This window comes from Pseudorasbora parva, chromosome 24 (assembly GCF_024679245.1).
Source record: "Pseudorasbora parva isolate DD20220531a chromosome 24, ASM2467924v1, whole genome shotgun sequence".
In the NCBI taxonomy this organism is placed as follows: domain Eukaryota; kingdom Metazoa; phylum Chordata; class Actinopteri; order Cypriniformes; family Gobionidae; genus Pseudorasbora; species Pseudorasbora parva.
In genome coordinates, this window is record NC_090195.1 from 17,741,940 (window position 1) to 18,318,655 (window position 576,716).

At 37.5% G+C, this 576,716-nt stretch overlaps 14 protein-coding genes, 4 long non-coding RNA genes and 1 other non-coding gene across 29 annotated transcripts in view; 12 read left to right on the forward strand and 7 right to left on the reverse strand.

The window, feature by feature from the left end:
- Nucleotides 1–3,134: 3,134 nt before the first annotated feature.
- LOC137064213 (uncharacterized) lies at nucleotides 3,135–5,976 on the forward strand. Its single transcript, XR_010901526.1, has 3 exons — nucleotides 3,135–3,280; nucleotides 3,394–3,569; nucleotides 5,441–5,976. It is a non-coding gene; the product is annotated as an uncharacterized lncRNA (long non-coding RNA).
- A 2,827-nt stretch (nucleotides 5,977–8,803) lies between these two features.
- On the reverse strand, nucleotides 8,804–67,330 carry mllt10 (MLLT10 histone lysine methyltransferase DOT1L cofactor). 4 transcript variants are annotated; one of them, XM_067435508.1, is made up of 21 exons: nucleotides 66,637–67,330; nucleotides 64,700–64,779; nucleotides 57,621–57,675; nucleotides 53,643–53,752; nucleotides 51,999–52,102; nucleotides 51,681–51,774; nucleotides 45,209–45,298; nucleotides 41,664–41,759; nucleotides 41,223–41,538; nucleotides 36,699–37,358; nucleotides 28,190–28,362; nucleotides 24,080–24,194; nucleotides 21,992–22,064; nucleotides 16,650–16,822; nucleotides 14,984–15,175; nucleotides 14,651–14,724; nucleotides 12,434–12,771; nucleotides 11,749–11,769; nucleotides 11,205–11,295; nucleotides 10,516–10,737; nucleotides 8,804–10,427 (listed from the first exon to the last, which is right to left on the reverse strand). In XM_067435508.1, exons 1-21 carry the CDS (start codon nucleotides 66,797–66,799, stop codon nucleotides 10,380–10,382), a joined length of 3,288 nt encoding a protein of 1,095 aa, XP_067291609.1. In that variant the 5' UTR covers nucleotides 66,800–67,330; the 3' UTR covers nucleotides 8,804–10,379. The 4 variants fall into 4 exon arrangements, with proteins under 4 accessions (XP_067291609.1, XP_067291608.1, XP_067291610.1 ...); XM_067435507.1 differs by having other exon boundaries at nucleotides 11,749–11,772; nucleotides 66,637–67,189; XM_067435509.1 differs by lacking the exon at nucleotides 11,749–11,769 and having other exon boundaries at nucleotides 66,637–67,200.
- A 6,737-nt stretch (nucleotides 67,331–74,067) lies between these two features.
- skida1 (SKI/DACH domain containing 1) lies at nucleotides 74,068–79,393 on the forward strand. Its single transcript, XM_067434604.1, has one exon. The coding sequence runs from the start codon at nucleotides 74,774–74,776 to the stop codon at nucleotides 77,174–77,176; it is 2,403 nt and encodes an 800-aa protein (XP_067290705.1). The 5' UTR covers nucleotides 74,068–74,773; the 3' UTR covers nucleotides 77,177–79,393.
- Nucleotides 79,394–86,764: 7,371 nt separating this feature from the next.
- Nucleotides 86,765–123,475, reverse strand: pip4k2aa (phosphatidylinositol-5-phosphate 4-kinase, type II, alpha a). Its single transcript, XM_067434364.1, has 10 exons — nucleotides 122,578–123,475; nucleotides 105,087–105,184; nucleotides 100,696–100,792; nucleotides 97,535–97,687; nucleotides 97,257–97,403; nucleotides 97,134–97,172; nucleotides 92,104–92,217; nucleotides 91,729–91,969; nucleotides 90,558–90,661; nucleotides 86,765–89,776 (listed from the first exon to the last, which is right to left on the reverse strand). Exons 1-10 carry the CDS (start codon nucleotides 122,716–122,718, stop codon nucleotides 89,696–89,698), a joined length of 1,215 nt encoding a protein of 404 aa, XP_067290465.1. The 5' UTR covers nucleotides 122,719–123,475; the 3' UTR covers nucleotides 86,765–89,695.
- Nucleotides 123,476–124,506: 1,031 nt separating this feature from the next.
- Nucleotides 124,507–140,408, forward strand: armc3 (armadillo repeat containing 3). The gene is made up of 18 exons (XM_067434359.1): nucleotides 124,507–124,582; nucleotides 124,714–124,787; nucleotides 125,239–125,356; nucleotides 125,481–125,606; nucleotides 125,691–125,759; nucleotides 126,642–126,817; nucleotides 132,291–132,485; nucleotides 132,665–132,848; nucleotides 134,710–134,862; nucleotides 134,968–135,076; nucleotides 135,171–135,420; nucleotides 135,615–135,751; nucleotides 136,717–136,885; nucleotides 136,984–137,084; nucleotides 137,677–137,775; nucleotides 139,312–139,506; nucleotides 139,580–139,742; nucleotides 139,961–140,408. Exons 2-18 carry the CDS (start codon nucleotides 124,740–124,742, stop codon nucleotides 140,159–140,161), a joined length of 2,493 nt encoding a protein of 830 aa, XP_067290460.1. The 5' UTR covers nucleotides 124,507–124,582; nucleotides 124,714–124,739; the 3' UTR covers nucleotides 140,162–140,408.
- On the forward strand, nucleotides 126,964–132,192 carry LOC137063303 (uncharacterized). Its single transcript, XR_010901368.1, has 5 exons — nucleotides 126,964–127,271; nucleotides 128,072–128,128; nucleotides 128,352–128,392; nucleotides 128,622–128,754; nucleotides 131,367–132,192. It is a non-coding gene; the product is annotated as an uncharacterized lncRNA (long non-coding RNA).
- A 150-nt stretch (nucleotides 140,409–140,558) lies between the features above and the next one.
- Nucleotides 140,559–143,877, forward strand: msrb2 (methionine sulfoxide reductase B2). The gene is made up of 5 exons (XM_067434361.1): nucleotides 140,559–140,801; nucleotides 141,486–141,583; nucleotides 141,724–141,800; nucleotides 142,982–143,129; nucleotides 143,235–143,877. The coding sequence occupies exons 1-5, from the start codon at nucleotides 140,675–140,677 to the stop codon at nucleotides 143,337–143,339; spliced, it is 555 nt and encodes a 184-aa protein (XP_067290462.1). The 5' UTR covers nucleotides 140,559–140,674; the 3' UTR covers nucleotides 143,340–143,877.
- Nucleotides 143,878–143,956: 79 nt separating this feature from the next.
- Nucleotides 143,957–149,783, forward strand: c8g (complement component 8, gamma polypeptide). Its single transcript, XM_067434360.1, has 7 exons — nucleotides 143,957–144,232; nucleotides 144,459–144,595; nucleotides 148,070–148,140; nucleotides 148,575–148,682; nucleotides 148,865–148,966; nucleotides 149,044–149,073; nucleotides 149,706–149,783. Exons 1-7 carry the CDS (start codon nucleotides 144,062–144,064, stop codon nucleotides 149,714–149,716), a joined length of 630 nt encoding a protein of 209 aa, XP_067290461.1. The 5' UTR covers nucleotides 143,957–144,061; the 3' UTR covers nucleotides 149,717–149,783.
- A 1,437-nt stretch (nucleotides 149,784–151,220) lies between these two features.
- LOC137063437 (lipocalin-like) lies at nucleotides 151,221–152,714 on the forward strand. Its single transcript, XM_067434550.1, has 6 exons — nucleotides 151,221–151,451; nucleotides 151,533–151,672; nucleotides 151,759–151,838; nucleotides 151,932–152,045; nucleotides 152,120–152,221; nucleotides 152,333–152,714. The coding sequence occupies exons 1-6, from the start codon at nucleotides 151,236–151,238 to the stop codon at nucleotides 152,350–152,352; spliced, it is 672 nt and encodes a 223-aa protein (XP_067290651.1). The 5' UTR covers nucleotides 151,221–151,235; the 3' UTR covers nucleotides 152,353–152,714.
- Nucleotides 152,715–152,832: 118 nt separating this feature from the next.
- Nucleotides 152,833–163,376, reverse strand: zfx (zinc finger protein X-linked). Of its 3 annotated transcripts, none has more exons than XM_067434549.1 (8): nucleotides 162,985–163,376; nucleotides 161,698–161,796; nucleotides 161,285–161,602; nucleotides 158,306–158,458; nucleotides 158,094–158,213; nucleotides 157,877–158,011; nucleotides 156,409–156,558; nucleotides 152,833–154,974 (listed from the first exon to the last, which is right to left on the reverse strand). In XM_067434549.1, the coding sequence occupies exons 2-8, from the start codon at nucleotides 161,762–161,764 to the stop codon at nucleotides 153,740–153,742; spliced, it is 2,178 nt and encodes a 725-aa protein (XP_067290650.1). In that variant the 5' UTR covers nucleotides 161,765–161,796; nucleotides 162,985–163,376; the 3' UTR covers nucleotides 152,833–153,739. The 3 variants fall into 3 exon arrangements, with proteins under 3 accessions (XP_067290650.1, XP_067290648.1, XP_067290649.1); XM_067434547.1 differs by having other exon boundaries at nucleotides 158,094–158,231; nucleotides 162,985–163,369; XM_067434548.1 differs by having other exon boundaries at nucleotides 158,094–158,231; nucleotides 161,285–161,599; nucleotides 162,985–163,364.
- Nucleotides 163,377–164,266: 890 nt separating this feature from the next.
- eif2s3 (eukaryotic translation initiation factor 2, subunit 3 gamma) lies at nucleotides 164,267–186,512 on the reverse strand. Its single transcript, XM_067435209.1, has 12 exons — nucleotides 186,444–186,512; nucleotides 185,549–185,612; nucleotides 183,649–183,776; nucleotides 182,979–183,100; nucleotides 182,304–182,398; nucleotides 182,047–182,205; nucleotides 170,148–170,282; nucleotides 169,965–170,059; nucleotides 167,946–168,090; nucleotides 167,660–167,829; nucleotides 164,803–164,975; nucleotides 164,267–164,605 (listed from the first exon to the last, which is right to left on the reverse strand). The coding sequence occupies exons 1-12, from the start codon at nucleotides 186,510–186,512 to the stop codon at nucleotides 164,542–164,544; spliced, it is 1,419 nt and encodes a 472-aa protein (XP_067291310.1). The 3' UTR covers nucleotides 164,267–164,541.
- An 823-nt stretch (nucleotides 186,513–187,335) lies between these two features.
- klhl15 (kelch-like family member 15) lies at nucleotides 187,336–198,966 on the forward strand. Of its 2 annotated transcripts, none has more exons than XM_067435206.1 (4): nucleotides 187,336–187,481; nucleotides 192,329–192,410; nucleotides 193,832–194,543; nucleotides 196,278–198,966. In XM_067435206.1, exons 1-4 carry the CDS (start codon nucleotides 187,421–187,423, stop codon nucleotides 197,385–197,387), a joined length of 1,965 nt encoding a protein of 654 aa, XP_067291307.1. In that variant the 5' UTR covers nucleotides 187,336–187,420; the 3' UTR covers nucleotides 197,388–198,966. The 2 variants fall into 2 exon arrangements, with proteins under 2 accessions (XP_067291307.1, XP_067291308.1); XM_067435207.1 differs by lacking the exon at nucleotides 187,336–187,481 and adding an exon at nucleotides 192,716–192,812.
- Nucleotides 198,967–202,528: 3,562 nt separating this feature from the next.
- trnat-agu (transfer RNA threonine (anticodon AGU)) lies at nucleotides 202,529–202,602 on the forward strand. The gene has a single exon. It is a non-coding gene; the product is annotated as a tRNA-Thr (tRNA).
- A 74-nt stretch (nucleotides 202,603–202,676) lies between these two features.
- LOC137064027 (uncharacterized) lies at nucleotides 202,677–206,466 on the forward strand. The gene is made up of 5 exons (XR_010901470.1): nucleotides 202,677–202,924; nucleotides 203,629–203,673; nucleotides 204,561–204,705; nucleotides 205,542–205,634; nucleotides 206,059–206,466. It is a non-coding gene; the product is annotated as an uncharacterized lncRNA (long non-coding RNA).
- A 2,342-nt stretch (nucleotides 206,467–208,808) lies between these two features.
- cmbl (carboxymethylenebutenolidase homolog (Pseudomonas)) lies at nucleotides 208,809–212,097 on the forward strand. 2 transcript variants are annotated; one of them, XM_067435211.1, is made up of 6 exons: nucleotides 208,809–208,946; nucleotides 209,856–210,067; nucleotides 210,149–210,256; nucleotides 210,346–210,488; nucleotides 210,587–210,678; nucleotides 211,849–212,097. In XM_067435211.1, the coding sequence occupies exons 2-6, from the start codon at nucleotides 209,856–209,858 to the stop codon at nucleotides 212,026–212,028; spliced, it is 735 nt and encodes a 244-aa protein (XP_067291312.1). In that variant the 5' UTR covers nucleotides 208,809–208,946; the 3' UTR covers nucleotides 212,029–212,097. The 2 variants fall into 2 exon arrangements, with proteins under 2 accessions (XP_067291312.1, XP_067291311.1); XM_067435210.1 differs by lacking the exon at nucleotides 208,809–208,946 and adding an exon at nucleotides 208,948–209,024.
- A 105-nt stretch (nucleotides 212,098–212,202) lies between these two features.
- Nucleotides 212,203–220,443, reverse strand: cct5 (chaperonin containing TCP1, subunit 5 (epsilon)). Its single transcript, XM_067435208.1, has 11 exons — nucleotides 220,218–220,443; nucleotides 219,680–219,740; nucleotides 219,440–219,604; nucleotides 215,376–215,574; nucleotides 215,082–215,274; nucleotides 214,837–214,986; nucleotides 214,207–214,326; nucleotides 213,432–213,617; nucleotides 213,182–213,319; nucleotides 212,922–213,102; nucleotides 212,203–212,454 (listed from the first exon to the last, which is right to left on the reverse strand). Exons 1-11 carry the CDS (start codon nucleotides 220,320–220,322, stop codon nucleotides 212,327–212,329), a joined length of 1,626 nt encoding a protein of 541 aa, XP_067291309.1. The 5' UTR covers nucleotides 220,323–220,443; the 3' UTR covers nucleotides 212,203–212,326.
- A 339-nt stretch (nucleotides 220,444–220,782) lies between these two features.
- On the forward strand, nucleotides 220,783–266,560 carry mtrr (5-methyltetrahydrofolate-homocysteine methyltransferase reductase). The gene is made up of 15 exons (XM_067435112.1): nucleotides 220,783–220,980; nucleotides 225,663–225,816; nucleotides 225,915–226,068; nucleotides 226,141–226,258; nucleotides 226,339–226,717; nucleotides 226,917–227,030; nucleotides 229,678–229,831; nucleotides 229,984–230,072; nucleotides 230,275–230,455; nucleotides 233,305–233,347; nucleotides 233,841–234,027; nucleotides 234,355–234,473; nucleotides 261,279–261,371; nucleotides 265,423–265,608; nucleotides 265,700–266,560. Exons 2-15 carry the CDS (start codon nucleotides 225,673–225,675, stop codon nucleotides 265,842–265,844), a joined length of 2,106 nt encoding a protein of 701 aa, XP_067291213.1. The 5' UTR covers nucleotides 220,783–220,980; nucleotides 225,663–225,672; the 3' UTR covers nucleotides 265,845–266,560.
- Nucleotides 266,561–376,488: 109,928 nt separating this feature from the next.
- sema5a (sema domain, seven thrombospondin repeats (type 1 and type 1-like), transmembrane domain (TM) and short cytoplasmic domain, (semaphorin) 5A) overlaps nucleotides 376,489–576,716 on the reverse strand; it is a 203,029-nt gene continuing 2,801 nt past the window's right edge. The window contains exons 2-23 of one of the 2 annotated variants that reach the window (XR_010901397.1): nucleotides 509,386–509,613; nucleotides 493,150–493,249; nucleotides 488,218–488,263; nucleotides 466,933–466,995; nucleotides 462,898–462,996; nucleotides 459,899–460,112; nucleotides 458,298–458,583; nucleotides 457,566–457,701; nucleotides 453,724–453,928; nucleotides 446,800–447,007; nucleotides 439,571–439,688; nucleotides 436,140–436,321; nucleotides 433,563–433,706; nucleotides 418,212–418,359; nucleotides 410,278–410,503; nucleotides 399,009–399,218; nucleotides 390,353–390,523; nucleotides 387,722–387,877; nucleotides 386,932–386,976; nucleotides 383,041–383,252; nucleotides 379,146–379,321; nucleotides 376,489–376,859 (exon numbers count right to left, since the gene is read on the reverse strand). Coding sequence is in view for 1 of the 2 variants with exons in the window: in XM_067434775.1 (XP_067290876.1) it covers nucleotides 376,740–376,859; nucleotides 383,041–383,252; nucleotides 386,932–386,976; nucleotides 387,722–387,877; nucleotides 390,353–390,523; nucleotides 399,009–399,218; nucleotides 410,278–410,503; nucleotides 418,212–418,359; nucleotides 433,563–433,706; nucleotides 436,140–436,321; nucleotides 439,571–439,688; nucleotides 446,800–447,007; nucleotides 453,724–453,928; nucleotides 457,566–457,701; nucleotides 458,298–458,583; nucleotides 459,899–460,112; nucleotides 462,898–462,996; nucleotides 466,933–466,995; nucleotides 488,218–488,263; nucleotides 493,150–493,249; nucleotides 509,386–509,542 (3,246 nt within the window). In the remaining variant the exon portion in view is untranslated. The remainder of the gene's footprint in view (nucleotides 376,860–379,145; nucleotides 379,322–383,040; nucleotides 383,253–386,931; nucleotides 386,977–387,721; nucleotides 387,878–390,352; nucleotides 390,524–399,008; nucleotides 399,219–410,277; nucleotides 410,504–418,211; nucleotides 418,360–433,562; nucleotides 433,707–436,139; nucleotides 436,322–439,570; nucleotides 439,689–446,799; nucleotides 447,008–453,723; nucleotides 453,929–457,565; nucleotides 457,702–458,297; nucleotides 458,584–459,898; nucleotides 460,113–462,897; nucleotides 462,997–466,932; nucleotides 466,996–488,217; nucleotides 488,264–493,149; nucleotides 493,250–509,385; nucleotides 509,614–576,716) is intronic. The other variant, XM_067434775.1, reaches the window with a different exon arrangement.
- LOC137063882 (uncharacterized) lies at nucleotides 545,688–549,285 on the reverse strand. Of its 3 annotated transcripts, none has more exons than XR_010901449.1 (4): nucleotides 548,774–549,285; nucleotides 548,408–548,506; nucleotides 548,091–548,137; nucleotides 545,688–546,059 (listed from the first exon to the last, which is right to left on the reverse strand). It is a non-coding gene; the product is annotated as an uncharacterized lncRNA (long non-coding RNA). The 3 variants fall into 3 exon arrangements; XR_010901448.1 differs by lacking the exons at nucleotides 545,688–546,059; nucleotides 548,774–549,285 and adding exons at nucleotides 546,488–546,505; nucleotides 547,559–547,608 and having other exon boundaries at nucleotides 548,408–548,592; XR_010901447.1 differs by lacking the exon at nucleotides 548,774–549,285 and having other exon boundaries at nucleotides 548,408–548,592.

A 576,716-nucleotide genomic window follows, 5' to 3' on the forward strand; every position in this document is an offset into this window, starting at 1 on the left:
AAATATCAATATGGCGTCTGCGCCGAATAGGTCTGCAATTCAAAATAAGCTAGTTCAGCGCGAACCGTATACGTGTAGCAAATTTGTTATACTTTTATGTAGGCTATTTCAATTGTATTTATTTTCATGACATATTTAGGCTAATAATTAGTGATTTATAAGTTGAATTAAATTGAAAACTCAAGTTTCACCTGTCAACTCTGCTATCTCCACCGTCTAAAATCAGCACGAAGGCCCTTCCTCCCCGCATGCACCTCTGTAGGCCTACTTCTGCATACATTGCCTACTAAACGACACACACTTCTCTCGAGGTTCCCTCTAAAATAAGCGTCGATCCTGCCGATGTTCTCGTTATTCAATTCTCCGAATCTTCCTTTCGTTGGCTCCATAGCAACGCATCATCTCTATGCTGCATATACTGTAGGTAAGGTAACCTGTAATGGTCTTCTACTGGGGTTTCCGGCCACATAGAGCGAACGGGCATGTCTCTCTGGGAGTTAAAGGGTTGAATAATTAATGAAGTCTCCTGAGATGTGCAGTGGCCCAAAGCAGCCCCTGTCCATGACATGCATGTTCACTGCACGGCTTAAAATGAAAGAGCCTGCTTACCCAACACACACACACACACACAGTTGCGTTTTAGTGAAGTGTGGGGACTTTCCATAGGCAATGGATTTTATACTGTACAAACTGTACCCTCTATCCCCCTACACTGCCCCTACCCCTAAACCTACCCATCACAGGAAACATTCAGCGTTGTTACATTTTCCAAAAAAAAAAAAAAAAAAACGTTACAAAAAGAATTTAGTATGTTTATAAATCCATTTACATTGTGGGGAACCGCTGGCTTGTTCCCACAATGTAGGTGATCTCAGGTTTATATGACATTGTGGAGACAAGTACACGTACACACACACGTTTGTTTTTGTGACATATGGGGAAATTCCAATGGTATGTAATGGTTCCAATATACCGTACAAATCGTATTGTCTATCCCCTTACACTGCCCCTGCCCCTAAACCCACCCATCACAGGAAACATTCTGCATTTTTACTTTCTAAAAAAACCTCATCCTGCGGGCTATGATTTATAAGCATTTTAAAAAGTAGGGACATGGCCAATGTCCTCATATTTCACCCTCTCCTTATAATACCTATGTCATTCCTATGTCATTATAAACATTTGAGTCCTCATATGTCACAAAAACATGCCCACACACACACACACACACACACACACACACACACACACACACACACACACACACACACACACACACACACACACACACACACACACGTTGGTCTATGTGGTTTACAGGGACTCTCCATAGGCGTAATGGTTTTTATACTGTACAAACTGTATTTTCTATCCCCTTACACTGCCCCTGCCCCTAAACCTACCCATCACAGGAAACATTCTGCATTTTTACTTTCTCAAAAAAACATCATTTAGTATGTTTTTAAGGCCATTTGAATTATGAGGACATTTGATATGTCCTCATAAACCACATTTATAGTGTAATACCAGTGTAATACCCATGTAGTTATACAAATTTGTGTCCTCATAAACCACATAAACAGGCTCACACACACACACACACACACATCCATGAGAGTGGCTCCCCAGCATAATAGTGACAGCTGATTCTAACTCACATTTCCATAATTAACAAGCTTGCGGCAGGTGAGCCTATCACTGCATGTCTCTCCTGACCTAGAACAAAATGAATAGCTCTTCTTGTATCAAGAAATTATATGCAATTTACTCCTTCTCTGGGACATTATAGAGAATAAGAATAATTTAAAGTACACCCACCCCCTTTCTGACTCTTTTATTAATTATGATGGGGCTTCTCAGATAATGAACTGATATCTATTTTTACCTGATTAATACATAATGTTTCAACACTATAGTCTGTCACATTTATCATGTTTGCCGGAAATTATAATTTATCGTGCTAAGGAAGGACAGTTTTTATTTTATTTTTAAAAATGTAATATATTTAATTTTATTTTCCTTCTACTTGAATAAGCTAAACTAAATTAAATGTTACTATAATTTACAAACAAAACATCTAAAGAATCTGTTATTCATTAGGCCACACACACACACACACACACACACACACACACACACACACACACACACACACACACACACACACACACACACACACACACACACACACACACACACACACACACACACAAATAAAAATATATATTTCAATGATATTGGGATATATAATTGTGAAAATCAATTTTAATGTCTAAGCATTTCAAACACGCATACGTATATGTGTGTGTGTGTGTGTGTGTGTGTGTGTGTGTGTTAAATTACTGTAACTTTAATGACTGTAAATGTACTCTCATTAAATCATATTGGTAACCTAATATAGCAGCTTATTAAAATAGTGTGTCACCATAAAATGTAGCCTACTAAATAATAACTCATGTGCACAATGTAAAACCATATGACATAAAGTTCCTCAGATTTGGCCTTTACTGCAGCTGTTGCTAATACCAAACAAACACAGAGCAAAGACACATAAACACAAAACATATCAGGATAACACTCAATAAAAAATGCAAGAAAAGGATAAAATGCAACATCCAATTCCCGTAAATTACAATAATTTAAACATTGTAAAAAAACAAAAAAACAAAAAACAAAACAAAAAAAAACCTTTTCCCAACATTTTACAAGACATGTCTTTTTAAAATAGGCATATTCTACTTTCATTTTACCGTGTACGATAGGCCTAGGCTAGGCTACTTAACGTTTTTACTGTACCTATATATTTTTTTAATTAGCCTATTTTCCCGTTAAAATTACTAATACTTCTACAGTGTCCCTACGTTGTTTTATAAGAGCTTTAATGGTCCGCGTAAATATCATGTAAATATAAACCATATAGGCTACAGCCTATTAGCTATTTGTCTTTTGTAAAACATGCATAACAAAATGCACGTGTATTTTCTATATTATACACCTTATTGGTTAAGTCCATATCCTGTCATTATAGTCTACATTTATGGATAATTATCAGTGTGCAAGCGTGCGTTTTGGAGACTTTATATCACGGTCGCTGAGCTCCTGTTCTTCGCTGCTGTTCAGCTCCGGCTGCGGCAGTCAGAGGCGGCAGGGAAAATCAGCACACACCGCTGAGAGGCCTGCTGTTACTGAGCACGAGCACAGCACAGAGACAGAGTGTGTATGCCGCGATGTGAGCGTGCAGACAACGACAGACGGAACATTTAGGAGAATTAAACTGATTGTGAGTAGAACCACGTTTGTGTTTATGTACAAGTGTATTTATGGATATGATGGAATTATGTGTATGCAGCCAATATGTGACATTATTGATTAGAGCGATTTACTTCCATTTAGGACATGCTTCCTGTGCCGTATGCTCCTGTGCAGAGCCCAGAGACAGGGTGACAGGGCAGATTAATGTCACGCAGGGGCTCAGTCCCCCCTCTCCCCCATGCAGAGGTCAGTTCCCCCGATCCACATTCACTGTGCCTCCAACCGCCTGGAACTAAACCACTGCGGAGATTCAAATGGTCAGTTTACAGTATACGGGCAATATTACTTTTAAAATGAACCCTTTTCTTTTTCTTTCTAACAGTTAGTTCTATATACGTTAAGATATAGGCTATTGGTGTGTTCTTTTAACACACTTTTATTTTAATAAACACTATAAAATATTATTTAGGCTGGACACTATCAGTTTAACCAATTAGAGCACACACACACACACACACACACACACACACACACACACACACACACACACACACACACACACACACACACACACACACACACACACACACACACACACACACACACACACACACACACACACACACACACACACACACACACACACACACACACACACACACACACACACACACACTTAAACATGGGAATGTTAGATTATTGAGTTACACTGTAATTATACATTTAAATACTGAGTAATATTAATGAACTATACATGTTCTAACTATAGGGTTAGGGCTATGATTAGGGCTTGCTGTAGGGTTAGTTACATTATTACAGTATTACTATCGCTACTGCATGTAAGTGTTACAATGACACTGTAAAATAAAGTGTTACTGAGTATTATTTAAGAGTTTGAGACAGCGCAAAAAGACACTGAAATTAAATGTCTAACAACATTGTTTAGACACACTGGAAAAATGTTCCTTCGCCTGTCTGGCCCTTGCTACATGAGAACAAATAAGCTGCCATGTCTACTGCAGGATTGATTCTCATCAGTTACTCTAAACTTCTTAGCGTGTATTTCTTGGTCCCGTCCGTTTAGGGGTGGGGGGTGGCGTTACTTCGGAAGAAGAATAAGCTTGTCTGCGTATGAAGAAAGATGTGTCTGAGTCCCACCGGGCCACACTGGGACCATTATCCAACAGGAGTGAAACCTGTGGGGGTCCATCGCAGGAGCCATAGGAGGGAGGCAGTGATGAGTTTGGGGGAGGCCCAGGACTGTAGTCCCTGTACCCAGCCCCGCTAATCTCCCTCAATGGCGGGGGAGGACACATACTGTAAGGACAGAGGGGAGGTGGAGAGTGTAAGATGGGGCCCCTCGAGCCGGCGGAAGAGCCCGAAACTCACAGGATCTCGGTAAACGCAACTGTGCAGGAGCAATTCAGAATGTGAGCAACTGTAAAGCCTGATAGATGATTTTCTGGAAATTATTTACTGGAAATAATCAATTATTTGAAAATGATTTATGAATCAAAGCTTTGTGATTTAATAAATTGCCTATAATTTGTTTCTATAATATTATGGTTTATACGATTCACAAACACTAAAGCAAATGTAACTACATTTTTCAGTAACATTGTAAAGATATTTTGAAAATATATTTTTTTTTATTAAATAAAGATTTTTCTCCTTTAAGAATTGCTATGTAATAAATTACAATATATTACGGTATGTACTTTTTTAAAAACACTGAAACCACAATATTTTTAGTAACACTAGAAAAATAATATTTATCCTTTTTGATTTATACCACTATTATGCACACATAAAAAAAAAAAAATCTTGATTAATGAGTGCTTTGGCGGTTTGAAATCTGCCAAGTCAAATAAACAAGCTTACTTGTTAGAAAATTAATTTAAAAAAAATATCTTAAGCTAATAATCCCACTATATTAATTAATGTTTATTTAAATACCGAAAATACGTAGGATGCATTATTTATTTAGCCACAAATTTCAGTCAATAATAATAATAATAATAATAATAATATATATATATATATATATATATATATATATATATATATATATATATATATATATATATATATATATATATATTAAAATATATTAAATAAAAATATATATATTTTTATATTATTATTATATATTATTATTATTATTTTGTTTTTGTTTTGTTTTGTTCAGGCACCCAAACGGACAGAAGTGGCCCTTTATTGGCTACCCAGGAGAGCAAGGGCCGGTGTCCCCATAGGCCTCTGGCAGACTGATTGAAACCGTTGATGTTGGACAGGAGTTCAGCTGGAAACAAGGGGGATGGGACTGAAGAGGGGGTGTGTCCAAACTCCCAAGATGTGAATGAATAAACCCAGAGGAGAAGGAGGAGGGGTGCAGCTAAGAAGTGAAGAAAGATAGAGCATACAACAAGGAAGAGAGAAAGACAGAGAAAGAAAGTTGGAGAGAAAGCAAGCGGTGGAGAAAAAAAAATAGAGAGCATGTGAGAAAGAAAGCAAGAGGAGGCGGGGTGGCGGCAGTGGCATGTTTAAACAGCCTGGACATGACTGACAGCTCTGATAAGGCAGGAGAGAGACGAGTGTATGTGAGAGGCTGGAGGTGGAGGGGGGTGTGGATCAGTCTCCGAATCTGACTGGGAGAGGAAAGTGAGCTATTAATTACTAAAGCAGAAGCAGATGTAACAGAATGGTGCCTGAGCAGCTGGAAATCATCAGCATGACCGAAACGGGGAGGAGAAATAAAGGTGGGAGGGGAAAGAAAGAAAGAAAGAAAGAAAGAAAGAAAGAAAGAAAGAAAGAAAGAAAGAAAGAAAGAAAGAAAGAAAGAAAGAGAGAAAGAAAGAAAGAAAGAAAGAAAGAAAGAAAGAAAGAAAGAAAGAAAGAAATGAACAGTGCATTAGATGCTGTTCACGAGAGCAGTGGGAAGATATTTGCTAATTTGTTTGATTTAATAGCGGTAATACAACAAGGCAGTGCTCTCAGTGGTTCAGAATCATCTGGAAGGATGTTTGATTGGGCCTATTCAGAACCAAAAAGAAAAATCCCATTGCATAGAAAGAAAAAAAAAAGAAATAATAATAATAATGATTAATATCATTGTTGTATTTACACCTTAATTTTTTTCCTAAGGAGTTCTTTGTCTTTTTATTAGGCTAACTTCATAAAGGTAACTAAATCAAGCTAGAGCTGTCAAACGATTAATCGCGATCCAAAATAAAAGTTTGTTTGCAAAATGTGTGTGTACTGTGTATAATTGTTATAATTTTATATAATTGTATAATTATAGCCTACTGTGTATAATTGTATATATAAATACACACACATGTAAGATTTATATATATATATATATATATATATATATATATATATATATATATATATATATATATATACACACACACACAAATAAATATAAACCTGTGTGTTTAAATTGGGCTAATGATTATACACATATATACAAACTATTTTTTTTATTAAAGATGTGATTAATCATTTGACAGCATTATTTTAAACACTACACTAAACAGACTGAAAAGGATTGTATGATTATGAAATAAGTATGAATGTATATACTACAATTATTCAGAATAATTTATAATAACGTTAAATAGCATTAACATTTCAGTACAGGTGTGCACAGGAAGAGGATGGATTGGGAAAATAAACAAAGAGTGAACTAAAGCAAAGATTTACAAAAGTCTGCTCCTCAGATATCTGTGCAAACCTGTCTCTGCCCTTCACACACGTTTAAAGACAGACCGTCTTTATTAGCTCTTTAATTAATGGTTACACTTTATTTTAAGGTGTCATTATTACAGTGTAATTATATATTTAAGTAAGAGTAATATTAATTAACGACATGTTCTTACTATAGGGCTATGGTTTGGTTGAGGGTTAGTTCCATGCAATTATGCATAATTTACTGCTATTAGGTTACTATGTTAAATACATGTAGCACATGTAACAAGGACACTGTAAAATAAAGTGTTACCCAATTAATTAGCAGGTCAGAACTCATAACACATTTTTATTGTGGTCGCATAATACAATTTCAATTTGACATGGTCATTCAGTTACAGTTCTGGCGAGAACGAGAAAGGAAAGGACCATAAATCAGTCACCTCCCCTCCAGCTCTGTCAGTTAGCAGCTTTTGTTACCTACCTGTAAGCCGAATCCATTCCTTACAGGCAGCAGGGGTGAAAATGAATCGTCCCTAAGGATCTTTGGTGGGTTTTTCTATCTGAATCACCCCCTCCAGTGCACCTGGTGGAGAGGGAGTGAGCGACAGGGCTTTAGCAGCTCTATGCCCTCGTCCTCCTATTACCCCATCTGCTCTCTGAGAGGGCATTTACACAAAGGCATCACTAACTGGATGGGAAAGGACTAAATATTGGATCCATCACTGCCGTGCGAATTGGAATAAAAATATTATTAGAGGCTTATTTTAAATCGTAGTTAATAAAAGAGTTCCTTATTTAATCATGGGAAAGGCGAGGCGGCGCCCCACAGAATGTGACATTTTACAAATTTCCAAGAACGCTTTCATCTGATTAAAATAAAGCGAAGATTTTTCAGATGCGTGAATGCTGTCACTGGCTCCATTGTGTGCGTGCCGCTTTGAGCGCATCAGGATAGGGTGGAGGGGTCAGGGGTCAGTGGGTGGTCAGTAGTGTGGACAGCTTGATGAAGCTGAGGGGAGAGAGGGGCCTGCTGTTCCCACAGCAGGAGCGCTCCGAGCCGGCCAGGGACAGTGGGCAGGTCCCTGGGGGTCATGCTGAGAAATGGGTTCCACTCACCAAATAGCAAACACAAGGACAGACTGCAGAAATATGGGGGTCCTTGAGAGTAGAATGGGGGGGGATGACAGAGTTCAGTGTCTACGTCTCCCTGCTCATGCACGGATAGAAGAAATAAAGCATGTGGCTGATGCATTGACATTGATATAGATAAGATAAATGGATATGAATTACATCATTTCACAGAGTGTGGCGACTCCATCTGGGCTGTGCGATCATACTATTGTAGTTAAGGGTGATAGTTCACCCAAAAATATAAATTCTGTCATTTACTCACCCACATGTTGTGCCAAACTTATCTTCTGTGAAACACAAAAGAAGATATTTTGAAGAATGCTGACAATCAGTTTCGGTTCCCATTGACTTCCATTGTATGGACAAAAATACAATGGAAGTCAATGGGAACCGAAATGGTTTTGTTATCAACAAGAAAGAACACAAACATGAGGGTGAGTAAATGAGGACATTATTTGGGTGAACTATCCCTTTAAATTGTGTAAAGAAATTGTAATTATAATCTAAAAGCAGTTTGCACTTTTAACTGGAGAACTCTGTAATTGGAATACTTGTCATGAGGCTGTATTATGAATGAGTCATACTTTTAATGAAAAGCAGTTTGCAAGTCTCTATTCTGGCGCAATTTGGATTTTTATGCATACTAAAGTTCAGTAGAAAAAGAATTATCCATCCGTTTGAATTGCTAAACAACAAACTGTTAAGTAAAAAAGGCACAGCAAGATGGAATTGTTATAAACAGATTTTAATTTATCACTGAAAAAAGCGCAACACTACCAATCTCAGTGTTTTCTTTCATATGAAGCAGGACTCGTGTGGTTTCACTTTTGATGTTTTAAATACAAACTTTAGAGACTTTGCATAATTTCTGTACAGATACATGAGAACGTGGACATACCACATCTATAACGTATAAAACCACATCAACAAAACGGTGCAAAAAAAGAAAAAGAAGTCCCTGCACATACAAAAATAAATTAATACACTTTATTCAGTCACCAGTCTTGTGAAAAGCCTGTTGAAAGATCTGAACACACCAACAGTGCTTTAAAACAGTCCTTCACACCACTAAGTGAATCACAAATATGTATTTACAACAGAAAAGAGGTAAAGGTGTGCTAAACTAAATCTTATTTATTCTGACAGCTTATTCTTAATCCAATATGCATCTGTTGATTTACATAGCAACAAAAGGAAAAGTGGAAAACAGGCGTATTTACAAGACCACAAAATTATCAAGTAGGCTTTTTCTTTTCTTAGAACTTCAAACACCAGACATGTTCATCAAAAGAGCTGAGAATGTTGTACAGTAGTATAAAAACATTTTGCGAGTTGAGCGTTAAAATATATTACCTTGCGCCCAACCCGCAACCAACGCAAATAAATAGAAAAGAACAATAGAAAGGTGGCTTCAAAAATGATCAATGCAGCACAAACATTCGAAATCAGTTTTTTTTTTCTTCAGTGTAATCACTGTACAGGCAGAGATATGCGACTCTCTGAACTGGTATTGCCTGAGTGACGCCGATTGGTATTAATTAATTTCACAAAAACAGATCGACTCTGGGGGGGAAAGGGTGGGGGAGGGAAGAGACTGGCAGCGTCTCCAGCACGCGGCCCCTCGCTGAGAGCTTGGAGATGGGGCCAGGCACTTGGGTTCAGGGCCTGGTCTGTGTCCTGGCTTGAGAGGTAGTTGCTCTTCAAAGAGTGCAGCAGGATCAGTGAGACAGTTCGTGGACCTTTGGGACGCCTCCTCACAGGGGAAGCTCAAGATCGGGATGCAGAGAAGGCCTTCATGGTGCACAAATGTCCGATCGACTCAGCTTTTGATGCCTTTAAATACACAGACGGACAAATACGACAGGGCTTTTATTGAGATTATCGTCACACGTTCCTTGTTAAAGGGGTACCGAGAGGTAACGACGGTGAGCAGAAACTGTTCCAGAAGCGTCTCCATCCTTCAGTCACCATCGGTCTACACTTTCCACCCAGAGACTCGCACCAGCGTGTCATTTTCAGCACACTGTGCACGTGTGTGCGAGCCTGTCATTTGGCCCCCGTGGGACCCAGTAAGTTTACAGCAAGTGATTTACTCAAACTCAGTGCAGCATGTTGTTCGCCAGATGGGCATCAAACTGGCAAGTGTGTGTGTGCGTGTGTACAAATCAAGGCTGGTGCTGGTGAGGGTTTCGTGCGGTGGGTAAACGCTCTGGTCTTGCTGCTCAGATTGCAAGCCTCTTGGGGTGGGCAGAGGAGAGGGATCTATGAGGCAGAACTCCTCCAAAATGTTGTTTTCAGCATCAGGTCTTCTCCTGTCCTGTCACAGACACAGCCTTCTCCCCCAGTCTCTGAATAAAACAAGCGCACATACTTTCAATAAAAAGTGTAATACAATATATTTAATATTTAAAAAATGAATCCATATAATGTCAATACTTTTGTCTGTTTGATAGTTGCAGTACTAACTCCAGTTTTAGGAGTGTTGTTGTCGTTGTGCATGGCGAGGAAGGGGTTTGTGGAGACGGCTGGCTGCATGCCGGGCAGGAGGCTGTTGATTGGCAGCTGCTGCATCTGTATGTCATTCTGCTGCTGTTGCTGTTGTTGCTGCTGCTGTTGTTGTTGTTGCATTAACTGATAGAGCAGAACCTGCTGCTGTTCCTAAACACACAGACAAACAGAGTATGATGAGATGTCTAGACGAAGACGGCACACCCACAGACTGCCCACGGAAGCTCTGATGCATATTGCACAGAAAAGGGGCAAGAGTTTCCTCAAAATTGCAATTCCAAGTTGTTTTTACAAGCTGTCAGGATGCAAAAATAAACACTTTTATTTACCCATTAGGGAGGCTCATAAAAAACGGGTTAACCGACATGGTGTTTGGTATGTAAAAATGTATAATTCTATTTTTGTTCTTGGAATTATGCATGATTTCGGATTCATCTGCCCCTCAATCTTACATTATATCACATATAGGGTCAGACAGGATGCGATGGATCGCGTCCATAATAAGATGCAATGTGGGCTATCCTGATGTATGAAAGTGACATGAAGAACTGTGAATGCTCAAACAGACGCTATATTCTGTGGACGTGTGCTGGAGAGTGTGTAGGTGCTCCTCTTACCGGTGTGACCTGCTGGGAGTTGAAAAGCTGCTGCAATGAGTGCTGATGGAGGAGCATCTGCCTGTGCTGTTCAGTGAAGAGCCTTGCCGCACTGCAAACACAAGTGCATAAGCCCCCATTAGAAAACTAAATGTTTAACATTTCAAAAACATCTTGGCAATGGCCAGACAAAAGAATTACATATAAATGAAAATACAACAGCCTGGTTTCACAGACAGGGTTTAGATTAAGCCAGGATTAGGACTTAAAGTAGCATTTAAGTAGCTTTTATAAATACCCTAGAAAAAAACATTTCTGGTGTGTATCTTGAGACAAAACAATGACAGTGCAAATTGCAACAGCTCAAACATGCATTTTAGTCTAAGACTAGCTTAAGTCTTGTCTGTGAAACCGGGGGAATGCTTTCTGTATACTAAAGTAAGAACACTGTAATGATAACTAATGGATAGGAGAGCTGTTTATGTACACGCAAGAACATAGGCGTAAGATAAGATCAAAGTGAGCAAGTGTGGGGGAAAAAAGGACAAAGCAAGCCAATCCTCACCTGGTTTTCACAGTGGTCATGCTGCTGCGTTCCAAAAAGCACAAGCAAAAGAGAAATCGGGAAGCAGAAAATATGTGAAGAAATTAAGCAAATATGAATGCATCACAGTGCAAAACTATATGGATGAATCTCATAAATATATCAAAGTCACAATTCACCCCAAAATAAAAGAACAACAACAACAAAATATTCAAATGCAATGTATAAATAAACCCCAAAAATATTAAAAAATGGAACTTTCTATTTAAAAAAATTAAGCAGTACAGCTTTTGAAAACATAATAAATAAAAATAATAAAATAATAATAAAAAATAATTAAAAAAATGCTTCTTGAGCACCAAATCAATATATTACACTGAAATGATTTCTGAAGGATCATGTGAAACTGGAATAAGAGACATTAAAATATTAGAATAGAACGTTATTTTAAATTGCAATAATATAATTTTTACTATATGTTTGATTAAATAAATGCCTTGGTGAGCCGTGTGCATTTATTTTGATTAATTTAATATTTCCATGAGATTCGCACATTAGTATCAGCCGCCAGTTCATCACTAATCCAGAACATGTTATCATGACCCTGAAATACGGATCCTCAACTAATGCCTCCCACTTTAAATAAAACCCAAATTAATCAGATATATAATTAACAAAATCTAAGATGATGAGTGCCAATTTGTACCTGTTACTGAGACTGTTTGACATGGGCAGGGATGCGCTGGTAGCTGCTGAGGGATGGGTCATGGGGCTGCTGTTCTGGGCCAGGCTGGGGGAGGTCTGGATCACTCCGTTGAGGGCACCCACGATGCCACTCATGGCCAAGTGGTTACCTTGCAGAGCGCCCATCAGGCCAGTCACCCCTATGGCAGGCAGGGACGAGTTGGCATTGCCAGGCTGGGTGGCCACCCCGGCCATGCCGACTCCATTCACCTGCTGCTGGGGGGGACTGTGGGCCGCAGAAGGAGGGGTGGAGAGAGAGGACGTGCTACTTCCGCTACTATGGCCACCAGACAGGGGATCCTGAAAGGTAAAGAAAGAATAGAGAAAGCACAAGAGCATGAGAGAGAGAGAGAAAAGAGAGGTCAACGTGAGAGGCGCCTCCTGTACCTGTCCAACCAAATAGATGTATCATCATACGAATTACATTTGAAATTACAGGTAGCTGCAAATCACTTAAATATCACACAGCCACCAATTATCTGAAAACTTTACGATGTAACTACGTACTACACCATCACATCACTGAAACACTCGACTAGGGGTGGGCGATATGACCAAAACCCTATTTTGCTTTATGAGAAATGACATTTTCACGATAACTTCATAGATATTTTTTTTTAGCAATTTAAAATAAGAACAAAAGCAAATTACAAAAATAGGACAAACAGACAAAATAAATTACGCTTTCAGGTACATTAGGTTTATTTAACATTAATTATTAGGGTTGCCAAAAGCACCGCTAAGTCGATATATACATTTTTAAAATGTAACCGTACCAGCCTTTCTGCAGTACCAGGGCTCCCTGAAGGGCATCAAAGGTTTCTTTTTACAATGTGTTTTTGCAGCGTTGAGCATTTTAGCCAATCACAATTGTTGAGCATGTGAACGCAATGGCAAGTTAGTCAATAAGAGTTTGTTCAGTGTCAGCTCTACATGCTCGCAAATCATTTCGTTATAGCCAACAAAGTATATCGACGATAAGTATAATGACAATTTTTATTATAACATGAGTTTTCATTCAGTGAGCCTGCACTGCAGCTGAACTAAAGTGATAGCAGCTTTATTGATTAAAAAGGCAGCACTCTTTGATCGCTTTTCTGATATAACCCATTCATAATTTGAATAAAAGTGTTATTTTTCATTCTGTTAAGTACACAACTGCAAAGTTTGGAGAGTGACAACCGTATTAAAATGAGGGAATGAATCTGAAACGGTGATGTTTAACAATGGACAGGAAAAAAAAAAAAATCTAACATAAGGGCAATAGACCTGCCACTTGTTCGGTTACTTGTAATGTGTTTCTTTGTTTTTCATTTCATTAAAAATTTACTTTTGTAATGATTTTTTTTAATGCACTGTTTAACTGAACAATATTTGAAGGCTATATGATATTTTTTTTTATGGGTTTGCTTATAAGTAGTATTAAAAAATGAACAAATGTTTATTGAAACAAAATTGTTAAAAAGCAACCGAAAATGGTACCAAGAACCATGAAATTTGAGTGGTATTGGTACAGAGTAAATTGAATAAATGTAAAAATTAAAACAGCATAACCATAACTATATATAGTTCTTATTTAAGCTACAAAAGTTATTTGGCCAAGAGAATTGAGTGAGTCTTTTGTTGTTTGATTTAGAGTAATGACACCGACAGCAGCAGGTATATTAGGCTGTTGTCACATTAAGACCCCAAGCATGGATCTATCATACTGACAGTTTTTCCCCCACTTAAGACATAACTGACTATTTACGTGAATACTCCACACGATGGGCATTTGTTGAAATTAAATTGTGTTTATTTCACCTTTCACATGCAATAAGCCACGAAAGAAAAGTGAACTGGGAATCATATGCTATCTGAGAGGCGATTCAGTCCTCGTACAGCAATGAGTTCTATTTTTATGACTTTTGGGCTTATTAACAATTTTCTCATTCATGCATGTTTCTTTATCACTGTAACATGTCAGTAACTTTTAGTATTGTGCTACGCAGATATATTTACATACTGTGACATAAGAAATAAAGCAAAATCTATAACATCGTCGCCATGAAATGTATCGTCATACCGCCCAGCCCTACACTCACTATGTACAGATATTCATAATATAACACTTGACTCAACTAAAGAGGTTCTCAGTCCCAGCAGATGGCATCTGCAGAGCAGGGGTAGAGGAAGTTACCTGAGTGGGCAAGGGTTGAGAGGACTCTGTTAAAACACTGCTGCCTAGCTGAATGCTCTTGCTGTGCAGCATGTCTGGAGGAGAGAGAGATTTTGCAACTTGACATGAATGTGGAGACCAGATTAGCTAGAGTTGAGCTGGGAGAGGAGGCTCCGTGAGCAGAACAGAGGGGAGGAAGGGGGTCGGACGGGTGAAAGGTGGGCTCGTGTGCATGTATGTGTGAATATGTGCATCGGGAGGAGGGGGTGTTTGGGGTGGGATTAGATTGTGACGGTCCAGATGGAGTGTGTGAAAACTGTACAGGTAGCCCACAATGTAGCGGAGACTGCTAACCTGCGTGAGTGTTGCTGGGGTACAGAGGAGAGGAGGCAGTGGTGGCCGTGGTGCTTGCGGGGGTGAAAGGCACAGAAAGCTGAGCGCTCAAGCGCTGCAGTCGTTCCTTCTTCATGGTGAGAGTTCGGATTTGTTCCTCCAGGCGCCTGTTTTCCACCTGGAGCTGGTGCAGGGACTTTAGCATTCCTAGAACTGGACACAGAACCCCACACATATAAAACATCTCCATCAAATAATCTTAAAGCATCTTTTTAGTGCTGAATTCAAATGTGTGTATCGATATGTGTGTATATATGATGAAGTGTGCATCATTGATTGTTATTTTCCTTTGTTTATTACAGTGAAGCTGCTTTGAAACAATCTGTAATGTGTAGTGCTGTATAAAAATAAAATGTGACTCGACTTGACAAGATTTGACAGCAAAATAAAAGTGGTTACAAACTATCAACATTAAGTCTTTCTGAAGCAGTGAACCCAAAACCACAAGCGCGAAAACTACATCGACACAAGTGCGGTTCAAGACCTCCAGAGGGAACTACAATGACAGACTTCCGCTCTTTCCCGCACACTCGCGGAGGATCACAGCACTGATCAGGGGCCCGCAACCCCACGCTAAATGCAAACCAGATGCACTGTCAGCAAAACCACAGAACTGGTCCCATATCAGCGGCAAACAGAAACACAACCGCCTAACTGCTTCCTGTGCAGGCATCTCCATGCGTTTGTCAGACTTCCCCCGTCGTCAGAGGAGCCTCTATCATAACAGAAACAGCTGCTGTTCATTCACACAACCCTGACACTACAAACCGACCTGCTGCAACTGAGAGATTCACTACTACCTCCTTGTAAACAATACTTGAAACTACACAGGGTACAAAGACAAAACGGACAGGTAATGAAGCTCAATTATTGTGGTTTCACCAATAAATTAATTGCTCACTTTATGAGGATGAATGTAATTACAGGCTTCGACAGGCATATTATTTAACTGACGTGCAGTAAAACACCATAACTTAAGTAATTCTTGCTTTAAATAAAATATTTTGAATGAAAGCAATAGACCCAAATTTTTCATTATGCATCCTGAGATTAAAAGGGACGAATTATACTGAATATAAAAGCAACAATTTTCATGAGACGAGCCAACGTCGAATGACCATAATTAATAAAGGCTTTTAGCGTACTAATGAGATATTAATTTAAAATGCGTTTTTATATCTGTACTATAAACCCTCTCAGCTAGAATGTGAAAATAGGACAACAGGAATTCATTGATTTTTACATGCAACAGCCAGTGTGTAGTAAGTGGGTGTCCAGGGCGTTGCTATATGGTTACTAAGCTGTTCTGAGTGAGTTTTAGCATGTTGCTATGCAGGTACTAAGTTTTTCTGGGTGGCTGTTGAAAATCGTAAGTTGTTTCACTTTAAAAAGCACTTTCCTTCTCAACAAGCCATATCTTTTCAGATACTATTCATGTCTGGTGAGGGATGAGTTGTGAAAAGTTTAATACTTAAGCTGGTTTAACTGGATCCTATGGCTTAACAACATCCACAGCAAGACCAACACAGTGGCATCAAGACAGCCAAACAACTGAGTGAGTGTTGAGGTTTAGTACTGTACACAGAAGCAACATGCATCATCATATGAGTGTAAATCATCCCCTCACCATCTCCTTGTGAGCCCTGTTGTAGGAGGAACTGCTGTCCTTCATTCCATTGGCGTTCCAGCAGCTGGTCAATGCTGGTAGCCACAGGGGGCAGCGTATCTGAACCAGAGCCGAGCCCTGGAACCAACGGTCCTGATGAGTCATACCGGATATGAAGCCCGCTTAACGGAGACCTAAAAGTCAAAAATAGAAAGCAAGTAAGATGTTTGCACACACAGGTTTATCAAACAGCTAAATTTGTCTCAATGAGAATTTAAAATGTAAATTAATGTTAGAGCAGGTAAGCTAAGCATCACAATGGTACTAGGGCTGGGTGACATGACCAAAAATATGATCACACCGCTTTTATTGATATTTATCACAGTATCATTTATTTACCATTAACAGGGAAGGAAATGCTTTCCACATATTTGTTAGAACTGCACGAGTGTTGCCATCACGGTTTTGTTAAAGGGGGGGTGAAATGCTGTTTCATGCATACTGAGCTTTTTACACCTTTAAAGACTTGGATTCCCATCCTAAACATAGACAAAGTTTCAAAAACTAATGTTGGACGTTTGATGGAGTATTTCTGTGTTAAAAATACTCCTTCCGGTTTCTCACAAGTTTCGGCGAGTTTTTTTCGAGTATGGGTCTAATTGACGTTAAATAGAGCGGAAGGTCCTTGTATGGGCTGTACGGGCTCTTCTCCCGGAAGGGTGCGCGCGCGCGTAACTAGAGGGAGAGAGAGGAAATGCACGCTGTAAACAGTCTCTCAGGTGCAGATCCAGTCCTCCGTGAACACTTATGTCGCGCCCCGGGAAGGCAGCGCTGCATTTGAACCGATTTGAACGCAGAAATGACGGGAAGCTTCAAGGCATCGCTTCAGTCGCGTCGCAAAGTGGATTTCCACGGTCACTGCTGTCACAGGACTTCACCAAATCATACCAAAGAAGTGTGTTTTTGACAGAGCGGTCCTGCTTTGGAAGCTGCCGGTGAGTAAATCAACTTCAAATGTCTCTGCTGTTGGCTACCGTCGCATGAGTAAACATCAGTAAACGATACGATCGCGTGCTTCGTCATTCAAATGCGCTAACGGTTACTCCATTGTTGTTCTGTATAACGTTACACTAGTCTGACGTGCAAAACCGTTCTGCTTGCTACTTCTAAGGTCTAGTCGCATACAATAGTCCATAAACCGAATCATGTCCTCATACACTGCGAGTAAAGACACAGAAATGTGGAGAGGCCATTAAATACAGTAACTTACATACCACAGAGACGGACGTCCTGATGTTGCCGTTTCTCCTGTTCAGTTTATTTCAGCTTCAGATCTGATTCTGGATCATTATCTGTATTAGCTGAGATAGATGGGTTTCTCCACGCTTGAGGACGTCACCGCTTTGCGCGCTTGTGATTCTTTAGCTCCGCCCACACGATACGCCTCCAGGCGCTCGTTTTTTTCCGGAAAGACTCGGTACAGCCCATATTTCTTTTATAAATATGATAAAACTAAAGACTTTTCGGAGATATGAAGGATGCAATACTACTCTATAGGTACTCAAGATTGACATGAGATTGACTGAAACTGAGTGTTTCACCCCCCCTTTAAAATTAAATGAAAGTGTTCAAAAAGAACATTTGAACAAGTTTTATATCTGAAAATCAAGAAACAACAAATAAACAAGCAGCTCTATGCAATTTAAGCAAGATTCTACTCTGTGGGATTTCCTTCCTTATAATGGCCGTCGTCAATAGCAACGCATTATAAAAGCGCACATCTACGTATCACAACAGACACTCTTTCTTTTCATTCTTATGCAACTTGCATCTTTGTTTTTGTTTGTATTGAAAATGAAATCAGAGGACTTTACTATTAAAACTACTATAGTTATTACTATTATAATTACTATAACTTCTTTTGATCATCTTGATCATTGTCTGGACAATTGTTTTGTACGCTGTACAAAATGGATTTATAAACAGGTAACAGCTAAGATTTAAAACATTAATCTCAATTAAATCTATGTAATAACTGTACAATGAATATACATTATTATCTCTTAGAAGTCACCCTTAATAGTCTTATTTGAACTTGTTTGTTCATCTTTGGCTCAAAGCCACTTGCTGGGAACTTTTCTTCACGAAAGCGTCACATCAATTTCAAGCGAGTGAGATAAAAATAAAAATAAAAACCGTGTCCAATTATTTCCCAGTGTTGTCACTGCCTTCTAGCCAGGCTCTGCCCTCCTACGTACTTCCGCCTAATTTTAATTTTCCTTCAGTACTCTGTCTGGGATTGTGGTATATTCTCTGGTCAAATTTTAACTGGTCCAATCAGCGAACAGTGGGAGTGGCTGAGAGCGATCACGTTGATGTCGTGCGCTCGGTTTAAGATGACATGCATCACGACCAAATGTTAGCGATTGGTTATAGAAGATCCAGAGTGGCTCTGGGCAGACCTAATAGTTTTAAACTTTAACAGAGTGCCCGCCTTAAAGGAAATTAACACTTGTCAATGGAGAGTGGCCAGACTCTGTACAAATGAAATGTACAGGAGTCTGGAAGGACCAGGCTAACTGCCCTTTCTTTTCATTCAAACAACAACGTTGCGCAATGCGTCTGCACCAGACTGATGCTGACTGGACAGGATTTACTGAGAGTTTTCAAAATCGTGATAATCAAACATGGTTTTAATGGTAATTCAATTTTAACCTATATTAATAACCATCATTACATTTTATCGTGGTTTTGTCTTGAAACCAGTAATCCTTCCGTCTCCAGAATGTAATCATGCAAACTAGTTTGTTTACAATTAATTTACACTGTTTATTTAATTAAGGGCCTTTTTATTTATTTTTTATGAGATAATACAAATTAATATTCAACTTGAACATTTTAATCAAGCTTTTAAAATGTAATCAACTTAAAATAAAACAACAAAACACAGCATTTTAATGTTTTGTCAAAAAAAGATGTAGCTCAACAGAACTGTATAAATTGAAAACATGAATGAATAAACATATTGTTTGTATGCTATTCCTAAGAAATATACTTTGAGAAGTAAATTTAGTATATAGTAATAATTTATTACTGTCATAATTTCTCTAAGTTAAAGGTCCCGTTCTTCGCGATTCCATCTTTCAAACTTTAGTTAGTGTGTAATGTTGCTGTTAGAGCATAAATAATACCTGTAAAATTATAAAGCTCAAAGTTCAATGCCAAGCCAGATATTTTATTTAACAGAAGTTCCCTTTCAAAGCCTACAGCGAACGGCCAGTTTGGACTACAGCAGGAAGTGCAGGGATGTAATGACGTCACTAGAACCGTTTGTTGACTAACCCTCCGCCCACAAGAACACACAAAAAAGGGGGCGTGGTCTTGTTGCTCTCCCACGTGGAGAAGAGCACGCATTCAGCGTTTGCATCTCCCCGTTATAGTAAGAGGCGGGACTTTTCCGGGCAAAGTGCGCTAAGCTGCTGTCCAATCACAACACGGGAAGCGCTGGCCCAATCAGAACTCGTTACGTATTTGAGAAGGAGGGACTTCATAGAACAAGGAAATCATCAGGCCGTTTTTTAGGACAGAGGAAACAGCGCTGTACAGATAAGTAAATTGTGTGAAAAATACTGTGTTTTTTTACACGCGAAACATGAACTCATGTTATATTGCACACTGTAAACATAATCAAAGCTTTAAAAACACGCGAAGAATGGGACCTTTAAACCAAACTTTTATTTTGACAATTTGTCATAAAGATCTTTTTAGTTTTATTTTCAGTGTAAATGGTGAAAAGCTTGTAAAATGACTCAAAGCAAGTTAATGTGTTCATGTGTTTAAATATTGAGAGCGCAGATGCAGAAATCACAGCAAGCATCAGGTCACGTGTATCAGATGAAATACAGAGGCTGTTGTCAGAGTAAAAATGTCCAGAGCTTATCATTATCGAACCAGTCCTAAGTGGTACAATACCAGCTGTAAATATATGAATAGTTTTTGCTTACAAACACATACTACACCACTGCTATATTAACAACACAGTTGAACTCCTGGTCTGGCATCATGCCTTCAGAGGCAGACGCACTGCTCTGTAAAGCCAAACAGAGTTCAAAGCTCGTGCAAGTGAGAGAGCCTGGGCCTGCGTCTCTGACACCATAAATCTCAGTACGCTCTTGTTTGGACAGATAGCGATCTGTGTTATTATGAATGCATCCAGCTCTGGGCTCTACATCAGGGCTTTCTGGCGAATGTGAATCTATCTCTAGGGTAATTACGACTGGGCTAAGATCCGCACCACAAGGCAATAAATCTCCAGCACAGGACTGTGAATCCATATCATGCTGGATGGCTGCTCCGTTGCGGATCACAGAAAAAGCAGATACAGATTTTTTTGGTTAATCTGAAGACAGTGCAGAATGCTTCTGAATGAGATTTGTGGCCATGTGGGATATATTTAAAGACCATTCATAAAAAAAAGAACACAAGATGCAGGAAAGTGAGAATTGGAAAAAAAGAAGCAAAGTCTAGAGACTCATTTAAAAAAAATAACAGTTTTAACCCGAGAGCTGAGTTTTTAGAATGATGCGTCATGAACAAAAGATGTGAGACATGAGTGCAGGGGTCAAAGATGTCTGTCTAGAGTATATTTACATATAAAACAATTGAAAAGCAGCACAGTGGAATTCAAAAACGTGTTGTGAGAGAACATCCCCTTATACTTTCAGTAATGAAATTGCTGACATGTAAAAACAGTTTACACACAAAATGACAAGCTAAATGCATTTCTCAAAAATACATGAAATTGTTTTGGGGGAAAAATAGCATTTGAAAATAATATATTGTATTATTCATATCTATGCATTAAATATACTGAAGCGGCTGTAAGTATATTACTGTAAATATAAATATACTGCAAGTACATTGCGGAAACATAAGTACAACCCCACCCCCCAACTAAATTACCCACCTCTTAAGTAACAGAAACAATCTAAATGAAAATCGACATACCTTGTCAACCAAAAATATTACATCCCAGAGGAAATGTTTAGCGGTATTTTCACTTCAACATCAATCCATTTTATATCCTTAGTCAGGGGGCAAAAACGCTATATCTTGGGTTACAGAAAATGAATAGTTTTTCTTTCTGCATTCAGAGACATCGCCGCCACATCAAATTCTGAAGCCGGTTTAACTGCGATAAGGGCAACAGCTGAGTGTTTAAAATGCCTGCTGTTCGGAAGGTGAGCGCGCAAGGGAGGAAGCGGAGTGAGTGAATGAGTGTGTTCTGGGGGGGAGGGAGGGCAGGCAAAACCTCAGAGCCTGGAGGAGGGGAAGTCTAGCTCAGGAATGTAAATAGGACTTACCGAGGGGAGAGGCTTGTCTTTGGTGAGTTTCCTCTTCTGGAGAAGCCGAGAGCCCCGTCTCCTAGCTCCTGATCTGAAAGGTAAACAGAGAGCAGTCGATAAGGAGCCGGAGTGCAGATGTGGGCACAAGAGTAGCCTGGGAAATGCAGGAATGTCAGGCTCTATCCAAAGTGAGCCTGGTAGACATCAGATCTCCCTCGCAGAAATCCATCTAGGGGCTGCAGAGTGGTCTCTCTGGCGGCTCAGCTTGCACACTGACACCACTGAGTGTGTCACTGAGTCACCTCTCTCTCTCTCTCTCTCTCTCTCTCTCTCTCTCTCTCTCTCTCTCTCTCTCTCTCTCTCCCCCTCCCTCTGTTCTTCCCCTCACCCCAGCTCTTTCTTTCCCGTGGAGGCTCCCATCGCCCTGCCTGCAGGCCCCATGCCAGACACTGCTTTTCATTTTCTGCAGTGAAAGTAATGAATCACATATGCGCCTCGCCAAGCACAACCCCCTCCCCTCCTTTCTCTCTCTCTCTTTTTCTCCACACCCCCCTCAAGTCACAGTTAGCCAATCCCAGTTTTCTCTTCCTCCCTGCTTCCTCCCCCCTTCCTTTCCTTTCCTTTTTCTCAACCGTCTTTTTAACACTTTCCAGCCCACTACCACCTCAAGCGCAGGCTGGCTCCAGTGGGGGTGCAGGCACATCAGTGCAAGCTGCCCAAAGTCTGGTGTGACTTATTATGTTGCTGACCCCTTGCCTGACCCTGGATCAGCCCTGGGGCTGCAGTGCAGACTGGACCCGAAAGCATCGGGTATCACTTTACAAAATAAAAAAATAAATACAAAAACACAAAGAACAGGGACTGACCGACACAGCGGAAACCTATGAGCAACAGGTGACCAGCATTACTTTTACTTCGTTAAAGTTAAACAAGTCTAGAGGTAGTCTCACAGATCCTGACAAATGTTAAAATAAATCAAATATATCTGACATGCACGTAAAAGGCAAACAAACAGTTATTCATTTTCATATTATATAATATTAATATAATTATGTTTTTTGGTGGCAAATCTTAATTTACAACAGTCATGTTGATTTTCTGCTCAAGAAATATTTTTCATCAACAACATTAATATTTTTGAGTAAATTTTTCCCAGGATTCTTAGATGTAGAAAAATTCCAAAGAACAGCATTTACTTGAAATAAATAATATAATACTTTTATAAAACTTATAATACTTATTTAAAATACTAATTTAAAATAAATACTTATAAATGTCTTTATGGTCACGTTTGATCAATTTAATATACCCTTGCTGAATAGAAGTATTAATTTCCCTAAAATAAAAAATACAAGTTAAATGATCAACCTGTTTAATATATATCAGTACTTTAGGAGTGCTGCGCTAAGAACGAGTACCAGACAAGAGCCGGGCTTGTGCTAAGAGCACGCAAGCTTTCTAGTCTCGAGCGGTGGTCTCTTTAAGGACGGGTGTTCTTCCTCCTATTGTTAGTCAAATGACCCCCTGACCTCTGTTTGAGGAGGGGGGCATGACTGATCCATTATTCCTCAAAGGCTGTGTTCCTCTTTTTCCTCTCTCTCTTGCTTTCAACTGCTCCCCACCCCAACCCCTATGACAGGGTCCTGCAAGCCCATTCGCTCATGACTGAGACCCCCAGGGTTTAGGCAGGGTCCAGAGAAAGTGTTGAGCGACCGGGATGGAGGGAGGGAGTCTAAGGTATGCCTGCCTCCTAAACCCAGGGCAATCCCCTCTGTGTCATCACTGCGGTCATTGTGCAGATTAATGAAATGTTTGAGTGGTAGCATGCTTCATTTAACAGGTATGCACACTTTCAGCTCTCTGTCCCGGGGAGTTTTGTTCTCTGGCTCTCCCTCTCTCTGCGACCTGAGGAGGTAAGGGGGGTGGGGGTGGGGGGGATACAGCTGACCACACATTCCGCATGCACAGGGGAGTAAGAATCGGAGGATGAGGAGAAATGGGAGAAGAGAGCGCAGGAAGCAGGAAGAAAGGATTTGAGAAGGGAATTCTGTGCCAGTGGGAGGTACCAGCTATGGATCAGTGTTTTTCCCCATCTGTGCGTCTCACCTGCTGGGGAGCTGTCGGACTGGGCGATCAGTGCAGCCATGGCGGAGTTCGGATTCAGCCTGTTTCCGAACATATGGGATGGCGCCAGGTTAAAGGATCCCGGTAGTGAGTTTGACTAAGGAAGAAACACATAAGAGAGTTAGACTTAAGATGTAAACACTGTCTAATTCCAAATATTATGGCTGCCTAAGTGCGTGTTCCTGCATGTGTGTGTATGAATGTGCGCGAGTGTTGGCCAGAGGGCTGGATGATAAAACACCATGTCAGCTGGATTTCCCGTGAGCCAGGAGAATTGGCTGAGCCTGCAACAGCAGATCCACAGCCCTGAACAACATGCAGACCATGTGCTTCTGCAGCTAATTATTTAATCCAATTAAGCTATTTCCCTAATAATGTTTGGGATTGGTTGCAGTGTTGCTTCTGAGGTAGCAGCATATGTGCAAAAACAAATTTGGTTTGTGGTGGAGACCACACAAACCTTCACATTACTTGCATTTAAACACTTTTGCTGTAAAACAATGTTGTAAATAACAGTGAATTATAGGAAGGGTAAAGAATTACTGAGAAATGAAGAATTATTAAAAGAGATGATTACTCATTCATTACAATTTGCAGACTACACTACCGATTATTCAGCAAAGACGTAATACATTGATCAAAAGTGGCAGTAAAACAATAATGTAACAAAAGATTTCTGTTTCAAATAAACACTGTTCTTTTGAACTAGGTATGCATTCAAAAAAATCCCGTACAGCTGTTTGATGATAATAAGAAAAGGCTTCTTGAGCATTAAATAAGCATATTAGAATGATTTCTAAAGTATCATGTGACAGAGAAAGAAAAAAAAAAGAGAAAAAAAAGAATACTACTTCAGTATTTCAGAATAAATGCAGCCTTGATAAGCATAAGAGATTTTCAAAAATGTTTAAAAATCTTGCTGACCTCAACATTTTTAATTGTAGTATATTATATTTTGGGATGAAAATCCATTCACCTATTTATTCCATCCTTATTCTCACTGCATATTTTCATAAAATATTTTCATATTTTCATCCTTTCTTCGATTCATCAATAGGAAATAATATTTACTAAAATTACAATGTATTGTATTTTTTGCTGTTATTAAAGAATAATGCCTTTATTTCTAACTTAAGAGATTTCTGACCACATCACACAAACTAATTTTGAACCACTTGCAAATGGGCAGTGAATGCACTCACACAATGCCAATGTTTAAACCAACCTTGAAAACATGCTTCTTTTATGGAACTTCAACCAACATGTAAAAATGTGCTTTATGGCTTGGTACTTTATTTGGACACAGTGCAAAGTCTATCAGGTACTCCAACCCTAAACCTGATAATACTGTCTTAACAATTGTAAATAAAAATGCATTCATTCTATAAATATCATATAATTATAATTGTAATAAATATTAAAAGGTATGGTTAAAAAAAAAAAGTAATATCCTGTGTTCCCCTGGCCCCTCACGGCCCGCAGGCCCTCCCTATTCCTCACACTCCTCTTTCAGGCTGTGTTGAGAGAGGAGGGAGCATGACCAGTATGAAGAGAACCCCTCATCCCACTACACAGCTCTCTGTCCAGCCTGTCAGCCCTCATCCCATCAGCGAGCTGAGCTCAATGCGCCCGCACAGGGAAAAGAGGGACAGCCGGATTGTTTGAGGCTTAGGGCTCTCAGCACCATTGTGGAGGTTAACGAAGAGTGGGACAGAGGTGGGCCTAGGGGGTGTGCGCTGAGGTCGAAGGTCACTGCTGCCCTGCTTGCAACCACTGAATTTTTTCGTCAAACAATTATTCTATCCACAAAGGGAGAGTTAGAGATGGAGAGGAAGAATTTGTGTGCTGATGGATTAATAAAACAACATGATATAAATCAAATAAAAATGAATTGTATTCTTGACCCAATATATACTTTTAAAAACATCACCTGTTTACTGATCTACTAACTACCTAGCAAATAAAAAAGTCAATCATATTGAATCTCCTATGCCATACAGCTTAGGGCTAATGGAGGGTGTTTGCAAGTGTGCGTTAGAAAGGGCTGGACCGCCGAGAGCCTTGCAGCATTAAGGCCATCAGTGGGTCTACTTCATCTCCTAATGTAAGGCCACCCTGCCTGCAGAGAGGGCAGATCTGCACAAACAAAGCCCTGTTGCCTGGAAACAACCGGTTGCTACAGCAGTGCAAGTCAAGACAAAGATGCTCGGGAGAGTGCAAGAGATGGTGCTCAGTCTCTAGTGTGCTTCCAAAAGGCCCATTTGGGGCAGTGCTGGGATTCTGTAAGAATGAATTTACTTTATTATTGCTATCTAAACACACACAGGAGTCCATCAATGAGTAAGAGGGGATTCTGAAGTCACTGATTCCTTTATTCTGTATGTATTAATGATTTAAATATGGTTTCATGAATAAATTGATACTTTCAATCAAAAAATTCTATTTGAAATAAATGCAGTTATTTTGAACTTTCTATTCTTAAAAAAATATTAAACATACTAACTGTTGATGATGATAACGTTTCTTGAGTGCCAAGTCCTCATATTAGAATGATTTCTGATGGATAATGTGACACTGAAGACTGGAGTAATAATGAAACAAATTAAAGAAAATAAACTAAAATTTTAAATATATTACAAATAGAAACAGTTATACGAAATTTGTCATTACTTTTATTTTAAATGCAGCCTTGACGAGCATGAGACTTCTTTCAAAAACATTGTAAAATATCTATATTTATATATAAATATAATTACTGACTCAAAGTGACATATAAAGCAAATATAAAGCCAATTACAGCTCTTTTCTCACAATGTCGTTCTGTTTATTTGACCACACATACTTCTCTGACTAACTAATGCAAACACAATCATGTTCAGCCATTAAGACCATATACTTAGGCAACCTAGTAATAAATACCCTAAATGACTCAAAACACTGTCTTTTAAGAGCTGAAAAATGAGGTCTGAAGTGACAAACTTTACTTCTCCCACTGACATGTTATGCAGACATGCGGCCCTTAGACGGCTTCCTTCGTACTGTTAATATTACTGCTGCAATTACATAAATATTGCATTAACACAACCCAGGCACCCAGGAACCAAAATTAATTTGTTCTGTAGAAAGAAAGAAAGAAAGAAAGAAAGAAAGAAAGAAAGAAAGAAAGAAAGAAAGAAAGAAAGAAAGAAAGAAAGAAAGAAAGAAAGAAAGAAAGAAAGAAAGAAAGAAAGAAAGAAAGAAAGAAAGAAAGACCTCATGTGAGCTACTTAATGCATAAATAGCTGCAACTAACGTTTACATCCAAGCCTTTTAGGAGTTAATTACTATTTGTGCCATGAATGTGCTTTCAGCATTTATCTTGATAAAATTGGAGCAAATTAACACACAGTACAAAAACAATGTGTATAATTCCTTTTAATTGTTAATTTAGTGAGAGATAATGCATTATGGATACGTGCGAGCAGAAAGCTGTGATTAGCAGTATTCACTTTTCTTCACAGATATACACTACAGTTCAAAAGTTGGTCATGAAGATTATTCTTTGATTTCAAAAGAAGTCTTATGCTCACCAAGGCTGCATTGATTCGATCAAAAAACTGTACTATTGTAAAAAATTATTGCTATTACAGCAACACCACATTTTCAAAAAAAATATATATTTTAAAATATTGTATCATGATTTTAATATGCTGATTTTTTTTAAACATTTGTTATTATTATCAATGTTAAAAACAACTGTGCTACTATGTTTTGAGGATTTTTTTTGTTTGTTGTTGATCAATTTAATGCATTTGCTGAGTAAAAGTATTAATTTCTTTATTAAAAACAATCCTACTGATCTTAAACGTTTAATGGTAGCATATTAGGTAGCATATTAGTAGCTCTTGATTTAAAACAAAGTTAAGCTAAACAAAAACACTTTATGTAGTTTTAATTCAGCCTAGTAATAATAAATCACATTTTTATGCTCAAATTAATTTATTTTATTCATTTGCCCATTTCACCAAAACCAAACCAAATTGGTTTTGATATAATCTAACCAACATGCATATGAACAGCATGAATACATAATAAAGTCGGTTAAATACTCACATGTGTGGATGAGGTGCTGGTGAACGGGGTGGTTGGGGGCAGTGAGGTGAGCGTGGACATGGAAGTGACCACAGACTGATGAGCAGGTAACTCGGAATTGGATCCGGACAGAGACCCTCCGAGCACCGCACTGGGCAACGGGGAGGCTACATCACTACTGCTGGGGTACGGACCTGCAAAAAGACAGTAAAACAGCACATCTTCAATAATCACTAAGACAAACGTTTTCTTCTAATTCTCACAGAGTCAAAAATAACATTGTCTTGTTTATCAGCAGGAGATCTGGCATAGCAACTGGGGGCTGTGAACCAAATCAACACAGGTTATGACCTGTAATCTAGTGGTAAAAGCAAAGTTTTAATAGCTGTAAGGGCAACCTCTGTCCTTCAATATACCTACACTAGTTATCCATCTATCTATCTTGTTGCCCCTGAGATGAACTTTGTGGACTTTGAATGGCCTGTCTGACCAGGCCCTCATTACAGCAGACATCGAGAGCAAGCACAAAGCATTTTTGAGTCCTCTCAACATGCACTCTGCACCGGCCTCCCGGTGACCCAGAAAACAGTTCCCTGAATCTGACGACTCACTATTTCTTCTGTAAAAATGACTGAGGGCTTTTCAGGCGGGGCCGGAGAGCCTGGGAGGAGTGTGGCCCATTCATATTTATGTGTCGTTCATGACATGCACGCTGTTTGTTGTTGCTGTTGTTTTATTGATTTTTCCCTCCTTTTCACTCTCCCTCCTCCCCAGCCACCATCTCAAATAAGCCCAGCTGATGGCCCAGGCTGACCCATTGCAGGAACGAGAGAGGCCCCCTTGCCACACAAAGGAATGAATGGCTCGCGGCAGTCTACATTCACTGCTGAAACAAGGAAACATTGTTGGGCGGAGAGGTAGCACGTGAAGCATTTACAGTACCAAGCTCTGAACTCCACATAGGGCATATGTAATAGAGCATAGAGAAAGGAGGCTTAAACATCACTGAGACGGTATTCCATTTAATCCCAATTCGTTTTACTTTTAGAAGACTTGTGAATACCAACAGCTAACTTGATGCATTAATGATTAGATTAATCTTTAAATCATCGTGTTGATCTGGTAATCTGGTTAATAATTAACATTTTAGAAAAGGTCAACCAATGGAGCATTTGATTAGAGGTTACAAGACATGCGTAACCAAACAAAGCAAGGACAAAGATCCTGTTATCTGGTGCTGATCGAACGGCCCGATCGATCAGGACTTAACATCTCCTCCTGAAAACCCCCTTATCAAATCAGGGGAAGAGAGGGGAAATTTCAAATTAGATTAGCCAGCATTTCAAGTCAAACCCCTGTCTCCTCTCTCAGCAGAAAATCCATGCGAGTTCAGAGGGAGGTTAATGACGAGGCCCAGAACCTGATAAGGATCCTCTGCACTTTCCTTACGAACGAAGAGAAGAAAGGAGCGACTGAATCGAGGTATTGTTGTGTGGCAGTAGAACATATATCGGCCTTTGACGTGTCAGATGTTTTTAAATTAAATGTAGTATCATGAACAGTAATCGATGTCTTGAAGAGTTTTGCGTTGGGTTACTAGCTTCAAGATATGTTCCACTACATGCGAACAGTTGGGCTTGATGTTTCTAATGTGTGCCGACAGAAAGCAATAAATTAAGGTGCATGGCTGCAGTAAATGCAGCAAAATGCATGCATTGCTTGTCAGTGTATACTTGAATGGACAGACTGCACAGTTTCATAATACAGTAATAAAACCAGGCTTAAAAGGATAATTAACCTAAAAATTATATTCTGCCATTATTGGTATCATGTCATTGCAAACCTGTGAGGCTTTATTCTGTGGAAAATAAAAGAAGATAAATGAAAAATCTCTGATGTTTTGTCCATACAATTAAAGCTAATGGGATCTAAATGACTTTCATTTCATGGTAAAAGTGGTTCAAACATTCTTCAATATTTTGTTCACAAGAGGAAAAGTCATACAGGTACATTGCAAGATGTTTTAGCATTTAAAACCTTTTGGTTTAACTATTTTAACTAGTGTGAATTTTTTTTAGTATTATACTTTATGGAAGATGCTACAAAAATAATAATAAAATAAAATAAAATAATATAATATATATATATTTAAATTTTTAAAAAAATTACATTTAAAAAAGCTCCAAAACCGTATTCTGTGATTCTGTGTGAACAGCCCTTTATAGACTAATTTGCAGTCTGGAGGAATCACTTGTTTCTGCATGAGTTTGTTTCATTCAGAACAACTTGAAAACCTGTTCGTGTGAGATCTTCAGTCGTTTAGTGTATGATGGTCAGTTTCTCTCTGTAACCCTATTCAAAGTCGACATGATGCGTACAATTCCTAGTGTTTTAAAATTGGTTTAGTAATAAAAAGTTGTGTAGAGTCTTCCAGCCTTAACATTACATTGCACGCAGATTACTCAGCTTTTCCTTCTAATTTCATATGAAAACCAACAAGATTCATTCCACCCTCTGCAAATAACACCCTATAAAGCCCTACACCCAGCCACGGCTGAGATGGATGTTTGCATTTAATAATAGCCCCCCCCCACTGCTTCCCTGATAAACCAGTCATCCATCCAAAAAAAAGAGAGAGCTGGGAGCCACTGAGAGAGGGTGAGACAGATAGACGAGGTGGAGCACTCTGCTGTAGCCCTGCATTAGCAATGGCTAAATATTTACAGTCCAACCAAAGGCCAGGTGAGGGCAGAGACGGGTGGGAGAACAAGCACCAAACAAACAAAAAAAACCTTGAAAGAGGACAGGGCGATAGTGAGACGGCACATACTAGGGAGTGACAGAAAGAGAAAAAAAACACCAGATTTCTAAAGTTCTAATCAGAAGGAAAGAAACTACAAAAAAGCCAGACGGTTGCCAAGCAACAGTGCAGCGCCACTGATAAGGCCTGTTAAACATTCTAGCTGGCATGTGTACGTGGAGCGCTTTTGTCAATGGCTAGATTTAGCAGGTGTGAGCAAGCCTGCAAATGAGAGAGAAAGAGCGGTGTGAACATGTATATGCACCGAGAGCAAAAGTTCTGGCTCCAGCTCAGTGAACAGGGAGGCCAGTAGGGGTCAGGGCATTTCTACACACTATCTTGAGCCGGTAAGTGATGTCGGCTCACTCTAGATCCCAAGCGAAGACAACGACAGGGAGGAACAAATAAAATTTTAACTAATTGCCTGTTACGGGCTCCTTCCCTCCTCCAGCTCCCTCGGGCTCAACAGGTTAATGTGCATCTCTATGGAGATTCAGCGGGCCACTCTAAGCTCTCAATCAGGTAGGAATGAGGAAGCACTTTAGAGAGCACCTCCATCCACTTTTACCCTAATGAGCTTCAGCACAGACCAAAACAACATCATGCTGGTTCCCAGGCTTCTATTCGAGAAAAGCAGAGCTCAAATGGACTTAAAAAAATATATAAAAAAATAAATAGAGATGGAAAAAAATGCAATTCATGGGAAGATTAAGATGAATAGGAGGAATTGAACTGAATGCGATATTGAAAAGTCAATCCAACGTGTAATTCATGAAAAATAATTATTTCAGATAGACCAAAACAGGCCCATTTTTATATTTTATAAACAGAGATGAGGGAAGAAAGATGGCGAATGTTAGGATTAAAGAGTGTGTAAACATACTAAAAAGTAAAAAATAAACATGGTCATGTAAGACATCATTTTTAGATTGAAAAAAATTAAATGAGGCTGTGAATGTTAAAATAAAAAAATAAAAAAATGGGCTGAAAAAAATAAAAAAGACTTGGGTTAGTTTACCCAAAAATGAAATTTATGTCATTAATGACTCACCCTAATGTTGTTCCACACCCATACAACCTCCGTTCATCTTCACACACAGTTTAAGATATTTTATATTTAGTCCGACAGCGTATCTAAGTGTAGGGACACTATACTGTCCATGTCCAGGAAAGGGAATAAAAACATCATCAAAGTAGTCATTGTGTGACATCAGTTAGTTTTGGTCCAAAAATAAAAAAAACTACGACTTTATTCTGCATTGTCTTATCTTCTGCGTTTGTTGTCAAACCTCAAATGAAGATTCAAACGGTCATGAATCAGTGAATTGATTCATGACTCAGATCGCGTGTGCAAACTGCCAAACTGCTGAAATCATGCAACATTGGCGATCCGCTGTCGGACTAAATATAAAATATCTAAAACTGTGTTCCGAAGATGAACTGAGGTCTTACGGGTGTGGAACAACATTGGGGTGAGTCATTAATGACATAAATTTCCTTTTTGGGTGAACTAACGCTTTAACTATGGAACTATGGACCTATTATTAATAATAATTATGATTAATAATCTTATTTGATTGTTCTCATTTGAGAAATTTCATCAGAATTCTTAGGGTAAAGATACATGGGTTAACTTTTTTGAGCAATGTTGCTTGGGCACTTTTCCACTGAGAATGGGCAACACATTTCTATCTGGATACTTTAGATCGGTCATGGGCCCTGTGTCTTACCTGGCTGCCAGTTGACAGCAACATTGCTCAAAAAGTTGCCAGCGTATCATGACCCTTATACTTCCATGTAAGCACAAATCAAAAGAAGTTAACTTATATGCAGGGAACAGACATAAACTGGCTATGTTACACATTCATTTTGACAGAATCTCTCAGTGGAGAACGCTAAACTCCATGTTTGCTTGTGTTTTAAGATCATCAGCATTTTTAAACAGTGCAGAGAGAGTATGTACACATGGATGCCATGTTGAGATAAATTAAAACCCTAGGAAGAAAACATCCATTTGAAGGGATAATTATATCCCTTAAAACTTTGATCATCAAATTACATATTTGCATGTTTTTTCCCCCTGAAATGTTTTTATTTGTGTCCTACAATAGTTTGAATGTAACTCTACACCCTTGCTTTATTTAGTATATGTGGATCCATGAATATGCAAGTTAGCCTCGAGACCCACTCGGTCAACTTTCCTCAAGACACTGCAGTAAACGCTGCACAATGGGGGGGATGATGTTAGTCTGTTATAGGACAACTTAGTTTGAATAAACGTGTTTCAGCAAACACTGATTAGCTACTTGCTATAAGTTTATTTATATACGGAGATTCAATCACAAATGCATTAACAGTCTGACAGTCATAAACAGAACTCAGGCCACAGCCTGTATGGAAAAATAAATTGTTAACTTAATGTTTGAAACAGCAGGTTATCAACTTAATCAATATGAAGTGCCACTATGCAATCATCACAGCTTTCAGTCTGTCTACCGCATGAGATGTCGATGCCGTCCTATCCAGCAGCTGGAATTTGTTTACGGACGCCATAGCAACTCTTAACAGCCACCAGGACTTATACGGTTTTATAAAAGCTGTTTATTTGTTGTAAAGTGTAATAATCATCTCAGAAAAAACATTTTTCTAATGTCAGGCGCAGTTGAAGTAGTTGATTGTTTGCTTACATAGGTTTACGGACAGTGTCATTATGCCAACATTATCTTCATAACTTCTTATGAAATAAATTTTTTTACTTTCCTCTCTTGTCATTACTTGTCTTGACATTATAGCTTGGTGCATGTGAGCACGGCTCGCGTTCTTCAGTGATGAAGGCTTCCCAACTGGACTATTTGTCTTTTTTCCGGCTACAATGGTGTTCCCACAGGACTTCAGCACGAGACTACAGCTAGCCGTCTAAAACAGGTGAATTTAAACAATGGCTAAGTGGCTAAACGCATCTCGTTGTCATGGAAGGGACCTGTTCATGTTGTGTCTGTTAAGAGGCACAAAGACACCATTTACGTTTATGCCCCCATAGCTGCCGTTTTAGCTGAGTGGGGGCTCTGGGCATTAACTGTAATAGCGCCGTGTTGCAAGCACCAATCCGGTTAGTTTTTCTTCTTCTATAGACTGTACTCACATACAGGGTATAACGATCAAGATAAACGTAAAAATTCTCTGGAGTTGTCCTTTAAGGGCTTCAAAATAACTGGATACAGTTAGATATAGATAACCCTGTATAGTTTAAAGCAGATTTGCCTGTCAGACGTTCTGCGAGAGCTGGGCTACTTGTGCTGACAGACAGATAAATATTAATACGTTTGAAATATGGTGCTTTCCTCATAGTATAACTTACATTTCACAGGTATATTCTCCATCAGAAAACATTAGAAAGTCATGCAAATATGTCCATTTTGCTGTCCGGAGAGGACGAGCCTTCTAAAAGTAAACAACAGCTAAACTTCAGGCTTCCGTGAATGAGCGCTGTCGCCGCATGCATGCACGGCAAATAGACGGAGCCCAATAGAATAGGAACGCAATAATTGTGACTAAAATATACATGTTTCTAAAATATTTGTTGCAGGACCATAAATGCGGCACATGTGGAGTTTTAGACCTAAAAGTAAGTATATTTTTATGAAAGTGACCATTATAACGGGGTAATGTATATAAATATAGGCTAATATGCTTTTGTTTTTGTTGTCATTTTTAGTCGTGTCTTTTTTTTCCAAAACTAGATTGTAAACCTCTAACTTGCACATAATATATTGCATAGCTTACATTACATTCACTGTATTTGTTTACAGTCTTCAATATCCTTCAATTTTTTATACAGTTTTTGTTTTCCATCCAAATAGAAAAACTGTTTTTTTTTAAACGGGATATATACCACGTATTGTCATTCAATACAGAGATATCATTTTTTGGCCATATCACCCAGCCCTAATAGAACATCAGTGGAGAAAGTATTTAGTTTATCATAACGTCATATCATCACATACATAATTCAACTATATTTCTAAATACTAGGGCTGTCAAAATAACATGTTAATTTCGATTAATTAATCTGAAAAAAAATAACATGTTGGAGAAAAAAAAAGATTAATCCATTCCGTATTGAACTTTGACCCAAAGCCTGGCTCATTAATTAGAACATATACTTATAGAAAAATGTACTTTCTGCTCTTGTCAACAAGCCTGGTGTTTAGCGTGGCGCGCACTCTTCAGTGGTGGAGGAGCATGCCATATATTACTATTATTACTATACCGTATATTTCTAATATTACTATTACGCCATATATATTACTGCCTATGCATATGTAATGGACTATAATGATCACGTCACAGAAGAACATATACAGTAAACGGATCAGGTCATTTACATGGTGGAATATTTAATTTGATCGGTTCATGAAAAGGTTAATCCCACCCCACCCCCCTCAAACCGATTACAATTTCGGGTTGGGCATTTTTTTCTGATTGAGATGTTTATATGAAGCATTTTAATTCGGATTGGATTTTAAACAGATTAAAGTGCTCCATGTAAACACACCTACTGAAACACAAATTTAGCCAATCTGTATGTGATTGGCACCATCTACACCTGAGTTGAAAAATTTTAACTATTCCGTTAATTTGCAACGCGTTAACCAATGAGGAACCTGATTGCTGCTATCACGTGGTAAAGTCATATGATAAGAAAACCCTAAAAAAAGACTTAATTTTTTTTAAATCTTGGGTTGGAGTTGTGAGATCCAGGCGATCACCGGACGCTCAGCGCTCGTTAACCCCGGCGAGAGCAGCCTTTCCTCGGCCAGGCCTTCTGGCGTTTTGCTGCTGGCTCGGATGTTTCTGTAGTCGTTAAACATGATATAATTCATCTTGTGTACATCTAATGAGCGACATTTGGTCTAATGAATCTATTGTTCCCTACCGAATCATTATGACTGAGGGCAAAGTTAAGTTTCATAACTTTATATTTTTTAAGGATAGAAAAATATACATGCAGTGAAGTTCCAGGTAATCCAGGTAACGTTACGTAATGTAACAATGCTGAACCAAATTTGTGTGGCTGTTAATGCTTCATTTTTTTTTTTATGAAACTGAAAAGAGGCAGAGTGGTGTTTTATGACATTTCTCCTGGAGCGTCTTGAATGCGCGTCTATTTCACTTCAAAAGCTTGAATTCTATGAGCATCCAATTTGCTGCGGACGCACGAATGGATTCAAAATGTTAATGCGTCAAACTAGACGTGGTAGACACGCTTTTTTGACACACTATTCGCGTTCAATGTGAACGTAGCATGAGACTGTCAACTCACAAACTTGATATTCACCACAGGGGGTCTTTCAAGACAAAAGTTCTGATTGAGGTATTTAAATTCTTGACATCTGGCAACCCCAATCATTAAAGCTAGTGGATGTTTGTTACCAATGCAAGAAAAAGAAAATGTCAAAGGGGAAAACATGTTTTCAGGATAAATAACCTATGTACCAATATTATAGATTATGTGTAAACAATAAACAAGAACAGCAGATATCTTGGCAATGGTTTAAATATGATTAATCTAGTAGCCCTGTTGTTATACACTGTTTTTTTTGTCTTGTGGGTGATAAAAATGTAATCATCGGTATTAGTAAAAATTTGTGCACATTTACAATAAACAGGCTCAATTATAGACTTTAAGCAAAACTTTAAACAAATGAAATTACGTCTCTCTCTGCTCACCTTGTCCTGCAGATGGGGAGCTGACAGTCATACCCTGTAAGTTTCCATTCCTGAGGAGGGATGGGGACTTCTGAATCCCCAGACTGCTGCTTCCAGCACCCACTGCTCCCACACCTCCGGTACTGCTGACGGTGCTCCCGCGGCAGGCCATGGTGCTCATTGAGGATGGCGAAGGGGAGGTGGATGAGGGCATTGTGGATCCGTGCTCTCCTGTATCAGTGGTTTTACTGTCCTGGGTAGTGAAGCACGGTCCATACCGGTTTCTCCAGTTCCCTCTCTTCTTCTTCTTCACTCCATCCTCACCTGTAGATGAAGATGATGTCGCAGAGGAAGAGGAGGAGGAGGGCTGGGGTCGTTTGTAGCTGGCCGAGGCCAGGCCACCCAACTCTCCAGCAGGGTGACAGTTTTCATAATGCTTGCTGGAGCTTTGGGGAAGGGACATCATGCTGAAGGTGTTTAGAGCCACCATGCCTTCAGAGGCTCCGCTTTCCACCCCACCCTTCACATGGCAACGTCCAAAGGATGGAGGCGTGTAAGATTCGCTGGCCCTCAGGCTGGGATCAGAGAAGCTGAGGAAATCAGATGTGGGTTGAACCACAGACCCAGTAGTGGCTGATTTACTGCTGCTACTGCTGCTGCTGCTGCTGCCTAATAAAAGACCTGAGAGAAAAAAAGGAAGAGATAAAGATAAAAGTGCACCTTAATGTCACAACCACATTAACAGACAGACAGCATAAACCAACAGAGAGGTGGCATGTGGTCATAAAACTAAGACCTTTTTGCAGCCACAATTTAAAGAAAATAGAAGCATCATCTTTTATATTAAGACTTTTCAAGCACTTTCAAGGTCCAGCACCTTTCAAAGCTTTTTCCAGCACCTTACACCCCCGTAAATTACATACCAACAGCCAAAATGATTATTTAGCATTTTTATCACTTTAAACAAGATAATGCGATAAAGAGCCAAAATTGTGTTTCGTAATAGCATTTTTTGCATGACTGAAAAAATATGATTTTTTTGTGAGTGAAAACTGTGAATATAATTTATTCTTAAGCAATTTTAACATTGATTCCACAGTGTTCCATCAGCTATGACATTTTTAAATCTATCATTACTGTTTGAGCCCATACAGTAGCCTATTGAAATACATAAGTATACTTTCATGTGATTTGACAGTTTATTTAATTAAATATCAAAAATCTAAAAGGTGCGTATCATACCTGACACCTAGATGAACACCTTAAAGTTGCTTTTATGACTGTAAAGGCTGCAACATACTCCGCAAAAACAGAGAAAAAAAGTTCTCGCTGCGAGAACAAAATGACGTTATTTTGTTCTCGTAGCCCTGGTTTGGGAGTTCTTGCAGCTTGTTCTCGACACATCGGCTGAGCAGAACTTTTTTCTTGCGGGTGTCCGAGAACTTGTGTGTGATTGGTCATACATTTAAAGTGGGCGGGGTTAATGCAAACGCAGATGATCGGCACCTGCTTTTCTCGTGAAGTATGAATGTACTGGCCAGAACAAACTTTGTTCTTGTTCTTGCCACCTTGAGAAAACGATCAAACTTGCAGAGTATGTCCCAAGCTTAAAGGGTTAGTTCACCCAAAAATGAAAATTATTTCATTAATTACTCACTCATGTCGTTGGACACCCGTAATGCCTTCATTCATCTTCGGAACACAAATGAAGATATTTTTGTTGAAAGCTGATGGCTGAGAAAGGCTTCAGAAAGGCCTTCATTGGCATTCAGTACATTCCCACTGACCCGCTCAGGATGCCCATTAAAGGCACTAAACACATCAATACAAAGTTCATCTCACTACAGTGGCTGTACAATAATTTTACGAAGCGATGAGAATAGTTTTTGTGCGCAAAAAAAAAAAAAAAAAACGCAAATAATGACTATATCCGCCAAGTTATTGTCTTCCGTGTAGGTCTCTGACGTAAACTCACACGATAGCGCACAATATTTTGATATTTCGATTTTTGTAACTCTAACAATAACTATTTTCGTCGCATTGTAAAATTATAGTACAGCCACTGTAGTGAGATGGACTTTGTATTGATGTGTTTAGTGCTTTTCATGGGCCTCGTGAGTGGGTCAGTGGGAATGTACTGAATGCCAATGGAGGCCTATCTGAAGCCTTTCTCATAGCCATCAGCTTTCAACAAAAATATCTTCATTTGTGTTCCGAAGATGAACGAAGATCTTACAGGTGTCCAACGACATGAGGGTGAGTGATTAATTAAATAATTTTCATTTTTGGGTGAACTAACCCTTTAAGTCAGTTTTATGACTAAGTCATTCTATTCGAATGCTATTGAAGTTAGAAGTGTGTATACCAGTGTCCTATGTAACTTTAGACAGTCCCTAAATTTGCGATTATTGGAAATCCAAGGTCAACGTGGTTCTGCTGTGATCTTTGTTTGAAACTATTTTCGCTACTGAAATAGAACAAAAACAGAATCACTGTATGATGAATACATATATACTCCATACATCTCTGGCTGCCTTGTTATTTGAGATGAGAGCACAGGTTTTAGTGAGTGAGAGCATGCTCTGAACAAATCACTGGCATTTCAGCGATGACTAATCTGAACGCCTCTGATTATTAGACATTGCATTCATAAACTCAACAGAAACATATGCCTACAATAAACTACAATTAGAGCAAAATAAAATTCAACCCACCAAATTGGCTAGTGGGAGTGACTGTTACACGCCACAGCTAAAATCCACCTGCAAAGGGTGGGTTTAATCCTTAATGTGTATTTTGCATCTTCCTGCCAATGTTCATTGAAACAACAACTGTTCATTGAGTGTTGGGCGGAGTCTCATGAGCACAGCAGATTTCATTGTTAGAGATGTGGATTTGGAAGGCAATTAAATTACCACACGACCTTGGTGTTTGTCTAAAAACAGTAGGTAATTAATTGAGGATTTTTACATGGGTGGTGGGAATGTCAGAAACACTGACATTCTGACTTCGGATGGCAATAAAACACGTATTAGCCCATCAACGAAAAAAACACCTTACAACCCCACAAGAAAAAAAATCATCCGAATAGGGCTTTAGATGATGGGGATAGACGTTGGGGTTTTTTTAGTTCCAGAATTGTTTTTTTATTTTGAAAATTCAAAAAAAATTATACATATTTTTGAAAATAACTATTTAAGAAATAAGGAAATTCCATAATTTTGCGGACCGCCAAACTTGCAGAAAGCCAAACAATGAGGTATGTAGGCAGGCAAGAAGGGTGACCCAGATCTAGGTGTTCATTTGGACCCTCCCCTCAGGCAAGGACTCGTCCTTTAACCAAAGCCAGAGAAACAACTCTTACGTGCATGTTTTCACAGCTGTGGCAAGAGGCTGCAGAGGCTTTACTTCCCAATTTTACTATGCAGTCCCTGAGTTTATCCCTTCTTATCCCTTTTACTATCCCCTGAGTTTATCCCTCTAACATTTAAACACACACAAAGCTTGCATGCCAACATGTCTCGGAGATAAAGCAATATCACAAAAAAGGCTGCAATGACAAATTGATAACTAGCTGCATTTTGTAGTACTTCCAAAAAACACATTCAGGAAGTCCTGCTATATCTTATCGCTGGATCCTAGATTAAGCACTGCTATCCATTTGCTGCCTGAAGATGAGCTAAATCTGTCTGAAAGGAGAGTCGACTTAACTTAAAATCTTAAATCCTGCCTCAAAGAATATTACTTTTTATCTGCCATTCTTATATCAACAACAACATTCACGCAAGCGGCATATATACAAAACTTTACATATTACCACAGCTCTCTGGTTATTGTCAACCACAAAGGACTCAATTTAATAAAAGATTGCTGATATTAATCTCTCATATACTTGGGATATTACATCAGGGTGGCCGAATAGAACAGTTGTGTGGCTTGTTCTGTGTCAGGTGTTGTCACAACAGCCCAGACAATATGACACTCTCAGTCAGAAGATTAGACTCCATAGTTAATCTCCAACATCTTTTGATCTCATTGCGTTCTGCTGAGAAAACACTGCGTTGTTTCTTCTTCCAAGGTTCCTTGAAGTTTGCATGTAACTCCAGCGAGGAGGCCCCTGCCGCACTTTGACACATTAATGATTAGTCTGAATTTTCCAGACGTGACCTCTGCTTCAATCCCTCCATCATGGCTTGATAGCAGAAAGGAAGGGAGCATGCTTCTACCCTGACTCCCAAACCACCCTCATAACACACATAAACACTCATTCACACACCGACGCCCCCCACAGCACCGCCAGATCGGAAAGACTCGCCGCTCCATATTACAGCGGCAGCCAGCCAGACGACAGCCTTATCGCATGCACGCCAAGCTTACGGCTTCTGGATTCCATCCAGCTCTGTCACAACAACTCACTCGAAATGTCACACACAGGAAGTCGAAACGAGACTTGAATCTGGTCGTTTAATTCAGAAACATGAAAAGGGTGTTTAACAATTCACTTAATCAACAATCTGAAGTGAAAGTGAAGTTGGCAAGTCTTACCTTGCTGAAAAGGACTGGTCGAGGAGGGGGCTGTGGATGAAGTCGCTGTGGTGACCACAGGACCGTGGGGTTTGCTCGGTGCAGACTTGCGCCCCCTGGACCCCGAGCTTGAGCTGGTGCCATGACTGCTGGACTTCTTGCTTTTGCCGTCCGAGCTCTTGCCATCTGAGGAGCCACCATCTTTGGAACTGGAACTGGAGTGAGATGGAACTTCCTGGAAGTTGGCATTGGTGAAACGTCCTCCGCTATCATCCAGTCGCTTCTGAGTGGAGGAGATGGAGGAGACACTTCCAGCATTGGTGCTGTTGTTGTAGCTCTGTGGCCAAGAAAGAAATGCAAAAAGGCTTAGAGTGCACTTTTTTATTAATATTTGACAAACACTCAATCATATCATAGTCTACCATCATAGTCAATCATAGTCTAACAGACAGGTGGACTCACCTTCTCAGAGGTCACCATCAGTGCTGGCACCAGGGAAGGCGACAGTTCCAAAGACTTTTTGTGCTTTGGTTTGTGGCGATCTCTTTCTTTATGTTTCTGTGATGAAACAACAACAACAACAAAACAAAACTTTAATGAAGATGGTACAAATTTTTTGACTGAAGCCAGTAAAGCTTGGGAAGGTATTTAACCTAGAGTCTAGAGTGTCATTTCTGTAAAGAGACAAAGATGAGAAATGCAAAAAGGTGAAACAATAAGAGTCCCATTCTTAACAAGTCAATAGTTTGCATGCATTCAATCCCGGCAAGGCGAGCCACTTTTGCTGCCCATGAAGATCTTCCTGTAAAGATAAATAAAGGGTATTCCTCTGGATAGGAAAGGTTTCACATTGCAAGCCTGACCAGAGTCTACTGCAGCTTAATTTACACCCCAGTCTAGTGCCGCTGCACACAGCTCTATTTGCGCCCGAGAAACAGGAGCGTGAACAAATTTACACCTCGCACTCCAATCGAACACCTCCAACCTCTGCGTTTCTGTTCTTAAGAGCATGGCTGTAAAAATATGCAGTGATCCTGAACCATTTGTAGAGAATATTTACACATTCCCCACTGGAGCGATATACAAACGTCTATCTATTTTGCCCCTTTCTGTCATCTTCCAGCCATTGTCTCAGTTAGAATTGACAATTATTCTGAACATAACGGTTTATGCTACTTCTCAGTGCAAGTGGCGGTGACAATTCCAGAGGCCCTCAGGCTCAAGTTTTTCAATGAAAATGAAAATGAGCTTCTGCTTCTTCAACGCAATTTACCATTTTCCTGCATATACCATTTTAAATGCCATTTTCTTAGAACAGAAAAATCATACACACTTGAAATGAAGGTGTTGAATAGTAGGATTTTTTTTTAAGTGGTTGGAAAATATTATATTTGTATTGAATATACATTGCTATTGGTTTTCACCGGCAAACTACATATCCAAAACAATGTTTTTGTGTTACGATTAATGATTTTCTTATGTTGCAAATCCCATAATTTTAACCATAGAACCCAGCAAAATGACACATTTGTTAATAGTGACAAAATAATTAAAAATATAACAGCATTTACTGAAATTACAAAGCTTTGTTATGTACATTTGACGATCTAATTTTAATTCTGAAAGGACGCAAAGACAAAACTCTTAGTTTTAATTAACATTGTTTCTAAAGGTGTTGACAAAGCAGTGTTATTATAGAGGGGGGGTGTAACCACTTGGCTTTGATTATGAATGGGAAAAAAAGAAATTACACAAAATTAATCTTAAATCCATTAAATAAACTGAAACATCAAGATACATAGACCCTTATGTAATGACAAAATAAAAATTCTGACATAAACGTCTCGCAAGAGTTTGACATAAGACGACAGCTATCTTAATTATACAAAGATGAATAGTTCAGGCAGAGGTGACTGAAAAGAGAGAGAACAAAATGCCAAGGCATTTATCATAATTCATCAATGCCTTCAGCAGATTAGTGAAATGTAGCAAATCTCTTTCAGGACGAACAAAGAAATTACTCCCAGGGCTTTAGGCTAAGTATTAAAATTCAACTACGGAAATGAATTAATATAATAAAGCTTAAAAATAAAAGGAAGTTTAAATACAATAGAAAAAACAAATCATCGAGAAAAAGCTAAAATCCTAAACATATCAGATTTAAAAATATGTGAGGCAGGAGAAGGAAGAGAGATTGAAAACATCATTTTATTCCCAGATGCCGCTCTCGACGGCCTCTCAGAGCACATCTGAACTAGCTGCAAATTGAGAAGCTTTTAGCCCCTATTGTTGTTTGGCCCTGGGGTTTGGAATTAGCTAGGTATACATCTGAGCCCCCCGACCTTTGACCTGGGAATGTGGAGTAGGGGGGATGGGCCCCCTTTCCTAATGCAAATCAGGCGTCGTAACAATAGCCATGGCGGAGCACAGAGCACTTCACAACACAACACGATCTTCACGAATATAGCTTCAACCCGAATCATTGTTCATATCAACCCCTCTCAATGCAGAATAAGGCGAAGAAGTTAAATATCAGAATAATTCTAGGAGAAACGGCTTTAAATGGCATCTCATATTTAATCTTTCGCTGACCTAGATTACACAGGCTGCACAGTCGGTCTTTGAACAGCTTAAAAGAGCACCATCTACTCCATATTGGTATGCATTTACAATGCAAACTCATTCAAACCAATTCAAATAATAAGCGAATTTGTGTCAAATAACCAACAGCCTCAAAGTCTAACCCACGGTCCCCTCTGTAAGTGCTCATCTGATTATTGTGAGCATTCAGATTTTCATTTAAATACATAAATGCAATACAGATTCTCAAGTGCTGTCAAATACTTTCTTCACATTACTTTAAAATGATTTATAATGTATGAAATATTTGTTTTAGTTTGGTTAAGCAAAATGGGGGAAAATATATATATTTAAACATTTAACAAAATTTTACACCAAAAATCCACAATCATCATGTTTCAGAGAATTTTCTTTATATATATATATATATATATATATATATATATATATATATATATATATATATATATATATATATATATATATATAAAATCACTGTTTGAAAAACAACTATTAAGCAGAATTATTAAATTAAGACAAAAAAAGGTTGACAATAGACAATTAAAAAATAAATATATGTAAATCCTTCAAACTTCAAAAACTGAAGAATACAACGGAGACATTTGAAAGTGTTAAATCAGCAGAGCCATTTTATTTACACCCGCTTCAAATAGAACAAATCAGACAAGCTATCGCTGATTACGATGGCTGTAGAGAGGCTGAGCGTTTGAAATATGTGGCCGATGGGAGCTGCTTAGGGACAGGCAGAAAATCATCAATGACGATGGATAAATGTGATGAGCTCCTCCACACATTTCACACTATGAGGTCTGCTGGATTAGTATTTCAGATACCACCATTATTACAGTAAGACGACAAAAATACAGACAAGAGGCACAATCACAATCTTTTTTCTCCATGCACCAAGGATTGTCTTCTGCCGTTACGTACACATTTATTGATATGAGGCCCCGTTACAGGGCCTACGCTTAATTGAATTAAATGGGAAGGCGGGCAGGGCTAATAATGCTACATGTTTCATTCGGTATGGCTGCGTATAAAAAATTAGTGGAACAAATGACTACACTACCTATCAATACTGATTAAACGTTCTCTGTGGAACTAATGGCCATGGCGGATGCTTTTCTATGCATACAGCACTCTTTATGTTGATAATTTGTGGCAGCATCAAAATACTAATCACTTTGAGTGATAAAAGGCACTCTTTTCCCTCCTGTGGCTTTAAAAGCTTTGTGGGATATTAAAAGTGTGCATGTGAGGGTTGGCACAGGGTGACAGTGGCTCAGGTAATTTGCATACTTTTTGGGGTTTTGGTTTTGTTCGTTTACCTCATAGTCTGAAGTCGTGAGGAGGGGGGCATCAATCACACATGGCAGGAAGTGAGGTAGATCTGGAGGCTGCCTTACCTTCTTTTCCTTGTCATGGTGCTTATCCAAAGAGTGAGTGGAAGAATCACTTAAGCTTTGAGCCCTACTACCACGGCCTTTGCTCCTTCTCTAAAAGGTGAAAAAGGAACTTCGAGTTACCATTTAAAGTCTGTCCAATTTTTTCCCTATTTCTCACTTCTCTTTCTTCTAGCAGCAAAGAAAATAGCCCTTACTGAGACAAAGGAAACATATAGAAGACAATTACGGAAAAAAACATTGTCATGACAACCATTTTATATATATTATGGTTTCTCCATCAAAAGCAATTTGCATGAGCCCATCAAGTCGACCTATGGTAATTTTTGTTTGTTTTAATGCCATGCCAGCATTTAAGGCTATTTTACTTATGGAAATGTCATTCGGGAAAGCCAAAGAATGCCAGGATATTGTCACTTATATTTGATTTAATTATACAACTACAAATCAACAACATTGTCCGATACCAACAGAAACAACTGATTTTATATTTTGCGAAAAAATATATAAAAAGAAGAAAAATCATTACGCCATGATGCATAAACCTGACATCCAATCTAACCTAAAAGAAATCTTGGTAAAATATACCTCAATTCTTTTTAACTCAACAGTATCTAAAGCTGCTATTGACAACAAATGCCACAACAACAAAAAAAACTCAGGTCACAAATGGCCTTTGTTTACCAGCAGCCCACTGAAACAAAGGCCTACATGGAAAAGTCAGGGGCTAGTAGCCAGCTATTGAACTATTAATCCAAGAGACTGCGCTGATGCTGTCAGTCCATTAACATGGTGACAGGGAGACATGGTACATCCTGCAGAAACATCATGCTGTCCTGTACAATAGAGCAATCTCCACAATGGATGACAACAAACAAAACAAGCAATGTATTGTCACTTAGTTCTGACAAAATGGAAGACCAAAAAAAATCCACACAAAATATAGCCTATATTTATATAAATATACACCAACATTTTAAAGTTTGGGGTCATTTATTTGATAAATACAGTAAAAGTAATGCTGTAAAATACCCTTGTCTATTTCATTCATTTCAAAATTAAATTTATTTCTGTGATGGCCAAGTTGGATTTTCAGCCGCCATTGATTCAGTCTTCAGTCAGTCATTCTAATATGTTGATATGGTGTTCAAGAAGCATTTCTTTATTATAATAAATGTTGATAATATGCAGACCACATTTATTTGAATATGTTATTGCCACTTTTAATCAATTTAACTCATTCTTGCTGAATGCAAGTATACATTTCTTTAAAAAAACAAAAAAACAAAAAACAACACAAAAAATGCCCAACTAAAACCATGAAAAAAAAGAAGAAAAAAAGATATACTCTCGACTCTAGAGTCTATTCCCCAGTAACCAAAGTAGTCCTAAGTGCCTGAGTAAAATAAAATGATGTATACATAAATAAACATCACTATCCCTCCATCCTCAACTCATTACAATCCCCTATGAGAACATCACAAAGCGCTGGCCCTGCCTCCAGCCCCTCACTCAGAAAACCTGTAGAGGACTAGCAGTATCTGAGAAGCCTTTGTTGAGTGGGAGGATAGACACACACACAGCACGAATCTGAGAAGCAGCAGGGGGCTGTGGCTCTAAAGCTCAGTGTAGCTCTAGGGCTGGAGTGAGTAAAACCCCTTGCCACACATATACACACACACACACACACACACACACAGAGAGAGAGAGAGAGAGAGACACCCATGTCCACAAGCACACTAAGGACCGAGCAAAGCTGGACGGAAAACCACAGGCCGTTATGCTGTCACCGAGAGCTGCCACTGGGCAGTCCCTGTATCTCTCTGAAACCTTAGCCTTTTTTTCTGAGAGGGGTATTAAGAAAGAGTGAAGGGGGAAATGCAGGAAAGAGGGGGGACGATGGGAAGGAGAGCCACAGACAAAGGTCCAGTGAGTTGCTGTTGATTGTCAATGAGATTAAGGGGTTAAAGGGTTTGAGGGAGCTCGAGGTGGGGGCAGCAGGGGCCACTGGGGGTGGACGAGGGGCTTATGCCACAGCTCAGCTTTCAGCAGCTGTAATTGGACCAGGAGTGCCAGACATTCGAGAAATGAGAGATATTCCAGATGAGGGAGTGTCTTTTTCAAAAGCTTGGCGAGTTCATGTGCGATTCTGGATGCGCAATAACATCTTGAACGATGATGACATGGTCACAATGATGTGCTTGACATTATATATGTATTGGTAAATGTGAAAATCAGTCCCTTGAGTGCTTTGGAAATGCACTAGAGACATTTAGTATACCTCAATATATGAAGCACTAATCACAAAATAAACAAACTATGACCATCAAATACTAGTAAAAGTGTAATTTATGGGAAAACCAACATATGCACTCCGTTCAATGGTCTGTAAAGGTGCTTTCACACAAGCACTTTTGGTGTGCACAGAGTTTTACTGAGTTTGGTTTGTTTGGATGATGTGAATTATGTATTTTTCAAATTTCAAACTAAATTTAGGCAGTGAACCACTATTGATGATGAATGACTCGATAAATGTGTGTGTTTGTTCTCACTCACTTTCCCAACAAGCATGACTGACACACTTTAAGCATCTAATTTCTGCCCTCATTCAGCACAAATTGACTTTTTCTTTCTGCAGTACATCCGCCGCAAATAGACATAAGCTCTGTTACTGATGCTTGAAAAAACAAAAGTTTAGGTTCAAAAACAAAATATAAAAGTGAGGGTCAACACTATGCATTTTGCTGCCTTCTCTTGCATTGTCATTACCATGCGACAGGAGGTAAAACTGCTTTGGTGGTACAAGCGCATTCATGCTAATTTTTTACTTTTGCATTATTATTAGCGGCAATTTGCTTGATTGGTTGGTTCATTATTACGAAGTGTCTATTTAAACTAAATGTAAACATCACACCTTGTTGGTAGAGGCTATTTACCAAAGGTGGGGGATTTTAGGACTTGAGCAGGGGTGGTAAGTAATCAAGTAAAAATACTTTGATACTTTACTTAAGTATTTTTTTCGGGGATCTGTACTTTACTTGAGTATATTTTATTTGCATCTACTTTTACTCTTACTCCACTACAATATTAAAGGCAAAGTTTACTTTTTACTCCAATACATTTCCCCATGCCCGCTTCAAGTATTGAGTATTTATTACACTTGATTTCCAAACCGGTCTGGTCATTCATGGATGATCCAGTCGGGTATAGACTTGGAAAAGCTGACAAGTCAGGTTTGCCACACTAACGTTAGCTCAGTGTTTCCCCAACTTTTTTATTTTGCGGCACACAATTTACTATGAAAACATTAGTAACATTTTACAATACAGGTGCACTATTATAATTCATGCCTAACTAATGCACAGATAATTATGAGTTAATGTATTACTAATGAAGAACTAAACCATTTATTAATGATTACTGCATCAGCAACTAATGAACATTCTCTATGATTAATAGATTAAGTAATATATGAATTGCTATTAATTAAATATGACATCATTAATTCCCTAATAACATATTACATTACCTAATAATGTAAATTCATGTACTCAAAGACTCTCAGTTGTCTGTTTAATTAATCATTAATCATAACAATTGGCAAAATTATAGTATGACTTTACTTGTTGAGGCACATGACTATTTACTAATTGTTACGTAATATGTCATTGTGGTTATGGCTTTTGAATTAATTTTGAATTAGTTAATAGTATCTTGCTCCTCATCTGTTTTATGGAGCTAATGTTATGGAACATGTCTATTTTAAGTTTAACCTCTATACTGCGTTAAGGTGCTTCATTGTCTCCTATTAATTGCAAATTAACAAATTCTTAATTGCAGTATCTAATCTTATCTTTTGTTCAATTAAAGCATTGCATATCAGTCCCAAAATATTTTATCTGCTTAATTATTGATATTTACAGTTAATTTGAATATTTACTTTTTACTTTCGTTACTTGAGTACTCAAATGATGTTTGAATGGAGGACTTTCTACTTTTACTGGAGTATTTTTTTATTTAGGTATATATACTTTCACTCGAGTATAACTTTTGAGTACTTTTACCACCTCTGGACTTGAGACTTGCTTGACCCAAGCTATTAATTGACTTGACTTGCTTGACATAAAGCAGCAACTTGACTTGATTGTCACAACAAATGTCTTGGACTTGCTTGAGACTTGAAGGTTAAAGACTTGAGACTTGCTTGTGACTTGCACATGTGTGACTTACTCCAACCTCTGCTATTTACACTAACTTTGTCTGTTAATGTATGGTTGAGCCAAACAAAAATATGGAAGATATTGGATTAACAACAGTAGCAATGGTGTCAGGCTAAGGCACAGGGCAGAAAGTTGAATCAACCCATATTCGAATCCACCTTTTGCCGAACTCGCTCTACTCCCTTTTCCCATCACATACAAGATTTGCAAGGCTCAAAATTGCAACAATTTTGGTTGCATATGTGCCCGAAATTTAATCTGTGCAACGTCAAAATATATTTGGGAGCATTGTGAGAGTACAAATAATTGTTGCGGTGTGACCTATTTTCTATCACATACCCAGATAAACCTAATATTTATGGTCTAAACTTTAAAGCAGACTTTAGGTTGGTAATATAAACCGTCAATCACTACCGTCCACTGCGCTCCGTTGTCACGTGACAGGGAGCTGACTAGTGTGCGAAATGTAAAGAGCTGAGGAGAGAAAGACTTTTTGAAGGGGCAAGTGACAGGGAATTTTACCCGACCAGACAAGTAGCCTGATTAAAAGGTCAACAACAAAACAACTACAACTAGGGATTCACCAAAATGCGAAAATGATCCTGATTTTATTACATTTAGATGGTAGATAATAATGTATGTACTTTAATGTACTGAGGATAACAGTTGCTGTTGAGGTTCACGCAAGAACAAATCAAATGTGCAGCTCACAAAGAAACTCAGTTAACATACTGCTGTTAATATTCCCAATGATGAGTTTTTATATTTTGAACATATGATACAGTTAAGCAACATCCCACCAAGAGTGTTGTTTTCCTGAATACCATCACAATTGAAAATATGACATTGATTTTATACAACAGTTTAATAAACGGTTACAATCAAGTCACTAACATTTCAGATGCAATATTGACTGTTTTTGTTCTGTTTGTTCTGCAGTGCGTCTAAATACTCTTGCATTACTAAATTCAGCATTTTGATAGAATCGGTTGAGTGAAAGATTCAATGAACCTTTCATGAAGAACCACCTCATTCTTGAATGAATCAGCCATTTGAACGAATTGTTTGAATGAATGACTTAATGACTGACTCATTAAGATGGCCACATTCCGGCACATACAGCCGGTTTTGTTTCATGTTTAAGAGTATAATTCTTTCCAACATTTCTAATTTGTATATTCAAAATCTGTTTAAAACAATCTCATAACATTATTCAATGCAATTTTGATCTTTGAGTGTAAATTATTTAATTTGATTGGCAAGAGCCCTAGTGTTTTATTCTATTTGAATTTTTTGATTAAATGTAAGAATGTAAAAGGTTTTATTTCATAAGATTAGATGGAAAATGCCTATTATAAAGGTAAAAGAAGTTTCTGTTTCAGAAATTATACTTCAATTATACTTACAACACAATAAAATTAATGCCCAGTTTACTTGCACTTGAGTCATGACATACACTTAAACATTATATACTAATTTATTAACATTTTAGTTGTGGTGCTCCTAACTTTTTTAAGTTGGGAGCACCAGTGCTACCAAGTAAAAAAGTTATTTTCGAGCCTTGGATCAGAAAGGCATTTAATGCATGTAGGTGACATTTGCAAAGTGTGTGTGTGTGTGTGTGTGTGTGTGTGTATCTTTATTGTTTAGGGCTGGGGTAGGTGTAAGAAGGGCTTTATTGTCCCAATTAGGCAGCATTCATTTAATAATTTTAATAAATATAATAAGTTACACTATTTTTATTGCATACCATTAAATGTACAACAACACAGGAGAAAATCATAACTGCTACTATTTATAAGTATGTGTAACTTCTATTTACACTTATTGCAAAGAAAATACTGCTTTTTTACATTGTGTAAATATAATCTATCGCTATTTTATTTTCAATAAGAATAAGAATAAAACAATGGCAAACTCACTTATCAAGCAGGTGTTCTCTAGCTGAACTAAATTATCTTTATTACAATAAAAAAAATCTAAATGACAGTAGGGGCAGTGCCATGGTGGGCAAGTGATGTAACCGGTGTGCAGCTGAACACTGTGTAACAGACTATCGCAGCAAGCCTAATTTCCAGTACTACACCTTTAATTTTTACTCAGCCTAGACATCATTTAACGCCTTAATTCAAAATTACAGAATATCTGTCATGTCAGTGGCTAAAGGAATAAATGCTGTGGGATTTGCAGCAGTGGTGCTTTGTGTCAGGGTGTTATAGTTAGTATAGTATGGTTTAGAAAATGCAGATTCTTACCAGTTTGCTGTAATGGTACTTGCAGTATCCACAGTATTTCACATTATCAGCATCTGAGCCTTGTTCTTCACACAACAACCCAGCAAGCTGGGCACTACATTCAAAGACAGAGACAAAGCAGCTTTAAAAAGACTGTACACAATGCAGATTAAAAATAGTTGTATTTCAACTATTTGTTATACAGTTGTGATTTAATTCAATTAAAGGAAAGTTTGTAGTTAAAGTTGCTATTCCTATCCATTTAGCACATGGCATAATTAAGGATATTAACATGCTTATGAGGACATTTAGCTTGAATATTAGGGCTCTGTGACTCACCATGTGACATGAAAGGCTTGTCGGCAGCCATGTTTGTTGCATGTCATGCAGGCTCCAGTAGCAGCTTTGCTCTCACGGCCTTGTTCTTCACAGATGTAGCACGTCTAGAAAGAAATAACAGTCACCAAAGTGATTCTTCACATACAGAAAGCAGTTATTATGGTATATAATGCATTGCTGCACGGCCCACAGCTTGTTTAGCGTGAAGGCTCTACCAATTTAACAAGTCTCTCAGAAGCCGCCCTTCCCAGCGCCTCGATTATTAGGCAAGTGATAACCATGCCATTTTAAATTGGCTCACAGTGAGGACTCAATTACCAGCAGAGCTGAATCTATTTTATCCCAGATTTTAAACCCACTATTTCAAGCATGAGATTAAACTTGGCTCCTTAGTCCTGTGAGTCATCAGACACAGTATTGAATCCAAATCATATAACACTAACTGATTGTATTTTACTTATCTACTGCATTGAAGGGCATCCATAGAAAACAAAAGTAATTAGGTTTTCAAATGAAAAATGAAAGAACAATGTCATGATTGCATATCCCATTAGTACTTGATCTAATAATGTTTTCTTTTACCTCACGGTTGAGCAAAAAAGTTTAGCTAAAGTCTAAAAATCTGGACTTTGCAATTAATGCTGCACAATGTATAATTTTAAACAAAAATATCTCTGTGCAAAACAATTGAGAAAGAAAATGGATGCATATCATATTAGGTACGTGCTTTAGCTCTTAAAGTGACAGCAGCCTAATATACCAGAGTCATTAATGTTAATAAAACAACAAAATACAAAGAAAAATCACTTTTGTATATTTTACAAATATTAATTATACTTAGAAAGACAAAACAGTCTGGGGTCAGTCAGATGTTTGAAGGTGCTCTTTGAGGTCAGGAAACGAATGTAGAAAAAAGGAAATATTTCTACATTATTTATACTTAATTTATACAGTGAAGACTAAGAAGTGGTATTTTACATTTTCTTATTCAATTTCTGTACCTAAATACCATTAGACTTTACAAACATAGGCAAATATCATTTTTAAATTTGTTCTATTGTATTTGTCTCCCCTATAAAATTCAAGAATGATTAACTCTTTTCAAACAGAGCTATTCATCTCGTAAAACTGTTTTCATATTGCAATATATAAATCGCAGAAAAACAAAATATCACAATGTCAGTTTTTTTCTAATATTGTGCAGAAGTAATTTGAGTTTACTTGTTGCTAATTATAAACATATTAAGTATTTTACCATACAAAGACTTGATAGATTTTCCATTATAATTTAAAAAACTCTCTGATATTTCGAAATGTTCCAGGATGGAGTAGGAAATTCAATGAGAAATAAGTAGTTGGTTCTTTTCATTTCAGCCTGTAAGTGTAAATTCCCATAACATGGATCTCAGTTTTCATTCATTCAGCTTTGGAGTGTAATTAATGGCAACATTCTATGTTTATACAAGATTGATAAATGTAGCTCTTGGTCCCTTAAGAAAACACATTCACAGTATAGACCTAAACTCCTTACATGCATACTGTTTACATTGTTGAGCTGATTTATGAGGCTCTTATGTTGAGCCTTTGCTTTTCAATTGATATTCAGACTATCACCGTTTGTCTTTCAAAGGTTAGGGAACTTACCTTGTTATAACGTTCATGGGGGACAGACTGAAGCACAATAGGCTCCATGGTGGATACATTAGCGAACTCCACTTCTGGGATGTAAAGAGCACAAACCACATGGGCCCAACCTAAACAAGACACATGATATATGATCAGTAGATGTTACAATAAAACGGCTAAGATTAAAGTATTCCTTTATTTCTACGGGGACTTGCTGCGAAGATGAAAGGTGTGCAAAATCGATTAAATACAATCAAGTGATTTTTATTAGAAAGCAATTACATAATAGTAATGGGCGATACAAACAATATGCGATATAGACGATGCAAAATTGGCCTTCAATAGAGATTTTAATTAATATATAATATAATTGTAATCGCGATAATGCATGTTGATGACGGAATCCACCCCCGAAATTTAGAGCCTATTTGTGGTATTTGTACTGGAATTTTGGAAACGTGAAATCCCTATTCCCTAATTCACAGTATTCGTTCCTTTATTAACAAGACACCAGTTTTCATTTTATTAAGAGAACAAAACGTTTAAAACCAAATATATTAGGCTGGAGGTAAGAAACTTTTTTGAAATATGTTTTTATTTAAAGTATCTGTGCATTACACAAAAGGATTATATTTACCTAATGGTAAAAGTATTGCCAGTAGTGTCTGTTCCTTAACTAAAAAGACCAGTTTTTCCAGTTCTCTGCATCTTGGGTGGCATTTAAGAACCAAGGACATTCAGCAGAATTTTTTTTTAAATTGCTGATGGTTTGAAAGCACTCACAGGCCGAATTTTATTTTGACTGCATAATACGGTTTCTTTCCTCCAAAACCTTATAGTATGCCTACTGAACACCTTCCAACTTCATTTTTAATACTTTCTGCTTTTTCTTTGTTAAAGTCTCTGCAGCTAGTGTACTTGAAATTGCTTGAATCTGCAACATTATTTTGTTTAATTATTGTTTTGCACAATAAATGTTCTCAAAACTACATACAACACTTCTTTCTTTTTAAAAAAAGTTGTAATCTGTAAAATGTAACCTGTTCTGAAATGGTTCTATTATAATTTATATATCGCAAGAGGCTGCAATGTATATCACAATATGGATTTTAGGCCATATCGCCCATCCCCTTTACATAACATACATTTACCATTAATTATTATTAATAATTAAAATATGATGGTTAAAAATATGGATTATGCCATAAAGGAAGCACTTATATTAAATGTGTGTGTCTGCTGGCTGTCACAAACATTTTATGTCTTTGTTCATTTGTTTGCTTACAGTCAAGCCTATGGGGCACGCCTGGCTTCCTCCACAGTGTGAAAAACACTTATTAAAGCATGTGGGCTGAGTGTGACCGCAAAGACAAAACACCCACGACTGGAAGAGGCAGAGGCATATTCTCTCCTGCTAGTGTCTAGACCAAGTGTTGAACCATAGGGTGTCAGTCACAAGCACACTACATAAATATTATATCCATTCAGACTACTACTAAACTTTTCCCTATTTTAGCTGTCTTTTAAACACAAACCCCCTAAACTGAGGAGATTTAGATTGAATCACCATGTTCTGCAATATGTTTGTGCCAGTAAAGCAGATGCTATTGATATCAAGATGGAATTTACCAAAATAAACGAGTAAATGAATTCTGTTTGTCCAGCGTAAGGGCACAATAACAGGCCTAAACTTAAAGGTGAACTCATGAACTGTCTTTGACCCCAGCCTAAAGGGACAGGGAGGTGGGTTGTTGTTTTGAAGTCCCTCCAAGAATCCAGCAGAAGCCTATAAAACCAGGCAATAAAACCCAAGCACACCCCAAAGAACTTCTAAACCCCTCAAACAGAAGGGTGGCACACTTAAAAAGAGAATGATTTGCCAAAGATGTCTTTAGCTGAGTATTAAGTATTTAAATAATCATGTTCTTCAGATTCAACAGTTAGACTGAATTAAATCTACTAAAAAATAAAAAAAGGCTGTAGAAGGGAGGCAAAAATGATTTTAGAATCTAGAGTTTTTATTTCCCTGGCATGAGTTTCAACATGTCATTTAGGTTGGGTTATATGTCATCGCTTATTCTTGTGTTTGTATAACAGTAGCAACACCTGTTAAAGAAATAAATAAAAAAATAAAACTCCATGTGCTGGTTTGGGAAACAAGGAGGTCAGCACTATGGAATTTTACCGAAAGTTGGCCGGAATGTACAGATTTCTCTAACGCAAGTCGTGAACACCTAAATCTCACTTATGAGATCACTGCTGGTGCGGACAAGCTCTTTCTAAAATTTATGTTTCAGAATTCTTTACTCCTACTGCAAAACTTGGAATGCTCATCTCGAAGAATTACAAAAGGCTTACAAATGCAAGCCCCCCCAAAAAAAGAGATTACATGGTCTGAAACCGCTAAACCATAAGCCTGGGGCAATGATGTTTCCCTCATGGCCGTTAAACAGCTCACCACCCCTAAAGATGGGGCATGGTCCCGCAGCTGTGTCCCATGCCATGTTTACAGTCTCTGAGCTGCCCTTGCCGTGAACCCGGAGCTTGAAGAAGAGTCGTCCCTCTCAGCCCCACAATGACCCCACTGAGACCGCCCACCCATAAAAACAAGGTGAGAGACAAACACGCACACTTCCTAAACTTATTGCTCAATTATTCTGAAAGAATAAGCAGACAAAATCTGCCTTATGTGCCAAAAAAATTACAAGACTACATCAAACTTGGTTTATTCAAAAATCTGTTTAGATGGTAAAAGAAAAAAAAAATATTATGCATTGTAAAATTTCCCTGAAATCCAAATGTATTTATTTTGAGGTGAGACATATGAAAATACATGAGACTAATTAACAGCTTATTGATGAGATACAGCCTTATATCTTTTTGACAGCAGCATTTCTGTGATAATTAAAACTGCCAGAGGATATTAGTGAAATACTCCATAGAGAAGATAATAAATTCACTAATTTTTTTTTGTTTTACATTGACTTTCATTAGAGGCGTCAAAATAGAAAGGCGTCATCCTCATCAGCACTTATGTTTCTCTCAAGAGCTTCAAATCATTTAATCACCTCACAATCAAACTGGGTTGACTCTCCCCATTTTATAACACCATTTCTTTTGGAATTGGAGATAATAGCAAAGCCCACTGTTAACCCAAATATTTTATATAGAGCCGGGACTCGATTAAAAAAATTAATCTAATTAATTAGAGGCTTTGTAAATAATTAATTGAAATTAATCACATTTTAATTGCATATAAATATTTGACCTGAGAACAGTGAGAAGTAATTTTTCACATGGATTTTTAGTATACCATTGAATAATGACTGAGCACATAAGCTTAATCAACAAAATATTGTTTATTTACTTCAGACCAGCAGACCAGTGCATCTTTGCCATTAAGTTTAGCAAAAGCATATTTGTGATATTTGAGGCTCGATGTGCTCCGGTGATACGCAAATTCCTTGTTGTATAGCTTGCACACAACCATGCTCTTGTCGACGCTTCCATTCTTTCGTTTTTTAAAACAAAATTTCCCATCCACGGGGCCAAACAAAGCGGTCTCATCAGCTTCTTTGTTCAAGTTCATTGTTGTCGTGACTCGTGAACGCTAGTTGGTGTTCCAGTATAATCGGTCCGTCGAAACACATTCATTGAAAAACGTTCCGCGGTGCAAAAATAAGTGTGGTTAAAATTATGTTACTTATTTTTTGCATAATTAATCTTAAATAAAATTAGGGGCGGGACTTTAACGCATTAATTAAGATTAATTACGGGACTTTAACGCGTTAAAGTCCCGGCCCTAATTTTATAAAATATTCAACCATCACTCAACCATCAAAAAACCTTATTTAATGCTACTGGCCTATATTTAGCTACTGAGCAACTGCAGTCTGTTCTTGCCAATGACATGTAGATTAGGCCTAATACTGGTGATGGGTTTTCCTCAGAAAGTGCAAAGTAAAAAAACAGTCAGCATGAAGTTAGATGTCCTACCTCCATTATCTGTTCGCTTCAGTGCTCCGTCTTTGTGGGGACACAGCTCACACCTCTGTGAAAAGAGGAGAAATAACATGAACCCACACTCCATCCAACCATCTGCAGGCCAGACACAGCTCTGAGGGCTTTCAGGAACTCTACTTCTGACATGGACATCAAACTAAAGCAGAGTTAAGAGGTTAGACATCATTTTCTTCCTTGAAACTAGAGAACAGAGCATCTTTGCAAAACTGATCAATGAAACTGTAGACAAGAGCCTTTGATAATTCACTGGAGCTGGAAAACATCAACTGATGCAACCCTGAAGAGCTGCTTCAATATTCAAGGATAAAATAGGATCTGATCTGCTAAAGGAAAAAAACTGGTTTAGACAACCATTTTCTAAAACAAATGACAGGACAAGAAGAAGAAACCCTCCGAAATATAAGACGAATGATCAAGTAAAGACAGTTACTACCCTTTTTGAAGAACAAAAACTACAGAAGGTTGAAAGTGTCCTAAAAAAATGGGCACTGACACATGGCCTATTACACAGCATATCATGCATATACACTATGACATTTCACTCATCTTTAAAGCCTTGAACAGGGTTAGATATTGGGGCATAACATTGTGCTTGGAACCATGCCGTTATTTGCCACATACCACTATGTTCAAAGTTTTTAAGCTTCTGCTCAGTCTGCTGTCCTCCTCCTCTTTGTTACAGGTGGTGGACAGTCCTCCTCCTTCAGGGATGTGCCAGCTCGGCTTTCTCCCCCTCCACCCTTTAATCTTTGGGAATGAAGTGGCAGAGCAGGGCACAAATGGGGGAAAAAATGGGCTCATTTTTAGTAAGTGGAGGAATGAGGACAAATGCAAAAAATGTGGCTTCATAATTACGCTTTGGGATTACCAAAAAGGCTTAAAGTTTAAAAAAATGCTTCAGCAAGAAATCTTTCTGATAGAGCAAGTAGGGTTGGGTATCGCTTGAATTTTAATGAACTTGTTTAAATTTTACCTAATATTAATTTCAAGCTTTATTTAAGATAAGTAAACACTCAGTAATTTAGCAATTAGATTAATACTTGCACATAAATACAACTGAAGATAGATATGATTGAAATACAGTTAAGATTTTCAGGTATTCAGGTACAGAAACTTTAGAAACGCAACATAACCCTGCACTTTATGAATAAAATATACATTAGAAATAACAACAAAAGTTCATTAAAAAAGCTTAGACTTTCGTTGTATTATATTATAGTGACAGCAGGAATATTAGGCTGCTGTCACAAAGTGCTACACAGATCCAATATAATGTTACACATAGGGCTGGGCGATATGGCCCAAAAAAGTTATCACAATATAATTTTCCATATCAGTCGATACCGATAAATATCACGATAAATGTAAAATCTTTATTTCTTTAAAGTTTAAAGGTGTATTTTTGCTCCTGAGTAAAAGATGTAGAAAACAGACAGTTAACTGTGGTTTTAAACTATCCTTTATTGTCAAAACATGACAAAAACTTCCCAAAAAGGTGAACAATTTATTACAACTGAGGTAGATTTATTTATTAAAATCGTAACTGTGGCCAGCATTTTTTTACTCTACACTATATATCAATAATATCATTATACATACTTAATTGTGTAAGTAGTAAAACACTAAAACCGCAAACGGGCAAAAAAAAATTCGTTTTACGTTAAGAAACATTTTGAGTCCCCCCTCTCTTGCCTCACAGTGGATTGGTCCACCATGCATCTCACACACACACACACACACACACACACACACACACACACACACACACACACCTCACCGATAGTGGGCTGGTCGGGAGAGGAGGGAGAGAGCAAAGTTCAGTTGTGAAGCTGCAGTAAGGGCCGTCTATTTTATTCATTTTAAACATCGAATTAAAGGACAACTCCAGCAAATTTTTAAGATTATCTTGATCGTTATATCTTTGTGAGTACAGTCTATAGAAAAAAAAACGAACCGGATTGGTGCTTGCAACACGGAGTTATTACAGTTAATGCCCAGACATTCCCCCCCCAGCTAAAACGGCAGCTTTGGGGGCACGCACGTAAAGGGTGTCTTAGTGCCTCTTAACAGACACAAAATGCAATTAAAATGTCTGTCCAACATGAACAGGTCCCTCACACGACAACGAGATGCGTTTAGCCACTTAGCCATTGTTTACAACAAAAGAGTGATTTTCAATTCAACACACTAAGGTTTAGAAATTCTACATAGAATTTTTAAACAAAACTGCATTGGTATCGGATCGGTATCGACAGATACTCAGAATGTTTAATATCGGACCGAATCTGTTCTGAAAAAATGGTATCGGTGCATCCCTAATCATGGTGCTTGAATGGTTCAACATTGAATTAAAATGCACACAAAGAGATCAATAAGAAGAATCAAAATTACTTTTATAACAAGCATCCTGACCTTAAATTATTAGATTCCAGAATTGGAATCGATTTCGATTCCCAACCCTAAGTGCAAGCTATGATTTTCACAAATCTTTGGTTTGACTTGGTTAGAAGTGGTAAAAAGGCCACAAAATTATTACATGACAAACCTGTGGAATGGAGAAAAAAAATCCTGTTCCTTTTCAGAATAAGAGCAGTTGGATAATGTCTGTAACCTCATAAAAGGTGTTATTTGGGATGCCTTGTTTGCCATGAATTCAGATCTTTTAACAAAAATGCCCATAATGGGTTGCGTGACAGGTTTCCTCTTCTTGCGACCCACTATTCGTCTGTTCTAAACTGCCACTTAGGTTTCATGCATACCTGACAGCTCACACAAGTCACATGTACAACCATCGAATTGCCGTAACAGCCAACACAGCTTTGCCTATCCTAACCATTTAAGTTTCCTTTACTCCAACCAACATCTATTTATAAATACTATAATGAGATTTATTTCAAGCTACTGCATGTTTTATGAAAAGGTACACTATATAAAGTAAATCACTATATTACTACATGACAGAAAATTCTTCACAAACAGCCAACAGTGATTCAATTAAATGACAGGAGAAAGACATTGCTTGAGAGTTCATATTTCTCTAAGACATACAGAAGCTTTTTGTACAATTCAGAACAATTCCGATATTATCACCATCATTCAGAAAAGTCATCAAATGTTTCGTATAATACCACATTATTAAGTCTGATAACATCTGTTATACATACAAGCCTAAGAGTCCTGCCAAGTCATACAGTTTTTATATACATACAACCCATGTTTACTGTTTGGTGCACAAATGTGATTTAAGGTTAAGTGCTTCAGCCCACTTCCAGACACTGATCTAAAAAATAAAACATTTTAAAATATCACACAGAGCAACTGCAGTCTCAGAGTTTATGCATAGACAACCTGCTTCATAATTACTGAACTGTAGGATATGAATGCACAAATCAATCAAATATAAAAAAATAGACTCTGCGTGCGAGTTTCTGAGAAACAAGTCAGCAGAGACGTAGTTGTGCGCGCTAGAGTTTACAGTACGTCAGATGAGCTGAGAAACTCACACGCGCTCAGTCAGTGTTCAGCAAGTGAAAACACATCTGTACTAAACTTATTCTTAACCTCTAACACACACACTGGCGAGTAAAATCTAAGAATTTATTAGCCAATGGCCGGTGAACATTTACTCACATATGCGAGTGTTTTACTCACATCGTAGATGGTTGAGGATGTGAAACAGCTTCATAAACAGTCTGTGCGACCACACAGTAACATTATTCCTGTCTTACAATAATTCAAACTATGACAGAAGTATAGGATATTAATTTATACACAATGCTTGAACTTGGCACTTGAGATAAAGGTTGAATCAATGGCATCAAATACTACTTTAAATACTAGGCTAACTAATAAATAAAGTAAGTAATTAAGACCTTAAATTATTAAACAGCCAGTAATACAATAAAAAAAACTACAAACAATTGGACAAATGCAATAGAAAAAAAGATACCAAATTAAACATACAGTGTTTTAATTTTTTTATGCAAGTCTTTAAGTATTCAGCTAACAGCCTACTACAGAATAACCCACTTTATATTAGGTGGCCTTAACTACTATGTACTAACATTTTAATTAATCATTTGATACAATGCACTTATTGCGTGCATACATGTTTTTACATTGTACTTACATTTTTAAAATACCTGCATGTAATTACGTTTGTAGTTACATTTGTAATTACACTGTTGACACTTCCCTTACACCTAACCCTACCCTTAAACTTACTCACACCACCACACCTGTCCCTAACTCTACCCGTATCCCACCTCAATAGCAGCAAAAGTGCTTTGCAATACAATTTGAACACAGTAAGTACATTGTACTTATTTTTTGATGTAAGTACATAGTACTTAAGGCCACCTAATATAAAGTGGGGCCGAATAATCAAATGTAAAATAGAAAAAAAGTCTTCACTGTAAGAATTGAACTTGCTTTGGTTCTTATTAAAACTACAAAAAAGTAATTCAGTCAAGAGTAGTCATTTTCTCTCTTTTTTTTGTTTGATCCGTCACAGACAGTTCCAGGTATATTAGGCTGCTGTCACTTTAAGACCTCCTGCACAAAAGTCTAATATACAATTCTATTTGGTTCCACCGGTTTATCTGGGTTTACTTTTAGACATGCAACCGAGCTCAAAGTTCACTTTGCTTGCCAGTGTTCTGCTCCGTGTCGGAGCACGGCCACAGAAAGCTGAGGAACAGCACAAGGTTTCTTTCATGCTCAGCTCTTTTTAATATCAAGCACATCCCATTTTATCAAAGTCACATTATGAAGCGCACCACTGGAAAGGGACAGAATGGGGCACAATACTTTTTTTAAATCTTGATTATCATATTTTCATAAACACTGGAAGTCAAAATCGAATTCTAAACTGACATTTGTCCCATGCATACCCCTGATCTTACATGCACTGTCTGAGCATAGGAAATTACACTGAATACCTAATGCCAAGATCACACTGCACAATTTTCATCGTAGTCAGATCACTGTTCTTTTAACACTGCATGACTATCCGGGGTAGCATTCAGTTGCTGCCGTGTTCACACTGCACGATGGATCAGCAACAGGCAGTTTCACACTGCATGACTTTACAATAGGAAGGACTGCTGACAACTCTGTCCAGGTCCTACTTTTAACAAATAAACACACGCGAGATGTGACAAGGAAACAATGTGAGATCACACGTGCATAAGTCTGTAGTTCTCGCACAAGACTGGAATTATTAAAAATTCTAGCCCACAAGAAGCTTACGATCCAAATTTAGATTACGGAGGAGGAAATAGTTGGGGAAACACAGGGAGCAAGGATTGTGTTCTGCAAAGAGAGTTGGCGGCATGGGCGTCAAAACCATTGTGTGTGGGTGGGAGAAGACCCACCAACTTTTTGCAACCAATGATATTGGATCCACTCACTTTTATCGTCTCTAATTCAGCACGTCTTTACCTATCCCTAACCGAGAAACACTTATTATTAAACACGTTAGACGCTTTATTTCCACTTTTCTAATATTTTCTCCATCTTTATTGAAAAAAATGCCTTTCTGATCTGATATGTGATGGAAAAGGGACTAGAGCGAGATTCGAACCTCTGATCAATTTGCATTAAAACTTGATGACATGCCTCTTACCCCTACACTAAAGCCGCAGTAAATAGCTCAGTGACTTCCGTAATTTTGACTGACCCAATCAATCGTTTAGTAAACAGAGGTATATTTGTATTTAATGTAAATGGCAACGTTACTCCAGTAAAAATGGGCGATATAAATGATATGCAATATAAACAATACAAAATTGGCCTACGATACAGATTTTAATTCTATTGCAAATATCGCGATAATGCATGTTGATGACACAATCTACCAAGAAATTTAGAGCCACAAGCTGCAACGCTGAATGCTACACAGCTGAAATCAAAACAGAGAACTGGTGAAAGATCCATTATTTGGATTTAAGCCATCCGATGAGCAGCAGCAAACTTTGTAGAGTGTTTTGACTGAATTATAGGGCTTCTTTCTCGCAAAACCTTAGATACTAAGGCATACTGCCTTCTGAACACTTTCCATATATGGTGCGTATCTCACTATCATTTTGTGAATTTTTGTCCATTTACCCCCCTTTTCCCCATTTTTTATCCGTTTAAGCTTTTTCTTTGTTAAAGTCTATGCAGTTAGTGCACTGGAATTGTATTTATCTGCAACATTATGTTGTATAATTACAGTTTTGCTAAATAAATGTTCTCAAAATTACATACAATGTTTATTCATTTCTTTAAAAAAAAATGGCTTACCTTGGGTATATAACCTGTTCTGAAATAGTTCTATTATAATATATATCATTATCGGAAGAAGCTGCAATGTATACTGCAATATGAATTTTAGCCCATCCTTAATGTGCTGCTGTTGCAGCTGATCAAGAAAATGTTTGTGCTTTGTTTCCTGTTTGATATAATTGTAAATATATCTATTAAAAGAATATTGATATTCTGGTCTATAACTCCTCCCCGAACTTCCCGCTGCCCTGTAACTTGCTCTCTCATTGGCTGTAGGTCATCGCCAGAGTCATTTTCAGTCAGAACACATTTCACACAGCAGGATTTTGAATTGTCAACAGGCCCAGATTTTTAGCATGTAAAATACCTCACTGACATCAATGACTCATCAGCATTTCTCTTCTGACATCTTTGATAGTTCAAATTGTGTGATCTCGCATGAATGAGCACCAGTTTTCCTATGATTTCGGGCATTTGTCTGCGATTTTGCAAAACCTGACGGCGAGTCAAAATCCAGGCTGAAATCATGCAGTGTGAACTCGGCATAAATGCCAAGCATTCAACCATATTTATAATAATATATCCCTCAACCTGGCTACCAAAAGTTTTTGACTTAAATTATAAGACAAGTTACAATTACCAGAACAGAGTATCAATAACAAACATGATCTGTCAACTGGGAACTGCAAACAAATCCACAATATACAAATAAGGAAGAAGATCTGGACTTCAGCAAAACAGATAGCCTGACAGATTTGTATAAAGATTGGAAAGAGGAAACTCACCACCCTGGCAGCCCGTTCCTGTGATTCACATTTCCTGCAGAACCAGGGGCCTGTGGGGACTTGGACAATACCATAGCAGGCTGAAACAACAGGAATGAAGGACAGATGAGATGAGACTTTCTTCCAAATACTGCAAATCTGACAACTTCACTATCTAAGTTTAGAGATTAACGTGATAGTGTTAAAAAGTATATTTTAAGAAATGTGTGAGATATCTTTGTAGTGCAACAACGTTGGGGTATGAAATTAACACCTGCCATCAGCCAAACGTAGGTAATTTTTTCACAGTTGTGGGTAACGTGGCACGTGACTTGTAACACATTGGCTTTTGACAGGAAATGCTGTTGCCTAGATGCACTTGAAGAATATTAATTGATGAACAGACAAAACAAAATGCAGCTTGAAACACTTTGCAGAACAAAAGAGTATTTTCTTGTGTAACTGCTGGTCTCAAAACAGTTTGTTTTATTTGTAACATTCTCAATGAAGTATTTTGTAATTTTTGGTTCAACCTAAACTAGGTTCCAAACAAACAAAGCTAAGTAGACCAAAGAGATACACGTCAACTACCAAGGTCAGGAAAATATACAAAGAGAATAATATAATTTTTTTGTCCGGTTACAAATGTCTTTTCATGGTTTTTTTATTTTATATTTCACATAAGCTATATAAAATGTATTGTATATTTGAACTGAAAAACTTTTAAATTGCTGATGGAAAAGCTAGCCACTTGCCATTTATTTTTTTAATTTCTACACTGAAAAAAAATAAATGAAATGCATGCAAGTATTACATTTTCTGTTTCATAGTTATCTCCACGCAAATGCAAAATAATGTGCATTTACACTTTCCAATGATAGGCAAGAAACTAAGCAAAATGTTTTGCTGCATCAATGTCACAAATAGTCAGAATGTCAGACGCTTGCCCAAACCCTAACAATATCATCTGTCTACAAGTCTAAAGTTGACAACTTCACCCATTTGTACTGAATCATCTTCTGTAATCTTTCAAAACAGATGCTGAAGAAAGAACTGACAGCTGAGTCTGACACCAAATCTAGGATAGAACACATCTGAGCTGAGCAGCTATTTACATGGCATGTAGAGGCAAAACTTGATAATCAAAGTTTATGGAATATTTCCAATGCATGCATGAATGATAAAATATTTCTTAATAGAAGCGAAAAAAACATGATCTCAATGTCGAAACGCTAAATTTCAATGACAGTCCGTCAATCTTTAAAAACGACACATCAGATTTCTACTTTAAACCTAAAATATATTTTCAAAAATATTTTTTTTCCACACCTCCGTACCCATTGACTTTCATACAAAGACATTTTTCTTGAAACCAAAATATGTATGTCTTTAAGCGTCACACAAACTGTAATAATACAAGACAAATAACTACACGTGGGGAACCCGATCAAGATCCTGTTAAGAGTCCGGAATTTGTTGACAGTTTTGCTGACTGGCCATAAATGCGTGTTATCAGCCTAGCTGTAATGACTTACAGAGCTTGTCTGAATGCGACTCATCTCTGTTTCCAAAGCTGTGACTGACACGTTGTTGGTCCTGAGACAGTAGAGATAATGAACAATCATGAGCGACATGCTGTTACAGCCGTGTAGCGCTCATGCTAACGCATAACATTAGCACACCAACAGGCCCTCGGCGAACCGTTGCTTCACAACAACCACCACACCTAAAAAAACACTCAAAATTAACCGTTAACATTTTTAACAGTTCTTTACTGTCATTCCAATAATACAAATAAGTGGCAGAAGTTACGCTTAGGTCATACCTACTGTTCGTTGAGCTAAGCTAAGTTATGCTAAGCTAAATCTCACCACAACAGAAGGGAACTTATCAAAACATCCGCGTCAAATAACCTTATCCCTCAAGAAAAAATAAAAGTGCAAGTAATTTATAGTTACCTTGGTGGACGGCAACGTTACAGCCGTGACCGTCGCAGTAGACTAGAGGGTTTTCGGCCCAGCCTCTCTCATCCGAGCAGACACAGCAGCCTCCGATCATCTCCTTCATATTACTCGCCGAGTCGTCGTCTTCCTCTGCCAGATACAGCTCGCTGGATACCATCTACCATCAGCGGCGCACAAATATCAACAAAAAGGTGGTCGGGATTTGTCTCACGAATCCCTATCTCCCCTGAAAGGTGTATTTTATGTCCCATTTCGATGAAAAGCCATATTTCGGTCGCGTTGTTGTTGAAGGCGGTATTTTTTTGGCTCAACACACAAACCCCGTACTGAAGGCTCTCGGGATGTGGAGGCGCGTGTGCGCGCATGCGCGAAAAAGCAGAACGGGGGAGGCAGTGGAGTGGAAGAGGCCTCTCGGGGCTGTTTGATCCACGCGGCGAACGCCATTGAATTTTACCGCGAGCGGGGGACGAACTACAGTGCCCTGCGCTTCTCGCGCTACAATCATCTAGGGGTTTAGTTTTGAACTGAAAGGACGTTACTTTTACAGAGTAGTGCGTATTCCAATTACGAATGTGGTTTGTAGTCAGAATTCTGATGCAGATTCTGGTTAGTAGCCTACTGGATATAAGCAGGAGAGAGAAAATTAAAATAATACAAAGAGATGTATCTCACCCAATATATTGGCCTAATTTCATCTACATTTTAGGCTATACAGTTTTTATTGTTTAGATTTGTTATGTATTAACAACTGTATGTAGAACTGCATATTGCTCTTTTTTTATAGTGGGCCTAACTACAGTAGCCTATGCTTTGTTTGAATGTATACATATAGTGAATTAGGTTAAATCATCTAAAATGTATATGACCTGCCAGTAACTTGCTTGACATAGGCCTAAAGCAGTGCCTTGACTTGACTTGGACTTGCTTGAGGCTTGAATGTTAAGAATTTTGTGACTTGAATATGTGACTTCCCACATCTGCTGGTTACATGCTGTTATGGTGTTTGTCAAAATTAAATACCAGTTTATCGTTAGTAGGTTACACCCACGTATTCATGATTAAATTATTTTAAAACGTCATGAGTATTTATTTAATTAATTTAAACGTATTTAAACTTTAGAAGAAAGGTAAATAACCTCCCTCAGTCAAAATGAATTAGTGATGCTTAAGTTAATCGTCTAGAAACAGTACGCCTAGGTAGTAGGCCTGTATCCCATATTCTTAATAAATTAGATATTCCTACTGTACTGTATAGGCTAGCCTATGGGCTTTATGGCTATATGCCTACATTGTGTTTGAACGGTTTGGCTTTTGGTTACATAAGGCAAAGTTTAGAGGTTATTGTCCACACTAAACACGTTTATGAGGTTCTATTAAAGCTCAATGCTGCTTGAATGGCCCATATCTGAAGGATCATGAAAAACAAAAAGTCCCGTTTAACATAGGAAAAAATGTAAGTTGTAGCCTATGGGGCTTGTTTTTATGCAGCTTAATCTTAGCGCCAAAGGAGTGCATTCATAAACTCATTTAAAACCAAATAGCACATTTTCCCCTTTTTACTACTTACTTTTTATGACAACCATTAAATTAAATTGTATAGGAGATAGGCATAGGCCTACAATTTTAAATAAATGAATCGATTAACCTTCCAGCGGTTTTTGATCAGGTCAGTTTAAAATGCATTATTTAACATTTTAACATAGCCTAGGCTGTGTGTTTGGTGCACCATCAAGCCAATTCCGAATTGGCAATAGCGCACAGGTTGACAAACCTTAGCGCTGAATTAACTATTTCGACCCTTATGTCCATCAGAACTCCGATGCTTGTTGGTGCAGTAGGCTATATCATTGCAAAGGCCACGGACAGTAGGCTAGCCTAGCCCTACAATATTAAAATATAGGCTACTCAAAACCTACTCAATTAGGCTACATTAATAAGGCTATTTGATTTTACATGTGAAGTGGCCTACCGTTCGCTGTTTAATAATAATACGAAAAAACACGTTATTAACGAAATGTAGCCTGCCAATAAAATAAATCTGTTGTAGAATTAGGATTTTCCCTGCTTCAGACCCAAACTTTGACCGTAGTTAACAGTCTCACTGTCGGAGCAATTGTTGTGGTGGGGGCGATGTTGATTTGAAATGTTGAGACCTTTAATGGCAACACTACGTAAATTTAGCTAATTGAGTCAAAAGATGTTGACAGAGATTCGCCACAATTTGCATTTTTATTTATTTTGCGTTTAAGAGGCCATCCCACCTTAAAACAAACAACTATTGATAATGGACAACCTTCTTAAATACTCAATTATGCTTGTAGGCTATTCATTCAGATGTTAAGTTGCATTTCCCTGAAGAAAATTTAGACCAAATAAATATTCCTCGGGCTTAATTTACGCAGAGTTGCTTGGAATCCACAACAGCCTCGTATGCGATTAACAATGAAGGCCTAATGCTTTCATTTATCCGGTATTTACCAGAGTTTGCCCATGATTACTATATGTCTGCAGAAAGTCAGTGAGTGAATATTTAATATTCGCATTTTAAAATACCCAGGTGATGTTGGCTTCTTTTCACATTAAAGTTCACATTTTGCGCTTGAATTATCTTCCGTAACGGTGTTAAGGTCTGTAACAAATGTCAAACAGAGTGTGAAATGGACGACGTGTTTTTTCCTGTCAAGAGCAGGGATGCTCTATATCCGGAGTCGAAGTGATAGGAAGGGTTTGCCTGCAGTAGCCTAGTACTTGTTCTCTTATACGCAAAGACTTGTGGGTAATTCAGGGGCAGGCACATACACATGCAGATATGACACAGCAGGGTGAAAGGTTATTTCAGCCCACCCCCAACCAGCTCACTCTGTAAATTCAGGTTGCATGTACCAACTCATACGTTCTGAAAAAAGAATGTATTTGATGGGAAGGAACTATTCACATTTATGGCACAAATATAAACTGACAACTTTTTAATGAATGCTTTAAAAACGTAGGCTACTATGTTGTTGTGTGTTTTTTGTTTAAATTGAACAGGGGTTGTTTAGAGAGAGTCGTGTTTAGAGTGTTCCACTGTGCCTCATGATTTTCATGGACACACTGGGCTTGCAGTCATGTTTTTTTTTCTTCTGTGTGCACGTGCAAGAGATATGTTATCCCCATTTAGGTTCCTAGAATGTATTCCTCCCACGAGATGTTTTCGTCATGTTATTGAACGTCGCTCAACATTTAGTCTACTAGCCTACATCATCTTGAAAGGAGCGTTTCGACAATAATAATTTAGTGGAGAAGTTGTGCAGTGTTATGGTTCTTCTAACTTTAAAGGGATCTCTGTACTTTTATCGTGAATGCAAAGAAAACATTTTCCTAAAATGTCACAAAGTTGTCTAATGTGTCATTAGATAAATTCTTAAAACTTATTGCAGATCGAAACACTGGAACACTTAAGCTTCATCTATAAAATTAGACGACTTGCATTCAAAAGAAATGTGTTCTTTGTTCTCCTATTGTTAGCTAAAGCGCGACGAACAAACGTCCTCTTACCTCTCACGCTCTTTAATGTGAGAATCTTCTTCATCAAACTTTGAGCTCGCAATCCTTAGCGAAAAGCATGCGCGAATTTACTTGATTTAACTTAATGATAAATGGGCTGCAGTGCGCATTTTTATTTGTCACCGGACGTCTTTCCCATGCTGTTTGAGACTCCGCGCACGTTGCAGTGAGGTAGCCCACGCGGACCCCCACTCGGTGAGTCCGTCACGTTTGAGGGTCCAGGGCCCATCCTGATTTCACCGCAATAAACGGCTGTCCAACTCACAACTCTCCCAAGAAGTGATCAAATATTTATTTATTTTCTTGGTAATAAAATAAATCACGCGTAAAAAATACAACAATAGTTTTAACATGTCAATTTTTCACATAAAAGGTGTTATAAATCATTTTCTTTAGGCTAGCTATTTAGTCTATATAGTAAGCTAACAACATTATAGCCTATTAAATAATTCATCACCGTATTTCCTTACTGATGTCTGCATGGCACATCATTTTTGATCAAAATGAAACACGTGGGTGTCTTATCAGATTAACTTAGTTATACTTAGTTATATAGCCTAGTGTATGCTTTAATTAATTTACTTGCATCCCATACAATAGCCTAAAATATTTTGCATAGTGTAGCCTAAACAAATCGGCCTATTCAAAGAAGGCACCAGAATGCGCTATTGTTTCTAGTAAATTGCATTAGAAGTAGGCCTAATAAAATCCCAACGTTGTTCGTATTTGATCAATTAGATGGTTTCGAAAAGTGATCAACTTTGAAATAAATCTTGAAACGGGACAGCAAAACATTTCTAAAGGCAAACCCCTCAACTCTTCACCCACGACGAAGCACACTGGGTCGAAGATCAATCATTATCACTCATGTCACAATTGAGGACTGTTCAAGCTGTGAGGTTTCAGAATCAAAGGACCAGGACCTGCGTGTTGTCTTTCAAATGATGTGTGCCCCTTGGATAAAAGTTATAGAAAGTTCAGCGGAGGTTGGAATAAAATTGACTATCAACAGCGCCAGACTGCAGAACATTTAAATACCAATGTATAGTCTATGCAAGAAAAATATTCATGGTATATAATACATAATACAGGTCCAACAATATTAGATAGGCTATATATTTTCTCATTGTTAAATTTGGTCAGAACAACTGCAAACTTGCTATTGAGTGGAAATAAACAAGAGAGATAATCATTATACAGAAGCATACATGTAAAACTGATATCAGTATAAAGTTTTAAGATAATACAATTTTCTTGAAATGTAAATTTGTACCTATATATGTTGGCAATATTATTTTATTTCACACATTTGATTTACAAAAAAAGTGTTATTTAATAGTTTATTTGCATATATAATCATTCTGGTTGATCGATGAAGGAGTTGCAGCAGGACCCAACTGCACCAGGACTCAACGCTGAAGGATTAACAGGAGACCGAATGCTCTGATTCAACAGGACGACGGCTAGGAAATGTAGCCTAGAGTATAGAGTGACATACATTCCCTTGAAAATCTTTATGGACTGAAGTCTATTTATGTTGCCGCCCCTGCGTCGAGCGAGGTGGTAACGCGTACATTCTATATAGTCTACCGATGTTAAATTTGGCACTTAATGGGCTGTGGTGATTAACACGAACCACTTCCACCGCATACAGCTCTCTGATGCACGACATAACCATGTAAGCGCGAACGCAATAATGATATAATTTAACAATTCGTCATCAATAGCAATACAATTACGGCACAGAGGGGTTAATTGATCCTAACTATTCAGTGAGCCATAAAAGCATTTTTATCCAACAGACCTAAGCTAGCATATATATCAATAATCAATTAATATCTAGCCTATATACTAATCGACTATGAAAAATTGATATCCTATAATAGCACTTCCAACAAAAATGTTGTAGGCCTACGCTGAAAGCATCGTCAGTAAAATAGGTCTATGATCAGCAAAGTTCAAACGATATGACGCTGCATGCTCATCATGACTGATTCCTTTGTATAGGCTTTGTCACTAAGGATGATAGTAGGTAGATAATTTGCCTTCAAATGTTGAAATGATGGAAATTGAACAAATTAATGAATGATCTGTTTCCAGTAGGCTATAGGACAATATAGCAAAACTTAAATTGCGTTGGGGTCCTAAAAACCACCCCAAAAAGCAAAGCATTTTACGCCTCATGCTGCCTTCGCCTGCTATCGGAATTATCCTAAAATCCTAGTTAAAAACTGGACATGAACGCTCTCTCACGTCGTATTTACCATTGGGAAGCTCTGGGATAATTCTGATACCCAAGTTTCCGAAATGGGCGTGCCATAAACTTTAAACATGGTGGAGGGGTGAACCATTGCTGCTGTGACAGCCTATTCTTTATATTTAAAAAAAATCCACAATAGCTATCGCCTGTTCTTGGCGTTAAAGTTCATACTGTGCATCTTTACAAATATGAATGATCATTTAAAGTGTATGTTTTACACACAGCGACAATAGCTTGCATTTGACCGAAATTCCAGAATCAGCTAGATATGCGAGGTGAATGTTATATGGTTGTCAATGAATGGGACGCTAAATATAATTTTGGCTTTAATAAGATTTTACAAACAAGCAAGAACAAACCTGGATCCTGTTCTTTCCAACAACAAAGCACTTGAATGCGACGAGCTGGTAATCACGACTTCAGAAGTGAGAAGTACATTTCCGATAGCACGTGATGGCAGCATCAATATTCATCACATAAGCACCGTGTATTCTACAATGCACATAGGCTTAGTGGAAATGTTGAATACTGTATCAGGAGTGTACAGTGTTTCATAAGTGTTTTCCTAAGAATTTTGTGAAATAATAATAATATGTATTTAAGTGTAACAGAAGAATTTTCGGTGAAATAACGTATGTAAGATTTTTTTTGTTGATTTATTGTATTGTAGTTTAAATTACTTTTTTGCTCATTCTCTTTCTTCACCATTGTAAAACGGCAAATGTCTGTACACTGACACAAACGGGGGAGGGGGAAGACTTTGCTTGTGAAGACCCGTTATTTTCTCTTTCACGTTGGAAGTGGGATGGAGGCCTGCCTGATCTGTGAAAAAAAAATTGACTTTGTTCGACCGCAAAATAGTATGAATAATAGCCTATCTTTCTAACTCGAATATAATCGAGCTGAAACCTTATAACATTTACCTGTAGGCATAGGCCTACAAATAGTCTTTTTATTTTTTGTCCACGCACATTCCTTACATTGTTCTCTATATCCTGATACATCAGATGTGATTTTAAAATATGTATCAATTTATCAAAGGCTGGTTAAATTATTCCACACACATAAGGGGCGTGTTTACACAAACACACAAACACACACACACACACACACACACACACACACACACACACACACACACACACACACACACACACACACGCACACACGCACACACACACACACACACTGACTGACAAAAAGCTGAGCTATGTATACTGTGATGTATGTTGATTACATATGCAAAGAAATAAAACCACTATACACAATTGTTTACTAATCTTTTTTTCCCATCTGAATTCAAATGAGCTTTGGGGATGGAAAAATGCAACCATCGATATTTCCATTGGCTTTTAACTTGCCACTGCAAATAAGCAATGTTTTATCTTTGTCTGAGTTAAAATAGCACTTATCTCGCTGAAATTAGATTACAAAATAATAATAATAAAAATAATAATAACTGCATCCAATTTTGCAGAGTGCAGTAGGCTATAAAGACATTTAAAATGGTAATAGTGCGACAACGACATCAGACAATCCTTAATTTGTTAGCTACAAATATATGCTGCTACACCAGTTTGTCAGCATTAATAATTTTTCAAAGTTGTAACAATACTCTTACAAAATGACTGAACTTATCACGAGCGAATTATTAGCTTTAAGAGAAGTGGGATTACAACAGTATGGTAATTAGCTAGGGGGGTGGGGGTGGCAATGGGTGGAATATCCATTTTTATTTCATCACCTGTCAGTAACGTCCAATCAGCGTTGACTTTGGGGGCATTAATTGATGAAGGTGTCTCCAGCCTTGCTCAGTTCCCACTGTCATTTTATTTGTGACTAAACCAGCAACGGGAATAGCAGCTGCATTTTGGGCTCTATTTCTCTCTCTCTCTCCCTCACACACTCTCTCTCTCTTTTGCTCTCTCTCTATCGCTCACTCCCTCTCCTTTTCCCTTCCCTACTCTATTCGCTTTTTATCCTTCTCACTGGCAGTGCAGTTCACCTTCCTCTTTTCCTCATGGCCAAATGGGAAGGGAGCTGAGGGAGCGCAGGTATACAGGAGCTCAGACAGGCAGCAGCCAGCCTGTCGGCAACATCACACACATTCCATCGATCATGCAGTGCTCAGGTCAATGGACTGATTGTTTTAATTCAAACAGGCCATTTCATTTTTATTTTTCTATTTAAAACTTTTTGTTCATCAAGCAGTGTGGACATGTCACAGCCCATGCTGCACCGGTCAGCAGAATGCCTTGAAATAAAGAAGCAGCACTAAAAGCTACTTTAAGGACATCCGTCGCGCTAAATGTTGGAATTAATGCAATGAAGAAAATGGGGGACTTGGAATCCGGTTTTGAGGAAATGCAGGGTGTAAAGCTTGGGTATTTGGTTATCAAAGGCAAACAGATGTTTGCCCTTTCTCAAGTCTTCACCGACCTTTTGAAAAATATTCCGCGGACTACTGTACACAAACGAATGGACCATTTAAACGTGAAGAAGCATCACTGTGATTTGGAGGAACTGCGAAAGCTCAAAGCAATAAATTCTATAGCTTTCCACGCAGCTAAATGCACTCTGATTTCAAGAGAGGACGTTGAGGCACTGTACTTTTCATGTAAAACTGAGCGCGTATTGAAATCAAACAAAAGAAGGGAAAAGACAAAAAATGCCTCGGAAAAAATGGGCGACGGCAAAAATCGCACATCTGCCAGAAGTGACTTTTGGAGAGAGAAAGTTTGGCTAAGTTTGCATGGCGTTCCACAGACTTTTTCATTCAAAAATAAAGCTGTTCGACCGGACCCTGTCCCTCGCACTCACTCAAATCTACCTCAAATTTACAGTAAATCCTTCGCCCGTGACTTTCAACCGGTCACGAAGTCGGCATCTACACCCTTTAAAAACTATGAAACAGATCAAATACCTGACAACTGTGTGGCTTTTAATCAGAAACATACGTTTTTTCGGCACGTTGTGAATCGGCAACCGCTGATCTATCAGTCCGCCATTGCAGCGCAGGCAAAGCACCAAGGCAACGCAGATCTACTTTACAAAAGGAAGAGGAAGCGCGAGAGCTGCGCGAGGCAGTTCTGGGCGAGGAGCAAACGCAGCCACCCGGTTTTGCTCGTCCCGAAGTGCTGTAAACCAAAAGTTCCCAACGGATCTTTGAGCCAGTTTCATCACCTCGAGCATGGATTATACGTCGATCCTCGGCATACTGGACATTTTCAGGAAAGCTGCAGCAGCGACACGGAATCTAGCTCCATTTCAGAACGGGTGAACAACGATTCGGATTTCGGGTCGAGTTTCTCTACCACCAGCAACTCCGGGACTTCAGATGAGGAGGAGGAGGAGGATGACTCTCTGTCGGACTCTTCAGATGTCAGTAGCGATGAAGAGAGCTCCTCTCAGTCTGATTCCAGCTCTGTATCCAGTCAAGTTTCAGTGCAGAGTATTCGTTTCAGACGTGCGAGGTTCTCAAGTCTCAACACAAAAGCACCTCTGCTCTTACAGCCAACTTTTCACTACAGGCCTAATGTGCAGAACATACCCACTAACCAAGGAGTAACGACTACTTTGGATTATGAAAGAACTGGCAGAACTCAAAAATCGGACTTCACGTCGTCAAGGGACGCACACGGGGATGGTGATGCCGCAAACGTGCAGAAGTTTTGCCCTGTGCAGACCTGTTTCCCAGATTTAAGAGAAAACAAGGGCTCTGAAGCACCATCGCGCCTTGAATTTTCAAGTGATCCAAAGACAACTGAAAAAAATAAAGATACCGGTCTTACACCTAATGCAAATGGAAACAAGGCGTTTCCCCAACAAAGAATACCGGGTTCTGCAAACAAATGCTCCCAAGCCTTGATCTCCCACTGTGTTCAGGACAAAGAAATAACGGTTTGTAAGTCTTCTGATAGCAATCTTTCATTAGTAGCAAATTCCAAGAGGGAAGCAAAAACTTCCCTCAAATTGCCTTCACCTCTAAAACCTATCAAAACAGAGGCAGAGGAGCTCATCAGTACCCCAGGCCTTAACAATGAGGGCAACAGGGCAGTAAAAACGCCACCATTTTTACTCAACAACGTGAAGATTAAAGTCGAGGACAGCTTTGACGAATATGAATATGCAAATCATCTCCCGGAATATCAATGTAAGGATAACGACGCTGATGATCAGCGCATCAGTAATCATTTTAAGGAAAGTGACCACTGCAAAGCCACCGAGAGCTTTGTTCAAAAACACCCTCCCTGTAACGAGGAATCAAGAAGCACTTTAAACACTCCTTGTTCCGAGGAAGGGGAATGCAAAAATGGTGCAAGGGTCAGAAAAAATTACAGAGCAATGCTTCTTGGTAAGAAAGCCGAAAGTGTAAGGACATCCGCGAAATCAGTTGCAAAAGTTGACCGGAGCCCCCGTTCTGCCGGAAAATTCGCTAGCAACGAGGGATCGAATGAAGATTGTGCAGGCGCGAGCAAACGCAAACGAGCGAACGCCAATGTAGCATCTCTGAAAAAGCCCTTCAGATTCATGGCGAATTTTCCCTCTCCGCCATCCCTGGTTATTGGCAGCGATGGAGATTTGAGTCCCGCTTACTCTTTGAACTCTTTAAGAAGAAGTAGCCAACTGCCTCATCATTCTCACCCAGTGTGGAGATGGCAGCTCGGTCATTCAGTTGTTCCTCCGCCTCCAAGCCACAAATTCAGGAAAGCCTCTGTTATCCCTTGAACTGTTGTTTTAAGATCGGGGAAATGTCTTAAAACTGTGACAAGCACTGATACCCGTATAGTTGTTTTGTTTTCATTGTTGTTTTCAATGCATACGTTTCTGGCCTGTTGTTATGTAGCGCAAACCGTCCTCATATAGCACAGGCTGGTATATTCATCGAGGTTTTGGAATTCGGGAATATACGGAGGTATTTGTAATAAACTGGGCTAGCAAAAACAAAAACAAAAAAACAATTACATTGTGGAGCTGTTTGTGACCTGATGGACTAGACTTTCATGGAGCAAACGTTGGCTCATTTTGCAGGCAGGGTTAACCATCTCTCATAAGGATAGTGATTGTCAGGTCTGTGTCAACTAAAATGCTGATTTTATTTTTTAAAACATCTGACTTTGTCGGTATATTTTGGGCCAATGTTTTGTTTTTTGTTTTTTTTTAAATATATATATCTCCTTTTATGCTTCATCTACATACTGTATTTCATGATTTACTGTAGGCCTATGATCCATACCCTTCTTATTTATTCATTTTAAGGGTGCTCCCCAATTGTTGGCGCCTGGATGTGTTCACTCACACACAGCACACCATAACTCTCACGGTAGGCCCAACACAACAGCCCACTAACTGACAATCAAGAGCTGTTTGATTTTGCACGATGTAATAGAGGGAAAAACACCAAATCGATCTCCTTCTATAGCACATTCATAGCTTGAGGTATAGAAACAGCTAAAGCACAAATTTGCCATGCATTGCACGTTGCTAATGCCCATTAAGGTGAATTGGTGATGTGTTTTTTATTTTTCGATTTTCTTACGCAAAAGAGCCATCGCAAGATAACCCAAAAACCTTTTTAAAATCTGTAATTATTAATGTGGTGCTGTTTCCTGTATGTTCGTTTGCTTTTTAGGGGTTTTGTTAGTCGTTCTTATTGTATTTGGTGCCGATAGCGACCTATAGGCATACAGACAACTGCAAACAACATCGTTTTACATACGTGACGAAATCAAAGAAAAATACCTCGGTAGCGGAATATACACATTCTGGTCAGGGTATACTTGTAAATGTTTATTTCTCTTTGACTCAAGTAGCCTTGTCCTTTTCGTATAGTGTTTTGATTGTATTTTACTTCACTAGGCCTTTTTTCCATGGATTACCTTGGCACTCGAGAGCGTAACCTTATAAAAACATTCAAGTGTTAACTTGGTGTTTCACTACTAGAGTACCCTGCCCCATATAAATGCCTTGTGATGAATGTACTGTGACGTACCATATTTGTTTACTTCAGCAAAAGCAGACTGCCTCCGAAATAGGCCTTTAAAAGCAAACTGTATCTTTGATTGCATAAGCCAAGGAACTAAATTAATCATTTTCTGATTGTATTGCAGAAAAAAAAATCCACATTCTAATTTCCTACAACAACAAGAAACAAAACACACGATATACATACAAAACATGTGAGTCATCACTGGATATGCACTATGCAGATTTGGCTAAAGCGAGTCTATCGGGCTCACGTCATTCTGAGAAAACGCATAATAGACTTTAAGGGTATTTAACAAGGATTGGCCCATTACGTGTGTTCTGGTTAAAGTGTGCAAGTGGGGGTAAACACTATGTTGCCTATTAAGCGAAATTTCATCGCTTTCTGAATGTTCCATTTGCCATAGTGTGATAGCCTACTATGACAGGTGAATGCTTAAAGTATAGTAGGCCTAGTTCTATATTTTTGTAATGCGACTATTTAATGCCTGATCCCTCGAGCGTATAAAAGGAACGTTTGGCTCCTTTCTGTGTCAAAGTGCATCGCGGACTGACAGAATAGCCATGTCGTCCTAACTTAACAGGAATGAATTCAAAACTAGCCAAATTAAATAGAATGTAGCGCACACATCACAACCCCATTAAGTTAAAGAATTTCATGATCCCCACAATGAACAGAAATGGGGAAATGACTCACTGTAAACATGGTATTTGAGTTTTTTTTATCGCTCTGCTTTTGCTAAAATACTTGAGGTCAGATGTTGACATGATTTTTTCTTACATTGAAGTCACTGGTGGTTGTTTATAAAAATGCATATTTATTTTTGTGATTTTTCCTGTTTTTTGCAAACCATTGTTGTGTAGGATAAATGCACTCGAAATGAAAACTTGAAAACGTGAGGTGGATTTTGAAGCACTTTCTTTTTTTTCTTTTTATGGTGAAACTGTTCATTAAATACATCTGAGTGTGAAGTGATATGATCGTTCATTTTTAGCTTTTAATTCATTAATATTCACCAGACTATAACCAACCGTTGTTTGCCCCTTGGAGTGTTGGGTAATATGGGGTTTAAGCAAGATCAAACTTTAAGATTTGTGATGTTTATTGTAAAGAAAAGTGTTGGTGTGGGGGAGGGGTTTAGAAACTGATGGCCTCGTCCCTGCTATACACACTGCACTCAGGCCTATAACCACACATGAGCGCGCTTAGGATAGGCTATAGGCTACTTTAATCAGGGAAAGAAAACAGGAAAAGCGGGTAGAAACAGCACATTTCTGGTTACGCTGAAATGACATGATCTGGTTACTATGGATCTGCTATGTTTTCATAGATATAATAGTATTTGTTTATTTTTTATATTTTAATTTTATAATTGGCTAATCCATGTATGAGACTGGGAAAAGGCAGCATAATGTCTCAGGACGATCAGCATAGGCTCAGGATAAACTGCTTCTTCTGAGTGACTTCCTTTCTCCAAGAACAGCAAAATTAAAAGCAGAGGAGCAGGAGGAAGAAATGAAGGACAAAGCCTCTGAAAAATATTTAAAAATGACTCGTAAATTGCAGAACGCAAATACATTGCTGATGGTTCCTCGTGAACTGAACCCCCTAATTAATTAATACATTAAATTGTTAACTTGATAATTAGTGTATATAATCAAGTGCTAGTCTAGTGCTGCAGCCACTTGTTAGGCCTATGTGAAAGCTGATTTCGAAAGTGTTGGTGTCCTTGTAAATGACACGTAATCATACTTTTAAATTCACCCGATTTAGCTTTTGCATTAATTAATTGAATTTAAGTGTACGTCAGTGATTTATTTCATTTACCTTTCATGCCTATAGCACATGTTGTATTTCAAGTTAGAATCATATTTTAGTCAGAGATTTTGACTGGAAAAAGTCCAAAACACATCTCTATAGGCCTAAATAAATAAATAAAAAAGATGTAGCCTAATAGAAATAGCAAATAAATAGTAGGCTATTTACAGCTAAATACATAGCCTAAAATAAAATAATAGAAAAATATAGGCTATTGGTAGGCCTATTGTTTGCTTTCATACACAGATAAGCCGTTTCGTCCGCAGGCAAATCAACCTTCCCAAAACAGTTGAAGGCAATAAATCTGTCACACAATGGAAACAAACACACACAGGAGCGATACAGCAGCAGGACTACGTCTTGTAAAATGTTGGCTATATATAAAAGTTTTCATGTGAACTTTAATAATAATTAGGATGATAAATAATCGCTTGACAACACATAGACAAGAAGTATTAGCTAGGCTACACGACACACGCCTTAATCAATAATACGATTTCTGTAGAGTAGCCTAGGCCTATATCTACAGGTAGCCTATAGGCTATCAAAAGAGACAGCGGCCAAATGTTCTGCTTTAATCATGCCAGGAGAAGGCATGATTAAAGCTTAGGCCTATCGGAGAAATGGATCTTGCACAGCGAACGATACTGACCAGCTAATTTCGAGGCCTGACTTTATCGAATGGATTCAGACTTCATTTACAGAACTCAACAGGCCACCATACGCTGTTCAGTTGGAAAAGATTTTTCAATCTCCTAACAAGTTATACACAACCTGTTGTTGATCGCTACTCTGTTGCTGGACCTGTGGGAAAATTAGCCCTTAAGCTGTTAATAAATGTAACCTAGAAGTATTTGGCTTGAATTTAACTGACAATAAATGTCTATTTAAATTGCCAATGCAATCATAAAAATAATCTTAGCAGCGCGCACAGACGACAATAGACTAATAACACTAACAAAGTAGGCTGTTGGCCTACAAGCCTATTTTGCATAAAAATAAATATCATATCAAATACTTCAGTGAGCTATCAACCGTTCGCCTCATATTTAAACAAGTGGTTCGACCAACAGGATAAGCGGCCTCATGGAAGCTTCTTTTGTAATAGGATCAGGACGTGGGAGGAAAATAATGCTGTTACGTGACCTGCACAAAACTCATCACCATGTTGTTAATCCCACAAAACACCGGTTCGGCCTGTCGATTTTTCTAATGCGTATTACTGCACTAAGATAACATACTTCATAACTATTCGAAAACATATCCCACGTATTTTAAAACCATGTAGGCTACTCCAGAAGGTTGTACAAATTACGTTGCAAAACATATGGAGGAGATATACACTTACTTAGATAGGTGGTTTAACAGCAAGTATTTTAAACTATCAGAGTAGCCCTAACTTAGTTAAGGAGGAAGCTTTAATTGACTGATGTCCTCGTCAGCCTTGTGGCAAGAGATTCCTCCGTTATCACTGAAGGCGTATCCCCACAAACTCCAAAAAAAGAAGATATGTTTCTCTGTTTCAGATATTGAAAAATAATATTGGCTACATTGTAATAGACAGAAATATATGATTAAGCAATTAAGGCCTTTTTCTACTGGTCTTTAATGAGCAATATGCTTTTTTTTTATTCTCAACAGCGTTCCTATTAGCAACAGCCACAGAATGCAATTAAAGACAACTCTAAATAAGCCACCATGCTTCTCCATTAGCCAGTTGAATAATAAATAAATAAATAAATAAATAAATAAATAAATAAATAAATAAATAAATAAATAAATAAATAAATAATGAATGAATGAATGAATGAATGAATGAATGAATCTCCAGTCAGTGAGGAAACATTAAATAGGCCTATTCCTTTCATTCAGAACTTTAGGAATTTGTAGACTCAGTTTTTCCTACTTAAATCTAAAAGGGCTTATTATACAACCAGATAAGAATCAAACTCTTGCGGACTGAAGAAAAGATTTCCACTCAAAATATTTGAAAGTTTTTTTCGCCACAGCATATAAAGTAAAATAAAGATAAAAATATTGTGTAGCCTATCCATTTTTTGTTGTTTTTCTTCTGTAAGTTATCACAAGCTTAATTTTAAGTTGCAAATAGTGATGTTCATGAAAAGGGTTTTGTCTTAAAAAAACATTTTCACAACATCCAAAATTATCTTTAAGATAACAACCGAATCTTACGTTGCAGTTGATATTAATTGATAGTAATAAGGTCAAATCAATCACAAAATATGAGCCTTACAACAGTGGTTGTCATTTGACAGAAAAAAATAAGGTATATGGGCAAAATCATATTCTCTACAACGATACGGAAACATAACTAGGCTATTTCTTGACTTTTGAAGCTCTATAAAGGGCAATTCTAACTTTGAAGTGTTAACCACTAATTCACGTGTCAAAATAATTAGAGGTGATATAGCCTAATCAGTGACTTGGGCTGCAGTCAAACAAATCATTAAACCCAATTCTATCACGAGCAACGTTTCTTTCAGAAACACGTGTAAAAACAAGTCACTGATCCAAAACAAGCTTCCTTAACTGTTCCATTAGGTGAGGTACATCTTTCATAACACTTATGAAAAATGTGCTGTGGGTCAGTGATGCTTTCTGCTGAGCCTGCCTTACAATTTTGACCATTTTGAACAGGCCACACATTAGAAGTGTAACGTCAGAGGTTTAAGCACACAAACGCACGTAATACATATACATGCACTTATATAATCATACGTGGATTTAACCAATCAAGGAGCAGATCCATTAAAACAATCTCTATAGCTATGTAGGCTATAGATAGCGCATTATTTAAGCAACCCCAGTAGGGAATTAGCATATTTTAAAAGGCAACTCTTTAAAAAAAGATTAACATTTAGAAACCAGCCTTTAAAAAAAATGTAATCTGTCACCTATGTGCAAAAAGTGAAATAGCCTAAATTAACAATTGAAACCACTGCTTTTAGACTGGCTCTTCAACGCATGGTGCAGGTGTATTAATGTATTGTCAGAAAACAACCTTTTTTTTGTTTGTCAAAAGTTATCCGGGGAAAAAAATGAAAAAGAAAAGAAAACCCGTAGCCTGCTACAAGCCTGCATTGGAAGCCACATGGTCAAGTCGATTTGCGCACAGGCTACGGTAGAATAGTTTTTATTCCGGCTATTTCTCTTGGTGTTCCGTTGGACAAATATTCGAAATGTAAATAACTTTCTCCTGCTTGGATAAGTTTAATGCTTGCATTCTGATGTTTCTGATTCTGATTCTTCCTGCAGAAAGAGCTTTGTTTTAGCTATTACCACAGCGATGGGAGATATAAGCCTAGGCCTACTGAATCATTTTTAAAGCATTGTTATAACGACTAATGCTGACACTAGGCACTATTTTAATAAACCTTAATGATGTGTCTTTGGACTACAAAGAACGAAAATTTCGACATGGAGTCTAGCCACAGGCTTATTTTTTTTCCTCTTCGCTGCGGTAGGCTATCGGCTGTTCTATAAACGGTATTTTTTTTAAATATAACCTCAAATGTGAATGTCTTTATCAAAATAGAAGTCGACTAAAGTAGTCTAGCCTATTGAGTAAACAGGTAAGAAAGCGCTGTTGAGGAAAAAGCCGATGTCGAGAAAGAGATACGGTGGGTGAATGTAGGCTAGATTTACTATAACCCAGTGTTCACATATAAAACTAATTTTAACAACTGCGCTGTGCTATACAAGAGTTGCGTGGACATAGATGAGAAAATACTGGCGATGTATCGACATGTTTAAGTAAGAACAGAAGCGTAAGTGACAGCTCTTAAAAACGAGGCTCGGAAACGTATCGTCATTGCACGTGCTATTGGCGCCCCCACTCGGGCGCGAACGTTTGAAGAATTTTCTCTTAAAGGGGAGGACAAGAGGATTTAAGGTGGAATGAACAAATCACACCCAACGATCCTGACCCCGTCAAACTAATTAAATAACGACTGTATATTGGGCTAATTTCTGCAAAAAAAGATAGCTTTATTTTTGATGATGATAAAATTGGGGTTACCTAAAATTGCGAAGCTATAGCCTACCGTTGCTTCATCGTTGAGGTAAATTTGGGATTTTACAAAGATTTTACTTTTTTAATGTTTTGCTTATAGCCTAGTAGGCTATAGGCCTTATAAAATATGATAAAATTAAACAAAAGTTTTAATGAGAAAATGTTTCCGAAGTTGTAGGTAAATAGGGACACTCTAGGCTATAGTGGTGAAATTAAGAAATATGTGTTCTCTTGAGGAAAAAGAAACAATAAGTCATCTTTTGTAAACGGTTATTTTTTAGCAGCCAATTAATCCAAAATAAAGAACAATTCTTAAATAGGCTACAAATAGACTAGCATACAGTTCTACCAAAATGAAAACGCAAAACAAATAAGAGTTATTCAAGGTGAATCTCCAATTGTAAATAGAGCTCTACAGAACAATGTTCTGTGAGAATGAAATCTGAATAGCTTAGCTAGATATTTCTGATATTTATGTGCCATTCATCCAAATGTCGGTAGGCTACCTGTCAGTCAGTAGGCTAGCCTAATGATGATGCCTCAAGTCTTTGCAGAGGAGGAGAAAGCAGCCACTGCTTATTCAAAGGGAATAACATGCACGAGCAAATTAAATAGAAGTAAAATTGAAAACATTGAGTATGTGGACAAAACAAAATAATAATAGCAAGGAATCATATCATTAAATATTTTGTTTGTAGCCTATATAAATCCGACAGTAGCCTATTCATAGTCCTCTTCACTCCAAGGATCCATTTAAGTGCGTGCACTAGCTCTTTATTTGACATGCAAGCTATACCAGGCAGGCCTCAAAATTAAATGTCACGGGGGTACGGGCAAAAGGAACTGTGTCCCTAAACTAGCGAGTAATTTAGAACTTACAAGAACTCCTAGTCTACTAAGAAACTGTCTGTGTAACTTTTGACCCGGCCCTTTAAAAGCATATAGGCTACATATAATAGTGTTGTATTTTACGTTCTCAAATTCCAATTTAGTCTATTATTTGTTTTAAGTATTATAAACATTTCCCGTATCAACAGGACCTATAACAACCCTATAAAAGGTTGTTGCCTGGTGCTGAATGTGTGACTTTCCCTGGAGGGTGAGATGAGCAAACACTGGAGAGTCCACACAACCAGCTGATGTATTTTTAAACACTAATTCACATCACTGACCTCCAAGAGAATCCAGAAGTGTTCGTGGACATGAAAAAAAAAGTTCTGTTGTTGTAGGCTACAGAAAACAGTTTAGCTGTCTGTGCTCTTAGTCGACCATTTCAGATTTCATTATTTAATAATGTTTAACAAGCTTGAAGACAATTTATAATCGATCATTATTATGGCCAAATATTAGCCCAAATCACCGTAACAGGCCTGTACGTGAAAACAATACAGGGCCGAGGCTATAACGTTAGACTTCTATTCTATGGATCTGCAATAAATGCCACACACACACACACACACACACACACACACACACACACACACACACACACACATATATATATATATATATATATATATATATATATATACATATATATATATATATATATACATATATATATGTATATATATATATATATATATATATATATATATATATATATATATATATATATATATATATATATATAAATGTGTGTGTGTGTGTGTGCGTGTGTGTAATTACTTAATTATTTTTATATATAAATGTGTGTGTGTGTAATTACTTAATTTTATATATATATATATATATATATATATATATATATATATATATATATATATATATATATATATATATATATATATATATAGGCCTAGCTTATTATTATTTATTTATTTAGCGAATTAAGGATAAACATGGATGATAAATATTTCACATTTCGACATGTTGGACTGCCTTAAACTTAACACATCCGTTTCTAATTTTGACGCCAATGTTTTTGATGAAATACCGGTATGCAATCTCAGCTTTCTTTAGCCAAATCATGCACACGCAAAAAGTAGGCAACGAGACTGTCCCCCGCAACCAATTTATATGTAAATGTGTGTGTGTGTGTGTGTGTGTGTGTGTGTGTGTGTGTGTGTGTATGTGTGTATATATATATATTAGACAGACAGACAGACAGACAGACAGACAGACAGAGATAGATAGATAGATAGATAGATAGATAGATAGATAGATAGATAGATAGATAGACAGATAGATAGATAGATAGATAGATAGATAGATAGTCTGGCATTATGCCCAGGCTTCTATAGGATTTTTTAATTGATGGTTAACTATAGGTACGCTATAGCCTACGCTTTTTTGTCTGTTCTATGTTGGCAGGTATTTTAAACAGCGTTTCACATTTAATCAATAGGCTACTCATTTATTTACCAAGTAGCAGGCTAAACTACAATTGCATGCATTTATCATCAAGCTTCTATACAATGAAAGCCATACAACTTTGCATGACAATTAACGCAATTTAAAAGAGCAAAACACACGATGAGACGTTGCACCATACATTGCAGACAAAGTGCTTTATTGTTTTGAGCAATGCTTATGGAATGGAGTGTATATCGGTTTACATCATAACACATGAGACAGTCTCCCCCTTTGGTTACTCTCAACAACAGCTTCTAGAATCGTATCTGTGTGTGATGCAGATTAGCGATTCTCTATCACTTCTATCTAGATTAAAACAGTCACAAACGAGTTTTTTCCCTTTCTTTCAGTAAGCCTGTAAACCTGAAGTCAAATAAAATACATCCGAACGCGTTGTTCATAATTTTTTAGAAAATAAAAATCGAACTGCTAAAAAAGTACATGACATTTTTTTCCCGAAGCTTATGTAATGAGTTCTGCATCAATGAACACATTGAGCAAAATGCTTTTGGCAAATGAAGAACAAGGTGGAGGGCTTTAGAAGAAGGCGTGAGGTGAAGCTGTATAGCACTTTTCACATTTAGTGACATATATATCGCTGCGTGTAAATCCAGTATCAGAAGCTGAAGCGATGCTCTGACGACACTATCAAAGTCTGCCGCTAAAACAGCCTCTTTTGTCATGCCCATGTTGTTGTTTTTTTGTGTGTGAATATAACAACCAAGAAGACAAGGGTTTGTTTTCTTCCCAATGAGAACAATAAAAATGTTTCTTTTCCCACTGTGCAATGGTTTCCCAAGGGCACAAGCAGCAGCGCTCAGTTTATTAAGAAAATGAAACACTAACCAAGGACGCTGTAACATTGGTGCCAGATAATACTTCCAGATAAAAATGCTTTGAGAAAGCCTGAACACAATTTACAATTAACACTATAACAAGAGCCACACCTACTCATATCAACAAATTCACAATGCACACTCTTTTCCAAAAAGGCTTTGCACATAGAATTAGCCAGTCAAGGAGAAATAGTGACTTTTCAGTGTTGTGTTGTTGTGAACAGAAGTATAATGTGTTGTATCCATTTGAAGAAACAGCACATTTAAAAAAGAAACAAAAGGAAAACACTGAAAATATCAGATTTTTTTTCTCTCTCCAACAACCATCCTAATATTAGAAAATAACATTTTACTTCTGTTTGAAAAAAAAAAGATTAAAAAATACAGAATTAAATAATTTGGAGTAAAAAGGCACGACTCTTGCACAGTGTATACATTGAAAACACAGTATAAAGCAGGTATGGGACCATCTTAAAAAAATAGACCTGGGGTGGAGGAATAGGGAGTTTAGGGCAGGGAAAAAAAATAAAAATATGACCAAGCATGGAATATACACCATCGCTGGGCTAAACCAGACTGAACACAAAAATAATGCAACATGCATTTTTTTTCCTTCTCTTTTTCCTTTCTTTTTTTTTTTTTAGACAGTACTCGTGTTGTATGTTTTAAAACAGTAACATTCTTCATTTATCTGAACACTTTTACCAAATCACAGAGTGGTGATTTAAAATTCTGGTGGATTAAAATTCAATGTAAAAATGTGTGCAAGTGATCAAAATGTCTTAACAACATAGGATGAGGCTTTTTCTTTGAATTAGAAAAGTTAAGGAACAAATGTTAATCTCTAAGTCATATTACCTGCTCCTAATTCAATGCCATTTATAAAAGTATTCTCCTCTGTTACAGGTATTATGTTTCCCTTGTAAATACCACTGCTGAACCAACAGGTTTCCGTGAACATTTTGGTTCCATTCATCATGTGCAAAATATACAACGTTTCATCTATTTTGCTGCCAATTTGAACGTTCAAAAGAATTTCGAACAAAACTCACAAGACATATACACAATAAAAAACAACAACAATGTTTAAAAGAAAAAAAAAAAGAAAGAAAAAAAATACACTAAGCACCCCTTCCCCAAACCTCCGTGGAATACTGAAACACAACAAAACGGTGTGTCCTGGTACGATGCAAGAGGTAAACTATGTTTCGTCTGCTGAGAACAAGCGTATGCGTGAGAACACGTGAAACTGCAAGGCTGCGTTGAACAGTGCCTCATAGTGCTATCGTTGCAGCTCGTAACAGACCGAGTGATCCTAATAAAAAGTGCAACAGTTTAAGGTGCTGATGGCAACTGAATCACTAATGTAACAGAATTCACTGATGACTGAAGAGAAACCACTGATCCTGCTGCCTCAGTGTCTTCATTCTCCCTCCTGTCAAGTTGCTGCAAAACGTAACAAAAAAACAAAAACAAACAAAATACCTACCGGAACCTTCGCCTCCATTTTAAACGTTTGCCGCAGAACACTGAAGGAACATGCAAAACAGTTCATCTGTCTGTCCACACAAGGCAAGTGGGGGGCGATGGGTCCTCCTTTTGTAAATGGCTCAAAGAGCGTTTCTTGTTAGTTTGTAGAGCAGGAAGAGGACTGTGGAGCAAGGAGAGTTAGCGAGCGGGGTGCCGTGGTGTCAAGTGCTTCAGGTGCCTCTCTGCTAAGCTGTTGACCTCAGTGGTATAAAGCAGAACGGGCAGCCAAGGGTCGGGTGACGTGAGTTTCGGGTAGGGATGTGATGAATGATTCAGTGAGAGACTAAATGAGAAGTTCTGTTTTGGCCTCCTTATTCAGAGACCTAATTCAACTAAGTGAGCCACCGACCATCACATGCGCTCTCTTTCCTCTCTCCGTCCTCTTCCACTTTAAAAGGCAAGAAAAGTATCAAACGGAACAAACAAGAATAAGGGGCATGCATAAGAAAGCAGTAAAAAGCCCTATCCCCCCCAAAAAGGTATAACTGTTGTCCTTTTCCATCACTCTCATGGTCCCACAAAAACAAAGAACGAATAGATGAAAATCAAAATGTAAACGAATGGTGGTTGTAGCTGCTGTAGGGGTGCCCCCTGTGGCAGAGCAGGAGAGTGAGCGTTCTACACCCCTCTGCTGGCGTCCCTCTTCATCCCCGTGGACTCGGACTAGGGCAAACACCAGCTGCCTTGGACTAGGGCAGAATGGTAGTGATGAAGTCATAGAATCTCTTCGAGTACTGCTCTGGGTTCACGGTGGAAATCTCTGCCCCAGCCTAAGACCAAAAAAAGAGCAGGAGGTTGATGCCTCGATAAGAGCTATAAAAGGTTTCAGTCATCCATACACTTTAGAGCATAAATGATGAATGAGAGAAATAATCCTACAAACTGAACAAACCGTAATTCTGGTACATACAGTAATTAGTGGTAATGTGTCCATGTATCCATTCTTACACTGTAAAAATATTTGTCATTTGTTTGTTTTTTTTACAGAAAAAGAAGTTACGTTACCTTACCACATGCGGTGAACAATTGCAAATGGTTTAACATTACATTTTCATTTTACAGTAGAAGACTATAAACTGCCATATAATTTATGTTAAAAAACATGACATCAGACGTCATCACACACTGTTTATTCTTATTTTTGTTATATGTAATGACCATCAGGGTGTTTTGTCTGGAACTTTCAGTTATTTAGTGAATGCTTATTGCATTATGTACAAATATTAGCCATGTTTTATAGGAGGAATTCTGATGCATCATTTGGCTTTATATTTTACCACCTATATTATCACGCTGGCTATCAATACATTTTAAGGTAAAAAGCTGATTTTGGTACTTCAGTTATCAAGGAATATTAACATTATAACTTAATGAAATGCATAGTTATAAGTTATACAGGCACCAATATATACAGTCATCCCATAATACCGGAAACTTTTGTGCTTTTTTTATACCATAAATTTAACTGAATATTTTTTTGTAATATAACTTATAAAATTAAGAAATATAATATTGAAATGTAAAAAACAAGTATTTGTTTTAAGCACTCACCCCATGCTTTACCGTCTTGGCTGCGTGAGCAGCCTTTTTCTTGGCATCATAATGCTGCAGGATGTCAATAACAGCCATAAAATACACTTCCTTTCTGGGAGAATCTGGGGGGAAAAAGGTTTGCAATACATTTTCATAATGTGACATAATACAGAAAAAAAAGTTGAATAGGTCTTAACTTATCAATCATGAGTTTTGTGAATGATGGCTGTTACATACCAGCTTAGAGACAGGACAGAATTTTTGACTATTAATATTATTTTCACCACCTGCCTCTCTTGACATCACCCAAGACAGAAACTTATTACATTCTGATAAAAGGTTAGAGGACTATTATTTGTGTGGATAAATGTGTTCACAATAACCACAGGAGCATGCATTCAAAAAGGAAATAAGGTAAATTCTGATTTAATTTTACTTTAGGGTCCTCATTATAAACAAGATCATATAATTTGTATAGCATATGTTTTATAAGGCAACAAGTCCCAATAAGCTGTGGTTTACAGTGAATTTAGAACCACTAAAGTTATTAGGCACAACACGGTGTCCCTTTTAGCTGTTCTAAATTCACTGTAAACTATGGATTCATTGCTTTTATAAAACAGTTAGACCATAAAAATATTTATTTGAACTCTTTCCCAGCCAGCTTTTTAAATAAAAAGTTGACAGCCAGCTTCAGCGTTTTTTGTTCAAAATCGATTTTTTTTAGCTTCATACATTCCTTTTCTATCAACACTTAAATATGGGTAAGATGCATAAAAAAGCAACATTTTGAACAAAAAGCTTAGAAAATCACGTGTCAAAAACTACATTCAGATCAGATTCAGAATGATGATCAAACTGTCTGACAACACCCCTAATGCTTGCAGTCCTGTAGCTCACCCTGGGTCCCCATTTCATTCAGTTACATTAGATAGTTTTGATTTATATGATGTTTAATGTTGATGATTACATTATTTTACATGCATCTGCTTACATATGATCAGGGAAGCGTTTCTTACAAATAATTGAAAATTCTGTGTTTGGCAGGGAAAGAGTTAATGAGGTCACAGGTGTATGTTTGTAGAGTAATTTACAATGGTTTTGTACTCGGCTTAACCTATTTATCATATACATTGGAATATCTGCACAGGGCCCATTTCAGTAAGACAGCAAAGACGCTTCCACTCACTGTCATGGCTTTTGATGGCATAGACGTCAATACTGGGGTCGAAGTCTCCCGGTGAGAGTGGTTTAGAGCTGTCTAGGGTGTTACTGGGACTGTCAGGAGGCGTCCCAACAATCCCTCCATCACTCTCTCCTTCCTCCTCTCCCTCATTATCCTCACTTTCAACCTCCTCCTGTTCTGCCCTCTCCACGTCATGGATCCCAACCAGAAGACTGTAGTCCATCAACTTTAGCAAGGCAAGGAACTAGACAGAGATGAGGGAAGAAAAAAAGACAAGAGATGGATATTAGAGGAAGAGAGAAATGCACAAGATAAATGAGTCATTGTGTCCGTACCAGGGAGACAGGCTGCAAAAACTTATTCTTCTAAATCATTTACCTCCACATCCTTTCGAAGCTTATCGAGGAAGATTTTCTTACTCTCCTCATCGATGTATATTTTCTGCCCATCGTTGATGAAGTCATTGTCTTTGTACGTAGGGAGTTCTTTAGCCTGGTAGAAAAGAGAGAAACAACATGTGTTGTGCTAAAGATGCTCACTTACACATACAGACTCTTTTAGAGACATCAAGAGATTTACCATTAACATTAAAATACATCCAGATCCTGATACACTGGTCATGTAATATCAAGCAGCACACCAGAGGGTGCTCTAGATTCATAAGAAAGAGAGTGTTTGGTGTGTTCAGCTGCATGTAGTATCAAGGGACCCTCGTATGCACAAATGAGGCAACAGTCTAACAGAGTGGCTGATTTAGCTGATCTACATTTGTGGTTAGATATTCCAAATGGCCTACGATAGAAATTAGTTTTTAAACAGACTAAAGACATATCGACATTAATGTAAATCGGCCAACACCAAAATCAGCTACAACTCAATATGACTTAGCTGTTAGTAATTATTACACACTAATACTTTATAATTGAGTAATAACTTTTTTATGGCTTGTTCTAACTAATGAAAATGTATGTTGGCAAAAATATTTCCTCCAGGGTGATTTAAACCTCCCAAATGAACATACTCCAGCAATTATTTTGTAATTAGCTCATTTGGTACCCTTCCCTTCATACTCCAGACTCCAGTAAAAACCATATTAATGGACTTTTAACAGCCTCTACCGTTTGCAGATTTCCCAACTTTCAAAAGCAAACATACACCTATCAAACTGTTGTGAAATCTAGGTCATTGAAAGTCGAAGTGTTGGTGGGTTGAGGAACATAGGAATGGCTCTGGTTGAGGAAAGCGCTTTCAAACAGACAACATTATAAGTGAACAGACATTAGGGCACTGATTAAATGGTTTGCATCCATTACAGATTAATACACGTCCCCAGTCTGTCTTATTGTACAAGATTCCTCTGTATATAAGCAAAGATATTTTTTGGAAAATCGCTCCGCATCTGAAATTTTTGGTCACCAAGCCCTAATATTTTTCAACCTCTACCTTCCAAACACCAGACAAAGAGACCACTTTTCACGAGCTAGTAGTTTTCTGACAGATAAAATTCATTGAATATCCTGAAATAAGTCACATTATAGAAAGTAAATTACTTTCCATTTAATTTTAAAAGTGAAGTAATGGACTGGACATGCAGAGATGGAGCGAAAGGAGAAATATGTAACCTGCTGCAGGACTGAATTGCACAGTATGTGTTCATTTATTCATAGTTAATTTGTTTGTTTCTTAATGCCATACCAACTTCTATGGTAAAACAAAAACATAAGGGGAAAAAAACCTTGACACTTACGATCAATTTTTTTAATCATAACTTCAATAAATAAGCAATAAAAAAGTCAAAAGCATATTCTAGGGTGACTGCCGGCATACCTTGGCTTGAGACGAGAACTCTAAACCAGAGAGAGAGGATAATCTGATGTGAGATTAGGGAGAAATGGCTCTAGCTTGTTTTATGAGAGTGTTTGACTTTACTTTTAAGTGGGAAAAAGTATTTATGGCCAGTAAACTTCCCAAACGTATCTTAATGATTGAAGTCATTGTGTGAATGATAACATTATGCATTTAAGCAAAACCAGAACATTCTGGGAAAGTTACTTCAAAGTCGACATTTGCATCGACATGTACAGGCACAATAAAGAAAAATTAAATAAAAAAAGAGGCTGTTTTCAGGGAAAAAAAAGAGCGTGTGAAGAAAATGAACCTTTCTTTCTACTCCTCTTCATGACTTGGCCAGGCAACAAACAGCTTAATGGCTGCTAAACATTGAGTTCTCAGAGATAAGGGTGAAGCCTTATATCCTACATATACAGGACACAGGGCTGACAGCGACAGTCAGTATCCCTGTTAAGCAGTGACCTTAAATTGGCAGAGTTTCAACAGTCATGTGTAAAGCTGCCTTTGGCCTGTAATAGAACAGCAGCAGATTCAGCATTTATTCAAAGAGTCGAGAATAAATAGGAAAGTACTGTATGCCTAATCCATGAGGCAGATGAGAGAAAGACCGCAAAAAAGCAAAATATTTTTTTTAAATCACCATTTTGGTCTGGTTTTCCAATGTAACTGACTTGAGATGAAAACAATTTGTGATAAGACTAATTGGCCATCTGTTGTTCAACTCAAAGGCCACTGGGCCTAGGGAGTATGTATATATACACACACACACATAGTTGATTAAATTATTAATTTTATTTAGTTCATATTTATATTAGTATGATACCAACTCATACAACTATATATATATATATATATATATATATATATATATATATATATATATATATATATATATATATATATATATATATATATATATATATATATATATATAGTGAGGAAAATAAGTATTTAAACTCCCTGCTATTTTGCAAGTTCTCCCACTTGGAAACCATGGAGGGGTCTGAAATTGTCATTGTTGGTGCATGTCCACTGTGAGAGGGGGATCCAGAAATCCCAATATATGATTTTTTTTAAAACTATTTATTTGTATGATACAGCTGCAATAAGTATTTGAACACCTGTCTATCAGCTAGAACTCTGACCCTCAAAGACCTGTTAGTCTGCCTTTAAAATCTCCACCTCCACTCCATTTATTATCCTAAATTAGATGCACCTGTTTGAGGTTGTTAGCTGTATAAAGACACCTGTTCACCCCATACAATCAGTAAGAATCCAACTACTAACATGCCCAAGACCAAAGAGTTGTCCGAAGACACTAGAGACAAAATTGTACACCTCCACATGGCTGGAAAGGGCTATGGGGAAATTGCCAAGCAGCTTGGTGAAAAAAGGTCCAATGTTGGAGCAACCATTAGAAAACGGAAGAAGCTAACCATGACTGTCAATATCCCTCGGACTGGGGCTCCATGCAAGATCTCAACTCGTGGGGTCTCAATGATCCTATGAAATGTGAGAAATCAGGCCAGAACTACACGGGAGGAGCTGGTCAATGACCTGAAAAGAGGTGGGACCACTTTTTCCAAGGTTAGTGTTGGTAATACACCAAGACGTCATGGTTTGAAATCATGCATGGCACAGATGGTTCCCCTGCTTCAACCAGCACTTGTCCACGCCCAACTTAAGTTTGCCAATGACCATTTGCATAATCCAGAGGAGTCATGGGAGAAAGTCATGTGGGTCAGTAGTCATGTAGTCAGATGAGACCAAAATAGAACTTTTTGGTCATAATTCCACTGAACGTGTTTGGAGGAAGAAGAATGATGAGTACAATCCCAAGAACACCATCCCTACTGTGAAGCATGGGTGTAGTAGCATCATGATTTTTAAGAACAACCTCTTTCCCTCAATTAGAGCATTGAAGATGGGTTGAGGCTGGGGGCAGTTGGAAAATAGACTGGACAGGTCTAATTGTAAATTCAAAGGAAAGCTTTTGGCGTCAGTTGCAGAAGGTATGAGATAACATTAGTGTTGACTTTCTAAGAGGAAATATATGACACTATGCCAGAGAGATGTGCTGCTGTAAATGCTGCAAAAGGTGGACATGCCAAATATTAAAGTTAAAAATGGATAAAAATACGATTAGCATTATATTTGATCTGATCTGATATTGATGTTCAGAGCAACCATCTGCATGTTTCATGGAGACAAAAGGTAAATATTTTTTTGATCTGTCAAGTATTCTAATAAGTTTAGCCACCACTGTATATACACATATAAAAAATTTAAAATCACATTTCTGCAATTAATCACGATTAAAACATCAGTGTTTTTATTCTTTTCATATTGTAATAATTCCACAGTTACTCTCCAAATTAATGTAGAAATAACTTAGAGACAATATATTTTAAATATTTGTTGCAATGGCATCTAATACTCACTAATAACTAATACTGCTACTGATGTCTCTATGTAATTGAGTTTTTTTAAAAATTAATGATAGACATTCAAACATTACAGAATAACTTAAAGCTATACCTGTTTCAACATTTATTAGGCTAAACAAATCTTTTGTTAAGTAAACATAAAACAATCTTCACATAAACCTATTATAATAAATGTTGTATTTACTTGTGGCCTTCCTACCCGTCTATAGAGAAATTAAATAAAGTTATCAAGTCTGCACAGCATAAATCAAAATTAAATATAGATTCATCCTTATTAAAGCTACAATTTCAGGTTTCCTTTGTTCTTTGATTAACATTAAATGGCAGACATCAGAAAACTGTTTGATTAGGCTGCTATGACTAAGATCTTTTCTCCCTGAACATGACACAGGTTGTTATGCGCATCTCATTTTCTCATAAGTTCATAAGTTGCATGGATAAGAGCTAGATCATATAATGTAACACTAGTCAAAAGATGATAGAAAAAATGGATGCTGTGTTAATTGTATTAAATATTTTAATGTGTTAAACTGAAAAAATGTAATTGCATGCAGTAACGTACATAAAATGTGTGTGTGTGTTTGTGTGTGTGTGTGAGAAGCAAGGGCAAAATGCACTATGTATGACAGACAATTTAGACTTACCAAATAAAACACAGACACATGAAATTACAAGGATAAATGGCTAATTGTTAAAATATTTCTTCTTGGTTAAGTTCTAGTACCTTCTGATGACTAACAGATTGTCATTAAATCTTTTTATTTCCAGTGGCAGTGTGGATGCTACTGCAGTTTACAGCATCTTGGTTTAATCTCCATAGCTTAAAAAGAGCACTATAGACTTTGCTTCACCTTGACACACTAAGTATAGGATGGATCTACATCTGCGCACTTGATAATCACACAGACAATCTAAAATTAGCACGCCTCACTCTCATACTCACTGTCTGCTTCACAGTAAATTAAGGTGCCCAAAGTGACATTTGATTAGCCACTACAGAATGAACCATCTTTAACAAACACAAGCAAATAGACTTCCAATATACTCTGAACACAGAAAACGTATCGCTTTCCCTTCAGAATTCAATTCGAGTTTAAGGGTGAAACTGACCTTTTCTTTGTCGCTTGCCTCTCTGGCAACGGTAGATCCCTACAAAGAACAATTAAAATATGTCAATCCATATCATAATCGTCATCTCCTTTGACTTTGCCACTTATTTTTCATAATCCTTACCTTCAGGTCGTATTTCTTATACACAGACAACCGGTGGCTGAACACGTTGCGTGTAACTATCATATAAGTCTCGTCTCCATCTACAGTGAGGCGGTACATGCCTAGGAACTGTGGCAGCAGTGTGGTACCATGACATTCCACGATATACTGCAGCGAGAAAAGACACTATAACCATCTGGCTCACTATAAATGTGCATGTAAATTCAAAAATATTGATAAAACATTAAACAAAGGTTTATAGCGCTTGTTTGGGGAATGTATGAGCTTTGTGTTCACACCTGGTGGTACTTCTTGAGGATGTTGTGCATCTCAGCCACGTCCTCGCTGCTTATGGTCTTGATGACGTACCTCTTGTCGTATGAGGTGTGGAAGCGAGCACCACTACGACCCTGAGCTTCACTGACAAGGGGCGCGCTACGGGTCAAAGAGTTCTGCCAACATATAGGAAAGAGGAACATGTCTTGGTATACACAATAAACACAAAGATGGATTCAACTGAGAGAGACTTTTTAACACTGTCATATATAGGTTTTGCACTTATTTATGAGATATCAACATCACACTGAATTAGAAGTGAATGGTAATTTAAAAAGCAGAAAAATTGAATGTTGTATCTGCTCAACTTTGCATACATTAACGCATTTTCTTTAAGCATACTTTGGCAACCACCAATGTTTACTAGCAATTGACCTATCGGTGACCCCCCTCCCCTCGAACGCAGATAAGCCAATGGAAGTTGAGTATCAATTGCGCTCGGACTAGAACTCGGAAATCTTTAGTTTTCAGCGCCATAGAGAACTATTGAAAAATCCAAAGCTTTCATCAGTTTGATGCTACAAAAATGGAAAACGTTTTGCCTGAGGTACTGTAATGCTGATTCCAGGTATCCTGAGATGATTTTCTGGGTGTAATACTCTCATTAAGCTACAATTAAAGTCCCTGCTAACTTACAAATCATGTAACACTCAGTGTAGGCCAAAAACACAAACATCTACATTTCAGTGCCTCTCCATATTAAACTGGTTAAATGGTAAACAGTGTTGATCTTGGATGATCGTGATGAGGCTTGCATTGAGATCTGTAAACCATCACTTTCAAATTAATCTCACAACATATTTATTTTTAAATCTTTTATACATTTAAAGGGTTAGTTCACCAAAAAAAACGACATTTATGTCATTAATGACTCACCCTAATGTCGTTTCACACCCGTAAGACCTCCGTTCATCTTTGGAACACAGTTTAAGATATTTTATATTTAGTCCGACAGCGTATAAGTGTAGGCACACTATACTGTCCATGTCCAGAAAGGGAATAAAAACGTCATCAAAGTATTCCATATGTGACGACATTAGGGTGAGTCATTAATGACATAAATTTCATTTGAGAGTGAACTAACCCTTTAAGTCCCACTTGAATGCTACTCGACAAGAGGTGGTCCTTCTATGTCACGGACATTATCGTGATTTGTTTTGGCTAAGATTAATTTTATTGAAAGAAGTCTCTTCTGCTCATCAAGGTTGTATTTATTTGATTACATTTGTGAACTACTATTTAAAACCACTGTTTTCTATTCTAATATATTTTATAATTTGTATAGTTTCTGTTAACATTTTGTACGCAGATTATTTACTGTAATCGCTCTGCCAACCAACACATGACCACTTAGATGTAGACAGCAATTCTGCCCTTGCATCTGTCCCAGTTTCAGGAAAAAGCTCATCGTGGACACATGATGCACATGAAAAGACCTGAGGGTTTCTGCTCAGCGAGGGTAAGTGACGGGCAGAGCTGCACAGAGCAGCTCTACGTACGTTTCCAAGGTCCGCTACCTCAAACATGTAACACACCCACACATAACCTTATCGCCTCTCTGTCTTTGTGTATTACTGGATCTCTGTTCCTCAAATATATGTGCTTGGATTTCCTCATAAATACACTCACCATATTCATCGTGTATAAACATTGAACACAAAACTAAAAGCAGGATATGAGATTTCGAAAAGCTTCCTAGGCAGAGTCATGCGGGTTAGGGCCTGTAGCTGTTCAGCTGATGGCTCATTTCGCAGGGAAGTGGTGCACAGATGGGCTGAAAATAGTGATGATGAGGCAGGTAGCTGTCAGAGGATGCAGGGCAGACTGAAAACACCACACCGCTAGGAAATAATAGCAGGATTATGCTAGATATGTATTACAAAACAGCTGTCACCATGCAGGTAGTTTCGGATAGCCAGACTTTTGACTTGCGGCATAATGTCTGGTCCCAAGTACCGCCCACTTATGACCGACAGGAAAAGCTGTACTAAACATACCTAATTATATAGGGCAATGGTTCTCAAACTTTTTGACTCCAAGGCCCTACATTGTCCACAATAATATCCCAATACCCCCAATAAAAGGCCCCATGACTTTTACAGTAGTTCTTGATTTGCTGGATAATAATTTTTTAACTAGAAATGAGTATATTCATTATATATTCACGGATTTTATTCATTTACATAACTTTGTCAGGGGTAGAAAATACATTTTTAAAATGACGTTACCTCATATATCCACTTTATTCAAGCAACAGTTGTGTGCAGGAATTAAACAAAATATCTTGCTTTGTAGTTGTTTTGGCTTATTTCCAGACTTGTTTTAAGACATTGTAACTCATCTTCAGGCCCGTTTGAAAGTTTGCTCCTCATAATGGGCATCGGCTCCATGGTTGACTAGCTGATTTGGAAAATATTTAGTTGTACACACTTCTAAATTAAAATTTTATGCTGGTCTTAGTGCAATATAGTTTCATTCTTTTCTGATGTACAACATAGGGAACTACGTTGCACTTCCAGTAAACAGCTTGTCCTGAATGTCTCTAATCAAGCCCAAAAAATAAGCAGCAGATTCTGGGAAGCTGATGTTTTTTGTGTACGTGTCAGGGTTACAGTCATAATGTAATGCTTTTTAAACCCACACAAGCAGGCAAGGAGCTCTAACCAAGAACCTGAGCTGTAACTGATTACTGTGAAACGCAAAGACATATCTTCCTCATTAGCCAAAATTAGAAATGTTGAGAAAATCCCTTCTGCTTAATTCACACTGATTGCAAGTATTCTTGCTAAAAAATACTTTTTTCTATGAAAGGGATAAAGGGAAAGGGATATGAGGGATATTAAGAACATTTGTATGTGGGAGGCTGGAGGATGCAAAGGACAGCTCTGACATTACTGTTATTATAGGGAATAATAGTCTTCATTACGACAGCAAATTGAGTGGTTAATGACTAAATTACTTCTTGGTAATCATGGGCTTTTCTCACAGAGACCTGAATCTATTTGGCATTGTTTAGTTGTAAGTACACTGGTGTTTTGTGTTGTTCAAATGCAGAATTACGATGTGGTTTTAAGACACTGAACGTAACACCTTGGATCATTTCTCTCTCTTTCACAAAGCTTACCTGAAAGTCCTGGTCATCGATGTTGAACCTCTCTCTCAAATTACGGAAAACAAGAGGGCAATACTCCTTGAATTTAAAATGGCTTGGCATGTTCTCTCTGAAAAGCAAACAAGCAAAGAGATAAAAGTGAATTCCCAAAAAAAAAAAAAAAGGAACTAGAGTTATCTGGTTCAATCTCACAAAGAAACATAAATAATTTCATAATTATAAAACATAAGTTATCATAGTCATCTCTACTGTGACAAATATACGAGTGAAAGGGTTTCTCGAATTTGAAAAAGAAAATGCAGAGATTTTGCGAGAAAATGCAAGTCAGGAATATTTTTGTAGGCAAACCCAGAAATTAGCATCACACTGGTTCTCGACAAAAAACCAATAGGATTTTCCCATAGAATTTTAAATTGTTGCAAAAATATGCTCTGTGATCAACTTAAGTGTATGGTACTGACACATTTTGTCCATCAAGATCACTTTCACAAATTAACAAACTTTTATGAATTTTGGAGCCTAAATACAATGGGCAGAAATAAAAAGCTTGACTTATAATGAACTATAAATGACTATAAATGAACTAAACCACTGTTGCTCGACTTCAAATGTAACCACTACCAAGCTTTTGTAAAAAAAAAAAAAAAAAAAAAAAAAAAAAACGGATTTTTTTTAGAATATTTCCAGAGAGCATGATTATAAACAAAACAAGGCTGTGAAAGCGGAATAGTGTGTAGAGGAGTTTACCTGTTTGGTGTGATGACATTTTTTTTAAAGATTATCACCACAGACCTTATTTTCAGGCTTTTGACCAAAATAACATTAAAAAACTCATTGACTTTGGGACGATGGAAGCGGAAGTGCTAAAATGCTAACCCATTTCTGGATTTTGGCCTACAAAAATATGTCATCCCTGAAGCACTAATGCTGTGATCTCATGTAAGTGACAGGTTGCCCTGCCTGCACACAAGTAAGCATGTCGTTGCAAGAATTATTTTATTAAAGAATATGAGAGTAAAAGGATAAGTAATTTATAGTAAATACTGATCTACTCCATTGACTGTATGGTGACTATACACTCACCTAAAGGATAAGTAGGAACACCATACTAATACAGTTTGACCTAGGGATGCTCATCTTGACCATTTAACCGTTAAATGAGAGTGCAAAAAATTGTGACCGATTAACACTATCAGTTAAACGGTTTTAATTTATTCTATTTTTTTTTACTCACAGGGAACGAACCACACGTGCCGACAGACAAATTTTGCAAAATGAAGCAATGGGAAAGAAGCATACAGTGTGTGGGACTATTTCGACAGAAAGGGTGATGAAGTTACTAGCAAAATAATCTACGCGGTATTACAATACTGCAGTAGTACAAGCTCCTGACTGGTGGAGGAAAGGGCCTTCCCAAGGGTGGTCGCTCTAGCGAGGCGTCTCTGTATTCCCGGGCACCAGTGCCATTGGAAGCCTTGTTTAATGCTTTTCATAGTGTGGTTTTGTCCGACAGCTTATCAAAAATCTCAGCCTGAGTCCGACTGCAGCCTTTTTTTTTGCCTTACATTGGCTGACATTTTTGCAGCCATTAAAGGGGGGGGTGAAATGCTGTTTCATGCATACTGAGCTTTTTACACTGTTAGAGACTTGGATTCCCATCCTAAACATAGACAAAGTTTCAAAAACTAAGTTGGACGTCTGATGGAGTATTTCTGTGCCAAAAATACTCCTTCCGGTTTCTCACAAGTTTCTGAGAGTTTTTTTCGAGTATGGCTCGGCTTGACGTGAACAGAGCGGAAGGTCCTTGTATGGGCCGTACGGGCTCTTCTCCCGGAAGGGTGCGCGCGCGTGACTAGAGCGAGAGAGGAAATGCATGCCCATAAACACTGCTCTCAGGTGCAGATCCAGTCGTCCGTGCAACACTTCTGTCCCACCGCGCTTCACTTTATTCCTATGGGTGATGTCAAGCGACTTCAACGCTTCAGCACAGCATTCCCGGGAAGGCAGCGCTGCATTTGAACTGATTTGAACGCAGAAATGAGGGTAAGCGGCACAACATCACGCTTCAGTCGCGTCGCAAAAGTGGATCTCTGCGGTCACTGCTGTCACAGGACTTCACGAAATCAACAGTTACCAAAGAAGTGTGTTTTTGATGGAGCGGTGACGATAAAGGTTCACGGTCCTACTTTGGAAGCAGTCGGTGAGTTAAACTGCTTCAAATGTCTATGTTGTTGGCTATCGTCGCGTGAGTAAACATCAGTAAACAACACGATCGTGTATAACGGTAGTTAATTTATCAATGGAGCATGCGATCTATGGTGTGTGTTTAAATGCATATGTTTAGCTGACCACTATAGGTGTCATTTTGTTTAACGTTATTGTAAAACCAAACATAAACCTAGCGTTCTCACAAAGCGTGCTTCGTCATTCAAATGCGCTAACGGTTACTCCATTGTTGTTCTATGTATAACGTTACACTAGTCTGACGTGCAAAACCGTTTTGCTTGCAACGGCTCAGGTTTAGTCGCATACAATAGTCCATAAACCGAATCATGTCCTCATAAACTGCGAGTAAACACACACAAATGTTGACAGGCCACTAAATACAGTACATACGACAGAGACGGACGTCCTGCTGTTGTTGCTTCCCCTGTTCAATTTATTTCAGCCTCCGGATCTGATTCTGGATCATATATGTATTAGCTGAATCTGATTTAGGGTAGCGTTTTCTTCTCCACGCTTGAGGACGTCACCGCTTTGTGCGCGATCGTCACACGATACGCCTCCAGCCATTCATTTTTTTTTCGGAAAGACTCGGTACAGCCTATCTTTCTTTTATAAATATAATAAAACTAAAGACTTTTCGGAGATATGAAGGATGCAATACTACTCTATGGGTACTCAAGATTGACTGAAACTGAGTGTATCACCCCCCTTTAAAATAGTTCAGTTTTGTTTTTAATGCCAAAGTAGTTATTTTGTGTTTTGTTTCTTTGTTAAGTTAATTTAGAAAAATGTTTAGAGCAATTTTTTGTTTGTTAAATTTAGTTAAGACCAAGCGACCTGTGGCCGACAGTGAGTTAACCACAAGACTAATCAATTTAGCCTCTCAAATCAACTCTTGACTTGTCTTGCCTATAATACAATCCATAGATATAACACTTCAAGCATCACAATGGTAGTTCATTTAGCCTAATATAATATTACCTCCATAGTAAAAAGGCATTTTTGACGAGCTGAGGCAGGCTGATACTACAGCTCGCAACGGCGCTCGCAAACCAAACGAGCTAAACAAACAAATAATTTCGGTCGGGAAAATAAACCGAAATAAGCATCCGAACTGCCTTAATTCTATGTGGCATTGATTAAACAAGGTGAAAGCATTCTTTAGAAATGTTGGCCCATATTGATAGAATCTTGCAGTTGATTGAGATTTGTGGGACGCACATCCAGGGCACAAAGGGTTCCACCACATCCCAAAGATGCTCTATTGGGTTGAGATCTGGTGACTGGATCCTGCTGGAAGCAGCCATCAGAGGATGGGTACATAGGGGTCATAAAGGGACGGACATGGTCAGAAACAATGCTCAGTTAGGCAGTGGCATTTAAACAATGCCCAATTGGCACTAAGGGGCCTAAAGTGTGTCAAGAAAACATCCCCCACACCATTACACCACCACCACCAGCCTGCACAGTGGTAATAAGGCATGACTGATCCATGCTCTCATTCTGTTAACGCCAAATTCTGACTCTGATTTCTGGCCCATCTGCCTCAAGGTTGTGCATGTTGTGGCTTCACAAATGCTTTGCTGCATACCTTGGTTGTAACGAGTGGTTATTTCAGTCAGTATTTTGCTCTTCTATCAGCTTGAATCAGTCGGCCCATTCTCCTCTGACCTCTAGCATCAACAAGGCATTTTTGCCCACAGGACTGCTGCATACTGGATGTTTTTCCCTTTTCACACCATTCTTTGTAAACCCAAGAAATGGTTGTGCATAAAAATCCCAGTAACTGAGCAGATTGTGAAATACTCAGACCGGCCGATATGGCACCAACAACCATGCAATGCTCAAAATTGCTTAAATCACCTTTCTTTCCCATTCTGACATTCAGTTTAGAGTTCAGGAGATTGTCTTGACCAGTACCACACCCCTAAATGCATTGAAGCAACTGCCATGTGATTGGTTGATTAGATAATTGCATTAATGAGAACTTGAACGGGTGTTTCTAATAATCCTTTAGGTGAGCGCATGTTATGCCATTACAGTACTCATTTTTTTCTTATGTTTTCTATATGATTCAGACATGTTCTTGACATGAGATTAACCCCTCTAATAGCAAGATCAAAATCTGTTGGATCATAGCAGTTGAGATTGGGGGAAAAAGTGTGAAAGGAACTCACTTGTTAAAAAGGTGGTTGTCCACTTTAATTTTAGAGTAGGCTTTGAAGTCATCAGGCATTAGCATGATGGGGATCTGAACATGGCTCAACTCATTTATCTAGAGAGAAGGAGAAAGAGAAGGAGAGAGATTCAGTTACTGGGTACTTGTTTAGGGTTTGAGTCTTTAAATGGGAGTCAAATGTAGTGGTCACCTAATATGGGCAAGGAAACATATGACCAATACCCATATCTTAAGACTTGGACAGCCTATAGAAATATGCATATAGTACAATTTAAAATGGCAAAATTAAATGTATACATTTTTTTTTTAAATAAACTAACACGTTATTTAAAATATTAAATTAAAACATAGAATATTTACTAATTAATTCAATTAAAAAAATCCACATTCATAGCTGGGTGTGGTTATCTGCAGATGCTGATAATATTAAAATGGACAAGTGTATCAGATGTTTAAAGAGTCTGTCTGCTATCACGAAGCTACACATTCCTAACACTTGAAAAACTTGCTACCAGTCAAACCTAAAAATACACACACAGAGTTTTAGCAACGACACATTTTTTTGCGATTAACACTAATTGACACTGAACCAATCAATGCACAAAACAGTAGGTGCTGAGATGTGCTAGGTACAGGAAAGCATCAGTGTGAATGATGTGTTCTCCTCATCAGAGGGCGATATCTCGGTGACACAATGCACTGTTTTGCTCTGCTCAGGATCTGAAACAAAGTGCTACATTCAACAGTCATCAGTTCCTGCTTTGCACAGTTTGCTCTTGTGAAAACAACACTTGTAATAAAACAGTAATAACGGAAACTGTTGCATTGTGAGAAGTGGGAATTTAAAACGGCTGTGGACAGTTTTCATTCCAACAAAGAGATCTGGTGACTCATAGGTTCTTTCCCTCTATTAAGAAATAAATAAATAACAGTAGCGCTAACTAAACTCAAGAGGACTGCAGAAGGCTCTAATTACTGTGATATATTTGTTTGTTTGAGGATGTGCATGCACTAGGATAATTATAAGCAATCAAATAGGCATGAAGCACCATGGGAGATCAAAGATTTTATGTTTGACAATCTCAATAGAAGCAGACAATAATAAATATATATATATATACTGTATAAAAAGAACTATAGGGATACACCAATATTAACATTCTAGTTGGTACTTATTTTCAGGTTAAGGCAAATTATTTCAAATTTGATACTATTTTATCTAAATACATTTTAAAAAAATCTATCTGGTTCAATTGGGCATTACATCATTTCAATGTTAAATATAATTTTATATATATTTTCCGATTTGCTAAAGATTACACTTAAACTTTTAAAAACTTGAATGTCGGTTGGTAATGTATTGTGCATCCCTATAAATAAATGTATAATTTTTTATTCATAAAATAATTCAGAAACATAAATAAATCTATATGAATAAAAATGAATACACATGAAAGAGCATGGAACCGAATTGTCATTCACATAATATGGAATTCATTTAGGACCTTAGATTTAATCAGTAAGAAAAAGTCTTTTAATCAATGAGTGAGTTACAGCTAATTGCTTCATTTCCTCTGAAAATACATAGTAACAGTGTAAACAACCAAAGGTCAAAGAAGTTGCATTTAGGGGCTCACTGCCTGTCAGTCAACCCATTTAACTGAGTTTGCGCACAGAAAGCTGGAGACTGGTTGTCTTCCAAGACAAGGAGATATTGCATCGACCCACTGTGATGTGACCACTCAGAGAATGGAGAGCTTTGAAATCTCTAGAGACTTTCCTATTGGCTGTTTGAATGCCAGGCTTCTGGATTTGAAGGGTGTTCCAGAGCCAAATGCACTGTGGGTAAGCAGTGCTACCTATAGGAGGTAGAATATCTTTTCGTTTTTTTTCGTCTGAGCAAATGTGATTATACCTTATTTGTTCTGCATGTCAATTTTGAAAAACCTCTTCATGAATGAATTATTTGGCTTTTCTTGTGGCTATTCAGCTGCTTGTTTGTTACTGCAATTTAAATATAGATAAGAATACATTGATATGTAAAAGTCTTTTTCTATTGGAATAATTTCATGTTATGACAGATAATGTAACATATAGGCTGTTGTTTTAGTTTTGTTTTCACTGTTTGCTCTGTTCCCGTTTTTTTATTTCCTAGTTTCCCTGTTTGTTAATTAGTTTCAATAGTTCTTCATTAGACAAGGTATAAACCCTGAGTTTCCCCATTTCAGTTGTCCATTATCTTCAATGTTACATGGTTGTGTTTCAAGTTTACCTCAGTTGAATCTGTGTGAATTAAAGACTGTTTTGATTAAAACAGACTGATCCTATTCCTTCGTCATGTGCATTCAATACATCCGTGTGTGATAGAATAGACCCTTTTCACATTTCTGGGTTTCTCAGAGCGGATGTCGTCATAGAGGGAATGAGAGTATACATTATTTTTGTGTGTCCCCATAGGCTCAAATAGCAAACTCCACAATAGTGATTTCACAACTTTCATGAAGAGGGAAAAAATAGTGAGATTGATAATGGCAGTTATCGAGAGAAAACGAAAAAAAAAAGATGTTATTTTACCATCACTCCATAGACGCTGTATTAGAAACACCATCACAGCAGCGGTAAGTGTTTTGTTTTTTGTTTTTGTTTCAAAGCAAAAGTAATATAATACAAACTGTTAAGAGTCATAAATGTACATACAAAAAAAGAAAAGATAATTAGGGCTGCCAAAAATAACGCTTTAACACAAATTCATTTTAACGACACTAATTTTATTAACGAGCGAATAACGCAGCACAGATCAATTTCTGTTTGATCCGTGGCTTAGCCGGTAATTAGAAATTGAGATAAGCCATAGACGTAAAGGATGCAGCAGAAAAACATTAATAGGGAAAGAAAAGAGTTAACATTAATATAATTATAAACCAAAAGTGCAGTTATTGCCTACAAGCTACCATATATTTTATTTAACTTTTATTAGACTCCAGGTCGAAAGAAAAGTGCATTATACTGAGCTTATTCTCTACAGTCCAAGTGTGATGCGATGCACTGAGGCTCACTCTCGCTCATATCCAAGGTAAATCATTAACAGCATCACCACTTACAGTACACGTGTTTTATTGAGCTAAATACATTATAATCGGCTAAAACAAATCCACTGGTTAATTTTCTGAACCAGAGCGCTCACGAGTCTGTGTTTCTCACAATGTTCATGTGAATTGCAGCACAGTTCGGCACGCAAGCGCACACACAAAATACTGGCAGGAACACACATCTCTTAAAAGGGCCACACTATATTCCTACTTGTGGAATATGGACCTCCTCCAGATATACCGGTACTAGAAAAGTATTGCGATACACTGCTATTGCAAATGGTATTAGTACCGGTACTTTAAGGAGGACAGCGCTAATATGAGCTGTATTTCTTAATGTGCATCGATGTGTGACAGCGGGTGTCAGGACATGTGTGCAGAGCACTGCTTCCACTGTTCACTAAACATTGGAAGTAGAAGAGTTAAATATATACGTGCAGCGCATGACAGATAAAGCAACAGAAATATGCGAGCATGAGGAGAAAAAGCGTGGTGCGGGACGTGCTCGCGTTACCGGACTCTGACCTGAAGCGCGCACACACGCCTTTCAGATGCGATCGCCATTCAGTTCTTTCACGGATTATTATTTGGGTTTGAATGGTCAAACATATGTAAAAATGCACGGTCTGGCGTGTACTGAGGTCTGTGCAGGTCTTAAGCCAGACCTAATATTCTGTGTGACTAATGTTAAACAAACAATGAAAAATAGAAAACCACCACATGCTTGGCTAAATAACTAATATATATTTATTAAGAATCAGTGTGTAGTTAAATTATATAGAGTGAGGAAGTAAGAAGTTTTATGTTTGATTATTTAATTTATTTCTTGACTTGCTACTGTTAAATAGACCTAAAGTAGCTGAAAAATAAAGCATTGTTTTTGTCATATTGCTTGTTATTTAAATTTTTTGCTTATTTTTAAAAACAAAGATACAATTAAAAATCTATATTATAATTATAAAATTACATTTAAAAAATATTAAATTACTCGTATCATGAAATAAGATTTTGGTCATCCCAACCTGTTCAGAAGTGAAAGGTTAGTGAATGATAACATGATTGAAAATGTGATCCCTGTAAGGATCTTCACACTGGCATGTAGTTATTATAGCAATAAAATGAGGAAATGGTCAAAAACCAAGGCAGGAACATGCTGGCCAGGTAAATTTTTAGTAAAAATAAATAAATAAAACAATGAATAATAAGTTATGTTTTCATATTAATCATATTATCTGTTTTTTTTGTTTGTTTGTTTTTTACCATGGTATTGATTTAGTATCGGTATTGAGGTATTTTAGTCTGGTATCGTATCGAAGTCATAATTTTGGTATCGTGACAACACTAGCGTGACCTCCCCTTTACTGTTTGTTAAAGAAAACATTCAGCCTAAAATGAAAATTGTCATTTTCTTACCCTCATTTTGTTCTAAATCTGTATGACTTTCATTTCATCTGTGACTGAAAAACAAAAATGTTGGTAACCAAAGTGTGTTTTGCTTACCATAGACTTCCAAATACAAACAGAGATTCAAAATAACTTTTGTTTTCAGTTTGGGTGAACTAGATTTTCATGCCCTCTGCTTTTGGTTAGCACTCTTTTGGTTTGTGGGTGATTTAGTGTCATGTTCTCATGGCAGTATGTGGCTAATTCTCTGAATGCTGGCATGCCGTCTGCAGCCTGTAGCTCTCTTGATCTTTGATAAATAGTGTGTACAACAGCCTGGCGGAGGAGCAGTTGATTCTTTTTGGTCAGACAGCCCATTTATTCTATTAGAAGGATAAATGGCTTGTGTCAGCACAATCTAAAGAAAAAAGAGTTTCTGTTTTGGTGATGAGTGGGCATAAACATTTGTGAAATTAGTTTCCTGTGCTCATAGTTTCGGCTTCCTCATGTGACATTTAATTTCCTTGAACACTTTAAAAAAAAGATTGATCATATTTACAGTCCATAAGTGAATCATTTGTTTTATAATTACCTAATTTTATGCCATTTATCTAGCTAGATTTTCTCTTACTAAAAATGTGCTCTTCTTACCTAGTGCTTTAGCAACAGCCTAATTTCTGACCACAGAGTGAAAGATGAGCCTAACTCACTAAGCAGTAACCACAGCATGCATTACAGCCTCTTTACACTTGCTTGGGTCAGGAGAGAGGTGTTTTAAAAGGGTTTCAAGTGACCTTGTTTAAAATGCCTGACTTCCTTTTACAATTTGCATTCTCATGAAGGGTTTCAGTAACCAAAAGCCTACTCGAATCAGCTGACAGGTTTCCCCTTAGATGGACAACAAACCCACCCATGTCCTTTTTGACAGAAATGAAGGGGAAAACATTTTGGATAATCTGTCACTGTTATTTAAGGTTAAAAGTAATGTGACACTTTGCAGTGCTAAATACCTAGATACTAAATTGTGCATGTTCATTTGCCACAATTATATTTAGATTACTTTTGCTACCATTTTTTGATTAAAACTAATCTTTAAAAACACTATTCATTTGATAACACTGTTAGATCTTTAGTAAATGTATATCCTGTATTCAAACTGTACAGGGCCCCAGACTAACATTTGAGAGCAGTGGCAGCGCAGCACCCGATTTGTGGCGCTGGAAGAAAAAGTATCAAAGTTAATTGAATCATTTGGTCAATAAAAAAAGTTTTTTATTCTGCCAACTCAATTATCAAAATAATTGTAAATTGCAGCCCTACTCTAAGTCTAGTGTGTCCGTGGCTTAATCCTAAAAAAATGTAACTCGTCCATTCAAGATGCACTCACTTTAATGAGTGAAACAAAAATATACTTTGCAAGATCATTTAGAGTGTTGTTACATGGAAAACATATAATGTGAATAAGTGCTTAAGATGGTTTAAAACAAATGTGTCCTTAGCTACCTAAAAACCGGTTAACGGGATAGTTCACCTAAAAATGAAAATTTGATGTTTATAATTCTAATTAGACCCCATTGGCATGCATTATACAAGCAACGGTTGGAGTTAAAAATCTTAATTTGTGTTCTACTGAAGAAACAAAAACACCTACATTTTGGATGCCCTGGAGGTAAGCAGATAAACATTAAATCTTCATTTTTGGGTGAACTATCCCTTTAACTGATGGAGCTGTTAACCCTGATCTAATAAATGATATTCTGTGAGCCAGTGACGGAGTATGAGGAGTTTTAAAGACGTTGCACTGCACAAGATTAGAAACTGAGAAACTGGAGTAGACAACATACTCCACTGTCCCACTTTCCACCTACATGCTATCCTTTGAGGATCCAAGGGATAGTGGACTAACATTTCCAACAAAGCCAGGACCAGCTGCACAGGATCTCCTTGACTAGCTTCCTCATACTTTAAACAGAAATAACACACAAAAGCAACTGCTTTAGACTCCCCATCGTGCTGAGGCCACGTTATAGGTGTTTAACAAGCCTGCAGCAACGGTTTCATTTGTTCAAGAAGTAAGCACTTATCTCATCTCATCGGCCAAGTTTCACACTACCACTTCCTGTTTGTCTCCATGGCAGCGAAGTCAGGTTTTCCGCTACAGAGCTGACAAGCTTGCACTCCATCAGTACAGGAAGCCTAGTTCAGAGAATGCTCCTACCAGATGTTTATAAAGCTCTTTGTTTCTAAGCAGTGCATTCATCATAGTGGGGTGTTCGGTATTTCAGCCTCTTGACGTCAACAATGCCTTCATTTATTGCATATGAGCCGAGTCTAAAATCAAAAGCTACAATAAGATCTGAAATTAAATTACACAGAAGAGAGTTGGTTTGTTAATTTACCTCAAAGGCCCACTGAAATTAAAATTGAATTTTTTTATCTTTTAGTATGACTGTGATTGCCTTAAATTTATGAATAAGCTAGTGTGTTCCAAAACAATGACAATTTGCATTTAGGGTTTAAGCATTCAAAACTTACAGTCTTCTGTTAAAACGAATTACAGATTTTGATAACATCATCACAGACTTCACCTTCTCATCAAATCTTCTGTCCAATCAAAATGCTCTAGCATCTAAAGCCCGCCCACTTACTAGACTGCTTAAAGGGTTAGTTCACCCAAAAATGATTTTTTTTTCATTAATTACTCACCTTCATGTCGTTGGACACCCGTAAGACCTTCTTTCATCTTCAGAACACAAATGAAGATATTTTTGTTGAAAGCTGATGGCTGAGAAAGGCTTCAGATAGGCCTCCATTGGCATTCAGTACATTTGCACTCACAAGACCCATAAAAGGCACTAAAAACATTGATACAAAGTCCATCTCATTACAGTGGCAGCACAATAATTTTACAAGGCGACGAAAATTGTTATTGTGCGCACAAAAATCAAAGTAACGACTTTATCCACCAAGTTATTGACGTGAACTCGACGCATGTGCGAGAACATGACGCAGATCCGCCGCTCAGATACATGACCCGGAAGAGGAGGAGCGCCGCTATCGCATGAGTTCACGTCCGAGATCTACACGGAAGACAATAACTTGGCGGATAAAGTCATTATTTTGATTTTTTTTGCGCACAAAAACTAATTCTCGTCGCTTTGTAAAATTATTGTACAGCCACTGTAGTGAGATGGACTTTGTAACGACGGCATTAGTGCCTTTTATGGGCCTTGTGAGTGGGTCAGTGGGAATGTACTGAATGCTAATGGAGGCCTATCTGAAGCCTTTCTCAAAGCCATCAGCTTTCAACAAAAATATCTTCATTTGTGTTCTGAAGATGAACGAAGGCGTTACGGGTGTCCAATGACACAAGGGTGAGTAATTAATGAAATAATTTTAATTTTTGGGTGAACTAACCCTGTAAGTTGCTGCTGAAATTGGTCAGTTGTTAACACACATTTAATAATTTCTACATGATGAAAGGCACATAGCACACTATATATGCGATAGGAAATGATTCAGTGTAAATATTAGGGCTAGGTATCGATTCACAAGGCCTCAAATCGATTTGATTTCGATTCTCGATTAGATTTCCGACTTCGATTCGATTTTGGATTCCCGATTCAACTCAAATCAATATAGATTTAATACAAATACTATAGGTATTTATAAAAAAGAACATTAAACATAAATGGGTAATTAAAAAGAAATGAAGAGCCACAAACCTGTATATTAAACTTTTTATTTTAGGTAAACCTGAGTACATTAAAACAGAACGCATCTCTATATTTCAAATACATAATGTTGTTAAATACAATTTTGATGCAACTTTATTCTAAAAAATAAACAGGATATTGGATGATTTTTTTTGTTGCTTTTTTTGCTGCTCGTCATGTGTGCATTTACTTTTCATACATGAAAAACGCGGTCATTATATTTTACAGTCAATCCACAACTTTCCTGCAAGTCTTAGTGGGCGTCGCCATGACACTCGATACTTCCGTTTGACGGTATCTCAGTTCCGGTTTAGCACACATAACAGTTATGCTGCGTTCACATCAGACGCGAGTGACACGAATAAATAGTGCAATTCGCGCGAAGTTGGACGCGTAAACATTTTTAATCCATTTGCTTCTTTCACTACACAACAGACGCGAATTTGCGTCATGGGAGGGGCTTCTGCCAGGCAGCGCGGTCGTCAGAAGGACGAGCCGAGTTAAGGCTGCTCTCGTCGGGGTAAATGAGCGCTGGGTCTCCTCCGAAACCTACTTGCTTCCATAAACACTGCAACATAAACGGACCTGTTTGACATGTTGCCTAGCACCCTACGCACTCCATTCAATGCCCAACGAGCTTCAAATAAACTCAAATAAAAGAAATGTGATGTAGAAGTAATATTTGCATTTTAATATTTGTAATTGTTGAAATGTTGTTCATGTCAGACATTGTCAGTAGACTTTTTTTAATCAACATGAAAATAGATGCATGAACTTCAATGAATTTAAGTGCATTGTAATAAAAATTAACATTTCATTGCTGTAAATGTAATTATTGAGTTTATATATTAGTTTAACCTATTTAAAATACTGCAGTAAAAACTGTATAATTTTTTTTGCAAGGGGTATGTTTATTGTTTTCAATAATTTACAGATTTAATGTGTAGCAACACCGCTCTAACAGCCTAAAAATAGAGACCTGCACTCCGGCGGGACCCAGCACAACCGAGTGTGGCGCGGGATAATATTTGATGGGTGAATGCGGATGCGGGTAAACAAAATAAATAACTAGAAACAAATAAACCTGTATTTATAATAAAATAAAATCGATTTACAGGCACATGGACGGAAGGTAACTCTTGCGTGGTTCATATGAACAGTCAAGCCTACCACACTGTGGCAAAATGTGTGCACAGCATAACTGAGGTGAACCGCTTAGTGCTACAGATATTAGTAAGTTCTTGTAAGATATTCAGATCCATGCGACTATCTGGGACATGTGATCATTTTGCCTGAAGCGTTGTTATAAAAGTCTACTCCTGAATCCTGATAATACAACCAAGCGTTTAGCTGATAACAGTACAGACTAACGTAAACCGGAAGTTCGTTACCGGCGTGTTCTACGTTGCCATAGTGATCATTGGAAAGGTCAGAGTTCGGGAAAGTTGTGGATAGAATGGTTAATTCCTGGACACGAGTAGTTGCCGTGGTAACGGACAACAATACCTTAACGTGCTGACTTAAGTTTACTGTGGACTAACTATTATTTGAGGAAATCTGTGTATAAGCTATTAGGGTTTGAATTATTGATCCTGTGCTGTATATGGACTATAATTTCAATATGTCGATAATGGCTAATGTATGTGCTTAAGTGACTGCTCAAGTTTGATTCTAATGCAAGGCAAGCATTCGCGTGTTTGCTCAGTTGTGTGTGTGTGTTGTCACATAAAATGAATCCGCAGATTTTTAGTATTAATTCAGCATTTAACCTCAGCATTATAAAAGGCGACAACGCACTGGAAGCCTCCATTTAAACATTGAATGAATGAATGATGTGCGCCTCTTGCTGACTAGTAATTATATTTACGTTAATCTTATGTTCAATGTTAGCAGAAATATATATGGAAAAAAATCGATTCATGGCCTTTGAGAATCGATTCTGAATCGACCAGTTTTTAAAAACCGATTAATCGAACAAATCGATTTTTTTGCCCAGCCCTAGTAAATATGGTCTCAGTTGAGGCGAATGAAGTCTGTTTTCACGTTAGTTTCACGCACCCGCAACAGCGCGCAAACACCAACAGCTCTGGTCTAAATTTAGACTACAGACATGGGAGTGCAGCGCGGTTCATATGCACGAGTCGGCGCAGACAACAAAACAAAGCACCCATTTGATTTCTGCACAGAATGCTGCATTTCAAAGTTATATGGAGGAGATTACGATGATAAACAGTTAGAGGAAACTGGCTTTACCAAACAGAAAGGCTCTAGTTAAACTAGACATTAACAAAATGCTATTGGCTGTTGCAAAAAAGGGGAGGAGCTGTTAACAGCTGGAGCCGTTTCAGAGGAAATTATGTCAACACATTGAACAATGCGGCGTGTTTCAAGACACTTCAGTGGGCCTTTAAAAGAACAGTTCATCCAAAAATGAAAATTGTGTCATCATTTACTCACCCACAACACTTTGGGTGAGTAAACTTTTGGCTTTCTAAAGCATGTTGACAAGATAATCTGTTACAGGCATCGTTATAATTCTGTCATCATTTACTCACCATCATGTCAACATAACAATTATCCCTATAACACATTCTCATGTCAACACACTTCATTTAGAAAACTTTTTTTTTATTTTTTATGTAGGCTTTGATACAAAAAAAGTGTTCTGGAAACCAGGAAGGAATCTAACCAAATGGCTCATTCAAATTCTAGAGGAAGGGTAAATAAAAAGCACTAAAGGTCACATATGAGGCTATTCATAGTTTGCCCACGCGCATTAAAACCTCAGATGAAGCCTGTTCATTAGACACTCTAAAATACAAGTTCATCAGCTGATACTGAGCTGCTATATAAAATGACTGTTTAAAAACGTCTTTGCTCACATGCATTATTTTAGTCAGTAAATACATAGCAACAGCAGCGAGAATAATTGTAAGAAAATTTTGGGCAAAGTGACGAAGCATTTAGACAGAGAGAGATCATCTGCAATGTATAAGAACTTAGTGTGCACTGTGCAGTGAGGAACTGAGGATGTGCATGACTAAATCTGTTGATCTTGTACTACTCAAGGTTAAGGTAAATCCGTTACAAAGGTCATTCTCCTGTGCTGCCCTCATATAAATAACAAACTTAGGAACTGTTTTTTTTGACCAGGTATCAAGATGCATTTTGGTTGAGCGGATTACAAGTTAGAGACACATTCCCGTTTACATCTGGCGTTTTAAACTCTTTTGTCCACTTTCAACCACTTTTGTTTTTATTTTTTTGAGGGGAAGGTCTATGGGTGGGCAAATCCATAGGCTTTTTCAGATCTTTCGATCTAATGGACAACAGAAGCTCATTCAATGTACATGCAAACGTAACCTGAGAGAACAGAAAAATGGAGAGCAGCTTTCATTTCTTCTCTGATAAGATCATACCGAAAGAAGTGTGTGCGTGTTAGAAATCAGGAAAAGCGGTAGAACATTGTGCTTAGTATGTTTTTCATCTTCAAGCCAAACTTGGATCCCCAGCCGACTTTAAATCCCGTCTGGCTAGCGTGCTTCTTAAAATGTTTACGCATTAGGTCAGTAGGTGGAGAGCAGGCGGTCTTTCTTATTTAGCGTTGTCCATTTGTGATCCAATTGACCCATCTTAATACTAGGTGTCAACAGTTTATATAGGCATTAGCTAAGCCTTTCAAATAAAGAAGAGAATAAGGTGCATATGGACGAAATGACTATCAATAGTGTTAGTTTTGATTTATCTTCCCTTACTACACAGATAAAAAGTGTCATGACAAGTAGCACATTTATGTTTGATGAACCTAATATGCCTACAACAAATTAAATGGCAAATAGTATCCAAATATGTAGTTCAGCAGAAATGCATCTTACTGAGAAGAGCATGTGAAAATCATCAGCACATGTATAGCTAATCAAAGCATGATTGAGCTCTAAAGACTTTGAAGACGATCAGCATTTGCCTTAGGCAGTGTAAAAATAAAACAGTGTCTATTTTCCCAGTGCCACAGATCGGCTGCTGAATCTTGAGTATTTTTAGAAGCTCCTTATGCAATCCAAACACAGACAGAGCAACTCTTGGTCAGGGCAGGAGAGTCTGGGAAGTATGGAGGGCTTAACAAAGAGAAAAGTAAGAGATAAAGAGATTAAGAGAGAGTAAAGAAAGACCTGTACAGAGTAAGCAGAAAGGGGAAGGTAGCGGAACAGCCGTGAGTGATTGTGCTGGACTAAAACAACCGCTTTCCACAGTGTTTGATTTCATAATCATCTAAACTGAATATCCACTTATCAGCATTAATTCTCATATCACATTCAATGCATATACAAATTAGCCTTTTGTAGACGCACAAAAACAGACAGCTTGAGAACACAAAAGCTGAGCTGCTCCTTGAAAGAATAAGGTTACATTATATTCCCCATTCACTGCTTTGCTAATCAAATTCAAGCATCGTGGTCCTTAGTGGTCAAGAGCCGCTGCTTTTCTGTTTAGTAGTCTGAGATCAGTGAGGGCCTGCAGCTGCAATGCATGATTCATTAGCAGTGTAAGCACCACAGAGAGCTGCACCAACTACTCCACCCTCAACTTTCTTGACCACATACTCTCAGAGTTGCTTGATATCTAAAATATCCAACACTAGGTTCAGTTTCAAGGCCCACTTGCAGCCCACAGAATGTAGTAGCACTGCTTAGCTCCAGTCAGTGGCAGTCAATGCATTTAACTGATGGGGCTGTCACAGATAAGGAAGGATCTGTTCTCCCCTTCTCTCTAGTGATTTTTGGCCTCCCCCTCTTCAATTCCATTCCAGCCCTGCAAGACCAAGACCTGACCTCTGCTTTGACCCATGGCACAAAGCACCATAGCTCTCTGTTGATGTTTATATCATGCAAAGAACCCAACAATCAGCTGTGGTTTACCATTTTTACATAGAACACTTAAGTTTGAAATTTACCCAATCTATTTTTAATTGGATCTTATTATAAACAAGTCATCCATTCATTTTATTTATATATATATATATATATATATATATATATATATATATATATCTTAATGTTTATTAATTTTTTCATTTTTATTCAAAATGTACGTTAATAACTCGATATTCCAGTGAAATGTCTAGGGCTGTTTCGAATGCCATTTTTTGAGCTTCGAAGCTTAGGTGGCAATCAATATCGAATATTCGAAGCTTCGGTGGGTGGGGCTAAATATATAATAATAGTGTCGGTTTGCATTTGTATAATCTTTCACGACTTCACGTTTCACTCTTCGGCATCGTAAATGTTTTGCGGCAGACCCAGTGGAGTGCAGTGTTGCATTTGGTGCAAAATGATCAGGTGGCACACATTCTTTAAATATTAATAAACATTTAATAATCTTTTAAATAGAACAGTTTCCGGTGCGCATTACACGAGCAGGTTTATGACGGACAGTCATAAACCTGTATCACTTGTGCACAGGTTTAAAACGGACAGTGCACAAGTGATACAAAACACAGTGTAGTGTAGTCTGGCTCCATTATCTTAATTAATTCAACTACATTAACGGGCCTCATATTCATAGCGACAAACTCTACTATGGCATCTGTTATCTCTCTTTCTTTTCTCTGTTAACGGTTTTCGGAATTCCAGGATCTGCTGTGAAGGTTTGGGTTTTGTTGAGCATGTTGATGGCTGCGATACCTGTGGATGTACCTATAAACAAATTATTATTAGCCTGTGCTGCTGTATGTTTTTAAATAGTGTCGTATTTGCAATTAGCCTATTTATCATAGCAAATTAAGCGCATAAAAGCAGTTTTTTTTGTTTGTTTTTTGCCACGTGCTACTTACAGAACTCAGGTGATTTTTCAAACTTGTGGTGCTGTGGTAGGCCAGTTTCAAATCGCATATCTGACGCACTACCTTTGTCTTGTCATCCTCACTTAATTTAAAGTGCTACCAAACAGCTGAGGTCTTGGGCATTTTGTACCTATTAAGTATGAGATTAAATAAATCAGTACGTTCGCCAATGGGTGGTTCAAGCATGAGTGAGAATGAGTCCGCGACGGAAGTACGTGTAAAAAAAAAAAAAAAAAGAATATTCGAATCTCAAAACTGAAAATCGAATGCCACCTCACCGAACGAATATTCGAATATTCGATTATTCTAGTACAGCCCTAGAAATGTCAGACTCTCTTGTCTGGTGACATGCTGGACTTCTTAAATTATTTAGTTAAACCCTGCCTCTTACAATTGACTGAACACTCATGGTCAGACATGCCATCCCATCTACAACCAATAGATAGAACCAAGTCCTCAGATCACATTTTTCTTCTTTGATAATCAGTTTCACTTGGATGTGTCAAAAAAAAAAAAAAGGAAGAAAATATCTGTCACTAAATCAGTTACATGGCAAAACTTAAAGTGGGGCTGTGCTGATAAAATTGATGTTGGTAACGATGATAAACTCTGGACATTTTTATTAATATGGATTAATCTCACAATCAATCACACAGCAGAAATAAGCGACAACAACCAGTCAGCGTGCAGCTTTTTGCTTGCGTGCGTCAAAGTACACACGGCCATCTCTGACATTGTAAGCTTTTGGCGAAGAAAATTTGACACTTGGAAGCGGGGATGAAAGTAAAGTGAAACAACTAACCTCGAGTTACCATCCAAAGCGAAGAACATGAATGTCTAAGTGATTTAAACTAGTTTAAAGCCAAATGAAACTGCGCTGACAAACAGGAGAAGGGGATTCAATCTATAAAACGCCATCATTTACCATGGATTTACTGTAGTAACACTAACTGCACAATGGTAAATACATTTAATTATTATTAAATGTAATAATAAGTAGCCTATAATGGAATATAATTAGTATTTTTTGTGATTAAGCTGTAGCATTTGTGCATCAAAATTAGGCAACCAAGTATTACCAAGTACATGATATTGACCGTCATTTTATTTCTCCTCTTGTCCCAAACTCTTCTTGATTCACCCGTACGTTTGCGTTTCTTGGAGTTATCTTTGGAGACAGAACCTTCTGCAAAATAATTGTGGTCCATGACGACAAGGCAAAATAACAACAGAGTGGCGAGCTAGATGCTACAACTAATGCATGTCTTCATGAGACTCACTGTTGCCATGGTTTCGACATTACTAAAAGCAGAAAGCGAAGATAATGCGGACATGACGCCATTGACAGGCGACGCAATGAAGGGGGGACAGTACACTGGTTAAAATTGGACATTTCTCTAGATTTGTAATGGATTGTTGGAAACATTTGGGATAATGTAAGTGCACTAGTCAACCAAATATCTAACTATTTGGATATTTAATGCAAAATCTTACATATTGTGCCTTTAACAAGGACGCAACAACATTATGTTTCTGGCCATTGGCTAGATGTTAGTCAATATTTACTTTTAAATGAAATCATAAATAATATTTTTTTTTAAATGTATTACTATTTAAAAGCATAATTAGTTAAATAAATAATTATATTTAATTGATTAAAACTGATAAATTAATCATATTTAAAGGGATAATTCACCCAAAAATGAATATTCTGTCATCAATTATTCACCATTCCAAAACCATAAAACTTTGTGAATAAAAGCTTAAATTCAGTCTGTTCCTCATATAAAGTGATCGTGGTGAAAATGTAACCGCCCAATTAATATGGATTAATTTTACAATCTCTTTATTAACGTTTTGATGTGTCGAAGAGGCAGTTGTGTAGAAGAGTAGAAAGCTCTCAGATTTCATCAAAAAGATCGTCCTTTGTGTTTTCGGAGATGAACGAAGCACTTAAGGGTTTGGATGGACATGAGGGGGGAGTAATTAATGACGGAATTTTCATTTTTGAGTGAACTCTGAATATACATTAAAAAAAATTATAAATAAAAATAAATTTAAAAAAGATATTTTTTTAGTTTTTTTTTTAGTTTTGTTTTTTTAAACAGATTTTCTATAGATGATGGCAAAAATAATCAAAAATATAATAATAGATGGAAAAGGGTGTCCAATTAAATACCCAATACTAACTAACTTATAAGCAATAAATATAATTAATCAATACTAGTATTAATATTAACACGTATATCCTCATGTACATTTCCAGATACCTTTTCAGTGCTTTGACAATGGGTAGTGAGAGTATATATAAAACAAATAGTTACATTATTTTCATGCCTGGTCTACTGGAACATTTTCTTAAATGTCATCCATCCATGCAGGCTACATTTATCTAATGTAAATAAACAAATTAAGCAGAAAAAAAAACCTTAAGAATGGTATGTGTGACTGGAAAATAACAAAATGTATTACAACTCAGACAACTAAACAACAAATCTACCATTTGGAAAATGTCACCAGACAGTGTAGAAGAAGCAGGAAACTGAAAACAAGATGCATCTCTGAAGACCTCCAAAGAATGACATTTAAAGTAACTTTCATCTTAAACACAAAGAAGTGCTGTATGACTGGTCTGAGACAGTTCATTCATAGAGAATCGTCTAACAAACAGCTGGAGGTGAAGACTGTCACACCAAACACAAATGGACAACTTAAGACATCTAAATTTGAATTAATATATATATTTTTTGGTATTCGAAGAGTCTGCCACTCTCATTAATTAAAGTACAGTCAAAAAGCCAGTATGTGAAACACTCCCAGCTGAAATGTAAGCCCATTAAAAAGGCACAACAAGGAGGCTTTCCTCTCCAAAGACAGCTAATGGTGCAAACAATAACAGTCAGTATCAGCTGAGATGATTCTTGCTTCAGTAAACCTCTAAGCTTATCATCTTGCAACCAAAACTTCCAACAGGAAACGATTACTCACTCACAGCTCCACTACTGATACAGATATTATTTTGCAACCTCCTCTTTGCATGCACATAAAAGGACATAGAGACCTTACACATGAGATTAATGCATAAATAACAAATTAAGGTTTTAAACTATTAGTAGTTAGCATAAATATGGACATGTGGGAAGAAGTTTTAACATGAACAATATCTTTTAAGTCAACAATTCTTGATATAAAAAAATATAAATAGGTATGTTTCACATGCTTTAAGAACAGGATAATATCCAACTGCAAGTGTTTTAAGGAACAAAACAATGTTTTTCATAAAATGTAAGGTTAAGCAACAGAAAATCAAAGCAGACCTCTGATGATCCTGAAGTCTATGGATCCAACAGATGGTGCCAATTGTCCGTTGCAAGACATACTGAACTTCTCTTCCCTTGTTAAATCTAATTCATTGATCAATAACGGACACAAACAAAGAAATAGACTGCAGGTTTGACTCACCGAATGGTTTATTCCCCACATGAGAACACTGAGCAGAGGGTCGCTGGCACGAAACAGCTTCACTTTCTGAGCCACGAAGTGTTTCTTCTTCGTTTTTGTTTTGCTCGCAAACGATGAGACAGTGTTACCAGCCGAGGCCATTGTTGGTTGTATAACAATAAATTAACTATCACACAGTGACAAGTGCTTTAATTAAGCTAGTGGTGTCCTAACTGTCTCTTAGTAAAATATCATTCGGCATAACGTTCAGTTAGCTAACTAACCGCAGCCAGCTAGCCGTACCAACTCAACTATTAGCTCTCTAGACAGATGAATAACTCACCAAATGTGCTGAAACAGTCTGCTGTTATATATAACATTAAAGTTAAGACCAAAACGCGGTGTTATTTTAAGTTATCGCCCGTAAACTGCAAAAGCTCCTTAAGAGTTCATTAGTAAGCCTTCCTAAGTTGCTAACTAGCTAGCCTGACAAGCCAGCCTCCCCTCTGGAGCCTTTTTAACACTTTGCTAAAGGAAAAACTGTAAAAAATACTGACGGATACAACTGAAATAGAGAATGAAATGTAATCCGAACGACGTCAGTCTAATTTGAGGAAAAAAGAGCGGGTGGCGAGACATCCACTGCAGCGCTGCTCCATTAGCATGCTAACGCACCCCAGCCAGGCTAAGCAAGCAACCCTTCAAATATGTCTCAAGCAAAATCCCACTCCCACTTTCTTTCTTTGTCGTTTGTCTGCCCCGAAAAGATGTTTACTTTTAGACGAAGCCAGTATTCCGAGCGTAGAAACGTGTCCTAGTCTGAATTCGGTGTGAATTGTGTCAGCTATATCTAAATTGCTCGAAGTTGGCGTATCCGGCTCATCCGCACTGCCCGACTGACGGACTGACAGCTACACACGCACGCACGCACGCACGCACACACAGGCACACACACATTTTGATTTATAACTCAAATGTTTATTTTAATTGAGGAAGGCATTAAAAAGTATCTAGTTGTAGAGAAAAAATAATGATACATGGGAATAAAATAAATAAATAAATAAATAAAAGATAGATAGATAGATAGATAGATAGATAGATAGATAGATAGATAGATAGATAGATAGATAGACAGACAGACAGACAGACAGACAGACAGACAGACAGACAGACAGACAGACAGACAGACAGACAGACAGACAGACAGACATTTGGCAGGTGCATTTTAGTTGTAGGCTACTTGGAAATTTGGTTAATTTGCCAAAAGTCCATGTTGGCACTGGGTGTGTTGCATATTCTTATTATGGCTTTCTATGGCGCTCCCTGCAACATCTAGGCTACTATTGAACATGCTTATCATTCCAGCAAGCATGTCACGGAGTGGGTGGGTAGTGTAGGCTACAGTCCATGAGTCTGTCTGAACATGATTCTCATCAGAGGTCCAGGTCTACTCCAATGACAGCTGTTTTTCTAATGAGTTCATACCCTTTTAGATGGAGGAAATTCGAGATGATGCTGACACTTCACCAACAATATAGAGTAAAAGCTTTATCCCGCAACACCTAAAAGCTCTGTTCAAATAGTTTAATTTATTTAAACAAAATATCGTATTAAATAAATATAATTAAATCGCATTTAATAAATAGTGCTTTCAGATTAGATTAAAATATTATAGAACAATGAATAAGAACAATATTAGCCTACTTCATATTATATTTCATGTTTTATGCGGGTGGCATTAATTGTAATATTGCCGTTGAGCTTGTTATTTTAATGGTAACCCGTTTTTTCCTTTTAATTATTCGTTTCATTATTTTGTATAGAATTGAATTAATCATTACGTCAGACCCACCTAACGGTTCATGACCGACGTATTTTAAACAAATAAATAAATAACTGATCAAGTGTGTTTCAGACTTTCAGAGTGACTCTTGCCCCACCTACAGATGAAATGGGCAATTACACATGTCACCTAGCAACAGAGGAGCTAAACAGAAACACAAGCACACAGCTTTCAGTTTGGCAGGTATTTTTTATGTTGAATTTGTTTATAATTATGTTTCGTAGAAATTGTTGTAGATGCTTTTGTTATTATTTATCTTGCTGGCGGGTTTTCTGTGTTAGATGAAAGTCTACATTGTTCTTTTATTTATGTAGTTTGGAGTTTTGACATCTGACGTTAGATGGGGAAAAAAGTCAAAAAAGAGGCCGAGTCATTCCAGAAAGATGTGGTGAGAAAGATTTTCTTCACTTGTGTTATTTTCCAAACTTTTTAAGTTAACTCTTTTTATTCCCTGTTGAAAACCCCCCAGCATATGCCGGTTAGGTATGTTTTAAAACATGGCAGCTGATTTGAGCTGGTTTATGCTGGTCCTTAGTTGGTCAAGTGCTGGACTGGACTGCCTGATCCTAAACTAGCTCTAGTTTAGGACCAGATCAGGACCAGTTTAAACCAGCTCATAACCAACTTATGACCAGCATAAACCAGCTCAAACCAGCTGTCATATTTTAAAACATACCTAACCAACATATACTGTTTTTTTCAACAGGGTTGATATGAAAAGAAAGACAATATTGACATACATGACATACAACATATTGACAAAGAACTCCAGATGAGAAAAGCATTCCTTGCTCTGAGTCAGCCAACCTTTTAATAACTGTCAAATATTATTCTTTCAGTTCGATCCTCTACCTATCGAGAGCAAAACAGCGGCAACAGCAGTTCTCATGCTCGGCTCTCCTGAAGAAGAGGTGCTGGCAAAAGCTTGTGAAGCCATCCACAAATTCGCAGAAAAAGGTAACAGTGTCATCTAGTCTGGACATTGAGAATTTTGCAGGGGTAAGTGCTCACTATGTTCCCTTGTGTGGCGTTCCTTTATTGATTCCTGTGTGCATGTTTGCTGTTGTGCTGCTATTTTTAGGTGATGAGAATAAGACTTCTTTGATGTGCTTGGGAGCGATTGAACCTCTTTGTCGTCTCATATCTCACGAGGACAAGACTGTGCGCAGGAATGCTGTCATGGCTCTGGGCGTCATGGCTTCTAATAGTACGTAGGGTACAAAAATAGTCACTGCTAGTAAATCAAAGGATGTAAACATAGTTTTCATTTTTAGTTGACATATTTAAACAGATGAAGTTAAAAACTGTTTGAAGACACTGGATGTGATACCTGCAATCATCAGCAAACTGTCACCTGAAGGTACAGGCAGTTTTTTTTTTTCATTTTCAAAATAATTCTGCATTATATATATATATATATATATATATATATATATATATATATATATATATATATATATATATATATATATATATATATATATATATATATATATATATATATATCATCTCTGTTTGGATTTAAATAGCCAAATGCTTAAGGGACAAATGCTTAAGGGTCTATGATTGTATCATTATTGCAGTAATTATTATGTTTCTAGCATGTTATTGATTCTTCTTCTTAATTGATGAAGTGTGTAGCTTTTCATTTCTTAAACAACCATGTAGGAAGACACATCATGGTCATATTCCAGGATGACAATGTCAAGATTCATCAGGCTCAAATTGTGAAAGAATAGTTGGGAGGAAGCATGAAGAATCATTTTCACACATGAATGGCATCTCTGAGTCCTGACCTTAAATTCATTCTTTGGGATGTGCTGGAAATTGTGATGGAAATATAAATGCTCTGATGATATTCTCCTCCAGTACATCCCAAAGACTTTCAATTAATTTAAGGACTTCAGGAGCCAATTCATGTGTGAAAATTATTCTTCATGCTCCCTACCAAACATTCTTTTTAACAATTTGAGCCTGATCAATCTTGACATTGAATATGGCCATGATTAGTCTTAGTAAAAAGCTACACACTCAATCAATTAGAGTTAGAAGAAACGTTCCCAAACATATAACATGCTAAAAACATAATAATATAAATCTCATTCTACACCACTGATTTATATATTTATATATACACTGCAATAAGGATCCAATCATAGATTCTTAAGCATTTGCCTATTTCAATCCAATAGCAATATACATATATATAAAAAAAACTTACCTGTCACCTTCTTTTCCTCAGAGAATCTTGTGGTCCATGAGTTTGCCACTTTGTGTTTGACGTCATTATCAGTGGACTTCTCCTACAAGGTCCAGATATTTGACCACAAAGGTCTTGAACCTCTTATTCAGCTCTTGTCTAGCCCGGATCCTGATGTGAAGAAAAATTCTGTGGAGTGCATATTTAATCTTGTACAAGTAAGACAACAGATGTCAGAGTCAGACTGAAGGTCTGTTGTGAATTAGACTAAAAGGCATTTGTCAGGGTGGTATTTTACAGCACTTGCAAAAAGACAGTTGTTAGATGAAAACTGAATTTAAAACGATTTGTATTTTCAATTAGGTCCTACACTGTTAAAAATTGCTGTAAAAATACGGGCGATTTCCAACAGTAAAATACTGTTATTTTAATAAACAGTTTAATCCTGTAATTTAACAGTCTAGGTTCCATAAATTAATTACTTGCAGTAAATTTACAGCATTTATGTGTAAATCCATTTGTTCCTGGAAAAAACAGTATTGGCCTGTAAAAAATATCACGTGGGGGCGGGGCATCTTCAACGCGGGGTTTTTTTCAAACAGAAAGCAGACGCAGTCAAAGAACAGCAACACTCCTCTGTCTAGGCTATTTTAAAGAAGGACAATGTTCAAGGTGAGTTTATTTCTTTGCAGTTATTCTATTATGTTGCTCCCAACCTGTAAAATCGCCTTTTTCACAAGGTATTTTTGACTGTGCTAAGTTACTGAGCTCAATCGCATTTTGCAGACAAAGCTCTCAACGGCATGAGGCCTTTCGCCTGCTAATGAATATTCTCTGAGCTCCGATTTAAAGTATTACTGCGAATTTGCTTGGTTAACTTAAAAAGTTAAGTTACCATTTAGAAATTATTTCGGCTTGCTTTTGTAGTAAAATTAACCCTTATCTCGATTCACATGAATTTCTGGTTTAGTAAGTAAATGTTACATGATGCTAACGTTAATCTAACCAGATGCATTAATGTTATTCGCATAACGTTAATATCATGCACATAAGATGGAGAATAATTACAAAACTACTCGAAATATCCAGAACCATGATAGCAATTAAAATGTTGTGGTCAATTTGTTTAGTTTCCATGCAAATAATGTAAAGCTGTTAAAATTCCCAATGCAAAATAGATATTTAACGTTATATATATATATATATATATATATATATATTTTTTTTTTCAATTTAGTGGTCCGAGTACTTGCTTTTTTGTGAGATTCGCATGTAACGTTATATAGTATTAAAAGTCAAAAAGGTTGTTTTTGAAAGAGGAGGCAGATATTCTTGACTGCACTCGTTTTAGCAGACAGTTTTCAACAGCTTAAGTTTCACTATGCAACGTTCTCCATGCTCTGACGTCGAATTTCTTTGCTTGGTTAAAGATGAAATATTTATTAAAAAATAATTGTATTCTTTTTTTCTAGGAATCAATCACTTGTTTTACTGAGTTTTACTGACATCGTATGCATCCCTAATCATTGGTGAGTTTCACGTCATGTAAATTATCAGAAAATGTATGTTTTTGTGTAAACTGTTGTTTTAAATGTTGTGTATAATTTGAAGAAAAAAATAATTTCAGGGAGGGCAGATAACTGTACTGAACACTGGATGATTACCCTAGACTAGAGGGTCGTGTTGTTTGTAAGGGCATACAATCACGATTTCTGAATGCAATTGGAACAATGTTCTGTCTTCAATTTTCAGTATCCAGAGGAGGCATGTGGCACATTGGAATTCATTCAAAGGTATTTTGTGACCTTTTATAGTACCCTTTAAATTTTTTTATTTTCTTTTATTGTCCCGTAATTTAGCAAATGTATATTTAATCCAATATTTAAATTGATAAAAGGTAGATTTTTGTAAGTTTTCTATTGTAAAGTGTGTGTGTGTGTGTGTGTGTGTGTGTGTGTGTGTGTGTGTGTGTGTGTGTGTGTGTGTGTGTGTGTGTGTGTGTGTTGGGATAAACCCCGAAAGAGGTTCTAAGACCTGCAGAGGCAAGGTGGTTTCAAAGAAGACTGGAAAACTTGTCAGCAAGAAGTCTGCCACTGTCAATCCCAAAGTTGCTTCTCTATGGAACCTCATCGATTTCGAATGGAATTTCGTCTAGGTAACTAAAATTTATGCCTACTGACACTCCCATTTGTGCAGCTTCCTAAAAGAATCAACACCGCTTAAAGGATAAGTTCATCCCAAAATGAAAATTTCCTGATAATTTACTCACCCCAATGCCATCCAAGTTGTTCATGTCTTTCTTTATTCAGTGGGAAAAAAAATATTTTTTTTGAGGAAATTTTTTTAGAAATTTGCTCCACACAATGGATTTCAATGGCAACCAGAATGTTGAAGTCCAAATAAATATGTTTCAAAGGACTTTTAAGTGCTTCAAATGACTCCCAGCTAAGGAATCCATCTGTCATTTTCTAAAAAATAAAATAAATAGTATATACTTATTAACCACAGTTGTTCATATTGTGCTGGTCTCCGTGCCAGGCATGACGTCCTCACATTGGAAAGGTCTCGCATGACATTATTAGACATCCAGGATATACACACGAAATGACCATTTTTAACAATAAACTGACACAAAACCATAAATATGTAATTCAACATACAATACAATGTGAACGATAATCCTTCTCCATACTAGTAAACAATGGGGTGGTAATTACTTTTGACCTTTCCAATGGGATGACGTAATGCCTGTCACATTGCAGACCAGCACAAGATGAACAATTGTGGTTAAAAAGTATATACATTTAAATTTTCTTAGAAAATGACAGATTGAATCACTAGATAAGACTCTATTCCTCAGATGGGATTGAGGAGAGCACTTTGAAACAGCATTTATTTGGACTTCAACATTCTGATTGTCATTGAAGTCCATTGTGTGGAGAAAAATCCTGAAATGTGTACCTTAAAACACTTAATTTCTTTTCCACTGAAGAAAGAAAGACATTAACATCTTGGATGGCATTGGGGTGAGTAAATAATCAGGACATTTTCATTTTGGGATGAATAATCCTTTACCTGCTTTCATATTCAGTGGTAAGAAAGTATCTGAACCCTTTGGAATGATTTTCTGCATTAATTGTTCTTAACATTTCATGTGATCTTCATTAGTCACATAGACAAAAAAAAGTGTTTAAGCTAGCTACACAAACAATTATAATCTTTCATGACTTTACTCAACACTTCCCACACTCTCAGGGCTGTGTAATAAAAATGTTAATTTGGTAAGTGACTACCTTGTTGTTATCTCTATGAACCACAAATGTTGTTTTTGTGTCGTGATGGTTGTACATGAGTGCCCTGTTAGAACTGAGCAGTTAACCTGCTCAATGTTCTTCAAAAAAATCTACCATGTCCTGCACAGTTTTGGTTTTCCAGCATATTCTGCACAATTGAACCCTTTACAATAGTGACTGCATGATTTAAAGACCCATTTTTTTCACAATGAGAACTACTGATGGACTCAACTATTACAAAGGGTGCCAGGGGGAGGATTTTATTCTGAAGAACAGTGGACAGTTTAACTGCTCAGAACAAACAAGGGAATCATGAACAATTATTACCAAAACAAAATTAGATTTTTAGGAAACAAATCCATCTCTGAGTCCATATAATGTCATTGATTGGCTGTCGCATGTCTGACACTTAAAAAAGAACAGCGATCGTGATGGTAATTCATATGAACCCAGTGGATAAATCAATGCCTTTTAAAGCCAAATGATAGGTTTGTGCAATAAAATAAAAAAACCTAAAAATGCTAAATTAAATAACTCATTGCTTCCAGTCTACTGTCATATGAGCACTTATCAGAGGGACATTGTGACGTGATGTAAGTGCATTGTGAAAGCTTGTTCGAGAAGTAACACAGAAGCAAAGATGACCGACATTTCGCATGAGCTTCACTTACTTATGACAGTAGATTGGAAGTAATGATTTATAGTTTAGTTAGCATTTCATTTTTTGTTTGTTTTTCTAACACAAAAATAAAGTGAGTTAAAAATATTAATATTTTTATTACACACATCTACGGTTTGGTTTCAGAAGACATTGATTCATCCACTTCAAGATTGTTGTGTTTTTTAAGTGTCAAAAGAATGGCAGCCAATCAATGCGATTGTCATGTGTATATATAGCATGGGGGTTAGAAATTTTGGATTTTTGGGGTGAACTATCCCTCTAAGGACATTGTGTTTGTCTATACTTGTGACTGGTAAAAATCAGATGAAATTTTATGATCAACTAATGCAGAGAACCAACCAATTCCAAAGGTTGAGGGTTTACAGCTTTTTTCCCCACTGTACTCTCAAATGTACTTCTTCTGCTGTAAAAAAAAAATGTTTTACACATTTAACTTAACAGCTCTCTTTACATATACACAATTATAATATACTCCTAAATCTACTAAATAAATGTTCTCCTATCCGGCTAACTAGAAAAAACACAATCACTTTCTTTTACACACAGCTAAACTTTCTGGTCTTGTCTTGACCCCATAATCTTTCTGTTAAGATTGTTTTTTATGTTTTTCCTCTATGCTGTAACAAACATTCAAAACAAACTGCACACTCAATTGCTGTTTAAGATTAGTTTAGTTTATTAACATGATCATTTTATGTCTCTTTTGAAAGTTTTCACAGAGTATGTGATCACTAGTTTTTGCCATGTGCTTTATTTTACCACTAAGATTTTCTTGATTTTCTTTCCTTTCAGACCTGGATTTCCTCTAAGACCAGATCTGTCAAAAGCTGATGTGGCACGTGTTGGCTGTTTTTTTGCCTCTTCCTACGTTTTTTTTACCCATTGGTTCTCTTGATTATGTCCTCTCAGATCTGGACTTCCTCTCAGGCCAGCTCTTTTAAAAGCAGGTTTGGGATGTTTTGACAGTATTTTTTGCCCTATCAAGGATTTTTGATCCATTGGTTATCAATGATTTCTAAAACAGTATTTAAGGAAAGAAAGTCAGAGAAAATATATTTTAAAATGCACTGAATGTATTGTTAAAACCTGTTTTAAATAAATGGCAAACAATGTACACCATAATCTATTTCTTTATTTTTTCCATTGAGTAAAAAGTCTGGAATGTCTGTAAACATTATGGTACATAGGGATGTTAATAGATATCAGACAATAGAGTAAATAGAAAACAGTATTTATATTAACTTTTTTTATACTGTAGAATTGTAGTTGGAACCATTGCTGCCAGTACTTTGTGAAATTACAGAACAGCCATACAAATTAAAAACTGTAAAATTACGGTAAAGGGCTGGAACCACAGCTGCCAGTACTTTGCTGTGAAATTACAGCATTATTGAAACCGTAAAATTACGGTAAAGGGCTGGAACCACAGCTGCCAGTACTTTACTGTGAAATTACAGCATTATGGAAACCGTAAAATTACGGTAAATGACTGGAACTAGCTTGCCAGTACTTTACTGTGAAATTACAGCATTGTTGAAACCGTAAAATTGCGGTAATGGGCTGGAACCACAGCTGCCAGTACTTTACCGTAAAAATACGGGTGAATTTTTTACAGTGTAGGTATTTGATCAGATTTAAAAGCATAACCCTTTAAATTCCAGAAGAATGCTGTTAAAATCAATTATTTGTGCTCTTTTCTGCTTTGTGCACACTCAGGACATTCAGAATCGTGCGGCTGTGCAGCGTCTAAATGGACTCCCCCCACTTCTGGATCTGCTGCGTTCAGAGTACCCAGTTATTCAGCAACTTGCACTCCGCACCATAGAGAACATAACCACTGACAGTGAAACCCGTGTGGCCTTTAGGAATGTACAGGGCTTTGACAGAATCCTGGAGCTCCTTGCGACCAAAGTAGGCTAATTATTCTCATCTGAATTATTCATGAGCATTTAGCCATTTCGAAATTGCTTCTTAGTCACCTTCATTACGAGCAATCAAACTTCTTGTACGCAAGTGGAGAACAATTCAAGCAATTCAATCAAAATCATGCAACATATGATTGAGCAGTAATGGCAGCTGTGTCTCTACAGGAGTTTAGTGAACTGCATGAGGAGGCTCTCAGGGTTATCTGGAACTGTCTGGAAGACAGCGAGTCCATGCAGCTTATTCAGACGATGGGCGGTCTGGAACAGATACTGCAATTTGTTGGCACGGCCACACTGCCTGAAGTGCAGGCTAATGCAGTCAAAGCCATAGCCAGGATGGCACAGAGCAGTAAGGGGGGGGAAATCATCATATCTTTACACTTTTTTTGATAAATGACAGTTTGTGCTTATAGACCGATCAGGCATAATATCATGACCACCTTCCTAATATTGTGTTGGTCCCCCTTTTGCTGCCAAAACAGCCCTGACCTGTTGACTCTACTAGACCCCTGAAAGTGTGCAGTGGTATCTGGCACCAATATGTTAGCAGCAGATCCTTTTAGTCCAGTAAGTTGTGAGGTGGGGCCTCCATCGGACTTGTTTGTTCAGCACATCCCACAGATGGTCGATTGGATCTGGAGGCATAGGCACCCTGACTGGTCTGCAGCTATGCAGCCCCATACTCAACAAACTGTGATGCACTGTGTATTCTGACACCTTTTTATCAGAACCAGCATTAACTTCTTGAGCAATTTGAGCTACAGTAGCTCGTCTGTTTGATCAGACCACACTGGCCTTTGCTCCCTACGTGCATTAATAAGCCTTGGCCGCCCATGACCCTGTCATCACCACTGTTCGTTCATTGGACCACTTTGTATAGATATTGACCACTGCAGACCAGTTTTAGAGATACTCTGACCCAGTCGTCTAGCCATCACAATTTGGCCCTTGTCAAACTCGCTTAAATCCTTACGCTTGTCCATTTTCCTGCTTCTAACACATCAAGTTTGAGGACATAATGTTCACTTGCTGCCTAATATACCCCACCCACTAACAGATGCTGTGATGAAGAGGTAATCAGTGTTATTCACTTCACCTGTCAGTGAAGTGATTATGACCACATTATGCGTGTTCATAATGTTATGCCTGATCGGTGTATATTGTCAGACATCTTGTCACTGGGCAGTACAAAAGTACATCTTTGTACCTCATGTAAAATTATAGTACCTTAAAGATGTAATTTGCCCCAAAATTTGAATTCTGTCATAATTGAATCGCCCTTTTTTTTATGAATGCAAATCACATAAACTAAATGCTCCATTCCCTTGTTCCATTAAGTTAATACAAAAGGCTTTATTAATCGCTAGTTCTTATACGCATTTAAAATTCTTAATAATATGCCAGGATTATATTCAATTTGATGGAATTTTACTATTAATTGAAATGCGTATATTTTGAAAAAAGGAGAAAATAATTTTTTTTTGAGTGTAATATTTTAAGAGTACATATTAGTACCCTAAATGTGATGATATACAAGGCAACTTTTTGAGCAATGTTGTCGTCAACGGGCAACTAGGTGAGACACAGGGCCCATGACGTATCTAAAGTTTTCAGATAGAAATGTGTTGGCCATTCTCATATAGGAAAGTACCCAAGCAACATTGCTCAAAAAGTGGCGTTGTGCAAATTAAGGGTACATAGATATAGCTTTAAGTTATACTTAACGGATTTGTATGTAAGAAATCTATTTCAATTAATCAAAAAAGGCCCTGATATCACTTGACATTTAGAAATTATGTTAATTTCAAATACTTATATCCCTAGCAACAATAGTCCGGCCACGATTTTGTCATTTAAAAGTTGTTGTTGAAGCCTCCAACTGATGTTGATGTTGTCATGTTGTGTTTTGGCCTGAAGCGCCACCCTCAACCTATCTACCAATCACAAAGTCAATAGTGTTTCAGCATCCGGGTTGCCTCTAGTTACCACAGCTGCAGCTACAAACGTTCCTGCTGATCCTGCAGCCTATCTGGTAACCTCGGGTCAGAGGGAAGGGGGAAGAGGGGTAGTGATTGCAGTACCAGTTTTGGCCACAATCTTACATACACTTCCTTTAAGTTTTGCATAATTTGTCCAACAGAGTATAGTAGTTGAAACTAGTATAAAACAAAATATAGAAAGTTAATCAAATTAATTTTCTCTCCATAAAGGTGAGAACAGAAAAATTCTGCATGAGCGGAATGTAGAAAAAGCCCTTACTGCTCTTCTCGTGCAGGAGAATGAGAATGTACGTAGTGCTGTTTGCCAGGCTGTGGTAGCAGTGAGCAAAAACCTTGCCAGCAGGGACACATTTAGATGCCTGGGTAATCCCATTTACATCATACAGTCCCTTTTGAATTCATTTGGACTTTAATCTATCATCTTGTCCTTTTGTGTCATTGAAGAGCTGATGTGTATGTGTATTTCAGATGCGATCAGGCCCATCGTGCTGCTGCTGGACAGTGAGGGAAGTGAGTTGAGAACGGCTGCCGCAGAGGCCCTGTTCAGTCTGACAAACAGCAACAATCTCAATGCTTAGTGAGTCATAATTGAAGTGCAAAAAGATTGTATGGTCAATAAGTACAGTATTGCACAACTCTATAGTAATGCACCTTTCTTTTTCTCTTTTCAGTGCTATATTTGATGCGGGGGGTGACAAGCTCTTGGTGCAACAGCTGCGAGACAGCTGCACTGGAGCAGCTGTGCATGCAGCATCAGTCTTGACAAACATGGCATCGCAGGAGGAGCTGCGCAGAAGCATTCTGGCCCATGAAGCTATGCCAGCATTGGTGGAGCTGCTACACTCCACTGACAAGAACACACTCAGCAGTGCAATCCAGGCTGTGGCTTCACTGGTCTGTGATGCAGAGGCCAGGCAAGAGGTAGCAGTGCACCGCACAAAAAAGTCAATTTCAAAGGTCTACACACCACAGCTTATCAGCTAACTGAGTGTAAATAAAAAATATATGGTTCAGGGGTGTGAAGGAAGTAAATGGATATTGTTCTATATACATTACATTATGTGTGGTTTCTGGTGATTGCTTTTCTGTTTTTTTTTGTTTTTGTTTACATACAGCTGAGAAATGTAGGAGGCTTGTCACCTTTAGTTCAACTGCTCAAATCGATCAATGCTGATATTCGGAGAAATGCTTGCTGGGCAATTAGTGTGTGTGCAAATGATGAAATAACGGCCCTAGAATTGTGCAATGCTGGGTAGGTATGTTTTATGCTTTAATATATATATATATGTGTGTGTGTGTGTGTGTGTGTGTGTGTGTGTGTGTGTGTGTGTGTGTGTGTGTGTGTGTGTGTGTGTGTGTGTGTGTGTGTGATGTGTGTCCTTGTTTATATTACATTGTGGGTACCAAATGTCCCCATAAGGATAGTAAAACCTGAGATCACCTATTGTGGGGACCAGCCAGGGGTGCCCACTTTTCAAAAGGCTTAAAAATCATACAGGATGAGGTTTTTTTTGTTTTGTTGAGAAAGTAAAAATGCAGAATGTTTTCTGTGATAGGTAGGTGTAGGGGTAGGGACAGTGTAAGGGGATAGCATGTACAGTTTGTACGGTATAAAAACCATTAAGTCTATGAAAAGTCCCAACAAAGAAAGTAAATCAGACGTGTGGGTGTGTATATGCATGTATATTTAAATGGAACGAGTTTCCATACCTCACATGGATGTGATCAGCCTTTGATTTAAAAAAGATTTTTTTTTAAAATTAGCTTACAAGGATTTTGATAGGGTTTAGCATTAGAATGAACTGTTTAAGGAAAAGCAGTAGATGGCAGTAAATCACAATTATAAGAATTCTGGAAAAAAATTAAGCCTACTTTAAGACCAGATTTTGCATTTGTGATTATTTGTTATGACATTAAAACTATTTTCCTTCAAACTTCTCATTCCTGTAATGCATCTGGACATTTTACATAATTCACATTATTCCCAGTAGCCATTTCAATTATATTGTAATGACATTAATTTCGAAATCAATTGAAATACATTAATTTAAGTACAATTTGAAGAAATAAACAGAAGAACAACAAATCATATAAAAATATACGTTTTTTTATTTGGTGGTGATATATGAGAAGTTCCTGACAGGTTTTGAGAAATTCATTCTTTTAGATGTTTTGGCTGTTTAAAAGTGACTTGTTTTGTTGTCATCAATCTTACAGAGCTCTAGAGATACTCCAGGAAATCAACCTGTCACAGCACCGTAACAACAAATTTAGTGAGCTGGCACTAGAGAAGCTTCTGGACAGCAATCTATCGTTGAAGTATAGTCTGACAGGACACCTGTCAGCCAGCGATATAACCACTGATGGCTTCTATGACCCTGGACAGGTCCAAGTCTAAATATTTTTCAAGAGAAAAATAAATCCTCAATCATAGAGATTGCACAAATCAATAACTCTTTCTTGTTTCTCTTCTTCCTTCTGCAGATAAGAATAGGTCATCAGGTTCCTACATTAGAGGATATATCAAAACAAGTAGTTAACCAACATCGAGCCACTATTGCAGTTAATGGGAAGCCCCCGGACCAGTATGTTAAGAGTTATGCTTAGAAAAATCCAAACCTACTGTTTCAAATTATCGTCACATCCTCACTGATTTGGTGTATTCATAGTCATTTGGCGGGCTATTTTCACTGGTATTTAGATCTCTTTTCACTTCTGTGATCTCACTTTAGAGACAAAAAAACAACCTCTTTGTGGAGAATAAAGACTTTCAAAGCCCGTCCTCTTCCACACCATTAGTTCTACAGCAGCACACTTGAATATTAAATACCTCTGTTGCACAACAGATAGATGTAGATAGATGGATTTCCCCTGGGGGAAATTCTTTTGCATCATTGGCTCTGGAATCTGGGCTTAGAGCTCCCACAAGAGAAATGGGAATTCTGCCACTGAGGCTCAAACGACATAATTTATGCTTAGTTTAAGTTAATTACATTTAAGGATTCCAAATTGTAAACAGAACATTTTGTTTTTGTGTATTTGGTTCTACCATTCAAATGAGTTGATTGCCAAATGAGCACAAAGGTTGGTCTTTTGATCCACAGCTATAGGAAATGTTGTGAAGTACTTTGCTGTTCTGTTAGGGTTTAAAAAACATTCATTTTTGTCTTCTATCAGATTTATTACCAAGGGACCAGATGATCGTAAGCCAGACAGTCCAACAGAAACTACTGCCTCATCTGTTATGAGCAGCACGAGGAGCAGCAAAACACCAAGGTGTGTGTGTGTTGTGTATACTTAGTGCTGGGTAGTACCTGATTACATTTAATCAGGATTATGTATCAGATTCCAGAAATTAAGTACATCTTAATCTCATAATAGACTACCTTACTTTTGTATTACTTACATGATTACATGTTATTCTCACAATGGCAGTCAATTAATCAACACGATCTCATGGTAATGCTTATCAATACACTCTTAGAAGAAAAGGTTCTATATAGAACCTTAAAAGGTTCTATCGATGCTAGTTGGAACCCCTAAAAGGTTCACTGCAAAAAATGCTTTTCTTACTTAGTATTTGTCTTGTTCCTAACATCTAAACATTCTTAAAGCAAGAAGTATTTACTAGACAAGCAAAAGTAATTGTCTTGTTTTGGGGAAAAATAACTCAAAATTAAAAAAGTTTTTTCTTTGATAAGAAATGCATTTTTTTCTATATAGAACCCTTTTTAAGTGCCAAAAGGGTTCTTTCTTGTCATTATATAACCCTTTTAGCATAAAAGGGTCTTTGGAGTATACTCAACTATACTTCTATATATAAACTTTTAAGGGTTCCAAATATGTAGCGCCAATAGAACCTTTCCTTCTAAGAGTGTACGAGTGTGAAATTTCGTGGAATATATACGCCAAAATGAGTTTTGGCCTGCAAATGCTACGCAGTTTTTCCTATTTTAAATTATATATGTTCAGAAGGTCTTCCAGGTTTGTGGAATTGCACGGACCAGCCACTAGTCATATGACTATCACTAAAACTAAGACCCACAGCATTTAATCACTGGATTTACAGAAATAATTTCATTTTTAAGAAATTTACATTTACATTTATGCATTTAGCAGACGCTTTTATCCAAAGCGACTTACAACTCAGGAGAACAGGAAGCGATCCATCAAGAAGAGGCAACGAAACACAAAAAGTGCCCTAAATACTAAGATTTGTACACTGCTCAGAGTAGCAAAGACCAGAAAAGGAAAGAAGAAAGGAGAAATAGAGGGGGAAAGAATTTTTTTTTTTTTTTTTTTTATGTAAGATTAAAGAAATGTTCTCAAAATTGCATATTTAATCAGCTCTTGATGAACACATATAACATATTGTTTGAATTATCATTTCATTGAATTATCGTTTCATTTGCCATCCAAATGTACACATTAAAATGTACAAATTCCCATAATTTCATATTTACATTACATGCAATGTAGGGATTCCCCAACTATTTTTTCAGCTGAACCTCTTTGCCCTAATTTTTTTACCAGTTTAGGGAATGTAATGTAATGTAATATTTAATTAATTTTATCTTATCAATAATGTTGATAACAAAGAATGGAATGTATTTTCTTTCTCTTTGTATTTTGGTATCAACATGGTACAAGATTATTCTATTTAAATCAATCTGATAATTGAGTTAGGTCAAAAGTAATCTATAAGTAATCCAAAAGTAGTACCTTAAATGTGTAATGCAATGGATTACATTATAGCTACAATTTTTCATCATTAACGTATTTTGGAATTAGTAACCAACTTTATTTCTAAAGTAAAATGAAGGGAAAGGGTAACAAAGAGGATGAGAAAAAGAAGGACGAGGATGAGCGTAAGCCACAGCAGGAGACTGTGGTGGATGAAGCATGGAGCTTGCCGTATGACACTGCGTTTCATAACCTTCTCAAAGAGGCTGCCGAATCCATCTCGCCACTTCAGGATGAGGTCAAAATGTATACAGCTTTGGGCATGTAAGTTTTTTCCCCATTGTAATCCCACATTCAACATCCACATGGCTGAAATGTGACAAGTGATTTCTCACAGGTTAGTGTGTAAGGCAATGGGTGGCCAGGTTGAGCCAGAGAAGCTCCATGACTTCCTGTGGGAACTGCACATTAGCGAGCTGAAGTTTGAAGCCTGTTCCAACATCGTTCTCATTGGAAAGATAAAAAAGGGCACCTTCTTTCACAGAGCTTTGCTTTTCAAGGTAATTTGTGCTTGTGCTATTGACAGGACCCTCTCTTTGCTTGGCTGTGTAAAAAACTGATCTGACAGTGGCTTGTTCTTCAGGGTTGTAAAAAATGGAATAACCACATATTAAAAATCTAATTTGTGACCCCATAAAGTCTGTGGTGGTTATGACCATAGTTGTAGCTGATATTTCTGCCCAATTGTGTGTAAGAAATTAATTGCAATACATTTTAGGTTCTTGCGGACCGAATTGGGCTGAGCTGCAGTCTCATAAGAGGAGAATACAACCGTGCTTGGAACGAAATCCTCATCACTGGTCCAAAGAAACTTTATGGATACTCTCAACCTGAAAGCTATATTATAGATCTCATGCACCAACCTGGAAACCTCATGAAAAGCAACTCACCAGCAGCTTTAGCATATCAGACAATTTAGTAGGCCTAAAGGCTATATAAGGTGTCTTGGGGAACAAAGTGGTTAAATCATATTTTTAAAATCATATTATAATAATCTGTTAAAGTGAAGTGAATTCAATTCAAATAAAGTATTATCAAAACTCATGTGTACTCTTGTCAAATCTTCGTTCCATTGAATTATTGCTCATGATAAACTGGTTGAGGAAGGATACGTTTCTCTCAGTTATGAAGGTCAAAGTCTACGATGAAATAGAGACTGGTGATAAGAGCGAAACATTCAGATAAGAAAGAAAACAAGGAACTCCAAAAATCAAAATTTAAAAAAACTTGCATGATGCGGTTAGTGTACTAACAAAAGGTGCAAAGTTTGATCAGGTTCAGCCAGTCGACCGTGACCTATAAAGTTGTGACCGTTTTCCGGTGCTAGTTCTGTGAGGAGGGAATGAAGACAGCTGAGCTCAATTCAGCTTCTTTTCGGTCTATTGGGCAGCTCATGTTAACTAGTGGAGAAAGTCAGGTCACTGCATGAAATATGTCGAGAATAATGTCACGCTTTTTAGTTCGCGTCTCCTCTATCTTTTCTAGCGGAGCGACTGCCAAATCAATTTTACCTCGAAAGAGGATCTTTGTAGGGATTCGAATGATTTCTACATCAACGGGTAGGGTTTTATTTAGTATTTCTATATTGTATTAAAAATGAATTGCCTCAATATAGTCTTTCAATTGTTATTGTATTATATTTTGTGTAGCCTACTTACTTTAATGCAAGTGCATTGCATTTAGTTGTCGAATAAGTCGGTGCAAAGTGCAGTTATTCTAGTCATGTAGCACAGAACATGCATGCGTGACCTGATTACTCAAATGCAGTGTTGATTTTTCAAAAATAAAATAAAAAAATATTTCCTCAACATTAACCGGTATTGCAAATAGAAGCGCAATTAAAATACAAAACATCAGTGTTTAATTTAATCTTAATCGCTATATATTATATAATAGATTTATACATGTCTTAGATATGATTTATTTTATGTCGGTTTTAAACTGAGATTTGAGACAAACCAACTAATAGTAGCTACAAATCCAATACTGTCAAATCCATGTTTCGTGTTGTTTTCTCACCAGCAATGTCCCTTCCTAGAGAATACCATGATGGAATGTGAGAACTGTAAACCTGAAAATTAAAATAACATTCCCAAGATGACGTTTTGTTTAAAACACATTCATAGGGAAATGTGAAAAGTTACAGACACCTGCATACTTAATAAATTATCATTTTTACGTTCTTTACAAACTGTGGGTTTCATATATTATCCAGTGTATTGCATTTATGGCTGTTTGCACAGGTTTGCAGTCATTGATACGTTATGACCAGTCCACAGATTGGCAGAGAAAGCTGACTCCAGAACAGTATGTTGTTACAAGAGAAAAAGCCACAGAGGTGGTAAGTTAACAAAGCAATAATGTGTAAAGAACCATATACAAGATGCATGGGTAATCAATATGCACAAAATTGCATAGCTTACACAATTTTTGATACGTTCATATTTCTATAATTATGAGTATATAATTTTTATGTTATAGCCGTTCAGTGGCATCTACTTGAATCACAATGAGGTGGGCATGTACCACTGTGTTTGCTGTGATTCTCCTCTTTTTAGGTAAGATTTTTTTTTTTAAACCAAAATAAAAATACATTTAAAATTGTGTAATTCTCTCTCTCTCTCTCTCTCTCTCTCTCTCTCTCTCTCTCTCCCTCTCTCTCTCTCTCTCTCTCTCTCTCTCTCTCTCTCTCTCTCTCTCTCTCTCTCTCTCTCTATATATATATATATATATATATATATATATAAAGATTTTTGATTATTTAATGACAGTATTAACAATTATAAAGGAAATAGTATATATATATATATATATATATATATATATATATATATATATATATATATATATATATATATATATATATATATATATATATATATATATATATGAAAATATTAAAGTTGCAGTCCGTAATTTTTTTTTTTTTTGGTTAAAATTATTCAATCATTCATCCTCACCTGGTAGCTTTCCGTGGGAAATTCGAGTATGGAGCCGTTCGTCTTTCAGCACAAGTCTGGCTACTAAGCTATAATCACTTGAGGATGCTGCAGGTGGCCGATCATTTATTGCCTTTTCTCAAAGCAGCTGGAATAATTAAAGTTATAATTTTGATGGATTGTAATCCAGAAAGGAACAAATGACATCACCAGTGACAACTGGAGATACACCCGTAGTCAAAAGCAAAAGATTAGACTGTACAGAAATCTACAGGTAACGCTAATACACACAATGCACATAGTCACGCAATGCTGATGTTGTTAACTTAACATTCTGAGAACAAAGTATAACAATAATAATAATTTGCTCATATGTGGTATAAGCTAAGAGATCATGCAATTGAATCACCGTTGTTAGCATGATTTATTGTAATTATTTTTTTCTCAGTTAGTCAGAACAAAAGTGGCAGACATGTTACTTGTTCAGATACCATTTTGCAGGGAAAATTCTTATTTTGGTCCTACTTCCAAGATGTAAAATCTGTGATTCCGAAATACAGTATCCAGACCGGGGTGCGGTGAATGAAGGACAGCCACGCAAACCCCTCAAAACATTAGATTAATCTGTGCTGAAGAGCATGATGCACATGTAGAAGATAATTCTGCAAATAACCGCAATTTGCATGTTTCAAACTAAGATTATGGACTGCCCCTTTAAATATAAGAAAATATAAAAAAATATGTTTTGCATACGTTAAAACTTGCAAAGATTAATGCAATTCTGCCTTTGGCTCCTATAGCTCAGAAGCAAAATATGATGCAGGAACTGGGTGGCCGTCCTTCTACGAGGCTCACGGGACATGGGAAAAAGACGAGAGTCATGCCAACATTGTGCGTCGCCCTGACAACTCGCTTGGCAGCACAGGAACAGAGGTTATCTGCAAACATGTAAGACAAAATGATGTCCGAAGGTCGGGTTAATGTGTTGGCAATATACAGTGTAATGAGTAAAAATACCACTCTTCATTTATAACATGTCATTTTGTTTTATAGTGTGATGGTCATCTTGGACATGTCTTTGATGATGGTCCAGATCCAACTGGCCAGAGATTCTGCATCAACAGTGTAGCTCTAAACTTTAAACCCAGAGAAAAATAATACAGAGACATCCAGCAGTTATATCATTGGACAGGATTTTACAGTTATTCAGTGCAAATAAAGAAAGAAAGAAAAAAAGAGCATTTGAATAGCAAATGTCCATTGGTAATTGCTATATGAGTTACAGTTTACAAAGTTTATTTTTGAAGAACAAAAAAAATGCTTGAAGGTTGTATGTAAGGGAAAGTGGTTGATTAAACACCCCATATCTCCCACCTCAAAAAGGTGTCATTATTTTTCTGTCCACTCTAATGTTGCATTTTGATATATTTTAGTATTGAGTGCGCCTACCACTGTACATTCAAATATGAAAATGCCAATGCTTTACAAATAAAGGTTTCAAAAGAAGGGTTTTCACAATGATACCATAGAAGAGCTGCAGAAGAACCTTTCAATCAACAATTCTTAAAAGAATAAATTTAGTTTGAAGAACATTTATTGAATGGAAAGGTTAAAGTAAACCTTTCCTTTGAAGAGAAAAAAGTTTGTAAATGAAATGTTTGGCTGTATTAAAGTGAACATTGTCCGAAATCGACAATATGTGTATTTGTGTGGGTTTGTAGAGGAGTTAATGATAAACCCGAGGAGAGGGTCATCATCCTAATCCGTGTGTGGCAATACTGGACAGCTGACTGACTCTTATTAGCAAACTTACCAGAGCTGTAGGGGAGTATTGGTATAAAGAGTTTTAGTAAAGCAACAGATAAAAAACAACTGATCTCATGATTCGCTTCTGGCTGCATCTGGTCTTCGTGCTCTTGTGGCTCGGTTTCTGGGAGCCTGCCGAGGCACGAAGAGCACGTTTTAAACCAACACCACCGAAGCCAAAGAAAACCGAGACAGAAAAAGCTATTGAAAAACTAGCTCCAGATCAAAACATCAACATTGATCAGGTATATTTCAACATCCTTTATGTCATAGCAATTAAGTTCATTCGTTTTGGCAAATTGAATTAAAAGAGTGTGTCATTTGAACATGATTCACATTGATAGGCCATTAATCTTGCCTAATGTTGTTTCAACAGATGGGCAAATGTTGTTCTTCATAAATGCAGTATACACACAGTTTATTACTGAATTATATTTATACTATCTGATTAAAATAAATCACTCTTTCTAGATGAGTGGGAAGTGGTACCTGCTTACTGTAGCATCACGGTGTAAGAATCTTCTGGAAAGTGGCTTCAAATTGGAGAGCACGACCGCCACTTGGACTGTCATTGGTGACAAGGTGTCTGTCAGCACTGTGACAAAACTGTAAGTACTCCTTAATTCACAAGGGTGAGCACTTTACTCACTGAATTCAAGTCTTCCCAGCTGATCTTAGTTCACTTTATTTTTATTTATTTTTTATTATTTTATTTTTTAATGTTGCAATATATACATACATAACAAGACAGGGAACAACCAACAATGAAAGACACTTCCATTAGGACACACACAGAATTTGAATTTGCGAAGGAACCCAAAAAAAAAAATATTAATAAAGATGTATAAAAAAAACGTCACAAGGAGCAAGGGTCGAGACATAAAAGTTGAAAAAATGAACATTTAAAATAATACTAGAATAAAAAATATTTTGACAAAGAGAAACATGTTTCAGACTTTCGATTATGTTTCTTAGAACATTTGAAACTCACATATAAATATATTAAATGAGGGCTTACATTTTTTCATTTACAAATGTGGATGTGATATTTATCCATCAATAAAACAAAATATACAATATCAGACTATTTTAGATTACAATTAATGAAGAAGACTTATTTTAGGGTTAAAGGAGGAATTGTCTCCATTCTCACTGACATCCAGCTAAATATATCAAACCAAAATTTAGATGTAACATCACAGTAGTAGAAGAATAAATGATCAAGTGTTTCGGGAAAAGAAGAGCAAAAGACACAAGGACCCACATCGAAATGAAAACGTTTCTAAAGTCACCAACTGGGTAGATCTTGAACATAATTTTGTAATGGGTCTCCTTGACCTTTGGAGCAACTGGGTCATATAACAGGTAAAAGCCTTATCCCTTATTGACATTTCAACATCTGCCAGAAAATAACAATGAAAATCACCAGTGATAATACGTTTGAGTTCTTTGTAGAAAAGTTTGTTATTACATTTACTATCGAAGAAATCTAAAGGGAAAGAAACTATAGGTCTGGGGGGGAAAAAGAAGAAAAAAAAAACGTATTAGGAATATGGTCTTAGTTCACTTTGTAATACAGTTTGATTACTCTCAGTACTGGCCCTTAATCAGCTACACCTTGGTTATGAGACAGGATCAAGATTTTTTTGTTTCTCAAAAAAAAGAAAAGAAAAAATACACAAACTCAAACACAAACTTGACAGTCTTTTCATTAGTCAGAGGTCATGACTAGGCCTATAATAGGCCGCCCATGCTTACCAATAATTGAAATAGTTTAATTCCCTACATTTGCCAATATAACAACTTGAATAAAGCAGACAATAGTCAGAGGTTACAGGTAGTACCACGAAATATGCTGCCCCATGCTATTATTTCAATAGTCTTTTTGCCCTAAAGTGAATGCAAATGCATAATGAAAAAATGAAAATTCTGTTATCATTTAGTCACCCTCAGTTCCAAACCTTCATTGGAAGAATGTTTGTAACCAAACAGATGCTTTTAGTGAGGAAAAAATAGTAGTCAATGGCTGCTGAGATCTTGGATCTTTTGTGTTCTGCACAAAGGATCAACTTGAGGGACAACTTGAGGGTGAGTAAATGATGATCGTGTTTGGGTGAACTATCCCTTTAAACTCTAGTACATAACCCGTAACACATGGATTCAACATAATCTACAAATCAATCATTTCAGAGTTGATCAGAATAAAATCAGATGTAAAAATGTATTATTAGTCAGGTAGGCTAAATATATCATGCCAACTACATAAATCAAAGATAGTAAACATAAAAACATCCAATGCTCAGAACTAAACAGTAAAAGATGACGACATATGAAAAATACAGATAGGGTTGGAGAGGTTTCAGTTGATCTCAGCATGTGGAGATAAGACAGTTGGTGTGATTTACTCAGTGTGATTGCGTCTTGAATAAGGATGCACATTTTTCAAAGGACAATTCAAATGTTAATTTGCAGAAAAGTCCTTTGTTTTCTCAGAAAGTAGCCCTCTCTAGGTCCTACACACGTCGGCACCAATGTAATAACAATGTAATAATACATTATTTATATTACACACACACACACACACACACACACACACACACACACACACACACACACACACACACACACACACACACACACACACACACACACACACACACACACACACACACATATAATTATGATATACCGATCAAAAGTTTGTTTTTGAAAGTTTTAATCTCACCAAGGCTGCATGTATTTGATCGAAAACAGTAAAAATCATAATACTGTGAAATATTATTACAATTTATTTATATTCATTACTGTTTTCTGTTCGCCTATATATATATATATATATATATATATATATATATATATATATATATATATATATATATATATATATAATTTATTTCTGTGATGCAAAGCTGAATTTTCAGCTTCATTACTCAAGTCTTCAATGTCACATGATCCTTCAGAAACCATTCTAAGATCATTTCTTATTATTATCAATTTTGAAAACAGTTTTAGCTGCTTTTTTTTTCTTTTCTTTGGAAATCATAATACATACACTGTAAAAAAATTATGGTGTTTTTTGTTGGTTTAACTTAAAAAAGTAAGTAACCTGGTTGCCTTAAAATTTTGAGTTTATTGAAATTAAAAATGTGAGTTGATACAATGAAGGAAATTAGTTTAATAAATAGAAACTCAAAATATTTTTGTATCTGAACCACATAAAAAATTTGATAAATCATGAAAATAGCACTATTTGGCATGTTTCACTGCGTCATCAGAAATAACACACACATAATTACCCAATATGCTTACAAAATCTTTTAATAATCTTTTAATAAAGGTTGTCGAATCTCAAAAAATGTTCATTGTATTAACTCAAAATTTTAATTTCAATGAACTCAAAATTTTAAGGCAACCAGGTAACTTTTTTTCTAAATAATTTTTTACAGTGTAATACATTCAAACGTTTGAGGTAGGTAAGATTTAAAAAAAGAAGAAGGAATTAATACTTTCATTTAGCAAAGGCACATTAAATTGATAAAAGACAGTAAAGACACTTATGAAATTAATAAATATTATATTTATTAAAAAATATATATTTATAAAATGCCATTCTTATTTTTCAAGAATCCTGAAAAAAAATATTTCCATAACAATATTAAGGAACACAATTGTGTTTAATAATAATAATAATAATAATAATAATAATAATAATAATAATAATAATAATAATAATAATAATAATAATAAAAATAATAATAAAAATAATAATAATAAAAGCATATTAGAAAGAATTTAAGCATATTATACATTTTCTATGGATCACGTGACACTGAAGACTGGAGTAATGATGCTGAAAATTCAGCTTTGCATCAAATACATCACATTTAAAAATATATATATATATATCCACAGTTTATTTAAATTGTAATTTTTGAAGTTTTTCAGTATTTCTGATCAAATAAACACAGCCTTAGTGAGATAAAGAGACCACTTTCAAAAACATTAAAACACCTTAAAGTTTTTAAACTTTTGACCGGTATTCTTATTCTTTTCATCCATTGTGCTTTTTTCCCCAATGTTAGCAATTTTGCATGCTGGGAGATCAAGCAGAACTACATGAAAACAAAGACCCCTGGCCAGCTCTTTCTCAAAGGTGTGGTGCAGTCTAAACTCCACTGATCATGAGAGTTCAAAACCTGTCATTTTTACCACTATCTAAACTGATGGTTTTTCTTATGAAATTTCCATTGACCTGCTTACATCTGACAGTCGGAAGGAAAAGATTTGGCGTTAAACTCAGGCAATCAGCAATGATGAATTATGAAGGTCTTTTGACAGTAGAACTTAACTCATTATAGTGATATTAGGGTTATGGTAAGGGTTTTGTTTAATGGTCAGTTGCTTAAAATTAAACTCAGTTTACTGTTATTACTGTAATAAGTAGGTGACACAAAAATAAAATAAACACCACTTGGTTTGATTTTTTATGTATTATTATTATTATTTTGTATTATCTAATTCAATGTCATTAAAATAATTTTAAGTGTCAAAATCTTTTTGAGGCCACTGTCTTTTCTTCATTCACAGGTAAAAGACCTATTGATAATGTGGACATAATGGTGCTTGAGACAGACTACAGCTCATTTGCTATGTTGGTTTTGAAGAGAGCAGGCAAAATTACAATGAAACTATATGGTAGGTGTTCTGGTGTCTATTTTAAACGTCTTACACCCATCCTTTGTCATGAGGGCTTCTGTTTGTAGTGTTTCCATTAGGGTTATAGCCAAAAGCCCACGTGTGTTTAGCTATTTGTGGACTAGCCTAAGCTATTGTGGAAAAGTGCATTGTTTAAATAAAATATTCGTTTTCTTTGAAAGGACGGTCGAGTGAAGTGCCTGAAAAGGTCTTGGATAGATTTGAGACTCGTGCAAAGACATTCAATTTGGGACTGGATGTCATTTTCCCGTATCCTGACTACGGTGAGACAATGGACACATATGCATGTTATAATAAAACAGTTAATAAACACTCTCTTTGACTCCAAACTCTTTTGCAGGGTTCTGCCAGTCCACAGAAAAGGTCCTGGGTAAGATACTTTTTTATTTTTTATACATCACCTTAATAAGTGACATTTTATGATGTACATTTACAGAACGAAACGTAGGCATATATTGTGAAGTAATCCAATGATTGTTACATTCTAATATAAAACGAACTGCTTTCTGATGTCATAGTCACGAACGAATTGTTATTTTGTGGTTCTTATTAATGATTCAAATGCACACAATGTAAAACTGACACAATATACAAAGTATTCGAATAAACAGTGCACTCTTTAAATTTATATTTATTTCTCTACAATAACGCGTAAAAAGTAAAACCCCGCGCGATAAGTTCTGCGAACTGATTCAAACGAATCGGTTAAACGAATCGATTCGCTAAATGAATCATATTTCGTAACTTCTGCAATGTTGTTTGGTGTCAGGCAACATTTACTGATTGGCTGAAAGAAATTTTTACATCCTACAAAAAGAGCCAATCCAGCCATTTGTGCATCTCTAGCTTGTGTTAAAATCACGTTTTCTCTTTTAAAGGCATGTGTTGCTAAACTTGCATAACCTCAACAATTAGGTTTTGTAACCAAAAAAAAAAAAAAAAATGTTTTTTTTGTATAATCTCTATATTTGCCTAACACCACTATCATTTCTTCTCCACCAGATATGACCTAAGACTGACTGGCCAGTATCTTGGATTGTGAGCTGTGAAAATTACAATAAACACATTTTGTAATTTCAAGGTTTTGTGTGTTTTAAAAATGACATTTAGGTTACATTGGAAATAAGCATAGAAAGTGGTGATTTAACTTATGCCATTCTTGATGTAACAAAACAGTTTCTTATAAAACAAGACAAAGGAATCTTAGTAAGGTTAGAGTGGTTTGTGATGTAACTCTCAAAACAAGACTCTGCCTGCCCACCCTTTTCAGAGTTACACAACCTCCTAAAAAGTATCCTAAGGAAATCATTTTCTTATGGGAAAGAAAAGAACTTGTTTTTGAACTCAAAATGAGTTGCTTCTGCAGCACCTGTCATATAATACTTGACACATGAAAACACAAGCAAACACAAGAAAATGCTGCTTTGGATGTATTAATATAATTATATTTTGCATTGCAAACACTTTTATGTAGTCTTAATTCAGACATAATTTCCAATCTACTGTTCAAAAGTTTGGAGTCAGTAAGATTTTTTTTAAAAAAAGAAAGAAATTATACTGTTTATTCAGCAAGGATACTTTGCAATGATTAAAAGTGATATTAAAGACATTTTACAAACCATTTCTATTTCAAATAAATGCTATTTAAATTTTTTATTTATGCATTTTAATTAATAGTAAAATTCCATAAAATTGAATTGCATAATCCTTACACATTTTAATTAAATAAATAAATAATCCTTAATTAATTATTCAATTAAAATGTGTAAAGATTTTGTTTTGTTTGGCCTAATTCAATTTCAGTTTTAACAACAATATTAAGCAGCATGTTTTCAACATTGATAGTAACATTCCTGTAGTTTGAACTTCCTTATTCTCATAGAATTAGAATTATTATTAAAACTTTATCATGATTATCCTTGGTATAAATAGGTCTTTATTTTTTTTAAAAGAAATTAACAAAAGTGTCAGTAAAGACATTTATAATGTTAAAAAATATGTTTTTCTCTCCTTCTAATTTTTTTTATTCATAAAATAATCCTTTAAAAAGGTTTACACAAAAATATTAGTCAGAACAACATTATTGATAATAATAAGAAATGTTTCTAGAAAAGCGGATCAGCATGATAGCTAAAGACTGGAGTAATTAATACTCATTAAAACTTTGCATCACAGGAAAAAAATACATCTAAAATATTTAAATAGAAAACTAATTAATTAATAAATGCTGCCTGTTAATTTATATATATATATATATATATATATATATATATATATATATATATATATATATATATATATATATATATATATATATATATATATATATATATATATATATATATATATATATATATATATATATATATTCTGATGGTCAAACGGGGCATCAGCCCGAGGGTGATAAAATGCACTCAAGAATGCTCTCGAACACCCACATATACCTTGAACAATCAACACGTGCATGTTGCACGTTGTGTAACTGTATAATTAGCATACCATTCTTGTGTTTGTGGAGGTGGGAGGGACTGGATGAAGGGGGGTTTGGGGGGACTCACTGAGGATAAAACTGGGGCTGCCATACGTCTCCTCCACACAGCCAACCTTGCCTTCTCAACTGCGTCCAGAGAGAGAACCTACACTTCTACAGCCATGACGACCGTCGCAATGAAGATGCTGTGCGTTCTGCTCTGTGCAGTGTTCGCCTCAGCCGAGGTCATGCCCATGACTGACTTTGACCTGGAAAAGGTAAATTCAAATATACACACGTTTTACAATTTAAGGAAGTTCTCCGGTTAAGTTGGACTAAACTAGTTGTATTCTCTACAGATGGGAGGAAAGTGGTATCTCATTGGCTTTGCAACAAATGCAAAATGGTTTGTCAGTCACAAGGATTCAATGAAAATGGGAACTGCCATGCTGGTGGCTACCGAGGAAGGAGACCTTGATCTCAGTTACAGTAATTTGCAGTAAGCTCGTGTTAGCTTTATTTTAGTGTTCAATGAGAAGAGTTTTGATAGCCTGAATGTTATAAATTGCTTCATTTGTTTCCAAGGAGTGATGGTTCCTGCTGGAGGATGACGCACCTCGCCAAGAAAACCGAGACTCCGGGACGTTTTGTCTTCCACAGCCAGCGTAAGTCTTCTCGCTTTTACTTTCACCTAATGGTCAGATTGCTTTTTACACCCTACTTTGTTCCTTTGGCCTAAATGTGTTCGTTTTTATCAGGTTGGCAAAATGACAATGACATGCGCGTGGTTGACGCCAAATTCGACGAGTACGCGCTCGTTCACACCATCAAGACCAAGGGAGATGTGTCTGAGGTTCTCAACAAACTTTACAGTAAGTGCTCGCTTTGATTAAATGTTTTCACAAAAATATCTGCCGAACGGACTCTTAATGTGTTATGATTACAGGTCGTACTTCAGAAATTACTGACGACTTGAAGGAGAAATTCAGGCAGTTCTCTCTGGACACCGGCATCCTTGAGGAAAACGTTGCTATTCTGCCACCCAACGGTACATTTTTAAGATTTTAATCGATCATCAAGTCACTTTCAATTATAATACATAAATATATATATATATATATATTTTACTAACTTTTAATTGTAAACTGTTGTTTTACAGGAGAATGCTCAGTTGCCTAAGTATCTCATCAACCAAATTTCAGCTGGTCTGATCATGTCACCTGAAAAAAGGATTTGCTGGCCTTCACCTGCTTGGTTTAGGTCTTTTTCACTTTGTGCCACAGTTATGTTGTTCTCACATGATGACAAATCAATTTCCAACTCCAAAGTTTATCCAAAGGACTTTTCAAGCAGGGCGACAGAATGGCAAAGTGGCATAATGTTTTTTATTGACATGCAATGTTGCTAGAAAAAACATTTGTCTTAATTGTCTTATCACTAAAGCCATACCTGAACACTTTTTTTATATGAACATTGCTTTCATGTTTTTCTATGGTGGTTTTGTTTACTGCTGTTGATTAAATTGGTTTACAAATGACAAATGCTGGTGTGATTCATTCAAATTCTGCATTTTACAATAAAAAAACAAACATTTTGGACACAAAATACTGTTTATTACTTCTGTATTTACAAATATTTCTTATACACATAACATAACATCTTTTAGAATCTCTTTATTCCAAATTATACATTTTCAGTATCTGTGTAAAAAATAAAATTTATCCTAAACGTTTTAATAATAATAATAATAATTTGAGGGTGAGTTTTACAACAAACAGACCAGAAGCTGAACGGCAACATTCAAGAAATACACAAACATACTAGCGTCTAAATTAAAACAAATTTAGATTACCAGCCATTCTGCCGGATTCGATGACTGCACACTGATCAAATCTCAAGATGTCTTTTGATCAGATTATTTGAAATATACTTTTCTTGTGAATGTTAGCAAGAAAACCTGTTCTACATTACATTCTAGTCATTTAAATAAATAACAGTTGGAATTTGTAAATTAGTGCGCCAGTGTTGGCGATGAAAGGTGAGTTTCCCCGAAGCGCATCATCATCTTATCTCAAATTAAAACATTTTTTTTAGCAGCCAGGGCATGAGTATTTCCAATTCATTTAATTAGACATTCGGCTTATCTAAAGCTAAGAAACCAGAGCATTAGCACTTCCGCACTTGTAAACGCATGTGCACATACACGCCACAATCATCAATGCTATTCAACATGCGATACAGGAGTCATAATTCAAATTTATAACAAGACGCTCCAACATAAAACCGCCCACCACTGATTTAATATGCAAGTTTACCTATTTTTGCATTGAATCTAAAGCTGGTCAGAACAAAGGTTAGTTTTTATGATTTAGACTGTCAACAAAGGTTGATTAATGCGTCTTCAAAACATTACAGCAGTGTAAGTTGTGACCGGACACATTAGCAGGTGGATTTTTCTCTTTTTCCGAAATAGCCGGCTTTCCAACGGTCAGCTTTTGGCCCTGAAGAGCACAGCTACATCAGAACGGACCTTTTCATGATGGCTTTCTGATTGGTGTTGCAAAGGTCACATGATAGGCATAAGGTCTTTATGATGCCGCATGATGTGCTGATTCTTCTCCGACGGTCTGCGGAAACCTTTTGAGCAGAAGTCACAGCGGTGAGGATAGTCTTTGGTGTGGATGGAGATCACGTGCCTTTTGAAGCCGGACGCGTCACCTGTGCTGTAGTCACAATACTGGCACTGGTATACCCGCCGCTCCCGATGGCCCTTGGAAAATCCGGCGCCGCCCAAAATTTTCTTACCGCCATGAGGACCGAGTCCAAATGTCTTCTTGAGACTCTTTTTGTCAGGAAAAGCCTGCTGCTCCTTGGTGTGCACTGACAAAATATGCCGACTGAGAACAAACGGATCTGCGATTTTGAAATTGCAATGCCTACACTGGTGTAACTTCTTAGCCTTATGGGCGGCCGAGTGCTTCTTGAGCTCGGATGGCCGGTGGAAGCCTTTTCCACAGATCTCACATTTATGTGGATAGTCTTTGGTGTGAACTGAAATGATGTGGCGCTTCAGGTCACTAGAATTGGAGCTTTTATGGTCACAGTGGGTACAATGGTGCGTTTTGGCTTCCTCGTGCGTCAGCCCGTGTTGCAGGAGCTCTTCGGGTTCGGCGAAGGTTTGGAAACAGCGGTCACACTTGTAGGGCATCTCTTTGCTATGCTTGGTCTTCACGTGCGTCTTTAAGTTAGACGAGTCGGCCGACTTGTAGTCGCAGTAAAGACAGGAGTACGGCTTCTCACCGGTGTGGGTCCTCATGTGTTTCTTCAGCTCCGAAGGATGCCGGAAGCCCTTCCCACATTCTACGCAAATATGAGGGAAATTCTTGCTGTGAACGGCGAGCAGGTGACGGTTGAGAAGTCCTTGTTCTGCCGTCTCATATTCGCAGAACTTGCAATTGTGCATTTTGGTGGTGGGTGGTGAGATCTGAAGCTTGGATTCTCTGTGGTGGTGCTGCAGACGGTGGGAGAACAGCGTCGCCTGCTGGTGGAACTCCTTTCCGCACACTTCACACTCAAATGGTGCTTTGCTGCTGAGGGTGTGGATCTCCATGTGGTTGTGGAGATTGACTTTTTTGTTAGTGGTGAACTCACAGTCCGTGCACTGATATTTCTTTCGGTTTACGACATCCTGATGGTGATTCTTGGTGTGGCGCTTGAGGAAACCACGTGACTTGAACTTCTTCCCACACAGCATACAAGGGTACACCGTAAGAGGCTGGCCGTGAGGTCCAATGATGATTGCTGATGTGAAAAAGGAAACCAAAATGAATATAATATAATATAATATAATATAATATAATATAATATAATATAATATAATATAATATAATAATGTTCAATGCTTTTGAAATAAGTCTCCTTTACTCACCAAGGCTGTACTGCTTGAACAAAATGCAGTAAAAACAGTAATATTGTGAAATATTATTACAAGTACTATCAATCGTTTCACAGTTTTTACTATTTAATATTAATATTTAATAACTATTTAATCACACATTTTTTCTGTAATTAATCACAATAAAATTGTTTTAATATTGTAATAATTTTTAGTTACTCTTTATACAATGTTGTAGTGGCATATTTTTATGAATGAAGGCCAGTATTATTAATACTGCTACTGATGTCTTTAAAAGTGATTTCTTTAAACATTAATGATAGATATTCAACATTACATTTGAAAGCAATCAATTTCAAGATTTTTTAGGTTCTTTTAATTTAAGTGAACTTAAAACCATCTTCACATTAACCCATTATAATAAAACGACATATTTACCTTTGGCCTTTATATATAAATCAATATGCACAAACTGAATAAAAGTTATCAAACACTTTACAATCTTAACTTTAAAAATTATGAATTTAATATAGATTAATCCTCATTAAAGCTACAACTTTCTCAGTTTCCTTTGCTCTTTGATTAACATAAAACGGCAGACATCACAAAGCTGTTTTATTAGGCTGCTGTGACTAAGATCTGCCTACCTGAACATGACGCACATCTGATAGAATACTCGACAAAACGGGCATTTTGGCATAATTATGTGTTATTGCTCATTCAAGCTCGATTCTTGGGGTTAATCACATGCGTTAACGCGCTAATTTTGACAGCACTACAATTACTACTATTTAAAATAACTTTCATACATTTTAAAATGCACCTTATTCCAGTGATACCATTCTAGTATGATTTGATGCTCAAGAAACATTTCTTATTTTTATCAATGTAAAAAATAGTTGTGCTGCTTAATATTATGATACCTTTTTTAAAGGATTCTTTGATGAATAGAAAGTTAAAAAAGAACAGCATTTATTTGAGAAAAAAAATGCTTTACAACATTATACATATCTTTACTGTCATTTTTGATTAATATAATTGTGTGTATTGTATATATATATATATATACAGAATGAAAAATGTATTTTTATATTTATATTTTTATATAAAAATGTATAAAAATACATTTTTATATAACATTTTTAAAGATATATTTAGCTTTTGAACAGTAACATAACAGGGATAAAAACAGGGAAAATTTTGAAATTTAGAATACAGTTATTTTAAATTGTAATGATATATTTCACAATAGTACTGTTTTTACTGATCCAGTATGGTGTCTTTTGAAAAAAAAATCAAATTCTATAATTAAATTCAATAAAATATAAAAAAAGATGTACCTGTCTGAACGTGACGAAGTTCAGAACGTCTTTTGCTCTTGTTCTTGCTTCGTTGGCGGCTGAGTCTTTCGATCACGTCAGACTCATCAACGTGCAGCAGAGCACTGGCTGCTCCATTCCTGTTCTCACAGCTTTCACTCTCCTCCCCACCTGACACACACATCACTTCTAAAGTTAGAACAAAAACACATACACATCCCAAACACATTTAAAAACAACAGGGCTCAATTATTAAATGGTGATTCCTTGGTTAAATTAATTATGCAAATTAATGTACAAATGAGTTAGGTCAAATAAATGCATATTTTCCTTTATGATTAATTGTACAGATTTAAAGGGATAGTTCACCCAGACGATTTTTTTCTCTCAGGAGAAATCGGATGGACATCGTGGATGCTCATATGGTCGTAGCTCGCACCGTGTGAGAGGAAATGCGAAACGAAGCGAGCCGAGCACATTAAGAGCACCTCCTGCACCATACAATATTTTTTAAGCATGCTTATTTGGTGATTTATTCTGGTGATTTTCACCAGTGTATGGCTGACCCCTATTGCCAAACCATGCACAACTACGTCACATAGGCTTGATCTATGAGTATTATTAGGCTATAGCTCAGTGGCTGCAACCATACAGCACACACACACACACACAACTACACACACAGTCTCTCTCCCTCTGGTTGTTTCGCTTGAAAGGAATGGCTACTGTTCTTTGCTTTTCAACAAATCATTTGCACACATTTCTTTCTTTAATTTTTGTATCTGAAGCAACATTGAAAGCTCCAGTCTCTGTGTTTAACACGAAAGTGTTGATCGCCGCCGCTCGCCGTGCAGTGGTCGTGTACCAGCTGAGTTGATGCGATGATCAAATTAACTGACTCGTAGCGTCTGCAATCTCTCCTGTCCTCCCAAGTGTCCGAATTCGCACAGTGTACGCCTGCCTTAAGGTCAAAGTCCTCGCGCAATCATAGATATATTTATGCCTCATTCGACCGATCTGCGTAGGCGGATATATTATCGTGCTGGGAGCTTGACCTTATTGGATGGAAGTAATGGCATTGGGAATACTAGATGAGATTCTTATGATATGAGGTAAAAAAATATCATAAATACTGTTCGGTTTCTCGCAGAGACCAATCATTTCGTGTTTTAAGACATCAATGTGCCGCCACGAGCCACAGGGTTTTTTATATGGATATAGTATGTTAATGCGTCTTTTGCTCTCATAGAAAACACCCCATTAACATGCTTTATACAAGCAACAGTTTGAGTTATAAAATCTTCATTTGTGGTCTACTGAAGAAACAAACACACCTACATCTTGGATTACCTGAGGGTAAGCAGATAAACACAAATTTTTCATTTTTGAGCAAACTACCCCTTTAATGTAGTTAATCGATAGCCATCAATATTGGTTGCACTGAACAATGAATATGATCCAAAAAAGCAACAACATGCGTTTTACTAACTGTAAGCAGCTGCCCAGGCCACAGGCATAAAGTCTTTGCTGAGCGATACGTTGTCAAGTGTCCGCTGAGCATTTCCTGGGTCCTCACCACCCACCACCACTTCCATGTAGACCTCATCTGTGATTTTAGCCACATCTGTTGGGGGAAGAACACACAGTTTCAGCAGAGGCACTTGGAGGAAGTGCCTTCATAACAAACTGACAGTAACAGTACTCACTGATGTCATCCTGGCTTTGATTGGCTTCATCCATTGACATGTACACCATCTTCTCTCTTATACTCATTCCAGAGGGATCCACCAGCTCCATGGTTTCATCTACATCAAGCTCAGCGTCTCCTATGTCAACAGTGCCTCCTATAAATTATCCATACATGCGTAAACACCAAATATATTTATATATACACAAAAAAAACAAAAAAATGACTTACCCAAGTCCTCTTCCCCTGAATGAGCCTTAATAATATACACTTTAATGACTTCTTGACCCTCATCATCCTTGTCCACATCATCTGAGTCTTCTAAAGTGCCCTCAATGGTGACTTTAGAATCCTCATCAGAAACCACCTTTCCAGACTCATCCACTGAAATAAAACCAAGACAAGCAAATGCTGACAAACATGCAACATGCATATTCTTGCATCCTGCATAATGTTAATTGGTGAAAAGAATAAAGCAATAAACTGTGTGTTACATTGACCACGTGGCTGACACAAAGTGGAAGCTTTAAAGGACAGCAATGGCAGTATGATTAAAAATACTGTTTAATAAATCATTAACTTTACTGCTAAGATATGCACCAATGCAGATAATTGTTTTCATGTTATAACCAACAATTGTTAAATATGGATATTAAAATTCTATACTACCTTATCTACATCAATTAGCACTAAAACCTTAAAATAATATCAATCATTTAAAATGATACAAGTAAAAAAAAAAGAAAATTCCTTTTTGAGATTTCCTAAACATTCTAAAGATAGTGTTATTAAATTATCATTGCTTTTAAAGATTAACTTTTAGTGAGAGTTAGATGATGGCAAATATAATCTAAAGGTAAAATACAAACAAATAACCAAGAAATTGTCTATCATAAACAGTAGGGGTCTCGAAATGAATTGTTGCATAGTAATAGACCATAATCGATTGTAGCCTACTGAGGATTTTCTGACATCATTTGTCACATACACGCTTCTTACATTAGCGTAAAACGGCGGAGGGAGGCCAAACACAAAAGCGAGTAATAAAAAAATGCAACCACTATTGTATCATTTACAGCATGCTAGTGTGTGTGTATGTGTGGCTGCATGCATGCGTGTTATTGTAACTTATGTACACTATTTAACAGTGTCATGCACTTTTAGTATTTACTAGTGTTTGTTAGTTCTACATGGTCCTGTCGTCTGTGGGTGTTCAGACTTAAGTTGTGTTTGATGTTTGCTACATTCAGGAAGTGTACAGGAAGAGTTTATATATCTGACTGCTTGTATTCATTGACAAAAATGTAACCACGTGCAGTGATTTTGAAAATTGAGGATGTATTGCATCGTGACATTGAATCGAATGGTTGACATTAGGGATGTCAGCGATTAATCGATGATCGATTAATTGTCGATAAGACATTTGATCGATAAGACTTATCGATCATCGATTAAGCAGGGTCATGCGCGTGCGTGCGGCTCAACCGCGAAACGGGAGGAAAAATGATGCGAGCGTGCCCCAGTTCTATTTGGGACCATTTTACAGCTGGAGTCACACCTTCATCATGACTGCAAGTTTGTATGTTCATTCGCAGACTTTTGTTTTGTGCAAATGTAAGTTGTAATATTGTGTTTATTTTGTGCAGGCCTATCTTTAGCTGATTTATCTCATAAGGATGCATTTGGTTAATAATAACGTTAGAGGCAAGCGGTAGTAAAAGCGTGGCGGTGATCAGCTTCAGCGTACAGCTCCAACAGTAATGCACAACTAATAATGACTATGATTGGGACTGTCATATTACACCACATTAATGAGAACACTATTGTAATAAAACATTGTGATTGTTAATTATTTGGGTTTATTTGCCGTGTGTTTCATTGCGTTGATCCAGGAAGAGCGCATGCACAACATGAGTCACACACTCTGACTCACCGCATTTGAAACTTAGTTCAAGCTCACCTGTGCATTCGCATCAGATTGTGCTGAAGTAATTTGTAATATTACATTTATGTTGTAACTTTATATATGTGATCAATCATATAGGATGCGTTTCTTTTAGCGAAATAAAACGCACTAACAAATGGCTTAAGTCAGTGATGGCTACCGGTTTTCATTCAGTGCTTCGGCTTTAGCGCATACAGAGCAATGCATATTAACGATGATTGGGACTGTCATATTATATAACAAAAATGAGAACACTATTTTAATAAATGGTTGTAAAGTCATTGGGTGTAGGTGCCGTGTTCAGAGCGTTGTTCCAGGAAGAGCGCGTCTCCCATTCTGAATATGAATATCAGCAACTCAATTCAAGTTCACTTGTGCATTCACATCATTTTGTAAAGATATATAATTTGTAATATTTTGTTAACTTTATATAAATCTGATTAATCTCATATAGGAAGCTCACGCAGTTCAAACAGCAACGCGCGACTAATAATAACTATGATTGGGCTGTCACATTACATAACATTAATGAAAACAATATTTTAATAAATTGTTTTGAATTAATTGGGTTTAGGTGACGTTTCAGCATGTTGTTCTTGCAAGTGCGTCCACAAATTCTGAATAACAGATCTAAGGCGGCGTTCGTGTTGTATTACATGTTATATTTGGTTATTAAATAAGTAATTTAATTAAATTATAAATAACATTGACTAATTTTACAATCCCATAGCCCTTTGTTTAGATAAAAAAAATCCCTCTCATTCATTTGGTGAAGAACATGGCGTTTTGAGCAGCATTGCACATAGGCCTACTGTCATGCTGTCGGCTATGAGCCACTCCTGTAGACGCATATTTCAGTATTATGGTTAACGATTAATCGATTAATTGATCGTTAATTTAAACGACGATCGATCATGGGAATTTGTGAAAATTGACATCCCTAGTTGACATGATAACCAGTGACGAGTCACACCCCTAATGAACAATAAGGCGACGTTTGAAGCCCAGCTCACATAGAACTTTCACAGTCATTTTAAAACCAAGCAGCGAAGTCTTGAACTTGAACCCATTGCTAAAACTTTTTCCCGATCTCATGGACTGCCATATTGGCCGTGAAAATTTTTCAAACAATAGTAAAACAGACTGAACCCTAATTGTTGGTGGTTTACTGTTGCCAGCAACAGCAACTTTCTAAATAATGAGTCATTAAAATTTACAAAACCTTTTCAACAAATTTTCTATTCTCACTGGCTGAAGCCACTCACAAGAGATCATGAGGTAGTCTCCACAGGTGTCAGGATCCTCCTGTACCTGAGCGTCGGTCACCACATCAACCCGCAGTCCTTCATCCTCCAGGGCCACATCATCAGGTGACAACACACAGGTCTCCACCGCAATGGTGCCCAGATCTTCGTCTTCATCTGAGCATGGCACATACTCCGCCACCACATCCTCGATGGCTTCCTGGATGACTAGCTCCTCATGGGCGAGGCCGTGCACCGCGATCTTCTCGCCCTCCACGTCAGACACGAGAACCGACTCCTGCAGTTCTACCACCACCTCGTCTTCTCCATCACACTCTTCTCGTAGAAGAGAACCCACACATTTGCATATAAATATCTTAATACTCATAAAACAACCATCTGAGAGACTTTATCATAGTCAATGTTTGTTTTACCTGTCTCATGGAATATGATCTTGGGCTCATGGGAATGGAGAGAGAGAGCCGTTACATCTTCATCCATTATCTCCACTGGTCATCTGCATAATACAAGACCTACCGGAACAAAACGCAAAAGAAATGAAAACCACCAGAACACAATAAAAGCAAAAAAAGTCGTATTCTCACAGCACAAGCTCAGCATGGATTATATATTATATCAGAATTCTCTCTCAATTGGATTAAATAATACACCGGGTATCACAAAGGAAACCAGAAATTAATAAATTAACAGGTAAAATATGACAACAACTTAAGTAATTATTAAGTCAGTTTTGTAAGTTTTGTTATTAGTGTTATTATTTATTCATTTAGTTATTAGTTTAGATAAAATGTATAAATTATCAGTTATAGGCCAAAATATTGAAATAATTAATAGGTCTTTCTGAAATTATTGCATAAAAGATACATTATGATTTTATATATATATATATATATATATATATATATATATATATATATATATATATATATATATATATATATATATATATTTTTTTAAAGATGGGAATCATTAAATCATAAAAATTAAAGTTAAAAGTAAAACTTAATTTAAGTTAAAAAACCTCACTGAACTTTTGTGATGTAAATTATTAAATTAATTAATGTTAAGTACTGGGCCTGAAAGTCAACCTTTTGTAGAATTACTTAAAACACAATGATGTTTATTTTTACTGCACAATAGGAATGACCTTAACATACTTTTAGTACAGCAACTGTAAGCCAAAATAGGCTCCCATGAATCCCATAATCTGATACTGTAATTTCGTGTTGACCCATCTATTCCCATCTGTTTACAATGTGACAGTAAGAAAGGGCGTTCCCTGTCGGAGCCTTGATCAGTGCCCCGCCCACTGTTAGAAATCAGCAGACACGCCCCTTTGAGAGACATCGCCATTTTGAATACATTAAAATAATTAATAAAATCTTGTAAACATATACTTAAATGCCAGCACAGTAACACTCAACACGACCTACAACACAAATATAGATTGCGTAATACATCTGCAAATGAAATAAATGTGTAATTGCTTATGAATTAGTCAGGCAGGTCTTGAGAGTGTCGTCTCCGCGGCCTACTTTAGGCCTCTGAAGGCCGCGGCTCGGTGCTAACAAAGGCCTACGCGCCATTACAACGGCGCTAATCTCTCAAAGAGATAAATACACATTTCACTCCAAAATATCGCATCGGATGCAAATTTAACGAATATAATCTTTCAGATTCTGTTAAACGCGACGGCCTACCTGTTGTATTTTTTGTTTCGTTTCCAAGGCCGTACGGGTTTCCGTCTCCCACCCCCAGTCTCGGGCAGAACGCAGACGGGGCTCTTGTGTGAGTAGGGCGGGCCGCCGCAGAGCGCGGAGGGGAGGGGCCGAGTCTGATGCGCTCCGAGGCGCTGCAGCCTCCAGCTCCTCCGGCGCTTACGCCGCCTTCAGAGGCGCACGTCACTGCCTCGGAGCCGCAGGAAAATGCGGAAGGAGTCTCAGACAAGTGGCCGCAGTCCGGCTCTTTTGGCAGGCCCATATACTCTATCTTGTCGGTGCTTCGGCGAATGTAAAACTAGCCGGCTTCGACTAAAACCACACGAATTATTTTTTTGTGAGTGTAGCGCTTTAGAAGTCGGTTATGAATGGGTGTTTTTTTTAATGGGATTTATGTGGTCGCGCGAAAGTCGTATGATGCGGAATGAGCTGGCTCGGGATATTAGCCAGTTATGGATTTATGCTTATAAAATTGTTTAAATGACCATTAAGGTTTATTATTACGCAAACTGTTGTGGTAGGAAATTTTCGCCGAGTAGCATATTCATAAAGTTTACTGCATGTTTTACATTTGTATTGTTTTCTTTTTAGAAACACGCTATATACTATTACATTCTAACATTAGTTACAGGCCGATGTACTTATATTAAGAACTAATATAAACATATAACGTTTATATTAGCAAACAATATAACACATACGAAAATAAAGTATATTAGAAATAATAACAGATTGCATTAATTACTAATGGAATACCTCAAACATTTAAAATTTGAATGCATTTACTCATTAGATTGAATTACATTGTTGGCTGGCTAGAGGTGATCAGATTAAATCTATACACCCCTACCCACACCAGCATAGACTTTATTAATAGTTTAATGCTGCCACTGTCGAGACTAAACTGCTTCTCATTCAAAAGCCTCAAAGACATCTTACTACATGATTCTAGATCACCTTAACCATTATTTTAATATACAGTAATATTTTAATTGAATACAGGATGTAAAAAACCCACAACACTGCACACTATCAAATGCCACACTATTAATAACCTTACATGCTCTTATTTTTCTTGCAATTTTACCATAAAACAGCTTATGCATCCCCCCCCCATTGCTATAAAAAGATCTTAACTTTGCAAATATTACTATAAAAAGATCTAAACATTGCAAAGATTGTTCTTAAGAATGAGGTTTAAATAGTAAAGTCTTGTTGTGATTGAAATGAAGCACCATTTTCAGAAAATAGAGCACACAAATGGTTTGATCCAAAAGGTTTTTATTTGTCATCACTGAAAGATGTTGACAATTTCTTTGTCAAGCCAAGGAATAATGTTTTCATTGCAATTCTCATATAAATGACACCAATCCTTCCACAGTGGATGGTGAACATCTTAAAATACAGGGCCAGTGCGTTCCACTCAAAAAGAGCCTACCCTTCACTTTGCGCTGACCTGTGCACAAGAGTGTGTGAAAATGGTTTAATATTATGTCCGGCAGAGACAGTGCGAGCCATTGACTGAATAGGGTCAACTCCTCAATCATCATCAACTGTGGGTGTGATGGTTACCCCTCTCCTGATCTGCCCCCATCCGATCAAACTAGAGGAAGAGAAAGGTCAATGACTGTCCAAATTGCATTAATGAAATGTGGAAAATATATAAACTACAAAGTCTTTGCAAGTCACAGCCAACATGAAATAGTTTACTTCAAAACTAGTTTCTAGGACTCATTGTGCATGATTAGACAATGAACATTATATCACAAAACAATAGGTTTTGAATTAAATTTTGCTCACCGCCAATGTTTCTCCACTCTGCGACTCAAGGCGATCTTCTCCCCCACCTCAGTGCACACAGGGTTAGTGAGCACAATCTTGGCCAAATCAGCTTTCACTGCACTAACACGGCCTCCTGTCGACAGTGAGCCAATGTTTACCATCAGCACCTCATTCTTCGACAGTTTCTGAACCTGTAAGCCAAACCAATAAGAAAAATCAGAAACTGTAATGCCATTAAATTTTTTTTTTAAAAAGTACAACACAAAGATATTCTTGAAATCTGTGAAATTTCGGTCCCTTCATTGACAGCTATGCAACTACCACTTTGACACTTAAAAAAGTTCACAGAGATTATAAAACTAATCCATATGAATTGAGCGGTTTAGTCAAAATTATCTGAAATGACTCGATTGCTTTATATGATGAACAGATTGAATTTAGGCTTTTATTTGCATATAAAAACTTCCATCAACCCACACATCAGTTAGGGTAAACAGAAGCTCAAGCATGTTTGCTTGACGTGCGAGAACCAATGAGGTTTGTTCCTGCGCATTCAGCAGGTTCTGTTGAGCTTCTGTTCGTGTTCACTGATCAATGTTTATATGAATAAAAGCCTAAATTCAATCTGTTTATTTGCACTAGTACACTTGATTCATATGGATTAGTTTTACGATTTCTTTATGAACTTATTGAAGCATCAAAGTGGTAATTGTGTAGACTGTCAATGGAGGGAAAGAATCATTTCTGATATCATTAAAATATTAGCTAAGATACATTAATCAAAACTGAAAGGATATGGTTTTTAACAAAAGTGACAGTAAAGACATTTATAATATTACAAAAGAGTTTATATTCATCCAAAAAAAAAAAAAACCTGGGAAAAAAAAGAAGAAATGTACAACACTCTCCTAACCAGACACAAAGTGATAAGATTCAAGAGACAAACAATTTATCCACACCAGATGAGACAAAATCAATCAGAAATCACACCCAATTAGAGGAGCGGGCTCTCTGCAAGCGCATTTTACTTGCAACAAAATTGATAAGTACATAATCAAATTAATAAATGTTAAACCATTTTTAACATTAATAAATACTAGGACTGCCGTTAATAACACGTTAACGCAAATTCATTTCAACGGCACTCATTTTATTAAAGTGCGATTAACGCAGTGCGCATTTTCTGTTTGATCCATGGCACGTAGTTGGAGAACTTGAGATCAGCCATAGACTTAAAGGATGCTGCAGCAAACATTAATAGAGAAAGAAAAGAGTTAACAATAACATTACTCTAAAACAAGTGCAGTTATAGACTACATAAGCTACCATATTTTCTGCTTAACGTTTATTAGACTACAGGTCGAAAGAAGTGTTTTTTCACTGAGCGCGGATACACTGCAAGCTCCGTCTCGCTCATGTTCGATGTAAATTATTAACACCACCATCACCACTTACATGTGTTTTATTGAACTAAATACATTACACTCGGCTAAAACATATGCAGGTTACTTTTCTGAACAAGAGCGTTTCCGAGTCCGTGTTACTCGCACTGTTCATGTGAATCACAGCACAGTTTGGCATGCACACACACAAAATACTGGCAGTCCAATAGGGAACGAGCATCTCTTAAAAGGGCCACACTATATTCTTACTCGTGGAATATGGACCTCCTCTAGGTATGGTGTGGTATGGTGCGCTCCCAGGTCCGCATGACAGCTTTAACATTACCAATTTTTCATAGCCTCGATGCCAGCCGAACTTAGCCCTGCCCACACAACTTTTAGGTCGAGAAGTTCGGTCTGGCCGTGCTCCATAGAGGAATAATTATCCTCGAACAGAAACTGTTCGGACCAATTAAATTATCAGGGTGGGCTTTAGACGATGACAGACAGATGATCAACAGCAATGCACGTCATCAAAGGGGCTTGGATTATATTTGTTCAAATCTTAAACAGAGAGCTTGTTTGTATATGCATTCACCTTCACAATTTCTCTTAGAAATGATGATCATGTTGGATAAGTACTCTGTGTATCATTAAATTCTTTTATTTTTTTACATCACCGGAAAAGATTGTTTATTCCAGCGGACATGCAGACAGGGTTGCCAAGTTTTTACAACAAAACCCTGGGGGTGTTTGGGGGGTAAAATGTGTGTTATTTTGGCAAGGTTGCCTGCTAAAATTCACATTCATGACATGGGTCTATATATCACATAATAGGACTTCACTTCAACCCGCGGACATAGAATACAACCTGCGAGGGAAAAAACGCAGACTTGGCAACAGTGCATTTGAGCTCTGTTAACGTCGCATAGTTGCTCTGATTGGTTGTAGGTCTATCCAATTGATGTCTTTCCTGGTTCGGTTGAAACACACCCCATAATCACAGCCCAATGGAGCAGTTTCAGACTCATATTCTGACTAGAATTGAGTATGACCACATCAGGCTAAATTTTTCATACAAACTTTGCCCTTTTCTGAATTAAACTGCCAGCGTAAAAATACTTATATTCTTAAAATGAGAGAAATCACTGCTTATTCTAAATTTTTAAGCTTAGGCTTAAGAGACATGAACTATAATTCTTTGAAAAACATATGTGACCTTTGATACATGTCTAGTTTTCATGCTTCGAGTATGGTTTCACTAATAATAAACATACATTTGCATAAAGCATGCATATTTGTCCATACCATGTTGATACTTAAAAACACTAATTGACTGAAACAATTAGTCAGAATAGACTCGTTTGTTCACTTCAAAAAGATACATTACTTTTTTTTATAATATTTGACAGTTACTGCTTTTAATGTATTTTTGGTATAATAAATAAATGAAAAACATTTTGCTTAGTTCATCTTTACTAAAAACGCTTTACCTTGGCTGCTTTCTTGTCACCCTCAGTGCGCACACCAAGCAGCCTTCTTAAAAGGAAGTAGGAGATCTCAAGCTCTGTGAAGATCTCAGGAAGAGCCCCCACAGCACCGAGGACCTGCCCCACCATACGGTCCGCTCTGCACAGTGTAGGGTCAATCTTGGTGCCAACACCTGCAACAGAGAATGTGCATAGCAAACATTAAATCATCCACTTTAGTTCTACAAAAGAAACCACCAACGATATGAACATATTTCACACGATTTCAGTAATGCAAAAACCTGCATACCAATAAGGCCACCAGGAGCAGCATATTGGAGGTCATTGTGTTCGGCAAACAGCGAGACAATTTTGGAGAAGATAGGTTTGCACATTAGTTTCCCTTCATGGTCCTTAGAAACAATACCTGGCCTGACCTCAATCTCCTGTCCAACCTTGAACCAAAATAAACACAGAGGAGAACAGCATGAAAAGAGGAACAGGAATAGCAACGGTAAAGCAGACAATGAAAGAGCTTCACAGGGTAATACAGGGTATATACAGCAATCCTTAAGTTAAATTTACTACTTTTTAATACCTTTTTTACTACCTTCAGAACATTTTTTAAAACCATCACGACACTGAATTGCAAGTGTTAATCAGCGACCTTTCTATTATTTACACAGATTTTGACATATATAACAAACAAAAAAGAATAGATTTAGAATCGACAGCAGGAGGAAATCTGTTAAGTTATCATTCAGACACAGTAAAATAGATATCAACATTCACAAATGTTGGTTGAGGAGAAGCATTACTGCATACACATTTGATTTCAATTAATAATTGGTAATTCAGCAATTAAATTATTTAGTGTTTTTTTCCCAACAACAAAACCTGAGCCAAATATTACATTTCTATAACTGTGAAAAATTGTTGAATTAAACAAAATACTAAAAACTAGTCAATCGATTAAAAACTTTAACTAGATTAATCACAAATTTTTTCTGTGATTAATCGCAATAAAAAAAAAGTTTTTGTACTTTTTTAATATAATAATTTCACAGTTAATCAAATTAATGTAGAAACAACATAAAGACAGTATATTTTAAATACTTGTTTAAATGGCATCTTTTTATGAATGAAGGCCAGTATTACTGATATCAATACAGTTACTGATTATTATTTTTTTACATTCATTATTAGGCTTCAAAAATATAAGAGTTTTTAATTTAAGTAAACCTAAAACAAATGCTAACATAAATCCAGAATAAATGTCATGTTTATTCCTGCCCTTCCTGTCTTAACAGTAAGGAAATATACAGAAATTTAATACAGTTATCAAAGTTATATGTAATCTGCACTGCATAAACTATAAATTAAATAGTTAATCCTTATTAAAGCTACAAAAGTTATTTAGTCAAGCGCAGCGAGTCATTTTCTCTGTTCCCTTTGTTCTTTAACTTTACTGACAGGAAGCTTTATTGGCTGCGGTCCCTTTAAGAGCAGACAGACACGCGGATCTCACTTTTTATACAGTCTATGTCTATGTATCGCGCCTCATTCTCTCACAACTCTTTGTTCATTTTAGACTTTATATAAATCATTTAAGATTGCTCTTATGAGGATAGTCGTTGAAGATATGCCTTGAAGCAAGTCTAAAATAAAACGTAAGCCAGCCACTTCTGTTGAGCGCGCTGTGCTCTGAGATGATGCCGAACGACCACTGAATATGACGTCAGCATCAAACATACGTTGAGACGGAGACGAAAGATCTTTGATTATGTGCCCAGATATGCTGAAGCCCATATTTAAACGAACTAACGCGAACGCAGATAGAATTTCAATATAATAGGACACCTGATAGTCTGAAAAAATAATACCTAATTTGGAAAGAAATAATACCTCTGAGGCCAAATTTAACACTTTTAATGGCCTTAAATTTGACAATTTTGATTTATCACTTTTTAATACTTTTTAAAACCCCGCGGACACCCTGTAATAGAGCACGTTAAAAAAGAAAAAAATGAAAATCAATTCTAAAGCTTTTAAGACCTTTTTTTAAAGACATGCACAAATAAAATGAATACACCGCAAAATGACTGTAAAAACAATTTCAAGTGCTCTGCTTACGCTATTATCCCCCAATATGTTTACATACATCCAAGGTGTGTGTATATATTATATTATAAGACTTTTCTTAGACTATTTAAAATCTAATTTGATATAACTGAATTTAGCACTTTAAGAACCCAAGGCTACCAGGTTTCAGGAATTGTTTAATGGGGATTTTTTTTGCTTAAATTGGATAAAACAGGTCAAAAATTACCTTCAGGACTCCTTTGAGGATACTTCCTCCAGCTACACCACCTTTCAGATCATCTACTTCACAGCCAGGCTTATTGACATCAAATGACCTGATTACTGTGGAAAAAACACAGTATGTACTCATCTCTGACATTGAGCACAAAGAGTCCTCTTTAGTTGCATTCAAATGAAAACAGTCACTTACCAATAAGGCGAGGCTCAGAGGTGAAGTCACGGACAGGCACGGGGATCTTATTTACAATATACTCGCAGACAACCTCAATGTTGTACTTGAGCTGGGCTGAGATTGGGATGATTGGAGCTCCCTCTGCTACTGTTCCTGTAGGAAAATAAATTAACGAAAGTAAAACCATCCTATTATAAAGCCATAGTTTACCCATCAGTCTGTACAACTCATCCAGAGCATTTAGAGGACACGTAAGCTACAAAGATATAGAGTAACAGAAAAGGAACACGTTAAATTTTTGGGACGTTAGCTTATTCACCTTATCCCCCATAACTCTGTCTGACACACCCACCGCTAGCCTAGCTTAGCACAAAGACTGGAAGTAAACACCTCTATCTAGCCTACTGCTCAATGTGATGTGACAAAATAACACCAACATTTTCCTATCTACATGTTGTGATGTGTATGTTACAAGACCGACGGAAAATGAAAAGTTGAGATTTTCTAGACCGATATGACATAGCGGCGCAATGATATTAAGCAGTGCCTGAAAATAGGCTAACTTGCGTCAACATAACCAACGTGATAACCTGGGGCCTGTTCTTCGTACGTCGCTTACTCAGTTAGCTGGATTTGACAGTTTATGATTTGGCTTGATCTCGGATTGTTTGGTTCTTCGAAGCTCATCCTGGACTTAACAGGTCCGATAGCTTAAACCTGCTCGGGAGCAGCCTTATTTTATGTAAACAGGATTAGATTGCATCTTGAGGTGATACTTAAAATCTGTCTCAGCCACTGCTACTTTATTACAAGAGTTCCTTACTGAACCAGGGGCAATAATAATAAATATAAAAGTTTATTTGAAAATAATATTTATTTATGTTGTGTAAAATGTGTGTATAATACTATAGGACACAGTCACTTGATTGAGAGATTTATTTGTGAATTGTGATGGAATGATTACTTTATAGTTGTATTGGAGGTTTGCACACACATTGTGCAGTTAATCTTTGTCGTGCATTAATTTGAGTGATGATATTATGGGAGTGGCTTGATGCAGCGCAAGAGGTGCAGATCATTTAATCTTGACTGTTAAGAAACTTTAATATTGTCACATAACAAATCTGCTTCAGCTTTGAATCACTTAAATATTTTTTAAATACATTCAAATAGAAAAAAAGTTATTTTAAATTGTAAAAATTATTCACAATAATACTGTGTTTGCTGTATTTTGATCAAATAAATGCAGCCTTGGTGAGATTAATATTGTCACATAACAAATCTGCTTCAAATTGAATTAAAAATGAAATTACAACATTAAAATAAAAATGTAAAATGTGTACAAATATTATAAAATCGTGAATAAAAATAATTAGGAATCATGTTCATCAAAACAGTGCACATTTAATTTTTTTTAATTATATGATGTCATTACATTGTCTTGACAACAGCCAATCGCTGCATTGCTGATCGTGGTTTCGAGTATCGATGCATCTGCCCTCTTCAGGGAACACAGGCACGAGCAGTGATCTCAGATAACTTAATCCAGATATATTAATCCAATCCGCAAATTCGTTTGAAGAACCAAATTAGCCAGAGATCAGTTATCAGGATTAAAAGATCTGGGATCTGTCCAATCATCTCGGATTTATTAAGCGAGGTATGAAGGACGGGCCTCTGATTGCACATAGAGCATGCTGCAGACTATTTGCAGGCACTGTGTAATATCATTGGGCCGCTGCATATGGGTATGGCAGCAAAATTCCTGGATTCTTACACAGAAATGAGAGTATAGTTCCTAGCTATGGCGGTCTAGAAAAGCACTGTTGCAAAAGCTTTATATTTCAGATAAATGCTGTTCATTTGAACTCTATTCATTAAACAATCCTGACAAAATTGTACAACTGTACAAACTGTTTTCAACACTGATAATAAGAAATGTTTCTTAAGCAGCAAATCAGCATATTAGAATGATTTCTGAAGGATCATGTGACACTGAAGACTGGAGTAATAATGCTGAAAATTCAGCTTTGAATCACTTAAATATTTTTTAAATACATTCAAATAGAAAAAAAGTTATTTTAAATTGTAAAAATTATTCACAATAATACTGTGTTTGCTGTATTTTGATCAAATAAATGCAGCCTTGGTGAGATTAAAAGACTACTTTCAAAAGCATTAATATTTCCAAACTTTTGACTGGTCTCTCGCACGCACGCACGGTTCACTATCTTTGTGGGGACTCCCCATAGACGTAATGGTTTTTATACTGTACAAACCGTATTTTCTATCTCCCTACACTGCCCCTGTCCCTAAACTTACCCATCACAGGAAACATTATAGGCTACTGTAATGTATATGTTTGCTTTAAGTTGAAGTATTTGGGACATGACTTGTATTGCTGAGCCTTTTGTTTTTGTAATCAGGCTTTTAAAATGTTTATCAAAATTTGGATTTAGATTTATCAGCCAATATATCGCTATCAGCTTTCAAATATAAATAATTATCTATACTAGCCAAAATCTGTATATTGGTGCATCCCTAAAAATTACCATGTTAAACAATAAATGGTGTATGCTTAATTGATTACAATAAATCAACTGACAGCCCTAAAAAAACAATTGTGTTCCACAGACAAAATAAGGTCATACAAGTTTTAAATAATATGAGGGCGAATAAATGACAATTTTGGATGATCCCTTTCCAGTTTTAGCCTTGTAAAAAAGTAATCATTGTATTTGTCAGGTTTGAGGTATCAAATCTTTGAAAATATATTCGGAAATAAAATCCTCAAATAAACAATATCCTCAAGCATAAATTCAGCTTTGCCAACAAAGTAATAAATTACATGTTAAAAATATATTCAAACAAAACAGATATTTTAAATTGTAATTGTAACATTTTAAGTCTTACTGACCCCAACCTTTTTTATGGTAGTGTATAGGGCTGAACGTTACATCGAATTTTCACTATCATCACGATATGAACACATCGCAACAGACAGCCTGACACGTTGAATAAGGAAAAACAGTTTATTACATGTGACCAATAGCCTAATAAACGTTTGACCTATCATGTTTAGCCCTGAAGACATGGCTGGCCCGTTCATACTATTTGCCCAATCAGGTTAAGCCCCAGGAAGTGTCAGCTACGCTCAGATTGATTTGTGAGGTGTCAATTTAGTTGCTAGCAAATACGATGGGGAAGAAAGGAAGGTAAAAAGAGTGAGGAAACTTCAGCTATATGGAATTATTTTGGATTTAGGAGAAATGACACGGTACAAACACAGGTAGGCTACTGTGTAAAAAAACATGCTGAACAGTGCTGGCAACTTCAAGAGGGCAGATATTTTTGTGCTGTTTTATGAGCCCTTAAGGATTGAAGTAGTGGGAGCCATTAGTTATTTTAAATGCCCATTTTTATTACTATTTATGTATTTAAAGGTGAACTATGTAGTATTTTTGCAGTAAAATATCCAAAAACCATTAGGCCGGTGTTATATATTTTGTTCAGTTGAATACCTACAATATCCCAGACGTTTGCAACTGTTTGAAAACTGTGAGAAAATTGCTATTTTAACTAAGGACAGGGACGTTGCAGCATTGCATTTGAGAGAGTCGCCTGTCAATTGCGTCATATCTGCGACACCCTCGGTTTCGGCTTTTATTTGGCAGGAGCGCTTTACTCTTAGCAGTGTGAACAAGTGAACGCACGGAGTAACGTCATAACATCGTTTTAAACACACTTAAATGTATCTAATATGATAAACAGAGCTCCATTACCTCAAAATCATAACTGGAAGAGCGGATCTGTGCAGGCGCCCGGCAAATGAGTCCCGTCCCGTCATAATAAAAGTCCCGGTATTCGCAAGGCGGGTATTTGTTTAACAATCGCTCCAGCAGCTTTGCTCAGGTCCATAACACTCGGTCCTGCTCTGCTTTAGACTACAGTAACGTTAATAACCGCATGCATGAACGTGATTTCTGCCCGAGTCCTATTTGTCACCGGCTGTGATGAGAAGACCACATCTCCCAAGATGCTGCGCTCACACTTTGCGTCATCAAACTACGCATTTGTTTTGCATAGGCGCCCTCCAGTGGACAAAAGCTGCATAGTGCACCTTTAATCATAAGAGCTATTTTCCCCACATTTGTTTTATTTAAAGAGAGATGTTTTTGTTGAGTTTACAAGAAAATATTTTAAAAGAAGAAGGGGAAACTGAACGTTAATTTCTTATAGTTATAATCAGGACCGGCGCATGCCTATAGGTAAACTATGCAGAGAGCCTTCATTAAACCTATAGCCTTCATTAAACCTTTTAAAAAGGGGCTATTGAGCTGTTTACACTGTCATACATACAATAAAAGAGCCTGCATAGCGACAGGACATAAAACGTGAAAAACCCGCTTACCAGAGCATGTGAGCGAAGCGGAGCTCCACTAATGAACCGCTCATCGGTAAACCAAGGCGGGCTCAAATCCCGCTCCAACAAAATTTCTCTGTAACCTATTATACTTGTTGTAGCCATTAAAACACGTAGACCTGTTTAGTTTCATGTTTTTTTATTTATTTAATCTATGTCAGAAGAAATTATTTTAATCACTTTTTTGGGCTAAGTTTTGTTTTGTTGAAATTGATTAAAATTAAGATACAATTTAACTTTAATGTTTTATCAACCAAATTGGCTGGACTTTATAAATAATAAGCAAAATATAACAGACAAGGACACGGAGGCGCCGCCCTGAGTGAACAACGTCTTAAAAGAACAACTAATAGGAGGAAAAAAGACTATTCTGTGGCAGCCCTAGCTACTTATTTCAGATATGCCTATTTTCGAACCAGCATGTCACAATAAAGGGCATTCTGGGTTGAGCGTGTGGCGCTGAGCGGAATGAGCTTCAGAAATTAACGGAATTTTCAGAAAGGAACTAAATATTTCTCTTTACACACACCGAATTGGTCATAATATGACCATGGGACTTCCGGTTCGAACATGTAGCGAGCAGACGTGTGTGAAGTGGCTCCTGAATAACTGTTTATTTTCTACCTTACTTTTTCGACACAAAGTTTGGCACCCCTTGAATTTATTACCTGTACATTAAGTCTTAACTTTGCAAAACTAAATGAGACCAAAAAGACGTGACCGAGGGCAAAAAACGACTGAAATGGACGAAGATACCACAAGTGAAGACAACATGGCTAGCGTTACCGTTACACAAGCTAACGTTACCCCAAGCTCGGAGTTACCTGCCGATCTTGCTAAGTTACACACGGTGCTTCTGTCCGATCTCGCACAGCAAACGGACTCCCTTCTGAAAAAAGTACTCGGCGAGGCTCTGGCACCAATTTCGGCATCCCTAGAGCTGGTCAAATCGTCTATTGACTCCCACGAAGAACGTATTCATGACATGGAAGAAGGGCTAAACGACCACAGCGACAGGATCGAGGCTATCGAAACAACATGCACCGCACTTCTAGCTGAGAACGAGAGGCTGAAAAACAAAGTGGATGATTTGGAAAATCGCTCCCGTAGGTCCAATCTGCGAGTCGTCGGTATCCCGGAGCATATGGAAGGGCCGGACACAGTCAAATTCATGACTGAATTTTTCGAGGAAGTCCTGGGTAAAGATTTCTTTCCGCACCCCCTCATTATCTCCCGCGCACACCGAGTGGGACCCAAGCCGACCGCTGACACCGGCGCTAGCTCCAAACGGCCGAGGATATTTCTCGTTCTCTTCCACGCCTTCCAAAACAAGCACCGCATAATAACGAGGAAACGAGAGCAACTGTTCTTCAGGGGCCATAAGGTATTTTTCCACGAGGATGTCAGCGCGGAACTTGGCAAGAAACAAGCCGCCTTTAAAGAAGTGAAATCCCTCCTGTACAAGAAGAATGTCAGGTTCGCTCTTATCTATCCCGCCCGGCTCCGCGTCCTCCACGACGGACAGACGCTGTTCTTCGAGACTCCGGAGAAGGCCAGAGAGTTTTACGATCTTCATTGGAGAGACTAAATTACCGGTTGCTGCAACATAGATTACCTATGAGAAGGTGAAAGTGAGCCTGGCTTTCGGCTTAGACACCTTGATTTTGGGACTATTTTCTTTTGTTTGCTTGACTAATATAGACGAGAAATAAGGTATATATAATTTTTAGATATACTTTCTCTTTTTCTCTCTCTTTTCTTTCTCCACTAAACTTCAAGCCTACATGGTAATACCTGCGTTAATATGGTTTTCAGATGCAAACCAGGGATATTTTATAAGTTCAATTTTATTTGTTGACTAAGTTTGGTCCCTGTTTTCAGTTTTCTCAAGGTGAGCCAAATAGATAATGGTATATAGGTAGAACACAAATCCCTTACTGAGAGAGGAGCCACTCTCAGGTTAGGATAGGAGTTATAGATAATACTGGATATCTTGGAAGTTTTTCATCTGGGAATTCCTGCGGTTTTCTTCGTTTGGGGAAGAAAATCTAGGTTTGGGGTTTTTTTTTTTTCTTTTTTTTTCTTTTTTTTTTTTTTTGTTCGTTGTCCTCTCCTTTTTTTCTCTCTCTCTCTTTCCTCTTCTCTTTTTCTCTCTTCCCGTCCCATCCCAACTTAAGTTCAATGAGAACTGGGGAACATTTTATTTACATCTCAACACTATATTTTAATGATACACACCGCTATGTTAAACCGTATTTTTAGTTTGTTAGTATTACCGTTTTACTTTTCCCCTACACAACCCCACACAGTGTATGGCGACATCACTTATGATCACAAATGCACTTCCATTATGTGGTTCTGGCTAATCATATACATTTTAGATGTATTCTATGATAAATAATGCAGGCAGTACAAGTCCAGTAGGGGGAGCCGCTGTTAGGTTTCTGTCCTGGAATGTTAAGGGGTTAAATGGTCCTGTGAAACGTACTAGGATTTTTTCCCATCTTAAACAATTGAAAACTGATATTTTGTTTTTGCAGGAGACGCATTTACGGTTGGAAGATCACACCAGACTACGTAAAGCATGGGTTAATCATATCTTCCATTCCAAATTCAATAGTAGATCACGAGGGGTGGCAATTTTGATTAATAAACGAATTCAATTCTCACTTAATGCAATAATTGCAGACCCCAATGGTCGATATGTCATCGTCTCGGGCCTCCTATTTCAAACACCAGTTCTTTTGGTAAATGTGTATGCCCCTAACTGGGACGATAGTGAATTTGCCAACAAGCTTCTGTCGTCTCTCCCTAATTTAGATACACATAGATTGATCCTTGCAGGAGATCTTAATTGCACAATTGACCCAGTGCTTGATAAATCTAGCCCTAAATCTACCTCACCATCTGCAATGTCAAGAGTCTTCTCAGACTTTATGAGACGTAACAGCTGCCTAGACCCATGGCGGTTTCAAAATCCAACCTCCAAACAGTTCTCTTTCTTTTCTCATGTCCACCATTCTTTCTCAAGAATAGACTATTTTTTTATAGATAGCTCTTTCATCCCAGCAGTGAAATCGGTTGAATATTTGGCCATCATAATTTCAGATCATGCACCACTCATCTTAGACCTTTCTTTCACTTTGAAAGTTAGAGAACAATCCTTCTGGAGACTTAATTCCCTTCTGCTTTCGAATGCGAAATTTTGCGAACATGTGTCTACTAATATAGATACCTTTCTGGAAGTAAACAAGAAGGAAGGTATATCATATTCCCTACTTTGGGAAACCTTAAAAGCGTACTTAAGAGGACAAATTATCTCCTATGTAGCACATGTCAATAGGGAACGCCGCAAACAAATAGAAGACCTGACGGATTTAGTTTTTAAGTTAGACTGCAAATATTCTGAAAGCCCCTCCCCAGAATTATATAAAGAACGGATTGCCTTACAGTCTAAGCTTAATCTTATATCTACCAACCAGGCTGAATACTTATTATTGCGGACCCGGAGCACTTACTATGAGTACGGTGAAAAAGCTAGTCGATTGCTGGCTCACCAGCTGAAACGTCAGGCTGCTTCACGGCTCATACCCCAAGTGAGAGATCAGGATCAAAATATAGTCACCAACCCAAAGGAAATTAATAATACTTTTGCTACATTTTACTCCACACTTTACACGACTGAATTCCCATCAGATGTTACGAATATGAACAGTTTCTTAGATAATTTAGAATTACCTACTATTGAGCCTAGAGACAGGGAAGAGTTAGACCGGCCTCTCACACAGTTAGAGATCATGGCAGCCATCGGAGACATACGAACTGGGAAATCTCCAGGGCCTGACGGGTACCCCCCTGAATTTTTTAAGAAATTTAAAGATAAACTTGCACCTATTATGCTAGAAGTATTTAACGAATCATTGAGAAACGGTTACTTGCCCCCAACCCTCACACAAGCCAAGATTACACTACTCCTCAAAAAGGACAAGGACCCTGCCAACTGTGGCTCGTATCGCCCTATTTCCCTCCTAAATGTTGATATTAAAATTTTAGCCAAGGTGATGGCACATCGTTTAGAATCCGTTCTCCCTAAAGTAATCTCTGAAGACCAGACTGGCTTTATAAAGGGTCGTCACTCTTTTTCAAATATTCGCCGGCTTGCTAACGTGATCTACTCCCCCGGTCCCTCTTCGACTGCAGAAGCTGTAATTTCTCTGGACGCGGAGAAGGCCTTTGACCGGGTGGAGTGGAAATACTTGTTCTCCGTATTGGAAAGGTTCGGGTTCGGTGACACATTTCTGGCATGGATTCGTCTGCTCTATTCGTCCCCACAGGCATGTATTCAAACTAATCAATCCCATTCCAAATTTTTTCCGTTGTCACGTGGGACACGTCAAGGATGTCCTTTATCCCCTCTCCTATTTGCAGTGGCAATTGAGCCTCTTTCACTTGCACTAAAGTCGTCGTTGTTGTTACGGGGGGTTAGGCGTGGGACTGAGGAACATCGTGTCTCTCTGTATGCAGACGATCTCCTGATATATATAAGCAATCCAGAAACCAACATCCCCGTGATTGTATCACTGTTGAATAATTTTGGTTCTTTTTCTGGCTACAAACTTAATTATCAGAAAAGTGAATGCTTCCCCATTAATGATTCGGCAATGCAAATTAAACAAGAAGCAGTCCCCTTCCACTTAACACACTCTGGGTTTAGATATCTCGGAATAAACATTACGCGTTCCTTTACCTCTCTTCTGGGGGCTAATTTTACACCTCTAGTTAACCAAATGAAAGCTGACTTTCAAAGGTGGAGCAATCTGCCTCTGACTATTGCAGGGAGGGTACAATCGGTGAAGATGAACGTACTCCCAAAGTATCTGTATTTGTTTCAATGTCTACCGTTATTCCTGACAAAATCATTTTTCCATTCAGTTAATTCATCCATTACCTCCTTCATCTGGAAGAATAAAGTTCCAAGAGTGAAGAAAGGCCTACTTCAGAGGGGCCGTGATGTGGGGGGACTAGCTCTCCCAAGTTTTCTTCACTACTATTGGGCAGCTAACCTGCAGAAAATTTTATTCTGGCTCCATATGCCAGACACCGAATGGTGTTCACTTGAGGCGCATTCCTGCCACTCATCATCCCTCCCTGCTTTGGTATACTCCTCCCTGCCTACAAAGTGGTCCAGGTTTACCTCTAATCCCATAGTACTGTCCAGCCTTAAAATCTGGGCCCAGTTTCGAAATCATTACAAATTCACCTCTCCCTCGCCCCTAGGCCCTATTTGTAAGAATCATTTATTTATAGCCTCCTCTCTTGACTTAACATTCACTCAGTGGGACAAGAAGCAGATTTCCTGTTTTAAAAGCTTGTACGGTAAAGAAGGGTTCGATAGTTTTGAAAATATATGCCAGAAATATGATCTTTCACGCAGTAACTTTTTTAGATATCTCCAAATACGCCATTGTGTTAAAACACTTTTCCCATCTTTCCCGGCCCTCCCTACTGAGGCAGCATGGGAGGAAATGACCCTCCTCTGTCCGAAAAAAGGACTGATATCACGGTTATATTCTCAACTAATGTCTCTTGAAAATCATGACCTTTCAAAAATTAAGAACAGTTGGGAAGGCGAGTTGATGGTTGAGTTGTCAGACAGACACTGGGAGGATGCACTACAAAGGATTAACTCATCTTCATCCTGTGCACGCTTGGGGCTAATTCAGTTTAAAGTAGTGCATAGGGCTCATTTCAGTAGGGCCAGGTTAGCAGATATATATCCAGGAATGGACGGGAGTTGTAAAAGATGCTCCTTTTCTCCAGCTGATTTAACACATACTTTCTGGTTGTGCCCCCGTCTAAATCAATACTGGTCATCTGTTTTTCAAACTTTGTCTGAAGTCATACAAATTCAGATTAAGCCCTGTCCCCTGATTGCAATATTTGGTATCCCAAATGAGAGCTTAACTTTAACCCGAGACCAATCGGACATTGTCGCTTTTACATCACTTCTTGCTCGTCGTAGAATCCTATTATTTTGGACATCCGCTATCCCACCAGCAGCGGCCGAATGGTTAAGGGATGTTTTATCTTTTCTTAAACTAGAAAAGGTTAAATTTACGTTGAAAGGGTCAGTCCAGAAATTTTACCTAAAATGGCAGCCCTTTGTGACATATTTTGAGAATCTTAAAGTGCTGCCTGAAGTATAAGACACCTTTTTATTCTATATTCTACTTTTTTCCCTTCTTTTTCCCCCCTCTCTTTTCTTTCTTTTCTTCATCATTATTATTATCATTATTATTTTCATTAGTATTATTTTTATGGGTTTAATCAAATCAGTGATCAACTACCTTTATGAGGTGGGAACTGAGTAGCGTGTTCAACAATTGTGAAAATGTACATTTAAAGCCTGACCAACCAACTGCTTTTTAGTCAACTCTTTTGTATAAATTTGTATAGAACTCTTTTGTAAGGGGGAGAAGAGAAAAGAAGGAGAAAAGTTGTTATCCTAGAATGAGGTTAAATATAATTTATATATATTTTTATTTAATTAACAATTATTTTTATTTTTTATTATTATTTATTTTTGTGTTTGTGTGGGTGGGTGGGTGGGGGGGGGGTGTTCTGGTTGTTTAAGATAAAATGAAACTGGAGAACTGTTTTACCTCCTGTAAAGTGTTACTTCTTTGATCCTCCAATAAAAATATTTGACAAAAAAAAATAATATGACCATGTTTGTTTTAAAAATATAGGCTAATTAAACATAAATCATACTTTTACTATACTTACTTTACTTACTTTTAATACTTTTACTTTACTAAATGCCAAAGATTAATAAATGTAAATGAACAAAAATTTGCATTGCATTTCCAATCCTGTGAAACCACCCCCCACGTCCCACACCCCTGGGCCTGTAAGCTAATTATTTTATTATTTAAAACAGAATTTGCATTTACATAGGTGGTGCTGATTGGTTTTTAAGAATGATTGTTTTTTTTTTTTAATATCGGAAAACATGCTTCTGTAAGCTTTTATTTTAGTGCAATCAATTAATGAAATCTCCAGTCTTTCACATGCATTTCAAAGATCATCTTTAATTGTGAGTGCACATCTGTGTTTTACCTAGAGCGGCAGTTTAGCTTGTGCTGGCCCTCATTTATGTGCAATTTGTTCAATAAAAAAATGTAAACAATTATCTATTTGATTTCTTTATTCAATAGGAATAGGCTATTCAATGTTTAGGTTCTATGTTCGCAAAGAACCTATTAATGCACTAAGACATTGGAACAGTATAGCTAACATTCACAATTTGCATGTTTATCGCAAGTCATATCGTCATTGAAATATTAAACAATGTTATCGCACATCGCAACTTTTCCTCATATCGTGCAGCCCTAGTAATGTACATGCAAAATTTCGTCAGTTTTACTCTCCAAGTTTCAGAACTGGCTACAGGCAAAATATAACATTTCAGAAGAGCAACAAGACAAAACTCACCCTGCACAAAAGCCAGGATCTGTTCATACTGCTCTTTGGCCTGACTCTCTTTCACCAAGTCAATTTTATTCTGCAGAATCAGTATGTGCTTGAGCTTCATGATCTCAATGGCTGCCAAATGCTCTGAGGTCTGTGGCTGAGGGCATGACTCATTGCCAGCTGAAAGAGTAAATAAAGGTCTTTAGCCACACATACAACGCATTAAAGGTTATGGTCTACTTGCAAGAGAAAAGAAAAGTTGAGAGGTAAATACTCACCAATTAAGAGTAGCGCAGCATCCATTACAGCGGCACCGTTTAACATGGTGGCCATCAAGATGTCGTGACCCGGGCAATCCACAAATGAGACATGTCTAAAAAGAATGATAAAAACTGAATATAAAGACTGAATTCAGAAGGGCTTGCAAATAAAACACTAATTAGACTGAAGAAGAAATAAACAAAAAACAAACTTTTAATACAGATGGTGAAGATATACAGAATAATAAATGCATTGCTTTCAGCAAATGCACATTTTACAGTAGTTTGAACTGGGATGCAGATGTAAATTTATTTACATTTTTACATCTGTAAAAAATAAAATAATCTATTTTTAGTTTAAAATTTAAATATTTTTAATGACTGAGTTAGAACTCTAATCCTATTAAAATTAACCATTGGTCTTCCAAAGTATCACACATTTGTAGATAATGAGTATAGCATACAGTAAAAACAGTAATCTTTTAATAAATATTACTAAAAATGTATAAATATGTTTTCTATTGCAATATATTTTAAGATGCAATTTATTCCTGTGAGGCCAAATATGAATTTTCAGCATTATTACTCCAATCTTCAGTGTCACATGATCCTTCAGAAATCATTCAAATATGCCCATTTGCTGCTCAGAACATTATCTAAAATACAATTGTTATATGTATATTTTAAACATACCGAACTAATTTGAAGTTGCCTTTCGTGCCAGGAATGTCTGTGAGGAACTCATCAGGTGTGCTGCTGCCACATGACCTGTAACACTCAGGCCGTGGACAACTTGGATCATCCAATTTATAAACCTAGATTAGGAATTAAAGGCAAGGCAAGGCAAGTTTATTTGTATAGCACATTTCATACCCAATGGCAATTCAAAGTGCTTTACATAGAAATTAATTAAAACAGTGGTAACAAATGCATGAGAAAAAAGAATACCATATGGACGAATAAAAAATTTAAAACAAGCATAGTTAAAACAGTTGTAAAGATAATAATAATAAAATAAAAAATATTAATAATAAAAAAATAAGATAAAAATGGTCAGATCCACAATAATGGGCTGATATAAAAATAAAACATTCTTCTTAAATATCTTTAATAAAAAAAGATATCAATTTCAAGTGAACAAACATGACTTTAATATCCAACCCTCAGAAATAAATACTTTTTACATTTGTTGCAATTTTTTAAAATTGTAACAGCCTCTCGTGGAGGGGAAAATTCCCCCCCTAAAACGTAAGCTGTAGTTTTTTGTTGCAAGCTTAAATTGAATCAAATAATAGCTATTTCTAGCTTTTGACTCAGAGTGTAGCTTGCAATAATTAGAGATTTTATCAAACAACAGTCTTACCTTTGCATTAGCATAACCCAACTTGATTGTAATGTTTCTCTCCAGCTCATTTTTGAATCTGACAGTGTGAACTCCAGAGATCGCTTTCACCACTGTTGATTTCCCATGGGCTACATGACCAATAGTTCCTGAAGACAAACAAACAGGTATAATTAAAGCCTGCATGGAATGAAAGTTGCAATCGTCTTTTCTTCCCTATTGTGACAAACACCGATCAGGCATAACATTATGACCCAATATATCCTACTATTTTGTTGGTCCCCCTTTTGCAAACCCAAAACAGCTGACAGGTGGAGGCATGGACTCCACTAGACCCCTGAAGGTGGTATCTATCTGGCACCAAGATGTGAGATCTTGATGTGAGGTGGGGCCTCCATGGATCAGACTTGTTTGTTCAGCACATCCCAGAGATGTTCGATTGTATTAAGATCTGAGGAATTTGGAGGCCAATTCAACACCTCAAACTTATTGTGGTTGTGTTGAGCATTTTTTGCTTTGTGGCAGGGCGCATTATCCTGCTGAAAGAGGCCACAGCCACCAGGGAATAGCGTTTCCATAAAAGGGTGTACGTGGTCTGCAACAATGCTTAGGTAGGTGGTACGTGTCAAAGTAACACCCACATGGATGGCAGGACACAAGGTTTCCCAGCAGAACATTCCCAAAAGAATGACTGTACAGCCAAATCAAATTTTGTTGCAATATTGTCCTGTTTAATACTGTGAAGCTGCTTTGAAACAGTTAATTAAGTATTTGTTCAAAGAAGTCCATATGTTACATCAGTTAGTTAATTACAATCTCTTAAAGTATCGAAAATACATTGGTCCAAAAACCACAAAAACTTTGACTTTATTCAGCATTGTCTTCTCTTCCTGGTTTGTTTTCAATCCTCAAATAAAGATTAAAACGGTTGTGAATCAGCGTATTGATTCATGATTCAGATCGCCAGTGTCACGTGATTCCAGCAGTTTGGGCCTTTCCCAAATGGCACCCTAAACCCTCACGGTCCTCCTTTGAGTCTGCACTTTCACAACATAATGGCGCTTTGACTGCCGGGTAGAAGTCCTCTGCGCAAACTTGTGGGCTCAGCTTAAGTGCGCATCGAGGGCGCATAGCAGCCGCAAAGGGGGCGCTCACGAGCACCCTTCTCTAAGCTTAAATGACGAATGGGACACACCTACGGTCTTGTGGACTTAACGGACATGCGCACGCAATGGCCATTGTAAGTCCACAAGACCGAAAGTGCACATGAAGAGCGCCATTTGGGACAGGGCATTTGACACGCGATCCCAATCATGAATCAATACGCTGATTCACAACCATTTGAATCTTTATTTGAGGATTGAACACAAACGCGGAATAGAAGACAATGCTGAATAAAGTCGTAGTTTATGATTTTTGGACCAAAATGTATTTTAGATGCTGAAGAGATTCTAATTAACTAACTGATGTCACATATGGACCACTTAGATGATGTTTTTTTCCCCTTTCTGGACAGTATAGTGTGCATACCCATGCATATGCTCTCGGACTAAATATCAAATATCTTAAACTGTGTTCTGAAGATGAATGGAGGTCTTACGGGTGTGGAACGACATTAGGGTTAGTCATTAAAGACATCAATTTCATTTATGGGTGAACTAACCCTTTAATATTCATGACCCTTCCAAATAAGGCAAAAACAGGGCATTACATCCTAGGGACAATTTATAGGGTTGTAAACGGACATGCAAAACTGTATCTGGACATTTTTTGCCCTTAAATAAGCTCAAAAGCCCCTATGTAGATATCAGAGAACAATTTAACAAATTATTTCAACTCATTCTAGGGCACCTTTAATGTGAAACCTGGAATTGGAGCAAATGTGACACTGTATGCAGACAACAGTTTAAACAAATCTCACCTATGTTTATTGTGGCTTGTCTGCTGATGATCTCTTGGGACAGAGGAGTCAGTTTGCTCACATCCTATAAAGCAAAATAGATCAGTTAACAATACTAATCATCAATAAAACAGAGTATGGCATGCTGTTTTTATGTGTAACCTTATACGTACGTGTACACACACACACACACACACACACACACACACACACACACACACACACACACACACACACTATCAGTATTGACAAGTGCATCAAAACATTCAAATCAATCAATACGTTTATGGGCACCAACTGCCAGAAATAAATACTTCACATTTCTGCAAAACTTGTAACAGCCTCTCTTAAAGAAAACAAAAGTTTTCCCCATAAAAAGATAAGCTGCAATTTGCTGTTGCAAGCTTAAATTGAATCAAATAATTGCTATTGCTAGCTTTTGACTCAGAGTGTAGCTTGCAATAATTATTTTGAGCTTTATTGTATTATTTACAAATAAATAAGTCACAGTATAAAAAATAATTACTAGGTTAATTTCAAGAAATACATGTTAATAAGGCTTGACATATGTAGATATCTCCTAACGTTATACGAGACATCGGTGAATGATCTAACGTTAACTTAGATGCAAGTAAGATTAGCACATGACCAACGTAGAATATGAATGGAACTACATTAAACATAAGGATATTTGAGTAATGACAACTGGCTGTGGTTTCACGACATTTTTATATAATTTCTACACGGGGTCCTTCTCCATCCCAGAATGAATCATGTGGTGAGTTTTCACCGGTACAGCTAACAAGCACGCCTGCCTTCGTCAGAGAGCACAAGCGCATTTAACTCGAACTGCCGATGACGCCAGTACACCTAGGACATTTTATACTACATAAATTATCAAAATATGAAAACTTACTAGTGTACTGAGGTCTTGTTTAGACAGATGAGGCTGACCCAACGTTGTTCCAGACTCGTCACCCGCCATCTTGAAAGAAAAGGAATGAGAGTATGACCGAGCATACGCCTGACCGTTTTTACAAATACATGTGCCATCAAATCATAACCTTTTTAGTTATATTGTTGCCTTGGATGCAGACTTATAGATAATGTCTACGTTCCCAATTACACGTCAGAACACCAAATAAACAAGGGAAATAATTATAAACGCATCTATCTAACGTAGCCATGGTATGATGCAATCGGTTTCTAAAAAGGGCCAGTAAACCCAAAGGAGAAAACAGACCAGAAATGGCATCCTATAAATAAATAGAAAAAACAAACTTAAAATACCAACATATCCAACAACACAATTTATCTAATCTGTAATAAACACGTACAAACTTGAACACACGTTGGATTCAATGGGACGAAATGGGGCCCGTCTTCGGTTTATGACGTCAGGCGTTTTGTAGTTTTTAAATTACCATTCATACAGTAGTGGCCGAAAGTGATGTCCGGCCTAGAAAATATACACTATTACTTTATAATATTGGCTAATATAAAACAGGAGGTCCCCACGCTCAAAATAGTCTTAATTCATTAGTAAAGTAAAACGTCAATAATAATATAGGCTGTGTCATGATTTATGTGCTCATGGCAATTTTTATATCTGTGACATTGTACGAAAACATTTTTTATATGTTGGCAGAAGATATTGACACACAAACTCCCAATATTTCCGTTCGACCGACAAATGATCGGGAAATGACGTCAGTGCAGACAATAATATGGCGTCTGCAATCGCAGTGGAGGCTATAGACAGGCAACATTTAGCAATTCAGTCTAAATAACACTGGTTTATGCTCACCTAAAGACGCCAATGGGCACCATATTTCCGTCGATAATGAGATTTCATATTTAATTTCTCTGGTCTTTGTCTAACACCAGCACTCCATGTCCGAAGGACCTCGGGCTCCCTGGTCGAAGCGGGGTTGCGTGGAGTCGCATCGCCGAGGTAAAACCCTGCTGGCATTGTTTTATTTCACACACACAACGTTGTCCTGCTTAATGACATTCTCGTTTTAACTTACTGTAGCCGAAAACACCATTATTGTTTAATATGTCGTGGCTGACATTCGTTGGGACGTGTCAGCGGTAATTACTGGCTGTGCCTCTGATATTGACCCAGTGAGCTCCCTAGGTAGACAGCACGTTTGGACATCATATGGGCTTGAAGCGAACGCTAAAACTCTGTGACTGTCTCTAGATAGACAGTTCATTAGGTTTCAAGACACCGTCAGTGTTTATATGCAGTCGCTTTCATGTAGGCTACTTTTTATCTGTATAATCAAAACAACTGTAAAATCAAACAAGTCATTCAGAATTCATAAAGCGTTGTTTTTGTGTCTTGTTTACTGAGTATTTAAACACAAGGTCATTGAAATTCAAAGGATATAAAACTACTTTGAATCTAATGAAATGTTAAGCTGGTAAAACTTGGGGGAAAAGAAACATTTGTCAAAGATGCAGTGATTTAAACATTCATTATTTACTAAAAGGACACATTTTCTCTAAACACTTTACCTCAGTGTCAGTCAAAATAAGTAAAATTAATAAAAAAAACTAATTGTAATTAAAATCTAGAGGCATCCTGTCTTATTGGGGTTTAATAGTTGTTTGGGATAGTTATTATTTTTCAAGATGTTTATTGTGGTCCCCCAGGCTGTATTTGATCAAAAATACAGTAAAAACTGTAATAGCCTATTGTGAAATATTATAAAATAAAATAAAACTGTAATATTCCTGTAATGGCAAGCTGATTTTTCAGGATCATTACTCCAATTTTCAGTGTCACACGAACCTTCAGAAATCATTCCAATAAGATTCAAGACACATTATTTCTTCTTCTTCTTCTTCTTCTTCTTCTTCTTCTTCTTCTTCTTCTTCTTATTTCTATTATTATCAGTAGAGATCAGTAGATATATCAGTTGAAAGCCATAGGCTATAGCATGAAAAAGGCAGATATAACAAACTGATGGTGTATTAATTAACTGCGTGAAGACACTGAGTATAATGTCTGTTGCATAATCCAATGTTTTTCTCTTCGTAAATAATTAAATACTTGATAAAACAAAATTAAATCTGTACAAAATACAGCAGGGCTCGACAATAAGGACTGCCCGGAGCCAGTGTGAACGAGGCTCAGGACAATTGACGGAACTGTCACTGTCCTGATCATGCCAGTGCTGCATCTTCACGAAAGTTTATCTTTTGCACATGTTTTTAAGCCTTAAAAATTTAAATATTCAAGGGCAAGAAGATGCCAAGGAGAACTCAATTCTACAAAAGTCCCTTCAAAGGGGTCATGAACTGCATTTATAATGTTTCCATAATTTAGAAAAAAAAAGATTCTCTGATTTAAACACTGTTTGAAGGGGCGTGCCTGGTGCGAGACTTCAGTGTAAATGCCAACTGTGATTGACTAAAATATTTGCATGTGAAATAGCTAAGTATTACAAGTGTAACTCCAGCAAACCTTTAGCAAGTGATTACTATTACAGCTTTCAAGATTACCTAACCATGAAAAGTGTTGATAATAGCATTATATTTAGGGTGCGTTCACACTTGTAGTTCAGTTTGTTTGGTTTGTTTGGTCCTGACCAAAAAACAAAACGTATAGACCTGGGGCCTGTACCATGATAGTAGTTTAACAAACTCAGGGTTACAGGATTAGTTTCGAGTTGACAAAATCAAACCAATCTATTCAGGCTTTGTTGGTACCATGATGTTGATCATCAGCTTTCTCTGTCAACTCAGGCTTTGATCCTGAGTCCAGAAGTTCAGCTGTGAATAGCCAATCACATGCTGCGGTTCAGTGATATGACATCGGTAGTCAACAGCCAATCACATGCTGTGGATCAGTGAAACTGAGATTAATTTCTCTCTTCTGTAGATTATTACATGAATGACACATTTTAAGAATTTAAACAAATTTACACAGCAAGAAGAAAAGAGCTGTCTATGAAAGAGGACATCTTAAAGAATAAATATTACACATCAATGCAAGTAAAAGTTATGAAGTTAGTTTAGTTGATATATAGAGAGAATTGAACATTTAAGCTCAGTAAGCTTCTTTTTAATAGCTGTATTTATTGATTTTAAATCTTATCACTTTATATAGGCTCTTTAATATGCACTTTGTTAAAAATGATATAATGATTTAAATAACTAAAATGAAAAATATGCAATTGATTAAGGGTAGGGCACCAAGTGCTGAGGGGTGCTGGATTAAACGCAATCATTTTATGCGTGTACATATGGTTTTATTTTCATCAGATGAGAACTCATGAAGAGCTCATAAAATGTTCAAAACATTCAAAACAGCAGTAGGATTTCCTCCGTTGTATGCAGAAACGAAGATCTGCCACAAAAGAGACGGCAGTTGACATCGTCTGTACCGACTAAATGGCAACACAGGTCCTTTGATGAGAAGAAGCAGGTATGCTTTTTGTGTTTTTCTAGCGTTTTCGAAACATGCTCGTTGGACCAAATATTTTGGATACACCGATCTTTCAACGTCGTCAAATCAGCTGACTTGTAGTGTCGCATCTAGTGACATCATGTCCTGTTTTTGGTTCGTTTACATATTTTCGGTCTGTGTTGCGTTCATATATCAAACGAACCACACCAGAGTTCATTTGGAAGCGGACCGAGGCCCATCTTTTTAACGGTCTCTGTCCGCTTGTTTGGTGCACTCCAGGGTTCGGATGGCAGCGTTCTCATATGTTTAAATAAACCCCACTAACCAAACAATTGCACCAGTGTTCGTTTTAATCGAATCAAACATGACAAGTGTGAACGCACCCTTAGATTGTGGCATGAAAGGTTGCAGATCACAGACATGTTGAGCGCATGGATGCAGTGATCTTGTCATTGAAACTCGATTTCTGCACACTAATGAATGCTTAGTACTAACAGTGCAAACACGATGTAAATAAGAATGTGAAATTGACCATTTAGTCACTGGTGTATTTTACTGGCACATAGACAAAAAACATCTGACTGTACATGAATCATTACAAATCAGATACCACTAGTCACACAGATCAGGCATTAGAATTGACTGTTAAAATGTTAGCAAAACATTTTCAAATGGGTATGTACTAATTAACAATGGTTATTTTAAAGCAATAAATCCAGTGAAGTTGTGTTTTTTTACGGTGAACTTGTTGTTGCATTGTTGAGTCTATTTCGTAAAAGTCTGTTTGCAAAGCCTGCGCTGAACTTGCGACTGGCTTACCAAAAAATCCACAGTGAAATGTACCGCATATAAATAAATAATGCACAACTAAGACATTCACATTGTTGAAAATAAATAACCACATTCCTAACATTAGGATCCTTTGGAAGGTAATGTTATTTTTAGTCCAGTGATCCTCTTCTCTCCTTGTCATCTCACGAACATTCCAGTAGGCAAAGTTACAAAGTTGTAACAATGAAGTAGGCGTTGATTTTCTTCTGCAGAGGCGGTCTTTCAATGAATTTTGATTTCACTCTATGGCCATCTTTCGAAATGACAGCTGTTTCACTGTTTCACAATGCCAGCTGAAAAGTCAAACTCCCCAAAGCTGTTCACCAAACTTATGATTACATTTTATATTTGAAATCAAAATTTTGACAACAAATGTATCATAAATGTGGTTTCTTATGTTAAGATAGCATTAAAAAGCGTATTTTTAAAGCTGTGTTTTAGACAGTGGGTAAATATTGAATTGAGTTCTCTTTCACTTCTTTTAATTCACAGAAAATGATATAAAAATGCCAGTCTTGGTAGGTATCTTTGTAAACATTGTCAGTTATGTATTTAATGAACATTGAGAAATAAAATGCTTGTTTACCAGTATATTGGATCTGTGCAGCTCTTAAAGTGACAGCATCCTAATATTTCTGCTGCGCTGCTGTCTGAAAGGGTTAGTTCACCCAAAAATTAACCCTAACCCTAACCCTTACCCTTATGTCGTTCGACACCCATAAGGTCTTTGTTCATCTTCGGAACCCAAATAAAGATTTTTGTTGAAATCCGATGGCTCAGAAAGGCCTCCAGTTGGCAGCAATGTCATTTCATCTCTCAAGAACCATAAAAGGCACTAAAGAAGTTATTAAAAAGCCCATCTCACTACAGTGGTTCTACAATAATTTTATTAAGCGATGAGAATAGTTTTTGTGTGCAAAATAAACGAAATAACTACTTTTATAGCGATTGCTTATTTCAAAACACCGCTTCGTAAAGCTTCAAACCATTATGAATCAGTTCAGATCGCCAAACTCACGTGATTTCAGCAGCTTGGCACGCTTCAGGAAACATTGTTTTGAAATCGACCATCACTATATAAGTCGTTATTTAGTTTTTTAATTACTAATTAACAACTGGTAAATGAAAGCAATAAACCCATTGAAGTCATGGTTTACAGTGAATTTAGAACAGCTAAGGGCTAACAGTTATCGGGCACGATGTGGAGCTGCTCTAAATTCCCTGTAAATCATGGCTTCACTGGACATATTGTTTTTTATAAAACGGTTAGTCCACATACCTGGCAAGGTTTCTTACAATTAACACACAGACACACAAATGTAGTTATTGATTAAAAAAACAAAAAAAACTGCCAGACAATGTAGATCTTCAGAAGCAGAATGGTTGTCTTCCAAGCAACAACACAAATTTACAATGGCTTCGAGCGCAGCTCAACCAATCATAATTAAGGACCGGAACTATCCATTTTATTATCAATTATAACATTGTAATGATCATCTTTCATTCATAATCTATCTATTTATCATCATCTGGATGTCATCTCTTTTTAGAGCAGGGCAAGTACAAGCAGAGGAAATGTGAACGTCCCTTCAGTGCTGTGAAGCCGACCGTTGGCCAGGAGGCCTCTAAAAGGTAATGTCACAAAGTCATCACCCTCTACTTTTCTCCAAGCCACCTAACCAGTTAAGTATACAGTGTCTTATAGTGTTTTTAATCTCAGTTTTATGTTCAAAATAATTGTTTAACTATAAGAAGCTTCTGTTTTGCATGGTCCAGTTTCAATGTGCGAACAGGGATATTTTGTCTTCTACCTCCAATCATGTCTCATGTAATTGTCTTATGTTTGCACACAGTTTTTGGTGCATCTTTAGCATTTCAGTCTGTTGGTAATTTTCACATAATTTTAATGATTGAGGCTTGTTCGATTTGTCATTTAGGTGAATATCTTCAGAATTTAATTTCCTACGGACACAGAGGTACTGTCCTCTGATTGGCTCGGACACCCCCCTGTGACATGCCCGTGGCCAATCAGAGGTGAGTGTGCTGTGTGTGCATGTGTGCAGTAGAGGGGGAGTGTGTGGGGGAGCTTTGAGAGAGTTTGGCTTTCAGCAGCAGAAACTGAAGTGCTGAGGTGTGAAAGTTCTTGAAGTCCTTCCAGAGGCTTTATTAAACTCTGGCATGTTTTTTTTTTCAACCATCTATTATCAACTAAACTATAAACAGTTCAGATGGCTAATGAAGAACTTGAGGAAGTGCTGTTTAGTTCAACAAACACTTAATTAAAGAATTGCATCATTTTATTTTGACTTAAAAGGATAGTTCACCTGAAAATGTATGCCAGTTTCAATTTTTTTCAACAGTTTCTTATGCTTACCTGCATTTATTTGATTAAAATGTTTGAACAGTTATTTTGTGAAATATTATTACTATTTTAAATAACTGTTATATATAATGACAGCTGAATTTTCAGCATCATTACTCCAGTCTTCTATCTTCAAACATTTCTTATTATTATACATGTTTTTTGATGAAAGTACAAAAGAACAGAATTTACTTGAAATGGAAATCTTTTGTCAACATTATAAATGTCATGTCAGTTTTGATCAATTTAATGTTGGTGAATAAAGTTATTTATTTATCTTTCTTTTTATATGTTATTGACCCTAAAACTCTGATTAAAACTCTGACGGTAAAAAACTGATTTTGTTTCTTCTGTTTTTGTCTATTCGAGGAAATGGGGAACAAAACAACATTGGACCCCACTGACTTTCATTGTATCTTCTTTTTGTATGTTCCACAGGGTCAGTAAATTATAACAATAATAATTTTGGGTGAACTGCCCTTTTAACGGGCCTTTTCCATCATGTTGATTAAGATTGAGCTCTGAGACGAGACAAATCAGTCTTATTTCTATCAAATACTTGAAATAAAATGGTAACTGTCTGTCTCTCCATCACAGTTATGATCTTCCCAACCTTGCAGACGACCAGCTAAATTGGGACATATCGACTTGCCTTGACGTGTCATTTATAAAAGAGTTTGTGTCTCTGCAGGTGCCTAATGGCGGGGGATGTGGAGGTGTACCTTTCCCAAGTGCATGACGGCAGCGTGTCGTCGGGTTTCCGAGCCTTGTATGAGGAGCGACTGCTGCTCGATGTTACTCTGCTCATCGAGGAGCACCACTTCCAGGCCCACAAGGCTCTGTTAGCGACGCAAAGCGACTATTTCCGGGTCATGTTCACGGCCGATATGCGGGAACGGGACCAGGATAAGATTCACATGAAGGGGTTGACGGCAGCCGGGTTTGGTCACGTCCTCCGCTTCATGTATTATGGTTCGTTGGAGTTAAGCATGCTCACGGTGCAAGAGATCCTGCAGGCTGCCATGTACGTGCAACTCACAGAGGCTGTAGAGTTCTGCTGCTCCTTCCTGCTGGCCAAGATCTGCTTGGAGAACTGTGCTGAGGTCATGCGCCTGCTGGAAGACTTCAGCGTCGGCGTGGAGGGTGTTCAGGAGCAGCTTGATGCATTTCTGCTGGAGAACTTTGTGCCCCTGATGGCGCGACCGGACTTCCTGTCCTATTTGAGCTTGGAGAAGTTGATGGCATATCTGGATAGTGACCAGCTGAGTCGATTTCCAGAAATTGAGCTGTATGAGGCGGTGCAGGCTTGGCTGAGACATGACCGGAGACGATGGAGACATACAGACGCGGTGGTGCAGAACCTGCGCTTTTGCCTCATGACTCCTGCCAATATCTTTGAGAAGGTAACAATGCTTCCTTGTCACTGACCCCTAAACATAAAATAAACAAGTAAGAAAAAGGGAAAAATCATTTGAAAATGTCATTTAAAATTTAACTCTCCAAGTGCCAAATGTGTGAGTTGCAATCAACGTTGGCGAGTACATGAAACGGTGTAACTCACCAGTTGGCAAGTAACATTTTTATATCTAGCAATGTACGGACATTAATAAACATGAACAACGTTTGGGACAATTGATGGGCCGCACTAATATCGTTACTTGCATGCTGTGTGGAAAGTTTTGTGTGAGCAAACATCCTAAGTGCACATCCTAAAAGCCGGGTCTCAGACAGTGTACAAATGCTAATCTGAGCTCTCTTTCACATCGTCTTACACTCAACGAATTCAAACTAAATTATGTCAAGAAATAGGGAGTGTCCTAGTACATATAGTAGGTTATGTCTTGAGTGGACGTAAACAGTTGAGAAAGTAAGCACTGTGTACAGTATCAGTATATTAAATCTTGCATTCACTCTTAAATTGAAAGCAGCAACAAAGGACAAAGAAATAATCACTCAATGCTCTTGACTGAATAACTTTATGAAGGCATAATTAAAAAGGATATTTAACTCATACAATGAAGACTATGCAGTGTTATTTTACATTTGCTTAGAATGTTTACGTTTTGGTGTCATCAATGCCTGTTTTTGCAAAACCAGTTTAATGGCTGGTAAAACATTTTTTTGGCAGATGTGGCAAAAATTTGTTTTATGCCGTGATTTTACCACATAACACTTTACAACCTGAGTGGTCATAAATTTACTTGTCATAAATTATGCAAAATGTTAAGAAACATTATAAGACATTCATTAACTAAGGTCTGCAGAGGTCATCTCTATGATATCATTCCCTGTTTTGTTTCATTCAGTATGACTTTTTGTTTGATGAACATAAGTCTAAGATTACTGTGCATTATAATAAGAAAAAGTTCTAAGATTATATCAGACTAAATTAAAAAAAAAAAAATCTTTTTCTTTTTAAAAATTGCATTCTTAAAACTTTTATTCAGAAATTGAAACCATGATCCTTGTGCCCTACCGTTCACAAGTCTGAGGTCAGCACAATAATGACCCAAACTAAATTTAACTAAAAACTTTGTATGCATTTTCATAATTTGCTGTTCATTTCCATGAATGGCGTTTTGGGGGCCTGAAAATGCAAACTTTTGAAACCAATATTCAAAGTGCACGTTTTTTAAAACATTACCGTTATCGTCACCATGTAAACTTTAAAAACATGATTTTGTGATGTGCATATTACAGCTTTTTTTAAATATATAATTTCCACAGAAATGGTGTTATCACTGATTTTAACGATGTGGCATAAACGTACCCTAAGATTGCTCAAAGAACCCAGAAATAAAAGTATTAGTTTCCACAATTTTAAACCGAACAATAATATTAATATTGATAATAAGAATATGAAATGCTTTTTTAACTCTAAATCAGCATATTAGAATGATTTCTAAATTATTTCATATTACATTTTAAAATCTATTATACTGTAAATATGAAGTTATTTTAGTCTGTATTATTATTTCACTACTGTATTATATTTTGATTGCATGAATTCAGCTTTAGTGAACAAGAGCTTTCAAAAACATTAAAAAAAAATCTTAACAACCCCAAACTTTTGAACTGTAGTGTATCTATAATTTTCCTGTCATTAACCCTCATGTGTTTCTTTCCTCCTTGCATAGGTGAAGACATCAGAGTTCTACCGTTATTCCCGCCAACTGAGACTAGAAGTAGACCAGGCACTCAGCTACTTCCATCAGGTGAACGAACAACCGCTGGCGGAAACCAAGTCCAACCGCATCAGATCCGTGAGACCCCAGACTGCTGTATTCCGTGGAATGATTGGCCACAGCATGGTCAATAGTAAGATCCTCCTCCTGCATCGGCCCAAAGTGTGGTGGGAACTAGAAGGCCCCCAGGTACCGCTCCGCCCCGATTGCCTGGCCATCGTCAACAACTTCGCTTTCCTGTTGGGTGGTGAAGAGTTAGGCCCTGATGGAGAGTTCCACGCTTCTTCGAAGGTCTACCGCTACGATCCCAGACAGAACTCTTGGCTACGCATGGCCGACATGTCCGTTCCCAGATCAGAGTTTGCTGTCGGCGTCATCGGGAAGTACATTTATGCCGTTGCAGGCCGCACTCGTGATGAGACGTTTTATTCTACAGAACGTTATGACATTGTTGAGGACAAGTGGGAATTTGTAGATCCTTACCCAGTAAACAAGTACGGCCACGAGGGCACTGTGCTCAACGGGAAGCTGTATATCACTGGCGGCATCACCTCCTCTTCCACCTCAAAACAAGTGTGCGTCTTTGACCCGGGACGGGAAGGAACGTCCGAACTTCGCACGCGGCGCACGCCCATCCTCACCAACTGCTGGGAGAACAAGTCAAAAATGAACTACGCTCGTTGCTTCCATAAGATGATCTCCCACAATGGGAAGCTGTACGTCTTCGGCGGGGTGTGCGTGATACTCCGTGCCTCTTTCGAATCCCAGGGCTGCCCTTCAACAGAAGTATATGATCCAGAGACCGACGAGTGGACTATTTTGGCCTCTATGCCTATAGGACGCAGTGGGCATGGAGTGGCGGTGTTAGACAAACAGATCATGGTGCTCGGGGGACTTTGCTACAACGGTCATTACAGCGACTCTATCCTCACTTTTGACCCTGAGGAAAACAAATGGAAAGAGGACGAGTATCCCAGGATGCCTTGCAAACTGGACGGACTGCAAGTGTGTAGTTTGCACTTCCCAGAATACGTTCTGGAACATGTGAGACGCTGCAGCTGAGTCTTTGTACCTTCTAGACAGTTTAGGAGACAAACGTTTACAGGTGTGACAAGTAATACTAATACTGTTGAAGCTTTTAAACTGTAGGCCAGTGCTTATTTAAGAAGAAAAAAATCCTTTTTAGGCTTTCATTGTAGAAAGGAAGGTTTGTTATTTGTTCTGAGCATTGGCGGTCTCATAAAAAACGGATACAGACGACCTTTTTACTCATACGTCTGACTCATTGCACTGTAATCATCCTGTAGAGCACATATTACTCTTCATGTTTCACCACATTGTCTTCTCTGTGACGTTCTTCTATATCCCTTCATTCTGTTCACAGGAAGTCATGTTTTATGTGTGCATATTCCACAACAAGTAGTCTGCTGCATCTAGGAGTGGTTAGAAAAATGAAAAGGAGACTAAATGAAGTAGAGGAACTCATGAAGAAACGTACCTGTCCCTTTTTTTTCTTTCACACTTACTAATCTAAGAATGCATTTGTGCTGATACTAGTGATGTTGTAGTGGATCTTGACGATAATGACTGTAATGATTGTAATCTTGAAGATGATGTTGACAGGCATTGCACTCGTATAAGGGCATATATTACTGCTCTACAATAACCGGTCCTCCACTGCTGACTGCAATGGGAGAAAAGGGGACAGCAGAGATTAGGGGACGCAGAGTTCCCGCTTCTCCAAACTTTATTAGTTGTGCTTATTTTTAACTTATTTATTAAAATGGCAAAGCTTTGCCTTGATCCAATCCGTATAATGTAAGGAACTACTTTCTATGTGTGTGTGTGTGTGTGTGTGTCTCACATTTTGTTTCACCAGCAAAGGGCTAAAGCACATATGCATCTTGTGTTTTTAATGTCTAATGAAACACTAACAGCAGTTCTGAGTTTAGGCGTCCATTAGGTATTAAAATCAGTTGCAGTAAAAGGGATTATTCATCAATTACTCCAAATCTGAATGACTGAAATGTTTAAATATCTGTTTTTGTTTGTCTGTGCTATGAAACTCAGTGGTACCCAAAACATGTGTTTTTTTTGGATGCCATTGGTTTTCATTGTATGGGGGAAAACATATTTTGTGTTCCACAGGTTTGGAAGAACAAATATGAGTAAATGATGACAGAATCATCATTTTGTTGGTGAACTATCCCTTTAAAACAGATCTTGAAGGTGTTTGGCAATATGTAATTTACTATTACAGACCCTACATGTGATGCTGTGTTTCCTCAGAGTTCCTGGTTGGTTTGTACTTTCTCAAACACTAATTTTGACTTTTTGTCTCTGCCGTGTGACATTTATCATCGAAAATTCATGCTATTTTCATGTACATATAGATGCCAAACTGTGGTCTGTAAGGGTAAAACTGTAATAATCAGACACAGCAGTAGACTATAACCTTGTCATGTTATTTTTTCAGTAGAATAACAGACAATTATTCCACTATAATAATAATAATCCATAGCCCTGTATCTTGTTCTTGAGAGGAGTATAATCAGATTGCTAACTTGTTTACCAAAATCTGGTGGTTCACTGGTATTTGAAGACTTTGTAATTAATTTCCAGAAATAAATGTTCAAACTGTTCAGCTTTGGGTTTTCTAATTGAATACACCTGCTGTGCTGATGTCTTTGGGTTAAGTGTGTATTTTAGATGCCGTTTTCTTTAGATATCAGCATCTTATCCTGTGGCTTTATCCCTGTAAGATGATCCATCAGCAGGATGTGTGCTGCGACCCTAAGCCTGTTCTTCAGCTTGTGTGTCGCTATATTGAGAAAAATGCATTCCTGCAGATCAAACCGTAAAAGCATGGTGCTAGCAATGCCACCTCATGGGTTTGATTCCCATTAAATACATGAACTTATAAATATATATACCTTCAATGCAATGTTAGTTGTTTTGGATAGTTAAAAGAAACTTTATGAATTTGCCAGATGGGGGGATTTTTGGTCTCTTGGTCCTTTTTAAGTATATATACAGGTCCTTCTCAAAAAATTAGCATATTGTGATAAAGTTTATTATTTTCCATAATGTAATGATAAATTATACTTTCATATATTTTAGATTCATTGCACACCAACTGAAATATTTTGGTTCTTTTATTGTTTTAATACTGATGATTTTGGCATACAGCTCATGAAAATCCAAAATTCCTGTCTCAAAAAATTAGCATATCATGAAAAGGTTCTCTAAATGAGCTATTAACCTAATCATCCGAATCAACTAATTAACTCTAAACACCTGCAAAAGATTCCTGAGGCTTTTAAAAACTCCCAGCCTGGTTCATTACTCAAAACTGCAATCATGGGTAAGACTGCCGACCTGACTGCTGTCCAGAAGGCCATCATTGACACCCTCAAGCGAGAGGGTAAGACACAGAAAGAAATTTCTGAACGAATAGGCTGTTTCCAGAGTGCTGTATCAAGGAACTTCAGTGGGAAGTCTGTGGGAAGGAAAAAGTGTGGCAAAAAACGCTGCGCAACGAGAAGAGGTGACCGGACCCTGAGGAAGATTGTGGTGAAGGACCGATTCCAGACCTTGGGGGACCTGCGGAAGCAGTGGACTGAGTCTGGAGTAGAAACATCCAGAGCCACCATGCACAGGCGTGTGCAGGAAATGGGCTACAGGTGCTGCATTGCCCAGGTCAAGCCACTTTGGGCTACAGAGAAGCAGCACTGGACTGTTGCTCAGTGGTCCAAAGTACTTTTTTCGGATGAAAGCAAATTTTGCATGTCATTTGGAAAGCAAGGTGCCAGAGTCAGGAGGAAGACTGGGGAGAAGGAAATGCCAAAATGCCTAAAGTCCAGTGTCAAGTACCCACAGTCAGTGATGGTCTGGGGTGCCATGTCAGCTGGTCCACTGTTTTATTAAGGGCAGGGTAAATGCAGCTAGCTATCAGGAGATTTTGGAGCACTTCATGCTTCCATCTGCTGAAAAGCTTTATGGAGATTTGGTTTTTTAGCACAACCTGGCACATGCTCACAGTGCAAAAACCACTGGCAAATGGTTTACTGACCATGGTATTACTGTGCTCAATTGGCCTGCCAACTCTCCTGACCTGAACCCCATAGAGAATCTGTGGGATATTGTGCAGAGAAAGTTAAGGCCACTATCGAAGCATCCTGGGCCTCCATAACACCTCAGCAGTGCCACAGACTGATCGCCTCCATGCCACGCCGCATTGAAGCAGTCATTTCTGCAAAAGGATTCCCGACCAAGTATTAAGTGCATAACTGAACATAATTATTTGAAGCTTTTCTTTTATTGGATCGGATGAAATATGCTAATTTGAGATATGAATTTTGGGTCTTCATGAGCTGTATGCCAAAATCATCAGTATTAAAACAATAAAAGACCTGAAATATTTCAGTTGGTGTGCAATAAATCTAAAATATATGAAAGTTTCATTTTTATCATTACATTATGGAAAATAATGAACTTTATCACAATATGCAAATTATTTGAGAAGGACCTGTGTGTGTATATATATATTTAAAAAGCTGTAAAAGCTTTGCTCTCTCTACGCGTATATAGCAACTAAAAAATAAAAAAGGCTATCATATGTCCACTTTGCAAAAATGATGCATGGGTTGATTTGGAACAAAATTAATGTAATTAACAAAACAACAACAAAAAAACATTTATTTAATATATATATATATATACTTTAAAAAATAATAATATACATGAATTATGAAATAATAATTCATAAAATTTAAATAAAAAATAAAATGGATGGGATTGATATTGAAGCTTTTTTTAGTTTGTAGAATTAAGCCTCAAGTTAAACATTCTTCTTTCCATCAATAAACACCAATGCTCCATATTTAGAATAATATTAATCCAGAATATACATGTCCTCAAAAAAATTAGCATATTGTGCTGTGTAGCCCAAAAGTGGCTTGACCTGGGGAATGCAGCACCTGTAGCCCATTTCCTGCACACGCCTGTGCACGGTGGCTCTGGATGTTTCTACTCCAGACTCAGTCCACTGCTTCCGCAGGTTCCCCAAGGTCTGGAATCGGTCCTTCACCACAATCTTCCTCAGGGTCCGGACACCTCTTCTCGTTGTGCAGCGATTCTTGCCACACCTTTTCCTTCCCACAGACTTCCCACTGAGGTGCCTTGATACAGCACTCTGGGAACAGCCTATTCGTTCAGAAATTTCTTTCTGTGTCTTACCCTCTTGCTTGAGGGTGTCAATGACGGCCTTCTGGACAGCAGTCAGGTCGGCAGTCTGCATCCGGTTTTGTGTAATGAACCAGGCTGGGAGTTTTTAAAGACCCAGGAATCTTTTGCAGGTGTTTAGAGTTAATTAGTTGATTCGGATGATTAGGTTAATAGCTCGTTTAGAGAACCTTTTCATGATATGCTAATTTATTGAGATTTTGGGTTTTCATGAGCTGTATGCCAAAATCATCAATATTAAAACAATAAAAGACCTGAAATATTTCAGTTGGAGTGCAATGAATCTAAAATATTTGAAAGTTTAATTTTTATCATTAGTTTATGGAAAATAATGAACTTTATCACAATATGCTAATTTTTTGAGAAGGACCTGTACATTTTGCCAGAATGCCTCAGAATTTCCACTTTAGAGTAAAAAGAAAGGTAATTGCAACGTTATTTCTCATAATTGGAACTTAATATCACAATTGCATATCAAATTGTCATTTCATATCTCATAATTAGGCCTACACCTTGTAATTGTGACTTTATATCCAACAATTTATTCTGGAATCTTTTTGGACTTTTCTAGAATGTTAATGTTTCTGTGTGGTTTTTCACTGATCAAATATTAGATAATGAATTGTTCTTCTGAAACATTTCAAATTTTATTTTTCTTTGACGCTATTCAACACATTAACTGGAAGATGGTGGCTGTCTGTAAACGCCGTAAGATAAAGCTTTTTAACTTATGTCACGTTTCTAAGCCTACTTTTACAATTTGCGTTGGTTTGGTCAGGAACAAACCACATCAATGAAATTAAATGTATGCATCAGACCTCTTTTAGGCATGATACGTATATGTTTAGAAATTAACTACGTCACACAAAAATATCACCGAATATATTCTAGAAGAAAAAAAAACCAGCAATTGATTTCCGTGTGGGAAAAAACGCCTGTCGTTGACCGCATGCGCACGTGGCGCCGTGGCTTAGTTGGTTAAAGCGCCTGTCTAGTAAACAGGAGATCCTGGGTTCGAATCCCAGCGGTGCCTTTTCAGTGTATTACATTCAAAAGTAAAGGGATATTAGCGTAAAGCTTTTGCACTGTTATCCCTGAAATTGTTTTAATTCAAATTATTTAGGTACAATAAACATAAACTCCAACAGATTTGCTCAATAACAACATGTTTTTAGTTTGTTGTACGATTTGCATGATGTTGTTCATTCTATTCTGGTTGTTTAAATTGAATGTACTGAACAGAGCCTATTTTGGTCTGTTGTCAATGCGACGCAATACAAGGAAGACGCTGATTGGCTCTTTGAACTGACGTCAGGCATGGACGCAGCTGCGCGCATTTTTATCAACGTTTGCTGGTGAGTAGGACATGTCATTTTACATTTTGGTCTCAAACAGCTATAATACTATTAATCCCTAATAAATAAGATGTATAACAGTTAGCCAGTAAAACTAAATGTAAGTTTAGGCTGTGTCAATACATGTCACATAGTAACTGTTACATGTCAACGTTCGTCACCGATCAATTGCATCCGCCACTTTTTACAACGTTAATTCTTACGACATGCTCTCTGGGAAAGTGATAATCACATTTAAAATTGAATACTTATTCTTTTTTGGTCAATAATTCTCATCAAACAAACAACTGAACGCTTCAACAGCTGAGATATTCAAACGATATCTCGTTCGGTGGTGTTTGTGAATCTTGGCAGTTTAACTTGCCTTGTTAGAAATGCTCAACGTGGTTTTAACGTAAATACAGCGTAACTTTATTATTTAGGTTTTGTACGTTTTTGCATGTCTTTGTGAGTGAAGTATTAAACAAAACAGCTTCAATTGACAAACCTGCGAAAAAATACTAATCCATATCTGTCTTAAAGAAATGCAACCTCGTGCTCATCAGCGTGGTGTTAGCTAGTACATCAGTTACATGCTAAATAAATAGATGGCTAGATAGTACTTTGTTTCAAGAGACAATTTTGTCAATAACAGATCAAAAGATGTAAATTTGCCTTGTCAGCTAGTAAAAAGCACTCTAATGTGGATTTGTGTTTCTCTGCAGATTTCAAGAAGTTCAAAGCAAGCCTAATAAAGATGATCTGGAAATGTAAGTATTGCATATATGCTTGTGACAAAAGGGGATACTTATTAAAACATTACAGACTTAAACATGGGAGCTATGCAAGAAGCCAGCCTTTTCCATGCTTATATCAGGAATGTTTATGTACTTTTAAGTTTTTTTCAATAGCTTTAAAATACACTTATCTCGTTTTCATACAGCGACTGAAAAACAACAATCTGTGGGGAAATTTGAAGCTAAGTTTCGCTGTCAGCTTTGTGATTTTCTTGAACCCTGTTAGATTACAGAATATTTTGCCCACCTTCGGCACAGACATCTCAAAGACCACCAAAAAGTTAAATGTCCATTTCAAGGCTGTAGCTTTGAAAGCAGGGTATATTCCACATTCAGTGCACACAAAAGTAAGCATCACCAAGATCAAAATGAGAAAATGTTTAAACCAGAGCTAATAGTAAAAATAGAGAGTAATGAAAATGAAAATGATGACAGTGTAGTTGACACTCATGAGTGTGCTGTGCAGGAGATGCTTCCAGATTAATTGGGCCAAGATGATTTCAATGCAGAAGCAAACGAAACACTATCACAAGACTTAGGAGAACAATTGGAACATAATTTAGCAGCTCTTTAAAAAAAAAATGCAAACCCTCCTTCACATACCAGAGAACTCTGTTCAGGAAGTAATTCAACAGCTTTGCCATATAATCCAGTTGTCCCAGCCACTTTTGCACAAGCATGTGAAGGCTGTTTTTCAGAAACACTTTGGACATGTAGATGAGTCAGTTGTGAAAGAGGTAGTTGAGACTGTGGCAGAGAGTGACATATTGTCCAAATCATGGCTAGATAATTATTTGACAGTTGTTAAATCTTCACAGTTCCCTGATGTTAACACATGCTTTTTTGTTTTACTATTTCAGGTGTATCACGAATTCAGCCGGGTAGTTGGGAAGAACCTTAAAAAAGAATTTTATGGCTCTCTTGATCGTCACTGTCCACAACTGATTCAGGTCAAAGAGAGGTCTCGCTGGGCAGATTTTGAGCGATCTTCTGCATCAAGCCAAGGTTTGTAAATTTAAGTTAATGCCATTGTTTAATTTTGAAAGCCAGATTACTTAAAAGGGATCGTTCACCTAAAAATGTAAATGTAATGTTTATCTGCTTACACCAAGGGCATCCAAGATGTAGGTGGGTTTGTTTCTTCAGCAGAACACAAATGAAAATGTTTAACTCCAACCATTGCAATCTAAACATGCGCAGACAAATCCTTATTAAACACAGTGACTTGTGATGACACATTGATGTCTTAAGACACAGAAAGATCAGTTTGTGCGAGAAAGCGAACAGTATTTATATAATTTTTACCTCTAATACATCACTATGTCCAACAGTCTTAAGCGCGTGATCACTTCCATTGAGTGAGGTCAATGTACACAATATGGTATAGAGATACACGAGAGAGAGATGATCACGCGCTGAAGGCTGTTGGACATAGTGGTGTGGTAAAAATTATATACTTTTCGGTTTATCCCACAAACCGATTGTTTTTTGTATTAAGACATCAACGTGCCATCATGAGCCGCTGTGTTTAAAAAGGATTTGTCCATGCATGTTTTTTTTTTTTTACTCTCATAGATTCTGCTACCATTCAAATGCATTATATGATTACATTATACAGACAGCAACAGTTGGAGTTAAATCTTAATTTGTGTTCTGCTGAAGAAACAAACACACCTACATCTTGGAGTCCTTTGGTGTAAGCAGATAGACATATAATTTAAATTTTTGGGTGAACTATCCCTTTAAGACTGTTCAGTAACGCAGACAAAATTATGATTAATGTAAATTGCCTTCCTTTTATGTTGACAAATTATATTTTCTTTTCAACCTCCACACCTCAGGCTACTGATATCGTTGACATGCGACGTGTTGCTATGAGAGGGCTTCCGGTACTCCTTGGCGATGACCCAACTGAGTTCTTCAAAGCAGGCTTTGTAAGTATTTTTAATGCAGTTTTACTTTTTGTAATTTTTTTCTTGATGTGCATTTAAAACCCCACCAAAAAACAAAGTTATAGTTTAGTTAAATGATGAATGTAAGGATGAGGTTTTAGTTTTAAGTCATTAAGGATAAATTTAAATTCCTGTCATAACACTTATAAAACTCTAAAATACAATCCTGGTTAATCTCATAATTTTACATAATTTTTAATGTAATCAGTAGTTAATGTCATCCAAAGATTTATACAAATGTAAACGAAAACACACATGTAATGTGTAAATATTACTGACCTTCTGGAAACATTTTTATACATAATTCGCAAAAAAATATGCCTGCATACAACTAATAAAAACATTATCAATAAAATTAATATCTAGTGCTAACATGTGTCTTAGTAATGTTCATGTTCTTGTCCAGGCTTCTGATGATGGAGACTCGTACCAGCATGTGCCAGTTGGAATCCTCAGCTTAGAAAATGAAGATGTGGCTCTGCAACCCCTGTCCTTCTGCCTCCACCCATCCTCGGTGGGAATCATTTTGGGGGGAATGTTGTAATGGACAATTTAGACAACATACCCCAGACCAGGTCTTCTTTTTGGTTTAACTTATGCCCTGCACCTAGACTACCCAAAGTGCATGGGCAACACCTTTTTTTCATTCAGCAAGTTTTGCTTGCTTTGGGCAAGAAGGAGTTGAAGGGCAAGATTCTGGCTGTTACAAATCAGCTTACCATGTAAAAGGGTAAAGAAAAACATACTGTACTTATTAAAATTTTGGGAAAGTTTTGAAATACTGTTGTAAAGATTTACAATTGGGTAATTGGTACTTCACCCATTTTACTTTTGTCACTCTTTGAAAACTGATTTTGATAAGTGAATTCCAATAAATTGTAAGTCCAAATAAATCATTGTTATCCTTTGTCCTTGTTTGATATCTTTATTAAATCATTGACCGTAAATAGCTATTTAAATTAAAGTTTTGGGTTCTGCTGCAACATTCATCCATGATAAATGTTAGCATATACAGGTTGATTGAACTTAAAACATTTATGGAAACTCGTTGCCCTAAAAAAGTTGATTTTGTCTTGTTGAAAAAACAAAAAAATTCCAGTTTAATGTACGTAAAATTTCAATAGCACTGAATTAAAAATTATTAGTTCAATTAACTAAAAGTTTTTAATTAAATGCTGTTAAAATCTTAAGTACATTAAACTGGAAATGTTTTGTTTTTTCAACAAGACAAAATCAACTTTTTTAGGGCAACGAGTTTCCATAAATGTTTTAAGTTCAATCAACCTGTATAGGCTTGCAGTGTGCTAGTACACCGCACTAATATCAATGATGATAAAATATTTTTCAGGTTAAGCTATTTTAACTTCTGTTTATGCACAATCTTCCATTAGCCTGCATATCTGTATTTATCACAGGACATTTATTTGCTTGTATGCAAAATCCAAAGGGTCAAAATATTATTAAACACAAACCAATTCATAAAACAGCAACAATGGTAATACTGTTGTTAAAATTTAATTAGTCCATTTTAAGTAATATATTTAATATTGTATTATAACAAATCATTGTATTATAATATAATAATTCTTATAAAATGATCCACCCTTATGTATAGTTTATCCTTACCATATAAAACTTAATAAATGGTAATCTACACACACACACACACACACACACACACACACACACACACACACACACACACACACACACACACACACACACACACACACACACACACACACACACACACACACACTTAAAAAAACGGTCACAGTACGCCCTCTGGTGGCAAACAAAGACGTTGTTTCATTTATAGTTATGCATGCAACTGAGATAATACATTAATTATTTTAGAAATTAATTTGTCATACCACAGAAGAATTTAAATGGTGATTAATAGTCAGCATGTTCTACATGCTTATGATGACACGGCTTATACTGAATATAACAACAAATTTGTAGCAAATCAACTTGAAAACAAAAGAGAAAAATCTATTATAACTGCTACTATTGATTCCACTGGGTAATATAAACAGTCATCAGAAACAGTAAAACATTAAATAACCCAGATTTAATATAGGCTATTAGTTATTTTTAGATAGCATCTTAACAAAAAAATAACAAGAAGACTATTTAGCCACCTTTGCCTATTTATGAGAACTATGCAATGCATTAATAAAAATACCAAATAATAAAACACCAGGGTCAGATGGGTTTCCTGTGGTAGAATTTATCCAAATTTTTTGGAATATGCCTCCACTGTTTTTTGTTTTGTTCGCTTTCCATAATGATCAAACTGGATTCATCAAAGGCTGCCACTCTTCAAGAAAACTATATATCACAACACAAATACAGAAAATAATAGTTTCCTAAAAAAACGACCAAATCAACATTTCGGTAGCAATGGAATCCTTCATCCCAGTTCCCCTACTTATTACTTTCTAGGGGTAACAGGCCTACCTGGGCATTTTTCGTTCAGAAATGGTTCTCTTGTTAAAGATTTAAAAAGCTGTAAAAGCTTTGCTCTCTCTACGCGGTGTATAGCAACTAAAAAATAAAAAAGGCTATCATATGTCCACTTTGCAAAAATGATGCATGGGTTGATTTGGAACAAAATTAATGTAATTAACAAAACAACAACAACAACAACAACAACAACAACAACAACAAAAAAAAACATTTATATATATATATATATATATATATATATATATATATATATATATATATATATATATATATATATATATATATATATATAGACTACTTTTTCCTCTCAGCCAAAGCCGTCAGATTTATTTAGGCCTATTCCAAGGTTGATAGGCTACTACCGGAGAGAACAAAAAATGACCACATCAGACAGTGCATAGCCTGCATTCCCCTGAGGAACAACTCCACACAACTTTATACTTTATAATTAATTAACAGACGGATTTTTCTTGTCTACCTACTGAAGGCCGTATCATATTCATATGTTTCATTAAAAAACGTTGACTTAGGCTTATGAAAAAGATTAAGATATATCGCAGACATTATTTAAACATGACAGACGGAACTCTGGTCTAAATGAACTCGGTTCACGATATGCAATATAAAAAGCATCTACCCATTTAGGCATACTTTCAACGGAAATAATTTTGCTAACTCATGGTGAACGAAGACGTTTATAGTGGGCGTTGCTAAAAGGAACAAACACTGAATTCAATTCTGCAATCTGTGTTCGGACCGAACCAGACCGGACCAGAATTCAATCTTGTATTTTTCGAAATAAATTCGACGTTCAGCGGTGGGGTAAGTGCATTTCACAATGCAAACCACAAATCATGTGGAATGAGGCGTGTGTGGTTGTAGCAGTAGCCTATGTTTGTCGTGAGTCATTTCGCTTTGAACACTTTGAACGGAGTTACATTTTTGAATCACGTGATTCATTCACTTATTTATTTTGTCAGAATGTGGCGCATTTTTGGCACAGTAATTCCAAAACTATTTTAACCTATGTAATAACGTAACATTTGTGGCTAATTTGTACTTTTCAAGAGTCTAAAAAGATATTTATTTTGCACGGAGTTTCGTGTTTACACTGTACATTTAGCATATTTCCAGTTTGGCTAGACCACTAAAATGTTCTCTGTGGTTTACATGTAACCAAAAACTAAACTAGACAGAACGTTTTTTTCGCGATAATCTAAAGAGAACCAGAACAGAACGTTCCGCAATAGTTATTTTCAGAATATTTTATAACCAAAAACGTAAATTACCAGAACGTCCTGGGAACCAAACATGGTTAGCTGGATAATTCTAGTTTTTGAAGACTCTATATCTTTGTCAAAGTTCCACATAAGAAAAAAAAAAAAAAAGAAAAAGAGGAAAATAAATATGGCAAATAGAGTTACCATTTGATATAGATTATCTAGAGTATAATATTAATGTATTATTAAGATTGCTCCATCTCATAAAAATCATGATCGCATGATTGGATGTCAATGCACAATTGTTTTTAATAAGTTACTTTATTGATAATCTTTTAAAAAACATTCTGTGTTCATCATTTATTTTTTCTTCACAATTTTTGAAATAGAATAACCAACACACTATCACAAACATTTAAAAAAGTTTTAGTAAAGGCATGCAGTTTGTTAATACATTGCTGGGAAATGTGGGATTATATAGGTTCATTCCCTGCTTTCCTTTTATGAACAGATGGCAAATGAAGCAAAACCTTGTCCATGTGATATCGGGGATACGATTGAATATGGAGGTCTTGGAGAGGAAGTTCAAATCGAGCACATTAAAGCTTATGTGGTGAAGCCTCAAGCATCAGAAAAGGCCATTATTGTAATTCAAGATATTTATGGATGGCAGCTTCCAAACACTAGATACATGGCTGACATGCTCTCAGCCAATGGATACATGTGAATATCTGGTTTATATTGTTATAAATATTACAATTGTTCAGATATCCCTGTTCTTACTTGATTATGTTGCATTTGCAGTGCTATATGTCCAGATTTCTTTGTCGGAAAAGAGGCGTGGAGCCCATCTCAAGACTGGTCAACATTTCAGCAGTGGCTTGAGGATAAAAAGCCTACAGACATCAAAAAGTACAAGTTCAACAAACTAAATGTTCTTATCTGATGCACTTGACCATGCATTTAAAAGGAGAGACTGAACAATCTTTTTGTTTTCTTAGGGAAGTGGATGTTGTATTGATGTACCTGAAGGAGCAGTGTGGTGCAAAGCATATAGGTGTTGTCGGTTTCTGTTGGGGTGGTGTTGCGACACACTACATTGCTCTTCAATATCAAGAAATTAAAGCTGGCGTCTCTGTCTATGGTATTTGTTGCATCTATGAACAGTCTCAGGATACAGAGAATATGTGTCAATATGCTGTCTGCAATCTGTACTTTATATAATTAATTTAATTTACCCAGGTATTGTCAGAGAGCGGGAAGACAGGTTTGATCTCAAGAGTCCAACCCTCTTCATATTTGCAGAAAATGATGCAGTCATTCCAATTGATCAGGTAAGATGAAGTCATTTAAAAAATTTTGTGTATATATCTGATCAGGCATAATATTATGAAGTGAATAACACTGATAATCTCTTCATCAGGGCACCTGTTAGTGGGTGTGATATATTGGGCAGCAAGTGAACATTTTATCCTCAAAGTTGATGTGTTAGATGCAGGAAAAATGTGCAGGTTTAAGGATTTGAGTGAGTTTGACAAGGGCCCAATTGTGATGGCTAGACGACTGGGTCAGAGCATCTCCAAAATTACATCTCTTGTGGGGTGTTTACAGTCTGCAGTAATCAATATCTATCAAAAGTGGTCTAAGATAAGAACAGTGGTGAACCGGCGACAGGGTCATGGGCAGCCAAGGCTCATTAAAGCATTTGGGGAGCGAAGGCTGGCAATGCTCAGCTAGGAAACCTTGGGTCCTGCCATCCATGTGGGTGTTACTTTGACACGTGCTACCTTCCTAAGCATTGTTGCAGACCATGTACACCCTTTCATGGAAGCGGTATTCCCTGGTGGCTGTGTCCTCTTTCAGAAGGATAATGTGCCCTGCCACAAAGCAAAAATGGGCAGGAATGGTTTGAGGTTTTGTCAATCCAATCGAGCATCTGTGGGATGTGCTAAACAAACAAGTTCGAACCCAAGAGGCCACACCACACAATTTACAGAACTTAAAGGATCTGCTGCTAACAACTCGCTGCCAGGTACCCCAGCACACCTTCAGGGGTCTAGTGGTCCATGCCTCTATGTGTCAGGGCTGTTTTCGCAGCTAAAGGTTTAGGTGGACCAATACAAAATTAGGATGTTATGCCTGATCAATGTGTGTATATATAAACTATATATATATATATATAGAGAGAGAGAATGATTTGTGCAAACTAAGCTTTGCATGACAGGAATATTTATATAAATATATATTTCCTTATAGTTCTGATTTATTGCTGCCACAATAAGGATGATATGACATGGATAATGTGCTTTATTTGATTTATAGCTCAATTTAAGTATAATCAGATCATAATTCTCTTAAAAATGGTTACCGGTAGGTCTAATTTCAGCTCTTAAGAATGAGAAACAATAAATGGGGTTAAATGTAATCACTGTATTACATAAACTCATATCAGGGCCATACACTGTGCACAACATTTAATGTTTATTGTTCTCCTTTTCACCAAGGTGACCACACTAGAAACAAGACTGAAGGAAAAGTGCACAGCTGACTTCCAAGTGAAAATCTTCCCCAACCAGACACATGGGTTTGTCCATCGCAAAAGAGAAGACATCAACCCAGATGATAGACCCTACATAGAGGAAGCCAGGAAAGATATGATCAACTGGTTGAATAAGTACATGTAAACTGAAACTGGTGAAGGTTAAAAATGTTCTAATGACAAAGTGTAATAATAAAAAGCAGTCAATCTGAAAGCTTTTGCAGTTCTGCACTTGTAGTTTTGAATAATAACACCTTTTTTTCAACTCAAGATAGAAAAATAATAAAATAATTCTAATGTCAATGACAACCAAGAGAAATCTGAAAACAAAAGTTTATTGATCACGTCGGTACTACATTGAACTGCATCAAATGATAAATAACAGTACAGGTTCGACAACACATTCCTTTAGAAGTGCTTGAGACCGCTCATTTCATCACAGCTCATTCTTCAGGCTCGCCGGGGCCCCTGACGTCATCAATCTTCAGAATCATCTTGACTACTTGAGTGGCCAGAGAAATCTGTTGTTTCTTTCCAATGAGTGTCTCGATCACATGCTGTTTCTTCATGTCTGCAAAGATTTAAGTCAAATATAAGGCCAAATATATTTTATGTATCAGTCTAACACCCCATAGAATCCATTACATATAATATTAAAACTAAAAGTACTGTTCAAAAGGTATTTTTCCCCATAATATAATTAATACTTTTATTCAGCAGATGCATTAAATTGATCAAAAAAAGTTTTTTAATTCATAATGCCCTTTTAAACTTTATAATCAATGAATCCTTGGAAAAATATATTTCCACGATTTCCACCAAAATAAGTGGCATAACTGTTTTCAATATTGATGAGAAATGTTTCTTGAGCAGAACATTCGCATATTAGAATGATTTCTGATGGCTCACGTCAGATTTCCAAAATTCACTTTTTCCGAAAAGACATAAAAATATAATATAATTCATTACTTTAATTAATTTCTCTATTCTGTATTTTAAATAATTATATTTTGAGAAGTATATTAAAGAGGTCCATACCATTTGTTGATAAATGCAAGCAGTCAATTCCAAGTGCAGTGTTGTTTTCCTTGACTTGTCGGGCTCTGACCTCAGTCATCGTCTGAATGGGGTTCAAACCGCTGTTCTCTGCAAGTGCCATAGGGATGACCTCCAGAGCATCAGCAAACGCTCTCATAGCATACTGTTCCAGAGAGGGGCACTGGAATAAAGGTATAGCATTTTAGAAATAAGCTTAACCAAAACCTCAGAATGTTAAGTACAGATGATGGTAAAAATACCTTATCAGCTGCCAAGTTGACCGCAAGAGCACAGGCGATCTCTGAGGCACCGCCACCATACACTATTCGGTTATCCTTTACAAGGTTACGGATGACGCACAAAGCATCATGAAGAGCTCTCTTTGCCTCTTCGATAATCTAAATGATTCAGTTGAATAGGCAATGGAGATCACAAAATTGTAACCATGATACAAAAACAAATTTAATATCTTGGAGGCAAAATCCTAATTTAGCATTTAAAACTCCTTACCATTTTGTTCCCTCCACGGATGAAGATTGTCACGGCTCTGGAGTTCTTGCACTCCTCAATAACCAGCATTTTGTCTTTAGTGGTCCCAAAGCAGATTTCCTTCACCAAACCAGCTGCGCCCAACTTTTCTGGGGTCAGCTCACTGAATCGGGGTACGATACGTCCTCCGGTAGCAATTGCGATGAGCTGGAAATGTTTGTATAAAAAATTCTGTTTGTTTATACCCTAGCATTCAAAAGTCTGGGGTCTAGAAGTTTTCCATTGAAAGGAATACTTTTCATACCTAATACTGTACTTTTATTTAGCAAATGTGACTCTAAAAACATTTATAATGTTACAAAAGATTTGTTTTAAAGAAATACTGCTTAAGTAATGTGACAACAATACTGTATTTGAAAAATAGAGGGCGTGGCTTTTCCTCCACTTGCAATCCATTGGATCAAAAAAGTAGACGTTCCATTCAGCTCGCTGTCAAACCTCACAACAGACTGCAGTTGGAAGAAATGCTCTACCTAAAGCCATTGGCTCTGGTTCTAACAAAGCTGTCAAACTGATGTCATCAAACAAGGAAGGCCATTCCAGAGGGGAAGTACAATTTCAGATTTAGATTTTTTTGTACAACTAATAATGTGTGCTTATAAAGTAAATAGGGTCAATTTTGACCTCATGCTGACTTTAAGCAGCACAATTAATTTTACCATTAATAACATAAAATATTACGTGAGAACAAATCAGCTTTTAAACAGTAGCGTATTGCAGTGCAGTTTTTACAAACCTCAATCTCAGGTCCACCGACCCAGCGGACGGCAGGAAGCTCATTCTGCAGGAGTAAGTGATTGGCCTCGTCGTCAAATCCCCACTGGCAAATGGCAAGATTTGCCCCAGTATCTTTGACCTTTAGGAGAAGTGATGGAATAGGAGGGAAAAAAAACTAAATAAATTTCTACGATCAGTGATATTCATTTATCATTAAAATCAAACTGAGGATGCAATGCATTTTAACCTGCCCTTATCATTTCAGAATATTTATAGCCCTAAATAACTATACTGATGAGGGCTGTCATGGAGATTGAGAAAACATCATTATAGATAATTTTTGTTATATTTTACACAATTATATAAAATGTGAAAAGACCTTACAAACAAAGAAACTGATTATATATATTTAATATACTTAATCTGCCAATGTAAAATAAAACTGCTATTAAATCTCCCTGAACCAATATATCTTTCAGACAAATTTCCTCCTATTTTATAGCTTTAGAAAAATACACTGAAATACAAATTATAAATACATATTTAATAATGTACAATATTACATATTCTTACACATTAAATACAAAAATAACTAATTAAGACAATATCTCTTAGTAAAGTACAAAAACAGAAGAAGCAATATACAGACCTGTCGAATCATTTCCTCAAACTTATCCTTCTCGTACTTCTGCAGAGCTTTATAGTCCTCCACTGAGGTCACGTCAAGCTTATGCTTGGTTTTGGGCTTGGGTGGCTCAAACGGGCAGGTGAGGATGGCAATTTTTGTGTCTCTCAGTACCTGGAGGAATATATAAAGCATAATTATTAATGAAGACCTTACACATGATGTCATGCATGTGCAATCAGAAAATAATATTAACCGTAAACACAAACCTTAGGCATCTGAGGGTGACTGAACTCTTTGTCCACAATAACACCTTTGATGAGCTGAGTGTCCTCTAGTTTACCACCAACTTTCCCTTCCACTTTAATGAGCTCAAAGTCGACATCCTTCCTTTCCATGTCTGCAACTGTGAGGATGGCATTCACAGCAATCTCTGCCATCTGTCTGTGGCACCGGTTAATACTACAGACCAAAAAATTGATCATTTTAATGATAATCTTTTACAGTAATCACAGTAATCACAGTAATAAATGGTTAATTTCAAACTAGTTACAGAGACTCACACTTTGGACCCTAGCGTGGTCATGGCTGTCTGAATAAGAGGCTCTGTGTTGTTGGGATCCACTGGGAAACTGTCACCAATTTTGTCGAGCTCCTCGATGGCAATCTTTGCGGCCTGGTCATAGCCATCGGCGATCCTGATGGGGTGAATGCCTCTGTCTAACAGCTGCTCAGCCTGTTCCAAAAGAGCTCCTGCCAAGACTACAGGGGCAAACATACACATTAGACCACAAAGCTGCATGGAGTAAACAAGAAAAATGCTTTAAACTAACAAAAATATAGCACTTTTGAGATGAACTTCAATATGGTACATATTAAAATGTCTAGTTGTCTACTACTATAGCTTACAGATTTCTTTTTTTTAAATGACTCAAAAGTCTGGGCTCTATAAGATTTTTCAATGTTTTTGAAAGAAGTCTCCTATTCTTACCAATGCTGCATTTATTTGATCAAAATACAGTATGAACAGTAGCCTAGAAATCTAGACGCACCCTAGCGGCAGCAAATCTAATTTACCAAGAGTGTCGTCTAGCAACTCTCAATTCACTTCTGAGCTGTAAACTCCAAACTCTGGTCAGGCCAATCACATCGTGTATAGAGTCGGTGGGCAGGGCCTAATATAATGACGGCCAAGTTGCACGTGCATCTAGTAAACACAGAAACTGGCGAACGGTGGTCTTTCGATTCAGCTTTGACCGCGACTCTGGAAGACTTGAAGTTAAGCTTTTCTCTGAGAAAATAAAGAACAGCACTGAAGTCATTCTTAAGAGGGGAAGATGTGTTCTGAATTTTGCCGACCGGATACGGTCAAAGTTTAATCTTTATACGAGCTCTGCTTCACCTTCATTACTCTGGTTGGTTGTAGCGCTATCCAATTGTGTGCACGCCGTGCAGAGGGAGTTTGAAAGACAACCGTTTATCCCGCCCCTCAGATTGAGCCCTGTCTATGGTGAGTTTCCAGACCAAACACCTTGATGTGGGTCTGGCTTGTCAGGCTATATGAACAGCACAATTGTGAAAAATAACTGAATTAAAATACCTATTTTATTATTTTAATATCTTTTAAGACAACATATTCCTGTGATGGAAAGCTGAATTTTCAAAAGCCATAACTCCAATCTTCAGTGTCACATAATCATTCTAATATGCGGATTTGCTGCCCAAGAAACATTTCTGCATACAGTTGTGCTGATTTTTGTGGAACCTGATGACACCGGCCCACATGGAAGAGGTGAGCCAGAGCGCGTTTCGGTTGATCTCGAACACGGTTTGCATGCAGTGTGAGCGCTAACAGCTGTGCGCTACTGTCATCATTCTACACTTTTCGATTAAAGGGGGGGTGAAATGCTGTTTCATGCATACTGAGCTTTTTACACATTTAAAGACTTGGATTCCCATCCTAAACATAGACAAAGTTTCAAAAACTAATGTTGGACGTTTGATGGAGTATTTCTGTGTTAAAAATACTCCTTCCGGTTTCTCACAAGTTTCGGCAAGTTTTTTTCGAGTATGGGTCTATTTGACGTTAAATAGAGCGGAAGGTCCTTGTATGGGCTGTACAGGCTCTTCTCCCGGAAGGGTGCGCGCGCGTCACTAGAGGGAGAGAGAGGAAATGCACGCTGTAAACAGTCTCTCAGCTGCAGATCCAGTCGTCCGTGAACAGTTATGTGGCGCGCCGTGCTCCACTTTATTCCTATGGGTGACGTCGAGCGACTTCAGCACAGCATTCCGGGAAGGCAGCGCTGCATTTGAACCGATTTGAACGCAGAAATGACGGGAAGCTTCAAGGCATCGCTTCAGTCGCGTCGCAAAGTGGATTTCCACGGTCACTGCTGTCACAGGACTTCACCAAATCATACCAAAGAAGTGTGTTTTTGACAGAGCGGTCCTGCTTTGGAAGATGCCGGTGAGTAAATCAACTTCAAATGTCTCTGCTATTGGCTACCGTCGCATGAGTAAACATCAGTAAACGATACGATCGCGTGCTTCGTCATTCAAATGCGCTAACGGTTACTCCATTGTTGTTCTGTATAACGTTACACTAGTCTGACTCTGACGTGCAAAACCGTTTTGCTTGCTACCTCTAAGGTCTAGTCACATACAATAGTCCATAAACCGAATCATGTCCTCATAAACTGCACACAAAGGCCACTAAATACAGTACATACCACAGAGACGGACATCCTGATGTTGCCGTTTCTCCTGTTCAATTTATTTCAGCCTCAGATTTGATTGTGGATCATTATCTGTATTAGCTGAGATAGATGGGTTTCTCCACGCTTGAGGACGTCACCGCTTTGCGCGCTCATCATTCTTTAGCTCCGCCCACACGATACGCCTCCAGGCACTCGGTTTTTTCCGGAAAGACTCGGTACAGCCCATATTTCTTTTATAAATATGATAAAACTAAAGACTTTTCGGAGATATGAAGGATGCAATACTACTCTATAGGTACTCAAGATTGACATGAGATTGACTGAAACTGAGTGTTTCACCCCCCCTTTAAATCAAGTATTTAGGTTTATAACGCTCCAGGTTCTCACCTTATTGATTAACATGAATTGTAGTTTGTGAGTAAAGGTGTATATTTCTCCATCAAAGTCAGCTGCCTCCATAATAATCTTCTGATACGAGTAGTGCAGTCAAGTGAAAAAAAATCACTGCGCAACATAAATTATAAATCTATTAGGCAGTCTATTAGAGAAAGCGTTTTTTTTCTGTTCTTCTTCAAAACAAAAAATTAGGAAAAAAAGTGTGCGGTACGTCAAGTGTGAGTGCACGCCAGCGAGAGCAAGGGAGGGGGGACAATTGTGCTTGGGGAAATACTTGACAGATAAGTGTAATTTCATTACTTAAACTGAATGCATCCCCATAACGCTGACTATCACTTTATGTTAACTTGTGCTGCTAGTCGGTTGCATATGGTATCGAAAAAAGTATTGTTAGGAACCAGTATCGAAACTGGCACCGGATCGAACATTTTTGAAAAATACCCAGCCCTAAACAAATGTATTTACTTTTGATCAGTTTAATGCATCCTTGCAGAATAAAAGTATTAAAATCACAATGAAATCAAAATTGACCACTTATTTTTATGGAAGACTGCAGTATTTTATATACAGCAATATAAATATCTGGGCAAATTTTTTTAATCATGTGCCCTCGTAATCTTTTTTTTTTCAAAATAACTTCTTTCTCTTGCAGTAATGTCTCATCTATTCTCTGAAGATGTGCTCACTGGCACAAGGGTGAAACAACCTGTCACTCACATGACATCACAGCAATAGCAAAGATTGTTTGAGAAGCCATTTCACTCGGACAGATGTGACAAATAGGGAAGAAAAGACTATCATCCACAACCTCAAATAAGAGGATTCTATATGAAATAGCTGACTAGAGAACATGGAAAGAAATATATTTAGAGACTAAAAACTACTAAAACAACCTTTATGCATATGCATACAAATCTGAACAAATTATGAAGAATACAAAATTTACCCACTGAATTTTGTATCATATCAAATATTCAAACGGTTGTGAATCAGCAGATAAATTCTAATCGCAAATGTCACTTGATTTCAGCAGTTTGCCAGTTTGACATGCGATCTGAATCATGATTCATGACCGTTTGAATCTTAATTTGAGGAACACGGAAGAGAAGACAATGCTGAATAAAGTCGTATTTTTTGTTATTTTTGGAACAAAACCTATTGTCGACGTTTCAAAAGAGTCTAAATAACCAACTGATGTCACATATGGACTTCTTTGATGATGTTTTCATCACCTTCTGGACGTGGACAGCAAGTGGGCATACACTTACATTCAAAGGACAGAAAACCCATGGAAGAAATCTAAAATATCTTGTTCCGAGGATGAATGGAGGTCTTATGGGTGTGGAACGACATGGGGGTGAGTCATTAATAAAATAAATTTTATTTTTGGGTGAACTAACCCTTTACTCAACAAACATGCAGGGGGAAATGTGTGGAGTCCGATCAATTGCAAGCATTAACCGGATATTTTGTTTAGTCAGGAAAAGGGAGGTGTCAAGGAAACGCAAACTCACCAACAACACCAGTGGTTCCATCTCCAATTTCATCATCTTGAGACTTGGATAGTTCAACCATGAGCTTGGCAATCTGATGTTCGACATCCATCATGCTGAGAATTGTTGCACCATCATTGGTCACAGTCACCTCACCATCCCTATCCACCATCATCTTGTCAAGTCCTGTAAGCAGTTTTCATTAAATAAAAACCAGCAAGGGATGGACTAGCAAGACTACGTGCAGAACCTAGGACTTACCATTTGGCCCCAGTGATGTTTTCAGGGTGCCTGCAACTGCTTTAGCTGCCATGATGTGAGACTGAAACGGACAATAACAATATTACAATAAAATATATGCACGACATTACAGATAAACATATCATGTTGTTCTGACACAGTACGGTGCTTTACAATCAACTAAACTCTTGATATGATTCTTGGCAATAAGCAAAATATGTAGTTTGCGTGAAAAAGTCAAGAGACAGTTAAATAAAACTTATGAATAAAAACTAAATATCCTGTTTTATGTCTTGCTGTTTGTGCATCATGACTCAACGCAGCTAGAGGAAGCACATGGACCATCCGCTGCTTGACATGAGGCGCATTGATTATTTATCGCATCAGACAATAAAATACGCACCAAAAAAGTATTTCGCTCTATGTCAGACTATGGCAACGCACATTGCTATAAGTCACCGCTTAAAACATGATACAGTTTGTAGTTTCCGGGATTTTAAATATGATTGAATGCACTGTTAAAAAGCTCAGAGAGCCGCTAGCCCGTTAGCTTTTGTACCTTCAGCGCTTCCAGGCCAGTCAAGCGAGATTTCTTGTCCTGGTCCTTAATGATGAGGAAAGGCCTTCCATATTCATCAAAAGCAAGGGTCCCAAGTGCGGACATGTTTAATCTCCAGCCCAGTGAAATGCACAGCTATATAAAATGATTTTATATAAGAGAGTTTAAACCTCTAGCCGTGCACCTCGCCGCGCGGATCTGCCGGCTAATTCTGGAAGAATCTTGGGGCGGGGCGGACGAAACCAAGTGGAGTATGTCATAACATCCACGGCATTTTTGGGTAAATTTTATAAGCGTCACACAGTCATTAGTTAAATTAAAAAATGCAACAATTTAAATTATAAAATCATTTAGGAAAGAGAAAGGAAGAAACATCTACCCTTTTTTTATTTAAGTATATTAATGGTTTATCCTACTATCGCGATAACTCCAACAAATAACGCGAGTTCAGCCACAGATTTATATTCCATAAAGATTGACTAGACATGTTGAGGTCTGTGATTGACTAGTGTATCTTGTAATTTACAAGTTTTTATTTCTGCAAGGCCATGTGCGAGTCCACAGTAACGTATATCCGGTTACCTAATCCACCAGTTCATACCACCTACTTATGAAAGCATAGTGAGGAATTCAGTACACAATTTCGTTGTTTGACAATCGCCAAAAAACTTGAAGAAGAAGAAGAAGAAGAAGAAGAAGGAATTCAGTATGTTTCTCGGAGTCGGCCGAAAACGTGTTTGGAGTTGTCATTTATAAAATCAAGGTAAATTTTAATATTTGAATCAATTTAATCCCACTGCTCACATTTTACATTTGCGAACAACATTTTTTTTTGTAAACTTTGGATAGTCGAGTTGATGTATTTAACACAGGACCGTCAACTACAAATGAAAGTGCGGACTGTTTTGATTTCTTTGTTATGTTTAGTTGGCTTATGTAAATAGTCACATGATCGGAGCTGTTAAATTCCAATTTACACATATGAAAGTTTATGTTTTTGATCTATAAACATATGGATCAGTGGTTTTCAAAGCCTGCACATGTCTCCCTTATTAGACACACCCTATTTAGTTATTGCACTCTACTAAGTTAACGAGCTGATGAGTTGAATCAGGTGTGATAAATGGGGGAGGCTGGGGTGCCCCCAGGACAGGTTTGAAAACCACTGATATAGTTCATATTTAAATAAATATAGTATTATTTAGTTATTTGAAAATAAAAGGGCACCCTTGAATTGTTTTAGGTGCAGGACATAATAAAACAATCAGCTGGTCTGTGGCAGAACATAAAATAAGTAAATACAATCTCAGATGAACAACAACACATTACACCATGTTATTATTTATTTAACAAAAACTAGGCCAACATGGAGAGTCCATGGGTGACAAACTAAGTACACCCTTACTGCTTACATATGAAAAAGAGGCCAATTAACAGTCAGGCACTGCTAATCAAAGGCTTTTGATTAATTGATCATTAGCAAGTGTGATCACTTCTATAGAAGCAGAAGTTTTGGCAGTTTGCTGTCATGAACATTCAAGTGTCTGTTAACACAATGCCAAGGAGGAAAGACATCAGCAATGATCTTAGAGAAGCAATTGTTGCTGCCATTAATCTGAGAAGGGTTATATGGCCATTTCCAAACCATTATTCTACACAGAGAAATATTATTCACAAGTAGAAAACTTTCAAGACAGTTGCCAATCTTCCCTGAAACGAACGTTGAAAACCAAACACAGCATATTAGTACAAACATACACATACCAACAGGCAAGCATGGTGGTGGAGAGGTGATGATTTGGGTTTGTTTTGCAGCCAAAGGAGGACCTGGGCATCATGCAGTCTTGAGTCGACCATGAACTCTTCTGTATTCCTAGGGTCCCTACATGCAAACCGAAGCATTGAGAACTTTGTAAGTGTACAAACAGTTTAATAAGAAGATACTTTATAAACATAGTGCCTTACGCGTTCACGGACAGGCACCATCTTGGAAAACAGTCTCGACGAATCGATCCACGAGCGCTGTTCTAAGTGAGCTGGTCGATAGGAATTAAGTTTGTGAAATGTAATAACATGGACATTTTTATTTTTATTTATTTATTTTCTCTGTTGTGTTCAGTGTTTTCTTCCGGAAACAACAGACCATATGAGATTCCAAGTCACAGTTCATCACTTAGCACAGCGTTCATGGCTCGATGAGTCGAGACTGTTTTCCAAGATGGCGCCTGTCCGTGAACGCGTAAGGCACTATGTTTATAAAGTATCTTCTTATTAAACTGTTGTACTCTTACAAAGTTCTCAATGCTTCGGTTTGCATGTAGGGACCCTCATTATGCTACTATGTTAGTGTGAGGCTATTTTTAGCCTTATTAGTGGTATTAACTAGCGATTTAATTTCACTACTCTGTGCCCCATAGACTAGTGTTATAAGCTAATCTGTTTTTAAAGATAAAACTCTTTACATTCGATTTCGATGAAAACGCATCCCAGAGAACGATCTACTCCACCTGTTAATTACCCCTAGGTTCATTTCTCACCGGAGTTGTCCATTAATGAACCACCCTTATGTCGTTCCACACCTGTAAGACCTCTGTTCATCTTCATAACACAGTTAAAAAATTTATATTTAGTCCGAGAGCATATGGAAGTGTAGGCACACTATACTGTCCATGTCCAGAAAGGAAATAAAAACATCATCAAAGTAGTCCATATGTGACATCAATTAGTTAATTAGAATCTCTTGACGCATCAAAAATACATTTTGTTCCAAAAATAACAAAAACTATGACTTTATTCAGCATTGTCTTCTCTTCCCTGTTTGTTTTCAATCCTCAAATAAAGATTCAAACAGTTATGAATCAGTGAATCGATTCATTAATGACATCAATTTCATTTTTGGGTGAACTAACCCTTTAAGGTAAGCGGCCTATACCATGAAGCCGGTTTAGCTGACTAGCTATGTTTAAGCTTAGTTTGTGCCAATCCTGGGTTTTAGGTACCATTAAAGTGGTCAGAAGTAACTTGAACTCCACGGACCACGGCTAACCTGGGGCCTATTGCACAAAACTAGGATAAGGGATTAAGCTGGGATATCTTGGTGATCCTGATTCCTGGCTCAAATTATCTGCTAATATACAGTCATCTTTTATTATCGTTAACATTCTTGGTGTAGGTGTGCCTTCAGGGTACTTTTACACGACAGCGGTGTACTATATTGTGCATACAGATAACAAGATCACCAAGATATCCCAGCTTAATCCCTTATCCTAGTTTTGTGCAATAGGCCCCTACTCCAGGGCAGGTTATGTTCTGGATAAGAGATCTCAAATTAAAATTGGACCAATCAGCTGTGAGCAAAATGACACATCTCTGATGCAATGAAGTCACTCCCCCTGTTTCTACTCCAAATGAAAGGTCACCACATAGCAAATGTTTTTAAAGACTGAAGCGTTTGGCTTTTAACAGTGCTTAATAATAATAATAATAGATATAACATTTATGTAATTTATTTTTGTAACCCGTAATCAATTACACGTATCATTTTAGTTAATCATTAATAGGCACTTACTTAATATTAATATAAATAACCTATATAAAGGTAATCAAATAAAACTGACAACGTGAGCTTAAATGTTCAATTCTCTCTCTATATATCAACTAAACTAACTTCATAACTTTTACTTGCATTGATGTAGTAAGATTTTTCTTTAAGTTTCTTTCATAGATGGCTCTTCTTGCTGTGTAAATTTGTTTAATATTTTTCAATCATGTAATAATCTGCAGAAGAGAGAAATGAATCTCACTGCTTCTCTTGTGTTAAGTGAATGCTCCACTGATCCACACCATGTGATTGGCTGTTCACTACTGATGTCACAGCTAAACTTTTAGCCTGAGTAAATCAAAGCCTGGGTTGACAGAGAAAGCTGATGAGTTTAACAGAGTTTGTTAAACTACCATCATGGTACAGACCCCTGCTAATGACCAGATGACCTGACACTTAAAACCATAGAATTCAAAAGGGTGTTCTTTTTCACATTACTGTATACAGTCCACTCCATTATAGTATACAAAGCTTGTTAGTTGACCCCAAAATTAGAATTCTCTCTTTTATTACTTTTCCTCATGTCGTTCGACAGCTGTAAGACCTCCGTTCATCTTCAGAACACAAAATGAAGATTTCATTTCAACAAAATAACTTAATTTGTGTTCCGAAGATGAACGGAGGTCTTGCGGGTCTGGAACGGCATGATGGTGAGTAATTAATGAATAATGAACTAACCCTTGATAAAATTGCCATATAAACACATTGTTAAATATAAACACAGAACTTCATTTTAGAATAAGCAAAATACTAATTCACATTACAGTTAAAAGAAAGAAAAAAGTAAATTAAATATAAATGCTTATAAAAATGATTATTACAACACTGATAAAAAAAAAACCCCATATAACTATTTTAGTTCATTGTTTATTAAATAAAATGTATACATAATATTTTATAAAAAAAGGAATAATAACACTTTTAAATTGTTACATTTTCTCAGAAAAAAAGGTACAAAAGCTTTCACTGGATGCGTTTACATGCACTCCAGTAAGCTGATAAATCCAAAAAATCAGCTTATTGAAATAATCAGTTTTCCCCGTTTACATGCAAACCAGTAAACGGACAATGCAAGTAAACCGCGTTTACATGACTATTTATAAACCGGGTTATTTCCTTGTAGTGCCGTCAAAAATAATAATGTCTGTATACCTGACTCTGAGTTTTTCAAATGTTACGTCAGTTGTGATGTTAAATAAAGCGTGCACCATATTAGTGGGAGAGTTACGGCTCATATTATCCCTCATCAGTTCCAGATGCAGCGTTTTGACTGAATCTCTTCTACTTCTGCTGCATGAGAAAAGAGAACACATCTTTACAATTTTCTGGGTCTTAAAAGAGTCTGCGTTTGTGATATATGTCCTTATTTCATGCTAAACGGTAGCTCGCTCTATCTGGAGGATGCGTTTAAATCTGCTCTAAGTTTGCGTTTTTGTCACCTATCACACATGCGCACTTCAATAAGCCGACAGAAAGCGGGTTAATGCGTTTACATGCAGCGCGGAATCGGGGTAAGAGGCAAAAAACTACCTGTCCCGACCAGTTTATGCTTACGGCATTTATGAGCTTACTCCGATAAAAAAAAAAACGGGTTGACGCGTTTACATGACCATGTTCATTGTCGGCTTACTGGGCATAATCGGGTTAAGAACGTGCATGTTAACACACCCATTGAGACAGTATCCTTTCAAAAGGTTCTAATATGCCCACATTAGTGGTAAATTGGGTACAAAGGTATGCCTTTTGAAAGTGTAATGCTTCAGTGACAGCTTTTGTACATTTTTCTGAAAGTGTTTTCGCAAAATGCAGAAATGATTTTCAACATTTTACCTCCCTTTGTCTAGCTATCATAATATGCCGTGTGAAGTTGCTGCTCGCTTCTTGATACTGTATGGATCTCAGCGCGGTCAGGCTCAGTCAATAGCTGAAGAGATCTGTGAACAAGCAGCTGAACATGGATTTACAGCTGACTTAAGCTGTCTGAGCAACCAGGACAAGGTATTTCTTTATCATTACTTTCATGGATATCAAATCTTAGACAGTCACATATCAGAACTGACTGATGTAATAACTTGTGAATTCCCATGCATCTCCAGTACAACGTTGACAGAGAAATCCGCCCAGTTGTTTTTGTGGTTTCCACAACTGGTGATGGTGATCCTCCAGACACTGCTCAGAAGTTTGTGAGAAAGATCAAGAATAAATCTCTGCCGCACGACCACCTTTCCCATCTGCGTTATGCACTGTTAGGTAAGATGATCTTTCTGTTATGCAAGCGTGAGCTCCTCCCATGAGCACTTTTTCATGCTGTTATATGTGCAGCTCTGGGAGACACAAACTATGCAAATTTCTGCAACGGGGGCAAGACCATTGACAGATGTCTGCAGCAACTCGGTGGAAAACATTTCTATGCCACTGGGCATGCAGATGATGGCACCGGGTAAGCATGTGTGTTAAATAACAATCTAAAAAAAATCTGATATATTGCCATGTCAAATTCTGGGACACTTTTCTTTTTAGACTTGAAGTAGTGGTGGATCCTTGGATTGAGGGACTCTGGGACGCTCTGAAAAACACATTCTCCAACATGTCTGCTTCAAATAAGCAGGAAGCTGCCCGAAGTGACTGTACACAAGACAATAATCATAAAAATGCATCCGGCCAGGAAAAAAACAAGTCAGATCTAGAAGTTGATTTTCATCTTTTAAAGCTGAGTGAAATAGACTCAGAAAATGGGAAAAGCGTGACATCTGACAGCAGTGATGCAGAGACCTGCTCTACTACATTGGTTGCATCTCTGAAGAAATCTTTACCACCGTTGTCAGAGTCTGTTCTTAATGTTCCTGCTCTTCCCGCTTCATATCTAGAGGTCATTTTGGAACAGGCATCAACTGAAGGGGTATGGACTTTCTGGAAAATCAATATTTATAAAGTATAGAGATTAATCTTCAATACCAATTCATGCAACATGAAAGAGACATTAGTGATTCTTGAATAAATATGTTGGACAATGAGGGCATTTGAGTAAAAAAAAAAAAAACCCACATATATTTTTTATTATGTCTATTAATCTACCAATTAACATGCTCTGTTCACAGGAGGTTGTCCCATCTGGTAAAGACGGTTACTGTGAAGTGCCCATTTCAAAAGCAGTTCAGTTAACTCAAGATGATGCAGTGAAATCTGCCATTTTACTGGAGCTTGATATTTCGGTAAGCAGATATTTTTTTCAAGTAGGGATGCTCCAATATTACAATTCTGGCTAATTTTGAATACTAAAGTAATTCTTTTTATATAATTGTTTTGACCAATAACAAATAAATGCAGAGAATACGTTATTGCCTTAATATGCTGCCCCAAAAATAGTTAAATCACTTTAAATGCTACAAGTGAATTCAGTCATCACAACATTATTAGTATTCGTTAATGGAATTTGCAAAAGATTACATTTAACAGTTATAAAAAAAAAAAATAATTTATATATATATATATATATATATATATATATATATATATATATATATATATATATATATATAAAATATAAAAATATAGTGAGAGAGATAAGTATTTGAACACCCTGCTATTTTGCAAGTTCCCACTTAGAAATCATGGAGGGGTCCTAAATTGTCATCCTAAGTGCATGTCCACTGTGAGAGACATAATCTAAAAAAAATCCAGAAATCATAATATTTACTTTTTTTAAACTATTTATTTATATGACACAGCAGTAAATAATTATTTGAAAACTGGATTGGAGACCTCCTGGGAAAACCAGGTTGCTGCTGGTAGAGGTGTTAAGTGAGGCCAGCAGGGGGCGCTCACCCTGTGGTCTGTGTGGGTCTTAACACCCCAGTATAGCGATGGGGACACTATACTGACAAAGAGCACCGTCTTTCGGATGAGACGTTAAACTGAGGTCCTGACTCTCTGTGGTCGTTAAAAATCCCAGGATGTCCTTTCGGAAAAAGAGTAGGGGTGTAACCCCGGCATCCTGGCCAAATTTGCCCATTGGCCTCTGTCCATCATGGCCTCCTAATCATCCCCCTCTCCTGATTGGCTTCATCACTCGGTCTCCTCTCCACCAATCAGCTGATGTGTGGTGAGCGTTCTGGCGCAATATGGCTGCCGTCGCATCATCCAGGTGGATGCTGCACATTGGTGGTGGTTGAGGAGATTCCCCCTTTCAATGTAAAGTGCTTTGAGTGCCTTGAAAAGCACTATATAAATCGAACACTATTATTATTATTATTATTATTATTATTATTATTATTATTATATTACCATGACCTTTTATATATCAAAAGCTCAAGGGAAAGTTGATTTCTAAATTCATCACCCCTTTAATGTTAGCTTCACTTCCTGTCTCCTGAGACGCTTCATCTGATCGAGTTTTGAAGGCAGCATAAGTGTATCCTTCGCTGCCTTTGATATCTTACAACCCTGTGCTTTCCATTCGTGACAATTGAGCTGGGGAAAAAAGATGGCATCCGAAAGTTGGTCACTGGTCAGTTTTATGTGTAATCTACATTTTTTGACCATTTTCCACTTCTGATGTTATTTCTAGTGATTAACTAGTGTAGTAATTATATATTAGTCTCTCTATTTTGCTGTTGATCATTGTACTGTTACACTGTCTGTCCAAAATCAGTTTTGTGAGGTGCCTTAAAGAGGTGGTTGCATGCGATTTTTACTTTTTTAACTTTAGTTAGTGTGTAATGTTGCTGCTTGAGCATAAACAGTATCTGCAAAGTTACAGCGCTGAAAGTTCAATGCAAACGGAGATATTGTCTTTTAAAGTTACGTCAGTTTATTGCCTACAAAAACGTCCGGTTTGGACTGCAACGAGCTTCTTCCTGGGTTGGTGACATCATAAACCCTTGCTAGTCACCGCAGATTTGACTTCTGCTTGTAATAGTAAGGGGCGTGGTGTTTCCGGACAAACTGTGGTTGACACTTCAGCCAATAAAAATACATGAAACTACATTTGGCCATCTAACCAATCTAAGACCATTGCATTTTAAAGAGTGATGGGCTTCATAGAAGCAAACAAGCCGTTCAAAGGACAGTGGAGACAGCGGTGTGGAATAAAGGTCAAATATAAGAAGAATACAGCGTTTAAAAAAGACGTATTAAGACGTGTTATATTGGGCCCCATAAACACAACCAAGCCTAGAAAAAAAATACGGAACCACCCCTTTAATGCACAAACGCAGCCTTACAAGTCATTGTCTGATAAAGGTTTTCGGACGCAGCCTCTCTCTCCGTGCAGCCCTCGCTTAATACTTATTATTCAACAAGAATGTGAAATTGATAAAAAGTAAATAAAGATTTATATTGCTGGAAAAGATTTCTATTTTGAATAAATGCGGTTCTTCCTAACTTTTTATTCATCAAAGAATCCTGAAAAAAGTCTCATGGGTTCCAAAAAATATTAAGCAGCAGAACTGTTTCCAACATTGATAATAAATCAGCATATTACAATGATTTCTGAGGATCATGTGACACTGAAAACTGGAGTAATGATGCTGACAATTCAGCTTTGTCATGATAGGAATATATAATATTTTAAAGTATTATTAAGTATATTAAAACTTTATAATATATATATTTTTTTCCCCTGTATTTTTGATCAAATAAATGGAGCCTTGATGAGCGTAAGAGATTTATATATAAAAAAAAGTTACGTTTCCAAACTTTTGACTGGTACTGTATGTTCAGCAATGCCTACTCAAAAGTTAAGTTAATGTTTTTTCAGATCAGTCAAACAGTCCTGTAAAACATGTATATATTTTCCTCCAACCAAAAATATATGTCTTGTTCTCTGTGTAAGGGTTCACATAAATGTTGTTTCTCCAGGAGCAGGATGTTGCTTATCAGCCTGGAGACTCCTTTGACATTCGCTGTCCAAACAGAGCTAGTGAAGTTGAAGAGTTGCTGCTCAGACTGGATCTGCAAATGCAAAAGAATTGTTCTGTTCAGGTCAACTTGCTTAAAAACAGCAGTAAGAAAGGTACACAATCATTGACACCATGAACATTCTCCTCAAACTGTGCTAGTAAAGAGATAAAATAATGTATTCTGCCCACAACTCAGAGAACTAGATTAAGATTGGACAACCTGAAATGTTGAATAAATACATAGCCAGTTTATTTTCTTTTACAGCAGCGACGGTTCCACTTCACATCCCACAGAATGGCTCTTTGCTGTTTATTCTCACCTGGTGTTTGGAGATAAGGAGCATTCCAAAAAAAGTAATTTTGTGTTAACTGTATTTAATGTTATAGTTTCTGTGCCGTTGAAGTTCTGAACCTTTGATTTAGCACTAGCGCTTACTTTATACGCAACGGTGCTTTTGATGTACTGGAGAGAAGGATTTGTTTAGCTTTCATGGTCTGTGATCTGTAGTCTGAAGTTCCTGGACAGACCCTGTATGCTGTTCTCGTGTGCTTTCAGGCGTTTGTGCGAGCGTTGGCGGACTTTACTTTGAGCAGTTCAGAGAAAAGAAGGCTTCTAGAACTGTGTAGCAAACAAGGCTCTGCAGACTACAACAGCTTTATCAGGGACAACAACATATGTGTCCTGGATCTCCTTCAGGCCTTCCCATCCTGCCTTCCTCCACTCAGCCTCCTGTTTGGTCAGTAAACACCTGTGATCTTCTATGAATTTACTGGAATGGGGATGTCTTCTGCATTTCATACACTTCCTATCAGTATATGCAGTTCGCATGGTAAATGTGCCTGATATTTGATAGTACTTGCAGTGCTGGTACCACCAGGTGGCAGTAACACAACATCAGATCAGAGGTCCAGCTCAGTTTTTTTGCTCTCCTTTAAAAGGCGAAATACTGTTCTTTAACTGCAAGTACACCCTCTGAAAAAATACATTTTAAACTTTGCAATAGCTGTATTGAAAGTCTTACCAAAGCATATCAGGGCACACAAGGAGAACGATGAGAAATTTACGACATATAAACAAAAAAATTTATGCTGTTAGTCAATTCAGATAAATTATCATGAACTCATAATAAATTTGTAATGATTGTTTTCAAAAAAAAATTGGAACTAAAGAACTAAGATTTCATTTGCATTCATTACAACATTACTATTGTCTTTTCTGTAACTTTTGGTCAGGTTAATGCATCCTTTCAGAGAAAAAACAAACATTTGCTGTCCGGTAGTGTAGGTTTTGCACACTACGGAAAATCAATGTGCCATGTAATTGGCTTTGTCAATACAAATATGATATTTTCTCATTTTAAACCTTATATAATCTTTTGAACAATATTTTGGTGGGATATGTTATTTTGGAGGGTTTTTTTTGTCATAAAGTAAGCCTCTGTTGTGAAATGCAATAAAACTCTCCATCAAGGTGAGAAATGTGCAGTCACCTTGATTTTGAGAAATGGCTGTTATAACTGAAATTATTTATGCATCCCATACTTGAGATATAGAGAACTGCAGGATAATCATAATGCAGTGATCCTCGCTGATTTTTGCGGATGTGGTCAGTTGATTGTTGCATTGGATGTATGTTTTAAGTTTTGATCGGCACGAATATTACTGCGACTTTAAGGCAAATTAAGGATTAACATGGTCATTCTCCGTGGCACAAATTGACAGAGATGCTGGTTCAGCAGAGTCTGACAGCACATTCATTTTATTTCCTAAATCACTCTGCACGGCTGTGTTCTGACAGTAAGATCATTGTCATCAGTCAAACTCCTGACTTTCAGGCTTTTCCGACATTAAAGTGCAGAGGGTTTCCAGCAAAACACCATGTGCCTTTTTGATGCATTTGTTTGCGCTGACGAGAAGCTGTAATTGCAACAGCTGCTCACTGTATTGAATGTTTGATTGTAATTAATTGATAATATTTTGGACCTTCAGCATCCACATATGGTGTGCTTGAAATTAATATTTTCAAATTGATTCATCATTTCAGTGAATTGAAGAAAATGGTATGGCAGTTTTTGACTAATGAAGGGGAATTTTAAACGCTTTATTTGAGCTGAGAAACGGATTGCATGTCAAACTGCTGAAATCACGTGATATTGCCGATCCAAATCATGAATCAATACACTGATTCATAACCGCTTTAATCTTTATTTGAGGTTTGAAAACAAATGCGAAAGAGAAGACAATGCTGAATAAAGCCGTAGTTTTTGTTATTTTTGGACCAAAATGTATTTTCGATGCTTCAAGAGATTCTAACTGATGTCACATATGGACTAATTTGATGATGTTTTTATTCCCTTTCTGGACATGGACAGTATAGTGTGCATACAGTTCCATACACTCTCAGACTAAATATAAAATATCTTAAAACTGTGTTCTGAAGTAGGGATGCACCGAAATGAAATTCTTGGCCGAAGCCGAAACCGAATAATAATGAAATGCTTGGCCGAAGGCCGAATACCGAACGCGGTGTTTCGCATTTTTTCCATTTATTTGGCTTTTTTTTTTTTTACCATTACAATAATTAAATAGTAAAAATTTGCTTTTTACTATTTTGTGTTGCTTTTTAGAGAAATAAATCAAATAACAAAAATACAATTTCAAAATATTTATTTAACACTGATTTTTTTTTTAACATTCCAGCAGATATTATACAAACTAAGCACAACATAACTTAAAATAAATAATTAGTAAAATAAAAAATATATTTTTATTTGGCCATCTTAGAAGCCCCCCTTCTTGAATAGCCTATGTTAGGCCTATAACTGACTGCTGAAAGAATGTAACTCTGTATGTCTACAACAACAAATGTGCATTGAATAGTGCAAAAAATGTGTCTGAACCCACAACAAATAAATAACTGTCCTAGACATAAGCCTACTTAGCCTACTTCTTCAGGAAAAGTGGCAGGTTCTTCTTTATGAAAAGTAGCTTCTCTGCTTTCTCACATGAAAGTCAGTTCCTCTTCTCATCGATGACATGAGATGCAGCACTAAACAGTGCTTCCACACTGCTGACATGTTTGCTGCATAAAGCACGCAGCTCTCACTCTACGTGGGTTACTTTTTGATCGCGTCATTAAAAACGTCATTGTTCGGCCAAAATTATTCGGCCTTTTTACTTATTCGGCCGAATGCCGAAAGTGCTTTTTTTGGCTATTTTCGGCCGAATAATTTCGGTTGCCGAACATTCGGTGCATCCCTATTCTGAAGATGAACGGAGGTCTTACAGTTGTGGGACAACATTAGGTTGAGTCATTAATGACATCAATTTATTTTTTAGATGAACTAACCCTTTAACTTTTCATTGATTACATAGACTGAACTTGCTTTTAACATAAAGCTTGTCCTAAAAAGCTTTACAAAATGAAACTCTGTGTTGTGAATTGAGCTATTCTGAGAAATTGGCTCTCTATAGATAAACTCAAGAGGCTTGGGTGACATCCAGAGAGGGGATGCCCTAAAAGAGAAACTCAAACACATTCGAATAGCCTCAAGGTCACAATGCCATGTCCTTTGCTTTATTACAGAACATTTGCCAAAGCTTCAACCCAGAGCCTATTCTGCTGCCAGGTAAGAGACCTTGTTTCAAACACCTGTGTTTTATATTTGGACACACAAATTAAAGCAGAGGCATATCCAGGTCATTATTTCTGTCTCCATCCTGCTTTGATGTTGTGTGGTTTATTATAGACAGACATGAATTCAATGCATCACTTACTCTTGCTCGATGATACTCTATTTGTTGTGATCAAAGTCAAAAATTGGATACAAAGGACATGCCTTTCAGAACCGCCTGCCACTTTCATTTGTTTTCTGCCCTTCTCCTTCGGGTTGTAAGTGGTCAGGAATCTACACTAATGTTTTCTGTTCAGTACGCTGATGCTGGTAGAATACACAGAAACATTAGGGCTATGAAATATTAAAGTCCGGTCAGCAGGGGTCCCCAGGGCCCGATACAGGCAGGCCATTAAGAGAGAGATAATGAGGTCCACCGGCTTGCTCATGTTCAGGGTTGGTTCTGGATTGTTAGCACTTAGTCTCTTATTTTTGTCTCGTTCCTCAGCTCCAGCCTTCAGCACCCTGGGAAAGTTCATTTCGTGTTCAATGTTGTGGAGTTCCCTGCATGTTCCGAGCATCCAGCGAGGACGGGGTTGTGCACAGGCTGGCTGGTTGATCACGTCTCCTCAATCTTACAGCCCCTTGGGACAGTACCGGCTTCAGAGTGTCTAGGCACATCAGCTCTGCCGAAGGTTAGCACTGTAGGCATTACACATTAGCAAACCCCTTCACCTCCAAATTAGCTTTTCACAGTCCCAGGGAGGATTTGGGCTGAATTGGGTTGTTTGATTGAGGTAAAAGCTGGGCAGAAATAAGCTCTGGAGAGAGGGTACTAATCCTTGCAGCAGAGAAGAGCAGAACACAACCTACAACATATAACAGCTTTTGATTTAGATGCTATCTACAAAATGTATGGTACTGGGTTTGTTAAGGTTAAATAGATGTCATGTGTGGAGGATTACAGAGTATAGGCATCCCATCACCGCTTTGAATTGATTGGCTCTAAATGTCATGTCCAGGTACATGTCAGAGCTCGTCCCAGCAGCACCTTCCACTTACCCTCCGACCCCTCTGTTCCTGTAGTGATGGTGGGCCCTGGGACAGGTGTGGCCCCCTTCATTGGATTTCTCCAACAAAGGTACATCTAGAAGGTGTAATACAATGCTTTTTTCACTCTTTATTTTTTCTGCTATATTTTAGTTGTCATGAAATTTTAAATGGTAAAAGCAGTATGAAATGTATAACACTTTTGCGCGGATTCCAAAATTCGGGCTGATATCAGTAAGCTGGTGTTTATGTAATGGCGATATTATAATTTATACTACTTTGTTAAAAAAAAAATAAAATGCAAAAAATGCTAATTATTATTAAATTATATTAAATCTTAAAATAAGGAGCAGAATTAATAAAGTTAGTAAGCATCCCAATGCTGCTGAGAGCGGCGTTTTAGATATTTGCTGTCTTCTCAATAAAAAAACAAACGGCAGTTAAGAAAGCTTTTGATCATAGTGATGTGGATGTTTTCCGTGATCTCTGTAATTCGGTGGTCCTGTCAAGAAGAGATGCTGCAATCAGGATTTTTGCAGCCACTACAGATTTCTTGTCGTTATGATTGGCCGTTCCCGATCATTTAACTTTTTTTTATTTCTCCGATAAAGTAATACCACTTATGTTGCCTTGGTTATATTATTTACATTAATGTTGTAATTAGTTCATTTGAGAATCATATACACTGAATGTTTTAATGGTCTTTGAAAACAGAGCTTAAGCAGAAAACTATCCATATAAATATACTTTGGCTTATCAGTGGAATATTTGGCCAGAGGCTAAAGACTACAGCCAGCAGATGGACCTTTTTCCACAGGTTTTCAACCCGTACATGGGGATGGGAGATCACACTCACAGCACAGCTATCAGCTGCAGGCATTAATTTAAACAAATGCTAAGCAGTGTAAGTGTTTTAACTTTTCAAATTAATTTCTATGAAACTTAAGCTTCCAAAGGCATGAACTGAAAACGCTAACTCTACATTAACGTTAAATGTAATCTGACTCCTAATCTGAGTCTGCTGTGAGACTCACGCGGCAACTCGATCGTTATATTGAACAGACACATTCAGTACGTAATTATAGTGTCTGTTCTCTAACTCAGTATCAAGTAGCGGTGGCTTTGGGAATGGCCTCACAGGGCAGCAAAGCATTCTGGGAATTGTAGTCTTTCATTCCCATGAGACAAAAATACATTTTCTGTCTTTTCTCAGTCTAGAAGGCACCAAATTCATAAATAATTTCACATTTCTACTACATTAATGACCCAGTTTAAATACAGATTAATCTTTCCAGTGCTGAAGTACCCCTTTAAAGAGCCTACAAGAGTTAATTGAACATATTTGCAGGATGTTAGTCAATGCAGTTGCATCGTTACATCAGCAGGTAGCAGCAAGGGACTGTCTTTATGAGTCATCATTAAAGTTAATTCAACTACACACAGATTCAACTAAAAATGCAAGCCTTTACAAGCCTCAAACGATGTGTCGCCTTGCGTAATGCTGAAGCTGATGTTTCCCTTCATAGACCAATGACATTGATTCATTGCATTGAATAGTGCGGACGGCAGTCATTGGAAATCCCCTTAACCCCTTGATGTGTATGATCACACCGGTGTGATTAGAATGCTCATGGCATCATACAGGCTATGTAATATTGATGTTTTATTCATATCAAATACACATTGTGTAGGTATTATGTGACTATAAAATGTACTCAATACAGCTAGAACTAGAAGGATACTATGACATATTTCTTCTGAAACATTTTGGCATACTGATTTTTTTCACAAATATTTGACGACCTCAAGAAGGACAGGCACATACTCCGTTTCCCTGTCGCTGTGTGTGTCTCAGACACCGAGAGCCAGAGGTGAAAAAGGCAGCAAATCAGATTAATTGTATTAAATCTTTTAGTCAGCGTTCCTCCACAGGATACTTCTTAATAACATGGCGCTACTGCAGCGCTAAAGTTTGATTTTATTGCATGTTTTACGTCATCGAATTTGGGTTGGTTCATGAGATTAGCCAAATTTTCAGATCGAGTTTTAGAATATGATTACCGGCCAATACTGATCTGCGGTCCTACTGTAAATTTAAATAGTGCTTTATACAATAGTTTACTTTAAAGCAAGAAGTTTTACAGTATTAAACATGAAGAAACGGTGTCAGTGTCACTTTCAAGTAGAATTACAATTTAAGTTTCAACTGTAAAGCAGCTCTGCATTCAGTTTGTTTTATCTTGTGTCTGACCTTGACGGACTGAATAGAAGAAATTAACCAGAGGTGATTTTACACAAAGTAGGTGTAGCTTCAGATGACAGTCATTACAGACCCATAGTAAGTTCTGTAAATTTCACTGTGGTCTGCTGTTTCGAACGTCCAAAATTATATATTTTTTTCTAAATGCCATCACGCTAGTTTGCTCTTCAATTTCGCTTTAACTATATCAATAAATTATGCTATTTTAAACTTTTATTTATAAAGATAAAACATTATAATCAATGTTGAAAACAGTTGTGCATAATGAGAAATGTTAATTGAGCACCAAATCAGCATATTACAATGCTTTCTGAAGGATCATGTGACACTTGATTAATGTAGAATTTTTATTTATTTTATATAATGTATTAAAATAGTGAAAAGACTGATTATGATAAGACCTAATGTAATAAACTCAGTTTACGCATGGTAAATACACAAACATGGCTGTCAGTACAAAAAGTCTTTTATTTGGGGAAGCACTTCATGCTCCACAGAGCGTTAAAAAACCCACCTTTTTATCACCAGGTTTTAAAAGAGGAAGGAAGTTTCATAGTATTGATTCTCATGTGTAAAAGTAACATAAAAGCATCTCTGGGGTGATGATAAATCTAAAAAGATTGAAGGAGGAAGAGAAAGTGTAAATGTGCTATTGAGCTGCTTCCTGCCAAATTATCTGTGATGCCTGGTAGTGTTTCTGAAGATACTGGTGTTACAATATAGAAGAGCATAAATTCAGGATTTGGCTGTAAAGGTGTCTTGTGGGGGCCTGTCATCTCAGCGTGTGTGATTTATACTCTGTGCCAGGGGCCCATGAAGAGTGACATGCCAGGACTACATATGAATGAAGCCGTCTAGCCTGGTGCAGGGCTGGTCGGTGATGTGATGCCTGCTGTGTGTGTACACGAATAGTTTGTAAATGACACAAGGGTCACAGGTAATCACAGGGGCTAGTGTCCGAGCCGAGCGCGGTTGATGAATGTTTCAGACACGTCTGGGGGACGGTGAGGGTGGGATGAGACATTAATGATGAATGACAAAAGTTGTCCACATCACCTTTCAAAACGTCAAGGTCGAGGCATTCAAAGTGTGTTTGGTTTGGCCCCAAGCCATGGACCAATAACACATTTGTTTTTCTTTTTAATGTTTGTTTGTATGTGCATTTATTAGAATATAATTATTATTAGTAGTAAGAGTATTTTCTCTCTTCATAAATAATTATTTTTAATGTTATTAATAGTTGTAGTAGTATTTTCTGTACAGTAAAATAAAAAGCATTATTATTTTTATTGCATTGTACACCTGAATAAATTGGCAAAACAAAAAAAATTGAGGCAATCCGTTACCTAAAATTTAAGTTAAGAAATTAAAAGTTTAAGTAAGTAGAACTTGCAGATTTTTGTTTTGTAATTAACATTTTAATTGGTCTAAACAAATATTTGAGTAAGCTAATTCATACATTTAACTTAAAAAATAAATAAAGTAATCTCATTTTAGTATTGGAAGCTTGACTAGCTTTAACTAACTAATTCAGTAAATTCCACCTTGCTAATTGATTACACAATGCAGTGGTAGCATTAGCATAGCACTTGAATGAGGACAGCAATATGATACATTTAACATATATCTGTTCTCCAACTAAGCTCATGCTCCACTTGTTACCATGATGGTAACATAACAGAAACTCTTCTAATCGAGCATAACAAAACATTAGCCACTACTAAATCTTCCACTTAATGTTAATCTTGCACAAAAAACATATAACACCTAATTTTGGCATTTACTAGGGGTGTGAACCTACACTGGTCTCACGATTCGGTTCGATTACGATTGTCGTTGATTCGGTTCAATTCAATATCCCGATGCATTGATGATTCACTGCATCCTCATGTGTCCAATTTTTTTCAGTCCGTTATATGAACTGAACCTTTAATTTTACCTGCTCAAAGAAAACACGCTTGTTGAATGTATCAAACAAAACTCAAGTCTAGGCACAGAAGGCAACAGGAGCATTTAGAATAAATACATAAAATTCTAAAAGCCTGGTTTGGGTCCCTTACAGTCAAAACTAGTCTAAAGGCATCTGGTTGGTGAAACCACATATATTTCAATTTAACTTATCCAAACATTGCTAAAAAAAATAAACGTGTGTTATAGGCTGTCATGTTATAGGCGGATATGACAACAGTACAGCAGCGTGCATCGCCAGAGTATTTCTTCATTAAGCAACGCAGAAACTACCGCAAATAAAACCGAAAGTAAAGTCATAGCTGCTCAACATACAATCATCTTCATTAAAAGAAACAGAATTATCTTACCAGTGCTGTGTCCGCGCTTGATCATATTGCAGTCTTTGATTGTGAAATTAGCTGAGGATTAAAGCTAATTAATCTTGGACTAAATCGGCCACCGTAGGAGTTAAAACAAAATCAGAATTGAGAGGAACAGAAACTAATATTCACTGATGGTCATATACCTTTTCACCGCTAGATGGGGGAAAATATCACACAGTGTAGCTTTAATAAAATCCAGGTCATATCTGTTGATTTAACGTGACGTGAACTAAATATGCATAGCATAGCACAGTGCTGGAATTAGATCGGATTTATAACCATTTTGCGGAGACGCATTTATTTGCCCAAGTGTAAATGAAATCGTTTTGATAAATCATAGCTTTAATTTACGCACAGCGTGTGTTCACTCCAGGTCGTTCCCTTCAGGTTGTTTATTAAAGCCGAAATGTGCCCAGATGTCGGCTTTTAAAGTTGTTGGAGCGTTTTTAATTTCTCTCATTAATTTGAATGTATCCTTACATATTAGGGAAGAATATTACCTCCAGTTCAGGTCTCCCATTCAGTGTGTCAAACTAAAATCACTGGTCACTGAACTGTCTGTTAACGAAAGGAAATTTTTTAGTTCTATAACAGTTATTACATAAGGCGCCTGCTCAGTTGAAAGATAAGGATATGGCAGTAATTTACACATTTCCATTTTAAAGCACAAAAGCATTTCCTTCGACACAAGCATTTGCAAGAATATGAGACCGATTAGTCGACCATTAAATGTGTGCTGTTGAACTTTGTTTCCATTCGGTTCTTAACTTGAGATTCTCCTAAATACAGCTACACTTGATGCCAGCTTTCAATTAAAGATAACGATCACCATTCTGACAGCAGGACATTGTTTGTGTCACAAAGCTCAGCGTTTCCTCTTTAGGAGCAAACAGCATGGGATGCTTCGATTTTCCTCATCTGTAAATCAATGGCAGCAGACAGACAGCCGGATATGTATTGTGCTGTGGAGAAAGTGGGGGACTGGGTAAGAATCTCACAAAAGGTCAAAGCCAATTCATCTGTTTGCAGGCTGCCAGTGAGCTTTAGGAGGAAAGGATTTGACATCTACAGAATTAATTGAACAAAACTATAAGACTGCCTTCAAAACAAAAGCATATTTTCAATCATCCTTGCAAATGCTCCTTTCACACGTCACACCAACTCAAACAAGACAAACACTGCTCCGACGGCACTTTTAAGGCATGTCTCAACAGGTAAAAGTAGGCTACGTTCAATAAAAGGTCCAACACATTTAGCTGTGTTGAATGAGTAAACAGTTGAGTAGACTTAACACTGTCCGTTTACAATAATGATGCTGTATGGTATTGTAAAATCAGTTGTAGTGCGTTTCATTCTTGGAGGTTTTAACGCAGCATATTTTGGCTTGTACTTCTATAACTGAAGCTGAATGTCTTTTCCCATGTAACCAAGAAGTAACTTCTGGTCTCTCTTGAATCTAACATGGAAGTGACTTAGGCTTGTCATAGTCAAGTGACATATGGAGGGACACTTGTCATGTTTGGTTCGATTAAAACGAACCCTGGTGTGGTTAGTGTGGTTCATTTGAACATATGTGAACGCTGCCATCCAAACCCTGGTGCGCACCAAACAAGCGGACAGAGACTGCTAATAAGATGGGTCTCGGTCCACTTCCAAACGAACTCTGGTGCGGTTCGATTGATATATGATTGCAACACGGACCAAAGACATGTTAATGAACCAAAAACAGGATACAGTGGGTGCTTCCCAATTCTTATTTGTGCATCCTCGTTTCCTTTCCTAGCTTCCTTTCCTCGTGCCTTAGCTCCACCCCTTCAGGATGCGATGGAAGGACGCGAGGAATTGAATCAAGTGAAATTATATATCCTTGGTCCCTTTAACGTCACTTCAAAGCGTTGTCAATTAATGATGAGACTGCACAGCTGGATTTAGTCGGGATTCTTGAACATTAGAGATAACTATTTATATTGTAAGCTTCAACCTCCACAAAATACCACATTTGTCCACATTCAATTAATATTACCAGTTATTATCCCTGTCAGTCCCTGTAAAGGCAATTCTATAAAAAATTCTAAACGCATTATAAATGTTAGAAATGTATTGCTAAAACACATTGCAAAAACTGAACTGTGAAGTACTAAATTGTGGAGTTAGACCGTTAAACGTTTTTTCACCATTGCTGTGCTCCGGATTTTCTAGGCGGGGCTAAAACGGTGGCTCGATGATGCACTGGAGCCTCTGAGCCTGGCCCCGCCCCAACTGTCGATGATGCACTGGAGGCTCTATAACTAGAGCACATTCGCATCAGTTAGGAAATGCGTTACCTGGATGTAGTCACTTACAAAACAGATCGGTGTCCTTATTTAAATATCCGAAAAACGATCATATCAAGAAGAGGTGGATTCATTTTATGAAGAGCCACTTTGATGGAGAGCTGAGGATCACCACCAACACCCACCTCTGTAGTGATCATTTTACACAGGATCATTTTATAAACTTTTTTGTTGGAGACAACTGGGATTCACTGATAATCCGCTGTTACTGGTGAATGGGGCTGAACCGACTATCTCCCGCTTTCATCCTCCCGTCTTGCCGACATCATCCGCAGTAACGTTACGTGCCCACCAATGAATGTAGGTTTCCTTGTTTTCCTTGTGCTTGTGTTATAATTACAGCGGGTAACGTTATATTAGTCCACAGTAACTAAATCCTGCAACCCTATAACGTGATTTTGTTTTGTTTATATAAGTTACATCAATATGATTCCTTAGACAAGTGATTTTAACTATTATATCTGTAATATCTGTATTATATCTTTTAGTTTGATATGTCACTATAAAGTGGCAAAATACACTTTATTCTATGTTATTTATTGCTAGCCTAACTTTATTTGGCTATGTTTATGCTAGTTACATAACTAGCTAAATTGCATAAAACGGAGAGGAAAAAAGGACAGACCATTCTGTTGCAGATCGAGGGTGATGATGTTGCTTATCGAATATGTCAATGTCCTCTAACGGCGGTTTCACACTGCACGTGCAAGCTGCATTGGCAGGGCAGGAGCAGTGTGTATGGAGAGCAGGAGCCGCGCGCTGTTGTGCATCCACACCGGCAGCGTTCGTCTCGCGCAGATGAACCGTGGCTCATTCTCCTCAGACACTCTCATTCTCGTGCGTGTGAATGCTCTAATTTGTTAACATGGGCGTTGAAAAAAACATGCGCTGCTTACGACCTTCTAACGCGTGCAGTGTGAAACCGGCCTTAGTTTGTTTCTGGCTCTGGAGCATAGACCGTAAAAAAAATACTGGAGGCTCAAACATGTATGGCATTTATGGCATACAAAAGCAAATCCTATCTTATAAAATCTCATCTGTAGCAAGGAAATCTTAAACCGCTCCATCAAGTTCTGTAATCAACTGTCTGGTCTGTTACTAAGCAACCAAATACGTGCAAACTGCTTCTGAGGTAAACTTAAAATCAAAATGGAGAAACCATTTTTTTTTTATTTCAGTGTGGCAGAGATGGACATTTTGATAAGCTCCGTTGAAAAGTTAAAGCTTGTAAATTGCCTTTGAAAAACCCCCAAAAAACCAAGCCGTTAGTCACTTGAAGAATGACCGGTAATGCTTCGCTCGTTGGTCTCTGTAATGTTGGTCGCAATTCCTTAAAGGGTTAGTTCACCGAAAAATGAAAATTCTGTCAATAATTACTTACCCTATTGTCGTTCGACACCCATAAGACCTCCGTTCATCTTCGGAACACAAATGAAGATATTTTTGTTGAAATCCGATGGCTCAGAAAGGCCTTCATTGACACCAATGTCATTTCCTCTCTTAAGACCGATAAAAGGCACCAAAGACGTTTCAAAGTCCATCTCACTACAGTGGTTCTACAATATTGTTGTCGCTTCATAAAATTAGTTTGTGTGTGCAAGAAAACCCTAAATAACCGTGTTAGGGGAGGAGCCAAGCTTGGTGGTGTCATCAACAGTTATGATGATGTTTGGGCCATATGCTCTGTTCCTCCACTGTGTTATCAAACCACCGTTTTAGCCCTGCCCAAAAAATCCTGAACACAGCAATGGTAAAAAAAAACAGTTTAACAGTCTAACTTCTGAGTTCAGTACTACATAGTTCCTTAGTTCTACATAGTCTTTCTTTGTAACTTGTTTCAGCAATACATTTTCTAACGGTTTTAGAAAAAAAAATCTCAGAATTGCCTTTACAGGGAGTTTAAGATGTTTCTGTAGGTTTCTCCCCCCCCCCTTTTTTTTTTTTTTTTTTTTTTTAGAAAAAAAGCCAGTTGGGAGATATTTTTAGGTTTAAAGGTTACCTATTTAATAGGTTCAGATCAGAGCGGGTGTGTGGTGTGAGACTGGGTTTTTCAAACCTGCTGTAGAATGCATTCTGATCCTCAGACAGTTGTTGATTCTCCACAGATCGGGGGATGGTGTCTTGTAGTTGATGTTCCTCAGGCCTGTCCAGACTAGGACTGGACCAGAATATTCGAATATTCATTCAATTGGTTGGTATTCAGGTTTTTTCTTTGCAAACCCCGGCATCCCGCTCGAAACAGTTCTCATGCGTGTTTGCATATGTTTACGCCATAAAATACTCTTTAACAATTATCTTATGCCTAGCAGTTTTAATAGGACCGTGAGTTGAATAGGAACCCAACCTCGTTATACTTAATACATTTGCTTAGTGTTCCCTGCAACGGAGTATTCTCTGTCCAGACTAGAGTTTAGATTCTCTACCCGAGCCCGAACCTGACCCGAACCAACCCGCGGGCCGGGTCGGGCTGAGATTTCCCTGAACTATCCTCGGGTCGGGTTGGGCCGGGCCCGTGATCAAGCGTTTTTTTTTTTTTAATCATTAGCCTACTTTACTAGTCTAATTGGGTGGACAGAAAGCTATGCTATAATCAGAAATTATATGTATATTTAGCAAAGTAAGAACTAATACAACAACTAAGAAACAAATGTGTAGGCTACAATGTTGCACAAATCAGGATTAGTGTAAAAATGCGTGTTAAACTCACAGCTCGAGCAGTGATGGAGCGCAGCATTATAAACAGAAACGCTCTGAGTCAAGAGCTGCTCGCGTCAACACTGCACTTTGCTTAATTAAATATCTTCGAATCGTTTCGTTTAAAAGTGGTCATTTCAAGCTTTCTATATGCATATTTGTCATGTCTGTGAGGCAAGTATAGCCTGCTGAGTTTCGGTTTATTTATGAGACGCGCGCTCCAGTTCATGAGATGAAATGAAAGCAATCACTCCCACGACTTCACCTCGCGATTATAGTCTGCTATTTGCTTTTTATTTATTAAATCCAGGCAATTGGCCCAAGAAACCTTTTTTTAAAATTAAGATACAATTTAAACAAAACGAAATAAATGCTTTCTACAAAACAAAACTTAATATTAAACTAAATATAACCACCAAAATCATTTCTGACCCACTCGCATATCTTTTCACTCATCATAATCAGATGAAATGTAAAAATAATATTATAATATTTAAACATAAATATGAAGGAAAAAACACATTGTTTAATGGCTAGAACAAAGTAAGCTACAGATAAATGTCTGAGCTGGATTTGAGCAAACATCGGTTTACCGGTGAGCGGATCATGAGTGCGCACTGCGGATTATTGAGCGGAGTCAAGTCAACTCTATTTATAGCCTATAGCGCTTTTACAATGATGATTGTTTCAAAGCAGCTTCAAAGTGTTAAACATGAAAATATTGCAACAAAATGTTATTCGGCTGTACAGTCGCTGTGGAGAAAACTGAAAACTAAATGTAGTTTTATCATGAGCCTCACCAGTCCGTTTCGCTGCGCTTTGCTCATTACAGGCTCGTTCTCGTCAAAACGCCCACATATTGAACAATGGTCGGGTTTAAATCGGGCTCGGGCTCATAATTACAGTTAATGTGTCGGGCCGGGCCGGGCTCGGACACAACGTGCACGGTCTCGGGTAGGGTCGGGCTTGATTTTTTGATACAAAATATATTCGCCTTTTTACCCATTAAGGATGTGATGGTGAGAATTTTTTCCTCACAGTCACATTGCAATACTTGTGCACTAATCGGCTGTGAACGAACGCAGCCATGCGCAGTTTACACTTCGGTTTGCCAATTCGGGGGCGGGTTGCTTGAATTGATCATTAGTTCATTAGTCTATTATTCTTAATGAAAAACACAACAACAAAACATTACAATGACAAACTCCCTTAAATAGGCCTTTTACGTTTCACTTTGAAACCAAATCTTCCGCGATCATCTTGTCATTCAGTTCCTCACTCTTGTGATGAATGAAATCTTGCTCCTGTTGCAGTTTGTTTGGCGCCTCTCGCTCGGTTTTTAATTGTAGTTAATCTGTTCTCTAACTGAACAAAATTACTTTTACTACTAAAATATATCAACTGGGATGTAACAGACCTGTGTGTTTTGTATCACTGTAACAGTGTTTGTACTACATTGTAAAAAATTATGTTCAATAAGTTTAACATAATCTAAGTTGAAAACATCCAAGTTGATTGTACTTAAATTTCAGGCTGTGACTTTTTTTTAAATGTGTAGTGCAGTGTCTGTTCTCGGAGCATATAAGCCCTGTCTGAGTGAGGCGCGCCGCTTCTCGAGATCCTGCTTTTATTAGAGAGAAGAATATGTTCAGCCCCTTCTCTCTGAAGCTTCGAATATTCGATGTTGATTGCTATCGAAGCTTCGAAGCTCAAAAAATGGTATTCGGACCAGCCCTAGTCCAGACTTGCGCTGGTCGTTGGCCGAAAACATTTTTTTCAGCTTTTCAGAGTAGCTTCTTTTAGCAACTCTGATCTCCTTTGTCAGTCTGTTTCTGACCTGGTTATACACAATTTTATCCCACTTCTGTAAGCATCCTCTTTGGCATGACGAAGCTGTTTGAGTTTCCCAGTAAACCATGGTTTATCATTAATGAATGATAATAATGTCTTGGTAGGAATGCATGTATCCTCACAGAAACTGATGTATGATGTTACAGTATCACAGTGGTAGCAGCTTCAAAAACAGTCCAATCGGTGCATTCCAAGCAGACTTATAAGTCCCGCTCTGCTTAATTAGTCCATCTTTTCACAGCCCTTATTATAGGTTTAGTTGATTTCAGTTTCTGCCTGTAGGTTAGTATAAGATGGACCACATGGTGATCAGAGAGCCCCAAAGCTGCCCGTGGGATGGAGTGATATGCATATTCTTGATTGTGGTGTAACTGGTCCAGTATATTACTGTCTCTGGTGGGACATGTAACTTGCTGTCTGTATTTTGCTAGTTCACGGGACAGGTCTGCTTGGCTAAAATCCCTAAGAATGATTAAAAGAGTGTCTGGGTACCTTTGTTCTGTTGCAGCGCCGCGCTCAAACACGTCTGGACTCAGGATATATACATTCACGAGAATGAAAGGGGAAAACTCCTGCAGCGAGTAGAAAGGTTTACAGTTTATAGATCGTGGCCTATCCACCTTTTCTTACGCCCCATGAATTATGCACAAATTATGGGAGCAACAATCAGCAAAATGTTTGTTCTGTGAACACAATAAGAATTTTTTAATGGGTATAATGATGTGACATTAAAACATCGAACATTCAAAAAGGAAATTAAAGTGTAAAAGCATTAACAACTTGCTACAACAGACCATGAATAACCCCAAAAGCTGTTAAATATCATTGTGGTAATATATGTGGCAACAGACGGTGCCTTAATCAAAAATGTTTAATATCATTAAATGAGTAATTCATATTTCAGCCATTTTGTCAGATAACAATATTGTATTTTCCTGCTTTAGAAATCTGCATTAGAAGTAAAAAGAGAAGTCAACCCAAAAGTCTCTTTCAACCCTTAAAAGAGAAGTGCGAATTTGGTGAGAGAGAGATTTGGTGCATTCCAGTGAATTATACGTGGGATATATTGTAAATTGCACAGTATGTGTTGGCATTGACCTCCATAGTAGGAAAAAAAATACTATGTAAGGCAATGGATACAGGCAACTTTTAATTACCAACATTCTTTAAAATATCTTACTAAAATCTGGACTTTTTTATTATTTTTAGTGAAATTATTTGGTTGTTAGAGACGAGTTGTTTTTTGTGTGTTTTCAACAAAGCCCAGACCCTGGCCCGAGACGCTTAGGCCCTATGTCCGACAGCTTATCAAAATTCTCGGGCCGAGTCTGACTGACTGGAACCTTTTTTTTTTTTTTTTTTTTTTTTTTTTTTTATACATTATACATTTATACATTAAAATATTTCCGTTTTTTAAGATCAAAGTAGTTATATTGTTTCTTTTCTTTAAGTTAATTTAGAATTTCCCTACAGTTGGGAAAAAATAATGTACTCAACTACTGTCGTAAGCTCTGTCCTCCTACAACAGGGGATGCCATCGCGCATGCATTTGTTGACATGACAACCCTGATAGCCCTGAACTAGTGATGCGCGGGTCGTCTCATAACCCGCGGACCACGTATGTCTATTTAATGGTCGCGGGTGTGCGGCGGGTTGTAAAAATATATACAGTGGTGCGGGGCGGGCCAAATAACTTCATAAAAGCGTCCCCGCGGGTTGGTGCAGCACTAACAGTTCCCCTGAACACTGCAGGAGGAGTTCACATGCAGGTGTTCTTCTGGCGGCGCGTGTGAAATGTCTTCATCCCAGGTACAGTCAGTGGCATATGTTTCAGCATGTCATATGAATATAATTTCATGGGTTTTATTTTTTCAAATGCCAAATAATCATTCTGCTCACGTTTACAAGCCAGCATCATTATAGTATTCTATTGGTTACCGTTTTACAGAATCTATATGATACTTCAGTTCAATGTTTGAGTGGTAGATAATCACCGTAACAAGCATAACAGCATCGGTCGGGCACGCCTCCTTCAGCTCACGCCAACGAGCAAACGCTGGTCCAATGTTGATCCTCATCCTGCCTTTAATCCCATCACTTTTTCGTTTCCTCTTATTGCTTTCCTCCAACAAAACCTTTTCTTTCTTATTTGTCTGTGCTGCTTCGGACATGACTATATTATCCGACAAACAAAGTTGGGCTCGCAGGTCCGAATTTAAGGAAGTGTGGGTGTTGGTGAAAGTGACGTATATGCCGTAAAGCAGTCGAATTTTGTAGTTCTTTTTGTTCTCGGGTTACTACCCGAAACCCCAAGTTTAAAAGTATGATTAAAAACGATACAGACCCCATCAAGCTATGGCAGACGTGTCATTCAACCTATTGTCAGTCGATCTATCATCACAAGTCTTGAAAATATATTATGAAGGTTGAAAAGTTACCTAGTGCTGCATTAAATTAAAGTTTACATTTTTTTTAGGTGACAACCAAGTGACCAGCGGCCGACAGTGAGTTAACCACATGTTTAATCAATTTAGCCTCTCAAATCAACTCTTAACTTGTCTTGGCTATAATAAAATCCAGATATAAAACTTCAAGCATCACAATGTTAGTTAATTTAGCCTACTATTAGCACCACAGTTAAAGGCATTTTTGACGAGCTGAGGCAGGCTGATGATACTGCTCGTGGCTCTTGCAAACAAAACAAGCTTAACAATCTAAACAAAAAAAAAAGAAAATGCAGGTTGCCTTATACCTTACACCAACGCAAAATGCTTATAAATCTGATCTTCAATTCCCACGATATATGCTTATTTAATGGAGTTCACATAAACAAAAACAAAAGATTCAAGATGCATTTTATTCAGCAGCTCCTTTCAAATTCAAAGACCGCAATACGAGAGAGCTACATAAGCACTGTTAAGATCATTTTATTTTTCTATTCATTTTTATTGATGATCATTGTGTTTTTGAGCATCTAAGACTTATTTTAAGTTTAATTTATGGCCATTTGCATTGGCTTGCTTTACTCATTTGCAGCAATGAATGTTGCAGCACCATCATATCTATCTGACTACAATATATAGCCCATAACACGCTCACACGTTTATTTTTTTTAACCGTTTGCCAGGAGTAAAATGTATACATGTTTAAACAACCAGATTTACACTTGTCTGGTTTTGTCTGAAATGCTTTCAGACCACCTTCTGAATTGGTTTGTTTGAGTGATCGGAATTAAATACGCCTCGAAAGAATCTCGGAAGACATTTTGGCCTACTCCTGGTCATTTCGCTATCAGATAGATACCTGGTCAGAGAAAACGAATGAAGGAACCAGTTGTAAAAAGGCCATAACTCTAGCAGCTTCGCTGAAGAAACAGACTCTTTAACCCTGTGCGATGTCTTGACAGTCCTGTAAGCTATTATTGGTCTCATGTTGTTTCCACCAGCGCAGAACATCTCATTGCTCCTTTTAATTAATAAAATACATTTTAAAAAAAGGCCGAAGCCCGGCCCGCATTTTAGGTATGATGTGAAAATTGGCCCGAAGCCTGGCCCTAGGGGAGTAAAAAAGTCGGGGCCCGTCGGGCTCGGGCATAAATGCAAGGCTTTAGGCTGTTTATCCATCGGTACTTGCTTCTGCTGTCAATCCACATTATTTCAGCTTATTTTTAAAGTAATCATGTTAAAGGTGATTGTATGGAAATGTGTGTTGGCACTACCTGTACACAACCATCCTATAATGATAAAAATCCATCCAGCGTTTTTTTTCCATCACCTTATTTGTTTTCTCCTGTCTCAATTTAAGCCGTTCGACTGTGTGATGTCACACGGTCAGATGCCCCTTCCACAACTGTTGATTGACAGCAGCGTTTCAACACAGACCTGAGTGAGCTGTCATAGTCCACCATTGTTGATACGCTGGAGCAGAATGGTGTCTAAGGATTGCGGGGTTCTGTTCTTGAGTGTAATAATGAACACAGCAGTCATTTTGCTGTTCCTAAATCCAAACAACTGAAGATGCAGTGGCTGAATTTTGTTTTCGAAGGGAATATTCTCCCCGATCAACATCAATGCTTTTATAATTTTATAATAAAGCAAGTAATTTCTCACCAGACTGCTTTATAAATGAAAGTTATATTAGGGCATGCTTTCTCTGTATGACGTTCTCAATATAATTCATAATCCCACGTTTATAATGAACAACGTGGTATGGTTATTGTGTTATTACAAACTGTACACTGGTGATAAAGTTAATGTGGACGTGGTAACACTACACTAAGCTTACTTTGGTAGATGGTTTGTAACGGTGTCTTTTACTGTCAAAAAAATAAATTAATCGTGTTGTAACATTTACTACACTGCATAGATAACGTTAAGCATCACTGACAAGCCAACATTTTAGAGAAAAAAAGTTTTTATTGGCATTAGCTGTAACATCAATCTGTCAATGAACTGATGTATACATCAGTAAACACACAGCAATTGTATCTCACTATGCTAATGTTACCCTGTCAGTACATAAAGATAGATATAAGAGACATTACGTTAACCAACCATTCAGAAAGATCCTGTTCCGAGCCTTAATTGTCAAATTTCGTTGAGGCTGTCATCTTGTCCTGGGTCCGACTCCGGTTCATATTGATACAGTTGCACAGATGTTTCCTCAGAGACTCTCGTTGCCATTCTTTCCCCTCTACTGCTGTCAAGACAACACTCCACAGAGGGGCGGGATGAGCAAAGCTCATTAGCATTAAAGATGTAGGCACTGAAATGGCTTGGTGAAAACAGAGCTGTTGTTGACCAGGTAAAATTAGTGTTTTCTTACAATACTAATGAGAAGTTTTAATTAAAGTATATTACAATACTTATACAATATTGTAAAAAAGTATTACAATACTTATACAGGTCCTTCTCAAAAAATTAGCATATTTGATAAAAGTTAATTATTTTCCATAATGTAATGATAAAAATTAAACCTTTCATATATTTTTGATTCATTGCACACCAACTGAAATATTTCAGGTCTTATATTGTTTTAATACTGATGATTTTGGCATACAGAAAATAACACCAACCATAAAAAATAGTAACACTATTTAAAATAGCTCTTTAGCTCCGTCCAGCCCCATAAAGCGCTGCGAATAATGTAATCGAGTCGATCTCCCTATGCTCTCAAAATACTGAAATGTTTGTATAGATATGCATATTTTGCAATAAACGTAAAATATATTGTTTTTATACATATAATCAAACATTCATAAATGGGTAGTTTTTATTTTATTTTATTAGATTATGCTGTTTGTGATGCTTTGAGATTGTAGTTTTCTCCTTACATTCCCTCCCTTTGTCTGATTCACTTTTTTGCCTCAATTCAAAATTTGTAGTGTTGTGATTCACCTTGCAATATTATAAAATGCATTTTTACAGTAAGAACACAGTAAAACAGTTTTTGACAACAGTTTTTACTGTGACAAGAAGTTGAAGACAACTTCCAAGGCTCTCCATCACAGATGTATTAAACCCATGAATGACATACTAATAGTCAGTCAATGAACAAAGAATTAAGAGAATATATTTTAATATAAAAAATAATAAAAACTTTGCCTTAAAGGACACGATTTTATTAAATCATTTTTTTATTATTATTTTGAAGACTTCCTATACATGATTATTGTTGGTGGCACAATAAGCGAGCACATTAGCAACTTTATAGCATTTAAAGAATCTTGAACACTTTTGGCATAATAATCTTTAATGTTCGCATAAATGCAGAAATGTTCACATAACACTGTAGCAACTTGTTAGCAACACTCTGTCAACCATTTAGAATAGCAATGCACCAAATAAATATAACTCAGAACACCTTCGTGATTGTTTGGGGTGATTTGCCAGGACAACATTGCACCGTCCTGGCAATCACCCCAAACACCCTATAACGGAGTTCACTTGCATGATCTGCAGAAAAAAGTCAAACTGTGGTTAAATGTTAAAAAAGGGGCAGAAAATGCTTTTGCAATCCATTTCTTTGTTCGTACTGATATCGCGCATATCCCTTGGCTTCACAATGCAGCGCATATTCTCAGAGGAGAGTGGGGAGGAGGATTACATTGTGTGATTTATAAAGGTGATTGTTCAGAGCAGGCCACTGACTCACTTTCATTGTACATATGAAAAGGTACCAGCAATTGTGTTCGCTCCTGTTCTACCCAACTGCAGGGTTTAATTTTTTTTTAGGGATGTGGATATGTCGTCCTCGATGTCGCAGTATAGTTGATTTGTATTCAGGATGGGAGCTGGTCTGCATGGTGTTACAAAATGGAATCCAGGTTTTTCATATTGGTACCGGCCCCTCTGGGGCAGCATAAAGCCCCACTAAAGCTAGTTTATTGAAGCCCATTTCCAGATTGGATATTGAACTCCCAGATGCTAATGGCTCTGCTGTGGACCCTCTGTTTGTTCAAATGCCAAACTCAGTTGAGCCAAGCTTTGAGCAGGTGGGCGTGACCAAAAGAAGCATCCAAAACTTTAACCCTCACAAAATATAATTTCCTGCAGAGTGGGACAGCAAAGAAGTGGATGAGACAGGCTGTGTTTGGTTATGTTTATTTACATTTCAAGCCAAAACAATGCATAAAGTGATTTATCTCAATACCCATGTATTGCCCGTTTCATTTACCTTTTAATTAGTGGCTGTAATTGTTTGTGTAACACTGAGAAAGTATTTAAGAAAATCTATGAAGTAGAGCAATTTTTTCAGAGGCAGTATGAGGGGGTGCAGACAGACTGCTCATAGCAAATGAATGGGAGAAAGCAATGCTCTTTTGGCAACTCTAGGAATTCAAGGGTCAGTTAACAGAGCCAGTTCTCCTTTTGGTATTTTATTTGCTCTAGAATTGGTTTGTGAATATCATTTTTGTCAGATTTTGTGTGGAAGACATGATTTTGTGGTAATAGTGTAATCACGATTTTGAGGAATAGTTCCAAAGTCGTGATTTTGAGAAAGTTGCAAATATGAATATGAGAGAGTAATAATTGTGAGAAATAATCTTGACTAAAATTAGGGCTGGGCGATAAAACGATAACAATAATTATCACAATATAATTTTCCTCGATAAAACAATGAGAACAGTTTGATAAATTCTCGATAAAATGCTTATGCGTAATGCTGCGCATGCGTATTGCAGACCGGCTTCTGGGTGCTGCACGCTCTGTTGTTTACAGTCAGTGACTGACAGGCTTGGAGGATCAGAGTGAAGTGGAGCGAGAAAAATGAGCAATAGTGAAGAAAACTCAGAGCCCACGACCAGCTCGGAGGACACAGATATCGTTGACAAGTTAGTTCGCTCCGCCTCAGTGGTTTGGAGATATTTTGGCGATCCCATCCAACATAAAACAGCGACGTACGTGGACTGCTTATCAATACCATAGGTTCACCACACGGAATTTAATTATTAAATTATCCTGCTTCTTCGAAGTTCTTCCATATAACATTGAGCCCAAAACAGCAGTAAATCTACATTAACTTCATTCACACACAGGCTTATTACCTTGTTAGTTGCGGTGGGTGACATACAACAAGCTAACGCTAACTGTTCCAAACTAGAATCACTAAAACATTGGCCTTGTACACGATCGCTATCATAATTGTCTTTGATGATTTATTAATAACTCGGCATCTCCTCTATCAAAAGAGAAATAATGTCACCCGATGTTTAAAATGAATAAAACAGACTAGACAGCTCTTACTGGAGAGCTACAAATACTGAACTTAGCTCTCTCCCTCCTCTCGCAACCAGCCCACTGTCGCTGAGGTGTGATGTGTGTCGGTGAGATGCACGATGCGTGTGTGTGTGTGTGTGTGTGTGTGTGAGAGAGAGAGAGAGATGCACAGTGGACCTTTTTTTTGCCCGTTTGCGTTTACTACTTGCACAATAAGTAATGATATTGTTGATATACAGTGTAGAGTACAAAAATGCTGACCACAATTAAGAGTTTAATAAATAAATCTACCTCAGTTGTAATAAATTGTTCACCTGTTTGGGAAGTGTTTGTCATGTTTTGACAATAAAGGATAGTTTAAAACCACAGTTAACTGTGTGTTTTCTACATATTTCACTCAGGAGCAAAAATATGCCTTTAAACTTTAAAGAAATAAAGATTTTACATTTATTGTGATATTTATCGATATCGACTGATATGGAAAATTATATTGTGAATTTTTTTTGGGCCATATCGCCCAGCCCTAACTAAAATGTAAAGTAATGATTTTGAGAAATAGTTGCAATAGTGAGGAAGAAAGTCACTATTTTAAAAAAGATACATGTTAGGTATAAAGCTACAATTTTGAGAAATAGTTACTATTGTCAGGTAGAAAATTGCAATTAGCGCTGCTATTATAATATGTAGAGTATTTTAACGATTACCATAATCCCTCAAATAAAGACCGGGGCCTTTATTTACCTGAACTGCAGAAGGAAACAGGCTTTTATTTAAAGCAGGCTTTTGTAAGGGCCAGGCCTGTATTTCTAATTCCATCTGTTTGAAAAATAATTTAAAAGCAATTGCGTTCAAATGGACAGATATCATTGATTTTTTTTTTTAATGAAAATTTTCAAAAGTATCACCATTTACAACAACAGCCAGAAAGGCGACAAAGCAATTTGGGTCAGAATTACGGTTGCCTTATCGGTAACCACCATTGTGTCAGTTTGAAAAATATAAAATGTTTATTCCACGCTTAATTTTATTATACGTTGCATGTGAGGGGAAAAGGCTTCCTTCCACTTAGGAAGAGTTGTGCACTTTTAAGCACTTTTTATTTTAATAGCCTATGTCTCTTTACATTATTTTTTTACTTAAACTATAATTTCGTTATTTTTCTGACCAAACTAATTACTCATCCGCACTTTCAATAGGTTGCACACACTTTTCTCAATCTATTACGGAGATATTAAATTTTGATTTCGCATATTGTTTTTTAAACGGTCTTTCGTGTAGCCTAGTTCATATGACCACTTTAAAATATTTCAACATCATAGTTTATTTTGAAGCCTATGCTGTTTTCTTGTTCAAAATAAAATATTTTAAGTTAAATGCAGAGTAAAACATAAAAAAGACAAGAGGCTAATATTGTCAAGATGAATATTTGTGTAGCCTGCCTGACACAGTATTTTCATGTAGTTCTCTTAGACTACAGTAACCTATTAAAATGGCTTATCTCAATTTAATTTACAGAGCAATGAAAAGTTTTTAGGTTAGGTTTTTAGGTTAACTATAGAAGAGACCAGGATTAGTGTGTGTCACACTTGCAATACTCGTAACGGGGTGCGAAGCATCAGGATGGTTGTGCTCCGTGATGTCGGTCAGCCGTCACGGCACAACCCTACTGTACATTATGATGAACTTGAATGCACAAATGAAATAAAGCAAATAAATAGAAAATAAATAAATGAAAGGCATTTAGGAGATTATCCACACATTTTCCCCAGGCCTTAATATAGAAACATGTTGTATTCTGCTCTTGGCATAGGTTAATTTACCTTAACAAGTCTATTAAAAATGGCACACATTGCGTTCCCAGATGTTCCTATTATAAGCAAACCAAACTCTCAGCATATGGAGAGATGGATTGATAACAGTATCTGTCAATGGAGCCGCTCTGAGACGCACACAACCTGCATGCATGTAAATAAATAAAGTGCATATCACTATGCTAGTATGACTTTTAAATAGTTTTATTAATTTAGTGTGCAGCTCCATAAAAAGGTCTAATAATGCAGTTCATGGATTCCCGTCCGTGGAATGCGCTACTTTCTATATTTTTTCGGTTAATCGACATAGATAAATTGCAATTGAGGATTTTTTTCCTCAAATTTAATAGAGGAATTGATATATCTAATAGCAGTTGTGAGAGTCACAATTTTGAGGTATAAAATCATGATTTAGAGAAATTAGAAATGATATATAAAAGTCATGATTTTCAGTAATAGTCACAGTTGTCTTAAGTAATAATTGTGAGGTATAAATTAGCAATTTTTGCAATTGAGACATTTTTAAGGTATATTTTGGTCTTTTATGCCATCAAGTAGAAGTACTTGAGTATCTACCAAGATGACTGCCAAGTACAACTGACTTGCTTCAAAGGACATGATTTATGTGCAAGTAATTTAGTCATCATTTTGTTGTTTGTCTCACAACTTATAAATCATCCACATACCTGGAGTATAAAAAGACGCATGTTTTATTTCCCCATCAGTCCGTAAACAAACCATTAGTATTCTATTGCTTCTATATACCACTTAATTAAATGTAAATGCATCACAATGACAACTGTCTGACAGCACGACTCAAAAGTGAGTGTTTTGCTTTGCTTGCCAGTTGTTAATTTCAAGAGATGGGTCACTGAAGCAAGGACATGAAATGAAAAAGAGCAGATTGTAGATGTTTGAAGAGAAGCTCTGCTCTGTTTTCCTGTGGTCATCTCATCCACACTATGGCTCATTAGTATTCTAATCGCAATTAAACTGTACGTTCAGCAGATGGGGAGAGCTTAGTGTCTGAAACTCTGCTCACTGCAGTGTTTCGGGTGATATCAGCATGATGGAGGGCATCTCGCCCTGAAAGTCCTTCGGGGGTTTCAACATTCCACTTTTTTAATCCTCTGGAAGTTTCAGACTGTGTGTTCTATTTCCGCATGCTTCATTTAGGTTGGCTGAGATGGCTAAAGGCGTAGACCGAGTGAAGTTTGCTCCTGGTCTGTGTAATGCGTCTCTAACAGATCTCTTCCTCTATTATCATGTTGGAGTAAAGATGCATTGGAGTAGACAGTGTGCTGTTTTTTTCCCTGGGCCCGAAGACCGTTTAGATTGTGTCTGTGCAACACCTTCTCTTTTATCTCTTTGGAGGAGTCTGTCAACCTTTAGCAGGTGCAGTGTACAGATAGTGCCTGGTACCTGTATGTCACCTTAGTGTAAGGAATTCTGGGAACACAGCCAGATCTTTTGGGGGACTTGCTCTTAAAGAATCCATCTAGATAAATATCAAGGTCCTCTCTCTACAAAGTGATTTCGAGGTAACACAGCAGTTCAAAGAGTATTTAAAGTCCACATGCCACTTTATGGTTTCATCATGAAATTATGAATTGGATTATATATATTAAACAAAGATTTGATTTGTAATTGGTAAACAGTCAGTTAAATTAATTGACTTATCTTATACCAGTTTTAAATTATCAACAGTATTTCCTTACCCTTCTTTCATTTCCAAAATATACTGACTATGAATAATAAGTGTATTTTTTTTTTAAAAGTGCATTTGAATAAATATTAAATGGAACCTGAAACCAGGGATGCACCAATCCGATACTCAGTATTGGTATCAGATCCAATATGCCATTATTTGCCAGGTCGGTTATCGGTCAGACAGGACCAATTCAAATCCTATACTGTGCGTATAATATTGTTATTACTAATATTATGTGTTAAGCACCAATGCCCCACAAAACCATTATAAAGCATCATCTACACTTTGCTCACTATATCATGTGTTCTGAAGCTATTCCATTGTTTAATGTGAGTACAGATTAATATTTAAGTCATTAAATTCAAGTTTAATGAACAATTCGGCTCAGTCACTCTCCATTCAGCTTTAAGCTGTGTGTCGCGTTCGGTTACGAAAGTCAAAACAGTGAAACTCTCTCCAAGATGACTGAATTATGCTTAATGTGTAGATAACGGTCTATGGTTTCGCATAAAATGACTTAATTTTGCTGCCGTTTATTTCTGTAAATCATGTTACTGTCTACAGGTCTGTTAGATCACAACACTGCAACTGAAATGTTAAGCTTTTGAAAGAAACATCTCAATAAAATATTGCATAGAAACACTACGCATCAATATATCTTCCCTTTGTGTTGTGAACTTCTCAATGTGGACAGAGCGCTGCGTGCTGTGACTCCATGTTGCTTCAAGTGCATCATCCTGGGCATGGGATGCGCAATGTGCTGCTCTGTATTGAGCCTTTCATATAATTTTAAACAATGAAAGATTATTAATAGCCTTTCTTGTTCTGCCCCATCTATTACATGTTGCTGCCTCATTCAAAAAGCTGTGCTGTACATTAAAAATTAATTTTCTTAGTATATAGGCCCCATTTCTAGAAATATATTTACTTGTTTTTCATAAATGTATTTTATAACATTGTCTAACAGTTAACCAGATTTAGAGCTACACTTAATCACTTTATTTTATTTATTTATCCCCAAGAAATGTTTATATTTTATACAATTATTGTGCACTTGTGATTTTTCTAGAGTCACTTTTGCTGCTGAATTATCTACTATCTAGTTTATCCACCATCTGGTTTACATAAGTATTTTTGTCATAGATAAAAATATAATAAAGTTGTCTGTATTTATTAGATTGTGCTTAACTCACAAAAGAGTGATTATCAGTTCAACACACTGAGGTATAGAAATTCTACTTAATAAAATAATTTTTAAACATTGGTATCGTTTTGGTATCGGCCAATACTCAGAATTTTCGGGATCGGTTCTGAAAAAACGGTATTGGTGCATCCCTACCTGAAACGAACTTGTTTGTGGCACTTATTCGAATCGCTTAAGAGAGAACTTTGGAACTGACTGCAGCGAGGGGCGTGTTCTTTGAAAACGGGAGGTTTTGGTCGGAGTGTTTTTTTTCTCACATCCAAATCACTCAAACGGTGACTGAGCTGGAACTGAACAAGCTGAAATAGTGCTTAAGAATGAAGTGAGCTATTATAAACGCATTAAACAGAGAGGGTCAAATTCTGTCCGTTCGCTGTAATACATAATTTATTCCCAAATGTCAGCGTTTATTAAGGCTTTCAGACTGTGTATTTTTGTTGGTGGCACTCAGCCTGATGGTTCTGGCCGTATAGTGCTCGTGCCGGGAGAAAAAATAAACTGGTCAAATTTGGTCTTAAACCTTATTGATTATTACAATTTTATAACGCAATTTTATTTAATAGCAGAGTCTGAGTTTGAATTCTTTTCTGCACTTTTTCTTACAAATTCACGTTGCTTTCAATATATTTTCATCCATTTTGGGGTTTTCTTGCTTATAAATAAATGTTCACCTTTTATTTGCCTATTATTATTATTATTATTATTATTTGCCTATTATTATTATTATCATTTCAGGGTTTTCTTGCTTATAAATAATATGGTCACCTTTTATTTGCCTATTATTTAGTAAATTAATTTTTACTGTAGTAATTTCTTGTGTGATTTTAATTTTCAACCGTTCCTTTTTGACCTAGCTTTAGCAGTGTTGCCAAAATGTCCCAAATTGGGTTGTTTTTACCTCACCATTTTTAGTGTATTGTAAATCGAAACAATTCCAGAAATGTAGGTTACTGCATGTTTGTTTATTTATTTATTTATTTATTTTTTACAGTAAATGGCTGTAAAGTAATTTCACAGTATCAGATCCATAGAATAGCGGTTAAAATTTTACAAAAAATACGAGAAGGGTCTGACTGCAGAGCGACAGTTTTCCCCAACCACAGTTTTACCACAGCAGTTCTGACCGCGTATGCGCATTGCGTCTTTATGTCTTCGAGATACATGTTACGGCACTGGAAGGGAATAAAACTACAATTTTATTTATTTATTTATTGTAATTGGACTTGTTTGATTTTAGTTATTAGTTAGTGATCAACTGTAGCCTAATGGTAAAATAATTAAATGTTTAAAATGTAAATTGTAAATGTAATAAATAAATGTAAATTAAATTTGTTTCTTGGTTATGTCTCCAACAAATTAATATGCTCACACTTTCAGCCTGTTTAAAAGTTTTATAGTTTTTTAGGATTTATAGATTTATAGATAGGATTTATAGATAGTTTTAGGACAGAATTAAGATTTAAAAATGAAATGTATCAGCGTGCCGTGAAACCGCTGTAGTGAAACAACTGCGCATGCGCGGGTGAAACTGTTTTAGTGAAACTGCGCATGCGCGGGTGAAACCGCTTTAGTGAAACTGCGCATGCGCGGGTGAAACCGCTTTAGTGAAACTGCGCATGCGCCGGTGAAACCGCTTTAGTGAAACTGCGCATTCGCGGGTGAAACCGCTTTAGTGAAACTGCGCATGCGCCGGTGAAACCGCTTTAGTGAAACTGCGCATTCGCGGGTGAAACCGCTTTAGTGAAACTGCGCATGCGCCGGTGAAACCGCTTTAGTGAAACTGCGCATGCGCCGGTGAAACCGCTTTAGTGAAACTGCGCATGCGCCGGTGAAACCGCTTTAGTGAAACTGCGCATGCGCGGGTGAAACCGCTTTAGTAAAACTGCGCATGCGCCGGTGAAACCGCTTTAGTAAAACTGCGCATGCGCCGGTGAAACCGCTTTAGTGAAACCGCTTTAGTGAAACTGCGCATGCGCCGGTGAAACCGCTTTAGTGAAACTGCGCATGCGCCGGTGAAACCGCTTTAGTGAAACTGCGCATGCGCGGGTGAAACCGCTTTAGTAAAACTGCGCATGCGCGGGTGAAACCGCTTTAGTAAAACTGCGCATGCGCCGGTGAAACCGCTTTAGTGAAACCGCTTTAGTGAAACTGCGCATGCGCCGGTGAAACTGTTTTGGTGAAAACGCGGCTGGGGTGAAACTGCGGCTCAGCAGCCAGATATTATTGGAAAATACTGTTTAATTTTTACGGTAATGTGCTGTAAAGCAATTTGACAATATTCATACCATAGAATTACAGTATATTGCTGGAGACTCTACTGCCAGTATTGCCATTACCAGTATTATCATTATTTTACTTAATGAATATGTTGCTTACAGTTTAAAAAGTGATTTCTTCAGTTAAAAAGAACAAAGTTAGTTTTTCTCTTATTATTGTCAATACAGTGTTTTTATTATTATTATAATAAACATAATGGAGTGTGGCAGGTCTAATAGGCTTAATACATGACATGCATGGATCTCATATTTTGACACAGACCAGACCCCCCCCCAACTGTTTACATTCACTTATTTACATTAATAACTCACCAAGAGACTTTTTAAATAAGAAGAACATTTGACCATTTGCACATATTACCATGAGGCATGAACACATAAATATGCATGTGAGCATTAGAGAGCAGCCGCCTGTCAGTCAGACAACCCTTGGCTACCAGATCGAGTCTGCACTCGGTATTACCGAACCGACAGAAAGGCTTGTATTGCTTTTTTGTTTGTTTTGGTATCGATTTGGAAAGTAAAGTCATTTTGACATCTTTGATTGTTATTATTTTAGCCATTGGCAAGGTTTATAGATATCACTAGCAAGTCATTTTAAATAGAAGCTTTTTTAAGTGCTAGGTATATATTGTTCAATGTTGGTTATAACATTTAATTTCATAGAGACATATTACATTTTGCAATACTGTTTTTACCTCACAGAGAGAAAGAACATGAGACGAACCAGGAAGCAGCTTTCGGAGAGACGTGGCTCTTTTTTGGATGCCGCCACAAAGACAAAGACTTTCTTTTCAGGTGAGTGTATTTGCAAAGACCACAGATTAATTCAGTTTCCAGTGTTTCGATCTTATTTCCCAGAATAAAATAACACATAAATGTACTTAAAGGGAAAGTTGACCCAGAAATGAAAATTCTGTCTTTATTTACTCACCCTTACATTGAATTTGTTCCAAACCTGTATGAATTTCTTTGTCCTTCTGAACACATGCACACAACATATATTTTAAAGAATAATATTAATCAATCAGACTGTTGATGGACCCTATTGACTTCCATAGTAACACAATGGAAGTCAATGGGGGCCCACACAATTGTTTGGTTACAAACATTCTTCAAAATATATGTTTGTGTTCATCAGAAGAAATAAACTCATAGGTTTGAAACAACACGAGGGTGAGTAAATGACAGAAATGAGGTCAACTAATAATAAACACAATTGCTTTAAAGGGATGTGGTGTTCAAAAATCGTAATTTTTTACCCTATTGCCAAATTATATTTTGTTAGATGCCGTATATGCTAAAAATACAACAAAAAGGCTAAGAAAAATACATTTAATTTTAAGATATTGTCTAAAAAGCCTGAAGTTCTGAAGTTATTTTGTTTTAAAGGGGCTCTATGTATGTTTTTTTTACTCTACTAAAGCATAAAATACCATATGTTTGCAGATATTTAAGAATATTAAACTACTTGTTTATCTTTTTTATTGTTTTGGTCTGTGTAACATGTAGACACTGTCAGTTTATCCAATTGTATTTTTTGCCAGTTGGCAGCAAAAAGGCATATTCCTTTTCAGTTTAGTCCAGTCATGGAAGCTGCCAAACAAAAGGGGTCCGAGTCAAGAGAGCGAACATTCCTCTCCTATAAAACCTCGGCGTCCATCCCAAGAACTGTATGATAAACGTTATAATAAAAGCCGCATAAATATTGGAGATGTGTTTGAGAGATGGTGACAACTTAAAGCAGGCAAAGGCTTTGAATGCTGAGATTGGCTAATTACTTACCTGTCAAGGAGAAAATTATCAAAGTCAGCTGATTTAAAAACTCCCACTCCAATATTTTACATTTGGATTGCAATATCTAGTTCAACCACTGGGTGTCCATCCCACATAATACCCCTTTAAGTATGTTGAGATATTTTAAAGAAAAAAAATACTGATTTAGAAAATTACTTTTCGCAGTGCAGACAGACGCGCAACAATTCTTCCTCCTTGCCCTCTTTGAAACCTGATCGTATGTTATCTCAATAACCCGAGAGTATTATTTACTTGATCTGCCAGCTTTACACAGGCTCTTGGTGTCTTGTCTTTTCTTGGCTGCTCTCAGCCAGAGGATCCTGTTGCACTGTCCTTGAGAGTAATGATTGGGAGAGCAATGAAATTAAAGTGCTCCCTCTGAGAGTATGGGCCATATGATACGAGACATTATATAAGATGATTGGGGTCTGGCTGTCCCATAGGCAAACAGTCATAATTCACACGCAAGGTCCTGAGTAATGACATTGGTGCCTGGTTTGGTGAGTATTAAGTGTGTGCTGTGACGGGGGGAGGGGGGTACAACGTTGTATCCGTGTTTGGCTCTACTTGACACAAGAGCTAATATAAACAAGATTCAAGATCCTGACACGCAATTTCAATCTATCTTTGCATTCACTGGTCCCGAACATCAAAGGATTGTTTATTATAATTTCTTATTCACGTTTGAATGAATGAAACCGCACACTAGTTCCATTTATCATTTTTTCCCTCTGCATTGATTAAGCAATCAATGAAATGAGTTGTGTGTTGTTCAGTGTAACACCCTCATTGTCTGCTATGCTTTAATGAGCAAAGTAGAAAGTACTGGTGGCATTTGAGATGAGAGAGACCTGGCTTGCAAAACTCGACTCACTGAATCGCAAAAAAGTGCTAAAGAAAACAGGGCGTCTGCAATCAATTCTAATCAAACATGATACTTATGAGTGTTAAAAGGGTGAAATCAGCTTCAATCATTGTTGTTGAAACAAAGAACACTTGTCTTAGCCCATCTGTCACCAACGAGTCTTTGTTTTTATGGATTTGGATTACATGAGGAGGGGTAGTGGGTGGTTTAGATTCTGGAAAAAGTACAGAGGATCACTCAAGTCTGCTTAAAAAAACCCCCCAGAAAATTAGCTTGCCTGGACCAGTTTAGACTGATGTGGCTCCCAGATGGACCCTGTAAGCATATGTACTCAAAAACCTACAAAGAACAAAACCATGAAGAATGTACAATATAAATACCTGATTGATAATGACAAGTAGTTTCATAATTTAGATGTTGAATTATTGGCTTTGCTTAGTTAACCTGGGCCTGTTTCAGAAAGGAGGTAAAGTGAAAACTCTGAGTATGTTAACTGTTAATAGTTTCTGTTTTTTTGGTTTCAGAATGTGAGGTATGTCAAACCCGAGAAAGCAGGGTAAATTTCTGAAAGAGAGGTAACTTATAGGTTAACTTATCTGGTCGGAAGTAGGTTTTCTTCAGTAAACCCAGAGTTTCTTTCGGTATCCTCCACCTTTTTAAAGCATCAGCTGTGTTTAAATATTTAATTTGTTCATCCACACTGCACAAATGCTGCATGGATGCTTTTCTTACAGAGTATTTTTGTCTTATTTCAAGTACAAATATCTAAAAATTATTAATTCAATCTAAAATGGTAAAGCGTATTTTACTTAAAACGAATACAATTATCTGGCAGAGGGATAAGACAAAACAATTCTTATGCAAACAGAAACAAGATTATTTTTCTTGCCCCACAGATAATTTCCAAAATAAGGAAAATGCACTTAAATGAGTCCGAGATATAAATTGTAACCACCACCACATCTGTTTAATAAACACAAATTATTCACAATTTATTTGGTCGTCATCATTTATATGGTGGATACCATGAAAATTAAACTTAATTAAACTAATTAAGAATTAAGAACTTGCATATTGACCCAGAAGTATGCAGACGTCTTTTGTGGGGTGCTGTAGCCGGAGCTCTGTTAATCATGGCTTAGAGTCGCCATGCATGCGCTTAACTCTGAGTCAGTCTGCACAGAGTTGATTAAACTAACTTATTTCAGTGTTTCTCATCTCAGGATAAGTTAACTCAATAGTTTAAGTTTAAACTCAGAGTTGGTTTAACCTCCTTATTGAAACGGTCCCCTGCAGTAATCTTAAAGTGTGATGTATGAAGCTGCTTTCTTACCCAGCCTGATCTTTCAGTGATTTGATTTCTCCCTGCAACTCAGTCTGGAAACCTGTACATTAATTTCTACTGCTTCAGTTACATTTTTGTGGGAACCAATCGCAGACTGGCTTATCCACCTGGCGTGCTATTGGCGGATTTAACTAAAGTAATGAGACTTAGTCAACTGAAACTTGACTAACTAAAAAGAGATATGTGTATGACTAAAACTAAGAAGGACGTTTAGCACAAGACTAAGACTAAATTAAAAATAGATGACAAAATGAACACTGGTCCACTTTTATGAAACTTTTATGGTGCTTTTGAGTTATTTTTGAAGCTTAAGGACCAAGTCCCCATTTACTGCAACTGAATGAAAAGTGTGACTAGTACAAAACTTCTCCTTTTGTGAAGAGTGAGTAAATAATGATACACTATAATTTTTTATATAAACTTTAAGGCAGTGAAAAAAAATCTTAGTGCCTGGTTTTGGCAAGTGAACATTCGAGGCAGACAAGCAGAGCAATCAATTGGAAAAGAGGGCTCAAGCCTTGAGCTTGACCCTGTCCTGTAACTTCACATTTTTTCATCTCTCATTTTTGCTGAAATGGTACCCAAACATTTATTCAGAGCTGAAATAAAAGCTGTTACAGAAATGATTTACAACAGCAGCCTTGAAGTTTTAAAAACATTCTTGCCAGATGGATGAAGATGAAAATTTGAGTTTCAAATGCAAGATGCTAATGAGCTCCATTGTTGTTACTAAACCAAGGCAAAATCCGAGAGAATCTATTTTGCCCTTTGTATGTTTTAATGCATATGTTTAGTTTAACCACAGCAAAAACAACCAATGACTGATGAAAACATTTTTCCAGAGAGGAGTTGGAGAGATTTGCGCATAATGGAACCCTGAGCCATCTGATCGTGTGCTTCTCCAGAGATGAGCCCGATGCAGAGGCAACCGTTAACCGATCAACATATGTCCAGCATAACTTGCTTCTCCATGCTAAAAGTGTTGCCAGCATCCTTCTTAAAGACAAAGGCTGCTTTTATGTCTGTGGGTGGGTACAAAATACCATTGTTCACTATTTATTATTGTGTACTGCCACATTTTGTTCATTAGGAATGAAACAATATCTCACGTTTTTACAGGGATGCCAAAAACATGGCAAAAGATGTGAATGACACTCTACTGGAGATCATAGGAAATGAACTTCAACTTGATAAACTGGATGCTATGAAGATAGTAGCAGGACTTCGTGAGGAGAAGCGATATCTACAGGACATATGGAGCTAAGAAAGAATTCACTCTATACACAAACAAAATCTTATTCACAGACAGATGTGCAAACTACTTTTTGGCCGTTTTAGTTCAGATCAACACCATAGGTGCCACTGAGCGATGAACTTATTCACAAACTGCTTTTCAACTGCCTTAAGTCTCACAGCTTTTTAAAAGCTTTTAGAGAATAATCTGAGGGGACGGTGAAACACACTTAGATCAGATATCTTTGGTCAAAACGTTTATCTGTGCCTTTTATGCAATTATTAAAGAGGACAGTTTTATTCTTTGAGAATCATTTGTGCTGGGGTTTAGATACAGCTCAGGTAAAATATGCATAATGCATCAGAATCAGAAGACAGGAGGATGCTAGACAAGAGAAACCAAAACATGACAGACTGGATGGAAAAACTGTCAGAAGCTGCCAAATCCAGGATCAACTGCAGCATTTGTTTTTCCCAATTCCTGTTTTTTTTTTTTTTTTTTTTTTTGTAAGATTAGAGAGTATAGCATCATCATTTTCTTCACAACAAACATTGTCATTTACAATTGAAATTCATCTCAGGCATCCACAGCAATTATACCAGTCTACAGAGTCTGTAAATGTAATGTTGCAACCCAATATTTTGTTGAATCTGTCTGGGTAAGAAAACTATTAAAAATGCTAATGAATTGTCTATCTGTACAATATCACAATATCTGTATTCAAGTAGACACAAATAAAATGCATACGAAAAAATAAATAAAAGTGATGGAGTATTTGGCTATTTAATTTCCCAGGAAATCAAAACTGACCTTTCTTAATTTTTTTTTTTTTTTTTACAGAGAGTTGCAGTGTTTTTTTTTTAAATAAATGATTTATCCCTGCACATCATTTATTTATTTATTTATTTTTTAAATGTGCAATCATAACCTTAAATCAAAAACGTTAACCTCCCCTCCTCCTCGAAATGACATCTTTTCATGATGTGTCTATTGGTGGAGTTTTGGGGCTAAATATCCTCCACAACTGACTGCATTTCAGATCTGCTTCCATTAAGAGACCCTTCCATAAAAATGGTAAAGTGCAAGTTTTTGAAAACGATATCATTATAGTCGCTGTGTAAACTACAAAAACGTGAACATGTGTAAACGGTTATCCGCATGCACATTTTATGTTCAGTTTATAGGCATGTCGTTTTTCTTTACAAAGTGACATTGCCAAGTTGCCAAATACTGACCGGGCAGCAAGCATATTACGCTTTTACTTCAATTTTTTTGCAGATCCATATAAACGGGGAATGTTTTTGACAACGTTGTCGATTGTACTAGAAAAAAAACTAAGGAAAACCTTTTGTTTTTAGAACATACTTGTCGTGTTAACAAACCCTTAGAAACGCCAAACTTATACGATCCAATCAATTTTTGAAAGGATTAAATCAAGCCCTGTCCTACATTTTTTTTTATCTATTCCAGAAGCCATTTCATTGGGATATACATCACAATAGGGAAGCAAAGACTATCGCAACTAACGTTTCATGCCAACGCTAATGAACTGTCATTTATGTCTTTTTTTGTTCCACAGAAAATTTAAGTTTGAAGTATAGCTAAATTGTTTTTCCTCATTGTTATTAGTAGGGGTGAACCCGAATAGTCGAAGATTCGATGCATCGATATGCGGAGCCTGATTCGACCACCGATCTCACGGTCGAATCTTCGCGAGTGTTATGAAACGAGGATCATACCATTTTGGCAATATGGGGGGTGCTCAATATTTTAAAGACGTGTTGCGGCGCTGAGCTGAGCATCGGTGTGCGACCTCTTTAAGGGCGCTGATCTTCGCTCCGCGCCTTAAAAATTAGAACACGTTCAATGAGTGTACACACACCGGCGGCAGCATTCAGCGCCTGTCCGCGATCACTCAGGAAGTTGTTTAAAATCCTGCTGCACCACAGAGCGCTTTCGTGCAGCTCATCTGCCAGTCAATTCAAAATTGAGCTTGCGTGTATATAATGTGCGCGTCAGGTGGCGGTGTGAGATCCTGAGGCGCGGGGCTGAGCTTTGCGTACGTCTTCACCCCCTTTAGGCACAATCGGCTTAAGAACGTGCATGTAAACAAACTCAAAGTGTTCTTTTCCTCTCTAGGCAGGTATTTTTTTAGGTTTATTTATCAAAATGTTCTTTTATATATTTGTGTGATGTTCTGTATTTCGATTGCATCTTTAACATGTTATGAGAAAACGGTTTATTAATGTTTATCCACCACATTACCTTTTAGGCTATTTAAACCTAAATAAGAAAGCCATTGTCAGTTCGTCTGTCAGTTGGCAGGCCGTTTTGGTTGCTTTATTAAAAGTTGTTGCTGTGTGCAGTGTGTAAAGGAAAATAAAAATAGTTTTACCCTTCTGCTGACAAGTGTCGTGCCCCTCCCAACACATTCACACACACACACACACACACACACAGATACACCTAGTTATTAGGTGTATATTTTCTTAACTAAAGAAAAATATAATATAATATATTTTAAATATAATTATTTTGTTTATATAGCTCTCTGGAATTCTTTAGAAAATGATTCAATGCTGTTATCACCACAGACCTCTGAGAAACAAGATGTCACCAGTTGCGTTTGAAACAAAAACACTTACAGTAGAGATCAAAATTAGAGCACAACATACAATTTCCTAGATTTCAAGGCCACTGCTTAATCCTTTTTGAAATGATCTAAACAGGAGCAGAAGGGCAGTTTTTTTTAATAGCATATTTCACAAGTTAAATATATTCTGAAGTACAGTATGTACAACTTAAATAAGAAAATTGAAAAATTGAAATTGAAAAATAATGCTGGTCAAAATTAGAGAACACTTTCAGATACCTTTAAACTTTGGGTGTTAATCTGGCACTTGGTGCTAATATCCGTAATAATCAGCAAACCCTATTTAACTTGAAGCAAACTTTCCAATTTTCACTGACTTAGCAAGATGGCAAGCCACTCTAACGCTGTGTTCACACCGCACGCGAATGACACGATTCGCGCGAGTGATTTACATGTTAAGTCAATGCAGAGACGTGAATAGGCATTCTGCGGCGCGAATGACGCGACAAGGATCACGCGAATTGAGCGTGTTGAACGCGTCCAAGATCACACTGGAACAGTGTGAGTATCTAGTGATGTCCTGCGGCCGCAGATGTGCTGCTGAGCTCATTCAAAGCAAGGGCCTCTATACGTCCTAGAGATCGACCAATATGGGTTTTTCTATAGCCGATGCCGATATGTGCTGCCGATATTTTGGCCAATATTTTGAAGTTTTCCCCTACATTTGTATGATAAAATGTCACACTAATAATAAGCGGATGCACAAAAGTTCTAAACTTAAAGGTCCCATTCTTCACATGTTTTCGAAGCTTTGGTTGTGTTTAAAGTGTGCAATATAACATGAGTTCATGTTTCGTGTGTAAAAAAACAGCATTTTTCACACAATTTACTTATCTGTACAGCGCTGTTTCCTCTGTCCTAAAAAACGGCCTGATGATTTCCTTGTTCTATGAAGTCCCTCCTTCAGAAATACGTAACGAGTTCTGATTGGGCCAGCGCTTCCTGTGTTGTGATTGGACAGCAGCTTAGCACACTTTGCCCGGAAAGGTCCCGCCTCTTACTATAACGGGGAGATGCAAGCGCTGAATGCGCGCTCTTCTCCACGTGGGAGAGCAACAAGACCACGCCCCCTTTTTTGTGTGTTCTTGTGGGCGGAAGGTTAGTCAACAAACGGTTCTAGTGACGTCATTACATCCCTGCACTTCCTGCTGTAGTCCAAACCGGCCGTTCGCTGTAGGCTTTGAAAGGGAACTTCTGTTAAATAAAATATCTCGCTTGGCATTGAACTTTGAGCTTTATAATTTTACAAGTATTATTTATGATCTAACAGCAACATTACACACTAACTAAAGTTTGAAAGATAAAATCGGGAAGAACGGGACCTTCATCAACGGGAACACTGACTTGAAACTCGAAGGTTTAAAACTCATGTTGCACAGCCTTATATGCAAGGAAAATGCGAAACCCTGACATTATTGAAAGTTAACATTATGCAGCTTTAATGAAGATAATAACTGTGCAAAGTTATTATGAACTTCCTTAGTCTGATATCCATATTCACATTATACAGTAAATGGAAGCACTCATATGCACATATTCATGAGGTGAATTATTTTTTCTTTTTAAATAAATGCAAAGAAACAGTTCGTAATTTTTGCTTATCTCAGTGTTTCCCACACAGACTAATTTGAGGCGGTCGCCACAGAATCAACACAGGGCCACCACATATTGCTTCTTCATTCATTTTTTTACGCTATTTTAAAGATGCACGCATATTCGTTCAGCTGCATTTAGCTCTCCCTCTTACACACACACACTCATACTCTCACACTCTCTCTCACTCACACACACATACATACACACACTCGGTGCGTTGCATTCGATCGTAAGTATTGAACAAGTTTTGTTGCATTTTGCCGCATTTAGTGTGGCATAACAGTTAAAACCAGAGCAGTTGGATAACAGAGGCTTTCATCTCGCGGCAGCGCGCGTGGTCACGGCGCTCTCAATAGTTCTAAACAAACCAGTGCAAACGGGGATGCCGTGTAAAAGTTGCCGGGACGCACTTGCACTGCGGTTCATCTCACATCTGATGATGCATCTTTAATTTGGGTTGTAACTTGACAATAATGCTTTATGTATGTTTCTGTCGATGGATACACGTGCTGGCTCCTCAGGTATACACTAAAACAACACAAAAGAAAACCGTGGGCAAAACGGTCTCTCTTTGTAAACTTTGTTCAATGTATGCGAGTGCTGCCTTATGTTCAAATATGAACAGTTATTTAAGGTAAGTAAACAAACCTTCAGCCAGAAGTAGCGTTATGCCAGTTCCCGACGGTACTGTGCTATTCGTTTTTTCTTTCACTAAGTGAAGCAAAACTTAATAGCTTGCTTGTAATATTGTAAATATATGGGCATAGGACTTTGAACTATCACAATTTGAGCCTTGCCTTACCTTTCTCTCCCAGTACTGTTTTCCAAATGTTTTGGCTTGGGGTCCTTCACATGCGCCAGCAGCGGCTGTTCCACTGTACAAATAACACAGCTGCCCGTGTAAGTGCCTGACTTTAAATCGGCGCTACTGAACGCGGATATCGGCAGATGCCAATATATATATAAAAAAAGACAAATATCGGCCCGATATATCGGCCAGCCGATATATTGGTTGACCTCTAATACGTCCTACTAATTTTTGACTCCTGTAAGCATCACATTTTAGTTGTAATGTTTTTTTGTTGTGCTGCATTGGTTATTGTTCTCCAATTTTGATCATTGTGTTTTTGTTGAAGTACCTTGGTAATTTTTAAAACATGCTAGCAGAACAATGGTATACCCACAATTAATCTTTCCTTCAAACTTTCCTTCAAACCAGCAATAAATATTTCTGAGAAAAATCTAATGTTTCTAAATTGTTCTCTAATTTTGATCTCCACTGTACAGTTTTTCTCAATTGCTAAAACACTAAACTATTGTTTGAACCAAATGCTCAGTTGCCTGAACCTGATTGAATCAATCCCTCTTTTGGCAAAACCATAAGCACTTTTCATCTTTTTAGACACAACTCGCCAACACATTTTCATTTTGATGCACCCGTACTGCATAATAGTGAGCACAGGTGACAAAAGTCAAAGACAATTAAAGCACAGATGTCACCACTTGAACACAACAACTCAAACTGTATCACACTTGTGGCTAATGATCTGAGGGAACATATACAGTAAGCCAGTTCAGAGAGCACTGGTTTGCAAGGCCCTACAATGGATAGAAATCTGAGAGGAAGAGTTTGTGTGAGAGGAGGTTGAGGTGGTCAGCGATCAGTAATATCTGATGAAATCAGAGCCACTGTGATTGACCATTTTCTTGTCCATGGTATGAGCATGAGGGAGGCTGGACAAAGGGTACAACCAAACATCAGTAGATTCACTGTGTCCAACATAATCCGAAGATTTAGAGAAGAGAACAGGTAATTACCTTTTTCTGACATATTACAGTGTACATGTAAATGTTGACAGCAATTACTGTATGACATTATGTACTGTACCACAGTATACTGTAAGTAAATGTTTCAGTACATCACTGTACCAATATACTGTAGTATTGAAATGGAGGAGCATCATCGTCGCAAATAATGAGCTGGTAATGTTAGCAGAATAAACATTTTCAGGCTTTTATTTTTTTGTGACTGACTGACAGTAGATTATCTCTTAAGTCAGGAATACACTGCGAGTTCGGACACTCGGGAGGTCGTAAGCCATTGCACGTGTTATGAGTCGCTTAACCTGATTACTGCGTGGAAGAGCTGCTACACGGCACAACCATACAGCACGGCGAGCTGGCGGAAATCTCATGAGATTTAACGCTAAACACAGAGACTGGAGCTTTCAATATTGCTGCGAAAAACTTCAGATGGAAAAGAAAGAAATTCATAGATCTATCCTATGTGACGTTGTTTTTTGTATGATTTGGCAATAGGGAACAACCTTTACACGGGTCAAAATCAAGTTAACTCCCTGAATATTTTGAATATGTTTAAAAATTATCCGGAGGTCAGGAGGTGCTTGTAGGCTCAGCTTGTAATTCTTCTCACACAATGTCACACAACTGCATGAGCATCAACAATTTCCACACGATTTCCCCAGAGAAAACATTTGCCTGCAAACTCGGTACAACTGCAAAAATCGTAACATTCTTTTTGAAATCGTTCTATGGCTTCCATTTCAGTTTTTTCTGTATTCCCTAGGTGACATTAATCATCTTTATGACCTTTTTTTACATGCGTCTCAGACCACTTTTGTCTCAAGTGTTATTGCGTAAAGAACAGACTTAAGAGTTTTCTGACTGTGTTGCTAATGTCTGGTAAACACTGATTGTGAACGAGGACTCTTGAAGGCGATGATTCACGTCAACACTCCGGAGGGTCAGCACAGCAGGCTAATGAGGCAGTGTAATCATGGAAGAATAATTACAGAATCCTTCACTCATGAGGTTATGAAGTTATGAACAACCCCTTTAGGATCAGTTGTGAATTTTGGAATCGTATGGATTATAAATGTTGTCTCAGAGCGGGAAGAAGGTTTGCAAGCTTTCAGACTGAACAGCGATTGAGTAATGATGGCGCAGTGATTTGGGACGGTCATGAATTTATAAGTGTGGCACTTAGAATTTAAAACAAGCACTTGGAATTTTATGGGAACAATGACTGCATAGAAGCAGAGAATGATGTTCTTACTCAGAAAAATGCAAACAAAAGAATGGTAATCGTGTTTTTAAAAGGAAAAGAAAATCTGAGAACTCATTATTTTTATCGAATTATTAAGTTATCTGAACAAAGAAGCCTGTAAAAATAAATCTGCTTTAATCCTTTTTATCTTTTATTCAAAACAATTCTCAAAAACCTTACCTTTCGTTGAAGTTAAAGAATTGAAAATATGGGGAAATCTCTTTAATGAAATACATGTTTTTCTCCAAAACATGTTGGCCACAATTAATGACCCCCTTTTTTTCCCAATGTTTTGTAACTTCCTTTTGCCAAGATAACAGCTGAGTCTTCTTCTATAATTTTTAGGAGTTTGGAGAACACCTGACAAGAGATCAGAGATCATTCCTCCATATAGAATATCTCCAGATCCTTCAGAGACCCAGCTGTCGGTGCTTCTTCTCTTCAGTTCAGACACTCATTTTCTATAGGCTTCATGTCAGGGAACTGGGATGGCCATGGTAGAAATGTAATTTTGTGCTGCTCATTGTCATAATTGTGCACTCTAGAAAAAAAGGTTCTATATAGAACTTTAAAAGGTTCTATGAGTCCTACATATTTGGAACCCATAAAAGGTTCACTGCAAAAAATGCTTTTCTTACTCAGTATTTTTGTCTTGTTTCTAGTCCAAACTTAAAACAATTCTTTAAACAAGAAGTATTTACTAGACAAGCAACAGTAATTGTCTTGTTTTGGGAAAAATAACTCAAAATGAAGAGTTTTTGCTTAAAATATGCTAAATAATCTGCCAGTGGGGTAAGCAAAAACGCTCTTAATTTAGTTATTTTTTCCCAAAACAAGACAATAATGTTTACTTGTCTAGTAATTGTTTCTTAATGTAAGAATTTTTAGATATTTAGACTAGAAACAAGACAAAAATACTAAATAAGTAATGCATTTTTTTGCAGTGTTCTATATAGAACCCTTTTTAAGTGCTCAACTCCAAAGAACCTTTTATGCTAAAAAGGTTCTAAAATGACAAGAAAGAACCTGTTTGGCACTTAAAAAGGGTTCTGTATATACCCTTTTAGTGGTTCCAAATATGTAGCGCCGAAAGAAGCTTTTCTTCTAAGAGTGTCTTCAATTTTGATGTTTGTTTTGGGTCATTGTCCTGATGGAAGATCCAACCATGGCACATTATAAGATTTCTTGCAGAGGCCTTCTGAACAATGTCCTGGGGCCTGTTCTTCATACGTCGCTAACTCAGTTAGCTGGATTTGACAGTTTATGATTTGGCTTGATCTCGGATTGTTTGGTTCTTCGAAGCTCATCCTGGACTTGCTGTCATAGCAACAGGTCCGATAGCTGAAACCTGCTCGGGAGCAGCCTTATTTCATGTAAACAGGATTAGATTGCATCTTGAGGTGATACTTAAAATCTGTCTCAGCCACTGCTACTTTATTACAAGAGTTCCTTACTGAACCAGGGGCAATAATAATAAATATAAAAGTTTATTTGAAAATAATATTTTTTTTATGTTGTGTAAAATGTGTGTATAATACTATAGGACACAGTCACTTGATTGAGAGATTTATTTGTGAATTGTGATGGAATGATTACTTTATAGTTGTATTGGAGGTTTGCACACACATTGTGCAGTTAATCTTTGTCGTGCATTAATTTGAGTGATGATATTATGGGAGTGGCTTGATGCAGCGCAAGAGATGCAAATCATTTGATCTTGACTGTTAAGAAACTTTAATATTGTCACATAACAAATCTGCCTCAAATTGAATTAAAAATGAAATTACAACATTCAAATAAAAATGTAAAATGTGTACAAATATTATAAAATCGTGAATAAAAATCATTAGGAATCATGTTCATCAAAACAGTGCACATTTAATTTATCCAACTTTTATGTTGGTTTGGTTGTTTGTCGGTTTCCTTATAAAGGTCCAGAAATTTGTGTTTTTTCTTTGACAAGTTTTTTGCCAGGTGGCTTTTTTAAATTATATGATGTCATTAAGTGTATTTACATTACATTGTCATTACATTGTCTTGACAACAGCCAATCGCTGCATTGCTGATCGTGGTTTCGAGTATCGATGCATCTGCCCTCTTCAGGGAACACAGGCACGAGCAGTGATCTCAGATAAATTAATCCAGATATATTAATCCAATCCGCAAATTTGTTTGAAGAACCAAATTAGCCAGAGATCAGTTATCAGGATTAAAAGATCTGGGATCTGTCCAATCATCTCGGATGTGTTAAGCGAGGTACGAAGGACGGGCCTCAGGAAAGATGTCCAGGGTATAATAATAACAATTGGCCCAAAATAATAAATATCCAGCTGTATTTTTAACTCTGGGCATGGAGTACCTTTTACCCTTTTTTGCACCAAAGCCAATGTCTTTGGTTTGTTGCCAAAAAAACATTTTTTTAGATTCTTCTCACCATGAATCCGTCCATGGTCTGACTATGGTCCCAGATCTGGTCCCTAGAAGTTCCAGTATTGTCTGACAACTTAAAGGTGGGGTAAGTGCTATGTGGTAATGCCTGGCTCACACTACAGGAGTTTTAGGCCGATTTATGCCCGATTTTCCCCTCCCGAGACTCAAATATTAAAATATTTGAAATAGAAAAAATATTTTCCAGGACTTGATCGGTTCTGATGTTCGGCCCAGATTATCTGGTAATGTGAGGTGTTCACACATCAAAACTTGCACCTCCCGATCTGCTCTCATGCAAATCGGGCTCGCCCCGATCATATCAAACATGTTTGATATTTATCGGGATGAGCAAGATTGTAATGACGTCAGTACTGTCACAACAGCCAATAGGAAACAAGTCTACGACAAGACGGATTGCTTGCTGTAGCTCTGAGAGAGAGAGAGAGAGAGAGAGAGAGAGAGAGAAAATCAGCATTTCTTGCTTTTCATTTGACAGCACAAATCTACACTGTAACAGGTGAAGATCGCTTTTAAACTATGCAGCGGTAAACATTCTAGCACACTAGTGTGACATAGCGCTCGTGCAGTGTTAGCCTCAAATACTCAGAAATAAGAAAACAATAAATGACATTCGTTTGAACGTTCCTTCACTTTATTCTCGGTCACACACGAAATAACCAGCCTGAAAAACCCGCTACACTCCAGTACAAAAAGTAAACATGCACCACCTTTATACGGCAAGCCCCGAGGGGAAAAATACATTGCAAACATACACAACGAGCGCCAGAACGATAGGATCAAATAAGGTCAATAAAATTACCTCCATTTCTCGCTGAAGAACTGACAATCCATGTTGAGCCCGTCTCCCCAACCATTTTCGAATCCACACTGGTTTATTCTTATGCTTTTGTTTTTTCCACAACAAATGATCATTATTGATACAGCAAATTTTCATGTTACAGTAGGCCTGTCCATTTTGTTTCCCCGCTTACGATCTGCTACGTGATGCACTTACTCTGGTACGATAATCTTAATATTTTAGTGTGTGATGCTCCTCGATTTTCAAGTCTTGTAGTGTGAGCATGTTTAAGATTTGAGTCAAGAAAGTCTGCAAAGATTCTCCTGAAGTGTGTGCTGCAACCAGATTTTACAATCTGATAGGATTTTAAAACTCCTGTAGTGTGAGCCAGGCATAACCGTTGTTGTTATTTCAAATCATCAAAATAAACACACCCCTACCCCCAAAAGGCTCTCAGCCCTATTTTTATAGCTCCGCGCCACACATACGTAACCCAGGCAACGACTATGGCAGAATCTGTGCCTTACAGATCGAATATTCAATGAAAAAGTCACCCCTTCATCACAAAAACACAAACCATTCTCATGAACGACTCGATAGTACACGGGCATGACAGTCCAACTACTGAACATATTACAATTATGACAAGATTAGAGTTATAACGATCACAAAAACACAAACAGTTCTCATGAACAACTCCATAGAACATGAGCCAACAGTCCAACTAACGACATATTACAATTATGACTGGATAAGGGTTATATAGATGGACAAACCTATATTAGGAGTATATCTTACACATTTTGTGAGCTGACGCTTGAAACAGTGAGTTTTAGATGCTCCATACGGTGTGGAAGATGGAAGTGAGCCACAATACGATCGCAAATGAACAAACGAGCGAACATGACACACAAACATATTCAAGCAAAAGCCAGCATAGAACGTTATTAGTTCTTGGCTAATGTCCGTTATGTGTGTCGTGTGTTTTGAATAATGACGTGACCTGAGCCTCTCTTCTTATCATCATTAGTAGACACGCCCCTTACCTGCTGATTGGCTACAAGTTTGTTATAGGACTCAGCCCAAGTCCTTTTTATATACAAGCCCACCTTTAATATGCTGGAGTTTGTTTTTGAATGAGCAAGAAGGATTTTCTTGAAACCCTCCCAAACAACATGTGTTGCTGTAGGGGCTGTTTTTATTGTCTTTCTGACCACAAGACTCAAGTAATCTTTGCAATTCTCCATCTGTGATCCTTGGAAAATCTTTGGCCACTCAAACGCTCCTCCTCAACGTGCATTAGGACGATACAGACACAAGGCAGATTCGTAACATCTTTAGTTTATTGGAATTTCTTTTTCAATGCTTTTGCTGTTTTCCTACAGCCACTTTCTATTTTGTGAAGCCAAACAATCTTTTGCTGCACATCAGAACTATATTCTTTAGTTTTACTCTGTGATGAATGATTAAGGGAATTTGGCTTTAGTGTATTTTCATTTTATATTTTTTTATGAAACAAGAGGCCATGGCTGGACAATTTCATGTTCCTAGTCACCCTGGTGTGCTAATTAAAAATAATAATAATTTGAATGAAAATATACTTCAGAGATATGTTACTCATTAAAAATTCTATGTTTTGGAGAAAAACATTTATTTCATAATGTGATTCCCCCCACTTTCACATTCTTTTACTTCAATGAAAGGTTAGATTTTTGTAAATTGTTTGCATGATATATCAAAAGGACACACAATACAGATTTTTATTTATTTATCTTTAGCCATCTATGTACTTGTTTTCCATCCATACACTGAGAGTCAATGTGGCCAGTGTTGACTTTCACTGTATAGAAAGAAATGTGTTAAACATTCTTGCAGGTCACAGTCATGCAGGTTTAGAACGGCATGAGGAGCAAATTATGACAGCATTTTCATTTTTGTGTGAATTATTTCATTAACACTAGGCAGCTGATGGAGAGGAACTCTTTGTAAACAATATTCTTGGTTGTTTTCTGTACAAACACTGTAAAAAAACTAAACAAAAATCAAAAACTGATTTAGATGACCCTGTTCAAAAACTGACAAAGCCAAAAGAGCGAGGGGATATTGAATCATCAGATTCTTATTTTGTCTTATTTCAATTTTCTTCTATTCTATCCCATGAGCCTCTCTGCTTGTTTATGAGTATTATTTGCATCTGTACTGGGGAATAGCTCACAGGACAGCGCTGCAAAGGCACATAAATGAATCCCATAATGAATGTGCTGCTTTAATGATGGGTTTACTTCTAAATTAGATGCTCTTAATTAAAACGGTTCAAGGTGCCTTTATGACTGGGGTGCACAGAAGTGAAATGGTATTCTGAATAAATCACGAAGGCCACAAACTTGCAGTGTGCTGCTGGATATGATAGATCTCCCTGTTAAGAATGGCTTAAATGAAGCAGAAAGATGTGTGCTAGAGGTAATGATTATCATTAGAGGAACCTCTGCTTCAGCCCACCACAGTTTCTATCATAGTGTGTCCATGCCCATGATAGTTGACCGTTTCTGGGAAATTATATGGTTAGGTTTGACATTTTATCACCACTGTAAGGAAAAGGGTAATGACATCATCAAGTCTGCCAAGAGTTGAAGAGGGTTTTGATGATCTCTATAGACCTATACAAAACTAATTTCAGTAGAGATTACTCAGTTGTAGGCTACCTAATAATTATAACCATTAATGTGCTGTTTTGTATAAGAGGTCAAAGGTAAAATACAATTGGACAAAGAAAAGGGCTGCAGCTTACCTGTTACTTACCAGTTATTAATCCAATCACAGACCGCAAAAATGTATTTTAATCACATAAAATATGGATAAAGTTTTAATTTGTTTTAAGATGATATCAAATATTTATTACCAAATATTTTATTGCATTCTTTTAAGCATAAATCTAATACAATCTAGTGAGGTTTACTTTAAAAACAAGCGGTAATAAAAATAAGTATTATCTTAAAGGGCACACATTATGCCGCTTTTTACAAGATGTAATATGTATGTAAAGTCTCCAGTGTCCCCAGAGTGTGTCTGTGACGTTTCAGATCAAAACTCCTAACAGATCATTTAATATACCATTTTGAAAAAAACTATTTTGGGGTTTAAGAAAAGTGAGCTCTTTTGTGTGTCTCCTTTAAATGCAAATGAGCTTCTGCTCCCCACCACAGGAGGGCAAAGCAAAGGAAAACTGAAACATGATACATGATGATCTGTTTGGTAAATGGACTGAATTTATATAGCGCTTTTAACAGACCCTATGGCCATCCAAAGCGCTTTACATTTTTGCCTCACATTCACCCACACACCGACGGCGATGTCAGCCATGTAAGGCACCATCCAGCTCGTCGGAAGCAGTTGGGGTTAGGTGTCTTGCTCATGGACACCTCGACACTTGGTCAGGTGGAACCGGAGGTCAAACCACTAACCTTTCAGTTTGTAGACAACCTACATGAACCACTGAGCCACTGCCCCGCTACCGTTTGGCTTTGATCATCATCTCTATCATGGGTATGCTCCCGTGACATTGCAGTTCTTATTCATCATACAATATCATCTGCATGTGTTTTAAAGCCTTTTCGATCTCAACATTACAGTCTACGCTCTCAACTTGAGCACACACACTCAACGCATGCGCACAGAGAGCTGGATGTCGGTGCATCAGTGAGTAGGCTATTACTCTAGACTAGTTCTCTTTCATGTGTTATTGTGATTAAACTGTCAAATGCACACAATGTCAGAAACACAAAGTCCATATGAAAACAGTTGGTTATGTCTGTGCACTTATGCAGCAAGTACAGAAATCCTGTGTGTATATTAGATCCGTGTAACGTTACTGGTGAAAGAAAGAAAGCAATATACAGCACCATCTGCTTTTGATATGAATCAAACAATAAAATATAAACGGAAAATCACTCGCTGCTCTTGACTTAAAGAACTTTCATAGCTTTGTCAAAAAACACATTTCTTACTTGAATGCTGTTGTTAAATGTGAGGAGATAAACATAGAGAGCTGTACACAAAGTCTGCTGAGGGCAGCTATGCTAATACAGCAGTGTCCATCAACACTTGTGGGCGGGGCCTGTGAAATGTGACATCACTTTGCCAGGAATCTGAAAATGGCTTGTTCTGAGACACTGCTTATGATTTATGGGGATAAAAAAAGGAGTGGGTGTATTTTTTTACCATTATTGGGGTGGTGTAGCATGCAATGGTGTAGCATGTATCTCCTCCTGCAGTTCATAGTGCTTATGCTATGTCTGACGACACTGCACACCAGTTACACTCGTCACACGTAGTGTAAGCACTTTGAACTGCGAGAGGCACTACACTTTTTACATTAATTGAATACGGAAGGCAAATGGCCAGAAGCTAGATGATTTACTTTAAATATGCATATTTTACTTACACAAATTTATTAACTTCACTTCAGAAGGCTTTTATTAAGCTCCTGGAGCTGTGTGGAACAGTTATATAATGGACAGATGCACTTTTATGGACAATCACTACAATCATTGCCATTATAAAGCTTGGAAGAGCTTTTTTAATCTTCTGAAAGAAGAATGTCATATACACCTAGGATGACTTGAGGAGGGTAAGAATTTTCTTTTTTGGGTGAACTATTCCTTTAAGGATTTTTAAAATACATTTACAAGAAAACAAGACAAAACAAAAGTTTTTTTTTTTTTTTTTTTGGCCACACAGCATATAAAATGAATGACTTTAGCTTTGACTGTTGATATCCATAGATAGTTGACTCCATACTATGATAAACAAGCAGTTTACTGTGTCAAAGTGACATTTGCCAGCAGGTTGATTCATTTTAAGCCTAGGGCCTCATTTATAAACATTGTGTATGCACAAAAGAAGGCGTACGCTGCTCTCTACACAATAATAGGTATTTATAAAAAGCAAACTTGACGGGAAAATGTGCAGTCTTTCACGAAAGCTCTGACCCAGGCGTACGCACAAGAACGGGTAAAATGAGAAATGGCGACACCGTCGGCAGATGGAAGAAACACGTGAAAGTGTGTGAAACTGTAGACCGTTGTGTAAAAGAAATGGTAATACTGCCTCTCATAAATAACATGCAGACTTCACAAAGCAAGTCTTACAATTAACGGCCAACACGAACACCCGTTTGATGTTGATCTGGCGGAACAGATGCAATTACACAGACAGACAGTTTTCATAGTAAAAATTTCTTCATTCATGCATATGCCTCTAGTTTGTTTTATTTTTTTATAAAATAACATATGACGTATGTCTCAACCATTCGGAAAGAAAATTAGAAGTTCTCGTCAAGAAGGGTCAGCTCCGGTATCCCCTTTCCCCCACCCATGGCACACACACTCTGGCGATGGATCGCTAAACGCTTTTTTGCCTCGACTTTGATGTTCTTTTTATTTCGGCCACGGTCTGAGGTTGTGAGGCTACAGCATTTACGGCGAATGAAACCTTTTGCACAGTGTTGGCATTAGTAATGCCCACACTGTGCCCTCCAAACAACATTTTTCTCCTCTTTTCCACCTCGCCAACAATAACTTCTACTTCACATAGAGTGAGGTTACATTTTTTTTAGTGTAATTTTCTCTCTGTGTTTGCCATGATTTCGCAATCGATGAATATTAGCATTTCACAGACTCTTTATGGGCAACTATGGGCGTGACATGAAGCTGCAAAAGCTGCGCTACAGTTAGAATTGATTGTGATTTATTAAGGGAGAACTGTGTAGGATGTGCATGCACACGCGCACGGTTTTATAAATCCGATAGGGATGTGCCGATCAGGTTTTTTTGCCCTCGAGTCCGAGTCCGAGTCATTTGATTTTGAGTATCTGCCGATACCGAGTCCCGATCCGATACTTCTATAATACATAAAAAAAGAATAAAGAAGAGCGAAAAAAAACGAACCAGGATGCTCCTTATTTTTTATTTTATTCACCTTATTTTAACATTCAACAACTCTAACAAACAGAGCACTTCTGTGAGGTAGCTTGAACAATCAAGTAATAAATAACAAATTCTTCACTTTTGGATTTTAGTGCAACAGTAAATATAAAAAAGTCTGGGACCGGAGTTGCGCAGAGCAGGAAGTACAATGGCGATATCAAAGGCACACCCAGACTCTCACAGATGCAGAACAATTAATTATGTTGGTGTGAAATAAACAGCTATGGAAATTAAATTAAATAATCTGCTCCCAAAAATCCAGAATAAAGTCTGTTAGTGCTTCAGTGACAACTTCACTCAGAGAAGACTTCGATCTCAGCTGTCAATCATGACGTCACACCCCCTGTTTTTAAAGCATCAAATAACTAACTTAACTAAACTTATTTAAAAAACGAGCACTTGAAATTAAATCACTGTGATGATAACTGCCTACAATGACATGAACTAACTTTGTTAGTGTAATTTAAAGTGTAATTTCATTGAAGTGTTACAATGCTTTCAGGTTTTATAGGTCTAACATTAGTTTTTAGGTAGATAAATTGAATAAAGTAGGCTAATCAATTGTAAAATAGCTGCATATTTAACTGTTTAAATTAAAGAATAATCCTTACAAAAGTTATTCAATCAAGAGCAGTGAGTGATGTCTTCATCTTTTGTTTGAGATTAAACAGACAGCAGTAAAGGCTACTGCCCCTTTAAGACCTAATGGAAGGCTCTGTGTCGTCTTTCTCGACTGTATAAAGTCCTCTTAAGGCATATTCAGACTATGTCTGCTTGGATACTCATCAAGATGGACATGTTGACATACTTCTTGTGTGAGTTTGTCCGTTTAAGCACAAGACTTGAAAGATAACTCAATATAAGCGCGCTGTGAGACGAGTGCGCGCTTCCGGATGATTCACAAAGACAGATCAGCGCGCGCGTTCTCATTCGTGTCTTCTGGTGAATATAACGTTACCTGGGTGATGACGGTGAAAATAACTGGTCATATTCGAACATACGGCAGCACTCGCATGCATTGAACAACTTTTACACAGATAGACCGTTTTGCCCACATTTTTCTTTTATTGGCGCTATAGTAATGTATCACTAAGGAGCCAGCAAGTGTATCCATCGACAGAAACATACATAACGCATTATTTTCAAGTTACAACCCATATTATTGATGCATCATCAGATGCGAGATGAACCGCAGTGCAAGTGCGCACCATTTATACGGCAACCCAGAATATACATCCAAGTCCTGATCGGGATGTAACGTCCGATTCCGATCGAGTCTGAAATCACGTGATCGGGCCCGATTTCCGATCACGTGATCGGATCGGGACATCCCTAAAATCCGAATATTTCTGTGAGTACCTATTACAGAATATACCCTCTATTCCAATCGTACGCCACTTCTGACGCAAATCATACGCAAAGTTTTATAAATGAGGCCTAAGAACACACACACACACACACACACACACACACACACACACACACACAAATTAATCATAAGGTTATTTTTTCTCATCAAAGGCAAATAGCTTGAAAGCAAACAAAGTCTAGAGCATTTTCTTTTTTTTTTTTTAAATCTCAGTAGATGAAATGCACAACACATCCATCTCAGGTATTGCGGTATAAAAAGGGCGATAGGGGAGTCAATTAGTCCTTATAATTACTAAAAGGCCTTCAGTACAAAGCTAATTGATTTTCCATTTAATGAGTGCAGTGGTAATGACCCTGGAATGGTGGTTGTAATCTTCATATAAAGAAACCAAGGGGACAGAATGTTTTTGAGGGGGTTAGGGTTAATGCTCTCATCATTCGTCTTGTGTAAAATCATAGTTTTCACTGAAGAGAGAGCTATCAGAACTTCCCACCATCCATTTAATGCATTTTTATGGCACAAACTTTAAACAGAAATATTCTTGAGAGCTGAACCCTTATGCAAGCCTTTTAAATCTAGGTATTTGTATTTGATTATGCAGATGTTTGCCGGTTTAAGCTATTTACTTTTGCTGGTGTGTAAACGAGAGAATATAATTATTGCACACTAACTATTAAAATTATTATTGGGAAATCTGTAATTTTGTGATAACAGGTTGAAAGTGACAATTTTAGGCGTAAAGCTAATCTCTATAATTCTAATTAGCTTTATATAAACTGATAGAAGTCTGCATGTACTCATTTAAAAAAAACAGTAAATGAGTTTGGAATACACAAATGCATTTTTACGGTTATATGTTTATTTTAATCTGACGTTTAGGTCTGTTGATGAAAACAAATTTTTCTCATTTCTCAACTTCTCACTTAAAATGTAATTTGCAATCTCAAGGTAGGTCATGTCACATAAATAAATGCACTTGTGAGACACACTCCATCTTTCTAATGCTGTAACCCAATTTTTACTTGATACATGTGAATTGTTTTAGTCAAGCCTAAAAACAGAACACTTTTATGGATGTAAAAACAGAGCTGGGGCAACAGCATGCACAAATTGCTGGATTTATTGATGTTAGAAAGCTGAGTAGTTATTAGTTAAACAAATGTTTTAGGACACAAACAATTCCATCTTACAGACCCAGCCTTTAAATCTAATAATATAATACACTGTCAACATATAAGAACAAGACATTTTTATAATCTAAACAAAGAGTGACGTAATACCTTGACCACATCAATATTTATTGTAATTATTGAAATTTGAAGTCAGATTTCAGATTTTTTAAAGGGTTTTTAAAATCTCTTATATGGACAAGACTACATTTATTTGATAAAAATACAGTAAAATATTAATATTATTACATTTTACACGTTAAATATTACAATAAACGTCAAATAAACGTTTTCTATTAAATATCTTTTAAAATGTAATTTATTCCTATGAAATCAAAGCTGAATTTTATCATCATTATTCCAGTCTTCAGTGTCAGATGATTCGTCAGAAATCAAATATGCAGATTTTTTTGTTTGTTGCTGATTTCTTTTTATCAATGATAAAGAACAATGTTTGTGAACAGGATATTTGTATTACACAATTTCCAATCAAGCAGTATTTTATCAATTATGCAAAAAGCAGGAAAATATTTATTTAATTTCCTGTATTTAGGATGCATTCAATGCTAGCTATGAAATGATTATTCAAGATGGATTTCAAAAAAAAAATTCATTTCCACCACCATCATTTACAGTATTGCATCCCATTAAACACAGTAATTTGAGATGTGGTAAAAATGATTTATAAATTTGCATTTCTATGTTAACATGCTAAAATAAAAAGCGTTATTTTTACATAATACTTTTTCATCAAGACCAGTCCCGTCCATTTTTTAAAATTAAAATATCAGTGGGCTTAGAAAACATGGCGGTTGTAAATTCTGTCAAATGTAGCTGCAGTGCAGTGGCTTGTATTGAATTGGATCCGGCACTATGTTTAAATCTAATCCACTGGCTCTGCTGCACATGCATGTAAAGAACGCATTACTCCTGTCTCGGTGCTGTGGCACTCCATCAGCGAGACTGTGATTTATGACACAGAGCCTTTCCAGTTGGCTTTAATCCCGCCATTTACTTGCAGCATTTTGAACAGCCTCAGGTTTCCATCTTATCCGACACACATTCAGACCGATCTGCATGAACTGGAACCTCAAACATCCTCTGGTTTGACATGAAGTCTGCAGAGACTGGGCCTGAATAACATCAGCATCCTTCCCCATGCATTTAATGTCTTTAATGATATGAATATGAGAGGAAAACATCACCTTCCATGGAGAGAGGCCATGGAGTTTCTATTTAGAGATGTTTTTAATTAGTTGTTGACTCTGGGTCTAATGCTCAGAGGCTAGAGAATAGTACACAGGGTATATATCCTGAATGTACAGAAGATGGACATTACAACATTATGCTTCTGGGGTTCACACACAAGTGCAGGAAGCTCCAAATAAATAATTATATGTTATTGACTGCTTGCAGAGAGCTAGTGTTGGTTTTGTCTCTGGGCGCTCTTCTGGTGCAATTACCAGACCAACTGTTGATGTTTTCAAAATCTCAGCGCATATATATTGATGGATTTATTCCACCATTGGAATAAATAAATGAATGGTTTTAAAAATGTTAGGTTGGATTAGGCTGGCTCTGTGAATAACCATATTTAGACTTCTGAAATGAAGAAAAACTCACCCTCATGTTTTTTTCAAACCGGTATGACTTACTCCGGTGAAAAATAGGTGAAACATAAAATGATATTTGAACTGTTTTTGCTCATATATTTAAAAGGAGTACACTAAACTAATATTAGCCAATTAAATACCATGTAAAGCAGCTAAACCATTTAGAGCTTTATAAGTATTTTTTTATTTAAGCAATATTTGAAAGTGTATTCAGTGTTAAAAGGGAGCCAATGCATAATACAGGAAAATATGGTCGTACTTCCTGGCTATAGTACTTCCTGGCTATAGTTGGACCAGCTAGAGTTTGTTTATTAAGCATGCAGGTAAACCACCCAGTAGGGAGCATTACAATAATCTAGTCTTGGCTTTCAAATTACCGTATTTTCCGGACTATAAGTCGCACTTTTTTTCATAGTTTGGCTGGTCCTGCGACTTATAGTCAGGTGCGACTTATATATCAAATTTAATTCATACTGACTGACAAGAATAAACATATAGCCGCGAGAATGCGCTCTATGCTGCTCCTGTAGCCTAATATTTACTTATAGACAACAACTTAGAAAGACTGAACACAAACAAAATGCCCCCATAAAGAAAATGTTATTCTGCAAAACACAAACAGCATGTAGTAAAACATGCAGCGGAGAACGAGTCTCACAGCGTTCGTCTCGCGCGGCTGCGCCTCTCCCGGCAGAGAGTTCAAGCCTCTGTGGACTCGTTCCTTCAGCTCTGGCCATCTTGCTTACAGTCCGCAAGTAGATTTCTTTTTCTTCTTCATTTCACAGTTAAAGTAACCTCTGCTTTTCGCCAGTCCCTTACAAGTTTCTCACTCACTTCAAACTTTCTTTCTTCTGCTCGGGTTATGCAATGAAGCGGGCACGAGCGAGTGCACGCGAGCAGGTGCTCGCATGCGCGCGCGGGTGCTCGCATGCGCGCGGCTCCAGTTCTGCCCTAATGCGACTTATAGTCCAGTGCGACTTATATATGTTTTTTTCCGCGTCATGACGCATTTTTTGACTGATGCGACTTATACTCCGGAGCGACTTATAGTCCGGAAAATACGGTAAAGATTGCTATCAAAGAGCACACCCAGGTTCCTAACTGATGAAAATTTGCAGTTAATTTACTCTCATCCAAGATGTATCTGATTTTTTTTTCTCCAGTAGAACCGTGAAGAAAATTATGTCAGGAGTCAGTGGCCGGTTGCACCAGCACACTGTAAGTTACAACTTAGCCTAGTTTTGACGTAAATGGGCACTAATTTACAACTTCTGCACTACTACAATTTTTTGCGTGGCACCATTGAACTTAGTTGAAGCGTATCTACGTATAAACGAAATATTTACGGAAGCCTCCGATCAGGAGTAACGGTTGGAATAGGTAGCAGACAGACTGAACTGCATAATAAAGCTCTTATTTTACATGACAGACTTTAATTCTTTACATGAATTTGATAATGCATTTACACTTAGGCTACTTATATTTTAAGAGAGAAAACATTATGTGAATGGATTACTTTGTTAGGGGCTCTTTAAAACGTAGGCTACCCGTGCAAAACAGCTGTGTGCCGCTGCATGCATCCGTCCCATCCGTCCCATCTCTCCGTGTTGTGCATGTCATGATGCCAAATAAAATCAGTCAAAATCAAATAAAAGTAATTTCTTATGTTTTTTGGTTTCAGTTACTTATTGTTATGTCCTTATTAATGGCGTTTCATATACTGAATGCTTCTGAATGTTATTTACAATCACTTAAGTGTATTTAAATTTAAGTTAAATTAATTATTTATTTATTGGCAACGTATTTTTACCGTTGGTTAGCCTACATGAGGCAAAATAAACTATAATAATGAAGGATAAACTAAAACATTTCAGCTCGTATTTGAAGGCTGCTATTGGATCATTGAGGGTAAGCGTCATATAATGTGCCTACGCATTACTTTACAGAGAGCTTACGACCTACTAACTACGTTCTGCCTTAAGATCAAATGGTGCAACCGAAAAAAGTACAGTTAGTTACAAACTAACTAGTAGTTACTAAGTCTCTAGTGTGGACTTTACGTTCAAAATTAAGAAAGAATTTATGAACGACTGGTGCAACCCTACCCAGGACCACTATCGACAACGATGATTGACTATTAGCATACAGTTTGGATTGGCGGTATGGTTCTGTTCAGGGCAAGAACTCCATGTTCATAGATAAGATCAGGAAAAGCAGCAATATAATGTATTGCAGATATGATTATTTGTCAATACTTAAATGTATAAATAATAAGAACATTTTGTCTGATTTAAGGGAAATCAGAATACCAAATCCTGACTGGATGAGAGGAGGAGCTGGGAATGGAGGAGGGTAAATGAGCTTTGGAGAAATGCGATAGCTGTTGATAGTACTGAGGGACTGTATACAGTCTTGTTCAAAATAATAGCAGTACAATGTGACTAACCAGAATAATCAAGGTTTTTAGTATATTTTTTATTGCTACGTGGCAAACAAGTTACCAGTAGGTTCAGTAGATTCTCAGAAAACAAATGAGACCCAGCATTCATGATATGCACGCTCTTAAGGTTGTGCAATTGGGCAATTAGTTGAATTAGTTGAAAGGGGTGTGTTCAAAAAAATAGCAGTGTGGCATTCAATCACTGAGGTCATCAATTTTGTGAAGAAACAGGTGTGAATCAGGTGGCCCCTATTTAAGGATGAAGCCAACACTTGTTGAACATGCATTTGAAAGCTGAGGAAAATGGGTCGTTAAAGACATTGTTAGGAAGAACAGCGTACTTTGATTAAAAAGTTGATTAGAGAGGGGAAAACCTATAAAGAGGTGCAAAAAATGATAGGCTGTTCAGCTAAAATGATCTCCAATGCCTTAAAATGGAGAGCAAAACCAGAGAGACGTGGAAGAAAACGGAAGACAACCATCAAAATGGATAGAAGAATAACCAGAATGGCAAAGGCTCAGCCAATGATCACCTCCAGGATGATCAAAGACAGTCTGGAGTTACCTGTAAGTACTGTGACAGTTAGAAGACGTCTGTGTGAAGCTAATCTATTTTCAAGAATCCCCCGCAAAGTCCCTCTGTTAAAAAAAAGGCATGTGCAGAAGATGTTACAATTTGCCAAAGAACACATCAACTGGCCTAAAGAGAAATGGAGGAACATTTTGTGGACTGATGAGAGTAAAATTGTTCTTTTTGGGTCCAAGGGCCACAGGCAGTTTGTGAGACGACCCCCAAACTCTGAATTCAAGCCACAGTACACAGTGAAGACAGTGAAGCATGGAGGTGCAAGCATCATGATATGGGCATGTTTCTCCTACTATGGTGTTGGGCCTATTTATCGCATACCAGGGATCATGGATCAGTTTGCATATGTTAAAATACTTGAAGAGGTCATGTTGCCCTATGCTGAAGAGGACATGCCCTTGAAACGGTTGTTTCAACAAGACAATGACCCAAAACACACTAGTAAACGGGCAAAGTCTTGGTTCCAAACCAACAAAATTAATGTTATGGAGTGGCCAGCCCAATCTCCAGACCTTAATCCAATTGAGAACTTGTGGGGTGATATCAAAAATGCTGTTTCTGAAGCAAAACCAAGAAATGTGAATGAATTGTGGAATGTTGTTAAAGAATCATGGAGTGGAATAACAGCTGAGAGGTGCCACAAGTTGGTTGACTCCATGCCACACAGATGTCAAGCAGTTTTAAAAAACTGTGGTCATACAACTAAATATTAGTTTAGTGATTCACAGGATTGCTAAATCCCAGAAAGAAAAAAAATGTTTGTACAAAATAGTTTTGAGTTTGTACAGTCAAAGGTAGACACTGCTATTTTTTGAACACACCCCTTTCAACTAATTGCCCAATTGCACAGCCTTAAGAGCGTGCATATCATGAATGCTGGGTCTCATTTGTTTTCTGAGAATCTACTGAACCTACTGGTAACTTGTTTGCCATGTAGCAATAAAAAATATACTAAAAACCTTGATTATTCTGGTTAGTCACATTGTACTGCTATTATTTTGAACAAGACTGTATATGTATGCAGTGATAGACATTACACTCACCTAAAGGATTATTAGGAACACCCGTACAATTTCTCATTAATGCAATTATCTAATCAACCAGTCACATGGCAGTTGCTTCAATGCATTTAGGGGTGTGGTCCTGGTCAAGACAATCTCCTGAACTCCAAACTGAATGTCAGAATGGGAAAGAAAGGTGATTTAAGCAATTTTGAGGGTGGCATGGTTGTTGATGCCAGACGGGCCGGTCTGAGTATTTCAGTCTGCTTAGTTACTGGGATTTTCATGCACAACAATTTATAGGGTTAAAAAGAATGGTGTGAAAAGGGAAAAACATCCAGTATGCAGCAGTCCTGTGGGCGAAAATGCCTTGTTGATGCTAGAGGTCAGAGGAGAATGGGCCGACTGATTCAAGCTGATAGAAGAGCAACTTTGATTGAAATAACCACTCTTTACAACCGAGGTATGCAGCAAAGCATTTGTCATTCAAGATTGAAGCAGGGTGGAGTTATGAGGTTACTGACAGTTTGAGGATCCAATAGAGTTACAAAGTCACAAGTGAAAGAATTCAAAATAATCAAAGATATTTGAAATTGAACAAAGACATTTGTTTTACTGTTTTCCACCCCCTCTCTCTTATCAGCAGGGCCATTTGGGATTCCTAAAGACAATGAGATGTTGAGGGCCTGTAAGCCAAATGGGTGCCACACCTGTAGTACAGTGGGGGAAGTTTGGTCTGATTGGTCAGTTTGAATGTCTCAGGGTTTCAGTCACATGGTCAAGGGATAGATAAAAGAATATTGCAACTGTTGCTCTGTGTCTCTTTCTCTGGCGGTCTCTTCTAGGGGCTCTCTCTCTCTCTCTCTCTCTCTGCTATACATGCTGGGTACGATTAATAGTATAAGTTTTATCATGTCATACATCTAATTTGTAACTATTTTAAGTGTAACCTTAACCTTAACCTCCCACATATTTTGCTATTGTAACTGCGCTTATTTCCGTCGTTGGTATAAGTGGCAGTGGGTGGTTATAGACAAGAAATGTAACGTTTTCTACCATCTTGCTGATAACGTTTCTTTAGTCGTTCGGCAACCCTGTAGTCAGAACCACTGCAGGCGATCCACCCTTACACAAGCTTGTAAAAGGTGACCAATATAAATTATTTAGAAAAAAAATATCAAATTACAAAATATGGAGATACAAGGTTTCTACTCAATGCACATTGACTACCCTTTTAATGAAGGCAAAAGAGATGCTGTCTGCAGAGAAATTTCCAGTGTTACTGTATAAAAGAAAAAAAAGGAATGCTTTACACATTATTTGATATATATGTCATAATATATTTATCTTCTCATTCAATTTTAGTGTTTGAAGAGTCACTGTCGGGTGGGACATAACACCCCAGCCGTATTCTCAAATTGAACCGCTTTATAAAATGTGACAGGAAAAGAAAAGAAATGGAGATATTAAACCTTCCTTCTCTCCATGTGTGATGTGGTCATTAGACTTGGGCTTAAGCGCTTCATTGTTCAATCTGGCTATAAAGCGTTTGGTGAAGAAGTGTGGAAAATAGCCCCTGGTTAGACTCAGTCAGAGCATCGGTTGCGATTAAGGCCATAAGTCCTTATACCGTCTGGGCAGGTGATGATAACACTGTAATTGCTGACGTTCAGAGAAGCCCTGCTTCCTCATTTTGGAATAATATCAGCTCTGCCATCATTCATTGGTCACCATTCAGTCAAAATAAGATGGATTGACCAATCATTCCTTATGCAAGGACATTGCCATCTCAGCAGATGAGGTCAAATGAAATCATCAGAGGACAGTGAAATGGAGAAAGCTGGCCCTGAGTAGGAGAAGGATTTTTATTTTATTTTATCGTGCACAAGCACCGCTGAACTTTTTAATGCAAATGAGGCATGAACTGTATACAATCTTTATAATAAATACTGGGATCACTATAGAATATATTGTTTTGTGGGTCATGTTTATCGACATATTCATGTTTTTCACAGGGTCGGAAAACAGGTAAATTCATTTTCCCTCAGCGGACGTGCTGACCTACATAATCAGAGGCAAAATTTACACCTCACCGACTTCCTCTTTCTGCAGGTTAATGCAATCATTGTAACAAAAAATGAAACATGTAGCCCTGCATAGTGGCCTCTACCTTCATATGTTACACTGGAAATATTCTTCATATAAATTACTTTCTATTGAGTTTCCATTTCACTGATTTGCTGAAGAAAAAAACATCTCCACTCAGTGCTCATTTGTGTGTTGTTGCTTTAGTGCTGTCTGCTACACACATTGTATAAAACTGCATGTTGGGAAACTTTCAAGGTCAGTACACTTATAAAAATAAAGTTTCCAAAAAGGTGTTTATGCAGTGGTGTCATAAAATAATTTCTGGTTCTCTGGTTCTCCAAAGAACATTTCAGTGAAGATTTTTTTCTTAGTATGGAGAATATTTTAATAATCTAAAATAACTTTTTGTGAACTGGAAAGTGTATAATAGTATAGTGCCTTATTAATACATTTCAGTAACACTTTGTTTGGCCAATGACGCTTTATTACAATTTTCTCTTTGCAAAGAATAAGATCAACAAGATGAGCTTTTAGTTCCACCACAAAAGTAATATTTAAAGTCAGCAACAACAACAACTACAACAACAACAAAAGAGGAATTTATTTTGCAATCTTGCGCATCCCCAAAGAATGCATCATTATTCAATAAAGTTTGTTCAAGCAGCCATGTTTTGGACAGCATTTGGTGAAATGATGTAGCATTTGTTTTTTTGTAGATCCATATTTCTCAGTACCCGTGACTCACAAATCAGTGTATTTTATTTTTACAGCGTCTATGCAAGAAAGATGATGAAATTCAGTTGTGAAAAGAAAGTAAATATTGTGACCATATAGAATATCCCTAAAATATTAGAGTGTCCCTGAAAGTTTATAAACCATAATATAGTGCAACTTAAAGGGGTACTTCAGCGCTGGGAAGATGAATCTGTATATTGAATCTGTTCAATATATTGTGATTTAGCCGCTGAGGAAGTGTCAGCACACGCATCGTGATGAGCTGAATGAGCTCTGGTGATGAGAGCTGAGGTAAACGCGTCCACGCTCGCGGCAGTAGTTCTCAGCGTGTTCAGTCTGGAGCATTTTTTAGTTCATAGAGCACGATCCTTTGAATATATTCCAGGGTTTCTACTGATAGAAAGCCATATGCTAATTGCTGTAAAAACCCTTTAATTTTTTCTATAGAAGGCAAATTCCTTTAACGAGCTGACATTTATGATCTTATTATTTTGACCTTAGATGTAATTTTCAGACATGGAAGGGTTCAGGGACATGTTCAGGATATGTCTGACATGATTTAATCATGTCTGTCACTAGCAATAAGGTATTAAGCAATAAAGTTTCTGTGCCTTAATTACATATATGGCTGCTCTATAGGAAGATCTAATTATTATGGTGTTTTGAGCTAGCCTGACTTAGATTTGCTGCCGCTAGGGTGCGTCTAGATTTCTAGGCTAGTTTTGAGCATATTGTGAGAAAATTTTTTTTTTGCGGCTTGAGAAGCATTAGATAGATAACTCATCTAATAGTGCTAATTAAAATGAACTTCAAGCTTCTTACAGCAAAGCATGAGGGGGTCTTCAAGTTCAAAGCTACAATAAAAGGCCTTTATTTAACTAAAGTTAAACTGTACTTTGGACCATGTGGACCATGGAGTGATTGATGTTTTTATTATTTACAATGCTTTAATTTGAATATATTTTATCTTTTACTTATAAAAAAGACTACTACACTGAAAAAAAGGTGTGTTGGATTTACATGATTCAATCATGTACATCGGTTCCACATGAATCAATTAAGTTAAACATATATTTGTTTACAATAATATTACACATAAAGCATGCTGGGAACTTCAGTTTCAGCAAAAATCATGTTCCGAGAACTTAATTGGTTCATATTCACCCCAAATAATGTAATCTAGTAGACTGCCCATTTTAGAGAATTACATTATTTGAAAGCAAAGAAATCATGTTTAGAAGAGAAACACAAATTTTGTTGTGTAGATAACAAATAATATGATCAAGTAAATTGGAAAATATATATATATATATATAAAAGGAAATTAGATGAATAATAAGAAAACGGTGTATATAAAGTGAAACATGGCTAGAATTATCCACCCCTGGTAAATATGACCAAATATGGCTTTAAAAATAAATCTGCATTGTTAACCTTTCATTGAAATAAAATAATTGATTAATTATTTCATAAAATCACATTATGAAATAAATGTTTTTCTCCAAAACACATTTGCAACAACTATTGGCACCCCTAGAAAGTGAAGTTTATTCTCTGAAGTATATTCATATATAATTTTGTTTAGCACACCTGGGTGACTAGGAACATGAAATTGCCTAGCTATGACTTCTTGTTTCACAGGAGTATAAATCTGAGGAAACACAAAGGCCAAATGCCCTTAATCATTTATCACAATGAGTAAAACTAAAGAATATATTTCTGATGTGCAGCAAAAGATTGTTGAGCTTCACAAAACAGAAAGTAGCTGCAAGAAAATACCTAAAGCACTGAAAACCCCATTTCCACCATCAGGGCTATAATTAAGAAGTTCCAATAAACTAAATATGTTACGAATCTGCCTGGAAGAGGACGTGTCTCTATATCGTCCTAATGCACAGTGAGAAGAAGAATTTGAGTGGCCAAGAGGAAATTTGAGAAGACTGTCTAAGGATCACAGATGGAGAATTGCAGAGATTAGTTGAGTCTCTGGGACAGATTTACTAACAGCTTGTGCAAACGCAAACCCTCTTTTGGCGTTAAACTACTGTCAGGATTTATTGAAGACACGCAGTGAAAAATTTGCGCTGAAAAGGCGTAGACAGAGTCATTTTTGTGGCTGACCTTATTGCATATGCATTTGTAGGAGTTTTCCTTTCAGACGCACAATTTATGGGAGGAGAGTATTTAAATGTCTTATGCAAGGTTAAACTGTATGTAGTATACACTCGCCTAAAGGATTATTAGGACACCATACTAATACTGTGATTGAACCCCTTTCGCCTTCAGAAATGCCTTAATTCTATGTGGCATTAATTCAACAAGGCGCTGAAAGCATTCTTTAGAAATGTTGGCCCATATTGATAGGATAGCATCTTGAAGTTAATGGAGATTTGTGGGATGCACATCCAGGGCAAAAAGCTCCCATTCCACCACATCCCAAATATGCTCTATTGAGTTGAGATCTGGTGACTGTGGGGACATTTTAGTACAGTGAACTCATTGTCATGTTCAAGAAACCAAATTGAAATCAAGCTTTATGATATGATGCATTATTCTGCTGGAATAGCCATCAGAGGATGGGTACAAGTTGGCCATAAAGGGATGGACATGGTCAGAAACAATGCTCAGGTAGGCCGTGGCATTTAAACGATGCCCAGTTGGCACTAAGGGGCCTAAAATGTGCCAAGAAAACATCCCTTAAATAACCTTTCGTTCCCATTCTGACATTCAGTTTGGAGTTCAGGAGATTGTCTTGACCAGGACCACACCCCTAAATGCATTGAAACAATTACCATGTGACTGGTTGATTAGATAATTGCATTAATGAGAAATTGAACAGGTGTTCCTAAAATCCTTTAGGTGAGTGTATAGAATATACTAAGGTTTGCACTCATCAATTAACTGATGTTTGTGCCATTATTTACAGACCAAAAAAAAAAGCGGGTCTTAAACCAGACTCTAATTTGTGCCCCTCTTGGTAGATTATGTTGGTATTATGGACATTTTCCAACTGCAATGTTCTTTAATTTGCGTGTTATCAGTAGATCAAGCACAGAACTTTCCATTAGGGCTGAATGATAAAACGATAACGATATGTATCGTGATAGACACGTAATCGATATCAATAAAAATGTGTTTGATAAAAAGTTCAAAAAAATGTTTTTCTTCATCGAAGAAACCAGACATTGCAAAGCAAGTTTGTTTGCATGAACAAAGGCACTCACTCTTTGGTAACCTAGTTTGGTTCCGCCATATCGTTGTCTCGTGTTGGATTCTTCAGTAACAGAACTGGCGTGGAGTGATAAGTAGAAAATTAGTGTCGCCGTGAGCGAGGAAATTGTTTATAAAACAGGTCAGCTTGTAAGAATGGCAGTTTTTTGGATTGTATAAGTTTGACCGTAGTCAGAATGATGTCGTCTGCAAATTATGCAAGACCGTTGTCCCCACCAAGACTGATAATACCACAAACTTGTTTTTTCACCTTAGCCACGCTCACCCTTTGCAGCACAATCGTATTCGCCAGCAATGTCCAACAACATCTGCAGCTGCAACATCGCACAAGCAGCAGACCACCGTGCGAAGAAAAGGTTCTATCAGCGCTACGCATTTGGAACCCCTAAAAGGTTCTATAGAACCCTTTTAAGTGCAAAAAGGCTTCTTTCTTGTCATTATAGAACCTTTTTAGTAATAAAAGGTTCTTTGGAGTTGAATATACTCCAAAGAAACGTATATGCTATAAAGACACGGCAAAAATGCATTTCTTATTTAGTATTTTTGTCATGTTTCTAGTCTAAATATCTAAAAAATTCTTACATTAAGAAACAATTACTAGACAAGTAAAAATTATTGTCTTGTTTTGGGAAAATATAACTCAAAATTAAGAGAGTTTTTGCTAAAAATAAGCAAAATAATCAAAATAATCTACCAATGGGGTAAGTAAAATAACGTTGTTTTAAGATTATTTTTTGATTATTTTGGTGTTGATTATTTAGCTTATTTTAAGTAAAAACTCTCTTAATTTTAAGTTTTTATTTCCCCAAAACAAGACAAGAACTGTTTTTTGTCTAGTAAAAAAAACTACTTGTTTTAAGAATTTTTAGATGTTTGGACTAGAAACAAGACAAAAATACGAAGTAAGAAAAGCATTTTTTTGCAGTGAACCATTTATGGGTTCCAAATACGTAGCACCGATAGAACCTTTTAAGGTTATATATAGAACCTTTTCTTCTAAGAGTGTGGTCTTATGACAAACCATCTAAACGGTACAAAGAAATAAAGGCAGAGGCATGTCATATAGCCAAAGAAATGCTTCCGTTGAGCACTGTTGAGAAGCCAGGTTATAAAATCCTGGTTGACATTTTTGTTTCTGCCTTTATAACAGAGGGGATTATAATCAGAGGAAGGTTAAGTTTAAAATAAAAATGTTTTAATGTAATATATTTTTCTTATAGTCCTTATTTTAAATAGGTCATAAAAAATATCAATAATTATTGATATTGACTGATATGAAACATTTATATTGTTATAGTTTTCAACCATATAGCTCAGCCCTACTTTCCATTCCCATCGGCGTGTTTTTGGAATTGCGCTCATGCTAATAGATCTTTAATGTTGTCAACCAATTTTTTTGCTGGAGGTCCTTGACTTCATGTTCAGATACATGGATTCTATCAAATACCAACAGATTATAATAAATAAAAAAAATCTAAACCTGACGGCCTCTGCAAGAAATATTATATTGGGCAGAGACAACGAGATCAGGACAACGATCCAAAACAAACACAAAAATGTGTCAATGAGCACAGAATGAAGCTTCTGCCAAGGCTGTCCCAGTTCCCTGAGCTGAACCCTATAGAAAATGAGTGGAGTGAACTGAAGAGAAGAAGCACCAACATGGATGTGGGAATCTGAAGAATCTGGAGAGATTCTGTGAGATTCATAATTCTGACCATGTGTGTGTATGTATATAAAATTATTATTATTATTAGTAGTAGTAGTAGGAGTAAATTAAAAGAGCCTATTCTGTGGTGTTTGTGACAATATTTTTAGTTATGCTCACTGAAATGTTTTTACCAAGTCTAATTATGAGTCTAATTACTTATTATTATTATTTTTTATTTTTTACTTGTATAGAATGTACTTCATTACACATTAACTGCTGGTGCTAGAGAGTAGATATTTTTTGGGGGGTGAAAGGTGACATTAAATTAAAGTCAGTTCCAACCAATTCTTTTATGTCTGATTTTTCCCTCCAAAATTATTCACACATTTCAAATGCAAGCCTGGAGGAGTCTGAGAGGTTCCACTTCTATTCATTTCCATGGTCCTTTCTTTTTTTTCCCCTCTTCATGTTTCTGCAAGTCATTAAGCGGGCAGGCCAGACAGAAACTGGGCCACGATGAAACCATCTCAAACACCTCATTATGCAGACAGATGTTTGAGAAGAATTTGTCTCTTAGCACTGATAAGAGCAGAATTTATTTTATCAGAGGGAGGCTGTAGAGTGGGGGACCTGTGACCTGTTGGGTCATATGTCGACTTTCCATCACTTCATGCTCTTCAATACTGAGATAGTTTGAGCATTGATCATTTTTACCTTGGATGGTGTTCAACAGCGGTCTGCAAAAAAAAAAAAAAAAAAAAAAAAGGTCTGTCTTTCCATTCATGATATGAATTTCAATTGAATTGGCTACGTTTCAGACTAAGTTGAGTTGGAGGAAGAATTTACTAAAGTACAATTCAAAGAAATTCTACACCAGTCGACTGAGGAGATTCGTTAGTTCAGAACAACAACACGGGCAAGAACTTGTTTTATTTTCCATCATGCAAGCTGCTTGACATTTTTCTTCCACTATGGTCATAATTTTTTTAAGAGGACCTATAATGCTTTTTAACATTTCCAACTTTCTTTATTATGACATGTTGCTGTTTGAGCATGAAAAAAGCCTGCAAAGTTACAAAGCAAAAAGTTTAACTTTAAAAAAAAACACGTTAAATTGTAACTTTGATAATGAAATTTATGCTGACTCTTCCATCAGTTATTTCCCTTTGTATCCAGACAGGTCACATTTCTCCACAAAACTAAAAGAAAAACATTCCATTATGGATCATTTCAAGACACAAGTACCTCAATCTCACTCAAATGAAAACAATTAAACACTTCGCTCTAGAACATTGAACTTCTCAAAAATCATTCAGAGAGACAAATTATGGTTAAACAAAGGCAGCAATTTGAAGCATATGGTCTTTTTCAACCTTATAAAAACTGATATGAAACAATGGGTTTTCATATATGATTAATTATCATAGATTGATAAGTGAGCCAATTATACTTCTGTTAAAATGAAATCCAGCATGGCATGAACCCCCATAATGCATACAGGAATCTCTTTTTCCCCTTCTGCACCTATTTCTGCTCACTGCATAATGATGGAATGTGATGAAAACAAAACAAACAGCTTTAATTAAGGCCTGGGACTCAGAGACTCATACGGCCCTTGTTGTATTACAGCAAGAAAAATAAAGAATGGAGGAAGAGAGAGCGTGGGGGAGCAGATCAGCGAAGCATTGTGTCTGAGAAGATTTGTAACTTCCACAAAGAAATATAGATAACATTGCAAAACCATTTATTGCCAGCTAGGAAAAGGGGATTGTGCACGACTTCTATCTTTTGCTTAATAAAAAAAAAAAAATCCTTTTATAACGTCACCTATTAGACAAGTCTAGACCAGAAACAAAGCATCAATTACCATTTTGCCTCAATCTTATTTTATTTCAGCTAATAAATACATTTAGTTGACATCATCAGTACATACATCAGTGACCAATATAGCCACCTTTCTTTGCAAGGACACTCAAAAGCCTGCCATCCATGGATTCTGTCAGTGTTTTGATCTGTTCACCATCAACATTGCGTGCAGCAGCAACCACAGCCTCCCAGACACTGTTCAGAGAGGTGTACTGTTTTCCCTCCTTGTAAATCGCACATTTGATGATGGACCACAGGTTCTCAATGGGGTTCAGATCAGGTGAACAAGGAGGCCATATCATTAGATTTTCTTCTTTTTTACCCTTTCTTGCCAGCCACGCTGTGGAGTACTTGGACGCGTGTGATGGAGCATTGTCCTGCATGAAAATCATGTTTTTCTTGAAGGATGCAGACTTCTTCCTGTACCACTGCTTGAAGAAGGTGTCTTCCAGAAACTGGCAGTAGGACTGGGAGTTGAGCTTGACTCCATCCTCAACCCGAAAAGGCCCCACAAGCTCATCTTTGATGATACCAGCCCAAACCAGTACTCCACCTCCACCTTGCTGGCGTCTGAGTCGGACTGGAGCTCTCTGCCCTTTACCAATCCAGCCACGGGCCCATCCATCTGGCCCATCAAGACTCACTCTCATTTCATCAGTCCATAAAACCTTAGAAAAATCAGTCTTGAGATATTTCTTGGCCCAGTCTTGACGTTTCAGCTTGTGTGTCAGTGGTGTGTCAGTTGTTCAGTGGTGGTCGACTTTCTGCCTTTCTTACCTTGGCCATGTCTCTGAGTATTGCACACCTTGTGTTTTTGGGCACTCCAGTGATGTTGCAGCTCTGAAATATGGCCAAACTGGTGGCAAGTGGCATCTTGGCAGCTGCACGCTTGACTTTTCTCAGTTCACGGGCAGTTATTTTGCGCCTTGGTTTTTCCACACACTTCTTGCGACCCTGTTGACTATTTTGAATGAAACACTTGATTGTTCGATGATCACGCTTCAGAAGCTTGGCTATTTTAAGACTGCTGCATCCCTCTGCAATATATCTCACTATTTTTCTGAGCCTGTCAAGTCCTTCTTTTGACCCATTTTGCCAAAGGAAAGGAAGTTGCCTAATAATTATGCACACCTGATATAGGGTGTTGATGTCATTAGACCACACCCCTTCTCATTACAGAGATAATATGCTTATCCACCTAATATCCACCTAATATGCTTAATTGGTAGTAGGCTTTCCAGCCTGTACAGCTTGGAGTAAGACAACATGCATAACGAGGATGATGTGGTCAAAATACTCATTTGCCTAATAATTCTGCACTCCCTGTGTAATTCATTCAAATGTGTTTAACAAATAATTTAATGTAAGAAATGTCTTAGATTATTGGCAGCACAAAAAACGAAACGATGTGACAGCAATGGGCAGAACAATATAAGTTACCGCTAAAATCCATTGAGCATATGAACTTGTTGCCCGAAACACATCAACAAGAAAGAATGAAGGCTACCCTGTAAAACAACTGCAATCATGTGATAGAAAATTACTCTATTCATCACTATCATCATCCCCGTGATCCTCAATTACAAGTTCATTGGCGAATTCCTCCTCGTCGTCGCTCTCCTCCACTTCTCCCTCTCCGGCCTTTGCTAACTCTGCCTGCCTTGCACTAACAGCTCCAGCCCAGATGCACACGGCTATCCCTCTTTGAAACAATGGATAAGGTGGCCCTTTTGTCGTCTTCCTCGGACAGACATTGCCGTTCAGATTTATTTTTACGTCATTCTCGCACTCTTTTTGGATCAATCGAGAAATCTCTTGCCGCTGCTTCTCCCGGATTTTTTTATTGGCAAATTTGACAACTGTCAGATTCAATGTCAAATCATGCTTTTTCCTTTTTGTCTCCATGGTGGTAGGCTATTAAGGGAATTAAGAAAAACGGAAGACTAAAAGAAAGTTTGTTAACCTCTTTATGCTGCTGAGTCGTTCATGAACGGTTGCATCTGTCACATGAAATCTAATCAAAACACAGAACAGACGATCTGTTTAAAAAAACAGATTAAAAAATATTGTTTAAAAAACAATATCTAAAAAACAGACCAGGCCTCTATTTAAGACTGGCCTTTATTTACCCAAACATTTTAATTTAAAAGAGACAGACCTCTATTTGGGGCTATTATTTGAAGTTTTACAGTATGTAAAGCAATATTATACGAATTTAATATAGTAGGAAAATGAATGGTTCCCTGATATTATTTGAAATTATGAGCATAATGTATTTGCTTTAAAAGGGACCTATTATGTAAAATTGACTTTTATAAGGTGTTTGAACAGATGTGTGTCTGCAGTATGAGAACAACCAGCCTATAATGATAAAAATCCACTAATTTTCCCCATAAATCAAAAGCAGCCTATTTGAACGAGCTGGTTTAGATTCTCCCTACAATGACGTCAAAGCCCCACCCACAGCTGGTGACGATCTGCCTATTAGCATTAGGGATAAGGCAGTCAATTTCTCATTTCGATCATTGATAGGTCTCAAAAAAGGAGTACTCGATTAACTGTGGGCGGGGCGTCTCCGTCATGGAGATATGAAACATTCAAAAATGAATGTTGACAATACAAACATGACATGTCTATGAAAACATGAACACACGACGAGAAAAAATAACTGATAGATTATGATGCATAAATATCTTTGTAAAAGAAAAACAATGTCTCAAATAACCCAGTCAATAATATTGGTCATTGTATTTGAACAGAAACTGTGAATACACCACCCTGCAGAGCTTTGCTAGCGGGTTAATAAACTCAACCAAACGCACCCTATATTAGATTAATCAGATATGTACCTATTATAACGTTCAGCACAAAAGGACGCAAATGTGCACATGAACTTGGCTGTGCTAGTTTTTTTTTTACAGGCTATGGTTTGAAAGGGAAACTCATTTTGAATGTGCTCTTCCCTTAGCAACAAAGCAGATACACGGAGAGATAAAGCACAGAGAATTTACAAACACTATTAAAATTGTTTACTCATTATAATACTATGTAGGCCTATACGAAAGATTGGTGCTGCACATAATTTCATTTTTCATGATCAAAGTGATTACAGGCATCACTGCACATTTAAAAAAAAAATCTATAATGAGAAATATTTACATTTATGCATTTAACAGACGCTTTTATCCAAAGCGACTTACAACTGAGGAGAACAGGAAGCGATCTGACATGAAGAGGCGAAAAAACGCGTGCCCTAAATACAAATATTTGACTATTGCTCCGAGTAGCAAAATCTAAAATAGGATGGGAAAAGAGAAAAATAGAGGAGGAAGAGTTAGAATTTATTTGTAATTTTTTTGTTTTTTTATTATAAGATTAAGTACCTATGGATGAATGCGTCTTTTGAATGAAGTGAGAGATTCTGTCATGCGTATGGAGGACGGAAGATCGTTCCACCAACCACGAACAGTGAAAGAAAAAGTTCTGGAGAGGGATTTCATGCCTCTCTGTGATGGTACCACAAGCCTCCGCTCATTAGCCGAGCAAAGTCTTCTGGTGGGGGTGTAGACTCGTAGGAGCGAGTCGAAGTATGCAGGTGCTGAGCTTATGGAGGAGTCAGAGCTTTGAATCTGATGCGGGCATCGAGTGGTACCCAATGTAGAGAGATCAAGAGGGGTGTGACATGAGCCCTTTTGGGCTCATTGAAGACAAGACGTGCTGCAGAGATCTGGATCATTTGCAGCAGTTTGATTGCACATGATTGACGTCCAGCCAGAAGCGCATTGCATTGCAGCCAGAAACAACTTTCAAACATAAGTCTACTGTTAAAAAAACATGAGAACAAAATAACACGGCTGCATTATTAATATCATCAATGATTTTGAAAAAGAAATGGCCTATCTAAAATAATATAACTGTCTCAAATAACAATAGTCAATAATGTCGGGCATTGCATTTGAACTGAAACTGAAGAGGATAAACACCAGTTGGTAACGGCAGCGCTTTGCAATGGTTATTAAACTCAAACAAACGTGTCTTTTATGACATTAATCAGATAAAGATAACATAAAAGTAATCTTACAACTTGCATATGCGGAAAAGGACGCGGATGCGCACATGAACTTCACTGCGTAACTCTCGTTGTGGATTACCTTAACAGGTGATACACAGGGAACTGTCACAATTGTGTTCTCATCATAATGCTATGAATTTAAACAACCATCCATCTATTTACCTTTGTTTTAATACAGTGGGTAACACAAATGCAATAGCGTGTGATAAAATCAAGATGACAGCATAAGTTCAAACTGTAATTAAACTAAACTTTGTTCTATCTCAATGCAGAATATATTTTCTGTCTCTGTAGGCATCTTAGAACAGTTCCCACATGAGCACCTGTACAGCGATTAATAGATTATCATGATGGAAAAATGCATGACTTGAAGATAGTTAACTCCACATCATCCATTAGCCATTGACATGTAGAATGCAACAGGACGTTTCTGTATGGTTAATGGATGATGTGGAGTTTTGAACACAGCTGCTACAGTTTCTTGTCGGTATGCTGGAGTATAAGCTCTTGAAGCTCCGCCCGCTTCTTGAAAGAGTCTGGGAGAACCAGCTCATTTGCATTTAATGGGACACACAAAAACGCATTGTAATCGCATTGTTACACATGCAAGTAATTACAATATAATGTAAAATGTACACAATATGTGCATTGTATCAAATGATTAATGTATTAATATGAAGACACTTAATATAAAGCAGGACCTAGATTTTTTTTGTGTGTGTAAACCGTACTGTAGTAATCCTCAGTCCAGTTGTCCAGTTTGACCTTACTATTGATGTAGAGATTATAAAGATGTATACTAGGACAAAGATTCACCTTGCTTTTGTACTTTAAAAAAAGTTTCCAGCAGGAAAATAGTTTGTTAACAGCTACTTCAGCTGCATTTTGTTCTTTGAGTGCTTATAGGAGAAAAAGCTGGAGTGGCTCTTATGTACTCTCAGTTTGTAACAGCTATAACTATCCGTGACGAGCATCTATTTAAAAATTTCTAACCAACCACCTAAAAACTCTCCGAAACAATATTCATCTTATCTACTCCCTTAATCATCACTGTTAAAAGTGTGTAAGAGACACTTATATGTGGGCTTAATCATTTTAATGACAAAACCTGTTCTCCAGAGTCGTCCAGGCTCTAGTGGCTCATCACTAATTGGATTAATGATTGTTATCTACACGCAAAGTGGACAACAGCAGTTTAATAAATCACCTGGTAATTGTGCTAAAGCATAGTATTTTTGTTTTGTTGGGGATGAAACGCTTTATCTCCATTAGAGGAAATCAGAGATAACAGCAGAGTAATGATAAATACACAATGGAAGATAAGCTACATTGTAACTGTTGCATTGATAACTACTGTTAATTTCAATCAGGATATCTGTACAAATCAATCAATCATTCATCACATTAAAAACACATTGAAACTTACTTTTTCAGCAGCTTCTATTTTTTTCAGTTAATTTTTCTGAAATACATTTGAAATGAGTATGTTTATTGTGTAAGCTGTGTTTACTGAATCAAAACTACAGTAAAAACAGTAATACTGTAAAATATTATAATAATTTAAAATATTTCCTGCTTTAATACGTTTTAGGAAATCATTCTAATATTTGGTGCTGGCCAATATTTTTTTGTCAGATTACTGTGATGAATAGAAAGTCCAAAAGAATAGAACTTATTTAGTTATAGAAACACTTGCTATCATTTTTGATCTAGTTATTTCTGAAAAGTATTTTATTACTTTGCAGTACTTTAAGTCCATGAATCACTAAACCGAAAAAAGTGTGCACATTATGGTGTCTGTATTACAGAGCATCTTTAAAAAAAAAAAAAATCTAAAATGTATAATTTAGTTAATTCTTAAAAGTATGTTTTTTTTTAGGGTTGCCCCAATAAATAAAACCTTTTTAAAAAGACTAAACATTAGTTGACGAGAAGAGGCTTAGTCGATTAAGATTTTATTAGTCGGTTTAGTCACAATGGTAATCACATCTTATGGTTTTATAGAACAACACAGTTAAAATAAACAGTCAAACCAAAAATGATTCAGACACCAATTTTTCCTTGCGGGTGCAGGACACAATAGTTAATTTATGCAAGTGAGGATAGCAAAATAAATTTAACTGACATATTATACCCAAAAATACTGTGGACTACCAGTAAAATTGATACAAATTTGGGACCAAAATTATTCAGACACTTTGACCTGACCTTTTTGCTGAAGTATTTTTCCTATAATTGCTAATCCAACCTTTCACACCTCAAACTGAACAAAATTAAGCATTGCTTGGTAATTGGTTGACCTAAAATGGTGTTATCTAATTGTGTATATAAATTTAACAGCTGACAGTTGATAGGTTCGTTGTAATCCATTACGTACCTTTCTATTACAGTTATCTGACATTATCAAGATGAATTTGTTCTGACACATTTTAACTCAGAGTTCTTGTCGTATTTAATTACCATTTTCTAAACTATAGCGAATGAACTGTGATAATGTGAGAAAAATGTTGAAGGTGTCTGAATAGATTTTGGTTTGACTGTAATATACCCTACATTATAACACTTTACAATAAGGTCGTATTAGTTAACATTAGTTAATGCATTAGTTAACATGAACTAACCATAAAACAACACCTCTATTCAGCATTAATCTTAACTCACAAACTTATTAATGCCTCTATTCATGTTAACAGTCCAATTAGTTAACATTAGTTAATGCATTAGTTCACATGAACTAACCATGAACAAAGCCTGTAACTTTACTGTTTTTGTAAGGTTATCATACTATATTTAGGTCGTTCAAACAAAACCATTAAAACACCACAAGCACTAGTGATTTTAAATATAAAACATGTATTTTGGTAATATAAAAAACATCATAAAGACAATAGTGTTCTCTACATTGAACAAAGATTAATTCCAACATAAAAAATTCATTAAGTAGCATTTTCAACTGAAATTCTCATTACCCCAATGCGTCCAGGTATGTCTGAATGTATGGTGTACTCTAATTGAAACATATATTTTTTAAAATATTCTAAAAAAATTAAAATAAAAACTTATATCATGTTCTAAGGATGTTCCCTTATCGAGGGAACTTCCCACTGCGTCGAAACGCTTTGGGGATGCTCCCTAAGCATCAGCGAATCTGAAGCCTGAATAAACACTAGTCCAATCCGATTGGTCGTGCGTGATGACGTCATTGTGACGGCGTACCCGGAAGTATAAAAGGGGGGCCGGCGCATAATGGCGGCAGTTATTGCTCTTCAGCATAGCGCTCTCTGTTTGGTCTGTCTATTTACTGTTGTCTGTCCAGTTGCGAGTGTGTGTGTGAAAGATTTATTTAAAAAGTATGGAAGAGAGAAGGAGTGCATTTAGGCAGTGTGTGCATCCGTGTCCCCGTTACATCTCGGGATCGGATACACACCTGTTATGTGTGCAGTGTCTGGGTGTTCAGCACGCTCGGGCGGCTCTCGAGGGAGCCGCCTGTGAACACTGCGAGCTGCTGACACTCAGACTGCTCCGCTCTCGGCTGGCCGTGTTCGATGAGACCGGCCAGCCTCGTGAGCCCCGTGGTTCTGGACCCGCGGTCGCTGAGGCGGCTCGGCGTCGCAGATCATGGGGCTCACAGCGGGACTTGTCAGAGGGTTTCGGGACTGCCGCGGCACTTTCCCAATCCTCCCCTGACAGTTCCGACGATCTTCCTCCCCGTGTGGAAGCCCGCTTGGCGGCATCTTTCCCCGGGTTGGAGGGTCCGATGCTTGAGCTGTCTGATTCTGAGGAATTAGATGTGCTCAGCATCGAGGCGGGTGACGTTAAAACACCATACACACTGCTTCACTCATAAAATAAGGTGCTCAGGCAGTCCCCGAGGGGGCTGCCTGTAGTAACCCGGTGTTCTCCGTTCCCGTGCGGAAGCCCGCGATGCGGCTCTTCCCCGGGAGGGAGAACCAGATGCTTGAGCGATCTGATTCCGAGGAATTAGATGTGCTCAGCGTCGACGGAGTGAAGCAAACGAGAGCCCGCCACCTTTTAATGCAGGCTCGATCTCGCGTTGCCGAGGCAGCGCGTGCATTAAGGGTCTGCAACAGAAGTGAACACACGCTATATGTGTACATGTGATACTGTTTAGCGAGGCTTGCAGTCAGCCCCTGAGGGTGCTGGCTGTGGTCGTTGAGAAATGTCTCGTAGCGTTCAGAAACGTGCGTTTTCGAGTGTTTCAGCCTCGCGCCTGTGGCTTTCATCTCGAGGGATGAAAGCCAAATATGTTGGGAACGATTCGAATCTCGCGTTGCTGAGGCAGCGTGTAGATGACGAGTAGTTGAATACATATTTAAACAGTATGGTCTGGTGATTAGGGCTGCATTTAATTCTGAGGAATTTAAATTAAACATTATCTGACTTTGAGGAGTTAGATATGTCTATTCAGCCTATCATTCAGCATGTTCACGTGATGGGTGATTATGGTGGCATTTATTTCTGAGGAATTAAATGGGATTTATCTAACTTTGAGTAGTTAGATTATCAGCCTATCATCCCAGTTGTGTTCACTATTTGGGTGTTTTTGGTGGCATTTAATTCTGTGCAATTAAATGGGATTTATCTGACTTTGAGGAGTTAGGTATTTCAGCCTATCATCCAAATTGTGTTGCTCCCGGGGAGCGTTCGAGATCGCCTCCTCTGTGGAGTCTTCTGGAAGTCGATGCTGTGATCCGCCGTCTACGACGCTCGGGCCACATTGGCTTCCAGCGAACGCATGCTGCTCTAGCCGCCTCTAGAAAGACTGCAGCTGGGCAGCAAACGCGTTCGCACACCGAAAATCCTCCCCGACTAAGCCCTGCCGGGTGGCCGCTTCAGGGGGTCGGGCAGGAGGCTCGGTGGGTACCAGAGACCAGCCTTGAGAGGCTGGTTCCCCTAGTAGAATATATCAGCGCATAGTCATTATGCTCCTGAATATATCTGTTGGGCCCTGTGTACCATGGGCAAAGGGTGCAGACTGCAGTTCAGTGTTCCACCACCGGGGTTCATCGGTGTGGCCTGGATAGTGGTGTGCCCAGCCCAGTGGCCTGCTGGCCAGCCCCCTCTCCAGAGGAGCGATCGAGGTCGCCTCCTCTGTGGAGTTTTCTGGAAGTCGATGCTGCGATCCGCCGTCTATGACGCTCGGGCCACATTGACTTCCTGCGAACACATGCTACTCTAGCCGCCTCTAGGGAGACCTCGGCTGGGCAGCGAACGTGTTCGCACACCGAAAATCCTCCCCGACTAAGCCCTGCCGGGTGGCCGCTTCAGGGGGTCGGGCAGGAGGTTTGGTGGGTACCAGAGACCAGCCTTGAGAGGCTGGTTCCCCTAGTAGAATATCTCGGCGCATGGTTATGCTCCCGAATATATCTGCTGGGGCCCTGTGTACCTTGGGCAAAGGGTAGAGACTGCAGTTCAGCGTTCCACCACCGGGGTTCATCGGTGTGGCCTGAATAGTGGTGGGCCCAGCCCAGTGGCAGGTAGGGAACAGGAAGTGTGCTCCCTGAGGGTAAAGGAGGCTATATTGTGTATCCCTCCGCCAGACAGGGAGTCCGGCTTTACGGTCGCTACCTCATGGTTCCCAAAGAGGATGGAAGGGTGCGTCTATTATTAAATCGGAGGTACTTGAACCGTTCTCTGAGGAGATTCAGGTTCAAGATGCTCATTATCCCATCGTGAGTCAGATCCAGTCCGAGGACTGGTTCGTCACGATGTATCTAAAGACGCATATTTCATATCTCCATCCTTCCTGCCCACAGGAGGCCTGAGGTTCGCTTTCGGGGGCGAGGCGTACCAATATCGGGTTCTTCCCTTCGGCCTCACTGTTAAGCACACCACTGTGAAGCACTTTCAGAGAGTGCTGGGGCACATGGCAGCAGCGTCCAACATGATACCGTTCGGCCTGCTACACATGAGACCCCTCCAGTGGTGGTTGAAAACCAAGGGGTTTTCCCCCAGAGGGAATCCTTTTCGTATGATCAGGGTAACGCGCAGATGCCTTCGTTCCCTAGTCATATGGAAGAAACCTTGGTTTCTGTCCCAGGGGCCAGTGTTGGGAGCGTCCTGTTGCCGGAAATCCGTTTCAACAGACGCCTCCCTCACTGGTTGGGGCGCGGTCATGGACGGCCGCTTTGCGAGGGGCCAATGGGAGGGCCGTCATTCCTCCTGGCACATAAATTGCCTGGTGAGATGATGGCGGTCTACAAAGCTCTCAGGAGCTTTTCTCCCGGACCTCCGCGGCCAACATGTCCTGGTGCGGACAGACAATACGGCTGTCGTAGCGTACCTCAATCGCCAGGGAGGGGTAAGATCGCGCCCTCTGTGCAGATTGGCGCATCTAATCCTCCTGTGGTCCCAGGGGAAACTGTTGTCCATCAGGGCAATGTATGTCCCGGGGGTTCAAAATCAGGGTGCAGACATCCTGTCGAGGCAGGGGCTGAGGCCCGGGGAGTGGCGGCTCCACCCCGAAGTGGTGGAGGCCATATGCGAGAGGTTCGGCCCAGTGGAAGTGGATCTGTTTGCGTCTCGAGAGACGTCCCACTGTCCACTGTGGTTCTCCCTCACGCATCCAGCCCCGTTGGGGTTGGATGCCATGGTGCAGACGTGGCCGAGGCTGCGTCTGTACGCATTTCCCCCGATTGCTCTGCTCCCGGGAGTCCTGGAGAGGGTCCGTCGGCAGGGGGTCAGTCTACTTCTGGTAGCACCCCGTTGGCCGACGCGAGTTTGGTTCTCAGATATCATAGCCCTGCTGGCAGGTCATCCATGGCAGATTCCTCTGAGGAGGGATCTCCTGTCTCAGGCGGCGGGGACGATATTCCACCCCCGGCCGGAGATTTGGAACCTTTGGGTATGGCCCCTGAGGGGGCCAGGTACCTAGAGGCTGGCCTGTCGGCAGACGTGGTAGAGACCTTACTCAGTTCCAGGGCTCCGTCCACAAGGAGACTGTACAGCCTCAAGTGGAATGTGTTTTCCACTTGGTGTAGGGGGCGTGAGGTGGACCCAGTTAACTGCCCAGTGGCTTCAGTGCTGGAGTTCCTCCAAGATCGCTTCTCTGCGGGCCTAACCCCGTCCACACTCAAGGTGTACGTGGCTGCCATTGCGGCTTTCCACACTCCTCTGGGTGATGGGCCTCTGGGTAGGCACCAGTTGGTTGTACAGTTCCTCCGTGGGGCTCGGAGGATGAGGCCTGTGGCTCAGTCCAGAGTTCCAACCTGGGACCTGGCAGTGGTTCTCGAGGGGTTGGCTGAGGCCCCCTTCGAGCCACTGGAGTCAGCAGAACCGAAAAATCTGACCCTTAAGGTGGCTTTTCTACTCGCCATCTCCTCTCTAAGGAGAATGGGGGATCTCCAGGCCTTGGCATTAACGCCGACTTGCCTGGAGTTTGCCCCGGGTGGAGTGAAGGCCATCTTACACCCTAGGCCGGGCTATGTGCCTAAGGTCCCATCCAGGGTGGTCAGGTCTTTGGTTCTGCAGGCATTTCATCCTCCGCCTCACGTGACGGCGGAGGAGGGGAGACTTCACCTACTCTGCCCGGTCAGGGCACTCAGGGTGTATCTGGCGAAGTCCGCACAGTGGAGGAGATCTCAACAATTGTTGGTGTGTTTTGGCTCACCCAAGAAGGGGTTGCCTGCGTCTACCCAGACAATCAGTAACTGGATTGTCCAGGCAATAACCATGGCTTATCAGGTGCGCAGTTTGCCTTCACCTGTAGCCGTGAGGGCACATTCCACCAGAGGCATGGCCTCTTCGGTGGCCCTCCTTTCTGGGGTCCCCTTGCAGGATATCTGCGAGGCGGCGGGGTGGGCTACTCCACACACTTTTATCAGGTTCTATAGCCTGGATCTCCCTGCGACGCCTGGCGCGAGGGTGCTCCAACCCTAGTTGTGCCCGGTCTCCGGCTTCACACTAGGACAGGCGCTACCCTCGGTGTGGCCTAGTGGGTACTCGTTCCCCAAAGCGTTTCGACGCAGTGGGAAGTTCCCTCGATAAGGGAACGGCTCGGGTTATGTATATAACCCTTGTTCCCTGAGAGGGAACGAGCACTGCGTCGTACCGCCACACCTCGGCACGCCTGGAGCGCATGCTTCAGAGCAAAAAACTGCCGCCATTATGCGCCGGCCCCCCTTTTATACTTCCGGGTACGCCGTCACAATGACGTCATCACGCACGACCAATCGGATTGGACTAGTGTTTATTCAGGCTTCAGATTCGCTGATGCTTAGGGAGCATCCCCAAAGCGTTTCGACGCAGTGCTCGTTCCCTCTCAGGGAACAAGGGTTATATACATAACCCGAGCCGTTTTCAAAAACAGAACAAATATTAATGTATAATATATAATAATAATGACGAAATAGCGGAAAAATGTAGTGTCCATGACTGATGTTTTCCTCATTTAGAAAAACTCTACCATTTTGTACTTCATTAAATGTCCAATTATGTACATTGAGTAAAGAATGGCTAAATCATATATATATATATATATATATATATATATATATATATATATATATATACATACACAGTGTTGGGTAAGTTACTCTAAAAAAGTAATTCATTACTAGTTACTAATTACATCTTCAATAGTGTAATTAGATTACCGTACAAATTACTCCCGCCAAAAAGTATTTAATTACTTATTACTAATTACTTTTTAATTACTTTCTAAATCCTATATCAACCTCTAGTTAAGCGATTCAAGGTTAGACATAAAAACTGCTCTTTTAATTCATTCAAATACACATTATAAAACTACATAAATTACTCTTATTAACTGACCAAAGTATTTTCAAATGTGAGAAGGATACATAAAAACATGCATTTTAAAGTTAGACTTTAAATGTTGATGTTATGTCCACTATTGAATTATGTATAATTATATTTAGTATTTAGTTCAATTACATCAGAAGTAACTGTAATTACATTACAGAAAAAATAAGAGTAATCCCTTACTTTACTTTTTCAAGGGAAAAGTAATTAAATTACAGTAACTTATTACTTAGTAACTAATTACACCCAACACTGCATATACACATATACATATATATATATATATATATACACACACACACATTACACATACTTACACACAAACACACACACACACACACAGTGTTGGGAAGTCTACACTAATTAGGATGCCCACACACACCTTAACAGACCTACAGGGTTAGTGATATGTCCTTACCTGACACATAACCCCCCACATACAAGATGTGCAAATTATTAGATTTAAATATTAACATGATTTGATTTATTCATTATTACTTAATTTATAAAAAAAAAAAAAAAAGACCTGAGCAACATTCTTGTGGAATGTCACAGTAAGCATTCTGGCCTCAGAAAAAGATCTATTATAAAATACTTTCTGATTTCTAGAACGAAAACTTCTGATAACTTCAAAATATATAAGTATACTAATTGTCACAGTTAGAACCTGAAAAGTCAATTTCCTCCTTTTTAAGTATGGTATAATTGTAGATTTGTTCCAAAGATTTGCATATACACCACTAAGCAAACATCTATTAAAAATATGACAAATTGGTTGAGAAAGCTGACTAGCTACCATTTTTAGCAATTTACCATCTAAAAGATCAACTCCAGAGGGTTTATCATCTGGAATTGAGAGCAACATCTGCTCCACTGTCTTGTGATCAACAGGACCAAAATAAAAACAGCATGTTTTATCTCTCATCATTTTAACACTTACACACTAAGAGGATTACACACTAATTTTAAATCATTCCCATACAAGCTAGATCATAAATGACTCACTTTATTATGAAAAAAGTGTTAAAATAATTAGCTATATGATAATTTGGAATGCAAAGAAAAACATATTATACACTTATTGATTTTATTAGTTAAATATAATATACATAATTATAAGTGGGCTCAATGTAAATCAAGTTTTTCACATTTTGTAAATGACTTTAGGCAAAGGAAGGCAAAGCATTGGACTTAATGTAATTTTTATTTTTGTATTTAATTTAATTTATATACACTCATCTAAAGGACTATTAGGAACACCTGTTCAATTTCTTATTAATGCAATTATCTAATCAACCAACCACATGGCAGTTGCTTCAATGCATTTAGGGGTGTGGTACTGGTCAAGACAATCTCCTGAACTCCAAACTGAATGTCAGAATGGGAAAGAAAGGTGAGTTAAGCAATTTTAAGGGTGGCAGGGTTGTTGGTGGCAAACGGGCTGGTCTGAGTATTTCACAATCTGCTCAGTTACTGGGATTTTCACACACAATTATTTCTAGGGTTTACAAAGAATGGTGTGAAAAGGGAAAAACATCCAGTATGCAGCAGTCCTGTAGGCGAAAATGCCTTGTTGATGCTAGAGGTCAGAGGAGAATGGGCCGACTGATTCAAGCTGATAGAAGAGCAACTTTGACTGAAATAACCACTCGTTACAACCGAGGTATGCAGCAAAGCATTTGTGAAGCCACAACACGCACAACCTTGAGTTGGATGGGCTACAAAAGCAGAAGACACCACCGGGTACCACTCATCTCCACTACAAATAGGAAAAAGAGGCTACAATTGGACCAAATTCACTAAAATTGGACAGTTGAAGACTGGAAAAATGTTGCCTGGTCTGATGAGTCTCGATTTCTGTTGAGACATTCAGATGGTAGAGTCAGAATTTGGCGTAAACAGAATGAGAACATGGATCCATCATGCCTTGTTCCCACTGTGCAGGCTGGTGGTGGTGGTGTAATGGTGTGGGGGATGTTTTCTTGGCACACTTTAAGCCCCTTAGTGCCAATTGGGCATCGTTTAAATGCCACGGCCTACTTGAGCATTGTTTCTGACCATGTCCATCCCTTTATGACCACTGTGTACCCATCCTCTGATGGCTACTTCCAGCAGGATAATGCAGCATGTCACAAATTTCTAATCATTTCAAATTGGTTTCTTGAACATGAAAATGAGTTCACTGTACTAAAATGTCCCCACAGTCACCAGATCTCAACCCAATAGAGCATCTTTGGGATGTGGTGGAACGGGAGCTTCGTGCCCTGGATGTGCATCCCACAAATCTCCATCAACTGCAAGATGCTATCCTATCAATATGGGCCAACATTTCTAAAGAATGCTTTCAGCACATTGTTAAATCAATGCCACATAGAAAACAATATAGTACACAATGCCAAGATTAGTCAAATGTTAATGATAATGTTGATGATATAAACAGGCAGTTCTGAAGGCGAAAGGGGGTCAAACACAGTATTAGTATGATGGTCCTAATAATCCTTTAGGTGAGTGTATATGTTAATGCTTAATTAAGTCCCTGATTATCCACCGGTGGCCCTGCTTGTTTACTAGCCTGTGCGTTCACGGCAGGCTCCGTTGTGATGGGGGAGGACTTTGGGGTGGTACTCTGTGTGTTTCGACTGCAGGAACCGGCATCTAAATAATGGTCCGGGTAAATATTTCCCCATAAAACAGCCTTGCTTGAGAAGTTGTACTTTTTCAAAGTTCAGGAACTTTCGGGGGTGGAACTTGATTGGTTGAGCTCACGCAGCCAAACAAAACTTATCAGATGATTCACTAATGCCCACAATTCTTACTTAATTTTTACCCAAAAACAATAAAAAAATGTGTAATGTAATTAGGATTAATCAAATTCAAATAGAATTAAGATTTATCCTGTTATAGGTTGCAGATTTGGTCATGTGATGCTGCAGGTCATGTGACTTGAGCATGGAATAGGCATATACGGCTCCCATTTTGACTAATCTTGGCATTATGTACTATATTGTTTACTCTTTTGACAATTTTCTTATGATGTTAAAAAAATCTGCTAAATGTATAAATGTAAAATGCTACTTTCTGATCAACACCTGAAAATATAATAAGATGAACACCCATAACACATCATAAAAACTAATACTTAATGTAGTGTAGAGAACGTAACATTCTCATTGGAGCATACTTTTAAGTGATTAAAGTTTGTTAATTGAAAGTAAGTAGCTAATCAGGAGGCAGATTTATGAACATGACCTTTGGGTTGCCCTATAAATGAACATTAGCCGCTTATTTCAATAAATCACCAGGCAGGGGTTAGAGCACGTCAGATGTGCAAAATGCACATCTTCAATCTCACTGACACTCTTAAAGAGAACGGCCAAGGGACAGGCTGACATGTGCGCTTTAGATTTTTATTCACAATAATTATGTTTATATAAGATAAAAAGACAGATAAAAACCTCATTACAAAGATATACTTTACAAATTTCTTTGGCGGGGGTGGGGGGTAGGTTAAAAGACAATTAATATTCAATATTATTGATATAGCTGTATAGAAACTATTGGATGGAAACACAAATTTTACTGATAAATGACACTACATTTTTAACATTGACAGTTTTGCTGAATTTAATGAACACTGAACTGACTTGAACTGAACATTGACACTATTGCCTTCTGTAGAGCTGATTATAGCTGTATTTACTTTCTCCATAATTGAGGATCTTTGCAACATTGAGTTATTGAACTGAATTGAAACAAAAATTATTCTGAATAATGACAATTGTCTTCTGTTGAACTGCTTTACAAGCAAAATGTATTTTGTTTCATAACTGAAACATTTTGAAACATTAACAGTTATTTTCCCATTGTATTAATGTTTAGGATTCTATAATTGGGGAAACATTGTGCATTTCAAAAGGTTAAGGAAAAAAACGGTTCACAAACAAATTCTTTCCAGTATCTTATTAAAAAAAACAACATTTTAATAATTAATTGCTTGCCAGTTACTTCTTTTTTTTACTTTTAAAGGGGTCATATAATGCCATTTTTGTACAAATGAAAATGATTCTTTAGTGTCTAAATGAAAACTTTGTAATATACTTTAATTAAAATTTCTCCTTAGTATTGTAAGAAAACCCTCATTTTACCTGGACAAAACCGAAGCCATTCTAGTGCATACTGCTTTAAATGCTAATGAGTTTTGATCACCCCGCAGTTGCAGCATATTTTGGAGAAGGAATGGCAACGGGAGTCTGAGGACACATCATACTAATTGGAACCCGGAACAAGATGACGGCCGGCAAGCTGGATGTTTCTGAATTTGTTAACATAATATCACTTTGATCTATCTTTGTATGCACTGGCAGGGTAATGTTAGCGCAAATGCTATGTGTTTACTGATGTATACGATTGAAGATGTTACAGATTGATGTTACAGCTAATGGTCGGGAAAAACTTTTTCTGTAAATGTAGGCTTGTCAGTGATGCGTAACGTTATCTACGCAGTGGTACAACTGTAACGAGAATGTTTTAACAGACACCGTTATGAACTGTGTAATGTTACAAAGGTAAGCTTATTGTTACCAGGTTTTTGTAATAACACAATAACCATGTGGTGTGACTAGCAGTGGGGCGAGGGACCGCAAGAGCGGGCCGGTGACGAGTGGTAATGAGTACCAGCTGCGTGACACACCGGTCTCGTCTCGCGGCCAAGTGACGGGAGCATAAAAGGAGGAGCCAAGGCAGCGGAAGACGAGAGAGGACCAGGCCTGGATTTATGTTATGTTTTGTTTACGTTTTATTATGTGTGTGCGGGCAGCCATCTGTGAGGGACTGCCCGCATTTATTATGTGTGTCTGTGTGGGCAGTCGTCCATGAGGGGCTGCCCGCGGTTTTACTTTCGTTTTGTTTATTTATTTTGGAATTAAAGTTTGTTAAACGTTCGCCGGTTCCCGCCTCCTTCCTTCCATCAAAGAACCCCGTTACAAATCATAATACGTTGTTCATTATAAACATGGGATTGTGAAATATATTGAGAACATAATACATAGAAAGCATGCCGTAATGCAAGTTAACTTAGCCTGTAAGCTTTATCTGTGTTCAGCGTGAAGCATGCACACGTTTCAAACTACACAATCCTTCTGGAGGTGCAGCAGGAACAGGAATAGATGGTACATTACCGGTCTTTTTTTCAGGAGCAGCTTCTTAGCAAAACCTGCTTTATACTGACCCTCGTTTATAAAGCAGTCTAGTGAGAAATGATTCACGCGGCGCAAACATGAAAGCATTGACGTTGATCGGGGTAATATTCCCTTCGAAAACAAAACTCAACCAACTGCATCTTCTCGGTTCCGGATTTAGGTACATCAGAATGACTGCTGTGTTCGTTATTACACCCAAGAACAGAACAAGAACCACAATCGCTTAGACGCCATTCTGCTCCAGCGTATCAACAATGGCAGCTGATGATGATGATGACAAAGCTTATCAGGGTGGGTCTGAGTTAAAACGCTGCTGTCAATCAACAGTCTGGAAGGGTCGTCCGACCGTGTGACACGGTCGAACAGCTTGAATTGAGACAGGAGAAAACATAAGGAGATTAAAAAAAAACACTGGATGGCTTTTTATCATTATAGGATGGTTGTGTACAGGCACTGCCAACACACATTTCCATTCAATCAACTTCAGTGCATGTACCATTATATGACTCCTTTAACAAATAAATATTTCTTTATAGTATTGTTTGTCAACTCTGTTACAGACTAATTAAGCAACATTGTTACTGGTAATGGAGTTTGACGGTAACAGAATTTGACGGTAACAAAATTGACCATTTTAAACTTTCTAACCAAAAACTCCACTTTCTAGCATAAATGCTAAGAGCATATGGCATGCATGAAATTGAGTTTTTTAAACAACCACTATGTGATCAGTGAGAACATTTTTTTGTACAAATGATACATGGAAAAAATACACTTGACTAATTCAGACAATAAGAAAATCAAAATTTTCAGCTATACAAGCTGAAAATATAGCTATAATACTTTTTTTTTTTTTTTTTTTACAGAAATCATTGTTATGGCCTGTAACATCTTGTGAACCATGACAACGAGTAACAAATATAACTTTGAAAAATTCTGGGGAAAAAATGACTTTGGAAACAATGTTCCTGCAATTATAGAATCACCCATTCAGTTGCTATGAAACAATATTGTATATCAGGGAATCTTCTCTCAGAACTTTGGCTTCTTTTGTTCAAGGAACATGTACTAAAACATTTTAGTTGAAAATTTGTCTAACATTTTACTACTAGAAAACATTCAAAACATTAATATCTGCACAAAAAAATAATGTTAAATTATTGTTTGTATAATCAAGAGGAAAAAAAATGATTTTTTTTAATAACTTAATGGGAATGGGAACATTAGTACAGGTTTTTAGAATTTCTTTTTTGTTAGCTGGGAAAGCTCTATATAAATAAATAGGACAATACCCAACACTAGAAATGACCCCTTCACATTTACACAACCTCTTCGAAGTTCTTGGATGTATGTCTACGGACGGTTAAGTTTCACATGTAACTCTTGCAAGCAAAAGGATATTTCAAGGTCCCTTCAGAAAAGTCCTTGACTCAATCAAGTTTATGCATAAGTGTGAGCTATAATTACCATCCACATGCAGATTCTAAATCGAATCATGTTTGTTGTCAAGCTCTTAATAAGATCCTAATTAAAAATTCCTCTATAGCATAATCACAGCAGTGGGCCGGTCCGCACAGGTTTAAATTAGGTTATTTTTTTATGCATTTAATTCTAGGGCTTTCAAGTACAAAAAGATGCACAGGATAATGAATGGATAACATGGACACACAGACACACACACACAGCACTGAATTAGTGAGGACACCTTTATGGAAGAATTTTTTTTAATACAGTGAAGATATGGTGCTAAATCTAAATCTAACCATCACACAAACATACACTATTTCCAAAAGTTTGGGGACACCTGACTTTACATGCAGATGATCTTTAATGACATCCCATTGTTAGTCCGTAAGGTTTAATATGGAGTTGGCCCACCCTTTGCAGCTATAACAGCTTCAACACTTCTGGGAAGGCCTTCGAAAAGGTTTAGGAGTGTGTTAATGGGAATGTTTGTTTTTAGACCAATCTCCTAGTAGAGACGATTGTAGATGAAAATGAAGAGTTTTTTTTTTTTTATCTTAGTTTTTATTTTATGCAAAACATTTTAGTTTATTCCTTTTTCATCAACAATAATGCATGTTAATTTAGTCTTATGGGTCCTGCACACTGTGCGATTTTTCAAAATCCTTTGCGAATGTCCCTTGTCAGACTGTACGAACATGATTGCCATGTCACACTGTAAGATCTCAGTTGACATTAATGTCAGACTGCACGATAGTGAAGGCGCGCTAAAAACGGACGCGTGCAAGAAAACTCACCCGGAGTTTTATTTCATCAATGAATCCCGCGTTCAGTGACAGTGAGCTGCATTACACACGGGGCTGAAATGCTGGCTACAAAGAAATCTCTAGCACTCGTTTTGGTCATAGTTTGTCTTGAAAAACGGAGATATTTGACGGTCGTCGTAGGAGAAGTCGCACTGCAGGATTCTGTGCCAAATCTTCTGACACTGCCAGAATTTCGTCTGAGGTAAAGTTTGATCGCAGCGCTCATTAATCGGCTGCCGGTGAACATGTCAAACTAACGACCAAAGACGTCAGATTTTAGCCTAGGATCTGAGGAATCTTTTAGGATTTGCTTAATTTGTCCCAGACAGCCAAATTGTGGCCAAAATCGCACAGTGTGCACCCAGCTTTAGTCAGCGTTTTTGGACATTGGTGCACTCTCGTCATCGTCTCGTCTTAGTCATGGAAAAAAAGGCCATTGACGAACATATTTTGTCTGGTCTCATCTGAGGAAATTAGCACTAGCGCACACAAAGCCTAAATTATTATAATGTGCGAGTTGCGGTCGTATTTGAAGAGCACACGTATAAGCCACCTTGAAGTTGGAACCTCTTGCATGGATTTTGTGCTTTTAATAGCCTTATCTATTTATTATCAAACACATCCCCCTATTTAGCAACAGCAGAGTGTGCATTTTACAATAATCACCAATACTTTGCTTATTCTGGCATTACGTTTAGGGTTTAGGGGAACCAATGCTCACAGCTGTGAAGGGAAGGAAGTTGCGCAAGATGGAACGCAGCAAGTTTTCAATAGTTTTACCTCATCATCTATTTATAATTCTTGGCAACCAAAATCAAAAATACAATTAGATTAATATCCCAGGCCTGCAGTGTAACAAGACTAAACTTTTGTTTGCCATCGTCACTCATTAACCAGGGACTGTCGTGTCGTGCGCGCTGGAGCTCCATGTGAGAGCTCTCTCTCTCTCTCTCTCGGTTTGAAAATAGGAACAATCTAACACATGGTTTAATATTATTGCTTATAGAAATGGCTGGCAATATAGAATTCGCAATACAATGTCTATATAGCGATAATACATAGTTTGTGTATTTTCTTAATTGCTCCAGTACCGACAGCAGAACCGATAGCATCAGAGCTTATCAATACTGTGGTCTTTCATAATTTAGCACCGGGGCTCATTTATTACCAGGTCTCGGTACCCATCCCTAATTCTGACTTTACCATCTGAATGTCTCAACAGAAATCAATTGCTGAGACATAAAAAAGTACCCCATGCCCACGGTTAAAAATACAGCTGGAACTTTTATGCTGAGGGTCAATTTCTTTTGCTGGAGGTCCTGGACATCTTGTTTAGATACATGGTATAATGGATTCTAGCAAATACCAACAGATAAAAAAAATCAAAACCTGACGGCCTCTGCTAGAAAACATCAACATCAACAAACAAATCTGCCACTAAACACAAAGGAAGCCATGTCCGTCCCAGTTCCCTGACCTGAACCCTATAGAAAATGAGTGGAGGAAACTGAAGAGAAGAAGCACCAACATGGATCTGGGAATCTGAAGAATCTGGAGAGATTCTGTGTGGAGGAATGATCTCTGATCTCTTGTCAGGTGTTCTCCAAACTCATCAGACATTTAAGGAGAAGACTCAGAGCTGTTATCTTGGGAAAAGGAGGTTGCAAAACGTATTTAATAAAAGTTTGCCAACAATTGCGGCCGTGCTTTGGAAAAGAGCATTCATTTCATAATGTGATTTACCCCCTATTTTCAATTATTTTACTTCAATTTAAAATAAAAGAGCAAAAGGATAAACAAAGCAGATACATTTTTTACAGCCATATTTGATCATATTTACCAGGGGTACCAACAATTTTGACCACCATTGTAAATATCTGAATATGCAATATATTAAAAGAAACAACAGACCTGACCCTCTGCCTTAAAAAAAATATATATTTTCCTTTATTTTTATTTTTATTAACACCTGAATGTAAGCAAGTTTCATGAAAAATCTACACTAAGCAAAAAAGTGTTTTTGTCAAAGACATTTAGATCAGATTTATCAGATGATCAGTAGATTGAGTCCATCAACATAAAGCTTGCACAGTCCTATAGTTCCCCTTGGTATGACATTTCATTCAGTAACATTAGGCAGTTTTGATTTATATGCTTTTTAATGTTGATGAGCTTGTTATTTTACATATGCAACTTCTTACATATAATATTGCTAGTTTCTGATTTTTCAACTGTATTTTGATCAGGAGATTCTGTACTCTTTCAGAAGTGTCATAGCGCCCCCTACCATATAACAGTGAATACACGGAAAGCCGGAAATTTGTATTAATGGCGGGGAAAGAATTAAAATAAATCTCTTCTCATGTTTAAGACCATTTGGATTGTGGACTTATCCAGCAGTAGCTCACTCTGTGTCTTTGTTAATATCAAAGTATGTGATAATGCACGGGTAGCTGCATGACGTAGAGTGCATTCAAATCATTTAATGCACAGCTAGTCATGGATTATCCGTTTACACTGTCGGGCAAAAGGGAGTGTGCAAGTACATGTTAAGGCCAGTTGTATTTCAACTGTCACTTCCGGAGCTTGATCGTGCATAAGGCTTCCTTAAGGCCATTAGGCAGGGTTTTTGGCCAACCAAATACCTTGGTCCAAAGAAAGTGTAACAGTAGTTACTTTTTCTGGTAATTAGTTACTTTTATAATGATGTAACTGAGTTACTAATTGAATTACTATTTGTGAGAACTAACTAGTAACTATAACTCATTACTTTTTTAAAGTAACTTGACCAAAACTGGACATGCCGTAAACAAAATCATACTTGTCAGGCAGATGTCCGTGACTTCTCTTATAAAACATAATTTTTTTTCGGTGTAAACTGTAAAAATAGATGAATCCAAAAAGAATGTTAAAGAGCAAACATGTTGAAGATTAGCTGATGGGCTGTCAATTCATTAAGTCGTTTTCCCACAAAAGCAGTCTGTTGAGCACAGTGAAGCCATTCATTGACATCCATTAAAAAGGGCCTCTGGTCTCCTTCCCTGTGTGTACCACAGCGTTAGCAGGCATTATGTTTTTTTTTTTGCTAACCCTGCAGGCTTGCCTTCAAGTGGTTTTGGTATAAATCAATATAGACAATATTGTCTCAGCCTAGGGGGAATCTAGGAGTTTGAAATTACATGCAGTGGTTAAAACAACACTGAATTAGTTCAGGCCACATGCACACTAAACCAAGAGACTCATACCATATCATTTTTAGTACGAATAGGAATACTGTTACACTACCAATACACACCTGCACATCCATGCTTTAACAAAGAATCAACACATTGAAGTTAGAAGAATAAGAACTATTTTACTATTTTAGTAACATTGCCATATTTGAGTTATGCAACTGCTTGCATTATTCGTCAATGGCGAATCTTGACATAAACACTTCAAGGAGAAGCTTTGATTGATTTGACTATAAATGAACAATAAATGTTTCAGTGAAGTCAATTTTAGAAGACCTGATCGAATCATACATCTGATGTTCCCCGTCTCACGCTTTATGGATGGCCCATTTCGATCAGGGCTGTTAATCACAGCAGGTCAAATTATGATGCATAAAATTAAGGTTTTATTGCCACTAAGGGACAAAAAGAGTAAATTATGTTTCAAACCTGGTTAAGTGTGTAGAATAACTCTCTGTTGACTGGGTGGTGATCATGCATTTAATTATGACAAAAGCATTTATCGCTGTAATAAATACTGCATCAAAATTCAAGTTAACATTCCTTCTAATATCTGTAAGAAGGACAGTCCAAGAGCAAATAACACAGCTAGTTAGCTAATGAGGACTCTTAATGAAAACTGGAATTATACAGTATTTCCATGGCTCTACATATGTTAAATCTGGCTGTATTGGACTTCACAGCATTGAATTCTAGGACCTTTACATCGTTAGGTTAAAAACACCTCTGCGCTCATTAGCTCTGACTTTTTCCACTTGCAATCCATATGAGATGCAATTTAAAATAGGCACAGAAATGGAAACCAGGCTTGACATCACCTGAAGTTATTATAATTTTGAGGTTTAATTAAAATAAAAAACATCAAATGTAGAGTCCTTTGAAATGTACAGTTGGCCTACATTCATTTTTGGAGAAAAGAAACAGCACAACTTTATTCAAAACCACCAATCAGGGGAATAAATCTTTCTTTAAGCAAGAATGGGAAATTTAATCAGTTTCTCATTCATAAAATGGTCTGTGCAATACAGCGGAGACGGCAAAGCACATGAAAACATTACTAAAAAAGTAATACATTAAACAAAGATTTAAGCTGTGCAGTCAAATTTTCAAATCCGGACACTTAAAGTTCATGCTGGTTAATGTTCTATTTGATAAAGCTGGTAATGTGTAATGCAGACACTATTACTATTACTATTTTTGTAGTTCTTCTTCTTTCTTTAAAAAAATAAAATAAATTAAGATTTTTATTTAGCAACAATGGATTAAAATGACCAAAGGTGACAGTAAAAGACTAAATAAATGCTTTTCTTTTAAACTTTTTATTCATAAAAACATTATAAAAGTGAACAAGTGAAAATGTATCACAGTTTTCTCGAAAATATCAAGCAGCACAACTTTTTTCAACATTGATAATAATAAAAAAAATGAGCATAAAATCAGCATGTTTGACATGATTTCTGAAGGATCATGTGAGACTTAAGACTGGAGTAATGATGCTAAAAAATTTAGCTTTGGAATATTTTAAAATATATAAAAATAGAAAAAGTTGTCTTAAATAGTAATAATTTGTCAATATTACTGGTTTTACTGTATTTTGGATCAATAAATGATGCCATGGTGAGCATAAGAGACTTCTTTAAAAACATTTTTAAAAAATCTTACAGTTTAGAAAATGAACAATGGTAAAATAAAAATTAAAAAACACTACAAGAACTGATCATTTGATTACATTTTTCATTTTATTTTGAATGTATACTTTTTGTGACAAGCCATTTAGATCAGTTTCTTTATCAAAGTGAGTTCTTCACATAAAGTTCTGCCTCTTAAAATGTAAACGAGAGTAAATATAGATATAGATATGGCATACATCAGGAGTATTCCATTAATGTTCCTACAGGTCCAGCGTCTTTATTTCCTTCCCAGTGGAATTCCGGACAATACTTCTTGGCACAGTTATATGTACTGGGGGTGTAGGGTTTACCTCTTAAAGGATTAGTTTACTTTAAAATTAAAAAGACATACGTTGCATCAGTTTCGCTTTTTTCATAAGTTGAATACGGAGGGCGGTCTGGCGGGAGCTAGATATTTTACTTTATAAAATTTTAAATATGGATCTTTTTCTTACAAAACTCATAGATTTGCTTGTGAACCGTTGTCCCGCGGTCTGGATGAAACCAAGCTGCGGTCTAGAACTTGACTGCGGTCTGCCGTTTGAATAAGACTGGTATACATCATGAGCTAATTGATAAATCAATCTGCTGTTTTATATAACAGTTACTCTGTGTAAGAGTAAACATTTAGTTCATATGCATGGATATAATTTAGCAAAGTTTAATAGTGCAGTGCTCAAATATTTTATAATGCAAAAATTAACTTTGTCCCCATTTATGCCACAAGTAGGCTATGCTTAAAAAAAAAAAACTTAAAACCAGCCCCACATGACAGCATTCCAGCCAAAAACAACAACAAATCTTCCTATTCAGGGCATCATTTCTTTTTAAACACTCATTACAAAACTGAATTTCAATAAAACTAGCTGATGTCGAGGATGTGTTCAACATCATGCATTTGCGGCATGCTCCACTTACGCAGTGAGGCCGTACGGCACTGAAAATGAATAGTCTCATCCGTCTTCTGCGCTCAGCAAGCCAACCCAGTAATGGAGGCCCAAGGTGCTGCATGGTTGGCCTCACAATCTGTTTTCATTTGGATGGCATTTTATTATATACAAGATGTATCTCCCCCTGACGTAAAGTATAAGATGCAGACACCTTCAGTACTGTCAAAACTTCAAATGACAGTATGAGGAAAATGAGGACGAATCGATATAAACACAGGAGCAAAAAATAATGAAACATCCACCTAAACACATACACACACACACACACACACACACACACAGAAGGTGCCTTAATTCAAGTCTGTGTATAAATAAAGATGATGCTATTTAAAAACAAATTATCTCAACATAGTGCTCTTGGCCTACAGCCAAACAGATCTGCTGCGTTTCACATAGAATTCAAACATTCTTTACATTTATTTCTAGCACGGTCAATGAAACAACTCCCTAGTCTATTACCATCCTGGACGCTGGCCAGAATAAATGAACACAAAGAGAGAAAAGGAGTTTTTCAGATGAAGGAAAGGGCCTGAACATTACCTGACTGAGGCGGCAAACAAATCGCATCTCAGTCCAATTCTTTTCCACAGACATTTCTTTGGCTCTTCACTGCCACATGACCAAAACGAAAGCAAGTCAACCTAACGAAGAATGACTGAGGAGTATTGGTCCTGGTGGTACTTGACATGAGGCTTTAGGTGGGCTTTCATTATGCTGTCCACTCATCAGGGAAAATGTCAATCGGATTTGGTTTTCTACCACCTGCTCTCTCTACTTTCTCACTGAACTGAACCATGCGGTCCTGTAAGCATATTTCTGCTAGCTGCATATATGTGTATAAAAAGTCAATTGTAAATCTTCACATGGAGTAACGGTTGAGTCAGCTACATGTACTCGCTCAGAGGGGGAGAAGTCTACTGCTGAGAATGCATCTCAATTTTCTCTGAAAGGCGTCAGATAAACTCTCTGGTCCATAGATCCAGAGTACCCAGAAGATTTTTTTTGTTTGTGCAAAGAGTTGAAAGGTGTGAGTGAAAAAGAGAAGTGTGTGACGGTAAAAAAAAGGGGGAAACTGGAAAGTTGGATTAAATGTTAAAGTATATATACTAAAGATTCCGTTCAAATGTTTTATTTCAGACAATAACAGTTCATAGTGACAACAGCTCAAACAAAGTCACCATGAAATGAAAATGGACTATTTTAGTTTTTTATGTAATATTGCTGTTTTTAAAAAAAAATTATGCATGTGTCCTCATAATATTTAGTAGAAAAAACGTCCCTTCCCTCTTGCAGCAACATCTTTTCATAGATGTTTTGTTTACTGGAATGAAGGCGGGACAACCTGTCAATCACATGTGATCCACCAATAGCACATGATCCCACCATCCACTTAATTCCCAATGGACAAAATCAAGACCCAGCTTCCCTTTTTGTTTTTAGTTGAGAAGCCGTTTCACCTTGATATACATCACAATACTGAAGACAATTGCTTAGTCTGATTCATAAACTAATGATCAATCAGTCTGGCTTGTGAACCAGATCTACCAGTTTACTAAAAAAATTCTTCAGCTTTAAAGAATTTGTTCACTAATTCCGTTCAATTCAAAGACTCTATACTGAAGCAGCTCTTATAAAAAGCTCTATATGTAAAAAAGTATTGTTAAAATATTTTACTTAAAGCTACACTGTGTAACTTTTTTAGTTTATTCTTAGCTAAAATCACTTAGTTCTTTCAAAAATATATGTGCTCATTAATGTATATTTACTTCTTTCAAGTAATAATGCATTCTCATAAGTTTATAATATACCATTGAAAATACATAAGTGTTGAGGGTTCGGATGGCGGTCGCCATGTTGCTCCTCCATCTTGAAAGTACATTTGCCTTTCAAATGTAGAGGGACATACCCGTAAATTCAAGCTTCGCTTTTCGCGTTTTTACACTCGATAGCACTGTGTCGAATGTGAAGAGGAGGATTGCTTGAGGCTGCTATATGATGATGGAGGATCATCACTCTTAAGCCCCTTTCACACTGCACGTCGGACCCGCAATATTCCCGGAACGTTGCCGGGTCGCCTTCTGTGTGAAAGCAACCACGTCCCGGAATTGATTACCGAATTCGACCCCGGTCGGGGACCTAGTAACATTGCGGGATATGTATCAGAGTCGCCAAGGAAGCGGAAAAGAGAATTAAGACGGCAACGCGACAGGCAAATCAACAAGACAAAAGTAAATACTGGAGTGGCCTTTCCAAGATGGAAAGAGCTCATGAGGAGCAACGATTTTAAAAAGAACGCCGACGTTGCCTGCTTTCTTCTCGACAGGTAATATTAATTCAGCCTATTCGTGTATATTGGAAGTTTTATTGTTGCTTGGCTAATTATATCATGGTGTGCTGTGCATAACACTAGAACGACGTCTAGGATAGTTTTCCTCGCGTCAATGATGAAAAAGTATTGTTTACCTTATAACATAAATCCGTGTTCTATGACGGATAACATGAGATTAATATTTTAATTGCATTATAATTTGTTTGCCTTACGCTAGTGGTGTTGTACAATATACAGAATAATGATAGCACTGATAAAAGTTCCTTTACTAAGAGCTTGCATTCGTCTGGGAACCTGATAGCTGATGTTAGCAATGAAATGGTTATTATTCAGTTCTATTATTCATTTTACATAGATTAACTTGATCATAGATCATTTGGTAAATTAAATAACTGCAAATTATAATAGTTTTCAAAAATTACCTCATCACTTGAGTTGACGCAACACTCACCGAAGAGGTCGAACTGAAAGCCATGACTAAATCGGCCACCGTAGGAGTTGAAACGAAATCGAAATTGAGAGGAGCAGAAACAATTATTCACTGGATGGTCATATACCGTTTCACCGCTAGATGGGAGAAAATATCACACAGTGTAGCTTTAAATGGGAACTGAAATGATTGATGAAAATGTTTTGGAACCCCTAACTCCATGTTAAAGGGTTATTCACCCAAAAATGAAAATTATTTAATTAATTACTCACCCTCATGACGTTAGACACCCGTAAGACCTTCGTTCATCTTCGGAACACAAATGAAGATATTTTTGTTGAAAGCAGATGGCTGAGAAAGACTTCAGATGGGCCTCCATTGGCATTCAGTACATTCCCACACCCATAAAAGGCAATAAAAACATCGATACAAAGTCCATCTCACTACAGTGGCTGTACAATAATTTTACAATACGACGAAAATAGTCATTGTGCGCACAAAAATCTAAATAACGATATTTGAAATGTTTATTCCTTTTAATTTTGATGATTATAACTGACAACTACGGAAAATCCCAAATTCAGTATCTCAGAAAATTTGAATATTACTTAGGACCAATACAAAGAAAGGATTTTTAGAAATCTCGGCCAACTGAAAAGTATGAACAAGAAAAGTATGAGCATGTACAGCACTCAATACTTAGCTGGGATTAGATTACTTTTGCCTAAATTACTACAGCAATGTGGCGTTGCATGGAGTCTTCACAATACCCCATAGATTTTCTATGTGGTTAAGGTCAGGTGAGTTTGCTGGCCAATTAAGAATCTGGATACCATGGTCCTTAAGACATGTGCTGGTTGCTTTGGCACTGTGTGCAGGTGCCAAGCCCTGTTGGAAAATTAAATCTGGGACCCTGATTTCCAAAGGAAATGCAAAATTTACTTCATCAGAGAACATAACTTTGGACCACTCAGCATTCCTTTTTGTATTTAGCCCAGGCGAGATGCTTCTTACGCTGTCTGTTGCTCAAGAGTGGCTTGCAACAGGAATGCGACAGCTGAAACTCATGTCTTGCATACGTCTATGCGTAGCGGTTCTTGAAGCACTGATTCCCGCTGCAGTCCACTCTTTATGAATCTCCCCCACATTTTTGAATGGGTTTTTGTTTCACAATCTTCTCCAGGGTGCGGTTATATTTATTGCTTGTAAACTTTTTTCTATCACATCTTTTCCTTTCCTTCGCCTCTCTGTTAATGTGCTTGGACACAGAGCTCTGTGAACAGCCAGCCTCTTTTGCAATGACCTTTTGTGTCTTGCCCTCCTTGTGCAAGGTGTCAAAGGTCGTCTTTTGGACAGCTGTCAAGTCAGCAGTCTTCCCCATGATTGTATAGCCTACAGAACTAGACTGAGAGACCATTTAAAGACCGTTGCAGGTGTTTTGAGTTAATAAGCTGTTTAGAGTGTGGCACCAGGTGTCTTTAATATTGAACCTTTTTAGAATATTCTAATTTTCTGACATACTGAAATTTGGGATTTTCCTTAATTGTCAGTTATAATCATCAAAATTAAACAAAATAAACATTTGAAATATATCAGTTTGTGTGTAATGAATTAATATAATATACAAGTTTCAGTTTTTTAATGGAGTTAGTTTAAATAAATCTAATTTTTATGATATTCTAATTATATGACCAGCCCCTGTATACTTTGATTTCCATTGAAACACATCATGTATTTGTACGCATGAAGTTGCAATTTAGTACATTTTAAAAATACTAAATTTAAATGTAATAATGAAAAACACACTGCAGTTAAAATTATAACCAAGTACTTTACATGAGCTTTGTATGTTAGTCACCATCACATCTTTAAAGGCCCACTGAAGTGCTTTGAAACGCGCAGCATTATTCAATGTGTTGACGTAATTTCCCCTGAAACGGCTTCAGCTGTTAGCAGCCCCTCCCCTTTTTTGAAACAGCCAATAGCGTTTCGTTAATATACAGTTTGAATAGAGCGCAAGTGCGGATCTTTCTCTGTTTGGTAAAGCCAGTTTCCTCTAACACTGTTTACCATCATAATCTCCTCCATATCGCTTTGAAATGCAGCATTCTGTGCAGAATTCAAATGGGTCGATATGTTTGTTGTCAGCGCGGACTCGCGCATATGATCCGCGCTGGGCTCTCTGGTCTGTAGACTAAATATAGACCAGAGCCGTTGGGGTGTGTGCGCTGAGGTGCGTGAAACTAACGTGAAAATAGACTTTATTCGCCTCAAATGAAAGCATATTTACACTGAATCATTTCCTATCACATATATAGTGTGCTATGTGCCTTTTACCATGTAGAAATGAGTAAATGTGTGTAAACAATTGACCGATTTCAGCCTTAGCTTCGGCAGTGTAAGGAGGCGGGCTTGAGATTCTAGAGAGCATTTTGATTGGACAGAAGATTTGACGAGAAAGTTAAGTCTGCGATGATGTCACAAAATCTGAGATTTGTTTTAACAGAAGTGGGAGACTGTAAATTTTGAATGCTTATATCTCCTAAATGCAAATTTTGTCATAGTTTTGGAACATACCAGCTTATTCATAACTTTAAGGCTAACACAGTCATAGTAAAAGCTAAAAAACTTAAATTTTGATTTCAGTGGACCTTTAAGCGAGATGTAGGAAAAGTTGATCAGAGGATCCTTAAATGAGAGCAAAGGTTTTATTTGGCAATTAGCGTTAGAAAAAAGATGCTCTTCACCACAGTTTTTCTAAATTTTGATCTGTATTTAGATATGTTTTTAGCAAAAGGATGGAATGTTTGATGACAGATTATCTAGATTATTAGTGATATCAGAGACATTACCAGGGGGTCCAAAGACAAAATTCTCAGTATGAAGAAAATAAAGTTTCATTTTAATCCAGCTATTAATGTCTTCAAAGCATTTAAAAAGGCAGAATAAGAGTAATCACCGCTAAGAGGAATGTAAATCTGAGTATCATCAGCATAATTATACAAAATAGCATATTTCCTCATTATAGAACCCAGAGGGGAGCATGTATAGACAAAATAAAAGAGGTCCCAACAGGGTGCCCGAGGTACCACGTGGGTGAGCAGTGCAGAGGGAGAGGACAAATATCCAATCATCACTACAGATCTGAGAGGTATAATGTGAATCAATCTAAGGCAGTTCCCTTAATGTCGACTTCGACCCTTAGATGTTTAAAAAGGATAGCCTCAACTAAGTGCAGAACATTAAAATGTCAGGTTAACTAGAAACCAAAGCAAGAAGTAAATCATTTGAACATTTGAGAAGTGCAAACTTAGTGCTATGATATGGTCTAGAGCCAGGCTGAAGTTTAATTTAAAATATTGTTTCCTGATACAAATTAATATGTATTCTCTTTAAGAATGATTAACTGGTCTTTTATTTCAATAATATTACAAGAAAGAAATATTCCATGAATGGGACCCCTAAACGGTTCTACATATAGGCTATATGAAGCGCCTGATAGAACCCGTTAAGATTCTACAGGTGCTGGTCATATAATTAGAATATCATCAAAAAGTTGATTTATTTCACTAATTCCATTCAAAATGTGAAACTTGTATATTATATTCATTCATTACACACAGATGGATATATTTCAAATGTTTATTTCTTTTCATTTTGATTAGGGATAACCGCACTGTGAAACAAAACCCATTCAAAAATGTGGGGGAGATTCACAAAGAGTTGATTGCAGCTGGAGTGCTTCAAGAATCGCTAGGCACAGACGAATGAAAGACATGAGTTTCAGCTGTCGCACTCCTTGTGTCAAGCCACTCTTAAACAACAGGCAGCATAAGAAGCGTGTTGTCTGTGCTAAAGACGAAAAGGACTGCTGAGTGGTCCAAAGTTATTTTCTCTGATAAAAGTACATTTTGCATTTCCTTTGGAAATCAGGGTCCCAGAGTCTAGAGGAAGAGAGGAGAGGCATACAATCCACGTTGCTTTAGGTCCAGTGTAAAGTTTCAACAGTCAGTGATGGTTTGGGGTGCCATGTCATCTGCTGATGTCTGTCCACTGTGTTTTCTGAGTTCCAAGGTCAACGCAGCCGTATACCAGGAAGTTTTAGAGCACTTCATGCTCACAGCATGCTTCCTGCTGCTGACCAACTTAACGGAGATGCAGATTTAATTTTCCAACAGGACTTAACACCTGCACACAGAGCCAAAGCAACCAGTACCTGGTTTAAGGACCATGGTATCCCTTCTCTTAATTGTTCAGCAAACTGGCCTTACCTTAACCCCATAGAAAATATATGGGGTATTGTGAAGGGGAAGATGTAATATGCCAGACTAGGGCTGCACTAATCGAAATCGAGCCGCAATCACGATTTGGGCAATGTGCGATTATGAAAGCTTAAAGTAGGGCTGGACGATATGGCCAAAATTCATATCACGATATTTTTCTTAATTTCGGTCGATACGATATAATTCCGATATCGATATGAATTATATAAAAGCTTTAGAAAAAACTACTAAGAACTGCCACAAAGGATGTCTGTACCTACAAACTTCTGAAAATGTATTTGCCAAGTCTATGAATAGTCCAAAACTATATAATTTTTTAGAAATAAAACCAGTACAAATAAATTAATGTTCACCTTTTATTTGTATTAAGCCTTTGAAAAAGAAATGTGAAATCAACATCAAATAAACATAAGACTCTCACTTTATTAATATTAATATCTTTAAGTTTAAAATATAACCTAGGCTGATTATATTATTCTTAATATAGATTAAACAAAAGTGCTTCAGCCAGGATTCAGCCTGACTCAGAATATTCTAGCGGATGGATCTGCTTCAGATGGTGGATCTGCTTCACAGCGTACAGTGCTCCTATGCCGCAGACGCAGTTTATTGAGCATTTTCTTTCAAGTTTTAAATTTCAGTGAAGAACAATTCATAGCGCTCTATTTTCCATTTATGCAAAATAGCATATATTTAATGCTGCAGTTATTTAATAAAAAATGCAGTAAACAACATAATACAGTGAAATATTATTCTGATCTACATCATCTGTTCACTACGTGAATATATAGTAAAGTGACATTTATTTCTGTGATCAAAGCTGAATTTATCATCATTACTCCAGTCTTCAGTGTCACTCATCATTCTCATATTAGGATTTGATGCTCAACAAACATTTATGATTATTATCAGTGTTGAAAACAATTTTGTTGCTCATGATGCTCCTTCATTGCTTTCATATATTGTCGCAATCGTCTGACTGTCGATCGTCACCTTTCAGCTCATAACGATTTGTATATGTAACGTTGTCCTTCAGCTGAAGCTCCAGCGTGACAGTAACGTTAGTTCTACGAATCCGCTTTTGGACTTTGTGAGAGCGCCAGGGATGGAAATTAACTTTTTTGTCCACCGGCCACTGTGGCTGGTGGATTTCAAAATCTACCAGCCACTCAACGTTTTTACCAGCCACTTTCTTGTTTTTAACCGACAATGTGTAACTGCACGTGAAAATTAATACTACAAGCTCTACACTACTTAAGCTGTTTATTTAATCTCAAATATCAATGAAATGCTGACATTTTTTCACTCTTATACACACACAAACCATGAACTGATATACATTTCATTAAATGAGTAGGGCTCTATGTTCTCTCTTTTTTTTTTTTTTTTTACCTGGATGTGGCATTTGGATGATTCTTTTATGGCTTCCAGTTTTAGGTTTTTAGTACCAACAATGAAACTACTAGTTTTGGCATCTTCTGAAGCATGTTGACGACATACCGAGCAGAACATTGTCAGTAGGGATGCATCGAAATAAAAATTATTGGCTGAAACCGAAGCACTAAAAGAAATTATGCCAATTATCCATTGCATTTATGGCTAATGCTATGACTGAGTAACTTTACTAAAAATCAAGGCATTGCAATTGCATTAATTAATATTAAAGTTTCAAATAATAAATCAATTACAAATTATGCAAATATTTATTTAGCACATTGCAACATCAAACAGTATAAAATAAAATTCAAAGTAAAATGTTTAACTTGATCTCACTCATGTGTACATTAAATAATAATGTACAGGTCTACTAGCCTACAGAAATGTAATAAAGTAATCAAATGTAAAATAACTGCATATTTAACTGTTTAAATGAAAGATTATTCCTTATTAAACTTACAAAAGCTATTCAATCAAGAGCAGTGAGTGATGTCCCTATCGTTTGTTTGACATTAAACAGACAGCAGTAAAAGCTACTTCCCCTTTAAGACCTAATAGAAGGATATGCGTCATCTTTCACGACTCTATACAGTTCACTTAAGGCATATTCAGACTATGTCTGCTAGAATACTCATCAAGATGAACATGTTGGCATACTTTTTGTGTGAGTTTGTCCGTTTAAGCACAAGACTTGAAAGAGAACTCAATATTTGCGCGCTGTGAGACGGGTGCGCGCTTCCGGATGACAGTGACGGATCTTCTCTCAGCGCGCGCGAGTTATTATGGTTATTATTCGCGTCTTCTGGCACTACATCCGGGTAATGACGGCGAAAACGACTGGTCATATTCGGACATACATAGTGCGGCCGCACTCGCATTCACTGAACAGTTTATAAAGAGGGAAAACAGTATGCTATTTTTATTTACCCGCCACGGTGGCCGGTAGGTGAAGCGAGTTTACCCGCCACAACGCAAAATCACCCGCATTTGGCTGGTGGCGGGTGCTAATTTCCATCCCTGGAGAGCGCCCTCCTCATATTTAGATACGAATAAAATGACAGGTCATGCATAGATTATTTTTTGTCTCTGAAATTAAATCTTGATGTATTCACGTTGGTTTTTATGTATAGGCTACACTTGCCCGTGACCTCAAGAAGCACGCAATCAACCGAGGTTAGAGAAAGCGGTCTATAGCGTCCCTGTTAACTTGCCCGCCCTCGCTCCAGGTAATGCCGTTTTCGAATCCCGCTCGGAGCGGGTCGACTAGGACCGGTGAGACCCAGTAAATGTGCGGGGGATGAAAATACACTTTATTAAAAGTGCGGGGGACACGCCGAACCACTTCCACCCCACTGAATTAACGTTAGTCTTTCTTCTCTTATCAACTATTTATTTCTCCTTACTTGTGGAAGTTCGTTCAGTCACATTTGTGTTGCGGTCAGGGAAACTCTTTTTGTAGCTAAAACTTGCCGCGTTGGATCTATCAGCCTACTGATGCTGAGCACTGACTGCGTTTCTGTGGTGTACGTCATCGCGCAAGTAGCCAATCATGTTCTGCTCTTTCTGACGGCTGCGCCCTGAACGTCAGTCAGTGAGGAATGCTGTAATGTATTTATCGAAATATCGAAAATGTGTTTAAAAATCATATCACCGTTATTGAAAAAAATGATATCGCGATATATATTGATATTGAATTATTGTCCAGCCCTAGCTTAAAGGCTGTGATTTAATAAATTAATTAAATAAATGCCCAGTGGTTTAGCGAAGAGCGGCTCTGTGATCAGGAGTAAACGCTGCTTCATCTAAAAGACTGTGAGTTTGAGTTGCTTATAAACGTGTGTTTGAAAAAACAACAGGAGTAAAACATCTTCACAAACTAGTGAAGCATTCATAAACCTGTTCAACAAAAGACAACGTTTATTAACATGTTTTACCTCACTTCATATTGTCAGTCGAGTGTTTGTGAGCTGATGTGGCTTCTCATCACAGAATGAGGCAGACGATGCATTATTTTATATTATACCATGGTCTGTTTAAATACTCGATTCTGATTGGATTTTGATTCATTATTATGAAACTACCCTAGATGGCTGCAGTCGTGTTTATTGTCGCCATGTTTAATCGAAGTGTTTCTATCTTCTGTTTATTCATCCTACAGCGTTAGCTTCACAAAAGGGGGTAATCTAGCACTCGGAAAGCGTTCCACCCATGGGGGCGGCCATTGCTAACCAAGCCATCACCTGCTGTTAGCATCCCATTGACTCCCATTCATTTTTGCGTCACTTTGACAGTGAATAACTTTACATCTGAGGCGTTTAAAGACTCCATTTGTCCACTGTTTATTTCTAAAGAAACACGGCAATGTATAAAAGGCTCCATTACCTTGTATCTTACACTATCGCCCTGTAGAAGCTGTTTTTGTAAAAATAGGCTAACGATTGCGTCATAACCAACACGACTCTGTCGCACAGTTGAGAAATTACCGTATAGACAGGAGGAGACTCTCAGAAGCAATCTTTTACTGTCTATGAGACAGTTGGGGGGATGTGGAGACAAAGTCTGATAAAGTCAAGGGAGAAGAATGAGGAGAAGCCGATAGTGTGCCAAAAGCAACGGGAGAAAATATTTAAACAACTTGATTCAGATTAAACTTTCCACAACTACTAGAAGACCTACAACTGTCAGACAGTTTGCTTATGTCACATCAACGTCGTCAAGCTCAGTCTGAGCCTGCGCAGTACGCTCAGCCATCAGGAAGTGATTGCCTCTAATTAACCTCATTTTCCAATGTTGAAGTCTACAGTCCCTGACAAAAGTCTTGTCGCTTGTGTACAAATTGACCTAAAGTGCCGCTGAAATATATGAAGAAATGGCTCATTTTAATCCCACCAGCTTTTGTGATAATGTTTCAGTGAAAAACTAAACTTTCAAAAAGTATTCTAATATTCACAGCTTGGTAAAGCCCATTGAGTCAATTTTTGCAAAGACATAAGTGTTGTCACCTTGTCATATGAGCTACACCTGTGACTAATAATGGATCAATTAGGTCTCGTGTGTATAAAAAGAACCCCAGTACACTAGACCTTCACATCAACTGCAACTAGACCTCTGCAAACATGCCTAAGATTCACCCAGAGACTAAAGTTTTGATTATCAAGAGGCTGAAGACCAGATCCACTGCTGATGTGGCAGACACCTTCAATGTGTCTCAGCATCAAGTACAGAGGATAAAAAAAAAGATTTGAAGAGACTGGAGACGTTTTTGACAAGCCCAGGTCAGGCAGACCCCGCAAGACAACTGCTCGAGAGGACCGTTTGTTGGCTCAAATCCAAGGCCAGCCCATTTTCCACTGCAGCAGAGCTCCACGAGACCTGGTCACCTGAAGTCCCTGTGTCAACCAGAACAGTTTGTCGGATTCTGTCTCGAAATGGCCTCCATGGTCGAATCAGTGCCCAGAAGCCAGCACTAAACAAAAGACAATTGAAAAACCGTGTGGCATTTGCCAAGGCCCACAGCCTGCTAAAAGGATGGACGCTGGAAAAGTGGCAGAAGGTGGATTTTTCAGATGAATCTTCTGTTGAATTACACCACAGCCGCCGCAAATATTGCAGGAGACCTACTGGAGCCAGAATGGATCCGAGATTCATCCAGAAAACAGTGAAGTTTGGTGGCGGAAAAATCATGGTCTGCGGTTACATCCAGTATGGGGGTGTGCGAGAGATCTGCAGGGTGGAAGGCAACATCAATAGTCTAAAATACCAAGAAATCTTAGCTACATCTTATTCCCAACCATAAAAGAGGCCAAATTCTGCAGCAGGACGGTGCTCCATCGCATACTTCCATCTCCACATCAAAGTTCCTCAAGGCGAAGAAGATCAAGATGCTCCAGGATTGGCCAGCCCAGTCACCAGACATGAACATCATTGAGCATATGTGGGGTAGGATGAAAGAGGACGCATGGAAGACGAAACCAAAGAATATTGATGAACTCTGGGAGGCATGCAAAACTGCTTTCTTAGCTATTCCTGATGACTTCATCAATAAATTGTATGAATCCTTGCCAAACCGCATGGATGCAGTCCTTCAAGCTCATGGAAGTCATACAAGATATTAAATTTGGATCTCACAGCACCACAACTTAATTTGCTGACATATTTTTGTATTTGCAGTAAATTTGTTCAATTTCTGTATAGGCGACAAAACTTTTGTCTTGCCAAAATTTGACCTTTCTGTCTTGATTAAATGCTAAATATTTTTTCTATGAAAATTATTTATTTCAGTGCATTAAACATCATTTGGGAGGGTTTTAGCTTTTCATATGAGCTATTTCTAAGACCAATTAATTCATTAAAAGTCAGGTTAATATCAGGTATTTCTAGAAAATAGATAAGCGACAAGACTTTTGTCAGGGACTGTATGGGAACGCTCTGTCTATTTCTTTTACTGTCTATAGCTGTATCTAATTTCAGAAGGCTGCGTCCTCCGGAGGTCACATTCGAAGGCTGCATACATCATAAGGCTGTCTCATTTCAAAAAAGTGAGAAGGACACTCCAAATGCGACCTTCTAATGCGTCCTTCTTTCACAGGATTTCAGAGTGTGCATGAAGTGTAGCCTTCGCAGCTGGAGATAACCCACAATTCTTTGCGTCGCCGTTAACAGGTTCCGTCATATATATTTTTTTATATTATATGAAAAAACTGCACCACTGCCAGATATACATGCGAGCGTAGGTGTGGTGTTTAAAATCTAAGTTCAAGCTTGTTTTTATTTTTTAAGCTCTATTACCTCAAACAGATAGTTGTGGATAACAGGATTACAACACTTTAGTGCTTTTTAAACGTTTAGAACAGTTGGCCTACATTACTGTCAAGACAAGAAACAATTCATAGTAATTTTCAAGTTATAAATAATTTATATCATATAAACTGGCGTGAGCGCAACGAGGCTGAACGTGTTGGCATAGCAACGTGATACTTCCTGCCTGTGTGTCCTACAAAGGACATCTCGTTTAATTCTGATTGAGGACACTCCGTATACTGAATCCTACACTGGACGTGTCCTTCGGAGGACGCAGCCTTCGAAATTTAACGAAATGAGACAGCTTATGGCTTCACATAAGGGATGTCCTGAAAACGAATGTCATTAGATTATTTCTACGAGGCAAATGTGGCGTTTTCCCCTCGAGGGCGCCCTCTGGCCTGCAGTATGAATTAAACTTTTGGGTAATCCATAAGAAGAAAACTAATACTTAATATATTTTAAAACTTAAAAAATAATACATTTATAGGAGAATCCATGTTTTTCTACAATGTACAGGAGTCCCCTCCCCCAAATTAATATTTTATATTAAAGACATAGACTTTAAGAAATTGATATCACTGATAAACAACTGCTCACTGCCTCTGAATACACTACAGACAAAACATTGGTCACAGAAGAATACCGTGCTGTCTGTAGCCTAAGCCAAGGGCTTGACATTCTTTGTCTGGGACACATAAAATAAAATTAACCAGAAACGCGAGAATGAATCAGATCTTTTTTGTTGTTATTATTATATTCAATGTAAACAGTGATTGATAATGGAGTGTATCTCTGCCTCTTGGTAACAAAGTCACGTTGAGGCTCGCACTGCCTGTCTCTTTGTCAATCAAAAAGTGAGCAGCATATAAACACAGAAGAAACATACTGGGGTAAAACTGAGTTTTTTGTAGTTGTTGATATTTATGATTTATGATATTGTTAATAACACAAGTCGACTTTGCAATCGTGAATTGTGTAGGATGAATGGTGTAGCCTAGTTCAATAAACAAGTAGCCTAATTAATATTAAGTTACTTACATTTTAGATCCAAACAACCTTTTTTTGTTCCATATTACCCATGAAATAGTTCCAAAAGAAAGCAACACTCAGCGTGGTGTTTTGTTGATTCAGCGTTGATTCAGCATTTTGAATGAATCATTTGAATGAACGATTCAATGACTCACTTATGAAGCCGATCACTTGCTGCCCCCTATTGGCTGTTATGTTTAAAAGTTTTATTTAGATCATCAATCTTACAACATTATTTATTGCAGCTGTATTTTTTTGCAGTTTAAATTATTTAATTTGATTGGTAACAGCCTATTCTTCAAGAATTATTGAAAGATGATGCATACATTTAATACGATTTAAAAAAAATTACCTTTATAAAATTAAATAACGCCCTGGGGTGAATATCACAAATATGCAGATTTAAGTAGGCCTATGTAAAAGCTGACAGAATACTGATGAGAATATTACTACAGAATCAATATGTATACCACCAATTTAATTAAATTAAATTAATGTTTAAGTTGATATTTACAAGAAATATTGTAACTGTTACTAACTTTTAACTGCTGTAAAAAGCACCTTATTTGTTTAAAGTGTTTGCAAACCATATGTTATTGCACTTTTGTTCCTATAGTAGCACTTTTGTATTCATTATAAAATGTTGTGCATACTGCGATTAATCGCGATATATATATCGTTTTTTGTTGTTGTTTTTTTACAATAACTCCTTAGGCTTAGACCGTTCTAATGTCTGCATATTAATAGGTAACCCAGCAGTTTTTTTTTTGTAAAATAAGTTTTCTGTAAAATATTACAATAATAATAATAATAATAATAATATTTATAGTAATAACAATAACAACAATAATAATTAGTATTACTATATTGTTATATTTTATTCTGACATACTCAATTTTTTTATTATGAAAATGTTATGTTAGTGGTAATATTTCTTTAATTTAAAAAAAATATTTTTTAGCAGTAATAAATCATAATAATTATTAGTCATATTAATATATAAACACAAAATGTTATATACACACACTTTTCATTTGTAAATAAATAAAAAACAATAATAGCATTTTAAAGTAATCGCAATTATACAGGGCTTGACATTAACACCCCCCAACCCGCCAAATGCGGGTAGATTTCAGCTGTGGCGGGTACGGCAGCCACTCCCACTGGCCACTTTGGCGGGTTGAATATAAATCTAAATGAATATACAGCTAAATGAAATGCCAAGACCATCGTATCACAAAATTGGCTACAATTCAACTAAAATTCTTTATACTTAGTGAAGGCGAGATAGGCGGAATCGCGCTGAATGACACAAAACAAAAGCGCTCTCTCGCATGCACGCTTTCTCTCTCGCGTGCGCTCTCTCTCTCACATGCGCGCTCTCTCTCTCTGTCGCATGCGTGATCAGTTCTCCTTGCTCCTGAATAGTCAAATATGCGCACACTGATGTCAAAATGTCCATCGCATGAACATTGTCGGTTTTGGCTTAAGTGTATGTAAACAGGTGGGTAATAACTGGATATGTGTCACAAATATTACATCCATGCATTCAGCAGCCCAAATACCTGTCTGTCATTAATGTTAATCAAACAACTACAGATGTTAAATAAATGTATACATATTAAAATATGTATTAGTATCTGAATTTTGTCACTCTGCATTTGAAAGTTTGAAAGGGTTTTACATTTTCTAAATCAAATAAAATGACTCAAAATCAAATAGCCTAATTTACGCATGCCAAAGTCAACTTTAAACATATACAATGTAATTTCCAAACACCAAAATTGTGGCCAGTGAAAATGCTGAGTGGCTAGTAACTTTGGAAAACCACTAGCCACAGTGGCTGGTGAGCAAAAAAGTTAATGTCAAGCCCTGTATATATATATATATTGAGATATATATATAGTTCCCCAAATCGTGCATGCTAGACCCAACAATGCAAAAGAACTGAAGGCCACTATCAGAGCAACCTGTGCTCTCATAACACCCGAGCAGTGCCACAGACTGATCGACTCCTTGCAACGTCACATTGCTGCAGTAATTCAGACAAAAGGAGCCTCACCTAAGTATTGAGTGCTGTACATGATCATACTTTTCAGTTGGCCATGAGCTCTAAAAATCCTTTCTTTGTATTGGTTTTAAGTAATATTCAAATTTTCTGAGATACTGAATCTGGGAATTTCCTTAGTTGTAAGTTATCATCAAAATTAAAATAAATTAGCATTTGAAATATATCACTACCTTATTGTAAAGTGTTACTGAATGAAGGCTACTAAAAAGGCCATCGTGGTTACTATAAGCTGTCATTGTCAGGACTTTGAGAGCTTTGAGAACTGCATTAAAATTAGAGCTATTTTTTAACAGCATATCTTTTATTCAGTGGTATACAATAAGTCTGACATCATCTTGTTTGAATAGTTTTAAAGACTAAATGCTATTAAATCCACATCAAACAATGCTTTCAAGGAACAGTCCTTCAGAAAAATTAAAAGCAAAGAGATAGAAACCTTGAACCAGCAATCACACAATTTCTGCAATATTTAACAATGAAATTCAGGAACATTCTATTCTCACTCCAATGAAAAAAGCAAAAGTTTATTATTAATGACATTAAGGGGAGATTTGTTTCATTATTACTGTCATCCTTCATTCATAAAACTATAGATTAGAGCTGAAGATCTTTGCCCGAACCCGAAGGAACCCGACGGGACCCGACGGGTTCGGTCGGGTTCGGTCTTAATTTCTATCATTTTACACGGGTTCGGGCCGGGCTCGGGCTTGCGCGGTAAATGAGCAGTCAGGTGATGCGTTTTTCTTTTACCGCGAAAATGGATGCTGAGGAGGTGAAACGGAGGCTGGCCTCTGGCGATTACGTTTTGGCTGCACCGGCAAAGAAAGCAAAGTCTGAGGTGTGGAAAACGTTTGACCATGTGCATAATGAGAATAATGAGCCAGTGGGTTATGTGAAATGCAAAAGATGCAACATTCTGTTAAAGTACGACAGCAAAACGACAGGGAATTCGTCGCTGATAAGGCATGTTGATCGAAGCTGTACAACACCTGCCAGTGCCCAGGATCAACCTACAATCACATCGTTTGTTACAGCATCGAAACCCATACCTGCAAAGGTGAAACAAACGGTGACGGAGAAGTGTGTCAGTTTTTGCTGTAAAGACATTAGGCCTTTTAATATCGTAAATGGCGAGGGGTTTGAAGAGCTGACGCAAGAATTAATCAATATCGGGGCTGCGTATGGGAGGGTTCCCGTAAACTCTGTTATTCCCCGCCATGTGACAATTGCGAAAAGGTGCACTGAGATGGCAGAAGAAAAGAGGGAAGTTTTAGTACAGAAACTTAAGACTGTGTTGAAGGATGGCACAGTCGCAATGACCACAGACATGTGGACAGAGGATTATAGGAAGATTAGTTATTTGACAATCACATGCCATTTCATAAGTGAGGATATGGAACTGGTGAATAAAACCCTGACAACTACAATGTTCCCTTTGGAAGAGGCAAAGACAGGAGAAAATATCAGACGGGAGATACTGAAACTACTGGTGACAAAGTTTGGCCTTGACGCTTCCTCTCTCAGCAAAATTGTATGGGTGACCGATGAGGGTGCAAACATTAAATTAGCTCTGAGGCCATACCAGAGATTGGACTGCATTTACCACGTCATTAATACGGTACTGCGCCACGGACTCGACATTGTCGAGTTATCCAAAGCTGACAGTGCTCCGGACATAGGAGATACCATTTCTGCTGCCAAATCATTAGTGAGGTACGTTAAACAGTCGGGCTTGGCTGCGCAACTGTCAACAACATTGCTGCAAATAGGAGACACTCGGTTCAGTACGGTGTACCTCACACTGACTTCTATACATTCCATTTATCATGAGCTCCATGAAAAGCTGGAGGCACGAGGGGAGAGCGCGCGCATTGAAAAAATAGCACCGGACACACTGGGCTTTTTAATAGACTTTCTGAAGCCGTTCTATGAAGCACAGAGGGAACTTGAGGGAGACAAGTATCCAACACTTAATAGTGTGTGTCTCTGGTGTGAGAAACTGAAACGCCACTGTCAGCCCAATGCCTTGGACTCCCCTCAGCAAGCTGTCGTGCGTAAACGGCACGAAGACTGGCTCGTGCGTAAAGTGATAATACAAGACCTCCACAAGATCGCGACATTCCTCTGGCCAAAATTTAACCAGCTGAGAATGTTCTCACACTCAGACAGGAATGCCGTACATGCTCATGTCCGCACTCTTCTGCAAGCCATGGCTGCAGGTGCACCAGATGTGGAGATTCAAAACCCAGTCCCAGAGCTCTCCGGAGTCGAACCCACTCCTCCGGCAAAAAGGGCGAATTTTGCGGAGTGGGAAAATGTCAGGCAAGCTGACTGGGAAGATGACGAGGTCACTCGCTACATTGAAACGGCTGTCATGGAAAATGAAACGGATGTTCTTGGCTGGTGGAAGGCCAACAAACCAACCTTCCCAAAACTTGCTAAATTAGCCAGATCAGTATTATGCATCCCGGCCAGTAGCAGTAGCAGTGAAAGGGTGTTCAGTGCTGCTGGACGCACCATCAGTGAGCGCAGGACTGCGCTGAAGCCATCTACAGTGGATTCAATAATTTTCCTCCACAAAAACATGTAGCCTAATCTTGGTGAGTAAAGTTTTCTTTTTCTTTTTTTTTTCTTTTTATTAAAATTAAATATTAATTGAGTATTAAATGCATAATGTAGACAGAGTATATTGGCTAATGCTGGCATTATTCTTTTATTAAATTTCAGCTGCTGTTCAACGTCGCGTTGAGGCCTGGTTGTGGAGAGAAGGGCCGAAGCGAATCCAGCAGAGCGTTTATCTTAATTTAGTTATTACCAAATGCCAATTTTAATTTACAATTTATCTTAATTTAATTTGTTAATAAATACTATTTTTTATTGGCGCGTTGGCCTATTTATATTAGCAGCTATTGGTGATTGTGGAGAAAGACGGCTGAAAGCAAGTCCCGGTTTCGTTTTTCTTAGGCCACCGCCTAATCTCAATTTTATGTAACTTTTAGTTTTATTTCGTTATTTAATTTAATTAATTCGTTAAATTTAACATTTATATTGATTTAATTTGTTAAGAGATAATTTTTTATGGGCCCGTAAGCCTATTTAGGCTAAGTGTAAAGTTAAGTTGTTACAGAAGACTTATTTTATTTCTTTGTTCCAACTTCCAGTGGCCTATAGCTATGTAAGTCTTGAATAAATGATGTTAAAACAATGTAAAAATGACTCATTCTTGACAAAAGGCAAAAGAGCTGTGTGTGTGTGTGTGTGTGTGTGTGTGTGTGTGTGTGTGTGTGTGTGTATGTGTGTGTGTTTATTTCAGTAGCCTAATGTCGGGCTGTAAACGGGTTCGGGTTTGCGAACCTGTCAATCAAAATATACTTTTTCGGGCTCGGGCCGAATTGTGTCGGGCTCGGTCCTTGTCGGGCCTAACTTTTAAGGCCCGATTACAGCTCTACCGGACAGAGGGCAGAACATATATTTTAAACCATTTATCTTGTTGTCCTGACAAAAGTATTTGTGTACTTAAAACAATATTTGATCTTTTGTAATCCTGTAAAGTTCTTAAGGTTAAATGCTGTGTTTACCAGCATCAGGACCATGTTGATAAATTATAATTTGCTTGATAATAAAGATAAATACCTGCCGAGGAGGTTAATGGGGCTCTGTGTGTCCTGAACGATATTGCAGGTTTTTTGGTTTCCTATGGTTTTGCATCTTATGATCTCCATCTCCTCTAATGAATGCAGAGTGAAGTCATTCGTCAAAGTGGATGTCTGATGGATCTTCAGGGGTTTATCTATGCGCAAGGTGCCATAGCGGAGAATATTAACAACCACGCTTGCCTCGCAACACTTCACATTGACCTTCATTTGCATGTTCTTTGAGGGGCATTCTGGGTAACATTCAGCCAATTCAGTGTCTTGCTATGTTTTCTTTCTTGACTCTTAGTAATTTTCATGTAGTGATTCTCTGAAGAGTGCGAGCAAATCAATAACTTGTCCTAAAGCTCATTTAATACACTCATGGATTTAATTGGAAGGTTAAAGAAAAAACATTTATCCAAGGAAATTATATCAGTTTTTGTATTACTCTCGGGTTTAGATTCATTTTATTATTGGTCGGGGGACAAAGTGGAAAATGAAAATTGATTTTGAGAGATAGAACATTTCAGGGAACGTTTAGTATTACAGAAGTGTCAAAGTCATTCCCACACATAATCAATATCCTGGCTCAGGTCATTCAAATGTAGAGATAGTGTTCCACCTGTAGATTATGCTTTTTACCAATGATATGAGCAATTGATGGTCTTAGAATATAAAAAATATTAAAAATTGTATGGGTGACCAAACTAAAGAAACCAGTCAGGAAAATTCAAACATTTAGTCATTTCATACTACATAGGCAAGCATGTCATTGTGCATGGAGGTCATTAAAGGATTAGTCCTGTTATTTTACTCACTCACATCTCATCTAAGATGTCTTTCTTTTTTCAGTGGAAAAGATTTTTTTTTAAAGCTACTCTTTTCCGTCATTTGAAGACACCAAGTTTGAGCACAGAAACTTTAGACATGTTGTCTTCACCTCACAGCCAGTTGAAAAGAATCAGGATAGAACTCGGGCAGAAATCATGTTCATGAATGTGATTATTAACGCTACTCTAGTATGAAGCAGAGCAGGACCGAATGTTGAGGAGCTGAGCACGGCCACTGGAGCGATTGTTACGCAACACACGGCTCGCAAGCAGTGGGAATTTTTAGAATGACAGGCCACAGTCGCCGGCGCCATTTCTGCTTTTCCTGTCATGAGTATGAGGTAACGCTGCTCTGTTTATCATATCAGAAACATTTTAATGTGTGTTTAAAATTATGTTATGACCTTCGCCCGGCGGCTGTTGTGACACTTGTTCACACTGCTAAGAGTAAAGTGTTTCTGCCAAATAAAAACCCAAACCGACTGTAATGCAGACACAATTGACAGGCATCCCCCTCAGACGTTACAAATAGTTCGAAACATTTGGGATATTGTAAGAACTCAACTGAACAAAATATATAACATTTAACAATATTAGATAGATAGATAGATAGATAGATAGATAGATAGATAGATAGATAGATAGATAGATAGATAGATAGATAGATAGATAGATAGATAGATATGCGGAGCATCTCATCTCACAGTCGAATCTTCACAGGTGTTATGAAACGAGGATCATACCATCTTGGCAATATGGGGGTGCTCAATATTTTGAAGACGTGGCGCAGCGCTGAGCTTCACGTCCAGTGCGCGGCCCCTTTAAGGATGCAAAGCACAAAGCTGTTTTTTTAACCTTGTTGATTTTTAAAACATTATCAAAACTATCTATTTTAATGACAAAAGTTCAAATAAGAAAGCAAGTGACAAATATTCGTATCGGTTTGATAATTGTTTGTTAAAATCGGCATTGGCCCCCAAAAAAATCTTATCGGCGTGCCCCTATTTAATTTTTTTTATTTTTATAAAACACTGCTGCTGTGTTGCTTACAACTCCTAAATCCTCATTGCTAGTGAATCCTGTAACCTTTTAATACAGGCGCTAAACATGTAGTGTGAATAAAAGCCTTGATGATCAATTCTGTAGTTCTTTTATACACTAAACAAGACTGTGCATATGGCAGAAAATAAAATATATGTAGATGAGTTTGCCGTTTGGCAGACAGAGAAAAATCGACGTTGTCTTACAGCATGTCAGATATAATTAAAGTGTGCATTAATTTAACAGCGTTTAGTCATACCATATGCAACAATGTTTTTTTTTAGAGCTGTTATTCTTGAGGGATGAGCCAGATGCTTGATCACTTCAGTTCTTTCACTCTTCATCTCTCATGTTTAAGGTTCTCAATCTGCTTTTGAGCACCAATCCCTGAAATGCCATAGTGGAGACTATCAGTACAGTCATTGATTAAACTATTATGTCTTTAAGAGATGGCACAGGGCTCATTTAAAACACTAAAGCCCTTCTTAAATGTTGAAGAACTGTTAATGCATACTTTTAAGTATCTGACCACCATTTAAAATGTAAAGATAAAACTCTTGCAGCCATCAATCATTTTCAAACACGTTTTGCATTGGACACACACATGCATAAGTCAGTATTAAAGCTGAAAATCACTGTGTTCATGGAAACGAATACACACTGAATTAATCTGTAAAGGTGTTTAGAGCACCAAGAGGTGTATAGATGTTAAAAGCAGTGGATATGAGCACTGCTGATGACAGGATCCATTTCTCACATGGAAGGTAATGTGAGTGATTCACTCAAACACAAGCCACTACCTTGTCAGGAAAGATATTCCACCTGCCTTCACTTTCAGTTTTATTTACGGTTAGACACCCACATCTCACAATTTAGACATGAGTCTATGCAACCACTAATTATGCTGTATTCACTAAGGTACCATTCAAAGCACATCTAATTTCAACAAAGATAACTAAACTAATTGCTTATTCAGTAAAGAAATACCTGCATGATATTACATCAGATGAATGGCTGTCTATAAGGCTGACAAATAATTGATATAATAAATAATATTAATATACAAGTTTCATGAATGCAAATATTTTAATTGTATATTTATACTTTAAATTAATACAAGTATAATTTATAAGTCAGTACTTTGATTGGTTACATCAATTCCATGTAAGCATCCCAAGGTTACAATCTTCACTGGCAACATTTTATACAGAGCCTTGTTTTGTCTGCAGATCCTACAGGATAAATATGGGGATTTTAAATTAGGTCACATCTGGAACAGACAAAAGAACCACATAGCCTGACCCATCTCAATTTTTGTTGAACAACACCTTATTTTGCACGGCATGCCTGGACCATGCAATATTTATCTCATTTGACAGGTAACTTTCAGCACATCTACTGAGGCAATCATTTCCATGAATTAAGGTGAAAATAAATGGCATCATCCGACAAAGAACAGCCTCACAAAAGGACTTGAGATGACTTGTGCAATCTTCTTATTGGGGAGGGTTACTGTGTTTCATACAGCACAGAAATGTTTATTCTCTCTAGAGATATTGCACATATAACGTGAGTCTTGGCATTGCATTACAGCAGGTTGTTCAAGAAAACACCTAGGCTAGGCTAGGCAAGGCAAGTTTATTTATATAGCACATTTCGTACAAAATCGTAATTCAAGGTGCTTTACACAGAAATGGAATTCAAATATTCATATGAAAAAAATATATAACCTGAATTACACGGTTTTACTATTTATATTTGTCAGGTAACTGTGTTTGAACACCCCGTTCTAGGGGTTATGTCTCTGTAACAAGACATTGTGTAATCTGCTGATGCTATAGGACCTGCCCTCATGGAGCACTGTGTCATGCACGTGTACAAAGGCACCATTCAATGGCCGTGGAAGTGCGATTATGCCCCAGCTTATAAGAAGGGTGCCTGAAAACACATCATCAGATTTGTATTGTATGAAGAAAAATGCGCAGGCATGCCCAAAGCATGGCAGCATGATGCAGTGTCTCGTTTACTTTCAGCTGGGAACTGGGCTTACACACATTACTCTAGGCATTCCCTTTCAAGGATACTTCTACACTGCGTCAGCTGCTGACAACTATAGGGACTAGTGCTGCAACGACGCGCCGACGTCATCGATTACGTCGACTACAAAAATACGTTGACGTGCGTGAAATGCGTCGACGCGTCACTCTGTTTGTTTACATCTCGCGTAATGACAAACAGGGAACGGAGAAAGTTGCATTCTATCACAAAAACAGAGACCACTGTTATCAAAAGTATGGGAATACTTTAAACAGAGGACAAATAAAATGGCCCCTTGTTCCCTTTGCAAAACCGATATGGTGTACCACGGCAGCACAACTGCGATGCGCGAGCACCTCAGAGGAAAACATCTCGGCGCTCTCCGGTGTTACGGTTTAACTGGTTTCCGTGTGATCTGGTGACTAACTTCCTGGTTCAGGTCGGATATTCTTGTGCTTGCGGCATTCTGAAAAGTTGAGATGAACTCGATGCGGTGCGGACGCGCCTGGAAAAAACGAGCGCATCGCTTTCATTATGAGACTGCTTATCGCGCGCCTACATTGGAAATAATGAACTTGAGCGCGCAAAAGACGTGATATGTGAACGGCACCTTAAAAGACAGCGCGCCGCGAGACAACAGTCACAAACCACCGAGCTACCCCGAATCAGCTCCAGATCTCTGGAAACCATGTTAAACCATAGCAGAACCCTGACTACATTTTATGGTTTGTGATGCTAAAGAACATTTCATGACGTCTCAGACAACTGTAAATGTATGGCTACTGTGGTTTAATTATAAACGCTATCATAAACTCATATTTACCATAGTAAAATAATTTTCTTTGCCTCTTTATTATTTTATACTGTAAAAACTTCAACCACATTGATTGAAAATGAATAAAGGTTGAAATATTATATTAGAAGTTGTACTTATATTTTTTTTGTAAAGTTATCCAAAGGATTCATGAGCTAATTACAAAAAAGAACATTAGATTAATTATTTATTTAATAAAAATAGTCGTTAGATTAGTCAACCAATCGAAAAAATAATCGTTAGATTAGTTGACAGAAAAAATAATCGTTAGTTGCAGCTCTAATAGGGACGCTATGAGGACGTCATACCAACAGGCTTTTGTAAAATTAATAGCTCACTCTTCACGTGAGGAGTGGGCCCAACCTCAGTTTAGACCACCCTGGTTCTACTAATAACCACAAGAAGAACCAAGCTCCCAGTCCAACTTTAAATTCCGTCTAAAAATAACAGAGGGAGGGACTAGAAGAATGGAAGACGAAAAAGGACTTGATTCGTTTACCCCCGGTTCCTTAGAAAGAGAGCTAGCTTTAGCTTTTTGCTCTTCTCCACAAGAACTCATTCCTGGAAAGGGCACAGATGATCTAGGAGGAGCTGAATGGAATTAAAAAAGGGGGTGAGCGCTTGGGCTTTAGCCTTGCTGAACCATTCTCCTCTTGCTTCGCCACACCCACGACTCCCTGGAACTTGGTCCTGGAAAAGGCATAGATGACTTAGAAGGTGCCTTAACCCGGTGAGGGATACCTAAAGGCAAGGAGGACAGCTTTATCGGACTCCTTGATCCCTGATATATTATGCCAGATATATCACTTTATTACCACCATGTAGCCATCGACCACCCAATAGAGCGGGCCGCTAGAAGGAGAACTCGATCCGGTCATATGCAGTTAAGAGACCACTAGTGTGCAGAGCTCCACCAGTCTGCCCAGCCGCAATATGCTCTGCCCACCATCCTTGATGTCAAAAACGGCAAAAACAGGAGCCTTTAGTGATCAGGATGTCCCCAGAGCAAAGTAATACGCTAAATACCCATAACAAGGCTACGAAGGAACACTGAGTGCTTGAATTGTCTGTTCGGCATTATTCTGCTCTATCCTTTCTTTACACAGCACTCAAAAAAGCAGCTTCCGGGAGACAAATAAGCTGACGGCGTGTTCTCGGGCGCCCCTTCTTATATCATCACACTATGTCAGCCAATGTATGCCGTGTTTGTACACGTGCCTTAGAAACCATGTTCCACGAGAGCGCATCCCTATAGCGTCAGCAACCAACGCAGCTTAGAAGTTCCCCCAAAAGGGATCTTGTTCATGAACAGAACAAAACATTAACATTTAATGAAATATTTGTGTTAAGCAAGATGTAAGACTGGTAATAAAAGCAGTGTGCCTTACTTGAATTGTCAGCACTCTTTTTTAGAGAGAGATCAACATCAGAGGTGACACACTTACAAATCCAACGTCTGAAGCCCAGAGGCATGATGGATTACTCGTTAGTTTTGTTTTGAAATTTTCCCTCTGATAAATGACACTAAAACTGAGACATAGGTGGTCTCTTTCACTGACTTAAGACAAAAAACATGTAGGATGGAAGTCTCATCCACCTTCTGTAAGCCTGTTGTTTTAAAGCTTTTATTGGGAAAGCAAATCTTTAAAGCAACAAACCTGAAACACATCAGAATCATTAATAATTTTCAGTTTAGTTTGGTGAACTAGGTAAACTGATTCACTGAAAAGATGCTAAGTGCAGTGTCATATGGGCCACTTTTATGACTTTTAGTCATTTTGGAGCTTGACAGCCCCTGGCACCATTCACTTTCATTATATTGAAAAGATTATTTGGATATTCTCCAAAAAAATGCCTTTTGTATTCCACAGAAGAAAGTAGGCATTTAGGTTTGGCAAGACATGAAGGAGAGTAAATGACGACAATTTTCATTTTCAGGCAACTGTCTCTTTAAGCGCTGACATATATTACTCTCAAAAGCAACTCAAAGAAAAGACCATCTCATAAAAACGTCTATTGATAACATTCCAGAAAAAGGAAATGGCTGAACCCTCAATGAGCTCATAGACACTGCTGCAGCCTGCCAAATTGTCAGCAGAGGCTGAACACAACTGTTCTGATTCACCTTTTTAAAAGCCAAATAGATGAGGGGGAAATGGACACTGCAGCTGGTAATCAAAAATGTCAGCGCTTTAAATGGGATTGGCACATAGGTTGGGTTGGAGGTGGAAGGAAGTTTCAGGGATTTGGACCAAGGCTTCCTGCAGCTGAATCCCAGGCTTGTTTAGCCACCTGTGGGTCCAGATGTCTGATGAGGAGGACTTTGGGGACTAACATCATCTGTCTATCTCTGGCTCAGAGACACCTTCATCTATTTTAGTATTCACCTCACGCACCTAAGCAATGACTGTTTTACTCTATGAGAATGACTCATTCCCATTCTGCAGATTCATTTGAAATCTATATGAAGACATAATATGGGTTTCAAAAATATAAGACTCCTAATGAGACACTTTTCTAATTTAATGGATTTTCCCTATAACAAATTATATATTTTTGTAATTCAGTGCATTGTTTTTCCATTACAAATGGAAAAAATCTGTGATTTATATTATGTTATTTATTATCCAAAGAATCCTAAGAATGTATTCTCTAATTTCCCCATTACAAATCATTATTTATCATTTATCCAAAGAAATATTAAGACGTTTTCAATATCTTTTTTATTTTCCATTAACAATTTCTTCTTAATATCTTTCTACTAATCTTAAACTGTCTTGGATAAATGATAAATAACATAAAATATGCATTAAATTAGAAGAAAAATATTCTAAACAATCTTAAGATTCCTTGAATAAATGACAAATTACATACTTTGTAGTGGGGAAAAATGCATTCAATTGGAAAAAATACTCAAGATTTCTTGGATTAATAACCTTCAATGGAAAATACACTGTATTACAAAAATAAAACATTCTAGACAATCTTAAAGGGGGGGTGAAACACTCAGTTTCAGTCAGTGTCATGTCAATCTTGAGTACCTATAGAGTAGCATTGCATCCTGCATATCTCCGAAAAGTCTTTATTTTTTTAATAATTATATAAGAAAGATGCGCTGTTCCGAGTCTTTCCGAAAAAAGCAGAGCGGGTGGGGGCGTGTCGTGTGAGCGGAGCTAAATAATGACGTGTGCTCGCTGCTGCTGTGTTGAGTTGAGTGCGTCGTAAAGCTGTGTCAACAGCGGGAAAAAAACTTTATTCAAAATAAAAATATGGCTTTTAAGCAGATACAGCCATACATCTATGATCCGGAATCAGACCCAGAGGCTGCAGTTGAACAGGAGCAGCAGCAAAAACGACTAGAGCAGGACGTCTCTATGTGGTACAAGTTATACACTAACTATATAATATGCTTAGCGGCTTGTGTTATTTACATATTTATACTTGAATTATATCGTCGTATTTTTGTCTTTGAAGGTGTACATGTGGGAAGTGCAGTTGTGCACGTGTGTGTGTGTGTTTACGCGTGGTTTGTGTAGACAGTAAGCGGACTAAAAAAAACACAGACATTTGAAGCAGTCTCACTCACCCTTCTAACGTTGGGACTGCTCCATCCTTCAGCATTAGGCGATTGGGAAAATCCGGCGTCGAGCTGGGCCTTGTTTATGAAACAGTCGGCACCGAAATGCAGCGAACAGATATAAACATTCGCGCAACTCAGTTGCTGATCCGGAAAAGCAAATTACATCCATTGTTGCCTTAACGCGGGGTTTTGGGGGAATCTGTGCAGGACTGTCTTGGTCTGGCAACCAAAAACGCACTTTTTTGGTGACATTGTTATGTGCACATCACCTGTCCAGCAGCCTACGAGCCAGCGCTTTGATGGGGGTAGAATTGTCCGTAAGGCCCATACAAGGAAATTCCGCCCCCATTAACATCAAAGGGGACGCATGATCTCAAAAAACTTGCCGAAACTTATGACTAACCGGAAGTAGTATTTTTGACAAAGAAATACTCCCATCAAACGTCCACCTTAACTTTTGAAACTTTGTCTATGTTTAGTATGGGATTCCAAGTCTTTAACAGTGTAAAAAGATCAGTATGCATGAAACAGCATTTCACCCCCCCTTTAAGCTTCCTGGGTTAAGTGATAAATTACATAATTTGTAATGGAAAAACCTGATAATTATGTTTGCCAACATAATTTTAGATGATACAAAGATCATCTTTAGCTTTAATGGAAGCAAGAACGTCTGTACAAAGAGTCACACAAGTGTACTTGACCTAGAAATACTGCAGAACCATAAATGGTTCAGTTTGTCATAACATGCCTTTGTTTTAATTCTCAAAATCCTAAATCATTCATTTCAAATATTTAATCCCAGACTGAGGTCTCAGACACTTATGTATCTTAAAACAAAACTGGCAACATTACAGTCATCATCAAGACATAAAATGCTGAGTCTTTTCTTTGCGAATATTTCTATAACATCATAATATAAACTGCATACGGTTCTGTCCATTTTTCTATCTTAGGAGCGGCCCTGCTGACTGACAGGGCTGCTTATTGTGTCAAGAATATTTAAAGTGAAATCGGCAGCGAGGGAACCGTACACTGCGGCTGAAATCTCTCCTCTATCTCCTTGTGTTGAGAATTCTATTTGACAAATCCCATTGCGCAAACACACTAAGCCTCACACCACGCACTTCACAGCGTCCCTGTGTTTCCGAGAAATTGCTTTGTGCTTCCCAGCAGGTGACAACAATAGTGGTGGCATCAGCAACCTCACACATTGCTAAGAACTGTGGAAAAAAAATTAAAAAATTCATGGCCTCACCTCAACACTGGTCAAGGCTGGGAAATAGGCAAGGATTGCTATATGATAGAGGGGCATACAAAATATTAAAGGCAACATGAAAATCAAAATGACCCCTATTAGCCTTGATAAATGATTATGCTCTTATTTTGCATAAATCATCAGTGCATGTTATTAAGTCAAGGAAAGTCAGCTCACTTCGCGAACATCTCGGAAACTGCAGATATTTTCTAATCATTCAAGTATACAGATCTTATCTCCAAAACTTTTTTAAACTTATGTTTCAATAATCTGTCAACAAAATAGTTTTTTTATATATGATATTTTTTCCTGCTGAATATTCAGTTTCACTTGGAAGCACATCACATTATGACAGTGTTGTTGTAAATGTGAGAAAACTTAAGTATGTCTGACAAGACAATGTATGATCTGAAAATAGGCAACAACGGACACCAACAAAAAAATACTACATTTTCTTGCTAATTAACACTAACAGATAATGACATTTTTTTTTCCAGTAAGGACAATGCGTTTTTTAAGGACCGAAGTCATCATCATCAATGAAGCAGCGATAATTGCTACAATAAGAGTGACCAAACGCAGAGAAATCAGCTTCCAGATGGATTGGCTGATGGACAATTTGCTGACCTGGACCTACACAGAGTTAAAGCAGAGTAGCAAAGGGTAGTGAAGACAAATGTAGCAAAAGTGGTTGCTGAACTACAGTAGAAACCTTCTTGGAGAGGATCAGAAGGTCATGAAAGGCATGAGAGATGGCGTGTCAGAGTCAAGATGGCTAATCTCACTGATATAAAGCGCTTTTGCAGGGGGAGCTAACATCCATTTCCCATGAGCCCTGCACACAGGCTATGGACTGTAAATTGCTAGAGTATTCAGTACAGCAAGTGAATTATTCCTCTCTGACAGCAATCATCAACAGCCTGGCATTGACACCGCTTCAGGGAAGAACCCTTGTTGAATTGAAGGAAAAGCGAAGCACTGCAGTGAATGATATCTTAAAGGAATAGTTCACCTAAAAATTCTGTCATCATTCACTCACCCTCATGTCGTTCCAAACCCATATGAACCCATATGACCTGAATGGTTTAATCCAAGTCTTCTGAAGAGGCATAATCTATATGATGAACAGATTGAATTAAGGCTTTTATTCGCAATAACATTGATCAGCAAACATACATAGAGCACTGAAATATTTTAACCTCATTAGATCTCATAAGTAGTTGCTGTTATACCAGCACGTTTGAACTTCTACAAGAACTAATGATGTTTGTTCTCATGTGTCAAGCAACATGGTTGAGATTCTCTTTACCATATTTCATTACAAATATATTAAATTGTGTTCCCGAAGATGAATGAAAGTTATAGGTTTGAAACTCAATGGGCCCTATTTTAATAACTCATGCACATTATCTAAAGCGCATGGCACAGGTGCACTAAGGCTGTGTCCGAATTAGGGCTGTGTTGAAAAAAATTGATTCACCAATTCTGAATATTTAATTTCTAAAAGATCGATCCATAACTCAGAGGATCGATTTAATAATAGGCCTACATTTTCCCTGTGATTTTTAATTTGCCGCATCATTGAATTCACGCATGCGTGCGAGGTGGAAGGACAATAAAACATCGAACATGGCAGCTTTGAAAACTCTAGAACTGCCGCGGACAGAGAACACTAGAGTAGGCAAACAAACTCAAGCCGAAGCTCTATACCGCTCTATACCGTCACTATACCGCCACCGCCTTGCTGAAGAAGCGCCGCAGACAGACTGAGGTTTCCTCACTCTTCCTCTTCTCTCGTTACCGCGGTGTACAGAGAATATTAGAGTAAGGTAGACGAGTGAACTCGGGCTGCTGGATATGTCGAGAACGCGGCTTACGTCACAGGCGTTCTCACTGCAGCGCGCGCTTAAAGAAGTTGTAATGGCTGCCTTGTCATGACAGCACGCGTTCGCTGACTAGAGCACTCTGGAAGGGGGATTGTTCTTTACAACCATCAATTCTCCATTAATTTGCAATTGAATGTCTATAATTATAAGTATCAATATGTTGCATAACTACAGTCCTGTAATATTCAGGTAACAGCTGGAAAAAATGCTTTCTTTAAAAACACTTATCTAAATGTCAAAGATCAGATCGGATCAGATTGGATCAAATAATGCTAATCGATTCAAGATCTTGAGAATCGGAATCGATTCGATTCTTGAAATTTGAATCGAAACCCAGCCCTAGTCCGAATCCACTTTTGCTAGTTTAACGACAGTCCAAAAGGGTTGCCCCATTCTCTTAATGAGGGTTTGTTTTGAGCATAACATCATCGCCCATTCCCTTTAAAAGCCAGTTGTGCTTGCACCATGGCGATGACAAAACACTTTTTGTTTTGGTGGGTTTGGTCAATTTACTGACACAATAACTAGGTTTTGAAGCATGAATAAAACAATTTTGAGTGACTAATTACATTTAACAGACATGCTAGAGCTCTGATGTTCCAGCAAACAGTTGTGCCAATTGAACTTACAGTTGAGAGAATATTAAGACAAATGTGCAAAAGGGATTGAGAAAAACTGTAAACAATGTGGTGCTGGATGTGAAAATGATACCTGCGTTGGGCTGAAAGTAGCACAAAACACTTGCGTCACATTGCGTCTGGTGTATGATAGGGGGCCCAATGAGAGTAATTGATGAAAGAATTTCTTTTTTTGGTGAACTATCCCTTTAAGCTGTTATTTACTGATAATCTTTTCGTTAGGCGGTGAACCACTGAGAACGCCATCAGTCCGATGTGTGAACAAATCTATCAAGACTCATTCATTTCTGATTACATTAAAGAATGATTTGTTTATGAGTCACATATTGCTACTTATTTAGCTTGGATAGCAAAGTTAGGAGTGAACAGGATATACTTAAATATATATTTAAAAAAATTGTGTGCCACAGAAGAAAAAGTCATACAGATACGAAACAACATTGGCCTGGATGAAGACCAAACTTTTAAACTTTCAACTGTTGCTTTAACTTTGCACACAACAATGTTAAAGATTTGTGTGAAAAATTAATCTGCGTGACATTGGAAGGTGTAAAGTGGATGGAAGGCAATAATTATATTGCTGTCACATAAATTACATAGCTTCTATTATGCACACAACTACATGTGAACACTTGCAAAGGGAAGGAGTAAATTAACTACTGTCATTTTTGTTCCCCACAGCAGCTGTTATAATGGAGGTCATAACCTCTAATTAAAGCAGGGTGAGTAAAAGGAAAAAGCTAAATGAATTAAATCTATGTATGTTTTTGAAGAACAGGGTAGACAATGTAAACAGAAGTACTGAACAAATCGCCAGCACTTTTAGCTACAGAAATCACAGTGAGTTCTTGTTCCAATGCTTTATCACGCCACATAGAGACAGAAATCTAAGCTATAGGCTTTGAGTGAAAGAATGAGAGCACACTAAGCTGCCGTGAAAGTTTTTGTGCAGTCCTAAGCCCATTTGTTGTGCCGTGATTTTTTTCTTTGATATGATTTCCATGTGGCTCACCAATTTTTCAAAAGTGATGTGCGATCAAACATCTCGAGAAGGTTAAAAACTCTGGCCTTTATCTTGTCTTTCATTTATAAGCTTTTTTCATTGAGATCTTACTAGAGTCAGAATGATAACTTACCTGGTAAATATTTGAAGACAAACTGTGCTTTGGAGAAAGTGTTTTATAACCCCGCAGCAGTGCATCTGAAAGAAATGAGGTGAAGGAACTGTAAGAGAAAGCCAGGGATGAGTAGATAATAGTGAAATTAATTATGCACTAATAAAAATATGTCATCAATGTTTAGATAAATTAACATGATTAAAATATGAACATTTCATTAAAGGGGTGATGAATTGAGAAATCAACTTTCCCTTGAGCTTTTGATATATAAAAGGTCATGTTAATATAAGATTATCCTGTAAGTTTCAGAGCTGAAAATGTCCTTGTTAGTCAAAGAAAAGCTTTTATAGACACCAGGCCCAGAAAACGATCGTGTTCGCATCTTGACGTCATCAAATTATTTTTAATGAAGTTCCAGCTGACGTGGGGAAGAGTAGACAGTGGTGTTCACTTCATTTCACCGCAGGATCGTTTGTAAACTAATCTCACAATGCTATTCTTCTATATTGGATTCGACAGGAGGAATGGTGCAAAACACTTATGCCAGTAAAACCTATTTTTATATGTAATAGTATTGCATTGTTATAGATTTGTTTGCTTATGTGTACGTGTCTAACAGAACATACCTTTTGCACGCTGGACTCAGACACGTATGGGCCAGGGCTCGCAAAGCTCAACGTCCCAGCTAGGGCAGGCCAATGAATCTCGTAATATTCCTTTCTTGTTTTGCTATTCTCTCTCTCGACTTGACATTTGAAGGGCACACTCGCGCTTGTGTATGTGTGTGCGCGTGGTTCACGCTTATATCAAGCGATTGTGCGGGCTATGCAATAGTCTTGTCAAAAATATCGATATTTCGGTATCGATACTGGAATATCTGAAACGATACGATTCTCAGTTTTTACAGTATCGATACCAGCTGCGCTCTCCTTCTCTGACAGTCACGAGTTGACACACACTGGCATATTCTCACTCAGCCCGGTTAACCTCTGAGCACGGCGAGCGCGCGCTCTGCTGGATTTTTTCCTCATGACAGTGTGTTAGTGTGTGATTGGTCTGAATTTCGTGTGGGATTGCACATAAATTAATTCTACTAATCCCCGCAGATTTCGTGCTCACATCTGAAGCGCACACACACATAGCCTACCATAATAAAGCCGCCTCTGACTCTGATGATACAAAGTGCAAACATTTGCTTCTTTTTCCAGCTTATTATTGGTCAAATACACTCAAAAAAAGTATCAGTGCACATCTGGAAGAGTATTAATGTAAACACAGTCGTAAACAGTTCAGGAAGAACGAGTAACAGGAGGATCCATGCGTCAGGTTAGTCTTAAAGGGACCGCAGTCATTTGTTATTCAAACTACAAAAAGACAAAAGATCACACTGCTCTTGACTGATCAACTTGTGTAACTTTAATAGTTTCATCTGTACGCTATTGAATTTTTTACAAAGAACATTATCCAATGTTGTTTTAAATGTAATTCTATTCAGTTTCTTATCTGAATGCTAGACCTACCTGAAAAAATAAAGCAGTCTGTTTAATTTGTATCTTCTATTCTATTGTATTTATTTGTGCTATTGTTTGTAATCTGTTTATTTGTTCTTATTTTATTACTGTTTACTTGTCTTTTTTAATTCAATTTACCATTCGAAATCAAGCTTCCTTGTGCTGTGTGTAAGCTATTGCAACACAATTACCCCATTGTAAAAAATACATTGAGATAGCAAAAATTTGTGAGATAATTTTAATAGTAATTGATCAATAATTGTTCAAATCAAAACGATGCCCAACCCTAAGGAACATGCTGGCCACATGAATTTTTAGTAAAAAATAACAATGAATAATAACAAGTTCTGTTGTCATATTAAGCATCTTATCTTTTTTTTCGGTGGTATCAATTTAGTATTGATATATCGATATTTTAGTCTGGTATCGTATCGAAGTCATAATTTTGGTATCGTGACAACACTACTATGCAATACAAAAATAATAGTCCAATCAATCACGGGTGGATAAGAAATAAATAATTGTGTTTGTTTGATAAAGACTAACTTGAACAACCCCTCCCTCATGTGAACTGAACAATCCTAGCCATGGGTGTTTACTTCCAACTCTCCAGTGCGGCACTCCTATCAAAACCCAGCGTTCAGGAGAGAGACTCAAAACCAGTGTAGAAAATAGCCTATTACTTATTATTATGATGTTTTTGAATGTAAAAACCACACAAATGTCATTAGTTGGCCTCAAACAACAGCATAACAAAATAAAAAAGCCAGTTCATGACAACTTTAAAATAAATAAACGTGCACATGCAAAATAGCAAACCTATTTTAAGCAGGTATGCTTTTCTATCATTAATCCAAAGAAATCATGATTAAAAGAACTGACTGATTAAAAGAAATTAAGCAAATCTTCAATAAAGCAACAATTCACCCAGGAATGAACATTCTGTCATCATTTATGGAACTAAATCAGTTTGGTTAACATTATGAAAGTGTCAATGCACTTTTTCCCCATTAAAAAGTATAGTACTTATTATTTATCAAAGGAATCTTTAATAGCTAGATCAGACAGACAGACAGACAGACGGTATATTAAATATACCAACCCATGGTGAGTACTGTGCTTTCCCAGCATGCATTGCAGGACATAAATAATGTGAACTCCTGCTCTCTCTGTTTTACAGTTTACTGCATTATTTACACTGTGATTGATGATTATTTTGTCAAATGCTGTTTTTGTTTTTTAATAAATGCATTTATACACAGACACACACAAAACCGTATTCTAATAGGGGCAAAAAAAGAAAAGAGGAACAGAAAATCATCATAAATTTTGCAAGGAAGAACAACAAAGTCATAACCTTCCAAAATACAAGTAATGTAATTTCTTTGTTTCCCCAACCTCTTCCTTTATAGAGCAGTTAATGTTGCAATTGTTGAAGGATAAATCAACAGAAAAGCCAACTAATGCACAACCAGGTTTATATATGAATCATGTTATATGAGTTATATCTATTTTATTTAGAGATTTCTTTTTGTAATGCAATATTAGCATTAATAAGCCTAACTCAGGCTGAAAGCCGAGGTTGCCAGATCTGCACAACAAAATCCACCCATATTGCTTCAACCCACTGACTAGAAAAACTACCAGTGGAAAGTGTAAAAGTAGTCTCAGCCCACGGACCGTTGGTTGAACTTCTGATGCATATGGCACACAAGATGGAAAACACTTTTCAAAAAGTCTCAAAGTCAAAGAGTTTCAAAGTCGTCATCTGATTGGTTGAATTCTACAGGATGTCCGTGAGACGTGTTGTGTTCTTTAATGGTCCACCTAGAAACAAATGTTGTGACGCCAAACTCCCTCCTGGAGGAAGAACGCCGCCGTGTTTACAACTGTGACAATGATAGCTTACTTTTCAAAAGTGTGAGGTTCAAGTCTCCATTGTTAATCATTTTAAAGATGTATGCGAGTCTGTTATTGCAGCGTCATTAACTTTGGATTTCTACACCCCCGTAACCTGTTGCGGAACAGAACAAACTGTGATGATTGGTTGCTTTGCATCTCAGTGAAACATCTTGGATGGTCCTCGACCAATGAAAGCTATGGCGGAGACCAGACCTTCTGCCGTCAGTCTGAAGATCTGGCTATGCGAGACAAAAAGTAGCCCAATTCTGCTGGAAAAACGCACACTTGGCAACTTGGCTTGGCTGAGAGTGCTGGTAAAGCAGGCATTGACTGAAGCAGTGTGCATATCTGAATGTAATGATTCCCCCACAGGCTACGGTGCTTTTCACTGAGCACCAGCATTGATTTCCACAGCCGCTCAATGCATTCAAATCAGCTTTTCACTGCTTGTGCTGTAACAAGTTAAATGTTAAAAATGTCTTTTAAACATTCAACTTTTTTTTTTTGTAGCATTTCAGAATTAATCTCGACTCTAACCCGCAGCGCTGTAATGTTTTTCTTAATTAACAAGTTTTATGTAACATGCTTTCAGTAATATGCTCTGGTCAAGATCAGGAACTTTCTTTATTATAATTTTTATTAAACCCGTAATTTACACAACTTGAAAGGATGCCTAACAGCATTAAAAAAAGTTACATTTAGACACAGAAATCATGAGGGTTTTAACAAGTACATTTTTATTGAATAGTTTGTTGAAATTTTGATAATGTCTTTTTTTTAACTTAACAGAATCAGACATAGCAACTAAGAGCCAACAGCTCCCTCCACCAGAAATGGTGTCACTTCATGGAGGATGAGGTCATAAAGGAAGTGACTTAAAAAAAAATAATTAAACTTTGTTTACTTAAAGGGTTAGTTCACCCCAAAATGAAATTGATGTCATTAATGACTCATGTCGTTTCACACCCGTTAGACCTCCGTTCATCTTTGGAACACAGTTTAAGATATTTTATATTTAGTCCGAGGGTGTATCTAAGTGTATGCACACTATACTGTCCATGTCCATTAAAGGAATAAAAAAATCATCAAAATAGTCCATGTGTGACATCAGTTAGTTAATTAGAATCTCTTGAGGCATCGACAATACATTTTGGTCCAAAAATAACAAAAACTACGACTTCAGCATTGTCTTCTCTTCCGCGTTTGTTTTCAAACCTCAAATAAAGATTCAGACGGTTGTGAATCAGTGTATTGATTCATGATTCAGATCGCCAGTCTCATGTGATTTCAGCAGTTTGGCAGTTTGACATGTGATCTGAATCATGAATCAAGATTCTAATTAACCAACTGATGTGGCATATGGACTACTTTGATGATGTTTTTATTCCCTTTCTGGACATGGACAGTATAGTGTGCATACACTTAGATACACTCTCAGACTAAATCTAAAATATCTTAAACTGTGTTCTGAAGATGAACGGAGGTCTTACAGGTGTGGAATGACATTAGGGTGAGTCATTAATGACATCAATTTCACTTTTGGGTGAACTAACCTTTTAAGTAAACAAAGTGGGGGTTTAAAAAAATAAATAAAGTCACTTCCTTTATGACATCATCCTCCATGAATTGACACCATTTCTGGTGGAGGGAGCTGTTGGCTCTTAGTTGCTATTTCTGATTCTGTTAAATTAAAAAAAGAAATTATCAAAATTTCAACAAACTATTCAATAAAAATGACCTTGTTAAAACCCTCATGATTTCTGTGTCTAAATGTAACTTATTTCATGCTGTTAGGCATCCTTTCAAGTTGTGTAAATTACCGGTTTATACTGTGTTCCGAAGATGAACGGAGGTCTAACGGGTGTGGAACGACATTAGGGTGAGTCATTAATGACATCAATTTCATTTTTGGGTGAACTAACCCTTTAACAAAACAACAAAACAAAATTATTGAATTCCACAGTGTGAGTTTAATATGTTATCCAATGAATTAAGACACGTGATGAAATATAAGTAATGATCAAGATTGTAAATTATATGCTGCTACATAATACGTTTTTGTCAGTGCATCTTTGCAGATTCAAAATATTTACTTTGAATTAATTAATTAATTTGAATTAATATATTTTTTAAATTAAGAAGACATTAGCTCGTTCAACATTTTTTTGATTACAATAGTCACATTATAATATACAGGTAAACAAACTGGAAACCCCAAAACAAACCCCGTGTTGAAAACCCTGTGCAACTTGATTATAAAGACATAAGTGTTCTACGTAGGGCTGGGTTTCGATTCAAATTTCAAGAATCGATTTGATTCCGATTCTCAAGATCTTGAATCGATTATCATTATTTAATTCGATCCGATCTGATCCGATCCAAACTTCGAGATTTAGATAAGTGTTTTTAAAGAAAGCATTTTTTCCAGCTGTTACCTAAATTACAGTACTGTAGTTATGCAACATATTGATACTATTATTATAGACATTCAACTGCAAATTAATGGAGTATTGATGGTTGTAAAGAACAATCCCCCTTCCACGCACTGTGGAGCTGTGCTGTCGCGCGCCGTCATGACAACGCAGCCATTACAACTTCCTTGGCGCGCGCTGCAGTGAGAGCGGCTGTGTTCTTCAGCACGGTGACGGCGGTATAACGTTAGGCTGTGTGTCCACCAAAGCGTTTTTAGCCATCTGAAAACTCCCCGCTGTGAGCGCTTGAGAGCGTTTTGGCAGGCAGTGTTTTTTCTCCTCAGTTGAGACTTGCTTGTTGTTATGATACAGAAAATCCTACTCGCTCAGCGCCTCGGTGCGCTCCAGGCGTTCTAAAAACTTGGCGCTCTTATTGAAAACAATTGAAAATGCCAGCCAGTATTCTCTGTCCGCGGCGTTTCTGGAGTTTTCAAAGCTGCCATGTTTGTAGTGTTAATGTCCTTTCACCTCGCGCGCATGCGTGAATTCAATGACACGGCAAATTTAAAATTCAATGTAGGCCTATTATTAAATCGATCCTCTGAGTTACGGATCGATCTTTAGAAATTAATATGAAAATCGATTCAGAATTGGTGAATCGATTTTTTCAACACAGCCCTAGTTCTATGTGTTTCCCATGTCTCGTCAGGATTTTTGTAGTATTTCGTTTGTTGATTAGTCTGATTATTCCCACAGGGCCTAGGGTCCGTTCTTCGTTGCTCACCTAATACATCCGAGATGCTTTGACATCCTAAAACCGGCTTCATGCAACAGGCCACTGGGGTTTCTTGTTTGGTTTGAGGCCATAGTGTCTCCCTTGTACCTTGTGCATGGGCGTAGATTACGCGGGGGACGGGCGGGACGTGTCCCCCTCACTTTTAATAAAATGTATTTTCGTCCCCCGCACTTTTACTGGGTCTCACCGATTCTAGTCGACCCGCTCCGAGCGGGATTCGAACCAGCGTTACCCTGCGCGGCGGCGGGCAAGTTAACAGGGATGCTAAAGACAGCGTTCTCTAATCTCGGTTGATAGAGCGCTTTTTGAGGTCACGGGCAAGTGTATTTACATAGAAACAAATGTGAATACATTAAGATTTAAAATCAGAGACAAAAATGTATCTATGCATGACCTGCTGTCATTTTATTCGCATCTAAATATGAGGAGGGCGCTCTCACAGAAAGTCCAAATTCCAAAAGCGGATTCGTAGAAGTAATACCCTGTCACGCTGGAGCTGCAGCTGAAGGACAACAATCGTTATGAGTGATGAAACGTGACGAAGACAATCATACGACTGCGACAATATATGCTTTATGTGTGTTTTTCAAGCCATCTCAATGTAGCCTATTTATTGACAATAAAGTAGCCTATCATATGAATAATGCAGCTTTTTTAATGTTTAGTATCTTCTGCTCACCAAGGCTGCATTTATTTAATCAAAAATAGTTAAAACAGTAAAATTGTGAAATATTATTACAAATTAAAACAGCTTTTTTCCTATGTGATCAAAGCTGAATTTATCATTAATCCAGTCTTTAGTGTCACATGATCCTTCACTAATCACTCTCATATGAGGATTTTATAATCAAGAAACATTTATGATTATTATCAGTGTTGATGTTGTGGAAACCATGATGCATTTTATTTTTCAGGATTCTTTGATGAATAGCAAGTTCAATGGACAGCATTTATTTGCATTTATTAAATAAATTATTATCTTTTGTAATATTAACAATATCACTTTTGATCAATTAAATGCATGTCTGATCAATAACAGTATTAATTTCTCTCTTTTTTAATTTTACCACAAATGTTTAGATGGTTTCCACAAAATTTAAGCATCACCATGAGCAGCACAATTGATAATAATCATAAATGTGTGTTGATCATCTAATCCTCATGAGAATGATTAGTGAAGGATCATGTAACATTGAAGACAAGAATAATGATGATAAATTCAGCTTTGATCACAGGAATAAATTGCATTTTACTATATATTCACAGAGCTGGTTTACATCAGAAAACATTTTTTTTTTTTACATTGCATAAAATCTATGGAGACTTAATGCACAAGTGTCTGTAATATATAAACCAATCATGAAATTTGCATAAAAAATAGGAGAATATTATTATAGATATTAGTGGTTATTGTTCAGCAGTGTATTTGATATCTTACCAAATTAAAAGCAAGAGATGCGATAAATTATATCGGTCCCCCAAAAACAATGGTATTATGACATTTCTGTCTCCCTCACTTCTGAAAAGATGGCTACGCCCCTGACCTACTGAGTGGATGTTTGCACGTTTGGGGAGTAACAAAACACAACTTTACAACCCCTAACAAATTTAAAATACAAAATTTGAGTAACTGGATTTCATTACAGTTACATTTTAAATGGGTGATAAATTACAGTTAAAAGTATTTTAGATTATCAAAGTGATTACTTTGAATTTTAGTCATTTAAATATTAATGTAAACTTCAGCGGGCAATTAATGTACACACCAATTAGTGATTCTATATAGAGGATCCAAAGAGGGAAGAAAAAAAAAAGGTTTGCACCAGAAAATCATCTTTTTGGGACTATTTCGGCTACATAAAGGAGGAGTGTCTTGTGGCCACACAACACCACCAATTTGTCTGATCGCTTAAAACGGCACCACAAAGATCGACATTAATGCTTGTCCGGGACATGTGGATGTTTTGAAGGGACAAGTGAAAGAGAATTACTTGCCTGACAGACAAGAGCCGGATTAAAACAAAAAATAACTTGCGAATCACCAAAATGCAAGAATGTTTGTGCATTAATTTAGTGTAAGTGGCGATCGATAGTGGATAATAAATAATGAACTGACGATAATAAGGTCGTGCTGTTGACGCTCGTGCAGCCTCTCAAGGGGAAATTACAACACTAGAGTGTTTTCCTGAATACCATCACGACTGAAAATGACACTGATTTCATATGACAGTTCCATAAACAACTAATTAACATTCACTTAAAGTCACTTACATTTTAGATGCAATATTTAGTGTTTGTGTTCTATTTCAGCAGTGAAAGTCGTTCACAGCAGACCTGTAACACGTCTCACTCATAGCAACAAGCGTGAACGATTCAGCGTTTGAATGAACGACCCAGTGACTCAGTCATTAAGACGGGCACCTGCTGCCACCTACTGAAGGTTTAGTTTCATGTTTGCACATACTTTCCAGCATTTCTTTTCACTTGTAATGAAACTTGCTTATTACTGAAATTATTAATATCATAGAATGGTAATTATTGACTTTGGATTGATTGCTCTCAATATCGCAATATATCGTTGGGGGAAAAAATATCGCAATGTAATTTTTTTCCAATATCGTGCAGCCCTAGTATGGGCTCTGGGGGATACGGTGAATAAGCCAAAGTCCCAAAAAGTTGGCGTGTTCCTTTAGGCATATGTATTTTTTAATCTGTAGTGAAATACATTTTATAAAGTAACCTACCTTGGATGTTTATTGTCAATGTAGATCAGGGATGGGCAACTTTGGCCAAAGAGGTCAGATGCAGAGTTAAGCTCCAACCCTGATAAAACCTCACCTGCCTGTAGCTTTCTAGTAATCCTGAAGCCTTTTATTAGCTTGATTAGCTTTGATTTTGGTTCCCAACGATTACCAAAATAGTACAATCGAGAAAAAACTATTATTTTGCCATGTACTGTTTTGCAAGAACACTCTTATTTCGTCTTGCGTAGGCCTACTTCTGAATGAAACGCGCATGCACACGCACACGCACACATCCGACCCTGCCAAAGCCACAGACTCTCTCAGGTTGTGACTCGTGTGCATATCATCCGCTGGAATTTAAAAACTCGGCGCGAGTAAAGATGGCAGAACGAGGGCAGTTACAGCAGCATTTGGTGAGCAAAAAAAGCAAAACCAACTCTGTTGTCTGGGAACAGTTTGGCTTCGAGGAATCAGACGACGAGCAGAAACATGCTACGTTCAAGATTTGCTACATGGTAGTGGCTGCAACGCAAGGGAACACCACAAATTTGTTTAGCCACTTAAAAATTAAACACGGAGTGACCTATGACAATCTAATAAAGAAACAAAAACAGCAGTCCACAACCCCCTCAACATCCTTCGTAACCCAAGCATCCATAACAGACACACTCTACAACGCAAATCCCCATCCGCTGAATTCAGAAAGACACAAAAAAATAGCTATAAAAAAAAGAATAGTTTCTTCTGCTCATCAAGTCTGCATTTATTTGATCAAAAATACAGAAAAAAAGTCATATTGTGATATATTGTTATGATTTTAAATAATTGGTTTTCAAATTTATTATACTTTTTATAACTTTATACAAATTATCATTTATTTCTGTGATGCAAAGCTGAATTTTCAGGATAATTACTCCAGTCTTCAGTGTCACATGATCCTTCAGAAATCATTCTAATGTTCTGATTTATGAGTGTTGGAAACAGTTCTGCTGCCTAAAATATTTGATGAATAAAAAGAACTGCATTTATTCAAAATAAAAAAATATTTTCTAATAATATACATTTTCTTTACTATCACTTTTATCAACTGAACAGATACTTGCTGAATAAAATTATTGATTTTTTTAGAAAAAAAACTACTTTTTTTTTTTTACTTTTTATTTATCAAAGTATCCTATTAGCAGCCCTACCAGCATGTTGATTTGAATCAATTTTATTTTGTCTTACATATTAGTTAACTTATTTGCAGTTAATTCTGGGGGCTGATGGTGAGCCAGCCTTTAATATTCTGAATCTGATCGAGTTACTAGCTGGAATTTGTTGAATATTTTGCCAAAATTTTGCCTACTTGTTTCTAGAGATTTTCGAAATGCACTTTATTGTTGATCTTGTTTATTTGTGGTTATCATTTTTACTTCAATACTTTGATTTGAATATGTTATATTATTTATTTTATTAAAAAAATAAAAAAGTACAACAAATGTTGTAATAGTTCAAAAAGTACAACAAATGTTACAATTTCAATTTAAGAATTGTTGAAAGGTGTATTTTTAATAAAGGCAACACATTCCCAAAGTCATGTGAAATAATCGTTTTACAGAATCATGATTTCAATATAATCGTGATTATGATTTTTTCCATAATCGAGCAGCCCCAGTTTAATTTGAAAGAATTGGAGCTACTCTGCAGGATAGTGGCCCACCAGGACCGAAGTTGCTTATCCCTATGAGTTTGACATACGTGTTTGCGTGTGGGTTGTTGTTTGTTGAACCAGGTGGCTCTACATCAAGCATGTCAATATGAGGTGAGCGCTGGGTCAGAGAGAACTATATGCCACATTAATCATTGCAGACCATGTTTACAGACTAGAAAAGTCTTAAATTAAGCAATTAAGCCATGCTGTTTTTAACAAATGAATAGGCCTAGTACATATTTACTCTGAAAGCCGGCAGACTAGTGCAATGCGCAACCATGTCCATGATCATGAGTCAAAGTAAACTGATAAATCCTCAGGGGGACCTGTGATTTAAACACCTCTGTGGCTTGTGACAACACATTGATGCAAGAAACCGAACAGTATTTATATAATTTTTTACCTCTTATACACCATTATGTCCAACAGCCTTCAGCACGCGATCACTTCTGGTAAGTGAGGTCTGTACATGATATGGCGTAGAAATACGCACAAGATAATAAAAATATATACTGCTTGGTTTCTCGCACAAGCTAAGCATTTCGTGTTTTAAGACATATGTGTCGTCACAAGCCACAGTGTTAACATGAATTTTTGCTTTTTTTTTTACTTTGATAGATGATCTGATCTCTGATCTGATACCATTCACATGCATTATAAGACTGACAAACTGTAACGGTTGGAGTTCAAAATCTACATTTGTTCTTCAAAAGAAAGTCACCTATATCTTTTGGATACCCTGGGAGTAAGCAGATAAACATCATCCCTACGGTTTTGCTAAACTTATGCCGTTTCCAGCTAAAATTAACATTAGTGGCTTTTATTCATTTTTTCACAAATTATGGTCTCAAAGTGGGCTTAAAAACTGGAATTTCTTTTTTGACTCAGAGTTGCATACCTTCTGCAGCATTACCATCCAGAAAACGGTTTGATATTTTTTTTTCCCCTATTCTTAAACGGTTAGTTCACTGAAAAATAAAAATTAGCCCACGATTAACTCACCCTTAAGCCATCCTAGATGTACATATGACTTTCTTCTTTCAGACGAATACAGTCCGAGATATTACATAATGTCCAGGCTCTTCCAAGCTTTATGATGGCAGGGGATGGAGGAAGAAATCTTGAAGCCCAAAAAAGTGCACACATCCATCATAAACATACTCCGCCATATGGTTCCGGGGGGTTAATAAAGGCCTTGTGTAAGAAAAAATATCCATATTTAAAACTTTAAAAACTAAAATAACTAACTATCCCTTTAATTCAAGAGCTTGAATGGAACTTTATACTAAAAAGAACTTGTATGATTAAACCTTGTGGCTTCAGTGGATCCGCACCGACATTTTGAATTCATGATTGGTCAGCAGGGCCTGGCGCTCCCTCTGGCAGCGGCAGGTCGCAGCGCCACTTCCGGTGGCATCGGCAGCTGCCATGGACTTCTTCTGGCAGATGCCAGAGTTTGTGGCACCACTTCCGGTGGCATCGGCAGCTGCCATGGACTTCTTCTGGCAGATGCCAGAGTTTGTGGCAGCGTTCACGGACTTCTTCTGGCAGATGCCTGTATTGCCAGAATATATAATGGTTGCCACGGTCTTTCTCGGAGATTGTCGCTGTTTGTCAGCTGTTAAATGGCAATAGTAATTCGCACGAGCGCAAAACACAGTTAATTGTTTGCTTTTATATCACTATATTAGCCGTTTATTGTGGCGCCACTTCCGGTGGCATCGGCAGCTGTCACGAACTCATATAGCACATAATGCCTTGTTATGAGTGACCATATTCTACATCTTAACCTATACCTGAACAGTAATTAAAAGTTTGAGGCAAAAGTCAATAGAGAGAATTAGACCCACAACTAAAGTGATACACATACACAGGCCTATATAAAAAAAAATTGTATTATATATATATATATATATATATATATATATATATATATATATATATATATATATATATATATATATATATCCGTTCAAAAGTTTGGGGTCATTAAGAATGTTTAATGTTTTAAAAGAAGTATCTTCCAGTCACCAAGCCTGCATTTATTTAATTAAAAATACAAACAAAAACAGTAACATTGTGAAATATATTTCCAATTTAAAACAGCTTTTTTCTATGTCAATATACAGTAAATTGTAATTTATTCCCGTGATCAAAGCTCAATTTTTTAGCATCATTACTTCAGTCTTCAGTGTCACATGATCCTTCAGAAATCAAATAAGTCTAATCAAGTTAGTGTTTTTATGTATTTTTACATTTATTCCAGATTAATAACAAAAGGCAGAAAAATTACAAACAATATGTACTGTTCTTTCCAGCGGGTGTCGCTGTTGGACAAAGTTAATTTATGAATACTATTGTGACTTAAATGTTTCAATAAAAGTGTCTATTGCTGTTTTAACTCTAGAATTATGCTATATATATATATATATATATATATATATATATATATATATATATATATATATATATATATATATATATATATATATATGGCATAATTCTAGAGTTAAAACATCAATGCGCCAACAGCGACACCCGCTGGAAACGTTAAAAAGAACAGTACATATTGTTTGTATTTTTTCTGCCTTTTGTTATTAATCTGGAACAAAATTAAAAATGCATAAAAACACTAACTTGATTAGACTTATTTGATTTCTGAAGGATCATGTGACACTGAAGATAGCACTTTACTGTATATTGACATAGAAAACTGCTGTTTTAAATTGGAATAATATTTCACAATGTTACTGTTTTTGTTTGTATTTTTAATTAAATAAATGCAGGCTTGGTGACTGGAAGATACTTCTTTTAAAACATAAAAAATTGTTACTGACCCCAAACATATATATATATATATATATATATATATATATATATATATATATATATATATATATATATATATATATTTTTTTTTTTTTTTTTTTTTTTTTTAATATAGGCCTGTGTATGTGTATCACTTTAGTTGTGGGTCTAATTCTCTCTATTGACTTTTGCCTCAAACTTTTAATTACTGTTCAGGTATAGGTTAAGATGTAGAATATGGTCACTCATAACAAGGCATTATGTGCTATATGAGTTTGTGACAGCTGCCGATGCCACCGGAAGTGGCGCCACAATAAACGGCTAATATAATAATAATAATAATAAACTTTATTTTATATAGCGCCTTTAAATGTTACATCTCAAAGCACTTTACATAGAAATACACATAACATTACAGGCATTAAAAAATAAAAAATAAAAAATAAAAAGACAGCAACAAAGTAGACAAATGAATCACATAAAAGCTATCCTAAAATAATATGTTTTGAGTGATGATTTAAAAACACTAAGGGATTCTGCATTCCTAATCTCAGAGGGCAGGGAATTCCACAACTTAGGAGCCAAAGTAGAAAAAGCCCTATCACCCATAGTTTTCAAACGTGCTGTTTGGACAGTTAAAAGACCAGCTTCAGAGGACCGTAAAGCACGTGTTGGTGTATAGAGAGTTAAAAGCTCACACAAATAATTAGGGGCCAAATTATTCAAGGCCTTATACGTGAGCATTAAAATTTTAAAATCAATACGAAAACTAACAGGAAGCCAGTGCAATATACAGTGCACTATATATAATATAGTGATATACAAGCAAATAATTAACTGTGTTTTGCGCTCGTGCGAATTACTATTGCCATTTAACAGCGACAATCTCCGAGAAAGACCGTGGCAACCATTATATATTCTGGCAATGCAGGCATCTGCCAGAAGAAGTCCGTGACCGCTGCCACAAACTCTGGCATCTGCCAGAAGAAGTCCGTGACAGCTGCCGATGCCACCGGAAGTGGCGCTGCGACCTGCCGCTGCCAGCATTTGCGCTTGCTCTTGCTCTGATTGGTTGATTACCAAATTAAAATATGATTGGGATATAGTTAACGCAAAAATAAAAAATATCCCATCATTTAGCCTACTCACCATCAAGCCATCCTATGTGTATATGACATTATTCTTTCAGTTTGAATAAAGTAAATCGATGGGTTTGTGTAAGAAAAATATCCATATTTTAAATGTTATAAAGTAAAATTTCTTCCCACAGTTAAGTTAACAACATGTCAACGTCATCTTCGCGCCAGTTAGGCTTTTTTTTCCCAGAAGGTGGTCCACCGGAAGCTAAATAATTTACTTTATAATGTGTTAAATATGGTTATTTTTCTTACAAAATCTCATTGATTCGGTACAGAAGGCCTTTATTAACCCCCCGGAGCCGCATGGATTACTTTAATAATGGATAAATACACTTGTTCTGGCTTCAAATTTTGGGCTCCAAAATGCTTGGGTTAGCCAAGACATTTTTTTTTTCTTTTTTTAAATATAACTCAGTTGTATTCGTATGAAAGAATTATTTCATATACACCTAGGGCGCCTTTAGGGTGAGTAAATCATGGGGTAATTTAAAAAATTTGGGTGAACCATAGAGCAATTCGTTTTCGTTATTTGAACGGATTCGGTTCGGACAGAGATTAATTGATTAATTAAGATGTATTTTCAAGCGGTTTCTTGCTTTTTACTTGATATACTTGATTTTTAAAATAGCCTACATGTGGACCATCAAATAATGCGTAGACTTGTCTGACAGTTAGCTAACGTTAGGCTACTCGGTAACTCACCTGGTAACGTTACAGCGTTCCAGTTGGGACGAGGAGAGCCGAGTCCTTGAAACGCGAGGTCCAACACTCCACAAAAGAGCTCACATAAGAAGCTAAAATAGCATGGTTACTTCCGAAAAAAAAAACGTATTTTTATTTATCTCGGATTTGTCTTTGCTCACTATTTCTGAACTGCAGTAATGTAGCAGGCCTAGGCTACAACCCTGCTGTGTCGGAGAAAATAGAACGTGTTTTTAGCGCCACTCAATGGACATTTCTCTTAGAAAATGTCGCAAAAGCTATTGTGAATATTATTATTTAGGAGTGACGCAACAGACAGGGTTTTCTCATAAAGCTAAAAACATTTGTGATAAATATAAATATGTGAATTCAAGCAACAACTCAGGATGTCACATTTCATTGATCGAACACAATGACGTATATGAAGCAATTTTAATTTATGCACATAAAACAAGCAAACAAAGTTTTACAAGTAGAAAAGAATTAGTAGAAATTGAAAACGTGTATTCCCAAGCACATCTCCAAAATGAATGGATGGTTAAGTTACAAGTAAAGTCATTGAAATGTCTTAAAATGAAAGAAAATAAAGCTGAAAGAGCAGTTGTTTTTTATAGATAATACGCTGTCCTCATTAAATCTCAAACTACTAAACATCTAAACAAATAGAAACATGTTGATAATATTAAAAATGTTCAAGGTTTTACATAAAAGGTCCTGTAATGTTTCACATTCTCTCTTTTTTGCAGACCTTACACCACATAGGCTAAAGACAAATGTTAATATGACAATATATGTCTTGTTTTGGTGACTGAACAGGGTTACTTTGAAATAAGTATTATTTTTTTTATTTTTTTTACAGAACAGACTCATCTATAAAAGCTACAGACATATCATGAAATCTGTAAGCATCATGAAAAGTGTATTGTACAACAAAAACACAGAGATTCCCACCACTGCTAAGCGCTCGACTAACAAGTGCCCCTATACTGAGAGATGAAAAGATTTTTCAGAGACCTTGGTATTTACATATGGATGGTGTGTGGCAAAACCCTATTTGAGGGCAGGCTGTTGCACTGGAGACCACTGTAGGTCCTCAGTGAGGCACAGGGACTTCTGATTTGGCACAGAAGACAAAGCAGTTTGAGAAGGCTCCACCCATTTAGGACACCGGCCCCGCCCACAAAACACTGGAATGCGACCAACCATGCAAAAAGCAACGATAAAGAAAAACACATTAGATGAAGAATCATGCAAATCGTCCATGTGCCATCTCTAGAGTTTATCGGCGTCACGGTTGAATCAAATCGCCTGCTTTATTTGTTCATCATTGTTCAATTTCATTTAGTGATGTCCACACAATTGGAGAGCATGATGTCCTTGTTAACTCTGAAAATGGCTCTGTACAGCTTTATTGGCATTTGATGATAAAATGGTCCCACTTAAAATGTCTTTTTATTTATCCGGGCAAGCAACCCACAAAGAAAAATAAAATCACTAGGTGCTGAAGTTCATGAGGTGAAGATGACTGGAATCACAGATCCATTTTTAAAAGTCGTCATATGTGTTGACGTCGGTGAAGTATGCGTTGGTATATGTTTTTCCTGCTAGCTGAGGGTTGAAATACTTATTTCTTTCCTCCAGGATCAAGTTATTCTTATTGAAAGCCTGCGGATGAGAGAAAAAAGGTGTTTTTAGAAACACATAACCAAAGTGAAATGTAAAATACTTTTTTGTTTTGCATCAAGGATGAAACGTCAGACTGTATTGGGTTGTGGATCTAGGCAAAGAAGAAATCAAATCACAAATCACTTGAAAAATTAAACAAAAATGTTGCTTTGAGACTAAATGATGGTCAAACCATGAAGAGGGTTTAACAAAAGACTGATCCACTAAGCTGACTTTTACTAACTTAAAATATTGGCCAAGGAAGTTAGTATCATTCACAGAAAAATAAAAAAGAACAGTCAAAACTTCACAGCATCAAGACAACATGGAAATGGCTTTTTATTCAAAACCAGAAAATAATTTTTGCTGTTTCTGCCACCCATATGCTCAACATAGATTCATTGTATTAGCTCTGTATCAGTCATTGAAAGAAGGCAATTTTCAATAAAATCGTTTTTATTAGATAAGCAATTAAACATTACTGAGATTTTTAATTATAAAATGCTTATTAAAATAAAATAAATATTTAAAAAAAGCTTTTAATGAATGAAACACAAAAAAGACTTAAAGGTGCACTATGTATTATTTTTAGGGTTGTGCAATATATCGAAATTAGCGAATATCGCAAATGTACATATCGCAATATGCATATCGCAATGCATGCAATATCTGAATGATTTGAATAGGCTACTTCAACATTGTGAAAAGTGTAGGTTTTAGGTCGACGCATATAGCAGAGAATAGACTGGCCACACGACTGCTTGACAATAAAAAGAGAATAATTTGCGAAAAACAATAACTTGCGGCCTCACGCTGCCTGACTGAAACGTGAACGATTTGTGACATAAATGTTTGCTAAAACACAGCTGGCACTTTCAGAAGTTGTAGCAATGCTTTCTTTTCCCAGAAAGAATGTGAAACACAAATGGTTTCATTCTCAGTTTTTAAATATTTTTTTAAATATAATTTTACACACAAATAGCAATATCGTATCGCATATCGCATTATTTAACAAGATATTGCATATCGCATTTTTCTTCAATATCGCAGAGCCCTAGTATTCTTTGCAGTAAAATATCCAAAAACCACCAGGCCAGTGTTATATATTTTGTTCAGTTGAGTTCTTACAATATCTCAAATGTTTCCAACTATTTGTAAATCGTAAAAACATTGCTATTTTAACCAAGGAGCCGGACATCTGAGCGAGCCGCCTGTCAATTGCATCATTTCTGCGTTACCCTCGTTTTCCGGTTTTATTCTGCAGAAGTGCTTTAACTCTTAGCAGTGTGAACAAGTGTCACAGCAGCCGCAGAGCGAACGTAGTACAGTGTTACGTCATGACATCATTTTAAATGCACTTAAATATATCTGATATGATAAACAGAGCAGCGTTACCTCATTCATGACCAGAAAAGCTGAAATGGCGCCGACAACTCTGTCCCTACATAATAAAAGTCCCGCTGCTCACGAGCCGTGTGTTTGCGTAACAATCGCTCCAGCAGCCTGGCTCTGCTTTATACTACAATAACATTAATAATCACCTATCCTGAGTCCTATCCCGATTCTTTTCCACCGGCTGTGAGGTAAAAACCACATGTCCCAAAATTCTGAGCTCCAACTTTGATCAAATGATGCCTTTGTTTTGAATAGGCGCCCTCAAGTGAATGGAAATATTATATTGTGCAGCTTTAAGGTGACAAGGTTTATATATTAAAAGATTAAATATAAAATATAAATAAATAATGACATAAGATGGTTATTTTAAAATGTTTATCAATTGTTTATCATTTATAGTATTTTTTAAATTGATAAATGAAACAAGGTTCATGAATAATCAAAGTTTAATTCGAAACAAATATATTTAAAAAAAATAAGATGTTTGTAATGCTTATTACAATAACAAAATGCAAAAAGATATTTAAAGATAATGATGAAAAGACATTTACTCAGTTCAGTCTTTTGTAAAACGGCAACATCTCCTACATAATTAGTAGAACAATTAAAAGCAAATGTTACAAAGCTGTAAGCTAAAACTGAGCTCAGCGGGGTGGCAATAACAAGCAAGCAAAATAATAATTTAGAAGAAAAGATTAATCCGATTTACAAGGTAGAGGATAAAAGAGATGGGGGGGACGCATGCAACAAATTGGTAGTAGACACGGCCATAATCACGACACCAAAATTACACTGCCTTCTCACAAGCCTGAGGATCTGCTTTGTGGGATGATGGGAAATGCTGGTGACATATGCAGACAGAACGAATGGGCGAGCACACCTGCCACGTACACGAGGGTCAGGGGAAGGAGAAGGGATTCGCGAGAGGTCTGAGAGTCAGAGGAGAGGATGGTAATGCCGGTCAAGAGTTAGTAGAAAATCTCCAGGCCTCGCGCTACACCAGTGTTAGAAGACAAAGGCTGGCAAATGTGGTGCTCGTCCAAAGGCAAGAGAACGGAAACGTCAGGCTGAAAAGAGGAATGGAGCACAATCATCCTCAGGGCAGCAGGAGACGGAAAGAAGGCCTGCACTGCCGTTTATGGTCTATTTGTGAAGCTATCATTAAAGTCAACATGAAACAGCCCTTTTACTTCCTTAATGTGAAACATATAATTAACCATGCGGGAGTTGATTTTATCCATCATGTTGTTTCATACCGATGGTCAATTGTGGCAGTCTATTTAGCTCCTAAAACACTAAAACTCCAACTTTTAAGCAGAATTTTTGACCAGGATGTAGAGATTTAATGTCAAGCTCAAGCTTAAAATCATCATTGCATTAGTAAATGTATTGCTTTTTGCTATTACTGTAATAACCTTTCAACAGGGTCTCAACTCCTATTCGTCACATTTTGATGCTGGTCAATTCCCTTCAGCGTCACTTTTTAACGCTCAAGGTTCTCCTTTAGTGTTGTTTTTTGATGTACAGTACTTCAATGAGAAACCCTTGAAGACGCGCTGGGCATGGTTATCGCCATGATGGAACTATATATTGGGTTATTGCCATTATGACATGGAGTGCGATTCTTAATTTAATCAGCCAGCTTGTTTTTGTTTTTTTATTTACGCTATTCAGACATGTTTTGAATACATAACCCAACCCCATCCCTAAACCTACCCATTTGTGTATTATAAAAAAACAGGATATAACAGGCAGATACGATGCAGCCACAGTTTATTCAAAAAGTACAAATATTCCAAGTGTTCTGAGGCCAAACGATTGATTTGTGTGAAGAAAATCCCCAAAAAACTGATCAGCGTCGAGTCCATGCCGAAGAAAACATTTAAAAAATTGCCACCCGAAGAAACATTGCATCAGCTTTGATTGTAAAATCTCATTGGCTCTCTTGTGTCTCGTGACCGATCACGGAGCGATGGGATCATCATTTCAGCGATGAAGATCAACTCTATTCTTCAAATAAAGATATCGTATGACTTCAGAAGACTTGGAATGCAACATGAGTTAATACTTTTATACTGTTTTTGCAATAAAAACCCATGACTGTACTTTAATTGGCCTGTTATGTGTTTTATATTGTTGTGAATTGGGTAGGTTTAGGGTAGCCTATAGCCTAAAACTAAAAAAAGCCTAAAAGTAGCCTATAAATATTCATAAAATCATGTCTACTTTTAAAAATGCAAATAATTAAATGAGTATTGATCTCACACATTGGGCAAACAACTGAACCTTTGAACCTTTTATTACACCAAGGGATAGTGGATAGCGGACAATAAAATAAAATTAATATTTTTTTTATCGATCCATTAAAAGTTCACACAACCAAAAAAATTAATACATCAAAAAGTAATCCATATGTGATTGTAATTTATTTCTTCAGAAGACTTTGATTCATGGATTACTTTTTATACTTTTTGATGAGTGAAAGTTTTGGTTGTCAGGACTTTCAATGGATGGACAAAAAACTGAATGTGTTTTGAAGATGAATAATATACTTGCGGGTTTGTCATGCGCCCTTATAAAACCTTATGCTCAAAATAATTAATTGGTTTGAGTAGAGCCAACTCAAATTAAACAAATTAGTTAAAACATTCATTTTTATGAATATTTAGAACTTTATCTGAATTGTTTTGAGTTTTATGAACTTGTTTCTTTTAGTTTAGACAAAATTTAACTGAAATTGGGTTGGGATTTCTATTTCCTAGTATGTTTTGCTATAACACTTGAAAGAGACATTAAATGCATAAATTAATGTTTTTTTTTTTGTGTGCAAGATTAACATTCAGTGGGATATTTAGTAGAGTTTAATGTTTTGTTATCCTAGTTTAGAAGAATTTCTGTTATATTCATATCTGTATATATACATCATGGTAGTCTCGCGTAGCCAGACCTTAAGACTGACGGCAGAAGCTCTGGTCTCTATCGCAGCTTTCATTGGTCGAGGACTGCCCAAGAGGATGTTTGACTGACACCCAACCAATCACAATTTATTTTGTTCCGAGTCATGTTCAGGGGCAATGTCCCTGCAATAAAAGACTGGTGTGCATCTATAAATTATTCACTGAAGAACGTTGTTCAAGTTTACTACAAAAATGGAGCCGCAAATTTCACATACTTTTGAAAATCCAGTGTTTAATTGATCCTGGTAAGCACTCGCTGTCATAATTGTAAACACAACTGTGTTCTTCCTCCACAAGGGAGTTTAGAATCATGGCATTTGTTTCCAGGCGGACCATTAAAGAACGCAACACGTACGTCTCGCGGACATCCTGTACAATTCAACCAATCAGATGATGACTTCAAAAGTCCTGAAGTGTTTCCAAATAAGTGTACCGTATGCACCAGACGTTCAGCCAACGGTCCGTGGGTGTGACGTCTAGGGCTGAGACTACCATCATGGTGACGAGTGAAGCATGAGTTTAGTTGGAGAACAGATATATCTTAAATGTATCATATTGCTGTCCTCATTACGCAAGTGCTATGCTAATGCTACCACTGCATTGTGTAACCAATTAGCATGTCAGCATTTACTGAAGTAGCTAGTTAATGCGAGTCATGTTTCCACTACTAAAAATGTGTGATTACATTATATTTTTAAATTAAATGTAGGAATTAGCTTACTCAAATATTTTAAATGTATGATTACAAAATAAAAATCTAAATGTTCTTCTTACTTAAATTTCTTAACCTAAAAAACTTGAGGAAACTGATTGATGACAGCATTTATATTTTTGGGTGAACTCTCCCTAACCTTCTTTTACGTTTCCTACAGCAGAGGCCTAAAACAATGTCAAACCATTTGGCTATTTGTTAGCATGATTTTATTTTTTAACAAGGTCTAGACTATTTTATTTTAATGAAATATTATAAATACGTTTTTTTCTTTGAAATAATATATTGAGGAATCATGCACATGAACATGTATTAAGAAAGTAAATATGAGCAATTTTGATATATGAGTCATGTTGGCTTTAAGGATCCTGTGTGTGAAGAGATTCCATACTTACAGTAACAAACAGACAGCATTCAGAAGAAGAGAAAAACAATACGACAAGTAAGTTGTGCATGGCAATAATATTGTGTAGCCTTGAAGGTTCATTCATTCTGTCTACAGTCTCAGGACAGTAAAACAAAGAGGCATTTGCTATATTACCCTTCTGGGCTCGGGGTATTGTGTAAGTGACGCTATTCTATTGCAGCATTCAGCTGATGAAATATGCAACTTCTCAAAAGTGTCTGAACAAGCAATAACTGAAGAGCACTTTCTGTAATTAGTCATGAGTCTTGTACATTCAAGTCTAATGAAGCCTTAACTGTCCTTCTCACTAAATGTGAAAAATGATGGCAAGCTTTATTTTTTCTGCACTTATGAAAAAATATATATCCATGTGACAATCTCAAAGTATATTGCATAATGCATTATGTAATAAAAAAAAACTAAATAAAAAAAAAAATTCAGGGTTAAAGCCCACTAAAACAATAACATTCTCAGAAAAATACAGACATGAGCTGCATATTGGTTTCTGATTTCATTTGAGACTATCTCACACAAACACTGAATGTACAAACTGAATCAAAACTTTTCAAATTACTTATGAGAAAGCAGTGTATGAATGTATGAACTGATTTAGACACAAGACAGAGTCACACACAGACCACATACTGGATCCATCGTCTTATTGCTAGAAATAAACAACATTTTCAGATAGCATGAGTGAATAACACCCACCTTAATGGCTTCAACTGAGTCGTACTTGTCCAGTTTGTTGATGTGGTTGGTGATGCTGGTGTTGAGGGGGGCGGCAGAGATGGGATGGATGACCGTGGCATCATGGGACTGCTGCTGGTATCTCTGACAGTAAGTGTACACCAGTAGGGTCACCAGACAGCCGAGAATGGAGCTGCTCAGGCCCACGGCGATCATGTGGAACACATTGAAGTCTTGCAAGAGAGGCAAAATAACTAAATGATCTGACGCAAGCATTGATCCTACAGCCAGTGGATATAAATCATCCATTACCTGAGCCAATTAAACATTATAGTATTTTACAGTCAGTACTGCTGTTGCCTTGAATCTTCATGAACAGCCAATTAATTATTGCATAATTTCTATAAATGGAAAAAATGTACTATGACAAACCATTCCAAATGCACATTTGTTTAATGGTTCCCCAAAAAGCATTGAGGCACATTGTCTCTGCAAACAGTGTGTTGAACATCCATTTGTGTACACAGAATAAATTGCAACAAGAATTATGTTTCCCAGAATACTGGATTCTGATTGGTCAGCTGTGATGGTGAGCAGTCAGATGTGTTTGTATAATAAACACTGAAGCCTTATGTTTCACTGCTGTTGGAATACGGCTACTTTTTGGGACTTTAGATAAGTCCATCCATACCATTCTCAACTCCATGCGTGCCATAACTTTGTCTGACGCACCCACCGCTAGCCTAGCTTAGCACAAAGACTCGAGTAAATCGGCTCAATCTAGCCTACTGCTCAATAAGTGCACAACACCGAAAAATAGTCCCCAGCACGATTTCTGTGCAAGCAGGTTGTCACGTTGATTACGTTGACGGCAGTTAGCCTATTTTCAGACGCTGCGTAATATCATTGCACCGCTGCACGGCAGCAAATTTCCTGGATTATTAAGCAGGAATGAGAGTATAGTTCCTAGCCATATCGGTCTAGAATATTTCAACTTTTCATGTCCCGTCGGTCTTAGTACACGATGTAACTATACACATCACAACATGTAAATAGGAAAATGTTATTTTGTCACTTATTGAGCAGTATGGAACTGTTTACCTCCAGTCTTTGTGCTAAACTAGGCTAGCGGTGGATTCGTCAGCCCATCCCCCTTCCACACACAAACACACACAGAGTGAGAGAGAGACTTCCCAATCCCTACCACACACACACACACACACACACACACACACACACACACACACACACACACACACACACACACACACACACACACACACAGTGACTACGTTTACATGGACAGCAGTAATCTAATTATTGACCTTATTCTAAATAAGACAATATTCTGATTAAGGTGTTTACATGAGTTGCTTTTAGAGTACTCCGTTCATGTTCCCGTTTTACATGTGATAGAACATAGATCGATTATGGCACGTCATTACGTCTCCATGCCACGCTATGTTCTCCAACATCCAATCATAGCGTGACTTTGGCAGGTGTGTTAATTTTATGGGCTCAGTAAACCCGCTGTCACTTCACCTGCGGGTGTCGCTGTTGGACAGTGTCACTTTACATTAAGAAGTATAACAAAACATGCGTTTTTATAATGTTTTATATCTACATTTACGTTGATTAATTTTTTAAAAATTATGTATTGCCTCTTTTTTTTTCTTTTTTTTTGAAGAGACACTGCCCCTCTTTCCTCCTTATTGACAGCCTACATTTAGAATAATAGCTTTGATTAATTATGAAAAAGGTTTAAAAATAATGACTCTTTGGATTGTTTTTCCTGCCGTCGAGCCACAGGCGTTCACTGAATGACCCATCTGGTTTGCGATTACAGATACAAACTTATTGTATTTTACTTTTACAATGAGCATAATAATTACAACAAAAATAAAAATAGAGAGAGAGGACGCAGTGTTCACAATGAACAGTCAAGTAAAACACACACCGCCCATAGCAATGACGTTTATGGCAACGACTTTTCAGACTAACAGATCCGTAAAAGATAAACGCAACTTTTCCACCAGTTGTTACTGTTTTGTACACGTTGTTATATTAAGTATAATTCCAATTTTGTTTTATTGGCCACAATATTATCGATGATTGTTGAAAGGGGCACGTTTGATTAATTTTCAAAAAGGGCAGAGGCTCCAACCCACAAAGCCTCCCCTCTGCACTCCCCTGTTGTGTGTAACGTTATGTGTCCTGTCACAAAATGCGGTGAAATCTCCGACATGACATTAATAGTTAGATTAAGGTGTGTACATGTCTCTGATAATGCGACTAAAATAGGCATACTCCACATGTCTTAATCCGATTTATGTGTAGTTAGATTATGACTTTAATCAGATTAAGGTAATTAGAAATCGCTGTCTACATGGTAGCCTCTTAATCAGAGTATTGTCTTAATCAGATTAATATCGGAGTATTGTTGTCCATGTAAACGTAGTCAGTGAGAGAGAGAGTGAGAGTGAGATACACTAATTAAGTTTGAAGTAAATCGGGTGAAAATAAGACAGTGATTTAAGGCATTTTTGAAAGTGACACACTTCCTTCTGCCATTTGGTGGCGCTATATCCAGTTATGGCACGCATGAAGATGAGAATGGTATGTATAGACTTATTTTTTTTTTTTGGCGTTCATTAATATGGTGAATAAGCTAAAGTTCCAAAAAGTCAGCGTGTTGCTTTAAGATGTGTTTTAGTTGACTGGAAGTAGACGAGGAAGACACATTCCCGTTTACACTTGGTGTTTGTCCACTTTCAATCACTGTCCTGATTTCTTTGAGGGGAGGGTCTATGGGCAGGTAAATGTGTGGGTTTTTCCAGATCTTTCGATCTTATAGACAAAATAAGCTTGCCCAATTTACAGCTTTAATTTCCGCTCTGACAGCCCCAAGACCAGGCTGAATGCTGTGTGTGTTAGAAATCAGGAATGGTGAGCGCTTGGTACATTTTTCTTGGGTCTTCAGCCGACAAAGTTTAAATCCTGTCTGTCAGTAGGCGGAGAGCAGATGCTCTTTTCTGTCTGTTCAAACACATTCAACCACATGAGCGAAACTCACTATGAACGCATATCCGGATGAATGCGCTTTTCCACTACATCTGGAAGTGGTCTAAAGTGGACAAGCTCATAACATTTCGACCCTGTTTACACCTGTATTAAACATCTATTCATGATCGATCGACCAAACTACATCTTAATACCAGGTGTAAACAGCGCCTCTGATATAAAAATGACTTTGGAGGATATTTTAATAAACACTATCCTTCACTATGTTTTTGAAAGAAGTCTCTTATGCTCACCAAGTCTGCATTTATTGGACAGTAAAAACTAATATTGTGAAATATTATTACAATAAAATACTACATTTGAGTACATTTCAAAATGTATTTTATTATAAACATATAATATAAACATAATCAAAGTCTTCAGTGTCACATGATCCTTCAGAAATCATTATAGTTTGATGATTTCTCAATAAACATTTATTATTATCAATGTTGAAATTGTTTAATTTGATATTTTTTATATTTATTTATATATTTTAAATGCTGAAAGTTTAAAAGAACAGCATTTATTTGAAATAGCAATATTTTGTAGTATTATAAATGTCTTAACATTTACTTTTGATCAATTTAACGCTGCCTTGCTAAAAAAAGAAAAAGAAAATCCTCAAAAACATGGCTTTTTATTAGCAAAAGCTTTCAAGCTAAGATTATCTAAGCTTTAAGCTAATATAACAATAACTTTAACTTGAATCAATATTTCATGTCCATGTCCTTTTAAATATTTATTTATTTGGCAAGTAGGCGTGTACTAAATGGGATAATGTACAGTCTAACCCCAGCAGATTGATATAAGGCTGCTTGTACACTATATGAGTCGGCATACACTGCTTACCTCCACACCATCTTTCCTCCTGACTTGAACGTGCAACAGACGTTTCTGAGGAAAAAGGGGGAAAAAAAATCAAGGGAGGAAAAGGGAAATTAATCCGTCAGGCTGATAAATGAGATCTTTAGAAGTTTCAGAACATTATAGCAAGCAAATTTCAAACTGAAACTATTATCGGCAAAATTCAAAGAGCTGAATAAGGCACCTGCGACGCATTTTTATGATCAGTAATGGAAGTAAATGAGGTATAAAACTTTTCTAATGAGCTGTAATGGAATGTTACTCTGTGAAAGATAAGGGCTCTGCAGGGCAGACAATATTTACACAAGATTTACAGAATGGTCTTAAAAATTCACTCCCTGCGCTACACTGTAATAACTCCCCTGACGATCATATGTTTAGCTATTTCCATTTCTACAATAACTCATTTTTAAGACGCTTATGATCAGAGCAGGAAGTACAGTTATTAAGGTACGATCTTCCTGCTTTCAATTAGCCACCTCATGTTTGAGTTTGTAAAACTGGTTGTTAGATGCAGCAGAAGTATCTCAGGTATTGAGTGTATGAATGCAAATGCTACATGAAACATCCCTGTAATGCATTTGTTCGATCGTGCCACTTAGACAAGGCAGAGGATGAGAGGCTAATTATCCCTGCACTGCAGAAATCAATGGTTTGGTGTGTCTCGCATTACTTCTTGTCAATAAGGGAAGATCCTTGTTTGTCCAGGGGTCGATATGGCAAGTGTTTGGGTGTGTATATATATATGTGTGTGTGTGCGTGTTTGTGTGCTCACCTGGGATGAAGTTGGAGATGGGCAGACAGGCACGTGTTTCACTGCTGTTGCCAGAGCACTGGTTGCCGGTAGGAAACAGGACGTCACAGTGCCGCAGGCGAACTTGAGACCCTGATGAGTCGCAGGGGGACCATTCGGACCAATCAGACCAGCTCTCTGTACATGACAACAACAAATCCAAATCAGATGCAAAGTTATGAAGATGAAATGTGAAGTGCTCATCTTATTTATTAAGAAAACAAAAAAACAAAAAAAAGTACATCAAGAAAGCCAGGACAGTATACTGGCTTTATTTTAATTGTAAGGTGACTTAAATGATGACAATATTCTTAAACATGACATAACTCTGCTAAATAACATCATAGGGTCATGAAACACTGTACATTTTCTGAGGTTTTCCTGAAACTTTTGCTTTTAACTCAACGAGAAATAAATAAAACTGACTGTATCAGAAGCCATTTGTGTTGTCTGTCTCCCCTCTTCCCCCTTAACTTCATGAGTTTTATGAGCCCTTAAACCAGCCCACGATGGTTTAAAATGGTCTAGCTGCTCTCCCAGACTGGCCAAGCAGGTTTTTAGCTGGTCTAGCTGATCAGCCATCTAGTCTCTCAACCTGGCAACTACCCAAAATCCTTCTAAAGATGTGGCCACAAGTCCATTGTCAATAACAGAGATGTATGAAGCACAGATCACACAGAATTAACTTTCAAATGAAGCATTTTTCTGTTGGTCAGTGTGGCGAATTTGCATGATCACCTTATCGCCCTCACGCAAAACTCCCAATTGCACAAATTCATACTGGACGGACTGGATTTTGGTCACAATAGTTTGCTGAGCAATGGTAAATGTGACCTTAAAACCAAGAAACCAGGGGCCAGATTTACAATTTGCAGCCCTGCAGACTCTTTAAAAAAAAAAAATACTGTCAGGATTTACTAAAGGCACACAGGGAAATTAGCTATGAAAGGTCGTGGACACAGTTTTGCGGCTGACCTTATTGCATATGCATTTGTAGGAGTTTCCATGTCAGACTGAAAATGTATGGGATATTCATGCTATATTTTTAAATAAATCATGCAAGGTGTTTTACTAAGGATCACGGTAGTTAAATCAGTCATATTTACAGTAGTATCCCCCCCAACACACACACACACACACACACACACACACACACTGATGCTTTTATTATGCCGGGTTCAGACTGCACAATATTTTTGTGTTACAACTGTCAATATGTCAGATTCTACGATTTTGTCTCCTAAATTGTTGTTGTGTAGTGGAAATGAAACCACACGTTGCTTCTCGACATATCATTGCTAGCCGTCTAGATGTGCATGATATTATCGATGAGGTGAAACTAGCAACTGACTACAACCATTTTTCATAAACAACAAATGGTTTTACTAGTCTAATGCTAATTCCAGTACTCACTGGGTTTGTTAAAGTGCTGTCGCTAACATCATGGTAGTTGCAACAGAGGAAATATATAGGTAGGAATATAGTTTTATTAGCTCCAAAAACCTTTCTCATAATTCTCAAACCTCAACTGCATAATTCCACCTAGCAGCACCAATACCATCTCTCTTTTATTTCGCCATGTTTGAAAGCCTTGTGCGAAAGAACTTCTTGGCTCCTATTGGTCAACAACACAGATGTGACTGTACCCATCATGGAGGGCTGAACAATAATTAAACATACTAGTCTTTCTTTCATGAAGAGTCACAGATGCAGCACTGGTTATAGTCCATTATGACACACTATGAAATTAAATGATCGATTCTTGCATTTCGACACCCATTGCCGTTTATGAATCACTCCAACCCTATACGTCAAACAGACTGTGCCAAAATTGGGCTGATCTTATGTAGTCTGAACCTGGCATTAGATTGCGGTAGCACGTAAATTTACCCTCTTTAGTAAATTTTGCCCCAGACCTGCTTAGCACTATACACTCTAGCAGGAAAGGTTGTGTTATGTGGTTATCGTATGAGGGAACTGATTAGGGAACTATTTGGCCTCATAGCTAATTTAAACCAAACTACAACCAAAACATAAAAAGGTTGAAATTCAGTTTAGGAGAACTTCCACACAGGGTCTTCTGATTAGCATTCCCCTCACTTATCCCGTCCCCCTTCTCCCGACTGCACTGTACAGCTACACGCGAGCGTGTAATGAATGGTGTGACAGATAGACCTGAACGCAGCTAATAAAAGGTCACTCCGTAACCTCACTACACTTCCGGCTAATGGATGGACTGACATTTGAATACAAGCTCTCTTCTCCCATTCACCTTTCCGTGGATCAATGTGCAAGGTTTGACTCTGTCATCAATCGCCTTATCTTGCCCTCCTCCACTGCTCTCCCTGCTGCGAGCTTATGCATATTATCTTCGTATCGCAAGCTCAGCTTTACCATTTGCTTTTCTATGATGTGTGACATTTTGATTTCCTCTTCTTTCATTCCACCACGGGCCGCTTTAGACATGATACACAAAGAAAGGAAAGCAGGTACAAAACAAAGGCTTCCTATCTGAAAAAAAGTCATGTAATTTTCTGTTGGCGTCAAGGTGTGAGTGTGTGTATGAGTTCACTTAGGTTGAGTTCATGCACGTGATAAATTGAGTGTGTGTACCAGGGCAGGGTTGGATGTTACAGAGGGCCTCTTCAGTATGCAAACCCAGGCAGATGTCACCTCCGTAGGCAGGTGGAGGGTTGTTACAGGTGCGTGTGCGCATGTAGTGGCCTCCTCCGCATGTCACTGAGCATTTAGACCAAGGTGACCAGCACGACCAGCTCCCATCCACTGAAAGATAAGGAAAAGAGGACACTCGAATTACTACTGCGATCGTGTCATGAATAATTTTGGGACTAGTGTCTGACATTTCTTTCAGTAAATATTTTCTGGAATAAGTTTGAGGGTGATTACAGCTATACATGTGTAAAAATAGCTCATAACGATAGAGGCAAAAGCATTTTCTCCTACCCCTTTTCGCACTTGCTCAGATAAACATGTTTAGTTTCATTAAATGTGAATGGGACATATAATGGAAAACAGGATTTAGAATAAATAAAACAATAATTTTAAAGCAGCACTAGGTAACTTTTCAACCTTCATAATGTATTTTCAAGACTTGTGATGATAGATCGACTTACAATAGGTTGAATGACACTTCTGCCATAGCTTGATGGGGTCTGTATCGTTTTTAATCGTACTTTTAAACTTCGGGTTTCGGGTAGTAACTCGAGAAAAAAAAAAAGAACTACAAAATTCGACTGCTTTACGGCATATATGTCACTTCCACCAACACCCACACTTCCTTAAATTCGGACGTGCGAGCCCAACTTTGTTCGTCGGATAATATAGTCATGTCCGAAGCAGCACAGACAAATAAGAAAGAAAAGGTTTTGTTGGAGGAAAGCAATAAGAGGAAACGAAAAAGTGATTGGATTAAAGGCAGGACGAGGATCAACATTGGACCAGCGTTTGCTCGTCGCCGTGAGCTGAAGGAGGCGTGCCCGACCGATGCTGTCATGGTTGTTACGGTGATTACCTACCACTCAAACATTGAATTGAAGTATCATATAGATTCTGTAAAACAGTAACCAATAGACTACTATAATGACTCTGGCTTGTAAACGTGAGCATCGTGATTATTTGGCGTTTGAAAAAAATAAAACCCATGAAATTATATTCATATGACATGCTGAAACATATTCCACTGACTGTACCTGGGATGAAGACATTTCACACGCGCCGCCAGAAGAACACCTGCATGTGAACTCCTCCTGCAGTGTTCAGGGTAACTGTTAGTGCTGCACCAACCCGCGGGGACGCTTTTATGAAGTTATTTGGCCCGCCCCGCACCACTGTATATATTTTTACAACCCGCCGCACACCCGCGACCATTAAATAGACATACGCGGGTTATGAGACGACCCGCGCATTACTAGTACTGGGCTATCAGGGTTATCATGTCAACAAATGCATGCGCGATGGCATCCCCTGTTGTAGGATGACAGAGCTTACGACAGTAGTTGAGGACATTATTTTTTCCCAACTGTAGGGGGACCCCGAGAGCAAAAGTTGCCAAGTGCTGCTTGAAATAGTATTCAATAATATTCAACTGAAAATGTACACACTCCATTGTACCCACTCCACTCCCCACACCAAGCCATTCAGAGATCATCACATTTGTAATATCAGCACACATTCAATATTATGCACTTTAGTGGGATTTAATTATTTGAAGGGGTTTACCAATCATAGCATAGCTCATTTATGTATAAAACAATGTTAAAAGACCACTGGCCTGTTAAAAGGCAAGAAAGAGGTAGAAAATAGTCAGGGAGAAATAGCTTAAACTGATGGGCATTTTTCTGCTGGCCAAGCTGGGAGACCATCTTAAACCAGCTAAAACCAGACAGTCTTTTTAGGCTTGTTTTTGCTGCGGTTTATGGTGTGGGGATGTTTTTCAGGGGTTGGGCTTAGCCCCTTAGTTTTGTGAAAAGAACATTTAATGCTTCAGCATACCAAGACATTTTGGATAATTTCATGCTCCCAACTTAGTGGAAACACTTTGGGGATGGCCCCTTCCTATTCCAAAATGACTGTGTACCAGTGCACAAAGCAAGGTCCATTAGGACATGGATGAGCAAGTTTGGCATGGAGGAACTAGACTGCCCTGACCTCAAGCCAATAGAACACCTTTGGGATGAATTAGAGCGGAGACTGCGAGCCAGACCTTCTCGTTCAACATCAGTTTCTGACCTCACCGATGCACTTCTAGAAGAATGGTCAACAATTCCCATAAACACACTCCTAAACCTTGTGGAAAGCCTTCCCAGAAGAGTTGAAGCTGTTATAGCTGCAAAGTGTGGACCAACTCCATATTAAACCCTACGGATTAAGAATGGGATGCCATTAAAGTTCATGTGCAAATAAAGACAGGCATCCAAAAACATTTTCTGAAATATAGTGTAGATCCAGGACATTTATGCATCTAATACCTCAAAATGAATGAATGAAATTACATGTTACCTCAAATACAATCACTACAATGAAATCATCCGGTGTCAAAACAAGCTAAATCCCTCTGCGCTTGTGCCATAAATAATTTTGGGACTAGTATAGTGTCTGATATTTCTTTCAGTAAATAGTGACAATATTTTTCTGAATAATTTTGAGTGTGATTGCAACTATAAATGTGCAATGACAGTTCATATTAATAGTTCATATTGAAGTCTGTGTTTATATAACATCCATTCATGGAAAATGATATGGGAAAACAAGTCATTCAGAAAGCATCAAATTTGTAATATCAGAACTATTATGAACCATTATGCTTTAGATATCAGAACATATTCAACATACAGAAATTTGGTGAGGCTTTACTCTACATTTCCCATTTGAAGCAAAGCTCATTTACATGTGAAACTCTTGAAAACAACACTGGCCCGTTGAAAAAGTGAGACAGGATAAAAATAGTGATACAAAACAATTCCCTACTGGAAAAAAATCATGAAAAAATGCTTATAAGTGGACTATATTTAATTGAAAAATATATAGTACATTTATGCATCTAGTACCACAAAGAATGAGTGACATTGCCCTAGTTATCCCTGACACAGTCTCTACAATAAAATCAACTAGTGTCAAAACAAGCTAAATCCAGATGCTGAGACTGCTAAGAATCGCATGAAAAGAGAGGCTGTTCACACAATCTGCTCTGGAGCCCTGCCTTTCCCTTGCACTCTCACACTGACCCCTGCTCTAATTAATGAGGCTAAACGAACCATCAATTCACTCCCTCCCCTCTTCAGCGAGTGCCAAGCTCAGGGTCATCAACCTCGACAACTGGGGGAACAGAGAACAACTCGCAAAACACTAGGACTGCCTTAGCGCTAATTAAAGAAAAACAACCATATACTGAGTCTCATTTTTAAATTAGCATTAGCTATCTTGTAAAAGAGGGGTGAGCGCTTATGTCACTGACATAAACAGCTATGTTAAGTACTGTATACTTCACAGTATAATGCCTACTATTAAAAGTTTTTGTTTAATGTCTTAAAGGGATAGTTCACCATAAAAATAACAATTCTATCATCATTTACTCACCCTAATTTCGTTCTTAGCCAATAAGAATTTACTCTATGAAACACAAATGAAAGTCATGGTAATCTAAAAGGTCATTAAGACATTGTGAAATTAAACAAAATGAATCGAGCGCTTTAATCCAAGTCTTGTGAAGAGATGATCCCATTATATTATGGAACAGATTAAATTTAGAATTGTTTTTTATATATAAACACACATACTCAATAGTCCAGGCAAAGTAATGTTTTACGACAGACTAATTGTAAAATATTTTTTTTCAACTTAGATAATTTCTATGAGGTGTCCAGAACAACATACTAAAAGTCCTAAGGAATCCTAGTTGATGAAATATGTTACATTCTCATCAATCCGAGATGTGTGCCATAGGCCAGACAACAATAGACCCCAATGGGTGTGCGCATCACTGGCTGTACAGAGCAAACTTCATTGGTTCTCGTGAATCACGCACGCATGTTTGAGCTTCTTTGTTTACAATGGGTGATGTGCTCTATGTGTGTCAATCATTGTATCCTGTCTCTTCATAAGACTTTGATTAAAATGCTTGGTTCATGTAGATTTTATGATGCCTTTAAGACCCTTTTGGAGCTTGAAAGTTTTGTTTAGCTGCATCTTTAATGAATGGACAGAAAACTCACAGGTTTACAAATATTTTAACTCTTTCCCCACCATTGACAACATTTTCCAGCTTTCTCTGTTTTTCACTGTTATACGGTAGGGGGTACTATGACATCTTCTAAAAGAGTACAGCATTTTCTGATCAAAGCACAGGAGAAAAGGAAACAGAAACAAGCGATAACATGCAGTATATAAGCAGATGCATGTAAAATAATGTGATCATCAACATTAAACAGCATTTAAATCAAAACTGCCTAATGCTACTGAATGAAATGTTGACTTAAAGGAACACTCAGTATTCCTTTAAAGGGGGGGTGAAATGCTGTTTCATGCATACTGAGCTTTTTACACTGTTAAAGACTTGGATTCCCATCCTAAACATAGACAAAGTTTCAAAAACTAATGTTGGACGTTTGATGAGTATTTCTGTGTCAAAAATACTCCTTCCGGTTTCTCACAAGTTTCGGCGAGTTTTTTTCGAGTATGGGTCTACTTGACGTTAATAAGAGCGGAAGGTCCTTGTATGGGCCGTACGGGCTCTTCTCCCGGTAGGGTGTGCGCGCGCGTGACTAGAGCACGCTGTAAACAGTCCCTCAGATGCAGATCCAGTCGTCCGTGAACACTTATGTGGTGCCGCGCTTCTCTTTATTCCTATGGGTGACGTCGAGCGACTTCAACGCTTCAGCACAGCATTCCGGGAAGGCAGCGCTGCATTTGAACCGATTTGAACGCAGAAATGATGGGAAGCTTCACAACATCGTTTCAGTTGCGTCTCAAAATGGATTTACACAGGACTTTACCAAATCATACCAAAGAAGTGTGTTTTTGACGGAGCAGTCCCAGCGATAAAGTTTCGGTCCGTCTTTGGAAGCAGCCGGTGAGTTAACTTAAACTGCTTCAAATGTCTCTGCTTTTGGCTACGGACGCATGAGTAAACATCAGTAAACGACACGATCGCGTGCTTCGTCATTCAAATGCGCTAACGGTTACTCCATTGTTGTTCTCTGTATAACGTTACAGTATGCTTGCTACTTCTAAGGTCTAGTCGCATACAATAGTCCATAAACCGAATCATGTCCTCATACACTGCGAGTAAACACACAGAAATGTGGAGAGGCCATTAAATACAGTAACTTACATACCACAGAGACGGACGTCCTGATGTTGCCGTTTCTCCTGTTCAATTTATTTCCCTCAGATTAGATTCTGGATCATTATCTGTATTAGCTGAGAGAGCCATGGGTTTCTCCACGCTTGAGGACGTCACCGCTTTGCGTGCTTGTCATTCTTTAGCTCCGCCCACACGATACGCCTCCAGGCGCTCGGTTTTTTCCGGAAAGACTCGGTACAGCCTATATTTCTTTTATAAATATGATACAACTAAAGACTTTTCGGAGATATGAAGGATGCAATACTACTCTATAGGTACTCAAGATTGACATGAGATTGACTGAAACTGAGTGTTTCACCCCCCCTTTAAGACGAGCTATAGGACTGTGAAGCTTTGAGGCTGTTCATGGACTCCATCTCCATCTGTGTTTTGATCATCATTCATTTGAATCTGATCTGAATGTGATGTGAATTTTCTCAGGTTTTTTCTCAAAATGTAGCTTTTTTATGAAACTTACCCACATTCAGGCGTTGATAAAAAAGAATGCATGAAGCTAGAATAAAACAGTATTTTAAAGCAGAGGCTCTATTCCTCTTTATAAGTTGCATGTTCATGTATTCACACAAGAAAATATTCATGGATTTTTTTTTCAAAAAAAGCTTGTGGGGAAATAGTTTATCTGCGTTTCGAAAATTAACCAGAGTCTTGGAACGACATGAAGGGGAGTAAATGATGATAGAATTCTAATTTTTGGGTGAACTGTCCCTTTTTGGCAGTGTAATCGAAAAAATTCAGGTTTGACTTTATTTTTCATTTCAATAGATATTGCTATAATATTGTTATTATGAATTAAAAGGTCAAACATACTTTTTCTTGTCTGTTGCCTTTTGATGTTTTAGAATATTTGCTAGCTAGTGAAGGTTTTATGACTCACATGTTTGGTGAAAAAAATAGAAAAGGTAACTTTTTTAAAGGTATAAGCAAACCAAACATTGCATGTTACCATTTGTTATAACTTCGCTATCGTGAAAAATGATAAATCAGCTCATGTCGGCCACTGTGTGACTGATCATCTCATTTCACCTTTTGTGGCCTGCGACAAGAAAAGATTCATTCGTTTTAGCGCCGCAACAACAGCAACCACGAGACCTTTCTCTGCTTCTTTCAAAACAAAATAATGCATTTCAAAGGTCTGACTTTGAACGTTTAAAGATTTAGCTAGGCAGAAGGAACCAATAAAAGACAGAGTGAGAATACTGGTCACAGACAAGCTCCGGTTCAAAGACGCTTATGGTGGTGTAGAGCAATTTGATGTGTTCTTTCCCAAACTTCCTGCTGGGATACGCCTGATGAAAGTCATCTGTATTATTCTGTCGTCGTCTGTACAAAGGAGCTATTGAATCTAAGCTCAACAAAGACGTTTCATTGGAAGTAGACAAGGACTGAATTAACTTACTGGAGTGCAGAGCACAGTTACTGATCAACAGTGCGCTCAGATAGCTTGCTGTACAATTTGTTATCTGCCAATTTTATGAAATTTTAGCAGACATTCCTGATATGTTGGCAATTACTCCTGTAGAGAAAAACATCAATAAGGCTAATCAGGTCTTAAAACCTCTGGAGGTCCTTGTTAATGAAGCAGTCCCACTGGTCTTGCTACTGTCACTTTACAGGAAATATGTGATTTCCTGTTATAAAACAGCTGCTGTAAAATTAAGACTGGGGAGCAATTTGTTTTCCAGGATATAATGAAGAGAGACTGCAAGACTCTATAAAATACAGTACCGGTATGCCCTGCTTTGATGGTTCGGGGTGACGTTCATCTCCAAAAACAGGTTATTGATTCATTAGGATCCAAAACAAATTCTGCATTTCCTGATCGTGTCTTACCCACCGTTAGGTATCATAACATACCCAAGAAGCACATTTCCATTTAGACAGCATATTTTCATCACACATAACGATGAGCACTCATTTAATTAAAGAGCTTTTCCCCTCCTTCAACTTTAGAGAGGGTGTACACCATTGTCACAAGCCTTTTAATGACTGAATCCTGCTTTCCCGTCGCTGCCGGTGTAATTAGCCTGAAATGTGATTACACACAACGACGCCACAGAGATTTCTCTCCATTTCCGCCGGCAAATTGGGGTCCTCACACCTTAAAACAGAGAGATTGTCGTCCATGCGTACAAACACTGCACGAGAAAGTGGGTTATATCTTTCCATTATTGTTATATGTCTGTAATTCTTTTTTATTCCCAGCACACCAGAAACAGACTGAAGGGAGATGGTTTGCATGATTGTCTGTACATTCTTAAAAATAAATGTCCCAAAGAGAGTATTCGTACCATAGTGGGGGTTGTTTCTTAAAATATTTTTTTTTAGTGTGAGGAGCATTTTAAAAATCTAAACTTTTTTTCTACTATAAACAATGTTTTTTGCAATGAAAAGCCTGCATGAATGTTAAAGGTTCTTCATGAAACCGCATATGCCAATAAAGAACCGTTCATTTTAAAGTGCCTGATATATTTGGAGAGAGAATGGATAAGTCTTTATTATATTTGTGTTGTTTGAGGTTTTTCCAAATAAACATAAAATATGAATGTAGCTCTCACTGCCTGTGTTCCTTTTCCAACAAATAGGTGCTGGTGCTCAGCCAAATGATATTGTTAACCTCTTTCAGAAGATTTTCCACTAAGCTGAACTATGATATAACTGACTACCCAACCATATAACCGGTACACAAACAAACAAAACATTTCTGTCCTAATTCTAGTGTGAGAACTTAATTTACCATCTAGAAAAATGATTTTATCTCAAGCTGGTTTTGACTAAACTTTTCACATACATGATGAATAAAATGTATAGTTCTCAATTCAAATATTTTAATTGAAATTGTTTAACTTCACACAACTGGAAAAAAGCTAACAACATTATACCAACATTCACATTTTTGGGGTCAATAAGATTAAAAATAATAATATTTTATTCAGCAAACAAAAGTGAACTTTCATAATGTTACAAAAGATTTCTATTTAAAATAAAGGCAGTTCTGACAAATGTAGGTTGATGAAGGAAATGAAGGAAAGAGGAGGAGTGTAGTAAATGATGTCCCGGGTCACTAAAGACCCGGGGTATGTGTTTAAGGGTTAAAATATATTAAAATAGAAAAAGTTATTTTAAATTGTAATAATATTTCAAAATATTACTGTTTTACTGTATTTTTGGAGAATATAAGGGGCTTAAAACTTACCGACCCCAAACATTTGAATGGTAGCTTCTTAGTAATTTATAGTTATCAATTCAAATATATGACATCTATAAACATCATTTCATTTCAGACAGTGAAACTGTGACAGCGACAACGCCATTGCCTGGAGCAGCTGTGTAAGTCACAAAAAAATGAATGTAAAAGGTTGGGAAAGGTGCATATATGAGGAAACAAACCTGGACATGGTGTAGTATTGCACTCCTGAAACTCCTGGGCAGGCCCGAGGCAGGTGATTCCTCCATATTTGGGTTTGGGGTTGGAGCAGGTGCGTTTGCGGTTTCGGACACCTGAGCTGCAGTCCCGACTACACTGGCTCCAAGGGCCCCAGACAGCCCAACCTCCATTTACTGTCAATCCAGTGATACGTCCAGAACGCAGCAAATCTCCTAAAACAAGAATAAACACACAAAACCAACAGGACCCTTTAGCATTAATCTCATTAGACATACAGTCCAAATGTACTACAGAGTCTTTGGAATTATGCTCTTAAACCCTGACATGATTTTTAATTTCAGAATTTTTAATATTTTATGTAAAACATACCATCTAAATTGTATTTCAAAAGATTAGTTCAGAAAGCTAAATAATTCTCTCTTTCATAGATATTGAAGCCATTCACAACTATTAGATTATTATCATTTGTGTCAAAGAAGATCTTATCATACAGAGTGTTTTTGCAGCAGAGTATCTGTCTGCACTGTGACCTCTGTGTTTGTACCTCTGACCTTGAGGCAGATTCAACTGTGACAGTCCCTCTGAGCCACAGCCATTTATCCATTCTGAGCAGGCAGTAGCAGCGCAACATGGGTCGACCTATAATCTCTCCAGCACCAGAGCACACAGCCCTCTCAAAGGTAATAGACTACTTCATAATCTACTCACACCTCAAAGCGGGGCGCCCAGCTCTGATGGCTAGTGGCAGGGGAACACAGGTGTCAGTGCATGCTAGACCCACAGGTAAACAAACCGTGCTACGTTCAATGATTTTAACCAAGAAATGACAGACTACACGGATTTTGACCAAAGTATAAAGTCATATTGTGGAATTAGATTTTGACTTTGCTATGCTCGCTGGTTGTTAAGATGCAAAGGAATGAAGACAAATTGCGATTAAATAATTTGAAAAAGTCAGCGCTACTTTCCCGACCCAGATTCTGTGATGTGTTCATCTGCTGAGCGAGATGGGTGGCATTATATCATGCACAATCAAGAAAATGAATAGCTCTTGTGGATTAAGAGTGTGGCTTTTACACTATTCCCCAGAGCGGTCGTAAACTGTCTAGCGGTCACCAGTGCTTATTAAAAGTTATAGGGGGTGGGCAATTAGAATCGACTCCCTGATGGGTCTGCATAGTGGGTGGTTAACGCCTATGCAAATACATATAATTACCTTGACATACAGCAATCCAGTGTCGCAAGAGGTAACAATGAAACAAATGGTCAACTAAACAGTGTGGGGTGCTCATAATCATAAATAGTGGTGTCTAAAAGCCTGGGACCACTGTGACAAATGTTTGTATAAATTGGCGAAATGCTCAAAAACCTGTGCAAGATGAGGAAAAGTGTGAGCTGGTAAGATCTTTTTAATGCTTTTAAAGGAAGTCTTCAGGAAAACTGGATTTATTTAATTAAAATTTTTAATAAAACAGTAATACTGCTAAATATTTTTACAGTTTAAAACAGCTTTTTTATGTTAATATATTTTTTATATGTAATTTATTCATGAGATGACAAAGATGCATTTTTACAGTATAATTTAATAGTGTTATATAATTTAACAATTTTAAAATGAGAAATTATATTAATATGTATTTTTAAACAATTTCATATTTAAGGATAAAATTATATTCATTTTTAATTATTAAATATAATAATATATTTGTCAATTATAAATTATATTATGTGTAGTAATTAAATATAATTTAATAATGTTTACATAATAATTATACATTATTATAATGTAAATACAATTCAAATACAATATAATTTTATATTATATATAGTACTAATTATACATTAATTATAAATAATTATAAATAAATAAAAATATTTCTTATTTAAAAAATCTTATTTTTGTTTTTAGAATGCAAATTAAATTAATTTGAAGTATATATCATAGTTTTTCAATTACAAAAAGTATTTAAAATAAAATTTGATAAAAATGACATATTATAACAATTTGAGATAAAATTGAACTGAAAAATTTACATGAATTTCAGAATGTCTTTGGCCTGTGCCTGTTTTGCTTTAAAGGGGGGATGAAATGCTGTTTCATGCACACTGAGCTTTTTACACTGTTAAAGACTTGGATTCCCATCCTAAACATAGACAAAGTTTCAAAAACTAATGTTGGACGTTTGATAGAGTATTTCTGTGTCAAAAATACTCCTTCCAGTTTCTCACAAGTTTCAGAGAGTTTTTTTCGAGTATGGGTCTACTTGACGTTAATAAATCGGAAGGTCCTTGTATGGGCCGTGCGGGCTCTTCTCCCGGTAGGGTGCGCACGCACGCGCGTGACTAGAGCGAGAGAGGAAATGCACGCCGTAAACACTGCTCTCAGGTGCAGATCCAGTCCTCCGTGAAGACTTATGTCGCGCGCCGCGCTCCAATTTTATTCTTATGGGTGACATCGAGCGACTTCAATGCTTCAGCACAGCATTCCGGGAAGGCAGCGCTGCATTTGAACTGATTTGAACGCAGAAATGATGGGAAGCTTCACAACATCGTTTCAGTTGCGTCTCAAAGTGGATTTCCACGGTCACTGCTGTCACAGGACTTCACCAAATCATACCAAAGAAGTGTTTTTGACGGAGTGGTCCCAGCGATAAAGGTTCGGTCCTGCTTTGGAAGCAGCTGGTGAGTAAAACGGCTTCAAATGTCTCTGCTATTGGCTACCGTCGCATGAGTAAACATCAGTAAACGACACGATCGCGTGCTTCGTCATTCAAATGCGCTAACGGTTACTCCATTGCTGTTCTCTGTTGTATAACGTTACACTAGTCTGACGTGCAAAACCGTTTTGCTTGCTACCTCTAAGGTCTAGTCGCATACAATAGTCCATAAACCGAATCATGTCCTCATAAAATGCGAGTAAAGACACACAAAGGCCACTAAATACAGTACATACCACAAAGACGGACGTCCTGATGTTGCCGTTTCTCCTGTTCAATTTATTTCAGCCTCAGATTTGATTCTGGATCATTATCTGTATTAGCTGAGATAGCCATGGGTTTCTCCACGCTTGAGGACGTCAACGCTTTGTTCGCGATCGTCATTCTTTAGCTCCGCCCACACGATACGCCTCCAGGCGCTTGGTTTTTTCCGGAAAGACTCGGTACAGCCCATATTTCTTTTATAAATATAATAAAACTAAAGACTTTTCGGAGATATGAAGGATGCAATACTACTCTATAGGTACTCAAGATTGACATGAGATTGACTGAAACTGAGTGTTTCACCCCCCCTTTAATATATATTAAAAAAAGATGCAAAAACTGGTCAAGTTTGTGTAAAACCTGAAGATCTCCAGCATGACTAAAAAAGCATTCATGCATTTACTTTTTAATATGTCAGTTTACATGAAGTTTTATATTTAATTTTGAACATCAGATTGTGTGACTCTTGGGCCTGTCTGTAAAGGAATGAGACCAGAATCACTGACAGTGAGATTTTATATTTTGTATCCAAGGACATGTGTGTGTATTGTAGCACAGAGAAAGCTGAGATCGTAAGGTCTGCAGAATCTTACACTGAGTGGGATTCTAACTGATGACAGATCTGTGGGGAACCGACAGCAAATAGCCTTGGAGATATCAGGCGGTTCACAGAGAAAAGAAAGAAAAAAGACTGATAGACAGAGATGGAGAGAGAGAGAGAAAGAGCCATCCTTGCATCACGGTATTTAGATGAGAAAATAGTGCTAAAGTCACATGCTAAAACGATGTGCTATTGTTTCAGAGATAAATGAAGGCATCACTCATAGCCAAATTACAAACCTGGGCCATCATCAGTTATGGCCTCTGGCTTATGCTGCAGAAGAAACTCAAGGTTTTAAGATAAGTAGCCTGACTGTTAGGCAGCATTTTCACTCTAGCCACTACCATTACTCCAGCAAACAAATAGACATAATGGTGCATGTATTGATTTTTATTGTACTGAAGGTTAAGCGTTAAACACTTGCACTTTCTAAAAGAAAAATGGTGCTGTAATATAAAGGTAGCTAAAGAACTCCCAATGGGTTTAGGCATTTACACAAGACATGTTCTTATGTTTCAAAATGGCTAGATGGATCACAAGTTCACAACAGAGAAAAACCCAGAGGTCTCATGGGCACAGCATCTTAAAGTGGACTTATTATGCAAAATTGACTTTTTTATCGTTTGAACATAAATGTGTGTCAGCACTGTGTGTACACAACCCCCCTATAATGTTAAAAATTCACCCACTCCTGTTTTTAACACCCATAAACCATAAACAATGTCTCAGAAATGACTTCACATAATATGTTTAGGCCCTGCCCTACAGACTGGGTAAACCCCACCCGATCTGCTGCCGATTTGATTTCGCCCTGCAGCTCAGGCTGGAAACCTGAACATATTTCTATCCTGTTTTTGTTACAATTTTGCAGGGACCAATCACAAAACGGCTTATCCACCTGGCGCGCTATTGGCAGGTTTAACACAATGACGGATAGAGAAGTAATGGATCGTTGGTCTGATTAGTTGAAGGACTATCCAATTACATACAAAGTCATTTGAACTATGTCCGTTGATCACACATCTTGTGCAGTAGAAAATACAGAGCAGACTCCCCAGACCAATGTTCAATCTTCAATCTTAAAAGCCCCGCCCAGACTGCTGACGGATTCTGCCCAATTAGAATAGACACCGCTGAAAGGGCGATTCTGAAATCCATTGCCGCTTCAATATAGCTGTATATAGTACATATATCCTAATTAACATCATAACAAAACCTTAATCAATATTTACCTTTCTATATTATTATAATTATTTTTTCCAGTTATTATTTTGCTTTTAGTTTCTTGTTTTCTAAAGTGTGTATTTGGTCTCTTAGGAGGGACTGAGGGTCTGACCTAGAGATGTGTGATGTGTCACTAAACACTTGAAACAAGGTCATGGGTTTCGATTTTTGAGGCATCACACACCCCTAACATGTCAGGAGTGCAGTAACAGGGTTTGCTCACTTAACCCGGCTACCAGATATGAAATATGGATTTGTCTTTCATTTAATTTATTATATTTTATTCCTTTTATATTTACTTTTACTGAAACACTAAAGAGTCAGTATGAATATTGCCTGTACTATTGTGTGTCCCTTTCACTGAAAGAAAGGACATGTTATCAGTATGTTTTGTTTAGAACTGGAGTTTAATCAGCTCCAACCTTGGAGAGACTGTGTATCTGTGTATGTGCGCAATATTCTATATTACAGATCAGTGTTGAGAATGGTGTACAATGGGAACCCTAAGAGATGGGTGGACTTGTTCTGGGCAAGCTGGCGCCTGCTCCAGATCTGGAAGGTCACTGCAGGCCTATTTCCGGGGTGAAAGCGTCAACAAGTGACACGTCTATGGACACGTGCATCAGATTAACTGACATGAGTGGAAATTTACCATGACTCTCTGAGCCGATCAGAACCATCCACATCGTATAAATGACGTGGATAAGACCTTGAAAATGGTATAACTGTTGGGACAATTGTATGTACGTTAGGGCGAGGCAATGAGACGGTGAGAGCGGGAGCGAGTGATTTTTGTCATATCACCGCTCTGAGTGATCTTTACACAGTCCGCCATGTTTATCTCCTCGGCAGAGCATTTGAAAGCAGTATTCTTATTAAAGCTACTAAAGCTATTTAATCAAGAGCAGCGAGTGATTTTCTGTTTTTCTTTTGTCATTTGATTCATATTAACAGCATATATAGCAGCGGGTATTACAGATTGTTTTCACTTTAATACACAGATCTAATGTACATATGCAATTTATTTATGTGCTGTTTACGTTTCCAGACATAACTGACTGTGTTTATGTGAATTTTGTGTGTTTTTGACAAAACCTTGTGTGTATTTGACAGTTTAAGCGCAATAAGTCGAAAAGAGAACTTATTATTCACGTGATGCACCATCTGACAGTCAACTTTCTTTGCACTCAGAAAACCATATTGTGGTGTGACAGGCAGCGGGGCGAGGGACCGCGAGAGCGGGCCGGTGATTAATGTTCACGAGGGCCAGCTGCGTGGCACACCGGTCTCGTCTCGCGGCCATGTGACGGGAGCATATAAGGAGGAGCAAGGACAGCGGAAGACGAGAGAGGACCAGGCCTGGATTTTATGTTTAGTTTTGTTTATGTGTTTGTGGGCAGTCGTCCGTGAGGGGCTGTCCACGGTTTTACTTTCGTTTTGTTTATTTCTTTTGAATTAATAAATGTTGTTAAACGTTCGCCGGTTCCCGCCTCCTTCCTTCCCATCTACAAACCGTATTACACATATATCAGAAGTTTAATATGGCTTTAAACTGATATGATAATCAAAAACAAACCGATATTTAAGTTTTTGGCAAAGTATCTAGAAAGCTGGCTGGGGAGTAGCAGCTCATTTGCAATTAAAGATACATACACGAAAACAGCCTTTTTTCCTTCCACTCAAATATGGGCATTTACACCTGGTATAATAAATGATCTGTTTTTGAGCTGAAACTTCATAGACACATTCTGGGGACACCTGAGACTTTTATTACATATTGTAAAAAGGGGTATAATAGAACCCCTTAAAAACAGGATGGGATGGACAGCTTAAGCTTAACTGTATTTTGAATTTGATATTTTAAAATGTATTTTATTCTTGTGATGGCAAAGCATCATTACTCCAGTCTTCACATGATCCTTCGGAAATGATCCTTCAGAAATCCTTCTAATATGCTGATTTGGTGATCAAGAAACATTTCATATACATTTTTTCAGATAATTTATTTATTTATGAATTACCAAGTAAACCGTCTGGCACTGCTGGAAATTTGTCTGTACCTTTAATAATCTCAGAAGACAGAACTTTCAAACTTAAAAATGCTGGTTAATCAACTGATGATCATCGAGGTTTAAACAAATACAGCCAACAGTTTGTCAATGAAAGTGATGTTGTTATCTGACAATGTAATATATTTTTTGATTATTCTATTCATTATAATTAAGTAAACTGAACGCACATCACTAAGCAAAGCTCCTGAATCAGTGTGTAAATAATAACCAGCTGCTGCGGACACTGATCATTTCTTTCATTTTCATCTAAAAAGACAGCAGAGAAATCAAGGAACCTTATCTGCACAAAGCCGATTTAAATTGGCCTAATAGAAAAACTGGCATCAAATGTATTTCCAGTCTGAAAATGTCAGCCAGGGCTGATACTACAGATTTTATTTATTTCATAAAGTTGATATTAAGCTGAGAAAGAGGCTCAGACCTCAAAGGCTTGACAAAATATCAACATACACATGATTTCTACTTGACAAATCCAAGGTGTCTTGGTGATGTGCTAACTTAGTTCACTCCGCTGTATGCCCTTGTACTTTTTTACAAAAAGTGTATTTTAATACTAAAACACACTATTGTTTAAATAAATGGTATTAGCTAAGCAACTAAGCTAATAGAATTAATAAAAACAATTTTTTATTGTCTAAACAGCACAATTACAATTCATAAATGCAAAGATGTTGGTTGATAAAGGCACTGTTCTGTTCAAAAATGAATGAATTTGGAGTACTCCAAATGCATGACAGCATTCCCAAAGTTAGTAATTTATTTTGCATATAACCTACATTTTTAAAATTTGCATTAAAAATAAATGTATCTCTCTCAGCTTTATATGATTCATTTATAGCTAAATAACCAATCGTTGAAACATATTTAAAAGGATAGTTAACCCCAAAATGAAGTTCACACCAAAATGTTCCAAACCTGTATACATTTCTTTGTTCTGCTGACCACAAAGGAAGATATTTGGAAGAATGTTTGTAACTTTCTTCCAAATATCTTCCTTTGTGTTTAGAAGAAGAAAGCCATTTATTCAGGTTTGGAACCACTTGAGGGGGAGTAAATGATGACAGAATTTTCATTTTTTAATAGTGAACTATCCCTTTAAAGGTGCACTATGCAACTTTTCGCCCACTGGAGGGCGCTTATTCTAAACGGCTCGCGAGTACCGGGACTTTTATTATGACGGGACGGGACACAGTCGCCGGGCGCCCGCACTTCCGCTTTTTCCGGTCAGATAAAAACAGCTATTATTTAAAAAACAGATTTATCATATCAGATACATTTAAGGGGCCAAGGGCTTCGGCCATCCGTCCACTCTCTTCCCTGAACTGAAATGAAGTAGTGGGCTGTACTTTCCACACAATTGACATTAGGTTCAAGTATGCCAGGTTGGCTGTTGGTTATGTTGCCCGCATACCGCCTCCCATGGCCGAGACTGGTATTACGATACCTGTCGGGCCGGGGCTAGTAATGCTACTGCTAATTAAGGTTGATATCTCTGCAGCACTATAACTTGACATTTTTTTAAAGACATCATCACCCTTATTTCTTCTCATTCTTTTGATACGTGTAGGTCATTTTTTGGATATTTTTACCTCAATTTTTACACAGGGCACCTTTAAGGTATACATATTGAAACATATTTAAGATGAAACCTATGTATACATTTTATCTTAAATAGGGCTAAATAGCACCATGAACTGCAATAAACAGCCACATTTAATGTCCGAATAATCTGTGAAAAAATTGGTTAAATACCGGCACATCATGTAATGCATTCGATTAAAAAATGTAATCACCCTAATCTTACCATATTTATAAGCTAGAGTATATGTGATTTTTACAAATGTATGATTTTAGTTGTTTAAAAAAATAGTTTTGGTTTTTATTATTTTAGAACAAGTTACTGATAAATCATGATACATGAATGCTCATTCACACAAATCTGTACCTATGCACAATTAGTAAATGAGTTTAGAACCCTTGATGAAACCCCATACAGTCATTCCTTTAGATTTTTCCACATGAACTCTATGCAATGAGACGCTGTGCTTTATCACACTCTTTTCACACAGGCATGGCTTACAGATTCAAATCGATATGGGCTAGCCAAGACGTGAGGCTAAATCTTGGCAAAGTGGCAGCCCATTCATTTCAGAACTCATCTTCCCTTGTGGCTTTACTGACATCAACACACATCTTTAGTGTGGAGGTGATTATGGGACTAGGCCTCCTCTGTACGATATGCAGTAAGTTAACAACTGTCCAAAAGCCCTTAGAAGAAACATCTGTCACGACTGACCGTGCAGCGGTATAGCTGGGTACTTCAAGCTAAATAATGGTTGAATTGCAGAAATTAATCATGTCTATGCTGGGCACTTCATATTTATGTATAATACTCATGCAGCACTGATGAATCATAAGAGAGTCAGTAAATGATGCTAGAGTCCTATGCTGTAAAAAGTGAACATGTGCAGTTGTTGCTTTAAGGAAGTATTTCTACCTGATTGTATCTAAAATTACATTTTGTTGCTGTAACCTAATTCAATCATGTTTATATAAAATAAAACAAACTTTATTGAGTTTCATTGACCCAATATTACATTTCCAATAAAGCTCAAGATGGACACATTTGACAGATGTGCACTACGGCTGCACCAGACCTATAAAGGGCAGTATAGTCGTGACTTCTGTCAGCTACAGGAAGGACAAAGAAGAAGAAAAGGTTGGCTGATCTAGATTTTGCTTCAATGAGAAATTATGATTCGAGGGTAGTACACACATGTATGTTGCATCAAAGTGAAAATCACAATTGACATTATAAAACAAATATACACTTCAAAAATTATATTGTTTCCCTCTTGTTCAATTTAAGTAATTAAAATCAGCTAAAGTAAATGTAAAGGACTGCATTAGGAGAGTAAATTTAGGGATTATGTGTTTTTTTTTTAAATGTTTTTTTTTTAGTAAAGGAAAAGATGTTGGTAGTTTATGTTTAATATTAAGTTTTGTTGGGGACTTAGAGGAGTTTCTGTTGTGAATGTTGTGGTTATACCATTGTGCTGAAGAATAGTGAGTGTGCTCCAGTCTTGACCCTTGTCTTTGCTTAGTATCATATACATTACACTTTTTGTTTGAAAATTAAGCCTTAGTAAATGTATTAAAATATTAGGTTGAGCCAACACAAGAAATTAAGTTTGACCAATGCAATGAAGTTCAGTTAAACATACAAGAGTAAATGAATTTGACCTAAACTGACAAAATTGTGTTGATCCAACTAAACAGATTTATTTTGAATGAACTAAATCAAATTGTGTGTAAATATTTCTTCAATTAAATTAAGTAAGGGTAATTAATTAATATTTCGAGTGTTTTTATATCAAGGTGGAGAAATCAGGTTATATCAACTGACAGTTATGCTTCAGTAAAACCTCGTTTTTCAGGTTAAAATCAGCTATAATCAGTAATCTTAAATAATTTAGTACATTTCAGCAAAATCTGTTTTTAGCAAAAAACTACACGAAGTACAAGTTGACAATTTTTTCAGTGTAAACATTACCTATGCGAGTATGTATGTGAGTGGGTATATGTAAAGAATTATCTTATTTTCATTTTTGCATTTAAGAGCAACAAAAGACTTTGACACATTGGCAAATGGAATATTGCTGTGGTGTTTTATTTTTTTATATGGCTCTGAATGTTTTTCTTTTGTCATATTAGTTCGCTCACTCACTCGTAAAATGAAATGGAAATCAGTACGATGGAAAACACCAAAAAAGAGCTCTGTCTGGTCATTAAATGTGTGTGTGGCATCTCTTAGTAAATGTCTGTTGAAGATCAGAGCTTTACTGTAGAATATGAGTGTCTATAAACAACATTTACTGTTACAGGGTTTAACTGCATATCCGTTATATATACCTCTGTGCCACTTTGACTCTCATAACTCTTAGGTTAACAGCTTGTTTAGAAACCACGAGTTCACAGATGTGCGACCCAATGCATCTGCACACATGTAGGGAGGTAAATAAATAAAATGAAGTGCATGTGTTGCACTTTGTAAGATTGGAAGACCCCCAACCACTGAGAAAAATAATATTCTCTGATTTGACTTAATTATCATGTCTTTCAGAGGCAGAATGCAGCCAAGAGCACTCCAAAAACCAATGTAGTGAGCCCACATAGATAGAGAGAGAAAGAATGAAAGAAAGAGAGAAGCACTAGAGCACATCATGTTGTCTTTCCACTGATGGACAAATAGATCAAGTGTCTTGCCTCAAAGTCACTGGCGGCTCACTTCATCAAAGACAAAGCGAGAAAAAGCAAGATGAGAGCAGAGAGAAGGAAAAGGCTGAGTGACAAATGAAGGATCGCAGGGAAGAGAGACAGAATGAGATCTCACCATCCGTGGAGCATCCTGTGGATCCGTCGCTGGAGCAGTACCTCATCTCAATCCGCTGTCTCCCCACTTCCAGCAGGTTGGGCTCCGGCACTCTCGCCTTACAGGTGTACCTGAACCGCTGCTCGTAGTGACCCCCATTGTCTGAGATATTCACTGGTGTCCATGGTGTCCAGGGAGTGGTCTTCTTTAAATCCGGGCAAGGGAGGGTATTACAGGACTGGAATTCCTGTACAAAACAACAAAATATATTATTGTATTTACAAACAGCAGTACACTGCAAAAAATGCCCTACTTATTCAGTTTTTTTTTCTTGTTTCCAGTCCAAATATCAAAAAATTCTTAAATCAAGATTCATTTACTAGAGAAGTAAAATGGCATAAGATATTTTTTCTTGTTTTCTTGCAAATAACAGCAAAAGGAGGATTTTTTTGCTTAAAACAAGCAAAATTATCTGCCAATGGGGTAAGAAAAATTATCTTTTTTTCTGTTTGGGATGGAAACAAGAAACAAGATTTCAATCAGAAACAATATTATTTTTCTCACCCCACTGGCAGATAATTTTACTTATCATTTTATTCATCATTGTCATTTTACTTATCTAATAAATTAATCTTGATTTAAGAATCTTTTGATATTTAGACTAGAAAAAAATACTAAGTAAGATGAGCATTTTTTGTAGTGTATATATTTAAGTGTTATATATTTAATATAATATACATTAAATACTTATATAAAGGGTTAGGGTTAGAAATAAAATACTTAATGTAATATATTAAAATATTTTACATAAAGTATATACTGTAAATATGTTTTACTTTATATACAATTCATGATTATACAAAGAGAATGTCATTTGGTGATTTGTTGCCATTTCGCAGGCGCCTATGAAATATTTCCATTGCGCTCTTTGCTGAACATGGCAAGTCGCAAACAAGTCAGGCAGAAAAAGGTCATTGATCAAGTTTAATTTATAGGCCACGAGGAGAAAAAGACTGTGAAATATGAGGGAATAAATACGGAAGTACATCCTACACAAGCTAACATGACACTTCGATTTAAATGGAACCTCGAAGGACTGACAAAAAGACAAAAATTGTCACTAGCTTGGGACTGTTAAAATGAGTTTCTGTTCTACCGTCTCGTCCTAGTTCGCCGGGGACAAATCTAACCTCTTAAATTCCTGATTGCTTTATTGCATTTCTATAATTGATATGACATCTACACTGCCTGTATCCTTGATCTGTACCAGCAGTTATGAGCTTTCAATCCTTCGATTTATGATCATGTGGAGCATCTTCTGATACCAATGTCTAGCACTTGAGGCAGTCAGATTCATGTCCTGACACCTTAATAAATCGGCCTGAAACAAGGAGCTATAGATTTCCTGTAAATCATATGTGTTCATTTGGTGGAGTGGGGAGCAGTGTCCATTCTCACTGCATTTATTTATGCTTAATAGACCTTGAATGACTGCCAGACCTTGGCAAAATAAGATAAAAGTCCTTTTTGTTCATCCGTCAATCTGTCAGACGCAGGGAGAGCTGATGTGAAGCGCTCAGACGGCTGTCTAGCTCACCTCCCCTCCCTCCACTCATCTCTTTTCACCTCCGCTCTCCCAAGGATGAAGAGCATATAGACAAGGTTAAAGCCATGGAAAAGTTTAGGCATTGTTTATAGCACGCTCGGACCACCTGCTTTGGTTTCCACACTTTTTTTTGTTAATATTTAATGATGGTAAATATTATGAAATCAAATCAGCTGACTTGACGCTTTTTACCTCAGTGAGCATCTGCACATCAGCTAGAAAGGTTCTGCCATGCAGAGATTTTTGCAGTATGTTTTCTCAGAGACAAAAGAGGGTTGGGTGTTAGTGTTGTATTTGTGTGACTGCGCATAGCGAAATGTTAACGGTAGACTGCACTCAGAGAACACAAAAGCAAATCGAGGTACTCAATAATTACAAGGTTCCATTATCCACGACTGGGTGCCTCCACAAATGAACAAACTACAACTACAAGCTGTGATACACATATATAGTTATGTAAACATGGCATTAAAAAATTATAGTCTTTTTAAGATATTTTTTTCAGTTTCAGTTTTTTATCATTGTTTGTGAGAGATAAATATGAAGAAAAAATGTGGCATGTTACTTAGGTGGTTGCTGGGGTCATTTGGGGTGCTGCTTGGTGGTCCAAATCACTATGAAATTCTGGACCCTAGATATGGTTCGAATCCCTCAACAATAGTATTTTTACTTCTGTTTTGTTGCTTGCTAGGAGAAAATAAAGGTCAAAGTAGTACAAGAACAAGTCTTTAAAATAAAGTATAAAGGTGTATTTTCATCATAATATAGGGTTTACCAGATGACAAGTCTTGACCATTTGTCAGGTTTTGCTCACTTCTGTGTACAAATTTAGCAAATTTTCCTAAAATATGGTTAAGTAGGTACACACACACGCACACACGCACACAATACTACATATATTTACAAAAATGTGATATAAAATAGTATCTATCTATCTATCTATCTATCTATCTATCTATCTATCTATCTATCTATCTATCTATCTATCTATCTATCTATCTATCTATCTATCTATCTATCTATCTATCTATCTATCTATCTATCTATCTATCTATCTATCTATCTATCTATCTATCTATCTATCTATCTATCTATCTATCTATCTGTCTGTCTGTCTGTCTGTCTATCTATCAGTAATGCTACACCTTTCCTCATGTTTGTAATATATACATTTACATATAATGAAATAGTATTTGTATTTTATATTCATATAGTGTATACTTTTGGATAATGTGGATTACAGATGATTATAATTCATTATTATAGGAGAGGAAACGATCTGATCTGTAAAGTCTGATCACTTAGAAAAGTAATATCACACCTTCCCTTAACAACCGTGAAAAACAAACAAATATGTTGATAGTCTTCCTGGTTTCCAATAAAACACCTTATAAGCAGCCATCAGAAAAATCCCAAAGTTCCATTCACTACAAAGCATGACTGCAAAAATCTCTTTTCGAGGGTATTAAGTGAAAGTGATAATGCAGCAGAACGCACTCACACACATCGGGCTTGCGGCGCTGGTGCTACATTGGATTCAATGAGGTAGATGTTCTCACCAGCTGGGTGAATGCCTACATATGGGCAGAACATCATAATGGTGATTTAACACTTACTGATGTGGCGATGTATGAAGCCCGATACTTGTGTACCGGGCCTCCCGTGATGGCTGAAATGTGAAAATATGACACGACCTAAACCGAGCGAAATCAATCATGTTTCCTCATTGATAATGATGTTACATGTGGATAATACAGCCTCTCGGATTGTTTGCTCCGTTTGTCACCCCTTTTTTACTGCTCTATCATTACTCATCCTGCTCACGTTTTCCATTTCTATAATTCTCCATCCATCTCACTTTATCATGCTCTTCCTTTCCCTAATTCTCTATTGTTCCATTCTTGTTTTTCCCGCCAACAATCTATTCATTATCCCCCACTCACTCCATCTTTTTCAGATTTTGCACTCCCCAAGTATATTTTTCATCCTCAGAATTACTGTATTACATACAGTTCTTGTCTGTCACTAATGCATTGTGGGTAACAGAGACAGGGATTAGGGGATGCCCTGTACGAAGCTCTGCCAGTCCCCGTTCGGTCTCCAGGCATCTGCTGACTAATGAGTAATCCCACCCTCGCTCTCTGGAGCTTTCTAACATCATTACATCCACTTTGCACACACACACAATCCTCAATCCTTTGTGTCCACACAAAAAATACAGCGTATCAGCAAGTATGTGTGTGTTGGAGCGTAATTGGCCATTCTACGGCTCACATCTTTGACACTATATGCCCCCGACTCCACAGAGATAGCAGCCTCTCGTATGTTTTACAGAAAACAACAAACTTCAATCCATTACGCAGGTGTCACTGATTGCATTCATTAGAGGTTCACCTGAAACGTCAGCTGGCCGTTCCACAATGGACCACCAAGACAAATAGTCTCAATTATTAGTACAGAAAAGCACAAAATCAGTCAGGCAAGACTACGGAGCATGATACACTCAGTCAGGGGCGTAATGAAAAATGCTGTCAATTGGGAATGTTCAAATTCCTCGGAGAAAACTTGTCTCTCTCTGACCAAAGCATCAGTTAAATTAATACCCACACTGCACAGTCTCCGTAGAGATATGCGATGCAGAGATTTTATGGGTTGTGGATGGTTTTATGTAGTAGTTTGAAATATATATTCAAATTAAATTAATAAACTCAAGAACTCTCTGAGGACCATCCAAATGGCATCATAAGAGATAAAACTTCAGAGGCCCTGAACTGAACGCTCACACACAAGGTATACAAAGGCCTTGATTTACTAAGAAATAAAATATACTAATTTGCTTGTGTCATCTATCAAACGTGCGTGTACTTTGTGAGTGCATTTTGGGTGACTTAATCAGAATAACTGCGCAAATGACCAGGCTATTTGGACAAACCAAACCTCCAAAAACCTCCAAAAAGACCTTTGTGTGTGGTGGTGTAGTTGTACTAAACATTAGTGATGTCACCCATGACACAGGATGACTTAAAATTAACAATTATTAACATAACTAAAAAACATTATTTTAAATAATGTTATTTTAAAGGTTCACCCCTCCCTTTTGAAGCACATAGGCCATGTCCACACTAATACGTTTTCAATTGATAACGGACCTTTTTCTCTTCAATTTGGCCTTCCGCCCACACTGAGATGGCGTTTTAAATCAACGAAAACTGACCTTTTTCAAAACGCTCTCCAAAGCAGATACATGTGAAAATGCTGTCCTCGCGTCGTATTGTGGACTGTGAAGACAGAGGTATTTGAAAACTTTGACGGATGTTTAGCCAGTTATATGCTATTCACTTTCACACAGGTGCTAAAATACATTACTTTGCACATATCACAGTCCTGCAAGGATGACAGAAAATGTACTTGCATTTGGAGTTGCGTTTTAGACCAAACATAATAATGGTTCACCGAGTGCGACGCATCAGTGAATGGTGAGAAATTTTGCTAAATAAAATGATCCTGCCAGAAGAATTGTGTGATAACTTTATGATGTCTGTATCATCTCAGTGAGTTTTATGAGGTTTTACACATGTGCAGTAAGTTGAATTACAAAAATGTCATCGTGTGAGACAGCAGAGAGTAGCTAGCGCTCTGTAGAGAAATTTGTCTGTTTAGGGCTACTGTAAAAAAAAATGGCAGCACAAAATGGTGACTTCACTGTAAGGGGACCCGTGGTGTATGTAGATAGAAATGGCTCATTCTGAGGTAATGAAATATAATTCATTATGTAAAGTCTTTACACAACACTGAAAACATAGTTATGTATATTATATTGCATTTCTGTCAATAGATCCTCGTAAATATTATACGTTGCACCTTTAAAAATCATTTATTTGTAAAATTTTTAGTTTTCCCTCAGTAAATATTCGATTTGTTCAGCATACATTTCTTAAAATTTATATTGACATTCCTAGTTTCTGTTAAATAATAGAAAAAAACCTTTGAAAACAAGCTATCCAATAGGGCAGGCTATGGGGGCCTTCAAATATGGGGACCCAATATATAAAAAAGAATATATAAAAGAATAATATATAAAAGAATAATAAAAAATAATATTATAATATAATATTATAATATAAAATAATATAATTAATATAATATAATATAATATAATATAATATAATATAATATAATATAATATAATATAATATAATATAATATAATATAATATAATATATAATTCATATAATATATAATTCATATAATATAATATAAGTATTATCATATACATATAAATCTACATTTGTAATAAACAGATTCATACATTATATATGTATTCATTTATAATGCATTATATCTGTGATCAGTTGCAGCACTCTTGAACTGGGGGATTCAAAGTAAATAGCAGAAAAAGGCAGTATTAATTGAAATGTGTTGGCTGACATTATGTGTTCTCTGAGAAGAGTATATTTTTGGGATAAGACACCTTTCTAATTTTTGCCATTACACAAAACTTTCCTAATTAACACCAAGAAAAAGAGAAAAAAAGTCTTAAATTCCTAAACCGAACACTGTACTTCACAGATTCAAGCCTGTCAGAGATTTCAACTGTTGATGTGTTGAAATGTTGATTCTGAAAATACACTTGCCCTAAGACAAAGGGATAGTAATATCTGAGTCCTATCATCAGAGCATCATTACACTGAACATATGAAGGATCTCACAAACAGACAGCCAATTAAGTGTTTCCAGGTACTCGTTATTAATTTTCTGTCTACTCTGACATCTGGCTACATTCTTCCAAACTTTATCACTATCATTACAGAGAGGTTACAACCACTGTGACAAACGATCTCCGTGTAAAATTACCAGCTGAATGACACATCATGTTTTTATTGTGTCTGACAAAACAACCCAACTAGTATTTCAAAGGGAAAATTTTAATAAAATGATAACAGCTGTTTGCAAGTATGGCCCATGCCAAAGTCTGGCAATCATCAGTAAAAGAAAATAATATGAGGCTTGCTTATTAAAGCATCTGTTCTAAGTATTACATCTTTAAGTAGATCAGCAGCTCGCCAGATATGTAACTTTGTGCTCACAGCGCACAAAAATAGCATGAAAATCCAAATCAGGCAACGCACCACCCTGGTACCCACACACATGCATAATTATATACATCGACATGATGTTGCTGCCCTCGCAGTCTTTGTGGCATTCCTAGGATGCTTTGGTGTGTTGGTGTTTTTGGAGTCGCCTACATGGTGATGGATCTGAGGCAGCTGACCTTGAGGCTAAGCATGCACACAATATGACAGAGCTTTACCATTAAGACTCACAGGAACACCTGAGCTTTCTCTTAAGCCGTTGTGTCTAGTGCCGTTGATCAAGTGGCAGATATCGAAAAGGTTGATGGCCTTGACGTTCTAAAACAGGGCAGATGTTACTAATTCTTATAAAACAGTTTAAATAGCAAATGAACTATTCAGAGCCGTCCCAGATTCTTTAAATCATTCAAACCACTTCTACGAATGGCATGAAAAGTGAACCGTGGTCATGTGAGCTGGACTTATTCTAAAGTAGCAGCTTGTGGGTGACTGGTTTAAAAGTAGAGTAAGAATATCACAGCTTGCTCATGCCTGGAAAATCCCAGCTTATGCTAGCAAGGCTAGCACACGCGCAGAGCTCCGCCCAGCTTTCCAAAGGAGGGTATGCATTTTTGGATTGTTGATGCTCTTGACTGATAAAGCAGGGACAGTTCAAAGGTTTGGGGATAGTAAGATTGAATTTTTTTAGGCTCATTAAGGCTGCATTTATTTGACAGTAAAATTTTGAAAAATATTACAATTTAAAATAAAATTAAATATATTTTATTCCTCTGAGGACAATGCTGAATTTTCAGCATCATAACTCCAGTCTTTAGTGTCATATGATCCTTCAGAAATCATTCTAATATGCTGATTTAGTAGGATTTTTAGAAAGAACAGCATTTATCTGAAATATTTTTTGTAACACTAAGCAATTATGAGCAATTCAATGCATCCTTGCTGAATAAATATTTATTTCCTCTCAAAAAACTTTAACCACAAACTTCTGAATAGTAGTGTTGATGTAGGTGTAGTCCTCCACAGTGCACTGTTTTAGACACCTTTTGCCAAAAGGTGTCTAAACCATTCAATTTGAATATATGATACAAATGACTAAGATATTCCGTGCACCATAGGGTAGTCCATGATGCTTCTGCTCTTAGCAGCTTGTGGCAATGAAACCTATTTATACACGCTGAACACACACTTTCAATTTCCTGAGGTGCTCAATTCAAGGTCTCATAAACAAGCCGAGTAGTAATATGAATGTGACATACAATGCTGCATCCAGGGCATTCGTTTCCATTCTCGCATGTTCGTCGCCGCGACTGGATTCCACCGCCACATGGAACGGTGCAGCGTTCCCATGGAGACCATGCTGACCAATAGACATGCGGGGGGCAGGGCAGGTGCTCGTTGCAATATCTAAGAAAGATTAAAACAAACACCTCAGCATGCAAATAAACATTTTTTTTCATAAACCCATCTCTCAGTTTTGAACAAATTCTGATTATACAATAAAAACAATGGCCTTGATAAAAGAAAATGAATCCTCTCATACAAATGATTAAATCACAAAGAAAAAAATATTTGTGCTTCAATTCAAAATATGAATATAATAATTTCCAATCTTTTCCCCACAGAAATGTAACTTTGCATCTAGATTTCAACTACCAGAGTATTAGTAGACTATCTGCTTAATATCTGCTACCATACTCTAATGAGCATTAGTTGACATACATTAATTGCAAATTAATGAGTTAGTTGATATGTAGTTGCAAAGTTACTTATAGGAAACAAGAAAAAAAATATTGAATTCAACATGTAGGAACTGCAAACATACAATAATGACTGGCTAGGAGTTGTGTAGGTCTCCAAGGGCAGGAAATGTCTAGGTTAACCTTAGTGTAATGAGCAATGATGGAACTGTGTCTTATCTTAATGAGGTCTGCAGGCAGGAGTGAGAGGAGGTTTTCTGGGCCCGTCTATATACTTGCAAACCCAGACAAGTGGGTTCTACAAGTAGTTGTAATTGAAAGGTAGTTGTAATTGGTATAAAGCATGATGATTGGACACTCACAGTGAATCATTCCAGCTCTCATGTGGTCTCACTGCAATCAGTGAATCTTTGAAAGGAAGTGAATAACAAATTAAGTCAGCTTCCTTTAGTAGAAAAAAAAGACCTGAAACATCCCAAGACTGTAATGTCCCCGAAACAGAAAAAATGATGCACTAGAAACAAGTTGTAAACATTTAAACGTAAAGTAGGGAACTCACAACAAATTTGGTACATTGTGCATTATTTTGATTATGTTAAAGGTCCCATTCTTTGCGTGTTTTCGAAGCTTTGATTGTGTTTACAGTGTGCAATATAACATGAGTTCATGTTTCGCGTGTAAAAAAACACAGTATTTTTCACACAATTTAATTATCTGTATACCGGTGTTTCCTCTGTCCTAAAAACGGCCTGATGATTTCCTTGTTCTATGAAGTCCCTCCTTCAGAAATACGTAACGAGTTCTGATTGGGCCAGCACTTCCCGTGTTGTGATTGGACAGCAGCTTAGCGCACTTTGCCCGGAAAGGTCCCGCCTCTTACTATAACGGGGAGATGCAAGCGCTGAATGCGCTCTTCTCCAGGTGAGAGAGCAACAAGACCACGCCCCCTTTTTTGCATGTTCTTGTGGGCGGAAGGTTAGTCAACAAACGGTTCTAGTGACGTCATTACATCCCTGCACTTCCTGCTGTAGTCCAAACCGGCCGTTCGCTGTAGGCTTTGAAAGGGAACTTCTGTTAAATAAAATATCTCGCTTGGCATTGAACTTTGAGCTTTATAATTTTACAGGTATTATTTATGCTCTAACTGCAACATTACACACTAACTAAAGTTTGAAATATGGAATCGGGACCTTTAAAGCAACACTATGCAACTTTTCCATCCACTAAGACTAGAGGGCGCCTTTTCAAAACAAAGGTGTCCTTTGATGACGCCAAGTTTGAGCACATAATCTTGAGACATGTTGTCTTCACCTCACAGCCAGTGGAAAAGAATCGGGATAGGACTCGGGCAGAAATCATGATCATGAATGTGATTTTTAACGTTACTGTAGTATGAAGCAGAGCAGGACCGAATGTTGAGGAGCGGAGCAAGGCTGCTGGAGCGATTGTTACGCAAACACACGGCTCGCGAGCATCGGGATTTTTATTATGACGGGACACAGTCGCCGGCGCCATTTCTGCTTTTTTGGCCATGAGTATGAGGTAATGCAGCTCTGTTTTTCATATTAGATACATTTAAGTGTGTTTAAAATGAGGATCTGACGTTACTCTGTGTGCTCGCTCTGCGGCTGCTGTGACACTTGTTGCTCACTGCTAAGAGTAAAGCGCTTCTGCAGAATAAAACCGTAAACCAAGGGTAACGCAGATATGATGCAATTGACAGGTGACTCGCTCAGACGTCCGGCTCCTTGGTTAAAATAGTACATTTCTTATAATTTACAAATAGTTGGAAACATTTGAGATATTGTAAGAAATCAACTGAACAAAATAAACACTGGCCTGGTGGTTTTTGGATATTTTACTGCAAAAATACTACATAGTGCACCTTTAAGACCACAATGAAAATACCTCATTGTTTAAACAGAAATCAGCCTTATATAACGCAAAAAGATGCTACCCACTGTCATGAGTGGCTGTTGCAAGGATCCGCATGATGAAGGAGAATATTTGGAAATAGTCTTTAATCCAACAATCTAACAAAAGAGCACAGGAAAACAGAACAACAACCATTAAACGTGGACAGCACGAACAAAGAACTGAAAGAAGACAGGACTTAAATACAAATAGGAACAAAAGAGCTAATTAATTGGGCAATTAACCGGTGAACAGGATAATCCAACACACTTGCACACACTAGGAAACTGGGTAACACAGGGAAACAGGCACAGAACCAAACCACAAATAGAACAGAACAGGATATAACCGTTACATGTGGTTACATGAGGTTACATGAGGAGCCTTAGTTGTGGCCTAGATGGAGGGAGCAGGGATGCAATCTTCTGTGACCGAGCCATACACGGTGGAGACCCAGACGGAGCCGCGTGGACATGAAGTCAGCATGACACTGCAGGTCCGGATGGCCAAGGTGGAACTGTCAACTGATGTGACCTAGGCGGAGGTAAGATCTGGAAGACTGCAGTGAAGCCAGTGCGACCAGAGGGAAGGTGGAGCCCGGTTGAGCCGAAGGGATGGAGGGCAGAGCTGCAGCCAGCAGCCAGAAATCCCGCAGTGGAGCCAGGGTGACGTCCGAGGAAACAGGTGGTTGAGGGAGCCTGGTGAAGCTGATGGGATGACGAGCCAAGGTGGAGGTGAGGGAGCATTGAGCCAAGGCGATGCAGATGTTCAGAAGACTGAGCTAGAGTCCAGGGCTCTGTGGTTGGAGGCGGAGATAGGGGTTTCTCACAATATGATGGAGCTGGGGACTGGCTGGCTTCAGTAGAGGAGGTGGAAGAGGGAGGCTGGGTGGAAACTTTAAAAACACAGGAGATGCAGGAGAGTTTAAGCTGGACAGGACCAGTGGAAAAAGGATATCCAGGGGTATATCCTCCTCAAATTCCACCAAAAATACAGGACAGGTGCAACTCATCCGCAGCAGAGGGGGTGTGGGGGGTAGGGGATAAAAGACTTCAGATTTTTAAAGTCAACATTTATGTGACAAAAGTTGACTGATCATCGACTAATCGCTGAAGATGTCATTAATTAACAAATAAGCCTGAACCTTGAGCTGAGACGCAAACGCAGGTGTCCTTGTGTTGCCCATAAGCAGTGTTGGGGGTAACACATTACCAGTAACTTGAGTTACAAAATCGGACTACTTTTTCAAGTAACTAGTAAAGTTACTAGCAAGTTACTTTTTCACATTTATTTGACATGTGGTGAAAAATCGAAAGTAAGTGAGAACATGACGGTTATTGTAGTTCTAGACTAAATGTGAGCATTTCCTCATCTCACTTGCACAATAAAGATTCAGTATTCCTCGAAATGAATACAATCAGTCAAATGCAAAATCAGAATACTATGCAAACCTGCAATAATTAAAAAAAACGTCTCAGGTTACGTATGTAACCCTAGTTCCCTGAGGGAACGAGACGCTGCGTCGAAACGCTGTGAGAACGCCTCTGCGTTAATGCGTCGTGAAGCGCCTGTAGAACCATTCCATCGGAAAAAAGATCGATCGTCGGCGTGATGACGTCATCGACCGGAAGCTATAAAACGTCCGTGAAAACAAACAGGAACTAACTTCTGATAAAGCCTGAAGTAAGTGATCACGGACACGCCGGGAGTATGGCAAAGCGACGCAGCGTCTCGTTCCCTCAGGGAACTAGGGTTACATACGTAACCTGAGACGTTCCCTTTCGGGGAACTCGAGCTGCGTCGAAACGCTGTGAGAACGCTTATACCCACATCGCCATAGGACCAAGTGTCTCGTATGTGTGAAGCCGAAGCGCACACGGTTACGAGAGTACCTGTGCCCCTACTGTAGATGCCAGGTCTAGTTCGTAGAACCTGACGAAGGTAGAAGGAGACGACCATCCGGCCGCGTTACATATATCATGGAGGGAAGCCCCCGACAAAAGTGCTTTAGAAGCAGCCATACCCCTGGTTGAGTGCGCCCGGACAGCCAGTGGAGATGGCTGCCCGGTAGCTTCATAAGCAAGTGAGATGGCCTCGACCACCCACTTGCTCATCCTCTGCTTGGATACTGGAGCCCCCTTCTTAGGGGGTCCAAAGCAAACAAACAATTGTTCAGTTTTTCTCCACAGGGCAGCTCTGTGGACATACGTATCCAGTGCCCTCACAGGACACAGCAGATTTAACCTTTCCTGGTCTGACGTCATAAATGGAGGAGGACAGAAGGCTTGTAGAGTGATGGGGCCCCGTGGGCTCGTAGGAACCTTGGGGACATAACCCGGCCTGGGATGCAGAAATGCTTTCACCATCCCTGGCGCGAACTCTAGACATGAGGGCCCTACTGACAGGGACTGAATATCTCCTATCCTTTTAAGGGATGAAATGGCCAAAAGGAAGATAGTTTTCAAGGTGAGGAACTTATCTGAAACCTCCTCTAGAGGTTCGAACGGAGGTCCGGACAATCCCCTCAAAACAATGGCCAAGTCCCATGCCGGGACCCTCGAGTGCATAACTGGCCTCAACCTTAATGTGCCACGAAGGAAGCGTGTAATTAGAGGGTGTCTTCCCAAAGACACTCCACTGCAAGGGACGTGGACAGCACCCAAGGCCGCCACGTACACCTTAAGTGTGGAGGGGGTCAACCCTGCAGAGAACCTCTCCTGCAGGAACTCCAGCACTGTACCAACCGGGCAGTTAACTGGGTCCCACTGGCGTTCTCTGCACCATGCTGAGAAAAGTCTCCATTTCAAAGCGTACAGCTTCCTTGTGGACGGAGCTCTGGAGTGTAGGATGGTCTCTACGACCTCGGCCGAGAGACCCTCCTCTATGAGCCTAGCCCCCTCAGAGGCCAGGCCCACAGTTTCCACATCTCTGGGCGTGGGTGCAGGAATCTCCCGCCCGCCTGAGAGAGTAGATCCCTCCTGGTCGGAATCTCCATCGGAGAGCCTTCCAGGAGAGATATCAGGTCCGAAAACCATACTCGGGTCGGCCAGTTCAGAGCCACTAGAAGTACCTGGGCCCCGTCCCGGCGTACCCTCTCCAGAACTCCTGGAAGCAAGACAATCGGGGGGAAGGCGTACAGAGGCAGCCTCGGCCACTCCTGTACCATGGCATCCAGCCCCAGCGGGGCCGGATGGGTCAGAGAAAACCACCGCGGGCAGTGAGAGTTCTCCGCCGAAGCGAACAGGTCTATCTCTGCTTTCCCATAAACCTTCCAAAGGAGCTCCACCACCTCTGGGTGGAGTCTCCATTCCCCGGGCCTCGGCCCCTGTCTCGACAGGCTGTCTGCTTCCTGGTTCAGGGCCCCCGGGATATATACTGCCCTGATTGACAGCAATTTCCCTTGGGCCCACAGGAGGATCCGATGTGCCAATTTGTCCAACGGACGAGACCTCAGACCCCCCTGGTGATTTATATAGGCCACCACGGACGTGTTGTCTGTTCTGACTAGTACATGGTGGCCCCTGAGGTCGGGCAGGAACTGTTTCAATGTAAGAAACACTGCGAGCATCTCTAGCCGATTTATGTGCCAGTGCCGCTGATGTTCCTGCCATAGACCCTGGGATGAGCGACCACTCATGGTCGCCCCCCAGCCCGTGAGAGAGGCGTCTGTCGTTAGCGTTACGCGACGAACATGAGCCCCCAACACGGGACCCTGAGATAAAAACCCCGGGTTTTTCCACATGACCAGAGCACGTAGGCATCGCCGCGTGACTTTGATCGTGCGGAGCGGATTTCCCCTCGGGGAGAACCCTTTTGTTTTGAGCCACCACTGCAGTGGCCTCATGTACAGTAGGCCAAAAGGTATCACGTTGGACGCTGCTGCCATGAGACCTAACAGTTTCTGGAACTGTTTCACAGTGACGGCTCGGCCTAGCTTCTGTTCTTTGGCGGCTGCCAGGATCGATGCTATGCGTGTTGGCGATAATTGCGCCCGCATAATTACCGAATCCCAGTTCACACCTAGAAAAGTGGTTCTCTGAGCCGGAGAAAGCACACTCTTCTTGGCGTTCAGCCTCAACCCCAGCTTCGACATATGGGCGAGAACAGCATCTCGATGCTGAACCGCCATCTGCTCTGTATTCGCTAGAATCAGCCAGTCGTCGATATAGTTCAGTATGCGGATGCCCTGCAGACGCAGCGGCGCCAGAGCTGCATCCACACACTTGGTGAACGTGCGGGGTGACAGTGCTAGACCGAAGGGAAGTACACGATATTGGTATGCCTCTCCCCCGAAGGCAAACCTCAGGAACTTCCTGTGATGTGGAAGGATGGAGACATGAAAATACGCATCTTTGAGGTCTATGGTGACAAACCAATCCTCCGATCTGACCTGCGCTACAATCTGTCTGAGTGTAAGCATCTTGAATTTGAGCTTGGCCACCGAGCGATTCAATAGCCGCAGATCTAATATCGGGCGTAAGCCCCCATCCTTCTTCGGCACGATGAAGTAACGGCTGTAAAAGCCAGACTCCCTGCTGGGAGGGGGAACCCTCTCTATAGCCCCTTTTTGCAGGAGTGTCTCTACTTCCTGTGCCATTACCAGAGCCTGCTCCGGGCCCACCTCTGTAGGTAGGACACCGCAGAAAGGAGGTGGCCGACTCTTGAATTGAATGGCGTACCCCCTTTCTACTATCTGCAGGACCCAACGAGATATATTTGATAGACGTTTCCATTCGTCTAGAAAATCTACTAAGGGAACCAGCCTCTCGAGGCTGGCCTCTGGTGTATTTTGAGCAGCAAATACAGTGCCCTGAAGCGGCGGACCGGCAGGGAACGACTGACTTGACTGCTCGGGGGCCCCCCGGAGGGGGTGCGGACCACCCTCGGGTGGCCCGCGGAGACCGACTGCGCCCCGGCATTGCGGCGGGGTTGGCAGCGCGGCCCCCCGAGGGTGCCGTAGGGAAGCGGGTACCGTAGGCAGGGGTAAACACCGCTTCCCTATGGGGGGAACCACCCTCAGCGTCCTGACGCTTCTGGCGTCAGGAACGCTTCGACGAGGCCTTCTTGGCGATCAGGACTGTCCGCAGATCAGCCCTGCCCCTCGAAGACCTCGCCTGAGAGCGCCGCCCCTCGTCCCCGCGCTGAGGGGGAGCTCGAGTGGCGACGCTCTGCTTTTGTTGTGACCTGTGAGCGGAGCTCGTACTCGGCTTGGGCTGCCTGATGTCGGCGGCAGCCCCAGGGACCTGGACGCGGAGAGGGAGAAACTGCTTTAGCGCCGCAGCTTGTTTCTTTGACTCCTGGAACCTCTCGGTGACAGTGTGTACTGCGTCACCGAAGAGGCCACCAGGAGACAGCGGCGCGTCGAGCAGAAAGCTCTTCTCCCTCTCCTTGATTTCGGTGGGGTTGAGCCATAAATGTCTCTCCGTAGCCACCAATGCTGCCATAGAGCGGCCAACACATCTGGCCGTCTCTTTGGTGGCCCGGAGAGTCAGATCGGCTGCTGTTCTCAGCTCATTTATGACGTCACCCCCCACTTCATCGCGTCCATCTAAGTCCCTGAGCAGGTCAGCCTGATACGCCTGCATTATCGCCATGGTGTGAAGGCATGCAGCAGCCTGACCTGCCGCCGAGTACGCTTTGCCCACCAGTGCCGACGTTGTTTTCAATGGTCTGGTGGGCAAAGTCGGGGCCTTTAGGGACGATGCCGAGGAAGGCGAGAGATGGCTCGCGAGCGTCTCTTCAACCTTTGGCATCGCCCTATAACCGTAGTGCTTCAGCCCCATGATGTTGCTATAGACCGAAGTCTGAGGGCTGAACACACGGTATGATGCCGGTCTCCTCCATGATGTTGCCACCTCGGTGTGCAAATCATGGAAGAATGGCAGGCCCCGCCGCTGAGGTTCTGAAGCGCGAGCGGGCAGGAATCTCTCATCTAATTTACTAGATCTTCTCTTTCCTGCCTCAGATCTCTCTACGGGCCAGTCAATATTTAATCTGGCCACGGCTCGCGTTAGAACCTCAACGAGCTCCTCACTCGCAGGGGACTGAAGTGGCGAATCTTCAGTCGCGATGCTCTCAACGTCCACCTCCTCGGAGCTGGATAGTTGGAGCACCGGCGGCTCTCTCGGGGGGGAAGAAACCGCAATGCGTGCTTCCAAGCCCCGAGAAGAACCGATGGAGCAGGTGAGGGCAGAGATAAGGCAGCGCCCGTCTCAAACCCCTCTGCAACATCCAATTGTGAACCCCACGACTGCAGCCTCCGCTCTGCCTCGGCAGCAGCGGGACCAGAGCCGCGGGGAACACGAGCCGAGGCACCCTCCTCGAAGAGTGCCCGGCGGGAGCGCAGCGTTCTCAGTGGCATACGCTCACAGTGCTCGCAAGCAGCCCCCTCGAGGGCTGCCTGGGCATGCTGCGCTCCCAAGCATGCAACACAGAGAAGATGTGTATCCCCGCCCGTGATGTAGCGTGGGCAGGGAGGAACACACTTTCTGAAATTGCTGCTTTCACTCGCCATTTCTATCTATTTTATTTTCTCTTTTTTCTGTTAATATATGGAATATTTAACAAAAGGGTGGAAAATCTCTGATAATAGACAGACAAAAACACCAAATAGACAGACAGGTTCACACAGATCGCTTACTGAAGGCACAGAAGCTAGTTCCTGTTTGTTTTCACGGACGTTTTATAGCTTCCGGTCGATGACGTCATCACGCCGACGATCGATCTTTTTTCCGATGGAATGGTTCTACAGGCGCTTCACGACGCATTAACGCAGAGGCGTTCTCACAGCGTTTCGACGCAGCTCGAGTTCCCCGAAAGGGAACAAGTCTTTGTATGCATTTATTCTACCTTTATTGACCAATGTTTTACTACTAACTTTCAATGATTCAGTTAAACCAAAAGCAAAAATGACTTTATTTTTCAATTTTTATTGGTGAAGTAAGACTGTTTTACCTTTTCTCTCCCGTGTCCTATTTTCCATTATCCACAATGGCAGCACAGCTAAAAGGGTTGTTTGAGCTGCGCATTCTTCTGTACATGCGTGAATTAGCATTTTTACCTCAACCTGAGGTTTATTATTTCAATTTTGGTGTGAAGAGGTCTTTACATTTGCACAAAAATATTACTTTTTTTGTTATAAAAAAAAAAAAAACTAAGGTGAGAAAAAGTAACGCAAAAGTAAAAAAGTTTTCTTAAAAAGTAACTAAACTTAATTAGTTACTTTTAAGGGATTAACGCAATTTTGTAATGCATTACTTTTCAAAGTAACTTTCCCCAACACTGCCCATAAGGTTATTGCTCCTACATAACAGCTTTTTTTATCAGTTCTTTTGTCTTTGTGTCGTTATATTTCTCACAGATTTCTGCTCATTTAGAATCAGATACACAGTATCACAATAAAGATTACATATGTTGCATTAGTGAGAGTGACTGCATGTGCATTAATTCTACCTGCCAGGGTCTTTCTACTTATAGTAAATCTGTGAGTTTTAGTTATCAAGAAATATATGCTAGAACTTTTTAAAGCTATTTTATTGATGAATCACAGAAACAGTGTTGACAACATTTCTGCGCTTCACCACTTCTGTTTGAAACATTTCAAACTTAACCACTCACGACTGATATAGTGCTATGGCATGAGTGTTTTAATTAAGTCATTGCCATTCTTTTTTTTACTACAAAAAAATCTCCCTTTAATGTAAATTATGCTTATTATAGATTGCAACTTATTAACAAAATTTTGCCTGCTAAAATTGATGTCATATAAAAAAAAATTCTATAAAGAAAAAATCATTGTATAACCTTCTGCATGGTTGATATTTGTCTTTAGAAGCAAAACTTCAGGAAAATGACACAGACCTATTTTTATTTTCCTGTGTCTGCAACTACGTTCTGCAAACAAAACGCCTGATGATATGTGTATATGTGCAAATTAGAAAACAAGAGAATATTATCCGATTCAAATAAGAAAAAGAAAAGAGCATTTAAAAATAGAAAGGAGTACACATTCCCAATGGAGAACGACTGATCACAGCAACTTGTTGTGAATGATGTAGCGGGCAATAAAAAAAGTCAGGAATTCATATAAGAAAGATTTATAGCCAAAGGAAACCCACTGCCAATTTGCATATGCAAATAGCGTTCATTCAAATCGGATTTGCTAAGTTTAACAAGTTTGCCCCTGCTCTGGCACAACAAAAGGAGAAAGAAACAAACGATCAAAAGAAAAAGAAAAAAGTTGTAATTAATAGCACATTTGAGATGGTGTATGAAAAGAATGAGGGAGACTGTAAAAAACACATTCATTTATCAAATGGATTTCAAGCAGAACAAAGTATTGGAGTGCTGCAACAACAGTTCTTTGCCTTCAGGCGTTCCGTCTTGTTTTGCAGAGTTTCTGAGCACAAATGAATGGAAGTTTTTGGCTCTGCGTTTACAGACACCCAGAGCCGGGATAGATATATGGCTATGGACCAGAGGCCAGTTGCACCAGCCATTAGTAAGATACAACTAAGTTTTGATGTAAAGGGGCGCTGTTACAACTTGTGCTTACGCACTATTAAATATGTTTGCATTGCACCATTAAACTTAGCTGAAGTGTAACTATGTATAAACATGGCATAGCAGACTGACTGAACTGCATCAATTATTTTTTCTTCAATTATTTTTGCTCTTATTTTACCCAAACTTCAATTCTTCAGTATCACTTGATTTTTTTAGAAATCATTCTAATATGCTAAGTTGCTGCTCAAGAAATAATTCTTATTATTTTATTTATTACACATTAAAATAATGTTCATTGCATGTTCAAAGCAGCTTGTTATGACAAAAAACACTGAATTAAATCACATTGGATTTTTTTATTTCCAAACTTGTAAATAAACTATGTATAAAAAATGATATACTTTTTTTTATTATACTTATTTATTATTTGAATTGTATTTGTTTTAACTACAAATAATTTAATCAAAAGCAATTAGTCATGGGAATTCATTAGAGAAGAAGTGATATCTGATTCATGAATGAATCCCTCTTCAGAGTCAGAATGAAAGGGTGAGTAAATGATGATCGAATACTCATCTTTGACTGTAGTAGTTTAAACCTTAAACGCATACCTCGGATCTTTAGTGACCTGGGACGTCATTCACTACCTTTATCCTCATGTTTTTTTTTTTTTTTAATTAGACACCAACCTTCTTAGTATTCTTCAATCAACTCATTATAAACAATAAAACAATTAAAACATAAACTTATAAAAGAATGCCTGTTTTCCCTAGCCAGACTTGGTCTGAGTCTGAAACTGCTCCATTGGGCTGTGATTATGAGGCGTGTTTCAACCGAACCAGGAAAGACATCAATTGGATAGACCTATAACCAATCAGAGCAACGAAGCGACGCATTACGTTAGTTGTCAAATGTCAACAGAGCTCAACTGCACTGCGTTTTTTTTCCGCGAGTTGTTTTCCATGTCCGCTTGTTGAAGCGACTATTATGTGATATATAGACCCATGAATGCCAATTTTAGCAGGTAACTTTGCCAAAATAACACACATTTTACCCCCCTTTGTTTTTTGTAAAAATTGTATAGGGTCTCTAACGACCCGAGGTGTGTAATTAACTATTTAAGTATATTATTTCTGCACTACAATAATAGAATACTTTTTAACTGAAAAAGTGCAATTCACGCCTGATACGCAATGATAAATTGATGTTTCACTCATAGTTACTGCAGGCAGAAAACAAAAGAATAGGAAGTATCATCTGCAAAACTTGAAATGGCTCAGGGATTTAATGCAGAGCAAGTACTGAACGCAATCAGATATTAGTGTCACTGTTACTTGATGGTGGACCTGTCAGAGATCAAAACATTGATGCAGATGTTGAAAATTATAGTTTTGAGAATATTTTGAGATTGTGAATATGAGCCAGATGCTGGAGGTAGTGGTAAATGAGCTCTGATGAGGGCAGTGATGATGGTATAAAACATCTGCTCAAACTGAACCCTTTCCAGCTCCAAAAGTTAACAAAATATGCTTTAATTTATTCTTCTGTAATTGTTACTCTAATATAGGAGGAGTTTTAGACTATTGCGACAGGTAGAGATCCATCCGTGTTAGATATAGATCCGGTCACTGAAGAGCCGAATATGTCTTTTCTCTGTCTTTTTCTCTAACCCTCATCGAGGACATCTCATGGTGACTGAGCTGCAGCAGAGTGGCGTGCTGAGGGCTTTGCCATCTGGCAGCAGTCCGGCGAACAGGGAATAAAGTGTGACTGTACATATGAGCTGAATACCTCTGAACAGATGCCCAATGGCTGAGCAGGACACAAAGTTTCCCGCTGTACTAACAAGTGAATTCAAACTTCTTTCAATATCGGACAAAAGACACAAAAACTATAGAGAATTTGCAGTAGCCCAAGTGGAACAAAAACAGGAATGTTGCTTTCTTCTTTTGGTCCAAAGCAGCGTCCTGCTAAAGGAACTGACAAAGCACATTTGAGCCATTAATTCAGCTCCCTTCAACCTAAAATGAAAACTGAGGGCTTGACGCGCTCCCCGGATGTGTTTTCACAGCCATTATGCACCGCTGGGCTGGCCGAGGTGTTGTATTAAAGTGGATGGGTGGTGTGAAAAACTCGTAAGGGCTTGTAGACTAGCTAGACTGGAGCCAAACTCAAAGCTTGCACCAGAACTTTTCTGCTGATTATTCACAGCCTTTATGCTCAGACACCTAAAGGCATCAAGTGCCCCAGCACCTTGGATAAAGAGTGTAAGCGGGGGGCAGGAGATGGAAAATGCAAGAAGTGGCAGAAATCCTCTGCTTCACAGTCACCTGCAGAAAAAATACCAATCTGCAGCCTACTTCGTGTTTTAAGTCCATGTCTGTGTTTCTATGGTGACTCCAAAGACAGTGGCATGCTCATTCCGTGCTTATGTTCCAGAAGAAAACTTTATTGCACTGCATTTGCTCTTTCACAGGCCAAGACACACAATTTTCTAATAGGTATCAACTTTGTCTGTGAAATTTCTCTTAAAATAGACATACAATTTAAATTTTTAAAAAATAGAGTAGACGTATACAACTTTAAAATGAATTATTATCTTATACTATCTTAGCAAACCTAAGCTCAGTTTGTAATATTTTCAAAGCCTCTCTATAATGAGAAACATTTTAAAATAATATATTTATTTTAAATCATGCATAACTTTAATCATTTTAATATGCTGATTGATCAATAAACATTTCTTATAATTATGTTGAAAACAGTTAATATTTTTTTGTGAAAACTTTGTGAATTCTTTGATGAATAGAAAAGTTTTTAAGTAAAAACCTTTGCTGTAATTTTTGATAATTTTAATTTATCCTTAGTGTATAAAAGAATCAATTTATTAAAAATAAATAAAAAATACTGATGGGCACAGTACTTTGCATTTTCAAAGTCATTGATTTTCCAATTCAGTCATGTTAATAATTTTGCATATATTTGGGCCTCGGTTCATACTAATTTCAATGTTAAGTTAAACAAACAACATATTTTTTACAATGCAGAGATCATTTCCATTTCCTTGTCTTATTATGTCCTGTCATATGATCCACTGAGTTTCAGAGAATGAGCACAATGATGTCTTTAATGTGAGAATATGGATAAAAATAGTTTGAAGACAAAAGCCTAAAGGGCGAGTCAGGGGAAGTTGGCACCTCCAATGGAGAGACCATAGCTGTTTTTTTTAAACAGATGCCTCTCTCGTCTAGGGAAAACAACTTCAATATTACACTGTAAAAAAAGTTACATGGTTGCCTTCAAATTTTGAGTTCATTGAAATTAAAAAAATTGAGTTAACACAATGAACATTTTTGAGAATCAACAACCTTTATTCAAGTATTATTAAAGTATTTTCTAAGCATATTGGGTAATTGTTTGTTTTATTTGTGATGATGCAGTAAAACATGCCAAATTGTGCTATTTTTATGATTTATCACATTTTTGATGTGGTTCAGATACAATATCTGGAGTTTATTGGTATTTATTAAACAAATTTCCTTCATTGTATCAACTCAAATGTTTTAATTCAATAAACTCAAAAAATTAAGGCATTAAGGCAACCAAGGTTAAAGGTTACTTAATTTTTTTAAAAAGTTAAACCAACAATATATTTTTTACAGTGTAGAGATAATTTTTTAATTTTCATGTCTTATTACGTCCTGTCATAGGATCCAATCATTTTTTAGAGAATGAACACAATGATGTCTTTAACGTGAGAATATAGATAAAAATAGTTTCAAGACAAAAGCCTAAAGGGCGAGTCAGGGGAAGTTAGCACCTCCAATGGAGAGACCATAGCTGTTTAAAACAGATGCCTCTCTCGTCTTCTCTTCATCCCTCCACTTCAGGTCTAATTTTTCAGCTGCAAAGCACTGTTGCTTAGAAACCTCACACATTCTCAGGGCAGCGTAGTTTAAACATAATTCTGCCATGATTAGACAACGCTGCGTCATGCCTACAGTGTTTGAGTGTGTGTGTGTGTGTGTGTGTGTGTGTGTGTGTGTGTGGAGTCTTTGGTTGCAGTCTCTGTAATTAACAAGCCTTAGCATGTTTATTTTTAATTGGATGTCAGTTACACAAATTATGGGGCAGATAAAGAAGAACCTCTCTCACTCCTCCATTCAAACATTTGGTTTGTGTGCTGATAGTTATGCACTAACAAGCTTTCTACAGATGAACGTTGCATAATAGGACGAGTAATAAAAAAACAATGAAATGAGCAGCTTATATTCATTCATTATCGTCAACTGCCATGCAATCACAGCAGCAATTGCAAATGCGGCAGGTGAGAATGAAAGGAACGAACGAAAGAAGCGGCATGACCTTTCAAACAGGCACGTGCCCCCTCAGATTTCTGAGCTAAGTGGATTTTAAATGGAAATTCCAAAAAACAAATAAATAAAAGAAATAAATCTGCATATGTAATGAGCTATCTTGCTTTTGCTTTACCTCTCTTCACGGTTCTGGCCCACACAGACGCGTCCTCCATGGCGGGGAGTGGGGTTGCTGCAGGAACGCTGTCGAACTTGGAATCCGATTCCGCAGCTGGTGCTGCAAGGAGCCCAGGCTGTCCATGGCGTCCATGCCCCGTTTCTGAGGACAGATACGTAACAGCAGTTATTACTAATCAAACGCTGGCACAGCTGGCTGGTATAATCTGACCTTTAGTTTGTTTACTGAGGATCTTGGTAAAGGGATAGATCACCCAAAAATGTTAACTTTGTAATTATTTACTCATATGTTGTTCCTGAGTTTCTTTCTTCGGTTGAACACAAAAGATATTTTGAAGAAAGTTGGTAGACAGTTGGCGGCACCCATTGACTTCCATAATATATATATTTTTTTACCTCTGTGGAAGTCAGTGGAGCCCATCAACTGTTTGGTTACCAACATTCTTTAAAATATCTTCTTTTGTCTTCAACCGAAGAAAGAAACTCATACAGGTTTGGAACAACATGAGGGTGAGTAAATGATTTAAAATCAGAATTGTAAAATATGAATTTTGAAATTGTGAAATAAAATGAAAATGATAGAAATCAAGGCACGATTAGTCGATCACTGGCCCTTCCCCCAAAACGGCCGTTGTCCAATCACACATCATAGCAACCGTTTCTATGTGAGCAGGTATAACAAACATTGACTCCAGATGATGAAGCGATGCGCCCACGGCGTTTGTAAATCGGACACTAACGTTAGATACCAGGGCTGGTTCTAGGCATGGGCAGGGGTGGGCTGAGCCCACCCAAACGTCTGCTTTGCCAACTCAATGCGAATTTAGGAACTGTTAGTGTTCATTTGTTTTTACAATTTGTGTGTTGATTAAAACAATCTGAGGTGGGCTCTGTGTTGTAAGTTTTGATGAAGGGCTGTTGAATTCCCCAATCGCAAAAATATTACCAGAAATGACAGTATTTTTTCCATTATTAACTGAAAATAACATTGCAGCGCGTTATAGGCTGTGCGCGTGCTGCTTCAGTCTATATAGCAGAAAAGCAGAGGCTGCAGTTACACAAACGAAAACAGGCAGAAATATATTAGAAATATATTAATATATTTGAAATTTTTTATATATTTATTATATTTGAATTAGAAATATATCTAATATATTTGAAATATATTAGAAATATCGTGCTATTAAGGTAATTACAATGAGTTGTATTCGTGAATATCTTGTAAATATTATTATGCAGCTCTGATTAGATGTTTTATTCATGCCAATTTAAAATTAACTTAAAAAAAACTCGCTCATATAAGAATGTGCATTTATTGCATGGACAAATCTAGAACATAATGTAGCTAAGTGTTTTAAATTCCAATGCATAGTTCAGTTGAAACCTTGCCCTCTTTGGCTTGCTGTTGCTGCTGTAAACTCAATGTACAAGGAAAGCTGACTGTTTAAATAGCAGCACTGAAATAAAAATTCGCTGTTTATATTTTAATCATTTTAGGGCCATTCATGCAGGATGCGTTTTGCATTTATACATGATATGCAGGTCTAGAGACGCATTGCGATGCACGGATATGCTTCTTCTTTCTCAACTGTAAGGCATATACAGGCTATGTCGTATTAGGTAATCAGTGCTCTTGTAAGGGTAAATAAAGAACAGTTTTGTTTTGTTTTTTTAAATAAATACAGCATTTTCTTTTCTCAAGAAATACTACGTAAAGGTTAATATTGTATGTATTTGAGCCCTGGGATGTGGTAATGCTGAAGAGAGAGAAAGGGCAGAAACCAGAGTGCAATTTACTCCCGCGATCGACTGCAGTCTGCAATCGACTAGTCTGTTGTGTCTCCTTTCATCGCGTATTTATATTTTTTATATATCCCCCACTGCATACTGTAACCCCTTTTGGCTTTATCGGGAGAATATCGCGGAGGTATATACCTCTTCCCGTCATGACAGTTTGTCATGCTGGTAGTGTTTGACCATTGGTTTGTCGGACGTAGCAACAGGGGGCGAGGAACTAAGGGGGGCGGGGCTCAGCGAAAGCTTTTTGCTAATTGCAAAACATAATCACAGTTGTAGTCACAATTATGAGAAACAAAGTAACAATTGTGAAACATTAAGTCGCAACCGTCATATGAAATCTGCAATTTAAAATTACAATTACAAGAAATCGCAAATCGAAAGTCGCAATTACGAGATAATAAAATCACATTACAATAAACTCGCAACTGAGGGAAATACATATGCAATTGCAAGGTATACAAGTCACATTGTTAGATGTAAAGAAATATAAAGTTGTAATTGTGAGATAGTCATATTTTTGATAAATAAAGTAACAACTGTGAGACAAATGGTTGCAAACGACATATGGATAGAAATTAAGTAAGAAATCATAATAAGTAAGATCATAAGTAAGAAATTATGAGATATAAAGTTACATTATGACAACAATGTTGCAAATATTTTGTTATATTTTTACTTTTGACTAGGCTTCCATATTAACAAGTTATCTGTTATGCTTAAAGTGCACCCTTCCTTTTTGTGCTTTAGTCTTTGAGATTTGTAGGGCGTTGTATACCTGGAGCAATTTGCCACCTCAACACTGATTCCTTGGCACGGCTGCCCTCCACACTGAGGACTCGGGCTGTCACAGGCTCGAGTCCGACACTGGCATGAACCAACACTGCTGCCATCGCTATGACTGCAAGCTTTCCATCCCGACCAGGCTCCAAAATGACCATCTACAGTCACATTCCTCACCTAGAGACACACACACACACACACACGCAAATAAATTACTACTGCAGAATAAGCAGATAAGGTCACATTTGGCAGTTATTAGAAAAATCCTTACTAAAATATACTGTAGCTTTCAATATTAGCTTTGTGATAGCTGAAAATAACACGGGTTCCTGTTTGGAAAATGAACACGCTTTACGATGAGCAAATATTCTCATTTGAGGCATTATATGAGAATGTAGTAATGAATAGCTAATGTAATTTTGTTATTGCACTCTGGTTATTAACATCTGAGGTATCAGATACAGGACAACATATTTTGTGAACAAAAGGAGAAGGTAATGTTGTCTAGCGCATAAACCACAATGAGTTCTGTGGAAAAGATTGTCATTGCATTATGAATAGAGAAGAATAAATGAACATCTGAGTGGAGAGAAATGTTCTGTGGCTCTTTGTGTACAGATCGCATGAGAGAGTCACATTTCCAATGCGGTGGAAAATAAAAAAACAAACCTCATTTTCAAAGGTCTCACTTTTCCTTTAATTATAGATGAGGTTTCTGCCAATTTTAAGATGGGGATGATACAGTACATTTACATTTTTCCTAGAAAAAACAAATGTGGTTCTTTGTTTTTTCCACAATGTGTCAGCCTCCAGATGGGCTTTGTGAATGGAGTGTGTCTCCATCTTGATTTACTGTGCTCTACTGAAGTCATTTTAGACACTTTCACTCAACCTCAAACACCTGGACACAATCACACCTCATGGATAAATTTGCTAAAGATTCTAAATTTACAAAAATTCTAAATTTGCTAAAGATAAAGATTCCTCGCTATATAGTATCCAAAAGGACTAGGTCAGATGAGTAGGATGCCCTATATATCTATGTGATATAGGCACGAAAAAAGTTGAATTTTATTTGATTAACAACACCTATGTAAATGGTTTTCGTGGTTGTCATTATTTGTTACGTCAAAAACAGACGAGTCAAAGTACAAATGGCATCATTTTGTACACAGTCATTTTGTCTTTTTTAATTATGAATAGTAAATCTAATTTCATGTTGAATATCACATTTGACAACCTCAAATAATCTTGCAACAGATTGTTGAATTATCTGATATATTTTAGAAACTTACTAACCTTTAAACCTGGGTTTAAAATGAAACCAATAAATAAACTAACATTTAAAAAAAAAAAAAAAGACATCAAACCCCCATAGTTTTTATAATTCAAACCAACTACCAAATGATGAGTACTTTTTTAAAATTACAAAACCAGAATTTCATCAGTGCCCCCCCCCCAGATACAATAATAATAATAATAATAATAATAATAATAATAATAATAATAATAATAATATTTTTTAATTGCGGCAGTTAAGCCAGTTCCTGTCCAACCAGAAACAAAAAAAGAAAAAAAAGAAAAGAGGTATGTTATAGTAATTTTATCTAATGTATGAAGTACAATTCTGGGGGAAAGAGGGGAAAGAATAAGGCTTAAAATATTTGTAACGGTCCAAAATTTTGCAGTCAAGATTAAAACCTGCATCTTTCACATGAGCATCATCGCTTAAAGGGCACCTATTGTGCCCCTTTTTATGAGATATCCCCAGAGTGTGTATGTGAAGTTTTAGCTCAAAATACCGCACAGATATTTTTTTAAAGCATGTTAAAATTAAAAAAATGTTGGGAGTGAGTTTTTGTGTTTATCCCTTTAAATGCAAATGAGCTGGTGCCTCCGGCCCCCTTTCAAGAAGAGGCTGGGGCTTCAAGAGATCGCGCTCCAGTGTCAGGACAGCCTCATCTCATGGAATGAAAATGTCCGAAAAGAAAATGACAGTCGGTGTTCAGTTTGAACCGGCGTCAGACAATGATGCCTACAGTTCCATCCCTGAATAATAACTTTTTAGTAAACCTGCCTTGTATTGCCCCTCATTCACAAAGCAGTCTGGAGTGAAATGATTTGTGCAGACAAACTAATTGAGGAATATTTTGGTGTGCATTTCCTTCAAAAATAAAACGAATCAAATGTGTCCAACTCCTCAAGTGGCTCAGATGTTGGAAGAAAATGAAGACTCTTATGTTCACTCATGTCTGCTCGAGAAAATGGCGAATAGTGTACAACTCGCTGAGGGTGAAAAAAAAATACAGTAAAGATGTGGGTGGGGCCTGAGCAGTATGACATCATACTGCTCAGAGAATCAAAACAGCATGTCTAATGAGACTGATTTGGTTTAATAGGGATTTAAAAAAAGGAGTGGGTGGAATTTCATCATTGTAGGGTGATTCTGTTCACCCACTGCCAACACACATTTATGTCCAAACGCCATGTAAAAGTAGATTTTGCATAATCGGTGGCCTTTAACATGTTTGGGGCACATTTAGATTTTTGTTTTCAACAACAAAGGAAATCTGGACCTCAAAATGTGTAACCAATATGTTTAAGCAACATGTGTGAAACTAAATCAATACTAAATCTTGCATTCTAGTGACTCTAAGAGTGAAACCTCCCACGCTTTTGCACTTCCCTGTGTGTGTTCAACAATTCCATGCTGCTTTCTTCAGGCAGTGTGGGAGGCAACTTGCTATTACACAAAATGTCATTTCTCAGCTAGAGCGGCAAGGTCTCTTACCTAAAGACCCTGTGAGAAACAATGCCTGATATAGTTTATGTGAGCTGTGGTATCTCACAGAATGCTGTATGTAACCTTTACAACACGGAACCATGCGAAGAATAGGTGTCCAAATATTTTCAGAGCCACTGTAAATGGGAGAGACCTGATGGATTGCATTCTGGGAGTGATCTACAGGCTGGGAGGCCTCAGGCAGGGGCACATGTCAGCACAAAGGAGTGTGGGAATATGAAGCCATGTTACTAGAGAACTCCACTCAAAAGAACCATGGCTGACAGCAATTTTTGCTGCGCATTGTTTCGTTTCGTACATGCGCAATAGGCCGGATGTTCTCTTTTTCATTACATAGGGAAGAAAAGTTAGTTTAGAGAAAAGAAAAGTACGTTAGATCTGCATTGTCTCAGCACCTGCAATGTTTCCTCAACATTGTTATAAAACTCCACTAAGGGTATCTGCTTTTATGAGAAGAAAAAGTTGGTCTCGCAAGACTGACGTTACGGTTGAAGTAGGCACATTTGTCACTGTTCTTTACAGACAGACTGGATCAGCATCAAGTCTTAATATGAAAAAAAAAACATTTGGCTTTAAAGGCTGAGGCATTGCGTGAATGATTGAAGTGCATTCTAGATACTCACAGGACACCGTGTGATGCTCTGCTCCCATTGGCTCATGCTGACGCTTTCTTCCAGGGTGGTGCATTTCTTGAGCACCAGATCCCAGCCGCAGTACGGATCCCTGGCCCCCACACAGGCACTGAGAGAGAGAGAGAGAGAGAGAGAGTAAGAGCAGATGCTCACCGCGATATGAAAGTTTATGGCAACATTAATCAACTGAAAGAAGATGAAAGAAGAGCGGAAGTGAAGAGGTCATATAACAAGAAATCCAATTTTCCTTTATGAAAGCACACTGCATGTCTCACAACTGAAAACTTCTTTTCTGGTTCAAAAACACCATCTATTGGCACTAAACATGGAGAACAGCTTATGAAATCCTTCCAGACATCTGAAGCTTGAAGACAGTAGAGGTGAAACAAGGAACAAGTTTGATGAAGCCTATAGCTGTGTGAAGCACCTACAGCTCTGCACATCCTCGTGAAAAGGCTGTGGCCGCATCCGAAATTGCATCCTACCCTACTATATAGTAGGCGGAAAACATTATGTGAAAAAAGAAGTACCTCCGAATTCACAGTACTCATGGATAATTTACCATCCCATGAGGCCATGGGAGAGGATTTGTGAATGACGGTGAAATGACTTAATAGGTCACACACATTCATACTATACAGAACATACTTTTTTTAGCAGTCACCAAGTAATTCCTTATTCAAAATAAGCACCGCAAGAGAGTAACCGAATAAGGACGCAGCCCATGAGTAAGAATAGCAGGAGTACATGACTGGTTTGTCACATGCAAAAAGGGCATTTACTTAAATCTTAAAGGCACAGCCTCAAAAAACAGCCTGTTAACTTTTAAAAGACAGATGAAGAATGGTACTGGAAATAGCTTATCATTTAATGAATCGGCTGTCTGTCCGCTAATCTTCAACATGTTTTACGCTACACAATACTTTAGATGGGAACGATGTGGATTGTACTATGATAAAAAGGTTATTTTATAAGAGAAAGCAGAGTAGGGAATGTCACGACAGGTAGGACTCTTTTACGGCATTGCCATATTTAATAGTAATATTGAATGATATTGTACACTAGGGCTGGGCGATATGGCCAAAATTTCATATCCCGATATAGCTCATTTGATATCCCGATAACGATATACATAACGATATAGCAACCTTTCTATTAATTCAGTTTATGAATAGTCTATACAAAATTGCAATGTGGAAATGCAGTTTGAAATGATATACAAAACAAATAAAGGTAGTATGGACTACATTTTTATTTTATTTAGAACCTTTTTTTAAAGCAAGACTGTTGTTAAAGTTAACACCTGCCTAGGGATGTTTACCGATGAACGTTTGACCGATGGCTGACCGTATCAACGTTAACCGATCAAAGTTGTCAGTTAAAATAAATAAAAAAGTGATCTCTAAATTAGGCTATTATAGACAGTGGACTAAACGCTACTACAGGTGGCCGTCTCATTCCAAAATCTTTTTGTGTGATTGAACATATCCCTCGCACTCAATGTTTCATAACTCGCCTGTTTGTACTTAATAAACCAATAAAAACATTTGGCGCGAGGTCACAGCGTTTGGGTTTGCGTGCTCACAAGGTTTGCAAAAAGTAAACACTCGAGGTTAGAGCCAGAGCAGACGACAGTATTAAGCGTGCATTTCGCTTAAGATGGGCTTACATTTGGAAATACATTACATCTTCATTTCAGTGGTAACACATAAGGTGTTGATCGTCTTTCTTTATTATTGTTAGCACTACCTCAAACTAAAGCGGCGTCTCTTCGGAGCTGTAATTTTCTTAAATGAGCCGCGGCAATGATTCAAATGAGCTTCTAAGGCTGGACAAACGCCTTTATTTTCAACACGATCACCTTGTACCCAAACCATTTCGAAACTAAGGAGCCATTTGTCCTCTGATTACAAACAAGCTCCTCTGCGGCGCGTTTGCGGGACTCGTGTTTCGCGCTGTGGGGGATTTTAAAAAAGTGACGTGAGTGGAAGGGAGGCTGCAGCGCGTGTGTGTGTGTGAGTGAGAGAGCGAGAGAGAGACAGAGGGAGCGCGTTTATGTATTGCATGGGCATGCCGTGGCGTGAGGTGCATCTTGACGTAAAATTCTGCCATAAACGCCTTATCGTGGCGTAAGCGATAGAGCCTTATATAAAACGATAGACATTTTCTATCGTCCAGACGATATATTTCGTCATATCGCCCAGCCCTATTGTACACTGTATAAAGAAAGTAAAAAAAATAAGTACAATAAGTAAAAAATACCAATGTTTTGTTTCTTTGGCTTCCAGGTTTTACCAGTGATAAGACTTGAATTGTAATGACTATTATAACTGCATGTATGCATATGATTCTGATATTATACATTTTATTGAATAAAGAGAAAATTAATAATTTAATTATAAATATTGAGTTATATTGTATGTTTAATGATTATTATTTTTCTATAACTGCCAGGTTAGACTTGTATTGAAATGATTTATGTCTGCTGTGTGTCTTTAATGCATTAAATACTGTATGTATTCAACTGCAATTAAGTTTTTAGTGTAATCTTAAATGTAGTTCACCCAAAAACTAACATTCTGTCATGAATTACTCACCCTCATGTCGTTCGACACCCGTAAGACCTCCGTTCATCTTCAGAACACAAATGAAGATATTTTTTGTTGAAATCCGATGGCTCAGAAAGGCCTTCATTGACACCAATGTCATTTCCTCTCTCATAAAAGGCACTAATGATGTTGTTACAAAGCTCATCTCACTACAGTGATTCTATAATCATTTTATGTAGCGACGAGAAGAGTTTTTGTGCGTAAAAAAACTTGTATACAACTTATATAGTGATGGCTGATTTCAAAAAACAGCTTCGTGAAGCATCAAACCATTATGAATCAGTATATTGAATCAATGGCTCGGCTTGCCATAGTCACGTGATTTCAGCAGTTTTCACACGCAATCCGAATCATAAATCGGTACGCTATTTCAAAGCTCTCCGAAGCTTCAGGAAGCAGTGTTTTTAAAATGAAAGTGTTTTTAAGTGAGAATCGCCCATCACTATACAAGTTATTTAGTTTTTCTGCACACAAAACTATTTTCATCGCTTTATAAAATGATTGTAGAGCCACTGTAGTGAGATGGGCTTTGTGACGTCTTTAGTGCCTTTTATCGGTCTTGAGAGAGGAAATGACATTGGTGTCAATGGAGGCCTGTCTGAGCCATCGGATTTCAACAAAAATATTTTCATCTGTGTCTGAAGATGAACGGAGGTCTTACGGGTGTCGAACAACATGGAAGTGAGTAATTAATGACAGAATGTTTTCTGCAGTAAAGCACATTCCACAAACAATGCTGTCCTACTATACGTTTACTAGCGATATAACACCAAATATAGAAAATTTATTCAAAAGACTAACGGGCTAATAATCCACAAGAAATTGATTAACTTAAACTGTAACTGACTGTCATAAAACTTTGAATGGCAAGCACTGACGTCACTACCATTACTCGATAGGCTGAGGTGAGGATTGAAGTTAGCCGTTATGCTTTCTCCAATGGTAAGTGATATAGACCCTCTCATCTCTCTAATAATGCAATCTCTGGGTGTGCCTCCAGGAGCAGGGTTTGGAAACACTGCTGTAAACTACATTACGACACTAACTGGAACAAAAACTTGAATAATTTTATAAGTGGAGCTCAGGGAAATAAATAGAATGAAAAAAACATGATATGAGGCCTTGAAATAGTTAAACACCTTAAAGTGCACACATGATTCTTATTATAGATATAGCTTGCATTGGCATAACTTAATCTGGCAATATTTCCCTTGAGTCTTGGTAATAACTTTCATCAGAAACAGAGAACGGCCCTGAGACGCACCAAATAACTTTTCAAACTCATTGGGGACTATCATCAGCACAGACAAGATAAAGCCAAGCATTCAGTTACGTAAAGTTTGGAATACAGTGACAAAGCATTGCAAATATCAGCAGTATGTAAATATCATTTTTAAAGGCCCTGTTGTGGCATGTCTTTTTATTAAAAATTAAAATTAAAAGTTTGCATAAGCTCTCCTCTTTTGTGTCAGAAAACATATACAATGTAAAAAAAAAAAATTGGTCTCCATTTGAAAAGTGACTGATCACATCTAAATTTTTCAGTTGGCTGAACTGAATTTCTGTGAATCAAATTGCAGCAATTCATACACTGTAAAAAATTATTTAGAAAAAAAGTTACCTGGTTGCCATAACATTTTGAGTTCATTGAAATAAAAATTTTGAGTTAATACAATGAAAAAATTTTGAGATTCGACAACCTTTATTAAAGATTATTAAAAGATTTTGTAAGCCTATTGGGTAATTTTGTGTTTTATTTCTGATGACGCAGTGAAACATGCCAAAGAGGGTTATTTTCATAATTTATCAATTTTTTTATGTAGTTCAGATACAATAATATTTGGAGTTTCTATTTATTAAACAAATTTCCTTCATTGTATCAACTCAAATTTTTAATTTCAATAAACTCAAAATTTTAAGGCAACCAGGTTACTTACTTTTTTAAGTTAAACCAACAAAAACCAACATTTTTTACAGTGTAGAATTTCAATTTGGCCAACTAAAATATATATCAATTCACAGAATTTCAATTCGGCAAACTGAATTTTTTTGATGTGATCAGTCCTTAGAAAAATTTCAATTGGAGCCATTTTTTTATTTTTATTAGGTGTGAGTAATTGATCTCACCGATTAAACCGCTTGACAGGACAGAAAAAGCTCATCAGGCAAAACTCAGCTCATATTCACATAACTCAGCGCTTTTCATTGGAATGCAAATGCAGAGCGATGATGAACAGGCTGCCATCTCTCCTTATGAGCAGAGATTAGAGAAGTGCTCTTGATATGACGGCCTGGAGGCACAATGTCAAACATGATGATTGTTCTTTGTTGCCCTCTGGCAGAGGATCTTGGTGACATTACGTTTATTCTGGTGCAGTGAAAAATTAAGTTACAGGCATGTACGTGCTGGTTAGATTAGTAGTATAATTTATTTAGACAGAAATCAAAATGTTGGTGTTACTAAAAGCCATCATGAAATAGTACCTGCATTTAACTTCTGACATAAAATGTGGCATTTGCAAGGGAAACAAATAGGTAAGATGTAACAATGAGGTTCAATTTAGTTAATGCATTAGGCATCATGAACTAACAATGAAAAATGCTTTCAAATCATTTATTAATTTAGGATCATATTCGTTTGTATATAATTTCATAAATGACTGTTTGTTATGAACAAACACAAATTAAAGGCACATAATGTAATTTTCATGGCTGGAGGTCACCTATTCAAAACAAAGCCGTAGCTTGATAACGCCATGATTTAGCGGAACCATGCTGTCTCTGGTGAAAAAGAATCTGACGAGATCTATTTATGGATGAGGTTATGTGTTAAATATTTATTAAAGAAGTGGAACAAGGCCGCTGGAGCAATTACTAATGAGAGACGTGCAAAACGTGGCTCGAGAGCAGTGGAGCTTTTATGATGCCGCAGACAACTGCTTCCGCTTCTTCTGATCATGCATATGTGGTGTAAAGCAGTGCTGTTTTATCATATTAGATAATTGTTTAAGTGTGTTGAATGTTATGTTATAATGCTTAACTGTACATTTGCTCGTTGCCTACTATGAGACACTGTAGTGTTAGATTGATAGTAGGCATGGTAAAAAGTGGTACTAAATGTAAATCAAGAAAATGAGATTTACACAATAAGACTGTTGGGCTACATAACAATGATTCGTTGTCTGTCCATGAATGTATCCAAACAGTTGCTCGCCTGTCTAATTAAACACATACTATATTAAAGTTCTTTGGTGTTTCCATGGTTTCTACAAAATAAAACCAGAAATCGAAGGTAACGTGGGTATGATGTCATTGATACACTGTAAAAAAATATTTAGAAAAAAAAGTTACCTGGTCGCCTTAAAATTTTAAGTTCATCGATATTAAAATTTTGAGTTAGGATTTTTTTTAACTCAATTTTTTTTGAGATTCGACAATCTTTTTTAAAATATTATTAAAAGATTTTGTAAGCATATTTGGTAATTGTGTGTGTATTATTTCTGATGATGCAGTGAAACATGATTTATCACATTTTGTATGTGGTTCAGATACAATACTATTTTGAGTTTCTATTTATTAAACAAATTTCCTTCATTGTATTAACTCATTAATCAACTCAACGATTTAAACATTCTTGGAAACATTTAGGATAATGTGCATAAACAAATTATATAACATTGTTCTAGTGGTTTTTGGATATTTTAATGGTGTAACAAAATAGTCAACTACAAGATACAGGCTGGGACTTGGTTTTACTCTTTGTGAATTGACTGGATTGTAAAATAAAGAGATACATTGTTATTTGTTAATACTTTTCTGTCCACATGGCCTTGGCAAAGTACACAGAAAAGAAAAGTTGTGTCTGGTGCAGAAAGTTAATATGTTTAGATGAAAGAGTATAATCAAAGTGGATGTAGGATCAGTGACTTGTTGACAACAGATGACTTGTTGACTATATTCTACTCTAAGTCATCTAAGTTCATATGAAAAATGTGCTGGGGCAGCACTGGTCACCATTTATTTATTGTTTATGCTAGAAACAAATCCTTTTTTTTGTTCAGAAGACAAAAAGTTGATTTTTGAAAGACATGAGGGTGAGTATATGATAGCAGAATTTGAATTTTTGCGTGAACGGTTTTCTGGAACTGTATGTAAGAAATGTATTTCAATAAATAATAAAATGGCCCTGATATGTCACTAGACATTTATACATCATGTTAATTTCAAATACTTATATCACTGACAACAGTAGTCCGACCAGGATATTGTCATTTAAAAGTTGTTGTTGTAGCGCTCAGCTGATGTTGATGTTGTCATGTTGTGTTTTGGCCTGAAGCTCCGCCCTCCACATATCTACCAATCACGAAGTCAGAAGTGTTTCAGCATCCGGGTTGCCAGATCTGCTCTAGTTACCACAGATGCAGCTATAAACGTTCCTGCTGATCCTACAGCATATCTGGCAACCTCGAGTCAGGGGGGAGGTGGAGAGGAGATAGTGATTGCAGTACCAGTTTTGGTCACAATCTTACATAACCTTCCTTTAAGAAAGTAGTCATGAATTTCTATCTTGAGGTATTGTGCATCTGTCTGCTAAGAAACAGCAGTACTTACTCTCTAGACTTGTGGAAGTTGCAGCGCATCAGGGGGATTTTGATGACCTGGTCTCTGACTCCAACAAATAGCTCACTGCGGCTGTGAAGTATAAGCAGGCTGCGGATTGGCTGCCTCTTCTTCGAAGGGAAAAGCTCAATCTCATCCAGCAAACAGCTCCCCATGGTCTGGTTCAGCGGGGAGAGGACCTTCCTAATGGTGCCGTAATCTAGAAAGAGGAATTTTGGAACAAATGCGTTAGACTTTAAGGGAGAGTGTACGAGAGGGGTGGGGGGAGGGGGAGAGGGAGGAATCAGTTTAGGTGATCAAGTGGGGCATCACTGATGACCTGGTGAGATTGGAAGGAAATTATGTCAGAGAAGCAGCAATGGAGAATGACCTCAGATATCTTCAATCACAAGAAAATTCTATAAAGTGCTAGTCTGCCACCTGGGCTGTCAACTTAAATATGGATGTGCTATTTGGATCAGAAAGGGCAAACAGGGCGGACTACTCTCCTGAGAAGATTCATTATCATCTCCAAAGGGTGGCTTTTGTGTAGTGAAAAGGAGGACAGCATTATCAGCAGAATCACCGTTTCGCAAGTTACAAATCCTTCTCCGGAGCATATACCGTAGTCTGTGTGACTGTGGAGTCCGTGAAGGACATTCATTGGTCTCATTGTCACAAAGAGTGAACTGGATAGGTTTGATAAGCTATTTAATATCTGTTTTGTCCCTGTAGCTGCTGTTATTCTTCTGTTCACGCCAAAGCTGACTGTCGGGTGTTTTATAGGAGCCATACAATGTGTGGGGCAAGGAACTTTCAGATACTACTTTTAGAGCCACTGATCAGGTCCCTGCCCTTGTCAAAACAGGCTCCAGTGCTCTATTTCATTGCCTTCAACTGTGAGAATTACAGTTACGTTCCTCACACTTTAAGCTATTGTCTGAAATTAATAGTATTTAGGCTAACTCTATAAACATGTCATATAAAGGAGTGTTTGCCATACCAGAGGATCTCTAAAATATTTTGATCTTGAGCGCATGTCATTGTCCCGAAGTCCATGGTGAAAGACTGTGATTTTAAGCTTTAAATAATTCATTCACCCAGTTATTCAGTTATTAACTATTTACTAGTTGCTTATTAGCATGCATATTACTAGGATATTGGATATTGTTTATTAGTACTTATAAAGCACATATTAATGCCTTATTCTTTATGACCTTATTCTACATCTCTTAATCCTACCCAATACCTAAACTTAACTGCTACAAAAACTACCTTACTAACTATTAATAAGCAGTAAATTGTGAGTTCATTGAGGCAAAAGTCGTAGTTAATAGTGAATATGTGTTCCCCATACTAAAGTGTTACCGAAAACTCTGTCAGCATTTACTCATCCTCATGTTGTTCCAAATGTGCATGACTTTCTTTAATGGAACACAAAAGGAGAGATTTTGATGAATTGTGGCGGTTGCTATATTTTCCATATTTCCATTCCATATTGAAGCTTGCAAAAATCCCCATTTACATTTCATAAAAGTGATCCATACAGTGTTTGCAATATTTCAAGTCTTTTGAAGTAATTTGAGAAAGTTTGTGTGGAAACATACCAGTGTTGTTATTGTTAACCAAAACTATTAACATTTTCTCTATAAGCTAGAGGCATATTATAGCCTGGATGCCAGCCAAACTTAGTCCCGCCCACAAATTTTTTAGGTCGGGCAGTTCGGGCTGGCCTTGCTCCATAGAGGAGTTATTATCCCCAAACAGAAACAGTTCGGACCAATGAAATCATCAGGGCGGGCTTTAGCCGATGATGGACAGATGATCAACAGTAACGTAATCATGTACGTCATTAAAGGGGCTTGGATTATATTTTTTTCGAATCCTAAACGGAGAGCTTGTTTGTATATGCATTCACCTTCACTATTTCTCTCAGAAATGATGATGTTGGGTAAGTACTCTGTGTATCATTAAATTATTGTATTTTTTTACAACACAATCAAAGATCGTGTATTCCAGCCTGATACCAGCGCACGTGCAGACAGGGTTGCCAAGTTTTTACAACAAAACCCGCCAACTACTAGCCCTAAACAATAGCTTCTCGGGGGGTTCTCCGGGGAAAAAATGGTGTTTGGGGTAAAATGTGTGTTATTTTGGCAAGGTTGTCTGCTAAAATTCGCACTCATGGGTCTATATATCACATAAGGGGGGGGGGGGGGGGACTTGGCAACACAGAGCAGTTGAACTATGTTGACATTTGACAATGTGTCGCTTCGTTGCTCTGATTGGTTGTAGGTCTATCCAATTGATGTCTTTCCTGGTTCGGTTGAAACGCCCCATAATCACAGCCCAATGGCGCAGTTTCAGACTCATATTCTGACTAGAATTGAGTATGACCACGTCAGGCTAGAGGCATATCACAATAAATAGATGAATACAATTAAATAAAGCTAAAATAAAACAAAATACAAATATTAGATTGACGAAAAATCAACCTTTGGTGTGTTCAAGAGAAGTAACAGTTTGTAAGTAAATATTTATTTTGAACATTCATAAACGTGGTAACACTTTAGTTTAGGGTCCAATTCTCACTATTAACTAGTTGCTTATTAGCATGCATATTTTATTGGCTGTTTATTAGTAGGGGGGACCGGTTATAGCAATTACAAAAATCCCAGATAAGATAGGAGTCATATGACAGTTTCAGAATCCTCTGGCTTCCTTTACGATCCCACATGATTTTTTCCAGTCTGTGTTGCTATCTATCCTGAAGCTACAGAAGAAAATCTAATTCTGAGGTAAGCAAGTAAAAAATAATAATGAGGTAATATTTTGTTTAGTACTTCTACTTGGTAGAAGAAGGTAAAATGAATCATGGTTCTTGTAATTTTCACAAAATAAATTGTATATATTCTCTTAATACATTTGTGGTTCAGTGTTGTATAGAAAATATTGAGAACGTTTCACTAATAAAACCAAGAGATACATTTTCCTAATTTTATTAAGGAAATTCAAACAGTTTTGAGGCTTGAATTGAAGAAACGATTAAGCTGATAAAATTAAGGGAAAAAAGGCTACCTATATATTAATATATAAGAGAATTAGCTCAGTTGTGTTTTATTTAGAGAGACCATTGTTAGTTTCCTGCATGCTTTGCATATGGCCAGAAATGGAGAGTTAATATTTAAATTGTTATTTTATGTGTTTTTGAGAGAAGGGAAACATCTCTTAATGTTCATTTATGTTTGACATTTGGAAGAGTTTTTGTTATGTTGAAGTTTTGATTGTTACTATTGTGCAGAAGAGTAGAGCTTATGGTTAGGTTGTGGACAACTTCAAGTTTACTAATTTTATATAGCATGTTGCTTCATTCAGTGACCAATAACTTTGCCAGGGCAGTAACACGTTTGTTTCTGCTTGTGCTGTGCTTGCAGCATACACTCTATAATTATATAATTGTATAGCGTTACTCAAAGTCAAATATAAACAGGTCATTTTCATTCACTCTAATGTATACCGTTTTTTAAAAGTAAAAACAAAAAATGTTAATAGTTGTTAATAGTTTATAAGCTTAATAAATAAATTCGTTAAGTAAATGGCACATATGCTTTTTTTACAGTGTACCGTTGTAGATAATGTTGTTTGAGTCAGGTAAAAGTGTAAAGAATGGTGTATCAACCTCCTGCTAATTTCAAAGCACCATGCTAATACACCTAGCTACACAATAAATGACAGTGGCGGGGTATGCTGTAACGTGTTTTACATGCAACTAAGAAAATTGTGACAGAATGCCTATGTTTATGGTAATTTTGTCCCCACAATGTAAAATAAACCACTACACACGCACACACGCACGCACGCACGCACACACACCCATATGAATGTGCACGTACTGACATGCACAAACACACGTCACGTGCATGCACAAACATCCACGATATGCACATACACTCCCCATATTCACACATATTTTATTGTTGGAGCCATTCATGTACTTTGCCTTAAAGTTTCAGATGTGTAGCTAAAAAAGGGGTAGTTTTAGGTGCTGAAGAAAAAAGTGTCACAACCATACCCAGTCTCCCCTACTTATAAAGCAATAATAATATAATTAATATAATATAATATAATATAATATAATATAATATAATATAATATAATATAATATAATATAATATAATATAATATAATATAATATAATATAATTAATATAATATAATATAATATAATATAATATAATATAATATAATATATAATTTTTCCTTCCATCACCCAAAAAACATATCCCTTCAGGAGCTCTGTAGGCATGGGCCAAGCACTTTAAAAATAGAAACATGAAAAAATGTCCATTAAAATGTTCCTTTTTTTTGTTCCACAAAGGAATAAAGTCATACAGGTATGAAAAGACATTTTGACAATGACATTTTTTGGGGTGATTGATTCCTTTTCTTTCTTTTTTAAAATACCATTCTCTCTTGTTTTCTCACTGTCAGGCCAGACAGACAATGTGAATGCTGTTGAATCAGCATGAGACTTTGACTACTGCCAATAATCGAAAACAGTTGGTGTATTCCAGAAATAAAATCAAAGACGCGCTGCTTGCCCAATTAGCAAACAGCTTTTAAACCCAGACTGTCCTGTATGTTTATGCTATACAATTTAACAAGCGTCTCCTTCACTTTAACAAGTGTTTATTTTACACAGTTCTTTAACAACGCATGTCTTTAATTTCTGTTGACAGGTAACTAGATGTTCAGTGTTTTTCAGCAGTGCGCAGGCAAGAGAAGACCGGCTCGGAGCTTTCCAGGGCTCTGGTGTGCATCTGGATAGCAAATGACAGCTTACAGTACATTTTTTCCTTATGTAAGCACATGCTGCCTTTGATGTTTTATCGCTGCTATGCGTCCAATGCCTTTATTCAGCCTGGTGACCAACTGTTGCTTGCTTCAAAGACCATTGATTCAAGTGGACCACCAATTACTAGAGTCAGTTTTCCCCTGTGCTTTCCTTGTGGCAATGCAGAAGTCTTCACTCGACAAAGTTTTGATGGTAAAAGTAACATTCTAATAAGCTGGGTTTAATGAGAAGTCAGCCACCTGGGATTTTCGGACTACTTTCATATTACAGGCTTTAATGTTAATTTCAGATTTTTTTGTCGCTCAGATCGTTTCTTTTAACTATCCATTGATATCAATATATTTATATTTTTTTATTTGTGAATGGAATAACAAACTTATTTATATGTTTTCAAAAGTTTGGGGTCGGTAAAATTTAGTCTCGTATGCTGATCAACACTGCATTTCTTTGATTAAATATCCAGTAAATGTCACAGTTATGGTCCGTTTAGTTTAATTTTCATGGACCCTTAGTCAGTCTTTTTCAGTAACATGTTTCCTGTGTTCTAGTTTCCCACACTAATCTGTAGTCATGGACATTCATTATGAGCACACCTGTCAGTATTTAGTTCCTTATCAATGCATATTTAAGTTCCTCTTTGTTCTCTGTTCATTGTTATCCTCAATGTCTAAGTGAAGTTTGGTTAATTTACTGTTTTGCCTGTTTCTATGTTCCATATTATTTTGTTATTATTTTATCCATGCACTTACTGTGTAAAAACTGCCATGACATCTAATTTTAATAAATTGGAAATTGCCTAACACCCCCATCTCAACCATCAGGGATTAAAGATATTTTTCATTTCATCAAACTAGAAAAAAATCTGACAGACAATGAAGGGATCTTCTGATAACTTCTATAAAATGTGGGGTCCTTTCCTAGATTGTGTAGGAAAGTGAATGTTCTTTAACTCCGGTTTATCCATGTCCCCCGGAATTTATGAATAATCTTCTTACACCTGTGATTCTAATTTGTAAATGTTTTTGGATGACCAAGCTTTTAAGGGTTCCTTATTTACTTTACTATCATTATTTATTTATTTATTAATTTATTTATTAATTTATTTATTTTTGTTTGTTTGTTTGTTACTATTTGTTTGTTACTATTTATTTTATTTTAAAATAGTGTGTTGACTCCAGCAAAAAAAACAAACAAACAAACAAAAAAAGGTACCCATCCCAACACACCTGTCTCTAACTTTACCCATATCCTCAAATGGACTGCATTTATATAGCGCTTTTTAACAGACCCTATGGCCATCCAAAGCGCTTTACATCTTGCCTCACATTCACCCATTCATACACCGACGGCGATGTCAGCCATGTAAGGCGCCATCCAGCTCGTCGGGAGCAGATTAGGTGTCTTGCTCATGGACACCTCGACACTTGGTCAGGTAGAACCGAGTGGCACGGTAGATCCACCTGGCACGCTTTTGGCAGGGTTAACACGATGACAAACAGAGAAACGATGGGTCTTTGCCTGTTGATCACACCTCTTGTGTTCTGATTGGTTGAAGGACTATCCAAATGCGTACACTCATTTGAACTATGCCCGTTGATCACGCCTCTTGTACAGTAGAAAATACCGAGCAGACTCCCCAGACCAATGTTCAATCTTAAAATGAGCTTGGTCTGGTGATAGCCAGACAAATTATAGTATAGAAAAAGGCAAATGTCTTGTAATTGTATTATTTTTTTTTGTGTGTGTATTTTTTTTTTTTTTTTTTTTACAAATTATCCTTTTATTTTTGACTGAGGGGGAAACAATCTTCTATACTAATTAGATCACTCATAAGATAAATCTCACATGTTTGCAAAACATTTATTCCAAATGTGTTTCTATTAGCCACAACTATGGACTGCATTAGCAATTTTGCAGCAAGTAGTGTACTATTAGTTGGGCATCTTATGCTGCAACTCCATTACCTTCCTCAGTAAGGTATATCTAATGCAGTGCTTATTTTAGAATATATTAAATAAACATACATGTTAATACTACTTATAGAACTCTTACTTTTTATGCAGACGTGATGTGGTACTATACCTGTTGCTAGATAAATGATGTGATAGAGCATGTCTTTGCCCTGCACTACATCCACAGCCACATGGGAGAAGCGCACATTGTCCTCCATGAAGTACGGCACAGGAACGACAGGCTGCACCACCTCATGCATCAGAATGAACTTCTGGGCGTCCTGCAAATTCCTCTCCGTTAAGTTCACATAGGAGCCGTAATCTATAGTGCCACACTAAGAGAGAACCAGAGAGATGCAGATGATGAGAAAAAAAATGGATTAACAGTCTGTGGGGAAATGTATATTCACAAAATGCATTAAAAGCTGTTGGTCTGAAGAACCCACTGGCACAGCTGCTTGTTGTATAAAATCTTGGTAATTTCATCTATAGGTAAGGAGTTGTGATAAATGTGCAGTTGCTTCCCTAAATTACCGTTTTCCACCCTGAATACGATCTTATAGGCAGAAACAAATTAGCTGGCTTGACAAAACTAGCACTTTCTCCTGGATCGCATATAATCAACATCAATCAGCTGAAGATCAACACATACATAATTCTACTCAAATGGGGTGCATGTTGGTCTTTCAGAAACAGAATATACAGCACGCTATTTTCCAATGCAGACATAAATTTGATGCTCGTAAGTCTGGCCTCAACAACATAGACAAATGCTTGATGAAGATGTCACAGTAAGCTAGAAAAGACCATGAATCCTCGTGGTTCAAAGGGGAAAAGAATGATATCAAATACTTTTTTTCCCCTCACGTGAACTTCAAAAACTTAATCATCAGGTCACAGAGATCGGCTTCAATAAGCTAGACGAGAAAGTCTGATTCAGCGGATCCAAAAAAAGAAGTCCATGCTGATCAGACAGTTTTTAAATGGTTTAGATATGGTAGTCAAGTCATTTTAATGGGGTCATTACAAAAGCCCACATAGGATCTGCACCCAATTCCACAAAAAAGCGCTGAAGATTTGGAGAAATTTGAACACGTCATTCAGGGCATCTGGCCCTTGCGTGTTTGTTATTAGAGGTGAAGCATGTAATCGAACAAGTTTTAAACACAATTTACTATGATTACATTCATTGTGGAGAATTTCACCCAAATTCAGCATAGGAGACGTAAATAAAAAGTCTCCATATGGGCCTGGTTATGGATCTCAGGCTGATTTAAAACACATTTAACTGCCCTAGATTAACCCCCTAACTATCAAGCAATTACCAGAAATTTAAGGTTAATAATTCAGACATGGATACATTCATCCATGCTGATCACTAGAGTTTGACCATGACCTTAGATTTCTGAAGAGAGCATTAAAACTAAATGCACTTCAGACTCAGTCTTTGTGAAGCTGGCACAGTAGATGAATGCAGGCTTTATTAGCTGTTATCATTGCAATTGTCCTGCGAAAAACGTTCAAAGCTGGTTACTTTATTAATAAATCCATGAGCATTACAAAGACATGGAAATGGAGGTAAATGAATGACTGTGAGAGAGATTTGAGGAATCGTAGCTTGAAGCGTCTCCTCTTCTCTATCATCAACAATATCATATTTGGGTGTTTGTAGGCTTTGGATAATTGGTTCAGAAAAATAAAAATTCACATCACACATTCTTTTTCCCCCTGAGAATAAATAGGTGAAAACACGAGGCAATAAAATCAAAAACATCAGTCACCATCTCATTTTAATTGGGCGCACATAGGTGAGAAAGTCAATTATTCTTTTGGTTGTTTACTGCTGAATGTTGCCAACAAAAATAGACCTGGCACTCTTCTCAAATATAGTACTATTTGCCAGTAGAGAAAACACAATTTTTAGAAGAAGTTGTTAACCCCTAACACTGTTAGGGGTTAACAAAGTCATACTAAACAATTAAAATCATATGTCACAATTTAACAATTATAATAATGCAGCTTAATAATAATAACAACACATATCATTTGTTAAAGTCATATTCAATCCATTTTCTAAGTAATATAACATTTATATTATTAAATAATGTTAATATTCAAAAAGGTTATATGTTATATGTTTTAATTTAAAGGAATGTCTCTCTCTCTCTATATATATATATATATATATATATATATATATATATATATATATATATATATATATAGATAGATATAGATATATATAGATATAGATATATATATATAGATATATATATATATAGAGACATTCCTTTAAATTAAAACGTCCAAAAACTACGATCAAGGAGCCCCTGCAGCATGGTGGGAAGACAAGAAAATTATTTTCTAATGTTGACTCAACTTCTGACTCAAGTCAAGTTCAACTTTCAAGAAAAAACTCTCTGACCATTGGCTGGGGAAGTGAATAACACTGATAATCTCTTCATTACAATTTAAGAATGTTTGACTAGGGCCAAATTGTGATGGCTAGACGACTGGGTCAGAGCATCTCCAAAACTGCAGCTCTTGTGGGATGTTTCGTGGTCTGCAGTGTCTATCAAAAGTGGTCCAGGAAAGTAACAGGTATGAACCGGTCGACAGGGTCATGGGCAGCCAAGGCTCATTGATGCACGTAGAGAGAGAAGGCTGGCCAGTGTGGTCTGGTCAAACAGACAAGCTACTTAGCTCAGATTTCTCAAGAAGTTAATGCTGGTTCTGATAGAAAGGTGTCAGAATACACAGTGCATCACAGTTTTTTGAAAAAATGGCAAATAGCAAAAATGGTTCATAAATGGGTTAAGGAGCACAATGACTGATCTGAATCCAATCGAGCAGCTGTGGCTGTTTTGGCAGCAAAAGGGGGACCAACACAATATTAGGACATAGGTCATAATGTTATACCCAATCGGTATATAAATATAATTAAATGGGTGGTTGCATGCAATTTCACTTTTAAAAAAAAAACTTTAGTTAGTGTGTAATGTTGCTGCTTGAGCATAAACAGTATCTGCACAGTTACAGCGCTGAAAGTTCAATGCAAACGGAGATATTGTCTTTAAAAGTTACGTCAGTTTATTGCCTACAAAAACGGATGATTTGGACTACAACGGGCTTCTTCCTGGGTTGGTGACATCATAAACCATTGCTTGTCACCGCAGATGTGACAACTGCCAGTAATAGTAAGGGGCGTGGTGTTTTTCCGGCAACCCGTGCTTGGCACTTCAGCCAATAAAAATACATGAAACTACATTTGGCCATCTAAACAATCTAAGACCATTGCGTTTTTCAGAGGGATGGGCTTCATAGAAGCAGGAAGCAAACGAGCCGTTCAAAGGACAGTGGAGACAGGAATAAAGGAATAAAGGTCAAATATAAGAAAAAAACGGCGTTTAAAAAATAATAATAATAAGGCATGTTATAATGTGCCCCATAAACACAACCAAGCCTAGAAAAAAAACACGGAACCACCCCTTAAAAAAATAAAAAATAAATTATATATAAATTATATACACACGGACATGCACACGCGCACACGCACACAGTTAAAAAGTCTCTTATGCTCACCAAGTCTACAAATATATCAAGAATATAGCATCAACAGTATTACTGTGGAATATTTCTACAATTTAAAATAATTGTATTCCTCTTTAAAATATAATTTATTCCTGTGATGACAAAGCTACATTTTCAGCCTCATTACTCCAGTTTTCAATGTCACATCATACTTCAGAAATCAACAGGGTCGCAATGATCTAATTAATAGAAAATAAACCTCTTGATGATGACGATGATGATCAACATTCTCTGAAGGTTAAGCACCTGCTTTCACTGACCATTTAAGAGTTTCAGGCCCTATTCTGTACCCTATTTGTGGAAAGTGCCACTTAACTTTTAAAGCAGACGGAGCTAATGCATACTGTCCGTAAAAGTGGCTGTCATTTGCTGGATGCTTACCTGGAAGTCAGGGTTGGGATTGGGGTAGGGCAGCCAAGCGGAGCGTGAGTTCTCCTGGTACTTGAAAGGCCCACTGAACACTTGGGTAATAGCGCTCAAATTGAAGGCGCACACTGCTGATGCGGCAATGCTGTTGCTGAGAGTCAGAAGTAGGCAGTCAGCACACACACACAAACACACACTTACTTATATGCAACACTTTTTCCACTGACAATCATTAAAGCATAGTGGATCATGATGTGAAAAATGGATCTGTCCATTGCTGACTGTGATTCAGATCTCACACTACCAGAGAGATAACAGCAGGTAAGCAAAAAAGAGAGAAAAAATAGCAAATGTATGGTGTTAAAATCATAGTGCCCTCTTTTAACTCTTTCTCTTTCTCTCTCTCTCTCTCTCTCTCTCTCTCTCTCTCTCTCTCTCTCTCTCTCTCTCTCTCTCTCTCTCTCTCTCTCTCTCACACACACACACACACACACACACACACACACACACACACACACACACACACACACACACACACACACACACACACACACACACACACACACACACACACACACACACACACACACAAACTATGCAATTAATAACCTTTTGCTGACAATGCGGATCACAAAATTGAAGTCCTGCAGAAAATAATGGGTCATAAGCTGACTTCTGTGGTTTGAAACCTTTGAACATAACAGCAGATATCTTAAAAACAGTGTGATCAAACAGTGCTTTACTCACACATTAGTGGTGAAAATCCCATAGAGGAGCTCAAGCTCAGGCAGGAAAAAGGTTCCCTGCAGCTCATTGTAGTTGAACGGAATCTCGCCCGGCCGTGAGCAATTAAGCCTTGCCTTCATAAAAGTGGTCCAGGTGTCCTCCAGCAGAAAACGGCCCCCGATGTCATTCTTGCAGACGCGGGCGGCACGAGAGAACACCGTCCTGCCGCAGTCATGCTCCACGGCGTTCTCACGGAAGAAGAAGTAGGTGAAGTTGCCGATGTCATAGGAGGAAACAAAGTTGGGCTCTGAGTTTGACAGAAACGGGGGACAGGATGACAGTGATTAATAACGGATTGCACATGGAGCAGAACCGCTGGCCCATCGAGATGCGTTTATTAATCTTATGCTTAGGTAATGGACGAACTCATTTGTCACGGGAGAAGAGAAAGGTTACAGTGAGAAACGATCAAAGCGAGCTTACTCGTTTAATTATCATTCCCCATTCAAAACAGATGAACGCCCAGGCATCTCAAAGGCAAAAAGAGCAACTGTCATGGCCGACTTTGTAAGATTCAAAGTGAGTAGGTGGTGGTGATTGACAGTGAATTCATTTTCTTTTGTGGTGAGGAGCTTAGCACATTTGCACAATAAGAAGGAGGAAAAAATAAATTGGAAAAGTTCATGTAAATGTAAATCAGGTAAAATTATTCTCTGTCAAGATTCTCTGATGATAATTTTTAAACTCATCAGCTCAGGCAATTTTTCAATTTGGACATTGATGTTTAGGTTGAGAAAATATGAAGCTCTACCGTAAAAAGTTAATATTTTGAGAAATGTCTGTGTTTATGTCCATACAATGGAAGTCAATAGGGAATAAAAGGGATTGCTACCAACATTCTTCAAAATATCTTCTTTTGTGTTCCACAGAAGAAAGTAAGAACAGGTTTGGAATCAAATGAGAGTAAATGATTCACCCAATTTTTTTATTTTTGGGTGAACTATCCCTTTTAAGTGTGTTATTGCACTAAAACACCAGTGGTTTTCAACTGGTTTTGCTCCAAAAGCCAGATGGACATTAACTGCTGACATAAAACACTAAAATGGAATTCATTTTTATGTATTGTTCATGGGTTTTGAGGATGAACTTACTTTTGTTGGCATAAGCCCTATTTGGGCAGTAATTGTTTCTCACATGGAAGTCCATAAAAATACATTTGCATGCCACCTCAGTGATAAAACTTGTGCATTTGGATAGGGATTTATTCACAGTGGAGGACCATGTTTTGTGATCCTGCGCATCTGGGAACGCACTGCTCACGTGGTCAAACATGATTGTATGCTGTAAATAAAGTGTCATATATAATAAGAATAAATGCATATTTAATTTGATAATAGGAAAATAACATCCTAATTATTATTTATTTATTTAAATCTGTTTAAAACAGGTTTCGGAGTGTAATTCTGCCAAATTCTCAATTTGTTACATGTTTAGGTTAGCTATCCAAATTTTCATTAAATGTAATTTTCCCAAAACCTTTAACCACAATATTAATGACTTAAGTTTTTTGTTGTAATGTCATAAATCAATGAAACATTTTTCATCCAACAGCTCATGCCTACCATTGAGCCATTTGGAGTTGTATTGAGCAGTACGCAGAGGAGGGAGTCCACCCAGGCTGCGGTAGATTGCCGGGTCCCTGCCAGAAAAGTCCATAGCAGTGGCGGCATAGAGTTCCCCGCTGGAAGTGATGAGGGCGGTGGAATTATGCAGAGGGTTATAGGGGCACCGTGCCATACCACTGATTTGATCATGAACCTCGGTCAGGTTAGTCAGCTGTGCAGAGAAACAAAGAGATTGAATTCAGAAAGACAGCAATTCTAATGCCTATACAGATTGAAAACAAAAAATATCTTACCAGAGCTCAAATTATTTTGCCCACTGTTCGTTTGAGCAGAGAAAATATGTCCAAACATTTCTACGGACATAAATCTCGAAGATGTTCTACTTTTGTTGCGAGGAGCTGATGTGGCAGTGAAAACTATTTCACCGTTCGAATCATTTATTACTGTGGAAATGCTCGGCCTACTTCCAGCCGTGTCATGTGCTATTTTGTGAGAAGGCAAAAATGTTTATCACATTACTTGGTTGTCACGCCTAGTGGAGGCTGCAATGGCTAAATGCTAATCGTTCGCAACACACCCGTTCTGTCCTTATGTGCAGTATGGCAAAGTCTTGATTCTTGTTTAGCATGACATTTAGCCAGCAAAGGGAAGCTACCATGACAGGGAGGTAATTTCCATTTCTATACAATAAGCACAAGGGATATGCCCCCACAGGAAGCGAGTATAACTTTTTCGTGCTGGTCCACGTTTTTTGAAGCGATTTCTGTTCCATCATGCAGACGAACGGAGACACCCAGAAAGTCACTTCATCTAAACTACTGGAGAAGTCATTAGCTAAATATCGATTTTAAAGCAGAGGGTTTCAACTAGACTCAATCTGAAAGAAGGGCTTAAAACGGTTTTCAATAAGCCAAAACTACTTAAATAAAAAAAAAGACATTGTTTATTTTAATTCACTGTTTTTTGTCTTCCTATAGCTCAAACATTAGATCATAGCGTTAGCAACACCAAAATGATGGGTTCAATTGATAAAATGTGTACCTTTAAATGAACGTAAGTAGCTTTAGATAAAAGTGTCTGCCAAATGCATACATGTAATTGTAAAGAATCTTCTTGGTAAACTTGGATGTACGAGGAAGCCTCACTTTAATACTGTAATTTCTAGACCAAGAATATTCAAAGTCAAAATCTTAAAACGTCATGGGCACTTTTATAATGAATATACATTTTTACATATTTGCCAAGGTCTGAAAATATCCAGTAAATCATGTTAGACTGGAAATATCATAGGGCCTTGGGATATTGTTGTGGACAATGGGGGACCTTGAAGTCAAAAACACTGAGAAACACTGATTTAAAGGAGTGCTTCTGTTTTTCACAAGGGAGTGATTTTGTCAGTGTTGGTTACTTTGAAAGCAGCCAAATTCTGTTAATCATATTTTAAAATGTGTCAAGTAATGCCATTAAAACGATTTAGCATCAAACACCCGTTTGAAAAAATCAAATTGAAGCTTATGTTAAAATGACGCTCCTACCTTCCATATGCATGTGGTATCTGTTACTAGGAAAATGACAACTGAATGGTTCTGGGATTGAGCAACGCATCTCAAGCTGCAGTAAATTTATCTATGCAGCTCGAAATGTCATGCCTTCAGTGACTAGCTTATTTTTGTAGCAGGAAATCTGACATACTGCATTGTGCTTGGTCTGTCCCGAGGGTGGATTAGATCCTGTGTGGCCTCTCTTGAATGCTTTTATCTTACATGCAGCTGACGGCCACAACACTTGCCCTGTGTAATCAATGTAAAGGGGGATTATCCTTGATGTTGGCTCGAAGAAAACCTCCGCCAATGGCTGGAAGTGTCTCGGCTTCCTTCAGGACTCCGGAGCCCATTTAGCTGGCAATAAAGTCAGGCAAATTTGCATGTTTGGCAAGCCGAGGCAGTCTTTTGAAGCGCCGGTGCCAGGGAGATACTTCTGCCCCAGCCAATGCCTGAACGGATGTGCCTTTTCTTGGGCGTGAAGAAAGATGAAAGGCGTTTATTGATGGAACACCTTCTGACAAATGACATTCGGAAGCCTTCGTGGATATGGACACGCTACCCATAATGCACATTAATGGAGATGGTAGAAAGACTCCTCTTCAGGACACCGGCAGCTGTGTTTGCGCTATACACGCCGAGCGGTACTAGAGCCTCGATCGCCGCTTGTTTAAAGATGCAGCTTCTCTGGCGGTGTTACAAGGACACTTTTCGCCTGTGCCTTCCTGGCTGCGCTAAGTCCTTTTTTCCTTCTGGCACGAGGCACTCATGATGGTAAATCCCTGGGGTGATTTAGCTTGAGTCAATAATTCCTGCCATCCTTCAAAGAGCCACTGAGGAGATGATTGCCATCGCACGCGAATCGACTGTCATCATCGTTATCAGGTTTGAGGAAAGGATAGACAAGTAATCCAGTCATTCAAATTCAGAGATTCGAGCACAAGAGACTTACATGCATGAATGAAAACTAGGAGATGTGAAGGGGAATAATGGAGGATGTCAGTAAATGTGCTTATCTTTCAATCAGCTGCATTGAGTGGCACTTATTGCAATAGGTAGCTACTACGCTGCAACCCATGCGTTGGAAAAATTTGTCGAAGATAAAGTGCAAATGCTCGCACGATACCTGCATAACAAGTGTGAACTTTCCACAAAGGACACAGGATCCGACAAGTTCCCACTTTATTAGAAAAATAGGCCTTAGTTGTTTTTTTGTGTGTTGTTTTTGTCTAGATCTCAAGAAAGCTTCTTTTGAGGTGAAGCATGAACAAAACTTTTATTGAAATAAACCACAGGCTTTGGTTGAAATACCACATGCTATGCTACACAGCCCACGCGCCGATGAAAATGTCAAAAGAGGTCAATGGGGGAGAGAGAGAGCGCTTGGGAGAAAGCTAGCGTAATAGGTCAGGAAGCCTCTGCGTTATATCGAATGCATTGTTGTGTATATATTACCGTGCGATTGGTGCAAATAGGAGTGAATGCATTTGTTCCGCATGCAAACAGTCTGTCACCGTTGACGAGGAGGACACGGATGTAATTCTGGCACTCCTCCTGTGAAAAGACATAAGGGAAGATATGTTAAGGCATGTTAGTGTAGTAAAGGTCAGCAAAATTACTCCGCAGACTCATAACACACTAAAAATAGAAATATCACCATTGTTTTAAAAGAGTCAATCACCGTTTTTGATAGAAACATTAAATGGATTAGTCCGAAAGAAGCAGTTTTTAAGCACAACTTTTTTCATGGACATTGCTAACTGAACATAACTGTTTCAAAACGATCTTAATGACTATAGATATCACAAATGCCTTTTTTTAATTGAGTCAACTCAGAGGAATGAGTGAAATCATTGAATGAAGCAATGTTTTGAATATATCTGTCTTTCTCCACTGAAATAAGTAGAAGCTACCAGTCGAAACATTTGGGGTTGGTAAGATTAGGTAACACTTCATTAGTTAACTACTTTAGAGCTAAGAATGAACAGCACTACAGCATTTATTAATCTTAGGTAATGAACATTTCAGCATAAAACTAATACATTATTAAAACTACATTTTTATTTGTTAACATTAGTTAATGCACTGTGAACTAGCATGAACAAAGATTAATAAATACTGTAACAAATGTATTGCTCATTGTTTTGTTTTGTTTCTGAAAGAAGTTTCTTATGCTCACAAAGGCTGCATTTATTTCATTTATTTAACACACAGAAAATATTAATATTGTTTAATATTATAACATTTCAAAATATGTGTGCTTATATTTTAATAAATGTAAAAATGTAATTTATTCCTGTGATAGCAAAGCATCATTACTTCAGTCTTCAGTGTCACATGATCCTTCAGAAATCATGCTAATATGATGATTTGTGACTTAGGAAACATTTCATATTATTATGAATGTTGAAAACAGTTGCTTGATATTTTTAATGGAAGCTCACATTTTTTTTCAGGATTCTTTGATAAGTTCAAAGGAACATAAATAAAAATCGTTGTCAACAACATAAATGTTTTTACTGGTACTTTTGACCAATTTATTGCATCTTTGCTGAATAAAAGTATTCATTAGGTTGTGTATATCATCTACGTCAAAAATAGCTGCCAGCTTTGTTTTCAAGAGTCAGCTGCTTCCTTAAAGGGCACAACTTCCCAAAAATTCAAATCTCATACAATACAGAAGCTATGTTACGGTATTTTGCTATATTAAACCAGCTGCAGGACTTCTTGAATTGTACTGTTTCAGTTCAGTATGTTTTTACAAGGTTTTCTGAGCCAGTAAATCACATTTGTCTCAAGTACTTGAAACCCTGTCGCCCCGTCTCTCTCTCTTTCTCGCTGTTGATTTAAAGGTGTTCCAAGGAAGTGCTTGAGGGGGTCAGCTTTATTTCCTCATCAAAATGGCTGTTAACTCGTGAAACCGTTCATTTCCCTGCACTAAGCGAAGTCTTGAAAAGAAAAGGATGATTTACATTTGCTAATGCAATTTGGCTGGGGGCAGTGATTTGCTGTATGTGTAAATAAACTGGGTTTTAATATGCCTACCACATCACTATGTGACATGTTTATGAAAACCCTTGACAGATGGCTACACTCCACAGTGTAATATAGTGGCTGTTGTTTGCATTATAAACAAAATGAAGTCGACAGAACACCATTTACTCCATCAAACACTTTCCTTTGTTCTTGAAGCAACAGACTCAAAGACACCAGATGCAGTGGTTAAAAAGGATAATTTCCCATAGAATTCAATTAAAGGTACTGTTTTGTGAAAGAAAAAAAATGATTAGCATATTGCTTTGTGATGTATAAAATAATCAAAAAGTGCTGTAGTCTTAAAAGGCGCAAAACAGCTCACCTTCACGTTGTTCCAAAAGTCGTACGACTTTCTTCTGTGAAACACAAAAGGATGATTTTAAAGAATTGCACCGCCGGTCACTCTTTTTAAGGACTGAGGCTTTCAAGCTTCATAAAGTATAAAAAGGGTCTCTAAAAATCTTCTGAAACTATTCAATAGCTTTGATCATGAGAAAAGCAGTGATGCCCGATTTGTGAACGAAAAATATGATTTGGTCCTTTTGAACGGATCAATTGATTCAGTTCACAGAACTGATAGAGTGATCGAGTTCAATGATCTGATCACAATATTTAACAGCTCACTGGAGTGGAAGATTAGGGAATTTTGGTCTGTTCGTCACACAAAGCTATCATTCGACATAAAATAATCTGGAATGCATCACTTTTGATACATTTTTGGCACATTTATGCAGCTTTTTGAAGTCTTCAGTGTAACTGCATGGAATAGAGCAACAAGCACATCTTTCAAAATGCCACCTTTTGTGTCTCACATAAAAAAGAAAGCCGTAGAAGTCTGGAATGAACCAAATATATATTTGTATATATTTATATATACTTGTGATGAACTACCACTTTAAAGATATTTTAAGCTAACACATGTGCAGTCAAAACAGAAAGGTTCACAATTGCAAGTGAGTTACGACAGCCACCTCCTGGAATTCTGAATTACAATCACATGTTGGTAAGAGTAATCCATCTTATTATGGGCCCCAACACAAATTTCACAAGCGAATTAAAAAAACACTCGTGGGGCCGTTTGCACCGGCTGAAACCGCACAGGGCCACTCGAAATACACCTTGTGGTTCGGCCTAGTCTGGAAGGATGGTCTGCAGCACAGTCTCTATACAGCTCCCATATGACTTAAAATGGCTTAGCTCAGTGTAGAAGACTATAAAGCAAAGGGGACCCTCAGTCTCATGTTTGACAGAGCTGGAGTAAGTGAAATATTAAGGAGATTTAAGAAACATTTTGTAGCACAAATCTGGTCTGATTCAGTCAGCCTCCAAAACACAAGGGAGTCAGTGTTGTATAGTGCCATGGAAATGGCTCCATAGAAAAGTGGAAGAGACATGGAATTCCAGAGCAAGAGTGGTGTCATAAATAATGGGCTTGCTATTTTAGTAGGGCGATTGCTTTCTTAAGTACAGTTAACATTTAAAACAACCTTCATTCTGGCTGAGAATTACAGTGGGGGGCTGAAAGTTTGAGTTCACTTTCTACTCCCCTACCAAAGACAGTCAAAACAAAAGGTCTGACACGTATTACAACGTTTCAGTAACTACATAGGTCTTTTTACTTAGTTAGTTATCTCATATTTCCATGTGACGCCAAATGGAAGCAGGTGGTTACTATAGCAACAGGATGCTGCTTGAGTGGTTTCTGTTGAGATCAGTATTGAACGATATATCAACAAAACAGATAGCTACTGTCATTGATTTACACATTGCAATAAACAATTTTTATTTTATTTTTTATGTGATTTGTTTAAAAAGTCAGAAAATTGCCATTTGTCTAGCAGGTTTAGGCAAATTTCAGAATTAAAAATGTGGCTCCATTTTATTGCATGGGTTAAATATTAATTAAACTGACTTTGCTTAGGAACTTGAATAGGAATGCCAGGAAGTATGACAGGTAATGGCACTCAGGGAAGTGCTTTTCCACCCTGGTCCATAAATCTTTTTTTTTTTTAAGGCAGAATGTAAGGTTTGCCTTTCCTTTCCTTTTATCTTATTTTAGAATTTCAAATCATTTGAATTCTACTTCCTTAAATTAAATTATACACTATTTTTCACAAGTTTAGAGTTGGTAGAATTATGTTTTTAAAGTCCCTTATGCTCACCAAGGCTGCGTTTATTTGATTAAAATACAGTAAAAATTGTAATATTATATTATCAATTTAGCTGCTTGATAAATAGAAAGTTCAAAACACACACACACACACACACGCACACGCACACGCACACGCACACATTTTTGCACATTTTTGCTGTATAAAAATATTATTTTCTTCGTACATAAATGCGTAAATATTATTAAATCGTACTCACTTCAAAATTATAAACAGCAGTGTTTTCACACGTTGTATTCAAACAAAAATGTGACATTTTTGGGGAGTTTACACAGATATTTACCTCTGATTTGCCCCGACTGAAACAGGCTCCTTTGGTAAACTCATCGCAATGCCATTCTGCCTCCTGTAAAGAGACACACATGAAGAACATTAGAGAAATTATATGTTTTGCTGTTAACACGGAAAAGTGGTGAAAAAAGATCAAACAATTGATTTATGCCTCAAAATGATTCTTGAATTTACTGAGCTCTAGAATATGGTATGAGAAACTCTTTTTAAATCACTGTGTTTAGCCTGGTATTATTGATTGTCATTGGGAGGATAAATGAACTTGGCTATAGAAAGCAGGCAGATCTTGGATGATAATCACTTGTATTCAGCTCCCTGCCATTCTCCGGAAAACAACAGGCTTTTCGGTCCTTTACTGAGAGATGAGGGTCCCGGGGACAATGACAGCGTCCGTGGACTATGGCTGCATTCACATTTCACCGCTGGCACTGAACTGCTGGATAATGCCAATCTTGATATCTGAAACTGCCTCCAAATGGATTTTAATATCAAATGAGTTCCTCGCATTTATTGACCATGAGATCTTTGGCTCTGATCCAGACGTGTCGGACTTTAAGCTTGCCAAGTGAAAGCAGGCTGCTAACTATCAAAAAACAATTAAGGAATACCTTACAGAGACACAACAACCATTTTTATCCTTTCCATAACTGAAAAATTAATAAGAAATGATCATTCCCCAAGGAGGCACGACTCCGGCTAGACAGTAACCTCATTTTGAAGTGATCTAGAGCACAGCAGAAGCCCCGTGGCCGCCGGCTGAGATGTTACTCTGTCTGGAGAGCCTTCGATCATGGCTTTATGTGAAGGGATTGTTATGTCACACCGGCCCAAGGCTGAACCAGACGTACAATTATTTATACTGGCCCAGTCAAGCCAGTGGATCAAAATTTTACTTGCCCTGCCAACATTTTCACTGGCCCCCAGTCATCCAACCAATCAACCAAACAACAAACAAATAAATAGAAAAAAGTTAACTTTAACAATTCACAAATTCCAATTTTGATAGATACCACTAATATAAAGTTGAAACATTATTAAAGACTAGTCAGAAATAAAGTCTTTACAAATTACAAGCAATTTCACAAGTAAATACGTTTTGGCTCTAAAAGTAGTATGAAACTGAAGGATCAAAAGTAAAATAACTCTGCAAAGTCTTTAACTCTGTAAATTTCATTTTAAGTTTAATCCTTGTTAAAATACACAAGTTTATTCAGTCAAGAGCTTGGAGTGATTTTCTCTTTGTCTTTTGCTGTTTGATTGAAAGTAATGACATAGACAGCTGCAGGTATATTACTGAATGCATGAACACAGCATAATGATACGCATCCAGTTTCTTTCTCAACTTTTTGCATTAACTTAGGACGTGACCAGCTGTCTTTACAAGCCAAGACGGGTATTTTAGCATTTTTATCTGTGTATTTGTCCATTAAAGGCATAGATAGATAGCCTTTAACTATCTTTAACAGGTATAGATAGTTCACCCAAAAATGAAAGTGATGTTAATGATATTAATAATTGTTTCCAAACCTGTACGGATTTCTTTCCTCTGCAGTGATCTTCTGCTGAAGATATTTTTATGTCAGTTTCCAAACAGTTGAAATAGTCCCCACCGACTTCCAAAGTATGGGAAAAAAATACTTTAAAAGTCAATGAGGTCCATCAACTGTTTGGTTACTAACATACTTCAAAATATATTTTTTTGTGTGTTCAGCAGAATAAAGAAACATACAGGTTTAGAACAACTTGAGAGTGAGTAAATGAGGACAGAATTTTCATTTTTGGGTAAACTATCCATTTAAAGCACAAGACGACAGGTAGCATTTTTTTAGTTTGGGGAACATATATTCACTATTATGAATTGTGCCCAAATAAACTCCTAATTTACTGTTTATTAGTTAGTAAGGTAGTTGTAGTATTTAAGTTTTTAGCTATTGGTAGAATTAAGGGATGCAGAAAAAGGTCATGCAGAATAAGACATTAATAAGTACTAATAAACAGCCAATGCCCCAGTAATATGCATGCTAATAACCAACTTGTTAATAGGGAGAACTGATCCCTACAATAAAGTAATATCAGGCAACGCAAATAAGAACTCAATTTGGTATGTTTAAAATTGTTTGAATATTTTAACTGGCAAGACTTAAAGGCCCACTTAAGTGCCTTGAAATGTGCAGCATTATTCAATATGTTGACGTAATTTCCACTGAAACAGGAAAATAGGACAGGACACATCGAACAGCTATAGCCAAATGTTTCGTTTATATCACAGCTCTTCCAGAGCCAACAAAGCCAAAGTTTCCTCCTCATCTCTAACAGTTTCTCCTCTTAATATCCTGGATTATCGCTTTTAAAATATGGCATTTTTTTGTAGAATTCAAATTGGTCTGATATGTTTTGTGGTATGCAGTGACACATGATATGCTTTGTGATATCACAATCTAATCATTTTAATTTAACAATGCAATGCACAATACAAAATAGATGTAAAAAAAAAAACATATGGAAAATTCCTTCATATTCATACAGTACATTGTGCTTTTTTTGTTTTTACAGTGTAACATGAAACCAGATTTAATTTGCCCCATTGGAAATTTACACTGTCCCCTATATAGGGCACTATGTGAAATTCAGCAAGTAGAAATGTATGAACAAGTGACTGATTTCAGCCGCAGCTTCAGCGTCTATTTATAATGCAGGGCGAGGGACGCTTTAGATTGTGAAGTGCAGCGTGATGTCATCAAAACCATTGATCCATATTGGTGGAAGTGAGAGACTGTAAGTTTTGAATAGGAATGTTGTCATTGTTTTGGAGCACACTAGCTTATAGATAACAGTGAGGCTAACATAGTAATTCTAAAAGCCCCAAAACTTCCAAAATGCTTTAAATGCTGTAATTTTATCTTTTTTTTTTTTTATTAAAAAAAAATTACCGTTACAAATTTGTAGGGAACAATCACAAACGTGTTTATAAGGTGCAGTCATTTGTCATTTGAGCCCTTTGCCCGTTGATTACGCCTCTTGTGGTCTGATAGGTCGAAGGACTATCCAATTGTGTACATTTTGTGAAGTCATTTGAACTATGCCCATTGATCACTAGCCTAGAAATCTAGACGCATGGCAGCAAATCTAATCTGCCGCGAATATCGTCTAGCAACTCTCAATACCTTCTGAGCTGTAAAAACCAAACTCTGGTTAGGCAAATCACATCGTGTATAGAGTCGGTGGGCGGGCTTAACATAATGACTGCCGAGTTGCACTTGCGTGCTACTAGTAAATACGGAAGCTGGTGAACAGCCAACAGCGGTCTTTCGAATCAGCTTTGACTCTGGAAGACTTGGAGTTAAGCTTTTATCTGAGAAAAAAACGGCACTGAAGTCATTCTTAAAAAGGGAAGATGTGTTCTGTGTTTTGCCGACCGGATACGGCGAAAGTTTAATCTGTCAACTAGCTCTGCTTCACCTTCGTTGCATTGGTTGTTTGTAGCGCTGTCCAATTGCGTGCAGATGGAGTTTGACCAACCCACCCCTCGGATTGAGCCCTGTCAATGGTGAGCTTCCAGACCAAACATCTTGATGTGGGTCTGGCTTGTCAGGCTAGTTGATCACGGCTCTCGGGGTCTGATTGGTTGAAGGACTATCCAATTGCGTACACTCATATGAACGTACACTAATTGTACACTCATCTGGGTTTGATTGGTTGAAGGACTATCCAATTGCGTACACTATGCCTGTTGATCACACCTCTGGTGCAGTAGAAAATACAGAGCAGACTCCCCAGACCAATGTTCAATCTTAAAAGATTGAGCTTGGTCTGGTGATAGCAGGCTAATATTAAGTTGTTTTTTTTTTAAATCCAGTTTTTCATCCCAATGAGGACGAGTGGCACTTAGGAGATGGCAGGGTGTGAATGTGCAAATGCAGAACTGAAAATCTGTTGTCTCTCCCAGTCATGCAGCTGAACGAGTTTCCCCATGGGCCCCATTCATGCCAAATCTCCATTGCAAAGCAGAGAAATAGGCTGAGGGACGGAGACACTGAGAAACTCCTTCACATCCAGTGTGACATGAAAGATGATTTAATGTGTCAAAATAACCATTAGCAACTGATATAGCACTTTCTGTATGACATAATAGCAGTAGAATGATAGGAAGGAACAGAAAAAAGGCTGGCATTTGCTAAGGAAAGAATACTATAGCCTTTCATGCTTCAGAGTGTATTGTCATATGCAATAATTATAGCTAGGCAGCGGCACTCAGGCACAACACTACTTTTTTTTTTTAAATGTGCATTTCATGAACTTTTGTAAGCTTTAGTCACAGAAGGAACAGGAACAGACTTCATTCTTATATCCCAGGCTAGAAAACAGCTATTTTGAGGAAAGTCACTCATACAAACAAACTGCATATCAGCAGAACGTTTCCGAGTGCGAGGACAGCATTAGGATGTCTTAAAGCGGTTTTTGTGTGTGCCAGCACAAATTGCTAAGAGGTAGTAGTCGTCCACACGAGGTGTAGTGTTTAGCTCAGCAAAAATGGCGTAAAACGTGAATTAAATGTAATTACTAAACCATTACCTTGACAAATTAGGTTAAATTACGCTTTGGAAAATTACATTATGAATTTCCAGGATAGTCTGAAAAATGTCATTCGTTAGTTAGCATCATTCATCAGTAGAGCTATTTAATGATGTAATAACGCTGAACGTAACCATTAACCAACTTGAACCTGGCCATTAACAGCTTGAGTGTTATTTTTACACAAGGCATTTTTCAAAGGCCAGCGACCCTGTAAAGGAAAAAAGTTGTTTGGAGAATGAATGGATGGATTTTTCACAGGTGAATAATGGTGAACAGACAGGCAGACACCAACACAGCATACATTTGTTCTTTCAGTGAAATATACTTCAGTTTCATGTCAACTTATTATTTCTTCGTCTTTTAAAAGTTGTCTGGCCAACAATCTATCACGTCTATCTAAAAATAAATGACTTTTGTCAATCATTTGTGATATTTTCTGAAATGAATATGATTTCATATTCCTTAAAATCTGTTTAAGCAACATCACACAAGCTAGACTGTTTTTCTTAATTAAATTTAAGCATGACTGAAAGGGTTTCCATTAAAGATCTGCGCAAAACTTTTTTGTAATATTTTCTAAATGTTGAAAAAAATATAAAAAACTATTGCAACATACACATTTAGAAGATATAGCTAAAACACACCACAGTTGTAATATAAATCTTTAGTGAAAAATCAAGTTTTAGTCAAAGTTTTTCACAATAAATACTACAGGATGTGAGGAATTTTAATTAAGGTGCTCATGAGTAGTTTAAAAAAAGCTTTCTAGTTTATGTTGGTGCAGAATGATGTTTTCTCCGCTTTTCATCAGGCTTTTTAGTTCATGTCACATTCGACTTTCTCCATAATGTTTTTAAAGTGGTACATTCTCAATAGAATTCGGATTTTGCAAACCCGATTCCAAAAAAGTTGGGACACTGTACAAATTGTAAATAAAAATGGAATTGCAATAATTTACAAATCTCATAAATCTATATTGTATTCACAACAGAATATAGATAACATATAAAATGTTGAAAGTGAGACATTTTGAAATGTCATGCCAAATATTGGCTCATTTTGGATTTCATGAGAGCTACACATTCCAAAAAAGTTGGGACAGGTAGCAATAAGAGGCCGGAAAAGTTAAATATACATATAAGGAACAGCTGGAGGACCAATTTGCAACTTATTAGGTCAATTGGCAACATGATTGGGTATAAAAAGAGCCTCTAAGTGTGGCCGTGTCTCTCAGAAGTCAAGATGGGCAGAGAATCACCAATTCCCACAATGCTGCGGTGAAAAATAGTGGAGCAATATCAGAAAGAAGTTTCTCAGAGAAACATTTATCATCATCTACAGTGCATAATATATAAAAATTCAAAGAATCTGGAACAATCTCTGTGCGTAAGGGTCAAGGCCGGAAAAAATCCTGGATGCCCGTGATCTTCGGGCCCTAAGGCGGCACTGCATCACATACAGGAATGCTACTGTAATCACAATATGGACTCAGGTAACACTGTAATCTACTTACAGATAAGATAACATTACATATTACATATATCCAAGTCCTAGAACAACTTATGCTCCCATCCCGACATTGTCTCTTTCAGGGAAGACCTTGCATTTTCCAACCTGACAATGCCAGACCACATACTGCATCAATACAACATCATGACTGCGTAGAAGAAGGGTCCAGGTATTGAAATGGCCAGCCTGCAATCCAGATCTTTCCCTCATAGAAAATATTTGGCGCATCATAAAGAGGAAGATGCGACAAAGAAGACCTAAGACAGTTGAGCAACTAGAAACCTGTATTAGACAAGAATGGTACAAAAATCAATTCATGACATTTGAATTGTCATGAATTAAATCCACAACAATTCAAAGAAATTCCATAGTCACACTTCAGAAAGAATGCGTTGAATCTCACATGCATTCAGTGTTAGGAAGGTTACTTTGGAAATGTTATTGCTTTCTGTTATAAGTTACCCATTATAAATGTGGCTTGGATTACTTTATCAATGCAAAGCAATTTCCTTTTAATATGATTAGTAACTAATTGAATTACACATTTTACCTCACATTTTACTCTCTCTCTCTCTCTCTCTCTCTCTCTCTCTCTCTCTCTCTCTCTCTCTCTCTCTCTCTCTATATATATATATATATATATATATGAGTAAACGTAAATTACCTGTTTATATTTGACTTTCAATTTTTACTTTTTACGTTATTCCATTAATAGTCTGTTTGATGCTGGCACAAGTAGAAACAAACTTGTTATTGCACTACAATAACAAAGTTATCTCATTGAACAATGCAACATTCTTCATAATAATAATAATAATCATAATACTTGCAGTTATTCACATCACAACCTAACCATAAGCTCTACTCTTCTGCCCAATGGTAATGGTCAAAACTTCAATATAACAGAAATTCTTTCAAATATCAAACATAAATGAACATTATACATTAACAGATGTTTCCCTTCACTCAAAAACACATTAAACAACACTTAATTTCAATATTAATCTCCATTCCCAGCCATATGCAAAGCATGCTGGAAACTAACAATGGTGTCTCTAAATAAAACTGCACAATTTAGCTAATTCTCTTAAAATAAACAAGTAACCTTATTTTCCTTAATTTTATTAGCGTAATCAGTTCCTCAATTCAAGCTTCAAAATTGCTTACATTTCCTTAAAAAAATTAGGAAAGTCTATCTCTTGGTTTTATTTCTTACAACATTGAACCACAATTTTCTTAAGAAAAAACACAACCTCAACCCTGCATACATTTTGTTCTAAAATACAGATAATGATACATTTAAATAAATTATTTCTTTGAATTTTTCTTGAAATTCAAATTCTACTTCCTTTAATTCAAATTCGAATTGTAATTCTACATCCTGTTTTTGACATCAATTCAAATTCAAGAATTGAATTGGAATTTAGGAGTCATTCTCAATTCAATTCAAGTCATTGTGCACAAGTCTTCCTCAGACATTTGCAGACTGTTATAAAAAGAAGAGGGGATGCCACACAGTGGTAATCATGGCCTTGTTCCAACTTGTTTGAGATGTGTTGATGCCATGAAATTTAAAATCAACTTATTTTCCCCTTAAAATGATAAATTTTTTCAGTTTAAACATTTGATACGTCATCTATGTTGTATTGTGAATAAAATATTGAAATGTGAAACTTCCACATCATTGCATTATGTTTTTATTCACAATTTGTACAGTGTCCCAATTTTTTTGCAATCAGGTTTGTATCAACAGCTGCGCGATAGGAACTGCTAGCGCAAATCTTATCACACTTTTCGAGCACGCTGGTGAATGAGCGCATTACTCACGCACAGTTATAATCCGGGCTTCAGTCATATTGTGCAGGAACTCAGTGCTTAAAAACAGGACCTTAAAGGGACTGATAATATGACCTGCATGAACTGTGGGTATTAGGAAATGAAAAACTTGGACTGGAGTTTGATCGGAGTTATTACAGAAACGCTGTGAGCAGAGGGTAAATTGCTGTCGCCCTGCTCAACTCACATATTCTGATCAATTTTAAGTCCTATTCGATTTTTTTGGGCTTCTTTTGGAATTATTTTTTCTTTGACAGAGAAGAAATACTTGAACTAGCTTTGTATTTAAATGGTGTTTAGCACCACAATGAAGGGAACAAGTAAACGAAGACACATGGTATAGAAAAGTTTTCATTATATAGGCCATACAAACATAACTTTCACCATAAACAGCAAAACACAGACAAACATCTGCAGTTATTTAAGCACACTTTAACTTCTTTACAGTTTCAACGCTCCTGCTTGATAGACTTGCTCCATTGTTCCAGATGGTCGGGTGCAGACCCCATAACTGAGCAGTCATTGTCAAGAACAGGTGGGCCAAAGAGAGCCAGTCAGCACTGTGTGGGTTGAGTCGCCCACCACACACTCTCTCAGAGTTCTGGCTAGAATTTACATTGCCAAGACAAAACAAGGCATGCATAAATGCTTGCAAGCATTTCTGTTGTGCATGCTTGTATTATCTGAGTTGAAGAATGCAAACCACAGGCACGCTCTGAGTATTCAATGAATTCTGCTAATGTCAACGCCTGGTGAAGCAGCACGTGGAGACAAAGTATTGCATCTCTCTCAATTGGATTAATTGCGCATTGGTGCACTGAAGTCCTGCCCTGAAACTATGGCTTGTAAATGAGATTGAAACCTCATCTATTATAGAATTTTCTAGCCAAAAGTGATCTTTTACCAAAACCCTATACATCTCCTCTCATTATATATGTAAATGGAAAAAAGTCCCAGCAGCATTTGCTGGATGTTGCTAAGTAGCCATTAACAGACTGTAATTGGCATATAAGACCACAGTCCAAGCCTAGCCCCTTGTTAATCAGACATCTGATGGAGTTACAGCACATAGAGTGCTGAAGGGGAGCTCACATAGCTATTATTTCATGAATTAAAGTAACTGGAAGCAATTGAAACAGCAGCCCTCAGAAATTAGCACAAGTGTTCTGCTGATCAGTGCATGTAATTGTTTTAGTGACGGTGAGAAAAAGAGGTTAATGAAATACATGACTGACAATCTGTCTCTTTTACTTTGGCTTTATATTGCTTATAAAAGGCAAGTTAATGATATAACGTGTCAAAGTCAGTATTTCAGCGAAATGCTGTTAACAACACATTTCATGAACTTCTACTCTTTAGAAAATGCGAAATCAAGAGCATCAGAAGCTCTGATAAGTTTAATTATGCACAGTCTACTCTCTTATGTGAAATCAGCAGAGCGCTTTAACTCACTATCAAATCCCTTATGTGGTAAACCTTTTTTAAACTTTAAAGCACTCAACAGTTCCAAAACGTCACGTCTGAGGTATGAAAGTGTGTAATTTATGTAATTCACTGCACAAAACATGAATGTTTCTTCAAGTAATTTTAATCACAGACACAATTTTAGTGATAAACACTATAACAAATAATAATAAAAAAACACAAAATTTTCACGGGAATCCATGGCTCCAAAAATACAATTTTTCTTTCAGGTGTATGAAAACTGAAAGCGAAAAATGAAAAACATAAAAATGAAAATAATAAAACTGCTTTTAAATCAGCGTGATTTCAGAAAATTACAGTCTGAAATTCCATCCATCCATCCATCCATCCATCCATCCATCCATCCATCCATCCATCCATCCATCCATCCATCCATCCATCCATCCATCCATCCATCTTATGTAAATTGTTGCTTTCCAATTTTAAAATCTCATAAATTACATTTTTTAAAATGGTAATTAAAAACCTGCTAAAAAGAAATCCAGCTTTGATATTGCATGTTAATGCCAAAATATTGTTTTTCAATGCTGTAAACAATACAATTCAAGTACATTTGCATAGGAAATCAGTTTATGAATAATACCAAAGTGATGGTTAATTTGTATATTAATCAAATAATGTGACTTAAACAGTCGTGCTATTTAATATTCATGAGTTAACAAAGTCACTCACCATTCCGGTGCCAATGAATAAAATATAAACAAGATAAAAATGAACAAAAGATCTAGAGTCACGGCTGAACAAAATCACCACGCAACCAGCTGACATGATAAAATCATCGATCACGGTAATGGCTCTATTTCTGCTGAACCAAATGCATTGGTGCATGTGTGCAAGTACTGCGGAGAGTTGAATTGCGCTCATGGGTATATCCCCTTAGAGCAAACTGCTAAACACCAGTTTAAATCACAATGATTACCATATTTGCTGCGGGAGTGAATGTAAATGGCAGGTCCGGGTTGGTACATTTCAAACGAGACAGCTGCCATGCACTGAGGAGCTATACTGCTGTGTTAAATAGAGTGTTAGTGGAAGCGCAGCATTATGACTGCATGTGTGCTGAATTGACACAGCAGGCTAGCTGTGGTTTAGAGGGCATACAGGTCTAACCTGAGGCGATTGGTCAACAAGCTACTCAGATAAGAAGCCACCTCACAGCGTCTGTGCTCATTTGCTTGGAGCCTGCCAAAAGCAAACCAGACTATCCTGGGATGCGTTTCCCCGACAATGATGTAACTCGTCACCTAGCTACCACAATATGAAGCATAGTTGAAAAAAAATGAACTAGCTGGTCATAATTGTTTCCCTTGTTTGAACCATGTTGATTCAACAATATATAACTGTCATTAACAATGTCACACATAGGTGGTGGAGTAATAACTTTTGCTAACTGAAATGTATAGGGTTTTTTAAATAAAACCCTTCCTTTTAATTATACAAATGTGTCATTAATAATGCCTACTTTAAAAAAAAATAAAAAATAAAAACTTTTAAAAAAACAACAACTATAGACAATCAAAGGGTTCAGATACCATCACTCCTAGCAGTGAACCATTCAAATTTAAAAACATTTCAAAACTGTTATTGGTAAAGGATTTCTTCACTGGTTTCTTCAAGATTTTCTTATGTTTTTTGTTGTTGAAAAAGACTCTGATTAACATAAATTGACAATACTTTGACGTTTTGTTCTATAAGTGTGTGAATTACCTGAGTCTGTGTGTCTCTTAACAGTTTTTGGCATCTCTATTGTAAGTATATCTGCTCCAAGAACAGCACTCGTGAGAATTCATGTAGCTTTTAAGTTATTAACTATTTTGCTGATAAAAATAGTTTCTGTGCGAGTATGTGTGCGTTTGAGTGGGAAAAAAGAGCCTGAGAAAGAGATTATATATTTCCATTCATAATAAAACTTTTTGTTCAAAATGTTGTAGTGTTAACTACATTTATTTGCTTGTTGTTGCTGTGGGTTCTGGTTCTTTTGCTGCTTTAGGCTGTAGGGAAATTTGAAATAAGTTAAATCATTTAGCGAGGTGATATGCAACTTTAATGTGGTCAAGACCTGTCTGGAACTACTTTCCCTGGAAGTAATTGCACTCCTTAGAATGTTTGTCAATCAATCAGATTCAAGCATTCAATTGCCTCGTAGTATAAGACATAAAAATGCCTACTGAAATTGTGTGACTTTGGCTGAATAACTGGTTCGAAACAAATTATCTGCAAGGGTTTCGAAGCTCTACAAAACACCCATAACTAATAAAATGTACTGCATGTTATCTTGCTTATTGTGCCCAAGAGCATGATCAATTCAGTATTAACTGGAAACAAGGCTTCTAACTCCAGCTCAACAACTGCAGTCGGAACTATAGTTTTGGGAAATTCCAAATCGTTAAACTTTGTGGGAAATGACAGAACATGCAACCATGGTTGGATAACAATGCGTTTGGGAAACCCACCCCAGCAATTAGACCTCATCCAGTGAACTTATAATAATATACTTCAATTAATGACACAGCGTTAAACCTATATATATCAGTAATAAAGATGACCATTTCTCTGTTGCATATTAAAAACTGATTTAAATTTACTCTCACAATTCAAGGCGTACTGGGCAAACAGACTCTGGCTTTCATTTGTCAAGCTTCAAATACAATGAAGTGACTACAATGCATTTATTCAGGCAATTAATCAGTGGCATTAGGAGTGCTGCTACTGTACAATTTGCAAAATGCTCAAGGGAGAGCAGACTTGACAGAGGAAAATCGGCTGAGCAAGGTGGACTCTGGGTAGACTGAGACCATAAGGAGTGAACAATAGAGCTGCTCTTCTCCAAGCACCGCTGTCGTTTGACAAATGAGAGAGCAGCTGTATTGTTCAGTCCATCTGGTTTTTAGAATCCTATTGACATTTCCAAGAGTGTTTATATTTCTTTCCCATTGAAGATCTTTACAACTAATATATTGTTTTGCATTATACCTATATTATAAGTCTCAGTTGTCCCCAGAATGTGTCTGTGAAATTTCAGCTCAAAATACTCCACAGATAATGTATTTTACCATGTTGTAAATGGCCATTTTTAAGCGGAAGGAAAGACATGCTTTTTTCGTGCATGTATCTTTAAATGCAAATGAGCTGCTGCTCCCCACTCAGCTTTCCAGAAGAAAGTGGAGCCCTCTGACACTCTGCCAAAAACTAAAACATCTTTTTGTTTTTAATTATCATCTCTATTGTGGTCACACTCATGTGACATTGCAGTTCTTAATCATCATGAAAGTTTATTATCTGCACGTGTTTCAGCCTAAACTTCTGATATATGGTTTTCTGAGTCAGATGCAGCACCCACTGATTATTGAACTAAGTTCTCTTTCACATCTTATTGTGCTTAAACTGTCAAATACAAATAATGTCACAATAATGTAAAAAAAGTTCACATAAACACAGTCAGTTATGTAACGTTTACGTAAACAAATAAAGAAATTGCATATGTATAATAGATCTGTGAATTAAAGTGAAAGCAGCGCAATACTGCTATATACAATATGCTGTTAATATGAATCAAAAAACAAAACAAAAACAGACTGCTCTTATTCTTATTAATAAGAATACATGTCTTACACTGTAAACCCTAATGTTGTCTTTACTTAAACAAATCAAGTAATCTTGACTAAATATTACTAGTTTAGTCCAAAAACTCAAAAAATATAAGTTAGTATAACCTATTATCCTACAAAATACATAAACTTAAGATTTCAAGTTGAATGAACTCAAAATCATAATTAATTAAAATAGCTCGCTCTGGTTTTGCTTTGATGTGATTGGCCATGCAAGGAGTTCTGTCTGGCAACAAGAACTAACTCACTGATTGGAGGACATTTACAAAAGGCGGTCCTTTTCTTGTTGCTGATTTAAATTAAGATGGAGACTTGTTCATTGTGTGCAATCTTAAAATCGGTAAGTAAAAATTTGTAAGTTACTAAACATAATAATAATATGTGAACTAACTTATAACTAACCAGACTGACTTTATTTCTGTTTTAATGAAAATAATAGTTTCGTTGGAAGTCACCATGATGGAGATAAGTGTTTGCTTTAGTTGGGCTCTTGACCCTTGACTGTATAATAATAATATAATGTTTCTCTGGCTGCTTTGTGTTTGAGAGACACCTTGGGAAGGAACACAAAGTCAAGAGAAAATATCAAGTGATGTTGTTTAATCATTGACGATGATAACATCATCATGTATTGGCAGAATCCCTGATCTCATGCAGAGTCTAATGCTGTGGTTGTCAAATCAGTTATTAATATTTTGGAAATATTAATACAAATTTCCATGAGATGGATGATTGTTTAAACTAAGTATCTTCAGTTACTGTAACTCAGTTATAAGTACATTCAACTTAAATCTTCTATTCCATTCCATTATGGGCTTAAGTACATTGAAGGCAGTCCACTTCACTTATTCAACTAATGCTTCATTACTTAAAAAATTTAAGGCAACGAGTTACCTTGGTTTTTTTAAGTAGATTCTACTTATCCGGGTTTACAGTGTACTTGAATGCTGCTGTTAAATGCTCTGGTGAGGAGATAAACATGGTGGACAGCTCACTCAGAGTGGGTCTATGCTAATAGGGCAGAGTCCATCATCAGTTGTGGGTGGGGCCTAAGCATGTGAAGTCACAAAAGCTACAATCTGTACACGGCTTGTTCTGAGACACTGCTTATTATTTATGGGGCTAAAAAATAAGAGTGGTAGATTTTTTTTTACCATTATAGGGTGGTTGTATACACATACAAAAGTGAATTTTATCTAATAGGTCCCCTTTAACACTGGTTCAGGAATCAATAATTTAACATTCATTGTGCATTTTCTATGCACCATGATAGCGGTACATATTAACTTTAATATACACTCACCTGAAGGATTATTAGGAACACCTGTTCAATTTCTCATTAATGCAATTATCTAATCAACCAATCACATGGCAGTTGCTTCAATGCATTTAGGGGTGTGGTACTGGTCAATACAATCTCCTGAACTCCAAACTGAATGTCAGAATGGGAAAGAAAGGTGAGTTAAGCAATTTTAAGTGTGGCATGGATGTTGGTGCCAGATGGGCCGGTCTGAGTATTTCACAATCTGCTCAGTTACTGGGATTTTCACACACAACCATTTCTAGGGTTTACAAAGAGCGGTGTGAAAAGGGAAAAACATCCAGTATGCAGCAGTCCTGTGGGCGGAAATGCCTTGTTGATGCTAGAGGTCAGAGGAGAATGGGCCGACTGATTCAAGCTAATAGAAGAGCAACTTTGACTGAAATAAACACTCGTTACAACTGAGGTATTCAGCAAAGCATTTGTGAAGCCACAACACGCACAACCTTGAGGCGGATGGGCTACAACAGCAGAAGACCCCACCGGGTACCACTTATCTCCACTACAAATAGGAAAAAGAGGCTACAATTTGCAGAAGATCACCAAAATTGGACAGTTGAAGACTGGAAAAATGTTGCCTCGTCTGATGAGTCTCGATTTCTGTTGAGACATTCAGATGGTAGTCAGAATTTGGTGTAAACAGAACGAGAACATGGATCCATCATGCCTTGTTATAACTGTGCAGGCTGGTGTTGGTGTAATGGTGTGGGGGATGTTTTCTTGGCACACTTTAGGGCCCTTAGTGCCAACTGGCCATCGTTTAAATGCCACGGCCTACCTGAGCATTGTTTCTGACCATGTCCATCCCTTTATGACCACCATGTACCCATCCTCTGATGGCTACTTCCACCAGGATAACTCACCATGTCACAAAGCTCAAATCATTTCAAATAGGTTTCTTGAACATGAAAATGAGTTCACTGTACTAAAATGGCCCCCACAGTCACCAGATCTCAACCCAATAGAGCATCTTTGGGATGTGGTGGAACGGGAGCTTTGTGCCCTGGATGTGCATCCCACAAATCTCCATCAACTGCAAGATGCTATCCTATCAATATGGGCCAACATTTCTAAAGAATGCTTTCAGCACCTTGTTGAATCAATGCCACATGGAATTAAGGCAGTTCTGAAGGTGAAAAGGGGGTCAAACACAGTATTAGTACGGTGTTCCTAATAATCCTTTAGGCGAGTGTATATTAATATATACAAGTTACCATTTGCCCATTTTTCAAATACAAAATCTATTGCAAATTAGTCCATCTGAAGTTTGTCTATCAACAAGCAGGTTAACATTGTGAAACCACATCTGACAACCTGCTTTCCTCATCTCTCTTGTGGACGGCAGCCTGACAGAACAAAAACGATACACAGAGGACAAGCATTAGAGGACATCATCTGGACCTGTCAGCGAGTTTGCAAACTCAGTATCTCAACATACGAGTGTGTACATTTGCAATGACCGTTTGCACCACTCTTTATTTCTTTGTGCCCATCACTTTGTGACCTCTTACTTTTTTCTTATTATGAAGATTTCTAATAAAATTAAATTCATCCGAGACATTCCCTTCTAATCTGACCTGTCCCACCTTCCAGAGAGGCATCTTTCAACAATCTCTGATCTGAATCTGCTTTTCATTAATATGTCAAGGAGACCTGCAGGAAACTAAAGTCATGGTAAATTATGATGCCAAACTTAATTTTGGATCAACAGGCATTACCTTTATCCCTAAAAATACATACACACTTACAGAGAACAGCTCCGATACCACTGTGACGGACGGACGGACGGACGGACGGACGGACGGACGGAGGGATAGATAGATAGATAGATAGATAGATAGATAGATAGATAGATAGATAGATAGATAGATAGATAGATAGATAGATAGATAGATAGATAGATAGATAGATAGATAGATAGATAGATAGATAGATAGACAGATAGATAGATAGATATTAAATATATGTATAGAAGGCAGCTATTAGAAATAAAACAAAAAAGGAAACAAACAAAAAATTTTCAGCTATTGAATTTTAAAATCTTTTTTACACATTTGCATTTGCAGGAGGCTGCATTTGCCTTTTAAACTGGGCTCATTAATAGGACTTGATAGTCCTGGGCTTTATAGAAGTAGAACATGCGGAGAGTCTAAATCGACGTTCACTCTAGTAGAGTTTTCAAGTGACAAGTAACAAAGAGCCAGATTTACTAAACAGGGCAAATCAGTACGAGAGCGCAATCCCATTTGTGTCCCCCCAAGTGTCGATGGGAGTGGAAAGTTCTGCGCGTGATCTACTGACGACGTGCAAATTAAAGAACACAGATGCAGTCGGATCATTTCCATAATGACCTACGCAATCTACCAAGAGCAGAGCAAATTAGCCCCTGGTTTAAGACATGGGGCGGAAAATAATGGCACACATCTCAGTAAATTGACTAGCACAGAAACGTAGTAAATCATGATTTAAATACTCTCCTCCCATACATTTTGTATCGGAAAGGGAAACTCTTGCAAATTAATATCCAGTAAGGTCAGGAGCAAAAATAACTGTGTCCATGCTTTTTCAGCGCAAATTTTTAACTGCTTCGAGTAAATCCTGACGGTAGTTTTTTAATGCTAAAAGAGGTTTGCGCTGGAGCAAGCTGTTAGAAAATCTTGTCCCATGTCACCTAAAGTCAATCATATTCAAAACAGTTTTTAGACAGATAGATAGATGTTAAATATATGTATAGACGGCAGCTATTAGAAATAAAACAAAAAAGGAAACAAACTATTTTTTTTCAGGTATTGAATTTTAAAATCTTTTTTACACATTTGCATTTGCAGGAGGTCTGCATAAGACAAACATTTTGTACAATGACCCATGAAATAAAATGTGCCCTGCCCATGTACACATAATGGTTATATACTATCACGGTACGTCTGCTATAGTGCTTCCACATTTATCCTGCCATTAAAAGGCTTTTAATGCTTCACAAACCTGTGCTCTTAAACACTAGCGGAGGTGTTGCAGACATGATGGGTCACTCTGCGGGTTTATTTTTCCTATTGCTGATGCATCATTGATACTGAAAGCTCTATTCTGTGAGATCAATGAAGGATAAAAGCTGTACTTTCTAGGTCATTTCCTTCTCAGGTCTCTGGACTTTTCACTCATTGCACCATATTTCCGGCATCATTCATATTATCCCGTCGGCTGTGATATCCCTAGTATTCTTTGAAAGTTGTTGCACAGTATAAGAGGAGAAGAAACGCTCGTACGACAGATTCTAAAAAACCCATATTCAACGAAAACCTTACAAAATTCTTTATGCAACATTTATGCAATACTGTCCTTTTTACCCCAGATCAAAGACATGAATGCTTAAAAACACAAACAACCTATAAGTACTTGCATCCCGCAAAGAAATTGGGCCTTGGGTCAAGTTAAACTGGGAAACTCTCATCAAAACATCTCTTTTCAGAGAACCCTTTAGCAAAGTCAGCTGTAGAAGTGACAAAGGGCATTAAAAGACCAAAAAAAGAAAAAGTACACACAAGACACCATGCTGTGAAGGAATTCTATTAAGGAAGAAAGGATTGGCTGGAGAGGAATGGCAGGGCTCATCTTTGGGATGCTGGTGAGCAGGTCAGAACAAAAGGCATCTCCAAAGTTGTGTCTGGTCTGTTTGCTCTTTTCCCCAGGAGGTCAGCTTTTTGAGAAGCCCCCATGATGTTTAAGTTGTTAAACAGCCAGTGTTTGGCTCCATTGGAGGCCTCAAAGAGTCCACTTCTTCACACTGGGAAAGGCTTCAAATAAATTTCCCAACATGTCAATGTTTGGATGGTTATTTACAGGGTTATAAGATGTTTAATGCAATAGGAGAGAGAAAGTAACTTGCCTGCTGCAGCTATCACAGGACAGCCATTACTCTTGGGTAATTATGTTTGAAATTTGTTAAGGGAATAAGTTCCAATTTGGGAGATATGCAGGTCTTCTTTCAGGTCCATTTGCCTTTTAAACTGGGCTCATTAATAGGACTTGATAGTCCTGGCCTTTATAGAAGTAGAACATGCGGAGAGTCTAAATCGACGTTCACTCTAGCAGAGTTTTCAAGTGATAAGTAACAAAGAGCCAGATTTACTAAACAGGGCAAATCAGTACGAGAGCGCAATCCCATAAAAGTGTCGATGGGAGTGGAAAGTTCTGCGCGTGATCTACTGACGACGTGCAAATTAAAGAACACAGATGCAGTCGGATCATTTCCATAATGACCTACGCAATCTACCAAGAGCAGAGCAAATTAGCCCCTGGTTTAAGACATGGGGCGGAAAATAATGGCACACATCTCAGTAAATTGAATAGCACAGAAACTTAGTAAATCATGATTTAAATACTCTCCTCCCATACATTTTGTATTGGAAAGGGAAACTCTTGCAGTATTAATATGCAGTAAGTCAGGCGCAAAAATAACTGTGTCCACGCTTTTTCAGCGCAAATTTTTAACTGCTTCGAGTAAATCCTGACGGTAGTTTTTTAATGCTAAAAGAGGGTTTGCGCTGGAGCAAGCTGTTAGAAAATCTTGTCCCATTTCACCTAAAGTCAATCATATTCAAAAAGATTTTTGAGGTAAAAAGTATTTTTTTAAAGAAATATCATATATTAATTCTTACACTCTAAAAGAATATTGGGTTATTTTTCTACCCAATTCCTGGGTTGAGCGTCTGAAGTAAGAAGTTCCCCCGCTGAACATGATACAAGCTCTAACACGAGATCCAGTGCCATTACACTTGAATTACTGGATCTCCAGCAAGAGGATCTCCAGCACGAGATCCAGTGCCATTACACTTGAATTACTGGATCTCCAGCATGAGGATCTCTAGCAGGAGATCCAGTGCCATTACACTTGAATTACTTATAAATGTTTATTTTTTTACTTCTAATATTTGTTAAACAAGCTATATGTATATGTATATTAAAGAAATATAAAATATGCTATACTGCAGGGGTCGGCAAGTATATTTGGCCGCGGCCCCCCAAAAAATGTTGCCACTAGATAGTGGGCCAGAATATAATCAATAATTATAGTTGAAAATATAAGAAATACATTTATGAAAAAAACTAGAATTGCCTAATTTGGATAAATGAATGAAGCAGTAGTGACACATAACCTGGCAAGTATCTTCACTCAACAACTTGCAACACAGACCATCTTGCTAAAACATACATGTGGTCGACTCGGAATGGATAAAAATAACAAAATAAAATAAAAGAGGACTTGAATAAGCCAATTAATGGCATGTTTGAGTCATGGTCTTAAATTGTGTTTTATTTCCCCTTTCCATATTGTGAATAATAAATGTGTATTTTAATTAGCTTGTTACACAATGAAGCATAACTTGCAATGATTATTTGACGTAGCCTTACACTGAAAATTATTCCTCGGCATCATCATGTACTAAATTGCATTTTTTAATTATTTGCGTGGTGGAGGTACACTTATATTTATTTAAGCTAGAACTATCTAAATCTAAAGAGGAACGTCGACAGCAAAAAATAGGGCAACTGTGTGTTCATCCTACCTGGTTTTGTGAATGCAAAGCTGGTGTGTCTAATCCGCAACAAAGTTGTGGCTGTTTGTAAAGAATTGAATATCAGACGGCACCACACGAGACGAAGCACAGCACCTCTTTTTGCTGGTTGTCTTGTCAAAAAATTTTATTTTAAAAAAGGTCGCTGAATTTGAGTTGTTTTTGTTCACGTGCTGGTGCTGAGGCTCCGTGATGTACGCAAACGTTTCAATGCTCAACTGTTCGTTTTTCCATACCACACATTTCATGAGGGCTCTTTTAGAGGTGTGTCTAGCTTTTGAATGCCTTTCAGTACTTCTCAAATTAAAGGCTCTCAATTCATCCCAAAATAAAACATGGCTGCAAATACGTTATCACACTTTTTTGAAGGTAAAATCACAACAGACAAACTGATTGTGAAATTATAATTTCTTTAGTTTGCACCAAACGCTCAAAGCGGGGCTCGAACTCGGGTCTTTCCGCATGGGACTGTGATGCTCTTACAATGAGGCTAAAGGCTGAACGCTTTTGAACAAGGCACTACTTAGAGCGTCTCTTGACGTGAGGGAGTTTACCTGTACAGCTCTCACTAGTTTGCCTCCGTTAACTTATCTATTTTTGTTCTCTGGGTTACGTGGATGCTATTGTCTATTACATAAGATATGAAATTCAAAAAGATACAAATATTAACATTTTCTAACATTTCTTGTTCTGTTTTTTTTCTCTTCATGTTCAACATTACATTAATAAATAAGTAAATAGTAAAAATATGACTATAACTAATAATTATGAAAATCTGACAAAACTGCTACATTGCTTTTTTAAAGAAATAACAATACAATAATTTCCTCCTTTTAATAAGCCTTTTTGGGGGAAAATGATCTGCCACCTTGTAAAGCACAGACACAACAACATCCAGCAATTAATCGCAGTCAGTGTTAACACTTCTTAAGACTCCCTAATCCTTTTCAGCCTCATCATATTTATTAGTGAACATCATTATCAATGCCCAATACGATGCTAGTATCAGGGGTTCAAAGAACATGATTGTTTGCCGGCATTAAAATTTTAATTTAGCACAAACTGACATCTGGTCACCCAAATAAAGAGCTGTTAATAGCTTTCAAACAACACGAATGCAAAACAGAGCCCAGGGAAAGTTTACATATGGTTTTAACAGACAGCGCCAGCCCACGGGGCACACACACCAGTCACGTCTGCATTGTGCCGAACTGACAACTTTTAAATAGGCAAAGCTTATGAAGTCACTGTAATTGGCATTCACACATGGTGGCAGCAACACATGTTAGTCTCATCCTGGGTGTTAGGGCTGTCTGAGCAATTCCAGAAAAGACAGACAGAAAGACACAGACATACACTTTTTCACCCACCTGGATCAATGAAAGATCCTCTAAATGCAGCCTGAAGAGATGATTTCTGAAAAAAAGACAAAAAAAAGTATGAATTTCATCTCAAAATCAGAACACAAGTTGTCTCAGCGGGTGGGCGGGTATTGCGGTTATAAATAGAGATATTTATGGTTTGCAACGTTTCGAGTGAATCCATGTGTAATAGCAATTGGCCAATGTTGTGAAAGGAACGTTTCAAGCTTTTTCAGAGATAAACAAGTCTATAAATAAAACAGATGATTCAGAACTAAATTGCCAAATTAATTGCTGAATAAATCACATGAATATGCTCCGTATACACATCCACTTTCAATATTACTTGGCGTAACAGTTTGGTTTTTCATGTGATCCGTATACCTGGCTGAAGGCTAACCGCGTGTTAGAATCCAAAACCTCTTATGCAAAGTGTGCAGTCTTGCCTACTGTCACTTTAATGAGCCGATGCTGGACCTTGCCTAAGGATAAGATGCTTGTTTGGAGCAGCAGAGGATTGTAAATGCTGTCTGCATTTTAATTCAGGGAAGCAAAGCAACTAAATTTGTTCCTCCAAATGTTTGGGATTGAGTATACGATCTAGTGTAGCAATAATGTTCTGTCAACTCTAATCTTAAATGCAATTTTATAAGTGGAACTACAAAATCGCATATCCGTCTAACATGATTTCACATTCATCTGTGAACGACGGAAGCACAAACACATTCGCTAAAACAATATGGTATAACCTGAAAGCAGACCCTGTCTTATTGTATAAGAAAGTACATGATAAATCAGGTTGCTGTGATTAAGGTCCACTTACCGATTCGACATGTCTATTGATTGTGTTTCACTGCATTACCGCTAAAGCCTTTTGAGCTTCTCACTATCAATAGCTCCTCTGCACAGACCACTAGGCCATTATTCTAGTAATGACCATGCAACTTCACTATCAATAGAGGTATTCTGATCCTACTGTGCTCATTGTTATTAATTACTATTTCTTTTTGTTGCTGAATTTGAATACAGTTCTGCACAATGTGATCTAGCCCAGTAGCTCAACTTCTTTTGAATCATTATTCTTTGTTGGTCCTGGAAAAGTATCCCTATTCATAAAGTATGTATCCATAACCATAAGATACCCCTAATGTGAGGAAAACGCCCATACACTCTACAATTTGATTGGTTAATAGAAATGTTCTATGAGCAGCAAGCTTGAGGAATGACTCAGTATTCCACATTCTAAGTGTCTGTACTTTGACAGGTCTGCTCGGTCTGCTGTTGGTAATTGGCAGAAATGTTCTTTGAGCTGCTGAGTATCTTCACGAGAAGCCTGTTGTTCAGTGACCTTGATGAAGCAGCAGCTCAGCTGGAGAACCTTCACACAGTCCATTAGGCCTGACTGTGCGTGCGTTTCTAAGGCCTTGAGCACTGAAAACCCATCTGCTCCAGGGACAACCAGTCGAGCTGAAAGCGTCATGGAGTTCAACCAAGACAAGACTTTCATTTTCCTCTTCATAGCTCGGTTTGAACAATATTGATCCACAGCGCCTGAATCATCCTATCTATTGTGATGGACACATTAACCACAGAAAAGATGTGCGATCAACATAAGGTGTTGTTTCCTGTGATTGTGACCTCCACAAATTGCTGGAAAGGACTGTCATTTGGTCTCAGTAGGGATAAACTGATCTAATAACCAGTCATATAATGCATGCGAATGGGTAACAATTCTATGAGAGCAAAAAAAAAAAAAAAAAAAAAACTTCCTTAGACAACATGCACAAAGAGTCCTTTGGCTAATGATGACACATTGATATCTTAAGACACAAAACGATCAGTTTGTGTGAGAAATCGAGACGTATTTACTGTATATAATTTTTTACCTCACAATACAATGCTATATCCAACAGCCTGTAGCGTTCTTCACTTACGGTAAGGAAAGTCAACATACACACTAGGGCTGCACGATTAATCGAAATCGAACCGCAATCGCGATTTGGCTTATGTGCGATTATGAAAGCTCAAAGGCTGCGATTTTAATTAAATAAATAAATGTCCAGTGTGTTAGCTAAGAGCGTCTCTGTGGTCAGGAGTAACACTGCTCCGTCTGAAAGACTGCGAGTTTGAGTCGTTTATAACGTGCACTTGAAAAAGCAACACGAGTCAAACATCTTCACAAACTAGTGAAGCGTTCATAAACCTGTTCAACAAAAGACAACGTTTAATAACATGTTTTACCTCACTTTATATCGTCAGTCGAGTGTGTGTGAGCTGATGTGGCTTCTCATCAGAGTGAGGCAGACGATGCGTTATTTTATAGTATTCTATCTCAATCAGCACTGCATTATAATACACTTTATTATTATGAAAATACCTTTGACGGCTTGAAGAACTCAAATACACCATATTTTGCTGCAGTCGTGTTTATTGTCGTCATCTTTAATCAAAGCGTCTCTATCTTCTGTTTACAGAACGTCATTACTTGGCAATGAGGCAAATGTGGCGTTTTCCGCTTGAGGGCGCCCTCTGGCTTTTAAGTATGAATTAAAAACTTTGGATAATCAATAATAAGAAAAAATTATACTTAATAAATAAAACTTAATAAACTTAAAAAATTATAAATTTATTGGACAATCCATGTTTTTCTTCAATGTACAGGAGTTTTTCCCCCACAGTGGATGCACAAGAGGTTAATATTTCATATTAAAGACAGACTTTAAGAAATTGAAATCACAGATAAACAACACACACACACACACACACACACACACACACACACACACACACACACACACACACACACACACACACACACACACACACACACATATATCTTTTTTTTTTTTTTTTTTTTTTTTTTTTACAATAACTCCTTAGGCTTAGACCTTTCTAATGTTTTTAGTTATAGGCTGTCTGCATATTAATAGGTAACCCAGCATTTTTTTTTTTTTTTTGTAAAATAAGTTTTCTGTAAAATATCACAAAAATCAAAAATAATAATAATTAGTATTAGTATTATATTGTTATATTTATTCTGACATACTCTTTTTATTTGTAATTATGAAAATGTTATTGTAATGGTAATACGTCTTATTTTTTAAAATATTTTAGCAGTAATAATAATCATAATAATAATTATTAGTCACATTAATATAAAAACACAAAATGTTATATACACACACACTTTACATTTGTAAAAAAATATATATAATAACAATAATCGCATTTTAAATCGCAATCGCAATTTTATCCAGAATAATCGCAATTATATATTTTCCCCAAATCGTGCAGCCCTAATACACACTCTGGCGTCGTGTACATGTAAAGACATCACTTCCGGTATACACAATCTGGCGTCGTGTACATGCAAAGACATCACTTCCGGCGTAGTTTACGCCAACGCCAGAAGTGAATCTCGTACACAATGCCAGGATCTTCCTTACCGGAAGTGAAGAGCGTTCCAGGCTGTTGGATATAGGGTTGTATTTGAGGTAAAAAATGATAAATACGGCTCAATTTCTCACACAAACTGATCGTTTTGTGTCTTAAGATATCATTTTGTCATCATGAGCCACAGGGCTCTTTGTTCATGTTGTGTAAGCATGTTTTTTTTTGCTCTCATAGAATTGTTACCCATTCACTTGCATTATATGACTGGCACACCGCAACGGTTGAAGTTAAAAATCTTCATTTGTGTTCTACTGAAGAAACAAAGACACGTACATGTTGGATACACTGGGGGGTAAGCAGATAAATATCAAATTTTCATTTTTGGGTGAACTATCCCTTTAATAATATTTAAAAGGATGGCATCTGTTGGATGACATTGATATGACTGTAGAAGTATTGTGCATCTCTAGTTCCCAACCTCAAATCTAAAGAGCATTACTAGATTCCTTTAGATATAATTGTATCATTCTTGTTTGAAGGAGTTTGCTGTCTCCAAACTCCAACCAAAGTACAAGACATCTATTGGCAGTCCACATCATTAGCTGCAATTGACTGACTGAGCTTTCTGGTCATAAGAACACAATCAGAACACAGTTGTCTATCTGGAAAAGCTCGACAAGTGTTTCCTGCTGTATAACAGGTCAAGCGTTTTTTTGTTGTTGATCCATTACCACTGACATGCCCTTCTTTGTAACACTAGCCAGGCATTTTGATGTTTAGAGAGAACCAAAAAATCCCAACCACATCACTTCCAACTCTTTAGCTGAGTCAGACTTGATAATGATGTGCTTGGAGCAGATTCTGAGAGCTAACTAACACTTTCCATCTCGTTACTTTCAAGAAAAAAAAATACAACAATCTGTTCAAGATACAATGAAACACTAGTGAAGTGAACGGTAATCCTTGCTTCTCAGAGAAAATGTAATTATTCCACCGCTCTCAGCCCTGTGGGTGAATGAACTGTTACAGTGCCTCATATCAAACCGTTTCTGCGGTTGTCACAAAATAATTGCTTGGAGACCATCCAGGCTGCTGACAGATCGGGAATATGAGATTAATTTGGCTGAAGATGTATGGCAGGACAGTGTGAAAGTCTATGTGGAAATCATCACACTCATTAATTAGAGCTGGACATAGGAAATCCTATCCAATTCTCACAATCATGGTGCAATTTTTTTTATGAAAGTATCTATCGGTGAGGAGGGTCTATGCTGTTCTTTGTCTGCCACAAAAGTCCTGCAGTTTCATTTTTGTGGCTTTGTGAAGATTATGTGTCAGAATTGGGCTAATCATGTGAAACCTGGCAATTGTGACATTTTCGCAGTGGGTGTCAAATTTAGTGTTGCTGAAAATATAGTAAAATATGAATGTATGGCTTTGCAGACACATTGTCAGAACCTCTGACACCGAAACACACTCATTCGTATACTGAGACATGGACTGAGTCCTAATTAAATTTCACACAGTGCTGGAAGAAGGTGCCATTACCTTGCGCCCACGATTAGCTCATTCTGGCCTGGGTCAAAAGTCAGCTGTGAATAATCCACGGTGCCCTCAGCTCTGAACCGATGGATCCAAGGCTCGATTTCTGCAGAACAAGATGACACGTTAGCGTATGTCACTAACAGAGACACACAGATACTTCTGAATAACCGTTCCCTTAGTGGGCACCATGAGTGCATTCATGTTTGATTGTGTGCGGGTGTATGGTATGCAAATGCTCTTGTTGTGGCGCCTTTCATATTAACCTCTAGCCTCAGCATCAAAGCCTCAATCTTGGCCTGTCTAACATCCTTTTGCCTACCTACCTCTGTGTAATGGAATATCTGCTGGGTTTGCTGTTCCAGTAATGCTATAATTTGTTAAGCTGTGCTACTGGTCATTGCCTTTTTTCCAGCTCTAGGATGTAGTTTCACATTAAAGTGCCCCATATTATGCTTTTTCGAATATTACCTTTCATGCAGTGTGTAATATAGCAGTCTGTGAAATATGTATGTAAAAAGGTCTACAAAGTTTTAAAGTTAAAGTTATTGTCTCCTAAATTAAAGAACCCCTGTCAATTTGCAATTCCAGTCTCACTTCCTGTTACTTACCAACAACACTATAAAAAAATATTTGTAAAAAAAGTTATCTCATCGCCTGAGCAGAACTTTTTTCTTGTGGGTGTCCGAGAACTATTGTGTGATTGGTCATACATTTAAAGTGGGCGTGGTTAATGCAGAGAAACGCAGATGATCGTCACCTGCTTTTCTCATGAAGTATGGAATGTACTGGCCTGATCGAACTTTGTTCTTGTTCTTGCCACCTCGAGAAAACAAAAAAAATTTCCTTCCGGGAGAATATCACGGTAAAAGTACATTCTGCCTCATCTGCCGTCATACAGACGCATACTCTGAAACTTATAAGAAACCGGAAGGAGTATTTTTGGCACAGAAATACTCATCAAACGTCTAACTTTAAAAAAAAAACAACTTTGTCCATGTTTAGGATGGGAATCCAAGTCTTTCTAACAGTGTAAAAAGTTCAGTATTCATGAAACAGCATTTCAAGGCTTCCAAAACAAAATTAAGAACTTAAAATAGCATACTAGGGTCACTTTAACACATACTGTATAGGCGATGGGTGCAATTATCTTATCTTAATAAGTATATTATCATTTAAGAAAAAGCAGCAAAAACTGTTTACAGCCTTCATAATAAGAATACATGTTTCTCTAGCAGCAAATCCGCATGTTAGACTGATCTCTGAAAGACCATGTGACACTAGAGTAATAATGGCTAGAGTAATAATGCTGAAAATTCAGCTTTATCATCAGAGGAATACATTTATTTGAATATTTATACAAACAGAAAATAGTAAATATTTAAAATTGTAATATTATGTTACAACATACTATTTATACTGTATTTTTTAACAAATAAATACCGCCTTGTGAGCATAAGAGCCTTGCTTCAAAACTACTATGATATAAAGACAGAAAGGCAGATAAGGAAATATTAACGCTCTTATCCTTTGGGCTTTGCAAACCATGCTGAATAATTTAAAAACCTAGTAAATGAATTAAAAAGATCTACATCATTTAAAAAAAAAAAAAAAAATCTTTTATTTCAATAATCAGTTAAACAGCTTTACTGCAGAACAAAGCTTCCTCTAACTCTTGTGGTGTTGTTTTTCTTCTGAAGAGAGTCTCAGGCATACAAAGGGAAGCCAGAATTCCCCAAAGATCCACAGCATCAGTTACCACAATGTTCCTCCATAAATCTTGCATGTCTCTATGGGATAGCCATAACTCCAGCAAGAGTGGAACTCATAAGTGAACGTGGAGACACTCAATGTGGTTCCCTAGTGTTTCTAAGAAGCAGTTTCATACGTTGAAAAGCTAAATTAAATGTCCCTGGATGATTTAAAAGCTTAAAACCTGGGTGTAGTCATTCATGTCGACCAATGGACATTTGGTTTATCTTTGTGTCCTTCTTCAGCCTATACTGAATACTTGGTTATATGTTAAAGATACACTGTAAAAAATATTTTAAAAATAAGTTACCTGGTTGCCTTAAAATTTTGAGTTAATTGAAATTAAAAATGTTAGTTAATACAATGAACATTTTTGAGAATCGATAACCTTTATTCAAATATTATTAAACCATTTTGTAAGCATATTGGTTAATTGTTTGTTTTATTTGTGATGACGCAGTGAAACGCTTCATCTCAGTGAAATGCCAAATAGTGCTATTTTCATGATTTATCTTTTTTTTTTTTTAAATGTGGTTTAGATACAATAATATTTTGAGTTTCTATTTATTAAAACTAATTTACTTTATGGTATCAACTCAAATTTTTAATTTCAATAAATTCAAAATTTAAAGGCAACCGGGTTACTTACTTTTTCAAGTTAAACCAAAATTATTATTTTTGTTTACACACTGTAAAAAATGATCTGGTTGCCTTAAAATTTTGAGTTCATTGATATTAAAATTTTGAGGTAATACAATGCATTTTTTTTGAGATTCGACAACCTTTATTAAAATATTATTAAAAGATTTTGTAAGCATATTAGGTAATTGTGTGTGTTTTATTTCTGATGACGCAGTGAAACATGCCAACTAGTGCTATTTTCATGATTTATCAATTTTATATGTGGTTCAGATCCAATAATATTTTGAGTTTCTATTTGTTAAACAAATTTCCTTCATTGTATCAACTCAAATTTTTTATTTCAATAAATGCAAAATTAAGGCAACAAGGTTACTTACTTTTTCAAGTTAAACCAATAAAAACCAACAAATTTGTTTACAGTGTATAATTTCATGAAAATTACTATGTACTATCGATTGAAATGAGTAAAACTCAAATCCTATTGCAAGAACATTTAATTCAAGAGTTTGAAAGAGCCACTTCAGCAATTAATGTCATATTAAAAAGAGCACGAAGATGTAAAACAATGTGGGCAGTTTCCAAAAATCCTCCCCATGGAAGCAATTTAAAGCTTTCAAGATCCCGGCTGTCAAAACTTCAAAAACTCTTGCCAAAGTTTCTCTTAAACTTCTGTTTTCTTGAACTGTCAAGGACTGTTCCTTTTAATAGACATTAATATGTTTGCTTGTTCCAAAGATTATTTAAGTACAGGAAGTAACATCTGACAAGCCGCAGCTGTGTAAATGTTGGGGTCTTCTGGCGCAAAGTTGCTTTTAAACAAGTTTTCTAACCAAAATTGCACAGGGAGGAGTTCAAGACAAACTTGTAACTAAAATGAGACACAACCACTTTACACAGAGTGTGTATTGTTACCAAATGCTGGCACTTGTAAATATTAAATGAATAAAAAACTTACATAATTAACATGTATTCAATTAACGGATGCTTTTGTTAAAACTTTCTGTTTACAATAAGCTTGAATTTGTCAACATTAGTTAATGAATTAGGCATTAAACTCACAAACTACAGCATTTGGTAATCTAGGTTATTGTTCATTTATTTTAGGTTTATTGCTTATTCATATACCCTCGCATTGATTGAAGCTAAGCTTTTACAACTTCAAATGTTGAAAATATATTAGTATATGTAATAACTTGAAACAAGATTTATAAATACTGTACAGAATATTGTTCATTACGATTCCAAGTTAGCTATTGAAGTAACTAATAATAATGCTAAAAAAGTATTCCCCAAACAACTTTAATTTCAACAACACAATGAAAACTACTTCTAAAAATAAAGTATCCAAAAGTTTTTCCCTTTCTTTTTTTCTTTGCAGTGATGCTATTTTTGTTCTCCCCAAAAACTTTAAGTAAGCAGTTCTTAAAAGAACCTTTTTTTCTTTGTGTGAAGTACATTTTAAAAATCGATATAAGCTTTTTCTTCTGTACAGAATGAAAAGGTTCCATGGATGTTAAAGGATCTTACTGGAACCATCTGTGCTAATGAACCTTTATTTTTGAGAGTAGCATGTATTTCAGATTTCACTCTTTTGTGTCTATTAACCCCTTAAGTGTCACTGGCCCACCGGTGGGGCCATTTGCCACTGCATGTTTAAAACAAAATATCCTATATTTATCCTAATCTAATGTTGACAAACTATATATCATTCGAAAGCTTACGAACTCAAGATTCATCCTGTGCAAACCGATTTGAAATCGGACCTTGCATTACCATGGAAACGGTGCTCTAAATTATTCTAGCGGGCTCCTCCCCAAGTGGGGTTGTCATGTTTCATATTTATTTAACATATTTCTTTAATTTATAATAAAAACCTTTTTTAATCTTGACAAAACGCATATCGTCGGAAAGGTCTTAGTCTCACGGTTCTATATCTGCAAACTGTTTTGTGATATTTACACAAAAATATATACATTTGACACAGGAAATTCCATTTAAAAAAATCAATGGAATTTCAATGACACCCGGTGGCTATTTGTGGTACAACGCCTAAACAAAATCTCATGGGAACTTCAATTTTTGTGATATCAACTTCAAATTTGGAACACAAATTGATTAGACATATGGCTTTGATTTGATAGTAATTTTAGAGTCCACATTATTTTGTAACATATATATTTTATATTAAATATTAAATATCTAGTACAGTATATTTGATTTACAGTACATTTAAACTTCCATAACTTTTTTAAACTTAAATTTTTCGAAGTGATTTCACTTGAGCAATACTCTGCTGACTGTCTTCTTTAAAATGAGACCAAACTTATGTCTATATTCCAAAGCATTCTTGAATTGCAACCATTTAAGTTTGGATAGTGAATTTTCATGAATATTTTCAAAAGGGGGGGTGACACTTAAGGGGTTAAAAGTAATAATTAATGTTTTTCATTAAACAATGCCTTTTCTAAGCAATTGTTTGAGAAATTTACTAGCAATTTCTGCGTAAAATTTTTTTCTACACCATTTTTTTCAGTGTAGACATCAGCATGGCAGATATGAATATATAAATCAATAGCATAATTAATCTTAACTGAAACTTTAAAAACTGTTCACTTAGGAAACAGTAAATTTGAACATAAAAGTGTTTGTTTCTTCAACAAGCCTGTGCAGACAAAACTCATAAGAAACGTACTGTAAATGTGGGGAACCATCTGCTTCTTAAACCTCCCCCCCAAAAAAACCCTCTTTGAAGTAAACAAAATGCAAACCTGACTCACTATGAATTTGCAACATCTGTCTACAACATTATTATACAAATCGACACTCATGAGCAGAGCACCAGGGCTTCATGGCGCAGATATTAACATTTCTTTTCAGTCAACCAGTGTGCCTTTATACAGAGATCTAACATTGGAGCTCTGCTGGAGTTCGTATATTTATATTTTTTATAGTCTGCAGGGTAGTCCGTGGTGTCCTTCCCACTTTTTGATCCCAAACAGACAAGGATTATACAGTCCATGGAGAAACGTGTCCCCACACCACTCCGGAGAAGAGAGCAGAGGTGTTCCATTTAGGAAAACACAGTCTGTGCCCCCCAGTGTCTCTCTTGTGGTCTGGATCGACACACGCATCTCCGTGACTCAACCCTTTTTATTGATTTTTTTTTCTTTTTTCAAAGAGACAGCTAGGAACATTCTCCTCTATAAATGCAGACTGCAGGCTTGATTCAAAAAAGCAAATTTAAGGAGAGAGCAAAATGTTTCTCTCAGCCTTCAATTCACTCTAAATTGGCTTACTGGGTGGCCAGAAAAAGTCTGAAAGGTTTCGATATATAAAAAAAAGGCCCATCAATCACTCTTCTCTATAAAGCCTTTGTCAAGATAAGCACAGCACCGCCTGTGTTCGACTATAATTACAGAGGAAACTATTTCACAAAGCACAACATTTGAGAGAAACAGAAGGCATTTTATTAAGGCAGTATGCAAGTATCAATTTAAGATGTGAAATCTTGAATAATCAATGCTCTTTTTATCTATATGTTGAATTCTACTTTACTAAGGTGATATTGAGACAACATTTGTATGCTTTGTTAGGATAGGACAATATTTGGCTGAGATACTGTAATCTGAGGATGCAACAAAAACCTAAATATTGAGAAAATGATCTTTAAAAGTTGTCCAAAGGAAGTATTTAGCAAGGCATATTACTACTAATAAAATATTTTTGATATATTTATGATTGGGAATTTGCAAAATATCTTCATGGAACATGATCTTTACTAATACCCAAATGATTTCTGGCATAAAAGAAGAATCGATCATTTTGACCAATACAATGTATTGTGTGCTATTGCCCCAAATATACCTGTGCGACTTATGAATGGTTTTGTGCAGGATCGCTAGTTTTCAAAGCTGTCAGTTTACAGTTTACAGAAATCATCCTGAGCATAAGCAATTTAAAAGCTTTCAAGGTCCCGGGTGTCAAAACTTCAAGAACGCAGTGTGCAAGTATCAATTTAAAGGGTTAGTTCACCAAAAAATCTTCATAACGTTTAAGATATTTTATATTTAGTTCGACAGCGTTTCTAAGTGTATGCACACTATACTGTCCATGTCAAGAAAGGGAATAAAAACATAATCAAAGTAGTCCATATGTGACATCAGTTGGTTAATTAAATTCTCTTGAAGCATCGAAAATACATTTAGGTCCAAAAATAACAAAAACTACTACTTTATTCAGCATTGTCTTCTCTTCTTTGTTTGTGTTCAATCCTCAAAAAAAAAGATTCAAACGGTAATGAATCAGCAGATTGAATCATGATTCAGATCGCCAATGTCACGTGATTTCAGCAGTTTGACACCATAGACATCATATACGTAGATGCCTCATGACGTGCTGCAGCGTGATCCAGCGTCGCCTCCATATTGGTTGGGTCTCTCCACTCAACCCTAGCATTCAGAGTCAATCAGAGTCAATGGAGAGCAAGCAATTATGCCCGTATTTTATGCAGTTTACGGTTGCAATAACGCAATATTGATACCAGATCGCATAGGATTACATTTCACAAGTAAGACTGAACAATAATTTAGGTTATTTTACAATTTATACATCATTATCATTTCATGCTTGTGTCATTTGTGGTGTCTGTAGGCCTATTTCACAAAGTAAGGCTGCAACACATCGCAAAATTAACTACCCTGGAGTTACAGAGTGCAAGCATACGCAAGAAGCTGTGCAAAACAGTTCTTTTTAAAGTATTTTAGCTCCCCAGTCCCAGTTGCAAGCCTGACAGGGTAATGTAAGATGCTGGAATGACCTGGAATTATAACGTTTACTTTAGGCCTTTAAAAAATAATAATTCTGAGCTGGTACAGTATATATGGGAGCTTGTATGTATATGTGTTACAGAAGGTGTGTGTGTGTGTGTCTGTGTGTCTCTGTGTGTCTCTGTGTGTGTGTGTGTGTGTGTGTGTGTGTGTGTGTGTGTGTGTGTGTGTGTGTGTGTGTGTGTGTGTGTGTGTGTGTGTGTGTGTGTGTGTGTGTGTGTGTGTGTGTGTGTGTGTGTGTGATTGAGTGAGTGGGTGAGTGAGTGTGTGAGAGAAATAAATCAAGTGAAAAATCAAACTCGTTTCTTTATTCAAATATAAAATTCATAAATGTATACTTTATACATGTATCAATATGCCTGTGTGAGAGAAATAAATTCAAATGAACAATCAAACTGGTTTATTTATTAAAATATACAATTTATACATTTATCAATATGCCTGCCTGCGTGCGTGCGTGCATGCGTGCGAGAGAGAGAGGGGGGGGGGGGGGAGAGTGAGAGAGAGAGAGAGAGAGAGAGAAATTCAAATGAACAATCAAACTGGTTTCTTTATTAAAATATAATATTCATTCATTTATACATTTATCAATATGCCATAGTCTACCATATGTCTTAGTTAAAGGTCGTAATAAAAAGTCTTTCTACATGAAAGCAGAATTTTTTAATGTGTGTGACAGCGTCCTGTATCATAACTAAGTCTCTGCAGTTTGTAACAAACCAAACCTTGTGAAAATCCGGTAAAAACTCTGGGAGTTATGATCATTGTAGTTGAGAATATATCTTCCTCAGTAGAAATAAATGGGGGGGGGGGGGGGGGCGCACTGGGGACCCAAGATGGCGCTGCGCTGATACGTCCACTCCAATAGGCAGCGTCAGTCTATGGGGCGTCTACGTATATTATTTCTATGTTTGACACGCTATCCGAATCATGAATCAAAACGCTGATTCACAAACGTCGGAATCTTTATTTGAGGACTGAACACAAACAAGGAAGTAACAATGCTGAATAAAGTCGTAGTTTTTGTGATTTTTGGACCTAAATGTATTTTCGATGCTTCAAGAGATTCTAATCAACTAACTGATGTCACATATGGACTACTTTGATGATGCTTTTATTCCCTTTCTTGCACACTTGCATATGCTCTCGGACTAAACATAAAATATCTTAAACTGTGTTCCGAAGATGAACGGAGGTCTAACGGGTGTGTAATGACATTAGGGTGAGTCATTAATGACATCAATTTCATTTTTGGGTGAACTAACCCTTTAAGGTGTGAAAAAATTAAGTATTCAATGTTCTTTTTATCTATTTATTGAATTCTAATTTGCCAAGGAGATATTGAGAAAACGTTTAATAATTGGACATTTATCTAACTTAAATTTACAGTTATTCAAGTAGCAGATACTGTTATTCTAAGCAAAATGCAAATGAAGAACATTGCAAGCAATTTATCATAAGAGCCAACAGCATTTGCAGTACACAATGCCAACTTTCAGATATAAATGATTAGTAAACAAACTACCTATGGTTTAGAAATACAATTCAAAAAAGTAATCATTAAATTAAAGAGAAACATTGCAGAGGACATTAAATAAACAATTAAATACAATATCTATTAAAATGTATATTAACATATCTGAATGTCTGTATTTATTATTTTTATATATTTAAATTGATTAAAATTTGCATTTATTTATTTTAATTAACAAAAAAATAAGTACTAGGGGGCTGGGTGGTATACTGAGTTTGTATGATATATCAATATATATATTTTATAAATGATATGGAATGAGGCAATACAGTTTACATCATTATACATTAGTTTGTGAGCTGCTGCGAGGAAGGTGCATAATCCATTTTATATGCCTAAATATATTATAAATCCAATTTATACAAATATATCCAAACTATTATTTATCCAAACAGTAAAAAGCAGCTTGGCCCATTAGATACTCTGACAGTACTAAAAAAACAAATAAAACAAAATAAAATAAAATAATATAATATATATATAGTTACAAACTGTGATCGTGGATAAATTCACAGAGACGAAGGAGGACAGGAAACATGGATTTTAATAATAAACTCAGGGAAACATGAAACACAGCTATACATGACTGAGTGCCGAGAAACACTGAGGGCAAACTGAGGAATTAAATACACCGGATAACTGACGATAACGAGGGGCAGATGAATGACAAGACACAGGTGATTGACATGACTAATTCACTATATATATATATATATATATATATATATATATATATATATATATATATATATATATATATATATATATATATATATATATATATATATATATATATATATACAGTCTTGTTCAAAATAATAGCAGTACAATGTGACTAACCAGAATAATCAAGGTTTTTCGTATATTTTTTTATTGCTACGTGGCAAACAAGTTACCAGTAGGTTCAGTAGATTCTCAGAAAACAAATGAGACCCAGCATTCATGATATGCACGCTCTTAAGGCTGTGCAATTGGGCAATTAGTTGAATTAGTTGAAAGGGGTTTGTTCAAAAAAATAGCAGTGTGGCATTCAATCACTGAGGTCATCAATTTTGTGAAGAAACAGGTGTGAATCAGGTGGCCCCTATTTAAGGATGAAGCCAACACTTGTTGAACATGCATTTGAGAGCTGAGGAAAATGGGTCGTTCAAGACATTGTTCAGAAGAACAGCGTACTTTGATTAAAAAGTTGATTAGAGAGGGGAAAACCTATAAAGAGGTGCAAAAAATTATAGGCTGTTCAGCTAAAATGATCTCCAATGCCTTAAAATGGAGAGCAAAACCAGAGAGACGTGGAAGAAAACGGAAGACAACCATCAAAATGGATAGAAGAATAACCAGAATGGCAAAGGCTCAGCCAATGATCACCTCCAGGATGATCAAAGACAGTCTGGAGTTACCTGTAAGTACTGTGACAGTTAGAAGACGTCTGTGTGAAGCTAATCTATTTTCAAGAATCCCCCGCAAAGTCCCTCTGTTAAAAAAAAGGCATGTGCAGAAGAGGTTACAATTTGCCAAAGAACACATCAACTGGCCTAAAGAGAAATGGAGGAACATTTTGTGGACTGATGAGAGTAAAATTGTTCTTTTTGGGTCCAAGGGCCACAGGCAGTTTGTGAGACGACCCCCAAACTCTGAATTCAAGCCACAGTACACAGTGAAGACAGTGAAGCATGGAGGTGCAAGCATCATGATATGGGCATGTTTCTCCTACTATGGTGTTGGGCCTATTTATCGCATACCAGGGATCATGGATCAGTTTGCATATGTTAAAATACTTGAAGAGGTCATGTTGCCCTATGCTGAAGAGGACATGCCCTTGAAACGGTTGTTTCAACAAGACAATGACCCAAAACACACTAGTAAACGGGCAAAGTCTTGGTTCCAAACCAACAAAATTAATGTTATGGAGTGGCCAGCCCAATCTCCAGACCTTAATCCAATTGAGAACTTGTGGGGTGATATCAAAAATGCTGTTTCTGAAGCAAAACCAAGAAATGTGAATAAATTGTGGAATGTTGTTAAAGAATCATGGAGTGGAATAACAGCTGAGAGGTGCCACAATTTGGTTGACTCCATGCCACACAGATGTCAAGCAGTTTTAAAAAACTGTGGTCATAAAACTAAATATTAGTTTAGTGATTCACAGGATTGCTAAATCCCAGAAAGAAAAAAAAATGTTTGTACAAAATAGTTTTGAGTTTGTACAGTCAAAGGTAGACACTGCTATTTTTTTGAACACACCCCTTTCAACTAATTGCCCAATTGCACAGCCTTAAGAGCGTGCATATCATGAATGCTGGGTCTTGTTTGTTTTCTGAGAATCTACTGAACCTGCTGGTAACTTGTTTGCCACGTAGCAATAAAAAATATACTAAAAACCTTGATTATTCTGGTTAGTCACATTGTACTGCTATTATTTTGAACAAGACTGTATATATATATATATATATATATATATATATATATATAAGCAGGAGTTATATTGTAGTTGTCACTAAATATAATGGATTTATAACAACTTACAAGAGCTTGTACAAAAAGCACAGCATATCTGAACTCCGGATGAGAACTGAGGCCATAAAGGGCATAAGGAGTTCAAGGCTTATTTTAGAACTCTTAGTGGAGCAGTTCAACAAATACATAAGAGAAAAACAGAAAAAGCCAGTGCCCACAGATCCCAGTGCTCTTTGAATAAATGTTTTTACTGAAGAAGGGGTTTTGTTTGTGAAATCTGGCATGCAGGTATTTGTTTTGCAGCAGGGCGGCTGTTAAATGTGTAGACTGGGGCTCGTTCAGTGATCTGAAAGCATTGATTCAAAAGCTCAGTCAAACAGGGAGAACGGAGATTATTTGAGCTACCATAAGAATTGCATTTTCCAAACAGTGCCAACGGACCATTATGGGTTTGGAATGAACTGTGTGTGTGTGTGTGTGTGTGTGTGTGTGTGTGTGTGTGTGTGTGTGTGTGCGTGTGCCTGAAACAGACCTCCCTGTCGCTGCTGGGTATAAACGTCATTACCACTGCATTCACTGTGCATATTTAATGAATGGGGTGCTAATTAAAAGGTCTGTGCTTTAGCGTTTGTGTGTGTGAGACGGGTGTTAGACATTGACACTCACACTCATTCTGTAACACAGATGGTGAACTGGCACATGGACACATCTTCAAAATCAATGGGTTAATTTGCTACTAGTTTGTGTTACTACTCACTAGGTCATGTTTACAGACGACTTTGTTCTCTATGAGTTCACTTACAGTTAGGGCTGATCAACAATGACCTTGCCTTTCCGCTCCATTAGCCCCAACAGACCCCCCTTTGGTTTAGACATTCAGGACCACAATTACTTACCGAAATCCACCTGCTAAATTTACATTGATTATAATACATGCTCTCCAGAAAGGGAGCCCTGTATTTTAAGCTGGAGGCAAGGTGACTGAGTTTGTCAATGCAATTAGGTCTCTATGATTTGGCTCAAAACACACTGTTTAGGGAAAATGGATTTAGTGCTGTAGTCAATCAGAAAGCATGTCTCAAGGACTATTTTCAAATGTAGCGGAGCATTTCAAATAAATCAATTTAAAGGGATAGTTAACCCAAAAATGCAAATTAGCCCATGATTTACTCACCCTCAAGTCATCCTAGGTGTATATGACATTCTTCTATCAGACCAATACAAATTGACTAATATATTAAAAAAGCCCTGGCTAATCCAAGCTTTATAATGGCAGGGACTTGTTGTTCTGTTTTGAAGTCCATAAAAATGCATCTGTCCATCAAATAATGTTCTCCACACCGCTCCAGGAGGTTAATAAAGGCCTTCTGAAGCAAATCGTTGCGTTTGTGTAAGAAAAATATCCAAATTTAAAACTTTCTGAATTAAAGTTCTGGCCGATTGCTGTTTGTGGAAAAGTTCCGAGTGCCTTCTCGGAGTTCAAGATGTGTCCTCGACATCTGATGAGCGTAACTAGTCACGTAAGCCTTTGAACTGCAGAGGCACTTTCAACACTTTCTTTTATAAACTGAATACTGAAGGTGATCGGCTGAAACTTTACTTCATAAAGTTTTAAATATGGATTTTTTTTTTTTTTTTTTACACAAATGAATCAAATCACTTTTAAAGGCCTTTATTAACCTCCCAGAGCTGTGTAGAGCACGTTATTTGACGGACAGATGCACTTTATGGACTTCAAAAACAGAACAACAATCCCTGCCATTTTAAAGCTTGGATTAACCAGGACTTTTTTAATATAACTCAACTTTTATTTGTCTGAAAGAAGAATGTCATATACACCTAGGATGACTTGAGAGTGAGTAAATCAAGGGCTAATTTTCATTTTTGGGTGAACTAACCTTTAAAGATATTAAAAAGAAAAAAAAAATGTATAAATGAACAGTTTTGGGGGTATTTTTGAAAAATATATACATTAGGGCTGTCAAAATGAGCATGGTAAAGCATGCAATTCATTTTTTAAGGTTTTTAACGTGTAAAAAAAATAAAATAAAAATAATTCAAGTACTATTAAAGGACAACTCTGGGGAATTTTTAAGATAATCTTGATCATTTAACTTTTGTGAGTAAATTCTATATAAAAAAATAAAAATAAAATAAAAAACAAACCGGATTGGTGCTTGCAACACAGAGCTATTACAGTTAATGCCAGTTAATCCCACTCAGCTAAAACAGCAGTTATGGGGGCATACACGTAAAGGGTGTCTTTGTGCCTCTTAACAGACACAAAATGCAGTTAAAATGTCTGTCCAACATGAACAGGGCCCTTACATGACAACGGGATGTGTTTAGCCTTTTAGCCATTGTTTAAATTTACCTAGTGTTTTAGATGGCTAGCTGTATCTCGCGCTGAAGTCCTGTGTGAACTCAATTGTAGCTGGAAAAAAAGACCAATAGTCCAGTCGGGAGGAGCATCAATATGGAATATGAAAGTATATAATCATGCCATTAACATAACATCATTATCATATAATTTTGTGATGATTTTCAATATATATAATAAATATATATATAACATATCTAAAGGTGCCCTAGAATAATTTGAAACAATATATTAAATTGTTCTCTGATATCTACATAGAGGGTATGTGGCTTATTTAAGGCAACAAATTGTCCAGATACAGTTTTACAGGTCCATTTACAACCCTATAAATTGTCCCTAGGATGTAATGCTCTGTTTTTGCCTTATTTGGAAGTCATGAATATTAATGTTGAGCATGGTTTTGAATGGCTTATTTCAGCAGCTCACAGCAGTTCAGCTCGTGAGTCCTGACCGTCCTGACAGAACACAGACCGACTTAATGACACTTTAAGCAGAATATCTCAAATGGAGATTGATAAAATGCAGCTTACTTGTTTATTGGTGTTTTCAGATCATTCGCGCGCGAGAAAGAGCTTGCGTTTGTGCAGTTGCCAGATTTCAGTAATTAAATCCCCCAAACAGAGCTTTTCTTTAAAAAAAACCCATATGCTATCCGGTGTTTTACCTAAACATGTCCAATCTAGCACCCATATTCACGTGAGCAGATGATCTGAAAACACCAATAAACAAGTGAGCTGCATTTTATCAATCTCCATTTGAGATGTTCTGCGTAAAGTGACATTCAGCCTACATTTTAGACTTGTCTTTTTTCGACAACGATATTGCATGTTTATATAATGTTAGTCACAATGTAGGCTAACGTTACGCAGTGACTGTGATGCAGCCTAATCTGAAATACAAATAGGCAAACACATCATAGGAAACACCATACTTCAGTTCTCAAAAATATAAATATATAACTTATATTTTTACAAAATTAATAGCCTTGTCAAATGACTATCGTTTTAACTTATATGATGGAAAGGTGACGTTTGCTAGAAGGATCGAGTGAACGATTTAAGCAATTTATCTCCGGTTGTATTTTGTAATACAAAGTAATATAAACCTTTGTCATTAGACACACTATTTAGTTTTGTGTGGTACTTGGTGTTTCCTATTGTTACTTTAAGCATCTTGCGTTTTCTAGACAATGCTGTCTCTCTAAGAAACTTTCAATTTAATCAGAAATTGTTTAAACAGTCAATAAGTGGATAAATCGCTTTCTTCTTTATCCACTTTCTTCAGTTTAAGACGCTGAGCGAAGCTTGCTTGAAATGGGCCGAACAAACGAATGATCTTGAATTAAACTGTTGTGGTATCGGATTATAAACATTAACCATGACTGTTGACATTTTGTATCTGTGAGAAGGGTAGAAAAGTATCCTGAACAGCCTGGAACATGAAGTGTGTCCATGCGAGCAGCTTGTTTTGATGAGTAGCTCCCATTCCCGCCTGACAACGAACATGTTTGGACAGATGCAAATGTTGGAGGCGTGCATATAAATGGTCCCCAATGCTTGCGTCACGGTTGGGTTTATATTGAGAAGCACTTTTTTTCCCATGGTGTTTTTGATTTACGAGATTTACATAAGAAGTAGGAGGCAATGATGTTTGAGACTCACAGTATGTGATGTCTATGTACTGAACTCTCATTATTTCACCATGGCAAGGTTAATTCAATTTTTCATTCTAGGGCTCCTTTAAAATTAGTTTAGTGCTTTTCAACCCACTTTTTTTTGTTCTAATTTGTTTGAAATAAATTTTATTACATATTAATAAACTATATTTATAAAATTATTTTATTAAAAGTGTCATGTTTGAGATTTTACATTTGTCAAGTAGCAGATCCTACCCATAAAATCATGATTTTACAGCATTAATTGTATTTATTCAGACGCAGAGGTAACATGTTGTGTATTTGACCTTTATTTGAGAAAATCTAACAGGCTTTTTTAATCTTTTTTTATTTTATTTATGTTTTCCTACACAACTTTATTATTGAATTGTTTACACATACAATTATTTTTATGTTTACATTGTTATAAATACTATTTAGATCAATACTTGATCAAGCAATATTCAGAAACTGTTAGCAATTATTTTTCTTCTTAACTTTTACATTTACATGTTATAAATGATAATTATCATAAATAAATATCATACAAAAATAAAGATGAATGATGTTTGAGAGGCAACACGTCTTATTCTTACCAACAGCAATAAAATAATCGAATATACAATTTAATAATATAAATATATTAGCTTTAATGCACCTACAAAGAAACAGTGCTTTAACGGGAGCAAATTAATTCCGTCAGGTGACACCACATTTATTTGTGATAAAGCCCCTTTTCTTGACAAAAAGTGTTTCTAAACTAGTTTTTGGTTTTTGTATATATATATATATATATATATATATATATATATATATATATATATATATATATATATATATATATATATATATATATACCGGAAAAAGTATACGATACATCACAGCTTAACAAGCAATACTGGTGCATATCTCAGCAAGGGCCATTAATTAACATGCCAAATCAAGAACAGAGCTCCTGTAACTTTCTTTCATGCTGTGGTGTGTGAGAAATGCTGACCTGTGTGAGAGATGAGTGGGTGTTCAGCTTTGTGGCAGAGGGACTCTGGGGCCCGTGTGGCCCCCCGGCAGGGCACTCCTCTGGGCAACAGCAGCAGCAGGCTGTGCAGAAGGACTAGACAGCGGGCCAGGGGCGTTCCCTCCACGGGGGGAGCCATGGGGGTCCACGGGACTCTGCTCAGTACTGCTGGGGCAGGGGCATAGGGTGCTGGGCATCTGCCACGGAAATCTGAAAATAAAATTAGAAAAAGATTAAAGGAGTGTGATATGGTTTGATTGATTTTGTTGGTAAAACTTTGTAATAACTTTCCTAACCTTCATTAATAAGCCATTAAAAACAGTATATAACAGATCATCATTTAAAGTCAGGACCTGATGACAATGAACATGTTAATCCAGTTATTCCATTGGAACAAATGATTTTTTATTTTTCTTCTAGCTATATTGAATTTTGAGTCTATGTTCAGAAGGGAGGATTTCAAATGTAGATTGATGGGGATGAGTATGATCTTTAAACATCGCAATTGCCTTTTTTTCATAAAATGAGAAACGTTGTTTATGCCCAGTTATTTTATTTGCCTGGCTAATTATATGTGAAAGTTTGTTCTTCTGCTTAAAGGATTAGTTCACCCAAAAAAATGGAAATTCTGTCATTAATCACTCACCCTTGTGTCATTCCAAACCTGTAAGACCTTCGTTCATCTTCGGAACACAAATAAAGATATTTTTGATGAATTTTTGAAGCTTTTTTACCCCTCCATACACAGCAATTTAATGAACACTTTCAAGGCCCAGAAAGGTAAAGTAGTCTATGTGTCTCCAGTGGTTCAATCTTAATTTAATGAATCAACAAGAATACCTTTTGTGTGCAAAAACAAACAAAAATAACAACTTTATAACTTCTCATCTGTGCCAGTATCCTACGCTGTAACCGCAATGTCAGAACGCTGGCTCACCATTGGTCGATCCTGTTCTCGTGTCTATGGACAGGTCATTGGAGAGCTCTCCAATTTCATAAAAATATCTTAAGCCTTATTTCCACCGAAATGACCTGGAACAATTTGTACCTGGAACTTTTTTTACAGAAAAAAATGCCGGTTGAAATAAAATGCTGCGTGAGCTAAACCAATTAGCATGCATGAAAGTTCCTGAACTTTGAAAAAGTACTACCTCGTGAGCAGGGCCGTTTGGAAATATTTACCCAGAACAGACCCCGGTCCCTGCAGTCGAAACACACAGAGTAACACTCCAAAGTTCCTAGTTCCTGGGGAAAGTTCCTTAAATATGTGTGTTCTTGAACGAAGGACATGAGGGCGAGTAATTAATGACACAATGTTCATTTTGGGGTGAACTAACCCTTTTATGATCGTCATAGCATGAAACAAGGATATTCTAAAAAACACTTATCTATAAACCATGGTTAAAATATGTATGTTAATGTTAAAACTCCTACATTATTGTTTTGCCTTCGTATGGATGAATTCTATATATTTCTTTGGAAGTCAAAGGGTTACTTCAGTGATTTAGCATTAAGCTTTGTATTTAAACTGGGTCATTAATGTAGTAGAAATGTGAAATAATTTTTGAATTTGTTGCCTTCTAGACAGCGAAAATTTATTTTTGACTCATGGGGATGAAAGACAACAACTTCCAGAATGCACTTTCTTCGCTGTCCTACGAGGCCACTCCCAAAGCAACACTACTGGATTACTGGATCACATGCCCACCGCTGCAATGTCCCTACTGTTGTTCATTTAGTTCAGTTAGAGAACAAAGACTACAATTAAAAACTGAAAGTGTCTGTTCAATATAATGTAAGTGAGCCAAACAAAGAGTCACGGCACAAACGCAGCAGGAGTCCGATTACATTCACTCCATCATTCGAATATACAACCGGGTTTCCACCAGTGGCGATTTCTTTAAGACTGCAAGGGAAGCTTGGCTTCCCTTATAATGTCACAAAATTAATGGTCAAATATGTACTACTGTATTAACATTTTATTGACTAAAAATGCGTTAGAAAACGTGCATCTCAAAGACGAGTTCGTTCAGAATCAAGTTACATATAGCAGGTCGGCTGATTTGATTTCCTTCTCATACATTCCCGCAGCGTCACAGTGCATTTCCCTATTGAAGCCCAGCGTCCATTGACTTCAATGGGGCTGCTTTGAACGTTTTTTTTCAGCGCTTCGAAACTAGACGGTCATTAGATAAACGCTGCGATTATGTCCCGCCCACGGACGCTCAGCGTCTCTGGGAGTGAATGGAGAGTGGGCTGGCCCGGACTCCGAGCTTCTGCGTGATGATTGGAGGGTCTGCATCTCCTTTTGACTGACAGCGATTCTGTACTATAAGGAATCACTGAAGCGCGCTCAGTCCCATCGCGGATTTCTTAAGTTCAGTCGAAATAAAAGCTGCTGCAAACTATTTCTTTGATATTTGCTTGGCGAAATTGCTTATTTTTCATCATACATTTCACACAATTATACACCACATTCCTTGTTTCAGTTTTACAGAGTTTAATATTTTTTTATAGCTCTGCTGGCCATTGAGAGGACACTGGTCAAGTCACTTGAAAAGACTCCTAGTTGGTACGACAGGGTCAGAGACCATTTTCTTCAAAGGGAACGTAGGGCAGAATTTACTTTTAAATAAATAGACAATTTTATGATGTAGGCCGAAAATGAGCTTCCCCTCTCTGACAGACCAGTAGCCGCCACTGGTTTCCACTAATACAAAGCCATATGCTAAATCGCTGCAGTAACCCTTCAATCTCTGAAAAGCATACAACAAAAATGACTTAAGTGATAAAAAAAGAAAACAAACATTACATATTAATTATTATACATTCCTAATTAAATACATGCATATATTATTTTAAATATTTTTATGTATTTTATGTGGCCCTCGTTATTTACAGCTCAGTATAATTTTCATGTTATTTTATTCTATATACTGAGAATATCATAACATGACATACTGCAGAAAAAGAGTGTCTGGCACAGAGTGTTGCCAGATAAAGAAAATGCAGCTGTTGAGGTCATTACATTCATCTCCCCAGACTCCTGCATGCTCATCTTTGGCCTTTGACCTCACTTCCACGAATCAGCACAGGGGGCTGCACTCCAGCTCCTCTGAAGTGGCCTACACTATCAGTGAACATAGTAAACACGCGCCACAGGGGCCCTCACACTGCTCACATACAGCCAGAAAACTCGATGTAGAAAACTCTATGCACTCCTGAGAAACTTACAATGCGGATAGATTCTTTTTAGTCTCATGGGCAGAAGAGCAAGAACTCTGATAGTGGTCTGATATTTGCACAAAAAGCACATTCTATAAATAGTGGCAGTTCTTACTTTACTTAGCTTAACTAGCAAAGTGTAATTTTATATATATATGTAAGTAAGTGATATATAGAATACACGAATGTGTGTGTATATATATATATATATATATATATATATATATATATATATATATATATATATATATATATATATATATATATATATATAGTTCTCAAATTTTTTACTAAAAATGATTTTAATGCCATTCAGACTCCAAAAAGAGAATAAAAAAAAAAAAAAAAAAATTATGAGTCAGAGTAAACTGCAGCTCTAATCATCTCGTGAACCTGCAGACGTACACAAAAAAACAAGGTCCAAAAAGGGCCATGGTTAGGACTTTTCTGCTTTGAAACAATTGGACTTGTAAAAAGCGCTATAAAAATAAAGGTGACTTGACTTTTTCCTTTTGTGGTCTGAAACAAAAAGAGTGGCAAACTGCATTAGAACAAGTGTGAGTAATTTATGAATTATGAATCATGGACAGTTATACAGGACCAGTGTTGTTTAAGTATCTATAAGATATTATGGTTTTTATTTTAATATTTTACATTTTAATTTTAATTTCAGTTAAAGTTTTAGTAATTTAGTTTATTGTTTTTGTTATTTTTATTATTTTTATTATTTTAGAAGGACATGAGGATAATATCACATAATGTTCAGTTTGGTTAAACTATCTGTTTAAATCACCCTGATTACTGACTTAATGCACATATTCAAGAAACAAAACAAAACAAAACAAAACAAAACAAAACAAAACAAAACAAAACAAAACAAAACAAAACAAAACAAAACAAAACAAAACAAAACAAAACAAAACAAAACAAAACAAAACAAAACAAAACAAAACAAAACAAAACAAAACAAAACAAAACAAAACACAAGTTTAGCAGGATCTGGTTGCAGATCGGTTGGACGGACCTTGCAGCACCGCGTCAAAGCCAAGCACTTGTACCACTGCAGTTTCATAGCCTGTCAATCAAAAACCCCTCCATCTTTCCTTTCCTTTAGATAGCCTCTCTACACTATGACAGTACAGAGGAAATTGAGTCAGTCTGCGCGAAGGGCAGTGCAAAACTCGATTACGCCAAAGTTGCTCTCATCAGCAGGGACCACAGGGACTTAATAACTGACACACTGCAGATCTGAATGGATTGTTGATGGGTCTGGAGACTCTAGAGAGAGATGTCTGTAGTGTATGGAAACAAGGTTTTACATCCCCTTGTCTTGTTGAATGCACACGCAGTTTCCTGTTAGTAGATGCTGGACAGAGTGGAGCCACCGCTTTCTACAGGACAGATGCTTTTTTTTCTTCTGATTTTCTCTTGTGAACAATTCCCAGTACTATTTGATAGACAATCAATCAAACACACATACACCTACAGTGGGGCAAAAAAAGTATTTACTCAGTACCAATTGTACAAGTACTCCCACTTTAAAAGATGAGAGAGGCCTGTAATTTTCATCATAAGGTACACTTCAAATATGAGAGACAGAATGAGAAGGGAAAAAATAACACATTGTCTGATTTTTAAAGAATTTATTTGCAAATTATGGTGGAAAATAAGTATTTGGTCATTAACAAAAGTTACGGCCATTTTACACCGCAAGCGTGAGCGGCACGTGAGCAGCACGTATTTTTTCCGCCGCCTATGTTAATCAATAAGTGCATTCACACCGGGAGCAGGAGCAGCGCGTGAGCGTCAAGCAGGAGCGTCGCGTGAGCAGCAGTGAAGCGGGGGTTTCGGCTGCGAACCTATTTTTGCTGCGCTGCTGACGCTCCTGACGCTCCTGACGCTCAATTAAAGTGAAAGCACACTTTTAAAGGACAAAATAAATATGATTTCACACAAAAAGTGCCTAAAATGCACACAAGAAGCACGTGCAGTGTGTTTTAACAATAACTGTCATTAAAGAAAATGAAGAATAAAAATCATCTGTAGAAGATTTACCCATTTAAACTTGTTTTAATTATTCAGTTTGGGTGAAAGTATTATAAAAAGTAAAGTAAGCTAGCCAGAAAATATAATAAAATATATTTTAGTTTAGTATGTAATACTCAGACAGATAGGCTCTAGCATTGTGGGAGCCGCTGCTGTAACGCTGCACTAACGCTTCCAGTGTGAATACTCTCGCGCTTCTGCAGCTGCAGTCACGGTGTAGTTACGCTGACGTGCAGCTCCTGCACTGCTCATGCTTGCGGTGTGAAACAGTGGTTATTCTCAATATTTTGTTATATAGCCCTTGTTGGCAATAACAGAGGTAAACAAACGTCTTCTAAGTCGCCACAAGGTTTTTACACACTGTTTGTTGGTAGTTTGGCCCATTTCTCCATGCAGATCTCCTCTGTTTTGGGGCTGTTGCTGGGCAACACAGATTTTCAATGATTTTCTATGGGGTTGAGATCTGGAGACTGGCTAGGTCAATGCAGGACCTTGAAATGCTTCTCACGAAGCCACTCCTTTGTTGACTGGGTTGTGCATTTGGGATCATTGTCATTCTGAAAGACCCAGCCACGTTTCATCTTCAATGCACTTGCTGATGGAAGGAGGTTTTTACTCAAAATCTAAATGGTCCAATTCATGCTTTCCTTTACACGGATCAGTCATCCTGGTTCCTTTGCAGAAAAACAACCCCAAAGCATGATGTTTTCAACCCCATGCTTCACAGTAGGTATTATGCAACTCAGGATTCTTTCTCTTCCAGTTAAGTTTTTACCAAAAAGTTCTATTTTGGTTTTATCTGACCATATGACATTCTCCCAATCCTCTTCTGGATCATCCAAATGCTCTCTAGCAAACTTCAGATGGGCCTGGACATGTACTGGCTTAACAGGGGGACACGTCTAGCACTGCAGAATTTGAGTCCCTGGCGGAGTAGTGTATTACTGATGGTAGCCTTTGTTACTTTGTTCCCAGCTCTCTGCAGATAATTCACTATGTCCCCCGTGTGGTTCTGGGAGTTTTGCTCACCGTTCTTGTGATAATCTTGACCCCATGGGATGAGAACTTGCATGGAGCCCCAGATCGAAGAAGATTATCAGTGGTCTTGTACTGTCACCTAAAGGATTATTAGGAACACCATTTCAATTTCTCATTAATGCAGTTGCGTATCTAATCAACCAATCAATTGCCAATTGCTTCAATGCATTTAGGGGCGTGGTCCTGGTCAAGACAATCTCCTGAACTCCAAACTGAATGTCAGAATAGGAAAGAAAGGTGATTTAAGCAATTTTGAGCATTACATGGTTGTTGGTGCCAGACCGGCCGGTCTGAGTATTACACAATCTGCTCAGTTACTGGGATTTTCACGCAAAACCATTTCTAGGGTTTACAAAGAATGGTGTGAAAAGGGAAAAACATCCAGTATGCAGCAGTCATGTGGGCGGGAGGAGGACAAAGGAGCCTCTTAAAGAAGAAGTAACAGGTCAGTGAGAACCAGACATCTTGCTTTTTTGTAGGTGACCAAATACTTATTTTCCACCATAATTTCCAAGTTATTTTTCGGGATTTTTTTTCTCTCATAGTTGAAATGTACCTATGATGAAAATTACAGGCCTCTCTCATCTTTGTAAGTGGGAGAACTTGCACAATTGGTGGCTGACTAAATACTTTTTTGCCCCACTGTACATATTGGTGCACATATCATTCCATAGGCATAATGTTTTTACAAACTGTATATTCTATCCTCTTAAACTAACCCTAAACCTACTCATCATACACAACTTTTTTTGCATTTTTGATGAAACATTGTTTAGTATTCAGTATTTGTGTGAATGATAAATGCTTACAGTCTAAATATTTGCAAATCACATAATTTCTTTTCTACGTTATTGATGGGAAAATCAAATACGTTTGCTTTCATTTTGTATAGTAGCTCATTGCAGTGCTTAAACACTATCCCACCCCCTAAGTAAAAAGAGACACACAAATGATAAGAAAAAATAAGAATCACATTAGTGTGGATGACTAACTCAGCGGTTAATTTGAGAAAAGTGCAAACATCCATTAGGGGTGTTTTATGTGAGCTGATTTGCTTTAAATCTCTAGGTTCACACTTGTAGTTTGTCTTCGTGTTTTTTGTTTTGTTTTTGGGTTCTCACAAAAAAAGTGTCATTTTTAACACTAAACCTAAATATGCAGAATAAAAGGTATATAATTGGACAGCTTTTATTACATATATTTTAAGACAGAACTTACAGAACATTCAAAACAATGCTGTGTGCTGGGCTAAATGTGCTTGCTTTATGTGTATGTTATTATGGTATTTGTACTAGCAAAGAACTAAAGAGCATAGAAAATGTGTAAAGGAGTCAAAACAGTGGCAGGAATTCCTCCATTTCACATGCAAACAAAGATCTTTCTGCAAGGAGACAGCGGTTTCATAACACCTTTATTGAACTGTATTAGGCAACACAGCTCATATCGGGCCCTATTTTAATGATTTAAGCGCATGGTCTAAAGCGCACGTCACAAGTGCAGTTATCCGCTTTTGCTAGTTTAACGGTGGGAAAAATGGTCTGCGCGCCCGGCGCATGGTCTAAAAGGGCTGTACCTAGTGTACACACCTCATGGGTGTGTTTTGGGTGTAAAGAGCAATAAACCAATCCGAGTCCCATCTCCCTTTCCTTTTAAGAGCCAGTTGTGCTTGCACCATGATGGATTCGTTATTTACATGGCAGAATTTACGAGCGGAAAGACTGAATGCTTCTCCAGTGAGGAATCCTTTTATTTCTAAAAAAAACTGTAATTTTACAATTACCGCCGCCAAAATACCAACTGCTGTGGTATGACTAATGGAAAATTAACCAGCGCCAAATTTGAATCGGAGTCAAAATTGAATCTGATTTCTGTATATACATTGATCTCCTTTTTTTCTATTTTTACAGAAAAACTTATGTAAAAATACAGACATTTCCTCTTAAAAAAACAGAAATTTGATGTAATACCAAAATACCAGGAATTCCTGTAAATTTAATAGTCAAACATTTTATTACAGCAAATATCTGTAAAACAACAGGCATTTTTTCACTGTATAATGAAAAAACTGGGAAAATCTGTAAAAAATTACAGACTATTACCTGTAAAATTATGCGCTTTTTTTTACAGTGTAGCAAAAAACACTTTTTTAATACACTGCGCCAAGTGTACAGCAGCCATAATGATTGAGCATTCTGTCCTTTTTAGGTTCTTGTGACATCACATCCTGTTTTAGGTTAGTTTAGATATCATTGATCTGTGCTGCATTCATATTTCAGTTGAACCGCATCAGAGTTCATTTGAAAGCAGGCCGAGACCTTGAAAAGGTGTTTATTTGGTCCGCTAGTTCGGTAAGGAATGACGATGTTCACACTTATTCAAATGAACCACACTATCAGTTTTTTTTTAAACTGAGCACCAGAGTTTGTTTTAATCAAACCAAACCTGCCAAATGTGAAAACATCCCAAGAAATAACTTGAAAAGATCAGATACGGCCAGTCAGCGTACGTACAGTCATTTTGCTGCCCATATGGGTGCTGTAAGTTCGAATCCAGTTCACAACATTACCTGTTTCCATGTCCATCATTTCCTGCTTTCTTTACTATCCTTGAAAATAAAGCAAAAATGGTACCTACAAGCTTAACCAATTAGTACCAGGACAACATAATGGCTGGTTGTTAGTCAGGGTGTCATAAACAGACAAGACACAAGCATTGAATTTCCTTTAATCATAGCTGCACATGACAACATGACATATTCCTGTTGTGGTCCAGTGTCTGTCATGCAGGAAATAACAATGTATGTGACAGTGATGAAACATTTCACCAGTACTACAGGCTGTGTTCCCTTTTATACATACACACTGCTGTCTGAGTGGCTTCCTGCTAAAACAAGCTAAACTGTCCTCCTCTAACACAAGAGAAGTGATGGGAAAGCACAGTGGTCAATATCATCTAATTATTCCTATAGAAACACAGGATCCTAAACATATTACAGTCCGCCACATTCCGTGCTGAATCACAGGGCTACCACAATACAATTAAATCAGGCTCTATCTTAAACCGAATGTAATGGAGGGATAAAAGGATAGTTCACCCAAATAATGAAAACTCTGTCTTCATTTATTCAGCTTGATATCATTCTTTCAAGAGCACAAAAGAAACATTTTTCAATAGTGTACTTGTTTAAGGCCTTGAGCTTTTACGCTTCAAAACGTATGCAGACCCACCATAAAAGTATATTGAAAAGCGATCCATATGACTTGTGCACTATATTTCAAATCTTCTGAAGCCATATGACAGCATTGATATCATAATTTTCATCTCCATTGTTAACTGAAGGACCCAGATTATTGAATCAGTGAAAAGAGATAATTGAAAAGATCTGACTCAAAAGAATGATTCATTCATGAACTACTATGAATTCATTCAAAGGATAATGACTGAGATTTCAGGTTGAGTCTTCAAAAGACTTATTTAAAATACATTTATTTTATTTTTATACATTTATATATGACTTTAGTAATTTTCTTATGTTTTTGTCAGTTGAAGCTATTATATATTTCTATTTAGATCTAATTTATTATTATTTTAGGTCATTTTTAGTACTTTTTATTTCAGTTAGTTGCCAATGAAACATTTTATTTTCCATTTAAAGAAAATATTATTTTTTTATTTCGTTTTAGTTTTGATTTAGTTTTTTAAATTCATTCAATACAAGCTCGCTGACTAACACAGCTATCATTCATTGCCACGAGCGAGAAATAGATGATAATTATACACTTTAAATGAACATACTGTGCGGCAGACCTAAGTATGCAGTCTTCACTATATGTCCATGTTGTGTTCTTCTCCATGTTTGCACAGATGCCTCTTAACTGTGGAGTTCAAACCCATATGTGGAAGAACACACACATATTGCACCATCATGAGGATGTATCTTCTCGTTACAGAGCAGACAAGACACATACACTGAAAAAACAAAAACAATAATGGGACAAGACGGGAAATAGAGGCTTCCTACACTATGGATCGACAACAAGGAAATACAAACCAGCAGAGAGAGTCACAGACTTTTTTTATTTCCTTTGCAGATCAATTTCAATCTTCCTCGTCTCTGTCTTTTACTCTGACGTCTAAAATGGATATTTCTACCAACACCCCTACGGCGACTGAATTGAGGAGGCATTAGCAGCATCTGGTCCAGAAAAGGCAAAGCACAGGTCATCTGGTTCAGGCTGCCTCCGGGTGTCAATACACACAAAGCATAAATAAAGGGGCATTTTCATACAAGCTCTTGAGGATTGAAAAAGGCTCAGTTACGCTGTCTGAATTAGCCCTCTCCATCTGGAGAAATATCCTAATTGGTCATCAGTGTTAGAACTGACATCTTCGCAAGGGTTGCCTAAGTAATAGGAATTGTAAATTCATGAGCTGTGACATCCAGACAGGTGATTGTGAAGACTTTTGACTTAGCATACTGATCCACATTATACCCTATTTTGGCCATAAATGGACTATTTAGGAATCTTTGACTAACAAAATCAACTAGCATCGTTATAGCACTAAATATGTGAAGCAAAAGTGAATATAATACTATATATATAAGTGAACAATACAAAGCAAAAGCAAAATTCTGCTTCCTAGCTAAGGGCCTATATGTAGTATATGTTTTTATGAGGCTCTCAAATAATTTTTTTTTTATTGCTTTTACAAACCTGATTCGAAACAAGTTGGAACATTGTGCAAATTGAGAAATAAAAAAATGCAATAATTTACAAATCTCATAAACTTCTATTATATTCATATTAGAATATAGATGACATATCAAATGTTGAAAGTAAGACATTTTGAAATGTCAAGGCAAATATTGGCGTATTTTGGATTTCATGAGAGCTACACATTCCAAAAAGGTTGGGACAGGTAGCAATAAGAGGCCGGATTTGCAACTTATTAGATCAATTGGCAACATGATTGGGCATAAAAAGAGCCTCTCAGAGTGGCAGTGTCTCTCAGAAGACAAGATGGACAGCGCATTGCCAATTCCCACAATGCTGTGGCAAAAAAATAGTGGTGCAGTATCAGAAAGGAGTTTCTCAGAAAAAAATTGCAAAGAGTTTGAAGTTATCATCATCTACAGTGCATAAAATCACCCAAAGATTCAGAGAATCTGGAACAATCTCTGTGTGTAAGGGTCAAGGCCAGAAAACCATACTGGAAGCCCGTGACATTGGGGTCCTTAGACCAGGAGTTTTCAAACTTTATGATGCCAAGGACCCCCAAATATGAGGAACCATTATGGGGACCCCCTTCCTAAAAGCCATGAATAAAACATTTAATTTGTTAGACAAATAGTAAGTGTCATTATAAGTAAGACATTATAAATATAACATATTGTTTCCAAACTTAAATTGGCTATACTTAATGTTGGATGTATAAACCTGAAGAAGAACATTTTCAATGAAAATGTACTTGTATAAGCAACTTTTATAATGTAGATCTATGTAAGCAGCTTATGTACCGTGTTCAGAACCCCAGTGAGCAAGATAAAGGGGACTATAGTGAGAAAAACTCATTAGAAAGATACAAAGCATACATAAACAATTCTGGAAAGTGTGTATACAATAAGAAAATAGAGAAACGTTTAGAAATAAGCCATTAGATTGTTTGGTAGACTACAGTTTTGTGTTGTCTTTTAATTTTCTGATAATGTCTGGAGACCCCTTAGAAACTTCTGGAGGACCCCTGGGGGTCCCCAGACCCCAGTTTTAAAAACCGTGCCTTAGACGGCACTGCGTCACATACAGGAATGCTACTGTAACGGAAATCCCTACATAGGCACAGGAATATTGTCGGTGAACACAATCAACCAAATCTAAACATGATCCAAAAGCGCAGGTGTTTTCTCTGGGCCAAGGCTCATTTAAAATGGACTGTGGCAAAGTGAAAAACTGTTCTGTGGTCAAACGAATCAAAATTTGAAGTTCTTTTTGAAAAACTGAGATGCCATGTCATCCGAACTAAAAGGGACAAGGACAACCAAAGTTGTTATCATTGCTCAGTTCAAAAGCCTGGTGGTATGGGGTTGCATGAGTGCGTGTGGCATGGGCACCCGAAATATTTCAGTTGGTGTGCAATGAATCTAAAATATATTAAAGTTTAATTTTTATCATTACATTATGGAAAATAATGAACTTTTATCACAATATGCTAATTTTTTGATAAGGACCTGTGTTTATATATATATTTATATATATATATATATAGTGAGGAAAAGAAATTAAGTATTTGAACACCCTGCTATTTTGCAAGTTCTCCCACTTGGAAATCATGGAGTGGTCAAATTGCTATTGTAGGCACATGTCCACTGTGAGAGACATAATCTAAAAAAAAAAATCAGAAACCCGAAATCACAATATATGATTTTTTAAAGGTCCCATGGCATGGGTTGATTTATTGTTTTATAATTTTTTCTGGGGTGTACTTACTACTTATATTGATAGTATGGTTTTTACATCAAAAAAGGTAATAATTTAGAAATAAACTGCATTTTTTCTATACTGATATTAGCCCTCTGTCTGGAATACTCCGTTTCAAGAGGCGTGTCTGCTGTGAGTCTTCAGTGAAAACACCCACTGTTGTGATTGGCTGACGTCTTTGCATTTAAAATTAGATAACGTGTGGATAGGGGCGTGCAGTGCTGCCAGTCGAGAGTGAGACAGAGAGAAACGGAGCTGGGGAAAGATTGCTGAGGAAGGGTTATTGTACCAAGTTTTTGAGAGCGCAAGTTTATTTTGTTTGTATCTAGCTCTGAATAAACACGAGTGAACTTTGCAACGTTAATTATCTCACAAAATGCTTTCACCACAGCTAACAGCAAACACGACATCGACATGAATACAGTAAGAGCTTCTGTTGAGCATAATAAGCAGCGTTAATCAAACGTGTGATTGACAGATCCAAACATTATAAAGAGCGTTCTTTGATCGCTCTCTGTAGTTTTATTATTTAAATAACAGATTTGTCTCATGCTGCTAACAGAAATGACGTGAAGTTGATTGTTTTAGTCACTGGCTTGATTCACTGATGCATCAAGACAGCCAGCGGCAGGACTGACAGTTTTAAACGATTTAGAAAGAAAGTCTGTGTGAACTTGAATGATTAGCTACACATCAGAACTCACTGATCCTAGATCAGGCATTAATGAACACTGTTACTCACTGTTTGTGGCGGTGCTGTTGAATCCGTATGATAAAGCCTGTGCTGCTGACATCCACTGATAAACTGAATCCATTCTCTACTAATTCTCTGGGCAGGCGGAGCAGAGGAAGGGGCGGTAACCTTTCCTGGTATGACGTCATGACAGGAGAATTCAAGATCAGCTCGTCTGAGCTCTCATTTTCTCAAAGGCAGAGAAAGACAGCCTGAACTCGTTTTATACTCTTTAAAATTTATAGCAACTTGGGGCAGGGTTGCCAACTCTCACGCATCTGGCGTGATTCTCACGCTTTCAGGCTCTGTCTCACGCTCTCACTCCGCCCAACTCAATCTCACGCCAAATTGCCAAACCTGCTTTTGATATTAAACAAAGCTATAAGCTTTAATTGTTTTAAATGTGTTTTAATGAAATTCAAACAATAAATAGCGTTTTGGCGCTAATGTGGCATAATGTTAAAGCCAGAGGCGTTGAAAAGCGGAGTTGCATGCTCTCGTCTCCCTGCGGCGCGCGCTGGTCACGTGGCCCATGAGCGCTCAATACTTCTAGCGCTGTGCCAATGAATGGCTTAAGCGGATACACAACAGTTTCACTATATAGATGTTTGCTGCAAGTTTTGGTAAACAGTACAGCTTAGTGTTAGTGTGTATTGATTATTAAGTCAGCCATATTCACAGGATCATTTTATTATGGTGAGTGATAGAGATTCAACATTGTTAACATTAATGTTATTCTTGTATTTAGCCCTTAGTATTTCTTAGCCATTAGTATTCCTTACTAATTGGTCACACTCATACTCATTAAATTATATTTATTGAATATTTTGAGGAGATCTTTTGGTACTAAATACTATTTGTGCAACAATTATTGTCAATAAATGACCACTTAAAATATTTTCCTTTTAATATTTGTATATATTTCTTCTAATATTTATATTACAATATGTTTAGTAATTAATGTTAAAATAGAGAATTCCAATTCAAAGAGGACAAATACAGTCATTTTGTGGCAAAAAAAAAAAAAAAAGTTTATTTGTAATGCCATTACCCAGTAGGTGCCTTATGGCTCTTTAAAAAATATCCATGTATCTAATCTAGTTGCTCAAAAAAGTATTGCAGTCTTTGCATTCTAATAAATATTTAGATATGATGATCAAACACTAGATTTCTTTAAATGTGAAATTTCAAAACTTGAATAACTTGCATCCTAATCTTTTTAATGAATAATGATACTTATATAATCACTCACAAGTGAATATTAAGGAATGGCACATGTAATTTGACCCAAGAAATGACTAGTGCCAAAACAAACATATTTTTTCTTATTATGTATAGTATATATACTAGATATAAACTGATACTGAATCAAGATCAAAAGCATTAAGCACACAGCCCCCCCCCCCCCCCCCCCCCCCCCCCCCGGCCCCAAAAAAATCTCACTCCAACCTGAACTTAAAAGTTGGCAACCCTGTGGGGACAACATTCAGGCTAGGGGAACTCATACTATATTGAAAAACTATATTTATTTGTATGAAACAATTGCAAATAAGTATTTGAACACCTGAGAAAATCAATGTTAATATTTGGTACAGTAGCCTTTGTTTGCTGTTACAGAGGTCAAACGTTTCCTGTAGTTTTTCACCAGGTTTGCACACACTGCAGGAGGGATTTTGGCCCACTCCTCCACACAGATCTTCTCTAGATCAGTCAAGTTTCTGGCCTGTCACTGAGAAATACAGAGTTTGAGCTCCCTCCAAAGATTCTCTATTGGGTTTAGTCTGGAGACTGGCTCGGCCACGCCAGCACCGTGATATGCTTCTTACAGAGCCACTCCCTGGTTTAAGCAGGGGAACCTTCCGTGCCATGCATGATTTCAAACCATGACGTCTTAGTGTATTACCAGCAGTAACCTTGGAAACGGTGGTCCCAGCTCTTTTCAGGTCGTTGACCAGATCCTCCCGTGTAGTTCTGGGATGATTTCTCACCTTTCTTAGGATCATTGAGACCCCACGAGGTGAGATCTTGCATGGAGCCCCAGTCCGAGGGAGATTGACAGTCATGTTTAGTTTATTCCATTTTGCACCTACGATGACAATTTCAGACCCCTTCATGATTTCCAAGTGGGAGAAATTGCAAAATAGCAGGGTGTTCAAATACTTATTTTCCTAACTGTATATATATATATATATATATACAGTACAGGCCAAAAGTTTGGACACATTATTATTTTTAATGTTTTTGAAAGAAGTTTCTTCTGCTCATCAAGCCTGCATTTATTTGATCAAAAATACAGAAAGAATGTTACATTGTGATATATTATTACAATTTAAAATAATTGGTTCTCAATTTATTATACTTTAAATTAAATGATCATTTATTTCTGTGACAGCAAAGCTGAATTTTCAGCATCATTCCTCCAGTCTTCAGTGTCACATGATCCTTCAGAAATCATTCTAATATGAGGATTAATTTTCAAACTTGGAAACAGTTCTGCTGCTTAATATTTTTTCATAACCTGTGATACTTTTTTTTTAAATAATACTTTGATGAATAAAAAGTAAAAAATAAAAATCACATAAAAAAGAAGCAAATGTTTTAAAAAATATCTTTTTAACGACAATATACACTACTAGACAATAATTTGGAATTTTTTTTCTTTTTTTTTCTTTTTTAAATAAATCAATAATTTTATTCAGCGAGGATGTATTAAATTGATTTATATTATTTGAATATGTTTTTATTTTGAATAAATGCAGTTCTTTTGAACCTTTTATTCATCAAATATATCAGGCAGCAGAACTGTTTCCAACACTCATAATAAATCAGAATATTAGAATGATTTCTGAAGGATCATGTGATAGACTGGATGTCACATGTGACACTGAAGAGTGAAGACTGGAGTAATGATTCTGAAAATTCAGCTTTGCATCACAGAAATAAATTATAATTTAAAGTATAATTTAATATTTTAAATTGTAATAATATATCACAATATAAAAATAAAAAAAATCTGTGTTTTTGATTAAATAAATGCAGGCTTGATGAGCAGAAGATACTTCTTTCAAAAACATTACACATAGTAATGTGTCCAAACTTTTGGCCTGTACTGTATGTATGTATGTATAATGGCTACGGTGCACAACCAGCATTGTTACTATAGAAAGCACACATACAAAAAAAGTCCAACTAAAATCTTTGTGATTTTCTTCTGAATTCTCTAACTGACAAAGAGGAAACAAGAGGCAAAGCTGAGCATTAAAAAAAAAAAAAAAAACATTAAAGTGAAAGCTGGTTGAGCAAATAACTATCACGGCAGTTTCCCAGGTGCAACGCGTGCATGTCAGTCGGTAAACATTTACTGCTTTTCAATACGAGAATGGAATTTTCCGCTAGCAAGCTTTTTATCCTCAAATGATATTTTTCTCAGCCAGACAGAACCATTTCCATCTCCAATCTAATACTGCTTTTGGGTCCAGTGCGCTCTCAATCTGTTAAACCAACACCATTTTAACAGATTGCACATCTGAGCACACAACATCTGTCAACTATCGGACAACAGCCAGCCGCTTATCTTAAAATCTTAAACGCTGATCTGTTGAAGTCGATATTAAGCGGAAAAAAGAAGAAAATAAGTAATACACAAACAAAATAAATAAATAAAATAATTTAAAAAAAAACTCTCCCACACATTGACAGCCAACAACTGGGCAAAATTGATGGAAGGCTTGGTTGGAACTGGATTCAACTTGTTGGTGGTAGGCAGCCACAATTGCAGGCTAGTTACGAAAACAATACTACTTAAAGACTGACATATTGAGGGTTATGTTCAGTGCAATAGCTTTGGAGCTGTTAAAGAGTAGTTTTGGGATGGCTGGCCACATACAAAGTCAGATTTAAATCTGGGACAACATACCCAGCAATTTCAGCCTGTCACACCCTGACTCTCCCAAGGTATCCAGCCTTTATTTTTAACTGTCTCTCTACATAGCCTCTGATGGAACTAGCACTAACTATCCTTGGATATATAAGAGACAAAGCTTTCCTGACGCTGAAAGCAAACTAAGGCTCTGTAGTTATGTGGCTCTCTTCAAGAGTAACGGACCCTGAGCCAGCCTGTAATCACAAGGTCATTGAAACACCCATACAGAAGCTTTTTCAAAGGCACGAAGAAGAGCCTGAGGCTCACAAACATTGAAACAAAATGTATTTGTTAAGATGCATTTAACTTGTGCCTTGAAACAACTAATCTAGGTCAAGGTTGGCTTTTCACCAGGTCACCAGTGCAGAACTATAGGGCTACTTCAGAGTCCGTTTAAAGGGGTAATTCACCACTGACAAAATGGGCTTATAATTTAATATTGCTGCCTATACACTGTAAAAAAATTTGGCTGTTTTTTGTTGGTTTAACTTAAAAAAGTAAGTAACCTGGTTGCCTTAAAATTTTGAGTTTATCGAAATTAAAAATTTGAGTTGATACAATGAAGGAAATTTGTTTAATAAATAGAAACTCAAAATATTTTTGTATCTGAACCACATAAAAATTTGATAAATCATGAAAATAGCACTATTTGGCATGTTTCACTGCATCATCAGAAATAAAACACACACAATTACCCAATATGCTTAAAAAAATCTTTTAATAATATTTTAATAAAGGTTGTCGAATCTCAAAAAATGTTCATTGTATTAACTCAAAATTTCAATTTCAATGAACTCAAAATTAAGGCAACCAGGTAACTTTTTTTCTAAATAATTTTTTACAGTGTATGCACAATTAAAAATAAAGGTTCTATATGAGTATTCATATGGTTCCATCAAGAAACTTTATCGGTAATAAAATTTCCATTGTGTCAGATGCTCTTTATAAAGACAAAAAAGGTTTATTATTAAAATGTTCTTCACACTAAGGAAAAAAAAACAAAAAAACATTCTGGCCACTGAAAGGTCCTTTGTGGAGCCAAAATGGTTCTTCTATGAAATTATTTTTGGAAACTTTATTTTGAAGGGTATGTGGTAGAAAGACAAAACAAGCACAAAAAAATTGAAAAAAAGAAGAAAGAAATCAGGGCTACCTGACTAGAGAAAAGGGTCTGTTGTCTTTTATTTTGCCAAACAGATAGGAACTCAAACAAAAGACCCATAATGTACTGGGCATGCTGCCATCCAAGCCCACTCCCAATCTGCTCCTCTCAATGGATCCTAATTTACCTGAGTTCACTCTACTGCTTTGCTTGAGCAGGAAATACTTTTTAGCAAACTTTTAGTCACACTGCTGTTGATTTTGCTATTGTTCACTGGTGCAAGGATTCAAAGCTTTAAGGTTTAGAGGGAGTGAGTTATATCTTCAGTGAAGAATTCAGAAGTTGGCAGTGGCTGCAAAAATTCAGTTGTACAGGCAGTGGCTGCAAAGAAATCACAGCGAAGAAAACACAGCGATGGAAAATCTGACAAACTATTTCAAACTGGATGACTACGAACATAATGTTTTAGGCCAAATGGAGGGGAAAATTTAGAGAAATCTTTAGTTTTTTTAAGTAAGAAAAGAAACTGTGAGCACTTTCTGCCCAATCTCCCAAAGCAAAACACTGTTGCATACCAGACAGTCCGTAGGAAGACAGTTGCCGTAGTATTTTTTAACATAATGCTGTTTAACTCTTTCCCAGGAAAAAATTGAATTTTTCGTTATTTGTGAGAAAATGCCAAACACTGAATTTTTCTTGGGTTTCCATGTTTTCACTGTTAAATGCTAGGGGGCGCTATTATGCATCTTCTGAAGGAGAACAGAATCTCCAGTTTAAAACACACACGAGGAAGACGCAGTAAAACAGGTCGTCGTATGTAAGCAGATGTATAGCGGGTCATGGTAATATAAGAATATCCTGTAAGTTTCAGAGCTTCCTTGTTAGTGAAAAAAAGAGAAGCTTTTAGACAGCTGGCTCAGCAAACGGTCTTGTGCTTCATAGTTACGTCATTGCACGACGAAACAGCGCGTCTAATCTAGTAGCCTCACCCACCGACTCTGGATGTGATCGATCGTGCTAGCTGGTGAACAACAATAAACATGCCAAGGAAGATAGCAAGATATTGTGCTATTCCTGGTTGTGGAAGAACACTTCATTCAAACCCTAATATTAGGAATATGTGGTCAAACTTTATTTTTAGTTTAAGTTCCAGCTCACATGGGGAAGATATGTTCACTTCATTTCACTGCGGGATCGTTAGTAAACAAAAAATCTCCGGTCAATGCTGGATTTGGATCCGACAGGAATGGTGCAACACACTTATGTGAGTAAAACGTGTTTTTATATGCAATAGTATAGCATTGTTATAGATCGCTTTGCTTATTTGTATGTGTCTAACAGAACATACCTCAGCACGCTGGACTCAGACACGTATGGGCAAGGGCTCGCAAAGCCTGGCACGCTGATGAATCTCATAATATGCCGTTCTTGATCTGTTGTCTCTCGAGTCTCGACTTGTCATTTGAGGGACGGCGCGTGTGTGTGTGTGTGTGCTTATATCTACCGATCTTGGGGGCTGTGTGTAATATAAAAATAATAGTCCAATCAATCGCAGGGGAGAAATAAATCATTGTGTTTGTTTGATAAAGACGTTTATGACCCCTGTGATTGAGAAAATTATTCCGGTTACCGCTTCTCCCTCGATCTCTCCTCTCCCTGGTGTGAACTGACAGGGAGCTTAAGCTCATTAAATATGCAAATCTTATCCAATCCTAGCCATGGGCGTTTACTTGCAAGTTTCCAGTGCTGCACGCCCACCAAAACCCAGTGTAGAAAATAGCCTATTACTTATTGGTTATTATGTTTTTGAAAGTAAAAACCACACGGACCTTGACCTTGACCTAGTTGACCTTAGACAACAGCATAAAAATGTTTAAAAAGCCAGTTCATGACACATTTAAACATCTTATAAATCAAAACTATCTAATGTTACTGAATTAAATGTTGACCCAGGACGAGCTACAGGACTGTGCAAGCATTAGGGCTGTCCATCTGTGTTTGATCATGGCTCTGAATCTGATCTGGATGTAGTTTTTGACAAAAAATGTGATTTTCTCAGCTTTTTGTTCAAAATGTTGCTTTTTTTATGAAACTTACTCATATGTAAGTGTTGATAAAACAGGATTGCATTAAGCTAGAATAATATATATATATATATATTTTTCAGCAGAGGGTTTGATCTTTCTTTTGATATATTGCACGCTCAGATTTATATTAAAAAATATTCTATGGGACATTTTTGTAAAAATTATCAAAAACCCTGGCAGTGGCAAGCAAATTTTTTTAAAACGCTGGTGGGAAAGAGTTTAAGAGACAAAGCATGACTGTTTATTCTCTTACAATACCTGTCTTGCTTATAACCATCTGTTGATTTGACAGTCCATGGGACCTGGAGCTGTCAAAAGCTGGCAATGTGCTGGCAAATAAATGAGAATTTCTTGCTCCAGGTAACATGGAGAAAGAGTAAGCATTGTTCATTTACATATAATACTGACATTATAACAATACAAAGCGGCTTTAACTTTAACGCTTCAGAGAAAAATCTCTATAATCAGTTGTTTTGTTTTTTTATCAGATGTCTATATCGCCTATGATTAAAATGATAAATCATCATTACATTTGACATGCAAAGCTTTCAATAGCAACCCCCTCCGAGATATCATTATAATATGCTGATTTGCTGCTCAGGAAACACATTTCTTATTATTATCAATATTGACAACTGTGCTGCTTAATATTTTTGTGGAAACCTCAATACATATTTTTATGTCCAAATCCCGCCCACCCCACAAAAAATAGTTTAAAAAAAGGAAACATTTTATAAGCAAATTTGATTATCATTGTTACTTTATTGATAGTTAGTTTTTAAAAATAAAATAAAAACAATTTTCTAACATTATTATCATTATTATTTATTTAGTTTTTGGATTAAATGTTTTGCAGAGATGGGAGAAAGTTGTAGAAAGTCAACCATCACTGCAGCCCTCCACCAGTCGGGGCTTTATAGCAGAGTGGCCCGATAGAAGCCTGAAGGACTCCAAGATGGTGAGAAATAAGATTCTCTGGTCTGATGAGACCAAGATAGAACTTTTTGGCCTTAATTCTAAGCGGTATGTGTGGAGAAAACCTGAAAATGCTCATCACCTGTCCAATACAGTCCCAACAGTGAAGCATGGTGGTGGCAGCATCATGCTGTGGGGGTGTATTTCAGCTGCAGGGACAAGACGACTGGTTGCAATCGAGGGAAAGATGAATGCTCTAAAGAACAGGGATATCCTAGATAAAAACCTTCTCCAGAGTGCTCAAGACCTCAGACAGGGGTGAAAGTTCACCTTCCAACAAGATAATTACCCCAACCACACAGCTAAAATAACGAAGGTGTGACGTCACAACAACTCTGTGACTGTTCTTGAGTGGCCCAGCCAGAGCCCTGATTTAAACCCAATTGAGCATCTCTGGAGAGACCTGAAAATGGCTGTCCACCAACGTTTACCATCCAATCTGACCAAGGATCTGTAAGCAGGATTGGCAGAGGATCCACAAATCCAGGTGTGAAAAACCTGTTGCATCTTTCCCAAAAAGTGTATTAGATCAAAAGGGTGCTTCTACTAAATACTGAGCAAAGGGTCTGAATACTTAGGACCATGTGATATTTCAGTTGTTCTTTTTTAATAAATCTGCAAAAAAAAAAAAAAAAAAAAAAAAAGATATACATACATATACATACACTTATTTATCTAACATTATTATTATTATTATTATTATTATTATTATTATTATTATTATTATTATTATTATTATTATTATTTAGTTTTGCCTTTTGGTTTACAGTTTTTTACATTTTATTTAGTAATTTGATTTATACGTAATAAGTATATACTTATTTATGTATAAATCAAATGACTAAATAAAGTGTAAAAAACTGTAAACCAAAAGGCAAAGCTAAATAATAATAATAATGTTAGAATTATTTTATTTATTTTACTGTTAAAATCTAGCTATCAATAAAGTAACAATGATTACAAACAATATCAAATTTGCTAAAAAAAAAAGAAAAAAAGATTGTTTTATTTCATGGAGTAAAATTGCTTTGTCTTTCTTTAGAATTTTATTTCCTAAATGCATTATTCATAATTGATATTCTATTATTACCTTTGACAGCATTCTGTGAAGTAATTCTTATCTATATTTTTCATGTCTCAATTGTTTTAGTGAGATTTAGTTGAGAGCAATTGGTGAAATTTGCTTAAACCTAAACCTTTTAAGAAAAAGATGTTGCTGAGATCTCTTAATTGTCTCATTTATCCTCATTTATTTCTCTTGAAGAATTGTAAAAGAACCCAAGCTGATATTTAAATGAAACTACAAACATAATTAAGTCTTATGTTGTAAAAGAGCAACCTCTATAATACAACTGGCTGTTTTACAGCCTTTTTGATTTGAACTCGTAATCTGAACCACCTTTAGTTGACAGTATTGAAATATTTTCCCCATGCTTTACAAAGCTTTGGTTTTTGAAGACATTTAAATGCCAGAGCGTGACACAGGCAGTGAGCTTCCCACATCACAGCAGCCTTTTTAAGACGTAAACCGTCACAAGCTCTCAAAAGACATGACAAGAGAAATAAAATATTTTTCCAGAGTTGTACAAATCTGTTTTAACCACGCACAGAAACACACAGATTGACTGACATTTCAGGTGCCCTGTTGTTGATGCCAATTGTATGTTCTTAAGGTTTCATAAAACTCCTACTGAAAGGCATGCGGTTCAAATTAACCTGTCATTTACCACATGCATACACAAATACACACCCCCCTGGAGGTGCAGCGATAAGGCCCATAATGCCTGTCGCTCTAAACATTTGACATTTTAAGAGTTTTAATTACACGCTTGGCCTCTAAGAGCCAGGCGAAAACTGCAGCAAATTACACTATCACTATCTGCAGCCGTATGTAGCCATTGTAGCATTGAAGCCCTTCAGCAGTTTAACCTGTTCACCTTTATCAATAAAATGAGTTCACACTCTTGAGTGAACCATAAAGGCGGTTCACCAGTGTTTATTTTGGGGTGACTTAGAGGCAGGATTTGCCATTTAGGCGGGCCTTCCATAAATGGATGGGGGCATTAGATAATAAAAAAAAATAAAAAAAATTGATAACTGCAATGAAAAACTTTTTTGTTCTTTTTTTGCTTGCTCATCAGATTGGAATGGATTGTTATTGTCCCCAAGTTGGCTTTACTGTAATTTGCCATGTTATACAAAATTGGTCTAGACCACCAATTAGCAAAATAGCTAATAAAACAGATACGCTGCATCTGAAATTGCATGCTGTATAGTAACATTTGTTCTTAAGCTTTTTTTATAATGTTATATATTTTTAATAATACATTAATAACAAATAATACAATTTAAACTGTTTTCGATTCCCCCATAAGTATGGTAAATACTGGTAAAATGATCACATTTCGAATGTACATTTAAAAATATAAATAATAAATTTAATACTAAATTAAACAATTTAATACCAAATAAGTGTTTAACTTTAAATGGAGATAACTTCTATAAACTAGGAGATCTTTAGCTGATTGCCAAGTGTGAAACAACTATCGATGCATTGGACATAAGTCCAATGTGAGAATGCCAAGTGGCAGTGTGTGAACAAGTGTAAATCAGATCAGAAGTACATGCTGTCAAGAAGATAATAACAAGAGAACTACTTCATCTTCTGTATAATTAAACTCCAAAACAACTTAAGTGAAAGATAGTGGTGCCACATTCAGTACGGAATACGGGAAAAGGCAGACTCTTGATCGTCAAGATGTTTTTTTATTTTTTTTTTATGGAGTCCTCAGATGTGCAGAGGGTGGGAATGTAAATAATTACTCGGCTCCAGTGGAACCAATTAATCACATGTGCGGGTTGTAATTTGTCCCATAAAAAGAAGACGAAGGAGATGCAAGCAGACACAATGTCGCACAAGTTGACTGTAAGAAGGGGCTAATGAGAGAATGAGAGTGGGAAAAGGAGAAAGACAAAATGATGCAGCCCATCAAGCATGTCACACAGCTGCGGGCATAGCCGATCTAGCATTGAGTTTTGAGTTGGGGAGATTATAGACAGTTCTTCTGGTGACTCCACATCCTGTCTAGAACAGCCAGACGCTCACAATGCTGTCAGCACAAAGGTACACACGTTTGTCATCCTCCAAGCAATTGGCTGATCATATTTTAACACCTATGTATATGAAGACAGATATCAACACTCCAAAAAATAAAAATAGGAGAAGGAGGACGTTAAGAAACAGTTACAGCTGTAAGGGATGGTTAAACCAAATAGGACATTTCTATCATCGTTTACTCATCTCTTTCGAAGTACAACATTTGTTCTTCTGTGAAACAGAAAAGATGATGTTTTAAGAACACGTCACAGCTTTTTTTGTAATTTTTCTACATTCTTTAAAATATCTTCTTTTGTGTTCCAGAGAAGAAATTCATAAAGTTTTGGAGAGACATGAGGGTGAGTAAAATCACAAAAAGTTATGTTTTCTGGACATTTGTAGACTTGTATGATGAACTGATGTTTACTGTGTGTAGATAAGCTTAATACCTAATGACCTGTATTCCATCGTCTCTAGAGACACGAAATGTGGGGCAAAGTCAAGAGAAATGTGTGTAAGAGAGATATTTCTCCTCTGATGAGTAGATTTTGCCTTTAAAAACATTGCCTAATAAGCTTATTAACATCTTGGAGAGAAGGAAAATAAAAGTCTAATGGTGTGTACGCCACATTGAAATGCAGCACATTATTAAAACAACATGAATTTTAATGTAGATCTAAACCAATTAAGGTATTATGGAGTCTGAATAATTGCATTATGAGACACTCAGTCCCCATGGATTCACTTTCAAACACCACAACATACTGAATTCTCCAAAGATTTTGAATAAGGTAAACATTCATAAACATGAGGTATATACATATATATTATATCAGACAACATTATGTTGTATCTACTGCCAAAACAGCCTTGACCCATCAAGGCATGAACTACACTAGTCCCCTGAGAGTGTGCTGTAATATCTGGCACCAAGATGTTAGCAGCAGTTCCTTGAAGTCTTGTAAGTTGCATGGTGGGGCCTCCATGGATCAGACTTGTTTGTTCAGCACATCCCACTGATGCTCAACTGGATTAAGATCTAGGGAATCTGGAGGCCAAGTCAACACCTCAAACTCATTGTTGTGTTCCTCAAACCATTCCTGAACCGTTTCTGCTTTGTGGCAGGGAGAATTGTCCCGCTGAAAGAGGCCACAGCCACCAGGGAATACCTTTTTCATTAAAGGGTGTACATAGTTTCTCCATTCATGTGGAGTAACATCCACACTGGTGGCAGGACCCAAGGTTTCACAGCAGAATATTGCCCAAACCATCACACTGCATCCGCAGGCTTGCCTTCTTCCCATAGTGCATCCTGGTGCCATGCGTTCCCCAGGTAAGAGACGCACATGCACCCGGCCATCCATATGATGTAAAAAAAAAAAAGGGATTCATCAGACCAGGCCACCTTCTTCCATTGCTCCGTGGTTCAGTTCTGATGCTCACATGCCCACTGTTGGTGCTTTCGGCTGTGGACGGGGGTCAGCATGAGCACCCTGACTGGTCTGCGGCTATGCAGCCCCATACACAATGTATTCTGACACCTTTCTATCAGAATCTTTCACTTTTCTTAACCGGCATTAACTTCTTGAGCAATTTGAGCTACAGTAGCTCGTCTGATTGATCGGACCTTCGTTCCCCATGTGTATCAATGAGTCATGGACTATTGAAATAACCTGTTGCTGGTTCATTACTGTTCCTTCCTTGGACCCCTTTTGATAGATACTGACCACTGCAGGCCGAGAACACCCCACAAGAGCTGCAGTTTTGGAGATGCTCTAACCCAGTTTCAGAGCCATTATTTTGGCCCTTGCCACTCAATCAAACTCTTATGCTTGCCCTTTTTTTCTGCTTAAAACACATCAAATTTGAGGAATAAAATGTCCACTTGCTGCCTAATATATCTAACTCACTAACAGGTTCTGTGATGAAGAGATAATCAATGTTATTGAATTCACCTCATAATGTCATGCCTGATCAGTATATTTATATATTCAATATATTAATATACACTGCTATTCAAAAGTGTAGGGTAAGAGTCACACTTTTATTTTGAAAGGATTGATTAATTAATCAACATTTACTGTTTTCAACATCGATAAGAAATGTTTCTTGTAGGAAATCAACACATTAGAATGATTTCAGAAGGATCATGTGACACTGAAGACTGCAGAGTAATGATGCTGAAAATTCTGCTTTGCCATCACAGAAAAGCAAATACAATTTAAAATACACTCACCTAAAGGATTATTAGGAACACCCGTTCAATTTTTCATTAATGCCATTATCTAATCAACCAATGGCAGTTGCTTCAATGCATTTAGGGGTGTTGTCCTGGTCAAGCCAATCTCCTGAACTCCAAACTGAATGTCAGAATGGGAAAGAAAGGTGATTTAAGCAATTTTGAGCGTGGTGCCAGACGGGCCGGTCTGAGTATTTCACAACCTGCTAATAACTGGGATTGGCCTCACTTTATATTAGGTGGGCTTAAGTACTATGTACTTACATCAAAAAAGAAGTACAATGTACTTACTGTGTTCAAATTGTATTGCAAAACACACCTTTACTGATATTGAGGTGGGATACAGGTAGAGTTAGGGACAGGTGAGGTGGTATGGGTAAGTTTTAGGGTAGGGTTAGGTGTAAGGGAAGTGCAAGATGTGTAATTACAAATGTAGCTACAGAAATTAATTACAGACGTAATTAACAAAATTAACAAAAACATGTATGTACACAACAAGTGCATTGTATCAAATAATTCATTAAAATGTTAGTACATAGTAGTCAATATCACCTAATATAAACTGGGTCCCTGGGATTTTCACACACAACCATTTCTAGGGTTTACAAAGAATGGTGATGGTGTGAAAAGGGAAAAACATCCAGTATGTGGCAGTCCTGTAGGCGAAAATGCTTTGTTGATTCTAGAGGTCAGGGGAGAATGGGCAAACTGATTCAAGCTGATAGAAGAGCAACTTTGACTGAAATAACCACTCGTTACAACCAAGGTATGCAGCAAAGCATTTGTGAAGCCACAACACGCACAACCTTGAGGCGGATGGGCCTCATCTCCACTACAAATAGGAAAAAGAGCAAATAAAATTTGCACGAGCTCACCATATTTGGACAGTTGAAGACAGGAAAAATGTTGCCTGGTCTGATGAGTCTCGATTTCTGTTGAGACATTCAGATGGTAGAGTCAGAATTTGGCGTAAACAGAATGAGAACATGGATCCATCATGCCTTGTTCCCAGTGTGCAGGCTGCTGGTGGTGTAATGGTGTGGGAGATGTTTTCTTGACACACTTTAGGCCCCTTAGTGCCAATTGGACATTTAAATGCCACGGCCTACCTGAGCATTGTTTCTGACCAGGAGTGAGGTTTACTTGTGGTGGAATGGGAGCTTTGTGCCCTGGATGTGCATCGCACAAATCTCCATCAACTGCAAGATGTTATCCTATCAATATGGGCCAACATTTCTAAAGAATGCTTTCAGCACCTTGTTGAATCAATGCCACATAGAATTAAGGCAGTTCTGAAGGCTAAAGTGGGCCAAACACAGTATGAGTATGGTGTTCCTAATAATCCTTTAGGCGAGTGTATATTCACAGTTATTTTTTATTATAACAATATAATATAAAACAGTAGTTTAAAATTGAAATATATCAAATTGTAATTTGTACAATGTTATTTTTTGGTGAGCATAAGAGACTTGTTCAAATAGCTAATTATACAGAGAAACAAGAAGGCTATATGAATAAAGTGTGTAGTTTTAAATGATTTGATGATGTTTTGCTGACTATACTTGCATGACAAGGCAACCACAAAACAAGCCTCTCTCTTTCTCTCTCTCACTCACTGGTTTGACAATTGCATGAGGCAATATTCCAAATACTACCGTCTGGACATTAGACAATGAAGTTTAAACAATAAACTTTAACTGGGGACGTATGCTTTATCTTGCAGGCCTCGTTAGAGTAATTGAAATACGACGGCCCGGCAGGCTAATTAGATAGTATATGAGCAGTCAAATCCATGGATGAAATCAAACGATCCACAAGGGTTTCTGAGACATAATATAAGTAGTGATAGGAGTTTTGTTGCTATTCTAAGCACAGTTTCACTGTGGCTGCATCTTTCTTCATATACTATGCCATCTATGTGAGCAGATTTAGTGTTCAAAATTAATCATTATGTAAGTATGTCAGTGTAACCTTTTTGAGCGATTATAATTGTTTTCTTTTGACTTTTGGTGAAGTAAGTGAGGAAGATTTTTAAGAGTAGGAAGCTAAAAGTTAAAGGTGCCCTAGAATGATTTGAAAAAATATGTTAAATTGTTCTCTGATATCTACATAGAGGGTGTGGGGCTTATGTAATTAAGGGAAAAAATTGTCCAGATACAGTTTTACAGGTCCATTTACAACCCTATAAATTGTGCTCTGTTTTTGCCTTATTTGGAAGAGTCATGAATATCAATGTTGAAATTAAATAAGCTCTGATTGGCTTATTTCAGCAGATCCCAGCTCACAGCAGTTCAGTAAAGCGCCTCATGAGTCCTGACCATCCTGACAGAATACAGACCAACTAAATGAAACTAAGCAAAATATCTCAAATGGAGATTGATAAAATGCAGCTTACTTGTTTATTGGTGTTTTCAGATCATCCACGCGCGAGAAAGAGCTTGCGTTTGTGCGGTCGCCAAATTTCAGTAATTAAATCCCCCAAACAGAGCTTTTCTGTGAAAAGAAAACCGTATACACTTTCGGTTTTTACCTAAGCATGTCCAATCTGGCAACCATATGCACACAAGCTCTCTCTCGCGCACAGATGATCTAAAACACCAATAAACAAGCAAGCTGCATTTTATCAATCTCCATTGACTATCGTTTTTAACTTATATGCTGGAAAAGGTGACTTTGCTAGAAGAATCGGGTGAACGATCTGTAACCAAAGTATCTCTGGTTGCATTTTGTAATACAAAATAATATTAACCTTTGTCATTAGACACACTATTTAGTTTTGTATGGTACTTGGAGTATCCTATTGTTACTGTACTGGCATCTTGCGTCATCTAGACAATGCTGTCTCTCTAAGAAACTTTCTATTTATTTAGAAATTGTTTAAACAGCTAGTCAATAAGTGGATAAATTACTTACTGCTTGCAGGAATATAGTTTCCCCTTTCTTAAGTTTAAGACGCTGAGTGAAGCTTGCTTAAAAAGGGCCGAACAAACGAACAATTTGTTGTGGTATCCGATTATAATAAACCTCAACCATGTGTCATGAAAGCAGTTTTTGCTATCTTCGAGTGTCTTGTTTACCATCAGTAGATTTGGCTTGTTGTGGACAGATGCAAATGTTGGGGGCGTGCATATAAATGATCCCCAACGCTTACATCATAGTTGGGTTTATGTTGAGAAGCACTTTATTTCTGTTGAGTTTTTGATTTACGAGATTTAAATAAGAAATAGGAGGCAATGGTGTTTGAGACTCACAGTATGTGATGTCCATGTACTGAACTCTTATTATTTCACTATGGCAAGGTTAATTCAATTTTTCATTCTAGGGCACCTTTAAGTGCTATGAAGGCCATAATTAGAACCACCAAATGGAACAGCAAAAAAGGGGGGCTTCCCAAAGACTCCACTATTGGTTGGAGTAACAGATAACTCCAACTTAAAGGTGTCATGAACTGGCATTTTTTATTTTTTTATACTGTTGTCTGAGGTCAACTAAGGATGTTCGTGTGTTTTTTACATTCAAAAACATCATAACTAATAAGTAATAGGCTATTTTCTACACTGGTTTTGAGGCTCTCTCCAAAACGCTGGATAAGATTAGCATGTTTAATGAGCTTAATCTCCCCTGTCAGTTCACATAAAAGAGGAGAGATTGAGGGAGAAGCGGCAACCGGAAGGATTTTCTCGATCACAGGGCTCGTAAACGTCTTTATCAAACAAACACAATGATTTATTTCTTATCCACCTACAAATAATTGGACTATTTATTTTTATATTACACATAGCCGGCTAGATCACACACACACACACACATGCACGCACGCACGCACGCCCTTCAAAAGTCGAGACTCGAGAGACAACAACACACATCAAGAATGGAATATTATGAGATTCATCGGCCTGCTGGCCTTTGCGAACCCTGGCCCATACGTGTCTGAGTCCAGCGTGCTAATGGTATGCTCTGTTAGACACGTACACAAAAAAAAAAAAAAAAACTATAACAATGCAATACTATTACTCACCATTGCACCATTCCTATTGGATCCAAATCCACCATTGACCAGAGATTTTTTGTTTAAAAACGACCCCGGAGTGAAATTAAGTTAACATATCTCCCCCATGTGAGCTGGAACTTAAACTAACGATAAAGTTCAACCACACTTTCCTATAAGGATCCGAAGGAAGCTTATGCAGCGACTGTGTTCTTCCACAACCAGGAATAGCACAATATCTTGCTATCTTCCTTGGCCTGTTTATTGTTGTTGATCAGCTAGCACGATCCGATCACCTCCATGAGTCGGTGGGTGAGGCTACTAGATTAGACGTGCTGTAGAGGCAGTGTTTCGCCGTGCAATGACGTAAGTATGAAGCACAAGACCGTTTGCTGAGCCTGGTGTCTATAAAAGCGTTTCTTTGACTAACAAGGACGTTTTCAGCTCTGAAACTTAGAAGATATTCTTATATTACCATTAACTTTTATTAATCAAAAGCTCAAGGGAAAGATGATTTCTCAATTCATCACCCCTTTAAACTCACATCATTGGTTGAGCAAGAGTTGCTATGTAGTTGTGATATTACAAACCAGACCAAACAAAATCAAAATAATATGCAGACACATAGGGTAAGACAAAATCAAAGACTGTATCAAGCAATATTGCCTTACCACAAACTCAAAATATATATGCCAGACCACATATTGCATTAATTACAACATCATGGCTTTATAGAAGGAGGATCCGGGTACTGAAATGGCCAGCCTGCCGTCCAGATCTTTCGGCAATAGAAAACATTTGCCACATCAGAAAGAGGAAGATGCGACAAAGAAGAACTGAGACAGTTGATCAACTAGAAGCCTGTATTAGACATGAATGGGACAAAATTCCGATTCCTAAACTTGAGCAAATTTTCTCCTCAGTCCCCAGACGTTTGCACAGACGTGATAATTTATTAATCTCCTGTGTAGTGCATAGAACTATTCAAACTGGAATGTAGCCTATGGCTTAAAAAAGCAACTAGCTGTTCCTTTGGGTTGACAGCCTTACGTAATTTCAGACAGTGTCGGGTGACAGTGCCATTACAAGTCCACATAATCTATGTAAAACCCTCAGAATCGGTTCTACTTGTCGGTTTCATTAAGAATCTACAGGATATTTTGCTCATTAAAATGTTTTAGTGGGTATTCTAGCTAATTATACAGCTAGAGGTAGTCACTTATTGTTTCTACACCTTTAAAATGTGCATAATGAGTTATGGATTGTTTTAGACTAGGTGTTAAAAGTAAGCATTTTCAACAAGCATTTTCATTAAACCAAAACATGAGTCCTTCTTTCTACTAAAACATCTTATTTTGCAATATAATATGGGAACAAGTATAATCACACAGTGATTCATGATGTAAATTGTTATCTGATTGACATTGACATTCTCAACAACATCATTACAAGGCCCTGATCTTACATGCTGACCTTTCAACTCCCTGTATTAGTTTAATGTCAACTCCTCTACCCAGACAAACATGGCGGTCCACCTGTGAGCCGTTTCCTACCCGTAGCAGATGTCTAGAGTTCCGCTGAGAGCATCACTCTTCATATGTGTTTGTAAGCAGCGAGGACCATGCGCTGGGCCAACAGCAGTCACTTAAGTACCAGACGAGAGCTTGTTTTGGTTTGAGCAGCTGTGTTATTACACTCAAGTCAGGTTACATTGGGTCACCTTATGAACTAACCAAGCTGTACTAAGTGCACTTTTGGGCAGAATAACTGTGTTTAAACAAAGCACTCACACTGGCATATCGATATAGTACATGCAGTGGCAGACCACAGGTGTGACGGGGTGTGAAACAGCATCGCTGATGGAAACAGACAATGGGCAATTTGGCTCTTTTTTAGTGAATGTACTATTCACCAATTCTGCCATTAGTTACTCATGCTCATGTCTTTGCAAATCTCAATTCCAAACACAAAAGATGATATTTTAAAGGAAGTTTCCACTATTTTTGCCCATACACTGAAAGTCAGTGGGACCCAAAACAACATAGGACGCCGGTGATTTTTCTTGAATGTTACTGTGCATGTCATTTAATAAATCAACATTCACACGTGATACAGAATATGCAGTATATTATATAATACATACACCACTTTTCAAATGTAATTTTTTTTCAAATCAGCAATATTAAATCGATCAAAATACATCAAGGAATACTGAACAAAATCATGGTTTCCACAAAATATTGTAAAAAGAAATGTTTCTTACACTGAAGACTGGACAAATGATGCTTAAAAGTCAGCTTTTCCATCATAGGAATAAATTACATTCAAATGTGTAATATTTTTCAGTTTTTACTATATTTTTTTATCAAATACAGTCAGACTCAAAAACTTTTAAAACTTTTGAACAGTAGGGATAGAGTTTCTTAAATAAAAAATATATTTATTCTTGCAGGTGGCATAAAAATCTCTTTAAAATGGCTCTTGCTCATGCTAACCATACCAGCAGAGATTTAGGCATGCCTGGAAAAAATCAAAATAGGCCTGATCATTTGTCAGGCTGCCTGACATCAGTATTATTTAGGAAAAAATGTACTGAGAGAAAGAGAAGTCTATCTTTCTTGTTATTCTTTTTCTAAAAGATCCCGAAATAATGTCAGCCCTGATCCTAACCCTCACCATCTGCTAAACTGCAAGGGCAGATTTCACCACAAACTTCTGCATGAATTCACCTTCTACAGAGTCACCACGACTTCCTCTCCCCTCTCACCCAAACAGATGGGGGTCAGGAGCACCTGGGCTCACCACAAATAGCCCACCACACAACCACACCATTGTGGACCCTATTTTCCCTGAAGTATGAAGAAAGAAAACAAGCTTTTGGGAAGTGAAGGACAAGCGGGTGGGTGCAGCTGGATAAGCAAGAACTACATGAATTATGGCTGAAGTGTCAGACAGACACTGCTTTCTGAAAGTGGTACAAATGACCAAACAATATTGCTAAATCTGAATCCTTGAATAACTTAATAATTTATTTTTATTATTGATAATAATTTATTACATATTAAGAATTCAGATTGTTTTATACCGCCCAAGATACCTTGCTTTAATCAGAATCTCAGCATGTTAGCTAAAAAAACGAATACAATTTAACAAAAAATGTAATAAATAGAAAATGGACGAGGCAAAAAATATTTTATAAATAAACTTAAAAATCAGTTCAATTAAAAATTGTACACTACCGATTAAAAGTGTGTGTGTGTGTGTATAATTAAAATTGTATTTTAATATGAATATATATATATACCATTTTTAACTAAAACTTAACTATTACTATTATATAATCTAGTTATTTTAACAGATATGTATATATGTATACATGTATATGCACAGTTTATATGTGCACTGATGTTGGATGAGAAGGTCTGGCTCGCAGTCTCCACTCTAATTCATCCCCCAAAGGTGTTCTATCGGGCTGAGGTCAGGCCAGTCAAGTTCCTCCACACCAAACTCACTTATTCAAGTTTTTATAGACCTTGCTTTGTGCACTGGTGTGCAGACATGTTGGGACATGAAGGGGCCATCCCCAATCCAGGGGCCGTTTCCACAAAGTTGTGCTGTATACCACCTACACCAGTGCTTTACACCACTTCATCTGACACTGCATTGCACTTGGAGATATAAGGCTTGGATGCAGATGCTAGGCCATGGAAACCCATCCATGAACTTCTCTAAGCACTTTTCTTGAGCTAATCTGAAGGCCACAAAAAGTTTGGAGGTCTGTAGCTATTGACTCTGCAGAAAGTTGGCAACTTCTGCACACTGTGTGCCTAAACATGAGCTGACCCCGCTCTGTAATTTTTACGTGACCTACCACTTTGTGGCTGAATTGCTGTTGTTCCAAATTGCTTCCACTGTGTTATAATACCATTAACAGTTGATATTTAGTAGTGAGGAAATTTCCCAAATGACTTATTGCACAGGTGGCAACCTATCACGGTAACACGTCTGAATTCACTGAGCTCCTGAGACCGACCCATTCTTTCACAAATGTAAACTATAGAACATATAGAATATTTTGTGATTATTTTTGGGTGTTGTGCTCTAATAAAGTATATATATATATATATATATATATATATATATATATATATATATATATATATATATATATATATATATAAAATAATAAACTAAATATATATATACTTTATTATAAATAACATAACGCCAAAAAAATCTCAAAGGTTTTATAGTAGTCCAGATAAAAAAATAAATAAAAAAACACTGAGGCAGAACATTCATAAACCTTGAACAGCGACCTGTCAACATTTAAATTTAAGAGCAACTGAGTTCATTCCCTGAATAGTTCATAAACAAACACCAACTAAAACAGGTGCTAACAAGATGGAGAATTTTGCCCTCTCGAGTGCATTGGAAACAGTACAGCCTCATACCCCAACTTCTCTTCTTAACGATAGGCATCTCAGGAAGCCCAACAATAAGTTATTCTTCCCTCTGCAGAACATGCCCTTACAGAGCACTATGAAATAGTATGGTGCGATAAAATATCACAGCTCACATAAATAATGGTTTAATGAGCCCCCTCACCCTTCACTTTAATGATGACTGTAGCTTTTCCAGTCTGCTGCTCTCTGGGGCCGCCACATGTGGCCTCCAGGTGGACCAGTCAGACGGGGACTACCCACACAAAATTATTCCAAACACCTCCGATTCCTAAATCATCCAGTACTACCGTTGAACATGCCTTCTAACCTTTTCTCTCACGACCATTGTTTACCTTAAGAATTATTCCTCTTTCTCTTTACCTTCTTCAATCTAGCACATGACAAAAACGTGTGTGGTGTGAAGTCATGCTAAATTGAACCTATGTTCCCCTAATTGTGTCCAAAGAACATTGGTCCCTCATAAGCACACTGTAAAACCCAACAGGTTACGGTAACTCAAACCATTTGAGGAAACCGATTGCTTCAAACCAATTAAGTTTTAAAACCATTAAGTATGAGTACTGAAAACTCATATACATTGAGTTAAATTAACTCATATTTTAGTGTTGTTTAAGTGTTAAAACTTATATTTTAGTGTTGTGTTGATCAATTATTAAGAGTAAACTGAACTTAAAGATTTTAAGTTAATTTTATTAATTCAATTTGAATTCAGGTAACAAATCTAACTAAGTCTTAACAACTACATGGTTACTTAAATGGTTTTAGGAAACAGATTGCGGCAAATGGTTTAAGTTCATCAAACTCAAAGTGATTAAGTTACATAAGACTAAGCACAAGCTAACATTGGTACAAAATGAAGACAGAACAGGAGGGTATTTTTAAGTAATTTATTGAAATATAACATTTACATCATAAATACAGTATGCCATATGTTCACAAATATAACTAGACAAAAAATATTAGACTTTTTCACCAAATAAAACAGCACAAACATGTTTAAAAAAGTCATAACATTTAAATAACCAAACATATAAAATAAAAAAAAATTATGTAAAAAGGTACGTTTCCTCAAAAAGCAAAAGCACTGTATGATCTTTAATGTACTCTAAGTGTATTGCACTGACCGAAGACTTGGCAGACATCACCACCTCATCTTTAAAGACAATCAAAGCATCCAGTGGGTTTAAAGGTAACGTTCCCTCTTCCTCCTCGACAGTAAGGATGGTGACTGTTGGCTTCTGCACCTGGTCAAGCTCCTTTTTCTATATGCATTGGAAAAAAAGTTTGTATGTCACCACATATAAAAATAACCCTTGTCAGGGCAGACACCATATTTCAATTTTCATAAAAAAAAAAAACGTTGTTATAAGGAACGGATTATTGTTGATTTAATTGGGCGTGTGCTTATTTAAAACCCTGTAGTTCAATTTTGTAAAGATGTTAAGTTGTTTGTCAGCAAGGTTTAATTGGGGGAAAAACATTTTCAGGGGTGTATCAGCCGAATGTTCTAGACCTTGAATTGAATGACGAATTGAATTGAATTGAATTCAAGCGATAATGCACACATTGCAAAACATTTGTTTTTCATGTCAGTATGTCATAAATAGAAAGAGGCAACAGTTTACTGTCAAAGATTTGTCGCTCACATCACGCCGCATCCAGTGTAGACAACATAACGGACTATAAGGGGCTCTTTTGTCCTGTCGCGCTGCTCACATCCGGTGTAGACAAAGTGAAACAAGACAGATTTGATTAACAAATTTTAAATGGATAATGGCAAGACATCCTTGGTGTAAATTACGTTCTTCTTTCAGATTAATATAATCAGAGCAGTATTGATAAATGTCCTGGTTAATCCAAGCATTATAATGGCAGTAAATGGCTGTCCAAAATTTGAAGCCAAAAAAGTGCATCTATTCATTATAAAAGTAATCCATATGACTCTGGAGGGTTAATAAAGTACTTCCGAAGTGAATCGATGGGTTTATATAAGAAAAATATCCATATTTAACTCGTTATAAAATAAGAAAATAACTAGTTTCGGGCGCAACGATGACGTCGGATATAGCGTAAAAAAGCATAACAGCCACGGCGTTGACAGCGGACGCAGCGTAAAAAACATAAATGATGTGACGATGATGTCGGGCGTTGCACAAGCGTTTTGAATCACGAGAGGATATTTTTCTTACACAAACCCATCGATTTAATTCAGAAGGCCTTTATTATTCCCCCGGAGCCGTGTGGAGCACTTTTAAAATGGATGGATGCACTTTTTTGGGCTACAAATTTTGGGCTGCCATTCACTGCCATTATAAAGCTTGGACGAGCCAGGACACGTATTAATATAACTCTGATTGTATTCGTCTGAAAGAAGAATGTCATTTACACCAAGGAGGACTTGAGGGGGGGAGTAAATCAGGGTGAACGATTCCTTTAAGCTTGAGCTGAGATTGGTTTATTATGTGTCAAATAAGCTTTTGCTGTGCTCAATGTATATGCTAATGAAAGCCTAAATTAAACGTTTTGAAGACTAGATTTTCAATGGACAGATTAATAAAATTCTTATGTGTTTGGAACAATATGAGGGTTGGTAATTTATGAATCATGACTGAATTTGTATTGGCAAGTGGACTATACATTTAAGACAACTTGAATGATCAACTATCAGTCACTGTAACCACACCATGCATTTATGCTGGTGGCAGCTGAAAGGTTAACATGTTGCTAAATAAATGTAATGTAGTTTTGACATGTGTCCTACCTTGTGTCTTGAAAACATCTCCTGACTCTTCCTTTTAAATAGTAACAGACCTGCCAGGATCGTAGTTTTTTTTATGATTCATGACAAGACTTCTTTCAACCACTGCAAATCTAGCATTGCCAATTACCTTACACCTTAACAAACCCAAGGCAACTTCAGGATAACTGCCAGTGAAAATATAACACACGAAATGTTTCTGTTTATATTAGGAAAGCCGACTATAACAACAACTTTCAAGACTTGACCAGTATTCTCCTGAAGCAATACAACATGACTTTGAATGATAGACAGACTGGACTTTGGACTTTAAGCCTTTTTAAAAAATCATATTGCTTCAGAAGACTTACAAGTTGTGCTAAAAGACATTTATGGTCATAATTACGTTTGCAAAAATAGCAATTCATTCAAAAATTTAAATTGAAGAACAAACTTATATTTGTATGAACATTATGTAACTGTTCATAACGTTATCATTTGCATTTTGCACAGTAAATTCAATTGATTTGTTCAATGTTAATTCTAACTTACTTACTCATAGAATTGTAGCCACGTTGCTGCCATTGCACCTTCGTCTTTGCTCTGAAAAGATTTAAAAGCATGGCAACAATGTGTTAGTGTGAGTTTCAAATGAGAAAACGTCATGAGAAACAAATAACAGTTTAAAATTTTATCTAACGTTAGCAAAACAGGATCTAAAATGCTCCTCAAGTCACTTTGTTCACCCCGGAGCTTCAGCTGCTTTAGTCAAATTAACTAGCATCACATATGATAGAGGAAACTCGAATTCGATTAACAATACATTTAAAACGGTTGTAATATAAGGAATGCTTGAGTTTGCATTAACGTTACCTTTTGCTTTAACATAAGTTAGTTAACGTCACTGTGGCACGAGACGAGAGACATGGAAAGATGACCAACTGTCTCAAAAGCCAGCGTTTATCTGTCCGACTGTGAGAAAGCACAAACATATATTTTTTAATTCCCCGCTGACAAACTGCAGTGTAAAACAGCATAATTAACTCCAAACGTGTACATTACCGTTGATAACACTGCAATAGCGCATTTGCTCCTAATGTTAGATTGTTTGCTGGCTAACTTTACACACAACATTACTGAGCTGGTTAATCTTCGGATAAACATAAAAGAGTTACGAAAATAACACCGAAAACGTTCAAACATGAGCGAAATATGAATAAATAAGTTTGAAACGCTTACCTTTTGTTTTTCTTGACTGAAGCGCGAGCCGTCCTGCTGTGACTGGACTGAAGGAGGGAAAATGGTGCGGTTTTTGTTACCTCGGAAACTCACTGGGATGATACTTTGACATGACTAAATGTAATGACTTTAAAAGAGCTTAATGTAAGACTGTAGGCTTAATATGAGGTAGATTAATGTATATACTATTGTTTATTTATTTATTTTATCAGCTTTTAGTCTTTCCTGTAGCTCAATGAGTAGAGCATGGCGCAACGCCAAGGTCATGGGTTCGATTCCCAGGGAAAGCAAGACTTGACAAAAATGTAAAATGTGTACCTTGAATACAATGTAAGTCGCTTTGGATAAAAGCGTCTGCCAAATGCATAAATGTAAAATGTAAATGTAGTTATTTAATTGGCTATAGATGTAAAATACTAGATTAAATAAATATCTGTAACTTAAACCATTAGAGTTAAAAAGTTTTAGTAACTTATTTAGATTGAGGTTTGCTTACAATAATACATTTTTGAGTTAACATCACACATATTTGTTAAGTTGAATTAACTTTTTTGGTAACATTAAGTAAAATGAACTTATTTCATTTAGTGAATTTCACTGTTAGGTTTTACAGTGACAGAGAAATCCTAGTATGCATAATCCTCATTATCCTCTCCAATTAACATGTAATTTTCCACTGCTGAATGGTCCATATAGACCAGGTTAGGTGGCATTTCTAACGAGTGTCTGGTGTTTAAAAATAGAAGAAAGAATAATTATTCCATGGTGACTGCAAGCAATACATTTTCAAATTCACTTTACACTTCAGAGTACTTGTTAGTTTCTGCAATGGTTTTGATGTTAGTTTTTAATTTATGTACATATTTCATTTTTGTAAACTATTGTTAAAAAAGTTTTAAAAAGAAGTCTCTTAAGTTCACCAAGTCTACATTGATTTAATCAAAAATACTAAATTACAATTGAAAATCATTTTCTCTTTGAATATATTTTAAAATGATTTAAATAGCAAAGATTAATTTTCAGCCTCATTACTCCAGCCTTCAGTGTCACATGATCCTTCAAAAATCATTCTAATAGGCTGATTTGCTGCTCAACAAATATTTTTATAACAAATTCTTTTTATTATTATCAATGTTGACAACAGTGAGGAAGGTGATACATTGATACAGAAAATACAGTTTATTTTGAATCAAAATCTTTTGTAACAATGTAAATATCTTCACTGTTATTTTTGACATACTGCATGGCTAAATCAAAGTATTAATTTCTTTAAAAGAAAATTATATTTTGAACAATATTAAGTCTAGCTTTAGTCAATAACCTTTCTGGCATCTCACTCCACATAACCTTCATTGTATAAGTCTTGTATTTCAGTAATTTAACAAACACTGTTTTTAGACATTTCCCATTACTGTTAATTCCTCAATGCAACAAATAATTGTTTCAATTTATGAAAATGTTTTCAAATCATTAGTCTGAGTCTCATTTCATTTGTATAATTACCAAATAATGTGAACTGAGTAAAACTTTAGAAACATTAATGTTTTTCAGTTAGTGTACGTTTACAAAATAAAAAAGGAAAATAAACAGATAAATATACTATATAAATGTACCATAAGCTCCTGTAAAGACTATTGCTCTGTTCCAAAACCTCGTGAGCTCCCTACAGAGGCAGCATCTCACTGTTGGCTGTTCCAAAATGTAACCTTATTATGCTCCTTGTTCTAGTCAAATTCAAAGACAGCTATCATTTGCTGAAAAGATAATCCCAGGACTCAAAAATAAATAAATCCAAGATGGATAAGGCAAGAGCAACTTTAAAAAATAACTTTATAAATAAACTTCCAACTCCTTCAATACTGGAAAATATTATACAAAAAAGCACAATCCTTTTTTTTCTTTTTCTTTTTTTTTTTTTACATCTTACCAGCCCCAAACTTGCTGGTAAGATTTAAAATACAGTAAAATATAGAAATAAATACAGCAAAAACATGATAAAATATGATATTATTATCAGTTATCATTTGGTGCACAATTATTAAAAATGTTTTTTGCAGCTAAAAATTTGAATATAAATGAGTATCATTTGAGACTGTATTTTTGATATGCATCACAAAACAATATATTTAATATATTTTAACATGTAAGTTATTCCTATCATACAAAGCTGAGTCATTTAGTGTCACAAGATATTTCAGAAATCATTCTTTTATGATTTGATGCTTAAGAAACATTTATCATGATGATGATTTATTATTATGAGGCAGTACATACTACATAAGCAGCAAGCAAAGCAGCTTGGTTTGGTCTTGGAATATATTATATTTGACTATTGATTGAGTATAGGTCATGCTGTTTGAATGGCAGCTTTCAGGGATGTCAGGGTTGAGTTCACGGTTTATGTGCTGTCAGAAGAGAACGAATGGATGAAAAGCGTTGTGAGACCCGTCAAAAGTCAGCAGGTGAAATGGGGAAAGACCTCAGCGGGGTCAATGAGAAAGGAGTTAGTTTCAAGGAACAAGTGTGTCTTTTTATAGCTATGAATAATTGCTCAAGGGCACCGTCATCTCTGTCAGCTTAACATCTAAAACCATTTAGCAACCATGATTTGCTGGTATGTGTGTGCTGGCTGGAAAGGAATGGTGTGGAGTTGTAGTCTGAATTTTGTATGTTTATAAAATGTAGCTTTATTCATCACACAACAGATGTTTGTTCTGGACTGGGAGGGAAAGTGTGTTAGAGCACTGCAGGGTTCAGAGCTTACCGTAATTCATTCAGTCTTATTCAACACTATTCAAATAAAAATGCCTGTTGATATTATATTCATGCAGGCAAGAGGACTTAATAGCCCACCAGGCTATTAAAATTCCCAGGCTACTGGGAATTTTAAGCACAAAAGGGGATTTTTTTTTTTTAACAAAATTTCTGGTCTTTTTTCCTTACTTTTTCAGTATTTGCATCATTGGACACCACTGTCTTTGAACAGCAGTGAAGTCATTCAGGTTCCTGGGCACCATCATCTCTCAGGACCAGAAATGGGACAATCACATTGACTCCAGAGTCTAAAGTGGAAAAAGGTCCAGCAGAGGCCACATGAGCTGCTGACACAGTATACTCAGCTGTCATTGAGTCCGTTCTATGCGCTTCTATAACTGTCTGGCTTGGTTCAGTCCACCGAATAAGACATAAACAGACTACAAATGACAGTCCGGACTGCTGAGAGGATTATTGGTGCTCCCTGCCCACTCTCCAGTACCTGTACACTTCCAGAGTGAGAAAGTAAAATCATCACAGACTCCACTCCACCCTGAACTATTGCCTTCTGGAAAGTGATTCAGGTCACTGGGCACTAGAACATCTCGGCACAGGAACAGCTTCTTCCAACCGGCCATTTCCCTCTTAAACCGTTAAAAGGATAGGCTAATTTTCATTTTTGTGTGCACTATGATTTCCTCACCCTAAAGTCATCTTATATGACTCTTCTTTCAGATGAATACAATCAGAGTTATATTAAAAAAGTCCTGGCTAATCCAAGTTTTATAATGGCAGGGATTGTTGCTCTGTTTTGAAGTCCATAAAAATGCATCTGTCCATCAAATAATGTGCTCCACACAGTTCTGGGAGGTTTGTGATAGATGTGGCCAGTAAACAGAAAAAGATCATGGAGGCAGCAGGCTGATACCAGTGCTTAGGGGTTTATTGCGACAGAATAGGATTACAAAATAAAGCAAATGTTAATCTAACTGAGCGAAACCAAAATATAAGAGAAAAAAACAACCAAACAAACAACTTGTACAATAAACCTGAGTCTCTGTATCTGCCTCTAAAAAAATACAACAGAGGTCTAAATGGACTGCATTTATATAGCGCTTTTATCCAAAGCGCTTTACATTTTTGCCCCACATTCACCCATTCAAACACCGACGGCAATGTCAGTAAGGCACCATCTAGCTCGTCGGGAGTAGCTGGGGTTGGGTGTCTTGCTCATTGACACTTCGACACTTGGTCAAGTGGAACCGGGGATTGAACCACCAACCTTCTGGTTTGTAGACAACCTACATGAACCACTGAGCCACTGCCGCCCCTAGGTCTAAGGACTACAGGACCCGTTCCCTCACAGAACAACACTAACACTTAACACCGGACATACCTTTATACATTGGTGGCCAGCACCAATTAACACAAACAGGGGAAAAACAGATGCACAAATAATGGCCATTTTACAAAATACAAACATATAAAAACATCAAATAAACCTGGAAACAAATACATCAAATAACACTTTATAAATTACTCCACTTTATACATTTACGTCCTATATATATATCAGTGTAGTCCTTCCCCCAGGCAGAACCCAGAATGGTGTGGCTAGATCATGGGCCGGAACAGTATATATATGTCCAGTATTTCCGCCCGACCTGTAAGGTTGCCAGAATAATAATCATAGTCTCCTTACAGGTCAGAAATCATATTCGATCGGAATATTCAAATTTCTGGGTATCATGCAAGAGACGGGTTTATTGAGGATGACGCGTCGATTACAAAAAAAAGGCCTTCTGAAGCAAATCGTTTGTGTAAGAAAAATGTCAATTTTAAAAACGTTTTAAAATAAAGTTTCAGCCGATCGTCTTCCGTGGAAAAGTGTTGAAATTGAGTTGATGTGTAAGATGTGTACTCGACGTCTGACGAGTGTAACTGGTCACGTAAGCCTTTGAACTGCAGAGGCACTTTCAACACTTTTTTCATAAACTGAATACGAAATGCGATCGACTTTACTTTATAAAGTTTTAAATATGGATATTTTTCTTACATAACCGCACCAATTCACTTCAGAAGGCAACCCCCCTGGAGCCGCGTGGAGCACATTATTTGACAGAAAGATGCAATTTTATGGACTTCAAAAATAGAGCAACAATCCCTGCTATTATAAAGCTTGTCTTAGCCAGGACTTTTATAATATAACTCTGATTTTATGTGTCTGAAAGAAGAATGTCATATACATTAGGATGACTTGAGGGTGAGTAAATCATGGGATCATTTTCATCTGTGGGTACTATACCTTTAAATGCCTGGGAACAAATATCCATGTGTTGCAGGTGCAATTAGTGCAATATCTTTGTAAACTCAGCTGATATTTACTCATATTATACATAATACTGTTTATATGTTCACAACCAATAAAGGTTTATTATGACTAAACCTAACATTAATATTTTTAATATTTTATTCTTGTTTTTAATACTATGTTTCTTGTTGTTGTTTGTATGTGTGCACCTTGCAAGCACACTTGGCAATAAAGCTCCTTTTGAGTCTGATTCTTCAAAGCAAGTCTCTTTTGAAAGGAGTAGAGGGAAAAAAAAAACATAAATGAAAGAAGAACAGAGGAAGTAACAGCATGCCGATTGTTTCACGGCAGGAACTCCAGGCTGACAGGTAGGGTTATTTGCCAGCTAAATAGCCTTCCTATAGTGACATTTATCCAATGTGAACAAAAATGAAGTAGCACATTGTCAGCACACTTGACTGTAAGGTGTCCCACAGGTAAACGTGTACAATCTTTGTATGGACCGAGGAAAAAAAGTCTGAGAAAAAAGAGAGACTGATTACATCAAGTAACACAATGTGTTAAATCAAAAGTATTGAGCTGTTTCATCCATTTGATGCTTGAAAAGATGACTTTTTGTACAGCAGTCTAACTCGCTAAATAAAAACCATAGTGCAATGCATCACTGGAGAAACTAACCAACTAGTCAAGACTGTTTCCTAAAACACTCAGTACCAGGGTTGCACCTCAGTTGTTTGAACCACGTTGGTTTAATAATATAGGACTGATGTCACGTGTAGGTGGAGGAGTAATAACTTCAGCTAATTGCTCTATATGAGATCTCCGAGATGCTGCGGAATCCAACACAGCACCTAATAACTATCTCACTGTTTTTGTTCCATATCAATTTGCTTTATTTGATGTTTGATTCATAGCGGGTTCCCTCATACTCCAGAGTTCTCTTGTGCAATATTTGCACTCATCAAAAACGCTGCTGATAGTTGATATGCTATTCAAAGGGTAAGCTCACCCAAAAATGAAATTTATGTCATTAATGACTCTCATGTCGTTTCACACCCGTTAGACCTCCGTTCATCTTCGGAACACAGTTTAAGATATTTTATATTTAGTCCGAGAGCGTTTGCAAGTGTATGCACACTATACTGTCCATGTCTAGAAAGGGAATAAAAACATCATCAAAGTAGTCCATATGTCACATCAGTTGGTTAGTGAAAATCTCTTGAAGCATTTAAAAAACATTTTGGTCCAAAAATAACAAAAACTACGACTTTATTCAGCATTGTCTTCTCTTCCGTGTTTGTTTTCAATCCGCAAACAAAAATTTCGAACGGTCATGAATCAGCAGATTGATTCATGATTCGGATCGCGTGCCAAACTGCTGAAATCACGTGACACTTGCGATCCGAATCATGAATCAATCTTTATTTGAGGATTGAACACAAACAAGGAAGAGCAGACAATCCATCAATATGACCCTTTAATACATATCAATCAATATTTCCGCTACATTTCTAGCTTTCCACCTGTTGTGTTTACCTCAGTCAGGCTTAATGATGCACCAAAGTGAACCTTGAAAGCTAATTGGTTTGAAAGGTTACTCTGATAATGATGATTATTAATACGGAAGAAAAATTCAGACCTTTTTTTCCAAAAACAAATGATGTTCCTGCATTTCCATGTCTATCTCAACTGAAGCTTCAGAGGAGCGTTTAGGCTGTCAGTCTGTGATTTCATTGACCTCGACGTACACATTACAGACCATTCAAACACATGAGAGTAGTGGAAACAGCTACATCATCCCATCCATTTTTACATTTCCATTCTTCCAGCCATCCTTTTTTTCTTCAATTTTATCCAGCCTTTTCTTTATGCCATCTACCCTTTCTTTCTTTCTTTCTTTCTTTCTTTCTTTCTTTCTTTCTTTCTTTCTTTCTTTCTTTCTTTCTTTCTTTCTTTCTTTCTTTCTTTCTTTCTTTCTTTCTTTCTTTCTCTGTGTCAATCGGTGTCTCCTCTGAATTTGTCTCACCCAGCATGCCATCCTCAATAAACCCTTTTCCGGCACGATGACTCTGATCTTTCAAATATTCATATTCTTGTGTAATCGACGCATCATCCTCAATAAACCTGTCTCTTGCATGATTCCCAGAAATTTAAAATATTCCGACTGAATATGATTTCTGACCTGTAAGGTTGCCAGAATAATAATCATAGACTGTTTGTTAATAGGCCAGAGGAGATCTGGCACCCCGACTGAGCCTGGTTTCTCCTAGGTTTATTTATTTATTTTTTGACACAAAAAAAAAAGGTTTATTTATAGATACTGGATAAAACACAACACTAAGTAAAACAGTGCTCAACTTTATTACAAGAAATAAAATTTAAAAGACAGTACTGAACCATGAAAATGTGCTAAATTGCATATAAATTATGACTATATTAAATGATAAGTTCTAACAGAAAAAAACAACAACAACAGAAAATAACTAAAACATTAAAATATTACAAATACATGTTTCTTTAGCTATAACCTAGAAACATGTATGTGAATGTCATCGGTAACTGCAAGTCCCATTTGTTAACAAGGATGTGTTATCTTATTTAGCTAGCTTACATGAGCTAAATGCATTTTGCAATATACATTTTACAGCATGTATTAATAATTGATACAATTGTACCTTAATCATTCATGTTAGTTCATAGTGCATACAAAGTTAACAGATAAAACTAACAATGAATAATACTTCTACAGCATTTATTAACCTTACTTAATGTTAAAATTGAATATTATTGTATTATATTAAGTGTTATTATTTCATATCCAAGCAGTTCGCTTTTTTTAGAACACTTGACGGCTCCTCATGGATGGATGGATGGATGGAGACAATAAACACTCGCTAAAAATATTCTCTCATTTGTAAACCTGTTTGCTCTTCTCTGATTGGTGTAGTTTCAGTGGGCTCCTCATCTCAGCGGGCAGAAAGTTGTCAGTGTCTGCTAGAGGGGGATTCACACCCACCCGCTTCACGCTGTGAACTGTTTGTCTGTCTCCCACTCCCTTTCTTAACTCATTCTGAGGCCCCTCACTGAGACATATATCTGGAAAGAGATCACTTGAAAACACTTTTAAGACTTTAAATATAAATGACACACGCCTCTAGTAAGAGCAAATCTCCTATTGATCCCTTCATATACCCTGCATGAATAACCATCCATCTGAGAGGAGCCAGCCGACACATTTAAACTGCGCTGCACGCAGCTGCACGGCACCATCAGTCGCCGGAAAGCCATGCGCTACGTCTTCTCGGGGAGCCGCTCGATGCTTTAAGCAGGACTTAGGAGGTTTTGTATTGATTAGCAAGAGCTCGGTTTCCATAAAATCAAGCTGTTCATTGATACAGCAGGGATTTTCTGCATGCCCAGTTGCCCACGCTTCTAGGGTGACCTTGTGGCTTTGTTTGTTAATATCTGCACATATTTACAGTACATCCTTTCACTTATGATAAAAAGATGTAAAGACCTTCACAACACAACAACAGCTTTTACGTTCGCAACATTATCAGACTAAATACATATTTAAAATATTCCTCATAGTTGTCAAATTCTCCCCGTTGGATGTTTTATTTGAAGTAGAAGAGAGCAGTTATGTTTTTTCTCTTTTCTTCTGTCACATCCCGTCTGACTTCACTGCATCTTTTGAGCCTGCAGATTCTCACCTGTCAGGGATGATGTCAAGTCCCCTGACGCTTCCTCAGATTAGTATGGTGCAGATGAACAGTGCAGACACATCACACATATCAGATGTCAAGAAAGCAAAATGCAGACTTTGAGTCATTCTCTCGCTTGACTTAAAGGTTAGCGCACGCATTCTGACACATTGAGCCATAGGGACAAGTTTAAGTCCGGTCTGCCTCATTTGCTAACTCTACTCATTCTACTTGCCTTTTCTTAACTTAAATGAACATTTTAAACGTTGTCATTGCAATTAGCTGAAGGTGGGTGGGTGGATGGGTGGATGGATGGATGGATGGAAGGACGGATGGACGGATGGATGGATGGATGGATGGATGGACGGATGAAAGAAGGACGGACAGAGGAAGGAAAGAAAGAAAGAAAGAAAGAAAGAAAGAAAGAAAGAAAGAAAGAAAGAAAGAAAGAAAGAAAGAAAGAAAAAGAAAGAAAGAAAGAAAGAAAGAAAGAAAGAAAGAAAGAAAGAAAGAAAGAAAGAAAGATGTATGAAGGATGGATGAAGGAAGAAAGAAAGATGGATGGATGGATGGATGAAAGAAGGACGGACAGAGGAAAGAAAGAAAGAAAGAAAGAAAGAAAGAAAGAAAGAAAGAAAGAAAGAAAGAAAGAAAGAAAGAAAAAAGAAAAAAGAAAAAAGAAAGAAAGAAAGAAAGAAAGAAAGAAAGATGTATGAAGGATGAAGGATGAAGGATGGATGAAGGAAGAAAGAAAGATGGATGGATGGATGGATGGATGGATGGATGGATGAAAGAAGGACGGACAGAGGAAAGAAAGAAAGAAAGAAAGAAAGAAAGAAAGAAAGAAAGAAAGAAAGAAAGAAAGAAAGAAAGAAAGAAAGAAAAGAAAAAAGAAAGAAAGAAAGAAAGAAAGAAAGAAAGAAAGAAAGAAAGAAAGAAAGAAAGAAAGAAAGAAAGATGGATGAAGGATGGATGAAGGAAGAAAGAAAGAAAGATGGATGTATGGATGGATGAAAGCAAGCAAGCAAGCAAGCAAGGAAGGAAGGAAGGAAGGAAGGAAGGAAGGAGGTATGGCTGTATGGATGTATGGATGTATGGATGGATGGATGGATGGATAGATGAATGGATGGAAGAAAGGAGGTATGAAGGATGAATGAAGGATGGATGATGGAAGAAAGAAAGAAAGAAAGATTTAATTTAAAATATTAATATAAAAAATAATACTAAACCAACATTGCTACATAAAAAGGAAAAAAATAATAGAAATATTTATATTATATATTATATTTTATTTGTGCAATACATTGCCAGGATTGTAAAATGCACTTATTATCCCTGACGTAATAAATTATTTATTAAGTAATTTATTATTGCAGATTTGAATTAAGACTGCACTTATGTGACTTTTTTTTTTTTAAAGTGCTATACTGAGGTCGATTTTTACAGGAAACACTGTTGATGATGTGGTTTGTACAGTAGCCTATAGTGTCCATTTATAAGGCATTTTCTTCATTTTTGTCAAATGTATTTGTTCTCATTTTACATTTTAAAACACATTTGTAGATAGAAGTGTGTGTTTCTTTCTAAACTAAATGGTTTATTATCGGGAAATAAAATGTGGGAATGATGCCAATGATATTTTATTGGAGAAAGTTTAAGTTGAAGACTGTAATATAAGTGCATAAGAAACGGAGTAACAAACTTGATATCACATGCAAGTCTGAGCTTATAAACGTCTCATTAAGATTTTCATTGCAGACAGCAGAACTGACACCAAACCTCTCTACAGTCCACAGAAACAGCAAGCCAGAAAATCACGTAGTGTTAAAACAAAAGCCGTGGAGCAGAACCACGCGGACCACCTTCCAAGGCGACTCATTAAAGCCTCTTTTAGACGCAGACCTCCTTCACCCTAAAGCAAACCCCCGGCTTTAGGAATCAATCTGGGCTCTATCTGCTCTGCCACATTTTCAGGACCCCAGACAGAGATGGATGCTGTTCGCAGCCTGACACAAGCTTTCAGAGCAGCAGGGGAGGCGGCAGGCTACAGCTCTATCTGAAAAAAAGCCCTAAATACATATTAAGTGCTCTCTCCTTATATCTGCATCGCTCTGCCCGCACAGTCTATGGTCACAATGCTGGTAGAATCTACCAGATGCACTTGCATTGCATTAAAAAAGAGGCTGAGGCTTTTCTGTAAAGCAGACCATAGGGAGAGTCCAGAGGAAAGTCCTGTAAATGGACAAAAGTTTTAATTTGTCACGTTTTTTCAATGACCTGTGCAGTTATACATGGTAAAACTCAGGGCCACGACCACTTTAGACATTGCGAATAATAAGAATTGGTAAAATTGATATTCGATTCGTGATGCTTCTCTGGTGTACTCCATTACACACCGCTCTGTTTGTTGCTAGGAAGACAAAAGTAAAATGTAACATTTTTAGGTTGGTCCACCTCAGCAGTCATCACTGTCAGAATGAGTGAGATGGCCAATCAAATCAAAGAAGGCGGGACTTACTTTAATCATAGCAGTGAAAGAGTGTGTCAACACATTTAATATTTGACAATTGCTTATACGATAAAACGTTCAACAACCAACAGTAATATCAAACGATGCAAACTATTTGAGAATTTTTATTAAATTTTGAATTGAAAATATGACACTATTTATGTTAATCATAACGGAATTTGACGTGACAAGAAACATTTAGCATGTTTACATATTAAGCAGACAACAACAAGAGTGAATGTGTGCATATTTAAAAAGATGTATTATTTTCAAATAGCTTATTTCATAACTACAGTATAGAAATAGAACTTTTACCATTCTTAATTCTTTTACTTACTCTTTACTTAAATCATTTACTTTAATAATTAAATTCCATATATATATATATATATATATATATATATATATATATATATATATATATATATATATACAGTGCCTTGTGAAAGTATTCGGCCCCCTTGAACTTTGCAACCTTTTGCCACATTTCAGGCTTCAAACAAAGATATAAAACTGTAATTCTTTGTGAAGAATCAACAAGTGGGACACAATTATGAAGTGGAACGAAATTTATTGGATATTTCAATAAATTTTTATTTATGAATATTTTTAACAAATCAAAAACTGAAAAATTGGGCGTGCAAAATTGTTTGGCCCCCTTAAGTTAATACTTTGTAGCGCCACCTTTTGCTGCGATTACAGCTGTAAGCACATCGAGAGACTGAAATTCTTGCAGAACAGCTCGAGCTCAGTGAGGTTGGATGGGAGAGCGTTTGTGAACAGCAGTTTTCAGTTCTTTCCACAGATTCTCGATTGGATTCAGGTCTGGACTTTGACTTGGCCATTCTAACACCTGGATTTATTTTTGAACCATTCCATTGTAGATTTTGCTTTATGTTTTGGATCATTGTCTTGTTGGAAGACAAATCTCCGTCCCAGTCTCAGGTCTTTTGCAGACTCCATCAGGTTTTCTTCCAGAATGGTCCTGTATTTGGCTCCATCCATCTTTCTATCAATTCAGGACTGGACTGGTAATCTGGCATAGCGGGCATTTGCCCGGTGGTCTGACGCACTTTGGGGCCGGTAGTGTTTTTTAATATATATTTTTTTGTACCACTGACAACATGCAGCGACAGCGGCCCATTTCTTTGTCTTCTGAATTGACAAGCCGAAGCGAGAGAGACCTCCCCTCCATATTAGGCACTTTTTTCTATTTATTTATTTATTAGTAGGCTATATGAGCGCATGGAACTGCAAAAGGAGAATATCCGCACAGCCTAGTCGCAGCCGCTGATGAACATACGCTGTGTTTAAATGCTGCTCTATACGGCACTTTGACTCCGAATTTTGTTTTATACAATCGTGTGATATGGAAACATTACAGGTTCTGTGTTGAAAAACAGCCGCGAGCATGTATTCATGACGAGGTAAAGTGGAAAACGGCAATACACACAAACATTTCACTTTAGAAGAACCACAATTTACATTGCAGCTAACAGCGAAGAAATATGGTGTTTTGGAAGAAACATTTATTAAAAATGTTGCTATATTACTTAAATTAATATTGCAGAATATAAATCACTTTTATAGAGGCTGTTTTCGTATTTTCTACAGGTGAAATTTTTTTTTACTTACAAATATAATAGTTTATTATATATGTTTTATATAGTTTTGGAAACCATATAGCCATATAATCCGGAGCAAGGTTTTTACAGTCTATGTTTTTTACCCTGTGACTACCATGATCTTACATTTAAATCAAACTGGCCTACAGTTAAACTATAGTCTATAAAACAGCTTTAAAATGTCTGGATTCCATGAATTAAGGACAAAGCTCTTTTTCCTCTTTAAAAGTTTTATTAACTTTTTTAAATAGATTTAATGAAATTTAATAGCCCCATGAAAGATAGATATCAGTGACTTACTTAAATGATGTGTTAACTCTTGAAAAATATTATTGTTCAACCCAAAAATGTGATCATTCTCATCCTGATGTCATTCCAAACCTAAATGAATTTATTTCTGTGTAGCATAAAATAAAATAATTTGAGTCTGTTTTTTTTTTTGTTCATACAATATTAAAATGGTATAGCCTAACCAAAATGGCTTGGTTGCCAACATTCCTCAAAATATCTTATTTTGTGTTTCACAGAAGTCATACAGGTTTGGAATGACACGAGTGAATAAATGATGACAACATTTAAAAGAAGTAAATTTACTTTACTGCATCCTACCTCAAAATCATCAGTGCTTTACTGCTAAGGGCATTTCTGTGTGACAAAAAAAATATATTAAGTATTAAGTTCATTTGCATTTACAGCAAATTCGATAATATCTATCGTTATTTGTCCTTGTCCTAGTTTTATTTATATACTCCATTTTAAGGCCCCAACCCCAGCAAAAACATTCACGGGGAACTCATGGGCCGGATGTTCTGGGTATGCCAGAGCCGAATTTTAGCCCCAGTCCAGCCCTGCATCAATTTTAACCATCTTCCCTGTCCCTCCCTGCTGAAGAAAAGCAGGCCCAAACAGTGATGCTGCCACCATGTTTGACAGTGGGGATGGTGTGTTCAGGGTGATGAGCTGTGTTGCTTTTACACCAAACATAACATTTTGCATTGTTGCCAAAAAGTTCAATTTTGGTTTCATCTGACCAGAGCACCTTCTTCCACATGTTTGGTGTATCTCCCAGGTGGCTTGTGGCAAACTTTAAACAACACTTTTTATGGATATCTTTAAGAAATGGCTTTCATCTTGCCACTCTTCCATAAAGGGCAGATTTGTGCAGTATTGATTGTTGTCCTATGGACAGAGTCTGCCACCTCAGCTGTAGATCTCTGCAGTTCATCCAGAGTGATCATGGGCCTTTTGGCTGCATCTCTGATCAGTCTTCTCCTTGTATGAGCTGACAGTTTAGAGGGTTAAATCTACCAAGCCAGGTCTTGGAAGATTTGCAGTGGTCTGATACTCCTTTTCATTTCAATATTATCGCTTGCACTGTGCTCCTTGGGATGCTTAAAGCTTGGGAAATCTTTTTGTATCCAAATCCGGCTTTAAACTTTTCCACAACAGAATCTCGGACCTGCCTGGTGTGTCCCTTGTTCTTCATGATGCTCTCTGCGCTTTAAACGGACCTCTGAGATTATCACAGTGCAGGTGCATTTATACGGAGACTTGATTACACACAGGTGGATTCTATTTATCATCATTAGTCATTTAGGTCAACATTGGATCATTCAGAGATCTTCACTGAACTTCTGGAGAGAGTTTGCTGCACTGAAAGTAAAGGGGCTGAATAATTTTGCACGGCCAATTTTTCAGTTTTTGATTTGTTAAAAAAGTTTGAAATATCCAATAAATTTCATTCCACTTCATGATTGTGTCCCACTTGTTGTTGATTCTTCACAAAAAATTATAGTTTTATATCATTATGTTTGAAGCCTGATATGTGGCAAAAGGTCGCAAAGTTCAAGGGGGCCGAATACTTTCGCAAGGCACTGTATATATATATATATATATATATATATATATATATATATATATATATATATATTAGGGGTGTAACGATACGCGTATTCGTATTGAACCGTTCGGTACGAGGCTTTCGGTTCGGTACGCGGTACGCATTATGTACCGAACGGTTCTTGGACTAATAAATTAGATTTGGAAAATAAAAAAGTGTGTGAAATATAATAATATGCGTTCAACAAGGTAGCCCAATAACCAAAACGACATAACAGCCAATGCCCCTGACACCGCCGAAGTGAAAAAAAAAAAAAAAACACCAAATATGTTTTAGGCTGCTCAGTCAGGTGCTCGCTTACTCAGTAGGCTACGCGCTGAATGCTCGTCGCAAAATGGCAATTGCGTTTAACAAACCAGAAATAGAAGATCCTCCAATAACCAACAGGTCTGGTGTTTGGGTGAACTTTGGATTCTTGGTAAGCTATGATGGTGTTGGCAAGAGTGATGGATTAAAAAAACAACGGTATGTCGCATTTGCTGATGGTACAGCAGCGGGAATAATTCATGTCATGTCAATCAAAGCCGACAACAAGACGATCTTGTTGTCTTTACGCCGACAACAAGACGATAAAAAGGAGAAACAGCCACAAACTATCCCACAAACTATCCCCGCAGCATTTAGACAGACATTTCCAACTTATTCAAATGGGAAAAGACATCACCGCGGCGAGTGGTCCATTTATAGCCGCGGATATGAGACCTAACGCCCGTTTCACACATACTCCGTCTGCAGTGCGTGTGCGGTGCGTATTTTTTCCCGTACCCATGGGATGACAGCTTTCAAACTGCACGCGGGTGCTGTCCGTCAGTCTGTTCCAGGAGCGTTGCGTCTGCAGCAGTGCACGGATCGTTTGCGTACCGAGTCTATTTTTTGCTGCGCTGCGTTGCTGCATTAAAGTGGTAGAACATTGTTCGCATTAAAATAAACATGTACTGACGCGAAAATCTAGTAATTTCACCACAGATGCATCTCATTTAAAATATACTCTTGTTTCAAAGTCAACACATGGCTTTTTTTCTCAAGTAAAGCAACAAAACAACACCTTACCTGGCATTTAGGTTAAAAAAAATGTGCCATAATGGAGAGCACTCGTACTTTCTTGGAGGTGAAAAGCAAAGTTCTTTTTGACCTGCAGGATTTCTTTTAAAAGGGTGTAAAAACGAAAGAAAAGACGAGAGTCGGCTGTTTTTGAATAGACTATTGTAAGTTTCTAATTTAAAATGTTTGTGATTTAAGGCTATAAACTATGTTTAAATGTTTTGCCACTTGTGTGAGCTAAATCTAAAGTATATAAATATGAATAAATGAATTTAATAAAATGATGTTTAAATGTAGTAGGCTACGTAACCTGACTTCTATTAAAGAGTAAACAAAGAGAATTGGAATTCTGACGAGCCATGTTCAGTAAAAACTTTCGGATTTTAAATAAAAAATAATGAATAAATGCTGTGTTTGTGGTGTGCAACAGCGGATCAGTTGCGGACTGCAAACGCAGCATCTGCATGTAAAGCACTACAGGGTGTGGGGCTCCTGCAACGCACGCAACGCACATGCTAATGTAAAGAGCTAATGTCTTATTCCTGTAACTACATAGAAGATTCTATCATGATGGCATTCTATCATGATGGCGCCGCGGATGGCCGCCTCGGTGTGGAGCTCCTCTGTTATTGTGTTGTTTTTCTTTGTTTGTTCTGCGCTTAGTCATTCTTTTCCGATCCGTTTTACCAAAGACGAACTACTGGACATTAGGACACACACACCAGACAACATATCTACATTTTTTGAATATTCGGACGTTTTGCGGGACATTCTCGTTGGAGGGGCAGCTGTGTTTTTAAAACGCGCGGCCGGACGCAAACGAGGGAAGCGAGCCGGCGTGCTGGTTAAACTCCGCGCGCGCGGCCTCCGCACTGCACTCCCCAGTATTCATCTTGCGAATCTCCGATCCCTTCCTAACAAAACGGACGAACTTCTTCTCCTCTCCCGCATTAACAGGGACTTTAATAACTCTGCTGCACTGTGCTTCACTGAAACCTGGCTGAGTGAAGCCATTCCGGACAACGGACTACATCTGCCGGGCTTCCAGCTGTTCAGAGCGGATCGCATCACGGAACTTACAAGGAAAACGAGAGGTGGTGGATTGTGTTTCTACATTAACGAAAGTTGGTGTTCAGATGTAACAACGCTGAAGAAGATGTGCTCTCCTAACTTAGAGGCGCTTTTCATAAACTGTAAACCTTTTTACTCGCCACGAGAGTTTTCCTCGTTCGTTCTCGTGAATGTTTACATTCCTCCAGACGCGTGTGTGAACGCGGCACTGCAGCAGCTGGCTGAACAAATAGCTGAAACAGAACATAGCTACCCAGACTCTCTTTTAATCATTCTTGGAGATTTTAACAAAGCAAATCTCTCCCGTGAACTGCCAAAATACAGACAGCACGTTACATGTCCCACCAGAGACAGTAATATACTGGACCACTGTTATACAACAATAAAAGATGCATATCACTCCGTCCAACGGGCAGCTTTGGGGTTGTCTGATCACTGTGTGGTTCATCTTATACCGACCTACAGGCAGAAACTGAAATCAGCTAAACCTGTAATAAGGACTGTAAAAAGATGGACTAATGAAGCAGAGCAGGTCTTACAAGCCTGCTTCGATTGCACTGATTGGACTGTTTTTGAAGCTGCTACCACCGATCTGGATGAGCTCACAGACACTGTAACATCATACATCAGTTTCTGTGAGGATACATGCATTCCTACCCAGTCATTCTTATCATTCACAAATGATAAACCATGGTTTACTGGGAAACTCAAACAGCTTCGTCATGCCAAAGAGGATGCTTACAGAAGTGGGGATAAGATCTTGTATAACCAAGCCAGGAACAGACTGACAAAGGAGATCAGAGTTGCTAAAACAAGCTACTCTGAAAAGCTGAAAAACCAGTTTTCAGCCAACGACCCTGCATCAGTCTGGAAAGGCCTGAGGAACATCACCAACTACAAGTCACCATCCCCCCGAGCTGTAGAGAATCCTCAACTGGCTGACGATCTGAATGCATTCTACTGCAGGTTTGAAAAGCCCAGTCTCACACCTCACACCCACCCTGATCTGCACTTCACACCCTCACCATCACCTCCTGCACCCCCTCTTCTCCCCCCTCCTGCCATCCAATCTGAGCTTAAGGTCTGTGTGGAGGACGTGAGCAGAGTCTTCAAAAAACAGAAGACCAAGAAAGCTTCAGGCCCAGACGGCATCTCATCTGCTTGTTTGAAAGCCTGCGCTGAACAACTGGCCCCAGTCTTCACGCAGATCTTCAACAGATCATTGGAGCAGTGTGAAGTTCCCAGCTGCTTCAAACGCTCCACTATCATTCCCGTCCCCAAAAAAAAACAAAATCACTGGACTAAATGACTACAGACCTGTTGCTCTCACGTCTGTTGTCATGAAGTCATTTGAAAGACTGGTATTGGCCCACCTAAAGGACATCACTGGACCCTTGCTGGATCCTCTTCAATTTGCCTACAGAGCAAACAGGTCTGTGGATGATGCAGTCAACATTGGACTGCATTATATCCTGCAACATCTCGACAGACCTGGGACCTATGCAAGGATCCTATTTGTGGACTTCAGTTCGGCCTTTAATACCATCATGCCTGATCTCCTCACAGCCAAACTGACCCAGCTCTCCATACCATCCTCAATCTGTCAATGGATCTCTAGCTTCCTGACAGACCGGCAGCAGCGAGTGAGACTGGGTAAACTCACATCCAGCACTCTTACCATCAGCACTGGTGCCCCCCAGGGGTGCGTTCTCTCCCCACTGCTCTTCTCCCTGTACACCAATGACTGCACTTCTAAAGACTCCTCTGTCAAGCTTCTGAAATTTGCAGATGACACCACTGTCATCGGCCTTATCCAGAACGGTGACGAGTCTGCTTACAGACTGGAGGTTGAACAGCTGGCTGTCTGGTGCAGTTATAACAATCTTATGCTGAATGCGCTCAAAACGGCGGAGATGATAGTGGACTTCAGGAGGAACATCCCAGTACTCCCCCCACTCACCATCATGAACAGCACTGTGGACGCAGTGGAGTCATTCAGGTTCCTGGGAACTACCATCTCTCAGGACCTGAAGTGGGACAATCACATTGACTCCAATGTGAAAAAGGCTCAGCAGAGACTGTACTTCCTTCGTCAGCTGAGGAAGTTCAACCTGCCACAGGACCTGCTGATTCAGTTCTACTCAGCTGTCATTGAGTCGGTTATATGCACCTCCATCACTGTCTGGTTTGGTTCAGCTACCAAATCAGACATCAGGAGACTGCAACGTACCATCCGGACTGCAGAGAGGATTATTGGTGCCAAACTGCCAACCCTCCAGGACCTGTACTCTTCCAGAGTGAGGAAGAGAGCGGGTAAAATCATCACAGACTCCACTCACCCCGGACACCTCTTGTTTGAACTGTTACCGTCAGGACGGCGACTCCGATCACTGGCCACTAGAACATCTAGGCATAGGAACAGTTTCTTCCCACAGGCCATTTCCCTCTTGAACAGTTAACCCCCCCAAGGCAAATGCCTGTAAGTGCAATTATTCCCACTTTTTAGTGCAATATCTCCTAAACTCAGGTGATTACTTATATTACTTATATTATTTATTATTTATATTTATTCTCTCCACCCAAATACTGTAAATGCTCATAATCTACGTCTTCTGACTAAACGTAACCGTGACCTTATACTGTTCATATTTTTCTTCATATTTTTATTCTTAGAATTTTTTATTACCGTGTTGTATTGTATTGTGTATGTGCACTGGAAGCTTCAGCACCAAAAAAAATTCCTTGTGTGTGAAAGCACACTTGGCAATAAAGCTCTTTCTGATTCTGATTTCTGATTCTGATTCTGAAGATGGGTAAAATCATACAACAACAAAAAATCATACTTTGTTAGTTTTAATAAAAAAATAATAAAAAAAGGTAATTTCTGCCAATTTTTTCTTTTTGCTGTATCTAAAACATACCGAACCGTACCGAACCGAACCGTGACACCAGTGTATCGTATCGAACCGAACCGTGAATTTTGTGAACCGTTACACCCCTAATATATATATTATGTAATATATATAATATATATATTTTGTAACATCATTATTTTAAATATTTAAATATTATCATTACTATTATTATTATTAATGATTATCTATTATTACATTTTAATATTTACATTGAAATGTTTTATTACTTTATTGAATTTTTTTAAGCAAGTGTGACCAGTAGCCAATATAATGTCAATATATGATATACTGCAATTTTAACATAAATGAAGCATATATACAATTGATGCCAGTAAAATAATATTATCTACTCAAATTAAACTGAAATATATCAGCAGATTTGGCTGACCACAAAACAAAAAGTAACTAGCCTGCCTGATATCGGTTAATCACCGTTTATAAACACCATTAAAATGCAGCAATTATCACCTATGATTTAATGTTGTTTCTGCTGTCATTAGCTCTTAAAAAACTGAATGTAAAGACTTTTTTTATTCGAAAAAATAACATGATGTGACCATCAATTTAGTTCACTGGCTAGTAATATATGCCCCATTAAATTTATTATGTCATAATTCAAAATACCATATTACATTCAGACATCAAGAATGAGCTCCTAATAGCTCCACATAAATGGACCACAAAAATAAATCCATACATTTTTACAAGAAATGTCAACCATCCTCGTTTACATGTCAGCGATTTGATTAAAGGTCTTCAGGAATCTTCAAGGCAGTTTGGCGTCCCCATAAACTCCGAATCACTCAAACAACCCTTTCACTCATTTTGTAACATCATTCACCCGCATCAAAATTACGAGTCTGTTAAACCGGGCTTAGAAACCATGAAAAATCATTTTCAGAAGACTGACAGCTCATGACTCAGGCTGAAGAGAAACCGCGATGGAATGGCATCACTTTAATAAGCTACGGTAAACTGAAGGAAATAAAACCTCCTGATCTGGCTCTCATCCTTTATTCTCAAAGAACATAAGGTCCAGTGTTTCAAACATAAACAGGATGCTCTCCAAGACTTTCCTAAAAATAACACCCGAGGTCTGATGGGATTATATACTGGACCTCTATTAGTGCTGCTGAAGTGCTGTCCTTATTTAAATGCACAAAAAAGGAACAAGTCTTTCATACAAGCACAGAGCGGAAACACAGAGACCGCGGGGATTTGTCAATGTGAAGTTTTACATTCAGTGAGTCAGGGCTGAATGTAAGGACTGTGGCTTAAAATGACAGCGAAAGAAGGGTAATGAGGTTTTGTGGTTTTAGGACTAAGTAAACATATCAGCCAGCGTGGAGAGATGGTGCTAATCTGCTCTGATATGTGGGTATATCTGCTTACAGTGAAGCAGAGAGCATTAAAGAGCCCTCTCTCTCACTCAAAACACATTCAAACCAGCTTTCTTTCTTTGTAAAACTAAAAAAAAAATCATCCTGAAAGCGTTGGCATCCACCTGCAGAACAGAGGCTGTTCAAAGCAGTCCATATTACTCTAGTCCTGCTCCAATCTGGCAACGCTGAAGATCGAAACGAACTATTCTAGTATGATTAAAGTGTCTCTCTTGTGGACTGTACACACACACACACGCGCACACACACACACACACACACACACACACACCTTGTAGGCTCCTAGATTTATTAAGAACAATTCTGGATCAAACTTTTAAGATGTTGTTCATTTATTTTGGCATGAAACGTAAGTTGCGATTGTCTTTTGGTATTTAATTTTGTCTTTGGTATATATATATATATATGTATATATATTGCTGTCAGCTGTTAGTACACAATTAGATAACACCTATTTAGGTCAACCAATTATAAAGCAATGCTTAATTTTGTTCAGTCTGAGGCGTGAAAGGTCGGATTACCAATTAAAGGAAAATCACTTCAGCAAAACATGGTCAGTTCAAAGTGTCTGAATAATTTTGGCCCCGAAGTTTTTATCAGTTTTACTGGCAGTCCACAGCAGGAAGAATTTTTTTGGTATAAAATGTCACAGTTTACTTTATTTTGCTATCAATTATACATTAACTATAGTGTCCTTCACCCACTAGTAAAAAATTATATTTAGTTTGAATTTTATTTTGTTTGATATATACTGAGGCATAACAATATGACCACCTTCCTAATATTGTGTTGGTAGGTAGAGGTAGGGCCTCCATGGATTATCCCACAGATGCTCAATTGGATTAAGATCTAGAGAATTTGGAGGTCAAGTAAACACCTCAAATTCGTTGTTGTGCTCCTCAAACCATTACTGAACCTCAGGCCACAGCCACCAGGGAATACCGTTTCCAAGGGTGTCTGCAAGGGTGTCTGCAAATGCTTAGGCTGGTGGTACATATTAAAGTAACATCAACATAGATGGCAGAACTGAAGGTTTCCCAGCAGAACATTGCCCAAAGCATCACACTGCCTCCGCCGGCTTGCCTTCTTCCCATAGTGCATCCTGGTGCCATGTGTTCCCCAGGTTAATGATGGACATGCACCTGGCCTTCTACATGATGTGAAAGAAAACGTGATTCATCAGACCAGGCCACATTGTTCCATTGCTCCGTGGTCTGGTACGGATGCTCACGCACCCATTATTGGCGCTTTTCAATGTTGGACATGGGTTAGCATGAGCAACCTGACTGGTCTGCGGCTATTCAGCAACAAACTGCGATTCACTGTGTATTCTGACACCTTTCTAGCCGAGAAATCTAGACGCACCCTAGCAGCAGCACATTTAATTTGCCCGCAAGTGTCGTCTAGGAACTCTCAATGCCCTTCTGAGCTGTATTCCTCACAATCTGGACGGGCCAATCACGTCGTGTATAGAGTCGGTGGGCGGGGCCATAATGACGACGGCCGAGTTGCGTTTGCCTGCTTCTAGTAAACACAGAAACTGGCGACCGGCGGCGGTCTTTCGAATCAGCTTTGACCGCGACTCTGGAAGACTTGAAGTTAAGCTTTTCTCTGAGAAAAGAACAAAGAACGGCACTGAAGTCATTCTTAAAAAGGGAAGATGTGTACGGAGTTTAGCCGACCGGTGAATGTTTAATCTATCAACAAGCTCTGTTTCACTTTCTTTGCTCTGGTTGGTGTAGCGTTATCCTATCGCGTGCAGAGGGAGTTTGAAAGACAATCGTTTATCCCGCCCCTCGGATTGATCCCTGTCTATGGTGAGTTTCCAGACCAAACATCTTGATGTGGGTCTGGCTTGTCAGGCTAACACCTTTCTAGCTTCGGCATTAAATTCTAGAGCAATTTGAGCTACAGTGGCTTGTCTGTTTGATCAGACCACACGTGCCAGCCTTCGCTCCCCTCATGCATCAATGAGTCTTGGCCACCCATGACCCTGTCGCCAGTTCTCCACTGTTCCTTCATTGGAGCACTTTTGATAGATACTGACTACAGCAGACACCCCATAAGAGCTGTAGTTTAGGAGATCCTCTGTTAACTAGCCATCACATTTTTTCTCATATTTTTCCTGCATCTAACACATCAACTTTGAGCACTACATGTTCACTTGCTGCCTAATATATCTCACCCACTAAAGTGCCATTATGAAGAAATAACCAGTGTTATCCACTTCACCGGTCATAATGTTATGCTTGATCGGTTTAGGTATATATTTTTAGAAATTGGGCTTATTCAACTTCTTTCCTACATTTAGATATGTGGGCAAATGCATTTTTGTCTCAGTGCATGTATTGTTTAGTTTGGCATGGTCACCGTTAGCTTAGCTTAGCATGATGAATGGAATCCTATGTTGCCAGATAGCATGTCCCGTGTAAAAGTGATAAAAAAAAAAAAAAAAAAAACACCTAATAATTTCTTGTTGCCTGCATATTCACAACGAGTACAAATAGCGATGCACATTAAGACTGTGCGATTCCCGATTTTTCCTTGATATTAACTTGGGACTGTGTTATGGGGAAGCACACAGGCGAAGCACTGCTACTTGGGTGCAGAGATATCACGCAACACATGAAATCCCACAACTTCCGTCAACATACCGGTGTGCAAAAAAAAAACGGGAAAAAAGTATAACATAACGGCGTGACCTGCACCGAGTGTCTTATCGTTTGGATTGTTTATTTTGAGATGTGAAAGCTACAGTTACAGCAAACATGGTAATTACCTGTGTAGTAAAAGGTTGTGAGAACAAACAACAGACATACACTAATGTAATGTTTCACAGAATTCCATCAAATGTGGAACTGAGAAATAAATGGCTGGCTGCTCTGGATATCTGTACATCAACGCCTCTCTACAAAATTAAACAGTATCGTGTTTGCGAAGAGAATTTTGCACCGTAGGGCTACTTTGAACAGATGCAATATGGGCCAAGAAAGATGGTACTGCATCTGAAAGATATGGCCGTCCCATCAATTTACAAAGAACACAGGCATAGCTCCACTTCTGAAAACTCTGGTTCATAGGGGTATGGTTCTGGATCATGATTGTCTAGAAGTAACCCTCTTCGTCTCTCACAAAATCATCCATGTTCTTCACCATTCATGTACTGTATGAAAAAATAGCCAGCTACTATTCACGCCGGTATGTTGACGGGGATTTCATGTGTTGCGTGATATCTCTGCGCCTAAGTAGCAGTGCTTCGCCTGAGTGCTTCCCCATAATATAGTCCCAAGTTAATATCTGCCTAGAAAATCACCCAGTCTTAATCTGCATCGCTATTTGTACTCTTTGTGAATATGCAAGCCACAAGAAATAATTAGGTGGGGGGTTTTTTGTGGATAATTTTTACTCGGGACATGCTACCTGGCAACATAGGATTCCATTCATTATGCAAAGCTAAGCTAATGGCGACCCTACCAAACTAAAACAATACATGCACTGAGACAAAAAGGCATTTGCCCTAGGGCTGGGCGATATGGCCCAAAAAATTATCACAATATAATTTTCCATATCAGTCGATACCGATAAATATCACAATAAATGTACAATCTTTATATCTTTAAAGTTTAAAGGCATATTTTTGCTCCTGAGTGAAAGATGTAGAAAACAGACTGAAACTGTGGTTTTAAACTATTATTTTTTAACAACTTTATTGTCAAAACATGACAAACACTTCCCAAACAGGTGAACAATTTATTAAAACTGAAGTAGAGTTATTTATTAAAATCTTAAATGTGGCCAGCATTTTTTATTTTTTTACTCTACACTATATATCAATAATATCTTTATATATACTTAATTGTGTAATTAGAAAAACACTAAAACCGCAAACGGGCAAAAAAAATGCGTTTTAAGTTGAGAAACATTTTGAGTCTCCCCTCTCTTACTTCACAGTAGATTGGTCTACCGTGCCTCTCTCTCACACACACACACTCACACACACACGCACCCATGCACACGCACACACACACCTCACTGACTGACACACACACCTCACCGACAGTGGGCTAGTTGGGAGAGGATGGAGAGAGCAAAGTTTTTGTGGATCTCCAGTAAGGGCATGCATAGTCTATTTTATTCATTTTAAACATAGGATTAAATTATTTCTCTTTTGATACAGGCGATGCTGAGTCATTAATTCATCACCAAAGACAAACAATAATGATAGTGATGTACAAGTCCGATGTTTTAGTGATTATAGTTTGGTAATGTTAGCTTGTTGTGAGTCACCCACTACAACCAACAAGGTAATAAGCCTGTGTGTAAATGTAGTTAATGTAGATGTACCGCTGTGTTGGGCTCAATGTTATATGGAAGAACTTTGAAGAAGCAGGATCATTTAATAATTAAATTCCGTGTGGTGAACCTATGGTATTGATAAGCAGTCCACACAGGCCGCTGTGTTTTATGTCGGATGGGATCGCCAAAATATCTCCAAACCACTGAAGTTGAGCGAACTATCTTGTCAACGATATCTGTGTCCTCCGAGCTGGTCGTGAGCGCTGGTCGTGAATGTTTTTCACTCTCTCTCATTTTTCTCGCTCCACTTCACTCCGATCCTCCAAGCCTGTCAGTCACTGTGACTGTAAACAACAGCGCGTGCAGCACCCAGAAGCCCAGTCTGCAATACGCATGCGCAGAATTACGCATAGCACGTAAGCATTATATCGATAATTTATCGATCTGTTGTTATCGTTTTATCGAGGAAAAATTATATCGTGATAATCACTGTTATCGTTTTATCAGCCAGCCCTAATTTGCCCACATATATAAATGTAGGAAAGATGATGAATAAGCCCTATCCCTTTAAGAGAGCACTCCATTTTATCATATGGGAATGCTACTTTTTCAAAACTATTAGATTTCAAAACCATTAGATGAAATGTCCTGTTTCAGAAAAAAAAAACATTTTTTTTTGCTAATGTTTTGAGAACGTTATTAAAGACCAGATATCTTTATATGAGCATTATACTAAAGATACTGTAAGAATGTTTGTTCATAAGATTACAGAGAAAAAAATACTGTATAAATAATTTATAATAAATACTGCAATATTCAGTTAAAAAAAGAATTGTTAATTTTGATTTCATGGTGACTACAAGATTATCTATATCTTGTTTACATCTTATTCTCAATTGCTCATTTCTAAAAAAAAAAAAAGAATTGAAAGAATTATGAATAATGAACTCCCTCTGCAGCCTGGAGGAGACAGCAAATAATGTTTATGGAAACCAAACAACACCATTTAGAATAATCATCAACATCAAGAGCAAGAATTACAGTCAAAATACAATCAGTGATAATTACAAAGAATTGCAACCACATCAGACCAACCAAAGCTCACCCTGTCCTGACATAAGAGCTCATGTTTTCATACAACATAGTTATCTAATCTGCTTTGGTAGCTGAGGCAACCTCAGTAAACTTTTACAGGTGACAATTACGCCTCATGTTACACTCGCTTCTCCATTGTTGTCTGATTTTGCAATGAAGATTGTGTTGCACGTACGCACAGCACCCCTTCAGCGCCTGACCGATTGAATAAGTTGGCGCATCATTAGCCCTGACCTGTCTGTACTTTAGACCAGCTGTTTCCTCAAGCCTGACTTACTCTACAAGGGTAATAAAGTGGCAGCCATTGTTGAATTCTCCTCTCAAGACTGCCAAGACTGTTCTGTGATCAGTACCGGAGCACCACCCCTGAATGGAGATGTGGCGAGCTGAGAGCTAAATATAGGCGAGGAACAAAACCGCTCGTAAACAATGGAAAAACACAATTCACTTCATGGCAGTGAAATGAAAAGTGTGTGTTTGAGAGACAATGATGAATGGAATTATCTTATTTGAAGGGGCAGTTCACCCAAATGTATATTTGTGTCATCTTTTATTTGCCCTTGTGTTCTTCCAAACCTGTATGTGGAACACAAATAAAGTTATTTTTAACTGTCCAAAACAACATTAGATCCTATATATGCACTACCGATCAGAAGTTTGGAATAATTACGATTTTTTATGGTTTTTTTAAGAAGTCTCTTAAGCTCAGTAAGACTGCATTTACTTGAGTAAAAAAGTATTATGTGAAATATTATTACAATTTAAAATAACTATACTAACTTTAAATATGCATTTCTATACATTTTAAAATGTAATTTACTGTGATGGCAAAGCTACCATTACGTCTTCATGTCTGTCACATGATCCTTCAGAAATCATTCTTCAATTATTATCAAAGTTGAAAGTGTTTTGTTTAATATTAGAAATATTTCTTAAGGATCATAACACTATTTTTGCTTATCTGATAACACTATCAGATAAATTCAGTCTTTGTGTGCATAAAGGATTTCTTTCAAAAACATTAAAAAAAAATGTTTTTCCCAAAATTATTCCAAATGAATGCATCATACAGAGGGTTTGGATGAACTATCCCTTTAAGATCCCTTTTGGTATTGTATTTGTTAGGGATAGAAATTTTCTCATAATTTACTTGCCCTCAAGTTATTTCAAACCTGTATGAGTTTCTTTGTTCTGTTAAACAGAAAACAATACATTTTAAAGAATGTTGGTAACCAAACAGTTAATGGTAGCCATTGACATCCATAAAAAAATGTTTTCCTACTATCTAGTCAGCGGCTACCGCCAACTGTATGGTTACTGTC

Excerpts from the sequence above, each read along its gene's own strand:
- mllt10 (XM_067435507.1), bottom strand. The coding sequence starts at position 66,799 with ATGGTATCCAGCGAGCTGTATCTGGCAGAGGAAGACGACGACTCGGCG. Across the intron at positions 52,103-53,642 it reads CCCATGAACGTTATAACAAG|ACGTGCTACATCTGTGAAGA; the intron begins GTAAGTTCCCTA and ends ATTTCTTTCTAG. Across the intron at positions 12,772-14,650 it reads CTCAACCCTTGCCCACTCAG|GATCCCCTGTCTGGTGGCCA; the intron begins GTAACTTCCTCT and ends TTTACCTTTCAG.
- skida1 (XM_067434604.1), top strand. The coding sequence starts at position 74,774 with ATGAAGAAAATGGGGGACTTGGAATCCGGTTTTGAGGAAATGCAGGGT.
- pip4k2aa (XM_067434364.1), bottom strand. The coding sequence starts at position 122,718 with ATGGCCTCGGCTGGTAACACTGTCTCATCGTTTGCGAGCAAAACAAAA. Across the intron at positions 97,688-100,695 it reads TCGATGACCAGGACTTTCAG|AACTCTTTGACCCGTAGCGC; the intron begins GTAAGCTTTGTG and ends ATATGTTGGCAG. Across the intron at positions 92,218-97,133 it reads AGGCAAGCGACAAAGAAAAG|GCTAAAGAACTCCCTACGTA; the intron begins GTCAGTTTCACC and ends CTTTTCTACCAG.
- armc3 (XM_067434359.1), top strand. The coding sequence starts at position 124,740 with ATGGGGAAAAAAGTCAAAAAAGAGGCCGAGTCATTCCAGAAAGATGTG. Across the intron at positions 125,357-125,480 it reads CCACAAATTCGCAGAAAAAG|GTGATGAGAATAAGACTTCT; the intron begins GTAACAGTGTCA and ends TGCTATTTTTAG. Across the intron at positions 139,743-139,960 it reads ACAGAGCTTTGCTTTTCAAG|GTTCTTGCGGACCGAATTGG; the intron begins GTAATTTGTGCT and ends AATACATTTTAG.
- msrb2 (XM_067434361.1), top strand. The coding sequence starts at position 140,675 with ATGTCGAGAATAATGTCACGCTTTTTAGTTCGCGTCTCCTCTATCTTT. Across the intron at positions 141,584-141,723 it reads GAGAAAAAGCCACAGAGGTG|CCGTTCAGTGGCATCTACTT; the intron begins GTAAGTTAACAA and ends TTTATGTTATAG. Across the intron at positions 141,801-142,981 it reads TGTGATTCTCCTCTTTTTAG|CTCAGAAGCAAAATATGATG; the intron begins GTAAGATTTTTT and ends TGGCTCCTATAG.
- c8g (XM_067434360.1), top strand. The coding sequence starts at position 144,062 with ATGATTCGCTTCTGGCTGCATCTGGTCTTCGTGCTCTTGTGGCTCGGT. Across the intron at positions 148,141-148,574 it reads TGGCCAGCTCTTTCTCAAAG|GTAAAAGACCTATTGATAAT; the intron begins GTGTGGTGCAGT and ends CTTCATTCACAG. Across the intron at positions 148,967-149,043 it reads TTTCCCGTATCCTGACTACG|GGTTCTGCCAGTCCACAGAA; the intron begins GTGAGACAATGG and ends ACTCTTTTGCAG.
- LOC137063437 (XM_067434550.1), top strand. The coding sequence starts at position 151,236 with ATGAAGGGGGGTTTGGGGGGACTCACTGAGGATAAAACTGGGGCTGCC. Across the intron at positions 151,839-151,931 it reads TTTTGTCTTCCACAGCCAGC|GTTGGCAAAATGACAATGAC; the intron begins GTAAGTCTTCTC and ends CGTTTTTATCAG. Across the intron at positions 152,222-152,332 it reads TGCTATTCTGCCACCCAACG|GAGAATGCTCAGTTGCCTAA; the intron begins GTACATTTTTAA and ends GTTGTTTTACAG.
- zfx (XM_067434547.1), bottom strand. The coding sequence starts at position 161,764 with ATGGATGAAGATGTAACGGCTCTCTCTCTCCATTCCCATGAGCCCAAG. Across the intron at positions 158,459-161,284 it reads AGACTACCTCATGATCTCTT|TGGATGAGTCTGGAAAGGTG; the intron begins GTGAGTGGCTTC and ends GTTTTATTTCAG. Across the intron at positions 154,975-156,408 it reads ACTTCGTCACGTTCAGACAG|CAATCATCATTGGACCTCAC; the intron begins GTACATCTTTTT and ends TTTTCACATCAG.
- eif2s3 (XM_067435209.1), bottom strand. The coding sequence starts at position 186,512 with ATGGCGGGTGACGAGTCTGGAACAACGTTGGGTCAGCCTCATCTGTCT. Across the intron at positions 185,613-186,443 it reads AACAAGACCTCAGTACACTA|GATGTGAGCAAACTGACTCC; the intron begins GTAAGTTTTCAT and ends TTTGCTTTATAG. Across the intron at positions 168,091-169,964 it reads TCCTCAAAGGAGTCCTGAAG|GTTGGACAGGAGATTGAGGT; the intron begins GTAATTTTTGAC and ends TTTTGGTTCAAG.
- klhl15 (XM_067435206.1), top strand. The coding sequence starts at position 187,421 with ATGTCCGAAGGACCTCGGGCTCCCTGGTCGAAGCGGGGTTGCGTGGAG. Across the intron at positions 187,482-192,328 it reads CGTGGAGTCGCATCGCCGAG|AGCAGGGCAAGTACAAGCAG; the intron begins GTAAAACCCTGC and ends ATCTCTTTTTAG. Across the intron at positions 194,544-196,277 it reads CTGCCAATATCTTTGAGAAG|GTGAAGACATCAGAGTTCTA; the intron begins GTAACAATGCTT and ends CTCCTTGCATAG.
- cmbl (XM_067435210.1), top strand. Across the intron at positions 210,068-210,148 it reads CTCTCAGCCAATGGATACAT|TGCTATATGTCCAGATTTCT; the intron begins GTGAATATCTGG and ends TTGCATTTGCAG. Across the intron at positions 210,257-210,345 it reads AAGCCTACAGACATCAAAAA|GGAAGTGGATGTTGTATTGA; the intron begins GTACAAGTTCAA and ends TTGTTTTCTTAG.
- cct5 (XM_067435208.1), bottom strand. The coding sequence starts at position 220,322 with ATGTCCGCACTTGGGACCCTTGCTTTTGATGAATATGGAAGGCCTTTC. Across the intron at positions 219,741-220,217 it reads CTGGCCTGGAAGCGCTGAAG|TCTCACATCATGGCAGCTAA; the intron begins GTACAAAAGCTA and ends TGTCCGTTTCAG. Across the intron at positions 213,103-213,181 it reads TCAACTTGGCAGCTGATAAG|TGCCCCTCTCTGGAACAGTA; the intron begins GTATTTTTACCA and ends CCTTTATTCCAG.
- mtrr (XM_067435112.1), top strand. The coding sequence starts at position 225,673 with ATGCCGTGTGAAGTTGCTGCTCGCTTCTTGATACTGTATGGATCTCAG. Across the intron at positions 225,817-225,914 it reads GTCTGAGCAACCAGGACAAG|TACAACGTTGACAGAGAAAT; the intron begins GTATTTCTTTAT and ends ATGCATCTCCAG. Across the intron at positions 234,028-234,354 it reads GCACATCAGCTCTGCCGAAG|GTACATGTCAGAGCTCGTCC; the intron begins GTTAGCACTGTA and ends TGTCATGTCCAG.